General features: G+C 43.2%; 2 protein-coding genes and 1 pseudogene across 3 annotated transcripts; all 3 read right to left on the reverse strand.

Moving 5' to 3' along the window:
- Positions 1-34,135: 34,135 nt before the first annotated feature.
- Positions 34,136-399,161, reverse strand: LOC126161340 (leucine-rich repeat and calponin homology domain-containing protein-like). 2 transcript variants are annotated; one of them, XM_049917103.1, is made up of 2 exons: positions 398,957-399,161; positions 34,136-34,233 (listed from the first exon to the last, which is right to left on the reverse strand). In XM_049917103.1, exons 1-2 carry the CDS (start codon positions 399,129-399,131, stop codon positions 34,172-34,174), a joined length of 237 nt encoding a protein of 78 aa, XP_049773060.1. In that variant the 5' UTR covers positions 399,132-399,161; the 3' UTR covers positions 34,136-34,171. The 2 variants fall into 2 exon arrangements, with proteins under 2 accessions (XP_049773060.1, XP_049773058.1); XM_049917101.1 differs by lacking the exon at positions 34,136-34,233 and adding an exon at positions 300,030-300,300.
- Positions 202,386-202,503, reverse strand: LOC126163863 (5S ribosomal RNA; annotated as a pseudogene).
- Positions 399,162-419,611: 20,450 nt separating the features above from the next.
- LOC126161341 (elongation factor G, mitochondrial) lies at positions 419,612-508,424 on the reverse strand. The gene is made up of 15 exons (XM_049917104.1): positions 508,204-508,424; positions 507,908-508,063; positions 506,689-506,821; positions 496,510-496,714; positions 469,731-469,847; positions 469,498-469,616; positions 469,218-469,407; positions 468,955-469,126; positions 464,115-464,261; positions 459,843-460,037; positions 456,387-456,539; positions 456,154-456,271; positions 450,190-450,309; positions 434,664-434,824; positions 419,612-420,237 (listed from the first exon to the last, which is right to left on the reverse strand). The coding sequence occupies exons 1-15, from the start codon at positions 508,273-508,275 to the stop codon at positions 420,055-420,057; spliced, it is 2,241 nt and encodes a 746-aa protein (XP_049773061.1). The 5' UTR covers positions 508,276-508,424; the 3' UTR covers positions 419,612-420,054.
- Between the last annotated feature and the right edge of the window lie 34,288 nt (positions 508,425-542,712).

Below are 542,712 nucleotides of genomic sequence, written 5' to 3' on the forward strand. Positions count from 1 at the left end.
ATAACGTGTATCCACAGGACATGTGGCCTGCAATTGAAAAAGTGTCATATTGATCTCTCCATACGCCAAAGACTCGGGAATAGTTCTCAGTTCGGATCTCCGGGAAGGGACTGCCAAACGGGAGGTGACCATCAGAAAAAGACTCATTAACCAACGAAACGATAACTTTCTACGAATCGGAGAACTAGGGAAGCTAGAAAACGTGAAAAGGGAAATGCAAAGACTCGATCTAGATATAGTAGGGGTCTGTGAAGTGAAATGGGAAAAAGACAAGGATTACTGGTCAGATAAGTATATGGTAATATCCACAGCAACAGGAAATGGTATAACGGTAGTAGGATTTGTCATTAATAGGAAATGTAGAGCAGAGAGTGTGTTACCGTGAACAGTTTAGTGATTGGGTTGTTGTTATCAGGATCGAGAGCAAACCAACACCGACGACGATAGTTCAGGTATACATTCAGACATCGCAAGCTGCGGATGAAGAGTTAGAGAAAGTATATGAGGATACTGAAATGGTAACACAGTACGCAAAGGGAGATGAAAATCTCATAGTCATGGGCGCTGGAATGCAGTTGTATGGTAAGGAGTAAATGTTACAGGAGAATATTGGCTTGGGATAAGGAATGAGAGAGGAGAAAGACTCAGTTCTGAAATAAATTTCAGCTAGTAATAGTGAATACTCTGTTCAAGAATCACAAGAGGAGGTCGTATACTTGGGAAAGGCCGGGCGATACGGGAAGATTTCTGTCAGAGAGAGAAATCAGATACAGGATTGTAAGGCGTACCCAGGAGCAGATATAGACTCAGATCAAAATGTAGTAGTGATGAAGAGTAGGCTGAAGTTCAAAGTCTGGAAGAATGAATACGCAAAGAAATGGGATACGGAAGTACTAAGGAATGACGAGATACGCTTGAAGTTCTCTAAGTAAGTACAGCTGAAGAGGGATCACAGAAGTTGGAAAGAAAAACATAGGTACAAAGAAAGTAATTACGAAGAAACCATGGGTAACAGAAGAAATACTTCAGTTGACGGATGAAAGAAGGAAGTAGAAAAATGTTCCGGGGAAGTTCAAGGGTAGAGGTATACAAGTCTCTGAGGAATGAAATAAATAGGATGTGCAAGGAAACTAAGACGAAATGACTGCATGAAAATGTGAATAAATTGAAAAAGAAATGATTGTCGGAAGGACTGACTCCGCATGTAGGAAAGTCGAAATAACTTTCGGCGAAACTAAAAGCACGGGTGGTAGCGTTAATAGTGCAACGGGAATTCTACTGTTAAATGCAGAGGAGAGAGCGGGTAGGTGGAAAGAGTACACTGAAGGCGTCTATGAGGGGGAAAATCTGTCTGATGTGATAGCAGAAGAAACAGGAGTCTTTTGAGAAGAGACAGGGCATCGAGTATTAGAATTTAAGAGAGGTTTGGAGTAATAGACAACATTCTATCAGAACTTCTAAAACCACTGGGGGAAGCGGAAAAAAAGTTATTACGGTATATTGATAATTTTTACTTTATGGACCGTCTGGCTACAACTGAATGAAACCTAATTTTCTTGCAATACGCGTTTCGCCTTTATTTTCTGCAAGGAATCTTCAGTGGCCTGGAATATGTACATATTTTGCTATTTAGTTTACATTTTGGTCAATGTACCTATAGGTTATAAACAGTTCTGGTGGTTGGTTTCTGCTATTATGTAGTAATATTTTGAACTGTACTTACAGGTTGCGTGGACGGTTTTCTACATATTACGCTCCTGTTCCATTTTTGGTGTTCTTCCTCTTTTTCTAAATGCCAATTCGCGTTTTTTTTTTCAACATACTACAAGGAGGGGAGAGGTTTTTTTTGTTGTTGTGCGAGAGGAACGATTTTTATCTTATTTCTTTTATTAAGTGTAATAGGGAGCCTGTGCTGATGTGTGTGTGATCATTTATCACATGTTTGTTTTCTGGCTTTCTGAATGTGGAGGTTTTCTTGCATTTGTATAAGATGGTTGTCATGGTTGCTTATTCTCATTTTTTGTTCCATGTTTGTAGGATGCTGGTTATGGTATTTTAAATGTTCTGCAAATGTGGAATGGTTTGTTTCGTTCTTCCACCACCTGATATGTTCTTTGTATCGTGTTCTAAAATTCCTGCATGTCATGCCTATGTGAACTGCATCACAAATTTCACATTCAAGTTTATATATTCCTGATTGTTGGAATTTGTCCCTCTTGGTAGCTGGTTGGCTTAGGTGTGATTGGAGGGTTTGCCCAGTCTTATATGCTATTTGGAAGTCCTGTCTCTTTAGGATGTTTGCAACTCTGTGTGTTAATTTATGTGTGTTAAGTCATGGTGTACCATCTGGTTCTTTTCTGTGTGGTGTTGTCATTGTGTGTGTTTGTTGAGTGTGTTTGTAAGTTTGCAGCATGTGAGTTCTCTTCTGTTCTGGAAATGTTGTGTTTGTTTTGCGTTTGTGTTTTTATTTTTTGTTTGAGCCTGTGTACTACATGAGTGTCATACCCATTGTTCCTAGCTCTTTGTATGATTGTACTTATTTCTTTTTCATAGTTTCTCTTGTTGAGTGGGATTCTGTTTCATATATGTAACATATATCTTAGTGCTGCAAGTTTCTGGTTTTGGGGATGGTTAGACGTGGATGTATGTTTGCCGTTTTCTTTCAAGAAAATTTATTTGATTTTCTTTTTCAAGTGTGCATTTTATGTTCTGGTGAGCTTTGTTGATTTCAGAGTCGAGTTTATCTATTTTTTTACTTGGCTCATATACCAGACAAATAAGGACATCCACATATCCGTACCAATGTATGATTCTGAAACTTTCATTACTGGTTATCTTGTCAAATAGCTGATTTTCTAGGTGACTGATGAAAATGTATACTAATGTTCCTGATATTTGGATCCCATGGGCAGTCCATCACTTTGTAGATGATATTCATTCTCGAACTGAAAGTAGTTTTGTTCAGTTGTCAGTCTGAGCATATTTGTAATTTCTATTCATGCTGGTGTGTAGAATGTATGCATCTGCGACATACCACCTGGATTTCAGAAAAATATCATCCATACAACTCCAAAGACTGCAAGAGCTGACAAGTGCGAGAATTATCGCACGATGCATCCAAACTGCTGACAATAATATACACAAGAATGGAAAAGAAAATTGAAAATGTATTAGATGACGGTCAGTTTGGCTTTAGAAAAGGTAAAGGCACCACAGAGGCAATTCTAACGTTGCATTTGATAATGCAAGCAATATTAAGGAAAAATAAAGACATGTTCATAGGATTTGTCGACCTGGAAAAAGCTCCCGACAATGTAAAATAGTGCAAAATTGTCGACATAGTGAGAAAAATTGGGGTAAGCTATATGGGGAGACGGGTAATATGCAGTATGTACAATAGCGAAGATGGAATAATGAGAGTGGACGACCAAGAACGAAGTGCTTGGATTAAAAAGAGTTTAAGAGATGGATGTAGTCTTTCGCCCCTACTGTTCAATCTGTGCATCGCAGAAGCAATGATGGATAAAAGAAAGTTTCAGGAGTGGAATTAATACTCACGGTAAAAGGGTATCAATGATACGGTTCGCTGAAGACACCGCTGTCTAGAGTGAAAGTGAAGAAGAAATACATGATCTGCTGAATGGTATGAACAATCTAATGAGTACAGAATATGGACTGAGAGTAAATTGAGGAAAGACGAAAGTTATCAGAAGTAGCAGAAATGAGAACAGCGAGGAACTTAACATGAGGATTGATGGTCACGAAGTAGATGAAGGAATTCTATTACCTAGGCAACAAAATAATCAATGACGGACGGAGCATCGACGACATCAACAGCAGACTAGAACTGGCAAATAGAATATTCCTGATAAAGAGAAGTCTACTAGTATCAAACATAGGTCTTAATTTGTGGTAGAAATTTCTGAGAACATATGTTTGGAGTACAGCATTATATGGCAGTGAAACATCGACTTTGGGAAAACCGGAACGGAAGAGAATTGAAGCACTTGAGATGTGGTGCTACCGACGAATGTTGAAAATTGGGTGGACTGATAAGGGACGACAACATTCTGCGCAGAATAGGAGAGGAAAGGAATATGTGGAAAACACTGATAAGAAGAAGAGAGAGGATGATCGGAAGTCTGTTAAGACATTAGGGAATGCCTTCCATGGTACTAGACGGTGCTGCAGAGGGCAAGACTGCAGAGGGAGACTGAGATTAGAATACATCCAGCAAATAATTGAGGACGCGGTTTGCAAGCGCTACTCCAATATGAAGAGGTTGACACAAGAAAGGAATTCGTGGCGGGCCGCATCAAACCAGTCAAAAGTCTGATGACGACAGGAGAGAGAGAGAGAGAGAGAGAGAGAGAGAGAGAGAGAGAGAGAGAGAGAGAGTTATGCAGAGATGGTGAGGACTGCAGAAATTTGACTAGCGTAGAGAAGTGGATCAAACCAATCTTTGGACAGAAGAGAACAACAACAGCTCTAATTTCGTAACATCATTAAAGTAAACTGTCATTAATCAATTTTCTCTAAGTAATACAGTTTTTTGAATGAATATAGCTGTACTAAATGTGCCGTCCCGGTCTTACGGAAAGTTGTTGAATACAGAAGCACCACACACAAAGCGAGACGCTGTCTTCTCGCTATGGCGCCACGCAGAGTGTTACCAAATAAAGGGCTCTCGCTGTACTATATACATAAACGTTGACTCTGCCGCGCGTAAACAGCACACGGCTTTCGTTTATTTTTATGGCACTACCTTCAGTGGGAGAGGTTGCTAACCTCATCCATATGCAAGCTCGAAAACAGCATTTACATTCATAAAGCACTCGCCCTTTCCGGCTCGTTGCTGTGTCGATCCTTTCACGCCGGAAAGGAATTTCGGTTTATTTTTTTTTTTTCTTTGCAGCCAAATCCGCTTTCCATGCAGAGGGGTCGCTTGCCATTAGGTGTAAAGACGACTACGGTTACTCAACCAAGGGAATGACTGAGCTCCGCCGCAAGAGGAGTATACATTTTAGTACACACGCCGGAGAGTTATTTTTTATGGTGAGGATGTGGTAAGACACAATTCACAAACTCGGTTCACCACAGCACCATCAAGGATTTGCATCAGAGTGCTAGTAAGGAAAACGTACCATCAGCGTTAACACCGGAGTCTTACAAGAGACAAATGGTTGACCAAGAATATTTTCAGTGTGTCTCTGGATCAGGAGACAGCTGAACAGTTATTGATCAGCACAATACTTGCAGACTCTCCACGTCGACAATTGAAAATCATGCAGAACAACATAGTTTCTGACGGTCACGCAGAGCTACTTGCGATTGGCTTCACTAATGACACAATTATCTAATCAGATTGTTGCCTAACTTTAACAACCTAAAGTTCAAAAATCTAGAATTATTTCAGACGAAAACTACTGTCCGGTCACATTTAAGTGGCCACCTGTCAAAAGCCTGAAAGCCGCCTTTTGCAGCGCAGACGGCTGAGACACGTATCTGAAGTCTCAATGAGCTTATGGAAGGTGCCGACAGGGATGTGGAGTTACGCCGACTCCAGTGCCGTGCCCAGCTGCGCCAGGTTTCCCGGTTGAGAATCCACGGCGCGAACAGCCCGATCGAGGTGGTCCCACAGACTCTCGATTGGGTTTGAATCCGGTACGTTTTGGGGCCGTGAGAGTACGGTGGACTCATCCTGATGCTCTTCAAACCATGCACGAACACTGCGAGCAGTGTGACACATTGCACTGTCGTGCTGGTAGATGCCATTCGTGCATGTAGCGGTGGACAAGGTCCTCAAGGACAGATGCATACTTGTATTGATCTATTCAGCCTTCCAGAATGAAGAAACCAGCCAGGGAATGCCTCGAAAACGTTCCCCAGACCATAACGCTTTGACAATTGTTTCAGGGTGTTTGCTTTCAGACTTTTCACTCGGTACACGCCAACGGTCATTCGTCCAATGGGGCATAAAACGTGATTCATCTGGAAAGTCCACCTGTCGCCAATCAGTCGACATCCAGTTGCGATATTGGCGTCGCCGTCGAATTGCGATCAGCATGGGTGCATGAATCGGGTGCCAGCTGTGGGGGCCCACACACAACAACATTCGCTGAATAGTCGTTGAGGATATACTGTTGGCAGCCCCTTCGTTTATCTGGTCATCTGCTTAACTGTTGCACCCCTATTTGCCAGTACACATCCTCCGCAGCCGTCTTCACACTTGTCATCTATGGCCAGTGGTACACCACAGTTGCCTCTGCGCTGGTTTTCGAAAGCGCCTATATATTTCAACCACAGCGACATCGACCAGTTTACAAATTTAGCCATTACGGAAATGTTGCTAGTCGTGGGCCAAATTTCAAGGACCATGCTCTTTTGGACGTCACGTAAATCGCTTTACAAAGACTGCACTGTTTTTCTGCTGCCCCGACATGCTTTATATACCCTCCACTGTCAGTGTTGTCATCTGCCGTCTATGTGTGGTGATTGCGAGTTGACGTCGAAAATAGCCGGTGGTCACATTAATGTAACTGAACCGTGTATTAATTTCACTTTCTAAATTACAATAAATTCTCAAATGTTCTTAGAAAAAATTAAGACTCACTTCGTTACCACTTATTTTCTGAGGCAAACATCTGCTTGCAAAGCATTCAAATAGTTCTAATGTGGTTTAATTTTCCTGTGTGTTACCATTCCCAAACTCAGCTGCCCGGAATAAATACGGAGTATCTTTAAAATTATGTGACTGAATGGAAAATTTATTGAATAATAGAATTCAGTACGTCATACTGGCGGCAAAATTCAATAAGAAACGAAGGTAACGTCATGCGTGCCCCCAATAAAGCGTAATTATCTCAAGGTACATAAACCATGTATCAGATAGGGTCAGGGGCTATCAGACTCTCACTGACGATGCTATTGCTAGACAAAAGTGTCATCGGTGAAAACGCAGAACGGGGGACACTATGACTTGCTTCCAAATTGGTGTATGCCTACGCAGTGGTAGCTCTGTTTAAATGTAAATAAATTGTGTAGTACGAGATTATGATTATTATCAAATACTTCAGAGGAAATATTACGAAGCGATATGGGACGAACGTCTAAACCAGTAATGGGGAGAGCTATTGCAAGGAATACTTGTTCGGAGGACACTAGTAAAGTCCGGTTCTTCTGTAAAGTTAAACGCGTGAAGACGCTTCCGTGATTGATGCTAGAGGATACGAAATACGCAGCCATATACGTTTTGACACGCTTGGCCCGCACTGGCTCCCTCTGGAACTACACCATGGCGCGTATTACGAATCGAAACTTGGAGAGGGACTCTTATCCACTGGTACGTGTCAGAGAACCATAATTCAACGCAAACTAAGTGATAATGTTCCAGGCGCCGTCATGTATCTCGTATAGGCCCCACGACAGTAAAATAAGAGAAATTAGTGTGAGACCGGACCATACCATCACCCGTTTCTTTCAACGTTTACAGGCGAATGCAATTGTATGGTAAATTGCGGAAGTACGTCATTTCCAAAGGTAACGCTGTAACAAATTCTTATTAGTACTAATAGCACGGTCAAGACACTACAGTGGAGCCTGAATCTCTTTCGGATACAGGAAGCATGAACGGCAAAGACGTTAAACATGATTAGAAAAAAAAGTCACAGATAACTACGCAATTTGTAATCTGACATGTATCCTCCAAGTCACTCAACTTCACCTTAAAGAAATATTTAGCAGAAAAAATATTCAGTACTAGGAACTGACGAGGTGGCACTTCATCTTTACAAACTTTCAGCAACAAGATTCTGGTGGACGACGGTTCAAATCCCCGTCCGGCCATCGACATTTATGTTTCCCGTGGTCTCTCTAAATCGCTTGATGCAGAAGCCGGGATGGTTCCTTTGAAGAGCACAGGCGATTTCCTTCCGCATTCTTCCCTCATCTGAGCTGGTGCTCCATCTCTAATGACATCGTGGTTCAACAATGTCAAAAGTTACTCTGTCTTTTTCTCCTCTTCGTTTCAGCAATGAGAGCACAGTAACATTGGTTTTAGATTTACTACGTGGTCAAAAAAGCTATTGAATACTATCTTCTTATTTTTCTTGCTTGGAATATGCAGATATAGTGGACACAGCGAAAGAATTTTATCGAAGCGACTGCGGAAAATAGCTTAGGAATAGTTCTAACGCTGGGCGAAATGTGATGTTCTTGTGTCATTCACGCGGCGTTTTCTTCTGACAAAATCGTTCATGTTTCGTATTGCGGCAACCAAAGAACTACTGGCGTTCGAGGTGGAGTTGACCGTTCAGTGTTTGTTGTTGTGGGAGCCTTCATACAGCACGCAGTCCGCCCTGTTCCGATGCTGGCACAATTGCCGACCGGAAGCAGCGGCGGATGACGGACTGACAGGTTTCTCTCCGGAGTTCGGCTCGGTTGGCCGTGCGATTCATTGGGCACACCGCCGTTCACTCAGTTCGCCGAAGCGTATCCTTTCTTGCGACACAGCCGTCGCTGTCACATGCCTCTCAGACAAGACTGCAACTTAACTGGCTTCCACATAATGGCAATACCTTCCTGGCTACCTTTCTCCAGCAACCAAGAAGTACGCACAGTCGTCAGATAAAGGGGAAACGTCGTCGACTTGGTTGCTGCACTATGTTTCTCTACTATATCACATCGTAATTCTTCCAACCAACGAGTGGAATGGTGTACTTCCCTACTAGCTATGGCCACAACCTAATACAGGGTGTGCCGGCCGGAGTGGCCGAGCGTTTCTAGGCGCTACAGTCTGGAACCGCGCGGCCGCTACGGTCGCAGGTTCGAATCCTGCTTCGGGCATGGATGTGTGTGGTGTCCTTAGGTTAGTTAGCTTTAAGTAGTTCTACGTTCTAGGGGACTGATGACCTCAGATGTTAAGTCTCATAGTGCTCAGAGCCATAATACAGGGTGGAGCAGAGTAAAGAGAGATTTTGAAAAGCGCGAGAATGGTCTTTAGTTGATGGAAAGTGGTGGGAATGCTGTCGGCCGTGTTCCTGACGGGTTAATATTTAGTGGCAGTACGGCGGTGGACGGTTCAGCATCGCACGTACGCTGTTAAAGCGTTTCGCGAAACGGCAGTTCTTAGGCGCAAGCACGTGAAGCTTTTGGCACCTATTTTCAATTACCCGGAATCGACAGGTGCAGCCTGCCTGTACGACTATAAAGTGGGTTACGAATTCTGACGAGACTTCGACATGACGATAAAACAGCCTGGACATCACAGATAGTGCTCACTCTTGAAAACATCCAGCGTGAGAGAGTTGCAGCCGAAAGAAGGATGCGTCGCGCACCAAGTCGGCATGGCACTACAATTGGGATTTCGAACAGAGCTGTTAGACGGGTTTTTCACAACGAACTACACTGTCGTCCTTACTAGATCAAAATACTCCAGACTCTTGAACAAACAGATTATGTGGGCGGAAGACTTGTCAGTGAAGAAATGATGAATTCAATTAATGAAGATAAAGACATTATGAACATTGATGTGATTTAATTACATTTTGCTGGAGACATCTGAGTCTCAACTTTATCTTCGATAAGGAAAGAAGGCGAAGTAATGAATTAAAATTTGTGCCACGGATGGGACTTGAACCCGGGTCTCCTACTTACTAGGCACCTGTGCTAACCGCGATACCACAGCTGCAAGAACTACTCCGGACTATGAGTTAGAGAGGGCACCGGACTGGAGAGTGGACTACAACGCTACAGTGGTGTAGTGGTGAGCACTTCTGTCTAATAATAAGGTCACCAGGGTTTAAGTCCTGTCCGTGGCACAAATTTTGACTCATTACTTCAGCTTTGTTCTATCTATTCTATCACCACTCCGTGAACAACAGAAGGATGAATACGAATATTTGCCACTATAAAATTACCAAATACTATAAAATTACTGGTTGCTGCATATTTGGTAATTTTATGGTTTACGGTCGCTTCACGACTTGGGAACCACATGGAGCCCACTATTCATTTATCACTATGTCCAATGTGTTTGCCAACGGCCTTGCCACAGTGGTAACACAAGTCTGTCAGATCACCGAAGTTTTGCGCTGGCGGGCTTGGACGGATCACGATCCAGGTCTGCCGAGTGCTGTCGGCAAGCGGGGTGCACTCATCCTTCGTGAGCCCAACTGAGGAGCTATTTGGCTGAGAAGTAGCAGCAATGGTCGCGAAAACTGACAACGGCCGGGAGAGTGGTGTGCTGACCGCATGCTGCTCCGTAGGTCTGAGGATGGCACGTCGGCCCGTCGGTACCGTTATGCCCTTCAAGGCCTCTTCGGACCTTGTTTGTTTTTTTCTATTCTCATCGAACAATGTGAAAAATTTATGTATGAGTGACGAGAACCTTTTGTCCAGTTGCGCCAACAAGCAGAATTTAAGGTTCTGGAACCGTAGACTACAGCACCACCACGCTCTGCAATCCACAGAAGTTGCTATGGGGTGCACTAGGTCTTCGTCAGGGATGATACGGCCCTACTTTTTCGAATCTGTTCTATGCAATGCTGTGACAATTTCACAGATACGCAGACATGCTGGGAAACTTTTTTTACTCCACAGCTTCCTGAGTAAGAAGTCAACGTGGCGACATTTTTTTCAACAAGACGGAGCAACCCTCCACACGGTTTGGATAAAGCCGTCCTCACACGGGACGCGGTTCTCGTCGCGAAGTACGCCAGACATGGTGTCCGTCGTGGTTGCTGCACGCTCTGAAATAACCTGCTACATCTCTCGGAACGTGCTACTCATCGTGATTTGTAACCCCAGTCCTATGCACCGACAGTTTCCCTTTCCATCTGGGGCGTAAACAACACAGTTTCTTTACGAAAATGAGAGGTGTACAATAGCTGCGTTAACTCTCTTAGCGATTATCGAAGAAGAGCGGAGAAAATCGCGAAGAAGACTCTGAACTCGTCAATGGCTTGAACAGCCAACCGCTTGTAGACGTAAAGTACATGTTCTCTACAACAACGGTCTCAGACAAGTACTAGTAGAAGTTATTCGGCAATTCAAGTAAATCTTCATTCCATTTTAGATTTTAAATGGAATATAGCTAAAGTATAGCGTCTACTGTCAGTTTGTGCATGTATAGTATACATGTTCACTATCATCACTATGAAGTAACGTAGCTCATAACGTGGATTTCAAGATCACGATTAGTTTCGCAATTTTATTTGAATGGGAAACGAGGTTTGTCGAAAGTGCTCTCTAACACCGACAAAGATATTTACCAGAAAAATACAAACATGAGGCAGTCCATAAAGCCAAGAGATAGGTATACATATTTTAGACAAAGTTTCATAACAGCAAAAATTTCCAGTGTGCAACTTGTGTTTACTTTCTGACAGACTGGCAGTCACGCGAAGATTTTTCGTCAATGGTAAACATTAAAGTCATTGGCCTTTGTCTCATGCATTTAAGCAAATACATTTTCTATTGCAGTTAATAGTGCTATTAAATTAATAAGAAATACACAAATTTATAGAAAACAAAAAGAGGAAAAAATTGAAAGGAAATGGACGCCACCCTTTTGCCTTTCTCTTCACAGCTCACAACGATATCAATTACCCTATGACTTCAGAATGGCAGACAGGTGTCCGTATAAGGTAAACACTGCATAAAGATTGTATCTGCAAATGTTATTTGATATTAATGACACATTGGACTTAAATAATGCGTTTTTGACAGCTCATCAGTGTGCCGCAGCAATGAAACGCTCTACTTTCGTAGCACACATGTTATAACATTGAAAACGGGAAGCCTTTCAACTACCGGCATGTATTTTCCTGTCATTTCATTATAACGAATCGTTGCTAAAACGACGCGTTGTCGAGAGATCCTCGACTTCTTGATGCTTTGAAACAGTTTGTTTTCATACCACGTACTCCATGATAAACAAAACTCTCCAAAGCTTAACTCCATACAATATTTAGGTTCGGCTTGTGACATAAAAACGATGTCGCACCTGACTGGTCACGCTCCTCTCCACGAGGAGAAAATCTCCCACGCCAGATTCTTCATTTTACGCTGCGCAGTGTTGTGGGCCATGGAATTCCGCGCTGTGACGCCACCAACTCCTGGTCTCCGCGCGTTTACGCGTCCCGTGAGACGACGGCTCAAGCTTGGATGTTGCCAATGGTTCATTTCCAAATCACGTTCTCTCCCAGTTCACACACCTTAAAAGTAGAGGGCATCAGGAAAACTCATCACGATCAGTTAAAGCACTGGAAGAATGCATCCGACAGGAGATGGCTGTCTCCCACTGGCAGTGCTGTGCAACGTGGCGAATAATTTCATGGCTCCCCGGGACGGAAGTCTACCCCTGAACGGACGTCGTCCCACTGTAGTTATTTGTTAAATTTAGTCATCTCTTTAATGCTTTTTTACGTGACTTAATGAGGTAAAAATACAACTACGAAAAACGGATTGAATTTTTTTTACAGTTGTTTCAGAATAGCTTTAAACATTGGCCCGCCTGTTTAAGCTCCACTCAGATCCCTGTAGAAGAGGACACTTCTCGCTTCGGAGCGCCGTAGATCACGGATTCCGAAGCTGGGAGTAATCACCCTTGAGGGGCAAAATGAAATTTTCTTTGTGGTAAAAACTGCTTCTGTTTCAGTCATGAAACTAAACTTTTTTCAAAAAATAATTACTATTATCACAATTTTGTAAGATTGAGTATGTAGGTTAGCTATCGTTACTTTTCCTCAATTAGCAGCATTAACGTAGTAGAGGTTATAGGTTCCTCACATAGTCCACTCATTATACATATGTTGACTTTTGTTCCATACAACGCTGATGATAAAAGGGACACATCTACGTAACAAATGGTAAATATCTCAAGAAAATATCTTCTCCAAGTCGTAAATAGTAACTGCAGTAGTCTAGATATTGGTTCATTACTCGCTTCGAGACAGATAAATGACTCAATTCACAGCACGACACAGCAGTAACAACGTAAGGTCTGCTACAGTGCTGTACAGAGAGTATTATTATTATTGTTATTGTTATTAGAGTGACTAAATGGTTTAAATGGCTCTGAGCACTATGGGACTTAACTTCTGTGGTCATCGATCCCCTACAACTTAAAACTACTTAAACCTAACTAACCTAAGGAAATCACACACATCCATGCCCGAGGCAGAATCCGAACCTGCGACCGTAGCAGCAGCGCGGTTCCGGACTGAAGAGCCTAGAACCGCTCGGCTAGAGCGGCCGGCTTAGAGTGGTTAAAAAATGGCTCTGAGCACTATGGGACTCAACTGCTGTGGTCATAAGTCCCCTAGAACTTAGAACTACTTAAACCTAACTAACCTAAGGACAGCACACAACACCCAGCCATCACGAGGCAGAGAAAATCCCTGACCCCGCCGGGAATCGAACCCGGGAACCCGGGCGTGGGAAGCGAGAACGCTACCGCACGACCACGAGATGCGGGCTTAGAGTGGTTAGACGCAAAGGGTTAACAGCTTGAAGTCGTCCAGTTTTGCCTGTTCGCAAGCAAGGAGTGCAGCAATCAAGTGATTTACAAACAGTAAGTACAGTGCGCACAACTGAACCCGTTTGATTTTAAATGGCGTTGCAGGGCGCAGGTCAAGCAAGTGCCGCAATGGCGAAGAGTAATTCAGGAGAAATATGTTTTATAGGAAGTGTCTACCCTCACTGTGGATAATTAGCTTTCTTATTTGAGAAGGAGGTGCGAACACCACTTGCGAGCACCATGAATTCCTATTCCTTCTTCATTCATATTCTCTCTCTCTCTCTCTCTCTCTCTCTCTCTCTCTCTCTCTCTCTCTCACACACACACACACACACACACACACACACACACACACACTACATAACCTTCATATTTCATCATTTTAAAAATAAAAGTGTTCCAGAAAACGACTTTCATTCTACAGTTTGGTTAGTGCTAAAACTGGTGATAATGAGGTGTGAGGGCAACAGATGGCAGTAAAGGCGGGGGGGGGGGGGGGGGGGGGAGCTATTTCTGATTGCACTCAGGGGTAATGGTCTGAGAAAGGATGGGAACCACTGCCGTAGATGGTACGGAACTAGAACGAGGCGGTCACGTGATCCTACACCAATTACGTAAGACATGACGGTTAAGAGCGTGTGCCACTCGTTTATCCGGAACCAGCGCAGTTCGAGGGTCGACGTGGAGCCGTGACTGAATGGCAAAACAGAGATATCGTGTCTGGGCGTGCCCACGACCACACCGTATATGAAGCTGCCCGATTTGTCGATGTATCGAGGAACGGTTGTCCCACTCTCAGCACTGTAACACAGTCGCCGTAAAAGGATTCTAACCGGCAGAGGCCGGTGACGAGTGTGAAGCCTTGCCCACGGCAATCGCTTTCAAACCCGACATGCATTACCGCTGTCTGCAAACGCAGACTGGTTCCCGAACGAATACTGCGAAGGGAATGATACGTGAGGAAATACGGAGTCAGGTACGTGGCGATGTGCCGCTGCTCACAGCTACACACAAATTGGCACAACTGGCCATGCGAGACAAAATCGAGACTGCAGCTGGCTCGAAGCGTGTAGTATGAACCGACTAGTCGCAATTTTGCCTCTTCTTCAAATGAGTCGGTACACAGACTTCCCGATGAGGCGTTTATCCGGCAGTGTATGGAGGTGCTTCTGTGATATTTTTCACGCCGTAGCTTCGTTCACTTTCTTTTATTTTACACGTCAAATTCCGTAGGACCAAATTGAGGAGCAAATCTCAGTGGTCACGGAATGTGCTAGCACATGAACTTACAAGAGAAAAGTAATAACAGATAAAATAAAATGTTTATGAATCCGAAAAAGACGTCAAGCTAGAAGTTTATGTAACAGCAATCAACACTAAAACAGAGGAATCAGCTTAATATTTCAAGGAACTCCACTACAGAATAGGAGTGGGTCACAATGCAACTCTTCAGTTTATATTTGAAAGGGCGTGGATTACTGCTAAAATGTTTGAATTATTGTGGTAGCTTATTCAAAATGGATGTAGCAGACTACCGCACGCCTTTCTGCACAAAAGTCGAGGGAGTTCGATCCAAATAGAGATTGAATTTCTGCCTAGTAGTAAACGAGTGAAAACCGCTAATTCTTGAGAATAAGCTGATGTTAACAAGAAAGGACAGTAAACAATATATATGTAGTCAGAGGCCACTGTCAAAATACCCAAACAAGACCTTCGCGAATGTACACCATTTATTGCCAAAACTGCTCGTTTCTGTGCCAAAATTCGCCTTTGAGAATGGACGAGTTACCTCAAAATATAATACCATATGTCATAAACGAATGAAAATAAATAAATAAAGTAGACTACTTTTCGTGTCGAACTATCAATTACTTTAGATGCTGTTATAATACACTACTGGCCATTAAAATTGGTACACCAAGAAGAAATGCAGATGATAAACGGGTATTCATTGGACAAATATATTATACGAGAACTGACATATGATTACATTTTCACGCAATTTGGGTGCATAGATCCTGAGAAATCAGTACCCAGAACAACCACCTCTGGCCTTAATAACGGCCTTGATGCGTCTGAGCATTGAGTCAAACACAGCTTGGATGGCGTGTACAGGTACAGCTGCCCATGCAGCTTCAACACGATACCACAGTTTATCAAGAATAGTGACTGGCGTATTGTGACGAGCCAGTTGCTCGGCCACCACTGACCACACGTTTTCAATTGGTGAGAGATCTGGAGAATGTGCTTGCCAGGGCAGCAGTCGAACATTTTCTGTATCCAGAAAGGCCCGTACAGGACCTGCAACATGCGGTCGTGTATTATCCTGCTGAAATGTAGGGTTTCACAGGGATCGAATTAAGGGTAGAGCCACGGGTCGTAACGCATTTGAAATGTAACGTCCACTGTTCAAAGTGCCGTCAATGCGAACAAGAAGTGACCGAGACGTGTAACCAATGGCACGCCATACCATCACGCCGGGTGATACGCCAGTAAGGCGATGACCGCGATGTCGCCAAACACGGATGCGACCATCATGATGCTGTAAACAGAACCTGGATTCATCCGAAAAAATGACGTTTTGCCATTCGTGCACCCAGGTTGGTCGTTGAGTACACCATCGCAGGCGCTCCTGTCTGTGATGCAGCGTCAAGGGTAACCGCAGACATGGTCTCCGAGCTGATAGTCCATGCTGCTACAAACGTCGTCGAACTGTTCGTGCAGATACTTCTTGTCTTGCAAATGTCCCCATCTGCTGACACAGGGATCGAGACGTGGCTGCACGATCCGTTGCAGCCATGCGCATAAGATGCCTGTCATCTCGACTGCCAGTGATACGATAAACCGCAATCGCGATAGGCTACAATACGACCTTTATCAAAGACGGAAACGTGATGGTACGCATTTCTCCTCCTTAAACGAGGCATCACAACAACGTTTCACCAGGCAACGCCGCTCAACTGCTGTTTGTTTATGAGAAATCGGTTGAAAACTTTACTCATGTCAGCACGTTGTAGGTGTCGCCACCGGCGCTAACCTTGTGTGAATGCTCTGAAAAGCTAATCATTTGCATATTACAGCATCTTCTTCCTGTCGGTTAAATTTCGCGTCTGTAGCACGTCATCGTCGTGGTGTAGAAATTTTAATGGCCAGTAGTGTAGTAAAAATGTCAGCATTAAAATATCCTGAACATAGGCTTTCCTCGACAGTTTACTATCTGTCTGAACACCTAGAAATTAGAACTGTTCAGTCTCACTAATCATATGTCCTTTCTGTGTAATTAAAACGCCAGTTTTTGTAGGATTGTGGATCAGAAACTGAAAAAATTGAGTCTTACTGTGATTTAGCGTCGTACAGGTTATCATGATAATGAACTGCGATCTTTATTTCAAAATTGTCGGTGATCAAGTTTTGCTCTTTCTTATGCATTTTCGTGATGAGTATGCTGTGGATTCTCCAGTCTTCCAAAATGCCAAAAGCTGTGTCCACAGAACTGCGCGTATAAGTTCCTGGCTTCGCATACGTTGAGTGTTCCAGTGTAACTTCAAGCGCCGGCACGTCGGCCTGAACGATACAGCAGAGAAGGCCAGGGCGACACCACGACAGGAGCGGCACCTATACGAAGAGAATATAAGCGCCGCTCCAGCTAGCCTAGGCCGTTCTAGACGACGAGTTTTGATATAAACTGTATAGCAGTGACTTGTGAACTTGTGTGTGAATTGCTTGCATGGACATTATACAGGGTCTTACAAAAAGGTACGGCCAAACTTTCAGGAAACATTCCTCACACACAAAGAAAGAAAATATGTTATGTCGACATGTGTCCGGAATCGCTTACTTTCCATGTTAGAGCTCATTTTATTACTTCTCCTCAAATCACATTAATCATGGAATGGAAACACACAGCAACAGAACGTACCAGCGTGACTTGAAACACTTTGTTACAGGAAATGTTCAAAATGTCCTCCATTAGCGACGATACATGCATCCACCCTCCGTCGCATGGAATCCCTGACGCGCTGATGCAGCTCTGGAGAATGGCGTATTGTATCACAGCCGTCCACTATACGAGCACGGAGAGTCCCTACATATGGTACCGGGATTGCGTAGACAAGAGCTTTCAAATGCCCCCATAAATGAAAGTCAAGAGGGTTGAGGTCAGGAGAGCGTGGAGGCCATGGAATTGGTCCGCCTCTACCAATCGATCGGTCACCGAATCTGTTGTTGAGAAGCGTACGAACACTTCGACTGAAATGTGCAGGAGCTCCATCGTGAATGAACCACATGTTGTGTCGTACTTGTAAAGGCACATGTTCTAGCAGCACAGGTAGAGTATCCCGTATGAAATCATGATAACGTGCTCCATTGAGCGTAGGTGGACGAAACTAAAATGAGCTCTAACATGGAAATTAAGCGTTTCCGGACACATGTCCACATAACATCTTTTCTTTATTTGTGTGTGAGGAATGTTTCCTGAAAGTTTGGCCGTACCTTTTTGTAACACCCTGTATATATCGAAGAACATTGATTATTTGCATATCGCCAATTGCTTGCGACACTTGATTGTGAAAAGGCTAAGTTAAGTATTGTCAATTCAGTTTACTGTAATAAACTTCATTAATAAGATCTGCTTGAATGTTGTCTCGCTATCCGAGAAAACAGCTTCCTACGCACCCTATGTTAGACGAGTGGGCAGGATGCCACACTCAGGTGCAGAGTTCGGCTGGCCCACTATATCACTCGGTTTATTCTATCGCAGTTCGGCTGGCCGCTGTATCACCCGATTTTAGACTCACATGAAATATCTGCGACCATTTGGAACAGCGGGTGAAACAAAGTAACCAACATCCCTAAAATTTTATAGCTCTAATGGATCTAATCCACAATCAGTGGCTTCAGCTGGACAAGACATACCTAAATACATTTATAGGCTCCCTTTCTCGCCGAATTTTGATCGTTGTCGAGGCCAGAGGCTGAGTTACGTGGTATTAGAGTGATTCCTCCTGAGGAGTAACTAATTTTTTTTTTCCAGTGTGCTATTTACGTGGGATAGGAAAAGGCCTACGTGATGTTGTGAATAGACTGAGCTTCGTAGTGTATACGAAATAGCGGGATGCCTTTGCTGTGCAGTGAATGTAGGCCTAACTACTATCCAAGGAATGGCAGCTAAAGTTTTATAGTGATTACTCGTCATCCAATGAACGCACAAGATTAGTCAATGCAGGGACATGTATGGCAGAACCATTGTCCAGCAGCCTGGAGCCACCAGGGATGGAATGAATACTTCTGCTGGTATGATACAGCGCTCAGACTGTCAATTTCCACTGCTGATGAAGTAAAAGCGGTGGTTCCTACCTTCATTTTGTTCCAACAGCTTATTTTGTATTAAATTTAATTGGTAGTGGTTACTGGGTTACATAATTTAATGAGAGGTGGTGACCAAAAGTTCCCCTGATATGGTCTCTGGACTAAAGGGTCATAAAGGACCCACTCGAACAATCTTTTATAGCAATATCAAAGTGTCTAACACAACGCAGACTGTTCATTAATAATAGTGACCTTTCTAATGCTTGACGACGAACTGTGAGCTTCGTCACTGGTAAATACCTAATTTCGTATTTTTTCTGCACGGACTACGACTTATATTTTTCAACTGCTTAAATGAATAAATTAGTTGCCATCCGCTAAACTAATTTACAAAAATATCAGCGTAACTACAAGAAAGTGGTTGGCAGGTACATTCAATTTTAGCCTATATAAGTCATTCAATTAAGATTTATATAATTTAAATTGCTACGTCTTAACCTAGATGTTACTCTGCACCGTTATCTTTAAAGTAGTCCCACTGGTAATGTATATACCTATCCCAAAGTCTCTGAAATGCGTTCTGGAAGTCTTGTCTTAGTTAAGGTTTTTACTATCCTACGCGATTTCGCTTGACACTCTGCCACTGTACCAAATCTTTGCCACTTCAGGTTGATATTCATTCTGAGGAGGAGACAGACGACACACGGAGCCAAGTCTGGCGAGTAAGGAAGGCGAGGAACCACCACAATCTTGTTTTCACTAAAAAATTTCCTGTGTAATGTACGCCGTATGTGGACGTGCAATCTCATGGTGAAGTACATCCCCACTTCTATCAACGTTTTCTCCTCACATCGTCCCAGAAGTCTTAGAAGATCGCAATAGAGCTCTTTACTGACCGTGTGGCCAGGAAGGATGAACACTCTATTGAACAACCCCGCAGATAATGCGAGAATGGCTGCTGTCTAACTATGTGCCGTAACAAAGCTGACCAGCCGCTCAACACCGTTTTTGCAGCGAAAGCACTGAGGCAAATCACACCAGATGGTTACCCAAAAAGGTCAGGCAGCGTCAACCGGTTTTTCTACATCAAACGGACCGCGGCCCTTTCACCGCCTGCTGGTCACAGAATTACCCTCATGACTACCATTATGTTGCTTTCTGCCTGAATTGCTAGTATTTTAAAACTGAGTCTCCGCTTTACCGAAAAGGTATCAAGGAAGTCGTGAGGGAATAATAACTCGTTGTCTTTCTACGTGTCGTGAACCTTGCGAGAGCTTTCGCATTATGAAAAAATTAGCTTAGATTGACGAGTCATCCTAAAACATGAGATGGCCTGAGATTATGGTATAAAATTAAGCAAGTTAGCCTCGCGGGATTAGCCGAGCGATCTAGGGCGCTGCAGTCATGGACTGTGCGGCTGGTCCCGGCGGCGGTTCGAGTCCTTCCGGCATGGGTGTGTGTTTTTGTCAAAAATGGTTCAAATGGCTCTGAGCACTATGGGACTTAACTGCTACGGTCATCAGTCCCCTAGAACTTAGAACTACTTAAACCTAACTACCCTAAGGACAGCACACAACACCCAGCCTTCACGAGGCAGAGAAAATCCCTGACCCCGCCGGGAATCGAACCCGGGAACCCGGGCATGGGAAGCGAGAACGCTACCGCACGACCACGAGATGCGGGCGTGTTTTTGTCCTTAGGATAATTTAGGTTAAGTAGTGTGTAAGCTTAGGGACTGATGACCTTAGCTGTTAAGTCCCATAAGATTTCACACACATTTGAACTTTTTTTAAAGCAAATTATACCACATTTCTTGTTTTTATATCCTCTATGCCTGACAACATCCACATCGCTACTACAAAAATGGAGTAAAATAAAGGATAACGTCGCGAGATTGTGTCTTTGGACTGACAGCCCCAACAGGGAAATTTCTTCTACAGCCGTACGGTACGCTAACGGGAAGAATGACAAAAAGGTGATGTTTTACTTCGCTTTAAATTATGTTCTACAGGTATTATTAGCTTAGTACCCGGATACTTGAGCGGTAGTGTTAGGTAGCCTGCTGCGGGCGATACAGCTCTGCGACCCCTGACATTTCTGTACGGTGCCCGAGGTCCTCGAGAAGTCCTCTAAAGTCTGCGTAAAAAGGGCGCGCCTGTGGGCCATTAACCCGAAGCGCTGCTCTTTCAGCAGGCCAGACCGTAAAGCCTGTCCAATGGTTCCCGGAACACTCGACCTGGGACCGGAGAGACGCATCCAAGTGTAGCAACGGGCCTACGCCACACGTGGCGAAGTACAGGAACCTTCGTGTCTCACGTACGGCAGTACGGCAAGTACAGTGACGCTTCATGTGAATAAAATATCCGTACAGCAAACCGAACAGGTTCCTTCGACTGCAACTCGTCAGATACTGCGTTATAACACTCATATGAAGTAAAGGTATGTAGCGTTACAGCTGTACGATGAAAATTCTATAAAATTTGATCCAACGTGTATTCCTCTGAGAAGTAGGGTGATTTTGTGCAGGGATATGGAATGAGATCGAAAAATGTGATAAAGTGTTTTATCTGGAGTGTCCAAGAGTACAGCGACGAAAACTTGGACCATGAGAGAGGAAGGCTGGAGGTTTTTATAGCGTGACGATGATTGAGAACAGAGAGGTGGTGCTTGAAGAAAGAGGGGGAACAAACGCAATTACTGGATGTAACTGAATGTATGGATGGATCTGGCGTGGGCATGCATTGAGACAGCGTGTAGGAATTTCAGGAACAGTTTTAGAATATCTCAAGGAGATGAAAACGCAAGGATGGAAGAGGATGCAGATCCTGTACGGTATGTTGAAGTGATATAAATGTTAACAACCTGAAGAGGAAATCGACCGTCCGCAAGAAGTGAAGACTACAAGGGATTGATCACTGAGAAGGAAAGTGAATGATGGTAATCACCTGATGATGTGCGTTTACTTGGTGCACGCACTTCTGTGTGTACACCTTTGTTCCGTTGCCCCATTAGATATTATCTAATTCAAATTCTAAGGACTCCGGACGTTCTGCTGCTCGTATTCCCGCCAGATAGGATCGAGAAGGAGTTGTACTAGTCCTAATCATCACTGTTTTCAACAATATCTGACTTGGCTACATTCTTCAGCGATTCTCTGCACTGTGCTTTGCAAGCACTAAACAGACTTTTATCCAAAAAGCTGTTAGAACGATGTACATTACCAACGTTATGTTCTGACGCAAGAAGAAGCTAGCTACCGCTCCTTATTTCCGTATTCTGTTTCTTCCAAAACAACCCTGACAGGAAAGCAGCTAGAGAGAATACTCGAAACACTGTTTACTTTCATTTTTTATTGTAGCGTCCAGTGCACTGCTCTGTAGTCAACAATTACGAATCAGCACTTATACTCATCTAATTTACTGTGCTGAAAATGAATCATAATGCTTGTGTTGGACTGCAGTTACGACAATCAGTACTGTATCCCTTCAACTACAGTTGAGACCACATTTTACAAGCTAGTTATCGTTTAACTTTTGTCCTTTTTTACTGTCCATGTTTTGTACCCATTCAGACCTGTGGTTCAAACAACTTTTCAAGACTTTTTCTGTTCTAAAGGTTTAGGCTTTTTTTTTTTTTTTTTTTTTTTTTTTTTTGGAAGTCCTTTTGCCTTATGCAATACTCGGCAATGGCAAGAAGAGCATTTATAAAGAAATTAAATTTGTTAACATCGATTGTAATTTTAGATGGTACGCAGTCTTTTCTGAATATCTTTATCTGAAGCGAAGCCTTTTATGGAAGAGAAATGTAGTAGTAGTAAGAGAAATGTAATAAGTAGGTTCATATGGACGTAGGATGAAGTAATTATAATGCTGACATGAAGAGGCTTGCACAGGAAAGAGTAGCGTGGGAAGCTGCATAAATCCAGTCTTCGGAGTAGAAACCACAAAACAACAACAACAACTTCAGAGATATTACAGTTCACTCAATCCTTAAAGACTTCCTTGAACAAGTTTGACATTCACTAATGTAACATGTTCACCTGTTGTGCACACCATCATCTCAGATTTATTTTTGTCTTTGCGAAGAATACAGCCATCAGCTAGCCCACGTTGCATTTCATTTCACTATGCATACTAGGCAGTACTTGTAAGCACTATAGTCTCATAAACTCTTAGTTAGTCTCTGCAATTTCATTCAAGTTCTGTTACATCTTTTGCATGCTCTGCAGTTGTCATTAAGTTTGTGGAGTCATTAGGATACTAAGCAACAAAAATTAAATCTTGTGTCACAAAGACATTCGGGAGGCACTGACTAATGACATTCATGCGCAGTGACACAACAGGGCCTCAGTGTTTTACACAGTATATGGAAGGGTCACTTGTACGATTTATATTTTATCGCAGACGTTCGGAAGCAAGTGCTTTTTGCGTCACGTACGATGGTGTTCAGTTCGAAGACTGCTTTGATACAACTAGCCCATCACGTGGAAATGTCTTCATGTATACATAACTACTGCAACCTACATCCATTTGAACCTGCTTCCTTTGGTCAAGGCGTGGTCTCTTTCTGGTTATGTTTACCCTCACACTTCCTTTCATTACCGCCGGCCTGGGTGGTCGCGCGGTTCTAGCCGCTACAGTCTGGAACCGCGCGACCGCTACGGTCGCAGGTTCGAATCCTGCCTCGGGCATGGATGTGTGTGATGTCCTTAGGTTAGTTAGGTTTAAGTAGTTCTAAGTTCTAGGAGACTGATGACCTCAGCAGTTAAGTCCCATAGTGCTCAGAGCCATTTGAATTTGAACCTTTCATTACCAAATTGACGATTCCGAGACGCCTCCGGGTGTGTTCTATTAACCGGTCCCTTCTTTCACTCAAGGTGTGCCATGAATATCTTTTCTTCCCCATGATATTCAGTACCACTTCATTAGTTATCGTATCTCTTACCTAATATTCTACATTCTTCTGTCGCATTACATTTCAAAACCCTTTTTATTTTTTTTTGTTCTTATCCACATTGTTAAACGTCCACGCTCCACTTCTGTACAAGACTATACTATAAATAAATCCCTCCCGAAAATATTTCCTAACATTTAAATTTATATTCGATTTTGACAAATTTATCTTTTTCAGAAACATTTTTCTGTTACTGTCAGCCTGAATTTTATACCCCCTCTACTTCGGCAATCGATAATTATTTTGCTGTCGAATTGAGACATCCAAGTACTATTTTCAGTCTCTCATTTCCTCCTCCATTTCCCTCGGAATCGTCTGATTTGATGGGTTACATCCTGCTGCTATGGTTTTACTTTTGGTGATGCACATCTTACACCTTTTTCCAAGACTCTATCCGTTGGGATCAACTGCTTTTCCAAGCCAATTTGCTGTCTTTTAACAGAATTACAATCTCATTGGCAAACACCGAAGTTTCTATTTCTTCTCTCAGACCTTTACTTCCATTTCCACATTTTTCCTTGATTTCCTTTACTATTGGCTCGAAGTACAGAGTGAATAACATCGGAGATACAACCTCGTCTCACTCCCTTCGCAACTACTTCTTCCCTTTGTCGTTCGACTCATTTTCCTACAAGTCGTACATAACTCTAGGCTCCTCGTATTTTATTCCTGCTATTTTCAGAATTTCTAAGAGTATTCCAGTCAACATCGACCGCTGTGTTTGCGTGGTCACGGAAGGCTAAGGATGGACTTTCCTTTAGGAAAGTGTGATTAATCTCTAAAGCAGACAGCATATAGGGCGCTAGTGCAACGTATCTTGAGTACTGCTCTAGTGTTTGGTCCACAGCTCGTGGTCTCGCGGTAGCGTTCTCGCTTCCCGAGCACGGGGTCCCGGGTTCGATTCCCGGCGGGGTCAGGGATTTTCACCTGCCTCGAGATGACTGGGTGTTGTGTCGTCTTCATCATCATTCATCCCCATTACGATGGGAGGAAGGCGATAGCAAACCATCTCCGCTAGGACCTTGCCTAGTACAGCGGTGCGGGTCTCCCGCATCGTCCCCTACGCTCTTCATCATCATCATCATCATCATCATCATCATCATCATCATCATCATCTAGTGTTTGGGATCGGCATCAGGCCGGGTTAAAGGAAGACATCGAAGCAATTCAGAGGTGGGATGCTAGATTTAACAACGGTAGGTTCAAACAACACGCAGGTGTCACGGAGATGCTTCAGGAACTCAAATGGGAATCCCTGGATGGCAGGCGACATTCTTTTCGAGGACCACTATTGAGAAAATTTAGAGAACCAGCATTTGAAGCTAACTGCACAACGATCCTACTGCCGCCAACATACATTTCGTGTAAGTACCACGAAGATAAGATACGAGAAATTACGGTTCGTACGGAGGCATGTGGACAGTCTATTTTTCCTCGCTCTATCTGCGAGTGGAACGGGAAAGGAAGCGACTAGTAGTCGCACAGGAGTAGTCCGCCTCGATAACTGGGTCGGAGATTTTCTCCGCTCAGGGACTTGGTGTTGTTATCATCATCATCATCATCATCATCATCATCATCATCATCATCATCATCATCCCCATCGACACTCAAGTCGCCGAAGTGGCGTCAACCAAAAGGACTTGCACTAGGCTACCGGTCTCCCCGACGGGAGGCCCTAGTCAAACGACATTTCATTTTAGTGGCACAGGGTACCCTCCGCCAAGTACCGAACGGTGGTCACGGATTATATATGTAGACGTAGATGCAGAGGGCACAGGTTAGTGAGCAACAAGTTGCTGACATTCCTCATCTTTTTCCTGTGCCTCTTCCAATTCGGCTATGACCACTTTGTCTGATTGAACTACATGGATTTTGAATATAGCGGCTCCAAGGTCTGGAAATCCGCAGAAAAATCGGTGCAGAGACCCAACGCTGTTTCACAACGCTCCGAATGACGCCATATGGCAGAAGATGACACAACACTTGGCACCTCTCTATTTCCTGCATCTGATTGCGGAGTGTAATTGTAGCTTACTCTAAATCTACAAATACTATAGACGTAGGTTTGTCTTTCTGCAATCCATCTTCGAAAATAAGTTGTAGTATACGTACGTATAGGGTAAAGCAGGGACAGATAGCTATAAGAAGAAGATGGTCAACGGCTCTGATTCTCCAGCTTCCCGCTTTACAGCGCTTCCGTCAGTTGATAGTGAGCCCTTGTGACGAGTGATATGTTGACACTTCCCTTGACCCTTTATTTCAACGAAAACTAAGTATTTCTCATGATTTTAGTTTTTAATACACTCTAATATTATATATATCTCTATACTTTTCCATTTTTCCGAAAGTCAGACTGTGAATAGTTACGGAAACTTACGTTTCAAGGCTGTAGAGTCTAGCTGCATATCGTCATGTTGTTTCTCTTTGCAGTCTCGTGCACCATGTTTGATGAAACGCTAAGGCCATCTCTCCCTGCCGAATGGGAGAGATGGCTGTACTAACTTTGGGATAGTTAGCCACGCCGTAAAACTTCATTTTTAGTTTCAACGGTATTTTTGTAAAGGTTCTATGGAGTTTAATATTCCAAGGAAAATCCTACAGCGAAAAACAAAAAAACTGGTTGTCATTCAAAAACTGCAATGGGTCCAGGTTCCTGTTTGCGTTTCGCCAAAATGTTTTTCCAGCTGGTCACTATCATTTGCATGTCTGGCCATCTAACACTGATACACAGGTGATATGGCCAAGTGTTACGCAATTTAAAAAAAATCGTGGTTAGTTGAAAATTGGTCTAACTTTGTGAACGAAGTCTTAATTTGTTTTTATGAATATATAAAGCAATAAATGTCAATTTTCCAGTGTGTTTGTGTATTACAGTTTGATATTGGCGTTAGACAAAATCATGGCCATCTATCCCTGTTTTACATATGTAAATAGGCTGTAAGAAAGCACATACAGAACGCTGTGATTCATAGGTTATCACTTTTAGTCATCGCTCATGATTTGTACTAAAGTACGTCTCGACGGGTAAACTTGTTAGTCGTTTCCACAAGCAGGTTGCGTTAAGTCGGAAGACGCTGCTGTAAAAGTGTTGTGACAGCAGAGTGAGCGCGTCATTATTACCGGAAGCTGACGGGAAGGCAGGGTCAGACCCCCGGCTCGGGGAGCAGAGCGCGGCGTGCCAGGAAGCTGAGAGTGCCTACTGTGTGACCGCTCCCTTTATCAGCAGCTGACGCGGCAATGGCCGGGAGTGCTGGACACATGCAGAGATAACAGCGAGAGGGGGACGGCAGATAAAAGCAATGCGTACGCCACGCGCCAACCAATCAGAAAGCTGAATGCCAGGCAGGGGAGGGGAGCGTACCAGAGGGGTTCCAGCCACGTTAAATCCCATCGAAACGCACACACTAACAAGCAGCCGGTATGACTTTATCGCTACGCACTATCCTAAAAGGCCTCATTATGTGCAGTGGATAGTCTCTAAAGAATTACTATGCCGACTATAAACCGTTAGTCTACTGTGAAGCGCTTGTATTCTGATATTTCGAGAGTTTGGAGAAAATATCTCGTCTTGGCACTGAAAGAAAGTTACTTAAAGCCTATTAGCTCAAATTTCGACGTATTTCTCCATTTAGGTCCACTGTTCACTGCTTTCCCTGTGAAAGGATTTCATCCTTAAAATCTGGTACTAAAAACTGTGCAAAACTGCCATCTGAAGATTCTTCATTTGACTCAAGAGGTTTTCTAGTCGTAAATTTCTTCGGATATGGGAATGAGTTAGTGAGACAGGTCCACAGACCTGATAAGAAATTTCTCTTACCTGGGACTCTTCAAGAATTTTTTCGTTATGTTTCAGGAGACGTAACTAGTATTCACCGCTTTTTTTATCCTTTGCACGGTAAATGGCAACAAAAATACAGGCAGAAATGTGACAGACGAATAGAACTTCGCCCTTTCTAGTGAAAGGCCATCGACTTCCAACCACGGCTTTAATTCGCTGGTTTCTGACGCAGTCATGGACCCAAAAAAATTCATCGTTCACCATCAGTTAGGTTCATTTTAAAACTGTCCCAGCATTCCTGACAAATTTGTTTTCGCATTTCCTTTTGGTCAGTATTAAATAAGTGGGTATCCATCTCACACAAGGTGTTTTAATAGTTAACTGTTCACGTAAAATATGTCTCACTCGTTCTTCTGTTATGGCACTAATGTCGTCTGTTTCATCGTCAATGTGAAATACTACATTATGCATATTCCCAATGAATTCATCTGTGGTTGCAGTTTCGGAGCGGCTTTCATAACAAGGAATAACGTGAACTGCAGTACAGCCACGTTTGAATTCAGCCATAAATTACGAGGGTTGGAACTTAAATAGTGGCAACTATTTATTCACAATCAATGATTTTGATCTGATTCCGTAGATGAAGGTACCACTTCGTGGCATTCGCCTAAGAACTGTTCCAGACATTCGACAGGCAGTAGACCGTTCCATTCGCCCCATCAACAGGACAGGCTCTGCTAACGGTATACTACGCCTTCCACATCGCTTGCAACGGGTTCTATACAACGCTGGTGACTACTTTGAAGGACAGTAACAGGTGCAAACATGTAAATCTTTGGTATCGGTTGTGAATAAATAGTTGCCACTATTCAAGTTCCATCCCTCGTATTTGAGAGATCAAAACGACATAGCTACTCTAGATGAGTGAGTGAAAATAGGATGAGATTAAGACGCGTACTGAGGCACACATATTGTAATTTTTTCCTCCTTCAATATGTACATGAAACAGGAAACAACATCGTTAATATGGGTACCCACAGCCCTGTACTGATGTATACTTCTTAGCCGAAAGTTGTTTCTTCACTCATACCAATAGCAAGTGACAGAGATGACGTCAAATGCTTGTGAAATGATTTGTCTAGAAGTAAGAAATAAAATATATATGTGACACATTTGACGCGCCTTTGAAACATGTACACCAAGTCAGTTGTCGATTGAGAATTTACCATTCAATGTCTAACTAAGAATTTTAGAGACTATTAGAGGGTATTTATTTCGTGGATTATATAGAGCATGCAGTCTGCCGTTGTGTGGTACCTCGTTTGCTATACACTATGCCAAGCATCATTCAGAGGCGTGTCAGATCAGAATCTTATCTAGTTTATTTCTTACTTTTAGACAAATTTTTTCGTGACATGCTATGTGCAAAATGGCTAGGTCTTTAAGGGATCAACGTCTTCACACTTCATTTAGATTGCCAGACTAGCAGCTGTTCGTAGAATACTTCTGTTCTTCCTCAAATCACTTATGTTTCCCTAATTATCCTGATTACATTTGATACCCTATTTGTCCATTTCCCATTCTTCGTTTGGCTATGAAAATTCGGACAAAAATCCGTAGCGCAATTTCTAAGGAGTCTTGTTTTCGCTCCGACAGTAGTCATCCATAACAGGCGATCTGAAAGTTACCGCCCGAACGCCGTACAATCCAGCATTGGTATGTCAATCAGGCAAAATCGCCTTGATCATTGAGCACTGAGGCAATCATCCCATCGGCACACATGGGTGCAGATACCCGTTTGCTAAAACACCGCGTCCTGCTGCGTGAAGAAATCCGTAACTGCCTGCTGCACATTCTCGTCCTACTCGTCCAACTCTGTAGGAATCAGCATGGGTTTCGAAAAAGACGATCGCGTGAAACCCAGCTCGCGCTATTCGTCCACGAGACTCAGGGGGCCATAAACACAGGTTCCCGGGTAGATGCCGTGTTTCTTGACTTCCACAAGGCGTTCGATACAGTTCCCCACAGTCGTTTAATGAACAAAGTAAGAGCATATGGACTTTCAGACCAATTGTGTGATTTGATTGAAGAGTTCCTAGATAACAGAACGCAGCATGTCATTCTCAATGGAGAAAGTCTTCCGAAGTAAGAGTGATTTCGGGTGTGCCGCATGGGAGTGTCGTAGGACCGTTGCTATTCACAATATACATAAATGACATTGGGGATAACATCGGAAGTTCACTGAGGCTTTTTGCGGATGATGCCGTAGTATATCGAGAGGTTGTAACAATGGAAAATTGTACTGAAATGCAAGAGGATCTGCAACGAATTGAAGCATGGTGCAGGGAATGGCAACTGAATCTCAATGTAGACAAGTGTAATGTGCTGCGAATGCATAGAAAGAAAGATCCTTTATCATTTAGCCACAACATAACAGGTCAGCAACTGGAAGCAGTTAATTCCATGAATTATCTGGGAGTAGGCATAAGGAGTGATTTAAAATGGAATGATCATATAAAGTTGATCGTCGGTAAAGCAGATGCCAGACTGAGATTCATTGGAAGAATCCTAAGGAAATGCAATCCGAAAACAAAGGAAGTAGGCTACAGTACACTCGTTCGCCCACTGCTTGAATACTGCTCACCGGTGTGGGATTCGTACCAGATAGGGTTGATAGAAGAGAGAGAAGATCCAACGGAGAGGAGCGCGCTTCGTTACAGGATCATTTAGTAATCGCGAAAGCGTTACGGAAATGATAAACTCCAGTGGAAGACTCTGCAAGAGAGACGCTCAGTAGCTCGGTACGGGTTTCTGTTGAAGTTTCGACAACATACCTTCACCGAGGAGTCAAGCAGTATATTGCTCCCTCCTACGTATATCTCGCGAAGAGACCATGAGGATAAAATCAGAGAGATTAGAGCCCGCAAGATCTTTCTTTCTACGAACAATACGAGACTGGAATAGAAGGGAGAACCGATAGAGATACTAGAAGTACCCTCCGCGACACACCGTCAGGTGGCTTGCGGAGTATGGATGTAGATGTAGACGGAAATCGTCGACCCTTCAAGGCCTCGTAAGGGACCGAAAGCGTAATAATCGCACTGGGAAAGACCAGGGCTAACGGGACGGGGCCCCAGTGTCTCCCATTAGAGTTGGCGTTGCATTAGGACATTTGCAATTTTGGGGACATGCGATATCAGTAGCAGCCAAAGCGGTGGTTTTCGACACACATGCTACCCCATATACATTCTTCGTTCTCAGATGAATGTCTAAATTCAGGTTTCCGTATTTACGGCACGCACGTTAGTAAGGCATGAATGCCACACTAATCGCTTGCCTAAAGGTCGACGCTTATACATCCGCATGGGAGTCGCGCTACGTTGCATATACGCTGCAGCAACGTCCCCAAATGTATACTTTTCGGTCGTCACTTAAAGTAAAGTAGCTCACATCTCGCCCCAGCGTAAATACGAGTACCACAGGGACTAAATCGTAACTGGCAAATTATCGATAGCTCATTTTTTCGGTGATGTATGCCGGCGCTGTTCTTAGGGCTGGTTGAACAAGACACGACGGCAGTGAGCCGCCCATTCCGCTAGTGAGGCACATTTATCAAAGAAATTAAATGCAGTTACATGCCCTGCACGCGATACTCATGCGCACGCGATACAAGATCTTTACCTGCAACGCTAGGCCGTTCGTTACACGGTCTTTTACTGCCAACGTCCTTGTAGGCGGAAACGGAAATAAGCTTGGTACCTAGCTACTTACGACAGACTTAAAAGCATTTATTTCCTCCCAAGCCGCAATGGTCTTGTATTCGCCACATTTGTGATTGAACAACGTTCAGTATCAATTCGTTCGTTGCAATCTAAGAACAGCTGAACGATTAGGAAGGTTATTTGTGCTTCCACGATTACTGTATCTATAATTTACATTTAGATTGTTGCTGTGAAAAAATCAGGTGGATCCGAACGGAAAATAAAAACAGCAACAAACCACTGTTAATAGTTCTGCTGATAAAAACTGAAGTAATAGCAGCATTATAGAGTTTGACCCCATTTCATTTGCCGACCAAAATACTTCGGTTGGCAAAATACTTCGTGTGGCTGACATAAATTTCCTGGAACTTCTCTACATTGAGCAAGACTAAAGTTATGGGCATTTAATAGTCTAATTCTGTTTTTGCTTCATGTTTCAGTATAGAAAGGACAATAATCACAAAATACTAGCTGCTATCAACTACTCTGTTCTTTCATTTTGATGGTATTATTGTGCTGTTCGTGAATTACATGGGCTGGTTGTGTAAACGAGTACTTAACAGAGATCAGACAAGTCGAATTCCTACATACGCTTGCGTATCCTAATGTCAGGCTCGCTCCCAAGCTCCATCTCATGTAACGGCGAGTAAACGTTTATTAAACAAGAACACAGAAAAATATTACGTAATTCACAGCTAATTGGTGTCTTCAAGTATCCGTCCACTCTCAGAAAGGAAGAAAACTGCCAGACGTACAGTTACACAGTGGAAAGAACAAGCTATGAAGTACGGCAAAGAGAAATCACCATTGCCAGTCAGGGACTGTGACGGCGTACTTTTGTTGCTGATGCTGCTTTCTACAGTCATAAAACCTGGTCCGATGCAGTAAGTGATGAATAACATAAACGTCTTAATTCTCGTGGATTAAAAAGAGTGGAGTGCAGGGGAGACGGGGGAGGTGCAGGAAGAAATATCAGGGTTTAGCGCGCCGTCGATGACCGATGACTGTTAAAACAAACAAACAAACACACACACACACACACACACACACACACACACACACACACACAGACACAGAGAGAGAGAGAGAGAGAGAGAGAGAGAGAGAGAGAGAGAGAGAAATGGTTCAAATGGCTCTGAGCACTATGGGACTCAACTGCTGTGGTCATAAGTCCCCTAGAACTTAGAACTACTTAAACCTAACTAATCTAAGGACATCACACACATCCATGCCCGAGGCAGGATTCGAACCTGCGACCGTAGCGGTCGTGCGGTTCCAGACTGTAGCGCCTTTGACCGCTCAGCCACTCTGGCCGGCAGAGAGAGAGAGAGAGAGAGAGAGAGAGAGAGAGAGAGAGAGAGAGAGAGAAGAGGAATGAGGGATACTAGCAGTTTCTATATGGTAACGAAGGAAAGCCAGTTGTATCCGAACACATTTCCGTTCGTAGAGTATGCTCTCTGTAGTTTTTCTTCCAGTGGGTGGGGAGGTTTAACTTGACGCCGCTTCCATTCACTCAGCATCAGCGGAAGCCGCTTTCGTTTCAGCGAATGCGAGACAGGTGCTGGGTAAGCGCTGACGCATTCCAACGTTGCGGCGCGGTTCAGCAGAAAAGCTCTGTAACTATTGGCTGGGTGCCTTACGAAAGACCGAGTCTCACGATATTCTGCCATCTCACATGTATGGGAACGCACCACAAACAACCACTCTAAATGAGCCAGCCTAAATCAGCTAGCCTTCTCACTGGTTATGACTGATGGAACCTCGACCGCACTGGACAAACCGTCTGAATTCGAATACGTGACTGGCACACAGTTTCAGAATCTCAAAGGTTTTAAGTGAAGGTTTCTATCTGGAATAGTACCTAGAACTTCCTTACCATTGTGTCCAAGTACATTACTCTTTACATTTCCCTTCTTCATTCTGTAACACCTTCAAAACACAATTTCACACAGTTTATTATGACTGGCGACACTCTTTTCCTGGAATGGACGACACAATTGAACTTTCAACTTCCAAACCTAAATAGTCTACATTTAAGCACAGAAGTTTCGCCGTCCAAAAAGCTTTAACCTTCTTATTTCAGTCATATATCTACTCTCGCAGTGACCGTGTGCTTTCCCCATCTCCACTTCGTATTACGATGAAGCCATTACGACGTATTTATCATTTACACTTCCAATTTGTGTTACTGATGTTACTAGCGGCCGGCTCCTTGAGAATGCAGCGACTCCTATTGTTTCTTCCCTGTTGAAATCTCTTAGTGGCACACTTGTGGCTGCGTATCGAGTTAGGTGATGCAGTAGTTAAAGTAGTGGACTCATTTTCGGACGGAGTTAAATTCACATCCCCGTCCGACCGTTTGATTCAGGTTTTTTGTTAATTCCCAAAAGCGATTATGGTTCCATTTGAAAAGGGTACGACCACTTTCCTGCATCGCCAATCCAAGCTTTTCCTTCGTCTTTAATGACCCTGTCGTCGACGAGATGTTAAACTCTAATCTTTCTAATTACGAAACATCGGCAGTCGAAATGTCCTGCGTGTCAACGTTTCCTTAAATTCTACGACAGCTGTGAATTGGTCTAATACCACGTTACTCGCGCCAAATTTCTATGCTTTTGAAGGAGATGTTTCATGAGCAGTCATGAGAAGGCATTCAAAAATAATGATACATCAGCTGTCTCACACGTAATCCCTATGCGACTGTTGAAGTCCACAGCCTAACGGGCAAGACCAGGCAGTCACGCTGTCTCTTAGAACTCCTGTTGCAGAGGAAAGTTCTAGATTCAAATGCTAATATTGCTATCCAGTAATGATGGTCTCCTTTAGAACGTCAACTGCTTTACACAACTGTACTTACAAAAAAATTTGGAAGTGACACCGATGAAGAAGCAATGAGAGCTGTGACTGCACCTTACCTGCAAAAAGAAAGAAAATATTAGTACCACGCTTACGGCGAATATTTATGGCAAATACTGTCGTCCGTTAAGTCAAGAACAAGCTGCAAAAAAGCGACATTGCGAACAATTGAACAATTTACTGCTGCCTCTCAAGATTTTCTTGAGCACTGGGTTCCCATTTCAGGTTGGTAGTCTGATGTCTGTTTCCTTTACTAGAACGAGTGAATAAGTTCCTGACCCATCGCATGCGTTATGTAAAGTGATGCTTAGTAAAGTGAAAATGACTATCTAGATTGAAAGCAGATCCTCTGCAAGAAGCACAAAACACTGTAGAGCGGTGGCGTTGCGCGAGTAGGGGTGGAGCTTTCTTCCTCCGCTTCCCACACCTATAGTACAGCTCAAGTTTTAAGTTTACATGCTGTGCTTATTCCAATATATCAGAGCGTTTTTTTTTTTTTTGTGCCTATTCCCTCTCACAGTAGTATAAACTTGCTGAGCGGCCAACGCGCTTAAAAATATCAAGTGTTTAAATAATACTCTTCACTCCTTGCAATAAAGTTTTTTCACGATCTAAAGAACTTCACTCGCTGCTTACGCACTTTTTATACGGCAGTCACCAGTAATCACTTTCTATGGCACAAGCTCAGAATTTAATATAAAACGGGTTCAGTTTGACAACTCCCATCGAAAACTTTCCGATACTTTCTCTACAACCGATCTCTAATTCAATGTGTGAAGATACTCTCCTCGCTATATCTACCCAAAGTGATTCTACTACTACTTTCGATGTCGCTAAAGGTAAAGACGTGGTAGCATGGTGACGCAATGCATAATTAGCATTAAAAATATCAAGTGTTTAAATAATACTCTTCACTCCTTGCAATAAAGTTTTTTCATGATCTAAAGAACTTCACTCGCTGCTTACGCACTTTTTATACGGCAGTCACCAGTAATCACTTTCTATGGCACAAGCTCAGAATTTAATATAAAACGGGTTCAGTTTGACAACTCCCATCGAAAACTTTCCGATACTTTCTCTACAACCGCTCTCTAATTCAATGTGTGAAGATACTCTCCTCGCTATATCTACCCAAAGTGATTCTACTACTACTTTCGATGTCGCTAAAGGTAAAGACGTGGTAGCATGGTGACGCAATGCATAATTAGCATTAAAAATATCAAGTGTTTAAATAATACTCTTCACTCCTTGCAATAAAGTTTTTTCATGATCTAAAGAACTTCACTCGCTGCTTACGCACTTTTTATACGGCAGTCACCAGTAATCACTTTCTATGGCACAAGCTCAGAATTTAATATAAAACGGGTTCAGTTTGACAACTCCCATCGAAAACTTTCCGATACTTTCTCTACAACCGCTCTCTAATTCAATGTGTGAAGATACTCTCCTCGCTATATCTACCCAAAGTGATTCTACTACTACTTTCGATGTCGCTAAAGGTAAAGACGTGGTAGCATGGTGACGCAATGCATAATTAGCAATGGTGGTGTTGATTCGATCTGAGGGAAGGACTATGCGCTACGAACTACCAGTGTATATGGCAGACACATGGACGTGGGGATGTAGAGTTCCTAGTAGGAGAGTCCTCTACTCTGCTGACCCTCCCTACTTATCCGACTCCGTGCTATGACGAAGTCACCACTAGAATCCCCCCCATTATGGGCTGTTGCAGAATTTTGTCTTTTTCGTTGAAATCTTAAATATCCAAGTTGGATATACGTGGGACAGCATTCGGATGACGACCAAGGGAAGCCTCTCAAAAACCTTGGTCAGAAATGGGGCATTGGGACTGATTTATTTCTGCAACAATTTATTAGTTGAATTTTAAACATACCTTCGTTGTGTGTTGTGTATGCCAGTGAAAGCTGATCGCAAAGGGAGGCTTAAAGACATATTATAGTTCAACCTACGTCAAACCTACGTGGGCGGAAAATTACTTTGACATAATTTTTCCTTAAGATTCAGCCTAATTTTGATGAAATATTGCCGACGCTCGGGAGGAACGCCGTGGACTTGAACCGCACCTACTCCCCTTGATCTACTGGGTTGCCACGCTTCTTCTTCTCGGCATTTCTATGCCGACGACCTCCAGCTCTACCTAAGCGTCAGACCTGAAGATGTAAACACTGCAATCGCTCAGATGAATGATGATTTGTCTTCAGTAGTGACATGGGCGAAAAACCTGGGGCTTAAACTAAATGCAAAAAAGACGCAGGTAATCTTAATAGCCCATCAGAAATTAATAAGTTCAGATTTCCGCGAACGGCTACCTCCTATTCTGCTCGACGGTACTCCAATACCATATCAGAAAACAGTTAAGAACTTGGGTGTAACTTTGGATGAGCATCTCAACTGGGCGGAGAATACAGTCGCAGTGTGCCGAAAGGCGTCTGCTTGTCTCTATGCTCTCAAAAAGTTTCGGAACATATTTCCACAGGACTTGAAACGCCAGCTCCTGCAAGCACTCGTTCTACCGAACCTCCACTATTGTGATGTGATTCAACAAGGCATGAGTAGTGAAAACAAAAGACGGCTAGAACTAACCACGAATGCCTGTGTGCGTTACACCTGTAACATTCGCCGATATGATCATGTTAGTGCTTCATACTCCGAGCTAGGGTGGCTGCGGCCGGACAAATTGCGTGACTACCACACACTATGTCTACTTCACCGACTCCTCGTCGCGCAAGCACCCCAGTACCTTGCTTCAGAGATTAAAAACCTGTCATGCCATCATAATCGAAACACGAGGTCACTCTTATTTGGTATCCCAACTGTGCCCACTCACAAAACAAAAACTTTTGCAAACTCCTTCTCAGTTGCCGCTGTCCGCCTCTGGAACAAACTGCCCCTTACCTTGCGCAAAATTCAATCTCCTGCTGCTTTTAAGAAGAAGTTGAAGCATTTCCTACTATCATCCTCATAACGTTCTCCACAAAATTAATGTACGAGGCAAATCCTCTCATCTGTCAAATAGCAAAGCTAGCGTCTCCTACCTTGCTCATGAGATGCCTTCCTCTTCATCTATCTCTATTAGCCACGCAATCTTCTTTTCCTTTATATTTCCTTAATTATGTTTCATCATGTCTCTCTAGTCTTCTCCTCCCTTCACCATGAGTCTCCCTCACACTCCCTGCTGCTAGCACTCCTATCTAAAATCTGTCTCTTCAATAATGTCTAATTATAACAGTACTTATGATCTCCGAATATAAACTCTATATGTATGTATTTTTCCAGGTGTACCTTTCTAATTGTTTATTTCACTTTTTGTACTAGATGTAGTTTAACATGCCTACTAAAACATATGAATGTAAAATAAGTAGAATGCCTGGTTAGATGTAAGAGAGGACCTGATGGCCCTAATCTTCCCAGGTTAAATAAATAAATAAAGAAGTGCTGATCTGATGTGGAGAATATCCATTACCGTTTAACACAGACTGTAGGTGTTCCAGCTCCTTAGCAAGGCTGTCTCCATCAGACACAACAAGAGTGCCTGGTGCACCACGAAGGACGTCCATAGTTTGTGATGGATGGTAGCAGCTACATATACCCTTCCTATCATGTTATTTTACTACCCAAAAAACTAAAGTAATCGATCACGGTTAGTGACTCATTTCGTAATGTAATTGCCTCAGAGTCCCGTGATTAACTGCACTACGTTCCCTTAGCCTTTTTTTTCCTTTTGGTGATGTTAATCTTATAACGTCTTTTCAAGACATTATCTACTCACTTCCACTGCTCTTTCAAGTCCTTTGCTGTCTCCGGCAGAATTACTATGTCACCGGCAGACCTCAAAGTTTTCATTTCTACTACCTGAACTTTAATTCCCTTTTTACATTGCTCCTTGGTTTCCTTAACTGTTTTATCATTGTACCGATTGAATAAAATCGGATTAGGCTGCAGCTCTGTCTCACTCTCTTGTACCTCCTCTCTGTTTCTGAACGTGCTGTACAGTATTTTTAGCTATTTTATCTCAGCTACCTTCACAATTTCAAAGAATGTAGTACAGTAAGGCAAACAAACAAACGGGTTTGCGGAACAGGCAGCAGTGGAAGACCTACCGTATTTTATGGACTACAAGACTCACCTTTTCCTCGAAAAATTGCCTCCAAAATTCAGGTGTGTCTTATACTCAAAATTAATACAAAAATGTCCAGTGTTTGATTTAAAATTCCCGCCAGTCTTCGATGCCAGAGGAAACCTTTCTCTATCTGGCAACATTGGATTCAACTAGCAGCAGCAGTGCACCGACGCGACGAACATGAGTTGCGGGGATTCACAAGCTTGCTAACACTGTCTTCCCCCCCCCCCCCCCCCCCAAGACATCACATACCCGGAAGGCTGTCTCGCCTATGATGTGTCATTGCAGTCTTCGGTCCCAGTGAACTTTAACTGGAAGTGATTTGTGTTATTGGTAACAGAACAATATTTTTTTTAGTAGCTAGTTTCGTAATGGGAAAAAAATAGAAGATATTCATACGATGCGGGCAGTAAGTTGAAAGTAGTAGCACATGCAGAAGAACATGGAAACTGAGCAGCTGAGTCGCATTTCGGCGCTCCACTCACAGAAAAAAAAACATTCACGATTGTTGTTGTTGTGGTATTCAGTCCTGAGACTGGCTTGATGCAGCTCTCCATGCTACTCTATCCTGTGCAAGCTTCTTCATCTCCCAGTACCTACTGCAACCTACATCAGTCTGAATCTGCTTAGTGTATTCATCTCTTGGTCTCCCTCTACGATTTTTACCCTCCACGCTGCCCTCCAGTACTAAATTGGTGATCCCTTGATGCTTCAACACATGTCCTACCAACCTATCCCTTCTTCTGGTCAAGTTGTGCCACAAATCTCTCTTCTCCCCAATCCTATTCAATACTTCCTCATTAGTTATGTGCTCTACCCATCTAATCTTCAGCATTCTTCTGTAGCACCACATTTCAAAAGCTTCTACTCTCTTCTTGTCCAAACCATTTATCGTCCATGTTACACTCCATACAAATACTTTCAGAAATGACTTCCTGACACTTAAATCTATACTCGATGTTAACAAATTTCTCTTCTTCAGAAACGCTTTCCTTGCCATTGCCAGTCTACATTTTATATCCTCTTTACTTCGACCATTTTGTTATCTTGCTCCCCAAATAGCAAAACTCCTTTACTACTTTAAGTGTCTCATTTCCTAATCTAATACCCTCAACATCACCCGACTTAATTCGACTACATTCCACTATCCTCGTTTTGCTTTTGTTGATGTTCATCTTATATCCTCCTTTCAAGACACTGTCCATTCTGTTCAATTGCTCTTCCAAGTCCTTTGCTGTCTCTGACAGAATTACAATGTCATCGGCGAACCTCAAAGTTTTTATTTCTTCTCCATGGATTTTAATACCTACTCCGAATTTTTCTTTTGTTTCCTTCACTGCTTGCTCAATATACAGATTGAATAACATCGGGGAGAGACTACAACCCTGTCTCACTCCCTTCCCAACCACTGCTTCCCTTTCATGCCCCTCGACTCTTAGAACTGCCATCTGGTTTCTGTACAAATTGTAAATAGCCTTTCGCTCCCTGTATTTTACCCCTGCCACCCTCAGAATTTGAAACAGAGTATTCCAGTCAACATTGTTAAAAGCTTTCTCTAAACCTACAAATGCTAGAAACGTAGGTTTGCCCTTCCTTAATCTAAGATAAGTCGTAGGGTCAGTATTTCCTCACGTGTTCCAACATTTCTATGGAATCCAAACTGATCTTCCCCGAGCTCGGCTTCTACTAGTTTTTCCAATCGTCTGTAAAGAATTCGCGTTAGTATTTTGCAGCTGTGACTTATTAAACTGATAGTTCTGTAATTTTCACATCTGTCAACACCTGCTTTCTTTGAGATTGGAATTATTCTGAGGGTATTTCACCTGTTTCATACGTCTTGCTCACCAGATGGTAGAGTTTTGTCAGGACTGGCTCTCCCAAGGCCGTCAGTAGTTCCAACGGAATGTTGTCTACTCCGGGGGCCTTGTTTCGACTCAGGTCTTTCAGTGCTCTGTCAAACTCTTCACGCAGTATCTTATCTCCCATTTCGTCTTCATCTACATCCTCTTCCATTTCCATAATATTGTCCTCAAGTACATCGCCCTTGTATAAACCCTCTATATACTCCTTCCACCTTTCTGCCTTCCCTTCTTTGCTTAGAACTGGGTTTCCATCTGAGCTCTTGATATTCATACAAGTGGCTCTCTTATCTCCAAAGGTCTCTTTAATTTTCCTATCTTACCCCTAGTGAGATAAGCCTCTACATCCTTACATTTGTCCTCTAGCCATCCCTGCTTAGCCATTTTGCACTTCCTGTCGATCTCATTTTTGAGACGTTTGTATTCCTTTTTGTCTGCTTCGTTTACTGCATTTTTATATTTTCTCCTTCCATCAATTAAATTCAATATTTCTTCTGTTACCCAAGGATTTCTACTAGCCCTTGTCTTTTTACCTACTTGATCCTCTGCTGCCTTCACTACTTCAACCCTCAAAGCTACCCATTCTTCTTCTACTGTATTTCTTTCCCCCCATTCTTCTCAATTGTTCCCTTATGCTCTCCCTGAAACTCTGTACAACCTCTGGTTCTTTCAGTTTATCCAGGTCCCATCTACTTAAATTCTCACCTTTTTGCAGTTTCTTCAGTTTTAATCTACAGCTCATAACCAATAGATTGTGGTCAAAGTCCACATCTGCCCCTGGAAATGTCTTACAATTTAAAAACTGGTTTCTAAATCTCTGTCTTACCATTATATAATCTACCTGAAACCTGTCAGTATCTCCAGGCTTCTTCCATGTATGCAGCCTTCTTTTATGATTCTTGAACCAAGTGTTAGCTATGATCAAGGTGTGCTCTGTGCAAAATTCTACCAGGCAGCTTCCTCTTTCATTTCTTAGCCCCAATCCATATTCACCTACTATGTTTCCTTCTCTCCCTTTTCCTACTACCGAATTCCAGTCACCCATGACTATTAAATTTTCGTCACCCTTTACTACCTGAATAATTTCTTTTATTTCATCATACATTTCTTCAATTTCTTCGTCATCTGCAGCTGTTGTCATATAAACTTGTACTACTGTAGTAGGTGTGGGCTTCGTATCTATCTTGGCCACAATAATGCGTTCACTATGCTGTTTGTAGTAGCTTACCCGCATTCCTATTTTCCTGATTAGCGGGCTGCTATTTAAAAAGAACTGAAAAAAATGAGGAAGAATAAATGTGCAAATAGAGCGCTGAATGCAAAATGGCCAAAATCAGAAGATGATGAATTGAAATGGATTCAAGTACACTGTCGAAATGGCATGCCCTTCCATGTTAAAACAAAAATTATTCAAATACACGTTCCTAACCTAGCGCTACAGTGGAACTTAACAGACTTTAAGAGCGTAGTTGGTTGGTGCTACAGGTTTATGAAGCGTCGTGAACTTAGCATGCGAACCAAAACCAAAATATCTCAAAAAATGCCACAAGAGTATGAAGTGAAAATATATATCCTTCGCTTTATTAACCAATATCGACAGAAAACCATTGCGGAACTAAACCAAATAGCGAATATGGACGAAACTCCGCTGACACTTGACGTGCCGAGTAACAGAACTGTTGTCATGAAAGGTGCTGAAACTGCAACTATAAAAACAAGGGCATCAAAGAAGCACTACGCTGTTGTCCTTTTATGTTGTGCTGACGGTACTAAACTTAATCCAATGATTATTTTCAAATGCAAAACAATGATAAAACCTTCTGAAGTACCGCTAGGTGTTGCTGTTCACGCATGTGACAAGTACTGGAGGGACGAGGCTGGTATGAGATTAAGGATTAGCAGGTTGTGGAAGAGAAGGAAAGGTGATTTATTGAAAATGAGTTCTCCTCCTTTGCTAGATCAGTTTAGCAATCATGTGAAAAATATTGTGAAACAGAAACCTAGACAGGGAAATAAAGAGCTTGATGTTATTCCGGAAGGACTTTCTTCACAACTGCAACCCCTTGATGTCTCGAGAAATGCACCATTAAAGTATATATGAGAGAAATGGAACAAATGAATGATGGATAAGTTCACGCCGAAAGGAGCTTCAAAACGACCTACAATCAGTGGATAAAACAGCCATGATCTAGAATGAAAGAAGTTATAAAATATTTCAGGTACGGCGAATGTAACGCTCTCGATTGCAGATCATCTTATATATGAAGAGGACGACGATTACGACAAGCAGGAGGAGGATATTAGTGTTTAACGTCCCGTCGACAACGAGGTCATTAGAGACGGAGCGCAAGCTCGGGTGAGGGAAGGATGGGGAAGGAAATCGGCCGTGCCCTTTCAAAGGAACCATCCCGGCATTTGCCTGAAGCGATTTAGGGAAATCATGGAAAACCTAAATCAGGATGGCCGGAGACGGGATTGAACCGTCGTCCTCCCGAATGCGAGTCCAGTGTACTAACCACTGCGCCACCTCGCTCGGTACGACAAGCAGGAGGAGGAGAGAGTTCAAACGACGATTTTCAGGGATTTTAAAGGTCAGTTCGGTTTTATAAACTAAGAATTTTTTTAGTTGGGCTTCGCAGTCTAATAATAAAAATGGTAAAAACGTTATTTTAAAAAAAATGCTTAAAAATTAAGGTGAATCTTATATTCGGTATAACTTATAGTCTATAAAATACGGTAAGTTTGACCGTAATGAAAATCAAATGCATATGGGCGGATGAGGCGAATGGACAAAATAAGTTTCTTTTATTAGATTCTTTGATAAGGAAAGTTCGAGCAGAGACCGTATAAACCATTTCATTGCACAGATTTCTGTCCGTGAATTATCTGATTTCTATGAAAGCCCTCGTTTTTCTCCTCTAAATTGCGATGAACGAAGCGTTAAAAATACGTTACCTCCGCGCTGTGTAGTGGGACGAAATTAAGCGTCACCCATACACCAAAGTCAGCCCAGTTTGCAGGTGACTATAAGTTTAATTTAGTTTGTTTATATATTTTTCTTATTATTGGTAATAGATGTGAATTATCTAAAAGTTTTGTATTTTTTTTAATGTGTTTCATGTACGGAGAGGGCGGCGCAACGAACGGAGACAGCATCTTCGTTGCCGCGACCAGAGAGGAAATTGCTGGCCGCTATACGTCGCGGGTCGACAGCCGAGGAGCAACAGAAGATCCTGGAACCGAGTTGTTGCGTCGTGTTTCTAAAAATTAAAAATGAATTTGTATACTCTTTTGTACAACAATGACGTCATATAGAGCGTAATCTTATTGAAAAGTCAGTCACTAATTCTCAACGCTCAAGTTCACATCTGTATGTGTAGGAAGCTAATAAAATAGTGTATGCTACTAAAGTTGTAACACGTGTCTTGAAGATTTATTTATGAAGAATTATGTGAACGGATTAATAATATATTTGACAAGATTAGTGATTCTTACGGCGTTCATCGAAACTTTGAATCTCAAAAGTTTATTTAATGGGTGATTTTGATATCGATTAGATCAAGATAACGTGTGTCAATATAATTTCTGAGGAGAAAACAAACGAAATTTAAAATCGAAAAGTTTACGCAAACCAATTGGCCCGAGTGATGTAATTCTTTGCATACGACTCAACTGATGTTTTACAGTTTCGTTCAAGAACCATTCTGTGACAATTTAAAAAGAATATAAATCATTTTGAAGTGGGTTGTAACTGACGTAGGTGACGAAGTCTGCACATGGTCATATGATAAACGAAAGTCATTCCTAAACAAAACCTATACGTCGTTACACTACAGCTGCCAAGAATTGGTGGAAACTAAACGAGGAGTTGTTATTAAATCGCGATCAGCTAAACAGTAATGCCGTTCGAACTAACGGGTGTTACGCTATTGTCAGAAAGATGGAAGCTCTCCGCTGTGCGGATTTCGTGGAATATAATCCCCGCATCTGCAATAAATCACGACAGGCGATTACCGTGGCGGCTCGTGCAACGCTTGGCGCAGCTGCTGGCGAAACGGAATCAATTTACGCTTCGCTAGGGAGGCACGCCGCACACCCCTCCGCGCGGCCAAATTGCGGTTTCGCAAATTGGAGATTGCTATACCTCTGCCTGTACATAATCCAGCTGCGATTCTCCAACTCAATTTCTGATGACGAGAACGAAGCAATGCACATTCAAACATTCAGATTTCAATATTGTTTTACGAGTCGGTACAATCTGCGAGAGAACGAAATTATTACTCTTATCCTCTCCATCCGAACAGGTCTCTGAAGACTCAACAGTACTGACCGACCGCCATGTCATCCTCTTCCTATAGGTGTCACTGGATGCGGATACGGAGCGGCGTGAAGTCAGCACACTGCTTTCCCGGCCGTTGACAGTTTCCCTAATCGGAGCCGCTACTTCTCAATGAAGTCAATTTGCCTCACTAGGGCTCAGTGCACTCCGCTTTCCAACAGCGCTCGGCTGACGGTCACCCATCCTTGTGCTAGCCAATCCCGACAGCGCTTAACTGTGGTGATCTGACGGAAACCGGCGTTAACCACTGCGGCAATGCCGTTGACCTTATTACACAGAGCTATTCAAAAAGAAGGAACAGATTTGGAACATTTACTGCTTTCAAATTGCAAAAGATAGAAAAAGAACTCCAACGTTCCTGGAGAGAGAAAGTTCAAATTTTTATGCATTCCGAATTTCTCGAAGCACATCCGACGTTAACTGAATGACACGATTCCAGGACGTTGGAGTGGAAGAGGAGGAGCAGAAGATGAACTTCATCGGCGGCGGCCACCCAGGTCTCCAGACTTCACACCTTGTGACTCATCTGTGGGGTTATGTAAAACACAGTGTTTTCATCCCCCCTAAGTCTGAAACTCTTGAAAGACTGAGACATGGCATTGTTGAAGCTGTGAATTCGATAACGAGAAGCCAGCTGCTTCGTGAGTGGTAGAACAGGACCCAAAATTTTGATATTTGTCGTGTAACACGTGATGTTCACAATAAATGGATAAAAATTTGAACTTTTTTCTTTCAAGGAACACTGGAAATGTGTTTCTTTCTTTTGTAGTTTGGAAGCTATAAATGTTTGAAATCTGTTCCTTCTTTTTGAATGGCCCTGTTCTTATGCACTGGGCAATTTATAGCAGAGCACACAGGATAATTTGACACTTAGTATCTAATTAACAGAAATTAATGTACAGTTGGAACTTTAAGTAGCTATAAGCTAGATCCTGAATTTCTACAACAAATAAGAGCTGTATATATATTAGGAGGGAAGTGGAAAAAGAAATCTGCTTCAGCCTTTGAGAAAATTTGCATACTACGTGATCCTACGTGATAATCAGGACGCATGTTATCCGTGAAACCATACATTAGGTTTGCACCGAGCGTTTTTTATCTCGCTTCTGCATCCACATATATTCAGGGGGTTTCAGAATTCCTGTTACAGGCTTCTACGCGTTGTAGCTGGTACCTCGTTGATAAAATTCTAGTAAGGAACCCATGTCCGGTAATGCAGCATTTGGATATAAAATAAGTTTGAATATCAGGTCACTTTCAAATATCCGGCTTCACGTGCGGACACTCAAAAGAGGGCGCCGTCCTAGGTATAATGATGACATTACATACAATTTCCATCCGATCACAAAAACGGCTGCAAGAAACTAGTGCTTCCACAACTAGGAAGGTTGACTGCAGTGCTCCACGGACACGCCGCACACTCGATTTGAAGAGGGTGTGCTTCGTCGGGTAGAAGAGAACCCGACGACTAGCACTCGAAACATCGTCTATGCTACGGGCTCCTGTAGAGGAGACAGGTCAGAGCTTTGCCCGTATCGTGAAGCGGGAGACTTCATGCGAATATTTTACTCCATTCTCGCGTGGAGCGAGAGAAACATACTTCAGTACTTGCCTTAATTTTACGGTCCTTAAGCAGGGTGTACATTAGATGCAGCAGAATTATCGGACGGTCTTCTTCTAGTACTAGTTATCGCGAGAAGAATGTGGTTTTTCTTCCAGAAGTTCTCATTCCGCGTGCACCTCTGTTGCACTTAAGGATCAGCTGTTAAAATACTAGAGAAGTTGCCTCGTATCTTTAACCGCGATGGTGATGTAACAGTTCCTTTTCTTATCAATTGAATTTGACAGTCTCACCGAAGCGAAAGATGTTAACTGAACTTAGCGACACATATGCAAAAATGTGTCTATACTAGCGACCTCTCTGTTCGCTAAATAAATAAACGGAGTTAACACTCTCCTTAAAGTTGCATGTGACATTATTTACAGCTACACTCGAAACATCGTACCTTAGTATTTGAGATGAAATAATATCTCCACGCAAGAAGAATGTAATTTGACTGTTGGCTGTTCACAATACTCTTAATATCGCAAAAAGCCATATATATTGCCGCTATAGCAGCTTAACGATCACAGTACTGAAAAAAATTTTGTAAGCAAAGGTGATGTATTTTTCTCTCGGATACTAGCGGCAGTATCGTAATAACTTCAGTAAAATTGGTCGATTCGTCGTACGTCCAATCGGTGCGATCGAACTATTAACAATTTGTTCCATATGGCGTGACTATAACCTTTAAAAGTGATATGCTTAAAAAAATCTAAACTGACCTGTCTTAATGACATTATCACCTCTTTCGGGATCATTGTTCGATTGCTGTAGCCTAAGCTCTAAATGTATACAGGCTATATGTAGCAGAATTATTGCTAAGTACCAAGATACTTCAGACATTGTCACATAACGAGTTCTCGAAAGGGAATCAGTCGATTGACATGGTTTGGTTAAATGCACATGTAATATACGAATGTCAACGTGAGGAACCTGTTTCACTGCAACTGCAAAATTTCCAGACAGGCGTTTCGATTGTACCGACATTAAAATGAAAGACCTCTGAGCACTAAGTAAACGTCAAACGATGAAGCTGTGCTTCGAAATGTACATTGGCGAATAAAGAAAGTTAGTGAAATGCAACAGATGGATTTTGGTCTTAAAGCTTTTAATTCGTTTCACAGGGTGTGTTTCGACAGTAACGGTAAGTAACAGCCACAACAGATACGTGAGAAGCCACTCAGTGGGCTATTAATAATACACTTTTCGTGTAGCAACATAAAAGTGTAGAGTTAACGCACTACCGGCCGTTGTAGCCGAGCGGTTCTAGGCGCTTCAGTCTAGAACCGCGCGACCGCTACGGTCGCAGGTTCGAATCCTGCCTCGGGCATGGATGTGTGTGATGTCCTTAGGTTAGTTAGGTTTAAGTAGTTCTAAGTTCTAGGGGACTGATGACCTCAGATGTCAAGTCCCATAGTGCTCAGAGCCATTTGAACCATTTGAAGTTAACGCACGATCGTTCGTAGGAACCGGAGAGAAGATAGTCGTAGGCGGCGTCCGAGAGCGGGAAAGACAGCCTGCCGCCAACAGCGAGACAATGCTATCTCCCGGCGGCTTCCTTTGAAGAATACTGGAAGCTACGCGACTCCGAAAGTAAATATAAACAGCGGGGGCGATGAACTGGCAGCAAGGAACCGTTCCGTTCTGATGGGTGCGCTCGTTATGAATGAGATTCTTTTGAGTCCATCCTTGTTGACCACGAACGCACTATACATTCTAAAAAACAAACAATAGTAACGAAACTCTGTGTTCAACCAATTAAAATGCCATAATCCACACGCGGATTTCGAGCTCCAACCATTACGTCGTTATATAATTGTACCAAATGTACCAGCATGAATTGATGTAAAATAAATCTAGACCTAAACTGTTGTATGCTCGCAATAAAATGACAAGGGTTTGTTATAACGTTTTACTTAAAAAGCTGCAACTGTCATTAAACTAAGTTATTCAGCATTTCGTCGACTTCGACAGTAACAATTTTAGCATGAATTGCCTTTAACGTTTTCTCCTTCTCTCAGCACGTAGGGTCGTGAAAGATAGTCCTCGGAAGCAGTCCGCTTTCTTCTGGCGACGTGCGACGCTTGCCATGTCGCTAGTGACGCAGTTACAACGTCGGTGGAGGATATATCAATAAGTGGGACCAAATCGACTGCCTCCGCTCCTACGCTTACGAAATAATTCTGATAAGGATAGCTGGGCCTGGTTTGACCAGCAAGACAAAGTTAAACAGTCACGACGACACTGGAATCAGTACCCTGCTGCAATTCCAAGCTCACACTAATGGAAAGGTCACCATACACCGCTAACAGTTCAAAATGGTTCAAATGGCTCTGAGCACTATGGGACTTAACTTCTAAGGTCATCAGTCCCCTAGAACTTAGAACTACTTAAACCTAACTAACCTAAGGACATCACACACATCCATGCCCGAGGCAGGATTCGAACCTGCGACCGTAGCGGCCGCGCGGTTCCAGACTGTAGCGCCTTTAACCGCTTGGCCACCACGGCCGGCCTGCTAACAGTGTCCACGTAAACTGTTCCCTTCCAAGCTCTTATAGAACAATCAACTCGCGATAGTAAAGCATTAAAACAGTCAAGGAAACAACCTGGTATTTCCACGTCGGTATCAACAAATTACGTTAGCATGAGGCTAAAAGCAAACTGATATCATTGCAGCAGGAAACAGCAACTTACAGCATCATGCCTCCAATAGAGAGTGAATTACAACTGCACCGACAAAAATTGCGTAGGTCCTCAGGAACACGTCGCACGGTTAGCACTATTCTTCCTGTTCCTTAATTCCGCCGACTTTGTGTCACACAGGCTCTGCACACTGCCTGTCGTCATTCCTCTTGAAGATCGTCACGAATATGGTGGATCATCGTCAGTTATTTTTCGTACTGAAATAGTGTGAAACGGTAGTGAACACAGTTTCAGTTCATGTCTTCTGTTCCGCCGGCCAGTGTGGCCACGCGGTTAAAGGCGCTTCAGTCTGGAACCGCGCGACCGCTACGGTCGCAGGTTCGAATCCTGCCTCGGGCATGGATGTGTGTGATGTCCTTAGGTTAGTTAGGTTTAAGTAGTTCTAAGTTCTAGGGGACTGATGACCTCAGATGTTAAGTCCCATAGTGCTCAGAGCCATTTGAACCATCTTCTGTTCCGTATATGCGGATTGGAACAACATCGAACACTTCTCCCGTACCGTAATTTGTAACAAACCCTATTGCCTTTATACTTACAAGGACAGTACCGCAGATCGAACAACTAAAACCGAAAAAAAATGTTTTTAAAATACCGAGATATGGCTGTTCGAGTACAGATTTCTTTGTAAAGCTATTTTTGATAGTTAACGGTTCTTGAGACTACAAAACCACAAATCGAGGAAGAAACAACACAGTGTAACTATTATGACCGTCAGATTAAGTACGCTTAAAAAAAGAGGTACAACTAGGCTAAAAGTTAAACATCAATTCCAAACAGTATACACTGACGTGCCAAAAATTATGACATCTTGCTTAATAGCGTGTTGGCCCCCATTTGGAACACAATACAGCAGCGATTACGTGTGGCATGGACTCGTTGGTATGTTTTTAAAAGAACATGGAACTAGACGTCTACGCCCAACTCATGCAATTTCCATAAATTATTGGCAGGTGATTAGTGAGCGCAAAGTTGACATCCAAGCAGTGTTTCATCGGATTCAGATATGGTTAATTTGGTGGCTAAGACATCAAAATGGGTTCATTACAATGTCTCTCAACCCACTGTAGCACGATTATGGCCTCTTGACACGGATCCTGTTGAAAGATGCTATCGTCGTCGGGGAAGACGTCAAGCATGAAGGGATACAAGTTGTCCGCAATAATGACCTCGTCGTCCACAGCTGTCATGGTGCCTTCGATTAGTGTCACATGTTCCATGGAAGCCTATGTCAATGTCATCCCATAGCATAATGTAGCCCCAGCGGCCTGTCTCCTTGGCGCGGTGCATGTTTTCGAGCAGCCTTTAGCCTAGGTGACGGCGCATCTGGACATGACTACAAGAAAGGTGGTTCATCCGATCAGGCGACACGTTTCCATCTTTCCAAGTTCCTGCTCTGCTGATCCCGCATCCTCTGTAATCGTAATTGAAGATACCGTTGGGTCAACACAGTAACACATGGGCGTTGTCTGCGACGGGGCCCCATGTTTTAGAACTTACGCTGAATGGTGTGCTCCGAAAGATTGGCGCATGCACCAGTATCGTACTCTGTCGTCAAATCTACTATAGATCTCCGCGTATTCTGCTTTACAGGGCGTTCACGTTCTGTCATGAGACGTGGATGTCTAACATCTTGTGCCTAGTAGTGACCTAGTGGATGCTCAGGTCAGTAGCACACGAACGGCCGACCAGCTTCGCGTTTTCTGAGATGCTCGTTCCGAGGCAGTAAACTATAACAATCTGTGGTTTGTCATGTCCGCTTGTACCACTGAATTTCTGTCTTTCGGCCCGCGTCGTCGCTATAGTGTTTCTCCTTTCGATTCTGTTCCGCTTGAACACACTGAAGCGCCAACGAAACTGGTATAGGCATGTGTATTCAAATACAGAGATATGTGAAAAGGCAGAATACGGTGCTGTGGTCAGCAACGCCTATATAAGACAACACGTGTCTGGCGCAGCTGTTACATCGGTTACTGCTGCATGTTTTCACGATTTGAGTGAGTTTCAACGTGGTGTTATAGTCGGCGCACGAGCGATGGGACTCGGCATCTCCGAGGTAGCGGTGAAGCGGGGATTTTCCCGTACAATCATTTCACGAGTGGACCGTGAATATCAGGAATCCAGTAAAACATCACATCTCCGACATCGCTGCGGCCGGAAAAACATCCTGCAAGAACGGGATCTACAACGACTGAAGAGAATCGTTCAACGTGACAGAAGTGCAACTCTTCATCAAATTGCTGCAGATTTCAATGCTGGGCTATCAAAAAGTGTCAGCGTACGAACCATTCACCGAAGCATCATTGATAAGGGCTTTTGGGTCCGAAAGCCCACTCGTGTACCCTAGATGACAGCACGACACAAAGCTTTATGCCTCGCCTGGGCCCGTCAGCAGCGATACTGGACTCTCAATGACTGGAAACATGTTGCCTGGTCGGACGACTCTCCTTTCAAATTGTACCGAGCGGATGGACGTGTACGGGTAGGGAGGAAACCTCATGAATCCATGGACCCTGCTGTTCAAGCTGGTGGAGGCTCTGTAATGGCGTGGGTCGTGTGCAGTTGGAGTGATATGGGACCCCTGATACGTCTAGATACAACTCGGACAGGTGACACGTACGTATGCATTCTGTCTGATCACCTGCATCCATTCAGGCCTATTGTGCATTCCGACGGTCTTAGGAAATTCCAGAAGGACAATGCGACACCCCACACGTCCAGAATTGCTGCCGAGTGGCTCCAGGAACACACTTATGAGTTTAAACACTTCCGCTGGCCACCAAACTCGCCAGGCGTGAGCATTATTCAGCATTATCTGGGATGCCTTGCAACGTGCTGTTCAGAAGAGATCTCCACCCCGTTGTACTCTTACGGATTTATGGACAGCCCTGCAGGATTCATGGTATCAATTCCCTCCAGCTCTACTTCAGACATTAGTCGAGTCCATGCCACATCGAGCTGGCGGCACTTTTACGTGCTCGCGGAGGCCCTACACGACATTAGACAGGTGTACCAGTTTCTTTTGCTCTTCAGTGTACTTTCCTTATCGCATCACGTATCCGTAACGCCAACATACGGCGTTAAATCTCACAGTGGGTAGTGTTGATAACGGTTTCACCCATAACTGTGTTTTAACACATGCACTACGACGTCCGTCATACCTAACGAGACAGAACTCTGTGACTAATAGTATGATCTTTCCTTATTCGTCATGGAAATGCATTTAAATGAAGTGATTAAAACACGGCGGAGTATATCAACTCATGGTGAAGATCTGTTTACTGTTAATAGCGTGGCTTTTGATACTGGACTACTTCAGTGCATGTACGCCGAAAATTACGTGGCATATCCACAAACTGTTCTTTTTAAGTGTGTGTACGTTTGCACTCCGCTAGGTTTTAATCACTTGACTGAAGCTCTACATTACACTTCGACGACGAATTAGGGAACAAAGTACAAGACAGCAACTTAAATCCTGGAAAATGATTGTCAGCACTGCACGTATTAATACACGTTTCGAGTAAATGATAGAGCTTTTTGCTAAATAATACATTAATTGTAGCACTTGTGAATCTGCCGACCATACCTGTTACAAGTTATTATTTCCTTAGTGATTCATTAGTGATTTACATTTCTTAACTCCCAAACATCGACTATATACAAATGCGCAGAATTTTACAGAGGACCTTGATAGGTGGCATAACAGGCATTTCAATTTCAACTTCATTCCATTTTAGCCATCCGATCTGTGATACCTGTGTTGTTAGACAAGTCTAATTCAGCTCCGTGCTGTCGACGCTACACCGCGCGTCGCGGCGTCCCTCTCCAGATGTATTTGCGTACACGAAATATTTGCACAACGTTAGCATTGCAGAATTGTTTCACTTGTTAAAACGTAATTGATGCACTTCGCATTTAGAGAAATGCTCTATTTTGCACCCTGGTATTGCTGCCACCACTTTGTAAGCACTTTGAGGTTGTCATTGTTGCCAAATTCCTGATCACCAAGGAACAACGTTTACAGGTGCGAAAAGAGATAGAAATCGCTAGGGACGAGGTCATGGGCTGTACAGAGGCAGGTCACACTGGCTCTAGCCAACGTATGTACGATTTTTCGTAACTTGTACGTATGTGAGACCGGGCACTCCAATTACTCAGAACAATACCGTTTGTGAGGTTTCCGCGGCGCTTATTCTGAACTGCGCGACACAGTTTCACAAGTACCTCACAGTCGAGATTTGTGCTGAATATTTCACTTCCCGGTGAAAAATGCACCAGTGGAATATCGTGTTTATCCCAAAAGACTATGCACATGACTCTTCGAGGTGTCAGGACTTGCTTGGCTTCTCGTCGTTACTGACAATGAAGTGTGTCTCCCTACCACTGACTGTCATTCCGACTGACGGGTTTCATAAACGATCCAAGTCTCCCTCATCCCTGGTCACTTGCTTGCTTGTAACGTGTCAAAATGCCACAAGCACTTCCCAGACTCTTGTGTTGCTCTGTAGCAACCTATGCACACAAGTTTCGAAAATTCAGTTTTTCAGAAACAGTTTCATGAAAAAGAAATTTGCACAAAGTAGATAGAAAGACCGAATATCGCAAACTTACCGTTTTACTCATAGAGTTCTTCAATTGCACAGATCAGTTCTTCTCTGAACGAACACTGAAGCCGACTTCCTTCGTCATCGTGCGCTCTATCGCTTATCTCACTGAATAGTAAGTCTCATCTCTCTAAAGATTCACTCACTCATCGCATTCTCTCCGTAAACTTCGCAAACCTGTCGGTGAATGTCGACTGGTTTAGTGTTCTTCACATTCAAAAAACAAATTATACCGTCCAAATCTCTCAAGCGACGGGCTTGCTAATCCACCTCGCCACACTAAACGAGCACTATACAAAATAAACGACACACAGAGAACTCAAAGTGGTGGTGTTTCCTCCTCCTTGACTCAAGGTAACTACCGCGTCTGCGCCGAACAGCGATTGTAGCGCTGCCGCAGAATTAAATAAACTCCTGGAAATTGAAATAAGAACACCGTGAATTCATTGTCCCAGGAAGGGGAAACTTTATTGACACATTCCTGGGGTCAGATACATCACATGATCACACTGACAGAACCACAGGCACATAGACACAGGCAACAGAGCATGCACAATGTCGGCACTAGTACAGTGTATATCCACCTTTCGCAGCAATGCAGGCTGCTATTCTCCCATGGAGACGATCGTAGAGATGCTGGATGTAGTCCTGTGGAACGGCTTGCCATGCCATTTCCACCTGGCGCCTCAGTTGGACCAGCGTTCGTGCTAGACGTGCAGACCGCGTGAGACGACGCTTCATCCAGTCCCAAACATGCTCAATGGGGGACAGATCCGGAGATCTTGCTGGCCAGGGTAGTTGACTTACACCTTCTAGAGCACGTTGGGTGGCACGGGATACATGCGGACGTGCATTGTCCTGTTGGAACAGCAAGTTCCCTTGCCGGTCTAGGAATGGTAGAACGATGGGTTCGATGACGGTTTGGATGTACCGTGCACTATTCAGTGTCCCCTCGACGATCACCAGTGGTGTACGGCCAGTGTAGGAGATCGCTCCCCACACCATGATGCCGGGTGTTGGCCCTGTGTGCCTCGGTCGTATGCAGTCCTGATTGTGGCGCTCACCTGCACGGCGCCAAACACGCATACGACCATCATTGGCACCAAGGCAGAAGCGACTCTCATCACTGAAGACGACACGTCTCCATTCGTCCCTCCATTCACGCCTGTCGCGACACCACTGGAGGCGGGCTGCACGATGTTGGGGCGTGATCGGAAGACGGCCTAACGGTGTGCGGGACCGTAGCCCAGCTTCATGGAGACGGTTGCGAATGGTCCTCGCCGATACCCCAGGAGCAACAGTGTCCCTAATTTGCTGGGAAGTGGCGGTGCGGTCCCCTACGGCACTGCGTAGGATCCTACGGACTTGGCGTGCATCCGTGCGTCGCTGCGGTCCGGTCCCAGGTCGACGGGCACGTGCACCTTCCGCCGACCACTGGCGCCAACATCGATGTACTGTGGAGACCTCACGCCCCACGTGTTGAGCAGTTCGGCGGTACGTCCACCCGGCCTCCCGCATGCCCACTATTTGCCCTCGCTCAAAGTCCGTCAACTGCACATACGGTTCACGTCCACGCTGTCGCGGCATGCTACCAGCGTTAAAGACTGCGATGGAGCTCCGTATGCCACGGCAAACTGGCTGACACTGACGGCGGCGGTGCACAAATGCTGCGCAGCTAGCGCCATTCGACGGCCAACACCGCGGTTCCTGGTGTGTCCGCTGTGCCGTGCGTGTGATCATTGCTTGTACAGCCCTCTCGCAGTGTCCGGAGCAAGTATGGTGGGTCTGACACACCGGTGTCAATGTGTTCTTTTTTCCATTTCCAGGAGTGTACAAACGGAACTTACTTCCTGGATAAACCGCGTATTTGGATGTGTGTCCAGGTCGACTAGCAAGTGAAACGGGTATTTAAAATTTTTATTCTATTTCTAATTGTTAACTCTAGTAGTCTCCTGTAATGTTCAAGTACAGTTCGATGTGGCCTACGTGCTAAGTAAGATCGTCGCTCCAGCAGAGGTTGTTTGTTACTTGTGAAACGTGGTCTGCTGACAACGTGCTAACTGTTCACTCGTTCTCGGTAGCCAATAGGAAGCGTGAGAGAGAAACCATGCGTTGACAGCTGACGGAAGCCGAAGTGCGTTCGTTTGGGCACATGCCCTCTGGGACCGGCTTTCAGCCAGCAGTGACGTGGCCCCTCTCCTACTACCCCTGTTTTCTCGGACTTCGTTCCAACACGGAAATTAACGCCTTCCCAGGAACGCTATAACTGGCCGACGGCATCACAGGCCGACCTGGGAGTGTCCTCACGTACACTTAGGTGGTAAAAGTAACGGGATAGCGATATGCACATATACAGATGGCGGTAGAATCGTATACACGAGGTATATGGCGTACAGTGCATTGGCAGATGTGTCATTTGTACCCCGGTGGTTAATGTGGAAAAGTCTCAGACGTGATTATCGCCGCACGACGGGCATTAACAGACTCTGAAAGTGGAATAGTAACTGGAGCTAGACGCACGCGACACTCAGTTTCGGAATTCAATACTCCGAGATCCACAGTGTCAAGAGAGTCCGAGAACACCAAATTTCAGGCATTGCGTCCCACCACTGGCAATATATTGTCCGACGGCCTTCACCTAACGACTGAGAGCAGTGTCGTTCGCGTAGAGTTGTCAGTGTTTTCAGACAAACAACACTGCGCGAAACTAACGGAGAAGTCAACGAGGGACGTACGACGAACGTATCCATTAGGATAGTGCGGCGAAATGTGGCGTTAACAGGCTGTGGGAGAAGACGACCGAAGAGAGTGCCTTTGCTAACAGCACGATATAACCAGCAGTGCCTCTCCAGGGCTCGTGATCGATCATACCAGTTGGACCCTAGACGAGTAGAAAGCAATGGTCTGATCAGATGAGGTCCAATTTCAGTTGGTAATCCCTGATGGCAGAGTGTGGACCAGACCCCACGAAGCCATGGACTCAAGTTTTCAACAAGGCACTCTGCAAGCTGGTTTAGGCTCCTTAATGGTGTGGGTTGTGTTTAGATGGAATGGATCGAGTCCTTTGGTCCAGCTGAACGGATCATTGACTGGAAATGGTTTTGTTCAGCTACTTGGAGACCATTTGCGACCATTCATAAACTTCATGTTCCCAAATAACGATGGAATTTTTATAGATGAGAATGCGCCATGTCACCTGGCCACAATTGCTCGCGGTTGGTTTGAAGAACATTCCGGACAATTCGAGTGAAAGGTTTGGGTACCCAGATGGCCCGACGTGAACCCTATCGAACATTTACGGGACATAATCGAGAGGTCAGTTCGTTCACAAGATCCTGCAGCGGCAACACTTTTTCAATTATGGATGGCTGTAGAGGACTTATGGCTCAATATTTCTGCAGGGGACTTGCAGTGACTTGTCGAGTCCATGCCACGTCGGGTTGCTGCACTACACGGGTCAAAAGGAAGTCCTACACGATATTAGGAGGTATCCCCTAATTTTTGTCACCTCAGTGTATTCCTTTACTGCATACAGTGAATTAACATTTAACTAACACTTGAATAGAAAAAACTCCCTTCAGATGCCCACCTACCTGCCTGTCCTGGCCAGAGCCCCTTCCGAGCCTGCACAAATGCTTCCCAATGATATCTCCTGACAATAGATGAAGTGCCTGGCAAATGACGGCCGGTAAATGGTCGCTTGCAGCTGCCTGTAGAAAGCCAGTGACAGGCCTTTATGGCGCTGCAGCTGGGAGCTAAAAGCCTCCCCGTTCCTCCTCGCCGGCCATTTACGGTGGAAGGCTGCAGTGCTTTATGCAGCACCCGGCTGTCAGACGTCCGCCGACGCCGCGGTCCGTCTATCGTCGCCTTAACGGGAAGCTGCCAATCAGCAGTGCCAGCCGCAGTTGCTGCAAGCCAGTTGCTGCACGTCCATCACACTGGTATGGAGTAACTGGCCTCCTCGCTGCTGATGCTTTGCACCGAACCGATACGACGACTCTAACTGCAGTCCGTAAGAGGGAGAACCCGTGACAACACAATAATCTCCGCTTCCGTGTTGTAGCGGTTAGCGTCGCCGACTGCTGTTGTGGGAGTCCTCATTTTTTGCTGTAGTGTCAGCCTATAACGGGAACCCTATACGCTTGTCAATCGAACTAAGGAAGAAGACTGATGGGCAAGCATAAGGAGGTGGTTTCAGGCCTGCAGTCTAGTAAGGGCCCAGCCACACGAAATTACAGGGTGATCCGCCTGAGATGCAGGAAAGTAGAACACTATATACAAGAAACTATGCATTCCCTGAAACGCCGCTGTAATCCGCATCCGTAGGTTGGCCAGATTCTGTGGTGCTTGTGCATACACTACTGACTTGATGTAGCCCCACACATAAAAATCCGTAGGCGTTAGGTCGGGGCTACTGGAAGGCCATGGGATAGGTCCACCACGGCCGCACCAGAGATCGTTGAATATCTGGTTTAATTGTTCCCGCACTAAGAGCCCATATGATCAGTGATTCTATTACTATTTTAATTAGAACTATGTCATTATTAAAAGAAAACGTGTATGACACTCACCAATACGAAAGCTTTTTTTTTCTAAATAAATATGAAGGTGAAAACATATGTCCATATTTCAGTCACTTAAAAAACTAGAGCAACAAGAGCACATTATTTGAAGGCAAATTTTCGAAACAGTACTTTATGAACATGAGACGAATTTATATCACTCGTGTACAGCAATAATGGGGAGTACTTCATACTTCCGAACAATCTATCATCCCCCTTGCTAAGAAAAGGAAGGCAAGAGTTCAATGCCGCTAACACGACGAGATACCTAGAGTCTGAAAACTAAGCTATATAGGCAAACAGTAAGGAACGACCTTGGCGGGGTAGGGGGCGAGCAAGAGAGAAGAAATGGACTTTATAGTTCAACTTCTCGTCGACGCCTAGGCTATTAGAGAGAGAAGATGACTGGAGAATGACGTGGCAAGGAATCCCGTCTTCTTAAATTACCCAACATTCGGCTGACGCGATTCGGCAGATCATCGGCAAACAACGAGAGGATAATCGGACAGAGATTTTAGAAATCGACTTTTCCCGATTCTGATGTCAATGCTACTGCGTCATCTCACTGAGGATCAGACAGGCGAGGGTAATTATGGTGTACTTCCTGTTGTGGTAACATCTCCAAACACTTGGGAGCTTAATCCGCGATAAAACTTCCATTTTCCCCAGCACTGCTGTTGCTACATCATCAATATCTCGGTTAGATACGGAGACGAAAAACTGTATCATCGGTTTTAACAATATAAAGGCATCACGGCAGGCTGGGCAGAACAAATTTCCGGAAGAGAAACGACAGTTGCAGTATGCGACGCTGACACAGAGGTGCTTATGACAGAGCCATCCATTCAACTGAACAGGATAAATAAGTTTCAGATTTGTGTATTCACTGCTACCGGCGACTAGTTGGGATTTCATAGCAGTTGAGACGGGGGTAATAACAAACCACCAACAACTGGACCTTGAACAAGAGAGAAATGCGAAATTCCTGCACTGTAACTAATGTTCTCAGCCTTAGTATGAGGCTAACGTTGACAATGTAGAAAATGCAGCGACTCTGTTATTAGAGACGGAGCACAAGGTCAGAGAAAACACTAGCGGTATATGACAACGACAAACAAATGTAACATACACTGACCAGCCAGAACACTGACCACCTACGTAATAGCATGGATGTCCACCTTTGGCACGGATAACGGCGGCGATGCGCCGCTGGAGGGCGTTGCCATCACATTTGCCAACACAAGTCACCTAATTCCCGTAAATTCTGGGGGGGGGGGGGGGGCGGCACGAGCTCTGATGTCACGTTCCATCACATCCCAGATGTGTTCGATCGGCTTACGATTTGACGAGTTGGGGGTCCAACACATCAATTTGAATTCGCCATTTTTTATTTACTTTTTGTTCCTCGAACCACTCCATCACTGCTGCCCTTGTGACATGTCGCATTATCATGCTGAAAATTGCCACTGCCGTCGGAGAACATGATCGTCAGATGGGTGTACGGGAACTGCGACCAGTGTACGGTACCCCTTGGTCCCTTGGTCGTCATGGTACTTTACATGAGGTCCACTGGACCGATGGATGCCCTCATGAATGTTCCCGAGAGCATAAGGGAGGCAGCGACCGCCACCTTGTCTCCGTTCCGTAGTACAGGTGTCCAGGAACCCCCTGGAACACAACGAATTCGTGCTCTCCCATCGGCATGACGAAGGAAGTATCGGGATTCATCAGACCATGCAGTACTACGCCAACGTCCAGTGCCGATGGTCACGTCGTATTTGCCGATGTCGTGGTGTTAACACTGGCACATACGTGGGCCGTTGGCTGCAGAGGCCCTTCGTTAGGAGTGTTCGGTGCACGGGCTGTTCAGACAGACTTTGCCCGGCATTAAAGTCTGATGTTAGTTCAGCCACAATTCGCCGCCTTCCCTGTTTCACGGTCTGTCGAACCTACAATATCATAGTCTGTAAGGGGGGGTCGCCGTCCAACCCCGCGACCTCTGGACGCGGTTTCACCTTCGTTTCGCCACGTGTCGAAGACACCACAGCACTCCTCGAACGTCCTACAAGTCGCGCAGTTTCCGAAATGTTCGTGCAGAGCCTTCGGCCAGAGCGTGTGCCCTCCCCACTCTACACACGGACAGCACGCTCACTGATACAACACGCATCGTGTGTGTTTCTGACTAACAGTCATTCCTCGCCAGGTGACGCCGCTATCGCCTGGACTGGTTTATATCAATAGTAGGTCGGTGGACACCATGTTCTGCTTGATCAGTGTATTGCACATACACTCCTGGCCGTTAAAATTGCTACACCAAGAAGAAATCCAGATGACACGGGTATTCATTGGACAAATATATTATACCAGAACTGACATGTGATTACATTTTCACGCAATTTGGGTGCATAGGTCCTGAGAAATCAGTACCCAGAACAACCACCACTAGCCGTAGTAACGGCCTTGATACGCCTGGGCATCGAGTCAAACAGAGCTTGGATGGCGTGTACAGGTACAGCTGCCCATGCAGCTTCAACACGATACCACAGTTCATCAAGAGTAGTAACTGGCGTATTGTGTCGAGCAAGTTGCTCGGCCACCATTGACCAGACGTTTTCAATTGGTGAGAGATCTGGAGAGCGTGCTGGCCAGGGTAGCAGTCGAATATTTTCTGTATCCAGAAAGGCCCGTACAGGGCCTGCAACATGCGGTCGTGCATTATCCTGCTGAAATGTAGGGTTTCGCAGGGATCGAATGAAGGATGGAGCCACGGGTCGTAACATCTGAAATTTGACGTCCACTGCTCAAAGTGCCGTCAATGCGAACAAGAGGTGACCGAGACGTGTAACCAATGGCACCCCATACCATCACGCCGGGTGATACGCCAGTATGGCGATGACGAATACACGCTTACAAAGTGCGTTCACCGCGATGTTGCCAAACACGGATGCGACCATCATGATGCTGTAAACAGAACCTGGATTCATCCGAAAAAATGACGTTTTGCCATTCGTGCACCCAGGTTCGTCGTTGAGTACACCATCGCAGGCGCTCCTGTCTGCGATGCAGCGTCAAGGGTAACCGCAGCCATGGTCTCCTCCGAGCTCATACTCCATGCTGCTCCAAACGTCGTCGAACTGTTCGTGCAGATGGTTGTTGTCTTGCAAACTTCTCCCTCTGTTGGCTCAGGGATCGAGACGTGGCTCCACGATCCGTTACAGCCATGCGGATAAGATGCCTGGCATCTCGACTGCTAGTGATACGAGGCCGTTGGGATCCAGCACGGCGTTCCCTATTACTCTCCTGAACCCACCGATTGTATATTCTGCCAACAGTCATTGGATCTCGACCAACGCGAGCAGCAATGTCGCCATACGATAAACCGCAATAGCGATAGGCTACAATCCGACCTTTATCAAAGTCGGAAACGCGATGGTACGTATTTCTCCTCCTTACGCAAGGCATCACAAAATGTTTCACCAGGCAACGCCCGTCAACTGCTGTTTGTGTATGAGAAATCGGTTGGAAACTTTCCTCATGTCAACACGTTGTAGGTGTCGCCACCGGCGCCAACCTTATGTGAATGCTCTGAAAAGCTATTCATTTGCATCTCACAGTATCTTCTTCCTGTCGGTTAAATTTCGCGTCTGTAGCACGTCATCTTCGTGGTGTAGCAATTTTAATGGCCAGTAGTGTAAATAGCCAGAAAGACCTATTATTCTATTACTACAAGGCTGCAGAGCAATCATGCTAACCAGTAACCCTCATGAAGTACCTAGGAGTATGAGTACGGAGCGATTTAAACCGGAACGGCCACAAAAAACTACTCGCAACGAAGGCAGATGCCAGACTGTGTTTCACTAGATGAATGCTCAGAAAGTGTACTCCAGCTTACAGAACCCTCATCCGACCAATTTTTGAATATTGCTGGGCAGTCTGGGATCCTTACCAGACAGAATTGCTACAGGAAAGAGAGAATATTGAAAGCAGAGCGGCGCGTTTCGTGCAGGTTTATTTACTACGCGCCAACGTGTCACGGAGACGCTCAGTCAAACTGCAGTAGCAGACGCTGCGAGCGAGGCGCTCTGCATCACGGTGTGTTTACTGCTAAAATTCTGAGAGCCTATGTTCCTAGAAGAGTCGACCAATAAAAGGCTTTTTCCTACGTATATCTCGAGTAAATACTATTTGAGAAATTCTAGATGATACAGAGGCTTAATAAGGTGTATACGCGGACAAGAGAAAAAATTCCCAGATTTTCCTGGTTAAAAATACACTATTTTCCGGATGAAAGTACATTTTTTCCTGGTTAAATGACAATATACTTTCCCTCTGAGCTGCAAAACTTATCAATCCTTTGAATAATGAAGGCCCAGAACTTCCCAGCACTTCAGGAAATCAAACCCAGCAAAGAGACACGTTTTATAGAGATCTTTTATGCGCGGCAGCATTTACAGGGCAAATTTTCGTATTAGATAAGTATAAACACAGATTCCACCAAATACGGCACGATAGCTTCCGAAGCTCTGAAATCTGGATTGTGACGCGCTTTTGTCAGCCAGCGACAGCAGATATTCAGGGCGATAGGACATGTGATATGGTCAGCCAATAGCAACATCACTGGTAAGTAGCGCGAACACTGAAATAAGAAAAGTTAATGGTTTAGATTAATATGCATACATCTAGCAACAAGAGAAGCTACGCTTTCACATATAATATTTATCGTCAGAAAGTTTTGCTATTTTTTCCGAAGGTTTAGTTAGGCAGAATCCTAAGAGCACAACTTAAATTGCAGCAGCTGAATATTTCTGACGAGCAGGATTTTAAACACTGCTGTGCACGGAACGTTCCCTATACATGTTCCTTTAAGCACCAACTTTTGCATAAAATAGCCAGTTACGCGTGAAATTGCTCAAGAACTCATTTCGCAGTGTTCCTTTGAAGGATAACTATACTTTTTGCCAACGTTATTGTATAATTTGTAATCTATGAAAGAATTAAATATGGTAAACTAATCTTCAAACTGTCTTCTTTAGCGTTTGTTACCCTTTAACATACATCAGACACAAATGTGCCAGTAAAATTTTATGTAATGGCATAAATGGCTAGTCTTTTGCGCCCGAATTTTTTCTAAGTGCCTGGTCCTCAGTGTTAAGTTTTGAATGATAGTCAAACGTTCCGTGATTTAAGCAATTCATCGCACATTCTGGCACGTAAGATATTTCATTTTGCGATAAGGAAGTTTATTTGAAAGTAACACTTCTCAAACTACCATTCGCAATATTTCTCACCACCTGTTAGAAATGTAAACAGTTGGGACGTCACGCTCATCGAAACGTGGCCCCCGAGAAAACCGCATTGAAAACAGTTTGTTGTTACGAATTTTTGCATGTATGTAGGTATGTATGTATCTATTGAACCGGGGACCTAAAAACGATGGAGAGCCTTCATCCCTGCCGTAGTCCTCAGTGGTATACAGCCCCACAACAGGCTACAGCAGTCCACTCACCCCACCGCCGCCCCATCACACCGAACCCAGGGTTATTGGGCGGCTTGGCCCCCAGTGGACCTCCCAGGAATGTCTCACACCAGATGAGTGTAACCCAAATGTTTGCGTGGTAGAGTAATTATGGTGTACGCGTACGTGGAGAAAGTGTTTGCGCAGCAATCGCCGACATAGTGTAACTGAGGAGGAATAAGGGGAACCAGCCCGCATTCGCCGAGGCAGACGGAAAACCGCCTTAAAAACCATCCACAGACTGGCCGGCACACCAGACCTCGACACTAATCTGCCGGGCGGACTCGTGCCGGGGACCGGCACGCCTCCCCACTCGGGCTAAGTTTTGCAAACTTTCACACGTTTTGCCGTCGGCAGACGCCTGTGTGTGCACTGTGTCCTGTTGTAAATGGCACATTTTCTTTGAAACTGAAGTTTTATTTCGGTGTTTTTCTCGTTTATGTTTTACTGCTGCAATAGAGGGCTAAAGTAAACTTCCTTGTTCGAGTAACAGTTCATACGAGTCAAAATTATTAGAATTTCATAGAAAACTAAAGCAATGAAAAATTCCCGTGATTCTAAAAAATTCTCGCGTATTCCCGGTTTTCTCCCGGATGAAAAAAATTCCCGGGTTCTTCCCGAGTTTCCCGAGGCGTGTACATCCTGCTTAGCAATCGTTCTTCCCGCGAACCATTCGTGATTGGAACAGGAAAGCGAGAAAATGAGTGGTACACAAAATACCCTCTTCCACACACCGTACGGTAGCTTGTGGAGTAGGTGTAGAAAAACAGCTGTATCGTTTTCGAAGGCGTCATGCCGCAAAAGTTCCTTTACTCAGTGGAAACCATTATAAGCTTATATCTTGAATGCGGACAAGTTTTGTAGCATGCTCCTCCCGAATGTGGGTCTAGTGGCTTGCCCACTGTTGCAGCTCGCTGGATAGTTTGACATACAACATATAAGTAGGGACTTCAGAAAGTCAGTTACCGATGTCCCACGCTAGCATCCTCGCACAGCAAGAGAGGCGCATTGGCAGAACAAAGAACATGTTTCGCATTTCCAGCAGACACAGTTCTGCTGAGATATAAATAAACAGATGCAACACAGTGAGCGATTGAAATGGCGCGACTTACTCCGAAGTTGAAATACACGGGATAGTACGATCCGTCTGGAGGGAAAGGCTGTATTTCACACAGGTTCACCGTGAAATTCTGGCGGTCTATCCACCCAGTCCAGCCGTAGCGGAATGGTGCCGACAGTTGACCATGGTCGCAGAGACGTGGGTGGTGGTGATTGGGAAGGAAGGCCATCGACACCGACCACTGAGGGAAATGTCCAATCAATTGAGGAAGAGCTTCGCAGCAACGCAGAGTGAATACCGCGGAAATTGCTCAGCAGATGCAAATCTCATCGTCCGATATAGTCTTTAGTATCGGAAACTTTGCTCCCGCTGGGTCCGTGATCACTGTCACATGCTTACAAGGGCGCAAGGTTTATGGCGCGTCTTGAATTCCTTGAGTGATACTCTGTGGAAGGCAATGATTTCGTAAGTCACATCATTACGGGCTATGAGACACGGGTCCATCACTTCACACCTGCAACGAAATGAGTGTCTACGGAATGGAGACTTACGTCCTCGCTTCCACAGTAGAAATGTAAAGTTGTACCATCAGCAGCGAAGGTCATGGCCACTGTGATCTTCGACTGTGGAGCAGTTGTGTACGCGGAGGTTATAGCAAATAGCACAACCACTAATATCGATTGCCACGATCAATAATAGCTATTCGTATTGACAGTGACTGCGTAACTCTGACATCGTTGCGCAACGCCATAAAGATTAACAGGCGTCGAAAGCTAAGCAAGTGCCCTGTCCTACTGCACAAAAATCGAAAACCCCGCGCGCACTGCACAGACTTAACGTTTTCGATGAGAGGTTTGGAAGCGTCTACCATTCAGCAAAGATCGATTTCCATTTTTTCGGCAAGAAAATCTGGGAGAAGCGGAGGGGAGGAAGGATGTTTCCAACGATGAGGACGTTCGCACAGTTTCTCGAATGGCTGTGTACCCATTTTCCATCGCCGAGCAATTTAAGGATTGGTAGAACGTTCCGAACGTTGTTTACAGATGCTTGGTGGCAACTTTGAGAAACAGTGTCGTGTATCTTAGTCACTTTGAAGTGTAGTGCAGCATTCAATAAGAGTTACTTGGCCTGTCAAAATAATGTGTGGCTTACAGGCTCTGCATTCTTTCGGATTCAAGATGTTGAGTGTTACGCGAACATACTTGTTTGGCTTCCTACACCACTGGCGCGAAAAACTGTGAATGGGAGTCCACACGTATAAGTCGGCACTACACGACACAACCTAGCGTGTACAACTCAAGCGTCCCTTGAGACCCACATTCCCAACTTATTGTCCCGCACTATATTCGTAGTGCCCCTGCCCATTACACTCATTACTCGCGGCTTTACCGATTCCCGTAAGAGTTCGGGCCATATGTGCGCATCCGCACAGGAGATGGTCAAATGGCCGGTGAGACATTTGACCATCTTCTGTGCGGACATGTCCGAAAGAACAGATACCATCTTCATATATATAGTTAAGGCTAACCGGCCATTTGACCATCTTCTGTGCGGATGCACACACATTGCCCGAACTCTTTCGGGAATCGGTAAAGCCGCGAGTAATGAGTGTAATGGGCAGGGGCACTACGAATATAGTGCGGGACAATAACTGGGAATGTGGGTCTCACGAGGGGCGTGCCAGAGATAAGACCCTGCAGTCGCACTATCCTCTGTGTTCTCGGTGGCTCAGATGGATAGAGCGTCTGCCATGTGAGCAGGAGATCCCTGGTTCGAGTCCTGCTCGGGGCACACATTTTCATCTGTCTCCATTGACGTATATCAACGCCTGTATGCAGCTAAGGGTATTCATTTCATTGTATTGCTTTAATTGTAATTTCAACTCAAGTGTAGACGGTATGCCACCTAGCGGCAGAAGGCTGAAGCTGCGATTTCAGCTCACGATTTAGCCGTGGGAAGAATAAGAGCCGTTTTATTCTGCCGTGGATCCGCGCATGAGCAGTACAAGAGGTGTATGCGCGCAGGGTATTCTACAAATTTTTCAGTGAGTGAATTTTATAAGTACAGTAATAAAATGAACAAAAATTCTCTTTTATTGCGGCTAATAAAAACTTTATATCTAATTATAGCTTCTTATCGTAGAAATGTAATGAAACAAAGGGAATACGAGAGCTTACTGACGTGTCTATATGATCCTCTAGATACGCTGTCCCATACTAAGGTACGCCTACAAATGTTTAATTCTGAGTTTATTTTTTATGAAAGTGTGCATATAATATTACTTTCGATATATGTACGTATCACTTCAAACGGTGGAAGTACCGCATGTGTTCGATTTGATTGCATCTTTTGTATTATTTCAGCGTGCCAGGAAGGACAGTGGTGAGAGAATAGCTACACGACTCTGTGATGCCGACCGCGACCAGTGAGGACTGTAAAAGCCGGTTCACTTCTTTACGGCTGAACGATTCTGAAATAGCTTCCCTCATTACTGTGCCACTTCGCGAATCCCGTCATGAACGATCGACAAGGCACATAAATTCTGGCGAAGTTCATAAATTACTATGGATCTTCGGGTCTCAACTCCTCATTAACAAGGAGTTTATGTCCGTGCCTTCACCTCTTCTTCCCAACTAGAGTGAAACGAACTTCTAATCCTGTCGTTATGTCGTCGTTATGCCCTTCTCCGATCGACTAAGGCGGACACTGTTACGGCAAATACTGCATAGTTAACTGCGTCCTCCGTGACTAAAGTGCTGTGAAACGTAAACGTAAATAATCGTTCGCTTGTACCAGCATGACAATAAACGAACACGTTTAGTCCATAACTGTGTATAACCTCAGCATAATTTGGAACTTCCTGGCAGATTAAAACTGTGTGCCGGACCGAGACTCGAACTCGGGACCTTTGCCTTTCGCGGGCAAGCGCTCTACCGACTGAGCTACCCAAGCACGACTCACGCTCCGTCCTCACAGCTTTAATTCCGCCAGTACTTCGTCTCCTACCTTCCAAACTTTACAGAAGCTCTCCTGCGAGCCTTGCAGAACTAGCACCCCTGGAAGAAAGGATATAGCGGAGCCATGGCTTAGCCACAGCCTGGGGGATGTTTCTAGAATGAACTTTTCACTCTACAGCGGAGTTTATGCTCCACAAAATTACAATAGCTGTTTAATAAATACAAAGCTAAACAGCCGCTCTACAAAAATTTCAACATTCACACTCAACGACATAACAGGCGTAAACGAGCCTGTGGTTCCGAATGTGTGCCAGTGGAGCACTGGTCCTCTTTCACGTTAGGTGTATCGTAATGCCGAGCGCTGCAGGGGAAGTGCCGTTCTAAACAGATGTCTACACTCACATTTTTTGTAAATATTAAGTGGCGCCCCTCCATGCCCATACTTGTGTTGTGGCAATTCAAAAAGATCTACTGTCACTTCTGCTTTGATTAGTATCTGAAAAGAATTCCGCCGAAAATGCACAGATTTATTTTCCCCTGGCACGTCAATAAAAAAAAATGGCTCTAAGCACTACGGAACTTAACTTCTGAGGTCATCAGTCCCCTAGAACTTAGAACTACTTAAACATTACTAACCTATAACACACATCCATGCTCGAGGCAGGATTCGAACCTGCGACCGTAGCGGTCGCGCGGTTCCAGACTGTAGCGCCTAGAACCGCTCGGTCACAAAGGCCGGCCACGTGCATCATTTGTAACTTTTAGAGAAGAGTGATGAGTGGAGAATTTTGAGTAAAACCTACACATTTCTGTAGTTGTCATGTTAAAATTTGCTTCTTCTTCCAAAACACAGCAGAGTTTACACAGTATCACTTCATAAACATGGTGTGCACATACAATTGCGAGAGAATTCTCGAAAAGTGGTTTATTGGGTGTGGAAATGCGGAAAAGTAAGGTCAGAAGCTTATGGAAAAGCACATCCTCGATACAAAAAAAGTGATGTCTTCACTTACGCTGTTCCACAACCCACAGCATTTCTCGTTTCACCAGCTATCGATGGCCCTTAAAAAATTACATTCTCTCATCGAAAAAGTCTGTAGTTACTGGAATAACACGGCAGTTAATGAAGTTTTACATAATAAGGGTATGGGAAATACTCTCCTCTATCTGTGCTATCATTTGCCAAAATCTCATTTCGATATCTGGAACTGTTTACGAAATATGAGGAATATTGCGCATATTTGCTCTTGCCTTTATCGCTGGCGCGGCGCGACTGCAAATGAGTGTGCTACATCAGATCAGTTTTTCTCGAGATTGGTGACAGATAGATACCTCACAAGACTAAAGAAATATTCAATATGTTAGCTAGATTTCGTACGCAACAACGCATTATGTAATATGCACCAAATACAAAATCATAGCGACCTCTATTTTTCATTGCAAACTTTTCCGAATTTCGGGCATTATCTTACTTCCACGTAAATATCACAATAGCTATGACCGTTAACGAACTGATGGGTTCATCATCATGTACCTGACATATAAAGTCATAAGTAAAAGCCAAAATGAAATTTTTTTACCGAATAATTTCTCTTTGAGAAAAACTGCAGGGCGTACGCCTCGATTCTGACATCGCTGACCGGTCGAAAGGTGGAAAACTCCTGTCGGCCTCCCCTTGCGAACACACGAATGAACTCGCCCAGCGCTTTGGACGAAAGCTGGTCGCTGCCCGTCGGCCACCGTATCCTGCGCGGACTCTTAATAGGGTTAGTGAAAAAGTTAGCAGTTTCAGACTTGCACGCTTGGGGCCGCTGGTGCGTACTTGTATACCATACGTGTGTCGTGTACTACCGACTTTACACGCAAACTGGCCAGTTTGCTCGTCACGTACAATGGCCTTGTCGCGGTTTCATTCGCTCGCCGTCTAAAGTGTGCTGGAGCGAAAGCACTAGTTGAAGGTTCGGTCTTGGGCAACGTTAACGCGCAGACACGAGCAACAGCGGCCGGCCCGGCGGCCGGTGGCGAAGTGCAGAAGCCCTTGAGCACGAACTCCGCAAGAAGCCTTGTAAGGCGGTCCGGCAAGTGGCCGTTGCCGCGCCCGGCGTGGGTTGCGGGCCGACACTTTCTTCTACAGCACGAGCCGCTCGCTCGCTTCCTGTGCGGTCGGCAACGGTTGGTCCTAGCATACCGTACACTGGTCTCAGAGAGAGCCACGATTTTACACTACTGGCCATTAAAATCGCTACACCACGAAGATGACGTGCCACAGGCGCGAAATTTAACCGACAGGAAGAAGATGCTGTGATATGCAAATGATTAGCTTTTCAGAGCATTCACACAAGGTTGGCATCGGTGGCGAGACCTTCAACGTGATGAAATGAGGAAAGTTTCCAACCGATTTCTCATACACAAACAGCAGTTGACCGGCGTTACCTGGTGAAACGTTGTTGTGGTGCCTCGTGTAAGGAGGAGAAACGCGTACCATCACGTTTCCGACTTTGATAATGGTCGGATTGTAGCCTATCGCGATTGCGGTTTATCGTATCGCGACAATGCTGCTCGCGTTGGTCGAGATCCAATGACTGTTGGCAGAATATGCAATCGGTGGGTTCAGGAGGATAATACGGAACGCCGTGCTGGATCCCAACGGCCTCGTATCACTGGCAGTCGAGATGACAGGCATCTTATCCGCATGGCTGTAACGGATCGTGCAGCCACGTCTCGATCCCTGAGTCAGCAGATGGGGAAGTTTGCAAGACAACAACCATCTGTTCGACTGCTGCCCTGGCCAGCACGTTCTCCAGATCTCTCACCAATTGAAAACGTCTGGTCAATGGTGGCCGGGCAACTGGCTCGACACAATACGCGTTACTACTCTTGATGAACTGTGGTATCGTGTTGAAGCTGCATGGGCAGCTGTACCTGTACACGCCATCCAAGCTCTGTCTGACTCAATGCCCAGGCGTATCAAGGCCGTTACTACGGCCAGTGGTGGTTGTTCCGGGTACTGATTTCTCAGGTTCTATGCACCCAAATTGCGTGAAAATGTAATCACATGTCAGTTCTATTATAACATATTTGTCCAATGAATACCCGTTTATCATCTGCCTTTCTTCTTGGTGTAGCAATTTTAATGGCCAGTGGTGTATTTCCCCAAACTAGTACAGAACATGGAATGAAGTCTGGGACTCTTGTCAGGTTGGATCAATAGAAAGAATACACAAGATGCAACGAAGAGTCGTGCGTTTCGTCACGGGGGCGTTTATTCGGCACGAGAGCGTTACAGAGAAGCGCAACCAACTTCAGTGGCAGACGCTGCAAAAGAGGTGTTGTGCATCAGAGAGGTTTACTGTCGGAATTCCGGGAAATACGTTCCTGGAGGAGTCTGGTGAAAAGTTATTTCCTGCAACATACGACTCACGGAATGAATACGCCGAGAAACATCAGAGAAATTAGACCTCATATGGAGGTTTACCTACAGTCATTGTCCCCACGGCCCATTCATGAATGGAACAGGGAGGGGGACGGAGGACAGTTGAACCACAAGTGCACTCCACCACACACCATAAGGTGGATTACGGAGGGTAAATGTATGAGAACGAGCTAAAAAATAATGCCTCCGCATTTTTCATGTGAAAAGTCTTAAAAAGTTTTTAAATAAAACAATCGTTATTAACGTTTTATATATTCGTTGGCTACTTGTTACCCAAGGCTGCGATAGCATATCAGTAGTTTTCGTATAATGAGTAATGCTGAGTGAGGAAGTTACTGTAAGTGCAATGACGTCAGCTCCCCTCACGTGTCTGCCTGTGCGACTAAGTATGGCTCTTGATGTGCACCCCCTCCCACAACGCACGATGGGTCGGCAGGGGCAGAGTCGGGAGTCGGTGCGAGCAGTGCGTACACGGGTACCTGGGCAGGAGCGTGCATCTATGCAAGGTGCTTTTGCAGTAGCTATACATTATACAACGAATAGTGTGGAAGTGTGGATTAAACACACTGAAGATTGTATTCATTTCTTTGAACCGTATCACACACTGCATATCAACCAATAAAAGCTTTGTTACAAATACGATAAAAGACCGAAAGTCAAAGAGTACATATTTTACTCTAATTCGCGTAATATTCTACAAATCAATTAATATTTTATATTACACACTTTCTAAAGCAGCCTATTTCTTCAACAGAGTTCAAGCTATCTCCATGTCCAAGAAATTTCATCAAAATTTGTTCAATGGGTTATTCGGGGACACGTAACAGAGTTACTTTCGGTTTATAACATGACTACGGATAAAACATTCAATTACGACACCTTTTTTCCGCGATACGATTTTGATGACCTAAAGCCTGTACAGAGCCCCAAGCTATGCTCGAGCTCGAATTCGAAGATTTCTTCCACACAGGAAGCATGCTCTCCGTCAGGATGACAATGCCAGACAACACACGAACGCAGCGACGTCTGCACCAATACGATGCCTTCGGTTCACTTACATCGATCATCCTCCACACACTCCCGACTTAGTCCCATCCGATTTTTATCTTTCTCCAAAACACAAAGAACACCTCCGAGTACTTCATTTTAATAGTGATGGTGCGAGCACAGGTAAGGTTGTGGCTCCGGCAGCAAAGTCAAACATTCTACAGTCATGGTTTCTACAGACTGCTCTTTCGTTGGAGAAACTTGTCCGTCGCCAGAGTGCAGATTGACATGAAGAATAAAGACGTAGAATATTAATAACGTTACTTCTATTAAAAAAGCTTTAAGAGTTTCCATAGACACGCTTTCGTATATAAGGTACCATTTGAATTGGTAGTCTCTTTAGAAAAGAGGCCAAATTCGGGCCCATGACTTCAGTGAAATATACTGAAGAGCCAAACAAACTGGCACACCTGCCTAATGTCGTGTAGGGCCCACGCGAGCAAGCAGAAGTACCGCAACACCACGTGGCCTGGACTTGACTAATATCTGAAGTAGTACTGGAGGGAAGTAACACCATGAAATCTGCACAGCTGTCCATAAATCCGTAAGAGTACGAGGAGGTGGAGATCTTTTCCTAACAGAACGTTGCAAGGCATCCCAGATATGCTCAATAATATTCATGACTGGAAAGTTTGGTAGCCAGCGGGAGCGTTAAAACTGAGAAGGGTGTTCCTGGACCCACTCTGTGGCAATTCTGTACGTGTTTGGTGTCGCACTGTCCTGCTTGAATTGCCGAAGTCTGTCGGAGTGGACATGGATGGATGCAGGTGATCAGACAGGATGCTTCCGTACGTGTCACCTGTCAGAATCAGGGGTCTCGTATCACTCCAGCTGCACACGCCCCACACCATTACAGAGCCTCCACCAGCTTGAACAGTCCCCTGCTGACATGCAGGGCCCATGAATTCATGAGGATGTATCCATACCCGTATACGTCCATCCGCTCGATACAATTTGAAACGAGACTTGTCCGATCAGGCAACATGTTTCCAGTCATCAACCGTCCAATGTCGTCGTTGACGGGCTCAGGTGAGCGTAAAGCTTTGTGTCGTGCAGTCATCAAGGGAACACGAGTGGGCCTTCGGCTCCGAAAGCCCACATCGATTATGTTTCGTTGAATGGTTCGCACGCTGACACTGAAATCTGCAGCAATTTGCCGAAGGGTTGGACTTCTGTCACGATTCTCTTCAGTTGTCGTTGCTCCCATTCTTGCAGTATCTTTTTCCGGCCGCAGCGATGTCGGAGATCTGACGTTTTGCCGGATCCTGATATTCACAGTACATTCGTGAAATGGTCGTACGGGAGTATCCCCACGTCTTCGCTACCTCGGAGATGCTGTCCCCCATCGCTCGGGCGCCATCTGTAACACCACGTTCAAACTCATTTAAATCTTTATATCCTGCCATTGTAGCAGCAGTAAACGATCTGAAAACTGCGCCGGACACTTATTGTGTTATATAGGCGTCTTCTGCCTGTTTATATATCTCTGTATTTGAATATGCATGCCTATAGCAGTTTCTTTGGCGCTTCAGTGCATATAGAAATGCTTTACATTCCCCTAAGCTCACCATTCCTATGGTAACTGTAAACAGGTTAGCAGCAGTGTTTCGATGCTGTATTTACGAATGGAAGGCGAATAATTTTACACTGAAAGGTACCCTCTGCAAAGAAAGCGATCCGCACATCATAGATGCAGATGCAGAGGTTGAGTGCGGTCCGCACAAGCCAGCACTCGCGGTCGCGGTCCACTTCCCGGTGGCGGAAGCCCGCCTATCGGCAACAGGAAGCGCTTGCTTCCTTCCCTGTAGCGTGCTGTTCACGAATGCTGCTGTAACTGCCGACTCTTGCAGCGCGCTCCCTGCGAAATCACTCTGCGGCTACCGAATCGAAGCCATCGATGCGCGACCAAAGTGGAGTAATATATAAAGATGTCAATCTAAAAGAGAAAACCGCTATGTATGTGTACGCCGAAGACTTGGCAACTCCGGGAGGGCGCTAAGAAGATTTTGCGGACTCAGCGAGAGATCGAGTACAAAATTAGACAAAAAATAATCAAGGATGTTGCTTGCCAGAGTAACATCGTAGGGTACTTTCACTTCAAGCTGGGTTTTTGAGATTAGCTACAGTGGCGAACTTTTCGTATCCAGACACCTGGCTCAACAACAACAAAAGTAATAGTTGAACTGTACATTATATATAGAATTAGTAATCTACACAACATTGATTTCAGTACATAACAAATGAAGACCGGCGAAATGTACAACAAAACCAAATGAAAGCAAATTAAACTTCCATCCATTATGCATGTGGAACACTCCACAGCGACTGTGATAAATAAAATTTTCAGAAATAATTACAACCAGCCGCCTTAAAGGCGATGGGTTGCAGTTATTTCCTGGCAGCTTCCAATCAGGACAATGTATTAAATGCAGCAAATGTTAGTAATAAGAGGGTTAGAAAAATATTCTAAGCTCCTTGGTTAGTAAGTCCACAGTCTAATACATACAGTCGCAATATTATCTGCTGAGAAAGTTATTACCGTTTGACAGCTGTAGCGCTCCAAGTGGTCAGAAAGCAGTCACATGCGTCGTAAGGATAATGCTGGTTTTCATTTATTAATTCTGCTTAATTAACGAAATTGCTGCTATATTTTTGCCTTCCATGCAGTAGTAAATTACCAAGAGCCATGAATTATCGAGAAATAAATGAATACCCGAATCTCACTGATTCAGTGACATTAGCAATAACTTATTCGCGAAGAAATACTTCCAAGTGAGTATGTAACTGCTGCTTACTCCACTGAAAGCTACAGAATACAAACACATACTTCATGCCTGAGAAGCATATATTTTTGTTGCTGTTTGTTCTTACTATGATAGCCACTTTGCCTGACATGTAAAAATTTTTCATGGCGTCTAGTGATTCACCAATTCCAATGGACGAATATTATAGTAAATGTTATTACTTTCCCTTCAAAAGCGAATGTATGCAAAGATTCTTGCCGTTTGTGACTCTTATGTAGCAACAACTGTGGAAACTGTTTCCTCTATGCTGTGAAACAGTTTTATTGCTTTTGACGTTTCGTTGTCATCTCTGTGTAGTTTTCGTTTCATCTACAGGTGTTGTGGCTAATTTGATACGTTAAATAATGTAGGTATTACATTCCATACACGCTTTCTCCGTTCAACGTTCACCGATTTCCCTAGCAAACGAAACTTGCGTACACATGACACGTCTTTCCGCTCAGGTCTGGTCTTCTGCTGTTTGTTAGCAAATTTTTTGTTCTTAAAGTACACGATATTCTTCAGTAAATATCTGTACGTTATAAGAGAAATGTAAATAAACTGTCCTGTAATGTACCGTTTCACACCTCCGAGGGTCCTTAGGAAAAAAAAGAAAAACATTTGTGGCATCATTTTTTTTGTTAGTTTCTATTTTTTATGACACTTCATACGCTCCCTATTCAAATCAATGTTGACGATACTACGCGTACTCATCCGATATCGTATCCGAAAGTGCAGCTTGCTAGCTGCTATCGCAAGGGATTTAAAAACAGACGTAGTGTCGTGGCTGCTCTATTAGATTGTGGTAATTCGACTTCCAATCTTTGTCAGAAAGGAAGTAACCGTGCACAGGAGCTTGAAACGTGACATATGAATCTCTTAACTTCGGAAGTGACTTGGTGGTCACTGAAAAATATTATAAAAGTCCATATGGCCAATTCCCACTTCGCTCCTGCTCTTGGTAGCTTAACGGTAATCACTGATGCTAAAAGAGGTGTGTATCTAAAAATAATAAATTAAAATTACTTTAAAAGTTATATGCGCGTACTGCGTTACGATTACGTTCCTTCAAGCCTTACGATATTTATTACACAAAGGGAAAGAGTTTAAATGACAAGGAACGGCAATGATTTTTAAACAATTTATAGCGTGCTATGTATTTCGTGTTATCTTGAACGACAGTTGCTTGAGAAGATATATCTTTGGATTAATCACGATACAAAGACGAAACTGCCGCCTTACTACTGAATTCAGGTATTATCTTTTTACAACAGCTTACGAATGAATTATTTTCCCGGTTAGCGTATGCCACCAGATAGGGCAGACAATGATAATCTCTGTTATTTTGCCAGCTAAATACGTATGCATGCTATACATATAACGCAATAATAATTACAACGATGCTATAGGTCTATGGCAATAGAATGGAGTGTTACAAAGGCAGAAAATGAGCAACCACAAATATTTGAGTGGAAACTCTTGGCGAAGACAGTTGATTCAGATAAAGAAACAAGATATGCATTAAAAGGACACGAAAATCAAATAATACGGCGAAAATGATGCCTATAAAAGTTCGAGGGTCACCACACTTCGCTCCGATGCTCGCACACTTTCTAACCGAAGTCTTCACAATTTTACGGCCCGAGGCAACACATCCGCTTGACACAGCATAGAGGTATTGGGTGGGTGATACATGGGAAGGCTTACACCATCATGTAGAAGGTAACGAAATAAAATGCTCAGGAACGCAGTTACTGGTACAAGACTGTCAAATCAACAACGACCTGCAAAATCGATAAAGAATAAGAAACTGCCAAGCTTTCGGCGCATGCCACTATAGCACAAGAAAGAAGGCACGAAGATTAGGATTTAACGTCCCGTCGACGACGAGGTCATTAGAGATCTTACACAAGTTCCGACTGGGGAAATCGGCAGTATTCTTGCAAAGGAACTATTCAGACATTCGTCTTAAGCGATTTAGAGAAATCGCGGAAAACCTAAATCTGGTTGGCCTGAGGGAATTTGAACGCCGTCGTCCGGAATACGAGGCCAGCGTGTTACCACGGCATCACCTCGTTCAATCCGTACATACAAACCCGACGACAAGCGTGCATTCACTGACTCCCTCGACGATCGTTAGGATAAACAGAGCGACGTAGACAGTACTAGCAGCTGATGTACTAAATCGTAGCACATCTTGAATGCTGATAAATACGCGAATCGTTCTAAACACGTAGAAAAACTCAGTAGCATCAGGCAGCTGCATTCAGTCTGTCACGTGATCTAAATACTTGTACAACACGCTAAGCGATATGAAATGTAAAGAACAGGCGCAGCCAGTAGTGAAGAACGCCAGTAGAAACAGACTTATTGGGGATGATCCTCGGACCGTATAGTGCACCAGTTGTTTACAAGACATTAGTGTGACTTCCACGGCACTGAACGCGTGTTTTGGTTACATGTCAAACGACCTCCAGCTTCCTTTCTTTGTGTATTTCGAGTACAGATCCTAAGAATAAAGAGTATGGAGGCACACACGCTCAAATACAGTCAGGTTGGGGGGGGGGGGGGGTGTGTATAGTGGTACCAGTTACCTTCCTGTGTGCGTTGTACAGTGACTTGTTGGTATAAATTAGGTAGCTGAATACCGTCCAGGCGGCGGCATGCACACGACCTGCAGTTTCACGTTTATCTCAAAACAATGAGAACGTTTATCTCTAAACAATGAGAACATCCAATTTTATCTTAGGCATGGGAAGTGTTGAAGATTGCACAGCAGGTTGACAATACAATAACATCTCCTCTTCTAATAGATCCTGACAGATTAAGAGGTTATTTTTCATCTTGAAACCAGCCTCGTTACAGTTGTAACCCTTCTAGGAATCAGATAATAAACCTAAGGCACAAATCATATCTACAGCTTCCAACTATTTACACTGTTGTTTGCCTTTTCTCTGATACTACTTGTTCCAAATGTGTCGCTAGACTTTCTGTTGTTCCACAGAATTACGACATAACTTATCACGGGGCGTATGTAGTTCACTGTGTTTTACGGAAACCGAAGCCAAACCAAGATTAGGCAGAACTCATGTAGAGACTGACAGGGACCGCCAAGCACTGCAGGAAGTGGTTGTAAAAAACCGCATGAAATCAGCGGAAGGAGTAGTTATGAGTTCCAAAATGCTCCCAGCAGTCCAGCTAGCATAATGACTGAGCATAGGGAGTTAAAAAGAATAGGGTAAAATGACAAATTAACTCCTCATACGCCACACGATTCAATAGTCAATACTAAGCGGCGCTTGAGGTGGAGTAAAGAACGGCAACACTCGACATCAACTAATGTAAACGAGTGATTTGGAGCTGTACACTGTAGCTATACGACGGAATGGTTTGGGTCGAATGCCTGGGGAACGTTATCTGAAATAAAAGGTTGTGCCGACAAGATGTGCTGGTCCAGCACGGGGACGTTTTTCGTGGTTTGGGGCTGGTCCCCTTACTGTTCTTTCAAAAAAAACGTTAACTGTGAAAGGGTATAGACACATTTCACAGCATCGTTTACTGCGTACAATAGACGAGCAGTTCGGAGACAATGAGTATGTCAGCACGACAACGCATCCTGTCATAAACCAATATGTGTGAGGCAATGGTTTGCGGACAACAGTCCCGAAATCCACTTGCCCACCCAGAGTCACGACTGGAACCCAATGGAACACTTTTGGGTTAGAACGTAGACTTAGCTCCAGACCCCAGCCTCTAATACATCTACTCTGGTTTCGGCTATTGAGGAGTAACGGGCTGCCATTTCTCCACAGACATTCAAATGTGTCCCCAGTAGAGTTAAAGCCCTCATAAAGGAGCAGCGTGATCACAATCCAAATTGATGTCCTGTAATAAAATTAATGTCCGCCTACTTTTGATTAGATAGTGCATACTGAAAACTGACAGCTATGGTTAGGATAAGTAGCTAGCAGCAGCGGAGCCCACCTCGCGAGCTGTTGAAGTGAAGATAACCGTTCACTCATCAGTTGTTTCGTCCACCTGCGCCGCTGGTAACACGGGAAGCCTCTGCGGATGTGCCTGCATGTAGTAACCCACGCCGAAAGCCCCCGTAAACAGTCCATCCTTCTCTCCTCCAGTCCATCCGTGGTCACACCAGCTTGTTTGTGGTGCTAACAGTCTGCTTATGTTGACGTACCTGCAGTGTGTCCAGCTTGCGTGGCTGTTTGATATCGGAGAGCGGCTCTAAAGCTGATGCTCAGCCGTATAGGTGCAAAGACTTCAGATGCGGGATAATAAACACCGAAGACCAAAAGGAAAAATATGCCGGACGTTCACCCCGCTCCAAACACGTGTTCTGCATTGCTTCCCGAGCAATGAACCAACTCCATAGCGAATGCCAGTCACGTTCTACGTTGGACCTTGTTATAAGCCTAATTTAATGCAGCTATTTGAGATATTGGGCATGATTGGCGACACGGGAAAAACTGTATCGGCACTTTTCAGTATCGAGTAGTTCCATTCCACATCGATACTTTTCAACTGACACTTTTACTCCTTTCAGCACTTTATATCGGGTATTGTATCAAATGATACAAGTGGTTATTTAATTTTTTTATTATTTACCCAAAACTTTGGCAGCATGACTCAGTTCACGACTTGCAACATCAAAGTTTTAGCACTAACGGGTGATGTGCGTGCGAGAGATAAAGTGAACGTTCGAAAAGATTTGCTTCACCTACCTTGTCAACGTTCCGTTTCCAGTTCTTTCACTTGGAATCCCCTAGTTTTCACGGTTCGATTTGTTTCTGTACTATAGTTTAAAAAAAGGTTAATTGCAAGATGTGCTGTTACTAGGAGATATAGTGGCGCCTACCACAAGTGAAACAAGGCAATATTTTGATTAATTTCGTAATACTGAAGTGAGGTGCAAAGTCTGTTTTAAAAATTTGAACTCTTCGGTATTTACTATAAACATGAAAAATCATTTAGGCAAACACCCCATCACAACTGCAAGGTAAAATTATTTACTTAACAAGATTATACAAGCGCACACGCGCGCACGCACAAACGTACATACATTCATATATACATAGTCGTCAGGCTTATTTCCTCCGGTGTTTGTAATAAAAAATCGAAATTTCGCGCCATTATCCTGTAAGTTGGTAAGCGTGCTATAAACAGCGTGCAGAATTACCTGTAGGTGACAGCATAATGCAGATGCAGACATGCCGTCGCAGTATCAGTATAAACATGGCCGCCCCACTTGCGACTTGCACCAGGGAAGAACAACGTTCTGTTATTCCGTTTTTGCGTAGTGAAGGTGTGAAACCTATTGAAATCCATCGACGAATGAAGGTTCAGTACGGTGATGCATGTTTGTCACAGCAGCAAGTCTACGAATGGAGTAGGAAGTTCGCAAATGGTGTGACTTCAGTGGAAGATGCTCCTCGTCCAGGTCAGACACAACGAGTTGTGACTCCACAGAACATTGCAGCAGTTGAAGCCATAGTGAAGGAAAACCGTCGAGTGACACTGAATGACATTTCAGCATGTTTACAGATTAGTCATGGGTCAGCACACCACGTTGTGCATGATGTGCTCCATTTTCACAAAGTGTCTGCAAGATGGGTGCCACGGCAGCTGACTCTTGAAATGAGAGAACGACGTGTTGATGCTTGTGAAGAACTTCTTCGGCGCTCTGAACGAGAAAGTGATGGTTTCGTTGCAAGAATCGTTACTAGGGACGAAACCTGGGTTCACTTCGACCAACCGAAAACGAAGAGAGCGAGCAAGGAATGGCGCCATTCATCATCACCAATCACCAAAACCAAAGAAGTTTCGAACAGAACCATCAGCAGGGAAGGTTATGCGGACTCTCTTTTGAGACGAAAAAGGTGTCTTTTGGAGCATTGCATGCCTAGAGGGACCACTGTCACCAGTGCATCATACACAGCTCTCCTAAAAAATCATCTGCGGCCTGCAATCAAATCAAAGCGACGTGGATTGCTGTCAGCAGGTGTCCTATTGCAACATGACAATGCAAGGCTCCACACTGCCCGTACAACAGTTGCAACAATCACAGACCTGCACTGAGTGTCTTCCTCATCCACCAGACCTTGCCCCCAAGTGATTTCCATATGTTTGGACCACTCAAAGACGCAATGGGCGGAAAGAAGTTCCGTTCTGATGAAGAGGTACGCCACGCGGTGCATTAGTGGTTGCGCGGACTACCAAAAGAATTTGTAAGCACTGGAGGACTTGCATTGAGCGAGGGGGAGATTATGTTGAAAAGTGATACAGTTTTGTACCACTTCTGCACAATAAAGAATATTTAAAAAATATTTAAGGTTTTCATTTGAATCACCCTCGTATATTTGCAATTTCTGTTTTCCACCGTGTAGCAGGAGTCAGCCCACACAAACAATGTTTATCACGTCACGTCCGGTGTCGACGGAAAGCGCCGGTTTACTTCCCGAGTATATTATATAAGCGGAATTTCGCAATCCCATTCAACAGAGCAGACACAATTAGTCTGCCGGGGTATTAGTTTTACTGGCCTGTATTAACAGGGAGAGTGAAACACGAGGAATAACAAACAGTACTCCAGCAGAGGCAGCACCATGCAGGTCCGCGCTAAATTTAAAAACCATTTTGTTTGTAGCGATAAGTAAATCAGCGTTTCCCATCGATGGATGAACACATATGTTTGGCCCTATCCCGGCTACGCGTTGCAAAAACGGAATTACAAATATCTGCCGTAACGCCGGAGAAAATGCGCCTAACGACTTTTACGAGACACACCAGGTATAGAAGAAGCGAGCACGCGCGTGTGCCCGAGCACGTGTGTCTTAATATCAATGACGACATGGATGGAAGAACAGCGCAAATAAATAAAACTGTAGTTTCCCATTCTGAAGAAGAGAAATTTGTTAACATCGAGTATAGTGTAAGTGTCAGAAAGTTGTTTCTAAAAGTATTTGTAAGGAGTGTGGCCATGTATGGAAGTGAAACGTGGACCATAAATAGTTTAGACAAGAAGAGAATAGAAGCTTTCGAAATGTGGTGCTACAGAAGAATGCTGAAGATTAGATGACTAGATCACATAACTAAGGAGGTAGTATTGAATAGAATTGGGGAGAAGAGAAATTTGTGGCACACCTTGACCAGAAGAAGGGATCGGTTGGTAGGACATGTTGTGAGTCATCAAGGAATCACCAATTTAGTATTGGATGGTAGCGTAGAGGGTAAAAATCGTAGAGGGAGACCACGAGATGAATACATAAAGCAGATTCAGAAGGATGTAGGTTGTAGTAGTTACTCGAAGATGAAGAAGCTTGCACAGGATATACTAGCATGGAGAACTGCATCAAACCAGTCTCTGGACTGAAGACCACAACAACAAACAGTTTTGAGATGATCGTGTTTTATAAATTACGGCAGTAAAAAGCTGTCCTAGGAATTCACACGTTAACAATACTTTTAAAATAACGAATGGAAATAGAACATTACTTTCTTTAACGCTTTTATTGTTTTATTTAAAACTTCTGGAAATCAAGTCTCTCTCTCTCTTGTAGATAGCTATTAAAAACGAAGATGGAGACAATGGACTCAACGGAGTGTATCTACCTTAAACATTTTTCAAAGATAAGTATCACCACTCGACGTATCCATATTTCTCTTTCGATACCTTTATTACGATACTACTAATGAGTAAAATATCAATCCTGTCCGTTTGATACTAAAATTCTGAGTTGAGTAGACGGTCACAGCTCGCGAAAATCGTGCTATCACTGTAGAAATTAATTGAACAAACAGATTCAGTAAACTGTTGTGAGTAGCAGCCCAAAAAGTAACTACCGTTTGCTTTCTTGTAGCAACACTTAAGTGATTTGGCTGATCATTTACCCGAATAGGATATAGGCGCGCTTCACTTTAGCGTCTCCTAATTCAGCATTAACCCGAGGTTATTTATAGAGTAGCTACAAATATGCGAAAGCATTCTCTTGCTGACGCTGATATGCAATAACTTACGGGAGGACGCGGTAAAAGGCCGCACACTCGTGCAGCAAAAACCAGTTTTGCAATGATAATGGAGCAAACCAGCTACTCATTAACCCTTAATCGGGCGGCAGCAGCACCAGCAGCAGCAGAGTGGAGCAACAGGTGGGAGGTAAATACAGCGAGTTACGAGACAGAAGCTGCCGACACACTGGCCACGCGATAGGCGCCACAATCGATGCTACTATGTAGCGCGCTGGTTTAACGCCGGAGTCGAAAAAGTTCGCCGGTCCATTACTCTGACACGCATTACGTCCTTTTCCCTGGCTCATCACCTTAAAAACTCTAAAACAACACTGCAATTTTTGCCGACGTGTCATTGCCACTCACCTAAAGCTGTCGACACACGGATCGTGCATTCTAACGCTGAGCGTGCCGATTTTCTGAAGTCATAGCGAACAAAATGTTCGTTGGGGAGTCATTCCGAATGTGCAAAGCAATATCTAGCATTTCAGGTATTCTAAAGGCGCGTCTGAACATAGACCAATGAGATGGATCAACGCCACCTACGTCACAAGATTCTCTCTCTCTCTCTCTCTCTCTCTCTCTCTCTCTCTCTCTCTCTCTCTCTCCAGCAGAGTCGCGAGACGCCATATTGGCTTTCACTTGCAGCCCATATCTATATACACACATACATCAGAAAAAGCTTCGCATCACCCCGGTTCAAAGAACTCTAGAAGACAGACGTTGACTGCGGATATTGTATCACAAATACAATCCCTTTATCGTTCAGAGATGTCACTAAACCCGCCCAAAGATGTAAACAACCATGCATGAGCAGCGCATATTAGACGGAGGGGTCCGAAAGCCGACCAGTTCCAGTCATTCCACCAGGAAGGATGCACACAGCTCGTGTTGTCTGTAGTTCATTGATCGCGTCCGCATTGTTACTTGTGCCAGGAAGGGCTCTCAACAAGAGAAGTATCCAGGCATCTCGGCGTGAACCAAAGCGATGTTGTTCGGGTTAGGAGGAGATGCAGAGAGACAGGAACTGCCGATGACATGCCTCGCTCAGGCCGCCCACGGGCTACTACTGCAGTGGATGACCGCTACCTACGGATTATGGCTCGGAGGAACCTTGGCAGCAACGCCACCATGTTGAATAATGCTTTTCGTGCAGCCACAGGATGTCACGTTACGACTGAAACTGTGCGCAGTAGACTGCATGATGTGCAACTTCATTCCCGACGACTGAGGAGAGGTCCAGCTTTCCAACAACGACAACATGCAGCGCGGTACAGATGGGCCCAACAACATGCCGAATGGACCGCGCAGGATTGGCATAACGTTCTCTTCACCGATGAGTGTCGCATATGCCTTCAACCAGACAATCGCCGGAGACATGTTTGGGGACAACCCGGTCACGCTGAACGTCTTAGACACACTGTCTAGTGAGTGCAGCAAGGTAGAGGTTCCCTGCTGTTTTAGGGTGGCATTATGTGGGGGCCGACGTACCCGCTGGTGGTCAGGGAAGGCGCCGTAATGGCTGTACTATACGTGAATGCCATCCTCCGACCGATAGTGCAACCATATCAGCAGCATACTGGCGAGGCATTCGTCTTCATGGCTGACAATTCGCGCCCCCCATCTTGGACATCTTGTGAATAACTTCCTTCAGGATAACGACATCGCTCGACTAGAGTGGCCAGCATGTCCTACAGACATGAACCCTATCGTGGAGGGGTATATGATCAACACATCGCTATCCTGGCCGTGGTCAGTTTTCGCGACCGGAGCCGCCACTTCCCAATCAAGTAACTCCCAAATTGGTCTCACAAGGGCTGAGTGCACCCCGCTTTCGAACAGCGCTCGGCAGACCGGACGGTCACCCATCGAAGAGTTAGCCAAGCCCGACAGAGCTTAACTTCGGTGATCTGACGGCAACCGGTGTTCCCGCTGCGGCAAGGCCGCTGGGACTTACGTAAATCAAAATCAAAACCAAATATAAAAAAGATCACTTACCAATGCAATTAAACGCTGCAAAATACAATCATCATCTACAGAAGACAACTTCTCAAGTATACCCTAACTTTCGTTGTTGAGAAGCTCGTTATCTGGGTCCCATTAAGCACCTTGCAAATCGATTTCCGCTTCGTCATCATTATCTCTTAACGAATCGTCCGTAGTGCCATTCATAGCACTGAAAATTACACACTTCTTGAAGGATTTGATCACTGTTTCCACTTTCTTTTTTACCATGATTTTATCATAAAATCACACAAAACTTCAAGTGATGCCGCCCGCATAGCTGCACCTTTCGCATATGACGTTTCGCCACTCGCCAATTGTTCCATTGTTCATGCATGTGGTCTTTGAATGATTTATTCAGAGAGACGTCTAAGGTTGTAGGATCGAACTGAAACTACTCGGAATAATAGAAGTCTTAGTATTGCTTAGTTCTATGTGATTTTTTTTGGTATCCTCAGTTATGTACCCTACACCAACAAATTTGTTGATTTCGTACAGCACCTAGTCGCCTTTGCCACACATTTTCCACCCACAATTTTACGCCATCTCGCCCATCCATTTCTTTTCGTGAAAATGTACAAAAATGCAGGAATGGTTTTCCGCTTGAAAATGACCACAGGTTTTAACTTTGTTCCATCTGCCATGCATGTTAATACTACTGCAAACCTGGTCTTTTCAATGCCTGTACTTCTGACTTGAAAGGTTTTACGTTTTTTGTTTCACAGTTGTATTGTTTATCATACCTAAGTCCATCGCTGTTTCATTCATATTTCCAATATCAAGACAGTGGAAAGTTGTATTTTTGCTTCATAAGAATAACAAATTTATGAAAACTCTTAACTTTATGGTCAAGCTCTTTCGTCAGTTTCTGCGCAGTTTTTTATTTCTGCAGTATCATCAGATTCTGAAGGTAACAGGGGTAAAATACAGGGAGCGAAAGGCTATTTACAACTTTTACAGAAACCACATGGCAGTTATAAGTGTCGATGGACATTAAAAGGGAAGCAGTGGTTGAGAGGGGACTGAGGCAGGGTTGTAGCCTATCCCCTATGTTATTCAATCTGTACACTGAATAAGTAAGGTTGGAAAGAAAAGAAAAATTTGAAGTAGGGAATTTAAGTGTAGGGAGAAGAAATAAAAGTTTTGAGGTTTGCCGGTGACACTAGAATTCTGTCAGAGACAACAAAAGACTCGGAAGTGAAGTTGAACGGAACGGACAGTGTCTTGAAAGGTGGCTACACAATGAACATCAAGAAAAGCAAAACATGAATAATGGAATGTAGTCGAATTAAACCACGTGAAACTGAGGGAATTACATTAAGAAACGCGACACTTAAAGTAGTGGGTGAGTTTTTCTATTTGGGCAGCAAAATAACTGCTGATGGTCGAAGCAGAGAGGATATAAAATGTAGATCGGAAGTGGCAAGAAAAACGTTTCGGAAGAAGAGAAACTTTTTATTACAGAATAGAGATTTAAGTGTTAGGAAGTCTTTCCTGAAGGTATTTGTATGGAGTGTAGACATGTATGGAAGTGAAACATGGACGATAGACACTTTAGAGAATAGAAGCTTTTGAAATGTAGTGCTACAGAGGAATGCTGAAGATCAGATGGTTGGATCACGTAACTAATGAACAATTACTGAGTAGAATTGTGGAGAAAAGAAATTTCTTGCACAATACGACTATAAGGAGGAATCGGTTGATAGGACACCTCTTGAGTCATCAAGGAATCACCAACTTAGTTGGAGTGAGATGTGGAGATGGGAGTGGGGGTAAAAATCGTAGAGTAAGACCAAGAGATGAATACAGCAGGCAGATTCAAAAGGATGTAAGTTGCAGTAGTTATTCCGATATGAAGAGGCTTGCTCAAGATAGAGTAGCATGGAGAGCTGCATCAAACCAGTCTTCGAACTGAAGACCAAAATAACAACAACAATAACGACGACGAGGAGGAAGAGGAGGAGGAGAACTACAGTAAATCTTCATCGTACTGTTTGTAACGGAACTTTTGTAAGACGATGTACTGACTTTCCACATTACGGAAAATTTCTTAACGTGCAACCTATAATATCTTTCTAGTTCCGTATTACTTGCGGGCTGTAATCATTATCCAGCCATTTTCAGACGCTAATGAACTTCTTCCTGACGTATTCGTCATATCGTCCTCAGCTACAAAATCTAAGTACATTGTACATGTTTCCTGCTGTCGTCAACGTGTCTCCAGTTCAGTGTTGCTAATGTCATTTCCTCGTGGTGAGTCTCTTTTCAAACTCACCCCAGAGTGGTCAATTTCGGTAGAGTGATGAACATAAAGAGACGGGACTCTGGTGATAACAGTGGAATATTATGAGACACAAAGGATTATCCAGGAGTGCTTTCGGGGCGACAACGAGTCATAAAATCATAAACGGTTAATTGCAACGTGAGCGAAGAGACAGACGGCTGTTTGAGAACTGATAAAAAGACCAACAGAGTAGCTGTCGAGAGCTGACGTTCATATTGAGTTAAGGACATTTCTATCCACCGTTTCGATGGTGATAGTCACAAGACGAAAGCCGGACACGGGTAATAGATGACGTCTTTAATGAACTTCAGATGCAATGTGATTAAAGGGGAAAAACTGTATCTCTTTCAAGAAATAAGGAACATGAATTTACGTCGGAGATTAAAGGGCAAAAACTTATATGTAGGCCAGGGATTTATATTCTGATGAGCTGTGGAGATATACCCACGACCTGATGAGCAAAGGGAATCTGCTGGATGATAGCTCAAGGGTTTGTATGTTGAAAGTCACGAAGCGCACTAACCTCAGGGACCGGATTCCAGCTGTGCATGTTACAAGAAACCACCGTTAGGAGAGTGCTGTCAGTTTTTGAAACGTATATTCCAACACAAATATCGCTACGACCAAGCATGTAATGCAGCAAGTGAAATCCATAGTAAACTGAGCTTGAATAAACCGAGAATAGCTGTTAAGTGACAGTTTACTAAAGACTAGCACAGTTTTCTACTCCCTTCCTTCTCTCCTAAAGCTACCCACTGGCGGACTATGGATACAAAGCCGATGCGGAAGCGAGGTCAGACTTCACAACCATTGTGATTGTCCCAGAGGAGTGTTCACACTTCCAAAGGATAGGAAAAAAATTGGCCACGTGCGGGTGTGACTCGCGTACTGAGGGTTTCGTACAAACTTAATTATTTATATAGACAGTTCATCTATTCCGCGAATCGTGGGTCTTTACGATCTTTGACTGTTATCAATATTGATACTGGCAAGATATTGGTCCCACGCATTCCAAGACTTTGGAGAATATTTTAATTTCAAGTTTTAAGTAGGATAACAAATGACAAAATTTTTTCGTGTAATATAATTACAAATTGCGAATTTTCAGACCTTTTTCTTCACTTGTACAGCGAAGTCTGCTTCTTGTCAAATTTCATGATTCTACGTCAAGGGGAGGTAACCTTTAGGTTTCGATGAGTAGGTTTGCGACTATCAAAATATGACATAAGTGGCTGTATCTTTTCTTTGCTGCCGGCTGCTGTGGCCAAGCGGTTCTAGGAGCTTCAGTCCGGAACCGCGCTGCTGCTACGGTCTCAGGTCCGCATCCTGCCTCGCGCATGGATGTGTGTGATATCCATTAGGTTAGTTAGGTTTAAGTAGTCTAGGGGACTGATGATCTCAGATGTTAAGTCCTATAATGCTTAGAACATTTGAACCATTTTTTTCCATTGCTCTGACTTACAAGTTTAATGTTTTTACACCACCAAAGGACTATACACCTAGCATGTGATAAATTTCAACTTGATACCTCAACTCGTTCCTAAGAGAAAAGAGGCTTAAGATACTCAATCTGATAAATAATTACAGAGCAATTTTTTTCGTGTGAGGAGGAGGAGATGAGTGTTTAACGTCCCGTCGACAACGAGGCCATTAGAGACGGAGCACAAGCTCGGGCTAGCGAAGGATGGGGAAAGAATTCGGTCGTGCCTTTTCAAAGGAGCCATTCCGGCATTTGCCTGAAGCGATTTAGGGAAATCAGGAAAACCTAAATCAGGATGGCTGGACGCGGGTTTGAAATGTCGTCCTTCCGAATGCGAATCCAGTTTGATAACAACTGCGTCATCTCGCACGGTTTCTCGTGTGATATGCAACATTCACAAATTAACAATTTTCGGATATTTTTTCTTTATTTGTACTGTTAAGCCTTGCTTATTGCCAAATTTCATGATTCTAGTTCAACGGAAAGTGAACTATAGATTATGATGTGTGAGTGTGCAAGTGTCAAAGTATGTGACCTAAATGGGTGCAGGTTTTAATTGCATTGGTTTAGATGCTTCACTTTTGTACGTCGTCGAAGAATCATAGATCCTAATAGGTGACGAATTTCGACTGGATACGTCTACCTATTCCTGTGAGAGAGGGTCGTAAACAGACAGACGGACGGACAGACCTACGGCCGGACAACAAAGTGATCCTAATAAGGGTCGTTGTCCGCCTCCGTAGCGCAGCGGTGGCGTTACCGCCCACCATGCAGAGGGCCCGGGTTCGATTCCCGGCAGAAGACTGAGTGTTGTGTGTCCATCACCATTTTCATCAGCAAGTGGCTGAAGTGTGGTCAGTTGAAAAGGACTTGCAATACGACGGCCGAACTCACCCGAATGGGGCCTCACGGCCAACAATGCCATGTGATCATTTTATTTGAAGGGTCCGCTTTTACTGACTGAGGTACGGAATATTAAAAAGCTCACTGGACTCTCAGCCGGCAATCAAAACGTTAACTACACTTCAATAATATTTTCCGCATGCACAGCACCTTATTCGTAACAAGAGGGTCACGATGAAATTTCCGAATGATAATGCGACCTGAAGCTCACGATGAAATTACCAAATGAGAACGAATTATCCCTGCCAGCGCACTGCTTTCCTGAGTCCTCTCCGTCTAAAAACTTGTTGCGCGTCCAGTCTAGACGCAGTACTCTTTCACTGACAGACTCGGAGCGTGATTACTATGCAGCGGCGCTGAGAAAGCCCTGAAAAAGAGCTGACCACGCCTGGGGAAGCGGCTAGCGGCCCGGCCCGCCTGCTGGCTCTGCTTTTTATGGTGGGAGAGCGCAGCGCAGTGCAGTGGGCGGAAAATGACGGCACCTCTGCCGCCGACGGCGCCGCCAGCCTTAATCACGTTCACTGCTAGGCCCGGCCCACACACGAGCACTCAGCAGCTTTCCGCGCAGCTTAAATTAGCACTCACTCAAAAGCACACCCAAGGCAGTCCACTCTTGCAGGATTTTTGAAAGGGGGCAAAAGTAATCATACACTTATGAACTCCTCGTTTTGATACCATTTCCTTATTTTTATACTTCTTTTTAAGCCGATAAGACTCATCGAGCTCTCTTCAGCCTACAACTACAGGGGTTAGACCAAAATATCGAAACGCCAAACATATGGCACATTAGCGTGCCTTAAACGCTGTAGGGAAACCGTTGGCACGCAAAAACAGCTTCCAGCCGTCTCGGAATGGATAAATACAGGCCTTGCATTGCTTCCAAGAGAATTATGTACCATTCTTCCTACAAAATAGTGGCAACTTCAGGTAATTATGACGGAGGTAGACAGCCATATCACTGACCTCAATTTGCAGTAGGATTTTGGAGCATATACTGTAACATTATAAATCACCTTGAAGAAAATGACTTAGTGATACATAACCAACACGGATTCAGAAAATATCGTTCTTGTGCAACACAACTAGCTCTTTATTCCCATGACGTTTTAATGATTGCTGTCCACAAGGGATCCCAGATCTATTCCATATTCCTAGATTTCCAGAAGGCTTTTAATACCGTTCCTTACAAGCGACTATTAATCAAATTGCGTGCATATGGAGTATCGTCTCAGGTGTGTGACTGGATTCGTTATTTTTTTCCTCTCAGAGAGGTCACAGTTTCTAGTGATAGACGATAAGTCATCGAGTAGAACAGAAGGGATATCCTGCGTTCCGCAAGATAGTGTCATAGGCCATCTGCTGTTCCTCAATTATATAAATGATCTAGGTGGTAATCTCAGTAGCCCCCTTAGATTGTTTGCACATGACGCTTTAATTTACCGTCTAGTAAAAACATCAGACGATCAATCCCAGGTACAAATTGATCTAGAGGGAATTTCTGTATGGTGCGAAAAGTGGCAATTGGCACTAAACAAAGAAAAGTGCGAGGTCATTCACACGGATACTAAAAGAAATCCGATAAATTTTGGGTATACGATAAATGGCACAAATCTAAGGGCTGTCAATTCGACTAAATACCTAGGAATTACAATTACGAGCAACTTAAATTGGAAGGACCACATAGATAATATTGTGGGGAAGGGAAACAAAGACTGCGCTTTGTTGGCAGGACACTTAGAAGATGCGACAAACCCACTAAAGAGACAGCCTACATCACACTTGTCCGTCCTCTGCTGGAATAATGCTACGCGGCGTGGGATCCTTACCAGGAATGACGGAGGACATAGAAAAAAGTGCAAAGAAGGGTAGCTCGTCTCGTGTTATCGAATTTCAATCACCAACTTTCTCTTACGAATGCATAGATATTTTGCTGACAGCCACCTACATAGAGAGAAATGATCATCATAGTAAAATAAGAGAAATCAGAGCTCGAGTGGAAAGATTTAGGTGTGAATTGCAGAGTAACCATGTAGATGTAGCATCACTCACCCTTCTCTCCTAAGTAGACCACAAAAGTCACTAACATTGATTGACATCTGGTGATTGTGGTGGCCACGAGAGATACGAGAATTCATCCTCTTCCTCACAAAACCAGTCCTGGCGATGCGAGCTGTGTGTTCAAAAGTGTATGAAATCTTACGGGACTTAACTGCTAAGGTCATCAGTCCCTAAGCTTACACACTACTTAACCTAAATTATCCTAAGGACAAACACACACCCATACCCGAGGGAGGACTCGAACCTCCGCCGGGACCAGCCGCACAGTCCATGACTGCAGCGCCTGACCACTCGGCAAATCCCGCGCGGCACGAGCTGTGTGAACCGGAGCCGTGTCGTCTCGGAAGATAGCATCAATCACCATTAGCGGACAAATGATGTTACTATGAGATGGACCTGATAAGCGAAAATGGCCACATAATCCTTGGCAGTAATGCAATCTTGCAGAGTAACCAAGAGTCCATGGAACTACCACGATACGGCCGCCCAATTCATCAACGAACCCCCTACGTGATAAACTTTTGGAACATAACCTCGGGCTTCCTGCGTCCGGGTTCCCGGGTTCGATTCCCGGCGGGGTCATGGATTTTCTCTGCCTCGTGATGACTGGGTGTTGTGTGATGTCCTTAGGTTAGTTAGGTTTAAGTAGTTCTAAGTTCTAGGGGACTGATGACCACAGATGTTAAGTCCCACAGTGCTCAGAGCCATAACCTCGGCCACAAGTTGGAAACAATCGTGAAACAAGAATCATCCACCCAAATTACTCTTTTCCATTGCTCTATAATTCAGGTTTTACGACTTCGACACTATGTTTTCTTGTTGCGGGCATTTTCAACACTTATGTGTAGTTCTGGAATACCAGCTCCCCAGCAGTTCCGTACTTTTAGAGGTTCCTTGGTGTTGTTTTGGTGCTGAAAGCTTTCACGAGTGTGACATTCATACATTGACTTTTGCAGCTGTCGTCCTCTTATTTTTTGCCATAGTGCTCTTCAATGTCCTTCTGCCACAATCAGTGAACATGTACTTTCTTCCGCATTGTGATGTAGTGGATCAAATTCTTCTGCTTTCCCTGTATGCGGTACAAATCTTCGATACAGCGCCTTTTGATACACCGAATCGTTTGCCTGCCTTGGAGACCCACACACCTAACTAGCTCACGTCCGAACTCACTTCGTTCCGGCACAATGCAACCACAACTAGACAGAACACTGTTCTGACCACGACTGACTCGTACAACGGATTGAGGACATTGCACAGGTGCCGTTCGGAGTCAAATACACAGTGCAACCTGCAGACAGGGCTAGTATTTCTGTCCACCCTTCGTGTATGGGACTGCTACTTGCTGCCTTGCACTATATCTAGTGTCCATGAAGTCCCACTATTATATAACAAACTGATAACCTTGACACTACTAGAGACAGAGCTTAATACTGTGTTGTAAAACGTTTAACAGATCTCAAAGATTTTTCTTTAGGCCAGAATTTCAATGTCGTAGAATATCAAGGCGATATTCAAGTTCTGCCATTTATGGGTCAGCACTGTAACATAAATAGTTCTGATTCGTTCATCGATTCGTGCAAGAAGCTTTGGGAGCTTCTAAACGATTCTCTGTCCATAATGTTGCCAAGTTTTTTTGACATGATAGCGGGATTTTATGCACTACCTGTATTTCAGTCGAACCATAAACTGAGTGACAAAATCCACGAGATACCTCATAGTACTGTGTCGCACCTCCTTTTGCCAAGCGCAGTGCATAAACTCTACGTGGCATGCACTGAAGTCGTTGGAAGTCCACTGCAGAAATTTTGTCCACGAACTGGCCTGTCGATAATGTCCCATAAATGTTTGATGGGATTCGTGTCGGGCGACCTGGGTGGGCAAATCATTCGCTTGAATTTTTCGAAATGCTCTTCAAACCAACCGCGGAAAATTGTGGCCCGGTGACATGTCTAATTGCCATCCATAAAAATTCCACAGTTGTTTCGGAACAAGAATTCCATGAATGGCTGCACATGGTCTCCAAGTAGAGCATAACCATTTTCTGTCAATGATCAGTTCAGTTGAACCAGAGGTCCAAGTCTCTTGCATATCAACACAGCCCACACCGTTATGCGCAGCTTGCACAGTGCCTTGTTGACAAGTGAATAGCATCGTGGAGCCTGCGCCACACACTAACCCCACCATCAGCTCTTACCAACTAAACCGGAACTCATCTGACCAGGCCATGGTTTTCCAGTCGTCTAGGGTCCAATCATTGGTCAAGAGCCCAGAAAAGGCGCTGCATGCGATTTCGTGCTGTTAGCAAAAGACACTCGCGTAGGTCGTCTGCTGCCATAGCACATTAACGCCAAATTTCGCCGCACTATCCTAACGGATACGTTCGTCGTACGTTCCTTATTGAATTCTGCAATTATTTCACGCAGTGTCGCTTGTCTCTCAGCACTGAGAACCCTACGCAAACGCCGCTACCCTCAGTCGTTAAAGGAAGGCCATCGGCCACTGCGTTGTCAGGAGTGAGAGTTAATGCCTGAAATTTGGTATTCTCGGCACTCTCTTGTCATTACGGAATACTGAACTGCCTAACGATTTCCGAAATGTAATGTACCATGTGTCTAGCTCCAACAAGCATTCCGTTTTCACAGTCCCATGGTCATTAGCATCTCGAAAATCTTTTCCCATGAGTCACCTGAGTACAAATCAATCACTGCTCCGGCCCTTTTATACCTTGTGTACGCGATACTACTGCCATCTGTATATGCGCATATGGCTCTGCATTGACTTTTGTCACCTCAGTGCAAGTTGTCTTCCAGAACTGATCTTTTCACTCTGCAGTGTTACCAATTCTTCTAACTGAAACTGTGTACAGGGTGAATGAAAGTGAGTACGATACGCGTATTCCCACTAGTAGCGATTATGCCCAGGGTTAGGTGATGTTAGTGGCAATATAAATCGTGGTATGTGACGCACACAAGCAACATTTGTAAGCTACCGAAAACAACATGTGAGTAATGAACACAACTGCTTTGCTTTGCTTTAGCACAAAGTCTCACCAGTATTTTGGTTAATGATTACGGATACTATGCAACTAAGTCTGCAGTACTAGACTACGCTGAGTAGTACTACAACGTTTCTTATCGTAGAGTAAAACGCAACCCTACCACGGATAACGTCATAGCGTAATGAGACCTGGACCTGGTTGTAGCGCGGGTTGAGTGGCGGAGCGGTGGGAGGGGGGGGAGGGGTGAGAGGAGGAGAGGGAGTGAGTGAGAGAGAGAGAGAGAGAGAGAGAGAGAGAGAGAGAGAGAGAGAGGTGGAGATCTATGTTTATCGGAGGGGCAGAGCAGATAACTAGGTCCTCTGTGTGCCTACAGGGACGGCTGTTTGTCGTCTGAACATCACGGCCACAGCTTTCTCCCTCGCTAGTGAGGACGGCGTGTGTAAATAATGGGGCCCTCCAAACCCTTCTGGGTAAGGACTTGTCTACTGAGCTTCCATCATCTCTCCCAAAAGAAAAAAAATAACTGCCAAACTATGGAGAATGAATTACGCAAACAAACACTGCACAGAAATAATTACTTTGTAAGACCGTTCAAATTTGTGAACAGAGTAAAAGAGAAAATTCTCAAGATATGTGAAAATCTGAGGTATATATATACTGCTTCAGTATTATTACCTTGCTTAGATTCTAGTAGTCTGAATACCTACTGAATACAGCACACTGAACTAAGATTTTGTAATTAACGTGAAATATTTTAATTACGAAGTAGCAAAGCTTACTCACCAATGAGTTCATGTATTATTCGGCCAGATACAACCTGTAGTATGGATGTGCCTACGTATGATGACAAGCTCTTTAGTTTGCGTTTTGCTAATGACGTAATCATTTTGCAGAAGATGATGGTGACTTGAACTACGTGGTTAGAAAAGTGTAGAGAGAATATCAGAAATGGGATTTAATGTAGTGAAAACGAGATAGATGGTTACTGGAATAGAGTCCAGACCTGACAGACTTTAGGGTAATAAGGCCTTATTAACGAAGACGGATCCAGTAAAAGATAAATTAAGAACAGAGCTGACAAATGTATACAAGCAACCAAAAAATTAAATGGTGTTTTACTGAGCACAGACATTAGTTTAGGAGCGACGATTAGGATACCTAAAACTACTATAGAACTTAAAGCAGCGTAAGGACCAGAAACATGGGAAATAACTGAAAGGATCAAGACTAACTCACTGTCAATGGAGCATAGAGTTTGGAGGTATTTCTGTACGTTGACATTACTGGATAAAATTAAAAATGAAGAAATACATGAAAGAATGGATCTAGCGCATGAACGACAGCGATAGAATCAAAGCAAAGCGACGGAGATGCGATGGGCATGTATGCCTTTTGTGTGAGGGCAGATGACCCAAGAAAATGACGGAATGGATTTCAACTGATAGAAAATGCCCAAAAACAACCATGGGAGTCAGAAGCGCTCTATCAGAGATGATTTTTCAGGCGGAAGATCGGAGAGCTAGGAGACTTTGGAATCTATGGTGTGACAAACAACTATAATGTATTAAATTGAAAAAAAAACCTTGTATGGTACAGAACCCACAACAAAATTTGATAAAACATCAAGACAGTAAATCGGGAATTTAAGATGTGGCAAGGAGTGCAATAAGCATGTAATAGGCTATCTCACAGCACATTAATCATTATATGGCCTACATCATCTTTGTATCATTAATTTCAGAAGGATAGTGAACGTTGAATACCTAATTTTACAATTATGTTATTATAAAATATAGTTACAGTAAATATCACAAGGCATATCTGAAAAGCTCTGTGAATGGTGCCATATGTTAAAAACCTCATCGTAGTGCAGCAGCAGTGCTTTTTCGCCCGATTCTTGAGCATTGTTCATCTATCTGGGATCCCTTATCAGGTGGGACTGATAGAGAAGATCCAACGAAGAGTGGTGCGTTTCGTCACTGGATCGTTTAGCTGGCGCGAAAGCGTTGCGAAGATGCTAAACGAACTCCACTGGTACACGTCACGGGAGAAGCGTTGTGCAGTACGGAGAGATTTACTATTGAAATTCGGACAGCACTTTTCAGGAGGAGTCGGACATACATCTCGCTTATTGAACACGAGGAGAAAATACGAGAAATTAGAGCCAATACAGAGGCTTACCGACAATCATTCTTCCCACGCACTATTCGCGGAACAGGGCTGGAGGGATCAGATAGGGGTACCGAAAGTACCCTCCGAAACACACCATTAGGTGGCTTGCGGAGTATGATGTAGATGTAGATGCGACCAAGCGGAACGCAGTCAGTGTGAGAATTTGTGTCATTGAAAAATGGAGTGTCAAATAAAGCAACGCGTTAACATAACGTTTTACTTCAAATCAGGGAAAACGGCAACGGAGACTCATGGAATTTTAGCGCAAAGGTACGGTACTGAAGCCGTGAATAAAAAGTTTATGTATGAGTGGTTCAAAGGCTTCAGAGACGGAATGGAAAGTATCAAGGACGAATCGCGTTCGGATAACCGTAAACAAGGACAATCCCAGATAACATCGAAAGACTGCGAAGGATGCTTCAGGATGATTGGCGGCCGTCTTTGGAGAATAAAGGCAGAAGAGTTTAAAATAAGCAAAGACAGTGTAAGTACTACAGTTCACGAACATTTGACTAGGCGGAACGATTAGTGTCCAGTGTGTGCCGTACGAACAGACGGACAAAAGCAAACTCGGATAGAATCTTACGGAGATTTCATCGGCAAGTCTGACCGGAAAACGCACTTTTTGGAAACCAACATCAGAGAAGATGAGATCAATCAAAAATCAATGGCAGGGTCTCCGTCGTCTTACTCGTCTTGCAGAATAAGTTAGCTGACAAAATCACATATTAGGACGATGCCTATGTCATTCCGATGTACGACGCAAGGTTCCTTCAGACATGCACCTCATGTCCCAAGGAAACTTGCATCGTAAATCGGAATAACCCAGCCACGGCAATGAAGTAATTATCCGCCGACACCGGGCAAGCGATTTTCAAGTAAAATGTCTGCCCTGTACAGGAGTATACATAATAGATGTAAGAGTATTGATTGTCAAGGTTGACGACATATGGAAGTTTGGGTCTGACCATAAGTTTTGCACAGATAGTCAAATGGTAAGGCGACCGCTCGCGATAAGCAGGAAATCAGGGTTCCAGTCCCGCTCCGGCACAAATTTTCATTGCCGTCATTCAACTATACAGCTGATGGTAGTCCATATTTGCAACTGCGAATACCTGTCACTTATTGAAAATCGGTTCTGTGGTTTCTCATTTACAGTATCGAGAATTCCGGTGTTGGTTCCTTATTATAGGCCACAGCCCATTCCTACCGAATTCCTTTCTTTCTTGACAGAGTAGCCACAGTATATTCCGTCTAAAATCCTTTTTTTTCCTGACAGATTCCAGTTGTCTTACAGATGCAGTCTCATTGTTTGACTGAAAAGAGCTGCATCGAAGTCGAACGGAATCTCTCTTCAGAGGCTCCCGGCACTAAAAGCCACGCGATAAAACGGTACGCATGCGCAACCTAATGTGTTCCAAGACTTCGCGCATAAAAACGGGATTCTTCCGTGGTTCCTTATCTCGGATTCCATTCGTGACAGAATGGCAGGTTCAAGTGTTTTGGATGTTCCTTGGGCTACGGACTATATGTATACCCAACAGAAGGATCATTATTTACGTCACTATCCTACAGTATAGTGTCAAAATATGAAATTATACGCTTACTCCTGCTTCCGCAATTGGAGCGAATCGGTTAGTTCTTTATGCATTTTACGTGGTCTACGGTGGGTCTTAAGGGACTTATGGAGGCACAAGTTCATGGGCGGTTTCCTAGAAAAAATGGTTTTTTACCGTTATGTCGCACCAAAACTGAGCCGCGGATTCTAAGATTGCTATGCACGACAAATGTATGAAAATTTTACAATATACTTCTAAGATTCCGATCTCGAACAACCTTGAAAATTTTCTTGATATCTTTATCCGTTTCCAGGAAAATAGGTTAAAAGTTACAGTACTTGTAGACATAAAATACACACCTAAAATCCAGTGTGAGTCACAAACGCAGTTTATAAAGTGACGTAGCACGGAGAAATATGCTGCAAAGTGTCTCAGTTCAGAATGGTTCTGCGAACCTCATGTTGTAGTACTGAAGCACATGCAACATTTTTGCGCATAGTCAGATGTGAAACATTAGTTCTGTGTTATTTCAATTTCACATAAGTAAACTATCTGCGAAAAAAAATTAATACAGTATTTGGGTCAACATTTGTAAAACTAATTCCTCTCTTCAAGCCCCACCCTATGGGGGGGAGAGGGAGTGTTTTAGTTTTAGCGAATCAAAATTTTCGAAGTAAATAAGTATTTTTTATTTATCTGTAACCATTTCCCACGCAAAAATGTGACCATGGATTTTCTTGAAATACATCGCCAACTACCAAGAATGAAAACAAATGTTCAAGACAAAATTTACGTAGCTTTTTATGTACAATCTGATTCTGCAATAAAAAATGGTGGTTCTCATTTGAAATTTTAAAGTTGCCTCCCACCCCCTCTCCCCTCCAGGGGGCTGGGGTGGCGGGCTAATTATAGCACCAGCAGATGTCCCCCTCGAAAATATTCAACTTTGGATTCTACACAGTTTTTGTGTGAAGCTTATTTTTCGAGTTACTGTCGTTTGTCAACTTAAAATTTACACCCTGTATATAGCCGCGCCGTTAGCACGCCACTTACGGATTTCGCGAACCTTGTATTAGAAGAGTCAGCTCGGTTTTCACAGCAAAAAGGCAATACATTATATTACAATTATAAATCGTTTGGTAATAAAGGTTTCATTATGCCAAGTAAAGATACATTTAACTGTGCATTTGGGTTTTATGAAAACTTCTCTTCCTTAGTTTTATGGACCAAACACCATTTGTATGAAAGCAAATTGTCCACATAAAAATTTTAAAAATGTGTTTTCAGAATAACAGATCCGACACTCCACACACCAAAGCCACTTCCCCCAATGATTTTAGAAATTATGATGGAATGTTATCTATCCCTTCCGCCTTATTTGATCTTAAGTCTTCCAAAGCTCTTTTAAATTCTGGATTCCCTATCTCCTTTGTAAAGACTTTTGCTTCTTCTATCACGTCATCAGACAAATCTTTCAGCTCACAGAGGCCTTCAATGTACTCTTTCCACCTATCCACTCTCTCCTCTCTATTTAACAGTGCAACTCCGGAATCTGTTAACCGAAATTCGAATACGCTCTGAAAGGCCGTAACTTTGTCGTGAATGCTACTACATGGAGCACTGACGTGAAGGAAGGAATGAGTAATAGGATTTGATGTCCCCTGAACAACGAGCTTGTTATAAACGGTCCATAATCTGGGTTTGGGAAAGGGAATCGGCAGAGTTATTTTCCAATGAGCAATTTTGGCATTTACCTAAAGCAATTTAGGGAAATCACGGAAAAACTAAATCTGTATGGTGAGGTAAGGGAATAAATCTTAGTCCTCGAGACTGCGAGCACGCCTCGCTCTGTCTAGTGTAAACGGGTACGCCTCTTCCTTCCTAAGTGTTGGTAAAGTGTAATACTACCCGAACATTATGAATCGTAAAGCAGAGCTAAGACTTACGCCTAGAGTCGAAGACTTCTGCCGCCCTTGGGGAAGACCACATATGGATCAGCCAACGTCGGTCGCTATCGCTACGTCGAATCGCCGGATGTGAGCATAGCATGGCCGGATGTGTCTTCCCACTGCACAGGAAGCGGTGGACGCTGCATCACAATTAAGAGGCAAGGGAACGCCTAATAGGAAGCTTCGTAATCCAGGACGAATTCACACGAAGCATAATTCCGTATTGAAGCGTACCTTCGGCCCGTATTCGGAGATGCTTTGGCGTCGCGCGAAGCCCCGCGAGCGGCCGGGGCTAGAATTCTCTCGTTTCCGGCGATACACAGGTATATTCAGCGCGAGATAAATTACGCAGTGTATTGCATACAGAGTAGCAAGAAAATGTTTATCGGAGGACCCTGATTAATTTTCGTCATGCTACACTTATGCGAGGAGAATTTAAAAAGTAAAGGCGTCCTCCTAACTTTTTACTGCGAAAACAACACTGCAAGTCACATCATTTCTATACAGGGTGATGATGTTAGATGGGCACAACCGGCAGGAAACTAACCGTGAGCGAATAACGAGCAAAAAAGGGCATCGAACAGAATGCCAGAAATATATATTGCAAGGGAGATACACCCACTAGAAGGTGGAGATAAAAGACTTCGAAGTGTAGGTTTCAGTGGCTGAAAGTACACCCTAGACACGCTAGGCAAGTGGGAATGATTTGTCTGCACTCCTGTTACAGCTCTACACTCAAGAGGACAGTAATATTTTCCACGACGGCGGCGCGCTCACACATCGGCACTAAGGTGCTTCCGCTTCACTATTGTCGACAAACTCTGGTGTGTACACGGGTCGTGTAGCGCAGCGCTTAGATACCACGGCCTGGTATACCAATCGGAGCCGGCCGATGTGGCCGAGCGGTTCTAGGCGTTTCAGTCTGGAACCGCGCGACCGCTACGGTCGCAGGTTCGAATCATGCCTCGGGCATGGATGTGTGTGATGTCCTTAGGTTAGTTAGGTTTAATTAGCTCTAAGTTCTAGGGGACTGATGACCTCAGATGTTAAGTCCCATAGTACTCAGAGCCATTTGAACCAATCGGGAATTGGCTGACGAGGTCTTTACGTATGGAGAGGCAAACAGCAATGGACGGGCGACAGAACGAATTTACCGTGAAAACACAGCTTAAAATGTATACACGAGTGTTTCATCGTTTTTACGAGATAGCTCGTTTACAAGAATGGTGCCAACATGGGTCAGCCAAGCGACCTTGTGAAACGATCTGCACAACTGCCACTATCAGTACCACCTACAACACGTGCAGGCCGTAGTACATTATCTACGGGCTCGCCTCCGTGACATCGATTTTGTCGTTGGTTCGTCATACTGGTCACCACAGTGTTAGGATTTGACATTTATTCTTCACACAGATAGCCTACATTTGTGAGGGGCCTTACACCCACCAGTAGGCTACGGAGGAGCCCCATGGCGAGGCGGTAACGAACCATCGGCATAGGTTCAGTCTCAGTGTGTGAGCAGGGACTATTGGCGACCGCGTCGTGAGACAAGCGATTCATCCACAAGGCTTCACAGGCGAGGCGTATCTGAGCTTCCTGCGAATGACCCTGCCTACCCTGCTGGAAGACGTGCTTTTGGTGGTATGAAGAAGACTGTGGCTGCTACATGATGGTGCTCCAGTTCACTTCCGCATTTCCTTGCGGAGGCATCTCGACGACGTGTACTCCACGCCTCATTCCCACGCCCTGGCATCGGGAGTGGTGGTCCAGTCGCATGGCCCACCCTGTCGCAGGATCTCAACCCCGTATATTCCCACCTCTGGGGGCTACCTGAAAGAAGTCGTTTATTCCGAAGTGCACACACTGGAGGAACTCATTCATGCTGTCGGTGACGAGATTCGTTTGCAGGATGTCACATTTAAACGTGTGCTTAAGTCGCTGCTGCATCGTATTCGAACATGATAACACAGCCTTGTCTAGCATGGTCTCATGACAGCAAACTACATTATACTGTACAAGCATGAGGAGTGAATAAATGTCCTGTATCATAGACACCGTGAGTTTCCGGTCATGTGACAATACGATTTCTTTTTTTCTCCTAATCCTGCAGTTTGTCCCCATTTGTATGTACAGGGGGACAGTCACCCTGTATAATATAATCTCCCTCAGCCTCTAGGCACTTTGGCAATCTGTTGACAAGACTGCTAATTCCGTTCTAGAGGAAGCTTTGTGGCATCGTGTACACCACTCTTGCATCGCCACCACAATTTCGACATCCGATAAATTTTGGATTCTCGTAGGTGCTTCCTCAGTGGACGAAAAAGGTTAAAATCACTTGGAGCTAGGTCAGGACTGTACAATGGGTTCGCCAACAGTTTAAAACCAAGACTTTAAACGCAGTGGATGCTTTCCCCACTATAAGAGGGCGGGAATTACCCTGAAGCAAAATCACGCCTTCTGAAGGCTCCCCTCTCCTCTTGGTTTTGATTTCGATCTTGCAGTAGCTCACTACTCATTGTTTGACCTTACGGAGTGTGATCAATCTGCAGTGGATCTTTAATATCCTTAAACGCTCTGATCATCAACTTTCCTGCAGAAACATGGTTTCTGAAGTTTGTTGTATGTGCCCACAGCATTCTTGCCGCGTACTCAGTGGTTCGTAGAAATGGATGCACGTCTCTTCAACGGTTACTATGCGACTGAGAAAGTCTTCTCCTTCCTCTTCGAAATGTGTTTTCGAGTTTTCCAAACGCCTTGTTTGTGCGTGCCTGTCAGTTGACTTCTTATCCAACGACACAAACTTTGGAACAGTTTCGTGGACGACTGTAACTGCTGAATCGTAGCTAACGATCAACTCACACGCAATATAATTAATTCTGGAGCGATAGTAATCTCCAATCACTCATTCAGCTGTCTTGTGTTCCTGCCTTCTTTCAAAGTGGATGATCTACCCAAGCGCTCTTCATCAACTGATGCATACACACTTTTAAAGAAATTTATGTGCTCGTAATTTTTTCGTTCACCACATTAGTTACCATCACTTTACCGCCGCATGTTGCATATAATCTCTGCAGCTGTAGTCTCATCAAAGTACCTTGCTGCAGAGCCTACCTTAGCGCTTACATAAAACGGGCCACTCATAATAAACTGCGCTGCATCACTGCGAACTAACTCAGCTAACCCACAAGAGAAGCAGTTAAGGTATGTCACTACTGAGTCAACACTGTCAGTCTACGGCGCAGAAAAAAAACTGCCTTTATTTAGCGATTTGCCACCGTGAATAATAACGGTCGCAAGACCTGATATGAACCGTGAGAAAAGATTAAAATACGAATGATAATCACTGCACTTAACAAAAGTCCGAGATCCAGACTGGAAAACGTACACCATTAATACACTACTGGCCATTAAAATTGCTACACCAAGAACAAATGCAGATGATAAACTGGTATTCACTGGACAAATATATTATACTAGAACTGGCATGTGATTACATTTTCACGCAACTTGGGTGCATAGATCCTGAGAAATCAGTACCCAGAACAACCACCTCTCGCAGTAATAACGGCCTTGATACGTCTGGGCATTCAGTCAAACAGAGTTTGGATGGCGTGTACAGGTACAGCTGCCCATGCAGCTTCAACACGATACCACAGTTCATCAAGAGTACTGACTGGCGTACTGTGACGAGCCAGTTGCTCGGCCACCACTGACCAGAAGTTTTCAATTGGTGAGAGATCTCGAGAAAGTGCTGGCCAGGGCACCAGTCGAACATTTTCTGTATCCGGAAAGGCCCGTACAGGACCTGCAACATACGGTCGTGCATTATCCTGCTGGAATGTGAGGTTCCGCAGGGATCGAATGAAGGGTAGAGCCACGGGTCGTAACACATCTGAAATGTAACGTCCACTATTCAAAGTGCCGTCAATGCGAACAAGAGGTGACCGAGACGTGTAACCAGTGGCACCCCATACCATCACGCCGGGTGCTACGCCAGTGTGGCGATGACGAATACACTCTTCCAATATGCGTTCACCGCGATGTCGCCAAACACGGATGCGACCATCATGATGCTCTAAACAGAACCTGGATTCATCCGAAAAAATTACGTTTAGCCATTCGTGCACCCAGGTTCGTCGTGTAGTACACCATGTCAGGCGCTCCTGTCTGTGATGCAGCGTCAAGGGTAACCGTAGACATGGTCTCCGAGCTGGTAGTGCATGCTGCTGCAAACGTCGTCGAACTGTTCGTGCAGATGATTGCTGTCTTGCAAACGTCCCCATCTGTTGGGTCAGGGATCGAGACGTGGCTGCACGATCCGTTACAGCCATGCGGATAAGATGCCTGTCATCTCGACTGCTAGTGGTACGAGGCCGTTGGGATCCAGCACGGCGTTCCGTATTATCCTCCTGAACCCACCGATTCCATGTTCTGCCAACAGTCATTGGATCTCGATCAACGCGAGCAGCAATGTGCCGATACGATAAACCGCTATCGCGATAGGCTACAATCCGACCTTTAACAAAGTCGGAAACGTGATGGTACGCATTTATCCTCCTTAACACGAGGCATCACAACAACGTTTCACCAGGCAACGCCGGTCAACTGCTGTTTGTGTATGAGAAATCTGTTGGAAACTTTCCTCATGTCAGCACGTTGTAGGTGTCGCCACCGGCACCAACCTTGTGTGAATGCTATGGAAAACTAATCATTTGCATATCACAGCATCTACTTCCTGTCGGTTAAATTTCGCGTCTGTAGCACGTCATCTTGGTGGTGTAGCAATTTTAATGGCCAGTAGTGTAGTAAACGAACTGTTTCCCTCCAACTTCCGCTGCAATCTCTACGCGGGCAAATATAGGGTAGCAAATCACAACTACATACATCAAAGGGTATTAAAAAAAAAACACCTCACGGACGCATGGAAAGCAATGAAGTTATTAGCTTCAGTAATACTTCGTTAAGTTTGCGTGTTCCATTAAAGAAAATTTTAAAAATTGCGGAAAAGGCTAATGAAAATTCTAGGCCCACGCACTGAATACACTTGTGAATTCTTCAGAAATAGCTGCACTAGCAAAACAACTTTCTGGAATACTAATTTCTGAGTAGGCATACGCAACACCTTTAAACACCGCCACTTAACGTCCCACAGAGCCCATGACGTTGCGTTCTACATCCAGCGTAGCTGCCGATCGACGACAAAACGTCGCGAGCTCCATGACTGCTCCAAAACCGTCCAAACATTCTGGCCGTTCTGCAAATCAGTTCGAGGAGCAGAAAGCGGGCGTATCATTCTCCCACTAATACTACTGGTCTGAAAAGTGTTGCCCTTTGCCAGGACTTGTCGTAATATTGTTAATGGCGCTGGGAGGATCCTCGAAGTCAGATGCGCCTCGGGGAAAACTTCGGCACATGCCGACTCTTGTACCACTAACAGGATCTTAATGTAAAAATTAATCCTTCATGGGGACAGATACCACACTTATTAAAATATTCCGGGCTGTCATGTTTGAAAGAACGAACTTCTTCGAGAAACCCAGCATTTCGTCCCTATCTGCGCCAGACATCTGTCCGATTCACACCCTGGCTCACTGGATTTCTTAAAGAAATTCATTCTGCCGTCATAATAGTCTGGAATATTTTCACAAGTGAGTTAAAATCATGTTCTCAGGCGTAGCGGTCTATCGGACCAGATCTAAAAGGACGAAAAATCGCTGCCAAATCAATTTATTAATCCTACCCTGAACTGGCGGATGTTCGGAGGAGTTAGTATTCAGAGTCGGATTTTACAGTAGGCTACCACCTATTACAAACATCATTCGTGCAACACTCTTCAATATATTAATGCTCACCTACTAACTGGTGCAGGGTCGCACGTCAAAAACTATTATTTTCTCTGTGTCCTGACAACAAAATCAATTATTGTGAGACTCTTCAACACGGTGGTAGAATAGACTGTGCCCGCCGTTGCGATCTTTGATGTATGTATAAGTGAAAACAATTTCACCACAGAGGTACTAAAAATGTTTATTTTACGGACTGTTTCGCAGCACTGTAGCTGCACTTTTAATGTAAAAAAAAATCAGTTTTGGTTGTATGGTTTTACAAGTAGTGAAAGGAGGAATCAGCAGCAGTACAGCGTTCACAAACGAGGGAAGGATTTCATTACTGTGGGGGCAACGTATTCCTTTTGGTATTAGGCAACGGGACAATGCTCTGACGTGGTGTATGTACACCTGCTGTACAACCCGAAAATGAATTGCTTGCACTGAAATCGGAGCTACGACCCTCCGGGACACGTACGCGAATAATCTTATTTAGTAGGTGCATGGTCTGCGTGCGAGTTTAATTTTAATAAGTGCGAAATATTTCAAAACTGAACTGCCCAAAAATTCGGCATCAACCACTTGGAAAATTTGGAAATCTGTCATAAGTTCCTATGGGACCATACTGGTGAGGTCATCGGTCCCTAGGCTTACACACTACTTAATCTAACTTACTAAGGACAACGCACGCACCCATGCCCGAGGGAGGACTCGAACCTCCGACTGGGGAAGCCGTACGAACCGCGACAAGCCGCCTCAGACCGTGCGGCTACCCCGCGCAGCCCTCAACCACTTACTACGTGGTGTAGGGGAGTATCTAATATCGCGAACGTCTCAGGAAACTTTGAATTTTGGACTAACAAATGGCGCAATATATACTGATCGGTTATCACAACAAAAACTGAAATTTTGTGTTAGTATTTAACCAAGCAGTACCTTCCAAAGACAAACGTGAGGCTTTCAATGTTTCCCCTACAATTAACATCAGTGTAACAACGAGCAGCTCCATGTTCTCGGCATTACTCCCATTATCGCCTCAGCAGCGAAGGGGTCGTTGGCGCTTTTGCTGCAAGCGGTTAGCACAGGCTCCAGGGCGCCGAGAAGCTACCAGCGGCCGGTCCAGGTTTTTACCTGCTCGAGGATGCACATCGAATGAAAGTATTACGCTATCTTGAGAAACGTGTTGATAAACGGGACTGTAACAGTCTTTGACAAAAGTGAAAGTCAGGAGAGACACACACGAACATTCCTCTTTACCCTAAAATTAGAGTTTAATCCTCAAATACCAGTCAAAGCAAATGGGGACAATGATAGTTACTGGAATGCCAAATAAATAAGCAGCTGCTTGTCATCCACGGAACATCAATGGCTCAATTGCGATTTTGTGAAACACTAAGACAATTTATCACATAGGACCATTAATTATACGGTCCTCTCGTGAAAGTGTGAAATGAGGATAGGTTATTCACGTCAGCATGCCCTCCCGCTAGGCACAGTTGCACGCTTCTGACGCAGATGCCTAGTGGCACGCAGTTCCTCCGTTTGGAAATGATTATTAATATTTGTCGATAAACAATAATGATCCACAACTATAAACATGTTTAGAAACCATTTAATAGTTATGCAACATTTCCCTTGATGATTTTAAAACAATTCCAATTTTTAAGCTTACCCCCAGAAAAAAAGCATAATTAGTAATTCAGATTTGGGCGCTTCAGTGGCCCTAATTGTATATACTGCACAGATAAACAGTCTTACGTCGCTTATTACTTCATTTAATCGACTATTTACGCTCGTCATATGCGAGCATTGTCCTAGTGGCAACATGTTCTAGGTTTAAAGTACTGCTCGGCACCATCGTCAACACGAACACTTTGTGACTTAAGCCTCTTGTATGTTCCCACAAGGGGGAAATGTACATCTTACGATGCTCGCGTAACTAATCAAATAAATGAAATACGCGACCTGTCGCGATTTATCTGTACGTTACGACAACGGTCACTGTGTCCCCCGCAGGCGATGCCTATGTTTGTCAAATCGTGCTTTCCACCATTACCCACTCATGTGCTTACAGATAGGGAGGGAGGTGGCACAGTGGACTCATGTTGAAGAAGAAGAAGAGAGATTCATACCGCTCGTACCGTTTAATACAGGACTTAACAACTGGCCGGTTTTGAACGCGAGTACTCGCATCCGCTCAGGCACGTGCTCGCGAGCAGGTGCAAGGTCGCGGAGTAGGGAGGGAGGGGAAATGCGCGCGCACGTATGAATAGGACCGCAGCGTGCCTATTGAATTCGCGCCGACTGTGTAACGTTAAAAGTACTACGATCAGCTCTAACAGTCACTTCACTGATTAAGAATCATGTCAAGTCGCCGTTGTGTAACCCCAACCATGCTTTCGCAGTTCAACCCCCATTGGGAGGAATTGTATCTGTTTACAGAAAAAGATGGTGTTGCAAAATGTTTAGTATGTCACAAAACGCTGAATTCTTTTAGGAACTTTAATTTGCAGCGACATTATATGTCGTACCACGCGAAAGACTACGGAAGTGGAAAATGTGATGGACCAGATCGTGCACAGGAAGTTATTAAACTTAAAAGGAAGCTATCCGAAGAAGATCTGGATGACGAAGAAAAATCAACTGAGGCAGCTCTCAGAGTGAGCTACAAAATTGCTTTGTTTTTAGCAAAATCCCTGCGCCCCTTCACTGATGGCGATTTAATAAAAGATGTTTGGCAGTTGCAGCGGAACATTTGTGTCCATCTCAAGTTGAACAGTTTCGGATTGTGCCATCTGACATGACCATTATGCGTCGCATACAGGACATGGCAGACGACGTCCAGAGCCAGCTTGCTAATATCTATAAAGATTTTATGGCGTATTCTCTAGCCCTGGACGAAAGTGCTGATATCACTGGAACAGCGCAGCTTGCCATATTTATTAGAGGTGTTAATAGAGATCTTCAGGTGAGGGAGGAGCTCCTCGATGTAGTAGCCACGAAGAACACTACAACCCGAGGTGATATTTTAAGTTGTGTTGAAGAAAGTGTTGAAAATATAGGATTGTCGTGGAATTCTTTAGTTTCAGTGTCTACAGACGGTGCACCAGCGATGACAGGGAAAAAATTAGGTTTCGTTGCGCTGTTGAAGGATAAAAAGCAAAAACTGACCGTGCCGAAATAAATAAGGGGCGTTCACTGTGTGATCCACCAGGAAAACTTATGTGCAAAGAGTATCACTCTAAAAAATGTGATGAGTGTTGTTGTTCGTACAACCAATTATATAAGGAAGCATGGGCTACAACACAGACAATTTAAAAGCTTTCTTGAGGATGTAGAAAGCCAGTATGGTAGCCTGCCTTATTACAGCGAGGTCCGCTGGCTTAGTCGTGGCGAATTATTAAATCGAATTTTTGCCTATTAGATGAGATAAATATGTTCATGGAAATAAATAACATGTGTGTTCCTGAACTGAAAGAGCCTTCATGGAAATGTGATCTCGCGTTCTTAGCAGATTTAACTAGCCATCTGAATGCTTTGAACATTTCACTACAAGGTAAAGATCTGCTAATTACTCATTTCATAGATCGAATACGAGCTTTTAAAATGAAATTGACACTTTGGGTGAGTCAGCTGGAAACAGGAAATCTAGCTCATTTTCCTAAATTATCATCCATGCAAGATGTTCACAAAGACTGTGAACGTTATTCACATAGTTTAGTTGCCCTTAAGGCAGAATTTGATCAACGCTTTCAAAATCTGACAGCACTAGACAGTGATTCTGATCTGTTCTCCTCTCCATATTCAGCGAATGTTGAGGAGATTCGTCCTGAGCTGCAACTAGAAATTATTGACCTGCAGTGTGACAGAGAATACAGAGACAAATTTCAGAACAAGAAAAACATTATGGAATTTTACAGACACTTCCCTCAGGATAGATTTCCTCATTTGCACAAACTGGCGGCTACAATAATATCAATGTTCGGTTCCATGTATGTTTGTGAACAACTGTTCTCTGCAATGAAATTTAACAAGACGCGCCTGAGAAACGCATTGTCTGATCGAAATTTAAACTGCACGCTGCGCCTACGATGCACAAGAACAATTACTCCGAACACAGACGCAATTGTAAAGGGCAAAAAGTACAAGATAACAGAGAATCCCACACTTCAGTGACACCTTTTATTGTGTAACAGTTCACAAATTAATACGAATGTAGAGGCATACACTAAGCTAATAAAATTATGTGGCACGTGTACATTCTCCTTTATTTGTTTCATTTGTCACAGTAATAATTCGTGAGTGATATCCCTGCAGGTGGCTGCGGATTTACATTGACTGGCGGTAGCTGTTGTGTGCCCCACGTGACTCTCCCCACTCTCCGCTCTGGTCCGGTAGTGGGGGTAGCGTGCTCGCGCTGCTCCGTGCTCGCGCCTTGCTGCTCACAGCTTGCTCCGCGAGCACGTATGTTGTGAAGCCCTGGTTCACTTTCGCCTCCATGTCCGAGTTCACTGACGCACGCTTCGATGGTAGACTCTGATGTAACTGATTCGAACCCTGGCCGAGAAAAATTGTAGTCTCCCGGATTTGACCGCCAGGATTACAATTCAGATCCCAGCACAACGTCGTTTACTGTATCTGACTACTGACGGCGAGTTGTAGTCCTGTAGCAGACAGTGAGTTTTCACAGGTGACTCAATTACATGAATGTGAGATTACATGAATGTCTCTTGTACGTAAAAAAAAGCCGACAAGCGTATTTCATTTTCACTCTTGTGTAACCCGAGTTCGCATAATTTCACAATCACTGACACTGACGAGACAAACTATAATCTCCAGCCCTTTGTCGCCGAGTTGCGTTTTTGTCTTTCAGATCATTTCATTCTCTTTCCTCGTACATGTAACCTTGTGTCCATCTTTAATTACTTCGATGTAGACAAGACAAATTTTAATTCCCCTTACTACGTAGCGCAATAACTTAGTTCACTTCTATCAAGGTTACAGTAGCAAATGTAACCGGCTAGCCGTGTTGTCCCCGGCTGCGGCAGTGGAGACTGGACGCTCGTATCTCGGCAAGGGCCGACCGGGCACAAGTGGCTTCCCTTCCGCCGACTCGTAAAGCGCCCTGGCTGGCCCGTACACAAAGCACCTTCCGCCGCACCCGCTACCGCCGCTGGCTGTCTCTCAGACAGCACCGGGCTGCCTCGGCGCAGAGATAGCAAGCAGCCTTCTGACAATGGCCGGCATTCAGTCCCCTGCTCTTCAGCGTCACTGCATTATACTGATGACCTTGATGAAATTGGTCCCTCCTCCCCGCGTACCCATAGTGGTTGTGGCGGTCTGCAAGTTCACATCCAGTCTGACACACATCATACCAATTACAACCAACCATCGGGTTTCGAGTACGATCATCCCTCTTCATTCGTCATATAGAGTCCGCTTATCCAAGTGCTACCTTGCCGCTGTGTAGGCAGACTTGCTTCGACTGTTGTGGGTTTGTACCCTGTAGGTACTGCTCTTCAGTCCTCCCTTTCTGATTCCTCCCGACCCTCTCGTGTCACGGAGAAAGATGCTCCACACAATGGTTACAAATTCAGAAGGAGCGAGGATCAATGCTCCTAGCAGCCAATCGATTCATGATTTCCCTTGGTCCGCTAAAGCACTTAGTGTGAACGTCGGCAATTGTTCGTATAAAAAAAGCCGACAAGCGAATTTCATTTTCACTCTTGCGTAACCCGAGTTCGCATGACTTCACAATCACTGACATTGACGCGACATTAAACTATAATCTCCAGCCCTTTGTCGCCGAGTTGCGGTTTGTCTTTCAGATCACTGTGGCTTTCCTAAAGGAGCCGACGCTCGCTGGTGGATCGAGTAACACACAATTGGCGTTATGTTGGTAATGCAGCATTTTTTTTTTCCTCCGGAGAGCAGGTCGGCTTTGTTAAGGATTCCAGAACACTGTATCCTTCCCCCCTCCTCTGGGTACAAAACCCGATTTTTCAATGCAATCTCCGTTCAATGCGATGGCCTTACGCCACCTTATTGGGAGGGCCTGTATGCCAGCGTGGTACCACTCTTCTGGGTGACATCGTAACCAATGTCTTGCATCAATAACCTCCCCGTCACCCACGTAGTGCTTCCCGCGGAGTGCATCTTCATCTTCACTGGGCCAAACAGACGGGAGCCGGATAAGAGCGTTCGCACCTTTCAACACTGCAACAGTCACAGCTGTGTGCGTCCAGACCGCACGCGGGACATCGAACAGGTTTGCGCGAATTTGTTCCGTCGATGACACGCCATGCCCAACGACTCACCGCGCTTTTGTTCACTGCCTGGTCTCCACATACCATCTATGAATATCTGCGACGCTCTGGTTTCCCGCCAAAATAAACTCGATGACAGCTCTCCGCTTTGAACATACCTCTGTTACAGACGCCATTTTGAAGGCTACGTATAGCGCCGACAACTATCGTAAATGCATGATACTATAGGGGCTGAAGCGGGAATATTCCACGTTGTCCCATTAGAAATCACGGACCTTTTTTTTTTCCAACCGAAACTGGTCGAGGAAAAAATTGTGTTTCATTACTGAACGCCCCTCGTAGCTTCCCAGGTGTTAATATCCATGAGACAGTTCTTTGCACTAGCCTGCCAAGACCCAGTTTTCTTAGGACCCTCTAAATAGCGTTAAAAACTATAAAAAAATGTAGTCCCATCACGTAGTACGTATTCTTTTGGTATAAATAATAAGAAAAACGAGAGGGATATATAATTTACCACCGCCCTGAAGAAATCAAAATAAAATGAAATAAAGCCAGAGGTATTACTCAAGCGACTTGTATTGTATGACATGGCAAATATTAACGTAATGTGTAATGACACATAATATATCACAAACACTAACCTCAAAATAATAGCAATCATCGGCAAATCAAATGAAAACCTTATATATCGATGGCAGCACCCTAATAGATGATGAACACGAAAGAAAAGTAACATCCCCCCCCCCCCTCTCTGTGGTCGAAACAAGATCACGGTTACCAGAAACAAGTCAAACTAAATAGAAACTTTACAGCAGGTGCCATTATTCCTCGCCGACATAACAGCGCGGAATATCAGTATGTGATAGATTACAGGAGAGCTTCTGTAAAGTTTGGAAGGTAGGAGACGAGGTACTGGCAGAAGTAAAGCTCTGAGGGCGGGGCGTGAGTCGGTGAGTCGTGCTTGGGTAGCTCAGTTGGTAGACCACTTGCCCGCGAAAGGCAAAGGTCCAGAGTTCGAGTCTCGGTCCGGCACACAGTTTTAATCTGGCAGAAAGTTTCAGATTGCGAACGGCCTGAAACGATTGATCGCTGGGAAATTGGTTTGTCTTTCTGTAACAGTTCTATTCGTACGAGCACCCAACCATGCCGCGGAACACCCCAACGGATGTGGACATGCCCGCGTCGACTGTTTCACGCCATCTGCAGCGGACTGGACTTGTGTCAAATGGAAATGGAAATGTCGTGTGGCTAGCGCTTCCCGTCGGGTAGACCGGTCGCCTGGTGCAAGTTTTTTGAGGTGACGCCACTTCGGCGACTGGCATGTCGATAGGGATGAGATGATGATGATTACACTACAACACGCAGTCTCTGAGCAGAGAAAATCCCCGACCCAGCCGAGAATCGAACCCGGGCCCCTTGGCATGATTGTCACGTTGACAACTCCGCTGTCAGGGCGGACGACTTGGGACAAAACTAATATCACATGGCGTTGGCTTTCAGAAACCACAAACGTCCCGCAGTACAATGGCCTAGTGATAGTCGAAAACGTGTTGCACGCTTCCGAAGTGTTCGCCATTTGCTAGCCTGTACTGTCGAGCATAACAGTCGACAAACGCCCTGTCCCATAGATGGGACGTCAACAAGTGCGCTGTTGAGTACTAGGGCAACATGAACAGCACCTGCTGCATCGGAGACGTTTTAGAGCCTGAGAAATTGTCTCGCTTCATGCAAATTCACGTGTTAGGGTAGCTACACACAGAGAAAAAAATGTACGGAATTTCCGACTTTTTCATCATACTTTCGCACCATCTCACTTAGGATCTGTCGAAGGAACCCACTGGCGTACGGTACTAGTTATTTTGTAAATACATAATATGTAGTCTGACCTCAGTAGCCAGAGTCAGTGGTCTTGTGTGAGTTGCCTTGCACGAATGTGTGTCGTGTCTACATTTTGGCCGAAAGCGCATGTGTAGCGGTCCTTTTGTTGTGTGTGTCTCCGGCTCAAGATCTCGTCTATATGGTGAATAGCAATCTTTCATTTTCATAATACTGTCGTTGTTCCATCCTGGATTTGTTTGATATGTAGTTTCCTTTGTGTTGCATGTTTCACATTCTCAAGGATTTATTTCCCAACTATCGGACTACCCAATGACCAACTGGTATAATCAAATCTGTGTACTGTCGCACCTAAGCTCTGCCATAAAGTTAGTTTCAGTCACGTATATTCTTGGTGGTGTTGTCTTCAGAAATGTTAGTGTATGTGGCGCAATGCTAGCAAGTGGTTCAGGATTAGCACAGCATCAATAATCCCGTGAGTTTATTGGTTGTCTTAATTTCACTGCATTGCCACCAGCTTGTGCCAAAATACATACAAGCTCTATCCCACATACCGACCCCTCTTCTACTGTAAATTGTGGGGGAGAATGTCCATTACGTGCACAAATGATGCGCGTACAGTTTCAGGAGCAATCTATATTGACTGCGCGGACTGTCAACGGATCAGAAGGGACCAGTGAGAGTGGTTTGGAGTGGAAGGGAGGGGGAACGGAGAGGAGGGGGGACGCAGCAGAATTGACTGCTGTGCATCTGTAGCTCATATTCCCCTACGGTGCTACAATTTTCTGACAAATTATTCACACTGCAGGTTCTACAATATGATCTGAAGACACGTTGTTTGCGAACGGGTCAATCGAGGGGAAACATCTGGTATTTCATCAATAATTTCACTACTACGAAATCAAAATGTACAAGGATGTCTGGTATCTCAGGACGAATATTTTTGTTCTTCCACTGCGATACGAACAGAACAAATGCACTGCAACACGGCAGAACAGAACTGTAAGGAAACAAAATCACACGTGTTCTTCTTGGTCAGAATATGAATTATTTAGCGAGTTTGCACGAAAGTTCCCAAGAAATGTGCAACTTGAATTATACCATAGCATATTAAACACTAATTACGTAATGCCAAGAACTGAGGAAGATTTTTTATTCACGAGCCGCATTTTTCACCGTAAGACGGTAAATTTTCCTTTAAAGGACGTTAAAACCAGCTGACGCACGTTTCCGTAGTAGCAATCCGCCGGGGGAACATAAATCATTTCCACTTTTACGGCAACGGGTTGGGAACCAGCGCATCAACACAAAACAGTCGCTCGTCCACAATGATGAATGCAACAAGAGGACGACATAAATCACAGTGCTAGGCTAGGGCAGATAACTGGTTCCGGTCTGTCAGTCTTGGATATAAATGTCAGACATGCGCGTGCAATGACGAGCACGAGTAAACAACGAGATATACTATAAACCAGAACGCTCTAGCTTTGTTACAAAAAACCTGGACGTAGGCCTACGACATAACTCGACATATGCGATTGTAAAACCCATCAATAATAAATTATGGTGACAAGGATGAAAACTGCGTTTTCTGATCTATACAAAAACTGGTTCGAAGAATCGCTGTGGCCGGCTGTAACGCTGTCCCTTCGTAAAGACATCAGCAAGTAATTGCAACTTTTGTTTATTTTTGTGTTTTTTTCCTAAAACGGTATGGTTGTGGACTTTGAGAGGGGGACACTGTAGTCGTGATGGATACTAGAGTGACTCATTATTCTGAAAATAATATACTGTTTGACATAATTACATTAATTTGTGTCGAACAATAAATTGTTTTCATAGTTGTAAACGTTCCCTGGAACGTTAGCTGCGCGCCGAGGGAATAAGCACACGTATTCCGTGGCCTGATCACATTTTAAAATTGTAAGCCAAAGGAATCATAATTATTTTGAAAAGATAGCTCAATATTCTATGGAACAGGGTTACGTAAGAAACGAAGCTGCTAATAATACACGATAAACTCTAGTTTTCCAATGTAACGGGCTTAACTGGTGTGCCGGTCGGAAGAAATGAGATAAATATTATTGCAACAACACAGTATGAATATTCGGTTTCACGTCGCTATAGCTCGTAAGGTATCAAAAGCACCTGGTGAAATAACACTGCGATTTAAGTTAATCTAGATGATAGTAATTAATAGACGTGAAAATGTTCCTCTCTACAGGTTGGTCCACAGTTGCTTTTTCACAAACACATTTCAGATTAACGCAATGTCCATTAATTCCCCAATCTTCCCCAAAATCTACTTAGGATTGTGATTCAAGATTCTGCTTTGGGCGTAATGATAAAATTTAAAATAAGAGAGAAAATTTCGTTATCAGATAGGTGACACTTCGTTTGAGAAAAAGTGTATCTTGATTTTACTGTCACTGAAGAAAACAGTTTTACGGTGTACCTTCTCTGAGTGTAACCATTTCCTCAAGAAGAACTTTACGTTAAAGCCTTTGGTTCATACCCTCTTCCGTGTCGTGTAATTTGAAATACGAGTATGATATTAAATGGCTTGCACGACGAAACGTAGGGAAATGACATAAGTATACTTCTGTTTGCGAGCATTTACAGGAAAATATCTTACTGACAGCAGCGACAAGACGGATACAGAATCCGCGAAGATTCCGTCACGTATATGTAAAGCGTTACAATACCCTACGCCTGTTCTTAAATAGTAAAAACTGTTACTGGTGTACATTGGCCCCATTACCTCAAATTAAAACTGAGCTCTACGTAGGTGCAACGAACTTCATAGAGAAGCAAACGCGAAATCTTCGCGGGCCAGTGCCGCTCACAAAATTCTTGTGACGTAGCAAACAAAACCACAACGTGGCCTGGGAAAAGGGAAACAGCAAGAAGTCTCTCTGAAATAAGCCATTCTTCACCCGTTGCGCATAGATTTACACAACTGAAGTATATGACAGAAGCGGTATAAGACAGTGGCGGAATTGGGAAAGATTAATGACAGCTCGCTACATTACCGACTGCACTCTTCCCACGGAGTAACCTACTAACCGGTGCTCCGACACCCACGTCAAGACTTGTACCCTGCCAGCCACTTTACGGTGTGTGACGGAGGGTACTTCGGATACCACTGTCATCCCTCCTCCCTTTTTTCTGTTTGCGGAAAGACCGATTCTCACTAAGGCTCCATAAAAGGCGGAACTTACGTGATTTCCCCGTTACGGCCAATTATTAAACGCGTATGGGAGGAGTTAATGTGGTGCCCGACTTATTGGAATGTACGCTCTGCGAATTTCAAGGGTATTTGAGGAGCAGTTTCCTGAAGCTTTTGTGCTTTTCGGACGACCCCGTATCGACAAGTACTGCTTTGCTTTGGATCTTCTCTATCTCCTATATTAATCCTCCTTGACTTGAGTCTCAGACTACATAGTAACACTTAGGGTATTGAAAGTTAACTCTTAAGAATTATTTCCTTCGGAGTCTTTCGATAACAATCAGACTTAGTTAAGGTTTTCTTGCAACTGGTTGTATACTATCGTTCCATTTTATTTCGCACCGAAGGCATATTCCTTGACTACCAATCACGTAATTTAACAATAATGGATCTTCCCTCTTCTTTGTGCGGAATTTGTTTATTTTAAAGGTCAAATCATAATTTCTGCACCGTAATTTCTGCTCATCTTCTCCCAGTGCACTATGGCATTCCGCAACGGTCGCTTCCTCTATACGGCAGCATCATCTACTAACACCCTCAAGCCGTTTGCGGCATTATCCCTTAAGACCACACCGACATGATGGCCAGCACAAAAAGCCTACTGCCATTTCTGATTAGGGTTAGTTTTCACTATAGTGAGGTCTCGCAAGATGTGGGTACTGCGATGTTTTCGTGCGTCTGGTTAAGGTTAACAATTAATACGCGGTCATCTGGACGTAGATTGGGTCGAAAGTTGAGCGAAGGGTAGTGGTTTGGAAGGCAGGGGAAAAGAAGTGACAAGGCATGAACCAAGGGAGAAAACCTCTGCAATAGTTGTGTCGGGTTGTAAGAGCAGTAATGGTTTTTTTTGCTGCCTGCGACAGGCCATGCTAGTAGTGGGTATTATGCAGGTCTATACCTTTGTCGTCGTGCGGTGGTATTACTCGGCGCCTGCCGCTGGGTGCCGGTGTCGAACAACGTTATCCGTCAAATCACTTCTATATATAGTGAACTGTACCGGCCGTATAACACAGCCTTGCGGTACGACCCTAATTACTTTCACATCCGACAATTTTCCCAGTTAGAAACGACGTACTGAGTTCTAGTAGACAGAAATCCTGAATCTAATACCAATCTGCTACGCTACTGCATAATTTAGTCTTCTGCTGGCTAGACGACAGTCTGGAACTGCGTATAAAGCCCTCCCGAAACAAGGAACCGGAATCAACTGGCGCGCCGTTATATACTGATGAGCCAAACCATTAGAGCCACTGCCCACCGCAAGATTAAATGTCACCTGATGGCGTTGCCAGTATGTCAGGCGCTAAGGGAAGTATACAGTGTGTCCCAGAAGGAAGGGTCACTATTCAGGGATATGACAGGAACGGTCATTCGAAGCAAAAAAGTCTAGCAAATATGGGCTCTAAAATGCATACCTTAAGAGCTATGAGCACATCTTCATTTCGACACTGTGAAACAAATCTGTTCTTCTGCAAGCTCTGTGTTTCCCATATTTTGGAACTTGGTAGTGTGGACCAAAACAGGAAAAAAAATGTTCAGGAAACATGGGCTCTAAAGTGCATATCTTAAGCGCTATGAGTTCTTGTTTAGTATAGGAGAGGTGTTTCACATTAGTGAAGATGAACATGTGTTGCAACGTAGGAGTAGCTTCAGATGTCCCTATAAGAGTGACGATCCTACGGTTCTTGGGTCGGGAAAGACAAGTTCATGACACCATGATATTAAAATCAATCTCTGGGTTGAGTATTACTTTATCCCTTTACAACAAAGAAATTAAAAGCTTTTCCCGAAAGGAAACGACGTGAATTTCGTATAATTTTGTTCGTCTACAAATCTGATACGATAATATTTTCTCTTACAAAATAGAAAGCTGGACAGAAATATGACAAGAGAGGAGAAAATCTTACGAGCTCCATGTAAGCACTCATACGCCACAACACCTTCACTGCAGCAGCATACAGGGCGACTCAGCAGTCCCTACCGATGTCATTTTATCCAACCTGCAAATTATATCTGGTATTTAAAAACCACGAGCGAGATTTTCACATTCTCTCGCTCGCTGCGCACAAATTATCAGTATTAGAAAAAAAAATGAACAGGACCTTTCTGTAGGAAATTTAATGCAGTTCAATTTTGCATTAGGATACGCTTTTGCTAGAGGCCACGGTTTACGACTCATTCAAGAAAAACGTTCAAAACTGACGTTCAAACGTATCTCCATCCTCACACTCATCCCTGACCAGCGAGGGTTTCTAGTATGTTGTTCGTGACTCTTCCTACTACCACTGCACAAAAATTTGCGACTACACGAATTATTTCCCACATTTGACCTATTTTGGTCTTCATTGAATGGCATTATTACACCAACGACTTAGTCAAGCACTTAGAAACTGTAAAACTGGCGTTTGTGTAAGTTCCACTTAACGATGTTGTGAATTTTATCAGCGGAAGATAAACAATTACGTCGTTGTATTCGTCAGGCCTTCTGGCTACGAAACTACCGTCTGTGGATCCAATTGTCAACGTAATTAGTTTTGATGTAAGGTTTACAAAAGGAGTTTTCGTCTCATTACCCTCAGACGCACGTTTAAATTAATAATGTTAAGGAAATAGTCGACTATGCTGGTGGACTAAAAGCCCAATCAATGGAGACGAAGACAGGCCGAATATCGGGAATAGTTCGTGCAGTCGGAAATTTTTCACAGTAGTATGAGGGGAGTGCCACAAACAAGATTCTATAAATGCTAATTGTCAAGAGATGTGTGTGGTGGTGGAGATGCGTTTGAAGGTCACTTCTGAACTTTCTCTTAAATGTACTAAAACTGTGGCCTCCAGCAAATACATATCCCAGTACAAAATTGAACTACATTAAATTTGTTACAAAAAGGTCCTGTTCAATTTCCTGTACGACTAACAGTTTGCGCGTAGCGAGCGACAGAATATGAAAAATCTCGCGCGTGGTTTTCGAGGACCTGATATAACATTTCTGGCTGCATAAAGAGACACCGGAAGGGCAGCTGAATGGTCCTGTATTTCTTAGCCCATCTCTAAGTAGCCCAGGAGCGCGTTCAAAGTGTGAAGCGGGCACAGTGAGCTGGTAAAGATGTGGAAGGGCGGGCCTTTTTCTGTTGCATCTGCTAGTTGTGCAAGGGCAGGGTCTTCCAGAGCACAAAGGGCGTCGTTGTTCATCACATCTCAGCTGCAGTATGTGCCATGCTCTTTTTATCGCCCGACCTCCCACCCTGAACGCGTCTATCCACAGAGAGATCTCGACCGACGCATTTCAAGGAATCCCAGCAGCTATTTAGTTACTACACCATTCGCATCCACCCAAAGACAATTTTCCTTTTTCCCCCCGGGATTTACGGCTACAGAAAATGCGCTAATAGATAACGTGTTGAGACCCGAAGTCAGCATACGGGATAGAAGATCTCCAAGCACTCTTAATTCATCAATTCCTACTTGTAAATTTCGACAGCTTACAGTCCGCAACATGAGGCCACTTAATAAAAAACGATCATAACCCTCAGTAAGCAGGCCAGGTGTGTGTGTGTGTGTGTGTGTGTGTGTGTGTGTGTGAGTGAGAGATTCTGCCAGAAAAACAGGTAGCGCTCGAAAGCTGGTGCGAACGCTGTTTTCTGTTACGAGTTTCTGTGCTCCACGCACAGAAATCTGTTTAATCATCTAGTCAGAAAATTCATTAATCCTAGAGCCGTCGACCCGAGGACGTGTTTCGCTAAACATATTTGGTGTTGGTAAGGTTCCCCCTACACGTATCAAGCTAATGAGAATTACTCCATTTAGCGAGTTATGTGCCAAAGAATGGAACGCAAATCAATGAAGGCAACAATCATTATTCTATTGGTACAGCAATGCACCTTATTGTTGATCTCTCTCGTAATATCTTTATTAGACGAAATGTTTTGCTCTCAGAAGTAGGCAGTTCTTTAGATATACAATTTGAGTGATAGAAGATAATGCTCTTGTGATTGGTCGGTGATTGTGGAAAGCAGCTTGCTCTTTTGTTGAGACGGAGAAAGAATACATTCCACGCTAGGCAAAAATACTGTTCCCTGGGACTGAAAGAGTGAGTGGGCGGGAGGAAGGCGGGGTACACGGCTCCAACAACACAAAGGACAATTCGTCAGTGTCAAACTTGACAAATTATAAAATATGTGTTTACACGATACCTGATTCCATGTTATTCGGAAAAGGTACTGAATTTTAAAAACTTGTGAAAGCTAGTTTACATTGTCCTTGAATACCTTCTTGGTAAAATCCAATTAACACACACACACTACATGAACACACGCACAGAAGGCTTTTTTCCATTATATGGTATTCTCTTAGCTCTGTTGTGCGAATCTACGTACCGTAATACATAACGCCATGACCCTTCCTATTCGCGTAATAAACAGAACTGGTGTTCCTCCCGAGCCCAATTTCCTTTTAAAGATCTCTCCTTACAACTTGAGCTCTGGCGTCAATATTTAGCAACAGAGAATTTCTTTAAGGCCACCGGAAAATTTACGAACGGTCCTTAATTTCCGGTGCAGAAGCACCAAGATTGTAAATCGATTTTCCGCGAAATTAAGGATTCCCGGAATGCAAAGGCCGCCCTGTCTCCCGTATTGATCGACTCAGGTCGTAGAGGGTGGCTCCTTCGAGGAGCCTCTCCCCCCCCCCCCCCCCCCCCCCCCCACCAATTGGGACTTCCTTGTGGCAACGCATCTGACAATCTGGTCACAAGAGGCTGCAAGATGGCAAGATGGCCAAACGAATCAAGGATTATTTTATTAATGAGCACTATGAAAATCAGCTGGGGCACCATCTACGAAATATCAAATATGTGAAGGATGACAGCATTAAAATGAATTCAGCGATCACAATAAATGTCAACTATGCCGTAATTTGTGTTTGAGAAAGAGGTCGCTGCGTACATTCCGAGTGCAGGTGACGAGAGAGGTGGTAGCAGGAGGAGGAGGAGGAGGAGGAGGAGGAGGAGGAGGAGGAGGAGGAGCAGGAAGAGGGTGGTGGAAGGAGAAGGTGCAGAATGAGGAGGAGGACGAGGGAAGAGGGACGACGGAAAAGGACAAGGGAAGAAGAAGAGGAAGAGGAAGAGTGAAGAGGAGGAGGAGGAAGAGTGAAGAGGAGGAGGAGGAGGAGGAGGAAAGAGGAAGAGGGAAGAGGAGGAAGAGGGCAGCACAAAATATCGATCATGGCTCTCAGTAATCTCGTCGCTGTTATTCAGTTCAACAGAATATTGACATGGGAAACAGATCAAACCCAGAACACAGTATGTAAAAAATTTTAATTAATTATCCTACAGAATATTCGAAATCACAATGTTTGCATGTTACTGTCTGTAGACAGCGCAAGTAGCTTCACAAACATTCGCATTGCCAAATGAGCACTACTGGAAGATATTGATACAGCAAGCGACAGAAAGGTGAAGGTCATAGGTTATGTAGTAAACAGAAAGAAATCTTAGTCATCTGTAGAGGACCACAGTTAGTAAATACCGACTGCAGTAATGAAACAAAAACTTTTCATGAATATTTATGGGCGGTTGCACTCAGCCTCAGCAACCGTTAATATTACTGTATTGTCACAAACCTCCTCAGAAAAAAGTTTGTACATTTACTTTTCTTGCAAACGTCGCTGTCCCAATAGCCTTGCCGTCTCTATGAGCAAAACTTCTTACGGCGTCACAGTAACGATAAAAAACTAAATAAACAGAACTTAGGCGACAATTTTGTTAAAATTTATGTTATAACTTAGCTACCCATTGACATAGATGATTTACAATACGGACGATTAACTCAGTGGCATAACCAAAAAATCTTAACACCAGCCTTGCAAAACAAACCAACCCGGCGTTCGTCAGGAATCATTTAAGAAACCACAGAAAATCCGAATGTGGAGAACAGGCTGGAGTTTCGAACCTTATTAAACTGTAATGTAAATCCAATGGCTTCCAATTTGATGAACGATGGGCTGGGGTAATATGTGAAAGCGACCGAGGCGGTGACGGAACAAATGGTTCAAATGGCTCTGAGCACTATGGGACTTAACATCTATGGTCATCAGTCCCCTAGAACTTAGAACTACTTAAACCTAACTAACCTAAGGACAGCACACAACACCCAGCCATCACGAGGCAGAGAAAATCCCTAACCCCGCCGGGAATCGAACCCGGGAACCTGGGCGTGGGAAGCGAGAACGCTACCGCACGACCACGAGATGCGGGCTGGTGACGGAACATACTACTATGAGCCGCACTGGTGTTTGGAATAAGCATGGTTACAAATCTGTGTCCAACTACCGAGATGATGGTTTTCTGTTCCTATCTTATTTCAGCTAACAATTCCTGCGTCAAGCTACGACTAATACTTTCCCTGCCCTCTTTCAACGAGTTAGACTTATCTCTAATAAACTCAAGGCGGACGGTACTTTAAATCTTACTTGTTTTTAAGCCATTAGATATATTCCTGTGAACCCCTCGCCCCATTCATCCTGAATCGATGCCGTACTGCAAAACAGTTGTTTAGTCGTCTTACGTAAAATATGTAGCTTGTGTCGTTACTGCCGAAATAGTGTAATGGACCCAAATAATCATACAACTGAATACTGCCTTGGGTACAGCAATGCGCAATTTAATGGCGCAAAATTTCTCAATAACAAAACGTAAATTCGTCGAAGTACCGTTTAAGTTGCAGTGCTTTGGTAGCAATAAAGAAAACTCAGCAACCAGTCAAAATGTTGTCAAATGGAGACCTATTTAGTCGCAATTAATCTCAGGCTTACGCTCAGACAGCGGCGAAAAATTCATTATGCGATTTTACTTGCGCGCAGTTAGTAACATGCAACAGAATACGGCATGTAAACAGCCATTTGGAGACGGGCTTAATACCAAGAAGATTTAGATCACTCATTAGACAAAACGACAGCTGGTTACTGTTATATTCCTACACATCTGCGATTGCCTCCGCTATCACCTATAAATTAAGAAAATGATTTTGAAAAGAAGGTATAATAATTATTAGTAAATAACTAAATCCAGAAGTTGAATTCTTCCTCAAGGCATTCTACGCACTGCAAGACTAATAGTTTGTAAGTTGTGCTCATCATCTCCTTCCCTGAGAATAATTCTCCCGTTGTTATTCATAAAACTCACTGATTCTCCGACAAGTAGTTTAGTATGATACTGAAAAACAAATTCTCCTCCGTTAAACTCATTTCCATAAGAGGCGTGAAGTCAACTCTGTGTAAGCTGGTGTACGCACTGATTGAGTATGAAGCTTGTTCATTACGTAATACCTCTGGAACAATGCGTTTTGCAGTTAAGTGCTAAGTGCTCCGTCTGGAGTGCTTGTCATTAAGGGTACGAGAGCGTCGTAAATCTAAGGTTTTTGCCGAGTGCTTTTAAGCTGGCGTACGAGTAGGTTTTTGTTTCCTTTCTAAACATCTGAGCTACGCTACACGTATTATACGTTTCATTATTTCTGTGTGGGCTCTATACCAGTAACGTAGTCTCCCCTTCTTTAAAATAAAATTTCAAGTACAACAAACACCGATATTCTCTTGTCTACTGCTGTTTGCTTTGATACCTTCGCAACTTTTTATGTAGGTTCTCTTATGTGCGATTCTTGGATATTGTTTCTCTCGGGGTTTTATCTCACATATGTCTTATAGGTTCACCATTCTTTCTTTTTCCAGAACTACAAGATATCCTTTTTATTGTGCTGCTGCCATTCATTCGACAGAAACGCCCAAATGTAAGAAAAACTAACACTGGTACATAAAAAAATTTTCAAGTCAACTATAACTGGCCAACAGTTAACAATTATTTTCTAATTAGCATTTATCACGTGAAAATTTGGATATACAGTGAATTCGATTGACTGCATTACAGCCCTCTGTTTCCGTGATAACGAATATATGTTAGTAAAAGCTCTGAGGTTGGTTATTTTTCCCATACATCTACTGAACTCATTATCTCTGAAATGGTTCCTTACATGGATGATCTCTGAAGAGTCCAATCACTTATAAAAGACGATGTCATATCGCTCCATTTCAGATGGCCAATCCTCTCTGTGCAGCGCCCAGCGTTACTTGTTGTAACATTACATCCACTGCATACAGCTCCGATCTGTTTATCCTTGCAGTACGCTGTAGTTTGTGCAGTGTATGTTCAGGGAAGTTTCAGCTCTCAGTTTGGGTTTTTTCATTAATGACTAAAACATAATTAAAGACATGGTATGTTATGGATCCAATACTAATACTGCCTGACAGAAGAAGATTGACGTCGTGGGCATAACATCTATTTTTGGTATCTAGTTTCAATTTGACATTAGTATTATCTTCCTGATCTAATTTGGTACACGCCACAACAGCCGATCATCATCATCATCATCATCATCATCGTCAACGTCATCATCGTCAACGTCATCATCGTCAACGTCATCATCGTCAACGTCATCATCGTCAACGTCATCATCGTCAACGTCATCATCGTCACCTTGTGCATCCTTCTTCGAACGTTATACGACTCTGATAATTGGAGACTTCAAACGTTATACTTTCCCCGTCAGATTGCGAACTTGGGGACACATGCCTTCAAGTTTGCCTTGATCATCACTAACAGTAAAATTGATTCTGAGTGCAAAACACAATATCTGAAATCGTGGAGTACGTGCGCTAGTCCGCGTTTTATCATAAAAAAAGGTGATACTAAATGACTGTTGTCAAGTATGTTACAGTGGATCTGCATTTCAGATGGAAATTAGCTGATCCTCACTGTTGCAATCAACATGTTGATTCCTATGAAAGCCATCTAAACACATTAATTTATTTCAGGTTGCTGCCGGTATACAATGGTAACAACTTACGGTGAATCGCAATTCGACCACTGCAGCATGATCATCCATGGTGGCTTACCTGAAATAGCAGGAAACAAGAAATTAATTTTATGTTAACTGCTAAAATAACAATGTTTCTATGGGTCATAACCCGACAAGTATTTAAGTTTCCATTACTATTTAGCTTTTGCAGTAAAATAAAGAGAAATCAGCCGATTATCGCATAACAGCATCAACATATCTGTGAGAAAAGCCAGAATATGGTTTTACTCGAAGCGACATCTTCAAACATTTTCAGAATTCGGTGGTGACTTATTCGCGTAGTGTGTGTGCTCTACTTATTAACAATAACGGAACGAGTCCATTTCAGTCTCTTTTTTCGGAAATAATAGTAACAACGACATCGCAGTTTATTTTTTTAAATTTATTTATGAGTTTATTTCACCTGGATAGATTAAGGCTTTCAGGTCCTTTCTTACGTTTAACGAGACATCCATAAGGATGTCAACTTTACAATACGCACACCTCATGAGCAGTACACAATGATGATGTGGCGATGATACAGTAATGAATAGATGTAATTTAAGAAATGTTAATGTTTTACCACTGTGTTTATCAATTTTGTCATTGCGTTCTTGTCGATGTGCGTACTGGTACAGGGTGACAATTACTGAATTACATGAAAAAAGAAGCTATATCAGATACAAACTACGGTGTTCACATACTTTGGTTGGTTGGTTGTGGGAGTAAAGGGACCAGATGCACATACCTTATTCAACAGGTAAACATCACTACAGATATTCGTATTTAGGTTATGACATGTTCGATATGCCTGCCATCATTGGCGATGATGTGGTGCAGACAAATAGCGAAATTCTGCATGACCCACTACAGTGCCGGAACATCGATACTGCCGATGACCTCCTGAATGGCTATTTTCAGCTCAACAATGGTTTTGAGGTTATCCCTGTATACTTTGTTTTTAGTATCGCTCCAAAAAAAAGGAAAAGAAGCACATGTGTTGAGGTCCGGAGAATATGGTGGGCAATCGTGGCCAATGAAAGTGGCCTCTTCTTACCCCAGAGCCAAAATGCGGTCCCCAAAGTGCTTCTCCAGGACATCAAACACTCTCCTGCTTCGATGGGGTCGAGCTCCTTCTTTCATGAACCACATATAGTCCAAATCAGGGTTACTGTGGATAATGGGGGTGAAATCCTCTTCCTTTGGAACGTACCGTTCGGTAGTCACCGTTCCAAACGGAATATCGCACCGATTATTAAGTGATTGGACTTTGCACATCACACAGTCACCCTTTGAGGATGAAGAGACTTCTCGATCGCGAAATGCGAATTCTCAGTCCCCAAATGCACCAATTTTGTTTACTGACGAACCCATCCAAATGAAAGTGGGCTTCTTCACTAAACCGAACCACGCATGCTTATACTAATTCTCATGCTGCCCCGCGGCCAACCGTGCAGTTTGAAAGTCCTAACACAAACAGTTCAGAAGTTATGACGATTTTATTTCATGTAGTTCAATAAGTGTCACCCTGCATGTAACAAATATATGGCAGCAGTACAGAAGGAATAGACGGCTGGAAGAATCGTGAGAAAGAACAGCACTGGGTAAGGAGATGAGATGGCAGGTTGATTTGGAGGAGGGGACCAAACAGCGGGATCATATGTCACATCGGATTGGGCAATGAAGTCGGCCGCATCCTTTCACAGGAACCATCCCTGCGTTTACTTGGAGCGATTTAGGGAAATCACAGGAAACATAAATCGGCATCGTCGGACGCGGCTATGAACCGTCGTCCTCCCGAATGTGAGTCCAGTGTGCTAACCGCTGCACCACCTCGTTTAGCGGGTGGTAGGAAGAAAACACAGAAACACACAGGACTCAGAAAAAGCACGGCTAGTGTTTACAATGAAACAGATACTGGCTCACTGTTGAACAGACGCAAAACAGCTGGGAAACGCGGAGAGGAAAGCAAATCTGAGGATAACAGTCAAAGCTTTAAACGTAATAATACTGTACCAACAGCTGTTATTTTGATACTGTTTTATTGGGCACCCAGTTTCGTCGTTCCAGTAATGTTATCTTCAGGCCTGTCGCATGAATGACACCAAGTACCGCTCGTACGTGCATAAGATAAGGCACCAATATTCGTATCTGGTTCCGCAGATATGCGAACTTTATCAGCAAGTGTGCTCTTCACACAGTTGCTGTCACATGCTTGAAGAGCACACATGCTCACGAAATTCTGGTATCTACTGAACTAGGCAGGAATGTAGGTGCCTTGCCTTACGCATGCACATAGGCAACAGCAAATGGCGGCCTGGAAGGTTACGCATGCACATAGGCAACAGCAAATGGCGGCCTGGAAGGTTACGCATGCACATAGGCAACAGCAAATGGCGGCCTGGAAGGTCACCCATCCAAGTGCCGACCACGCCGACAGCGCTTAACTTCGGTGATCTCACGGGAACCGGTGTATCCACTGCGGCAAGGCCGTTGTCTGGTTGCCTAACAAAACAATATCAATATAAAGGCTGTTGGTAGAGTATTATTACATTTCACCGATCTGCTGGCCCCCGCTCCTGCGTGGTTTTGGGTAAGACGCATACTAAAGGGCAGTTTGTTCCAGAAGCGTATGGCATGCGTGGAGGAAGAACCGGGAAAAATTTTTGTGTTAACACACAACGCTCAAGATACGCTATGTATGTGATCTGGTATTTCATTTGTGGTGGTCCGCAGCGCAACCTGTCGGACAATAAATTTATGATATATACGCACTCTACCTGTGATAAGTGCCGGGATTACTTATCAATATACAATCCGGGTCCCCATAAAGAAGTAGTCCGTGGAAAATCGGAATGCGACCCCGGCGGAAGAGGCGAGCCGGAAGCTCTTGGTCCGCCTGCGCCACCACCTTCCGCCGGCCGCTATCAGACACGGCCTCGCAGTTACTGCTCGGGTAATGGCCGCACGCCAGCGGCAATCAGCCGAGACGCCGTAAACGTCACGCTCCCATTACGGGCAGACGGACGCCAGGGACAACGGCAGCAAGGCGGGGCGGCTGCTCCAGTCTAGCGCCTTCCCTGTAGCGGTTAACCTATTCCCCCTCTCTCAGTCTCTGACTTTTCAACGGTAAACCGCATCGAAACGCACAACGCCTCTCTTGTAGTGCCTGCTACTGGCGTCGGAAAAGCGCCTCCGCGACTTTTCCACATTTGCTAAGCGAAACAGCGCAAAGTCCTAAGTGATTGGGGAAAAGCGCACGTGAATCCTGTACATAAGAAGGGAAAAGAACGGAACTGCAAACCTACAGACCAATATGCTCAACGTCGATTTGCTGCTATTTTCTTGAGCATATTTTCAGTTCGAATATAATAAATTTCCTTCAGACGGAAGCCATCTATCCACGCATCAGCACGGTTTTAGAAAGTATTGTTCGGGCGAAACTCAGATTGCCCTTTCCTGACATGATATACTAAGGACTATGGACGAAGGGCAACAATCAGATACCACTTTCTTACATTTGCGAAATGCATTTGGCATGGTACTCCACAGCAGACTGTTAAAAGGTCGTAGCATATGGCATGCATCCCACGTATGTGAGTGGCTCGAAGACTTCTCAAGCGACAGAACCCAAATGTTGTCCTCGACATCCAGTGCTTGTCAGAGACAAGGGCATCATCAGGAGTGCCCCAAAGAAGTGCGATATGACAGTTGTTATTTTCTAGATACATAAATGATGTGGCAGACAGCGTGGGCAGCAGTCAGAGGCTGTCTGCTGACGACGCTGTGGTGTACGGGAAGGTGCCGTTGTAGAGTGACTGTAGGAGGATACAAGATGACTTAGACAAAATTTCTAGCTGGCAGCTTGAACGGCAGCTAGCTGTAAATGTGCAAAAAATGTAAGTTAATGCAGACGAGTAGGAAAAACAAACCCGGAATGTTCGTGTACAACTTCAGTAGCGTGCTGCTCGACAGAGTCACGCAGAGTAAATATCTAGGCGTAACGCTGAAAAGCAAAAGGAACTGGGACGAGTATATAAGAATTGTAGTAGGGAGGGGGGGATGTCGACTTCGGTTTATTGGGACGATTTTAGGGGAGTGTGGTTCATCTGCAAAGGAGACTGCGTGTGAAACGGCATTTGAAGCTGACCTCAACACGATTCTGCTGCCGCCAACGTATATTTCGCTTAAGGACCACGAAGATAAGAGAAATAGGGCTCGTATGGAGCAATATAAGACATACGTTTTCCCATCGCTCTATTTGCGACTGGAACAGGAACGAAAATCACTGGTACAGGGTAGTCTCTTCCACTTACTGTACTATAGCTTGCAGAGTACGTAATTAAATGTAGAACCTGTGACAAAACGCAGGTATCTTTTTTAGATCTTCTCTAATTTCTCTCTCCACCCTATACAGTTAAGGGTCCCCAGACTACCGAACAACAGTCAAGCATCCGATATATGAGTGTCTTGTAAGTTATATCATGGCGCCATTATACTTACTGGGTATTCTTCCAATGTAACTCAGTGTGTCATCTGCCTTTCCTACGCGCGCCCACACACACACACACACACACACACACACATTATTAAGGGATGTAACTACTTCTAATGACTGTTCAGCATTTGCTAATGACATAATAAATGTTAACACGTTACATTGAGAATCAACTGTCAATTCCTGCACCAAGCTTCGCCCTCTGCAGATAGCTCGATTCCGCTACTAGTTTCTAGCGTTATGACTTTATTGTATACAACAGTATCATCCGCAAACATATTCAGACGTTATATACTAGGTTATATAACTAGTCTAGTACATGATGTTTTTTGGCTAAGGGCGACAGTGTGGTCAATAGCGCACTAAGAATCTAATCATACCACTGTCATACAAGTTTGGTTTTGTAAAAGTCACGAAAGTTTTTTGTCCATTGCTCCGCGCAATTACCTCCATGTTAATATTCTAAAATTTTATTCTCTCAGTAACCTTATTTTACTAATTATACCCAAAAGACTTGCCGTTTTACGGCTGTGCCCAAGAACAGTGAGAGCAGTGTCATAATAGCGCAAATTATTTCTTTGATTTTCTTCTCACTGGCGACTTGGGCATAAAAGCAACTCACCCTGAATCTGCGGCTGTGACTGCAACAAATAAAGCACCGCTGATGAATTCTTCGCGAACAGCAACGAGTCCATGTGCTCCCAGTCAAGCGTCACATCACTCTTCATCTTAGTGTAATGCTTGGGTGATTTAACTTACGTTCCTCTACGTTTCTATACTTCAGGTTGCGTTCCAAACCGAACAGGGGAGCTAAGTAAGTCAACAATCCTCGTTCCCTGTGACTCCTCTTTTCCTAATGATTCCTTCGTTTCCTTTTATCTATGTTGTGTGTCCTTTTTCATTATAGGCCCACTATTACTGTTCTAATGTAGAGGATTACTTTTATTCCCCGTGTAACGTGAACGTGAGAACTGTGGCATGTTCCTGCACATACTGCCGCCTTTCATAGCGTTCTTAAGCTATTGCTTGCGAATGTTTTGCTGCCAGCAAAGACAACAGTTTCTATAAATACCAAGACGACATTATCAATTTTTCCATCCCGAAAAATTACACAGCGTCCATTCCCAAACTAGAAGTACACCTTCCTGGATTTCCAGTTGTCGACTCTCTGTGTGCAGCAAATTCTAGGAACCCTTCTACCATCTTTGGTTGATGCCACCAAGCAGCAAACCCGAAATGTCAAATCGCCGAATGAAAATTTGAACCAAGGCTGGGGTCGAATACGGGTCTCCTGCCTATTGGTCAGATGCGCTAATCACTCCGCCACCCCAGCACAGTGGCTTTGAACAACTGCACGGACTACCCTCGCACGCCTCCTTCCTCAGTCCAAATTCCCAATCACACCTCAGCCCACAAGTATTCCGCCTAAACTCGAAAAGTAAATTTTCATTCATCGCTTCAGTCTGCATATACACATCATAGATGTTCGAGGCTTGATTATGTCTCTGGAACCATACAGTTTCATTTGTTTAATCGGAGTTACATTCCTGTGCACTGCCTCGCTATTCATTCCGTGAGTTGCGGATAAGAAATATTGAATAACACCAATTGGAGCAGCTATGTAAAATCCGGGTGGTTGGTCGAGTAGATAACGCACAAATAGAGTAGTGGCGTGTAGGAAGGTAAGAGGCGCAGCCCCCGCCTTTCACCGGCGTAGAAAATGCAAGCGACGCGTGAAGACGCCTCGCGTGTTCCGCACGGGAAGTACGGCTGAGTGCTGACAAAAGGGGATACGTGGCCGCTCTTCCGACAGCAGACGCTCGGCCGACCACCCTCGGCGAGTCAGCGGGTAGCGCGCCTACTGCATAACCCCGAAGGCGTAGCGAGGCACCACGTTGTCACTAGGGGAAACTGTCAAGAATACTGCAAGATATTAACTACTATCTCTGCGCAGTAATGAAGTCCGTGTTCACCAAAGGGTACAATAAGACTGGAAAACCAAAAACGATGTGCTCGAATTAAACAGGGTGTAACACTAGGATGCAATCTTCCGCCCCTACTGTTCAATCGATATATCGAAGAAACAGTGGTAGAAATGCAGTAATAGAAACATTCAATATCCAGAGTAAAATTAGTGGTGATCGGATATCACTTATAAGATTCGCTGATGACACTACTATCCTCAGTGACAGTGACGAAGAAATAGCACGGCCTGTTGAATGGAATAAACAATATAAGGAACAAACATAAAGAACTGAGGGTAAACCAAGGAATGACGAAAGGAGTGAGGAGTTGCAGAAATGAGATTAATGGTAAACTTGAAATCAAAATTCGGGATCACTAAGTATGCGAAGAGAAGGAATACTGCCATCTGGGAAACCAAGTAATACATAACGGATGAAGTAAGGACGACATAAAAAGCAAAGTAGGACAGGTAAAGAGGGAACTCTTGACCAAGAAAACATAGACCTCAATTTGAGAAAGTAGTTTCTGGGAATGTGCGTTTGGACGTTGAGAATCGAAGCGTCTGAGACACGGTGCTACAGAAGAATGTTAAATATAAGGTGGACTGATAAAATAAGAAAAGGGGAGGTTCTCGACAGGATTGGCGATGACAGGAACATTTGGAAAACACTGCCAAGAAGAGAAGCCAGGATGACTGGACATGTGTTAAAACACCAGGGAATCACTTCCGTCGCACCAGAGGAAGCTGTACAATTTCGGAACTGTAGGGACAGACAGAGTTTGGAGAAAAGCCAACAAACTATTTAGGACGTTAAATACAAGTTCTACTCTGAAATGAACATGCTAGAACATAAGATGAAGTCTTGTACGGCCGTACTGAACCAGTCAGAAGGCTGACTGAAAAAAGGAAAAGGACATTGCTCAAAGATACCGCAGCTACTTAACAGTTCAGACTTTACAAATAATTTATTTTAGACCTCCCACACAGCAGCTGCCAGTGGCAGTATCTCTACTTACAGATTTACAGTTTAATTTGCTGCAAGGCAATATCCTCAATGTTCGCAAACATTATGACAAACCCTAAAACAAATTAAAATCACCATGTGTAAGACTCGTGTCAACTCTAAACACATCTCGGTATAAATACAAGTCACGAAAAAGTAGCCGATTGCTTTAATTTTTTTCAGGTAATTTCATTCACAGCCACGAAGTTCAACCGGCCTCCTCATGGATGAATTAATGTTCAAAGGATGTCTTTCAAACTGTCTCCGTCGAGGTTCAGGACAGTATCAGTTCCTTGGCTAGGAAGCTCTGGAGATTGTATATTTAATATTTTGAGTACGTTGAGAAACTTCGTTGTAAGCTACATTTTACACTGAATACTTCGCGGAAACAGCTCCTTGTGACCGGAAAAGGACGCAGGTCATTCCTACTTACAAAAAGAATAAAGACTGGATGCACAGAATTACATATCAATACTGTCTTTTGCAGGATCATAGCGCATATTCTAATTTCAAGTCTTATGACCGAGGTCTGAATACAATAAGCACGCTCAAACGGTGTAGGTCGTGTTAGTTACGCAGAGATGATGAGGCTTGCACTGTATCGACTAGAAAGCAGAGCCGCATCAGACCACCCTTCGGACTGAAGACGACGACGACGACGACGACCACCACCACCACCACCACCACCACCACCACCACCACCACCAACACCAACAACATGTCGTTCCTGGAGGAAGACAAGTTTCTTTCAATCAATCAGCACAGATTCAGGAAAAACCGATTGTGTGAAAAACAGTTTGCTTTAGAAAGTTCCTCGTGGTGGCCATTTTTAACAAAAGTTATAGATACAAAAATCACACGCAGCAGACGAAAAAGCGTTTTCTTGCTACAGGCTACAGCTTGCTTTATTCACATAACTGATGCAGATGAACGGTAATTCCATCTCTCCAGATTTCCGAAAGGCGTTCAACACTGCACTACTTGGTCGGTTACTAACAAAGACATTATCATGCAGAGTGACTTCGCAAATATATGACTGGCTCGATGAATATTTGTCTAAAATAGCCCTACTCGTTATAAAGAACGGTGTATGTTCCACAGAAATGAGAGCAGTACTGGATGTCTCTCAAGGAAGCTTAGTTGAACCTCTATTGTCTTCAATATACACTCCTGGAAATTGAAATAAGAACACCGTGAATTCATTGTCCCAGGAAGGGGAAACTTTATTGACACATTGCTGAGGTCAGATACATCACATGATCACACTGACAGAACCACAGGCACATAGACACAGGCAACAGAGCATGCACAATGTCGGCACTAGTACAGTGTATATCCACCTTTCGCAGCAATGCAGGCTGCTATTCTCCCATGGAGACGATCGTAGAGATGCTGGATGTAGTCCTGTGGAACGGCTTGCCATGCCATTTCCACCTGGCGCCTCAGTTGGACCAGCGTTCGTGCTGGACGTGCAGACCGCGTGAGACGACGCTTCATCCAATCCCAAACATGCTCAATGGGGGACAGATCCGGAGATCTTGCTGGCCAGGGTAGTTGACTTACACCTTCTAGAGCACGTTGGGTGGCACGGGATACATGCGGACGTGCATTGTCCTGTTGGAACAGCAAGTTCCCTTGCCGGTCTAGGAATGGTAGAACGATGGATTCGGTGACGGTTTGGATGTACCGTGCACTATTCAGTGTCACCTCGACGATCACCAGTGGTGTACGGCCAGTGTAGGAGATCGCTCTCCACACCATGATGCCGGGTGTTGGCCCTGTGTGCCTCGGTCGTATGCAGTCCTGATTGTGGCGCTCACCTGCACGGCGCCAAACACGCATACGACCATCATTGGCACCAAGGCAGAAGCGACTCTCATCGCTGAAGACGACACGTCTCCATTCGTCCCTCCATTCACGCCTGTCGCGACACCACTGGAGGCGGGCTGCACGATGTTGGGGCGTGAGCGGAAGACGGTCTAACGGTGTGCGGGACCGTAGCCCAGCTTCATGGAGACGGTTGCGAATGGTCCTCGCCGATACCCCAGGAGCAACAGTGACCCTAATTTGCTGGGAAGTGGCGGTGCGGTCCCCTACGGCACTGCGTAGGATCCTACGGTCTTGGCGTGCATCCGTGCGTCGCTGCGGTCCGGTCCCAGGTCGACGGGCACGTGCACCTTCCGCCGACCACTGGCGACAACATCGATGTACTGTGGAGACCTCACGCCCCACGTGTTGAGCAATTCGGCGGTACGTCCACCCGGCCTCCCGCATGCCCACTATACGCCCTCGCTCAAAGTCCGTCAACTGCACATACGGTTCACGTCCACACTGTCGCGGCATGCTACCAGTGTTAAAGACTGCGATGGAGCTCCGTATGCCACGGCAAACTGGCTGACACTGACGGCGGCGGTGCACAAATGCTGCGCAGCTAGCGCCATTCGACGGCCAACACCGCGGTTCCTGGTGTGTCCGCTGTGCCGTGCGTGTGATCATTGCTTGTACAGCCCTCTCGCAGTGTCCGGAGCAAGTATGGTGGGTCTGACACACCGGTGTCAATGTGTTGTTTTTTCCATTTCCAGGAGTGTACAAACAAGATTTATGAGGTAGGATCAGCAACACTATAATATTGCTATAATATTGTTCACTGACGATGCAGTTGTGAAAAAGGAAACTATCGTCATTGGACGATCGTAAGGAATTTAAGAAAGACTGGAGCAAATTTACATTTCGTAAAATGAAGGGCAGCTCTCTTTAAATGAAGATAAATGTAAAATAGTGCTAGTAGTCAGGACCCTGTAGTATCAAATTCAAAGATTAGTGGTGAATATCTTGAGTGTGTACATAGCATTAATATTTACGGGTAATACCAAACGTCCATACGAGATGCCACGACAACGTAAATTCCGTATTTTGGAAGGAATTTTGGTAAAATGCAATGCAACTGGAAAGCAAATCGCATAAAAGGTGCTAGTGTGGCCATTTCTAGAGTAATTTTCCAGTGTTTGACTATCTTATCAAGTGGCCGTGGCAATAGTTATCAAACAAACTGACAGACGAACTGCTAGAATCGTAACGGGTCGGTATAAGCCATACGAAAGTGTAATAGAAATGCTGGGGGAAGCTGAATGGGAATCCTCGGAGAAATGAAGACATAGTCCTCGCGTAACACTGTGCGACCATTATGCTGCCACTGTACTGTATCTCGTTTAGGAAAATAAAATGAGAGAGATGAGTGTGCGCACAGGGCATCTAGACAACCGTTTTTCCATCGCTCAGTACGCGAATAGGCTCGTACCAGCCCTCCGTCATGTACCGTACAGTGGGGCTTGTGGAGAAACAGAGTGTTTGAGAAGGAAAGGTGAATGATTTGTTGGCTACACAACACAGCTGGTTACAGACTAAGATCTCCTTTCGCATGTTTCTAGCTGCTATGGGTTTACTTATCGATTGTCATTTTTGTTTTCAAGTTCGAGTTACGAAGTTGTGCTTCGGTTCACATTATCGATTTTTTCAACTGTGCTTATGATTTTTTTTAGCCGATTCTACTGTATCGTTTAAGCTTTCCGTATGTATTTATAAATCTGAGTCTGCAACACGGTATTTGTGTACGGATTTTGTCATGGAAAGGATAATGCTGTTGCTTGAAGAGAATAGGACAGACTATTTCCTAACCTAAGAAGGCCAGAATAAAAATCGTTTACTGACGTTTTGTCTGAATTGCGTGAGATTGGTGCAGTTCCCAGCAGTCATATCCCATCCGAACGTGCAAACGAACAGTGTGGATGTAGTAGATGCCATCACGGATTTGGCAGAATGTAGTCCCTCAACAAGCACGTGCAGAATTTCTCCACGTATCGGTGTTCCACATACAGTAATATGGCGAACATCACGTATGCATGACGTCTATATACTCATGATTTACAGAGGATTCACAGGAGAATTTCAGAGGAAATTACAATAGACGATTCGAATTTGCTCGTTGGCTAGCTGCAAATCGCCGAAAATCCTATTTACACTGTTTGCGTATGAAGCCACTTTGACGGAATCAATGACAGTCATAACTCACATCTGTGATGCGAAAACCTACATGCATTCGTGAAAAGGCATTTTCAAGAACGCTTCTCCGTAAATGTATGGCGTGGTATGATCGCAAATTAGTTGATTTATATATTGCAGTGCCTGTATTGTTCAGAAGTAACATGCAGTGTTACTTCGGACACGCATGCGCAGGAATAAACATAATGGATGTAGTAAGAGTGCATGCTGTAGGTGCCGGCTGGAGTGGCGGAGCGGTTCTAGGCGCTTCAGTCTGGTAACGCGTGACCGCTAAGGTCACAGGTTCGAGTCCTGCCACAGGCATGGATGTGTGTGATGTCCTTAGGTTAGTTAGGTTCTAGGGGACTGATGACCTCCGATGTTAAGTCCCACAGTGCTCAGAAACATTTGAACCATTGTGCTGTGGGCACATTGTTGACGGCATATGGAAGTTTGGGTCTGACTGTGAATCTACTGGGATTGCCTGAGTGATCGCTCGCCATAAGTCGGAAATCCGTGTTAGAGTCCCTGCCCGGCACAAATTTGCGCTATCGTCGTTCCATTACACAGCTGATGGTTGTCCACATTCGCAACTGCAAATACATTTCATGTATATCAGTCGATTTGGTCTGTCGTATTACCGCATCGTCTTATAGAGCCGTGTTAAGTACGTTTGCTTGAAAACAAGCTTCCTGGTTCCTTTGACTACAAGGGTGGTACCTTTTTTCCAGCATAACGGTGTCCCTGCACATTCTAATAGTCAGGTGACGGATCATCTGAACTCAACAGTCCCCAGATGTAAAGCTAACATTCTTCAGAAGACGGAGCCGTAGAAATGGTCACCTGGATCATGCCCCTTTGGATGTTTGCATGCGAGGATGATTGACAAGCTAAATCTAGAAAGAAAACGTTACAAGAGACAAACTAACCTTTCGGATTACGAACAGTGCTGTCCCTACAAATGAACGGCAAGATGACATCAGAAAAAGAAAAAATACGAAATTACACTGAAGTCGTAGGTGGAATTTATGAATTTCTCCTTTGAACTGTTGATCATTGAAGTGAGCATGTTTCTGAAACCAGGAAAATTACTGGAGTTCCTCTTATCGAACTGGTGGCTGCTTATGACAAGGTGAATCACCGTGTATTCTCAAAGAACCTACGGCATAACGAAAAATTATAATTTAATCACACTTATTCAAAGTTTATTCCAAAAATGGAGATTTTATGTAGAATTCCAGGGACAACGTAGTCAATAGAGGATATCAAAGAAATGGCTCACCACGGGGAACTTCGCATTTTCTGCGAACACAAGGAATTTCCTTTGTGCCAACGGTCTGGCATTACCGATTTCAGGGAAAGCTTTTGGAAATGTTGAAGCCCACCTGGCAGATGCATTGGGAGAATTCAGTGTGTATTAGCCTAGCAATGAACAGTTGAACCCAATTATCTGCGTTTCGTCGTAAGCAGAATCAGGCACGTCCCAAACTTATCATCACATGGAAAGGGAGTTAGCAAATACGTCCCATCCAAAGTATCTGGGAGAAACTGGATCGTACTCTGACGTACAAGCAGCATTATAAGAATACTAGAATGAGGGTGGAAGCCAAATCCTTCGCAAGATCACTGGTACCATGTGCTGGTCTCCGTCACTAACCCCGAGCAACTCGTTACAATGTTGCAAAGTGTGCGTGCCCAGTCTGGTACGAATCTACAAACGCAAAAAGAGTTAACAAGGCTCTAAATCAGGGGTCTCCAAATTTTTTAGTCCGCGGGCCACATTAACTCCTCCACGAAGTCATAAGGGCCAAGATCTACCTAGTGGGATTAAAGCACCCTAGCACTCCATGATCACCGTAATGTAAGGCTAAAGGAAAGATGAAATCGCAAAAATCTAAGGTTGTGGGAATAGCTAACACTGAAACGAACTACGATTTTTATTTAATTACATAATTTTGATTGGTGGACGTACCTGACCGAAATTCTGGAGTATTTTATTCCGGCGAATTTCACCGACAAAAAAAGTATGTCACTACACATTCTTCACGAAAGGGTCCTGCAAAGTTAACGAAATCTCAAAATCATTGTTAGCAACACTATTACTGCAAGGCGTAACAGAGGGAGAGTATGTCAACGCATTGTTATTTCAAGCGGCGCAACAATAAGTTTAGCTATGTAGTCTTGCAGCGAGTAGCAGAGCCAATGTTGCGGTGTATGGGTCGCGATAGGCCTCTAAACTCAATAGTTGGCAGTATAGGTACCACCTCAAATATTTGGCGGGGTTGTCCGGCCAGCTAACGCGGGCCGGTTTGCCGGCCGTCGCGGGCCGGTTTCGGCCCGCGGGCCTTAGTTTGGAGACCCCTGCTCTAAATAAACTGTGTAGGCTTACCACAGGTTGTGTGAAACCTACGCCACTCGAAAAACTCTACCGGCTCGTAAGCATATCGTCAGCAGATATTCGACTTTAAGAAGCTGACGACGCCGAGAACACACATCAGGTCCATCAGGAATCCTATCCATTACATGAACACGTTCCAGCAGTCTCGAGGTTGAGGTCCAGAAGAAGTTTCCTTAACACCACACGAGTCTTGCCAACAACAACAGCAACGAAACAATTGCGGACTTCTTGAGAATAGCTCTACCTGGCCTCTCCCTTCGGAAACCCTCACACCTGGGTAGAACACAATTAGATCGTGTGGTGGTCACCTCCCAAAATGGCACTTCACTCTGTACCGCCAAATGTGACTGCGGAGAAGCACAAGCCACGAAAAACTGCGTAGGCTCTGTCAACTGTGCCCTGCATTTTGCACGGAAGACGATCTTCTGTTTGCAACTTCGAGGGCAGTAGAAGGTGCAAGAATTTGATGAACAACAGTGTACTCCTAACTATGGCTATTGGTAATATATCGTCATATCGATATTCTTTCAAAAAGCATTGATATATATCTATCGTAAATTTTGGACGGTCTAATCGATATATCGACCTATATCGAGTGCGATATCTTCATCTTATATTATTCTTTTTCGCAATTTTCAGAAAATATTTGAAGTTGTTCTTTCGAAACTGTAGTAAAGCATAATTTTACTTTCACCGTGTAAAAGAGGCTAGCTACTTTTTGAGCTTTCATCACGTCCAATCTTTCACTTTGACTGTGTGACGCAAGTAAATGTGGTACAAAAGAAGTAGTAATCCGATTGCACTACGTGGAGTGGTAGTGTGAATGGAATAACAAGATTTCCAATATGAATAAACAGTACACCTGTGGCGTTAAAAAACAATTTTAACCCACCTAACGTACTCTCTCTTCACATCGGCTTTCTTCAAAACAATTATCGGAAATGAACAAAAATCTAAATGACAAGACTAGTTTTTTCGGTGAGCGCAGACGTGTGAGTGGAAATGCTGACGTAATCGGCGCTTCACTATAAAATTTTGACACCACATCTGACAGTTCACTGGCGTTGACAGGAAAGAAAAAATAGGAAGTTGAATGACGTTCTTCGGGTAAATCCGATATGTGACAAAACCGAACAACGGATCAATCCGACACCTTTTATTTTGCCGCTTACACACAGTTACCAATGTTAGCGAATTGGTTATCGCCGAGTGTAAACGTGCATCATTTTCCTTTCAATTCTTGCTCTACGGGGGATATGCAGGCTGCTGGCGTGTTCATGTACAGAATATATAATAAATAAGCAATACTTAAATATACAGCTCTAAAACTGGCAGAATGTTTGCAATGTGCAGCCCATATCTTTATAGGTAGGTAAATCGATATTTTTGTCGTCGATATATCGACACATTTTTGGATATATCGAGTGCTAATAACACCTTTTTAAATATCGATGTGCCGTATTACTGAAACTGGTGCTCGGCATTTACAGTTTGGAGCCTTCTTTCTGATGCGCGCCATTCAAGCGACCAAACTACCGCGGTTTCTTGCGGAAGGTAAGATTGAAGATTTCTGATGAGCAACGCCCGACGTGCTGTGATGCATTGCAGGCATGACACTGTGACTAACACCTTCAGTTGCTGAATTAACCTGTTTTATTCACTGCTGATTCAGGTGCAAAAGTTTAAATTAATATCTGGCGTCACTAGTGTATCATTATCAAAAGGTACACACCTGCGTAGCCGACGTCGCTAATGCACGCCTGTACGGTGGCGCTTCATTGGGAAATACGCCGGTTCGAGCCCAGGTAGAAGATGAACCTTTGCCTGTCAGTATTTGGTAACAGATGTGCACCAAAAGCATAAATGGTATAAAGGGAAGAACTGTCACATTTTTAAAAACATGAACAGCCCTAATCGTAACTTGCTTATACGTTCTTTCACTTGTTTTTCTGGTGGGGGAAGATTGCTATCGAAGGGTCACCTATATAAAATTTGTAATGAAATCCTTGGATGTTATAAATATTTTTACTTTCAGTGCAACTTCAGCATTATATTTTGCATTTCATTACAGTAGACACAGAAGTCATAAATATTCATTGTTAGTAAAATACTTGAAAAATAAAACGTGTGATAGGTCAAATAAAGGCGACTTATTTCCGTCATTGGGCCTGGCAGTATCCGCGAATGTCCTATAGTGAAATAGTTGTTTAATATTACACACATTTAAGTAAGTGTCAATATTTCACATTTTTTTATTTTAAACTTTTTTTTTGGAATATGAAGGCGAATAAGGTGTACTCGAAACCAAGGAGATAAAAGTAGATACGTTATCTTCGAAGTTTTTTTAGCACATACACATTACATATACTTTGACTCAGTACCAAAACACAAGTAAGGGCCCCAATTCCGCTCCAGCTCCTAATTTCTTCCCTCGAGGAATTTCGCGTATCAACTTTTGGTGAGTAATGTTAAGCTGCGTGCTCATGCATGATCTCATTCCACTATCTTGTTAAGAGAGAGTGTTGTGTGCAGCACGCTTCGCTTCCGTGTACGACATAATTCATTTTTTACGCTGAGGCGAGTTAGTGCAGCAGTCAAGTTAACACCCTGGTACTCCTGGAGTGAGCAGTGTGTTACGTTTAAATATTACGCTTTATCCCAGTCGTGTGTTAATAGGTCATGGAAGTCATCACTACAGCCAATGGTGTGGCATATGTTACTATAGTGGCCATATGGTAAGTTCGTAATTTCGGCCCATTGCACTACCTATTTTCGTCCAGGCGACGAAATTTGGAACTGTTAGTAAAATTTTAGTTTATTTCCTATTTGTAAGGATTATTTTACTTCTTTCAAATGGGAAACAGCTAACGAACAAAAATAGATACGGTGCATGAAATGCTTTGTTTGCTGCAACGAGACAGACATACAAACTGACATGAGACAGTTGTTTAGAAAGTTGAGAATAACTTGAAAACATTGTTCATTCACGGCCTTTAAGTGATTTACAATAGTGAAAGTGTCCGGCAATATTAGAATGTAAACATACATTTACATTAATTTTGGTTTTGAGGATACCCATGGGCGACGAAATTACGAATCCTTTTTGTATACCTTTTTTTGCAGTGGTAATTTTTATGCAACATTCTGACTATAGTATGTTATGGCACTTTGATTGTAACTTGCTTACAAGTGGAGAATAAATTCAAGAATATATACAGAAATTTTTAGCGTTTTCCATAACGTTTAAGGACTTATATCTGTCCTAACTTACTAAGATGATGTAATTTGGGCCCCCTATACCTTACATTTAAAAACCATTAGAATGGGCCTAATGTCAACATCCAGAGAGAAATCAAGACAGCCCACTAATAGCAACCTTACTATAATGTGATACTTACTTGTGACTCAGATACATAAATAACCTTTGAACCTACGTCGTTGAATTAGAAATCGATATTTCTTAGCCCTGTGGACAATTAGCAAACTTGCAATATAGTAAATATTAAGAACAAATTTTTCAGACCGAAGGTACAAATTCAAACTGAGTTTGTACCTTCGGTCTGGCAAGCAATATTCATTGGTATGTGCAAATAGTGCAAATTTACTGCTTGTATTTATAAGTCCACAGGACTTTAATACTAGCGCTGATGATGGTTACGCAGTGATTGAAATCTATTAGCAACACTAAAAAAGATTTCTACTTCAACGACCAATGCTGGCCCTCCTTTTCTTATTGAAAGTTTATCTCTATAGGCAATACAAACTGGACACACATTGTATGGAATCAGTCGATACTACCACATCCTAAAATATATAGTATTCCTAATGACACATCTTGTGAGTGGAGATCTGCGGACTCGTATCTGTGATGTACCTAACGCCGTGACGTGTAGCGCCTGCAGAACGGCTAAGAAGGCGGACGACGTGGCGGCGGGCTCCTCACGTTTCTGCGACATGCACGCGTGGCATCTGGCTGCGGATCGATGCGGGCGTGGGTGTGTCGGCGGCGGCAGCACCACGTGCGCGCTCGGCGTGGTCCAGCCAGCCAGCGCGAGTACTCTGCGCAATCAATACGCGCCGTCTGCGTCTGCCGCCCCCTTCATTCATTGTCCGCGCCGCGCCACACCACACCACACCAGACGAGCCGCGCCGAGCCAAGCCAGGGGCAACGAACGCTCCCTGCAGGCGCTACGCAGGCGCAGCCACGACGCGCTCGCCCCACGCGCGTCGTCCACCACGCCGCGTCACTCCGCACACGTACCGAGCGAGTTTTTTGTTGCCCGTGTCAGGACTGCCCGCTGACGACTGCCACACGTACAGCGCCATGTCGAGAGCTAGAGGACTATGTGAGAGAGAGGAACGCTATCCGCATCCACAAGTCCCGTGCCAGCGATCGGTCTCAATACGGCCTACGGAAAAAAAGTTAGAGGGCGAGGGGGGGGGGGGGGGCACGGGAGGGAGGGGGAGGGAGAGAGAGAGAGAGAGAGATAGAGAGAGGAGAGAGAGAGAGAAAGAGAGATACTCACAGTGTACTCTGCCCGTAATGTATTTTCCAGTGTTCGTCATTGTGTTGTCAGTATTATTCTAGTTTGGCTTCTGTCTAATACAGCCGATATTATGCAAACTTCAAGCTATTTAGACTTTTAAAGTTTTTAAAATAAATTAAGCCATCATGACTTCGTTTATTTAATGTTACGTTTTCTTCATTTGTTTTCATAGTGACGTAATGTCAAATCGTCACAATGGACGCTTTACTCTCGGAAACGTTTACATTCTTCATCTGGCAATTAATGTCGCGTGGTGAGGTATGCAGTTGCACCACTCTGTACGAAATGGAAGCTTCTGAGTTGTTGCAGTTGACAAGTAAGGAGCACGGCAAGTCATGTTTTAGTTATCGAAAATTCAATTATTGGCCGCATTTGCTGCCTTGTAGTTGACCTAGGACCTTAAGATTTTGCATGAACCGAGCTCTGGCAGCCACATTATACGGGAAAATGCGAGAAGTGTTCATGTGTAGTAAAAACCGAAGAAAACCTTACATATTCTTCATTTGTTTTCGTAGTGACGTAATGGCAAATCGTCACAATGGACGCTTTTCTCTCGCAAACGTTTACATTTACCGTCTGGCAATTAATGTCACGGGCTGAAGTATGCAGTCGCACCACTCTGTACGAAATAGAAGCTTCTAAGTTGATGCAGTCGACAAGTAAAGAACAGTGAAAGTCATAATTTAGTTATCGAAAATTCAATTATTGGCATCATTAGCTGCGTTGTAAATGACCTCTGACCTTCATATTTTGCACAAACCGAGGTAAGTTGTCTTCGACGGAAAGTGTTCATCGCAGACAGGGGCATTGTCAAGAGTTCCCCACAGAAGTGTGATGGAAAACCTGTTACTTTCCATATTCATGAACGATCTAATGGACAAGGTAAGCAACAGTCTGCTACTGATGCTGAGGTGTAATAAAAGGCGTCGTCGTTGAGTGACTGTAGGAGGATACAAGGCGATTTTGGCAAAATTTCTAATTGGTGTGACGAATGGCACCTAGCTCTGAATGTAATGTAAGTTAATGGGAAAAAAAATGGTTCAAATGGCTCTGAGCACTATGGGACTTAACTTCTGAGGTCATCAGCCCCCTAGAACTTAGAACTAATTAAACCTAACTAACCTAAAGACATCACGCACATCCATGCCCGAGGCAGGATTCGAACCTGCGACCGTAGCGGTCACGCGGCTCCAGACTGAAGCGCCTAGAACCGCATGGCTAAGTTAATGCACATGAATTAGAAAAAGCAAACCTATACCGTTCGAGTACAGTACTAGTAATATGTCGCTTGGCATAGTTAAGGACAGCGCATATAGGACACTAGTGCGACCCATTGTTGAGTGCTGTTCGAGTGTTTGGGATCCGGACCACGTCGGATTAACTCTAATAACTCAGAGGCGGGCTGCTAGATTTCTTACCGGTAGGTTCGAGCAGCACGCAAGTATAATGGTGGTGATGTGCTGATCCGCAAACTCAAATGGGAATCATCGGAATGCTGGCGCACTACTGAAAAAATTTAGAAAACCGGCATTTGAGTCTGACTGCAGAACGGTTCTACTGCCACCAAAGTCGTTTTCCCTTGCTCTATTTGCGAGTGGACCATAAAAGGCGATATGAAGTAGTGGTACACGGTACCCTCCGCCACGCACCATACACTGCCTAGAGTGTGTATGTAGAAGTAGAAACAACCCATGTCTACGCTGTCACTCATCAAAAATATTTTTGGACAAAATATTTAAAATTTCTTACTAATAATGTTTGCTGATATTGACACACTAAATTTTATGCGACTCTAATTATCAGCCTATGGCCAAAAGTCGAACGTTAATCCTAGTTGCTTGTCGACTGTGATTGTCTCTCAATGCCGTATTTTGTTTTTCTACTTTATCTCGTATTAACATCAGCAAGTAATTGTTGTTCCATGTGGGCGTGTTAGAACACTGCAATTGTTCAAATGGAACGTATTTTATAAAGAATTAGCAGTAACGATTTGTTTTTATGGGCATTTATTTTTCTGTGGTGACATTCCAAGATGCCTGGCACCCCAATTTCAGATTTTTTATGTAGTGTCGGGAACGTTGTTTCATTACTAACGGCGTTGCAGAACTTTGCAACGGAAGTTTTTCAGACAGCTGCTGTAAATCACTGTACGGAAAAAAACAGTGGAACTTTTTCCGATTCATGGCGGGATGATACAGCGATCCATGACAAATTTTTTGAAGCCATAAACAGTCTTGGCTGCAAAACAGGCTTTATTATTTTGTACTTAGCCAATAACGTGTTTCACCTTGTTTAAGGCATCTTGAGATCGGTCTACAAACAAAATACAATTTTTTCTTAAATATAGCATGACCCCGGTTTAGCGAAACCTTGGACTACCAACGAAAATATAACCAACTTCTGGCACAACAGGTGTCAATCACGTAATCAGTTCAAGTAATTGTCTTAGCAGGCAAACACCGTTGTCAATATTTTGAGAACATTGCGGAGTGTCCACAACAGAATATTTTTAACAACTTACTGATATAAAATAGTGTTAAGCGCACAGGAAGACACGTGTAAAATGTATAAAAGACCTCAGAAGATAGCTGCTCTTGTTGAATTTTAAGAAACTTCGCGCAGTGACCTATTAAAATAAAATGACCCAAAAGATAAGTTTCACAAAAAACCATTTAACAGTCAAGATCGCAAAAAATATTTCTTTAGTTAAGAAACCGGTTTCAACGGACTTTGCTGTCGTCTTCAGGTCTTACAAAACTTTTTGCTGTAAAACGTGTTCATTTAACGTAGGACCTCAGGCCAAGATGTCAAGTGGATAAAAATCAGTACCTCATATAATGTGCTGATTTTTATCCACTTGACATCTTGTTGTGAGGTTCTGTGTAAAATGAACCTCCAGATTACTAATATAACTGTTTATCAACAAAATTACCATGTTAAATAACTGTAAGTAAGCAACATTTCAGTACTTCCCAATCTTTGAAAACAACGGAATAGCGTTACAAAGTTATACATAAATGTTCGACGAAAATAAGGCGAAATAACGCTCTGCACGGCGTGTTTATACATTCTGTCACGACAAACAAAGGGCTGCTAATCACTTCGCGGTACGAGTTGTGCGAAGACAATTTGTTTATATCTCTCCGGGCATCATCTGAGTTTAGTGTTCACGGTAAAATACTGAAAGCATTATAATTTCATCTCTTTCAAATCTATAAGAAAGCGGCATAGTAGTCCGAAAGGATTTAACTTTTTATGAGAGCGTAGTTCCTCTTCCGGTTTCAGTAAGAAACTTCTCACACCTACACACGTTTGTTGTCAACGTAGTCTCCTCTATCAACACTAAGTTGTTCTTACCCACCTGCTTCTAACAAAGTTACAACAGGAACTCAAGCAGGTTTCTACGGCAAAGATAGACCTCTCACATGTACGAATCCAGATTTTGCAGCATAGAACTAAGCTATTAGGTCACGTATTTATTTAACCTTCCTCCAGCTTCAAGAAATCAAGCAGGACGCTCCTGAAGATGAATTCAGCAGCGTAAGCGAGAGAGACTGACGGTGAACGAAGTTTATAAACACAGACGCAGCCTCACAGCTTAGAGTGCTACACGGCATTCGTCTGTTGGGGAATATCAAGCTGTGCAGTAGTGAACGGGTGGTCCGCAACCGTGCGATCCGAGCGCCGAATCGAACACGTGTCGACGCGGCAGCGGCAGCTACGGGCGGGTCGCACGGGCTATCAAAGGCGCTCTTTGTGGCGCCTTGTTAGCTGCCTTCACGCTGCCGAAGCGGCTGTCTTCCCGGCGGCCAGCCTGCATCGGTCAGCCTCTGCAGTAAAACACTACTGCGCCGCCGCAAGCCAAGATCACACTATTTCAAACTAAATCACAGTGCACAATCTTTATCATTTTGTGCGCCACTGTCGAATACTGTACGTGTTAATCAAAACCAAGACAGCTGTATTTCAGGTGCGTTTATTAAGCCACTAGCTGTTTCGTTCTACATAAAGATCTTCAGATGTTCTCCAAAATTCACCAATTGTCTTCGTAATTAATCCTCAAGGTGACAGAAATAAGCCGGTGTCATGACTCAAAACATTTTGATCCCCATACGTAACGCTGAAAGGCACATTCTGGAATACGGTAAGCAGACACTTCGCCGACCGCCCGGCACAAGCGCAGCCATCAGTACATACAGAGAACGTAGCAAAATGAGGCGTTGTACTGGCACATTTCTGCTGTTCTGCAATGCCCTGTTTTGTATCCCGCCTGGATAGGCGGTGCGTGGATCTGCTCCTGTGAACTGCTTGTGTAATATAGGCCGACAGTGAGCAGGAGAGGTGAAGCACTTCGGTACTGCCTGTAACTTTAACACTTTTAATGGAGTCAAAAACAGAAGTAAATATCAAATGCATACATAACTTTGGCTAGGCTGAGCACGTAAGTGTGAAGCCGTAGTCCATGTCTAATCCTGTGAAGTTAGGATGACTGTTCTGTGTAATCTCAAAACTAACGAATACTCGCTGCTGTCCAAACTTTAACTGAACGTAACTAATACAAAAGTCTCAAAAGCAAGCTACCCCACTCGGTAGTACGAGGTGCATTCAAGTTCTAAGGCCTCCGATTTTTTTTCTAATTAACTATTCACCCGAAATCGATGAAACTGGCGTTATTTCTCGACGTAATCGCCCTGCAGACGTACACATTTTTCACAACGCTGACGCCATGATTCCATGGCAGTGGCGAAGGCTTCTTTAGGAGTCTATTTTGACCACTGGAGAATCGCTGAGGCAATAGCAGCACGGCTGGTGAATGTGCGGCCACGGACAGTGTCTTTCATTGTTGGAAAAAGCCAAAAGTCACTACGAGCCAGGTCAGGTGAGTAGGGAGCACGAGGAATCACTTCAAAGTTGTTATCACGAAGAAACTGTTGCGTAACGTTAGCTCGATGTGCGGGTGCGTTGTCTTGGTGAAACATCACACGCGCAGCCCTTCCTGGACGTTTTTGTTGCAGTGCAGGAAGGAATTTGTTCTTCAAAACATTTTCGTAGGATGCACCTGTTACCGTAGTGCCCTTTGGAACGCAATGGGTAAGGATCACGCCCTCGCTGTCCCAGAACATGGACACCATCATTTTTTCAGCACTGGCGGTTACCCGTAATTTTTTTGGTGGCGGTGAATCTGTGTGCTTCCATTGAGCTGACTGGCGCTTTGTTTCTGGATTGAAAAATGGCATCCACGTCTCATCTATTGTCACAGCCGACGAAAAGAAAGTCCCATTCATGCTGTCGTTGCGCGTCAACATTGCTTGGCAACATGCCACACGGGCAGCCATGTGGTCGCCCGTCAGCATTCGTGGCACCCATTTGGATGACACTTTTCGCATTTTCAGGTCGTCATGCAGGATTGTGTGCACAGAACCCACAGAAATGCCAACTCTGGAGGCGATCTGTTCAACAGTCATTCGGCGATCCCCCAAAACAATTCTCTCCACTTTCTCGATCGTGTCGTCAGACCGGCTTGTGCGAGCCCGAGGTTGTTTCGGTTTGTTGTCACACGATGTTCTGCCTTCATTAAACTGTCGCACCCACGAACGCACTTTCGACACGTCCATAACTCCATCACCACATGTCTCCTTCAACTGTCGATGAATTTCAATTGGTTTCATACCACGCAAATTAAGAAAACGAATGATTGCACGCTGTTCAAGGAAGGAAAACATGGCCATTTTAAGTATTTAAAACAGTTCTCATTCTCGCCGCTGGCGGTAAAATTCCATCTGCCGTACGGTGCTGCCATCTCTGGGACGTATTGACAATGAACGTGGCCTCATTTTAAAACAATGCGCATGTTTCTATCTCTTTCCAGTGAGGAGAAAAAAAATCGGAGGCCTTAGAACTTGAATGCACCTCGTAGAAGCGATATTTCCATGCCGTCTGCCGTTGATGAAATGGGGCGAAATCACGACGGCACTAGATGAGCTCCACAGCGTCGGACAGAAGGCGCTGTGGTCGGCGTAGTTAGTCTTCTCTCGTAGTGCCAACTTACGAGGGCGTACACCTACGTTGTGGCATCGTAACTGTCGACGCCACACTCTGAGGTGACAAAAGTAATGGGATAGCGCTGTGCACATATACAGGTAGCGAGAGTATCGCGTGCACAAGCTATAAAAGGGCAATGCATTGACGGAGCTGTTATTTGTACTCTGATGATTCAGGTCAAAAGATTTCCAGTAATATTATGGCCGCAGAACGGGAATTAACAGACTTTGAACGCGGAATGGTAGTTGTATGGCACATTCCACGTCGGAAATCGTTAGGGAATTCCGCAATCCACAATGCCATAACGGAGCAGGCATTACCTCTCACTTCGGACAACGCACTGGCCAATGGCCTTCACTTAACGACCGAGAGCAGCGGCGAGTTGTCATTGCTAACAAACAAGCAACACTGAGTGCAATTACCACAGAGATCAATGTGGGACGTACGACGAACGTATCCGTTAGGACAGTGCGGCGAAATGTGGCGTTAATGGGCTATGGCAGTAGGCGACCTACTCCACTGTCTTTGCTAACATCAAGTCATCACCTGCAGCACCTCTCCTGGGCTTGGGACCGTATCGGTTGGACCACAGGCTGGAAAACCGTAGCCAGGTCAAATAGATCCCGATTTCTGATGGCAAGAGCTGATGGCGATCTCGACTGTGGCACGGACCCCACGAGACCACGGGCCCAAGTTGTCAACAACGCATTGTGCAAGCTAGTGGTGGCTCCATAAAATGGTGTGGGCTGCGTTTACATGGAAGTAATATACCAGTAATTTATATGTAAATTAGGCCTGATTTTTTCGGGTTACTAATGTCACGTTCGTAAAAAGAAACTAGTGTTTGGGGAAAAAAAATCTGTTGATCTTCCTCCGAATGCACTCTCAGACACGCACAAGTTATCCGCCTTGCTTCTGAAATACAAATACATACACAGAAAAGATCAGAACATTAAGTCAAAATTTTATGGCTGGTTGATCACATTAAAAGTGTGGGTAGGTATCAGACCAAACACAGAACCTTAAAATCCGTACAACATCCATAAAGTACAGTTCTCATCAACACTGCTTTGCTTGCTACGCACCTCTGTATAAGAAATGATACGCCCTCACCTTCCTCCAACGCTTGAACTGTCTTATCCAGCCCATTATTTCCAATATTTCACAATACTAGGTGAGTTGTCTTCTCTGTTCTGAATGCAGGGCCAAATGTATCCAGCATTTTGGTACTGTACCTTTAGCCCGTATTTAGGTGCCGCATCTTTTTCGTATATCAGGAAAATCAGTAGGTCATATATGACTGCGTCTAAATCATCGTCCGTTTCTAAGCACTACTTGTAAGATCTGAAGTTACTTGCATGAGAATGCATGTATTTCAAGGAAAGCCGAAGTGCAACTTTCGCGCCGACATTACAATATAAAAATTCAGTACGTTTCCTTAGAGAAGATCACATCACTTCATAATTAGTTACTGAATGTTTGCCTGTATCATATTATTTCCCACCCTCTTGGATAAAAAAAGCCCTATTTTCCGACATAATCTCCGTTCAATGCAATGGCCTTACGCCAACCTACTGGGAGGGATTGTAAGCCCGCATGGCACCACTCCACTAATCAACGCCGGAGCCAACGTCTTGCTGCATCAATAACATCATCCACGTACTGCTCCCCGCGGAGTGCATCCTCCATTGGGCCAAACAGACGGAAGTACGGAGAAGCGAGATGCGGGCTGTAGGGTGGACGAAGGAGAACAGCCCAATTAAGTTTTGGGGGATCCTCTCGGGCGCGCGGACACCTTGCACTGTCATGGAGAAGGAGACGAACATGCTGAGACGTTTCTTCAATTTCCTGAGTGTAGTACAATACACTTCACTTCAGAGTTATCGTTGCACCATGAGGGAGGACACCAAACAGAGCAACCCCTCCAGAACTCCAGAAGACCGTCCCCATGACTTTACTGGCTGAGTGCGCGGCTTCAACTTTTTCTTCGAAGGAGATGTGGTGTCACGCCAATCCATGGATTGGCGTTTTGTTTCCAGTTCGAAGTGAAAACCCATGACTCATCGTCAAAAAATTGTCCATATCATCCTCGTAACGCCCAACCAATTCCGCACAGATGGCCCTTCGCTGCTCTTTGTGGTCTTCTGTTACGCGACGAAGAACCGAACGGGCACACACCTTCGAGTACACCAACTGGTGGACGAATGTGTCAGCGCTACCAACAGTTGAGCAGCGAGGTGTCTGTGTTCCGTAAATCATCTCGAATGAGTGTGTTCACATCTTCCAACACATCAGGAGCCACAGCTGTGTGCGCACGGCCGGCATGCTGGAGGTTTGCACTACCCTGTTACGATGATGACAGACTGTAGGCTACAGTGGGGCTATTCCGCTCATTTCAACTGTAAGCCCTATATAATATGACATGAAACTTTTTACAAATCTGTCAATGTGATACCATTTTGGTGTTTTCATTGCGAATACATTCCAGTATATAAAAGGTCGAAATTCCTTCACAGAAACAAAGTATTAAACAAACATGTTAAGAAGACATAAATCACAATAAATAAAGATAATGGGGCTATTCCATCCAGTCGAGAGTCTATTCCACCCAACGTATTTCAGTGCCAAAATCAGAAGCATTTTACCACAAGGATACATTTTTTCGTCCTTCTGCACCCACAAACACTTCGTGAAAACATGTAGCACATTGCTGGCATTTTATCCAGAGGAACTGCCTAAAACACTTGTTACTGGTTGTTTCATATCTTCCTTGGATAATTAAACACTTGGCCTTTTCCTTGTGTATGTACGAACCATCTCAAAAGAAACCAAGAAACGTGTTATCTAGAATTTCGCAGTAAAACATCAATTGAACTGGTAACTGGACTCGGCAGAAAGAGCCCCACGTGTACGGGACGAAATAGACCCACGTGCAGACGTTTCAGAAGACGTGGCAAAACAGACCTTTGTGGAGAAGGTCGGCAGTACTTACTGACACACACACACACACACACACACACACACACACACACACACACACTGTATAACCTGTGTTCTTATACAAGTAACAATAAGAATTTAAAATTTCACTTTACTATACACAGTACGCCAAAATTTTTATGGTCATATTCTTTAACTACGCAATAATCCATGACAATTCACTTACCTCTAGACTTTGCTGTTCTGTTGTGTCAATAATCTAACAGAAAATACCGTTACTATACCTACTTGCGACGACACAAAGGTACTGGCATGCACTAAAAGCAGAACTACCTTGAGTCTGCCACGAACTAGTGCGAGTTGCAAAATTTCTTATTTCAGGTGGATTAGCCCCGTGAACGGAATATTCCCGCTGTACCCTATATGAAATCAAATATAAGAACCGACAGCTGCGATTTATTTCCACGCACTAGTTTTTGAGCCGTTTTCGGTTCAGTTTCAGATAAGGCGTGCAGAACGTCACACATTCACACTGACAGCATAATGCCGGGCACTGAAGGTTGCCTCATTGTGACAAGAAGGGAATATTTTGATGTGTCGCGAAGTGTCGTAATTATTTGGCAACTTATGTCGGAAGTTGAATTTATTTATTTAAAACGGCAGTGATGATGATGTTTGGTTTGTGGGGCGCTCAACTGCGTGGTTATCAGCGCCCGTACAATTACCCAATCTTTGCTCAGTCCAATTTCGCCACTTTCCTGGATGATGATGAAATGATGAGGACAACACAAACACCCAGTCATCTCGAGGCAGGTGAAAATCCCTGACCCCGCCGGGAATCGAACCCGGGACCCCGTGCTCGGGAAGCGAGAACGCTACCGCGAGACCACGAGCGGCGGACTTAAAACGGCAGTGTCGGCGGTATTGATGTTAGCTGGGAAATCTCATAGTCATTGACTTTTAGTAGAGCTATACATTTGTCTCGATGTGTTTCGTTCGTGAGGAGACTCAGCAAACTGAACACGAAACAGAAAGCACTTCAACTCACGTTCCACTCAGCAAACGGAACCTTTTACTCGAAACCGTCCGCAGTTCTAGCTCCTGGAATGTTTCCCGAACTCCTGAGACAGTGAGGACACGGTGGAGAACGGAGGGCTCCAAACATGCAGAGCAACGTCGTCGGTCTCTCCCGAGGGTTGCAAAACCAGCCGTGACACCCGGTCAATAGCGTGCTCAGAGAGGAGCTCCACCTGACGTCACGGGCCGTCGTTACCTTGCTCGTGGCAGCGGTGCTAGGGCTCGTTACGAAGTGTGCTCCGCGCTGCTTTATGACCCCAATTAAGGGAGCACGGCGGAGCGTCACCTGCCCCACTATGTCTGCACGACGCGGGCAGACGCTTCACTAGCCGTATAGCATCGCTATTAAAAGTGTAGCTAAATTTGTTTCGGCCTTGCTCCCCCACACCCCACAACGTTTAAATCCACGGCACACCTGGAGTAACACATTCATTGAGTAGCTGGAACGATTGTTTAACCATCGTATTATCGTGTGTGTGTGTGTGTGTGTGTGTGTGTGTGTGTGTGTGTGTGTGAGTGCGAGTGAGAGAGAGAGAGAGAGAGAGTTGTCCATGAGATTGAAATAGTTTGGCGTTTCAAATGGCACAGCAAGACATTATGGTTTTACATCTCGTCGACGACAAGGTCATTACCGACGGAACACGGACTCGCAATGATGACATCAGCCGCGTCCTCCTCAAAGGATTCATCCCGGCATTTGTCTTGGGTAGAGTTGCGCTCTATTGAAACTACGGCTCGGAAGTTTTGGTGCACTACATAAACCACGTAGTAAATGGTAGGATTACCGGTAGTACTGATGGCATTGATGGGGAAAGAAATATAAACGAATTCGTGAGAGAGATACTGGGAGCCGACCACTTTTGTTTGGTTGTTTGATTCTCCCATCATTAGAACCGCACATCATTCAGTGTTATTCCACTGAGTATCTTATATTCCTACAGAATATAAATTGCATTTTATAAGTGAAAAAAATTATTTCATCGAGTAACTTCAGCGCTTTTATGTAACCAAAGCAATTTCTTTTGACGCAAGTATAGTTTACATGAACAGACATAAAAAAATATAAGTAACATATTTTACACTCATCAGAACGTTCTTCACCATAATCAGAAGCAAGAGTTTCCTGTTATTATTGATAAATACGAACGTTGTTTATGAATAAAAGAAACATGTTTGATATATGTTCGATGAACTATCGAAGTGATGTCTGATAAATTTTTGTTCTGCGTTTTATTTTTTATTTTACCTTTTTGTTGCCGATACTGTGTTTTCTAGCCCTATATGATAAATCTGGATTGTTTTCTTCATTTTTACTACCACATCGCTCTATTGCACGTTACAAATCAATTTTTGGAAAAATCCTGAATTAAACACTGACAATTTCAATTTTGCTACAAACACTGTTTACTTTTACATAACAGACACGAGGATAGCTAAGTAGATTACATGACATTTTATTTATCCTCAGTCAATTCCTAGATGATTTACTGCTTTCAATTTTTATGGTAAATCTAGTAAAACACTGATCGCATAAATAAAGAAAGAAATCGTTATGGAGTAACACCTGATAGGTATGCAACTTACGTAACGTACAGGTAATGTGGGAACGACCTTAACTGACGAAAGCTACTAGGAAAACTTCTGTAGTCTACGCTAACTTGCGATGGCCTATGGTAGGTTTACAACTATAGTCTTAGGGAAAGCACGCGAAATCTAAATCTGGATGGCCGAACGGGGATCTTCCATAATGTGAGCCCAATGTCTAACCACTGAACCACCTCGCTCGTTCTTACGTGTTCCAAGCGACTGCAAGGTCGTACGACCTTGTCCGTCCCGCACTGGATCATCACGCAGTCTCTCTGTGCGATTGCCCAGCGCGGGACGGACAGAGGACGTAACATCAACGCATTTCATCGCACAGATCGCGACTACTTGACGCTTGGTGCACTCAATCTCAGAGGTCGTATGGGCGCTGGGCTTCTCACGTGGCAATGATGGATGGTGATACCACGGGCTCGGAGGTAAGCAAGGGCACAGGAACGTGGCTGCTGGACGCTAGAAGCAAGGAAAAAGGTCATCTAGTCTGACAATTCGCTGTTTGTCCGCCTACAGAACCCTCCTCAGGTTATCACAATAGTCTGAGGAGAACTCCGCGGAGGGGATGCTGCCTTTGCGTCCCCACAGTTGCCTAACCTCAATCGCACTGCGCACACCTGGGACGTCATCGGAAGAGATTTGTGGCCCTTGGACCCTGTTTCGAGAAATCTAAGCGAGATATAGGCGGCGGTTGAGCGTTCATGGATATGGGCAGCCTCATTTACGCTTTCGGTGACCATTGAAGTCCACGTTACGTGTCGCCGATGTCATATGGAAGAAACGGGTGCTACGTGCCGCTAAGAAACTGTGTCTAACATTACATCTCATGAGTATTTACCCCCATCTGAAAGAAGTTTGCCGGCCTTTATGGCCGAGCGGTTCTAGGCGCCTCAATCCGGAACCGCGCGATTGCTACGATCGCAGGTTCGATTCCTGCCTCGGGCATGGATGTGGGTGATGTCCTTAGGTTAGTTAGGTTTACGTAGTTCCAAGTTCTAGGGGACTGATGACCTGAGATGTTAAGTCCCATAGTGCTCAGAACCATTTGAACCAAAGAAGTTTGGCTCACGTTCAAGTATTGTCCAATGGTTGGACGCGCTATCTTAAATAACAGTGTATTAGTGTGTTTGGTGTTTTTGCGAGGTTGATGGCCGATACTACACGAGACGTACTTCAGTATGCTTGAAAGGGCATTATGGTTACTAGGGGAGTAGTGAAAAACTAAAGTGTATGTTGTTGTTGTTGTTGTTGTCTTCAGTCCTGAGACTGATTTGATGCAGCTCTCCATGCTATCCTGTCCTGTGCAAGCTTCGTCATCTCCCAGTACTTACTGCATCCGACATCCTTCTGAATCTGCTTCGTGTATTCATCTCTTGGTCTCCCTCTACGATTTTTACCCTCCACTCTGCCCTCCAATGCTAAATTTGTGATCCCTTGATGCCTCAGAACATGTCCTACCGACCGGTCCCTTCTTCGTGTCATGTTGTGCCACAAACTCCTCTTCTCCCCAATTCTATTCAATACCTCCTCATCAGTTATGTGATCTACCAATCTAGTCTTCAGCATTCTTCTGTAGCACCACATTTCAAAAGCTTCTATTCTCTTCTTGTCCAAACTATTTATCGTCCATGTTTCACTTCCATACGTGGCTACACTCCATACAAATACTTTCAGAAAGTGTATACGAATTGGAAATAATTGCTACAAAAGGTTTTATTGTTTTAAGGGATTCATTTGTGGCCCACTATGTCTGTCCTAGTTTCCCCACGCCCCCCTCCGTCGGAGTTGTGCTTAAGTGGTGGGGACCTGAAATGCAGCTTCAAAATGAGTATTTTTGCGGTTTTCGGTCATATCTCAAAGGGCTCATAATATCGGAAACACGGTCCTATAAAAATTGTGGGGCATTCTTCATTGAAGAGACTAGACACACACTTTTTGGACCACCCGTTCCCATACTAGTGCTCATCGAAGTAGGACAAATTTTACACATTTATGAAAAATTTTCGTTTTAACTTCTGCTTTTTGGTAATATCTTCTAAACTAACCCATCTATCAAATGGTCCATACAAAAGTTAAAGAGGAATAAATTCTGCATCCGATGAGACCAAACGTGAGATTTTTGGTGCGACCTGTTTACGTACAGCTCCACCTTAAACTTGGACCATCGTCAATGAGGACTGTTTAAAACTACAGTTCTTCAATAATTATTATTTACACAATATTAAACATAGTACTACACCACTCCACTGTACTAATCATGTACTAAGTAAATATAGTAACACAATAAAATATTAAACTTGTAGAATATATCGAAATATAGTATTAAAAAATGGTTTCATATAGAAGATGATGAGAGCCATTCAACTCATATAAAGATAGAGCCAGGATAAGAAACACAGTTCTTGAAATCAATTAGTGTTGATTATATTTCAAAATACCAAAAATTGTAGTTGAGGGTATGAAGATGAAAAGGGGAGAATAGGTAGGTACACAAATTTCACAGACATCGACGTTGATTGTCGGTGGGCCGCTCAGCTGCTCAAAGACTGTGATTTCCGACTTTGATTCCGTTGCTCCTGAAACGAAAATGTGCTCGGAGAGTGTATTTGTGTTTCGAAAGAAGGAAATGACTGTCTTAATTAGAAGAAATTTATCGCCAAATACAAACTCACTAGAAACTGAGTCGTTTAATCTAAAGAAGCATAACCAAGCTCTCGATACAAAATTGTTCATACAACAGAATTTAAGATAGTACTATATGGTCTGGGAGAATATTCGTAAATAGGTAACTCTCATCCTCGACAGATCATTGCGATGTGTACTTATGAAGCAGCAGTTCCATCGGTGCCAAAAACAATGTGTGCACGCAATGGGACCAAATGCTTTTGAGAATAAGATTCGCTGCTGTCGATTTGATTACGTTGAGACAGTCACCACAAACTTGCTGTTAAGGTGTCCGATGTTTACGTCAATACAACACTAAATATTCATTTCCGGCAGCTATTGTTTCACCTAAAAACACTGAGTTCAAGATCTACTATCTGTCTTATTTTGACGCTAAAGTGTTTGCGACACACTGTATGGAGTCAATGTATAGACGATGTAAAAACTTCGACTTTGTAAATAACATCCAATCACTCGTTCACTTCACTTCATGGAGCGAAAGTAACCTCTGAAAGTGAGTAGGTGCAGCAATGTACGCATTTAGTGTCGGTTTCATGACTGGTATTCGTGACTCAGCGAACATAAGAAATTACACCTCCGCAATTGCTAGACGCTTCGCGTGTGGTGCACACGCACGCAGCGTCGCGACAGTTACGGCAATTAGTACTGTAGGGATACGTCTCGTGCGGCAGGTAGGTGGCGTGGCGACACGCCAGACGGCAGCGTGGTCCTCCTGGAGCCCACGTTTAATGGGTGGGGCGGACACGCCCACCCGCAGAGTCCTAATTACTCCCGGCAGCTCCGCTGTCTGCCCGTGTGCCACACGCAACACAACAGTCGTTCATCGTGTCCAACGCGTGAGACCAGAGGCCACATCCGAGCGGAAACTGCGTCTTTCCTGTCCGGCATGTTTGCAGCATCGCACATACCTTTGACGCCAAGAAAGGACACAGGTAAATTATTATTTTCAGCCCCTCAGAGCGGGAGTTCGTATGCAAAGAACAGAGCTGAGAATGGATCTAAAGACAAGGATCCAACTTTTCTCTCCTACGGTTCAATCTGTACATAGAAGAAGCAATGAGTGAAATAAAAGTAGTTTTAGGAGAAATGTTAAATTTCATGGCGAAACAATATCAACGATTCGTTGATAATATGAACAGTCTACTAAACACAGAATACGAACTGAAAGTAAACTAAAGAAATAGATGAAAGTTATGCAGAGTAGCGAAAATAGTATTAGTGATAAAATTAAAATAATAAATGGGGACCCCAAAGTAGATGAAGTGAAGAAATTCAACTTTGGAGCAAAGTAACGTATGGTAAACAAAACATGGAGGACATGAAAAGCAAACTAGCATAGGCAAAAAGAAGTTTACTTGTAACAAAAATGCGCTTAATTTGACGACGAAATTTTTGAGAACATACATCTGGAGCACAGTATTACATGGAAGTGAATCACGGACTTTTGAGAAAGCTGTGGAGAAGAGAATCGATGTGTATGAGATGTGGTGCTACAGAAGGATGCTGAAAATAAGGTGGACTGATAATATAAGAAATGAGGCAGTTCCCCGTAAAATCGATGAGAACACAAATACGTGGAAAACATTGACAAGAGCAAGCGTCACGGTGATAGGACATATGTTAAGACATCCAGGAATAACTTGCACGGTACTAGAGTCAGCTGTGGAGGACAAAAACCTTAAGGGAAGACAGAGACTGCAATGCAACCACCAAGTAATTGAGGACGTACAGTGTGACAGCTGCTCTGAAATGAAGAGGTTGGTACAGAAAAGCAAGTCATGCCGCGGGGCATCAAAACCAATCAGATGACTTTTGACCCAGAAAGAGAGATGAAAAGTTCGCCAACCCAACACTGAACGAAAAAAAATCGACATCTGGACGTGATAACCAAAGGAGTCCCACAAAGTTGAATTTTGGGTCCACACCTATTACCTATCACTTGAATGACGTCCTAGTTAACATACCTCGAACAGAGATAGCTATTTTTCAGATCACATAAGCGTTACAATTAAACCTGTTCGAGAGAAAGCATCAGAAGGCATAGTTCATGTCTTTCAGAAAAATTATTGAGCAATTATCTGAAAGAAAATGAAAAAATACAGTAACATTCAGTGCTGTACAACAACTAAGATAAAACAACAATACTACCGTAGCGCACGAATACGAGTGAGAAATTAGGGCAGAATGCCCAAAATTGCGGTTGGGTGGGGATAAGGGGGAGGGTCACTGCGGCTGCAGCATGCGGTGTACATGGCGTCGAACACTTTAACTGAGGAACATATCACCTATGTCCTCAGAGAACTAAGCAACTTATGCCTCCGTATAAGCGCTAGTTTTGAAAGCAAGCAAATCAGCACGTTGATATATTTTGCATGTTTCCACTCATTCAAGTTCTATGTCATAATTTTCTAGGGTAACTAACCACTTGGGAAGAAAGTACTGATTGCAGAAAAGCCAGCAGCGCGAATAATACGTAGTGTTCACCCATAGTAATCTTATAGAAGCTTCTTCGAATAGTATGGCACTGTGACCGCTCATACACGATACATATATTCGCTAATGAATTTCGTCATAAATAATCGACCACAGCTGCAGGACATTAATTCTATGTTGTGGCTGGTTGTACAACTAGGATTTTTGTGTTAGTTTCAAATTCTACCAGTTTTTACTACAAACAAGTCCGTATGTGGAATATAAGCAGCTCTAAAGGAAACGATAATACGCTAGGTTTAAAATTTACCTTCTTACTCGTTGAACGTTTTTATCTGGCAAATTATCAAAGATTTTCGTGGCTGCATGCGAACTCCTGTCTGAGTCACTGACATATGATGTTTCAGATGGTTATGTAGTTCCTATGGCGTGTTTTTATGAGAAGACAGCATTAGCGGTGTGTCTTCTGGCACTATTCTTCATGTAACAATCTTAGGTCGTTTCGTTAATTGTTAGTACACTCAAAAAAAGTTTTAGTGTATCGTTCGCATACAAACCAAAAGTTTTAGGTTATGGAAAAATACCGATCCACAGATTCGTATTGCACTAATTGCACACTGCAGTCATGCGTTCACATCAAATGGTATCTCTTTATTTACCTGATAAGAGTGCGCACACTCCGATAAATGTCCTATCGTCACGCCTGTCTTATGCTAATTCCACCCAGTATAGTTTGCAGTAACAGAGTCACCTATGAAATTACCGAAAGCTGCTGCCACAAAGCAACGAGCTGTTCTATGATTCGCCATCCATTGGCATCTTCGCTTCATCATCTCGCTCCTGCTTGTGTATTACGTATGACATAAATAATGTTCGGTCCAAAATGCTGTCTGTCTACACATGCTTCTCCTAAATAAAGGATGAGCGTAAAGCGTTCCCCCAAACCGAAAATTTTTCTAGGAATTACGGTACTTACAGCTGAGCGATTTCTGCAAATGGTAGCTTACCTCAAAAACGTTTATGGATACAGTTTCACATGTTCTCCGTGTGTTGTCCGTAGAACATCTAGGCCATACTTATTTTCTCTCCAAGTCTTTTTAGACTTTTCTTTAGTCACAGCCTCTACAGCGTTTCGCACTCGTGACATAAAAGAGTTTGCACATCAGAAACTGGCGAACTTATCCTCAGCTAACCTCCTCCCTCCTTTCCCCCCCCCCCCCCACCATCAAAAAAGGTAAACATTCTTTATGTCTGACGAACGTGGTGGCCATAATGTTGGATCTTTTCCACAGATCCATCTGTCTGGAAATGTTTCATCCAAGGACTGGCACAAAAATAACCGCCAGCGTGACAGTGCACCATTTTGTTGAAATATTCCTCACAATTGAAATTCTTTTAACTAAATTCAACATAACGCATAGAAGTGTATCTGTAAAAACTTCATGAGTTAAGGTTCCATTTAAAAACCACCATCACCAGCATCGACATGGGAAGTCGATCTCCCCCCCCCCCCAAAAAAAAAAACCCTCAATGAGTTAAGTTACCATATAGAATAACCGCATCGCTGTGTTTGGCATAGTACTTTAGAAATAAATTTTGGTAGTCATGGAAAGACTTTATGCTCTCCCTATATTAACAAATGTACAATGTAACGTGTATTACACTGAGAAAAGTAAGATCTTAACATGATTTAACGTTGTAGTGAATCACGTACGTTTGATAACATAACTCTATGACGTACGTTTAATAGTGCACCATGCAAGAAATTCTTTATAGCCGAGATCACATTCGAAACTTTTATTCTGTTTCGACAGTTAAGACTTATCTTCAGATCTTGAAATACTTTTTTGGCTGTAAGTCATGTTTCATTGTGCGTTCATTACTCATGTCACGTTATCATTTTAGTGGAGAGTATATTGCACGTTCCACACAGGTGTGTTAAAAACAAAATTTCAAACGTGTTTGTCCTAAGTAGAAATATACATAGCTAAAAAGCATCTTGTGGAATTTGGCATGTCTACATATGTACCACTCTTCTGATGCTAGTCAGCCGCAAGATATAGTAAAAGTGTACATTTATAACAATGTTTACATGTATATGACGAGTGAAGCACATCCTGGAACCTAGCGCAAGTTCAAAATGGCTATGAGCACTATGGGACTTAACATCTGAGGTCATCAGTCCCGTAGAACTTAGAACTACTTAAACCTAACCAACCTAAGGACACCACACACATCCATCCCCGAGGCAGGACTCGAACCTGCGACCGTAGCGGTCGCGCGGTTCCAGACTGAAGCGCCTAGAACCGCTCGGCCACACCAGCCGGCCTAGCGCAAGTGCACACGTTACGTAAACGTGATCAGTGGCACAAATGCGCAGTTTTACTATACACTGTGGATTTTAACAACTGAAAACCATCAATGTAATGATACATACGCAGACATGCCAAGGTCCACAAGCTGAATTTCAGCTGTATGTATTTCTACTTGTGACAAAACAATTTGTAATTTTATTTTTGACACACCTGTGAGGAATGTGCAATATACTCTCCATAAAAATGTTAACCTCACAAGTGTAATGAACGCACAATGGAACATAACGTACAACTAAAATAGTTTTTGAAGACCTGAAGTCGAAACCGATTGATAAAAACTAATTTGAACGTGATCCTGGCTACAAAAAAATTCTTTAAAGCTCATACAGATCTCTCCTTCTCGTTTCTCATTACGAGAACTTCAGTCAGTATGCCATATGTGACATTACCATACACTGAAGAGCCAAAGAACCTGGTACACCTGCCTAATATCGTGTAGGGCCCCCGCGAGCACGCAGAAGTGCCGCAACACGACGTGGCATGGGCTCGGGCTAGTGTCTGAAGTAGTGCTGGAGGGAACCGACACCATGAATCCTGTAGGGCTGCCCATAAATCCGTAAGAATACGAGGGAGATGGAGATCTCTTCTGAACAGCAAGTTGCAAGGCAACTCGGATATGCTCAATAATGTTCACGCCGGCCGAAGTGGCCTAGCGGTTCTAGGCGCTACAGTTTGGAACCGTCCGACCGCTACGGTCGCAGGTTCGAATCCTGCCTCAGGCATGGATGTGTGTGATGTCCTTAGGTTAGTTAGGTTTAAGTAGTTCTAAGTTCTAGGAGACTTTGGACCTCAGCAGTTGAGTCCCATAGTGCTCAGAGCTAATAATGTTCATATCAGGGGAGCATGGTGGTCAGCGGAAGTGTTTCAACTCGGAAGAGTGTTCCTGGAGCCACTCTCTAGCAATTCGGGACGTGTGGAGTGTCGCATTGTTCTACTGTAATTGCTCAAGTCCGTCGGAATACACAATGGACTTGAATGGATACAGGTGATCAGACAGGGTGTTTACGTATGTCACCCGTCACAGTCGTACCTAGACGTATCAGGGGTCTCATATTACTCCAACTGCACACATCCCACACCATTACAGAGCCTCCACCAGCTACTGACATGGAGGGTCCATGGAATCTTTAGGTTGTCTCCATACCCGCACACGTGCATCCGCTCGATACAATTTGAAACGAGACTCGTCCGTCATTAGGTTGTTTCCGGTCATCAACAGTCCAATGTCAGTGTTGATGGGCCCAGGCGAGGCCTAAAGCTTTGTCATCCAGTCATTAAGGGTACACGAGTGGTCCTTCAGCTGTGAAAGCCTATATCGATGATATTTCGTTGAACGGTTCCCACGCTGACACTTGTTGATTGCCGAGCATTAAAGTCTGCAGCAATTTGCGGAAGAGATGCACTTCTGTCACGTTCAACGATTCTCTTCAGTCGTCATTGGTCCCGTTCTTGCAGTACGTTTTTCCGGTCGCGACGATGTCGGAGATTTCATCTTTCACCGGATTCCTGACAATCACAGTACTCGTGAAATTCTCGTACGAGAAAACCCCAAGTTCATCGCTATCTCGGAGATGCTGTGTCCCATCGCTCGTGCGCCGACTATAACGCCACGTTTAGACTCTGTTAAATCTTGATAACCTGCCATTGTAGCAGTAGTAACCGATCTAACAACGGCGCCAGGCAGTAGTCTTATATAGAAGTTGCCGACCTTAGCTCCGTATTATACCTGTTTACATACCTTTATTTGAATATGCACGCCTATACCAGTTTCTTTGGTGTATAACAAGAATTCGTATCAGATCTCAAAGTTGCGGAGCTGTTCAGCAGAACGTTCCATAGAATGAGTTTCAGTAATTATGACAGATAGCTGTTACTTACAGCAGATGAAAATCCAGGCCAGGCTCAAGTCTACTGTTGCTGTTCGGATCACATCTCTCTTACCGGCGCAGACCTGTAACTATAGACGAGTGGAGGGAACGCACGAGCTGGGGACGCAGCCAAGGGCGCCAACTAGAACCGGGAGAAGTGGCGCTGGGGTGAGGCGGATGGCCGGGTGGTGTACGGCACGCGGCGCGCAAACACAATATCGCACGTGCCGCAGCGCCGGCCGGCATGCAAACGAGGGTTCCACGCCCTCGGCGCCCAAGAGCCAAGCCAGGGCGTGCGTCGTGGACAAACAAGTCACAGCTGCCCTCCGGAGACCTGCTACGCTGCACTGTCCGCGTAGGCGTCGTACCACCAAAAAATAAACGTCACAAATACAACCACTACTAAAAACCAGATACGGTTTCGACGGAACGTGGGAAAGCACTGGAAAGCTATGCGGCAAGTACTACAGCAAACACGAGGCACGTGAGAAAAGTAATGATACTGATTTTTATCTAGGAAAATTTATATTCAAAAAACAATGTCCCCTTCAAAGTAATTCCCTTCGGCAGCAGAGGCGCAGCCGTCGTTCTGTCTTGGTGGCTGTGCCAACATATTCTGCTGCTCGAGTTCAATAAAGGAATGACAGCAACAGAAAGATTTGCGCCGTGTATTAGGATAATACCATCGGACAGACACGGCAAGAAAATGGTTTTCTTGTTTTGAGGAGGATCGTTTTTATGTTAGTGACTCTCCACTTTCAGGAAGACCTACGGACTCTGATGAAGATCGTTTAAACGCATTAATTCACTATGATCCGCGTCATGTACTCGGAGAACTGACAAATGTGATAAATTGTGATCACTCCACCATCGTGAGACATTTGCAAGGGGAAAGTTCAAATATCAGGTGATGGGTACCGCATGCTCTAAGCCAAATTCACAAATATCAGCGAGCGCTCATATTGCATCTATGCTTGGTCGTCATCAATCGCCTCGTGAGGAACACCGACCATTCCTATCCTGTATCGTTACTGGTGACGAGAAATGCATTCTTTATACTAACACAAGGAAAAGAAAGGAATGGTTGATCCCAAACACAGCAGCAACTGCCCGTACAAAGACCTTCGTGCATTCACAAAAGGTAATATTATGGATCTGGTGGAACAGCGACCATGTGATGTACTACGAATTACTTCCCCGAGGTGTGACCAACACTGCTGGTATTTACTTTCAACAACTGTGACGTCTTACAGACGCAGTCCAAAAACAACGACCAGGAAGGCGGTGTAGAGTGATGCTACTGCATGATAAAGTCCGCCCGCATTCTGCTAGACTGACAAAAGACACGCCATACGGGAGTTGGATTGGGAAGTCACTTCGCACCCATCTTATGCACCTGCTCTTGCAGCCACAGATTTTCATATCCATTCTCCATCAAACAACCTTCAAGAAATATCCTTTCCGGATAAAAATGCGCTCCCAGTATAGTTCTTCCCTTCAAAACCACGTGATTTCTACAGCCGCGGAATCGGTAAGTTATCCCAACGCTGGCACACAGTTGTAAATAGTTAAGGACAATATATTATTGATGACTAAAGCCTCTGTTGTGTGTATCTGTTGTCTTTATTAAATTTATAGAAATACGTTAAGAACGTAAGACCAGCATATGAAATGGGAGTCCAAATGCTATCCACAGGATTCGACCAGGACGCAGAGTGGAAACGTGAGTGGCAAGCTACAAGAACCCGAAACCACGAACTTGTAGACAATCCATCAGTTCCAGTTCCAGGCGTCCACCAACCAATGGAGGTGTGGGTGCAGTTAAAGAGACATCGGACTGAAGAGGGTAGGTGCAAATACAACATGCACAAGTGAGAGTGAGTGTGTGCGTGACTGTGGTGACACCCAAACAATGAGCCGCATTGTGAATGAATGTCCAATCAGACGCTTCCCTGGTGGCATTGAGAAGTTCTATCAAGCATCCCACGAGGCACTCCGCTGGATTGAGTCCATCAACATCAGAGTTTAGTCTGAGCCGTTTTAAAACTTGTGCACTACATATAATTTCACATGTTCATTTCTATACACATTTCATTGTTTTGCTGAATGTGTATTACTGTAATTGATGCATACGATAATAATAATAATAATAATAATAATAATTAAATTTATAGAAATACGCTAAGAACGTATGAGACGTTGCATTCGTTTTCTGGCTGTAGATTCATTATTTCAAATGTTCGCAATGAATTTCTGCGATTGCTGTTCAGAGGCAGATTTTTCGTTCTTCTAAGCTGACAGGCTCCTAAACGCAGTAGCTTGTCTGATATCGATTTTAACGGTCATATACAAGCCACAGAAAGCGTGAGCGAAAGTGAAGTTACGCATCGAAGTCTAAAGGAATCTCAAATGACTGGTATTAGCAGTGCTTAATGGTGCTTGCAAATTACCAGTTTCTGATCGCTAAGAACACAGTGCGTGTACAGGTACGCCATTCTGTGGACGGGCTTACCGGTCACATGTAGTGGCTGTACAAGCGGGGAATGCCAGTCTGCTGAGAGCACAGGAAGTGCGCCCCGCCGCCGGACATTCCAATGCTCTGCCAGAGGGGCCGCGCTCTCCAAATATAAGACAGCGACGCTTCTACCCGTCAGGTGCCTATTGCATACAACGTTGACAGAGAGGGAGAACTCTATTCCCGTGTAACAATTCCAGACAGTGAACAACATTACTTTCAGTCTCATTTAGGTTTACGGCCTGTACCGTGCAACCTATATTTATTGCCTCCTGCACGCGAAACAGTTTACCTCCACGTGGTTTCGCAGTGGTACGTCGTGTATGTTTTTTATTATGCTCTTGCGCCTTATGTCCTTAATTGCAGAGCAGGTCTAAGTTTCACGGTTAAAGGGTTCTTAGTTTCTCCCGCTGACACAAAACTATTCATACCGCATCTTAACGAACGTATTCCCGTTCGCTACCGCCTTGAAGTGCCAACGCAACCTGTTAAAGATCAAACGCACTGACGCAGCATTATATAACATGCGTCGTACCGAATGAACCCAAGATACATTGTAATAGTGGATCAAGAACATCTCTTGCAAAGTATCTGTAAATTTTTGCTATTTCGAGACTGGAGATATCATATCACCTAACATATTGTCCTAAGATACAGAAAAAGAGTCATGGCGTTATTGAATACAGACGAAAGTGACTAGAGCATTAACCAGAACATTACGGTACGAAAGGTGTAACAATCGCGCAAAAAATCCGATGCTAAATTGGGTAATAAATTACCTCTCCTCTTGTTTCGCCAATTAGTGATGAAGTCGACAGCTCTAGGAGACTTCAATTAAAATTGTGAGCCTTAAAAATCATATTAGCATTCCTTCTTCGCTTAGCTCTGACGAGATACGAAATTTTGAACATACTTTTGGTAAAGCGGCTACTATTAAGTCTGTCAGTGTCACTTTTCTTATTTTCGACTAGGCGTACGTAGGTTGCCACTATTCACATCCTACCGATGCTAATGAGAAACACATCGCTGCAGCTGGGAATACTTCAACGTGATCCTTTCCTCCCGCAGGGCTGCTCTTCAACTACGATTCGTAGTCACTTATATAGAGATTAACAACATCCTTTCAATATACTGCATTAAATTTGATATTGTCATAACTTGAAGCATTATGCGGGAGATACGTACGCACACTAAAAGGACGTTATCAACGAGTAGAAGAGATGCCAATACCAATTAACTACTCACATGGGTTTCACTAATGCTGTGCCCTTTCCGACGGCTAATTACTGACTAGTCCTGCGGCATATCGCGTACCTGGAAACCAAGAGATTGCGCGATCGAATCCTGGTTGGACCACGTATTTTTCCGTCTGCGTGTTAACCTAGCCTTCACTTCTCAAACATGTTATCAGTCGCCAGAAACGCCACTTGGTTCGTATTCCACGTTAACTGAAACGCCACTTGGCTCGTATTCAATATTAACTGCAGGTCCCCTTTCCCAGGTTTGGTAACTTAAGTCACCGAAGTGGCGTCTAGTTGAAAAACTTGGACCAGGCCACTGCGCCACACTGAACTATTAACACTAAACGTTAGGGAATCCAAACAAATGCCTGTTCATACATCTGAAATAATAAATAAAGACAAATATCATCATTTCAACTAAATTTATTTACCTGAAGATGAGAAAGTATTTCGAAGGCGAGACAACAATGGAGGGACTACGTACAGGCTGCTTGACGATTAATAGAAAGAAGATGCGAGTCAGATGAAGACTACAAGCTGGAAAGACAGGATCAGTATGCATTTTCACGGTCGCTTCTATAGCTATCTCTGAAAAGTTTGGAAAGTGAGCGAAGGTGGAAAAGATTATGGTTGATGTCCGTCGATGATGAAATCATTATAACTGAGAAGTTCCGAGAGGAAAAGGCCCTAAAAGGAAATTGAACGTGTCCTTTTCATAGCAACCACCCAGTCGTTCACCTCAAACTGAAGTAAGAAGTTGACCAACAGCTGAAATTTCAGACTGAGGAAGATTTCGACGACGTTAACTCACTAATCATGAGCTACAAGAGGTGAGCACAAGAGCAGGCTATACAAAAACGGCGTAACTGTCGAAGTGCGTCAAAGATGTTAAAGTTTTTTTACGATAATTTATAAATCTGGATGGTCTGACGGTATTTTATCCCGCTCGCACCCATTAGAAACACCAAAGCCTTAACCACTGCGCAGCCTCGCTTGTTTAATCAGTCAGGAAAAATTTAGTTTTGATTCCCAGTAGGAGAATGTGGGCAGTTTCCGGTACCGCCTAGCAGGGAAAGTGTGCGTCACAGCCAGTAAACGCATACCTAGAATTCTCCGTGGCAGAGAAGTGACTGGGTTTTTCCGTTAATGGAAGGGCCCGACGCTATGAAACGGTTCTATTTGATCGTCACGAGGGCCTTACCGACATGCATGACTAACATCAACTGAGAGCTCGACAAGAAAGATTCGCGCATCTCGTGGATGATTACTGTCGATGTTCCAAAAAACCTAACATCGCAAAGGATTTTAATGAAACTCGTATATTACTCCACCGTACATGCACATCGCGAAGGGATCACTGAGACAAAATTAATCAAATAACGAGGCAGGCAAAAAAATAAAAGTAGTTTTTCTCCCACTTAGACCTTTGACTGAAGCAGAAAAAAGGGAGGAACCTTACAAGGGCGCAGGATTAGATTGTAACGCTCCGTCGACGACGAAATCATTAGTGACGGCGTAGCAAGCTCGGGTTGGCAAGGGAAGCGATAGAAAGTCAACAGTGTCCTTACAAAGGAAACTATCCCAATATTTACCTTGAAATATTTCGAGGCAACACTTTAAATCCGGTTAACTGCACGGGGATTTCAGTTGATCGCTTTTCTGATTGAGTTCACGCTCTGAACCCTGTATGGCCAGAATTATGAAACAAAAAAAATATGAAACAAAATTCTAAATGCTATATTTATGTTACTTAAGGTCACGATGAACATACACTGATAAAAATGCATTCGTCATTTTTCGAACTTCCAGCACGCTGGAATAATTGAAGGTCAGCAACTTCTGTTAATCAGTACAAAAAACCAGCCAAGGCTGCAAATTCCACATTTTTATATTCACTCGATGACTAGTTTTGGGCTGAGATCGATTTTCAGATCATCGTAACACGGTCAAAAATAGTACACGGCCAAGTCAAAATCAGTACACAGTCGAGTCAAAATCAGTACACAGTCGAGTCAAAATCAGTACACAGTCGAGTCAAAAACAGTACACAGTCGAGTCAAAAACAGTACACAGTCGAGTCAAAAACAGTACACAGTCGAGTCAAAAACAGTACACAGTCGAGTCAAAAACAGTACACAGTCGAGTCAAAAACAGTACACAGTCGAGTCAAAAACAGTACACAGTCGAGTCAAAAACAGTACACAGTCAAAAACAGTATTTCCAAAATGCAAAAATTATGTCACAATGTGCAAACTCATGTAGTGATATCTCATGCGCCGTATTTCCGGAAATACCTGTTTTGACTATGTTTTGGTGATTTGAAAATGGGTCACAGTTCGAAAATAGTAAGCGAGTGAATAAAAAAAGTGAAATTGGCAACATTGGCTGCTTTTTCGGTGTACTGAAATTAAGTCCACAGCAATGTATCGTTAGCGTTACACATTTGTCGAGCTCGTTCATACAGGCTAAAGATCTACATCACCCAAGCATGGCAGGAACGTTAATGTGTCGTCGACTTAGGAGCCATCAGAGACAGCTATACATAATTGGATAATAATGTGGAAGAAAACTGCTCGTGGCTTCGATGAGAAACAATCCCAGCACATACCCAAAGCAGTTTAGGGAAACAACCGAAAAATCTTAACGGCTGGATTCTCTTTGTAGTGTAATGATTAGACGAGTTGGTACAAATAATATAATTCCACGTACGTCAGTTTTTGTGAAGCCCGAGTCCATGACTGTACGAAACTGTCAAAACAACGCAAAAACTCCATAATTAGTCATTTTAAGTTTCATTCGTTTGTCACGACGTATTTAAGAGACTTCGCTCCATCTTCAGACGACAACCCTCCACTATAGTCTGTCAGGGCAGTTTGCATGGACGTAACGCCATACGATGTTACGCAGTTATGGTCTATCTGCGCTGCATGTTTCACTGGTGATTCCGCATATGGAATTTGAACTGTTTCAAACGACGTATATCAGAGTTGTATTCATGCTCGTAAGTACTATGCTGAGGAACTAATGCACAAAATTTGCGCCTAAAAATTTAATTCAATATCCGAAACGCGTTGTGAGCAGTAATTATATATTTCAATGAACTGCTAAGCAGGAGGCCATAAACTTTGTGAAGACAGAACAGGGAGAAGTCTAAACACTGTATATAAGTTTACTATTACTGCTACGGCGACGACCTACCGAATTTTTTAATTTTATTATTTTTAAAAAGAATACTGATTTAAGTTTTCTCTGTCATGCACCATAGACTGGGTGGTGTAGAAGCAAATCACGTGCAGAAGAATTCTAACAAATTTCTTCTATGGTTACGACATAGCGAGCTCTGAGCGCGGTTGACAAAGAGTGCCGTCCTTTCACAATGTCGGTTACAGGTCACAAGAATTTTAAGTAATACGAATTTGTTGGATTAAACTAACAAGACTTAATTTTTTTTACTGAAATGCTAATGTAGTACGTAAGTTCGTGCCTCGGCCCGCTGGAAATAATTGTAAATCAGTTTAATTATGGCGTGAGAGTACGTTCAAAACGTTCTAATGATTAATACCGAAAAGGAGGTTTAATTTTAACATCCCTGCGGGAAGTTGTTACAGACGGGATAAAAAGCATGAACTGGAAATCATGGGATTGAACATATACTGTGGTCTTTTCAAAAGAAACCCTCCTGGTAATTTTTATTTTATTTATTTAACCTGATCTGATTAGGGTTATGACGCCCTCTCTTACATTGGACAACGCTTGCTCACAGGGTACCTTTTTTACATCATAGTTACCTAAGAAGTAATTTTAATGCGACAAATACTAGTAAAATGATTTTAGTATCTGAAGTGGCTATGTCAGTAAATATTAATGACTATGACGTAATAAAGTTAATACTGGCAGTGCTTTTACTACTGCAGATGTAGCCACTAATAATAATAATAATAATAATAATAATACAGGGTGATTCAAAAAGAATACCACAACTTTAGGAATTTAAAACTCTGCAACGACAAAAGGCAGAGCTAAGCACTATCTGTCGGCGAATTAAGGGAGCTATAAAGTTTCATTTAGTTGTACATTTGTTCGCTTGAGGCGCTGTTGACTAGGCGTCAGCGTCAGTTGATGCTAAGATGGCGACCGCTCAACAGAAAGCCTTTTTGTGTTACTGAGTACGGCAGAAGTGAATCGACGACAGTTGTTCAGCGTGCATTTCGAACGAAGTATGGTGTTAAACCTCCTGATAGGTGGTGTATTAAACGTTGGTATAAACAGTTTACAGAGAATGGGTGTTTGTGCAAAGGGAAAAGTTCTGGACGGCCGAGAACGAGTGATGAAAATTGGCTGTTCCCTCAGCTCGAACAAGAAGCACAACAATTCATATTTCAGCAGGATGGAGCGCCACCACATTGGCACTTATCTGTCCATAACTACCTGAACGTCAACTACCCGAGGCGATGGATGGGCCGCCCGGCAGCCCGTGACAGAGCACTTCATCACTGGCCTCCAAGAAGCCCTGATCTTACCCCCTGCGATTTTTTCTTATGGGGGTATGTTAAGGATATGGTGTTTCGGCCACCTCTCCCAGCCACCATTGATGATTTGAAACGAGAAATAACAGCAGCTATCCAAACTGTTACGCCTGATATGCTACAGAGAGCGTGGAACGAGTTGGAGTATCGGGTTGATATTGCTCGAGTGTCTGGAGGGGGCCATATTGAACATCTCTGAACTTGTTTTTGAGTGAAAAAAACCTTTTTAAATACTCTTTGTAATGATGTATAACAGAAGGTTATATTATGTTTCTTTCATTAAATACACATTTTTAAAGTTGTGGTATTCTTTTTGAATCACCCTGTAATAATTCTCGTGGAGGCCCGGGAAAAGTTCTGCCAGTCGTAAAAGGCGACAAAAAGAACAAACCACTAATAGGGCTAACCCCCTTTTAGTGTGATTACTTGGTTCAGGACAGAAGTGAAGAAGCCTTGGACAAGCACCGTCATGGTCGGGGACGATGCTTGAACCCTATGCCCGCCCACAGTGGTAACGACACTGCTAGCCAACTGGAAAATGATTTAAATCCAAATAGAGGTGTTTTGCAGGATATGCTTCCTGCAACCACCCTAGAAGGAAAACAAAGACACAGGATGAGATGGTCAGATGAAGTTAACCGACACCTCATGTTCTGCTATTACCAAGCGACAAACTTAGGAACCAACATAACTGGATACAGATCACAAGTATACACAACATTTATTACCAGATACCCGGAATTAAAATTTTTAACAGAACAACGACTAGCTGATCAGTTCCGTGTAATAATCAAAAATAACAGGATACCCCAGTCAGAATTAGAAAACATCAAACAACAAGTACAACAAATACTGGAACAAAATAATGTGCAATCAGAAGAGGAAGAAAACACAGTAATGGACTCAAACATCCCAGAGCAAACAAACAAAGACCAACACGCATCAATTAAACAGAGGAAAACGAAATATTAAGACAGCCACCAGAACAAGCTCAAATAGAACACGAAGTGACACACATGTTGGATATAGAAGAAAAATTTCAGCTGACATATATAGAATACAAAGACACAAATACAGACATTAGACCATTCTTGCATAGACCCCCAAATAACCCACAAGTCGAAACAACAATAACAACTATCAACACAATCATACACAACAAAATAAATGAAAACACAACTATGGAAGAGTTACAACTACTGGTTTATATAGGAGCACTCACTACACTAAATATACACACTAGGCAGAGATCAGAACCAACCAACACACACACAAGAAACCCACAAAACCAGCATGGCAACACAGGCTACAGATCAGAATAGAAAAACTGAGAAAAGACGTCGGACAGCTAACACAATTTATAAGAAATGAAATGTCAGAAAAAAAACGAAAAAGGTTAGGTAAAATCTCACAACAAGAAGCGATAGAGCAATTAGATGAAAAGAAGCAGAAATTACAAGCATTGGCCAAACGACTTAGAAGATACAAAAAAAGTGAAAATAGAAGGAAACAAAACCAAACATTCAACACAAACCAAAAGAAATTTTACCAGACAATAGATAACACACACATTAAAATAGACAATCCACCAAACATAACAGACATGGAACACTTCTGGAGCAACATACGGTAAAACCCGGTACAACATAACAGGCATGCACGGTGGATATAAGCAGAAACAGATACATACAAGATGATACCACAAATGCCTGAAGTGATAATTTTGTAACATGAAGTCACTCAAGCAATTAATTCTACTCACAATTGGAAAGCGCCTGGAAAAGATAAAATAGCAAATTTCTGGCTAAAGAAGTTCATCTCAACACATTCACATCTAACCAAATTATTTAACAGTTACATTGCAGACCCATACACATTCCCTGATAAGACTTACACATGGAATAACTTATCTGAAACCTAAAGATCAAGCAGACATAGCAAACCCAGCTAAATATCGCCCCATAACATGCCTACCAACAATATACAAAATATTAACTTCCGTCATTACACAGAAATTAATTTCACATACAACACAGAACAAAATTATAAATGAAGAACAAAAAGGCTGTTGCAAAGGAGCACGAGGATGTAAAGAGCAACTGATAATAGATACAGAGGTGACATATCAAGCTAAAACTAAACAAAGGTCGCTACACTGCGCATACATCGATTACCAAAAAGCTTTTGATAGTGCACCTCACTCATGGTTACTACAAATATTGGAAATATACAAAGTAGATCCTAAATTAATACAGTTCCTAAACATAGTAATGAAAAATTGGTAAACAACACTTTATATCCACACAAATTCAAATAATATCACATCACAGCCAATACAGATTAAGCGTGGAATATACCAAGGAGACTCATTAAGTCCTTTCTGGTTCTGTCTTGCTCTGAACCCACTATCCAACATGCTAAATAATACAAATTATGGACGTAATATCACTGGATCATACCCACACAAAATCACACATTTGCTATACATGGATGATCTAAAACTACTGGCAGGAACAAATCAACAACTCAACCAATTACTAAAGATAACAGAAGTATTCAGCAATGATATAAATATGGCTTTTGGAACAGACAAATGTAAGAAAAACAGCATAGTGAAGGGAAAACACAATAAACAAGATTACATATTGGATAACCACAGAGACTGCATAGAAGCGATGGAAAAAACAGATGCCTATAAATATCTAGAATACAGACAAAAAATAGGAATAGATAATACAAATATTAAAGAAGAACTAAAAGAAAAATATAGACAAAGGCTAACAAAAATACTGAAAACAGAATTGACAGCAAGAAACAAGACAAAAGCTATAAATACTTATGCTATACCAATATTGACCTACTCATTTGGAGTAGTGAAATGGAGTAACACAGACCTAGAAGCACTCAATACACTTACACGATCACAATGCCACAAATATAGAATACATCACATACATTCAGCAACAGAAAGATTCACATTAAGCAGAAAGGATGGAGGAAGGGGATTTGTCGACATAATAAACCTACATTATGGACAGGTAGACAATTTAAGAAAATTCTTTCTAGAACGAGCAGAAACTAGCAAAATACACAAAGCAATCACTCATATAAATATATCGGCTACACCACTGCAATTTCGTAACTACTTCTACAACCCTTTAGATCACGTAACATCAACAGATACGAAGAAAGTAAATTGGAAAAAGCAAACACTACATGGCAAGCACCCGTATCATCTAACACAGCCACACATTGATCAAGACGCATCCAACACATGGCTAAGAAAAGGCAATATATGCAGTGAGAGGGAAGAATTCATGATTGCAATACAGGATCAAACAATAAACACCAGATATTACAGCAAGCATATTATTAAATATCCCAATACCACAACAGATAAATGCAGGCTTTGCAAACAACAAATAGAAACAGTAGATCACATCACAAGCAGATGTACAATACTAGCAAATACAGAATACCCCAGAAGACATGACAATGTAGCAAAAATAATACATCAACAACTTGCCATACAACATAAACTAATAAAACAACACGTTCCCACATACAAGCATGCACCACAAAATGTACTGGAGAATGATGAATACAAATTAGACTGGAACAGAACCATTATAACAGATAAAACAACACAACATAACAAACCTGATATCATACTAACCAATAAAAAGAAGAAATTAACACAACTAATCGAAATATCCATACCCAATACAACAAATATACAAAAGAAAACAGGAGAAAAAATTGAAAAATACATCCAACTGGCTGAGGAAGTCAAGGACATGTGGCATCAGGATAAAGTTGAAATTATACCAATTTTACTATTAACTACAGGAGTCATACCACACAATATCCACCGACACATCAACGCAATACAGCTACATCCAAACATATATATATATATATATATATATATATATATATACAACTACAGAAATCCGTAATTATTGATACATGTTCAATTACCCAAAAGTTCCTAAATGCAATATAACATATACCGTACAGTTAAAAGGAAGTCACGCTTGATCAAGGTCCGCGTCACTTTCCATTTTTGACCAGACATAACGTCTGAGAAAAGAAAGAAGTAATAATAATCCCATAATAATAATAATAATAATAATAATAATAATCCCACGATTTCGAGTTCATGCTTTTTTTCCGTCTGTAACAACGTCTGAGACAGGAAAGAGAAATAATAATAATAATAATAATAATAATAATAATAATAATAATAGAAAAGAATAGGCCTCCGGTATGTTCTGCCAGTCGTAAAAGGCGACGAAAAGAACAAACCACTAATAGGGCTAACCCCCCTTTTAGTGTGATTACTTGGTTCAGGACAGAACTAAAGAAGCCTCGGACAAGTGCCATCATGGTCGGGGACAACGCTTGAACCCTATGCCCGCCCACAATGGTAACGACACTGCTAGCCAACTGGAAAATGATTTAAATCCAAATAGAGGTGTTTTGCAGGATATGCTTCCTGCAACCACCCTAGAAGGAAAACAAAGACAGAGGATGAGATGGTCAGATGAAGTTAATCGACACCTCATGTTCTGTTATTACCAAGCAACAAACCTAGGAACCAACACAACTGGATACAGATCACAAGTATACACAACATTTATTACCAGATACCCGGAATTAAAATTTTTAACAGAACAACGACTAGCTGATCAGATCCGTGTGATAATAAAAAATAACAGGATACCCCAGTCAGAATTAGAAAACATCAAACAACAAGTACAACAAATACTGGAACAAAATAATGTGCAATCAGTAGAAGAAAAAAATACAGTAATGGACTCAAACATCCCAGAGCAAACAAACAAAGACCAACACGTATCAATTAAACAATCAGAGGAAAACGAAATCTTAAGACAGCCACCAGAACAAGCACAAATAGAACACGAAGTGACACACATGTTAGATATACAAGAGAAATTTCAGCTGACATATATAGAATACAAAGACACAAATACAGACATTAGACCATTCTTGCATAGACCGCCAAATAACCCACAAGTCGAAACAACAATAAAGACTATCAACACAATCATACACAACAAAATAAATGAAAATACAACTATGGAAGAGTTACAACTACTGGTTTATATAGGAGCACTCACTACACTAAATACACACACTAGGCAGAGATCAGAACAAACCAACACACATAAGAAACCCACAAAACCAGCATGGCAACACAGGCTACAGATCAGAATAGAAAAACTGAGAAAAGACATCGGACAGCTAACACAATTTATAAGAAATGAAATATCAGACAAAAAACGAAAAAGGTTATGTAAAATCTCACAACAAGAAGCAATAGAGCAATTAGATGAAAAAAAGCAGAAATTGCAAGCATTGGCCAAACGACTTAGAAGATACAAAAAAAGTGAAAATAGAAGGAAACAAAACCAAACATTCAACACAAACCAAAAGTGATTTTACCAGACAATAGATAACACACACATTAAAATAGACAATCCACCAAACATAACAGACATAGAACACTTCTGGAGCAACATATGGTCAAACCCGGTACAACATAACAGGCATGCACGGTGGATACAAGCAGAAACAGACACATACAAGATGATACCACAAATGCCTGAAGTGATAATTTTGCAACATGAAGTCACCCGAGCAATTAATTCTACACACAATTGGAAAGCCCCTGGAAATGATAAAATAGCAAATTACTGGCTAAAGAAGTTCACCTCAACGCATTCACATCTAACTAAATTATTTAACAGTTACATTGCAGACCCATACACAGTCCCTGATACGCTTACACAAGGAATAACTTATCTGAAACCTAAAGATCAAGCAGACACAGCAAACCCAGCTAAATATCGCCCCATAACATGCCTACCAACAATATACAAAATATTAACTTCATTCATTACACAGAAATTAATGACACATACAACACAGAACAAAATTATAAATGAAGAACAAAAAGGCTGCTGCAAAGGAGCACGAGGATGTAAAGAGCAACTGATAATAGATACAGAGGTGACATATCAAGCTAAAACTAAACAAAGGTCCCTACACTACGCATACATTGATTACCAAAAAGCCTTTGATAGTGTACCCCACTCATGGTTACTACAGATATTGGAAATATACAAAGTAGATCCTAAATTGATACAGTTTCTAAACATAGTAATGAAAAACTGGAAAACCACACTTAATATCCAAACAAATTCAGATAACATCACATCACAGCCAATACAGATTAAGCGTGGAATATACCAAGTAGACTCATTAAGTCCTTTCTGGTTCTGTCTTGCTCTAAACCCACTATCCAACATGCTAAATAATACAAATTATGGATACAATATTACTGGAACATACCCACACAAAATCACACATTTGCTATACATGGATGATCTAAAACTACTGGCAGCAACAAATCAACAACTCAACTAATTACTAAAGATAACAGAAGTATTCAGCAATGATATAAATATGGCTTTTGGAACAGACAAATGTAAGAAAAATAGCATAGTCAAGGGAAAACACACTAAACAAGAAGATTAAATATTGGATAACCACAGCAACTGCATAGAAGCGATGGAAAAAACAGATACCTATAAATATCTAGGATACAGACAAAAAATAGGAATAGATAATACAAATATTAAAGAAGAACTAAAAGAAAAATATAGACAAAGACTAACAAAAATACTGAAAACAGAATTGACAGCAAGAAACAAGACAAAAGCTATAAATACTTATGCTATACCAGTATTGACCTACTCATTTGGAGTAGTGAAATGGAGTGACACAGATCTAGAAGCACTCAATACACTTACACGATCACAATGCCACAAATATAGAATACATCACATACATTCAGCAACAGAAAGATTCACATTAAGCAGAAAGGAAGGTGGAAGGGGATTTATAGATATAAAAAACCTACATTATGGACAGGTAGACAATTTAAGAAAATTCTTTCTAGAACGAGCAGAAACTAGCAAAATACACAAAGCAATCACTCATATAAATACATCAGCTACACCATTGCAATTTCATAACCACTTCTACAACCCTTTAGATCACATAACATCAACAGATACAAAGAAAGTAAATTGGAAAAAGAAAACACTACATGGCAAGCACCTATATCATCTAACACAGCCACACATAGATCAAGACGCATCCAACACATGGCTAAGAAAAGGCAATATATACAGTGAGACGGAAGGATTCATGATTGCAATACAGGATCAAACAATAAACACCAGATATTACAGCAAGCATATTATTAAAGACCCCAATACCACAACAGATAAATGCAGACTTTGCAAACAACAAATAGAAACAATAGATCACATCACAAGCGGATGTACAATACTAGCAAATACAGAATACCCCAGAAGACATGACAATGTAGCAAAAATAATACATCAACAACTTGCCATAAAACATAAACTAATAAAACAACACGTTCCCACATACAAGTACACACCACAAAATGTACTGGAGAATGATGAATACAAATTATACTGGAACAGAACCATTATAACAGATAAAACAACACCACATAACAAACCTGACATCATACTCACCAATAAAAAGAAGAAATTAACACAACTAATTGAAATATCCATACCCAACATAACAAATATACAGAAGAAAACAGGAGAAAAAATTGAAAAATACATCCAACTGGCTGAGGAAGTCAAGGACATGTGGCATCAGGATAAAGTCAACATTATACCAATTATATTATCAACTACTGGAGTCATTCCTCACAATATCCACCAGTACATCAATGCAATACAGCTACATCCAAACATATATATATACAACTACAAAAATCTGTAATTATTGATACATGTTCAATGACCCGAAAGTTCCTAAATGCAATATAACATATACCATACAGTTACAAGGAAGTCACGCTTGACCGAGGTCCGCGTCACGTTCCATTTTTAACCAGACTTAAGTCTGAGGAAAAAAAGATAATAATAGAAAAGCAATTTAAGGAGACTGCATCAGCTAAGAATACTGGGAAATGAGGAAGGTCTGGTAAGAAACAAGAATGTACAAGTGTAACGACTGCCAACATTGACAATGGTAATCCTTATTGTTACTTTAGCAGAGATGTCATTAACTATCTTCTGAAGCTGGAGATGTTATTCAGCTCTCTAATACAATGCGGGAGGTTATTCCAGAGTCAGGTTCCCGCTACTGAGGACTTCGAGAAAGTGGCTGAACGATTGAGTGCGACAGAATGGATTTTTGCTCTGATGGTAACGGGTGTTTCTCCCATAAGAGCATGTAAGTCGAGGAAAGATAGGACACGGAGACACGCTGGTGGCTTCTTGCTCACTGCATTACAAGCTCAGTCCAACTCAGATTTTGATCTATTATCATTCCTAGACTCTTTCCTGAAGGAGGAAAGTTGATATTTGTCCCATTTAGAGTTAAGGATGTGATGGTAGGGATCCTTGTATTTCTAGCAAGTGAGCCTAGACTGATCAACCAGTACCGCTTGGTTTCTGGATGGATTGAGCTTTAATCCAATATCCTGCGCCAATTTTGATAGTGCGCACAGGTCGGTACCGAGATTCTCGATAGCTTTCTTCAGGTTTATTGGTTTTGGGTTTAGATACAACTGGAGATCAACAGCATACATGCAGTATTTGCGACTGCATTCGCATCACTTCATCTAGAGACACCACAGGACACCGAACTAAACGTGAATTTCTAAAACCCCCGTGTCACATCGGTCGGAGTCGGTCCTGTCTCCTTTCTCCTCTGCGAATTCCAACCGACTTACGTCGTCGCCACGCAGTGCAGGGAGGTGTGCAGAGAGGTGGCAATAAATTCGCGTCGTCAATAGAAGTCGAAGCAGAAAGGAGACATTACGGAGATGGCGACAATCACCTCCGCGGAGGAGAGGCTCGCACAGCCATCGGCCATTGACACCTCCGAAGCTGTCGCCGCCAGCTCAGGTGTGTTATCGCAGCGGCGCGTTCCGGCGTTCCGACGTCCCGCCAGTCGGGGCACAGAGCAGTGCGTCACTACCTTCGATCGAATGACGCATCAGTAGCAATCTGGGAACCAGCTGCCCACTCACCCGCCAAGTATGCGAGTGCTGTGCAACGCTACATCGTTGACCGGCGAACGAAAGATATTTCGATCGCGCTCAGGACTGATGGAAGCCGAGGGACTGGAAATAGCGTCTGAAATCGGCGGCTTTAAGGATAAGCAAAATTAATCTCTAAATATGGCTCAATCACTAAATACAATTTATCTGTTTCCTGTTTTCTTTCATTCTTAAATTCCCAGAAAAACAATTCTACTGTCTTTTGCAAGTTTACTGGGCCTTGATCTCGTGTGGTGAATTCTTCCTTCGGGCAGCTGCTACGAATTTGCGACAACAGACAAAGAGACCAAACATGGAGAACAGGGTGGATGACGTAGCATTTCATTTCAAAGAAGCAAAATGAATTCAACAATCAGTCACAAATCCTAACTAATTTTTTTCTGTTATAGAATTAAGCTATTGAGTAACTATCTTCAATGCTAAAAAAATAAAATAATAAATAAATAAATAAATAAAGGAGGGAGAAAATATACAAGAATCTGTACTTGAAAGCTGTAAGTTTTACAACACTAGTGACGAAGTTAGTTAACGTTTTAAACCTTTGTCAGTACTATTGTGCAACGTGGCTTTAATTTACATTTTATAAACACTGATTTTTGTATATCTTTAGCTATTCAATAACTGATATCTACATCTTCACTTAAAACTTCCGGGCTGATAGACCGTGGTCGAAGTATAAAACTCTCTCCTAACGTTTCGTCTCCGACTGCGGGAGACATCCTCGGAGGTAAAGCGGCGAACTGCGAAGAGAACTCGAGGAAGCGCTGATTATATAGGCAGTACAGAGGGCGCCACAGTCGATCACGTGGCGTCAGCTATGAGATTGTCTCTGGTAATGCCAACATTCTCGATTGAAAGTAATCGATCGTCACGCTTGCGGTGCAACGCTGACATCCAAATTTTATCCAGTTTAACACCTTTGTCTTTCCTGTTAAAATTATTACGATGTTTATCAATCTCGATAGCCTTTTTATACAAGCGTGCATAATAATGCGAGGTTTTCGATATGACGCTCGTCTCGCTGAATTTTATTTCATTATCACCTTCCTGGTAAACATGTTCCGCCACGGCAGATTTATCCGTGTGACCCAGGCGGCAATTCCTCTTATGTTCAACAAGGCGGGTGTTGACACTTCTCTTTGAGGTACCGATGTAAACCTGTCTACAACTACAAGGAATTTTATATACCCCCGGTTTAGCCAAATGGTCTCGTGCATCTTTTGCCGACCTTAAAAATTCTTTTATTTTCCTGGTGGGTCTGAAAATAGTTTCCACCCCACTTTTATGAACAGATTGACGGGGTGGCTATGGGCAGTCCTCTCAGTCCTGCTGTGGCTAACTTATTTATGGAGACTTTTGAACAACGGGCGTTGCAGACTGCCAGTAAGAGACCAGCCAGATGGTATCGCTACGTCGATGACACGTTCGTAGTATGGACACACGGAGCAGAGGAGTTGGATGCCTTCCTGACACATTTAAAAAGCATTAATCCGAAAATCCAATTCACTATGGAGACGGAAAGAAATGGGCAATTGAACTTCCTGGATGTGTCTGTGATTAAACGAGGGGACGGAACGTTGTACCATAAGGTGCATAGAAACCTCACACATCCTGATTGTTATCTACACAAAGAATCAAACCACCACCCTAGACAAAAAAGAGGTGCAATGAAAACTTTGGTAGACAGGGCGTACAAACTTTGTGTACCGGTTTATTTAAAAGATGAGATTGAACATTTACGGTCAACTTTCGTGAAGAATGGCTATTCTAGCAAGGATATAGATCGAGCACTTCGCTCTAGGCAGAGAATCAAGAGTAACGACGAACAACAGTCGTCCAAGGGCTAAGTTTTTCTTCCGTTCATTAGTAAGGTCACAGACCGCATTGGGAAAGTTTTAGTCAAGTATGGGGTGGAAACTATTTTCAGACCCACCAGGAAAATAAAAGAATTTTTAAGGTCGGCAAAAGATGCACGAGACCATTTGGCTACACCGGGGGTATATAAAATTCCTTGTAGTTGTGGACAGGTTTACATCGGTACCTCAAAGAGAAGTGTGAACACCCGTATTGTTGAACATAAGAGGAATTTCCGCCCGAGTCACACGGATAAATCGGCCGTAGCGGAACATGTTTACCAGGAAGGTGATAATGAAATAAAATTCAGCGAGACGAGCGTCATATCGAAAACCTCGCATTATTATGCACGCTTGTATAGAGAGGCTATCGAGATTGATAAACATCGTAATAATTTTAACAGGAAAGACAAATGTGTTAAACTGGATAAAACTTTGATGTCAGCGTTGCACCGCAAGCGTGACGATCGATTACTTTCAATCGAGAATGTTGGCATTACCAGAGACAATCTCATAGCCGACGCCACGTGATCGACTGTGGCGCCCTCTGTACTGCCTATATAATCAGCGCTTCCTCGAGTTCTCTTTGCAGTTCGCCGCTTTACCTCCGAGGATGTCTCCCGCAGTCGGAGACGAAACGTCAGGAGAGAGTTTTATACTTCGACCACGGCCTATCAGCCCGGAAGTTTTAAGTGAAGACAATACCGGCCGTGAATTGTTGTATGGTCAACTGATATCTAGTTCTGCAATAAAAATGGAGATTAGATTTGCGACGGTTGTTGAAACATTTTCTTTTTTTGAAATATACTGAAGTTGCTGTGCATAACGGTTACAACAGAATCAAACTTGACGTACCATTTCACAAAGCATTTCCATCATTCTGGTCGTGACTACGCTGGCCTTATCTTCCCGTTAGCTTTCTCAAAGCCAAATGTTTGCGCAGGTTACTAAAAGCACGTTTTTGTTTCTATGCTCGCTACTTCCGCGTATCTTCCCCTCGACGATATTAACCCACACTGCAGTGGGGAAACGTTCGCTATTACTAAAGCTTCTCCGTTTCATGAAAGCAACACATACGTATCTGTTTTTAAGGCGAACTGAACGAAGAATTAATAACTAGATCACCACGAAGACCTGGGAGCACGGACGTTCAGATTTAAACAAACACGCTAGACGAATGATATACTTTGCAAAAGTCACTGATCCGTCAAATGCCCTACCCTCTGAAGGGGTAAGGTGTATCGTACCTCAAAACTTTGAGACAAAGACGGCAGCAGTTATCAAAAGAAGCTAGATCGACGAAACCTGCTGTGATGTTACCTGACACATGTGTGGATGTAAAGGGGAAGAGGGATGTGAAGGAAATCAAAGTCGATAAATTGCCAAGAACAGAATGCCTGCCTTGGTTTACAAATACGTGTTTTGCAACTTTATTTTAATATGTACGAGGCTGCTCAAAAAATTCCGAAACATTCGTAATTTCGCGCCAATGGTGTGTTGAAGCGAAATGTTGTTGCCGGCCGCGGTGGCCGAGCGGTTCTAGGCGCTTCAGTCCGGGACCGCGCGACTGCTACTGTCGCAGGTTCGAATCCTGCCTCGGGCATGGATGTGTGTGATGTCCGTAGGTTAGTTAGGTTTAAGTAGTTCTAAGTTCTAGGGGACTGATGACCTCAGATGTTAAGTCCCATAGTGCTCAGAGCCATTTGAACCATTTTTGAAATGTTGTTCGCGTCCCTAAAAACGCCTGTGTTTCATGTGTAATTGCCAGAAGTTTCATTGTTATATGTTGTGTCGCACAGTTTGCAATTTAGAGATGGCAGAGGTATAGGAGCAATGCTCCTGCATTAAATTTTACGTGGAACTCCAGAAAATCTTTACAGACCCACCAAATGATGCAGGAAGCCTAGGTGATAAATGCTTAAGCCGTACTTGGTGTTATAAATGGTTCACACGGTTTAAAAATGTGTGGACGGAAGTTAAAGGTGACCCTCGTTCAGGACGCCCTTCGACGTCTACTGACGAAGCTCATTTCAGGAACATCAACGGAACTGTGCGTGCTAAGCGAAGACTCACTGTCCGAGAGATTACAGAGGAATGTAACATTTCAGTTGTATTATGTCATGAAATTCTGACACAGAATCTTGGAATGCATCGTGTTGCCGTCAAGTTTGTCCCATAGCTCATGCGTCAAGACGAGAAAGACCTTCGCCTCGCAATCTGTGAAGAACTTTTTGATAGTGTAAATGACAATGAGTTGTTCCTTAAGAGAATCGTACCTGGCGATGAGACGTGAGTCAATGATTATGATGTTGACACCAAGGTTCCATGTGAGCAATTGGTCGGGAATGTTCTCCAAAAAAGAAAAAAGCTCGTCAGGTCAGTCAAACGTCAAGGCCATGCTGATAATTTTCTTTGATTTCGAAGGATTAATTCCTTCATGATTTCGGGCCACAGGGGCAAATTGTTAATCGATAGCACTATTGGGACGTATTGCGACGTCTGCGAGAAAACGTGAGAAGAAAACGGCCTGAAATGTGGCGAGACAATTCATGGCTCTTGCATCACGATATTGCATCTGTGAATTTATCCCTGTTGGTGTGTGCCTATCGCACAAAAAACAAAATCACTGTGCTGCCTCATTCTCCGGCGGACCTTTTCTTTTTAGTTCAAAAGCTGAAACCCCAATTGACGAAATGAAAATTTACAACGACGGACGAGATAATAATTAAAAAACGGAAAAAAACGCAGACGGCACTTAGCGCTATCCAGAAACAGGCGTACCAAGACTGCTTCCGGAAGCGGAAACGGCTTTAGGAGCGGTGTAACAGTTGTGGAGAACAGTATTTCTAAGGACACCATGCGCAATAAGTAAAAGATAAGCGTAGAAAAATTTTGTGGACAAAGTTCCGGAATTTTTTTAACCGATTTCGTAAGCATCAGTGTTTATATGGTGCAAATTATGTGCACCACTCGGTGAATGGCGTTGTTAGAAAAAGTCATCCATTGGTACAGAGCGAGGGCAGTTACAGATACCACGTCCTGCATATATGCTGCTTATGGAGAGTAGAATCAAACAAAAAGACTCTAATAATAATGCCACAGAAGAAGCTGAATACCACAGTCACCACGGTGTAATGTTATGATACTAGACTGTTGCATGGAGGGTTGCGAGCTCAAAACTCACCTGAGCTGTAAAATTTTAATGTCTATATTTGGTTGGAGTACATTCTAAAAGTTTCCACAAATGTCAAGAATCATTTTACTGGAATGTTTATATATATATATATATATATATATATATATATATATATTTTATACCGTATGTGTTCCGGCCGCAGGCAGTTCGCTCCGCGCTCTTGTAAGTGCAAGTGCTCAATAAACATTATTATTATTATTATTATTATATTATTATGAAGATATTGCAGTTACAAATATTTTTGTTACTTTAATGTTAACTGAATCTCAAGTTTTTACACAAAACTGAGAAACCTTAGGTTTGAAACTCTCATCTCCTGGTTAAGTGAAATATGGACAGAGTAAGTGAATAGCAATAATTAAATATGTAATGACACAGTGCAGTACAACTGGTACAATATCCAACCACTCTCACCTATAAAGAAAAAGAGAAAAGTTATACTTTTTCTCTTCTTGGTATGACTGCTCATAACAGTGGGATTTGTACGAAATTTCCCATTGCCGTGATTTAGAAATTTCGGTGGATGAAGTGAAAAATCTCGTAACATCGAAATTCAAACATTCCGAAGTTGGCGATGAGGTATTTTACGCTACAGACGAACGAATATGGTTCAAAAGAAAGACGTATAACTAATTTAAACAGCGGAGTACATTCCAGTTATCTTTCATACATGTCATGTCCAGCAATATCTAAATACTGATATAAATTTTTACTACCAAAAGAATTTCAGCTCCAACTGATGACATTCCTTTGCTTACTATTCTTCGCACGTGCTGCGTTTACGGGCGTAATTCTAGCAGACAAATGCATTTTTTTAATTACCTAATGACTCCTAAGTGCGATGTTTGCTGTGTCCGGAGAACAGGAATGTTTGAGAAATTTAAGGAATTGTTTGTATCCTACTGCACAGAAATTTATTCATCACTGACATAGTCCACTTGCGCAGATCTAAAATCGGAAAGTAGAGCCCCCAGTGCGTTTCTTTTTTTTTGTCATTCTTTGTGTTTTTTTCTTTTTTTTCTTAAAATATTTAAAAAAGTACATGCTAAAAACTCATTCGATGACGGATAAAATTAAATTAAAAATATATAAATATAGCAAAAGTAATCTGTTGATAAATACCATGTTCTCTGGTATAGAACTACATCATTTGTAACGATAAACAAAAAGTTAAGCATATGTGAACTGTCTCCCGCGCAAAATATGACGCAATGATTTATACCGCATTACACAGAGCGTGATTCTTCAAGTGAAGGGCACGAAAAACTTTCGTAAACCTATCCACTGACGTAGCTGTGCACGATAATGCTTTACATGCCACTGGAAAGCATACATGCAATAAATTTAAGTGCCCGCTGTGTTTGCAAGACTACACAATGTCCGTTTTAATTTTTTTTTTTCAAAAAATGTGCTGTAATATAACGCGCCCCCGTGACAAATGGTACGTAGAAATCTCGTTACTGGCAGATCCACGAGGGCGCCCTCCCCCCCCCCCCCTTCGCTACGCTATGAGAGGGGATTAGGGCGTATTGGGCTGAGTGAGCAGGAACAGCGAGCAGCCCGCTAATTGCGTTCTGGCCGCGGCGCCCACTGGCTGGCGCCCAGCGCCTAGAGCCCTTGTAAGGGCTGTTCCCTCGCTCATTCATATTCTAGCAGGCGCCCATAACGGCGCCACGGCTCTTCCCGCCGTCTTCCTCCGCCATGAAAAATTCAGCCCGCACTGGAAATTATTTATTTACTCTCCCAAAGAGGAACGCTTCAAAAAGTAACTCTGCGAATCGTTGATCTATTTCTGGAATTTTTCTTCCCAGCAAGTAACTCTTTACTTCGCATTCAACTGAAAAGTTCGCGTGAATGCTATATCGACAAACAGGAGACTATGGGAAGGTTGCGGTGAGGTGAGATGTGTCTTTCCACGCAATTCAGTTCATAATGTACAACGTTTACCACTAAAGCTGCAACAACAGGAAGGACAGCGGATAACGGAGTTTTTCTTATTGCGTGTACACTATACAGAGCGAAGAATATGTAATTAAATTTTTACGATATTATGAAAAGGACCGATTGCTACTCACCATGTACAAGAGATGTTGAGCCGCAGACAGGCATACCAGAAAGACTGCTCAACGTGTGAGCTTTCGGCAAAAAGGACCTCTTCTGAAATGGCCAACGCACACACATTCACGCAGCACTGGCCTCCGTGGCTAGACACAGTGGTCAGGTGTGCGTGACTTGTGTTTATTTGTTGGTGTGTGTGTGTGTGTGTGTGTGTGTGTGTGTGTGTGTGTTGTCTTCTTTAGAGGAAGGCCTTTCGGACGAAAACCCACATGTTTAGCAGTCTGTTTGGTGTACCTGTCTGTGACTCAACATCTCTATATGTGGAGTAACACACTGTCCTTTTCATAATACTGTCATGGTTCCATACTGGATTTTCCACTGTTCGATTAATTTGTTGGGTGGTTTCGGGGTAACCAGGGTGTTAAACATTGTACACATAGCTGCCACAACAATGGTTCTAACAAGGCGGGGCGCTGAGATTTGATGGGAGGTGGGGGTACGTTATTCTATGTTGCTTCAACACTAACGTCAGAGTTCATCAATAGTAGCGGCTGGGGAATGGTGGCGTGCTAGTCTTTCGCCAAACTTTGAGCCGGTATTTTCAATGGAAAAGTAATCTTGAGAGCGTGCTGGGCAGAGCAGCAATCTAACATCCTCTGTATCGAGGTTGGTCAGAAAATCAGGGGGCAACATTCGGTCACGGAGACTTATACCACAGGGCACCACTACTGGTGTTAACACTTTAGAAATGTAATGGCTGCTCTCCAAATTACTGACTATGCAAATCAGAAGTAACCATATTGTGCACCCAGCGGCAATCACGCTAGGTGCTCGGACCATTTGACGATGACGAATGCAGTCGGGGAACGTTCGTTCTCCTCTGAGCCTCCATACATGACTGCGTCCATAGTGATCCTGAACACAAATGTTGTCGTTGGACACACCACTGTTGGCCCGCCTCACTCTGCTGCTGCATGAACGGAAGCCGCAGCTACGGGCACCGTGCTAACAGTCCATGGCGTTCCAGGCGTCGTCGCACTGATCGTGTGGGTAGCGGTTTTGCTGGAAACGAGGCTATTTCCTGACTCAAGGTAGGTGATGTGGATGAACGATCCGGCAAGATCGAGCGAATAATACGCCTGTGCTCTCGAGCGCTAGTCGCTTGGGGCTGATGAAGATACTGCGTGCCATTGAGTACGGCCCTTCTGAGCCCATCGATTCGTTATACGCAAGGGAGTCTTGGTATCTCGAACAACAAGAGCAGCAAAATCGCGGAACGTTACTCCTCAGTCTCGGCAGTCTGTGGTCGCTGACGCGGTCGAGTTTCAGCACGTCTAGTGGACGTTTCTGCTTCTTACATGACGCGTAATAGGATCACCTGCCGAAGAAAAAAAAAAGAAAATCATTCGACTTATGTACTTGGATCAGAACCACAAAGTGGCTGACAGCAATCACAAAGTTGCTGACAAAGTACGGAAGGGGGATATGACAGCTTGCCGTTCACGCAAGCGCAATTTGGCTACGGTATCAGCAGCTGTGCACAGCCGTGCTGAGTACGTTCTTGTGTTCCACATTAACACGTGAAATGTTTGTAAGATCGTAATAGTGTTATCATTCTCCTTAGCCAATTTACAGTTAACTTCAGACAGTTCGTAAAAGAAAAATACTGCACTGAAAAACAAAGCATATCACGACAATTACGCTGAAGACCACAACTGTCACCTGCAGCGGACTGATAGCCACTAGCTAAGGAGGCAGAGCGTTATGGCAACTGTGCACCGGATAAAAGGTGTGACCAAACTCGTGCACAGATTTGTTATTGCTATGGCATCTGACCTGTAGAAAACTCGCTGCCAGTCATTTTGTTATTCTGATCCATGAATAATTTTTCCTTATATACGAAATGTAGATGGCATTACTCCTCCTTACTTTCTGCAGTTGCACTGAAATGCATCGAAGTGTGCAGAATATTTCACATCTATTTTACATTTGTTGCTTCCCACCTTCATTATGTTGTAATTTTAATGGTGGTTCAGCTCTGCCCCTAAAAATCAACTCCATAAAGCGTGTAACAGAACTGGCAGTATGATTACTGGGTGTTTTAGATTCAAACCTTCTACCCCCAACCGTATTCTTATCCCGACGTCCCTCTTTTCTCAACTTACTGAAAGGCTTCTGCGTCTCCTCCTGTGAGAAGTCGTGACGTCAAGCGAAGACTCGCTTCGGGTTCGGTCGAAATTAACGCACTCTTGGGAACGAGATGCATCCGTTGATTAACTAGGAAACGGTTATAAGCGTAACTGCACCAGTTTCATTCTCTGCTGTTCTTACAAACTTGTTTTCATATTGGTCGTCAGCCACGCTTTGGTCCGCGAGACAAAGGTTAAACATATCAATACTGGAAAACCAATTATCAATGTTCCGTTACTATCTGGATGCATTCAGAAAGATTTCGAGATAGACTACTGGACTAGAAAACTTACAAGCTACTAACAGTTAATACCAGTCGGCAGCCGGCGCCTTGCTATGCGACTACCTTGGGTAATAGCCACGAAGACAAAATAGGATAGCATTTCGAAGTCGGAATTCAAAAGTCACTAAAACACCAACTTTAAGCTTCCGCGGAAACAATACATTATTGATGATAAGATCTTATGAGTAGTTGGGCGCGCACCACGAAATAAGTACGCGCACAACGAAGGAAGTATCCGAATGAGACGGAAATCGGTAGATATCATGTACAGACTAACAAATGATCACAGTTTCAGAAAAATTGGATGATTTATTCAAGAGAAAGAGCTTCATAAATTGAAATCAATAAGGCATTTGTCCACCTCTGTCCCTCAAGCAAATAGTTATTCAGCTTGACATTGATTGATAAGAGTTATTGGACGTCCTTCCGACGGATATCGCGCCAAATTCTTTCCGTCAAAATCTCAAAGTGATTGGCGGGCCCTGCCTAGAACGCTCCAAACGTTCTCAATTGGGGAGAGATCAGGCGACCTTGCTGGCCAAGGTAGGGTTTGACAAACATGAAGACAAGCATCAGAATCTCCCGCCGAGTGCAGGCGGGCTTTATCTTCCTGAAATGTACGCTGGGATGGCTTGGCATGAAGGCCAACAAAGCGGGGCGTACAACCTACGCGTTACTGACTTGCTCACTCTCTTGAATAAATCGTCCAATTTTTCTGAAACTGTAATCATTTATTGTCTTTACATGTACACCACATCTACCGATTTCGGATAATTCCTTTGCGATGAGTCTTTTTTTTTTTGTCTTGTAGTGCATTTTGATTCTCTCTCTCTCTCTCTCTCTCTCTCTCTCTCTCTCTCTCTATATATATATATATATATACTCCTGGAAATGGAAAAAAGAACACATTGACACCGGTGTGTCAGACCCACCATACTTGCTCCGGACACTGCGAGAGGGCTGTACAAGCAATGATCACACGCATGGCACAGCGGACACACCAGGAACCGCGGTGTTGGCCGTCGAATGGCACTAGCTGCGCAGCATTTGTGCACCGCCGCCGTCAGTGTCAGCCAGTTTGCCATGGCATACGGAGCTCCATCGCAGTCTTTAACACTGGTAGCATGCCGCGACAGCGTGGACGTGAACCGTATGTGCAGTTGACGGACTTTGAGCGAGGGCATATAGTGGGCATGCGGGAGGCCGGGTGGACGTACCGCCGAATTGCTCAACACGTGGGGCGTGAGGTCTCCACAGTACATCGATGTTGTAGCCAGTGGTCGGCGGAAGGTGCACGTGCCCGTCGACCTGGGACCGGACCGCAGCGACGCACGGATGCACGCCAAGACCGTAGGATCCTACGCAGTGCCGTAGGGGACCGCATCGCCACTTCCCAGCAAATTAGGGACACTGTTGCTCCTGGGGTATCGGCGAGGACCATTCGCAACCGTCTCCATGAAGCTGGGCTACGGTCCCGCACACCGTTAGGCCGTCTTCCGCTCACGCCCCAACATCGTGCAGCCCGCCTCCAGTGGTGTCGCGACAGGCGTGAATGGAGGGACGAATGGAGACGTGTCGTCTTCAGCGATGAGAGTCGCTTCTGCCTTGGTGCCAATGATGGTCGTATGCGTGTTTGGCGCCGTGCAGGTGAGCGCCACAATCAGGACTGCATACGACCGAGGCACACAGGGCCAACACCCGGCATCATGGTGTGGGGAGCGATCTCCTACACTGGCCGTACACCACTGGTGATCGTTGAGGGGACACTGAATAGTGCACGGTAAATCCAAACCGTCATCGAACCCATCGTTCTACCATTCCTAGACCGGCAAGGGAACTTGCTGTTCCAACAGGACAATGCACGTCCGCATGTATCCCGTGCCACCCAACGTGCTCTAGAAGGTGTAAGTCAACTACCCTGGCCAGCAAGATCTCCGGATCTGTCCCCCATTGAGCATGTTTGGGACTGGATGAAGCGTCGTCTCACGCGGTCTGCACGTCCAGCACGAACGCTGGTCCAACTGAGGCGCCAGGTGGAAATGGCATGGCAAGCTGTTCCACAGGACTACATCCAACATCTCTACGATCGTCTCCATGGGAGAATAGCAGCCTGCATTGCTGCGAAAGGTGGATATACACTGTACTAGTGCCGACATTGTGCATGCTCTGTTGCCTATGTCTATGTGCCTGTGGTTCTGTCAGTGTGATCATGTGATGTATCTGACGCCAGGAATGTGTCAATAAAGTTTCCCCTTCCTGGGACAATGAATTCACGGTGTTCTTATTTCAATTTCCAGGAGTATATATATATATATATATACACACATACAAAAAAAAGACTCATCGCAAAGGAATTATCCGAAATCGGTAGATGTGGTGTACATGTAAAGACAATAAATGATTACAGTTTCAGAAAAATTGGACGATTTATTCAAGAGAGTGAGCAAGTCAGTAACGCGTAGGTTGTACGCCCCGCTTTGTTGGCCTTCATGCCAAGCCATCCCAGCGTACATTTCAGGAAGATAAAGCCCGCCTGCACTCGGCGGGAGATTCTGATGCTTGTCTTCATGATTTTATATATATAAAATCAGTATTTACCTAATGACAATGGTCCATCGATAACAGTAACTCCATTTCTCCCAGACAGTGTCGCAAAAAGCCTTTATAAGCGAATGCGACAATGTTCAGTCATCTAGGAACGCCAGTGGAATCCTTAAGAAGATCGCAAGAGAGCCATCAAACATCTAGCATATAAGTCTGGAGAGGAATATGATGTGGCCTAACGATTGAGAAAATTTTACCGCCAATGACCATGGTCATGAAAGCCCCGTAGACTTACACAATAAGTTATTGGCTTCAAATAGACCTCGACAGGCCCGTCCATTTCATTAAACACCACCTCCAGGGCTAATGGCTCCACAATCTAGATCCCTGTCTAGTGAGGACGCGCTGAACTCAATCGTCGCCTGTAAAACCAGAAAAATCACGCCCACGCAAGAACACGTACTTTCGCATCTTTTCTGTGTGAAGAAACTACGACTTCCGAAATGTCGAATATTCAATTACCATCTCTGTCCCCAGAGAAAGCACACGACTCCCGATTTCGCTAACTCCGAGAACTTTTATGAAATTGTTTTAACATTCCAGCCTTTAGGAGCCTGATAATGGTTTGTAGAAATCTTGAAATTACAGCTTGATACTGCAGTTCGGGTGTCTCGAAGTTTCACTGTTAATTCGCTGCTCCGCTCCGCATAACTGCATCGAAATAATTTGCGCCTGCAGACAGGCATCTCACTGACCTGATTTACAAAGTGGGCTGCTATCGCGCCTACCGAACAATTCATCTGATGGAACTGCACGCAAGTATGGAGGTGTTCTGCTTCACAAACGGTGCCTATATCGAGTACATGTAAATTAAGTTAAACTCTAAAGAGCTGCTCTATCCACTGACGTGTGTCTGTTGTCCGTATGATTATAGGTTTTGCAAAGCCGTCTTCTGAAACCCCGGAGGTACTTACGAATAACCCTTATGTGTCTCACCACTCCACACACTGGAAAACGGGACGGCGGGAAATATTTCTTTCATACTGCTTACTTCTGACTTACACATTAATTAAATTATTCATACAGTAATGTCACTAACGAAATAAACTGTAGCGAAAGGATTATTTTCTCCTGACTTCCCACGTCCTTGGTAAATGTCAAAACTCGTGGTGAGGCCGCCACAGAGTGCATCGTGCCTAATGGATCTCCATCCCCCTAATACAATCGAATTGTACAACCTGGAACACTATGAACCGCTCGAAAAGCGGTATTGTCAAGGACAATGTCAAGAAATGAAGTTAACCCGAAGACCAGATACTGCCTACAGGAAAATTAAAGAGACCTTTGGAGAAAGGAGAACTACTTGCATGTATATCAAGAGCTTTGATGGAAACCCAATTCTAAGCAAAGAAGGGAAAACAGAAAGGTGGAAGGAGTATATAGAGGATCTATACAAGGGCGATGTTCTTGAGGACAATATTATGGAAATGGAAGAGGATGTAGATGAAGATGAAATGGGAGATACGATACTGCGTGAAGAGTTTGACAGGGCACTGAAAGACCTGAGTCGAAACAAGGCCCCCGAAGTAGACAACATTCCATTAGAACTACTAACAGCCTTGGGAGAGCCAGTCCAGACAAAACTCTACTATCTGGTGAGCAAGATGTATGAGACAGGCGAAATACCCTCAGACTTCAAGAAGAATATAATAATTCCAATCCCAAAGAAAGCAGGTGTTGACAGATGTGAAAATTACCGAACTATCAGTATAATAAGTAACGGCTGCAAAATACTAACGCGAATTCTTTACAGACGAATGGAAAAACTAGTAGAAGCTGACCTCGGGGAAGATCAGTTTGGATTCCGTAGAAATGTTGGAACACGTGAGGCAATAATGACCTTACGACTTATCTTAGAAAATAGATTAAGGAAAGGCAAACCTACGTTTCTAGCTTTTGTAGACCTAGAGAAAGCTTTTGACAATGTTGACTGGAATACTCTCTTTCAAATTCTAAAGGTGGCAGGGGTAAAATACAGAGAGCGAAAGGCTATTTACAATTTGTACAGAAACCAGATGGCAGTTATAAGAGTCAAGGGACATGAAAGGGAAGCAGTGGTTGGGAAGGTAGTGAGACAGGGTTGTAGCCTATCCCCGATGTTATTCAATCTGTATATTGAGCAAGCAATAAAGGAAACCAAAGAAAAGTTCGGAGGAGGTATTAAAATCCATGGAGAAGAAATAAAAACTTTGAGGTTCGCTGATGACATTGTAATTCTATCAGAGACATCAAGGGACTTGGAAGAGAAGTTGAACGAAATGGTCAGTGTCTTGAAAGGAGGGTATAAGATGAACACTAACAAAAGGAAAACGAGGATAATGGAATGTACTCGAATTAAGTCGAGTGATACTGAGGGAATTAGATTAGGAAATGATACACTTAAAGTAGTAAAGGAGTTTTGCTATTTGGGGAGCAAAATAACTGATGATGGTCGAAGTAGAGAGGATATAAAATGTAGACTGGCAATGGCAAGGAAACCGTTTCTGAGGAAGAAAAATTTGTTAACATCGAGTATAGATTTCAATGTCAGGAAGCCGTTTCTGGAAGTATTTGTATGGAGTGTAGCCACGTATGGAAGTGAAACGTGGGCTAATAGCTTAGACAAGAAGAGAATAGAAGCTATCGTAATGTGGTGCTACAGAAGAATGCTGAAGATTAGATAGGTAGATCATATAACTAATGAGGAGGTATTGAATAGAATTGGGGAGAAGAGGAGTTTGTGGCACAACTTAAGGATCGGTTGGTAGGACAAGTTCTGAGACATCGAGGGATCACCAATTTAGTATTGGAGGGCAGCGTGGAGGGTAAAAATCGTAGAGGGAGACCAAGAGATGAATACACTAAGCAGATTCTGAAGGACGTAGGCTGCAGTAGGTACTGGGAGATGAAGAAGCTTGCACAGGATAGAGTAGCATGGAGAGTTGCATCAAACCAGTCTCAGGACTGAAGACAACAACAACAACAGCCTTTTTTGGTTTATAGTATTCGGCACTGACAGGAAATAACAACAATGTTGCATCAAAGAAAGTGCCCGAGGCTTTCTACGAGGAACTCTGAACAATCGAGCAAAACTGAAATAATAATAATAATCAGACCGGGAGAGGGGGTGTCTGAATCTCGATCCTCCGAGATAAGGTTCCTGCATTTTATGAGCAACGAATTTGCCCCCCGCCCCCTTTCGATCCAGTTATTTCCTTATGTTGGTACGGCGCCAACACCCGTGCAGATGAGCATTAAAGGCGGTGTGTAAAATACACTGATGAATAATCAAATTTGCAACATTTAAACAAAATCAGATACACAAAATACACTCCTGGAAATTGAAATAAGAACACCGTGAATTCATTGTCCCAGGAAGGGGAAACTTTATTGACACATTCCTGGGGTCAGATACATCACATGATCACACTGACAGAACCACAGGCACATAGACACAGGCAACAGAGCATGCACAATGTCGGCACTAGTACAGTGTATATCCACCTTTCGCAGCAATGCAGGCTGCTATTCTCCCATGGAGACGATCGTAGAGATGCTGGATGTAGTCCTGTGGAACGGCTTGCCATGCCATTTCCACCTGGCGCCTCAGTTGGACCAGCGTTCGTGCTGGACGTGCAGACCGCGTGAGACGACGCTTCATCCAGTCCCAAACATGCTCAATGGGGGACAGATCCGGAGATCTTGCTGGCCAGGGTAGTTGACTTAACACCTTCTAGAGCACGTTGGGTGGCACGGGATACATGCGGACGTGCATTGTCCTGTTGGAACGGCAAGTTCCCTTGCCGGTCTAGGAATGGTAGAACGATGGGTTCGATGACGGTTTGGATGTACCGTGCACTATTCAGTGTCCCCTCGACGATCACCAGTGGTGTACGGCCAGTGTAGGAGATCGCTCCGCACACCATGATGCCGGGTGTTGGCCCTGTGTGCCTCGGCCGTATGCAGTCCTGATTGTGGCGCTCACCTGCACGGCGCCAAACACGCATACGGCCATCATTGGCACCAAGGCAGAAGCGACTCTCATCGCTGAAGACGACACGTCTCCATTCGTCCCTCCATTCACGCCTGTCGCGACACCACTGGAGGCGGGCTGCACGATCTTGGGGCGTGAGCGGAAGACGGCCTAACGGTGTGCGGGACCGTAGCCCAGCTTCATGGAGACGGTTGCGAATGGTCCTCGCCCCAGGAGCAACAGTGTCCCTAATTTGCTGGGAAGTGGCGGTGCGGTCCCCTACGGCACTGCGTAGGATCCTACGGTCTTGGCGTGCATCCGTGCGTCGCTGCGGTCCGGTCCCAGGTCGACGGGCACGTGCACCTTCCGCCGACCACTGGCGACAACATCGATGTACTGTGGAGACCTCACGCCCCACGTGTTGAGCAATTCGGCGGTACGTCCACCCGGCCTCCCGCATGCCCACTATACGCCCTCGCTCAAAGTCCGTCAACTGCACATACGGTTCACGTCCACGCTGTCGCGGCATGCTACCAGTGTTAAAGACTGCGATGGAGCTCCGTATGCCACGGCAAACTGGCTGACACTGACGGCGGCGGTGCACAAATGCTGCGCAGCTAGCGCCATTCGACGGCCAACACCGCGGTTCCTGGTGTGTCCGCTGTGCCGTGCGTGTGATCATTGCTTGTACAGCCCTCTCGCAGTGTCCGGAGCAAGTATGGTGGGTCTGACACACCGGTGTCAATGTGTTCTTTTTTCCATTTCCAGGAGTGTATTTTGAAAAGTACACAGTATTTTGACAGTATCTTCAACGGTTACCAGGAAAATGTTCAGTTGTTGTCCATTCCGAAAACCGCCGGTCGTCTTTTTAATATGGCTGATAAATAAACAAATTTAGTTGACGATTCGACAGTCTAGGCCACTTTTAAGGAAAACAGGGGCTGATAATTCATTTTACAAGAAAACAGGGATGATAATTCATTTTACAGTGAGCTTACAATCTAGTGTACATAAAGGATCACTTCTGAATTTTGTGCTAACCTATAATGAGTTTTGGAATGATAAGGTGTAAGCTTTCGTAAATTTTGTGGAAAACCATATCATAGCTAACGATGCGAGTGGAGGCGTATTCTGCACGCCGGTCTCCGAAAGACATCTCCACAAATAGTACCATTACTCATTCTGGCTGAGAAATGAAATCACAGCGCTGTTGACTGTGTTTGAGCGCTTAGAAATAAATCACAGAGTTTTTCCATATTGTCTTCAACACGTTGACAATAATAGAGAAGTGTGACTTCGCTTACATTCTCCCAACGTCATCCGCGACAGACTATTCCTGGAGTCGACGCAACGGCGGCACTGGGGCGGGTCTCCTAAAAATACGCCCGCAAGTCAGAAAAGCGACAAATATGTGAACTGACTTGTTTATGTCCAACAATCCAGCAGTCATTGTATACTAGCCTGGCTGTTGTATTACGAAATGCCGTAGCATAGTGAACTGCTCGTACGGACCTCACTAATATAATACCATTACAAATGAAACGCTACAGTTTTTAAAATGGCACGAGAAGGTCGTATTTCGTTCACTGAAGAATGAGTTACGGCTTCCTTCCGTCTGAGGCTATCTCCAGGGACGGTTTCCTTGATATCTGAGTGTGTGTCGACGATATCGATATCCCGGAACACCATCGTAACATTTTTGTCAATACGTGAAATCTCTCGTAGAACAGAGTCGATTTAACGTGTATTAGAGAAAGGGTTGGGTTCACCGTAGAAACAGATACTTATTTTTGGTGACTCTACATTCCACGAAAATTAGTAACTTCGTCAGCGGACGTCGCATGTGGATTTTCTTTTCTAAATACACATTTGCTCTTCGTGGAATACAAGTCGGTCAGAGCCATGTTTCAAGTGCAGATTAACGTTACGACAACAGAAAAAACTTCAGTTGTTCCACACCATGTCGCATTCCTTGAGCGCCACGTTGACTGTACATTTAATTGATTATTTTTTGCGGTTTTAATTTTTTTAAGTTAACACCTTTTTTATCCATTTTTGGATATGTGTTTATGAATTTAATGTTGCGTAGTTGTAAATATTCTATGTTTATATTTTTGTACAAAATACTTCATGATTGTTGCATATATGTACATATAAAAATAATATAATCGTATTATTGCATAATCATTACGAATTGGCATGGGCATGCGCTAGAAAAACGTTATGTATAAGGCAAGTCACGTTACAATGATACAAAATCAAATACGCAAAACACTACTATATGTGTTGCAAACAGCGTATTGCAAGAAACATGTGCCTTTTGGATTCCAGATACTGCCAGTGATGGGCAATGCACGAAACTAGTCCACTAAAAGTAATACCAAGAAGCAGCTTACGTCAAACAATTAATACTCGTATGACATATTTAAAACATCAGTTACTTTCATTGGTAGATCAAAAATCAATTTATGGTCAGTCTTCTTCAGAAACTGTAACATATCAGGACTGATAACTCATACGCAGCAATATGGATTGTGGAAATCAGTTAAACCTGAAATCAGTGTTAATATTACGCTCTACGTTACGTAATTATAGATTACAAAAAATGGTTCTAAGCACTATGGGACTTAACATCTGAGGTCATCAGTCCCCTAGACTTATAACTACTTAAACCTAACTAACCTAAGGACATCACACACATCCATGCCCGAGGCATGATTCGAACCTGCGACCATAGCAGCCGCGTGGTTCCGGACTGAAGGACCTAGAATCACTATAGCTTACATGAAAGGCAAATGTGTACATGGTGTTACTGACTTTAAGAAAAAACTAAAAAACAACTTCGAATTAATAAAAGTCATCCGTGAGTTGTTACTGATTGATTTCTGTAACAAGTGAGTCAGTTATGGCAGCACTCCGTCTTCAGGCCACGAGTGGCCTACCGGGACCATCCGACCGCCGTGTCATCCTCGGTGGAGGATGCGGATAGGAGGGACGTGGGGTCAGCACACCGCTCTCCCGGTCGTGATGATGGTATTCTTGACCGAAGCCGCTACTATTCGGTCGAGTAGCTCCTCAATTGGCATCACGAGGCTGAGTACACCCCGAAAAATGGCAACAGCACATGGCGGCCGGGATGGTCACGCACCCAAGTGCCGACCACGCCCGACAGCGCTTAACTTCGGTGATCTCACGGGAACCGGTGGATCCACTGTGGCAAGGCTGTTGCCTCAGTCAGTTATGGGATGGTACAAAAATAAATTAAAATTACATGTAGAATGATAGAACAGTGGAATGCCGTTGCGCCTTGACCATCAATCAGCTTCATAATAACGTTAACGACGCACGCATCTATGAACAGCCCTGCCAACCATTCTATCCGTGGTACCAAGCTGTAGCGATTACGGCACTTTACAGCAACCACAAGTGCCACGCACAAGGCGATGAGTCCTGCCAAAAGAAATGTCTTCTTCCTAAGGCACTTCCGCTATCGGGAGTACATGACTTCTGCTATTCGACTGTCATGATGCAAGTTCCGCATCGTGTGCAGTATGGTAGCCTAGTATAGCAGATCGGTAAGACGCTGTGCGCGGACTCCTAGAAAGCTGCCGTTACTTTCTGAGGAAGATAAACACGTTCCAGATTTAACTTCTCCTCGGCGCACTTGTGCCGGAATGCACGAACACGCAGATGTGAGGCTCTGGAAGGCGTGGTGCCTCGCCCTCCGAATCTCAACAAACTGCGACGTTTATTTAGAATGGCGAGCTTTCAATGCTAGCGGGAATTCGTCCGCGTTCCGTAGACACTACGTCACGTCTGTCAGGGATCCTGTGACCCGCTACTTATATATTTCTAAGCCAAGAGGACGATCAATACGCTAATATTTACCCTTTTGAATAGCTGAGGACGCAGTGATCATGAGGATCCAATGGCCACGGGAAAGGTCAGAAAGAAGGGATGAATGATTACGTCGTATCTTTGATTACAGTGTGGTAGATGTCTATAGATTCTGTGTAATGTCCAGCCAGTACCTAAGTTGTTAGTTAAGAGATTTAATGCAACAAAATCATCTTGATTTACTTACAGCGAAAATGTGCATAGCGCCCGCAATATTTCAGAAAGCGCGCTCTTCCTGCCATCTTATGGCTCAGTGCCGCAGTGTCATACTCCGTGTCCTTATACAGACTGTTTGCTATTATACACTCCTGGAAATTGAAATAAGAACACCGTGAATTCATTGTCCCAGGAAGGGGAAACTTTATTGACACATTCCTGCGGTCAGATACATCACATGATCACACTGACAGAACCACAGGCACATAGACACAGGCAACAGAGCATGCACAATGTCGGCACTAGTACAGTGTATATCCACCTTTCGCAGCAATGCAGGCTGCTATTCTCCCATGGAGACGATCGTAGAGATGCTGGATGTAGTCCTGTGGAACGGCTTGCCATGCCATTTCCACCTGGTGCCTCAGTTGGACCAGCGTTCGTGCTGGACGTGCAGACCGCGTGAGACGACACTTCATCCAGTCCCAAACATGCTCAATGGGGGACAGATCCGGAGATCTTGCTGGCCAGGGTAGTTGACTTACACCTTCTAGAGCACGTTGGGTGGCACGGGATACATGCGGACGTGCATTGTCCTGTTGGAACAGCAAGTTCCCTTGCCGGTCTAGGAATGGTAGAACGATGGGTTCGATGACGGTTTGGATGTACCGTGCACTATTCAGTGTCCCCTCGACGATCACGGCCAGTGTAGGAGATCGCTCCCCACACCATGATGCCGGGTGTTGGCCCTGTGTGCCTCGGTCGTATGCAGTCCTGATTGTCGCGCTCACCTGCACGGCGCCAAACACGCATACGACCATCATTGGCACCAAGGCAGAAGCGACTCTCATCGCTGAAGACGACACGTCTCCATTCGTCCCTCCATTCACGCCTGTCGCGACACCACTGGAGGCGGGCTGCACGATGTTGGAGCGTGAGCGGAAGACGGCCTAACGGTGTGCGGGACCGTAGCCCAGCTTCATGGAGACGGTTGCGAATGGTCCTCGCCGATACCCCAGGAGCAACAGTGTCCCTAATTTGCTGGGAAGTGGCGGTGCGGTCCCCTACGGCACTGCGTAGGATCCTGTGGTCTTGGCGTGCATCCGTGCGTCGCTGCGGTCCGGTCCCAGGTCGACGGGCACGTGCACCTTCCGCCGACCACTGGCGACAACATCGATGTACTGTGGAGACCTCACGCCCCACGTGTTGAGCAATTCGGCCGTTACGTCCACCCGGCCTCCCGCATGCCCACTATACGCCCTCGCTCAAAGTCCGTCAACTGCACATACGGTTCACGTCCACGCTGTCGCGGCATGCTACCAGTGTTAAAGACTGCGATGGAGCTCCGTATGCCACGGCAAACTGGCTGACACTGACGGCGGCGGTGCACAAATGCTGCGCAGCTAGCGCCATTCGACGGCCAACACCGCGGTTCCTGGTGTGTCCGCTGTGTCGTGCGTGTGATCATTGCTTGTACAGCCCTCTCGCAGTGTCCGGAGCAAGTATGGTGGGTCTGACACACCGGTATCAATGTGTTCTTTTTTCCATTTCCAGGAGTGTAGATAAAAAACGAAAGTGGTGAATAGAAGACAATAAAACAAGAAAATACTACTAATAGACATAGGTCCGGAGGCGACGTATTACGGCAGTGTATACGAACACCTTGATAGAGTCCCCAAGGATCCAATGGCACGAGTGGACTCGTGTATAACCATCGGTTTCCGAACCTATGTTTATTAGGATTATTTCCTTCTTTCAATGCCCTATCACTGCATTCGTTGCTTTGAACACTTTCAATTATTGTAAGTTGTTATTAAGGGAATAAGTGCTGTACGTAATTAAAAATTAAATATTTAGTCGCGATTATGAGTTCCTTACCTCGAAGAACTCTCTTCACAGTCCTCTCTAAGGCATATAACGTTGACCCTACAAGTCTGGGAGACACTGTATGTGGGAACACAGTAGGCCAATCAGCACTAGGTTACAAGGTGGGCGAAGGCATTGCAGGGTGTCTACATGGACAAGGAAAAATAATTACCGGATTTTTCCCGGATTTCCCGGTTGAAAATACACTTCCTCCCGGCTGAAAATACACTTTTTCCGTGTTAAGTGACAGTATACTTTTTCTCGGCACTTATCAATCCTTTTATGGTTTATGGTTTTATACACCTGTGTAGAATTTCCCGGCACTTTAGAAAATGAAACTCAGGGGGAAAAAAACACGTTTTGGAAAGATCTTTGATGGGCAGCAATATATGCACTGCATATTTCCGTGTTACGAAGGTATAAATTCGAATTCCATCAAACACCGCATGTTGCTTTCCAAAGCATTAAAATCGAGATTGCGACGCGCTTTTGTAAGCGAGTCACAGCTCATGTCACCTGATCTCGCCAGCTGATGACAGCATTTGACACGTGATGTAGTCAGATCACTCTGAAGTAGCGCGAACACACAAATAAGAAAAATTAATGGATTAAATTAATGTACAATTGTTGCTACACGAAAAGCAAAGGTATCACATATAATATTGGTCTCTAAGATTAATAAGCTGCAAGAGAAGCTAAGCTTCCACATGTATTGTTGATCATTTTCGCGCGTCATACATCACATAAATGTGCCAGTAAATTTTTTTAATAACGACGTAAATGTCTGATCTTCTGGGCTCGAAATTCTTCAAATGGTCGTCCCCAAACAGCTGATTTTTAAATGAGAGTCAAACGCTCTGTGATTTAAGAAATTCGTCGTACACTCTCTCACATAGTTTATCTTACATAAAAGGAAATTTACTTTGAAAGTAACGCTTTTCACAGCAATATTCGGAATATTTTTCCGTGACTTGTTAGAAAGGTACGTTTCAGCAGTTGCCAGAGAGCGCCAGATAACAGGCGTCACTGCGCTTGCGCAGCTACGATGACGCAGGAAGCCCGCATGTTCGCGCGTGTGAAACATAAAAGATCTTGCATTAAAACGAATCTAATGTAAGAAACTGTCACGTCACGCTCATTGGAGGCAATTTGTTGTTAAGAAGCACTGCACAGTCTTCCTAAAGCCTTTGACACACTTTGCTGTTGGCAGACGCTTGTAAGAGCACTGTGTTCTGTTGTTGTATATGGCGCATTTTCTTTGCGACGTAAGTTTTATTTTCGTTTTTTTCTCTCGTTCATGTTTTGTTGCTGCAGTATTATTCTGCAGAAGCGGGATACGGTAAATTTTTTTGTTAGAGTATTGGTTCTTACCAGTCAAAATCACAAAAATTTAACTGAAAACTAAAACAATGAAAAATTCCCGGAACTCAAAAAGATTCCGGGTTTTTCCCGGTTTTATCCCGGATGAAAAAATTCCCGGGTTTTTCCCGGATCTCCCGGTTGTCCCGGGTCGTAGACACCCTGCATTGGCTTCCCGAAACGTCACGGGCATCCTGCGGTTTGATGGAGGTATTAGGCCTAGTCCGAGAAGATTTTATTGCGTCGTCATGACGCACATGATATTTAATGTGTGCTCGGGAAAACTATTTCTTTTAAGTGTTAAAGACAGATTTGTATGGTCGGCCTGTCTTAATATGCATTTGCTTTCAGTAGTTCATACTGAGCAAAGTAATATTTTCAATGTTTGAAGAACAACGAGAGTGCGCGACTTTCAGCCTAGCAGTGGGTGGTTGCTGGCCCTCGTGTCACAGCTCAGAGCACGTTCTATTGAAATGTGTACATCAATCTTTGTATAAAAAGCACCGAAACTGAATAGGTCCTCCCTCCTGAATACGACTCCAAGTGTCACAGAGCTGTGGTCGGAGGTTTGTTAGATCCACTTCTTACCTGCTTGGTCGTAGGGTCAAAACCATGTTTACAGACGTAATATTTGTACAATTTCTATTTAAGTATTAACATGGAGAGAGAAAAAAAAGAGAGAGACGTGGATATGAAGAATATACAACGAAGGTTTGATTGTACGAACTGAGTTATCAGCCACTAAACAAAGGAACAGGACGTGTTACAGACGTAACAGAATCTTCACTTTTCTTGGAATGACCCCGTAGGGACGAACGCCACCCACATACAGGTCGTAGGTTTCATAGTCTCCTGTCATTAAAACAGCTACATCAGGAAGGATATAAAACAACGAAATTTTACTTATCGCGCTCATACAGCACGGCAGAAAAACAGAGGTACGATGAAATTTGTAGCTGATTTTGGGGGGTGCGGAGTTCGAACCACAGAAGTTGAGGTGAGATGTATCAGTCGTAGTGTCTGTCGAGTGCTGGCGGACCAGTCTCTGGGCAACCCGTAATCAGGTTTATCAACAGGAGAAGAGCTAGAGAACGTGCTGGTCATGGCGATCATGAGGTAGGTCAGGGCAGTACAAAAATTTTACAAATGTGTGCGAAATCTTATGGGACTTGATTGCTAAGGTCATCAGTCCCTAAGCTTAAACACTAATTAACCGCCGGCCGGTGTGGCCGTGCGGTTCTAGGCGCTTCAGTCTGGAACCGCGTGACCGCTACAGTCGCAGGTTCGTTCCTGCTTCGGGCATGGATGTGTGTGATGTCCTTACGTTAGTTAGGTTTAATGAGTTCTACGTTCTAGGCGACTGATGACCTCAGAAGTTAAGTCGCATAGTGCTCAGAACCATTTGAACCATTTTTTGAACTAATTAAGCTAAATTATCCTAAGGACAAACACACACACCCATGCCCGAAGGAGGACTCGAACCTCCGCCGCTACCAGCCGCACAGGCCATGACTGCAGCGCCTTAGACGGGGCAGTATGGGCAACAAGCGGTTGTTTTATCTTGTTGAAAGACAACATTATCGTACGCAACGGATTACACCTTCAGAAATGTAACGGCTGCTGGCCAGACTACCAGCTATGCGAAAAACAGCTTATCCTGTTTGTACCCAATGACACCCGATACCATCACGCCAGATGCTCACTGCACTCTGTTTATGTTCGTTCTTCTCTGGGTCAACCATCCCTCCATCTTTAAGATGTACGCAAAACCGAGATTCGCCTTATATCGCGGCGTTGTACGAACTCCCGCGTCCAGTGGTGTCGCTCGGCTCACCGATGTCGACACGCCTCTCATAAGAGGCCATCTCGAGGGAAGTCGCAACAGTTGTCACTGTTTGTGTGGACACGTATTTCCTGATTCACAGTACGTGACGTGATTATGATCCCTCAAGGCTGAGCTAACAATATGAAGCCGCTATACACTACCACGGTTTCGGAGCCTTAGTCCCATCATAGGGGCTATATGAAATATGAAAGTTAAACAATAGTTGTAAAATACTCCTTTAAACAATTAAAAATTAAAATTCAGTTCTAAACAAAACCACGAATGCAGCCCACAGCGTTACTGCTCAGCCTTGCCGTAGCCACACGGGTCAGACAGGCGTTCGGCGAGTGTTGGCCTGGAATGTTATAACCGTTTACTCGTGGTTCGCCATATGAGGTTTATAGCTGATTTGCTCTTTGCTGCGCAGAGTTGTTATTGAGTTCAACTCTGGACTAACGTGTGACTTACACCTAATGCCCTATGACGGCTTTACTTTTAGTTGACTGCATACATTCCCCATGGCAAGTTTGGGACAAGAGGCAATTTCCCACGCCAAGCATAAAAGTTGAGATTATTCGTAGTCACAATTTGGGATTTTATTAAGATGGTCCACTTACGAAAGATTTTTGCCTACTAGTTGTTTAGGCATGGACACAACGTCCAATTACTGCTACGTAGGATATTTTTGATGATTTCATCTGATTTTTAGTGCTAAATTTATAATTTTTAATTGTTTAAAGGAAGAGCTTACTATTTTACTTTAGATTTCAGATACACCTGATGATGGCGTTACGACTACGAAACCGTGGTAGTATATAGCGACTTCTGTTGTGTAATACTTCAGTCAATAAAAGCATTTTACAAGTGTGGCGAATGAACGTGTTACAGAACACTTGTGAATGACCCACAAATAAAAGGTGGCCACACCCGTACCTACTTCGAGTATCTGCGCTGAAATGCTAATCAGCTAATCAGCACGGCAGCAATTTAGAATCGCGCGTTACTCTGGTAGGGATGGTTCTGGATAACCGATATGTTTCGGTATTTGTTTGGTCTGGGGTATAATAGGTGATTTTTATTTTTTACTAATAACCGAATAAAAACCGGAATATCAATTAGCCATAGCAACAGCGCTTAAAGCTTTCATTTTTAAATCAACCTCTTTTAAAAAAGGAGTAAATTTTAATTCTTAAAATTTGCACTGGTTTGAACTATTGTGTATCACAGAAAATAGGGAAAGCGTTCAGTGCTATTTTAATAACAATGCATACACACATGCCATTAGAATATGTACAGCATAGCTTAGGCTACAATGTCGCTGGTGCCATGTGTCACGGCTTAAGGTGCAGTCTGCCACTTGCCCCCACATGGTCTATACGTCGTTTCTCACTGTCGTCGCTGAACATACGTTATATTGCAGAATGGCACCAAACCTCGCCTGGAAATGTTTTTACAAGTGACGCAGTAATGAAAGATTACAGATTTGTCTGCCATATCATTGAAATAAGAAGAACGAAATTGCGGTGACAGTAATACATTAAAAATTTAAGAATTCATTCACAGTATACAATAGAAATGTTCTGCTGCCTGTGTCTACATAATATAACTTTATCCGCTTACAGCGGAAAAAAAGTTTTTCAATATTACGTTTCATCCTTCAGCACTGACTATTCTTAATACTCTGATTGTGGTATGGTCCCCGATTACAACACGATTTTTGGGAGGAGTTTCAAAAAATTAGTATTCATCCACTTATCGCTTTTCAAGAAAAGCAGGGAACGGTGCATGGACTGTGTTTTCTTTTATTTGCCTATTTAATTTAATAATTTGATTCTCTGTACCTTGAAAAAGAATGTCAAAATTTTTCAGTCTTTATTCATTTCTACGTTTCTTACAGGTAATAAATTATTTCAGAAACCCATTATTTTGAGTAGTTCTAACAGACAGGTTAAACTGGCGTGAAAAAAAAAAAAAAAAAAAAAAAAAAAAGAAACAGTATAACCGCAAACCAATTGTTTCAGAGATAACCGCGATCGTTATCCTCTGGTACAGATCGCGGGAGGGCTTTTTTCTTTTTTTTTTCCATATGCAAGCAATTAGTAACTACATTTCATAGCAATAACTCCCAGCAATGTGGTTAGTCATTCATTTTCGTTGAAACTAAAATCTTGTGCAGTGTGTGTAGCAGCTATTACCAAGGCTTGTGTGACGTTTCTCTTAAAGAGGGAGGCAGGCAAACTTTTGTTTGGCCTGGCGAACGTAATTTAGCTTATGGACAAGCTAATTTGATTCCCTACCCCGACTGTAACGTAGCGTGGAAGTGGATGTGGCGCTGTTCCGCAATAAAGTCCAACAAAAAGGAGGAGATATAACAAACCGCCGACATACGGGGCTCCAGACACGACACGGCAGTCCTTCACAGCCGCGAACCACCCCGCTACTGGCAGTTACCCAGCCGACGGCCCGCCCAAACACTCCGGCACGGTGCCCCGCAGCGCTAAATCACCCCTACCCCTACCCCTGTCCCTGTCCCTATCGCTACTGTGGGCCCGCCTACATGGCCCCTGTTGTGCGATTCCCTTCTTTTTGCTGTAACTCTGCGCGCGCAAGCGATATCCCATCGCGTATACGGCTACGAAGCAACGAAAACGCGAAGACAACCGTGCCGCCGCGCGGGGAAGGCATTTCTCACAGTCACGATAAGTCATAACGCCAGCGGATGAATAACGAGCGCTTTCTTATCGTTCAGTCATTTATTCTGAACTACGAAGTCTCCGTTCGACGGAATTATATCACGGAAACGAGTAGCTAGAGAGACGATGTGGACTACTGTTCGTGGTACAGAAATGTTGAAGCACGCCAAGACAATATCTCAATTATTTTTCGGCATCGAGCAAAACTAAAAGGAGACGGGGGCGGGGGCGGGGAGTTGGTGCAACTGAGCACATTGGGTGTAGAGTCTTGTACCAAGGAAGCAAGGAAGAGGATGTTGTTATGGGTGGCCAGCATTGCCACAATTGCACACATGCATTAATACGGTTCTTTATGTACATGAACTGGATATTTAACTTTAACAGAGTCCATGTGCTCATCAGTAATAGTCCTCTTGCAGTTATATTGGTAATCTTGCGGTTACAAACTTTAGTGTCTCTATTAATCTGGTATTTATGTACTGTCGTAGCCTGATTGAGTCAGTACTCGCTCTGCGAATGAATGACAGACGCCAACTGGAGTGTAAGTCAGTGACCGAAGCCCTCCGGTCAGCGGCATTAGCCTAAATACAGGGTTATTACAAATGATTGAAGCGATTTCACAGCTCTACAATAACTTTATTATTTGAGATATTTTCACAATGCTTTGCACACACATACAAAAACTCAAAAAGTTTTTTTAGGCATTCACAAATGTTCGATATGTGCCCCTTTAGTGATTCGGCAGACATCAAGCCAATAATCAAGTTCCTCCCACACTCGGCGCAACATGTCCCCATCAATGAGTTCGAAAGCATCGCTGATGCGAGCTCGCAGTTCTGGCACATTTCTTGGTAGAGGAGGTTTAAACACTGAATCTTTCACATAACCCCACAGAAAGAAATCGCATGGGGTTAAGTCGGGAGAGCGTGGAGGCCATGACATGAATTGCTGATCATGATCTCCACCACGACCGATCCATCGGTTTTTCAATCTCCCGTTTAAGAAATGCTGAACATCATGATGGAAGTGCGGTGGAGCACCATCCTGTTGAAAGATGAAGTCGGCGCTGTCGGTCTCCAGTTGTGGCATGAGCCAATTTTCCGCGGGCTACGCGTGAAACTTTCCCGCACGCGCTCAACCGTTTCTTCGCTCACTGCAGGCCGACCCGTTGATTTCCCCTTACAGAGGCATCCAGAAGCTTTAAACTGCGCGTACCATCGCCGAATGGAGTTAGCAGTTGGTGGATCTTTGTTGAACTTCGTCCTGAAGTGTCGTTGCACTGTTATGACTGACTGATGTGAGTGCATTTCAAGCACGACATACGCTTTCTCGGCTCCTGTCGTCATTTTGTCTCACTGCGCTCTCGAGCGCTCTGACGGCAGAAACCTGAAGTGCGGCTTCAGCCGAACAAAACTTTATGAGTATTTCTACGTATCTGTAGTATGTCGTGACCATATGTCAATGAATGGAGCTACAGTGAATTTATGAAATCGCTTCAATCATTTGTAATAGCCCTGTACATGCTGTCGAGAGGGCGTTGGCGGCCTGTTGCTTGTCGGTGTGTCTCTGGCCTCTCTCGTGATAGGCGCGCTTGATCCAGCGCCTACTAATCGATCTTCGCACTACATCTTTGCCGACCGGTGTGCTGGCGACAGCTTACACCAGCACACCGGACAATAAATTTTTCGCTCCCAGGAGACATCATACTGATAGCATGTAACATTACCTCTACCCTTGATAATGACATTTCGGTCGGAAAGAGGAACAGCAAATATCTTCAGCTATGCTGTTTCATTTGGGATTAAGATATGGTGATTTAACAGAGCCCGCGAGATGCTTAAAAAGGCACTTGCCCTTTTTACACATGATATCCTACAAACAATGGAAGAAGGGCAACAGGACAGACTACACATTCCTTGATTTTCGAAAAGCATTTGACACTGTGCCCTTGTGCACATCATTGACGTTATTGTCAGTATACACAAATGACCTACCGGACTGGGTGAGCAGCAATTTACGGCTGTTTGCTGATGACACTCTAAAAGAAGAAAAATGTAAGTTAATGCAAATGAGTAGGACGTTCGAACACGGCGTTAGTAGTGTGCTGCTTGACACAAGTGACTTTGATTAAATATCTAAGCCTAAAATTGCAAACAGATATGGAATGGAAAGAGCATGTAAGGACTGTAGTAGGGAAGGCGAATGATCGACTTTTGGAAAAGTGTAAATCATCCATATAGGGGACAGGGCGTATAGAACGCTAGAGCGAATTCTTGAGTACAGTTCAAGTGCTCAGATCCGCGCTAGATCGAACTGGAGGAAGACATCTAAGCAATTCAGAGGTGAGGTGCTAGATTTGTTACTAAGAGGTTCGATAAGCATCCAAGTATTACGGATATGCTTCGTGAACTCAAATAGGAATCCGTCGAGGGAAGGCGATGTTCTTTCCGTAAGGCACTTATTAGATTTAGAGAAACGGCATTTGAAGCCGACTGCACAACTCTTCTACTGCCGCCAACGTACATCTCGTGCAAGGACGATGAATATAACAAGCGATACATTAGGCCTCATACGGAGGCTTTTACACAGTCGTTTTCCCCTCGCTGTATTTACCAATGGATCAGGATAGGAACTGACAAGTAGTGGTATAAGGTACCTTCGCCAGGACCCCTACGGTGTCTTGCATTCATATGCTATTCAGTTGCCAGCATTCAGGCATTACGATACTAAGGACGAGATATTGTTCTTTAAGAATAAGTATCAAAATGGGATTATTCATAACGTAGTACCCGACGTTTATAGCATTAATATTAAAATTGAAAGAATAACAAAGGACGGTCAGGCACAAAGGAAGCTTTTTGAGGAAGCTGGTGCTACGAAGAAGATTCGCTTTTGTGTCAGTAATAAACTTGGGCAATTCGTAAAGTTTTTAACACGGCTGGGCGATCAGAGACCGTTTACAAAAAAAAGTTCAATAAATTACAACCCTCGGTAGATATATTCAACTGGGGTTTCTGGGAGGAAATCGGTCGAAATGCATGTAAGTTCGTAACGCACAGTAATCCTGCTAAGTCAGTTTCTGTTGACGTGGCAGTTTGGACGAGTACTGAGAGAAAGTGTGAAGCTAAGAATACTGTATTTCAGACTAATCTGTTTGATGTTCGTGTACTGAAGAGTGAGTCATAACTTAAAGCTGATGATCACACTCAAGCAGAAGTTAAATATTTTTCATGTATGGTAAAAAATGTTGTACATTTAACGGTTTGTAAGAGGAAAGGGACAATAACATTCTGAATAAAGTTTTTATATTTTGGCCGATGTCTGCGTTGGCTTTTTTTCCTCTTTCGTGTATTTTTATACATTCGAGTTGCGACAGGATATCTCTGTGTTCGGCAAACCTCGAACGTATGTGCAGAGATTTGTGAACATGACTGTCGTTATCTTGGAAAAATAGTGCCTCCACAGCATAGTCGTAATGGAGATGTTCAACAGAGGCCACGAGAAATGCTGAAATACACATCCTGCTTCATTTGGAAGGTTACTTAAATGAAAAACATCCTAATGACATCATAGAAGCATCTCCGGCCTGAATTGCTTTATTTATTTATTTATTTATTTACTCTAAATCATAGCCTATTACCTAATATTCAAGAGGGCGTAATTATTGTGTACAACTTTCTTTACACATTCACAGTAAATAAAACAATAAGTACTACTATTACTACTGCTTTCACTTCCACTATCATCATCAATATTAATCAAAAATGGTTCAAATGGTTCTGAGCACTATGGGACTTCTCAGGTCATCAGTCCTCTAGAACTTAGAACTAATTAAACCTAACTAACCTATGGACGTCACACACATCCATGCCCGAGGCAGGATTCGAACCTGCGACCGTAGCGGTCGCGCGGTTCCAGACTGAAGCGCCTAGAACCGCTCGGCCACTCCGGCCGAGCATCAATATTAATAGGTTGGTGCATAGGTTCGCAGTTTTTTTTTTTTTTTTTTTTTTTTTTTTGCATGTTGGTATTCCGTTTTCTATGGGTTTATTTATCAATTCTCATTTTTTATTTGTAGTTCACTGTTGCTATTTTAGTTTATATATCATCATTTTGTCATTTAGCAATAGCGAACAGTAATTAATGTGTATAGAGATGTTGCTCTTTTCATATAACAGAAAAACTGGAATGTACTGTTACACGGCTACAAAAATGTAGACTCGGAATTTGCGCGGTAGTTTTCAAATATTAAATGTAATGACTTCAAAACTCCTTACCTATGTCTTCAAAAAAGGGTGTTATGCAACCTGTGCCTATTTATATGTTTCTGTCCTTATACAGACACTTGCAAAACTGACGTTTATTTCTTGAACTCCAGTAGGTATGGTAAGAAATGCGGTATTTTTATTGTACACTATATTTTATTGTATCACTATAAAGTTTCTAGAATTGTACCATGCATGAACTCAATACTCATATAGGTCATTAGAAGAAATTAGTTCCTTCCCATACACGAACAGTAACTTCTTTGTACCTAGAATTCATGCTGTTATTAAATGTCTTTGTTATCAACACAAAGATAAGACAGAGAATTTGTTGCTTGTTTAGCTGTGCTCAAAAATTAATTCTTTGAAGGTTATGTTTCTTGTGCAGGTTCCCTCACAATGACCAATATGCTATAAAAAAAACATCACATTTAATATTCCTCTCAACTTCGCTAATTGCGAAAATATATCAGGAATCGAACAATTTTTAGACGAACTGCTTCAATACAGTTTTAGACTGGTGGAAGAAACTTAACTGTAGACAACTAGTTTCACGTTTATAACTACTTTTATTAACATATACTTTCAATACACAATCGAGCGCCAGATCCTGGTTCCCAGTTGTCTGCGGAAATTTATGGTCTGTCGTCTTCTTCGTTCGGAGCACTTGCAAATCGAAACATGCGAAATGCAATGATTAGAGTAGTTCACAGCTGAGCAACCATCCATATTTACGACGAATTCTTCAATACATTTAATTAGAAATCTGCACTCGCATCGTGACTCATATGTAAATAAGTATGAATATCCTATACTTTGGGGAAAACATGGCGGACCGTTCAGCTCAGGTTATAGGAGTCGTACGAACGACGCTGGCTTTATTTTAAATAGTAATTGCCTGTGAACGTGCATGTTGCTTCAGCCATTTGCTGACAGAATCCTTGAGCTTATCGTCGAACGTGAAGCGAAGGGTCTTCATCTTGGGGAAGAGATGGGAGTCGCCTAGTGCCAAGGGAGCATGTTGGAACGTTTCTCAGTCGGAAAGTCTGAGGTTTTCCTTCATTAAACTACTCGTACGGTGAAAGTCTTGAATAGGTGCAGTGCTGTACTTATGTATTTCGTGCACGAATGTCGTCAACGCTTGCCGCGAGGCATCATGGAAACAAGAGGAGGTGTGTCAGCAGTTTGTGTTACGCAGCCAATGAGAGATCAGCGGGCAGACGAGGTGTTTCGAAGTAATACATTCGGAAGAAAGGGTGAAACACTGCTGTAAACTAGAATTATAAATTTAATTGTTCCTTGTTTGAGTCGTAGCTATTTATCTGCAAACTAAGATAGCATCGCATCCCATGATATATTCGAAAAACCAGCTAAATATTTTTTTCTGTTCTGTGTTGCTACGGAACCGATCTGCGCAATCACACTGAATAAGCGGATCAACGTTTTTTAATTTAATCTTGGGAGAAGGTAAGAGGATCAATGTTTTTTAATGAAATCATGGAAGAAGGTCGATGGATCACTGTTTAGTAATACAGCGAACATATCACTCTATATTAATAAAGACTGACCCACTTACCTTCTCCCCTGATTTAATTAAAAAACATTTATTCACTTACGCGGTGCGTTTCACCACCACATTTGATTCATTTTCGGGTCTTAGCAATCAATCCACGAGATATGCACCAACAGACAACGTCGCTGTGCAGAAGTAAATCACTTCAATCGGTCCTCTTCATAGCACTCGCTGCCATAATCACAAAATATTTCTCCTGAAACTCACTAATATGCCGAGAAACAGCAAACAAGACATCGGTTTCAATTTCGGCGCAAAAAATAAATTGCTTTTCTTATCGCTTCTCATTTGTGTGTCAATTCGTAAGGGACCAAACTGCTGAGGTGATCGGTCCCTAGACTTACACACTACTTAAACTAACTTATGCTAAGGACCCATGCCTGAGGGAGGACTCGAACCTCCGGCGGGAGAGGCCGCGCAATCCGTGACATGGCGCCTCAAACTGCGCGGCCACTCCGCGCGGCTCGCCTCTCATTTATTATGTCAGAAAAGTCATCCCACTGGCTACGCTGAAATCATTCAGAGCCCTCTGTTTCGTAGGAGTCCCACTATAAACTGGTTATATCGCAGTATTCTCAAGCGTTACTCCCATTCAATCTGATGTCAAAATTCCTTTACGTTCTCACAAAACTATAATCCTCAATTTACAGCTTGACAGCATCAGCTTGAAGTTTTTGAGAGAATGAGTGTCGTACAACGCGTGTACTCTTCCGTAGTTGCAGAGTTCACTTTCGACATCCATGTCTCGTCCCCAGTCACGGTTCTATTCAGAAATTCCTCCCGCTCTTCACCGTAGCACTGAAGAAACGTCAAGGCCGAACCCATTCTTTTAACTTTGTGAACATCGGTTAGACATTTTGGTATTCACAGTGCACAAAAATTTTGGCAACCCAGTCTCTCTCTCTGACAGTGTTAAAAGAGGGTCCTCTGTGGAGTTCCTTCAGTGTGCTCACGCAGATGGATTGCGTAGACGTTTCACCACCACATCTGATTCGTATTCGTGTCTCTGCAATTAATCCACGACACACGCATCAACAGAGAAAGCCGCTGTGCAGAACTAAATCACTTAAATAGGTCCGCTTTGCAGCACTCCCAACCATTATCACAACAAATTTCTCTTGAAACTCATTAATACGCCGAAAAACAGCAAACAAGACATTAGTTTCAATTTCCTTCAGAAATTCCGGAAACTAAACCGTTGTCTCGCACGGGCGATTCCAACATGCTGCACTGTCTCCTCCTGACTGCAGGAAGCGAATGATCGAATACTCCACCTAACTGGCAGGAGAAGCAAAAACACCATTTCAGTTGTTTTTGCTTACTAACTAAAAAAACAACAAAGAACCATTGACGCAACGTGAACTTCATAGCCTCCATTTGCAGCCACTCAAACGCCATGAATCTACAGCATTTCTTTACTTTTAACAGCCAACTGGAGGTTAAGTTATTGTAACATAAAATGTTTCCAGTTTCAATATCAACAGCATTAATTTGGCGTTTACTGTCTCGTGTGTACGCTTCCCCACTGTTCTCTGTCCACGCGACTTCGCAGTCTCACCTGCCTCGGCGATAGAAAGGCAGGCAACCAGTGTTCCGCGCCTGACAACTTGCAACCCGCCAAGCGCGGGAGCGGCTGTGCTGCGGGTACAGACTACGTAGCAATAATGCCCACATCCTCATCCTTACCACACACCGCAGCTCGCGCCGCAATGAATGCATGCAGTGCGCTGCGTCGCTTCGTGCTACAATCACTGTTTTTCCCTTTTATACACATCCGAGAATAAGCGAGAGCCATTAGGGTATCACATACAGCTCACAAAACAATACATTCTCTATGCGTCACCAGGAAATACTTCATCCACTTACTTACTTCATTTATATATAGGAGTCTCAATACTTTTTTTCCACTTCCTGAGTACTTGAAGCACTAATAGCAACAATTGAACCTTACATACTATCTTCATGTTTCAACTCATTTAGACAAGGACGCAGCGAATCACTTCGGGTCATTAAACCTCGTAAACGACCGTTAGCTTATCTAACGCATATTCGAATGACACTCTAACGGGCGTGTCCCACTCGCCTATGCCACGTCTTACGCGGATGAAGTATTTCCCATCTTCCCGGTAGTGTATGTGATGTTCTGTGGTTTTCACTTTCCCGCCAGCGTAATTTATGACGCCTGTTGCGAGGGTAGAGGATACTTATGCACCAAATATTCGAGGTGATCATACCTATAAAGTTACCTTTGCCTTATATGTACTGTTTGTATTCTGCTAAGAAGCTCGTAGCTGCACCTCGATGCCCCAATCCGTGTTTGATATGTGTGTGGGTGTGGGGGATGGGGGGGGGGGGGAGGAGCACAGTCGACTGAAACTAAGATGTCACCATGTCGCTTATGTGACGTCTGCTTACACTGAAGGTCGATCTAGATTCAACTCTTGACTTCTTGTAGGTCCAACTTTCCCAGTAACTCCCTAGTCTACGAGACACATGCAGGATCGTTATAATTAAACTACCGCTACGTGATTGGACAGCTAAGGAAAGCGAGTAATCGAAGGACAATGAAATTTTGTGGAAACGCTTGTAAGAAGATGCGGAAGAGGAATAACGAATAAATCACTGAAAGAACCATTTTTTAATTTCTACACGAGATGGAAACACTTGTTAACTGCGTACACTATTTATCTTCCAACTTAACAAATGTTGCTCAATGTGACGACGATTTGCATACACAACAGACTGGAAGTGTGTATGCACATAATTTCACGAGTCACAGCACGTTTCGAACGTAGGAGCATGGAATGCTCAGCTCTTGTGACACAGCTTGTGCACTGCTTGAAGATCGTACAACGCGCCCAGCATTCTCAGCCATGGCAACAGTAACTTTGCTAACAATTTGTGGCGCAATTAGCCGCCACCTCTCCCAGGAGTAATTCACGAATCGCCAGTTAATTTGAATTTCCGAATCTTGTTCTTCAAGCCCTGTGCGGAAAGAGGATCTTCCGGCATTTATTTTCTGCCGCAACTACTACTCGCGAAAGCAGGAGTGCTGCAGCTCTTCGCGAGCAGTATTGTATCGTATGGAACTGGGGACCTAGAAACGACGGAGAGGCTCCGTCCCCGCCGCAGCCGCAGTGGTCCACAACCCCACGACGACTTTCCGGGCAGGAAGGAGCGCCTGGTCCCCGGCACGAATCCGCCTGGCGGATTTGTGTCGAGGTCCGGTGGACCGGCCAGTCTGTGGATGGTTTTTAGGCGGTTTTCCATCTGCCTCAACGAATGCGGGCTGGTTCCCCTTATTCCGCCTCAGTTACACTATGTAGGCGATTGCTGCGCAAACAAGTTCTCCACGTACGCGTACACCACCATTACTCTACCATGCAAACATAGGGGGTACACTCGTCTTGTGTATCCCTGAGGGGGGAGAGTCCACCGGGGTCCGAACCGCACAATAACCCTGGGTTCGGTGTGGGGCGGCGGAGGGGTGAAGTGGACTGCGGTAGTCGTCGTGGGGTTGAGGACCACTGCGGCTGCGGCGGGGACGGAGCCTCTCCGTCGTTTCTAGGTCCCCAGTTCCATACGATACAATACTACTCGCGAAGAGCTGCTGAACTCCTGCTATTGTTTTGATAAAACAGCTTTACGGGTAAAGCCCTGCTCAACTTGTCCAGACTCATGTTGACTGTCTGCAACTGTTATGCACACTGATGCTTGTGTTTCAGCCCAGTACCGGCTCCTAACAGTCAGTCACGACACTAACACTACTAACAACGCGAATCACTCCTGCAGCCTGATCATCATAAAGCTCGATAACCATATGGTGAACAGTTTTCCGTCTACAATGGCTGAAGTAGCGAAAGTTTAATTATAACCAGCCTGCATTTTACACATTCTCATTGTCTAAGAACTAATTTTGGATCCATATGTATTCGAGCTTAATAGGAACCTAGCTATCACTTACCACTTCTGTAGTGCGATGTATTCTCTCCGCCTTAACAAAGTTTAAATGAATTTTAGTGTGGAAATGTCAAACGTAGACAACTCATTTTTTCCACAATACGCGTTTTCAGTGCTACTGTGTTCTCGGCATGCCTCACGACTTGTTCCAGGTACCAAATCACGCAGAGGAAATGTTTGAAACATTCAACACTGCGTGACGCATGATAGAAGAATGGTAAGTAAGGAAGACATTTATTTCACAAATTTTACGCAACATTCTTGAATGAGCAAATGTTTTCCATGAAACTTCCTGGCAGATTAAAACTGTGTGTCCAAACGAGACTCGAACGCGGCCCGAGTTCGAGTCTCGTTCGGGCACACAGTTTTACTCTGCCAGGAAGTTTCATATCAGCGCACACTCCGCTGCAGAGTGAAAATCTCATTCTGGAAATGTTTTCCATGTTTCCTTGTAATTCCAATGCATACAATTGAGTTCTTTGATTTTAAAGATCCTTTTGAAACACTGTTATCCACGCACACGTGTAAGATATCCAAATGCAACATAATCAATGTGTCTCATACTCATCAATCTCAAATATCTGTTCAAAATCCTTACTCTTAAACAGAAGAATGGAAAAATAATGTCTTCAAAAGAAGAAAGACAATGGCTGATACATGATATGTATTTTATTTGAAAGACAAGCCACGTTTATCAAATGCAAAACAGAAAAACCTATTAACGATGTTGCCTTTTCTTCTTCAACAGCACAGTGAGTTCTAGAGTTAACTTCGCAACATCTGATCCCAAGGCGGAGCTGTGTAAGAAACACAAATCAATACTAAAAGATTTTTTGTTGTATTTTATTTTATTACTCTCTTGCAAAACAATTGAAGATATGAGACTACAATTCTACTAGTTAAAACGTTACTGCTGTTTTTCTGTACCAGTATTATCACAAGTAAAACGTATTGTCTCAGTATTAGTGGCATCTGAAACAAATAACTTCTCACTGGCACTCGGAACCAGTCACTTCCTTGTTACGGCACCTACAACGGTGTTAATAAAGTATTTATTTCTCTCTCTTTCTTTCGGTGATGAGGTGTCAGAATACCTTTTCAATTTATTTTGTATGAAATAAGTTATTTACAAAAGGAAACGCATTGTTTTTTATTCTCCTGACAAATGTGTGAGAGTGTGTCCTTGTGCATGGCCGTAATCTCCAAAGCCGACCGCATGATGAGAAGACGTTAAGTGTCAGCGTAGTTTATATAATCTAGAACGTTTACGCCAAACGCAAGGGGTACTTCGACTCCGATGTCGTGCAAGAATTGCGTTTTCACATGTCATCGCGTCGAAAGTGTACCGTGGGCGACAACTTGTTTATGACAAGGGTCGCGTTGACAACCGCAGATTGTTGCAGCAGCGAGATGGGCCACAATGCAGCAAGTGGACTGCCACACCATCCAGAAAGGACTCCTCGCTCTGAGGCACAAAGCCACCGCCAAGAACTCCGTGTGTATTGAACTGGGGACCTAGAAACGACGGAGAGGCTTCGTTACGCCGTTGCCCTCAGTGGTTCACAACCCCACAGCAGGCCATATCGGTCCACCCACCCCACCACCCCTTCACACTGAACCTAGGGTTACTGTGCGGTTCAACCCCCAGTGGACCCCCTCCCGTGAACGTCTCATACGAGACTAGAGTAACCCCAAATGTTTGCGTGGTAGAGTAGTTATGGACTACCAGTACGTGGAGACAGTGTTTGCGCAGCAATCGCCGACATAGTGTAACACGCGGAATAAGGGGAACCAGCCTGCATTCGCCAAGACAGATGGAAAACAATCTTAGAAACCACCCACAGGCTGGCCGGCACACGGGACCTCGTCACTAATCCGCCGGGCGGATTCGAGCCGGGGGCCGGCAGGCTCCCCGCTCGGGAAGCAGCGCGTTAAGACTGCGCGGCTAGCCGGGCGGGCTAACAACTCCGTCCTTCTGTTCACAACACGCCAGAGTGCAAAGTGTACCCAGCACAAGAACACTGCAGTTCACCTCTATGCACTGAGTCTCGGTACACGGAGACAGACGCAGGTGGCAGGGTACGAGTATAAAGAAAACCACACGCACGGCTATTCTAGCGGGTAACCGTTAAGGAAAATAGTATATGCGGTAAACACTGACCAGAAGAAGGGAGTGGACGATAGGCATGTATTGAGGCAATAGGAAATAACTCTCATCGTACTAGGGGAAGCCGTAGAGGTCAAGTATTGTAGGGAGAGACAGTGATTGGATATATCCGACAAGTAAATGAGGAAGTTGGCTATAAGTGCTACCCCGAGATTGCCGCAGCAGACGTAATCGTGACGCACCAAGTAAAACTGGCCAGGAGACCGATGCCGGAAAAAAGAAAGATTCTCATCATCAAATTTCGCTTTATTTACACTCCCGCAACTGGATCATTGACTCAATAAAGTGAACTTTCAAACGTGATTTCTTTCACAGCCCATTCTCTACTAACGCTAATGTATCCTCAAATAATTTGAACATCTGAACAGTGTGCATAAATTTAACTCGCATACATAATTTTCGAAGTGCTGGCCTGCGGCGGCATACTTCCATTACTGCTGCTCCATCCTTTCAACGGCCGGAGCAACGGAGGCACCACCACGCAAACTTGTGGGACCGCGCATTCCGAATGGACTCCGGACGTCCTCCTCCCTCTTTCATCGGCGCTGAGCCGCAGAGCGGGCTCCACATCGATCTCCCCCGCAGTCTTCTCCAGTACAAAACTGCAGCAGTGGGGGAGTGGGGAGCGGACGGCCGCAGGAAGTGCACCCAGCCGTACCGCTCCAAATGGCGCTGCCCTCTCAACAGACCTCTCAGGCTCCGGTCTCAAGAGATAAGCGGCAGCGATGGCCACTACTGCAGTTTCGAATTCAAGACGAAGACGGAAACATTCCAAACCAAACGCATTGCATATAGGCACAAAGTGATAGGGCGCTGTTAACTACACTATCATTATACGAAGGCTAATGGAAAAGTAAGGAACGATCGGTCGCGAAATGGAAACCACATTGAAAATCCGATGAAGCTTTGCACAGATATGTTGGGCAGTGTGTCTAGTACTCCCGTAGGTCGCTCTTGTCATTTCTGAGCGCAGAGATCGCGAGTAAAGACGTCTTGCAAACAGTGTCTACCTCCAGGTATGTGTGCCTACCAAGAGTTGCCGCCTAATTTCATGAAAGCCCACAAAAGTAGCTGTCAAGCATTTACTTCTACAAGACAGTTCTCGGCCGCACACTGCAGGAGCAATGAGGACTCTCCTGCAGTGTTTTCGATGGGAAGAGTTTGATCACCCGGACATGGCTTCTTCTAACTTTAATCTCTGCTTAAGTGAACCGCTGGCTATGAGGCAACATTTTGGTACAGACAACGAACTGCAGCCCAGCGTAGAAAATTAACGGAAAGCACAGACGGCTACCTTCTATGACGAGGATATTGTAAAGTTGATACAGCCTTACGACGGATGTCCAAGTCGGAGCGGCGCCTGTGTCAACTACCTGAAAGATGTAGCTAACTGTTGCGAACAAAACAGTTTTGATTTTCACAGTGGTTTTCATTTCGCGACCGATCGTTCCTTATTTTACGTATAGTTCTTGTAGATATGACTGGTGTCTGTTCTGTAGAACATGTCTGACTCAGTAGTAAAATACAATACCAACGAACGTCAAGAGACAGTTTAACTTTAGGTCATCAGACACAGTGCACTGAAGATTTCAAGAAAGGTGAAGCAAGGAAGCAGATGTGGCTAGAAAGAACCATCGAGATTATCGCAATGACTGACCTAGGCAAACCTTGGAAAATCTATGTAATACCAGGATGACAGCATTGTAACCCTCTCCACCCGAATGCGAGATAAGGGCAACGTCGCAGCTACTTCGATTGGAAACATCTACAGCATTCAAAATGGTTCAAATGGCTCTGAGCACTATGGGACTCAACATCTGAGGTCATCAGTCCCCTAGAACTTAGAACTACTTAAACCTAACTAACCTAAGGACATCACACACATCCATGCCCGAGGCAGGATTCGAACCTGCGACCGTAGCAGTCACGCGGTTCCGGACTGAAGTGCCTAGAACCGCACGGCCACCACGGCCGGCTATCTACAGCATTCGTAACGAGGAGCTCTACACACGCTTACAGCAGATGTGAACAACAGGCAAATATAATATCTCACCCAATAACTTTATAACTTTAAATCGTAATTGACACGAAAATACAGCACAAAAAAACACAAGAACCAGGCTTCAAGTTTGGGTGAGCGCTTGAACTCTGCAGGAAATACTGTCACCACGAGACCATACTTGTGTCTCTGCCATCCATAAGTTTCGGAACACATTTCCAGAGGACAGGAAGTGTGAGTTTGAACAGCCACTTGTTCCGCCGGACCTCCACTTCTGCAATGTCATCAGCGACAGCACGAGCAGCCAAAACCGCGGGAAGTTATAAACAATTACAAACGCATGTGTGCGTTACTTCAGCAGTTTCCATCTGTTTGATCAAGTCAGTGCCTCATGTATCTATGAGGGGAGTTCTATAACTAACGCAAAACTTTTTTCTGATAAGAGGTTGGTCTTATTCAGGATTCCGATACACGATATTATACTTCACTCTTTTGGCTATAAAACCGTATTTTTCAACATAATCTCCGCTCATTACGATGACCTTACGACACCTAAATCGAAGGGCCTGCATGCATGGTACCACTCCACTGGTTGGCGTCGCAGGCAATGTCTTGCTGCATCAATAATCTCCCGTCATCCATGTTTTGTTTCCTGTGAAGTGGATCCTTCATTGGACCAAACAGATGAAAGAAGGTGGGAGATCCGGGCTGTAAGATGGATGAGGAAGAACAGTCCAATGAAGTTTTGTAAGCTCCTCTCGTGTCCGAGGACTTGTGAGAGGTCTTACCTTGTCACTGAGGAGGAGGAGTTAGTTTGCATTTTTGTAGCGACGAAGACGCTGAGGCCACTTCTTTAATTTCCTGAAGATAGCACAATAGGCTTCAGAGTTGACTGTTGCGCTATGAGTAATGAAATCAAACAGAATAACCCTTCAGAGTCCCAGAAGACCGTCGCCATTACTTTAGCGGCTGAGGGTGCGGTTTTCAACACTTTCTTCGGGAGAGAGGTGGTGTGACGCCACTCCATGGATTGCCGTCTCTTGTTTCCTGTTGAGACCATGTTTCATCGCCTGTGACGATGTTCGACAACAAATTGTCACGATCAGCCTCGTAACGCGTAAGCAGCTCCGTACAGATGGTTCTTCGTTGTTCTTTATAGTCTTTTGTTAGGCGGCGAGGAACCAGCGGACACACATCTTTGGGTAACCCAACTGATAGACGAATGGGGAGCACTACCAACAGAGATATCCAGTTGAGCGGCGAGACGTGTAATTGTGATCCGACGATCACCTCGAATGAGAGTGTCTGCACGTTCCGACAATCCATGAGTCAAAGCTGTGTGCAGCCGGCTGAAAAGCGTGAGATCGGACCGGTTTGCGCTAGATTCTTGCGACGATGACAGGCGCCTCGCTCAACGAATCACCGTGCTTTTGTTCACTGCCAACTCTCAGCAGACATTCTGCAAGCACCATGAATATCTGCGATGCTATAGTTTTCCGCCAAAAGCGACTATGGTTGGATTGTGTGGAACGCAGCTCCGCTAAGACACCATTTTGAAGGCTATGTATAGCTCTGCCACCTATCGGAACTTCATTAAACTATGGGGGCTGAAGCAGGAATATTCCACCATGTTCCCACAGTAAATTTCCCATTTATCAACCGAAATTCACCAAGAAGAAATGTTACTATCCTCGTCGTTAATATGGCGACGAGCAGACTGGACTACCTAATGCTCCGTCTGCTACATCGGCTTTTGGATGTACACCTCCCAAAATATCGCGCATAAACATATTAAGTACATTTCACGTATCATAATAATCAGACACAGTTGGCAGTATTCATCTATATAACCAAAACATTTTGAAACTACTATATCTCCGAATTTGTCCGCTTCCGCAACAAACTACCATACGCTTTATGCCCAAGATCCTGTTGCATTAAGGAAGCAACTGAAGCACTGCCTTTTGTTATCACAGAAACTACAATAATGGCCATCTCTCTTAATCTAATAACGAAGTACACGCTCATCCCTTCTTCCAGTTGTGGTTCTTTCTTCTTTTTAAGTAACCTCGTATCGCTCATTCATTTATCTCCGTCACTTCTATTGCACAGGTTACCGAAGTTACCATTCACGCATTTCGTCCCTCGCTAGCATTGCTACCCCGGGGTACTATTTAAATCCACCTACCTGCAAATTACCGCTATTATTCTTGTCTTTACAAACAACTTACAGCTGCCCAGTGTTAGTACTGTACATTGTTGCTCAGTTCGCAATCTGCTATGTCGTGTTCACTCTATACATCTCTGCTTCGCTCTTGTGCGTGGGTTCAAGGGGCTGCAGCAATACATTTGATCATTTTGACAAAATTTTGGGATAAGTTGCTGCAGTCGAACTGCCAATAAGCGACATCACCTTAATTGTGCCTCATCCGATTATTCTAGCAGCACTCGTGGTGTCATCATTGGCTTAACAAACCTCTAAATGGGATGTACCCTGGCGCGCTATATGGTGCGAAGGTTGCTGTGACGTTTCTGGTCACATTGCTATTTATTTCCATGGCCTCAGTCATTAACTGTTAACAGTTACCCTGTAAAGGAACTTTTAGTACAGGCCGTGGCAGACAAGCAGACCGTGAGCCAGATGTCTGATTAAATGACATTCACAGCCTAGGATATCGAGACACACACTTCCTACACTACCTACGTACATAACAAAAACGTGCCAGGTTTTGAGTGTAAGAGTAATTTTGTTATACCGAATTTCTTCGTTAAATGGAAACTTTGCCTGACAGTGATACTTGAACACATCTCTGATTTAAATACATATAGCTAAATAACTATTTTTTTTAATATTTTTTAACAAAATACTGATTGAAATGCACTGGGAGCTGTTTGAATGTGTCCAATAGGGTATGTTACATCTAGTGCGTTTGCATACTGCGGTACTGGAGAAAATTATGTGAACTTTTGAGATTGCCATCGGATTTGGTGGTAATACGGCGACGAAACGTCGTGATAATGTATCATTGATGACAAGCAATTACACTAATAGGATGGTTATCATCACTACACATTATGTAAGAGGCGATCAGAAAGTTTCCCTTCGAAGGCCAATCAGACAAAATCGCTTTGAGGACTGAGCAATCATCCACCGATGCCCTAGGTTGACGATACCCGTTTGGTAAAACGCAGCATCCTACTGCGTGAAGAAGTCTCTGACTAATTGTTGTACATCCTCGTCCGACAGGAGTCGTCGACACTTCACGGCCTTTTTGAAGGGACCGATGGCGTAATAATAGCACGGGGAGAGATCAGAACTATGCGGCGACTGCTCGAGTTTCTCCCACTTGAGTTGGTGTGACTTCTGCGTTACGACATTTGCGATATGGGGACGTGCGTTATCATGAAGCAGCAGCAACCCTTGTCGCATTTTCCCCGAATGTTTCGACTTAATTGCAAACTGTTAATTTCTCCTTTGTTGCGCGGTAGCGTCCCCAGTGATGGAGACACCAGATTCCTTGAAACGGACGAGGCTGGCCTCCCACATCGATCGGCGTCTGGTGTCGAATCGGGACCAGCACGGAATTTGGTGCTCGATTCCACTGCGGTGCTTTTCGACAGACATGCTGCCCCATACACATTCTTCACTCTCCGATGGACATTCACTGGTGTCTGTCCTTCAGCAACCAAGAAAAGAATAACAGCACGTTTGTTCTGTTTGGACGCATTTGGTAATAACGTCCCCATATTTCACGTTTTCGCATTTCCCGCACACGCGTTGGAAGGACACGGATGACACGCTAATCCCATGCCTATATGTCAGTGCTTATATACCAGCATCGGAGTCGCGCTACGTTGCATATACGCTGCAGTAACGCCCTCAAACTTGTAAATTAAAGCCACCACTACGTTTTCTGTATGTATGTGAAAGCTAATCTCAAGAACTAATGTAGGGGTTTTGATACGGCTTTCACTAATAGATAGACTGATATGCGAGGAAGGTTTGTTACCGCTATTCCAGACAAGTTGTCTGGCCGTAGATACCTCGTGCTATTCGCGCGGAGCCGAGGTTGGGCGCTAGTCGATAATAAATTACTAATACACTATGTTTTGTTGAGATTAATTAAGGTAAAAGATGCCAGAAGGGATGATGCTTCTAACATCAAGCTGAAACAAAAGGATTTATACGCGGTGCCCAATATTATCCTTTCGCGAGAAATGTAAATGCGTAAAGGTGTAAGAGGTTAGGCGAGAGTGTGGCAAAATGTGTATCGAGACCCGGGCAGAGAGAGCGCCGAGGCCACGTGTCTCGACGTGTGACGAGTTGCCAGGTGGTGCCGGCGCCCCCTGTACATAATTGCGGCGGGTGGCGCGGCCAGGGCTGCACAACAGGAAGGCGTCCGTCACGGCGCCTGCGCGCACGCGACACACAGCTGCTCTCCCTGCCGAGGGTGGAGGGTGCTGCCAACTACGGCACTTGCTGCCTCCAGCTCGGCTCAATAGTTATGGCGTGTAGTCTTCTGGTGTGGAATGGCGTCGATAGACGTGCCTAAATGATAAAAAAGTTGCCACAGACACTGGAGGGGAGGTAATCGATAGTGACAGGTAGAGAGGAGGAGTGGTAGAATAGAAGGAAGAGGAAGAGGAGGTGGTGGTGGTGGTGGTGGTGGTGGTGGCACACTGTCCAGTCGCTCTAACGCGACCACCTGTCAAAAGCCTCAATAACCACCTTTCGCAGTGTGAAACGCTGCGACACGTGAAGAAAGAGTGTCGACGGAGTTCTGGAAGGTACCGACGGGGATGTGGGGTCTAGACGACTCCAGTGCCGTTGCCAGCTGCGCTAAGTTTCTCGGTGTAAGATCCATGGAGCGGTAAGGCCTATCGCGGTCTTTCCACGGTTTCTCGATTTGGCTTAAATCTGGTGGTCAGGAGAGTACGGTAAGCTCGTCCGGTGCTCTCCGAACCACGCACTTACACTGCACGCTGTGTAACACATTGCACTGTCCTGCTGGTAGATAGCATCATCTGTTTGGTTGGCTGATTTGGGGAATGGACCAAACAGCGAGGTCATCAGTCCCATCGGATTTGGGAAGGAAGTCGGCCGTGCCGTTTCAAAGAAACCATCCCAGAATTTGCCTGAAGCGATTTACAGAAATCACGGAAAACCTAAATCGGGATGGCTGGACGCAGGTTTCAACCGTCGTCCTCCCGAATGCAAGTCTGGTGTGTTAACCATTGCGTCATCACGCTCGGTCATCGTACCGTGGAAAAACAAACTGCCTTCAGGGGTGAATATGGTTCCCAAGGACAGCTGCACACTTGTGTTCATCCATTCTGCCTTCCAGAATGACGAAATCACGCAGGGCATGGCTCCGGTCTGGACCCTCGCGACGACTGTTACACGGCGTTTGCTTTCGGATGTTTCATGTAGCACACGCCAATGGAGCATAAAACGTGATTCATCTGAGAAGGCCGCCTGTTGCCACTCTCTGGACTTGCAGTTGCTGTATTTGCGTGCGAAATCCGGACTTGGTTGACAATGAACAGCAGTTAGCATGGATGCATGAATCAGGCTCCTGTTGCGGATACCCATACGCAGCAAAGTTCGCTGAGCAGAGAGACGTTTGGTAGCACTTTGCTCATATGGGCGGTCAGTTGCTCAACAGTTGCACATCTATTCGCCCCTCCACATCTTCGCAGCCGTCATTCACCCTTGCCGTCTATGGCCGGTGGTGTACCTCAGTCGCCTTGGCGCCAGTTTTGAATAGTGCTATTTTAACCACAGCGGCACGCGAACAGTTTACAAACTTAGACAGTTCGCAAATGCTTCCATCCTTAGCCCAAAAGCCAATGATCATGCCTTTTTAAACGTCACACAAATCGCTCTATTTCCACATCACAACGACTGCACTGTTTTCTGCGTCCCCCCGACACGATTTATATATGCTCTCCTTCTAATGCTACTTGCTACTGTTGACGTCGAAAATATTCGGTGGCCACATTGATGTTTTCTTGCCTTTGCAGTTAAATCTCTCGTCCTCTTGGCCCCTCGCTTCTGTGTAGATCCCACATCGTGTTAGAAATGTTAGTACATGGAACACATGTTCATTACAGTCGAAAGAAAGGATAACGATAAAATTATAAACTTCTAGGCAAATACGAGATGCTACATACATGTATAAGAGTGCCGAAACATTGGGTCTGCTGTGGAGAGAGGAGTGGAGTGGAAATCGAAAGCGTGGAAGAAACAAAGATGGGACAGAGGCAATCGTGGCAAGGTATACCCTCCAAAAGTCGTCGTGACGCATATGCTGTCCACAGGAATCTATAATGGCTGAAAACTCTCTCATCAGAACAATATCAGGGTTGCCACAAGTTTCCCCAAATAAAATTACCTGGTATTTCCCTGATTTTCAGACAAGTTTTTTAGCATTTTTCCCTGACAAATTTTGATATTTTAAGGGTAACTAAAGACATAAGCTGACAAAAAATGTGAAACTTCTGTATTTCTCCCCCGTTTGAACAAAAATCTTAAGTACTAACATCAACATCTTTTGTAATAAAGTGTTTTTAGATGGAAAAGGCAAGCCAAATGGTACATGTGTTTTATTAAGACCACTGTTGTTATTTTATTTCAATAAAACGAAACACATTTGGTGACAAAAATACACATTTCCTCTGAGTCGCAAGACAGATTTAAAATACCTTCATTGATTTCTGAAATAACCTCAGGCCTCTTGTAAGAAGTGGATACGGAAGGGAAGAGTTATGTAAACCAACACTATAGGTGACCAATAAAATGTTGGTTCTACTATGCTCATTGTCAGTCTATTACGTCTAGTATGTTCATTGTCAGTTTTTATACGTGTTATGTCTATTACTTTACATGTAATGTGTGATTTTTCTTTCGAGAAACATACGAGTACACAGGGTACAAACCGCCAGCGACTGTCACCATTTTCTTCTTCTTGTTGTCCATACTTTCTAATACATAAATTATTTTTGAAGTGCGAAAATTTACTAGAATAAAAAATTATAAAACACTGCACAGTACAATGTACTTGCGGTGAGACAGTCGCAATTACTGCCCGTGGTCGCTGGCCTGCCGAGGAGCACCGCAGTCATGGGTCCTTGTATAAACCGCGAAAATCCGCCGCATTATGCCACACACTACGGGCAGATCGGTGAGCCTAGATTCGAAGGGCAGGGCTTGCGCGTCAGTGGGAAACGATGGGCTTCAGGTCGGCAGGCCAGATCCATTGGAGATATCCGAAGAAAAGACCTGCGGTTTCGGCCCATCGTGGAAGTCCACTCATGTGACCAGCTATTTATGTGTCACAGATACCACGTAGATGAAATGAGACCGCGTTGATCAATCGATGCCACAGATTACTTGCACAAATTCTCTAAGTATCAATACTAATGAGGATAGGTAACAACTCACCGTAAAGATGATCGCTGAGCTGCAAACAGGCACATAGAAAATACAATCACACTCTCACAACTAAACTTGCCGCCGTAGCCTTCGTCAGAATACAAGAACACACACACGTTCACACAATCAGACAACTCACGCACACGTGACCGCCGTCTCCAGCCGCTGCGCCAACAATCTCTGAGAATCAGATCGAAACAAACCACTCCTAACACATGCATTGGCTGCAGGCTGAGAGGAGAGGTAACATCTACATCCATACTCCGCAAGCCACCTGACGGTGTGTGGCGGAGGGTACCCTGAGTACCTCTATCGGTTCTCCCTTCTATTCCAGTCTCGTATTGTTCGTGGAAAGAAGGATTGTCGGTATGCTTCTGTGTGGGCTCTAATCTCTCTGATTTTATCCTCATGGTCTCTTCGCGAGATATACGTAGGAGGGAGCAATATACTGCTTGACTCTTCGGTGAAGGTATGTTCTCGAAACTTGAACAAAAGCCCGTACCGACCTACTGAGCGTCTCTCCTGCAGAGTCTTCCACTGGAGTTTATCTATCATCTCCGTAACGCTTTCGCGATTACTAAATGATCCTGTAACGAAGCGCGCTGCTCTCCGTTGGATCTTCTCTCTCTCTTCTATCAACCCTATCTGGTACGGATCCCACACTGCTGAGCAGTATTCAAGCAGTGGGCGAACAAGCGTACTGTAACCTACTTCCTTTGTTTTCGGATTGCATTTCCTTAGGATTCTTCCAATGAATGTCCGTCTGACATCTGCTTTACCGACGATCAACTTTATATGATCATTCCATTTTAAATCACTCCTAATGCGTACTCCCACATAATTAATGGAATTGACTGCTTCCAGTTGCTGACCTGCTATATTGTAGCTAAATGATAGGGATCTTTCTTTCTATGTATTCGCAGCACATTACACTTGTCTACATTGAGATTCAATTGCCATTCCCTGCACCATGCGCCAATTCGCTGCAGATCCTCCTGCATTTCAGTACAATTTTCCATTGTTACAAACTCTCGATATACCACAGCATCATCCGCAAAAATCCTCAGTGAACTTCCGATGTCATCCACAAGGTCATTTATGTATATTGTGAATAGCAACGGTCCTACTACACTCCCCAGCGGCACACCTGAAATCACTCTTGCTTCGGAAGACTTCTCTCCATTGAGAATGACATGCTGCGTTCTGTTGTCTAGGAACTCAGTAAACAAACCTTTTCATCCACCGAGACAAAAACAGGATTTTTCCAGTTTTTTTTTTTTCAAATGCCTGACGCGTTTGAAATTCTCCTATTTCCAAAACTTGTGGCAACCCTAAATAATTTGGTGGCTCGAAGAGTATGGACGAGGGGGAGGGTGAATCCTCAAACCTTCTGCTCAGCGATCTACTGGTGACATTTAGGATACCTTCCTTTTTATGGATGGGAGTATTTCGCTCCACAGGACTTTGCTGAGGGTGGCACGTTACAAGGTCAGGGTCTCGTTCGACTGTTATGGCCAGCACATTCCTTGCTCTTGAATTCTAGTGATCAAGCCTGGAACCTGCTTCCAATAACAGTGGTTTCCTTTCCAAACGGTACCCTGTTCTAAATAATGAGACTTAAAAAAGCTATTTTTATAGCAGCGATATGGGATGATATTATATTCAGCTTGTCACTTTCTTAAATTTGACCTACATAAAAGTTTGCCATCAGCTGTACAAATTTATTATTTTCTATCGGTTTCAGCCGAAGAGAACATCTTTACAGGAAGAAAAACTGTATGTGCAGCTTTACTATGTTTGATTATACAGGACATTGTATGATTATAGCTGCTGGCCGAACAACGTTCCCATTTTTTTGTAAGGCATACAAGACTACTGTGACAACATTACGTTGAAACTGTGTTTTACAAATGAGAAATTTGCACGGTTCTCTACAAATACTTCCGTCTTCGACTTTCAGTTAGCACAAGCAGACGGATTATTTTAAATACACTCCTGGAAATTGAAATAAGAACACCGTTAATTCATTGTCCCAGGAAGGGGAAACTTTATTGACACATTCCTGGGGTCGGATACATCACATGATCACACTGACAGAACCACAGGCACATAGACACAGGCAACAGAGCATGCACAATGTCGGCACTAGTACAGTGTATATCCACCTTTCGCAGCAATGCAGGCTGCTATTCTCCCATGGAGACGATCGTAGAGATGCTGGATGTAGTCCTGTGGAACGGCTTACCATGCCATTTCCACCTGGCGCCTCAGTTGGACCAGCGTTCGTGCTGGACGTGCAGACCGCGTGAGACGACGCTTCATCCAGTCCCAAACATGCTCAATGGGGGACAGATCCGGAGATCTTGCTAGCCAGGGTAGTTGACTTACACCTTCTAGAGCACGTTGGGTGGCACGGGATACATGCGGACGTGCATTGTCCTGTTGGAACAGCAAGTTCCCTTGCCGGTCTAGGAATGGTAGAACGATGGGTTCGATGACGATTTGGATGTACCGTGCACTATTCAGTGTCCCCTCGACGATCACCAGTGGTGTACGGCCAGTGTAGGAGATCGCTCCCCACACCATGATGCCGGGTGTTGGCCCTGTGTGCCTCGGTCGTATGCAGTCCTGATTGTGGCGCTCACCTGCACGGCGCCAAACACGCATACGACCATCATTGGCACCAAGGCAGAAGCGACTCTCATCGCTGAAGACGACACGTCTCCATTCGTCCCTCCATTCACGCCTGTCGCGACACCACTGGAGGCGGGCTGCACGATGTTGGGGCGTGAGCGGAAGACGGCCTAACGGTGTGCGGGACCGTAGCCCAGCTTCATGGAGACGGTTGCGAATGGTCCTCGCCGATACCCCAGGAGCAACAGTGTCCCTAATTTGCTGGGAAGTGGCGGTGCGGTCCCCTACGGCACTGCGTAGGATCCTACGGTCTTTGCGTGCATCCGTGCGTCGCTGCGGTCCGGTCCCAGGTCGACGGGCACGTGCACCTTCCGCCGACCACTGGCGACAACATCGATGTACTGTGGAGACCTCACGCCCCACGTGTTGAGCAATTCGGCGGTACGTCCACCCGGCCTCCCGCATGCCCACTATACGCCCTCGCTCAAAGTCCGTCAACTGCACATACGGTTCACGTCCACGCTGTCGCGGCATGCTACCAGTGTGAAAGACTGCGATGGAGCTCCGTATGCCACGGCAAACTGGCTGACACTGACGGCGGCGGTGCACAAATGCTGCGCAGCTAGCGCCATTCGACGGCCAACACCGCGGTTCCTGGTGTGTCCGCTGTGCCGTGCGTGTGATCATTGCTTGTACAGCCCTCTCGCAGTGTCCGGAGCAAGTATGGTGGGTCTGACAAACCGGTGTCAATGTGTTCTTCTTTCCATTTCCAGGAGTGTAATAATAGAATATGAAACAGCCCGTAAATGTTAGCCAATTATCTTGTTCGCATTTTATGTTATAGCAGTAAGCAAAATAATTCTTACTAATTAATTGTGCTGAACTGTCGCTGGTATGTTGAAATACTTATCTGTACATAAGCCCTACCTTATTTCCATATTTATGGAGAAACCCATACCCTAAGTACGTGTAATCAACTTTAGCACTACCTAGATTAAAAATGTCCAAATAAAAGAGTTCGATACAATAACATTCTAGCTATGTCACAACTTTTGAATCCAAATCGCATCCACAAAGAATTCTGTTCGTATCAGAACTACACACATATTGTCCACACGCCCCCCCCCCCCCAGTCCCTATTATAGTCAGGAAACCTCGCCAAAGTAAAGCGATACAATGAGCTGCGAAATATCTTTCGATATGGTAGTCGCTACTGCTGAAGTACGGTAACGGACGTAAGTCATTTCTGGTTGTTTTAAGGTACCATGTGGGCACGTCGTCATTAATTATTCTTAGAAGAGATGTGAAAAATCTCTTGCAAATCATATTCATTCTTGGTGATGACTTAGTATTAGTTATCGCTGTAGTACTTAGCTAGACAATTTTTTGGACAGAAACCGTGTAATATTTTAGTCGTTCAGCTTTCACAGATCCTGCTGACAGAACACTGTTTTCATCCGCTTCAGTGTTTACACGTTTTAAGCGCCTGATTCTAGTATCAACTCAATGCAGTTTATTTGAAAATTATTTCGTATATCTCCGCAAGGTGGCTCAAATGAGAGCGCGTGCTGAAAGCTGGTGTTATAAACACCACTATACATCTCGTTCTCCAAGCAAGAGGATCGTAAAAGATGAGATGTTTATGAAACAATGAGAGGAAACCTTGACGGTTGGAGTTGTTTCCCCAAAAGTAAATATTTGCTCGAGAAGAAATATGTAGCTGACACTACTGTGGGAGAAAGGACCGGTGGTAACAGCAGCCTGAAATTATCTTTTCTTGCGGGGTTCAGTTATGATTACCAACAATAATTATTTGCAATGTGAAAAATCTGGTACCTTACGGAATTTCCGGAGACAGAAAATGGTAAAGGAAGTTACACTGGTTTGATACTTCAAAGACAACGCAGAGCCATTAGGTACATTTAGCGTTTTTATTATTTTCTGCTAGTTACTTAGATGTGAATATACGAGTGTGTGTGTGTGTGTGTGTGTGTGTGTGTGTGTGTGTGTGTGTGTGTGTGAGACGGTGGGTGAACGACGACTTCAGTGAGGTTTTTGAGCTTCAGGCCCGTTTATATACGGAACATTTTTTGCCCCTTTCATTATGCATACCTCTAAGATTGTCGGGCATGTTCTCCGTGGGACTGAACTAAACTAAGGGAACTAAACTAAGGGAACACAGTTATGAACTTCTGCGCACCAGATATATTCTTGGACATTAGGTCCGAAGAGTTTCCTCAATGTCTACCGTTCCATTCCCTTGACGGCAGCGACGTTTAATGACGTCGTCCCAACTATCTACACTGCTTCTAGGAGAAAGACTGCTTGGACAGTGGCGAAATGTGTCTTTCGTGGAAAAAGATTTCTTGTTAGAGATATTCCAGATGATCGTGTAGGTTTCCGCCATTTTCGTTAACTTATTCTACTGGGTACTCTGTCATTGCCAGTGATCCGGATAGTTGCATCTAAAAAGTAAGTGTTTCACGTGTGTGGTTGCTGAGGAATCACAGGTCTCCGTGGTCGGTGCCCATGTACTTTATTTTCTCTTGGGAAATTTGGGGACCGCCACTGACAGCTATTTCATGAAGCTTCTCTATGGCGCGCCGGGATTTAGCTGCAGTCCGCGAAATTACCGCTAGACCATCAAATAAGGCGAGCTATTTTAAGTTGATCATTTGCCTTTAGTTCCCCTATTTATTTTTGTGCTATGGTTTGATGACGATATATGTCACGGATTGTGCGGCCCCTCCCGCAGGAGGTTCGAGTCCTCCCTTAGGTGTGTGTGTGTGTGTGTGTGTGTGTGTGTGTGTGTGTGTGTGTGTGTGTGTGTGTGTGTTGTTGTTGTTCTTAGCATAGGTTAGTTTAAGTTAGTTTAAGTAGTGTGTAACTCTAGGGACCGATAACCTCAGCAGTTTGGTCCCTTAGGAATTCATACACATTTGAACATTTTGATGACTAGTCACTGTGCGAATCCACTGGTGGCGTTGTATTGTCCTGAAGTTCTAGCTCTGTCCTCCATACGATCGGCTTTTCCAAAGTATTAGTTGATGTTGAAATTAAGAAGCGCAATTGACAGAGTTCTGCGACTGTTCACAAAATTAATTACCCAAAAATTTAAGTCAGTCGAAAAAAGATCTATATAACACTGGGGAGTTATCTACAGCCTGCACTATAAATAAACGGTTTGTTCCCCATCAGAAACAATGTTTTAACTGGAACTTTACGGGCCCATTGGCCCATTCGACAGAACACTGCTAAATTAGTCAAGAGCGTTATTCAGTTTAACAAAATGTCTTAATAGAAAGAACAAAACGTGAAGAATAACAATTCCAGCGGCTACTGGAAATGATTAGTAGCGAACAAATGTTTACCGATGTTTCGGTGTCTGTTGTTATCGACTGCGCTAGAAACTGATCGGGATGAAGTCACATAGCTACTGTAGTAATACAACTCAGTACAACTTTTTTTTTTTAGAATGATGTGTTTTAATATCTTCAAAGTAACTGTTCTGTACTCTATTTCACTACGGCTTGGAATTTTTTTTAAAAGTGCCGGTTCTTGTGCCCAGCAGTAATCATATTTCTAAACACTTGTTCCTCACGCTTTCCCTGCACGGCCTACCATGTCGGCGTGCCGTCGTTGTCTACTGCCATCATGCAGCAGTACCACTCACTCGCTTTACTCTTCGTATTTTGCTGTCCCCGTGAACACATACCATTAACCTGAATATAGCACTACACTAATCAGCGAATGCACTATCGAAATGATACACACTGTAATAGTCCACTTTCAAAAGAGGAAAGGAGAAAAAAAATTGGCACGGGAAACGAACAAGCGTTTCCCGTTGACACTGGTCTGTCTCCATCCACATTTGTTGTTGTTGGTGGTGGTTTTCAGTCCAAAGACTGGTTTTATGCAGCTCTCCATGCTGCTCTATCCCGTGCAAGGGTCTTCATCTGCGTAGTTACCGCAACCTTCATCGATTTGAACTTGCTTACTGTATTCAATCTTGGTCTCCTTCCAAAATTTTTATTCCGAACAATTTCTTCCATTACCAAACTGACGATTCCTTGATGCTCAAGTTCTTTTCGTCAAGTTGAGTCACTAATTCCTTCTCCCCCCTCCACCGTTCGATTCAATACCTCCTCATTAGTTATAGATCTATCCATCTAATTTTCAAAATTGTTCAACAGCAACATATTGCAAAAGCTTGTACTCTCTCCTTCTTTCAACTGCTGATTGCCCACGTTTGACATCTAGTTCAAGGCCATACTCCAGATAGATTCCTTCAAAGAAACACTTGTTACCCTTAAATTTATATTCATTGTAACATTTCCTTTTGCAGAAATTTTTATCTGTCTCGCTATTGCCAGTCTGCGTTTTATTTCCTCTCCACTTCGGCCATCATGAGCTATTTTGCGAAACGCATCAACTGCTTTTAATGTCTCATTTCCTAACCTAATTCTATCAACATGGTCATCTCATTCAGTTCACCTACATTCCGCTACCCTTCTTTTATTTTTGTTGCGCCCATGTTACAATCTCTTTTTAAGACACTATCCATTCTGTTCAACTGCTTTTTCAAGTCCTTTGTCATCTGACAGAATTACGACGTCATCGGCAAACCTAAAAGTTTTTATTTCTTGTCCTTGAACTTTAATCCCGTTTCCAAATTTCTCCTTGCTCAATGTACAGACTGGATAACATCGGATCTAGGTTGCAACCCCGTCTCATTATCATCTACACCCCAATCTACATACATACTTCATAAGACACAGCATGGTGTATCGTGGAGTGTACCATGCATCATTACTAGTCATTTCCTTTCCCGTTCCACTCGCAAATGGAATATCTGTGTATGAGACCTAATTCCTCTTATTTTGTCTTCGCTGTCCTTATGAGAAATGTAAGTTGGTGGTAGTAGAACCATTCTGCAGTCAGCTGCAAATGCATGTTCTGATCCACTGCTTCTCTGAGACACGGGTAACAGCAGTCTGGTTTCTGAACAAACTGTAGTAACTTTTCTTTCCCTGTATTTTACACCCACTGCCTTCAGAATTTCGAAGTGTACTCCTCTGGAGCCCAAACTGATATTTCCCCAGATTCGCTACTACGGGTTGACTTACTATTTCTCGTCTGATAATATTCATGCCTTCTTTGGAACAATATTCTTGATGTCTGACGGTATTTAGCCTGCCTCAATACACACTGAAGAGCCAAAGAAGAAACTGGTACACCTGCCTAATATCGTGTAGGGCCCCCGCGAGCACGCAGAAGTACCGCAGCACGACATGGCATGGACTCGACTAATGTCTAAAATAGTGCTGGACAGAATTGACATCATGAATCCTGCAGGGCTGTCCGTAAGAGTACGATGGGGTAGAGATCTCTTCTGAACAACACATTGCAAGGCATCCCAGATACGCTCAATAATGTTCATGTCTCGGGAGTATGGCGGCCAGCGGAAGTGTTTAAACTCAGAAGAGTCTCCCTGGAGGCACTCTATAGCAGTTCTGGACGTGTAGGATGTCTTATTGCCCTGCTGAAATTGTCTGAATCAGTCGGAATGCACAATGGGCTAGAATGGATGCAGGTGATCAGACAGGGTGCTTACCTACCTGCCACGTGTCAGAGTCATATCTAGACGTATCAAGGGTCCGCTGGCCGGTGTGGACGAGCTACGGTCGCAGGTTCGAATCCTGCCTTGGACATGGATGTGTGTGATGTCCTTAGGTTAGTTAGGTTTGAGTAGTTGTAAGTTCTAGGGGACTGATGACCTCAGAAAATAAGTCCCATAGTGCTCAGGGCCATTTGAAGCATTATCAAGTCCCATGTCACTCCAAAAACACACGCCCAACACCATTATAGATCCTCTACCAACTTGAACAGTCCGCTGCTGATATGCAGTGTCCATGCATTCATGAGGCTGTCTCCATAGCCGTACACGTCCATCTGCTTGATAAAACGAGACTCGTCCGAACAGGCAATATGTTTTTAGTCACCATCAGTCCAATGTCGGTGTTGATGGACCCAGGCGAGGCGTAAAGCTTTGTGTCGTGCATTCATCAAGGGTACACGTGTGGGTCTTCGGCTCCGAAACCCCATATCGATTATGTTTCGTTGAATGGTTCGCAAACTGACAAACCGGCAGCAATTTGCGAAAGGGTTGCGCTTCTGTCACGCTGAACAATTCTCCTCAGTCGTCGTTGGTCCCGCTCTTACACGATCTTTTCCCGGCCGCAGCGATGTCGCAGATTTGATGTTTTACCAGATTCCTGATATTCACGGTACACTCGTGAAATGGTCGTATGGGAAAATTCTCACTTCATCGCTACCTCGGAGATGCTGTATCCCATCGCTCGTGCGCCGACTATCACACCACGTTCAAACTCAAATATTGATAAGGTGCCATTGCAGCAGCAGTAACCGATCTAACAACTGCGCCAGACACTTGTTGTCTTACATAGGCGTTGCCGACCACAGCGCCGTGTTCTGCCTGTTTACATATTTGCGTATCTGAATACGCACGCCTATACCAGTTTGTCCTGCGCTTCAGTGAATTATCTTGCATACAAGGTATCTGTTTCAATAGAATCCTCTCCTGCCTCCCCCCGCCCCTTCTCTCTCCCTAACCAGCTCGCCTGACATCGTGACGCTTCCCAGAGGTATTCCTATATCGCTGGCGTCGTCCGCTTTCGCCCTGCGGACGACACTGGTGGCAGGCGCCAGGCGGCGACGAGTGCCTCCGCTGAGTGACAGCCGGCTTAGCCGCTGGTGAGGCCAATGGCAGGCGCGGCGTCGGCGGTAATGGGTGTGACGTTGAGCGCGGCGAGGCGGGCGCGGCTGCCGCAGAGAGTTGGCGGCTGACAGCCTCGAATGGCAGGCTGCGAGGGCGGGACAAGCTCTCACGCCCCAACACCCGCTGCGCGGCGCTTGGCACAACGGCGGCTACAGTTTAACGCTCTAACCGCATCCTAGCCTTTACGGACTACCATTAGGTCAGCTAGACAAGGAAGACCAACCCAGAAGCGTTGGTCGCACGAAAGACTAACTCAATCACAGCACGACATAACACTATCACCTAGAAACCGGAATTCGTGGTTCGATCGCAGAGACTGGGCAAACAGAATATCTGGGGCGCTACATGATGAGTACCTGTAGTGACGGCAGTATAGGCGGCGACGAATGACATTACTAGCGAGATAAGCCGCGCGGTCTGGGGCGCCATGTCACGGAGTGTGCAGCCGCTCCAACCGGAGGTTCGTCCTCCGCGGGCGCGCACGCGCGCGCGCTTGTGTGTGTGTGTGTGTGTGTGTGTGTGTGTGTGTGTGTGTGTGTGTGTGTGCGTGTGTTTGTGTGTTGTTCTTGGCATAAGTTAAAGTTAGCATAAGTCTAGGGACCGATGACCTCAGCAGTTTGGTCGCTTAGGAATTCACACACATTTGAACTAGCCAGATAGATAGCACCAGTAATGGTAATGGTAGCAGATACGAAGCAGGTGAACCCTATATCTTAGACATTGAAAAATCTGCATTAAACAGAATGAAATGCACACCTGCATACACGCATAGTAGAATTCTAAAGAACCTATAATAGTTAAATTACAAACAGAATCATAATTAAACGTGTAATTCTTGTTTCTCCCAACGAATTTGTTGATCGGACAGTCAACGGGTGTGCCGGCCGGAGTGGCCGAGCGGTTCTAGGCGCTACAGTCTGGAACCGCGCGACCGCTGCAGCCGCAGGTTCGAATCCTGCCTCGGGCATGGATGTGTGTGATGTCCGTAGGTTAGTTAGGTTTAAGTTGTTCTAAGTTCTAGGGGACTGATGACCTCAGCAATTAAGTCCCATAGTGCTCAGAGCCATTTGAAGCAAGTCAACGGGTGTATTGCCGGTTCAGAGTGTCCAACCGGCACAATATTTCGGGGATCTGACATGTCGCCATCGTCAGGTGTGCTGACGAACTGAGCTCCTGAAGGCGCGTGGCCGACTGACATCCCCTGTCCCAGCGAGGCTCTCCGTCCGCGGTCGCGCGCCTGCGTTGGCAGTCGCATAGACGCTAAGGTCGGCGTCTGATGGCGCTCATGTACGTTCTCTGTTCGCCCTGGTCGACAGATCGTTTCGTTTGCTGACAGTCTTCTTAATTAAACTCAGTGCTAGTTCCCTAGACTTGCTAACATAATACCTGCAATCTCGGTTAACGAGCTCGCCCCCTGGTACGAATTTATATGGCCTCTGTAACGACGATGTTCCAGTATTTGGAAGTCTGTGCCAAGATCCTGGTACGTTCGTACTCTATCGCGCGATTCTCGGACAGACAGTGCTCTGCGAGCGCTGACTTTTTACAAAACATCAGCCGAGTGTGCGTCTGGTGCTCTTGGCAACGATCTTCGACGGGGCGCACTGTCTGTCCAATCTGTTTTCCCACATTGACATGGAATCTGGTATACGCCGGCCTTCCGCAAACCGAGATCATCTTTGACACTTACCAATAATAATAATAATAATAATAATAATAATGATAATAATAAAACGTGCAACATGCTGGAAGAATTCAGCATTGACAGAAAGACAAGAGCAACCATTCGGCAAACATTAACTGACACAGTCTCCAAGGTTAAATTTATGGGGGATATCTCTGAACCAATTGAAATTCAAACTGGAGTGCGACATGGAGACAGACTTTCACCATTACTCTTTAATATCATTCTTGAAAAAATCATCAGGACAGGGGAAAAATAAGTCAAAGGAATCCAAATTGGCATTAGAAAAGATAATAGATTCAATGTGAAGTGTTTAGCTTTTGCAGATGACCTTGCAATCCTCACAAATAATAGAAAGGAAGCCACTAACGCCATAGAGAAGTTACACGAAATTTCACAGAGAGCTGGCCTGCAAATTTCGTATGATGAAACCCAGTACATAGAAAGAGTGCCCCAAGACAAACTGCCTATTGTGGCAGCCCATGGGAAAATCGTACAAGTACCACATTTTAAGTACCTAGGAGAAATCATCTAGCCATCAGGGATCAACCTAAAGGCCAATGAGGAAAGAATAAAAAAACTACAGAAAGCATATAAACTCATGTGGAACTATTGTAACAAAAAGTCCATATCCATTAACGCAAAATTGAGGCACTACAACACTGTCGTACTTCCGGAGGCACTGTATGCATCTGAAACAACACAAATAGGTGGGCAAACTAAAATCAAAGAAGCAGAGAACAAGGAAGGAAAATTCTCAGGAAAAATTTTGACCCGGTACAAGAGCAAGGAATCTGGAAGAAGAGACCAACATCAAATAAATATACAGACAAGATTACGGATGCAATAAGGAAAAGAAGAATGCAGTTCTACGGACATATCCATAGGATGAATGAACACAGAATTTCAAAGCGAATTCTTAAAGTCATCGACTCAGGCAGTGGAAAAACAAAATGGATAAAAGAAGTTGAAGAGGACCTCAGCCAAGCACACTTAACAGTAAACGATGCAGAAAATAGAACTGAATTCAGGAACATTATCAAAAAACAAATTTGACACCACAATACAGAAGAGACCAGGATGCAAATGGACAGAGGAGCGAAAGAAACAACACAGTGAACACATGAAGAAAATTTGGGCTCAGAAAAAACAAACAATCATCATAAAGGAATTCAAGTTCAAACGCACTCTTGAAATGGGAATAATCGAAAAAATAATAATAATAATAATAATAATAATAATAATAATAATAATAATATGTGACTGTCGATTGTCAACGAGCATCACGTGTCGAAGTCTACACTAGACAGTAATGCAAGTGTTTAGATTGTACGACAAAATTTAGAAGTGAATGACACCATACGCTGCCGAGTAGAACAGGTGAAAAATAAATCTTAACCTACATGTAGGATCACGTCATCTGACGGCGATAGAATCTAAGCATTGTCGAGATCCTCGCCCTCTGATCACAAGTGATACAGGGTGGAGCAAATAAAAGTGGCCCGGACGAGTGGATACGGTTGGACGTGAATGTATTTATATAATCACATCGCGTGACGCGCACAACACCTGCACGCCTGCCACGTGGCGCACACCGGTTCAGACCGTAGTGCGGGCTGTGGCAGCCTGAGTGGAGCAGCGTAAAGGCGACGATGGTACTCACAGAGGAGCAGCGGGTGTTAAGTGACAACAAAATAGTGGAAACGGTGTGGTCATTTGTTTCCTGAACATTCCGAAACGTGCCCGCGCATCAAAAAACGTTGCTGCAGTTGACCAGAAAATGCTTCACAGTCGTACCAAATCAAACCGACGTCTGTCACAAGAGAGCGGCGTATCACGCCGATCATGCGATCCACCTGGACCAGTTCTACGGGCCACTTTTATTAGCCCCATCCAGTAACAGATCAGGTGATGCCTGCCCAGGAGCGAGAGGCTCAATGTCTTTCTGCGGTGTTCCCTCCTCGATAGCTTCAGTGGTGCCATTATATAAATCTAAATTCTTTTCTAGCTCCGTATTTTTGATTAACTTTTTTAGTTGTTGATTTTAAACATTTTTGTATCGTAATTAATTTTAAGTCTTATGGTACACAGAACTGCAACTTCGTTAATACTGTGTTAAATACTAACAAGGCAAATAAGTTACATAATATGTACATTTACATTTTAATATGATGAAAATACGGGGTCTTTGTCACTGTCACTAACTGGCATGTCAAATATATCCACAAGTGGCCTACAGGGAACCACAGGACTTCGGAAAGTCATTCCTTTCAAATGTTGGAACAGTCTTAACCACTGTGCGCAGTGTGGGAGGAAGTTTCAGTTGTCTTTTTTTTTAAATTAATTGTCATATGGTCATTTAGGTAATACAGCTTTTGTGACGATACCATATTTGAGAAGCGGATATTGTAAACAGGTATGTGCAAAATTAGCTACGAACATTTTTTTTCTGAAGCTTATTTTAAATAGCTTGTATGATCATATCAAACAACTCGACAGTTTGCTAATACATTTTTCTTCTGTTATAGGTTCGCCAACGGCCTTGCCGCAGTGGTAACGCAGGTTACTGTCAGATCACCGAAGTTGAGTGCTGTCGGGCTTGGCTAGCATTTGGATCGCTGACCGTCGGGGTCTGCCTTGCACTGTTGGCAAGCGGGGTGTATTCAGCCCTTGTGAGGCCTACTGAGGAGCTACTTACTTGTGAAGTAGAGGCTCCGGTCACGAAAACTGACAACGACTGAGAGAGCGGTGAACTGACCACATGCCCCTCCACATTCGCATACAATGTTTATGCGCTGAGGATGACATGGCGGTCGGTCGGTACAGTTTAGCCTCCGAGGCCCTTTCGGGCGGAGAGTCTGTTGTAGGTTCAACGCTGCTGCGCCGCTATTAGGTTTGGTGGGCAGCAACAGCCTAACAGAATTTCTAATCAGTTAGTATAAAATGATGATGTACCTACACTCCTGGAAATTGAAATAAGAACACCGTGAATTCATTGTCCCAGGAAGGGGAAACTTTATTGACACATTCCTGGGGTCAGATACATCACATGATCACACTGACAGAACCACAGGCACATAGACACAGGCAACAGAGCATGCACAATGTCGGCACTAGTACAGTGTATATCCACCTTTCGCAGCAATGCAGGCTGCTATTCTCCCACGGAGACGATCGTAGAGATGCTGGATGTAGTCCTGTGGAACGGCTTGCCATGCCATTTCCACCTGGCGCCTCAGTTGGACCAGCGTTCGTGCTGGACGTGCAGACCGCGTGAGACCACGCTTCATCCAGTCCCAAACATGCTCAATGGGGGACAGATCCGGAGATCTTGCTGGCCAGGGTAGTTGACTAACACCTTCTAGAGCACGTTGGGTGGCACGGGATACATGCGGACGTGCATTGTCCTGTTGGAACAGCAAGTTCCCTTGCCGGTCTAGGAATGGAAGAACGATGGGTTCGATGACGGTTTGGATGTACCGTGCACTATTCAGTGTCCCCTCGACGATCACCAGTGGTGTACGGCCAGTGTAGGAGATCGCTCCCCACACCATGATGCCGGGTGTTGGCCCTGTGTGCCTCGGTCGTATGCAGTCCTGATTGTGGCGCTCACCTGCACGGCGCCAAACACGCATACGACCATCATTGGCACCAAGGCAGAAGCGACTCTCATCGCTGAAGACGACACGTCTCCATTCGTCCCTCCATTCACGCCTGTCGCGACACCACTGGAGGCGGGCTGCACGATGTTGGGGCGTGAGCGGAAGACGGCCTAACGGTGTGCGGGACCGTAGCCCAGCTTCATGGAGACGGTTGCGAATGGTCCTCGCCGATACCCCAGGAGCAACAGTGTCCCTAATTTGCTGGGAAGTGGCGGTGCGGTCCCCTACGACACTGCGTAGGATCCTACGGTCTTGGCGTGCATCCGTGCGTCGCTGCGGTCCGGTCCCAGGTCGACGGGCACGTGCACCTTCCGCCGACCACTGGCGACAACATCGATGTACTGTGGAGACCTCACGCCCCACGTGTTCAGCAATTCGGCGGTACGTCCACCCGGCCTCCCGCATGCCCACTATACGCCCTCGTTCAAAGTCCGTCAACTGCACATACGGTTCACGTCCACGCTGTCGCGGCATGCTACCAGTGTTAAAGACTGCGATGGAGCTCCGTACGCCACGGCAAACTGGCTGACACTGACGGCGGCGGTGCACAAATGCTGCGCAGCTAGCGCCATTCGACGGCCAACACCGCGGTTCCTGGTGTGTCCGCTGTGCCGTGCGTGTGATCATTGCTTGTACAGCCCTCTCGCAGTGTCCGGAGCAAGTATGGTGCGTCTGACACACCGGTGTCAATGTGTTCTTTTTTCCACTTCCAGGAGTGTATATTAGTAAACAAGGATAAGTTTCGAAAAGAGATACGCTACCGAAAATTAGTTGTCCGTAATTCAGTTCACTTATAACAGCGTTGGAAATCGCATGTTAGGTAATACTACATTTGCATAGTGTATTTACACTCTTTCAAATCAATCGAGTTCAATGTATTACAACTGCGATCGTACTGAAATTAGATATACTCATTGACTTTTGTGTTGCATACTGTTTTTCCCGAGGGCATGCAGCTTTACTGCATGGTTAAATGATGATGGCGTCCTCTTGGGTAAAATATTACGGAGGTAAAATAGTCCCCCGTTCGGATCTCCGGGCGGGGACTGCTCAAGAGGACGTCGTTATCTGGAGAAAGGAAACTGGCGTTCTACGGATCGGGGCGTTTAATGTCAGATCCCTTAATCGGGCAGGTAGGTTAGAAAATTTAAAAAGGGTAATGGATAGGATAAAGTTAGATATAGTGGGAATTAGTGAAGTTCGGTGGCAGGAGGAACAAGACTTCTGGGCAGGTGAATGCAGGGTTATAAATACAAAATAAAATAGGGGTAATGCAGGAGTAGGTTTAATAATGAATAAAAAAATAGGAGTTCGGGTTACAAACAGCATAGTGAACGCATTATTGTGGCCAAGATAGACATGAAGCCCACGCCTACTACAGTAGTACAAGTTTATATGCCAACTAGCTCTGCAGATGATGATGAAATTGATGTTAATGTATGATGAGATTGTGGCGTCACCGCCAGACACCACACTTGCTAGGCGGTAGCTTTTAAATCGGCCGCGGTCAGATAGTACACGACGGACCCGCGTGTCGCCACTGTCAGTGATGGCAGACCGAGCGCCGCCACACGGCAGGTCTAGAGAGACGTACTAGCACTCGCCCCAGTTGTACAGCCGACTTAACCAGAGATGGATCACTGACAACTACGCTCTCATTTGCCGAGACGATAGTTAGCATAGCCTTCAGCTACGTCATTTGCTACGACCTAGCAAGGCGCTATAGCATTTTATATTGAGATTCAAATTACGTATCATCAAGAGAGATGTTCCACAATTGTGGATTAAAGTTAAGTATTCTACCAGTTACTCTTGTTTTGCTAGTCTTATTTCTGTGACCTGTTCCAGACCTCACGCCAGCCTGCGTGAGCTTAATCGCGTGCCTTTCGGCTTCCTCCAAACTCCGTGAATTGGCTCCTGCCAATTCACAACAGAGATAAAAGAAATTATTCAGGTAGTGAAGGGGGACGAAAATTTAATAGTCATGAGTGACTGGAATTCGAAGGCAGGAAAAGGGAGAGAAGGAAACATAGTAGGTGAAGATGGATTGGGGGTAAGAAATGAAAGAGGAAGCCGTCTGGTAGAATTTTGCACAGACCATAACTTAATCATAGCTAACACTTGGTTCAAGAATCATAAAAGAAGGTTGTATACATGGATAAATCCCGGAGATAAAAAAAGGTATCAGATAGATTATATAATGGTAAGACAGAGATTTAGGAACAAGGTTTTAAATTGTAAGACATTTCCAGGGGCTGATGTGCACTCTGATCACAATCTATTGCTTATGAACTGTAGATTAAAACTGAAGAAACTGCAAAAAGGTGGGAATTTAAGGAGATGGGACCCGGATGAACTGACTAAACCAGAGGTTGTACAGAGTTTCAGGGAAAGCATAAGGGAACAACTGAAAGCAATGGGGGAAAGAAGTACAGTAGAAAAAGAATGGGTAGCTCTGAGGGATGAAGTAGTGAAGGCAGCAGAGGATCAAGTAGGAACAAGACGAGGGCTAGTAGAAATCCTTGGGTAACAGAAGAAATATTGAATTTAATTGATGAAAGGAGAAAATATAAAAATGCAGTAAATGAAGCAGGCAAAAAGGAATACAAACGTCTCAAAAATGAGATCGACAGGAAGTGTAAAATGGCTAAGCAGGGACGGCTAGAGGACAAATGTAAGAATGTAGAGGCTTATCTCACAAGGGATATGATAGATACTGCCTACAAGAAAATTAAAGAGACCTTTGGAGAAAAGAGAACCACTTGCATGAACATCAAGAGCTCAGATGGAAACCCAGTTCTAAGCAAAGAAGGGAAAGCAGAAAGGTGGAAGGAGTATATAGAGGGTCTATACAAGGGAGATGTACTTGAGGACAATGTTATGGAAATGGAAGAGAATGTAGATGAAGATGAAATGGGAGATACGATACTGCGTGAAGAGTTTGACAGAGCACTGAAAGACCTGAGTCGAAACAAGGCCCCGGGAGTAGACAACATTCCATTTGAACTACTGACGGTCTTGGGAGAGCCAGTACTGACAAAACTCTACCATCTGGTGAGCAAGATGTATGAGACAGGCGAAATACCCTCAGACTTCAAGAAGAATATAATAATTCCAATAAATTACCGAACTATCAGTTTAATAAGCCACAGCTGCAAAATACTAACACGAATTCTTTACAGACGAATGGAAAAACTAGTAGAAGCCGACCTCGGGGAAGATCAGTTTGGATTCCGTAGAAATACTGGAACACGTGAGGCAATACTGACCTTACGACTTATCTTAGAAGAAAGATTAAGGAAAGGCAAACCTACGTTTCTAGCATTTGTAGACTTAGAGAAAGCTTTTGACAATGTTGACTGGAATATTCTCTTTCAAATTCTGAATTTGGCAGGGGTAAAATACAGGGAGCGAAAGGCTGTTTACAATTTGTACAGAAACCAGATGGCAGTTATAAGAGTCGAGGGGCATGAAAGGGAAGCAGTGGATGGGAAGGGAGTGAGACAGGGGTGTAGCCTGTCCCCGATGTTATTCAATCTGTATATTGAGCAAGCAGTGAAGGAAACAAAAGAAAAGTTCGGAGTAGGTATTAAAATCCGTGGAGAAGAAATAAAAATTTTGAGGTTCGCCGATGACATTGTAATTCTATCAGAGACAGCAAAGGACTTAGAAGAGCAGTTGAACGGAATGGGCAGTGTCTTGAAAGGAGGATATAAGATGAACATCAACAAAAGCAAAACGAGGATAATGGAATGTAGCCGAATTAAGTCTAATGATGCTGAGGGAATTAGATTAGGAAATGAGACCCTTAAAGTAGTAAATGAGTTTTGCTATTTGGGGAGCAAAATAACTGATGATGGTCGAAGTAGAGAAGATATAAAATGTAGACTGGCAATTGCAAGGAAAAAGTTTCTGAAGAAGACAAGTTTGTTAACATCGAGTATAGATTTAAGTGTCAGGAAGTCATTTCTGAAAGTATTCGTATGGAGTGTAGCCATGTATGGAAGTGAAACATGGACGATAAATAGTTCGGACAGGAAATGCTTTCGAAATGTGGTGCTAGAGAAGAATGCTGAAGATTAGATGGGTAGATCACATAATTAATGAGCAGTTTGTGGCACAACTTCACGAGAAGAAGGGACCGGTTGGTAGGACATGTTCTGAGGCATCAAGGGATCACAAATTTAGCATTCGAGGGCAGCGTGGAGGGTAAAAGTCATAGAGGGAGACCAAGAGATGAATACACTAAGCAGATTCAGAAGGATGTAGGTTGCAGTAGGTACTGGGAGATGAAGAAACTTGCACAGGATAGGGTAGCATGGAGAGCTGCATCAAACCAGTCTCAGGACTGAAGACCACAACAACAACAACAACATTGTTTTAAACAGAAGTAACTTATTTCAGGGAATGATTTAGCATGGCAGATTATTAACTGTTTGAGAAGCCAGCTGAAAGGAAGGTGGTTGCGGCACAGCCAAGTAATTGATTCGCTATAAAAGTGGGTACAAATAAGTAATGTTGGAAATCGCAGAAATGAATTAGTGAGCTACTTTTAGCAGAAATTTAATTAAGAAAAAAGATTAACTTATGACATTCCGTTGCGCTAATTACTTTGGAATATACGCAATGTAAGGGAACCTATAATCACGACGGTTCGCCGCGCGGGATTAGCCGAGCGGTCTCAGGCGTTGCAGTCATGGACTGTGTGGCTTGTCACGGCGGAGGTTCGAGTCCTCCCTCGCGCATGGGTGTGTGTGTTTGTCCTTAGGATAATTTAGGTTAAGTAGTGTGTAAGCTTAGGGACTGATGACCTTAGCATTTAAGTCCCATAATATTTCACACACATTTGAAATGACGGACTTGGGACTAACAGGCATCTTCTGCCCTCCGAAGCAGCGCAATTATCCCAAGACAATTGAACACTGCAATGCCAGTGTACGCCCGTATTGTCTCGTCTATCATTTCTCGTAGCAAGGTACCAATTTGGGTTTCAAATCGCACTCCTGGAAACTATTGGCATTCGCGATTCACAACTGACGTGATGGTGAAATATACCTAAAACCGACCGAATTTTCCCAGATACACTAACAGAGAGAGGCGCGAACAATGTAGACTGAGTTGTTTTCATGTACCTCGTAATGCTGTGACTAGTAATGGGTGGTGAGAAGTTGTTACACATCGCTCACATGATTTTTCTCGGTCTTTACTCTTAGCCCTAAACGAGCTGCCAACTGGGTGCGAATTTATCACATAAATCTGATTCAGGGCGAAGATACCTGCTACCAACCAATTTCTATAACGAACAATATTGGCAACAGCTTCTAGTACGATATCTGATTACCATTCTCCGCAGTCAAAGCTGACAAGGCGCGGTGGCTGATGGGAACCGTAACGCTTTCTGTCGTTCCAGATCGCCCACACAAGCCACTGCGCCGGTTCTCAGCTTCGATTACGCGGACAGTAGCTTCGCAGTATTTCATATCAAGCTTATTTTATACTTTCCTACTCGTATTTTATCTCCAGGTATTTCATAGTATTTTCGATGTCCATAATGATAAAGATAACGTCTAGAATTACCTACTTACAGAATTGTATTATCCGTCTCGAACATCAAGTGATCGTATTTACCTGAAACAACAAGAAGAAACAGTACAGTGCATGGAGAAATATTGAGTGTGCTGGTAATGATTATGCTGTTTTAGAATCTAGTTTTACAGTTATGTGAAGAACTGGTTTTGGTTTGGGGCTTCCACTAGTATTGATGAAGGCTATGCGATATCTGAACGGCTAAAATGATCAAACAAACCTAGTTGCGTGTACCCTAACCTGAAGTTTCCAGTGACAACAAAACGTTTGATTTTTCAGTATGTCATAATTACTGACTGAATTAAAAAACTTAAAATGCTATCATAACCCCTCATTGAGAGGTATAATCTTTCGTTGGGTTAAAGGTTTAACACAACAAGTGCCAACGTCTTGAAGCAGGGTAGCTCAAGGGGCGAAAACTGCTCATAGTGAATTCATCCACTATTTGAGAATGAAAATATTTTGCCACTTCCAACAAACGTTACAAAGAATTTGAAACTTTTTCGAACCTTTAACTAGCTGACACTCCCCTCAAAAGAATGACGGAAAAAGAGTTTATCGCTTATTACACACACACATCAAAAAAAAGGTTTTGCATCACCTCGGCTCCGAGAATTACGGAAACTGTACAGAAAATTGGAAGAGAGATCAACATAAACATCATTTCGCACTTTTTTATTTCTTATGAAAACCACACAAACATGTTGTACCACCATACAGCGAGACCTTCAGAGGTGGTTGTTCACATTGCTGTAAACACCGGTACCCCGAATACCCAGTAGTACGTCCTCTTGCATTGATGCATGCCTGTATTCGTCGTGGCATACTATCCAAAAGTTTATCAAGGCACTGTTGGTCCAGATTGTCGCACTCCTCAACGGCAATTCAGTGTAGATCCCTCAGAGTGGTTGGTGGGTCACGACCTCCATCTATCCCAGGCATGTTCATGTCTGGAGAACATGCTGGCCACTCTAGTCGAGCGATGTCGTAATCCTGGAGGAAGTTAATCACAAGATGTCCAAGATGGGGTCTTGAATTGTCGTCCATGAAGACGAATGCCTCGCTAATATGCTGCCGATATGGTTGCACTGTCGGTCGGAGGATGGCATTCACGTATGGTATAGTCGTTACGGCGCCTTCCATGACCACCAGCGGCGTACGTCGGCCCCACATAATGCCATCCCAAAACAGCACGGAACCTCCACCTTGGTGCACTCGCTGGACAGTGGGTCAAGGCGTTCAGCCTGACTGGGTTGCCTCCAAACACGTCTTCGACGATTGTCTGGTTGAAGGCTTATGCGACACTCATCGGTGAAGAGAATGTGATGCCAATCCTGAGAGGTCCATTCGGCATGTTGTTGGGCCCATCTGTACCGCGCTGTATGGTGTCGTGGTTGCAGGGATGGAATTCGCCGTGGACGTTGGGCGTGAAGTTGCGCATCATGCGGCCTACTGTGCACAGTTTGAGTCGCAACACAACGTCATGTGGCTGCACGAAAAGCATTATTCAACATAGTGACGTTGCTGTCAGTGTTCCTCCGATCCATAATCCGTAGGTAGCTGTCATCCACTGCGGTAGTAGCCCTTGGGCGGCCTGAGCGAGACATATCATCGACAGTTCCTGTCTCTCTGGATTTCATGTCCGAACAACATCGCTTTGGTTCACTCCTAGACGCCTGGACACTTCCCTTGTTGAGAGCCCTTCCTAGAATAAAGTAACAATGCGGACGCGATCGAACAGCGGTATCGACCGTCTAGGAATGATTGAACTACAGACAACACGATCCGTGTACCTCCTTCCTGGTGGAATAACTGGAACTGATCGGCTGTCTGACCCCCTCCATCTAATAGGCGCTGCTCATGCATGGTTGTTTACATCTTTGGGCGGGTTTAGTGACAACTCTGAACAGTCAAAGGGACTGTGTCTGTGATACAATATCCACAGTCAACGTCTATCTTCATGTGTTCTGGGAACTGGGGTGATGTATGTACTTTCTCGCTCACGTAGTAAATCTTCAGCATCAGGAATGAAGTTTTAATTTATTACGTCACTATTAACTCGTTTCGTAACACGTTTTGCAGATAGTATCCACATGTACCACTGAATGTACCTGCAAAATTATATCGTTGAACAACACAAAAGTTTTACGTGCTTAAAGTCAAATGTTCAACATATTACGTCATTTGTAACGTAACCAGACGTCTGAAGCTACTTTTACAAGGGCGTTCGATTCTTCACACAATCGGTTGGGGGGGGGGGGGGGTGTAACTGATTAACGTCGATTCGACTACAGAGTGGAAATCAGTACAACAGCAAAAGTGGAAATCAGTATAACAGCATGGATATTTGTGGGAAAATTAACAATGTCGATTGGAATAGTTGTGCAGAGTGTATATGCAATAGTAGATCCAGTGTACCAACAAATGCAGTCAAACTGTATCGCATTTGACATCAGTAGTTCCGTATATAACAAGACATCAACGATACTGGCGGCAGAGTTTGGAACTCGGTATGAAGGCAGTCGAGTATGCGCGGTGTTAGTGCGTACGTGCCTTCACTGCAGACAGGAAGCAAACATCATCAGTAACAGTGCGTGTTGTGTACACATACCAAGAGTGTGACAATGTCACGCGGAAAACAGTAATCATGTGGTGAAAAAGCAAAATTAGGTGCGTACCAGGAAATGGGATACTTTAATCGTAAAATTTGCAAGAAGTTGAACCGTTCAAGTACAGTGACTGATTGACGCACGATGTGAACAAACGGAAAACATGGGCAAAGTAGGAAATTATCTGAGTCATCGAAACGGTTACATTTCCACAAACCGTTATTCATCTCACGTATGCTAATTTACAGTTGCCAGCCACTGTCCCGTATACGAGAAATTTTGTCACATAAAGGTCATCAGTCCCGAAACTTACACACTACTTAACCTAAATTATCCTAAGGACAAACACACACACACATGCCCGAAGGAGGACTCGAACCTCCGCCGGTACCAGCCGCTCAGTCCATGAGTGCAGCGCCTGAGACCGCTCGGCTAATCCGCGCGGCGACTTCAGAATAGGATAACGTGATCTTCAGTGATGAGAAGATGTTTCATTTGGATGGTCAGGATGGATTTCAGTGCCATTGGCATGATCTGAGAATAGAGGAACAGGTAAGAACGAGTAGAAATTTTGGCGGTGGAAGTGTTACGATTGGGCATCCTGCGCTGAAAGCAAATCAAGCACTGCTTGGATGAACACTAGAATAATACCTAACGTCTACAGTGAGATGCTAGAGACAGAACTGATTAGAATGTATGAGAACCAGAGGACAAAAGTCTTATTGTTCCAACAAGCTAATAAGTCTGTGCAATCAGAAAGTAGTCAGAAGGTAAAGGCATCGATGTCTTGTTTTGTCCTGCACGTATCCCGCATCTGAAACCCGCGAAAGGCCTTTGGAGAACGCTTGCAAGGTGTGTTTATCGCAATGGAAGGCAATCTCAGGCCGAATGATAGCTGAAAAGAGTGATACGCGAAAACTGGGTGACAATTTCACTACAAGAACTACTGATCGTAAGAAAATCAAAGCCGGAGAGAAGTTTTGAGGCAATTAGGAACAACGGAGGTTGGACTAAGTACAAACAGTGTAATAACACAACAGGGCAGTGAATGCCTGTACACCAGTTGCCATACAGGAAATGGAAACACATTTTGTCACTCGTGTCATCAAAGAAAGTGTGTAATTCCGTCATGATTGTTTACCTCTTATATGTATCTACTACTTTCATAATTAATTCGCCACACGTTTGCTTCACAAATTGTACGATTACTTTCGTAAGGACATTGCCTTTATACTGATTTCTACCACTATATGATCTGCTGTTTTTTGTCATTCAGCTACGACACATTCAGTGTCTTACGAACAATACACAACGCGTCTACAATCCGCATCAACGAATCATGTAATTTACTACACTAGATTTAATTTCCCAACCTTCTCGTTCATTGCATTTGCCGAAGCATACAAGCTTGATTGCTTCTGAATTCCATGGTACAGTTTTCCCACATATTTCAGTCTCAGGAAACACAAATCGCGAGATTCCTCACAACGTTATTCCTAAAATAACAAGGAAAGAAAATTAGGATTACATGCCTTGTCGACGAGAAGGTCATTAAGAAACAGAACACAGGTTTGTAATCGGCAAAGACCCTTAAGCGGTTTAAGGACATCACGCAAAGAATGAACTTGAATTATAAGGTGGGGATTTGATTCCTGCTCTTCTACCTCTAGTTAGCGAGTCTTGTTCTCTTGGGTCCATTACGTATGGTTTCTTCCTCTCTCTCCTGGACTTGTTCCTACTTACCACAAAATGATTACAGAAGTGCAGTGCGTCACGTAGAGTTATAACTTCATGGCCGTCTGACACTGCACCAACACCCCTGGCTGTGCGTCGCTATTTTTGTCCACATTAAGTTATGGCCCCCTCCCCATGGTTTGATTTAACTGATTCGAAGTTTATTCTGAATCACCTCGTCCGGCATGTAACGTGGTCTTTCTCGTTCAGTGACACGATCAAATCCCGGTCCTTGTCTATCCCAGTTTGCGCGCCAACTGTAATGATCTTAAACGGCGGTAATTTCATTTATTTATTTATTTATTTATTTAATGACACTGACTTTTGACCTGTTAACTACATACTATAGTAGATCGTGTTACACACATTACTACAATTTCTGATTGCACATGTACTCTGTTCAATAAGGCGAGGACACTATAGAGCTGTTTCGTTGACGGTTTTAAGCTCTAAACTTTCTATTCTTCCAAATTCACGGACATGCTCGTAGGAGAGGAACAACGGGAAACAGAAAAAAACACTTAAATATACTGTACAAGCAGTCCTGTAGGGGAGTGGCATTAGGAGGCACGACTAAGGTTGCCAGCATATTAATACCAAGAGTGACTCAGTAGCTCCGTTCTCATCCAATGGTTCGTGGCTTTATCCTCTGTTAGTACTAAGCTTTTTCCACTGTTAACGTGACATATCTCTATCAATATTTGCTATACGTGAAAAATAAAGTTAACATAGTGGTTGACATCCCAAGGTAATATAGTGTTTTTCGAATACAACTTGGACTGAGCTGGACTAGTCGAGTTTGTTCCGTCACCAGATACGTCAGGCATCATGAAGCAAAATATATGGTAGCATTTTTGCCTGTTCTGTTTGATGGTACGTGGCGTAAATCAAATTGACTTTTACGGCAAGCATGGGAAAAATTTAATCATTGAAAACTATCTTGAAGTCGCAGGTTCTTAAATTTGTCGTAATAACAAAGCTCGTATGCCGATTCACCCACAAGGTCAACCAAACAGAAGCCGAAACGCTACTCTCTCTCTCTCTCTCTTCTTTCATTTTGTAACTTCTAAAGATTATTTACTTAATTATTTCATATTAATATGAATGACAGATTGGTTTGTTTTACCTAGACGAGTCCAATTACTTTCCTTAATTATTTCATTTATTACATAAGCACAAAATGTAACATCAATACCTCTTCCTTCCTAATGAGCCATTCCAAGAATATTGAACAAAACGGGTTTATATAATTGATGACAACAGTTTTTATTAAATCATATTTAAGAGTATAGAATATAGAATAGCGTCAGAGACTTTCCAAAAAGCCCGCGCATGTAGCGCCTCTGGAGTTATACGTGAACGATCAGAGAGAAAACTATCCCGAGTACGCGATCTAAATAAGAAACCATGCCGATTTAAATAAGATACATTACTCACGGTAATATGTGCATAACGCCTGCAATACACCGTGTGCTAGGGGTGGTTCACAACGTCGGTATCTCGTGACGGTGATACCAATTTCAATAGTAAAATCGTCAAGTTACAGCAAATAGTATTTGTATCAGTTTTACCCCTTCCACCACATTCTTACTACGGGTGTCGATAGCAAAGAGTAATTATAGCTGAATAAAGCCATCAACGAGTTGACTCGGCATCATGCCTTTGTTTATTAACGAAAGTACGACGATATCGGGTATCAACTGAAATTTGTAACAGGACTTCGGGTTTCTTGATAGGGTGGTCCAGTACATTATCTTTGATGGACAATAATCGAAAAAAAAAATTAGAAGTAATCTCAGGCGTGCCTGACAGAAGTGTACCGAGATCTTTGCTGCTCAAGTCTGTCATTGACAGACTATTTAATACTAACCTCAGACTCTTTGGAGGTGACGCAGTTGTCTATAATGAAGTACTGTCTGAAAAAGCTGTAGAAATATTCAGTCAGATCCAGATAAGATTTGAGAATGGTGCAAAGATAGACAACTTGCCTTACTTGATCAGAAATGTGAAATTGAGCACTTCATAAAATGTAAATGCGTACTCGCATATGACTACAACATCAATGAGTCACAGTTTTACTGTCAGATCTTACAAAAACTTGGGTATTTGAAGGCATATGAAATCGAACGATCATATATAGACATTCTGGAGTAATACAGGCGGTAGAGATCTCTTCATTGGTAGAATATGAGAGAAATACAACAGTCTGCAAAGGAAATTGCTAATAAAACACTACCGCAAACCATTCTACAATATTGCTGAAGTTTGTGAGAACCATACCAAATAGGACTAACAGGGGATATTGTACATGCAGAATAGGGCAACACGAATGGTGACAAGTTTGTTTGACCCATGGGAGAGTGGTACAGTGATGCAGAAGAAACTGAACTGTCAGACTCTTGAAGACAGGCGCAAGCTATCCGTAGAAAGCCTACTTACAAATTTTCAAGATTTAGTAATACGTGAGGGCTCTAGGAATGTAGTGCAGCCTCCTGCAAAGACAAGATTAGACTAATTATTGCGCGCACAGAGACATTTAAGCAGTCTTTCTTCCCTGACTCCTTAAGCTAATGGAACAGGATCCTCTGCTATACATTTCACAGTGGTTTACAGAATACACACTTAGCTGAAAAGAGTCATGGGATACTTTTTAGTATCGTGTCTCACTTCATTTTGTCTGGCGTGGTGCAGCAACTCAAGTCGATGGAAGTCCCCTGCAGATACATTGACCCATGCTGCCCCTATAGCCGTCCACAGTTGCGAAAGCGTTACCGGTGCAAAATGTTGTGCTCGAACTGACCTCTCGATTATGTCCAATAAATGTTCGTTGGGATTCATGTCGCGCGGCCTGGGTGGCTAAACCGTTCGCTCGAACTGTCGGAAAATTTGTCAAACCAAGCGCTAACAATTGTGACTCGGTGACATGGCGCACTGTCATCCATAAAAATGTCATCACTGTTTGGGAACATGACGTCAAAGTAGCCAAACATAACCATTTCCATCCAATGATCGGTTCGGTTGGACCAGAAGACCTAATCCACTCCATATAAAGACAGTCCACACCATTATGCCTTGCTGACAACTTGGGTCCATGGTTTCGTGGGGTCTGTGCCACACTCGAACCCTACAATCAATTTTCACCAACTGAAATCGGGACTCAAAAGATCACGCCAAGGTTTTCCAGTATTCTAGTGTCCAACAGATACGGTCTCGAGCCTTGGAGAGACGCTGCAGGCGATGTGATGTTAGCAAAGGCACTCGCATCGGTCATCTGCTGCCATAGACCGTTAACGCCAAACTCCGCCGCACCGTCCTAACGGATACGTTCGTCGTACGCCCCACACCGACTTTCGCGGTTATTTCACGAAGCGTTGCTTGCCTGTTACCACTGACAAGTCCACGCAAACGCAACTGCTCTCGGTCGTTAAGGCCGTCGGGCACTGCGATGTCCGTGGTGGGACGTCAATTTTGGTATTCTCGGCACACTCTTGACTTTGTGGATTACGGAGTATGGAATTCCCTATCGATTATCGAAATGGTAAGTCCCATGTGTCTAGCTCCAATTACCAATCTACGTTGAAGGTCTGTTAATTCCAATGGTACGGCGGTACGGCCCTAATCGCGTCGGACATCTTTTTACATGAATCGTCTGACTACAAATGACAGCTCCGCCAGTGCACTGCCCTTTTATACCTTGTTTATGCGATATTACCGCCATCTCTATATCTGCACATCGCTATGACTTTTGTCACCACAGTGTGGGTGTAGATGAAAGTATCGTTAACAGCAGTGCTGTACTGGTCCCACCCATCGTCGTCTCTACTGTTCTGACCTTCCTCAACATACACCTTGGCTTCCTCCCCTCCTCTTGCACTCGTTTTTCTCACCCTCCTTCCGGCAGTGGACTATTGATCCATTTGGCAACGGGAAGAGCTCTCTCTCTCTCTCTCTCTCTCTCTCTCTCTCTCTCTCTCTGAAGGTTCTCCCGCCCCTAATGACTAAGTCACCCTCCACCTCGACGGCAGTGCCCTCCGCCACACAGGGAGCCCCGACAGAAAAGCTGCTATGCGCCTCGTCTAATTGCATTTTACGTACGCTCCGCTTACTTCCAGCGCCGTGTCCCTGACAGGCCCCTCCCTCCGTGTCTTTGCTGACTCCGTCATCCTCCGCAGGGGCGAGACGACATACACCGGGCCGGCAGACGCTGATACAGGAAACATTAGGCTAACGTCGCGGCGTGGGCGGCGATTACGCGCCATAAATCAGTCAGATAACAAACACCGGCGTCTGCTGCTGCTGCCGCCGCCGCCTCGTCCGCGCCCCAGCGCTGGTGCCACCCTCACCTCGCATGTTCCCTCCACTCGCCTCAATTCATTAATATTAAAACTGGGTGCACTTTCTTACGTGCACAATAATAATAATCTTTCTCGCTCCCCTCCTGGGCGTGACACACGACCTTCTCACGAAAAAAAAAAAAAAAAAAAATATACGGTGCTGCGGAGTTGAGCTCAGTAGCGATAAGCTGCTAGTAAAGCATTATCGCTCCAATGCGCTGGTAACTTTCGGTATCTGACAGACGCCGGAGCAGTGAAGGATCACTGGCAATATTGCCCACCTCGGCCATAAATTGGTAAACGCACGCCAGCGTGCGAGGATATGGCTGACTCGACTGAGTAGTAGAATCATGTCCATGAACCTGCTCGGGAGGAGGAGAATGAAAAAATAATACAATAGTGGAAATCAGTATATAGGCATCGATATTGTCCGTTGGAATAGCAGTGCACAATGTATATGCAATAGTATGAAATCCAGCCTAGCGACAAACGCTGTCAAATGGTACCGCATTTGATGTCAGTAACACAGTACATTAAAGACATCAAAGATTCAAATGCTAGACGGTGGAACTCGGGATAAAGGCAGTCGGCTCTCTGCGGCGTTAAGTGTGTGCGTATGAACTCTTACTGCACACAGGAAACAGACACGATTAGTGACAATGCGTGTTGTGTACATAAACCACGATTGTGACAATGCCACGCAGAGCACATTATCATACGATGCAAAAGCAAAAATCGGTACTTACAACGAAATGGGACTCTCCGATCGCCAAATTGGCAAGAAGTTGAACTGTTTAAGTACAGTGATTGATGATTTCGTTAGATTGGGCGCGCAGTATGGACTGAACGGAAAATATGGGCAAAGTATGAAATTATCTGACGCATAGAAAGCGTTACTTTTGCACATAGCAAGGGCGAAAAACTTACCTTTTTCAACTTGTTGCTGAATTACAGTTGGCATTAATTGCCAGAGGTGTACGACAAATTTTTTGACGTGACAAACATCTTGTATTCAAGAAACGACTGCAGAAATCCACTCTCAACATAAACAGGTTATATACTGATGATTGCTGAAAACGTATGTGATTGACTTCAGAATGAGACAAAGTGATCTTCAGCAAAGAGAAGAAATATAATTTAGATATGCAGGATGGATGCCGATATTATTAGCATGATCTGAGAACAGAGGAACAGGTAAGAAGAATGAGTAGAAATTTTGATTGTGGAAGTGTTATAATTTGGGCAGCTCTCTGCGGTGCAAGTAAATCACGCATTGCTGGTCTGAACACTAGAATGAAATTTATCATTTACACTAAGATGATAAGAAACAGAATTGGGTAAAATGTAAGATGATCTTGGGGAAGGAAGTCTAATGTTTCAACAAGATAATGCATCTGTGTATGTTTCTGCTACAACCAAAAAGTGGTTTGAAGATAATGATATCCTGCTCTGGCCTATACATAGCCCGGATCTGAAACCCGTGGGAAACATTTTGGGAATACTCGCAAGGCGTGTTTATCGCAATGGAAGGCAATTTGAGGCCGTACGTGAGCTGAATAAAGCGGCACTGCAAGAACTACAAACAATAAAAAAATCAGTGCCAAAAAGAATTTTTGATGTGATTAGGAAGAACGAAGGTTGGACAAAGTACTAACAATGCAATGACGCAACAGGACAGTGAGTACCATTATAACAAGTTCCATCCAGAAAATGCGAACGCTGTACTTTGTTACTCGTGTTATGAAAGAAACTATGTAATTCTGTCACCACTGTTTATGTCTTCTATGTGTCTACTAGTTTAATACTAAATTCGATACGTGTACGGTTCAGACATTGTACTGTTACCGTAGTGGATCCCTGACTTTATATTGATTTCCACTACTGTATAGATTCGGACGCATACGGCTCGTACAATATAGAAGAGACAGAGAGACCATTTTCTCATTACCCGTCTGAACTTGTCCACAACACATCAGCGACCGAAAAGTTACAGAACGAATGAAGAATGCGAGTCCTGCTGGCAACAGTGAACCTGTCAGCGCTACTTCTTTTTCACTCTCATATATTTATAGTTATTTCGCGTTTTACTGCTGTGCCGGCCGGAGTGGCCGACCTGTTCTAGGTGCTACAGTCTGGAAGCGAGCGACTGCTACGGTCGCAGGTTCGAATCCTGCCTCGGGCATGGATGTGTGTGATGTCCTTAGGTTAGTTAGGTTTAAGTAGTTCTGAGTTCTAGGGGACTGATGACCACAGCAGTTAAGTCCCATAGTGCTCAGAGCCATTTGAACCATTTTACTGCTGAACCCATTCAACTATGCTACCATTACCAAATATCAGCCTGCTCATTTACAGTATATTATCTATCATCTCTTACAGTCTTCCCATATCTTATGATTATTCTTTCACTTTCAGTTAGGTCTTTAACATTACTTTTTCGAATATTATATTAAATTTTGTTTGATAAGGCAAACTTAATCACGTAAGCATGGGCGGTTCTGCTTCGGTCTTAAAAAGTGACATCACAAAATGGACAGCAGTATTACAGTGGACAAATTATTCACCGTGACGAGGTTTTAATGGTACGTTTTCAAATTTTATATAGAGTGCACATTGCGTGTAGTTGCAACAATTTATCAACACTGCTATTTTTCTGTCTACAATAGATCTGAGTATGACTGCCCGGTCAATCGGTACCGGTCATTTATGTATAAATTTGTGATAACGACAAATAAAATTTCACGCCTACGGAGAGGAGAAGAGTTGGTGACGTACAACTCACGGTCAAAAAACGGTGCCATTGTGACCTGGGTGGTAACCCACACATCTCGTGGCTCTGAGCACTATGCGACTTAACTTCTGAGATCATCAGTCACACATCTCGTGTAAGTATCTCATGCCGTGAGAGCTTCTGGAATTGTTGTTGATAGTGATTCGTTAGCTTCAGCAACGAAAGGCAAAGCGTCCAGCCATACCTTGAATTTTCACGGATCATAATCGCACAGCGCGCTTTGATACACTGAATTGGTACTTTAGCTCTAGACTCCAGTGACATTTTTTGCAAATTTATCTGGAAATCTTCCATGTAGATGTTCCTAAGGGAGCGCACCAACGCTGGAGAAGCATTACCGGATACAAAGACCCCCTACAAGTTGTGATATAATGGTTAAACGCCCATAAAAACATACTTTCCCATCCGAGGTGCAGAAGTGCAGTGTAGACGAAACACGTGAGTTCTTTAAGAAGCTGAGTGCCAGCAAAACTGAATAGATGTGTTACGAGGAAACCGCACGGAATGCAAGCTCTCGAAACAGACCAGCTGCTGGTGGAAGCTGCAATTGTGTGCATAACACAACTTATAAAAATAAATCTCCTCCAAGTTCAGATTTTCCGTCTGCTTCTAATTCTTGGTTTCTGGCATTCAAACAAACCGCAAATTTGTTCAATTTATCGACATCGAACGTAGTCGCCACTGGTCTAGATTAACAGAAAATAAATGTCAAGTGTGGTATGCAAACTTTCTATTAGCTGTAAATAGGCGTTTTCTAAGGAGTCCTTCCTGCATGTTTTACTATCATGACTATTAAAGGATTATCAATTTGGTTCGCCTGTTTGGGCTACTGTTTTGATACAAATCATTAATTTACAAACAGATAATCTGACTAAATCATAAAATCACTACTTCAGCAGTTTCACTGACGTATTAAGATATCCGACAGGGTGACAAAACTCCCTATACCAATCAGTAAGCTTGGCTTGAGCTGCATGTGAATATAATGAACGATTCCAAGCATTTAATATCGTGAATGGTTAGACTCTACATAAAACGTTTGCATGCGATACGATCTAAGCAAGTTACTAACGTACGTTTACAAATGTTTTGAAACTAAGAAATTAATGTTACTAATGTAACTTCCTGCTGATATCCATGTCTTTAGAACCATTGACTATGAATGGACCTGGGTAATAATGGAGCTAGGATGTAGCCTAGGTTACGGGATCATTCCAGCAAGTAATTCAGTAAAACGACGTGGAAGCCAATTAAGGACAACCGGATGTGAAGTTTTTAACCCGCTTCTCCAGAATACGGCTTCTGTGTTAACCACTATGCTATGTCACAAAATCTATTTCCGGTAATTAGCCCAATTCCGTCAAGAGTTATGGCATTTTCTTTCACTGATGTTTTTAAAATTTGGAAATGGTTAAAGCTATAAAAATTAACCCTATGATACAAAAAATTAAGCCTAGTATAGTCTATAACTACGGCAAGAAATCTTTCCCTCGCAAAGAGAACTATGTTAACATTGAACACAAAATTACATGTTTGGCATTCTTCATAGAAAGGTAAGAAAAACTTTATTTCAGAGAGACCAACTTCTCAATCTTGGTTCGATTGGGGTGGTGGTGAGCAAGGAACACAATGCATCGTGTGGTGATTGAGCAGGTGGAATATGCTGAAGCCCACTCAATAACACCTACAACCAACCTTCTCTACATCTGGATACACCCAGGCAGCTTTTCCGCAAGCTTCATATAAGACTTGACGTCCTCCACCACTTGCCACTCTCGCAAAAAAGTTTGCTGGATGGTTTTATTTTGACATGATACTCAACGCTTCACGCAAGTATGTTTTCTTTTTTCCTGCCGCTTCTCTTCCAAACGCGCACACAGTGCAATTGTGATACAAGCAACTGCAGCGCATAATAACAAGCTGTCCGCCATCTTGAACTTTGACGAAAAATATGATGATAGTGTAATATCCCGTTTTAGCACCACGTCAAAAATCTTTCTCGAAGAAATTTGACGAATATCTGAGCGTATTTCTTTGTCAAAGAAATATGATAGTGTAGTACCGGCCTCAGTGGCGCTGTACGCTTGGCGGTAGCAGTCGACGTGGGCCAGGGCGGTGGTGTCGCTGCTCGAGCACTGGTTATACTTGCGAGTTTCACTGTCTCTGTTAATACTTATCGTTAAAACGAATATCGCACTAGACTAATCATGGACCGCTCTGTCGAATGGGAACGTGAAATTCCGCTTAAAAAAATCATTTTGTCTGTATCGGGAAACAAATCGACGCTTTCCGTCGGCACTAGGCGTCGCTTGAAAGACGAGATGAGCACTATTTGTTCGTGCTGACTCCAGCAACGCAATGCGAAAATGAAATTGCAAATATCTGCAGTAACATCAGAGAAAATGTGCCTGACGAATTTATATGAGAGAGAGAAGTTCAAAACTACCAATAAAATTCGTCGATATGTGTGGTTTGCGCGAAATCATCTCCAGTTCTCGAGGTATTTAGCAACGCTTTTAGCAATGTTAACGAAGCCGCTTTTCCTACTCATACTACAAAATCTGACTGTGGCATGCCGCCTTCCCACGTCCCTCATGGTACTCCGAATTTTTATGCTTAGAATATTTTGATGACATATTACCCTGAGGAATTGAACTGTTCTCGAAGTATTACAGTAAACATCAAAGCAAAAATCGAAATATTAGGATTTATATGGCTTTCATGTTCACTGAGTTACGATTATATAAGATTTGTGATGATAAAATCAATGCTTATTTCTTCCGTCAGTAATTCGATTATGTTTCACAATGTAACAAAAAATACTGAAATCACTTAATTCCGCGAAGAAAAAAAGAAAACCATACGAATGTATTTGAACGCGGGGAGCGAAAATTAGAAACTGTGCACTTATCCGGTCGCTGCACTACCGCCTTATTTTCGCTGTACGCCCCGAGAGCGGCTCGATTAAGTCTCGGCGAAACTTTTGACCACATTTTCTCGGAAACCTACTGAGTGTTGGCACCTAAGCCGACACAAGTGTCCCTTTATTTTCACCCTTCTCCTCCCCTGAGAAGTTTCTACTGACTCACAGAGGTCTTACGGGGCCTTACATGCCTTCCTCTTGGCTTCGGCATTTATATTTTTTGGCGGAGGTCTGCAGACATCCCTTTCCATACCCTCCATCCAGCTTGGACTCTATACCATCTGAGAACTTAGATCTCCTTTACCTGACACAGCTGATCCGAGGTATTTGAAGCAGCTTATGCAGAGATTAATGATGAGCCAAAAATATTATAACCATCTGCATTAGCTTGTTTGTCCGTATTTGGAACGAAATACGGATACGACAATTTGTTGGTAGGTTTGTGGAGGTATGTAGCATTGGATGTTGTGATGTTACAAAATAAAAGTGATGTTGTTATTCAATGGAAAGTTGGAAATTGAGATTTAACTAACTGTTTTATCAATCACAATTGGTGTAAGAATCATGGATTGACCATTGTCATAAAATATTGCATTATGAGATGTGAATAGTTTTTACTTGCAGTTTCGCGTGGCTTGAGGCAGTCACAACTAGCGTGCTATTGATTAAGAAATCGCATTATCATCTTTCTAATTACTTCATGATCGTAGATACGATCATACCCGGTTGTGAAGTTATTGTTACGGCAAAACAATTTTCTAAGGGACCAGAAAGTTCTTAAGGGCTCAAAAACAACTGTAACATCACACAAAAGGGAAATTCAATATTAAAGCTGATGCAAGAAGACGATAAAACAGTTTTCTTTTTATCAATGTAACACGCACATTGGACTGTTGATCTTGGTGTCTGTAATATTAGCAAAATGCATAATTAAAATGAAAATAATACTGAGGAGATAATAGAAATGAGCACTGCTAAATGATTCAGTATTCCCAGAACAAATATTTATTATAACTAAAACATATATCGTACCTTAAGCTTAATACTACAATGACGGTAGATTTTTATGTCCGTATCATGTGCATTGGGCGCTCTTTTATATAGCCATTGTCTTCTTTGAGTCGCTCGTGCGTCGTCACGGTAAGTTATAACAGTTCTTCTTTTTACACTTCACCCAAACTTAGACATAACACGTTTATATACATTTAGTAAAAGTTAGATCAGACTACCACAAATCTGCGTCCATCTTACTCGAGAAAAACAGTACAAGTCTTTTTAGCGCTCAAGGCTTCATTTGTTCTCCAGCGAACAAAATAGTGAAGGATCGCATATCTATCCGTATTTTCCTGTTTATATTGCCGCCCAAAGACGACGAATTACATTATTTAGAAAATTCCACCGTCGCTATGCGACGCCTTATTAATATTAATCATTCTTTATAAACAAGTATTTGCCTTCTGGTTGAATTTGCAATTTTAATTAAGCCAAAAATAGCGAATATCACAATGTCTACGCACGGGTCACGTAACTCGCATAAATAATGGGCCGCTGATTTGCGTACGCGGTGACGGCACCCGATAAAAACTCCGACAGTTATACTGCTGACAGATAAGATCGCCGTCTGGGGAGATATCGAGCATGAAGGGATGCAGAGCGGTCCCAGCTGTCAACTGTCTCCGATTACCATCACAGGTCCTATGCAAGCGCATCAGCATGTCTCCAATAGCATAATACTGCTCCCACCAGCCTGCGTCCGTGGCGCGCTGCACACCCCGAGCCGCCGTTCACCTACATTACGGCGTTTGTGGAAACGACCGTCGAACTAGTGTAGCAAAAATGTGAGTTACCCGAAGAGCCGATACGTTTCCATTGATCGACGGTCGAATCCCGATGGTCCCGTGGCCACTGCAATCGTAACTGAAGATGTCGCTGGGTGAACATGGGAACACGTAGGGGTGGCCTGCTGCGGAGTTCCATGTTCAACAATGCACGATAAACGGTGTGCTCCGAAACACTTAAGTTGCTGCACCAGCATTGCGCTCTTTCGGCAGAGATGCCACAGATCACCACACAACAGACAAGCCTCCGAACGCCACGTTCAGCGATGAGTCGTGGACATCAAACCATTTAGTGCCTAGTGGTAGTTCCACTGGCCTTCTACCTCTTTCGTACATGCTCACGACAGCAGCACGTGATCATTCGACCAGCTTCACCGTTCCTGAGATACTCGTTCACAGGCTCTGCATAATAGCAACACAGGCCAACGATGCTGAAAATACCTTATTCTTATGTTTTTTAGGGTGGGAAATCTAAATATGATACTTAAAAAATTGTATCACCCACCATTTCTTCACTTTGTATAGTTACCTTTATTAAATTAAGCGATTTTTTAAAGAATTTAACAGCTTTTATGTAGTTAAAATAATTTAAAAAGGAGGTGTTATGAATGAACATGACGTTGTTAGCACTGCTGAAAAACATTTGACTGACATTAGAAAATTGATGTTTCATGTTAACTCTGAATCCACAATGATCTTAAATGAGAAAGAAGCACGGGTATCATTCAAACAAGTCGTTACAAAGTTCTTAGGACATAAAAAGACCCAGAATATGTTTCTACTATAGCTACAATTTTAAAGAAGTTTAAAACTTTAGAATGTTTAATGAGCCTGAAAGTTCACTTTTTGAACAATAATCTTTATTACTTCCCGGAAAATATGGGAGACGTTAGTAAGGAGCAAAGAGAGCGTTTTTACCAGGTCCTTAAAGTGATGGAAAAACGCTACCAAGGCCGCTGGAACAGCAACACGATGGGGGACTACTGTTGGTCACTTCACCGAGTTGTTCAGAAAGCGACTCATCATACAAAAAGCTACACAAGAAGTTGCAAAGGGAAAAAGAGACAGAAACTACAAACCAATTCCAGCTGACAAGTGGAACCTCTTAATACATATCATTGTTTTAAGTAGCTTACTGTAAATACAAAACATGCTTATGTTGTAACAAAGCATTTCATTAATTTCCCCGTTTTTTATACTATATAATAAAAAGCATACTGGGCGAAAAATATAGGTGATTCCAAAAAACTAAGGCTAGATTTGGATTTAGCTCATAAAAATCTATAGAGATCAGCTATCAAAGTAAAAAAAGGTTTTCAAAAAAATTTTATCGTTGGCCTGTGTAATCTGCCCATTGTCGAAATGCTTGGCTCAATGGATTTCCTCATTTGCTACCCATATCTTCGCTAGGGTGATACCCCGTCCCTGTCTGCTCGGCTTACATAATTATGTTACCGTGTCACGTGCCCGCAAAGCCACCAGGCGGCATCTAACATTGCGCCGGGCAGTAATCATAATGTTTTGGCTACCAGTGTATACAGGATAGACGTCAGTGGAGAGGTGCCCCAAACCAGTTCTCTGATTGATAACAACAAATACAACAAAAGCAATAACAATACAACACCCTCACCGTTGTAAAGATAAAATCGATATTGTTATGTACTTATGTACGAAAAGCGAGGACTCCTCAAAATATTTGAATGCTGTGCTGTGAGGGTTACCCTGCTGCAGACGATACAAACACGCAGGAACCGCACAAGCGAGCCCATCAGCTGCGCGGCCACACAACAGGTTCGGTGAAAACTGAGACCGCCCCGCCCCCTCTACACACCTGGGGCAGCCGGGCAGCGCTACAGGCTTGGCACCCGAACTGAATTACGTGCGTCGAGCGCATCTGCCCCGTGAAATCCGTTCACGGTCCACACGTACGCGCGAGGACGTGTTGGCCTTCCTCGGATACTGTAAACAACTCGTTTCTATCTCATGATGTAATCACTCGCGGTCCAAATGTAGCACCACATCTGCAGAGGCAGCGGAGGGGAAATTATTACGTCACACTCATTCTTGGCTATGATTCTACTTGTTCCGTGGCAGATTTTGTACGGTTCTCGTTAAGTTTATGCAACATTTTTCTTCCAGAGCAGCCTCTCCACACACGCTTACAGAGTATGGTTTTCCTTTTCTACACTTATTAATGAGCAGGAGATAACTCGTATGTGAAGAAGAAGATTTATGGTGCATGAGATCTGCGTCATTAACTCCTATCATCTTGTGACGAGTAGCATTAAAAGATATAAAGTAATCCCACACACGCTTTTTCTGTGAACAGATGCTCAAATTGTACGTATAAGCTCTGTTCTTAAAACTTTTCTAACACAACAAATGGACAAGTCAAAAGAGTAAAACTATTATTTATGAAGTTGGAGCTGTATGATAACTGAGCGAGGGCTGAAACTGAAAATACGAATCAACTGGAGACTTTAGAACACATTACCCTCTACCATTTCGACCGCACACACAGTCTTATACACTATGTGATCAAAAGTATCCGGACGTCCCAAAATCCATACGTTTTTCATATTAGATGCAGTGTGCTGCCACCTACTGCCAGGTACTCCATATCAGCGACCTCAGTAGTCGTTAGACATCGTGAGAGAGAAGAATGGGCCGCTCCGCGGAACTCGCGGACTTCGAATGTGGTCAGTTGATTGGGTGTCACTGAAGTCATACGTCTGTAAGCGAGATTTTCACACAAATAAACATCCACAGGTCCACTGTTGCCGATGTAATAGTGAAGTGGAAACGTGAAGGGACACAAAAAAATGGCTCTGAGCACTATGGGGCTTCACTTCTGAGGTCATCAGTCCCCTAGAACTTAGAATTACTTAAACCTAACCATCCTAAGGACATCGCATACATTCATGCCCGAGGCAGGATTCGAACATGCGACCGTAGCGGTCGCGCGGTTCCAGACTGTAGCGCCTAGAACCGCTCGGCCACTCTGGCGGCCGTGAAGAGACACTTATAGCAAAAAAGCATACAGGCCGACCTCATCTGTTGACCGAGACAGACTGCCGACAGTTGAAGAGGGTCGTAATGTGTAACAGGCAGACATTTATCCAGACCATCGCACAGGAATTCCAAACTAAATCAGCGTCCACTGCAAGTACTATGACGGTTAGAACGGAGGTGAGAATACTTGGATTTCATGGTGGAGCGGCTGCTCATAAGCCACACATCACGCAAAACGACGCCTAGCTTGGTGTAAAGAGCGTAAACATTGGACGATTGAACAGTGGAGAAACGTTGTATGGAGTGACGAATCACGGTACACAATGTGGCGATCCTATGGCAGGGTGTGGGTATGCCGAATGCCCGGTGAACGTCATCTGCAAGTGTGTGTAGTGCCGACAGTAAAATCTGGAGACGGTGGTGTTAAGGTGTGGTCGTGTTCTTCATGGAGGGGGCTTGCACTCCTTGTTGTTTTGCGTGGCACTATCACAGCACAGGCCTACATTGATGTTTTAAGCACCTTTTTGCTTCTCACTGTTGTAGGGCACCTTCTTGTTTCCCGCTGCTGAAGAGCTATTCGGGGATGGCGATTGCATCTTTCAACATGATCGAGCACCAGTTCATAATGCATGGCCTGTGATGGAGTGGTTACACGACAATTACATCCCTGTAATGGACTGGCCTGCACAGAGTCATGACCTGAATCCTATAAGCACCTCTGGGATGTTTCGGAACGCCGACTTCGTGCCAGGCCTCACCGACCGAAGTCGATACCTCTCCTCAGTGCAGCACTCCATGAAAAATGGGCTGTCATTCCCCAAGAAACCTTCCAGCACCTTATCGAACGTATGCCTGCGAGAGTGGAGGCTGGCATCAAGGCTAAGTGTGGGCCAACACCACACTCAAATCCAGCATTACCGATGGAGGGCGCCACGAACTTTTAAGTCGTTTTCAGCGAGGTGACCGGATACTTTTGATCACATAGTGTATTTTTACACGTGCACCTTTTATAACGTGAATATTCACGACATTATCGCATACTAAACTTTAATGTGCATACTGAATAAAGGCAAATTATTTCGTTAGAACCATTAAAAGATCATGAGAATCACTACACATCACACAAAAACCCTTTTCTATCTCACTTCGAATTATAAACATTCAGTTAAGTGCTAAGAGAAATAGTTTTGAGAATGTGACCTCTCATAAATTGTAAGTGACTCATATACCCACTACTAAGACCTGATAATGTAGCTCCGATCAGTACGAAAATTCTTCTTTCCAACTGCACATCTAAAATGCTTCTTTCTAATTATGCATTCACAGTTTGGCGTACAAAATTATATTCTTCCTCTTGGTTTTAGTGTTCCCAAACGAAAGGACAGGATATGTGGCTATGAATCCCAGTGGGCTAATTTCTTTATTGTTTTTCATGACTTTTTTAATTGTGGGAAACGTTTCATGGCAAAGTGAAATCTGAATACAAAACCGAATAACAGTCAAATGCGAGTAAAAGATCTGTGCACTGAACATTACAACTAAATGTATGAAGTATTATCCGTGGAAAGGATATTACGTAATGTTATCTTTTTCCTTATGTTATAAAGAAGCCGCCATCTCTCTCTCACGTTTTGTTTCGTGTAGAATGCAGTCGCTGTATCTGACGAAGTGAGATTAAGGTGTGAAGTTGTATACTTAGCGGTTCATCTATGTATCAGATATTAATTTAGTTGCCATTTAAATTAACACTGCGTTCCCCATTTCATGATTTTAGTTATTTCAGCATTTCTAGCATTTACTAACTGCAGCTCCGCCAGTCAACAGAGCGTCGCTGGCCGACAATACGCCGCCTTTGCAAATTCAAATTTACTCAAATACTGCTTTTCGCCTTTTTCAGTAACAGCACGAAACTATACAAAATTATTTCACTCAAAGGCGTCAAGTCATTTGTCCTGTTTTGTCAGTCTTTACTGTTTTTCATATCCACGTTACGACCAACAATTTTGGCCTGTACTATTGATAAGAATTTTAATAGTATAAATTGTGTTCGGTCCCGTAAATGGTAGAAGTCATTTTAAGCAACTTTTCAAAGATAATACTGAGAATAATGTTCACTTTTACAATTCTTATTTCGCTCTTGCCCTACGCAAGCCAGACCACAAAAGAAATTTATTTTTGTACGTATTTGGCACGTTTGTAGCCGGAAGAAAAGTAAACTCACCCGTACGGTAAAGGACGAAAGGCTTGTAGTCTGAATAAACACTAAACAGACTCCTATGGCGGCGACGAAATATGGTGCCTCTCGGATTAAACTACAGTCAGTGAGACTCGGCACCTAACGATAGTGCAATCTGTCTCAATTATTCAAGCGTATGATACGCCAAAGGGCGATGTCTAAACAATTTTTGACAGTTCAACGTCTCTGAGACAACGAAGTCAATATGCACGAACCACCGGAAAAATTTGCTACCAATGGGTAAAATCTTCTACGGTTAAGAAACATTAAGAGTTATCTAGGTAAGCAATGTTTGTATCCATTCGGAAACCCGTAATGCGTTTGGAACCACGATGCTGAAGCCTCATTACGACAGTGTAAATAGCAAATTGGAGCAAGTATTCTTGTAACGGAAGGAAGAAGGAGTAGGGTTTAATTTGCCGTCGACGATGTCTATAAGTACACCTGCGTTCCTTTTGTTGCGCCTGCAATAACTTCGTTTCGATATGCCAAATTTCAATCTGGAGTTCATATTACACTACATTAGTGAAAGCAAAAGGTCTACTATCGCCATCACATTTAAAAAAAATAAAAAAACAGTATTTTCAATATTTTTGAGAGCTGATACTATAAGAATGTTTGTCCGTTATACGTCTAAAGTACCGAAAGCAACTTAAAGTAACACCAGATTTCATTAAGTATAAGTAACACAGGGTGTTTCAAGCATGACAGAAGCGCGACAACCAGTACCTCCGTAGACAGGCTGCGATAGTCGCATGACTCTCCGGCCCGTCGTTCGGGATAGTCTGAAAGAGGGCTGTTTATTTTAGCTGGCAATACACTACACAGATTAGGAGCTGTCCAGAAAATAAGTCTGATAACCTTGTTGCGCCATTCAGCACTTGAAGCATCCTACCACAAAGAAAAGAATCTTAACCTGTCATACACTTTTTAACTGCGTGTGCTCTTTCATTGATTCAAGATATAGCCATGACTCTCTTCGTTCTCTGGAGGCAATATATTGTTCACATAGGTCTACTTGTCAGGATTTTTTTTTAATTTTTTTTTCAAAAGGTAGGTGCAATGACTACTGCTGCACCCATTGCACACAGCACCCTGGTCTTCACGTCATCAGAGGTTTTTGTTATAGCCGACAAGGATTTTCATAACTCCAATGTCGACGGCATCTCCGTCGACCGCACGAGGCGCATTGCGCGCCTCTCACAGCTACGCAGGAGACGACACTTTTGAACCTCCCACCAGCGCGCCAACGAGCGAATTCGCTGTTCCATCGCTCGTCGGGTCCGATTAGAGGCGACACGCATACACGCCACCAGAGGACGTTAAATTCGCATTACCTCACTGCTCACGCTTCTTTTTAAGCAATCACACTCAGAGATTCGCCATAAATTCAGTGAACTTACAGACTTATCAGCATTAGAACGGAAGATTGTAGTGAGGGATTTACATCGACGTAACACGACGCAACTAAACTTCAATGTCAGTGATTTACATAATTGTATCAGAGTTCAAGACTACTGGTTTCTACAAAGAACGTTACTTTCACTGTACATAATTGAGCACCACAGAAGGACCTATAGCACACCAAACTTACGTGCTGCCACTCCTCAATTCGTACCTGAGACACAGAGCTTAATCCTTTCCTGCCCGGTGGGGCTTTTGTCCCATCCTCTTTCTAGTGTTAAAACAGCAGGGGCTGAATTCACGCATCTGAACTCTGTCAGGAAGTCTGTGTCCCTCTGCTGTTGCACAGGAAACTCTCTGAGATAGTTCAACATCTCTGCCCACAACAGATGTCGATAAAAGGCAGATTGTCGTACCCCTAGAAAGGCAGGCCGCGCCGCGTACGTCACGAAGGTAGTCCTGAACTCGCTCGCTCAGCTCAGCAGACAAAATGCGTTTCTAAACCTGTTAACTCGCAACTGGGCATGTAAGTACTAACGAGAATTGCATCTTCCCCTGGAATCTGCTGTTATGAAGTCTTACTGATTAACAGTATTATAGCAAAATTTAAGATCACTACGCGATATAAATGGTATAACGGCTTGTTTGTAGCATTTAGTCTCTTCTGCTTAACAGTACTCATTACATGCTGGAAGTGGTGCCTTATACAACTGATAATCATTCTAGCATGATTTTATTTTATTGTACGCCAGTACAGCCATAACAAATTATAAGTAGGCCCATGGACTTCCCATCATTATAGGACTAATAACAGTAAGGTTCCATAATAGCTGACTCCAGTAGAAGATTCAGTTTTCGTTTGTACGCACACGCCTAGTTACGAGTTAACAGGCGTAGGAAAGTAGTTTGTCTGTTGATCTGAGCGAGCGACCGCAGGCGTACCTTCGTGACGTACGCGGCGCGGCCTGCCTTTCTCGTAGGCCTCGAGTTGCCATGACCGCCGTACATCGCGAACACACGGTTCCGTGAAGGGCTCACGTGAACTCAATTATCAATGAGAAGGTACTCGCTAAAAGTCTTAATTTTATCGTGTGTTATCGAGAGCTTGCACGTATTTAAGCACGCAGTTAAGAATGACGAAACTCGTCTGAAATAGCAACTCGCTTCCCGCCGGAGACGGCTGCTGGCACTCGTAAGACATGCAGTCACGTGCTGTGATGCACGCTGCAGGGCCCGTATATCCCGCTGGCCCAGCCCGCGATGTTCATTACGTGTTAAAGAGTTTAGAAGCCCTGGCGACGTGGTTTTTCATACTTATTTGCGTATGTGCAGCTAAGAAATTAACCTGGTCAGATACGATGATTATATCCTGATGGGACACACTAAGAGGCCACTTGCGTTTTCTACATCACTAAAAATGTGACAATGCACTATTCTGTTTTTAGTTGTTTTCGTAATAATCTCACCAAATTTTAAATCTTTTCGTACAGTGATTCATATTCTGAGCAGCAAAGGTTTAAGATTCAACATTATTATTCGATATAAGGTCCAACTGTAACGCAGGACACTTTTTTCTTAAGACCCAACCTTGTCTCAGCATCTCTGTGTCATCATGAGTGGGTTTGCTTTATTAAAATCTGTGAAATGTGAAGATACTTAAAATGATAACTAATCTACGACAATTAGGCCTGAAGACAGTTTTAGTTTGTTTTTGTAATTCTTCACGTTTCACAGATTTGAATAAAGAATAACCGTCGACTATGGCAAAGAGATGCTGTAACATGTTTCCGCCATATGAAAAAGCACTGTTTTGCTTCACATGTGGACCTTATATACAACACATTTCACTGCAAACACGGGAAATGCAAGAGTCGCACATTCAAACAATTTAATTTCAACGTTACGTTGATCCACTGACATTTATTTACTTATTACTCTTCCACAAAAAATAGTGTCCATATCATTGATGGAATTGGCATATTTCAGGTAGAACGTAAAATGGGCTCGTGTAGGTACACTTTACGAATATGTTCCATGGAGTAGAAGTACGCAAACCAAAGGTAAAGGCAGCAGTTCCGACGCTTTTTCACGTGTTTTCTTTATACAAGATTTCTTCTCGCACTTTGCACGAACACAAAAGGACACATTCAGGAAACCATGAAACTAAGAGTGGGACGAACCTCGGTATCGGTACATAGCTAGCTGATCTTGAAAAGTACAAAAGGCATCGCCGAACGCATCGTCCGACAAACGAACGCATCGTCCGACAAACTTATCACCACCGGCAATCGGGTCTTGTCTTTAGCAGTCTCTCACACCCGCATCCCACATGAAATTCAGCGAAAGGCATCGGTGTATACTCTAATGCCCATGTACCAGTAATAACAATTTCTTACCGACCTCGTCAACCAATATTATGTTGTTATATTAAGAATGAGGCTACAGCAAGTACCACGCTTTTATTGCTACCCACTTTTCGGTTGTGAGGTAGCGACCATTATATTTTATTCGTGATAAATCTGGATTCCACATGATGAGACCACTGTTTCTTGAAACACATAGTTGAATTATTACTCATTAAGTAACAGGCCCTTTGCTTCTTCCCAAAAGACACACACACACACACACACACACACACACACACACACACACACACCAAAGAGAAAGAGAGAGAGAGAAAGAGAGAGAACATTTCTGACACGTGGAATCTGCATCACACTACTATTCAACATTTTCGACACACCCAATACTTATAATGAAGTAGAAACAAATTAAGTGCGAGCAAAAAGTGTACGGCTATTGCGGATACTGTCCGAGCCACTAAACTGACTAACAACTGGACCACACACACACACACACACACACACACACACACACACACACACAGACAGACAGTTAACTGCTTCGGTAATGGGATTATACGAGTTTCGTCAGCCTGGACGTCGCCTGTTCGTGTGCTGATAGCTCTTTGGTTTTTGCCTCAGTCGCTCAGCTGATCGATCGGTCGGGAAATTAGTGGCGTACCCGCCCGGGCGGAACCCCGCGGTCGACCTCGAAAGGGTGCACCGCCGCGGCTGATACGGACTGCCGGCAGCCCCAATATCGCATTTCCTGCGTAGACCCGGCTTTCATATTGATTCACAGGTTTGGCACACAGTGGAAACTCGACGCCGATGTGGAAGCTCGAATTTCGGTACAGTCAATCAGCAGCTGAAGCTGCCCTAACCACGGAGGTCACAGGCGGACGACAACGTGACATGTCGGAGGTCCTTCACAGCAATATTAACGAAACGAAACTTTTCTCCTACTCCATTCGCGTACTAAACGAAGAAAATGACTGACTACATGAGAGATACTCCAAATTTTCCATACTGACTCGAAAATAAAATTACATTTTTTTTATTGCTAGCACGTATATAGTCCTGGAAAACAATGAAATCCCGCGCCACAGTACTGTAAGCACGTCGCCAGGGGATCCACAACACGGCACAGCCATCTGTCGAAGAGTACATGGTGTTTACAGATTAATTACACAAAACTAATCTTTAATCACGAAGATGGTAAATAGTTTACAGAGTTGTTTGATACTGCACTGAATGCCGTGTATCTTCATGTTTTATTTACAAATGTTGACTGTTTTCAAACAACTTGTGGGAATTCAGCCAAGTAATATTTACAGCGACTGCCGATATTTCGGAGGTAGCAAACCCCGCTATTTTCCCGGAAGTTGTTTGAAAATTGTATACATCAGGAGAAACTCATGTCTCACAATGCTGACTGTGGTTACTTTTTGTAACGTGACAAATGTCCCATCTACAATCAGTTTTCTGCCAAATCCCACGAAGCAAGTCTTGATGTATGATGGCAACAGCTTTATATTATCGGTAGTAGCAGGTCGTCAACATTTCCCGGACGCGGAGGGACAAACACTGTCTTTAATATAACTCCATACACAGAAGTCCATTGGGATTAAATTAGGTGACCGTGGAGGCTAGCATTCTGTTCCAACATGTCCAATCCAAGTCGACACATTCCTACTACCATACGCGACAACTTCACGATGCTATGTGATAGTGCGCCATCCTGCTGGTAAATAAATTCTGTGCCCATACTCGTAATTCAGGCATTTTATTATGTTCAAGCATGGCCAGGTACGATATGCCAGCTACAAATGACTCGGCAAAAAAGAAAGGACCGTAAATCTTGTTACAGCTTACAGCGGAAAAAACCACCTTAGGCAAGCCCCGCACGTGCTTGTTTACGGGTAGTATGCCGATTCATTTCACCGTAGGTGTGGAAGGTGGCTTCGTCACTAAACACAATTTTATCAAGGACATCATCTTCAGTCTCCATTTTTTTCAACATTGCTACACAAAACTCAGATCCTTTTTTCTTTTTGTCACTTTTTCTTAAAGCTTGCAACAGTTCCAGTTCGTAGGTTTTGAATGACAGACGTTTCCGTAATACCTTCCACACTGTAACACTAGACGTATTCAATTCTAAGCGGGAACGAATCGTTGGTTTACTGTGACTACGATTGTAAGACTGCCGAACTTGTTCAAATGCTGCATCAGAGACTGCTGGCCGAACCGCATCCTTCGTCCCATGTGATACCATTAATAACAGTTTGTCTTTGAGGTGGTGGCTTGCGATATTTAGTCCTGGATTGTCTCTGAACTGTAGCAGCGAATCTGAATTCACAGACCATAACCAACATTGTGCACGCTTTGCGCCGATATACGACTCCATGATGACTGTGGAATTACCCCTCCGCGCTTCCCACCTGGCAGGCACGAAGGAAATTAACAGTGCTAGGCGGGAATATAACTTGAAAGTATACGGCATTCAGTGCCGTATTAAACATTTCTGTAAGTTATTTACCCTCTTCAAAATTAAAGTTCACATCTGTATAACTTATTTATAAACACCCTGTCTGTATATGGGTTGCGCCGTAGCATACTTCATGAAATATTATGTGCTTACATGGAAAGAAGAGCAGCTTCCTGAATGGTGTATATTGGCACTAACACACCCTCTTCAAAAATTAGGTCGTAGCCTAGGTAGGAAGGACAAAGAAGTATCCTTAATATTAAATATTCTCAAGGATCCTGCTGAAGAGAGCACAAAAAAACAAAGAAATCGAAAAATCGGTGAATTCTAGATTAATTTCAGGAAGGAAAAAATCATGCCTGAAAGAAATAATGAATATTTTAAGAATAGAAAAAATGGTTCAAATGGCTCTGAGCACTATGGGACTTAACATCTATGGTCATCAGTCCCCTAGAACTTAGAACTACTTAAACCTAACTAACCTAAGGACATCACACAACACCCAGTCATCACGAGGCAGAGAAAATCCCTGACCCCGCCGGGAATCGAACCCGGGAACCCGGGCGTGGGAAGCGAGAACGCTACCGCACGACCACGAGCTGCGGACTTTAAGAATAGAAATAGCCAGTCGTCAGATGTACATATTTTTTATTAAATTAACTAGTTTCGGGGAATTTATTTACCATATTCAGAATATTATAAAATACTCTTAGAAAATTGTCAAGTTATTTTAACAGAAAATTTGTGCAGCTGACAACTGTTTATTTCTATTCATAAAACGTGCTTCGCAACTGCTCATTGCAATACAAATCTACAAATAGAAGAATTTTATGATCAATGCAAAATTAAGACGATCCAAGTGACGTGTGCAGAAGGACTAAGTTGGTTAAAACACAATTACTTTAGAGGCTAATAACTTGAGGCACGAAAGATTCGCTGATATATATTTGAACCTCTAACACCGAAAGGCAGTTTACATATAAGGAGAGTGAACCAAAATCCGTATATACTGACAAAAAGGATGTGGTATATCATCACGAAAAGGACATACAAGTAGAATGGTGCAGGCGGGAGTGACTAAACAGATACTTCAACTTTTTCTGAGTAAGGAAACGAAAATTAGCTGAATCCCAGATGTACAAAATGATTTGGAAAAAAAATTAGAGTACAGGCAACCAAAATTTACAACAGGGTAACTTTCCAACTGAACGCGGAGACTGCTATTTGTTCCAGGACAAAAACGTCATGGACAGAGGGACGCAAAAGGTTGCGAAGTGCGAGAGAGGAACTATACTGAAGAAGGATAAAGAGCGAAAGGAAAAGAAAAGCTCGTACGAATTACCGCGGCCAAAAGATGTTCACAAAAATGGAAACGACGACTGTTTAACTACGTACTTCGAACCGTCTTGAACAGCGACGTTGGCAGGCAGCTGTAGCGTTATTGTTCAAACGTGGGATTGTGTGGCACAACCTGCCGTTGAGTGGAGAGAGAGAGAGAGGGGGGAGAGAGAGAGAGAGAGAGAGAGAGAGAGAGAGAGAGAGAGAGAGAGAGACCATCGCTCCTCCTGAATGAAAGTCTATTGTTTTAAGCACTTCCTGACGTAGCTCATCTCAGCACTCTTATGGATGCCTTCAGACGTTCATGAAACAATACCTGATTACCCGGCCGTTATCTGTTTCTCACGTACTTACATCAGATAAGACAAATATTACAATCCGTCTATAGTCTACAAAAAGCTTAGTTTATTCACATTTTTTGAAAGTGTTATAAATATAATTTCAATTGTTTTTACACGTCAGATCTTCCCATCGCCACCATCATAAATAGGAATTAAAGGGAATTATAAACATAATTTCAATTGCTTTTACACGTCAGATCTTACCATCACTACCGTCATAACTAGGAGTTAAATGGAATTATATTACTGTCTTGCAACCACCTAGCAGTTAAAGGTTGCCATCTACCGGCTTCTAGGGCAACAAAAATGAGATTTTCAATATTTCGTGTAATTACTGATTGAATTTAAAAATTTAAATTTCTGTCATAATTTGCTCATTAATATGCATTACCTCATATTAAACTTTAACACAATAAGAAAAGTACTACACTTACGAACTGTGCAAATGTCCTGAGGTCGCATAACTGACGGTGAGCAAACAGCCAGAATTCATTCGTCCAGGATTTGAGGATGAAAGGCTCTTAGCGACTTCCAGAAAACTTTAAGCATACTTTTAGACTGGTCTATTTTTTTTTTCGCTCACATGCTTAATGTGAAATGTTTAACTCATTTGTAAAGTAATCAGGCGCTTGACGCTGCCTTACTGATGGGACTTCGGTTCCTTTAAAGAATCTGGGGTTTACTGGTTGCTAAGTCAACGAAAATGTATGAGAAACTCCTTTCTAAGGATCCCAACTGACGTATGAGTGGTCTACAATGAGAAGGTCGACCAGCTGGCTAAGGGGGCCAACTGTCTGTTCAAAAATGGCTCTGAGCACTATGGGATTTAACTTCTGAGGTCACCAGTCCCCTATAACTTAGAACTACTTAAACCTAACTAACCGAAGGACAGCACACACATCCATGCCCGAGGCAGCAATCAAATCTGCGACCGTAGTGGTCGCGCGGTTCCAGACTGTAGCGCCTAGAACCGCTCGGCCACCTCGGCCGGCGCCTTTTCTTGTCACAAACCTTTAGTGCCACAGGATTCTGAGAGTGGTGCATAAAAGGGGCTTTAATTTGCAATCTGCTGCAGGATATCCTCCGAAAAGAAGGATGCACTGGCTCTTGGCAGACTTAAGTCTAGGCGCTGTTTTTCTTCAATAGAAATGAACTTACAGCTACGCATTCAATTCTGTAATAAGCCCGTTTCATCGCTTAGCCTTTTCTATCACAATTCCTGTCAACCTATTAAAATTCCTCTGCTCCAACTTCGTCTGCCGCAGCTTCTGTCATTTTGATATTGTAAAATCCAAAACGATGCTTGAAACGACCAAGCCAGCTGACCGAGAAAAAGTTGCTGGAACGTCCTATTCTTTTGTTAAATCTCCACACAAGCTTTTGCCTTTAGCCTGAATAGCAGCTCAGAGAGAGGTATGTGCTCTTGGTTGTGGTGCTCAATGCAACAGCTTCGCATTTTTTTCGTCTCTCCATCGCCTCCGTGCGAGACTTAGTCACTCACGTCATATACTGAAGTCAGTGGAACGGTGAGCAGTTTTTAGAAATGATTCTGCATTATCACGAACAACACAGCTGATTCAGTCAATCCCAAAGCACACAATACCCTTACCATTCCCGTAGCGATCCAAAGCTCTCACTTTGTTTCTACTGAACACGAACTTCATACACGCTTCTTACTCTCGACAGGCGCATTTTCTTTCCTTTTACCCGACGTTTTACATGTAGACCTTGTCAACTCTAACTCCATAGCTCCACTAACGATTCACGCCTCGACAACGACTACAGAAAATGCGCGTCGAGATGTGCAAACCCATTCCTGCTTTTGCGTGTTGTTAACAGATGACAGCACTGGACTTAAAACTAAAACAGCGTATATGCGAAAACGCGGATATCTAAACCGCGTATAACGGGGCCTACTTGTATGCGGAAAACGTTAAACTATTTAAAATCATTGTTCAAACTATTATATTGTGATTTTTCTGTATATATGATTTTATATTTGTACCAAGCTGTGGAAGCATGGTTCTATAAAGTCCAGCCAAGCCAAGATTTTTTTAAAAAAAGGGATATTCATTGTTTATTGAACAAACGAATGCGCAAAAATTTGAATGTCGGAACAGTTAACGACCTTGGCGAAATGTCAACGTTACCGAGTGTTATGATTGCCCCTGACTTAGAATTTTAGTGCGTTTGTTGACGGTATTAATCGTTTCTTCTCTCCTTTGAAAGTCCGGCCAAACAGTTCGATTTTTAAGTAATTCTATCCATCCAGGTTCGAATTGGCACGAGTTGACTATATACACTAAGAGAACGGAGACTGCAGGGGGGGGGGGGGGGGGAATGCACCCGGATATTACAGTATTAAGGTAATCACACTAAAATTGCTGGGAATGGTGTGAATCAGCGTTACTGCGGACATTCCGCGAAACGCATATCTGTCGGACAGGCCCATTCGCGCAACTGCAGCGCCGCGCTGCGATCTGGCATTGAGCCCGTAACGGCGGCAGGCACGGAGAAAGCGCAGGCAGCTGTCCGGCGCGCAGCGGCCGCTATTGTGCCGGAGGGCGCGCCAGCCGATCCAGGCGGCCCGTCGGCCGCAGTCTATTGCACAAACGCGCGATCCTACGGCAGTGCAGCCGAATACTGCATGGCTGCCGTTTGTCAGATCGGAACAAAGGAGTGGCGGCACCACAGATGCAGTCAGCTTTCATTCCAGCCTTCTCACTGTACTACCCACCTTCTGCACATGAATGTTTTCAGGAGTTAACGCCGAGCAAGCTGTGGCTGATAAAACGGTAGTTCAGACAAGAAGACGACGGAAGGTTTTATGTTTCGTGTATGGTGAGAGGATTTTTTGAAGAATATAACCAAGTTCAAAGTCTGAATCCTAACCAAGTTCAAAGTCTGAATCCTTTACAAAAGTGTTTATGTGTTAAATGTACCATAAAATAATATAAAACATTGGAAAATCCAGGATTGAATGTAACAATATTATGAAAACGACAATTACTACTCACCATATAGCGGAGATGCTGAGCCGAAGATCGGCACAACAAAAAGACTGTCGGAAAGTGGGCTTTCGGTCAACAAGGCCTTTGCCGAAAATAGATAAAACATTCTGGCAGATTAGAACTGTGTGCCGAACCGAGACTCGAACTCGGGACATTTGCCTTTCGAGAGCAAGTGCTCTACCATCTGAGCTACCCAAGCACGACTCACGCGCCGTCCTCACAGCTTCACTTCCAAACTTTAAAAAAGCTCTCCTGCGAACCTTGCAGAACTAAAGTTTGGATGGTAGGAAACGAGGTACTGGCAGAAGTGAAGCTGTGTGGACGCCGCGTGAGTCGTGCTTGGGTAGCTCAGATGGTGGAGCACTTGCCCACGAAAGGCAAAGGTCCCGAGTTTGAGTCTCGGTCCGGCAGACAGTTTTAATCTGCCAGGAAGTTTCATGTCAGCACACACTCCGCTGCAGAGTGAAAATCTCATTCTGATAGACAACACACACACACACACACACACACACACACACACACACACACACACACGCCCGCGCACGCTATAATTTTCCCGAAAATATAGTAAGCGGTAAACCTCTCTCCTGTATGTTGTGGGGCGTGTCAGCGAGGAAAAGTTTCGTGAAGGTTTGAAACTATGTGCAAAGTTTGTTATAAGTTGCTAGTTCTCTCATTCTCAAATACCTAATGAATGTTGTTGTTGTTGTTGTTGTTGTGGTCTTCAGTCCTGAGACTGGTTTGATGCAGCTCTCCATGCTACTCTATCCTGTGCTAGCTTCTTCATCTCCCAGTACCTACTACAACCTACATCCTTCTGAATCTGCTTAGTGTATTCATCTCTTGGTCTCCCCCTACGATTTTTACCCTCCACGCTGCCCTCCAATACTATATTGGTGATCCCTTGATGCCTCAGAACATGTCCTACCAACCGATCCCTTCTTCTGGTCAAGTTGTGCCACAAACTTCTCTTCTACCCAATTCTATTCAATACTTCCTCATTAGTTATGTGATCTACCCATCTAATCTTCAGCATTCTTCTGTAGCAGTATTGCCTCACGTGTTCCAGTATTTCTACGGAATACAAACTGATCTTCCCCGAGGTCGGTTTCTACTAGTTTTTCCATTCGTCTGTAAAGAATTCGTGTTAGTATTTTGCAGCTGTGGCTTATTAAACTGATTGTTCGGTAATTTTCACATCTATCAACACCTGCTTTCTTTGGGATTGGAATTATTATATTCTTCTTGAAGTCTGATGGTATTTCACCTGTTTCATACATCTTGCTCACCAGATAGTAGAGTTTTGTCAGGACTGGCTCTCCCAAGGCCGTCAGTACTTCCAATGGAATGTTGTCTACTCCGGGGGCCTTGTTTCGACTCAGGTCTTTCAGTGTTATGTCAAACTCTTCACGCAGTATCGTATCTCCCATTTCATCTTCATCTACATCCTCTTCCATTTCCATAATATTGTCCTCAAGTCTGGGTAATTTGTGCACAGTGAGTTACACTGTCACAGACGTATAATGTACACATATTATAACTGTAATACTTGACTTCCTGTGTTCAACCTGACACGTATCATTATACATGACTGGATCATGAACATTTCAAATTATTAAATGGATCAATAATTATATGAAACACTGAAAACATAATTTTTGTTGCCCCTTGATGCAGTTAGATACGCAATCTGCAATTGGAACCAGTGACTATTCTAGCCATTTAGTAATATAAATGGGTAGATGAACTAGATAGTGAAGCTGATTCAGGACACGAGATCTTTATAGCACCATTAGGCCAAAAGAAGGGATAGACTGACAGGTACAAAGGAATAGTTAATAATTATGTTACGCGCGCGTGTGTGTGTAGGCTCCCGTGTTGGACGGGGAAGGGCCAAATTGCGTAGTGAGACAAACACTACACTACAAGGACGATGTTCAAGTGGATGTAGGTTTTGTAGTTATGCAGAGATGGTAGACTTGAACAAGGCAGATTAACGGGGAGAGATGCATCAAACAAGTCTTCGTCCGGAAAATCACAAACACAACTGGAACTCTAACTTGTGACACTCTGCAGTTTTTAACGTAACAACTAACAGGGAAAGTTGTGTTAGGTATGTCCATACTATAACTCTACACCGACGTTAGCGAGAGCCCGGGAGGAGTATACCAGTTATTAACGGCCAGCCTCTTTATTCCAATCGTCCTCATGCTAGCCATTGGCTACTATACAAGGGAGCAGTTCAGCTCAGTTAAGGCAGACTGGCTCGGGTTACCATCTGGGAACAAAGCCAGACAGTCTGTTTCGGGCCCCCAACAGGAGCTGCCGACCAGGGAGAGGCAGGGAAACGCTTCGTAGGGAACCCTCCTGACAGATTAAAACTGTGTACGGGACCGACTCTCCAATCCTTATCTTTTGGGGCTTACGCTCTTATCAAGTGAGATTTCCAGACACTATTCACGGCCGTCGTCACAGCTCCATTTTGCCACTCCCCCCCCCCCCCCCCTCACTACTCCCGAAATTCAACTGAAGCTCTTCTGCGTACTAAGTCGAACTAGCTTTCTGAGAGAAGCATATCGTGTGAAGGATGTGGTAGGAGTTCGGTAGGTTCCAGCCGCAAGTACTCAGGAACGCTTGTGGCTTTCCTAGTCATACATACGCAACTCTCTACAGCACACAGCACTGTATCTCACTATCACTATTATAAATTCCCCGACAGAATCATTTCTAGTGCCGTCACTATACGAGTATTCTTTACAGATATATACACGTCTACCGGTTGTAAGAGCGCAAAACAACGCAAAATTTGAAACCCGGTCCCGCCGGTGCAAGACAATCCACTCCCACTCGCACAACCTGCGCCTACGCGACAGTAACAGTGTCCCCTAAACATACCTTCCAATCTTCTCCAAGTACTCTGGTAGTCGTATTCACAGCAGCATCCACTTCAACCCTTAGGTGAACGTTGCAGGTTTTGCGCAATCTGTCTTGATTGTAGTACAATCTTTCAGGGATGATAAAATTTGAGATACGTGACCCTGTTTCGGTAATGACCGGGTCGAAAGTCATACGAGACGAAAAATATTCAAGTAGCAACTTATTACAAATAATTTGTCTGCATAGTTTCCACGAGATGCTAGAGTTCAGGGTGGAATCCCTGAGCTTCTGTGAAGACATAACGTCACTGCACTAAGGTCTGTTCTATCCTTCTTTTTGATTTGCAGCTCCTTGTATTGGCCGTGTTTGCAGTTAAAATTTTGGATGTGCACCACTGTGCCATCATCAGTGGATTTTCGTTTTATTTATTCTGCAATGTGAACATTATTGTTAAATGATTATAAAATTATGTGCATTTTTAGTTCAAACAACAGATCGTTTCTTTTTGTAAATACCTTTACATTTGGTGTGCATGAATTTTCTGGATCACTTTTGTGTTCAGAATGAGATTTTCACTCTGCAGCGGAGTGTGCGCTGATATGAAACTTCCTGGCAGATTAAAACTGTGTGCCGGACCGAGACTCAAAGTCGGGACCTTTGCCTTTCGCGGGCAAGTGCTCTACCCACTGAGCTACCGAAGCACGACTCACGCCCCGTCCTCACAGCTTTACTTCTGCCAGTACCTCGTCTCCTACCTTCCAAACATTACAGAAGCTCTCCTGCGAAGGAGAGAAGTTTGGCCCGGCACACAGTTTTAATCTGCCAGAAAGTTTCACTTTTATGTTAATTAGTACAGGTAGTTTGTCATCTTCTAGAAGATAGGTTAACTCCCAGCAAAAAACTTTCTCATCAACATCGTTTGGTTGCAGATGACAAGCTACCTGTAGTAATTAACACAAAAGTGATCCAGAGAATTTATGCACACCAAATGTAAAGGTATTTACAAAAAGAAACGATCTGTTGTTTGAACTAAAAATGCACATAATTTTATAACCATTAACAAAAATGTTCAAATGTGTGTGAAATCTTATGGGACTTAACTGCTAAGGTCATCAGTCCCTAAGCTTACACACTACTTAACCTAAATTATCCTAAGGACAAATACACACACCCATGCCCGAGGGAGGACTCGAACCTCCGCCGGGACCAATGATTTAAGAATAATGTTCACATTGCAGAATAAATAAAAACGAAAACCCACTGATGATGGCACAGTGGTGCCGAAACATGTTTGGGTACTGAGAAAAACGGTGTTTTGCATAACTGGCGGACCTCACATCCAAAAATAAAAAAGGTCTGTCCTATCAGTCTGAACAACCCCCATGTTGTTCGCACAATGTCACAGGCAGCGAGAATTCTTACCAGCTGATTAACGTCAATCTCTGACAGAATACTTCCCACACGACCTCATAAAACGAAATCAAGCGCGGTGAGTTCAGCGGAACGGACTGCGTAATTCAACGAGCCTATCCACGTTCCAGGGAACTTAAGACGTAGCTGTGTACAATTAGGATGTGCAAAGCGACCTGGGTGGTCCATGATGTTCGAGTCCGACACGCCGAGATCTTGTCCTCAGTAGTGTATTAGTGTAGTTTTCTATCACCCTCGTGCATTCACTTTGGTCGACTTTACCTTTTAGCAACTACGAGGGGCGTTCAATAAGCAATGTAACGTATTTCTTTTCTCAGCCATTTTCGGTTGCAAAAATGTATAAATTGTTGTGCGACATAATGCAATATTCCCGCTTCAGCCACTATATTTTCATGAAGTTCCGAGAGGTGGCGGGGCTATACGTGGCCTTCCAAACGGCTTCTATAACGGAGGTATGTTCCAACCACAGAGCTGTCATTGAGCTTCTTTTGGTGAAAAACCACAGCATCGCAGATATTCATGGGTGCTTGGAGAATGTTTCCGGAGACCTGGCAGTGAACAAAACGACGGTGAGTCGCTGGGCGAGGCATCATCGTAACAAGGTCACGCAACCTGTCCGATCTCATGCGTGCAGCCCGGCCGACAGCTGCCACTCACGCAATGTTGGAAAGTGCGAACACACTCATTCAAGATGATCGACAGAACACAATCAAACATTTCGCTACTCAACTCGACGTATCTGTTGGTAGCGCTGACACATTCTTCCACCAGTTAGGGTAGTCAGAGGTGTGTCCCTGTTGGGTTCCTCGCCGTCCAACAGCAGATCATAGAGAGCATCTGTGTGAAATTGCTTGCGCGTTACGAGACTGATCGTGACAATTTTTGTCGAACATCGTCACAGGCAATCAAACATGGGTTCATCACTCCAAACAGGAAACAAGCGACAATCCATGGTGTGGTGTACCACCATCTCGCCTCCGAAGAACGAAGCCGCACCCTCAGCTGGCGAAGTCATGACGACGGTCCTCTGAGACTGTGAATGGGGTATTCTGTGGGATATTTTCTCTCACGGTGCAACGATCAACTCTAAAGTTTATTGTGCTACCCAAAAGAAATTGGGGAATCGACTTAAGCGTGTTCGTCGTCACAAAAAATGCATACGAACTTTTCCTATTCCACAGCTGTGCAAGGCCTCATAAAAGTCAGCGCACTCGAGAAAGCTCACAAAACTTCATTGGACTGTTCTTCCTCATCCACCCTACACCCCGGACCTCGCACCTTCCAACTTCAATCTGCCTGGCCCAATGAATGATGCATTCCGGGGGAAGCAGTACGTGGATGATGGTGAGGTTATTGATGTTGCAAGGCGTTGGCTCCGACGTCAACCAGTGGTGGTACCATGCGAGCATATAGACCCTCCAATTAAGGTGATGTAAGGCTTTCGCGTTGGAGAATCATTATATTGAAAAATACCGTTATTTAGCCAAAAGAGTGGGGAACAATATGATGTATAGGAATTCTGAATAAAAACCAACCTGCTTTCATAAAAAAGATATGTTGCATTACTTATTGAACGCCCCTTGTTCATTCACAACAATCAGTTTCTTACATCTGCTACATAAACTACTATTAGTAGGTTAATAGCTAGTCCACTAACGCAGTTAACACGTTCGGCTTCGTAGCATTTGCCTCACTCGTTTCCGGGCCAGGGTACCTAATCTCAAATTGGAATTTTTCCCTCCTCCATCGCCTCTGAAAGTCTGAATCACTATCATGGAAATATCCTGTATACAATTATAGTGAGGAAAACGTCGATTACGGGGAGAGCGATTTCTTCGGACTGTTATTTTACCTTTTGTCTGGAGAAAGAAACCAGAAGGGAGCAAATCTGGTACAATAAGTCTACGTTGGTGTTTCGGCTAGCCGGTAGGTGGGCTCGTTGTGATACAACACAGGCTGAATTTTCGCGCCTGCTCCTAAATTCTTTTCAAAGGCACACTGCAGTCTATCAATCGGTGGTTACGTTCAAACGGAAATTTGTTGATATCTGTAGTTACAGCGATCATATCACACTACTCTTTTGTCCCTCTGTTGTCATTTGTTGAACTAGTATAATCGCGAAATATGACTGCTGCTTCGTACCCAGGCCTAACTGGTGCAATCCCCTGTCACCCGTTACAATACTGAATACTGATTCCGATCTACTAGGATTAAACACATCAAAAGCTCAAAAGCTACGCCTTCTTTTCGCGATATGGACAGTGAGATATTCACCGTCTGTAAATCTTCACAGCGTTAAATTCGCGTATAGATCTGAGAGATGAGCGCGGATGGAAACCAAACGGATCCACTGAATGTGCCCGTCTTCTTTATTTCCGTCACATCATAGCCGTTACTGGTAGACACGAACTAGAGCAGTTCAGAAAAAATGTGCTACAGAGATGTTGCCCCGAAACAAATGAGAACCAACAGATGAAAGAAACGGTTTTTCTAGTGGGAAAGCTATTACGCTAGAGCCAACATACCCGATAAAATGCGAAACATTCTCTAAGAGATTCGCCACTCACGCAGCTGAGTTCACAAATCCAGCAATGGATAAAATAATTTTTGAACATTTCTGAAGGAACATCCGGCATGCAGCACTTAGTTGGCCCAGTATACGACCAAGTCTCCAAGAAGTGGCAGGTTTGATTCCATATGTAGCAACCATGAAACTGACGGTACTGAGGAATGATCTGCCTTTACAACAATCTCCATAATAGTTATAGAATACTGACTAGTTGGTATTAATTACAAAAGACAGAAAATCTTTTAATAGGTCAGCGGTCATGATATACAATAAAAGAACTGTCTAGGTCTTCACTAATACACGTAAACTGTTACGCGTTTTGGCAAAGTGCCATTACACTATCAAATCTGATGATGACAATCTGCTGAAACGCGTGATTTACAGTTTATGTGATGAACAATGTACTATCGAGGCATTTCTTTTATTGTATTAAGCTGGTGCTATCGAATAACTACTTTCTATGTACTTTCATTAGATGTACATAATAAGCATCGTACATAGCGCAAGTTCCAAGACAAACTGGAAAAAAATTATACTACTGTGCAGCGGCTCACATTAAAATGCTGCAAAACATCCCGTTAGTAACTTAGTAAAGGAGACCTTAGAAATATCGAGACAGCAGGATTTCTACACTCCTGGAAATTGAAATAAGAACACCGTGAATTCATTGTCCCAGGAAGGGGAAACTTTATTGACACATTCCTGGGGTCAGATACATCACATGATCACACTGACAGAACCACAGGCACATAGACACAGGCAACAGAGCATGCACAATGTCGGCACTAGTACAGTGTATATCCACCTTTCGCAGCAATGCAGGCTGCTATTCTCCCATGGAGACGATCGTAGAGATGCTGGATGTAGTCCTGTGGAACGGCTTGCCATGCCATTTCCACCTGGCGCCTCAGTTGGACCAGCGTTCGTGCTGGACGTGCAGACCGCGTGAGACGACGCTTCATCCAGTCCCAAACATGCTCAATGGGGGACAGATCCGGAGATCTTGCTGACCAGGGTAGTTGACTTACACCTTCTAGAGCACGTTGGGTGGCACGGGATACATGCGGACGTGCATTGTCCTGTTGGAACAGCAAGTTCCCTTGCCGGTCTAGGAATGGTAGAACGATGGGTTCGATGACGGTTTGGATGTACCGTGCACTATTCAGTGTCCCCTCGACGATCACCAGTGGTGTACGGCCAGTGTAGGAGATCGCTCCCCACACCATAATGCCGGGCGTTGGCCCAGTGTGCCTCGGTCGTATGCAGTCCTGATTGTGGCGCTCACCTGCACGGCGCCAAACACGCATACGACCATCATTGGCACCAAGGCAGAAGCGACTCTCATCGCTGAAGACGACACGTCTCCATTCGTCCCTCCATTCACGCCTGTCGCGACACCACTGGAGGCGGGCTGCGCGATGTTGGGGCGTGAGCGGAAGACGGCCTAACGGTGTGCGGGACCGTAGCCCAGCTTCATGGAGACGGTTGCGAATGGTCCTCGGCGATACCCCAGGAGCAACAGTGTCCCTAATTTGCTGGGAAGTGGCGGTGCGGCCCCCTACGGCACTGCGTAGGATCCTACGGTCTTGGCGTGCATCCGTGCGTCGCTGCGGTCCGGTCCCAGGTCGACGGGCACGTGCACCTTCCGCCGACCACTGGCGACAACATCGATGTACTGTGGAGACCTCACGCCCCACGTGTTGAGCAATTCGGCGGTACGTCCACCCGGCCTCCCGCATACCCACTATACGCCCTCGCTCAAAGTCCGTCAACTGCACATACGGTTCACGTCCACGCTGTCGCGGCATGCTACCAGTGTTGAAGACTGCGATGGAGCTCCGTATGCCACGGCAAACTGGCTGACACTGACGGCGGCGGTGCACAAATGCTGCGCAGCTAGCGCCATTCGACGGCCAACACCGCGGTTCCTGGTGTGTCCTCTGTGCCGTGCGTGTGATCATTGCTTGTACAGCCCTCTCGCAGTGTCCGGAGCAAGTATGGTGGGTCTGACACACCGGTGTCAATGTGTTCTTTTTTCCATTTCCAGGAGTGTATTATTTGGTGACGAGAAAGGAAAGGACTGAGGGGAAAAAACCGAGCGAAAAACTAAACTGGGGAGGAGTGGGGATGGAGCTTATGACGCGCGTACACACATAATGCAGGTGGTCACACAAACAAATTATACGCAACAGGATGTGCTGAGCCCTAGCGGCTGTAAATGCTAACACTTTCACTTCGTAAGCATATCTCTCAACTTTTTAAAACGTAGCCAATTTCGCTGAAAATGTAATTTATGGAAAGATTTTTGCTAGCGGATTAGAGCAGAAATCTCCTCTCACAGAGGCGACGAAAACTGGCAGGAATTATTAAAATCTATGTTTTTGGAAGCAGACCAACAGGCCTCAATGGGCATAGAAAACTAAATATCCAATTCCTCTCTGCAGCAAAATCAAGTTTGGTAGCAATACATCCACACCCGTCATCGCAAACCCGGTGCGGGCGTGGCGTTGAGTCGGCACGCCACCGGAAAGCTAATATTCTGGGAATACCTCGCCTCTGGTCACAGGAAAGTAAGCTGCTTATCAACATTAGATAGTGATTCCGGCAGTTCACGTCCCGGGAAGCGTTCGGTAAATGACGCGCCTGACATCAGAGTCTGATGTTTGTTTTCTGTCCACTTCATGGATAACGTAGAACCGAGAACAACGGGACAGTGCTACACCTGTTGTTCCATTCTCGAACTGGGATACTGCAGCTTTTGCTACTGCAGATAACAAGCAACAACTGGATAAGGCACTAGCCGATAGTCCTGCACATATGTAATTCCTTAGGCTTTCCCGGCGATCTGTTGACATATTGAGGTGTTCTGCAAGTACTATGACAGTTAGGCGGGAGGTGCAAAAACTTGGATTTCATGGTCGAGCGGCTGCTCATAGGCCACACATCACGTCAGTAAATGCAAAACGACGGCTCTCTTGGTGTAAGAAGCCTAAACATTGAACGACTGAACAGTAGAAAAACGTTGTGTGGAGTGACGAATCACGGTACACAATGTGGCGATCCGGTGGTATGGTGTGGGTATGGCGAATGCCCGGTGAACGTTATCTGCCAGCGTGTGTAGTGCCAACAGTAAAATTCGGAGGCGGTGGTGTTATGGTGTGGTCGTGTTTTTCGGCTTGCAGCCCTTGTTGTTTTGCGTGGCACTATCACAGCACGGGCCTACATTGATGTTTTAAGCACCTTTTTGCTTCTCTCTGTTGAAGAGCAATTCGGGGATGGCGATTGCGTCTTTCAACACGATCGTTCACCTGTTCACAATGCACGGCCTATGGCGGAGTAGTTACGCGACAATCACGTCCCTGTGATGGACTAGCCTGCACAGAGTCCTGACCTGAATCCTATAGAACACCTTCAGGATGTTTTGGAACGCCGACTTCGTGCCAGGCCTCACCAACTGACATCCATACCCCTCCGCAGTGCAGCACTCCGTGAAGAATGGTTTGCCATTCCCCAAGAAAACTTACACCACCTGGTTGAAAGTACGCCTGCGAGAGTGGAAGCTGTCTCAGGGCTAAGGGTGGGCCAACACCATATTGAATTCCAGCGTTACCGACGGAGGGCGCCACGAACTTTTAAGTCATTTTCAGCCAGGTGTCCGGATACTTTTGATCACATAGTGTACATATAGTTTACAGTAAGTCTGGCCAGTTTTGACGAAACTGGTCGATTTGGTATTCAAAGAAATGTAAATTTTGATAAACCGACTAGAGCACATCCACATTTTAAACGTAATGTAGTTACTACGTTCGAAACACAGTAAGCGATGTCAACGGTGGAAGAAAGGGTGGTCGTCCCGTCGATGACAAAGTCTTTTGAAACCGTTCACACGCTCTTACTGGAGAAGTGTGGGAGGAAGTAAATCTATTGTGTACTTCTCAGTGGAGCCATCTCGGCATTAAACTTATGCAGTTGAGCAAACCACGGGAAACCTAAATCTGAGTGGTCGGACAGGGATTTGAGGAGCGGTCCTCTGGAATGCGAATCCATCGTATTCCCAACGCTTCAGTTCACCTCTGTCGGTAAGTTAATCAGCAGGGCATAAATAAAAACATTGTACATTCAAAAGACACAAAGCTCACGCTGGGCATCGCCTTAAGACGGATCACTGCTGTAATACGAGTAAGTACAATTTTCCCCTCACACTTTCCAGTTCCTGTTGGATATTTGTCACGTGAATTTTGAACTAGCAAATGAAAGAACTACGTAACCTAATGTTATTTTGCCACTGCCTGCAGTAACGTTTTCTGTGCCACACACTCCAAGACAAGTCACGAAGAGTGTACTTGTCTACACATCGTATTCTGCAATAGTATGTGCTTCCATACCAATATTACAAATGTGAAAGTAACTGTGTGTTACAGGTTCACGACTAAACCGCTGAACAGATATTGAAAAAAAAAGTGTATTGACATAGCTCTAACGCTGAGGAAGAACACAGGCTACTTTAGAACGTGTGTAATATAACACGATTGATGATTTGAAGGACATAACGCGAAATATGGAACAATAATTACTCTCTCAAACCCGTCACATTTCAGCTGCTGAGCATCATGCGTCTCTCAACTTTTTTGGTGCTTTCAGATTTGCGTGTACAGCTCGTGGTCATGCGGTTAGAGTTGCTGCTTCATGGTGGTGGGTTCAATTCCCGTCCGGGTAGGTTTTTCTTCTGCTCGCGTGTAGATGTGTGCGTTGTTCTCACCGTCATTTTACGATCATCACGTGCAAGTCACCGAAGTGGCGTCAAACAAAGACTTGTACCAAGCTCCCGAACATCCCAACCGGTACGCACATTTGATTTCATTTTACTGATACGCGAGCGCAGCCGTGGGTAACAGCTGGAATACAAAGCTTATACTACCCTCAACGTGTTTAATCCATACCAGTCCATATTTGTATACTAATATTATGAATGCGAATGTAAATCTGTCACGTTTCCACGACTAAAACTCTGAACCGATATCCATGAAATCTGCCGTGAGATAGCTTGAACCCTGATGAAGAACATAGGTTACTTCACGAAGTTTGTTGTACAATATAGTTATTGATTTGAAGAATATTATGTAAATCAAGGAAAAACATTTAATCCTTGGAAAAGCTACTTAATTTTCCACTTTACACTTTATGATACGTGTGGAAATGCTTTTATTGGTTGATATGTTCTACGTAATATGATTCAACGTACTCAATACAAGGCTTATTCAATTCTTAGTTTCTTTAATCCAAACTTTCATACTAATACTAGTGTTATTAACTGCGAAAGTAATTCACTCTGTTACGTTCTCACAACTCTACCGCTGAACCGATTCCGATGGTATATGGTATGCAGGTAGCTTGAACACTGAAGAATACCACAGGCTAATTTAGAAAATTGTATTTTTCTGAGTATTGTTAACATTTTTAAATACGGTGTACGTGAGCAGCATGCAAACTACGCTGACGACACCTAGTGTCTACAGATTATTCCGTGTCAGTGCAAATCCCGTGTTACTGCGCGCGTGGTTTATGATAATGAGTTCCTACAGCACCTGGCAAAGCTGGAGGGTTTTGGTGGAGATGACATAAATATCGGAAGGTACGCCAGAGAACATGTTTAAAATTATTACGGTGAGCCTCGGAAACTTAAATCTGATTTAGTGTGAAGTTCTAAGTGAGCTCGAGCTGTGAAAGTTACGCGACTCCAATAAACCTCACAACAATCTCAACCGCTGGAAGTTGGATGCAGACCGTCCGGCGGCCTTAAAGAGCTACAGAGATAGTAGAACAATCAGGAGCTCATCGCATTTTAGAAGCTGAGCGTCACACGTCTCTTAACAGCTTTCAAGACTCTTGAAGACTCACAATGACAGCGTCATTTAATGGCTGTACGACAACCAGAGAGTCGTACCTTCACATGTGGAACGTAGGAGGCTTTTGGTGAGGCTGCATCTGATGATAATCTGTTAACTGACTATGTTAATCATAGATGTGTTATCATAGGGGGATGGATCAAAAATGTAGGTACCAAACGCATGAAAATGGAAAGGAGATACAGTTGGTACGTGTTGCTCTAGTGGTAAAATCACACATCCAGTACTACGTGAGCAAGAGAAACCCCTAAAAACTGTACTTCAGCACGAATACAGAGAATCGAGGCACTGTTTAAATATAATTAGAGAGGCATATCCATTATGAACCTACATATCAGCATCTCATACTTTTTATACTTGTGTCTCTAGACCACTATACACACAGACATCGCGTAATATTACTACCTTACTTACTCATCATTACTCTTCATAACAAAACGATGTGTGAGCGAAGCAGAAATTAACGGCTAGTACGTATATAAGGAATAAAATGCTGAATCCACATAACATAATAAAATAGTTCAAGTTGTTTTTTTTTGTTTTTTTCGCGCGAGGAGGGCTATGACAATCTCTTCACACTTGAACAAGGCGGCAAATAAATACTTATCACTTTATCAGCCACTTCATTTCTGTTAGTACATCTTTTACATCGAATGAATAACAGAGATATCAGATACTTATCTGATCATCCTGGCGGTTGGTTATCTGCAACTGATAAGTGATCTCTGTTTATATGACAGTGGGAGACGTAAAAATGAGCTAATGAGCTACATAGGGGCGCTGTGAGGACGGACATACACTATATGATCAAAAGTATCCGGACACCTGGCTGAAAATGTCTTACAAGTTCGTGGTGCCCTTAATCGAGCTGGAATTCAATATGGTGTTGGCCCACCCTTACCTTGATGACAGCTTCCACACTCTCAGGCGTACAATCAATTAGGTCCTGGAAGGTTTCTTGGGGAATGGCAGCCCATTCTTCACGCAGTGCCGCGCCGAGGAGAGGTATCGATGTCGATTAGTGAGGCCTGACACGAAGTTCGGCGTTCCAAAACATCTCAAAGTTGTTCTATAGGATTCAGGTCAGGACTCCATGCAGGCCAGTCCATTACAGGGATGTTATTGTCGTGTAACTACTCCGCCACAGGCCGTGCATTATGAACAGGTGCTCGATAGTATTGAAGGATGCAATCGCCATCCCTGAATTGCTCTACAACAGTGGGAAGCAAAAAGGTGCTTAAAACAGCAATGTAGGCCTGTGCTGTGATAGTGTCACGCAAAACAATAAGCGGTGCAAGCCCCCTCCACGAAAAACACGACCACACCATAACACCATCGTCTCCGAATTTTACTGTTGACACTACACACGCTGGCAGATGACGTTCACCGGGCATTCGCCATACCCACACCCTGCCACCGGATCGCCAAATTGTGAACCGTCATTCGTCACTCCACACAATGTTTTTCCACTGTTCAGTCGTTCAATGTTTAGGCTCCTTTACTTATTTATTCCTTTATTCATTTACCAGTGTGATGTGTGGTTTATGAGCAGCCGCTCGACCATGAAATCCCAGTTTTCTCACCTCCTGCCTAACCGTCATAATACTTGCAGTGCATCCTGATGCAGTCTGGAATTCCTGTGTGATGGTCTGGATAAATGTCTGCCTATTACACATTACGACCCTCTTCAACTGTCGGCAGTCTCTGTCAGTCAACAGACGAGGTCGGCGTGTACGCTTTTGTGCTGTACGCGTCACTTCAACGTTTCCACTTCACTATCACATCGCAAACAGTGGACCTAGGGATGTTTAGGAGTGTAGGAATCTCCCGTAAAGACGTATGAAAGTGACACCCCATCACCTGACCACGTTCTAAGCCTGAGTTCCGCCGAGCGCCCCATTCTGCTCTCTCACGATGTCTAATGACTACTGAGGTCGCTGATATGGAGTACCTGGCAGTATGTGGCAGCACAATGCACCTCATATGAAAAACGTATGTTTTTGAGATGTCCGGATATTTTTGATCACATCGTGTAGGAAAGCAAATAGCACCTGGCGTAGAAAGAACTGTCGCGGAATAGCAAAAATTTTCCTGGCCATCGCCAGTTTCTGTACGCTGTAGCGACTGTCAGACAGTTCTGCCCCAAACGCATGAGTGGCTTTTTCGCGCTAAATTTTCGAAGAAGAAATTACGAGGAACGTCTATCTTTCCTCTGATATCTACAGTGTAGCATACTCACGGAACTGAGCAGTTCGCCATCGTAGACATAAACCGGCATCAGCTTACCTACAACAAAAGAAAAACATACAAGATTAGAATTCGATATATGATTTGTATCTAACTGCTAACATGGTAATATGGTTATTTTTTAGCAAATACTCAGGAAGAGGAAAACCAAAATTGAAAATGCAAACTCTCGTAAAATTTACGAGATTAATGAATTTACACGATTCTGTGGTGATATTTGCTTTAGTATGGGGATTATTTCAAAAACTGAAATGGTAGAATCCTGCTGCGAGAGTGCGCAATATAATGCCGTATTGGAGCATAGCGGAAACTAACAGGTCGCAGGTACAAATATCTTTATTGAATTATCTTACATATAAACCACCTGAAATTGTATGCTGGCAAAGTAGCATTGACGACCTGTCATGTTGTTTCCTATTTGAGAAAGTGTACAAATTACCCAACAGATTTCGTGTTAAACGCCTGCACTGGGAGGAAGGCTCAGCCTGCAACACAACCTTTTTAAATACTATCTTAAAAGTTTTTCTTAGTCATCACTGAAGTAAAAAACCAAAATGCAAGATGATACGAAATGACTTACCATGTTCTCTCTTTCTCGAAAAATGTTTCTGTTTTGGAACTTTGCAACAAGAAAATGTGAAAAATTAAAACCAAGACTTCAAATAATTTTTTTTTAATTGCAACGGATAACCTGTGACGACGATTTTAGTTTCACCGTTGGTGTCTCATTGTATATCCATTTCTTTGGTTCACAGTTTTCGTATTTCTCTCCATCCAATAGCAGAAATTGCAACTAAAAGTGGGTTTTATCGCCAAATGTTCATTTTCCCTGTCCCTGTTTGGTTTTAGACCCTAACACAAATAGTTTCGTAAGTGGCCACCAGAATTAAATCTTAAAGGGGCAAGAAGAATGACTCTTTCGGCTAATAGCAACACCACTGAAAAGCGCCAAACAGCTATGGTTGGTGAGAATGTAATTTTTCCTCCTATCTATGTAATTATATAGTTCTCAATTCGTTCGAGCAATCAATAATTCATAATAGGAAACACAGTCATAGCTCAGTCACTCAAAATGATTCAGAAATTTTACTTTTTAGAATGAAATCAGGCGATGATTCTTCTTCTCTGCAGGCTCGTGCTTTGCGGCAGTCTGCTAATCTGTACAAATAAAATGCCTCGTATTTTTGGGAGCGTTGTCTAATCAGTCGGGAAACCTCAGATCAAGCGGATATTTGGCTTTGGTGAAGTTTAACCTTCCGAAGAAGTAATGGAGCTCTTGGATTATTAAATGCAGGTTCGTATCCAGTCTTTCGGAAGTTCCCTTCTGCGCAATATATCGATGAATATCATTAATTCTCAAATGTCAAATACACACCTTTTGTATGAAGGAGCAATATATATTTCCCTTTTAATCGTACAATTTCGAATCAGTTATCTTTTATCATAAATCTCAATATTCAGATTACAATTCTTCAAACAATGCTCAGGCTAATCGGCACGAAGACAATCTCGGAAGCTTTTTTCTAACAAAGAATAATTATGCGCTGATGGCATAGCTATTGTATGAAACTACTTTGCGTATGGATTCTGCGAGTATGAAGACAGAAAATTAGTAAGCATCATTCAAGGGTAGAATTTTATCAGAATAATTCATCGAATATAAAGAGATATTACAAGAATATAACATTCCATTCGAAATATTCAGCACTGAGAAGTAACATTCCACGCTACGGTCATCTGGTTATTACTTTTTTCGCTGTTCTTCAAGTCGACACATGAAACGCGCAATGGAAATCATTTTTACACTTCCGCACATTAAGCAGTCGTCGGACGTCCGGCTACGAGTGCAGGACAAGAGAGAGAAAATCCTTTATTATCTCTTGAGAATATGAACTGGAAAGTTGCAATAGGTTGTTTTCCTTGTATCGCCTACATTCGAAAATCGATTGAATTAGGATGGCTATTGAAACCTCCGAGCTGAGTAGCTACGAAGAGATCCAAACTTAGCCCGACCCTCAGACAGAGGAAGCTGCGAACGAAATAGAGGCGACAAGCTGGTGCTTCTTGGCCATACTGTACTTCCTTTCGGGATAACGACGGCTCTGTAGCTTCCTGCACACCGCTCACGAATATCAACACGGCAGCTTCCACAAAGAGCACCTTGGCTTGGCTTTCAACTTGTCTCATTCTCTTATACACTCTTTCTCCTGGATGAACTCACCAGGAGGTGTGTAGGCAGCTTTTAATTCTGTATAAGTGACCTAGCACAAAAACTGTATGTATTTTAGTACTAGTACTCATCAGTCGATCACGTTTACAAGGATACTGGAAATTTCATAGTATTATTATTTAAGGGGAGTTTGAACACCCTATCCCGACAATGTTGAATTTAATGACTTGGCCTCCCTGTATTTCAGGAACCACTGTAGCCATTGACATGAAACTTTTACAGGACATTAAACTGTATGTTCTGAGTCTACTAAACTACAATAATTGCATTTCAGCCAAAGCGTTCCGAAATACATTTTTTTAACGAAACGGTTAAAATTGTGTATTTTTTGTACGTTATCCTAAATAATTTTAATTACAATGCAAATTTCCAGGAACGGCTTCTAAAGTTTCAAAAGACTAACTCAATATATGCTTAATTTTTGTTTTTTGACACTCAGAAGCACACTGCACCATACTGTATATCATCATTTAGATATTTTTCCAAGTTTTTTCTTCTTTTCTTCTTTCTGGACTCCTTAGTGGCCAACTGTGTTGCACACACTGCTTTATCAATGCGAACCTTGTCCAACCGTTCAAGTTCTCTGATGCAGTTTTCGCCATACGCTGTAGCACTTTCGCCGGCCGAAGTGGCCGTGCGGTTAAAGGCGCTGCAGTCTGGAACCGCAAGACCGCTACGTCGCAGGTTCGAATCCTGCCTCGGGCATGGATGTTTGTGATGTCCTTAGGTTAGTTAGGTTTAACTAGTTCTAAGTTCTAGGGGACTAATGACCTCACCAGTTGACTCCCATAGTGCTCAGAGCCATTTTTGTAGCACTTTCACCCTACCAATGTTGCCGTCATTAAAAGCAATAACAGCCTCACTGATCCCCCACTTAAGTGTCTTCATTCCAACAAAAACATTTTTTAGTGAGTGAGTCCATATAAGATTTTTGAACGACTAATTGGGATTTTGAGACTGACTGTGCAGGCACTTCTTCAGTAATTCGGGATTTGTCAGGTTTCTGTAAATAGGTTTTATTATATCCATGACTGCTGCTGGGATGGAATGTTTATGGCTGTATGAATTGTTTGAGTATTGGGCATTTCGGTAATTGCACCATGAATCAGGTGCAGGAGGGCAAAGGTGGTGTACTGGTTGACAGTCTGTGGAAGAAGGTAGCCCATACTGCCTGCTTCATTTTCAACAAATCCTCAGTATTACTTCTAATGGCCATCCCATAATACTGCTGTAGTGCATTAATCATTTTGTCTGTCAGCCTGACTCTTACGGTTTTACCATCAGAAACTTTGTCTCTCAAACTTCGTTTCAACTTTCTCAAACTGGTGCCCATCCTCTTCTGGACATGACCAACACATTCCAGTTTTGTGACAATCTTCTCACCATAAGGCTGGGCGGCTACTACGCTGTTATATGCTTCTGAGTCTCCATCACCTAAGAACTTAGTGTAACACATTCCTCTTTCTTTCACAGATCAACTAAAAATTTCAATAGCTGCAGAGGCCTCCATACCACCACTTGTTCCTTCATAATTTCTGTCACATATATGATCGTCTTCATTCCCTGATTTACACTTACAACAATGTTTGGTTAAAATCTGGAAATCTATTACCTTTCCAGTATCCACACTGGCCACCATAGCAACAGAATTCTTAGAACTGTAGGCGCGCTTCTGCCAAGTGCTATCACTTAACAGCTTCATCCGCAGTACCCTTCATTGACTCACATGCAACAGATTCCACAGCAGTTCCAATAAATCCTGCATACTTGTCGATTTTACGAGGTGGGCGTGGCATATTCATCACAGCACACACAGTTTCTGCTGCAGTGTGTCCTTTGCCAATAGATCTCAATCCATAAAACCACCTAACATTTACTTCTTCAAAATAAATATTTTTACACTGATCAGAATTGCAAAATGAATGAGTATATTTACAACTGGCACAATTAATGGTAAGTTTCCTGGCTAGTCCATTTGATACCTCACTGTCTTCATGTAAACTACCTGGCTTCCCACATATTTTAGAAGACACACATTCACTTAACACCCTCGTTAGGCTATGTAAATCCAGCAGAATAAAAACTAACCTGCTATTTACATCACTTTCGTTTCGACAAAACTGTGTATCACAATGTTTTATTTTAATCTTCGAAGCACTGATGGGTGTTTCTCTAGATACTGACGAGTTTGCCTGTATTTCATTGTCTGTAAACTTCACACGCCACATTCTGAACACAATGTTTCCCTTTCTTCGAAAATCTATTACCATGAAACCCACGTTTCTTAAAAACACTTCGTTTTGGCGTCATACTTTACTTTTTGAGAGATTTACCCATCTATCCGTCACTTTTCCTCGGAAAATAGTTAGCGCTTCGACATACAAGGCGTGTTTATACTACGAAACGATACGATGCTGTTTTTGACAGTGCTTCCAATACAAACACGTAATTTAACCTTTACAACACAGCACTCCACAACCTTCTATATAAAAAAAAATTACCGATTTCATTGGATCTTGAAATAATGCATGTAAAAATTTTAACATTTTCAACTAGTGTAGATTATATTTTAAAAAAATAAAATTTTTCCCATGTGAGTTTATAAAATCATTTTATTCAGAAAATTGCAAATTTTATAATGAGATAAAAATCCGAAAATGTGAAACAAAAATTTCCGTTCTAACTCACCTTAAGAACAACGTAACTAACTAAATTCGTATATACAGGCATTTACATACTAACAGAATTAGTTTGACAAAGAAGGGAAAGATAGTGGCCTTCTAGTAGTAACTGTCTCGCACTTTGCCTGAAGTGATTTAGAGTAACCACGGAAAACCTAAATCAGTATGGTACAACACAGCTACCGCATTAGGTTTATACCTTGTGTACAATACTGTTTTGCTCTAAGTTTTTCATTGACGTTTATTAATTTCTCACTCCCGATCGCTGCACACACTATATAAACATTCTTTCACAAAGTAACAATACAAACTGAAATCCGTTTTTTTATAATCTCTTTAACCTTCTAGGGCAATTAATTGCAAACTTTTATTATTGTTAGCATTCGGCGTTCTGAGTTTTAAGTTAATTCTTTCATGGTAAATTTAATCTACATCGTGTTCTATGGTCAAGAACAGAGCTGTTTGTGCTGCAATTCTCAATGATGTTTTTGATGTGCACAATTGATTGATAGATAATTATTCTCATGTTGTGTAGTTAACACCCTCGTTAGGCTATGTAAATCAGTGATTTGAACAAGTCTTTCCAGTGAAACTGAGTAGTTAAGACGTTTCTGGTTTCCTTAAATCCGATAAAAGCTCTCAAAACGCACGCTGCAATCGACATTACACTGTGGTATAATTAACGCGGAGATGCTTGACAGTCAGAGGTCGTTTTCACATCTCATACATGATAGCAGGTTCAACTCGTCAAGATACAGCGAACTCTAGATGTTGCGTGCGTCAGTGGAGTTGCTTGAGACACTAATTCCGGTCATACACCTCTAATGCCACAGCGATAGGGTCCTTTAGCTTACGGCGACGTCCAGGAAGAGGGCTGCACAGAACTTTCAGTCGCTACTATTAACAGAACTGACGACCATTATGGATGATACCTTATGTTAAGTTTATGTTACGAAAATCTGATGTGCACCACTATTAACATAGTTCCCCGAAGTAAGTCAGGGTCCCGCAACAGGCATCGGTGGAATGCTACCTTACATGTCAATGTGGTGTCCTTCGTTGTCTCCCGGCGGTGGTTAGTCGTGATGCGGAGAATTTAAGTAGAGAGGCTAACAGGTACGTCAGTGAATACTGTGATCTAAGAAGGTATGTAAACATTTAACGTGAACTACTGTAATTATTAATTACTGACGTTACTCATGCAATCTTTGACGGGAAAACTGATGGCTTCAAACAGATCGAAATATAATCTGCAACGATTTTTAATTGAGCTGCCCATGCAGACTTTGAAAGTTAATGTAAAGGGGAAAAGACAGTAAATGAAGGGACAGACATTCATCCAGTCAGTAAGTTTTCGTACGTGAAGTCTGAATAACCGTATGCTGCAGATCACGCAATTTTTTTGTAGGTGCTATTTTTCACCCGAACGTTCGCATTTTTATTATCTGATTATTCATTTATATGTGTTTTACGCAGGCACTAACAAAAAATTTGAAACTTGCTTCCGTAATCAAGGCCGCATAAAACAGGCAAGTTCCGCTGAACGGGTCAGCGAGTACGGACACCTGATTAATTCTGCTAATTGCTGAGAATCATATTTCAATTCTCGATCAGCATATGCAATGCACCAACCGGAGCCGCCTACGAGACGCCATCGCCGGGAAAGACCCCTCGGGCGCCACAGCTAAGCAATGTGCGGGGCGCTTGCCTCTAGATGTAAACAAAAACAGTTCAACACTAGGCGCGTGCCGGATCCTACACACATGGACAGACCGACTGACGCCAAAAAGACGAATCGTGCTTTAAGGACCTCCCATGTTCCCACATTAACAAAGAGGCACTTGTTGCGGTGGTTGCCCTAAAGGCGTAACGCCAATTACACACAATGGACCTGTGTTAAGGCTGTCTCCAATCTAGCGCCGAGAGAAGTTAAGGGGAAAAAAAAGCACCCACCAAAGGCATAACATTGCTCCCCTGTTGGGGAAACTGAACCATACAGTTTTCTACGAGAGCCTGGTCGCTGTTCAAATATCACGGCACAAATAAAGATAATATATTCTGCTATTTGCAACAGATACCCACTCTGTAAACTTTTAGGATTTTTCTAAGCGTATCACAAAAGACAAATATAATACCTGGCCGAGATGCTGGAGTTAGCGGTCATGTGTGTGTGACGTGTGCCTGCTTGTGTATATGAATGATGTGTGTGTCTCTTTTAGTGATGAAGGCTGTGAGTGAAAGCTTCATGTAAGTGTCATTTAGTTGCGCCCTCTTTACGATAAGTAGCAATCCGTCTCTTCCCAAATTGACATTAATATTTAGTTCATACTTAGTTATGAAACGGCTGTCAGGTTTCTAGGCAATCCTCAGAGAAGACTAAACAGATAGTCCACTCATCAATGAAAGTTTATAATTGTAAAACGATTATTTTTCGAAAGATACGTGACGTTTTACAACTAGTATACTAGTATGTTATATGTAGTATCATCATCATCGTAATCATCATTAACGTACAACCTCTGTGCTTTAAAGAAGCATCAAAACGGCCCTTTGACTAAAAAAGACATTGCTTTGCATTTTTATTAGCGTTATCTTGCATTTAGATATCAACATTTTATATCGACAAAAAATATTAAGCATTGTTATTGTTAGGTTGGTGCATGGGTTCGTAGAGTTTTTGTTTTGCATGTTGACACTCCCGTTTCTATAGCTTTATTTATCGATTGTCATTTTGTACTTGTGCTTCACTGCAGTTATTTGAATTTACATATTGTTATCAGTAGATTGTGAGTGGAGCTGTGGACGCTAGAAAATGGAGTGCCAAGTCGAGATATTGGAATATTCTGACATACTCTTCTGTTTGAGTTGAACAGCGGGATGACACCGGCGGAGGCACCCAAAAACGTTTGAGTCGCGTATGGGGATAAATTTTCTCGTTTTAAAGAGGATAGTTTGGCATTAGTCATTCTCCATGTTCAGGAAGACCATCGGGGTTTGATGAAGATCGTTTAAACGCTTTAATCCAAAATCATTGACGTCAGTGTACTCGAGAACTGCCAAATGTGATGACTCTGATCGTTTCATCATCGTGCGACATTTCCTCGCAACGGGGAAGGTTGAAAGATCAGGTGACGGGTTCCGCATCCTCTAAGCCAAAAACACAAAAATCAGAGGGTTGCCACATGTGCATCTCTGCTTGCTCGTGATCAACTGCTTCGTGAACAACACTGACCATTGCTATCCTGTAACGTCACTGGTGGTGAGAAATGGTATCTTTATGCTAACATAAGGATAAGGAAGGAATGGCTGAGCCCAAACAAAGCAGCAACTCCCTTCACAAAGACCTGCGCGCATCCACAAAAGATAATGTCGTGCATCTGGTGGAACGGCGACGGTATGGTGTACTACGAATTGCTTCCTCGAGGTGTAACCTTCACTGCTGACGATTATTGCCAACAACTTAAGACGTCCTGCAGACGCAATCCTAGAACAACGATCAGGAAGACTGCGTGAAGTTACGCTGCAGCACGATAACGCCCGTCCGCATTCTGCTGGATTTACAATATACAGGAGCTGGGTTGGGAAGCCCTTCCGCACACATCTTACTCACCTGATCTTGCGTCCTCAGATTTTCATCTTTTCCGCTCTATCGAACAACCTTCGAGGAACCCCCTTCCCAGACACTCCGAACATGGCTCGACGAGTTCTTCGCTTTAAAAGAACGTGATTTCTACATTCGCGGAATCGTTAAGTTACCCCAGCGTTGACAGGCTGTTGTAAATCGTGAAGGAGAAGATATTATTCAAGACTTAAGTCTCTGTTATGTGTATCTGTTGTGTTTATTAAACTTATGAAAAAACGCTACGAACTTATGCATCAACCTAATATTAATGTTCACCTGTGAGTAAAATAAAAAATTCTAGACGAGTGGATAAACCAGAGTCACGACGGTTCATTCTACATCTACATTTATACTCCCCAAGCCACCCAACGGTGTGTGGCGGAGGGCACTTTACGTGCCACTGTCATTACCTCCCTTTCCTGTTCCAGTCGTGTATAGTTCGCGGGAAGAACGAATGCCGGAAAGCCTCCGTGCGCGCTCGAATCTCTAATTTTACACTCGTGATCTCCTCGGTAGATATAAGTAGGGGGAAGCAATATATTCGATACCTCATCCAGAAACGCACCCTCTCGGATGTGTTTGTGTGGATGTGTTGGTTGCCACAAGAGCAAAAGAATTCTAATAGACTTTTTCACCAATTTTTGTTTATTTCCAGCTTTTCAAATGTCTATTCCTTCTCTCTCTCTCTCTCTCTCTCTCTCTCTCTCTCTCTCTCTCTCTCTCTCTAAAAAAACTCGAAACCATGCCGTAATAAAACTAACGTAATCACTACTCAAGGAGTAGGCCTTAAGCCTGTTTCGACTGCTACCTGTACAGCAGTAAGCAGGAGCAATCAAAAAAATGGTTCAAATGGCTCTGAGCACTATGGGACTCAACATCTTAGGTCATAAGTCCCCTAGAACTTAGAACTACTTAAACCTAACTAACCTAAGGACATCACACACACCCATGCCCGAGGTAGGATATCGAACCTGCGACCGTAGCAGTCCCGCGGTTCCGGACTGCAGCGCCAGAACAGCTAGACCACCGCGGCCGGCAGGAGCAATCTACAGAGCAATCTACGTAGGTTGCCCAGAAAGTAATGCACCGCATTATTTTTCTCAGATCAAAACAATGCTACGAATGCGAAACGTTATGTATTACACACATCGAAGAAAGTTTTGCATCACCCCGGTTCCCAGAACTCCTGAAGACAGACGTTGACTGTGGATATTGTATCACAGACGCAGTCCCTTTGACTGTTCAGAGATGTCACTAAACCCGTCCAGAGATGTAAACAATCATGCATGAGCAGCGCCTATTAGACGGAGGAGGTCCGACAGCCGCTCAGTTCCAGCCATTCCACCAGGAAGGAGGTACACGGCTCCTATTGTCTGTAGTTCGACCATGACTAGATGGTCAATACCGCATTGTTACTTTGTGCCAGGAAGGGCTCTCAACAAGGGAAGTGTCCAATCGTCTCCGAGTGAACCAAAGCGATGTTGTTCGGACATGGATGAGATCCAGAGAAACAGGAACTGTCGATGACATGCCTCGCTCAGGCCGCCCAAGGGCTACTACTGCAGTGGATGATCGCTACCTACAATTATGGCTCGGAGGAACCCTGACAGCAACGCCACCATGTTGAATAAAGCGTTTCGTGCAGCCACAGGACTTCGTGTTACGACTCAAACTGTACGCAACTTCACCACCGACGTCCATGGCGAGGTCCATTTTTGTAACCACGACACAATGCAGCGCGGTACAGATGGGCCCAACAACATGCCGAATGGACCGCTCAGGATTGGCATCACGTTATCTTCACCGATGAGTGCCGTATATGCCTTCAATCAGACAATCGTCGGAGACGTGTTTGGAGGCGACCCGGTCAGAGTGAACGCCTCAGATACACTGCCCAGCGAGGGGTGGCGTTGTGTGGCCGACGTACGCCGCTGGTAGCCATGGAAGTCGCCGTAACGGCTGTACGATACGTGAATGCCATCCTCCGACCGCTAGTGCAATCAAATCGGCATCATATTTGCGAGGCGTTCATTTTCACGGACGATAATTCGCGCCCCCATCGTGCACATCTTGTGAATGACTTCCTTCAGGGTAACTACATCGCTCGACTAGAGTGGCCAGCATCTTCTCCAGACATGAACCGTATCGAACATGCCTGGGATGGACTGAAAAGGGCTGTTATTGACGACGTAACCCACAGGCCTATCTGAGGGATCTACACCGAATCGCCGTTGAGGAGTGGGACAATCTGGAACAACAGTGCCTTGATGAACCTATGGAAAGTATGCCACGACGAATACAGGCATGCATCGTTGCAAGAAGATGTGCTACGGTATTAGAGGTACCGGTGTGTACAGCAATCTGGACCACCACCTCTGAAGGTATCGCTGTATGGTTGTACAATATGCAATGTGTGATTTACATGAGCAATAAAAAGAGCGGAAATGATGTTTACGTTGATCTCTATTCCAATTTTCTGTATAGGTTGCGGAACTCTCGGAGCCGAGGTGACGCAAAACTTTGTGTGTGTGTGTGTGTGTGTGTGTGTGTGTGTGTGTGTGTGTGTGTGTGTGTTGGAAGTCTCCTGTGTGGGGACGCCAAGTTTCCGTCACTTCCGACAGGTAGCGTAGCTGCAGGACAGTTTCAAAATAGCCGCTGTAGGTGATGTCAACGAGCCGTCACTGAATTTCTCACGGCGGAGAAAGAAACTGTGGAGAATTCACACACGCTTGTGCAAAGTGTATGGAGCACCTGCTGTCGACAGGAGTATAGTTAGCTCGGCACGGAGGTTGAGGTTACAAGTCTGAGGACTGCTGAACAATCGTAAAACATGTTTGGACAGTGTTACCCCATCCAACCTACAGCCCTGACCTAGCCCCTGGGACTTCTACTTGTTTCGGCCATTAAAAGATGCCACTCGTGGAAGACATTTTGAGGACTATGAGGAGGTGATTCACACAATGAAGCACTGGATCCATCACCAGGCCAAGGATTGGTACTGACGGGGCATTCACGCCCTTATTTCGCGCTCGAGGAAGGCCACAGATTGGGATGGAGATTACGTGGAAAATTAGAGTGTGTCGATAAAACACCATTCTTTCGTGTAATTCTCATTATGTTTCATCAGGAATTGTTGAAGAAAAAATGCGGTGCATTACTTTCTGGGCAATCCTCGTATGATCCTCGGATGTACAATCTGCATGTCGCCAGTCCCTCCAGCCGTTATTGCCAGTAGATTAATCCTGATATATTGCTGCTTCTTTATTCAAGCAGCTCCTCATTTGACCTCACAAGGGTGAGTGGACTCCGTACTAGACCTCTCTACACAAGAAAAAGCCTGAGGTGGTACCAGGAATCGAACCCAGGTCCTTCTGCACCAAAGGCAGCAACGAAGTCCGTCAAATTACATTACCAAATGAAAGAGTTAACTCAAAACTTAACTACCGGCAGACACTAAAGAATGTTTCGTGCAGCAGAATGGCAAGGAAATATTGAGGGATATAGCTCTTTCAGTAGTCTTCACTGAAACTATAGAAACTCCAACTGTTTCGAGTGATGTGGAACGAAGGCAACAGGGCACGTAAACCGAATTCCTTTCGCGTGTGGAAGGAGCCAAGGTTCCTCAAATCGTCCTTGGATAGAGTAATTTGGTATCTGAGCTCACTGCTCGCTGCGTGGACTAGTGAGCAGCAGAGTCGAGTCAGCTTGCCTTTGCATACATAATCAAGTACTAGGAGGCACTATAACATGTACTACAAGGCAAAATCAAACAGTGGAATGTAATAACATTATGAAGAGCACAGTTGCTACTCACGTTATAGCAGAGATGGTGAGTCGCATTTGTGCTTATCTGCGATTAGTGAGTAGCAGCTATCCTTTTAATAATATTGTAACATGTGCTGCGTTTGCTATGTAGTATTGAGTGTCCATATGCGAAAAAAAAAAAAATAATTTCAGTTGTTTACAACTTATTTCAACTATCCTACCTTATTCTGTGACAGCAACTGGAAATAAGAACCATGACTGCGTTTCCTTGTGCATCATTAATGAAGTTATCTGAGGTGCTTCTAAACGTATAAACTGCACGGTCAGTAAACACGGTGTATTAAGGTGGGGTGGGCGATCTTCTCGTAAGCAGAATGGACACAAGCTCATACTTTTCATGACTGTGTAAAGAAATCACGTTTCTACGGTGGCTTTATACCACTGCGAAGCAGCATCCGAGAGGCCTTCAAAGTCATGCAGTAAACTAGTCATTATGACAGAAACACACGAGATCATGAGACGTTATAAGAATCGCCCTAAACTGTCATTGAATAAACAAACTCTTACTCTACACTTCTCGTTACAGCCGACTCTAACTTACAGTGCTATTCCATTTTTGTTAAGTCGTGTCCCTTGGAAATGGACTTAGATTTTCTGTATTCAGTACTGGCAATTGATTTAATGACTGTACAATCGATGATCTCATTTGCGAGTCTATGCGACTGCCGAACATTGCCTAGTTATTTCTAAAACCATCTGAGTCTGCTAATGACATGGGAAACACATGCTGTGAACAACGCTGCTCGCTAACTTCCTTGTATGAGGGGCGTTCAATACTTTTTTGTGCCATCGGGTTGGCTTCCTTCAGGATTTCAACACACCGTATTATTTCCCATTCCTTTGCCTACAAAACCCTAATTTTCAACATAATCTTCATCCAAAGCGATGGCCCAACGCCACCTCCCTGGGAAGGCCTGTATGCCCACATGGTACCACTCCATATCTAGGCGTCGGAGCCGACGTCTTGCTACATCAATAATCTCCTGTTCAGCCATGTACTGCTTTCTGCGAAGTGCATCCTTCATTGGGCCGAACAGATGAAAGTCGGAAGGTGCGAGATGCGTGGTGTAGGGTGCACGAGGAAGAACAGTCCAATTAAGTTCTGTGAGCTTCTCTCGGGTGCGCAGACTTGTGCGAGGCCTTGCGTTGTCATGGAAAAGGAGAAGTTCGTTTGCATTTTTGTGCCGACGAACATGTTGAAGTCGTTTCTTCCGTTTCCTGAGTGTAGCACAGTTGTGTATGGCTGGCAGCACGCGGGAGATCGGAGAAGTTTGAGCGACCTCGTTGCGATGACGACAAATGCCCCGCACAACGACTCATCCAGCTTTTGTTCACTGCCTGCTCTAAGTAGCCAGTCTGTAAGCGCATATGAATATCTGCTATGCTTTGGTATTCCGCCAAAAGAAACTCAATGACAGCTCTCTCCTTGGAACACATCTCCGTTGCAGACGCCATTTTGAAGATTACGTATAGGGCTGCCACCTGTCGAAACTTCATGAAACTATAGAGGCTCAAGAGGAATTAGTCCACAACGGATTCCGCATTTCTTCAATCGAAATTGACCAAGAAAAGGAATGTGTTGCAATACTTACTGAACGCTCCTCGTACACACGAGCTAGAAAAGGAGTTAATTCCGCGACTAATTCAACGTAAAATCTAAATGGAATTTCATCAACGTCTGGTTTTTTTCGCTTTAAGCAGTCTTAATTGTTTTTTAATATCGTTGTAATCTCACTTATGAGTCTGCGCGGCGGTCAAACACTGCGTAGGTACTTTTACAAGCATCTGTGTCTTCTAATGACTTGCGAACCATTCTCTTGTTGCTCCCATGAAAATTGCTGTTTTCTGACTTCCTTGTAGTATTGCAAAAAGGAGACTCGACGCTGGAGAAGGTCTCGCAACACACTGCTTGCAGCGGATGGCCATACACCTCTGGCCGGATGCGGTATCCCGCTTCCTTCCGTGGCCCCACCGCCAAAAAAGACACGCGGCAAGTACACGAGCGTCCCCTACCGCATACTGATGTTCATTCTTTTCACTACGCTCTCCCATTCACGTATTCAAATCCCCAGTCCTTCATAGCGGCATGCATCCGCTTTCCTGTGATGTCATCTCTTAATTGTCCGCCCCCGGTAGCTGAGTGGTCAGCGCGACAGAATGTCAATCCTAAGGGCCCGGGTTCGATTCCCGGCTGGGTCGGAGATTTTCTCCGTTCAGGAACTGGGTGTTGTGTTGTCCTTATCATCATCATTTCATCCCCAACGACGCGCAAGTCGCCAAAGTGGCGCCAAATCGAAAGACTTGCACCCGGCGAACGGTCTACCCGACGGGATGCCCTAGTCACACGACATTTACATCTCTTAATTCAAACTGAAGCGGAAAAATAACCCATTAGTTGCACAAAAAGGAAGAAGAAGACTTGTGTGAGTCCGACATTAATATTATGCGTAGTCTCGCAAAATATACCGAGCGATGCGATGCAATGGCTAACACACCGCACTCGGTTTTGGGAAAACGGCGGTTAGCTCTCCGTCCGGTCATTCAGATGTAGTTTTCCCCGATTGACCTAAGTCCCTTGCGGCTAATGCTGGACCGGCTCCTTTGAAATGGTCACGGCCGATCTGCTTCCCAACACTTCCCCCCAATCCGAGTACGTACTCTGCCACTAATGATCTCGGCGTCGACAGGACGTTAAATCATGATCTTTTTTCCTTGCTGAATTACAAAACTGCATCAGGTTTTAGTTGTGCCGCGGTTCGATATTTCACCTGGTGCATTTATCTCTAAATAGAATTGCTGCGATTTCCTTTCGAATGGTGGCAGTTTTTTGTAGCAAAAACAGGTATTATTACTGGATAAAGTGTTCGGTGACACTATCTTCAGTGCCAGTACAAAGGCTTCGGTAGAACTAACTTTAGCAACGTTTACCAGCAATTCAAGTTTATGGAGTGGTTTTTTTTCCGGCCATCAATGAAGTTCACAACATTGTATCTACATACAAACTCCACAAGTCTGTATAAGGTCCACAGAGGTGGGTACCTCGTACTGCTTCTAATCACTCTCTTTCCATTCGCAAACAGAGTGAGGGAATGATAGTTTATACTGTTCCGGACGAGCCACGATTTATCTTGTTTTGTCTTCGCAGTTTTTAAGGCATGTTTACATATGACGGTTACTGTATGATATTTATGAAAGAAGTCATGACTAACATGTTGTTGTTGTTGTTGTGGTCTTCAGTCCTGAGACTGGTTTGATGCAGCTCTCCATGCTACTCTATCCTGTGCAAGTTTCTTCATCTCCCAGTACCTACTGCAACCTACATCCTTCTGAATCTGCTTAGTGTATTCATCTCTTGGTCTCCCCCTACGATTTTTACCCTCCATGCTGCCCTCCAGTACTAAATTGGTGATCCCTTGATGCCTCAGAACATGTCCTACCAACCGATCCCTTCTTCTGGTCAAGTTGTGCCACAAACTTCTCTTCTCTCCAATCCTATTCAATACTTCCTCATTAGTTATGTGATCTACCCATCTAATCTTCAGCATTCTTCTGTAGCACCACATTTCGAAAGCTTCTATTCTCTTCTTGTCCAAACTAGTTATCGTCCATGTTTCACTTCCATACATGGCTACACTCCATACAAATACTTTCAGAAATGACTTCCTGACACTTAAATCTATACTCGATGTTAACAAATTTCTCTTCTTCAGAAACGCTTTCCTTGCCATTGCCAGTCTACATTTTATATCCTCTCTACTTCGACCATCGTCAGTTATTTTGCTCCCCAAATAGCAAAACTCCTTTACTACTTTAAGTGTCTCATTTCCTAATCTAATACCCTCAACATCACCCGACTTAATTCGACTACATTCCATTATTCTCGTTTTGTTTTTGTTGATGTTCATCTTATATCCTCCCTTCAAGACACCATCCATTCCGTTCAACTGCTCTTCCAAGTCCTTTGCTGTCTCTGAAAGAATTACAATGTCATCGGCGAACCTCAAAGTTTTTATTTCTTCTCCATGGATCTTAATACCTACCCCGAATTTTTCTTTTGTTTCCTTTACTGCTTGCTCAATATACAGATTGAATAACATCGGGGAGAGGCTACAACCCTGTCTCACTCCCTTCCCAACCACTGCTTCCCTTTCATGTCCCTCGACTCTTATAATTGCCATCTGGTTTCTGTACAAATTGTAAATAGCCTTTCGCTCCCTGTATTTTACCCCTGCCACCTTTAGAATTTGAAAGAGAGTATTCCAGTCAACATTGTCAAAAGCTTTCTCTAAGTCTACAAATGCTAGAAACGTAGGTTTGCCTTTCCTTAATCTTTCTTCTAAGATAAGTCGTAAGGTCAGTATTGCCTCACGTGTTCCAACATTTCTACGGAATCCAAACTGATCTTCCCCGAGGTCGGCTTCTACTAGTTTTTCCATTCGTCTGTAAAGAATTCGTGTTAGTATTTTGCAGCTGTGGCTTATTAAACTGATTGTTCGGTAATTTTCACATCTGTCAACACCTGCTTTCTTTGGGATTGGAATTATTATATTCTTCTTGAAGTCTGAGGGTATTTCGCCTGTTTCATACATCTTGCTCACCAGATGGTAGAGTTTTGTCAGGACTGGCTCTCCCAAGGCCGTCAGTAGTTCCAATGGAATGTTGTCTACTCCGGGGGCCTTGTTTCGACTCAGGTCTTTCAGTGCTCTGTCAAACTCTTCACGCAGTATCGTATCTCCCATTTCATCTTCATCTACATCCTCTTCCATTTCCATAATATTGTCCTCAAGTGCATCGCCCTTGTATAGACCCTCTATATACTCCTTCCACCTTTCTGCTTTTCCTTCTTTGCTTAGAACTGGGTTTCCATCTGAGCTCTTGATGTTCATACAAGTGATTCTCTTATCTCCAAAAGTCTCTTTAATTTTCCTGTAGGCAGTATCTATCTTACCCCTAGTGAGATACGCCTCTACATCCTTACATTTGTCCTCTAGCCATCCCCGCTTAGCCATTTTGCACTTCCTGTCGATCTCATTTTTGAGACGTTTGTATTCCTTTTTGCCTGCTTCATTTACTGCATTTTTATATTTTCTCCTTTCATCAATTAAATTCAATATTTCTTCTGTTACCCAAGGATTTCTACTAGCCCTCGTCTTTTTACCTACTTGATCCTCTGCTGCCTTCACTACTTCATCCCTCAAAGCTACCCATTCTCCTTCTACTGTATTTCTTTCCCCCATTCCTGTCAATTGTTCCCTTATGCTCTCCCTGAAACTCTGTACAACCTCTGGTTCTTTCAGTTTATCCAGGTCCCATCTCCTTAAATTCCCACCTTTTTGCAGTTTCTTCAGTTTTAATCTACAGGTCATAACCAATAGATTGTGGTCAGAGTCCACATCTGCCCCTGGAAATGTCTTACAATTTAAAACCTGGTTCCTAAATCTCTGTCTTACCATTATATAATCTATCTGATACCTTTTAGTGTCTCCAGGGCTTCTTCCATGTATACAACCTTCTATCGTGATGACTAACATGAACAGCGAAAAATTTATGTCAGTGATACATATTTCTACCACGAACGACGCTGTGTCTGCACATCTATACCAGCAAAAGTAAACACTGATTTTTGCAAGTTCAAACTGGTGCGACGGATATCGAAGAATTTGGTTGCTCGTCTACTTTTCTGTCGCTAAGAAATAAGTGTAGAGTGAACAGGGGGGTGACAAAAGAAATAGTTAGAAGTTGAAGCTGAAGAATTAATTAAATTGTATCACAGTAAGCCTGAACCATGGGTCGTTACTTGCAAAAGTTATAAAGACAGACTGAAGAAATATAACGCTTTAACGGAAATGGCGAAAGAATTTCGTACGACTACAGAAGTGATTCTAAGAAAAGTTTATAATTTAATAAATCAATTTAACAGTAGAATTGAAAATCGCAAAGATGAGATTCGACCAGAACACTGATGAAAAATTGCATGTATCAGAATGAGTGTACTACAATTTGCTGTTATTTCTGCAAGGAAGTTCAGTGCATAAGATTCACATGTAAATATATAATGTTCGATTTCAAGCAAGGTACTTCCCTGAAATACGACACATTTCATCAAGTAGTGTTAGTACCTACTTACCTGATGCTAGAAATCGCAAAGTTACGGCATACCGATCTGTTACTCTAATAGCTTTTCTGATTTTGGTATGTTGCTTTGGTGTAATTGAACCCATTTTCCAAGCAAGCTTTAGATTCAGTTGGTTTCATTGTTCAAAAAATCTAAAACTGCACTGGATCCTCAATACGGAGCTCAGACAATAGTCGACTGTACGCAGCGAAATTTTCATATCTGTAAATCCATTCTCGAACCCACACAGAAATTTTCTTCTTCTTTTCTATCATCTTTAGAATAATTAACAGGTCACGATTTTGCTTTTCAATGCTTTCAACATGGCAGGCAGAATACAACCGGTATACGACATGGGGCAGATTTGTATGTATCATGCAATAACTTCCCGATGTAAACGCATATTTATTAGAAATTTTAGCATTTCGGGAACTGTCAGAAACATACCCATCACAAATATTTCTAATGATTTACGTCGGAATGTAAACAGTCAAAGCTATTTTCTGTCCGGTACTCGAGATACATTTCCGGAGAAAAGTGAGCGAGATGTAGGTTGCTGGCAGTAGACAGTTCTGCAAGCTGTCACAGCTACGTGTACTCTGTACTTTCACAACAGTGTTTCGTGAACGTCGTCTCTCTTCCAGGGATTCTACTTTGAGTTCAAGTAGTATTTCCGTAACACTCGTCTGCTGATCGGACCTACAGGTAACAAATTCAACAGTCTCTGAATTGCTTCGATGTTTTCCTGTAATGCCATCTGGAGGGTGTACCAAACATTCGGGCAGTACTCAAGAATCGGTCGCACTAGTCTTCTAGACTCAGTATCCTTTATAGATAAGCTACACTTTCCTAAAATTGTCTCAATAAACCTAACTCTACCATTCGCCTTCCCTAGCATAGTCCTTATTTGCTCTTACCAATTCATATAGCTTTGCAAGGTTACACCTAGATATTTAACTGAGATGAGTTTGTCAAGCTGCTCTCCACTAATACTGTATTCGAACGTTATATGATTGTTATTCCTAGTCATCTGCAGTAATAAATATATATGTATAAGCGTCATTCAACGCATCAAACAAATTCTGACCATTACATATAGCGAAAGAAAAAAGTTTCGCAAAGTACACGAACATGAATAAAACTCTGCCACAGATCTCTGAAGTGACTGACATATGAAATGAATGACTGACAAGTTAATGCAAATGGGATTGGAGTCTGAAGGCCAATCATTTACCTGTATTTTATGACTCACATGTGCACGTAACATCCGCTACACGTGTCAATACATACTCTAAAGCTTCGCTTCCGGCATCTGTTGCAGCAGATGCCTGGGAAACGGAGCGGTACGCACCGTAAAAACACAAACGCGCAGGGCAGTGATACAAATAAACGGGCGACTACGAGTGATCCTGGAGTAACTGAACGGGGACATGTAAGAGATAGAGAAACTTTGTGAACTTGCAAGACGATCTGAAGGGCAGAAGATAAGTGTTTAACGTCCCGTCGACAATGAAGCCATGACATACGGAATGATTAGTTTTGGTCCTGTGACATATTGTACAGATATAGGACAGCTCAATAAATGATACAGAAAGTTAAAAATTACACACACAAACATATATATATGTGGACTACAAATATCTACATTAATACGTTACATGTACAACTAGTACACTTTAATAAACAAATAATTGGCATAAATTGTTTATTAATTTAACATTATAAAATTCTGTTTCATTCTGAGAGGTATTCGTTTACAGCATAGAAACACTGTGATCCATCAGAAATGACTTCAGCTTTTCTTTTTTCTTTTTTTTTTTTTTTTTTTTTTTTTTGAACAAGCTGTCTTGCTTTACCAACTTCTTAGGAAAGTGGTTATAAAATTGTGTGCCTCTATGAAGGTCACTCTTCTGGTGGGCTGATGTTCTGGCATATGAGACATGAATGTTATTGCCATTTCTTATTGTGTAACTATGCACAGAGCTGTTCAGCTGATAGGCATTGGAGGTTCTTGAATATTCTCTTACTAAGACTATTGTTTCAAATATATATAGGCATGGAAGGTTCAGTATCTTTAGAGTAGGAGAAAGAGAGCGACATGAACCTTGACTGTTTATGTTGCATATGATTTTGATAGCTCGTTTCTGGGTTTTGAAAACAGATTGACTACAGGGTGCATTCCCCCAAAATATTATTCCATATCGGATTGCTGACTGGAAATGTGCGTGATATGCCTGTATTACTATTTCACTATTACGGCTTGTGCTTAGTATCCGTAGCATGTAACAGACTGATGACAGCTTGGTTGTACGAGCTTTAATGTGTGTATTCCACTTGAGATCACTCTGCAGATATATTCCTAGGAACAACATCATCAACTAATTTTGCGATTTTGTTGTTTATTTTCAATGCGTGTTTATTTTGTTGTTTATAGAGGGATATATGAAAGTTCATGGCCAATATACCCGCCAGGATAGCCGAGAGCCTTAACGCGCTGCTTCCTGGACTCGGGTAGGCGCGCCGGCCCCGGTTCGAATCCGCCCGGCAGATTAACGAGGGCCGATTTGCCGGCCAGCCTGGATGTGGTTTTTAGGCAGTTTTCCACATCCCGCTAGGTGAATACCGGGCTGGTCCCCATGTTCCGCCTCAGTTACACGGCTCGCAGACATCTGAACACATTCGCACTGTTCCATGGATTACACTCCAGACAGTTGGGGTACACTAATTCCGTCCCAGGGGGTACGGGGTGGCGGCAGGAAGGGCATCCGGCCACCCCTTAAACATTAACACTCCAAATCCGATTAACGATGGCTGACCCTGCGTATATGAAAGATAAAGGCCACCGTTTTCCCAGTGTTAATTATAAGTTTATTTTTTTTCAAACCAGTGTGTTAGCTCCAGCAATGATGGATCTGTCCCTTACCGTAATACCACCTCCTCAGTACCTCACTGTTCGCACTACGCACGATGACACGTAACGTTCTCTAGTACTTCGCCAAACCCAAACCCTTTCATCTGACTGCAAAAGGATATACCTAGAATTATCACTCCGAATCACTTGTTTCCAGTAACCCACTACCCAGTGGCGTCGCTCTTCACAGAATCTCAGGCGTTGCTCAGCAGTGATGCAGAAATGTGTGGCTTTTGAAAAGCTACTCGACGATTGTACCCCTATACAATTCCTTGTAACCGCCTACGCACCGTCACTGTACTAGAAGGACTGATGGTAGCATTTTGGACACCACAAGCGGTTCCTTCCGCTTATTTCATTTGGTTTTTTACAACCACTCTCCACAATGCTCGACAGTCCCTGTCCGCCAGTACGTGAGGTCTTTGACGGTTTACACGTGCTCGTTCCTTCGCGTTTCCACTAGACAGTCGCGCCACCAACAATCTCGGGCCGCTTTCGAGGGGTTGAACTGTCCCTGATGATTTGCTACTCAGACGACATTCAATGACCAGTCCAAGCCCGAAGCCCTTGAGATTTCATGACCGGCCCATTCTGCTGTTATTGCTTCTCTACCTCGCTGTCTCTTTTTATACTGTCGGGTTCTCCTTTCGCGACATCTAATGGTCTTTCCCGCCTTAGCTAGGAATGGTCGGATACTTTCATCGCTGATGTTAAGATGTAAAAAAACATGGTTTTGTAAGAATTCAACAGCTTTTCTGTGTGATGAAAATCATTGTCCACGCACTTTTTGCTAGATATAATGGAACAAAAAAAGGACTCGTTGATCAATAAAGGAGTTGAATGCGGACAGTGAAAAATTCCATATTTTTCTCCGTGAAATAATGAACTGTGTAATGTTTTGTGTGACAGCTTGCATTTCACGACTAACAATGATGCGATGTTACCGGAACGTTTTCTGACTCAACCGATAACTTCAGAATCAAATTCCATCTGAACAGGCCTCTGAAGACCCAGCGGTACCGATCCACTACCGTACAATCTTCACTGAGTGCGGATAGGGAGGGGCATGAGATCAGCACACCGCTCTCCCGACCGTTGTCAGCTTTCGTGACCAGAGCCGTTACTTCTCAATCAAGTAGCTCCTAAATTGGTCTCACAAGGGCTGAGTGCACCCGCTTGGCCCGGGTTCCCGGGTTCGATTCCCGGCGGGGTCAGGGATTTTTCTCTGCCTCGTGACGGCTGGGTGTTGTGTGCTGTCCTTAGGTTAGTTAGGTTTAAGTAGTTCTAAGTTCTAGGGGACTGATGACCATAGATGTTAAGTCCCATAGTGCTCAGAGCCATTTGAACCATTTTTTTGCACCCGCTTGCCTGCAGCGCTCGGCAGACCCAGTCGGTCAACCTTTCAAGTGGTAGCCAAGACCGACAGCGCTTAACTTGGGTGATCGGACGGGAACCGGTGTTAACACTGCTGCAAGACCGTCGGCTCAAGCATGACTTGGCAAACACATCGCTGTATATCACTGAGCATTTTCCACTCTTCCGCAGTGGTCACATCTCCTGTGTACCGGTAATTTTTTGTAAAAAAGCTTCACCAACATTTTTTTTTTTTGGAAAATCCGAACAGTTCCTCACTACTCTGACGAAGCCACCAGAAGAAGATGAGGTGACACTCTTCGAAATATAGCAGTATATTAACACTGCCACTTGGCTGGAAACCAAGAGCTTTTGATCGATAGGTGTATACGCTGGGAAATTCTACAGTCACAAATATGAATAATATAAATACATAAATAACATATATGTTGTGCACAGTATCTATATTTATTGTAACATGAAATTCACCGCTGACGATAGCACGACCACTACGAAATATGCAACCTGATATTGAAAACAGTCTTTTCTGGAAAAGATTGGTAATCAAAACCTGAACAAAGTCATTCGGTTCCTTGTTATTGGTTTAGGCTTTTACGAAAACCGTAAAAAATTTTCCACAGGAAATCTTCACGTGAAATTACCATTCCTTCACAATACTCTCTAAACGCTCACCGTAAACAAACTACTGGCCGAATCTCTGACCTGCCATCATTTGAACAAACAGAAATAAATTTTAAAATGACTCTGTCATATCTCAAAAACACCATCCAGCGGTCATTTGTAAAAAAAAAAACTTTTTTTTTTTAAATTTATCACTTGATTTTGGACTTCATCGGTATAGACACCCATAGAGTGATTTTTTTCAACATATAACTGTATAACAGCCAAACACGTTCCACGTGGCACTTAGCTGTCCTAGCTACTTTTTCGTTAGTCTTCCGACGGACAGTATGTGTTGCCTAAGTTTCGCTCTAGGTTGTTGGAAAACTGAACAATACTTGGCATACGTCACTGGCTATGACAACGTATGTGTCAAGATTCCATATCGCATAACCGTACGAAATGGCCTGTCATTGGCCAACAATAGATCGTAGGAAGCTAGAACGGTGGAGACTGTAAAAAGAAACTAGTCGCTTCAGTATTGAAGAGGTGTCGGATAACAACAGATGTATCTCACTGACGTCAATCTTAATCGTTCCTGAGATATGGAAGGTTTCGAGTGCGTTATCTTAATCCACTGACCGGTCGTGGGTAAGATCGTTTCGACAAACACACAGCTCGTTCCTTTGCTCATTCCTCTTGCGAGAGCGAGCTAGGAGGTGCGCCTCCCCCCCCCCCCCCCCCACGTGCAGAAGAGTCACGCGATGAAGCGCTCAGTACTCGATCAAGAGTTTTGTTCCTACGTACTGCTCTGGAACTGCGAATTTTTGCATCCAATCGCCCAAGTTTGGTTAGGCAGTGCATTTTTCGTATCAAAGTTGTAAATAGCAAAAGAATAGACATACTGATTTTAGTTACACAGCTGCAGGAAGAATCGATTGACGTTACGTTTCACTTGTCCAATAGTTCGATTGCGAAATGGTCTTAACAGCAAAACGTGATACACAATAAACTTACGTGCAGCATATTTAGATAAAAAAGATGAAAAGGAGGAAAGACTAATTCCACTTCGTTTGACCATCATTATACCAGCGCTCTGTTTATATATACAGGGAATAATCAAAGAAGTAGAAAAGATCTTTTCTCAGTTGCGAAAGCGAGGATTCTTAGCTATTATATATTAAAAATCCCAATGGGCACACTCAGGAAGACGTAATAAACATTCAGCTAACAGCAGCTATTGCAGCAAATAAGACTTCTCTTACTTCACCGAAAACAATACGCAACAGTAAACTTATGTCGTCGTCCCCATAAATTAGAGTATGAAGGAGACAACATACGATCGATTAACTTCAAAGTAAGCTGCAAGCAACATTTGAACAATGAACTACACCGTTAAAGATCATTAAGAGGTCAAGTGTCCCACACAGAGCCTTACAACGCATTTTAAACAAACTTTGGTCGGGAAACGCAGCTGCCCAGCTTCAACAAGGTGGCCTATTGCCACTGCTTCGGCCGCACATCCGGTACACCCGCATGATGACCGATTCAAAGCGGTCTTTGTCAGAAAACACCAACAAGTCGACGACCGACCCCTCTCTATACACACGCAGCGTCCAAAACACAAATTCACTGATCAGCAGCATACACACTAATCAACTCGTCATTAACCACACGGCGCAACTAGCAAAGTGCATCCACAAAAGGTTTATCAACGCTACCCCAAAAGCAATGCTTTCTTTCTGCTTTTCAAATAATCGTATGCTGTTGTTTTAATTAGTATCATTACTGGTTAGTTTTTATTACACTGGAGGCTTTTAATGTGTCGACTACGTAAGATATGTAATTACTGGACTTTATTTAAGTTTGCCCAACATACAGAATACTTACAAGTATAATTTTCTTCTAAGTACTTCGTGCTGCTCTTCAAAGGGCACTTTTGTTAGTTCTGAGAACTAGCCAGCGTGATAACGTTTACGACAGCTAATTATAGCATAAGGTGCATCCATTGAAGATGGTAGCTTTCGAGTTCTGTTCAGGGACCGTAACGGAGACATCGAGCAAAGGCGATCACACTCTTAGTATACACAAAACTTTAACACCTGATATTGTGGGCTGTTCTACGAATATAAATTTTCATAAAGGTGGATATTCATTAACCCCCTTCGTACCAAAGAAATCGAAACGACAGCATAAGAACACTGGAAATATGTATCTTCCTTGTTTCCATAACTATAATTTTCAAACATGACTTTATCCCTCCGAGTCAACTGCATCCAATAATGATTCGTTCATTTCGGATTTTTTTTTTTTTAATTTGTGGTAAGGTCGTATGGGACCAAACTGCTGAGGACATCGGTCCCTAAGCCTACACACTACTTAATCTAACTTAAACTAATTTACGCTAGGGACATCACACACACCCATGCCCTAGGCCGGCCTTGAACCTCCGATGGGAGGAGCCGCGCGATCCGTAACAAGACGCCTGAGACCGAGCGGCTACCCCACGCAACACGTGTGCCGGCATTACTTCTTTTCGCACTTCGTAAACAAAATATAACGTAGCATTCTGGCTTCCGTTAATGACCAAACTTAAGTCCGAAACGAGCGACACTGATATCAGACTAAATTACGTCGTGACCCTTCGCAAGCCCTGTGTACGAGTGAATGTTCCTAACTATAACAATGATAATGCACATACGACACGAACTGAACACCACTTGACTCTTCACGATTATCGGTAGCCATTAATTAATTTATTTCGTTCGTTAGACGAACGCCGACAGCGAGTGATTCGGTTAACTGCAAACGATATACAACAGACTTCTGTCAGAGAGGCTAGAACGTTCACGGAAAGTTCTCAACCATTTCGACAAATCGCTCAGAGTTCACAGTTGACCCAACTTCGTTTTCGTCAACAACAAATTATGGATCAGCGGTTCCTACTCTTGACAATACACCAGTAACGGGTCTTCTTAAGTTCTATGGGGTAGTTGGCACTCCAGTGGCGCATGTTTTGTTTATTCACGCACATAGACAGATGAAAATGGTCTTAGTCACTAAAGAATACCAGCAAGTAGTGGGACAACGTGTCCAGGCAATTCCAGTGCATTTTACCGAGCAACAAAACCGTTTTCACCGACTTCTTGCGCCACAGTCAACGTGTATAGATGGAAACATAGGTGATGATGAAGAATTAGCCTCACACGACGATCAGAAAGTTGAAGAGCAGCTACATGCTTGCCTGCGAAGTGCCGAGGAGATCGCAAAAATGACTGCATTCTGTTTTGTTGTTTTGTGGTGATCTCATGGGTGATGTCAGTTCCAATCTTCTTCTCTGTACATTTCCAGGTGCCCTGAAGCATTCTGCTAAGGAAAACAATACAGCCAACCAAAAATGGGGCTTCAGGCGGGAATATAGGAGGGCGAACAAAATGCACGCTGCGCAGTGACAATCCACTGGCCGTTAAAAACGACAAACGCCCGTTGCACCTTCCGCCAACGCATTGTTGCTATTGAGGCACGTACATGACACCAAAACTTCCCGATCCAAAGACTCATGTGAGACCATCACAACTAGGGATGCTCGATGATCATCGATATCTACATGATATTTCTGAACGAACTATGACAGGAACATTGGTTGCCGCTGTATTTACTTATTTATCATGTGGCATAAATTGAGAGTACTTGAATCACAAGAATAGCTATACACATACATAAACAGCTACATAGCATCACTTTAACACAGCTCTCCAGCATAATATAATACAAATATCAATGGCTAATGAAGAATACCACTGTATTTTAAGTAAAAGATCATTCATGTAAAACTACACTCCTGGAAATTGAAATAAGAACACCGTGAATTCATTGTCCCAGGAAGGGGAAACTTTATTGACACATTCCTGGGGTCAGATACATCACATGATCACACTGACAGAACCACAGGCACATAGACACAGGCAACAGAGCATGCACAATGTCGGCACTAGTACAGTGTATATCCACCTTTCGCAGCAATGCAGGCTGCTATTCTCCCATGGAGACGATCGTAGAGATGCTGGCTGTAGTCCTGTGGAACGGCTTGCCATGCCATTTCCACCTGGCGCCTCAGTTGGACCAGCGTTCGTGCTGGACGTGCAGACCGCGTGAGACGACGCTTCATCCAGTCCCAAACATGCTCAATGGGGGACAGATCCGGAGATCTTGCTGGCCAGGGTAGTTGACTTACACCTTCTAGAGCACGTTGGGTGGCACGGGATACATGCGGACGTGCATTGTCCTGTTGGAACAGCAAGTTCCCTTGCCGGTCTAGGAATGGTAGAACGATGGGTTCGATGACGGTTTGGATGTACCGTGCACTATTCAGTGTCCCCTCGACGATCACCAGTGGTGTACGGCCAGTGTAGGAGATCGCTCCCCACACCATGATGCCGGGTGTTGGCCCTGTGTGCCTCGGTCGTATGCAGTCCTGATTGTGGCGCTCACCTGCACGGCGCCAAACACGCATACGACCATCATTGGCACCAAGGCAGAAGCGACTCTCATCGCTGAAGACGACACGTCTCCATTCGTCCCTCCATTCACGCCTGTCGCGACACCACTGGAGGCGGGCTGCACGATGTTGGGGCGTGAGCGGAAGACGGCCTAACGGTGTGCGGGACCGTAGCCCAGCTTCATGGAGACGGTTGCGAATGGTCCTCGCCGATACCCCAGGAGCAACAGTGTCCCTAATTTGCTGGGAAGTGGCGGTGCGGTCCCCTACGGCACTGCATAGGATCCTACGGTCTTGGCGTGCATCCGTGCGTCGCTGCGGTCCGGTCCCAGGTCGACGGGCACGTGCACCTTCCGCCAACCACTGGCGACAACATCGATGTACTGTGGAGACCTCACGCCCCACGTGTTGAGCAATTCGGCGGTACGTCCACCCGGCCTCCCGCATGCCCACTATACGCCCTCGCTCAAAGTCCGTCAACTGCACATACGGTTCACGTCCACGCTGTCGCGGCATGCTACCAGTGTCAAAGACTGCGATGGAGCTCCGTATGCCACGGCAAACTGGCTGACACTGACGGCGGCGGTGCACAAATGCTGCGCAGCTAGCGCCATTCGACGGCCAACACCGCGGTTCCTGGTGTGTCCGCTGTGCCGTGCGTGTGATCATTGCTTGTACAGCCCTCTCGCAGTGTCCGGAGCAAGTATGGTGGGTCTGACACACCGGTGTCAATGTGTTCTTTTTTCCATTTCCAGGAGTGTATTTGATAAACTAAAACATATACATACATGAACAAAAGGAAAATGCAATTACAGTTTATAACACGTCCAGTCACCCGAAGCGTCGATAATTGCTTGGCATCTCCGATGCGTGCTTGAAATCGTCTTTCGTGTATTGACGTGGAAGAGATCTCTAAATGCATCCAATTTGCGCTGACAGCTGTTTCAAAGTGAAGAACTTTTTTCCTTGCAACTTCTTTTTGATGTAAGACCATACATTTTCAATAGAATTATCGCCAGGCGACCGTGCGGGACAATCCAGTTCTGCGCACATTTTTCCAGTCGCTGCAAAACCTGCAGCGGTGCTTCTGATCCTTGTCCTCTTACAGTATCAAATCATCTTTTTTGTCGACGAACCAACGTTTGGCAGTCGGTATCAAACATCAGTTGATAAACGTGGTGCGTAAGCTGCACTCGTGTCTCTTCTTGTATATCTCAGTCAAGTATTCAAAGTAGACTTGGCCACTGTTTCTATGTTTCGATACAGTGTATCGATACCTGGAACTGTTTCAGTGTTTCGGAACGGCTATGGTTCACTGTTTCGAAACAGTGGTGTTTCATTCCGCACTTGTCTCGGATCTCGAGCCAGACACAGAAACTGTATCGTTGTTTCAAAATAAGACTGTTTCAGTCCACCTGCGCCTGGAACGGACTAATTGTATCGAAACAGTGATGTTTCATTCCGCTCTGTGTCGAACGAGATTCGGGCTCGGCACAGGTACTGAAACACAACATACCACTTCATGAAACACTTTCAAGAGTGTCGAAATCTTTTGACAAGCAATAGCATGAAGCTCAAGATATCCGAAAATAAAGCTTCGTTTCTAGCTGACTGTCCTATTCCGAAATGGCGTAACATCTGCTTTATAAACACTAACCAAACAATAAAACAACGCATACTATTCGCATTCAAAATAATAAATATGTAAAAATCATTCAGTTAAATTACACTTTTTTTATAACATACGCTTCTCTGTTCATGTACAGTAATCATATTAAGAAACGCAAGTAAGACTACAACATTTTAAATAAAAAAGGCGTAGAGTGACAGTTATTAGACATGTATATAAATTTGATGTAGGTATAATTGCAAGCAATCTGTTTGACATATCACTGATAGTGTAATGGTGAACGGGAAGCATCGTAAATTCATAGTAACGGTTCGAAACACCTCGAAACACAATTTTTTTCTGTTATATTTTGTTATTTATTCGAATTATTTAGCGTTATTTGTGAGTCTATAGTCACTGTGTCTATTATCCACAATGATTCCCTTTGTGTGCATGGAAATTAGGGGGATGGGTATATTAGCCATACTAATGGAATGTGGGAATCCCAGTAGCATATCTGTTGTTTCTGCAGTTTGCTCCCACCTCCAGTTCCGTTCGTGGTGGTTCTTCTGTCTTCAGCTAAGGCTTTCCTCAGCCAATTGAAAAGTATGAAAGTCACATGACACAAAAGCAGCGCATTTGCTGCAGGAAATACGAAACTGCTAAGACGCTTAAGTGATAGTTTCATACTTTCTGCGATATGATTAGCGCTCTCGCACCTCATTTGTGTTTATATGGACAGTAGACATTCAAGATGATAAAATGTGTAGGTTTATTAGATTACAAAACAAACTGTTTCACTGTTTCGAAACACCGTATCGAAACATTACATTGTACTGTTTCATTTGTTTCGAAACATTTACGTGTTTCAGTTTGCCCATCTCTAATTCAAAGTAAACTAATGCTTTATGGACACTGCACGAGGAACGAAGGTTCCCTCTGTTAGGTTGCGAAAGAACTAAGGCAATATCTTTTACCATCAGTGTGTAATGGCGACCACGTTCTTACTTAACAGATTGTATACAGTTGCTCAACCATTTGTCACGCAGCAAATCTTCGAAAGGACCCTTGCAGGCACATGCGGGACATGGTACAACGTAAGCAACTGTGTCGTTGAGTACCTGAGGATTTGTCCCATTTGTGGAATGTGTCGGCACGACCCCTTCGGGCATGATTCGGATTAGTCCAAACTGCCAGAGGTTCGTCAAATCCAGCGGGGTTCTCTTAGATGCAGGGCAGTTTCAAGCACTGTGGAGGACACTTTTGTTGCCAGTAGCGTTTCCATCCATCGATGGCACTGGATTCATCTTCAGCAAGAATCATGGCTGTGATAAGAGTGAGTGCCTTGATCTTACCCTTTTAACTCCCAGGGAATACATCTTTCAATATTCGAAGGTCGAGTTTATCAACAGTCTTCTGACCTACGCATAGTAACGCACTCGTCCCTCTGACTTCATGAGGTGGAATGTGACTCAAGATAGGTAACCAGTATGTGGGAATAGATCATACTGATTTACAAAAAATGTGCTTGGATTTGGTAAGCAGTGCATCTATCTATCTCACATATGCACTAATAAGCCTGACAGCCACACAGTACTCTGTTATTGAATATACCAAATCGAGTTCCGATACCCGAAGAGTATCTGCTGATGATCCCCAACTAGTGCCGTATAGCTTATGAAGTACGTTTTACTTTTGAGTTTAGCAGATGTTCATGTAAAGCGCACCTTGAAAGAAAAGCGTCCTGTCTAACGAGATGCCGAGGTATTTTGGATGAATGTTCGTCTCCCTAAACATGGCTATCAAGGGTTCTGTGTGCCCATGTATTGGACAGATGGAAACATGCAATTGCTATTTTATCTGAGTTAGGCTGTAACCTCCATTTACTGAAGTACTGGCTTAAGATGCCTAGACCTGAAGCTGGCATTTCTTCAGTTGTTTCGAAGGTTTTACGTTGGTTAACTGTTGCCCAATCATCCATGCAGAAAAACATTCTGGAGTGTGTGGAGGAATGTCAGACATATACAGAAATTGAGCAAGACAGCAGCGAAGGCGTATCTCTGCGGTAAGCCATTATTCAATACTTTTGGACAGCTAGTCTTTTCCTGTAGTTACACCAATGTCCTTCCAGTTAACATGCTGTTAATTACTTTTTTGTGCGTGTACATAGAATAAAAGTAATGTCTTATAAAGCAGCCGATGTCCTCAGACTCCAATACATGCCGCACTTATATATACAAAAGGAATAAATATTTTCTGCTTCATTTGGTATCTTGCTTTAATGAATGATAAGACTTGATCAGCGCAACTCTGTCCTGTTTGAAATCCAGATTGCTCGACAGGAAGGTTCTGAAAGACCACTCTACTGATCCTGTGTTACTTAATTCTTTCAAGGCACTCATAAGTAGTGCTCAGTACTGCGATAGTTCCTTCGCTGCCCTGGTGACTTGTCACGTTTGAATATTGCTATGATTTTTTATTGCTTAATTTTGTGCGGGATTTAAACAGATATAATGTCAGCGAAGAATACTGCCGGCCATCATTTTGCGTAGGTCACACAATGCTGAAGAAATTCGGGATGGATTCCATCACATCCCGGTACTTTTCCAGATTTCAAGGCCAACAGAAATTCAGATACAGACAAAGTTTTTGAGAATTCAGATTGTTGATTTGTTCTTTTTGAGCAATTGGTTGTACTATCCCAGAAGCAAATAAACATGTGAGGGTTGTTGGAGTTATGGTAAATGCAATAAACACGGAAATTCTTAGGCGCTACCACGAGCAATACACTTAATGCTGGAATGAACCTAAAGAGAATCAGTATGGTGAACACTTAAAAAATGTTGACACGGAAACAGTGGCTAATCTACTTCATAATCTCTATACATCCAGACGTACTAGATGGGCAGATACTGCTGCGTCACTCAATTTTCAAACATCAACTCGAGAAGCATGGCCGTTATTAAGGAATTTACGCAGAAACAAAATAAGGGGGTAACACTTTTTCAGCTGATTTGATTGCGTCTCATTTACTGCGTAGATCCAGAGTAGCGAAGGGCACAGCTCATAAAAGGTACCTACGACTAAAACTTACATTGTTGTTGTAAAAAGCGCGGACTAGAGCCTTTGATTGTTCGTTCAATTCAAGGTTTCGCGGTATCAAGTAGTGTGCGGACGTATAAATTGGAATTTTTTAAAGTGCTAAAAATGATAATTAGAATTATGTAAATACACTCCTGGAAATTGAAATAAGAACACCCTGAATTCATTGTCCCAGGAAGGGGAAACTTTATTGACACATTCCTGGGGTCAGATACATCACATGATCACACTGACAGAACCACAGGCCAATAGACACAGGCAACAGAGCATGCACAATGTCGGCACTAGTACAGTGTATATCCACCTTTCGCAGCAATGCAGGCTGCTATTCTCCCATGGAGACGATCGTAGAGATGCTGGATGTAGTCCTGTGGAACGGCTTGCCATGCCATTTCCACCTGGCGCCTCAGCTGGACCAGCGTTCGTGCTGGACGTGCAGACCGCGTGAGACGACGCTTCATCCAGTCCCAAACATGCTCAATGGGGGACAGATCCGGAGATCTTGCTGGCCAGGGTAGTTGACTTACACCTTCTAGAGCACGTTGGGTGGCACGGGATACATGCGGACGTGCATTGTCCTGTTGGAACAGCAAGTTCCCTTGCCGGTCTAGGAATGGTAGAACGATGGGTTCGATGACGGTTTGGATGTACCGTGCACTATTCAGTGTCCCCTCGACGATCACCAGTGGTGTACGGCCAGTGTAGGAGATCGCTCCCCACACCATGATGCCGGGTGTTGGCCCTGTGTGCCTCGGTCGTATGCAGTCCTGATTGTGGCGCTCACCTGCACGGCGCCAAACACGCATACGACCATCATTGGCACCAAGGCAGAAGCGACTCTCATCGCTGAAGACGACACGTCTCCATTCGTCCCTCCATTCACGCCTGTCGCGACACCACTGGAGGCGGGCTGCACGATGTTGGGGCGTGAGCGGAAGACGGCCTAACGGTGTGCGGGACCGTAGCCCAGCTTCATGGAGACGGTTGCGAATGGTCCACGCCGATACCCCAGGAGCAACAGTGTCCCTAATTTGCTGGGAAGTGGCGGTGCGGTCCCCTACGGCACTGCGTAGGATCCTACGGTCTTGGCGTGCATCCGTGCGTCGCTGCGGTCCTGTCCCAGGTCGACGGGCACGTGCACCTTCCGCCGACCACTGGCGACAACATCGATGTACTGTGGAGACCTCACGCCCCACGTGTTGAGCAATTCGGCGGTACGTCCACCCGGCCTCCCGCATGCCCACTATATGCCCTCGCTCAAAGTCCGTCAACTGCACATACGGTCCACGTCCACGCTGTCGCGGCATGCTACCAGTGTTAAAGACTGCGATGGAGCTCCGTATGCCACGGCAAACTGGCTGACACTGACGGCGGCGGTGCACAAATGCTGCGCAGCAAGCGCCATTCGACGGCCAACACCGCGGTTCCTGGTGTGTCCGCTGTGCCGTGCGTGTGATCATTGTTTGTACAGCCCTCTCGCAGTGTCCGGAGCAAGTATGGTGGGTCTGACACACCGGTGTCAATGTGTTCTTTTTTCCATTTCCAGGAGTGTATATAATTCCGTTCATGATACGAAGGGAAAAAAAAAGAAAAAAAGCCGGCCGGTGTGGCCGTGCGGTTCTAGGCGCTACAGTCTGGAACCGCGTGACCGCTACGGTCGCAGGTTCGAATCCTGCCTCGGGCATGGATGTGTGTGATGTTCTTAGTTCTAGGGGACTGATGACCACAGATGTTAAGTCCCATAGTGCTCAGAGCCATTTGAACCATTTTTTTTATAAGAAAAAACCAGCATTTCCACATTTAAGATATTTTCAGATGCTGGTGTTCTGTCAGTTCTGAATTACCCTCCCCATTTTTATGCTTTGAAAGATAATTATTACGAACAATGAGCAGACAACTGTCGGTTTCACGAGGTCTGTGTTAACATAAAAGAAATTACGAAATTATACGCAGATTAGGGGGGTCGTATTTGTAGACTAGCAATGTCAATGGCTGTTCACACTTAGTTTTCTTTTTTACTTTTAAACACTTACGTTGTTGAGAAACGCACATTAAAAATTGAGGAAAATTCCGTGTTACGATAAACGGACACCGAACCGTCATTGATGGAACTCTGAACACGTAATCTAAAAAGCATTACAGTTTGTTGAGTAACAGTAGCGGGGTATTTAATGTTAATTATTTCTGTATTTACTGATCAATAAGTATTATATTAGTTACATTTGTATGTTAGTTTTTACGCCAATTTATTTACTCAGCATTTAACACGAATGTTTTGGGTTAGATTACTGTCGACCATCGATGTTCAAACGTTCATGATGAATTCGAAATCAGCAGCTATGATTTGCTAACATCGCGCATCTGTAATCCCATCCTTGGCCCAAAACCGCCTCCCTTCACGGTGGCGTATTGCAATCAGCAAGTTTCGTTGTTGTTCCCTGTAAAGGGGCTAACTGCAGCCGACTAGAAACAACGAAACACTGTGAGTCGTCCGCTACAAAGGGGCAAATAGTGTCATTGGTAACTAGAACAATGGAGAAGCATTTATTGACATGATTACTCACGATACGCACCGTGACAGCACGATGGACGAGTATGGATCTGCTGAATGGCAGGTGAGCCGGAGAGCATTGTTCTCGTTGTGTAATTTGGCGGAGGCGTTATTATCATGCGAGCATGTTCACTGAGATCTGGTCTTGGTCTACTGATTCTAGACTTTCTAACAGTACGCAGAACTCTATTAGGTTACCTGAGTTACTCGATTCTATTAACTCTGTTATGACCTGACGAGACGCAACTGCAATCGTCTTTTGATTGCCCAATCTTAGAAGAAAGATTAAGGAAAGGCAAACCTACGTTTCTAGCACTTGTAGACTTAGAGAAAGCTTTTGACAATGTTGACTGGAATACTCTCTTTCAAATTCTAAAGGTGGCAGGGGTAAAATACAGGGAGCGAAAGGCTATTTACAATTTGTACAGAAACCAGATGGCAGTTATAAGAGTCGAGGGACATGAAAGGGAAGCAGTGGTTGGGAAGGGAGTAAGACAGGATTGTAGCCTCTCCCCGATGTTGTTCAATCTGTATATTGAGCAAGCAGTAAAGGAAACAAAAGAAAAATTCGGAGTAGGTATTAAAATCCATGGAGAAGAAATAAAAACTCTGAGGTTCGCCGATGACATTGTAATTCTGTCAGAGACAGCAAAGGACTTGGAAGAGCAGTTGAACAGAATGGATGGTGTCTTGAAGGGAGTATATAAGATGAACATCAACAAAAACAAAACGAGGATAATGGAATGTAGTCGAATTAAGTCGGGTGTTGTTGAGGGTATTAGATTAGGAAATGAGACACTTAAAGTAGTAAAGGAGTTCTGCTATTTGGGGAGCAAAATAACTGATGATGGCCGAAGTAGAGAGGATATAAAATGTAGACTGGCAATGGCAAGGAAAGCGTTTCTGAAGAAGAGAAATTTGTTAACATCGAGTATAGATTTAAGTGTCAGGAAGTCATTTCTGAAAGTATTTGTATGGAGTGTAGCCATGTATGGAAGTGAAACATGGACGGTAAATAGTTTGGACAAGAAGAGAATAGAAGCTTTCGAAATGTGGTGCTACAGAAGAATGCTGAAGATTAGATGGGTAGATCACATAACTAATGAGGAAGTATTGAATAGGATTGGGGAGAAGAGAAGTTTGTGGCACAACTTGACCAGAAGAAGGGATCGGTTGGTAGGACATGTTCTGAGGCATCAAGGGATCACCGATTTAGTATTGGAGGGCAGCGTGGAGGGTAAAAATCGTAGGGGGAGACCAAGAGATGAATACACTAAGCAGATTCAGAAGGATGTAGGTTGCAGTAGGTACTGGGAGATGAAGAAGCTTGCACAGGATAGAGTAGCATGGAGAGCTGCATCAAACCAGTCTCAGGATTGAAAACCACAACAACAACAACATGGTCATGGCTGATCGGACTTAGAAGATATGAAACACTAGTTTACTTTATTACCAGAATGATAAAAAGATTTACTTAACTTTATACTACCTATAGCCACAGAAATGAGCTGAATATTTACAATTGTCTTTGAACTGTAAAGCATTACTTGTTGGACACAATTACAGACTCTTCTCTTGAAGTACTGAATTCAACATTTACAAAGGGACAGCTCCAACTGTAACTTTATTAGTACGGTTGTCTTAACCACATGATGCTGACTGCTTCATCGGTGGTCGCTAACTGGGTTGAGTGAATCCATACTCTGCTCTATAGGGCCTCCTTGTGATCTACTGCAGTGCTGAGAGAGAGAGAGAGAGAGAGAGAGAGAGAGAGAGAGAGAGAGAGAGCCGTTACTTTAGGAGCGCCTCCCATTCGTTGTTGCGGACTGGAGTGAGACATCATTGACGTCTGTGGTATCAATGAGCGTAGCCAACTTAGGTGTGGCACTGCGATCTCTGGATGATACCACACACACACTGTGGTAACAATTTGTAATGTGCCACTCTTTACGAAGACGAAAACGTACACTCAGAAACTCTGAAATCATATGACCAGATCCAGAGACCCGGTTCAAACCACGTAAATTTCCATGGCGTAAAAATGCTCCTCCGATCGATACAGCGCAGTAATTAAGGCGTTGGACACACTGTCGGCAGCACTGCGGTTCAAATCCCCACTCAGTCATCCACATTTAGCTTTACCGTGGGTCCTCTATGTCACTTTAGCAAATAGCAGTACGGTTGCTTTAAAGAGGACAGGGCGGATTTCCCCAAGAGCAACATTTACGCCCCTCTCCTTCCAGTGACACTTCCACAATTAAAAAGACGCTTTATCACAGCAACTGAGAATACAGTATTGCACCAGCCATGCTTGAGAGGGTTTCTAAATCTGCAATTATATCGATGATCTGCAAACCATAACGAAGTGCATGGCAGAGAGTACGTCCCATAGAACCAGTTATTAAGGTATCTTCTTGTTCCATTCACATACGGAGCGCGGGGAGAATTGACTTGTTTCAATGCCACTGTGGGTGCTGTAATTATTCTAATCTTGTCCTTACGGTCCCTAACTGAGCAATACGCAGTGAGTTGTTGTATATTCCTAAAATCATCATCTAACGCCGGCTCTTGAAACTTTGTTGGTATACTTTATAAGGATATTCTACGTCTATCTGCAGGAGTCTGCCAGTTCAGTTTCTTCTGCTTCACTGTACCACTCTCCCATGGGCCAAATAAACCTGTAACCGTTCGTGCGGCCCTTCTATACACAGGGTGTTTATAAATGAATATCGGGGTTTTAACGCTTTATAATATTTATTACTTTAAACTTACAGTTATAAATGATATGTCAAATGAAAGAGCAACTCAAAACAGTTTTACCAAGAACCTTATAAATGTTCAATGTGAGCACCATTTGTCACACGGCACACATCAAGTCCATAGCAGAGTTCTTCCCGAACGTTGATAAGTATGTCTTCAGCGATTGTAGCAAAAGCTGCTTCAATCCGGTTTCTTAATTCGGGGAGGTCTGCTGGTAGAGGCGGCACGTACACACGATCCTTGATGAAGCCCCAAACGAAAAAATCGCATGGCGTTAGGTCGGGTGAACTTGGGGGCCATGCAAAGCAAGCCCTGTCATTTGGCTTGGGAAGAACTCGGCTATAGAATTTGTGTGTGCCATGTGACAAATGGTGCTCACATTTAACATTTGTAAGGTTCTTGGTAAAACTGAGTTGCTCTTTCATTTGACATATCATTTATAGCTGTAAGTTTAATCTAATAAAAATTATAAAGCGTTGAAACCCCGATATTCATTTATAAACACCCTATATACCTTCAATATCCCCTGTTAGTCGTACTTGGTACTGGACCCACACACTTGAGCAATATTCTAGAATGGGTCGCACGAGCGATTTGCAAGCAATCTCCTTTGTATACTGATTGCACTTACCCAGTATTTTATCGACAATTTGGGAAGAACAGGAGGATCGCCGAAACATCTGCGTTACTATACACACGGCTCACATCTTGTATATCAAAGAAATGCATAAATACTTTCAAACCTACCTCAATGAGACGCTACTACAATTATTTATGTTAAGTTATGGGTTATATCATAGCATTACGAAGTGGTCAGCTAATCTCAAATCATTCTATTCTCGTAAGGTCACGTATTATCACGTTTTTCAATGCGAGAGTCTGCCTGAGAGTGCAGTGGAAGGGCTGCAGAATGCTGAGCGCGGACGGTGCTGAATGCCTGTGAGGGGTGGGGCGATCGCGGCGCTGACGGAAGCCGGGAGCTCAGGGAGATGTCATCAGCAAGCTCCTAGACGACCGTTGGCGCTTCCGCTCCACTTTTTGCGCAGGGCGGGGCCCCTAAACAGCCGACAGCTAGCACGGCGTGCTAAAATCTCACTGCCGCTGAGCGTTGCCGTCCAGCATGTCTGAAACCGACTAGTCACCGGCGGTACGCTGCCGCAGATGTACCAAACTTTACATCTGCAGCTTTTAGAGGGACCTAAGTAAGGAACAGAAATGTGAAATGTTGCTGCTTGTAGACTTGTGCGTGGCCGGTAAACATTTACGAACTAAATTATAAAAGCTGCTTTTAGGAAATTTTATTTCATATTTGTGTGTTATTTACATAAACTATCAGAAAAGATATCATTAATATATATTAAACATTACTAGTATAAACCACTACAGAATGCAGAAGTGACAAATGGAAGCTACCAAGTCGTCAATGAAATATTACAGAAGGTTTATGACCAAAGTAAAACACAAATCCCCTTGCCCAAAAAACACACACAGATCGGGGCGTAGACTTACTGAGCAAATGCACCTAAAACAGAGTGCTCGTTCTTTCTGTAAGAATGAAAGAAGTGTAGTCATCCGTACTGACAATCTAGTTCGACATAAAATGCGGCATAAGGAAACAGAGTAGTTCATAATGCATACTCAAAATCAGGTGTGTACAAGGTAAAATGTGGTGTCTGTCCGAAATTCTACGTAGGACAAACGAGCAAATTTTTCGACATCCGCTTTCGAGAACATTTTAACGTAGATAATAACAAAAATAAAACTGCATCGATTCTCATTTTTTAATGCGGACGTGCAAACGTAAACTGGAACAAATTTTTATATCTATCATTATCACCCTAAAGGATGTCATTTGGATAACTTTAAGATCCTGAAATTTTCCCTAGTTAAAAAAAAAAAATCAGTCAAATGAACAAAGCCATATCCATAAGAAATCATATTTCGAAGTATTTTCTGGGGTGTTACGATGGCTCTTCTCCCTGTTTTTTTCCTCCTTTGCCGGGGCTCTCTTCAATGCCGCCTCGGACTGTCTGACAGCAGCTTGATTTAACAGTTCATACCATCTGCTGTGGACGCTTGCGACCGCCGGTGCCACGGTTACCACAGGCAGCTCACCTCTTATAGGCAAGTGTCAATCCGCTCCCACTGTAAGCTTAGCTTACCTACACCAATAATTCCCCAACTTTTTCCTAGTTCTCACTTTTTGAAGATTATCTTTCACAACAAATTTCATATAGCAAATGTTTTAATCTCATGTTTGTGACTTAATAACTTTATACAATTATGTAATCAACAATATGAGCGCAGTTGATGTTTATACTGTGAACTCCCACTCCCTCCCCCCCTAGCCTTTTAAGTAGTAATATGACGTACTTCCTTGGTATTCACTGAATCCTTTTTTCTTTCTTTATAATCTGATGAGGACTCGCTAGGAAGTCGAAACTTCTAATGATTAAATTTGTGTAAACTGAGGTTAATATCTTTAATTTAAAATGTTTCTGTTCCAACATCTACGAGATCTGCGAGAAAAGTAATGATACTTGACAACACTGTGTTGTTCTATTTGTGAAAACCAATGAGTCTATCCCTTCCACATGCTCAGTCCGAATTTATGCTGCGTACAGCCATCATGTGATATTTGAAAGCGCCGTCAGTGAAGTTATGTTTTTGTTGCGTGCTACGAAAATGGAACAGCGGAATTTAGAGCAACGTTATATCATTTTTAAAAGTTTCAGACAGGCTTATGGGGAACATTCCTTATCAAATGTACGAATCATTTGCGAAAGGCCGAGAACATGATGAAAATGAACCTCACTGAGGGAGACTAACTTCAAAAACCGATGTCAACGTCGAGCGAGTGCGTGCTCTTGTGAGATCACACCGACGTTTACGTTTAACAATAGGGGTAATGGATGACCTGTTAAACACTTTCACAGTACATCAAATTTTGGCCGAAGTTTTGCACATGCAAAAGTTTCGTGCCGAAATGGTGCCAAAAGCCTAGCAAATGAGCAGAAGGATAATCGCAAAAATTTGTACATTGATCGTCTTGAGAAAATTACCAATGACCACGAATGGTTCAGTAGTGCCATCATAGGTGATGAATCCTGAATTTTTGAATACGATCCTGAGACAAGGCGGTGAAGTGAAGAATGGCGCACTGAGATATCTCCACGACCGAAATAGGTAGAATGAGCAAGTCAAAGATCAAATTAATGCTGATTTTCTTTTTTGACAGTAGGAGTATCGTGTGTTAAGAATTTAGTCGTCCAGGACAAACTGTCAACCAAGGCTCCGAAAAAGGATGAATCGAGTGAGGACGAATATTGCAGACAAATGGATGCTGCGTCATGACAACGCCCCCTGTCGCACGGACACTTCCATTACGGAACTTTTGACCTCGAAAGGCATTCCTGCTGTTCCACAATCCCCTATTCATCTGACCTGAGCGCGTGACTTTTTTTCTTCTCCCGAGATTGAAAACTGTCTTAAAAAGAACGTGACCGACTTGTTAAAGGTCCTACCTGTTCGAGTCTTCCAGCGCTGCTACCAAGACTGGAAACAACTAGTCCGCCAGTATATAGCTTCCGAAGGGAACTACTTTTAAGGGTGATAATATTGTTGTTTTGAAAAAACAAAAACTTTAAAAGTTTAAAATTAGTCTCATTACTTTTCTCTCACATCTCGTAATTTAGTGCAGTTGCAAGGAGCTTTGTTTACGAATCATAGTAACAAGTTTTAATCGAGGCCCAGCTTGAGTGTTTACATACGGTTTCCAACACACTTCACAGCAGGCCACAGAGAGACGCAGTCGGTCACTTCGCTGATGGGAGAGTGCAGGGCAGCAGCGTGCGGTTCAATTCGGTGACTCACCGCAGCCGGTTAACTCAAAATGCGGTCCCACGAACATGAGTCAGATTAGCAGCAGCCAGCTCCTATTTCCACTCAACCACGCAGTCTCATACAGAAGTACAGTCAAGACTATATAAAAAGCGCTCTTCTTCAAATACACTTTTAATATCCTACAGTTTGTTTTTCATCAATTGAAACTTTACATCTGGCATGGAGCATCTGAAACAACGTCAGTGCAATTTTTAAGAAAGAATATACGGCAGTAACAATATATCAAATCATCAAAACAAAACAAAAAATCCGCTCGAATTAACTTGGGCAATCCGATGCGCCTATATGCACGGCGATCCTGTGCTTATTTGGGCTTCATCAATACAAGCAGATACCAGCTTAAGTTAGCGCTTGATTGTTATTGTTACCAAGGATAGGAATATATAAAATGAAGATTAAGATTCTCTTACACATCTTTTAACGCTAAAAACAAAACTCCAGTGTCATAGCTCAACGTTTGTTTTTGAAACCCACTTTGCAAACTCAGCCGGCCGCTGTGGCCATCGGTTCTAGGCACTTCAGTCCGGAACCGCGCTGCTGCTACGGTCGCAGGTTCGAATCCTGCCTCGGGCATGGATGTGTGTGATGTGCTTAGGTTAGTTAGGTTTAAGTAGTTCTAACTCTAGGGGCCTGATCACCTCAGATGTTATGAATACTATATGCCTACACACATACTGACTCGTATGTTTGGACTGGATTGCACAGCCTCCTCAATGTCTCACCATATGCAGCTGCAATGAGTGTTGTACCCTGCGGCATATAGTTTTAAGTCTTCTGCAAATAGCAACTGCTAGCCACTCTGTAAAAATTTGGCAGCGTTGTTGTCGACCCATGTAGTCAGAGGGGTAGGAAAGCTGGTGTAACGTTCCGACAGATGTCTCACTTGCCAAGATGATTACGCTACAAAATGATCTATACTTTCTTCTGATTTTCACCAGTTTTATCGCAGCTTGAAAAAACTTATTCCTTGAAAATGAAGGTTTTTGTCACTGGTGTGGCAGTTACGGTTCTATGAGAAGCAAATACCGGCGTTATATAAGGGTGCGAAGCGGCCCGTAACACCGATCAAAACGCGGGGATCCTCAGGCACACAATATGGCGCTCATTACGCTTAACTGCAGTATCTCTCTATGAGCCATCAAACGTCTTTTGCTGCTTAGGGTGCCGAGATTTATAGTTTTATGTGCTACTGAAGACAGAATGCGCGCATCTATGACGCGCACGATATATATTTTTGACCTATCGTCTTACTAGGGCCCTTGCCCGACAATCAGCCGCTTTATCTACAAACATCAGCCGTGAAAACTACGGGCCAAGATGAAAGTTTTCAAATCCAATGAAAAGCTAACTGCATATGTCGTGGCAGTTGGCTTGCTCGTAACTGTGTACTGATGAGGTCAAGAGTGCTAAAACTTCCTGGCAGATTAAAACTATGTGTTGGACCAACACTCGAATCTTTGCGTTTTGCGGGTAAGTAGAAGGTAGAAGAAGAGATAATTAGCAGAAGTGAGGCCGTGAGGAAAGAATCCATTAAACCATTTCTCCGTAATATGCTTTATTTCATAAGTGTTAGTCCCGCAAGGTATGAAGCAGAAATTCTATTAAGGTTGGAATGTAGGAGAAGAGATCCTGCCAGATGTGACATGCTTGGATAGCTCACTCGATAGAGCACTTGCCCGCTACAAGCAGAAGTCCCAGGTTCGAGCCCCGGTCCGGCACACAATTTTAATCTGCCACGGAGTTTCAAATTAGTGCACACTCCGAACAGAGCGTAAAATCATTTTGAAATGTTGTTTGTGTTTGTGATCAGGTGGTAGTTACTGACATACACCATTTCACGGAGGAAATGAAGCAAGGTTAAACGGAAGATTAAAGTTTAACATACCATCGACGGTAAGGTCACTAGATAAGAAGCACTTTTTACGTTAGGACGAGGATGGGGAATGAAATCGACCGTGTCATTCCCGAAGGAACTATCTGTACATTTGTCTTAAGCGATTTATAGAAACCATGTAAAACATAAGGAGAGCCAAAGAGGATTCGAACCTCCGTCCTCCAGAATGCGACTCCTGCACCTTAAATACTGCGCCACTTCGATGGGTATGAAGGAAAATCTTCCATTATCGACTGCTAAGTGGAATCAGCGATTGCTAGACTCAGAGGGCTGGCACCCGCATCCATTTTCGTCGTTAATTGGAACCAAGCCAACTTGCTTGCTTCCCTCCCACCCTCTTCTATGCTTACGTGAACTAACGATTTGTTTATACTCTTACAGCGCTTCTGGTTAATTCTGTCCTACATAAAGATGGATATCACAGGATCTGTCTTACTGTTGGACAAAATTAATTCGCTATAATACTATGCAATCGTCGGAATATCGTATTGTGAATAGAGAGAGAGAGCTGAGAAGCGCTTTGAAATCCATACGTATTATAAAAATGTACGTATGTGTGCGTGTGTGTTCCACATCTTCTCCTAAACCACTCGAGCAATTTCAGGCGAACTTTGTACACACACATCCTTTACCATCCAGCAACAATCTCTGTGGGAACAAGAAGCACCTACATAAGATATGACGTCATACAAAATGAGGTGCGTGAAAAACTGCGGCATCATGCACGAAGTTTTAATTCATTTGTTCTTTACTACTAAGACACTGGATCAGTTGAGTCAAATTAAGGAAATCCCTGGCACCTGGCAGCGCTTTTGACAGCTTTCAACTGCGAAACGCAAACGGCTATAGGAGAAAACTGTAGCCATCTGTAGAGCTTTGAAGAGGCATTGCCATAGAGACGGTTCTAACACCGCGTTGTAGAACGAGAAGCAGCGGCGCCTAGCGTACATAAACTGTCAGGAATCATGCTTCTTAATTTTGATATTGCAATTCTACATTTTTACATTACGCATATTTCTTTGTACGATTGTTTCATAATTTCAAACGTGTTTTCACGAATACATGAAAATGAAATTTTTTTCGATACTTCACTACAAATACTGTTCATTTTTTGCTTTTGTTTCTAATAGAAATTTGGCAAAATGAATACCCGGGCAATGCAGTCTTTGTCAGCTAATAATGTTATATCAGTAATATTTTCGTTTCGTGAAAGCAGTAATTTTACAGTTCCGTAACTGGGGTCGAACGATATCCGCCCCGGCGGCGACTACACAGTAGACCGAGTGTAGCATATCGACAGCCGTTCGTTACAATTGCTCTTTTTATTTTCAGTCATTAGTTCTGTTACTCTCCAGCGCAGCGAAGGTAAATACGTAGGGAGAATTTACCAAACAATGACGCACAAATGCAGACAATAACTCTCAGGTAACAGCGACGATCAGCTGAAGAAGCGCTTACACAAAAGCTGCCTCGCCTTGATGGCGAGGTTCACTCCGCAAGTAATGCAGATGTGCGCAGAAGCGAACTCCGCGAATATCCTGAGAGAATGGCGCGCGGAAGGAGACAATGAAGGATTCCTGTCCGCGTGCGGGCCACTCATTACTTGAAATCGATGCCTGCGCTGACGAATGCGACGGATGAGAAAAGTTTTGTTGGCAAAGCAGCAGAATGCTGAAAGGAGATTTTAATGGAGCTCTGGGCCGCAGACCGCTCACGCAAGTCAATGGAAACGCTGACAGGAAGGATCTGCCGCGTACAGTGTTTGTCGGAAATCTGAGGAAGTAGTCGACCAAGTTGAGCGTACGCTCTTTTCATCGCTACTAGATCACGTAACAAAAGCACCAATGACGCGAAAAGCTCCCCGAAGAGCACTCGCAAGCAAATTATAACTGAGGCTCAGGTTCTCCTGACGAATAACGCTAACGTGGACTATACTCACAGTGAGGATAATTATGATTACAATCTCAACCTGCATAATATGACGTTAGTTTCACGACCCTGCCCCCTCCCCTATAATTACGGGATTATTCAGCCGACAAAATGAAACAAGAAAATAATATTTTCGTGTTCCTAAACATACGTACTAAATTACATCTACCGGTGTCCACTTAAATTACCTAATCATCTCAAATACACTCTTGAAGTCGAAAGTAAGTTAGATATGCAATACGTTGCAGATGTAATAACTGACACTTAATTCACAAAACGTGAATATGGTTAAGATTTGAAAATAAAACAGAGCTGCAGGCTGTTCCAGACGAAATTTTTAACTTCTACTTCCTAAAATATTGATTAAAACAGGTAACGATGTCAGCAGCAATTTTGCAGTTTTTCAGCAACACTTTGTGTGCCTTGCATCACTGGCTATTCTAATTTGACTTTTTTTACCTTTAAAGAAGCAGTGGTACTTATAAAGCGTTATCACAATTCTATTTTAATACCTTTCGGAACAGTAATACAGGATTCTATCACATTGCATTCCTTTTTTACTACAAAATTAAAAATGTTAATAAAAATCAAAACTGTGTTTTGCACACATTAGCTATGTCATCCTTGCATTATATTTTATTATTTGAACAATTTCGAGACTGCTTGTATTTGCAAGTATTTGAGGACATGTCTTACTTGGTTAATTCCTCGCTCGATTTTTCAGCTATGCCCTGAACTATGAAATTGTTGCCTCATATGTCACCAAATGGTATTGTTATAATGTATAAGACACCAAGTTCTTTATGGCATTAGGTAGCCCAGTGGGATACAAGTTGTTGCAGATGTGAAGTCACGTGTATTTGAATATGCTACGACTTTGTTAATGGTATTTCTATTGTCAGCTTGTATCTAAATTTTATCATAATTTTACTTCTTATGCTCTCTCTCTCATTTTTTTCCTTAAATAACAAATCACAGTACTTCTACTTGCCCCGGACAAAGTCACGCTTTACGATGCTTCGTATTACTAACGAACACCGCACAGTAATTCTCTTTCCGCAAAGCGCTCCAGAACGCCATACTTTCAGATTTAGCAATGAGCAGTATACGCTAGTCTTAAGATTCTTCCACGTGTTTGCCCTTGCTCCGAGTTGGCACACTGCCCTCAGACAGACGATGTGGGCCAAGAGCCATTCTCATTCACAATCTGATTGCATCTTTCGGTCTGAACGCAAACGTTTACGGGTCCTAAAAAGTAACGAAGCAGATACATACTTTGGTAAGCATTCCGGAACCACTGAATACATTCAAACGTTTTCAACATGCAAAAGCACGCAACGGCGAGGGAATGTTGGGAAGCAATGTTCTGCTGCGTATCAGTTCTTTCTTTCCTTCTAGCTGTAGAGAAAAATACTATTTTAAGCGGATTTGATTAAATTTTAACAGCATACTATGGGCCTTGAAAAGAGTCGTACAATGATTTAGCGTTTACGATCGAGAAACGTTAAATTTGCCGAAATAAAGCGGGAACAGGTCAAATACGAAAGCCGAGACTGGTCACACAGCGGAGTTACGTTCGCTTTGTTACCGGCAACAGAGCGGAAATGTTTTGAGGTTAAAAACGTGACCAATTCTCTTTACGGTTTTTGTGTAATTCTTTTCGCCTTTGTATCATCTACTCCATTTCTCTTCGTTCCAGTTGCTCTTTTGGCTCCACGACCGGCGTGCTACCTAACTACTGCATTACACATGCCTAATAATAATTTCATCCATTCCTTACTAGGGTAGGTGCCGTCAGTTCTGAAGTACAATACCAATGCAGAATGAGCGCTCTGCATATTATCTGGTACATCAGTATGAGCGTTCGATAGCTGAAGTTACAACACAAAATATGTCACTGATGTCGCCATCGTCAGAAGCTTCTGACAAGTTGGAAAAGTAAACATGCACGCTCTCTATCATATATGGAGAAATTACGAAGGGCAACAGGAAAAGAAAAAAATGGTTCAGGGAACTGGCCAGAATAGAACACACAATTATGACAGCAATGAAAATAAAATGGAGATGAGTTGGACATGCAATTAGGTGAATGGATGGGATAGAATTTTTTGCCCCCCTCAGTTACCCGCGATTCCCAAATTCACTGTTCCTTGATGCCTGAGAAAGTGTCCATCAACAGATCTCTTCTGCTAGTAAAGTTGCGCCATAAATGTCTCCCCCCCCCCCCCCCCCCAATACCGATTTAGCACCTCCTCACTACTTCTTCCATACACCCGCCTATTCTTCTGTAGCACCACATTTCAAAACATTCTGTTCTCTCCTCTTGTCTGAATTGCTTATCATCCACGTTCACTCACTTCCATAAACGGCTGCACGCCAGAAAAATACCTTCAGAAGAGACTTCTTAGCAGTTAAATTTATCTTGGGTGTTAACAATTTCCTCTTTTTTAGAAACGTTTTTCTTGCCACTGCCACTTTGCGATTATTTTGTTCAGCAAATAGCTAAACTAATCTACTACTTTTAGTACTTCTATCACTATAACCTGGATTTAATTCTATTAAAATCCATTATCCACGGTTCATTTTTCTTGATATCATCTTATAACCAATTTATAAGACACAGTCCATTTCGTTCAACTCTTCTTGCAAACCCTTTGCATACAGCTTACACCTCAGTGTTGTGCATGCGTGATAGAGCTTCGATTCACAGATATGTCAACTTGTACCTCACAGGGATACAAAACTGTACCTCAAAAAACAAGCATAGCAGAGCATTTTTTAAATATTTTTTTTACCTCATGGGGTACTTTATTTGTGATAACATACGGTCAAATTACCAAACGTTTTTGCAGTCTCACAAATACCAGATCCCTTACACCATACATAAATAGCTTCATCTTGATCCACATTACGACGACTTCGGGTCCTCAGTACAAAAGAGCATATTACGGTACAAATAAGGTGTGTCAATATCTTTATTGGAAACCTTCCTACATTAAAGGTGCGGTACGTTACCACATATAGATTGTTGAAACTTAAACGGCTTCGTCAAACCGTAAACGTTTTAATTTCTTCTCCCTGAACTGTAATTCCTTTTCCAAATTTCCTCCTGGTTTCCTTTAGTGCTTGTTCAATGTACACATTGCATAGCATCGAGGATGGGCTACGACCCTATCTTACTCCCTTCTGACCTATGGCTTCCCTCCGACGTCTTTGGACATGCAGTCTGGTTTCTGAACGATTTTTAAATATCTGTGTTTTATCAAATGGTTAAATGGCTCTAAGCACTATGGCACTTAACATCTGAGGTCACCAGTCCCCTAGAACTTAGAACTACTTAAACCTAACTAACCTAAGGACATCACACACATCCATGCCCGAGGCAAGATTCGAACCTGCGACCGTAGCGGGCGCGCGGTTCCAGACTGTAGCGCCTAGAACCGTTCGGCCACTCCGGCCGGCTAAGTGGAGATCAACGTCATAATAAACGCAGCGTAACACAACTGCTTCGGTCCAGGTGTTTCTGGAGATAGTTCAAGATTCGGCTATATAAAAACCTGATCCAAACCGTGGTACTATATGACAGACGTGTAACATCTGAAAGCAGAACCTGCATTAACTTCCCGTATTTGAGAGAAAAGTGCTGCGGCAGATCTTGAGTCGGATGTTGGACGCAAATACCGGCGAATGGAGGACGAGAAACAACCATGAGAGACACAAACTGTACCGAGATGCCAAATATAGCAGGAATCTTAAGATGCAAGCGACTACAGTGGGCTCGACATGTGGCTCGGATGGAAGACAGGTGACCACGGAAGCTCCTGGATTTCGTCCCCACAGGCAGGAGACCCACGGGAAGACAACGGAAGAGGTGGAGGGATGTCCTACATGAAGACCTGCAACAATCAGCGATAGATGTAGAATTATAGACGGATAGCGGATGGCAGCGATGGATCGAAGACAATGGAGAAGAAAAGTCGTAGTAGCGAGAGATTCGTTGGACCTGATCGCGTAAAAGAAGCACGTAAAAGATCTTCAAAGATAAGATGTGGGGTCAAGTATTGCCTCACATGCTCTAAGATTTCTCCAGAACCCAGAAGAGGCCTTATATCAGTTTTTTTCACTCTACTGTACAAAACTCGTGCCAGCATTTGCAAATAAGACTTATTAAATTGATGGTTCAGTAATAGTTACACCTTCCTACTAATGAATTGGAGTTGTTAGGTGAAATGCGAAAAAAGATTTCCCAATTAAAAGAGGCCGCCTTCAATTTCCGTCTGCTATATCGCTAAGAGGACAAGTGTCAAATTTCCCATCAAAAACTGCCGCCTTCCTTCTCCATCTGCTATATGCACTACGTGGACAGGTGTCGGAGGGAGAGAGAGAGAGGAAGAGAGAGCAGGATGATCTATATTTAGCAGCCGGCTTGGCTGCCCTCGACGATACGCCACCTACCCTAACCAGTCGAGGCATTTACGGTCCTCTCGCAACTCCTCTCACCCTAACACGGCCTTCCCTCGCTGTGAAACAAATAGTGAGGTGAGCTCGACGTCAGGTCTTCCTTGCTTCGTAGGGGTACTTCTGTCCACCACAGTGCTTTACTGGAGACACGCCTTTTTCTGCCTCCTGTCTTTGAAGTGAATTATCCAGTTGTTTGTATGAAAACCTAGTGTTTAACGTACAATACAAATCACGGTGAAACTGACACTTTTTAAATGAAGAACCCATTGTCTGATTTGTAAGAATATATCCTAGGAACGATTCAAAATTGAGCTCCGTACTTATTTGTAGCCTGACACCGAGATAACCGATGTATCTGTGGTGTCTGTTCTTTCTGACATTAATTAAGGCGACGACGGGTCAGTGATCCCTTCAGCGCAGATGCACACCAAGCTTGAAATCTTACGAGAATCGTCGAGGTGTCGCCAGTAACGAGGCTAATGAACAGGAGCACTACATCAGTATGGGTGGTAGAACTTGAGAATTTGTGTCTCACGGGAGGCGTGTTAGGATGGTCCGCGCGGTTGTGGTGATCACTGTGTCCGGATGGCGTAGTGGTCAGTGCAACTGCCTCGTAAACAGGAGGCGCAGGTTTGAATCCTGGTCTGGCGAAAATTTTCAGCTTGCTCCATTGATATAAATCAATGCCCACTGGCAGTTAATGTCTCTATTTATTTGTGTTTTGATAACCAGTGTGCTTGATATACATCCTATTTTTTTTTTCAAAGAAGTTCTCAGTTTATGTCTTAGGAACTGAAAAAGAAGGACCTCTCACACCGCTGACATGGCTATCGTCAATATAAAGATAAGCAAGGAATATGACAGTTTAATGCCTCATTTAGATCGAGTGAGCCAAAAGTGCAACAGTAACTCAGTTGGGCAAGATCGTGGGACGGATCTCACATTTACTCGATTAAAGCAGCTGAATTTCACTTTTAGAAAAGCAGTATTTTGCGCTCGACGCCGAACTGTTTGTTGCTACGCGTTATTTGTAACAAGCAGTTTCTTTCCACGTAACAGAGACAGCTACCAGTAGAAGATACATATCCCTGCTGGGCAGATTTTATCTTGCATTCTCATGCAGTGTAAATACAAAGTGGCAGTACCTAGTCAGTAAATCACCGTCCACTAGTTGCCTAGGGGAGTAGTAAAGGAATAAGTACATTAAAATTAATACCAAAAGACAAGTGGCGTTCATAGATAGTTACATGCATCCTTAACTGATACTGACGGTCTACGAACTGTGCCTTAATGCTTTTCTTTGCAAGACACGTGTCAACACCAAAAACTGAAACTACCCTTGTTACTGTAGCGATGCTTGTCGGACCAACAGGTGCCGACAGTGTGTCCACATATGTGCTGGAGAGCGAGGTTCTGCAGGTTCGCAGGGCTTTGGAGAATAGGACTAGCGCAGTAGCAAACGTGCGTAGCCGCGCCTCCCAAACCATGGTCAATGTTCCAGACTTACGCTTCACTCGTACACATCCTCTACATCTCCATTCCACTAACCACCTTACGTTGTGTGGCGGGTGATATTTATAACAGGTAGAGAAGAACCAAACTAGAGCGGAGAGTTTCGTCACGGATCCCTTCAGTAAGTGCGAGGGCGTTACGGAAATTCTCAACAGAATCCAGTGGCAGACGGTACAAGAGCGGCGCCTTATATCACTGTTAGGATTACTGTCACAGCTCTCAGAACGTTCGTTGAAAGAAGAGACAACATATTAGTTCATTTCTTAGGCACCTAGACGACTTCCCACGACGAGAAATTTAGAGAAATTCGAGCTCATATAGAAGCTTCCCGCTCACCATCCATGAATGGAGCAGGAAATGACGCAAATGCGTCTATATGAGCTCGAGTTTCTCTGAATTTCCCGTCGTGGGAACACATCTAGGTGACTACGAAATGAACTAATATGTTTTTTCTTCTCTGAGCGTAGTTCTCAGAGCTGTGACAGTAACATAGCACTGATGTAAGGTGCCTCCTTGCACCGTCTACCACTGGAGTGTGTTGAGAATTTCCGTAACATTCTCGCAATTACTAAAGGAATCCGTGACTAAACTCTCCGCTCTACTTTGGTTCTTCTTTACCTCTTATTATTCTGTCTGCCATTACGTCAGGCTGAAGGTCAGTGCAAGGAATAACATTTTGAGGAATCGCACACCCACCACCTGGGTAGCTTAGAACTTCGGCTCTTGTTTGTGCGTGTCAGACCGAGCAGGGTAGCGCAGTGGTTAGCACATTGGACTCGCATTTGGAATGACGACGGACGGGGTGGTGACAGCAAGATCATCTGGCCACCTCTACCACAGACACTGTCAAATCCCAAGTAACATGCCGAAGCTAAGAAAAAGAAGTACATAAAACATATTCGCAGTTGCGAATATGGGCAACCATCAGCAGTATAATGGAATCACGAAAATGAAAATCTGTGCTGTACCAAGACGCGAACGCAGATTCCCCACTTACCGCGAGCGGTCGCCTTACCGTTAGGTTATTCGAGCACACTACACGAACAGACTCAAATTTCCGTATGCTGTCAACCATGTGTCACCAGCCTGCACTATTACATTCATTACGTATATTCCCATACAGGGGATCCACTGTAAATGGAAGTCGCTTACCGGTGTCGGCGAATAAATACGACAATGCAGTGACTATTTTGTTCAAAAATACGATGCAGTGTTCTTTCGGACATGCATTCGCCGACACTGGGTAAGCGAATTTCAATTAAAATGTCTCCCCTCTATGGGTATACACCTAACGAAAGGTCGAGTGCAGATTGTAGACACGCGGATGACACATACGGAAGTTTGGGCTGGCCGAGGAGTGTGCTGGGATAGCCTGAAGTACGGTGACCGTTCGCGATAAGCGGGAAATCCGGCTTCCAGTCCCGCTGCGGCACACAACTTTTCATGGTCGTCATTCCATTATACAGCAGGTGGTTGTCCATATTGGTTCAAATGGCTCTGAGCACTATGGGACTCAACATCTGTAGTCATCAGTCCCCTGGAACTTAGAACTACTTAAACCTAACTAACCTAAGGACATCACGCACATCCATGCCCGAGGCAGGATTCGAACCTGCGACCGTAGCGGTCACGCGGTTCCAGACTGACGCGCCTAGAACCACACGGCCACACTGACCGGCGGTTGTCCATATTCGCAACTGCGAATACATTTCATGTACTTCATAATGGCTGTAGTCGCCAGAGTGCCTGTTCTTTCGAACATGCATGCGTGTCCGAAGGAACACTGTATCGTAATTCTGAACAAAACAGGCACTGCAATATCGTAAGAAAAACGGAGGAATCTTCCAAGGTTTGTGTCTGCCACCTGCTTTTCGCACAACTACTTTTACGAGATCACTCCATTCAAGGACTAGGTAGATATTTTACAGCTGTTACTGTTTCCAGTGACTGATCGCCACTCGTGTAATCTAACGGTGTCTTTTCCCCTATTCGAGCGAATAGGTCACTTTTACTTACGTTGAGGATCAATTGCCAGTCCCTACAGCAAGCGTCGATTCTCCACAGGTCTTCCAACATTTCGTTACAGGTTTCTGGCAGTGCGGTTTTCCTACGCACAATAGGATCCGTACCGACCGAGGTCGCGCAGTGGTTAGCACACTGGACTCGAATTCGGGAGGACGACTGTTCAAACCCGCGTCTGATTTAGGTTTTCCGTGATTTCCGTAAATCACGTCAGGCAAATGCCGGGATGGTTCCTTTGAAAGGGCACGGCCGACTTTCTTCTCCCTCCTTCCGATGGGACCGATGACATAGCTGTCTGGTCCCGTCCCCAAATCAACCAACCAACCAACCAACAGGATCAGACACGAACAGCTTCAGCCTCACGGGAATTCCGATATCATTCATCAGAACATTTGTTTACAAGCCTGACTCTAACTCCCCGACAAATCTACTGAAGTTGTTCAGGGATATTTTCTGAGTATTTTGGTTTAAGGGGTCCGTGGTCTTCGGTGGCTCGTAACACAGTATTTGCATTAGATTTGTTACCCGCATTTGTCTCTCTGTCTGTACTGCACTGAAAGTAGCTGTTCAACAGTACAAATGTCGACGGCATGCACCGTGTGTCTCGTTTGGAAATAAACTTGTTGCATTTACTCCCGGTACTTGCTGTCGAGGCCAGTAACGCATACTTTACTGTTCGCCCTCAACCCTGCAGTCAGTATTGCTCGACTCCGTATCGCGTTCGTTTCTCGGGGAATGTTTAAACAGTTACACACAGTAGTATGGATAGATTTACGGATGAACGGCAGGGAAGTGTGTACCTCGTCCATTTTTTTATTTTTTTTTTATTTTTTTTTTTGTGCGGTGTCTCATTGATAAATGCTGAGGAACGCCTCACTTTTCTTGAGCACTGCTTCAGAGTTCTCAAATCGAATGCCCCGAAGCTTTGCCTTTAATGATGGTAATGAAAAATGAAGTCACAGAGTGAAAGATCGGCGCTATAAGGCGGATACGGTACACAGATAAATGCTGAATTGAGTCAGAAACTGCACGACTTAATTACCGACGTGAGGTCGCGCACTGTCCTGACGAAGTCGCCATCTGGTCCTAGAAAGTTCTGTTTATTTCTTTGCAGTGTGCTTCCTCAGTTTAGCTAAAACTGGTGAGTAGTGTGTTGCTGCGAAAGTAGAATCATTGCCTCACAGTCAAAAAATGTTATCACCAACCACTTTCCGTCCACATAGGACAACATTCGCCTTTTTTTGGTGTTGTAAAACATGGCGATTTCCAGACTGTGCTGGCTCGTTTTCCTTCGGGATCATGACGATGCAGCTGTGACTCACCACCGGTGATAATCGATTTCAGAAACGCAACCCCTCCATCAGCAACGAAAGGCAGCACCTCACGGCTTGCTTCCATTCGCACAGCATTTTGTTCGGCAGCCAACAGACGTGGCCCCTCCAACGGGCACAAACACATGTCGAATGGAGATGATCATGCATAATCGTAGACACTGCCGTAAGAAATTCTCAACACTTCACTGAGATTACGTAGCGTTATCCGCCGATCCTCACGGACAATCACAGCAGCTGTGTTGATGTCGACTTCAGTCACAGCAACAGCCGAAACACCAGGCCCACCTTGCTTAATACAGACATGTCAACCTTCTTTCAAGTTTTAGTGGTCGTATGGTTTAAACAAATACAATTTTATTGCGCCGTACTGCTCCGCTCGCGTCACCTCCATTGTTTGGTATGCGAAATGCAAAGACGGACTACAGAGTGCTGCCACCTATGGACATCACATACAAACACCTGCTTTTTTAAAATATTCATGGTACAGGCAAGAAACTACCGCGGAAGCTACAAGAAAAAACTTAGTCTCAGTTTCTGCTGATCAGCCCTCATATGTTTTGCAATTGCATCTTACACGCTTTTTCATTCTTATGGAGGTATTTTCATGGAAACAAGGTGGTTGGGTTAACAAACCGAATAAATCGTAATTACTTTACTCCTCTGTAAAAAAACAGCGCAGGCCATGGATCCCTTATACCAAACTACTCACAAAATACCCTTGAACAACCTCTGCAGCTTTGTTGGTGGAGTTCGTGTTCACCCTACGTATCATGAACAGTAGCTGTGCTGTCCCTCGGGACACGTCTGAGGTTACTTTTACACCTGAAATTATCGCGAGCTTAAGAACCAAGTGTTTTGCCCCCTTTCGCAAATCCAGTATCAAGAGTGGTCCGATATTGTGTAAACTAGGTCGCTTTCGATGAAAGTAACCATTCAGTAAACTGCGCTACCACTGTTTGTGCGTATTTATTTATTACTTGGCTTTCAGCGTAAGTACGACACTCGAACTCGGGACCTTTGCCTTTCGCGGGCAAGTATTCTACCGACTGAGCCATTCCTTTCTTCCAGGAGCGCTTGTCTTCCAAGTTTCGCAGGAGAATCTCTATTAAGTTTGTAAAGCGGAGGACGAGATACTGCGGAAGTAAAACTGTGAGGGTGAGTCGTGAGTTGCGCTTGGGTAGCTCATTCGGTAGAGCACTCGTCCGCGAAAGGCAAAGGTGCCGAATTTGAGTCTCGATGTCCGGCACACAGTTTTAATCTACCAGCAAGTTTCAAATTCAAGTGGTTTTGAACACTACGGGACTTAACTTCTGAGGTCACCAGTTCCCTAGAACTTTGAACTACTTAGACCTAACTAATCTAAGGACATCACACACGTCCATGCCCGAGACAGGATTCGAACCTGCGATCGTAGCGGTTGCGCGGTTGCAGACTGAAGTGCCTAGAACCGCTCGGCCACACCGGCCGGCCAACAAGTTTCGTTTTATAGTATTTCCCTTTATTTACAGATGATGTCTTCGATTACTTTTCCCACTGGGATCTGTCATCCATTAACTTGATGTAATAAATCAGTGTAAGGTGACACGATATATAAGAGTGTTCCGAATATGGCAGCTCCCTTGTCCGACAAATCTAATGTTTCGTTATACAAAACGCCTGCATGAGCATTAATCCAAAGTAAAAATATTTGTTTCTTCGTGAACTTGTTTTATCTTGCGCACTGCAGTAATCATGCATTGCCGAAAGCACTTGCTGTGTGTACTTATTCAATTTTGGTTTCTTTCGCTCCTTGCTCCAGGAGACATTCCAGGTACTTGGTTTTACGGAGCAAACGTGTAGATATCCCGCCTCAACAATTATTAAGAGGTTACAAGGAACAGGCATCGTAATTCGATCGTCTGGCGAGCAAAAGAGTTCACGCTGTTGGATGAAAGAGCACACAGCTAGCGAGCACTGGCTAGGATATAAACGAACCGTAGCTCCAGTCAGCTCACAAAACAGCCAGGGGCAGGCAGCCCTTGCGTCAGTTTTCTTGCGTGAACTGGCCGCCAGCCAACCAGGCCCCCGACACTGCCGAGCGGCCGACGCCAGGCTTTTGTTACTCAATTCCTACCACCTCGCACATCCGCCAATTCCGAGCCGACCGGCGTGACCTAGCCGCTCAAGGCGACTGCCACAACTGCCCCGAGTTGCCTCGCACCCAGCTGCAGGCGAATGTCAGTAACTGACAGGACAAAGATGTTTTTTACGACGATATCCTTGAATAAAAGCTTCCCGGAGCTTTTGCCCAAGCAATTTGTAAGCAATCTCAAGCTTTCGCCGGCTTCCGTCACCACAGACGCCGCCGTCCTCAGGCGGTGTCAGTAGGTCGTGTGGTACTTTATTCAGTTCGTCGACGCACAGCTGCACCGAACTATGTCACAGAGACGTCACGAAGTCGTGGAACTTCCACACGCTACCAGAGATTATGTCAGTGTCTAGAGTAATACTAAATAACTTTGAGTTCTGCCTTACGGCAGGTCTTGACATGGAGGAAGCCTCGTCAGAGAGGTTCACCGGATGAGCGTCTAGGGAAGTTATTTCCGTTGCCTTCCACTGGTGGTGATGAAATGATAATGAGGACAACACAGCACCCAGTCCCTGAGCAGAGAAAATCTCCGACCCAGCCGGGAATCGAACCCGAGCCCCATAGAGTAGTACTAACGGAGGCAAAAAAAGAAGCGAGTTGTCATTACGGCAAAAACTTGAAGCCGACGTGCGGTATCTTACGTATCCCAAGAACGTTAAGTTCACTGCATTTATACCTCAATGGTTCACCGCGATGATACTTTCCCGTGCCATCACTCTGACGTGACCGTTGGAAATAACTATCGACTTTCGTGCTCGTATTCCAATCATCATCTAGTGCTTTGATTGTGTGGAGACTTAGTTGTTTCATAAATTGCGTCGTGTACGCGTGTACATTTCAATAATCGTTCTCTTTGTTGACATGCACAAGATAAGGTAGCATGCGTTGCATCTTTCCTCATGGCACTCATTTATGGCTTGCAAATAACACGTAGGTGAGTTTTTTTTTGCAAAAGTGAACGTTAAAAATGTTGTGCAAAGCAGGTGAAAGCTGAAAATGCAATGAACAAGCAGCAGTACCAATAAGCAAACAAGCATTGGTTTGAGAGTTACAGCTTCATTTGCTGTCTATACAAATACAGGAAAAATGGAATTATACAGATTACGAAAGCATCCTTTTCACGTCATAAGCTTGCTATTTCGAAATATATCAAGAAAAACAAGTTAGACTGATGAGGCCAAGTGTGTTGTATTACTAGAGCAAGTACGCATTCAAGAATGAGAAACGTTCGAATCTGTCTTCCTGACACTATGTTACTCCCGTAAGCTTGTAATTTTTAGTAACTGAAACAGCTGTTGTGTGCACACGACAGAAATAATGAACAAGAAGCAATTAGAAACAGTTGTCTGCTAATGTTTTGGGCTATTTAAGATGGCGGCAGGTCCTGCGCACTCTAGCTTTTTTATCCCCATGATAATACTGGTAGCAATAAGGAGTATGTATAATAATGGGAGTTATCACGCAGTCACAAACTTGAAGCTGACGTCCGCAATGTTAGTTGCCCCAAATATTAGCTTCACATGGAAGTGTTTTGATGACGAAAACCCGCTGGCGCCATTTACAGCTGTACTAATAATTCTGATTATAGTCTGAAGTGCAAAGTAATCACATTTCATTCGCATGTGGACTCGATCAAGCGATATTTTCTTTTATGTACGTAATTTCGGTTGCGCTGGCTACATTTACTGTAGTGGTTTTATCTATGTCATTTGACTTTTGATGTCATATCAATCCAACTCGAAAAGCTCTGTAGGTGAATATTGTGAAACAACAGAACAAAATATGTTCTCAGCAATTTCGAGTTGAGAACATAGACCGAAAATCACTTTCGTCAGTCCGCATAAGGAAAATGCTGGATTACGAAAGCAGCCTTTTCATATAACGTACTTCTTCTTTGTTCGAAACTTTTAAGAAAAAAAAAAAAAAGCTAGTAGAATGAGATTTTCACTCTGCAGTGGAGTGTGCGCTGATATGAAACTTCTGGCAAATTAAAACTGTGTGCCGGACCGAGACTCGAACTCGGCACCTTTACCTTGAAGGTGAAGGGGAAGCTGTGTGGAGGGGTCGTGAGTCGTGCTTGGGTAGCTCAGATGTTAGAGCACTTGCCCGCGAAAGGCAAAGGTCCCGAGTTCGAGTCTCGGTCCGGCACACAGTTTTAATTTGTCAGGAAGTTTCAAAAAGAAAGCTACACTACCGACATGAAATGCGTCGTATTGCTGGATCAAATGTGTGTAAGACGAAAAAGACGTTTGAAAAAGCCTTCGCACTATGTTATTCACGAAAGCACTATTAACATTTTCTGCGCAAAGCAACTGTTGTGCATACACGACAGAAGAATAAAAAGCAATCTTTAACAGCAGTCTGCTAATGTTTTGCGCATTTAACACTGCGATGCCTGCTACAAAGCAACATACAGACTTCTGTGGTAAATTACCTCCATGGTGGCGCCATCTCCTTTTGTGATACCTCCATGTTGCAGTGATGTTCATTTTGTACGATGGTGGATGATTTAGGTCATTCCCCTGTTGCCTTTCAGCATCAGACGCCCGTTTTCACGCACCACTAAGGGTATAGCCGCTGTACCGGTTAAAATCGCACATTCTGATCTCACCGGCTTCTCTGATGACAAAATGCCAGCAGGAAGATGCATGGAATAATATTTCACTGAACGAAATATTTAGTTAGCCAAAGAAACAAAAAACAGTGATAATCATCAGAAGGTCACCACCCTATAGAACTACTGCGTTTTTTCGAAGCTGCAACAAATAAAATGGACAGAATCCTGGGCAGACAAGGTATTCATTCCATTTTACGACCACCCAAGAAGACGGAACAGATGCTGCGCTCAGTAGAAGACTGCCTTGGACTCTGTGTTCCTGGAAGTTATAAAACTTCTTTTGAAAGTGGTAGAAGTCACACTGGTAAGTCGAAACGAACGATTTCAGCATCCTGCACGGAGCGCAACATTAAACATCGCGACTTCCATAAATCTATTGTTGCCGAACACAGCTTCAGGAAGACACATACGATCATATTCAATGAAATAAAAATGCTGTCTCATGCATCAACGAACAGGGATTCTATCATCAAAGAAGCCTTTGAGATGAGAATTATCAACAATAACAAACTCGGACAGCGGTTATCCAAGCCTTTGTTGTGCTTGAAAACGGGCGCCTGGTGCTGAAAGGCAGGAGAGAAATAAGCTAGAGTCATCCCCATCTAACGAAATCAACATCACTACCAATGTTCTATCACAGACATAGACAATCTCTGGTAGTATATAGAAGTTCATAGAAGTTCCGTGACTTCGCCCAACTAAACGAAGTACCAGCCAGCCAACTAGTAACTCCTGAAGATGACGACGGAGGAGTCGTCGAAAGCTTGAGATTGCATGCAAATACGAAACGGCATGAACTCCTTGAACCATTTATTCACCTCGTTACACGCCCTCCATAAATATCCCGGAATGTTTGTTACAACCCTAATTATGAAGAAAGGCAATAAACGAATTACTGCAATTTCTCAGCAAATCTGTCGTTTCGTCAAGATTAATATCTACTTACGAAGTGCACCAGAATGTTTGAAATCGGTGAATATCCCCGTGAAAAGGTGGTAGCAGCGGCGTTGTAGTTGTAGTAGTAGTAGTAGTAGTAGTAGTAAATGATGATGTGATGTAGCAATAGCAGTATGGAGTGGATTCGCTTTCACCTTTCGATCCTTGCTGAATTTTTTAACTAGTGAAGCCTAAGATCGTCCAGAAATACTGGTAAATTCTCTGTTAGCCACAATGTGACCCTCTGTTTTTTTAAGTGTCTATGCTCGTATACGCACAGTGTAGATCATAAAAAAGTGGTCTGATGAAATGGGAGTCACTGAAATAATATAATGCTCAGCACTGACCTTTGATAACCAGTATCGCCAGTCGGCAGTTAGATCAGGAGCAATAAAATTACTACACAGTTGTATATCATCCTGCACGGGGAAAAGTGGTACAAATATCTACGAGCGTCTAATCCAACCTAATCGTCCTGGGAGGCTGAAGGCTATTGTGCCATCGATTGGTACGCTACATTTTACGACACGGGTTAACTCCAAATAAGTAATTTTCACTTGTGTACAAATTTAATGCTTATGATTAATGGTAAATGACATTTGTTGCCCCTCCTTGTGCTCCGATTAAGACTGGCCATCTCTCTGGCATTTAAGTAGAAACATACCAACAAATAAGTTTCTGTTCAGCACACGCGTAGAAGACAATCTTCCCGTACACAAAAGAAATTTCTTGAGGAGAAACTTAGGATCAACCTAAGATGAACTCAGTAAGAAACTGAAAAGACGCCACTACATGAAACGGAAATTTCTACACAGAAACCAAATATACCTAAAACAACGTCACAACCTTTAATGAGCTGGAACTGTGATAAAAATGAAAGAGTAACTCATCCGTGAATGTGAATAACGCCTAGTGTAAACGGAGACACTACGTTGCGCAGCTACGAGGGTGTGCTGGAAAGTAATGCCCCGAAGTTATGGAAAACTCAAAGCTTTTAAAATAAAGTAAACTTCACTTGCAGCCTACATCTTTATTCTTCATGTCTACATATATATTTCTCAACATAGTTACCCTGACGACGTACACATTTCTCCCAACGAGGGACCAGTTTGTTGATACCGTCAGTGTAGAATGTTTGACTTTCTTGATGGAGCCACAACCTCGACTCTGCTTGCACTATTTCATCACTATCAAAGAGAAGTCCTCGAAAGCATTCTTTAAGTTTTGGAAAAGGTGATAAGTCTCGATTCGAATTGTGTGGAGGATGATCGATATGAGTGAACACACGGGGTCGAATTGTAGCAGATGTCGCAGCGCTCGTGTGTGGTCTGGAGAGGGTGCTCCATGTGTGGAACTCGTCGAATTCGAGCTTTCGGTCTTGTGAGCGATTACAGCACGCTGTTTCTCAGGCACCGACATAGTAACGTTACACACAGCCGTTTACACGCTACAACTCTGAGCCATTTTGCGGCAGAGGGTTGCAGAAAAGTGCGTCAGCGAATCGGGAAAGCTGACCGAATAATATGCATGTAATAACTCAACCGATATAGCGGACAGAATAAAAAAAATCAGATGCATTACTTTTCATTACGCCCTCTCTAAGTTTCGAAATTGTGCTAGCAGCCACCGCGCGCAGGGGCGAAAGTCGTTAGCGAAACCATTCAGTTATGGGATTTGCAACATTTCCAACACTAATCGTGTCAATTGCGTGTGTTTTCAGGTTAGGTGCAACTTCAATAAATGCGACATGAAGTGGGAAAAAGAAAACTGTTTACGGTTAGTTACGCTATGCGTCCACTGAAGTGACGGAACTCCAGGGATAGCGATAAGCACATATACTGATGGCGATAGTATCGCGTACGCAAGGTATAAAAGGGCATTGGCGGAGCTGTCATTTGCACTCAGGTGATTCATATGTGAGGTTTCCGACGTGATTATGGCCGCGCGACGGGAATTAACAGCCTCTGAACCCAGAATGGTAGTTAAAGCTAGGAGCATCGGACACTCCGTTTCGGAAATCTTCAGGTAATTCAATATTCCGAGATTCACAGTGTCAAGTCGGTGCCGAGAATATCAAATTTCAGGCGTTATCTCTCGCCAAGGACAACGCAGTGGCGTCAGTATTTCTCCAAGGGACTTCTAACGCCTTCTTGAATGCATGCCACGCAGAGTTGCTGCGCTACCCAGGGCAAAACGTCCGACACGATAATAGGACGTATCCCATGACTTTTCTCACCTTGGTGTAGGTTATTTCTTCCTTGCGTCATACATGAATGAAATATCGCAAACAGTATTTAAGATTGGTATGAAGTGCCCACTGTAATAAATTATACTCTACCATGGCCTGCGGAGAAACTTGTGCAACAGAACAGAGGTGACCTATGATACCATCAAGCGAGAGACCATAGGCCAGACACAGCAGGCAGTATGTGGCTGGTGTGATTAAATACCTGAAGGGATTGGACATCTACGGGCTAACAGATACAAGTCATAGAAGAGAGACATGGAAAGTTTGACTCCTAACACTGTGCTGCTGACCTGTATGTTAGGGTGAACCGAACGTGTAGACACCAATGAATTTAGAAGAAAGAATAGAAAGAAACAACAAGCGAACGCGTGATTGAAACGATAACAACGAAGTCCACGTGCAAATAAGTCATGACGTCCGACAAAGATTTTTCATATCCACTACAAGAGAAACTTACGAATAATGTAGACCCGTGGTTTTGATTTCATAGTGGAGGAAGACATATCAGATGTTCCCTGGTACGCACCGTATGAGTGGCGTATAACACGGCAGGCTAATTTCAACAGCGTATTAAAACAATATTAAAAACTAGAAAACAACGAAGTAAAATATTTAAACAATTATTTTCGCTATTTGATATGCATGTAGGTAAAACTGACTATGTGATTGCGATACACATATAGGAAATTAAACTCAAAACTCATGAACAGTCATTGTATACGTGCTTTCTATTTAAGTTCTCACGTGAATTACTCCAGCATCATCTACTCGTTGTCAGATGAAACAATAAAATACTTGAACAGAGAGGCGATTTGCGACGGCCCTGCCTGGTCTACCTTGGAGGGTTACGGTCCATCCTTAGTGTAAACGACTGAGAAGCGAAACACTAGAGATCGGGAAGCCTGCTCCCTGTCACAACGAGACGTGTTTGGCTGCATATGCTAACATTCCTTCTCTCCAACTTCCAAGTTTGTCAGGTTTAGAATCACAGCCCTAGAAACAATGCAGGACGACTGATTCATTTTACGCAAGGAACGTATATACAACTTATGATAAAGGGACAAGTGCATTCCTGTGTTTCCAAAATACCGTGTGGTTATAATTAAACTTTCCCTATTCAACACATTATAACACGCAAACTAATTACCGTACGAGTACCAAACCGGATAGCATTAATGTCCAGAGTATGGGGTCCATGATTCCCATGCATCACAGCGCCACCGTCCAGTTCCAACTATGGCCACCAGGTGCCGTGATCAGTCATCGTGATTTATAGTCTCACGACCTGACCAGTCGCAGTGTACTTGTTGACGTGTAAGCATGAGCTTGGACAAAAGGAGAACATTCTTGGTGAAGCTCTATTATATAAAAAATAGTAACGCTGCAGCTGCACTTCGAGAATATCGCCGGGTGAGAGGATTACGGAAGGGTCCTCTTTCTCCACCTGCTGTGCGGAGCATGATGAGAAAATTCGACTCAACTGGAGAACTCTGCGTCGCTCCGGGAAGAGGCCGACGACCGGTTGCACCACGGTTGGTTGATGAAATCACTGTTGCTATGGCAGACAACACTACGCACAATTCCCGACCGTCAGGCAGCGCGCATTCTGTGTCACGACAGTTGAACATCCAGTCGTCCATTGTACGGAAGGTGCTTCGAACCATTCTCAAATGGTATCCGTAGAAGATCCGTATCGTACAGCAGCTTGCATCACAGGACGCACAACGAATGTTGACCTTGCTCTCCATTTTCTCGCAAGGATTGAAGTTGACAAGGGCTGGCCCTCGATCATCCTATGAACGGACGAAGCTCATTTTTCGGTTAGGTGAACATACAGTATTGCCGAGTATGGGGATCTTTACCTCCAGTCACTGTGCATGAGGTTCCTCTGTATGGTGAACGTGTCACCGTATGGTGTAGTTTCACGGCTACGTTCATCATTGGTCCATTCTTTTTTGAACAGGTTGGCGCTCAAGGACTAAACGCGTGCTTTGTGACTGGCCAGCGTTACTGCGATATTCTTTACGAGTGTGTCATACCCGAACTACAGGAGACAGACGCATTCAACTCAACAGTTTTCATGCAAGATGGGGCCCCACCGCACATCGCTAGTGAAGTTCATCTGCTTCTCCGAAACACATTTGGAAACGAATTATTAGCCGATCATTTCCAAATGCTTGGCCGCCACTATCGACTCTTCTCACTCCCTGTGATTTCTGGTTGTGGCGGTACCTGAAGGACGGGGTTTACCAGGGGAACATTCATTCACACGTGTGCTGATCTGAAGCGCAGAATATCAAGAGAGGTAGCCAACATACCTACAGACATTGTGTGCAGAATGCAATCCTGCGCTTTCAGTCTCTTCTGGACACTGATGGTCGCCATATTGGGCCCCTTTTGCAGCAATAATGGCCCAAGTATGTAACGGTATGATGTACCGTAGCAGCACATTAAAACTGTTTCAATGGAATTTATTTTGCATTATTTCTCTTCCCCATGTCCTTGATATTAATGCAACCAAGTTTGGTCCTCGTAAAGTAATTAGTTTTCATGTTATAACTTGGTAAATAGGGAAAGTTTAATTATAACCGCCCGGTATATTGAAAGTCACACGTGCAAAAGAGTAAAGTTCTTGCAAATATTTACGTTACAGAACGGCTTAAGCCCATTAAATTTTTTTCCGACTATAAACTCAAACCTTACATTTCATTTTACAACATCATAAAAGCCCTCTCTCGCATAGGAGAGGGCTTTTTTTCAGGTTTGTTTGCATTCCGCCAATGCGAAGTACTGTAGCGGTATAGGAAAAATATTTAGCCTAGATATTTATGCGCCCTATTTCATAGTATGTCTTTAAAAACCACCCAAATGCACCCTAAGAAAAAAAACCACGATGATGCAACACGAAGGAGTTATGCAAACTGGCCAGCAGTATCGACGGAAAATGCAAAACTGTAAACTTTGGCAGCCGAGAGATGAATGAATGACACGCAGCTAGTAAGTAAGGATAATAAACAGGGGATGGTCGATAACAGGCCATAAAGTCTTTCATTCCATGTACCCAGGTGGACAGTAATTATGACACGCGGACAGGCACGTGAACAATATGCACAGATGAGTTCACAGCGCCCCTTCCGCCGACTGTCATTGTACACCAACAAGCCATTTGCAGTGTTGTCGGGCGCATTCGGCCTGGAATCTCATCGAATGGAGCAGAACTGTCTTCAGTGATAAGTCTCGCTTCGAACTGAGCCCAGATGACCAGCGAAGAAGTCTGTGGAGACTTCCTGGACTGCGGTGGGATACCAACCTGGCTGTGGCCCGCCACACGACCAACCCAGGAGCCATGGTCTTGGGTCTCATTTCATTTCATAGCAGGACCCCTTTGGTTGTCACCCGTGGCACCCTTACAACACAGCGTTACGTCGACGATATTCTATATTCGCCGACGATATTCTATACTCCCCGTTTTGATGCATTTCATGACAAGCCACAATGGGCTACCATTTCAACAAGACAGTGTCCGCCCAGACTCGGAAGGAGTTTCTGCGCTTGTCTTCATGTTTGCCAAAGCAAGGTCACAAAATCTCTCCCCAACTGAGAACGTTCGGAGCATTATGGGACAGGGCCCTCCAACCATCTCGGGATTCTGACGATCTAACGCGCCAGTTGGACGGAATCTGGCACGACATCCTTCGGAAGAACATCCAATAACTCTACCAATCAATGTCAAGCCGAATAACTGCTTGCATAAGGGCCAGGAGTGAACCAATGCTGTAGTGACTTGCTCAATTTGTGAAGCTCTCTCTCTTGAATAAATCATTCAATTTTTCTGAAATTGTAATCTTTTGTTTGTCTACAAATGTACATTATGTCTACCAACTTCCGTCCCATTCAGATAATTCATTCGTGGTGCATCTTTAAGTTAGAGTGTAGTTTAGAAATCATCTCTTCAAATATGTAGAATGACTCAAGTAACACTGTTCGAAAACTCCGCCACTGAAGATAAATCACTTGCATGCGTATGTTGTTCCTGCTTTGTGGGTTAGTCCAAACGCTTGATTTCGCTTTGACTACTGGAAAACACCTCGCAACGATGTCGCGTGGTAATTTCTCGCGCATTTAAATCAAATGTAAGAAATCCCGATAATGACTGGCGTCGAATTCCTGTCTCTCCAAATAACCTTCAGGTGTTGCAATACGGTCTTCACGATCGTCAATGATTAGTTCCACTCTTTGTTCTTCTGTTTGTTAAAATTGCTCTGAGCACTATGGGACTTAACTTCTGAGGTCATCAGTCCCCCAGAACTTAGAACTAACTAACCTAAGGACATCACACACATCCATGCCCGAGACAGGATTCTAACCTGTGACCGTAGCGGTCGCGCAGTTCCAGACTGTAGCGCCTAGAACCGCTCGGCCACCTCTTCTGTTGGCATTTCCGACCTTTCAAGTCTTGGATCGCCGTATCTACTTACATGAGCACCATGAAAATGACTGCACTGAAGATAAACTAAACCAGAGACCACTACTTACAGCAAACATCACTTACGGCAATACTTCCTCCCATCACTTTTTTGACACGTTAAGTTTCAATCTTATTGTGCAGACTTTAATCTAGAACAGTCACAAGATCCGGGACACGGGCAGGCTCAACTTTCATACTTTCATTACTTAAATAAAGTGGTGTGCACGGATCAAGCGGAGCTGCACTTCCTCCTCGGAGCTGAAATTGCAACTTTCGTAATTTTGACTAGTTGTTACATCATCCAGTTCTCAATGTTCTCAAGCTGCGCATTATTATGGACTGATCTTCCTATTAAATAAAGTGAAATAAAAAACAATATAATACTGAGAATCCACTACCTTACTGCCCCTGTCCGTAGTGATAGCTTCATCTTGACAACGGACGATAGCCCCAGCACAGGGTCACATCTTCGAAAAATGCTGGCCATTGGCATTAGAGAAATGTTGTGAACTGCAGCTAACGTGCGTCAGTTCAATAACCTGCACGCTAACAGTCGACTACTTGCCCCATAACCCTACAACTCTGACATTGTTCAGTTACCATGAGCAGTGGAATTAGTTATTGGTCAGAAACATGATGATGACTGCTAAACTTGCAGGACTGAACTTCGTCATCATAGGCCCTTTCGACAGGTAACGATGGAAAAAGGACAAAAAAAAGTAGGCTACCAGGTAAACATTAATTCTTCGATATGTATTGTGAGCGAATGCTCGCATAAAATCATTTGGAGTCGCCGATGGTAGGTAACATTTCTAGTTCAGAAATGGCGGTCCTGGTAGCGATGGATTACCTGCCAACAAAAGAAGTGGATAAAGTGCTGTCGGATAGCGTGCTCTCGTATACACACGAGCCATTACCGTCTGAGTAATGTTTTAATTAGCAGACCTGACTATAATAGCAGCTTCAGAAGAGAAACAATTACGCTAATTCAGGAGAGTAGTAGCATATTAAGAGAGACTTGCGTGCAAGGAACGACAGCAGCGAAAGGATACGTTCACACGCAGCAAGTTGATCCAAAGTTTGTAGCACTAACAGTAAGTCAACCGTTTTCTTTTGGAGCTGCGGAATGCCAACGGTTACACGCTCAGCTTTCACATGTCAGAAACAGAAGAGCAAGAAAGACGCAGGCAGCAAAGTGGGGAAAAAAAGGCAACGAAACTCCTTGTCGCAGCTCTTATCAGCTCCGGGTCCGCCCTTCCCCAATACGGATGAGTACCTTATCGAAGCGACAGAGGAGAAAAAGAGGAGATATTCGTTGTGACGGCCTACCTCTTTACCTTCACAACTTGGCCACGCTCTAGTATACACTAGTATTGCATGCGTCTAAAAAAAACCACGGAAAGTAATAAAGTCACCAGTGAATTAAAAGATGATTAAATGTAAATCACATTCTGGGTGTTCAAAATTATTAGACAAAATAACATGAAGCTAAAGTAGCAGCTTTTCAGTTTATTTAGTATTGGCCAATTTCGACCTTTTTGTCATTATGGAGCAACAACCAGATAGCATCTATGCAACACGCGGCAACAGACGTAACATACAAATCATTCCACTGTTACATCTGTTGCGACGTGTTACATAGATGTCATCTGGATGTTGCTCCATACTGACAAAAAGGTCGAAATAGGCCAAAAGCAAATAAACTGAGAATCACACAGCCCATTATTTTCAAAAATGTGTCGAGGCTGTGGACCCATATTTAGATAAAATTATCAAGAGAATTAACTGCTTGATGCCTCAAAGACCCGTTCTGTTTACATTCTTACCGCCTCGAGGTATGACAGTTTTATGCTAAATTCCATCAGCATTACATGATCTCCTTCAAAATGCCGAAGAAATCAGTGCAGCTCAAATAAAAACTCTCAACTTCGTTTTGTATTTGCCGTGCTCTCGCGGCTGAGCGACAGGCGTGCATGAATGTTGGAAGGCATAGTTAAGTAAGGCAAACAATACGTACTCTAGGCACATAGTACAACGGTTGTACTCTGATAAGAACCGCAGTATACAGATAACCCTGCAGGGGTCAAATTTGGAATATCACTCTGCAGTAGTAGCATTTCCCTTGGCTTCCACAGTCATCAGATGATGGCTTCTTGACAACCGTTCCCGCTCCCCATCTTCTCAAAACCCAGACTGCATTTCTTCGTATCGTGATTTGCAGTATTTTTAAAACATTACTACAAAGATGTCACAGCGAGCCAGTAATCTAAACAGCTAAAACAGTAATCCGTTTCCAGCCGCAAGCTGCCTATCTATCAGGTCCCGGGGCCAACAAAAATTTAATTTTTAGTCAAGACACAATGGAATTAATGATATTTATCTCCTACTGGGCACTGATTTGCATCAATGGGGAAAGTTTAAAACTTGTGCCGGAGCGGGATTCGAAACCGGATCTCCTGCTTACTGAGCAAATGCTGTGACCACTTGGTCATCCGACACACGTGGTCATCGCAACTGCACGGACTACTGCCCGTCATCTTCATCACTCGCGGAGATTCGCCGATTCCCGTAAGTGTTTGAGCGTAGTGTGCATCTGCATTGAAGGGATCATTGGCCAGCCTCGCCGTAATTACAAAGGGCGTTCAAAAAGTTTTGCACAGTCGTCTCTAACTTTATTTTTTTGCAGGACGAGAACAAAATTTTTTGTGAACGTACTTGGAACATTTAGCTATAAGTTGGTATATATTTACAGGTGAGCCATAACAGACCGTGAAGTAGGTCAGGTTGCGACAACGGTCGGTGATGGAGTTCCTCTTCAAAACCGGCGACGACTGCCATATCGATTCACAGGAAGTTGCTCCCTGTTTATGGGGAGGACACAGTGGATCGCAGCAGTATCCAGCAGTGGTTGCAGAGGTTTAAAGAAGGTGAGTTCTCTCTACTGGACAATCCACGATGCGGTAGACCATCGACGGCAGTGAGTGATGTGAATAAGGAGACCATTGATGGTTCAAATAGTTCAAATGGCTCTCAGCACTATGGGACTTAACATCTATGGTCATCAGTCCCCTAGAACTTAGAACTACTTAAACCTAACTAACCTAAGGACACCACACAATGCCCAGTCATCACGAGGCAGAGAAAATCCCTGACCCCGCCGGGAATCGAATCCGGGAACCCGGGCGTGGGAAGCGAGAACGCTACCGCACGACTACGAGCTGCGGACGGAGACCATTGATCAAATCATCCAAAATGACATGTGTGACAACAGGACAGCTTACTGAAATGACTCGTTTGTCATTGGGTAGTGTGGTATCACAGGTATAGTTACTTGGGTACAGAAAAATCTGTGCACGTTGGGTGCCTAGATTATTGACAGAAGAAATGAAAACGATGAGGAAGAATGTGTGCGAGGGTCTCATGAAGACCTTTACTGAAAAGTGGAAACAGTGTTTTGACGGCGCCATTACCCAGGACGAAACATTTTATTTTGTCTGAACCTGAGAGCAAAACCCAATCCATGGAGTGACGTTATCCGGGTTCCCCTCGGAAGAAAAAACCAAGACTTTCACGAACAACAGGCCGCCTCCTTCTGGGATCAATGCGGTGTCATTTTCATTGACTTTTTGGTACCTGTCTCAACAATTAACCGGGACCATTACTGTTTGTCATTGGACAAGTCGCGACGTGCCATCAAGATCCGCAGACCACAGTTTCAGGATCAGCTCATCAGACTACACCATGACAATGCCAAACCCCATACAGCCCTTATGACGCAGGAGAAAATCGGGAAAATGGGTTGGAAAATTGTTCGTCATCCTCCCTACAGTCCGGACTTGGCTCCGTCTGATTTTTACCTCTTTGGTCGTCTGAATATTATAGTGAGAAAGACCTTATTTCCTGGGACAAGCGATGGTGTAAAAGTCAATCCCCAGAATTTTACTAAACTCCATTTACATCATGGGAAAAACGTGATGCCGGATGCGTCACAGCTGATGGAGACTACATTGAGTAGGCTCAATGTATAGCTAAGTGTTCCAAGTATGATCACAAAAAATTTCATTCTCCTGCTGCAAAAAATAAAAAAAGTCAGAGACGACAGTGTAAAACTTTTTGAACGCCCTTTGTATATACGAGGGTAATCTCAAAAGTAAGGTCTCCTATTTTTTTATAAGTACATATACCTGATTATTTCTACAATGGTTTACATCAGTTTACAGCTTGAACATTTAGCTATCTTTCGACATAATCACCATTACTGTCGATGCATTTTTGTAGACGTTGTGGCAGCTTTTGTAAGCCCATGCCATAGCAGCTCGCCGGCTCTCCCATGGGTCACACTCTGCTTTCTGATCGAGCCAAACCATTCTTCAAATGCTTGGAAATAATAAAAATCTTAAACAATAGCTGCTGCCAGGCAAGACATGAAAAAAAATTTGAACAAATTAGCTGTTTTTCAGTCCCAAGGCATTCGTTTATATCTTTACATCACGCTTTTTTTACCACTTCCACGTCATGATGTTAAATTATGAATAACAATATATCGCAACTAAGAAATATATTTTTTCTTTATAGTAAATGGAATTTTAACTGCGTGGCAACAGTGGGGTAAGTTCAAACAGCTAGTGCATCTGGTGAGAGGCTGAAATTTTTCTGCAGTGTTCGTACTCATTGCAATATTGGCTCTGAGCACTATGGGACTCTACTTCTGAGGTCATCAGTCCCCTAGAACTTAGAACTACGTAAACCTAACTAACCTAAGGACATCACACAATCCATGCGCGAGGCAGGATTCGAACCTGCGACCGTAGCGGTCTCGCGGTTCCAGACTAGCGCCTAGAACCGCACGGCCACTCCGGCCGGCTCATTGCAATATTCTACGGTTACACCAACAATGAGGTAAATCGCCTATAACGAAAATGTGTTACGTCTTAGATGGTTGCTTTTCATTATGAATACTGGAGGAAATAGCTGCAATTAATCGTTTCTACACACACACACACACACACACACACACACACACACACACACACTCACCTACAACAACGGGTTATAGGTCAAATAGGCCTCGAAAGTGGCGGGACAGTGACACTGTACTTTTATTATTAAGGATGGCAGTTCAAATCCCAGTTTGGCCATTATATTTTAGAATTCGGTTAGTTTACTAAATCTTACCAGAAAGATGAATGGAACGATGATTCCTTCAATAAAATGATGGCCGCTTTCGCAGCCCATCCTTGCTTAATCCAAGTTCATGATCCGTGTCTAATGTCCTCTACGTTCACGGGGTGTTGAACCACAAACTTCATTTTGCCTTAACGTGTTTTGTGCCAAACTGAATCAGGGAAATGAATACCGGTATATCTACATCTGTACCCTGATTTTCAATGGAAATGCGTGGAATAAAGCTGGCAAATAGGTCTAGTAGCTGAAGGCTGCTTGCTATGTTTCTTAGTAAATTGTCCTTGGAACTCAACGTCATCTGTAAAATATCTATTCTAATTAGGCAGATAGTTATCACTGCAGGGAGCAATTAGATAACGACGTTGCTTAAAAGCTATCGTACATTCCGGTAGTTACATGAACAGAAGATAATCAACAAAGATTACAGCACAGATGGGAAGAGCAGCTTTTCGAACAGTACTACACAAATATTTGTCCGACCTTATTACCTTATCAGGAATCAGGACTTCGTTATCACAACAGCCTCGTGATATTTGAATTTTTTCCCAACTTTGGAAAAATGTAATCGCCATTTACAATATCCCCTGAGACACATTATAGCGATCCATTACGAATCCAACAAGCAATAGTACAGTGTGGGAGAGGCGTCGCTCTTTCACCAGCCTCACTGATAACGCACAAAGCCACGAACAGCATCCGCTCTTCACAGATACCGCCGCAATCTCCGTGTACCCTCTGACCCACATACTTCGCAGACGTCAAGTAAATTTAATGGACACTCGTATTCAAACGAAGACGAAACCAACCTTTGGTCCTGATATAGAGCTGAAAGTTCCTGTTAAACAACTTCCGGAATGTGTATTTTATTCTGTAACAGAGGCGACAGTAGCGTGAAGCAAATCAAAGATGCCTGCACTACGAGAAAAAGAATAACTCTCTTAAAAGCAATACGCTTCTTTTGTCATCCGTGACACTGTTTCCGGAGAAGAATTACTCAAACTCATAGACCTCACGAACTGAATTTAATACAAGTTACTAACAGTTGAAGCAAACGTAGACAAATGATGCGTAACAGATTTTATTTTGAACCAAGCATCCTGTTTCTTTCGATACGTCATTTTGGGAAATGAATGACGAGACCTTACCCTCCGGCCGATATCTAGAGAAATACTTCGACACGGACCACTAGCAAAGGTGTAATAGGCGAGGAGGCTGAAGGTATGAACAGCAACGACCCTACCGATGCAAACCGTATCAGGATAGAGAACTGGAGACTTCAGCCCTGCTGCTCGTATTTCAAAGACCGTTCCATCACTCTCATTCATTCTTTTCGGTTTACTTTCCCTTATCTGAAGTTTCTCGGACAGAAGATGTCACTGGTAACTGATAAAACAGAACCTAACAAATATAGCAGATATATTCTGGGTGACACGACGAAATGAATTACGTACTCGTGCATTAAGTACCCTTGCGAACAGTTCATAGAAGTCGCTTTAAGTTATCTGCGGCCTGAAACTGATTACATTCCTTTCCCATAATGGTCTTCACTAACGGAATCCTCCGTCCTTCTAATATTTGTCTTGAGTTCATAATAAGAAGTTCGCATTAGTGCGTGTCACCGATTTACACTGGTGTTCAGATTTGGTCGTACAAGTTTAAAGATTTGTGGTTCGTCGCTTGATTGATCATGACACATTTCTTGTGTCCTGGCCGTGATTCTCAAGCAAATGCAGCTAATTTGCACAGCGCCAGCACACACAAAACTTAAGAACTTGGACAGCACTAACACTGGTTTCTAAGTCATGGAAAAATCTCAACAAATACAACAACATACGAAGCTGTGTGTCAAAGACGACGGAACACAGTGTAGAACGCGTTAATTGCTAGAGCGAAGGAAGGTAGATCAAAGTTCCATCGATGGCGAAGTCATTAGAGACGGAGCAAAGCTTCCGATTACGAAAGCATGGAAGAGGCAGTCGGCCAAGCCCTTTCCAGAGCAACCATGCTGACATTTGCCTGGAGAGATTTGGTTAATCATGGACAACCTAAATCTGGATGGTCTGACGCGGATTCGAACCTTCGTCTCCAGTATGCGAGTCCAGTGGCTAATCATTACGCCACCTTGCTGGGTCCTACACGGTAGAGAGAAAACCTGAAAACATGGTTCCAAACAAAGAATCTATGTTCGAAGCTAGCACATGTCTGAAATTTAAAGCACGACACAGAACGGACAAAGATGAGCAAATTAAATAAAGTAACGCCAATAACGTGCGTGAGAGCACCAATACAGCGATATGTGATGCAGCCAACGATGCCGTCTATGAGCACAACATTGGGTGATTCTTCTCGTAAAGCTGCCCTCGACGCGGCGAGGTTCTGGGAAGAGCTGTATCAACAGGTCTCCTGAGGGCATCTCAAATACGCATACAAGATTCAGGTCAAGAGACCGAGAAATCCTCCTTGATCTGAACTGTTTGCTGTTGAAGGTATACGTCCGCGAGACATGCCCTTTATATTATAAGTGTTATCTTGTAGGATGAAGAACGTACAGAGTCATCAGGGATATCATCTCTATATACTTGCTTGAAAAACATGGAAGTGCGTGCGGCTGTGAACAAAAATACCTTTTGAAACATAGAGACTGAATCCTACAGAAGCATCACTTTCACGAACATCTGATGGAAGGCAATGGGTTACTGTTTCTTGCCAAACCGAAACAAGTCCACTACCACTTCGTAAGCTACGCCGGGACTTACCCATGAAGAGAATGGCCAAGTTCTGATCATCCCAGTCCAGTCCACAAGTTCATGTACCCCCCGCAAACTCACTCTCTGTGGCGAGTGGTGAGCTGTGCAAGCATGGTTGGTCGTCTCCCACGTATGCCATCTTCCTGAAACCTCCTGGGCACAATTCTGACTGATATGGCCCATCCAATGGCTGAAGTAACCTCAGCCCGTAACTGGGTTTGCATCTATGACACTCCCCTTAAATTTTCCGTGGTTCCCTATATGGCTTAAGGGAGATGAAAGGTTTGCGCCGATTTCCATCCTTACTCCTATCCATCCGCACTGTTCTGCGTCTAGAGTCGTCGTCGTCTGACTAACAGATTATGTTCATCGCTGGGCATCATATTTCTGATGTCCGAGTACAAACCACGTAGTATCAAATTTGTGTTCAGAAATTATCAACGTACTACGAACAGAAGGGTGTATATTTGATCACTGTGCCAAATGTGTTCGAGTGCGAATTACCTGTAACTTGCATGACTTATCCTCGCAATTTGTCCGATAACCCGAGAAACACAACGCGGTGATAAAACGCAATGGACATGCACAGTACAGGACGGTGATCCAACTTCCCGTATGGCCATCAGATTTACTTTTTCGTGGTTTCTCTAATTCGTTTATGACAAATGCCGACATGATGCTTTTGAAAAGAACTTGGCCAGTATCGTTTCTTTTTTTTGCCTAACAAAAGATAGTACTCCTCGGACGACTTCGTCGTCGACGGGATGTTAAATCCCAGTCTTACTTCGTCCGGTAAACAGTGCCTCGTAGCCACTTCATAACGTTGGCTAACCCATCTGCTTGTTCTGACCAGCAGTGGACACGATGTCGTCCTACGGAGTAGTATGCCACTTACAGTTGACATTTTTGGATCACAGAGCTGCTGGTTCTCATGTGGTACCTTAGTGTAACATTACTGTGGCGACAAACCCGATTTTAATGCTACTTTTCGTTCTCCTGAGTTCTGCTTTACCATAGTTTTCATATTTTATCGAGCCTATTGTCCTATCTGAGGACGGAAGGACTTGTTTGCATAAAACAAACGTGTATACTTCAGTGTGTCTACAGGCTTCAGCCCTCACGGTAAACATTTGAATTCAGTCACGCACACTCGCCCTGAGAGAACTTTGGTGATTACAGAACAGGTATTAAGCTGCCCTGTCGACCGTAACCTAGCACTACGGCTACTGCGTTGCTCCCAGAGGGCTGGAAGTCAACGTTTACAGCCCACGACGCCGGCGGCAAGCCGATGCATTATAAATAGTGGTGACAAAGAGCCCGCCTTCCCTGCGTGCTTGCTGGGAGACCACGGCCGCGCGTAGCGACTGCCACTGCAGGTTCGCCAAAAATTATCCCCTTACCTCTCATTACATCTATACCGAGGGAAATGTCCGGTTAAGACTTGCTTCCTCTACCTTTATACAGTGATGTGACAAAAGTCATGGGATAGCGATATGCACGTATACGGACGGCGGTAGCATCGCGTACACAAGGTACAAACGGGTAGTACAATGGCGGCGCTATCATTTGTACTCAGGTGATGCATGTGAACAGATTTCCGACGTGATTATGGCCCGCACGATGGGTATCAACAGGCTCTGAAAGCGGAATGATAGTTGGAACTAGACGCATGGGACATTCTATTTCGGAAACTGTTAAGGCATTCAATATTCCGAGATGCACAGTGTCAAGAGTATGCAGAGATTACTAAATTTCTGGCATTTCCTTTCACCACGGACAACGCAGTGGATAATGGCCTTCACTTAACGACCGAGAGCAGCGGCGTTTGCGTACAATTGTCATTGCTAACAGACAAGCAACACTGCGTGAAATAACCGAAGAAATGAATGTGGGACGTCCGACGAACGTATCCATTAGGACGCTGCGGCGAAATTTGGCGTTAATGGGCTATGGCAGCAGACGATCGACGCGAGTGCCTTTACTAACAGCACGACATGGCCTGCTTCTCCTCTCCTGGGCTCGTGTCCGCATCGGTTGGACCCTAGAGGACTGAAAAACAGTGACCTGGTCAGATGAGTCCCGATTTCAATTGATAAGAGCTGATGGTATGGTTAGAGTGTGGCGCAAACCGCACGAAACCATGGACCCAAGTTGTGAGCACAGCACTGTGTAAGCTGGTGATGACGGCTTCATAACTGTCTGGGCTGTGTTTACGTGGAACGGATTGTATCCACTGCTCGAAATGAACCGATAACTGACTGGAAGTGGTTATGTTCGGCTGCTTGGACGACAAATTCACCATATCAACAGGTCACAATTGTTCGCGATTGATCTGAAGAACATTCCGGACAACTCAAGCAAATGATTTGGCTACCAAGATCGCCCGACTTGGATCCCAATATTTATGGGACATACTCGAGAGGCCACTTCGTGCGCAAAAGCCTACACCGGCAACACTTTCGCAGTTATGGACGGTTGTAGAGGCAGCATGACTCAATATTTCTGCACGGGACTTACGACGACTTGTTGAGTCCATGCCACTTTGAGTTGCTGGACTAAACCGGGCAAAAGAGGTCCGACACGATGTCAGGTGGTATTCCATGAATTTTGTCACCTCAGTGTAATACTTCAGCACAATACTCTCAACAGCACCAACTGGAAGTCTGACTTTCCGTCCGTTTCGCGTCCATGTTTTCTACTTATTTTTCGGCTGACATATTTGCTCAACAGTATCACCACATGTATTCATTAGAAAGCGGAACTGGGCATCTGATACGAGGTGCATTCAAGTTCTAAGGCCTCCGATTTTTTTTCTAACTAACTACTCACCCGAAATCGATGAAACTGGCGTTACTTCTCGACGTAATCGCCGTGCAGACGTACACATTTTTCACAACGTTGACGCCATGATTCCATGGCAGCGGCGAAGGCTTCTTTAGGAGTCTGTTTTGACCACTGGAAAATCGCTGAGGCAATAGCAGCACAGCTGGTGAATGTGCGGCCACGGAAAGTGTCTTTCATTGTTGGAAAAAGCCAAAAGTCACTAGGAGCCAGGTCAGGTGAGTAGGGAGCATGAGGAATCACTTCAAAGTCGTTATCACGAAGAAACTGTTGCGTAACGTTAGCTCGATGTGCGGGTGCGTTGTCTTGGTGAAACAGCACACGCGCAGCCCTTCCCGGACGTTTTTGTTGCAGTGCAGGAAGGAATTTGTTCTTCAAAACATTTTCGTAAGATGCACCTGTTACCGTAGTGCCCTTTGGAACGCAATGGGTAAGGATTACGCCCTCGCTGTCCCAGAACATGAACACCATCATTTTTTCAGCACTGGCGATTACCCGAAATTATTTTGGTGGCGGTGAATCTGTGCGCCTCCATTGAGCTGACTGGCGCTTTGTTTCTGGATTGAAAAATGGCATCCACGTCTCATCCATTGTCACAACCGACGAAAAGAAAGTCCCATTCATGCTGTCGTTGCGCGTCAACATTGCTTGGCAACATGCCACACGGGCAGCCATGTGGTCGTCCGTCAGCATTCGTGGCACCCACCTGGATGACACTTTTCGCATTTTCAGGTCGTCATGCAGGATTGTGTGCACAGAACCCACAGAAATTCCAACTCTGGAGGCGATCTGTTCAACAGTCATTCGACAATCCCCCAAAACAATTCTCTCGATCATGTCGTCAGACCGGCTTGTGTGAGCCCGAGGTTGTTTCGGTTTGTTGTCACACGATGTTCTGCCTTCATTAAACTGTCGCACCCACGAACGCACTTTCGACACATCCATAACTTCATCACCACATGTCTCCTTCAACTGTCAATGAATTTCAATTTGTTTCGCACCACGCAAATTCAGAAAACGAATGATTGCACGCTGTTCAAGTAAGGAAAACGTCGCCATTTTAAGTATTTAAAACAGTTCTCATTCTCGCCGCTGGCGGTAAAATTCCATCTGCCGTACGGTGCTGCCATCTCTGCGACGTATTGACAATGAACGCGGCCTCATTTTAAAACAATGCGCATGTTTCTATCTCTTTCCAGTCCGGAGAAAAAAAATCGGAGGCCTTAGAACTTGAATGCACCTCGTACTACTGATTTAACGAAGTTTGTATTGTAGTTCATTGCACAGGGGACCTAGAAACGACGGAGAGGCTTCGTCCCCACCGCGGCCTGCAGTAGTACACACCCCCACAACACGCTACAGCAGTCCACTCACCCGATCGCCGCGCCACACCGAACCCAGCGTTATTGTGCGGTTCGGCCCTTTGTGGACCTCCAGGGAACGTATCACACCAGACGAGTGTAACCCGTGGTACAGTAATTATGGTGTGCGTGCACGTAGAAAAATGTTTGCGCAGCAATCGGCGACAAACTCTGTAGTGTAACTGAGGCGAAATAAGGGGAAGCAGCCCGCATTCGCCGAGGAAGACGGAAAAACGCTTTAAAAACCATCCACAGACTGGCCGGCACACCGGACCTCGACACTAATCTACCGGGCGGATTCGTGCCAGGGACCGGAACGCCTTCCCGCCCGGAAAGCAGTGCGTTACACCTCACGGCTAACCGGGCGGGCTGATGAGGTTTACTTGCAAACGTATTTTTTTTTTCAATGAACAATCGAAACAGCGCCGTCGTTAAGACACTGGTCTCATGGGAGTCACAAAACCCGCTTCCCCTTGCGGCATCCACACTTCTGTAAATAGTTGAACGCAAATGGCGGGATGTTTATCCTGGAGAGAGAACGTCTAATTTTTCCCACCATCCCTGTCCTACACATGCTTGTGCTCCGTCTAATGCCTCCATCGTTCAAGAGATGTTAACTCCTAATTATTCGTATTTCCTTCTTTAATGCTGCCTCCATCCACAGAACAATAAGGACTATTTTAGCCGCTTTCATCATTTGTATGTCCTCCTTTTTTTAAACTGTCTTATTATAACATTGCCAAGGAATGTTGCCACAACTTCATTTACGCAATATTCATTGGCTTGGAATAACTGATATAGCCTCGTGTGTGTAGAATTTAGTTAAGTCTAAACTCCGTCGCCTTCCTAGTAATAACAAAAAAAATGGCTCTGAGCACTATGGTACTTAACTTCTAAGGTCATCAGTCCCCTAGAACTTTGAACTACTTAAACCTAACTAACCTAAGGACATCACACACATCCATGCCCGAGGCAGGATTCGAACCTGCGACCGTAGCGGTCGCGCGGTTCCAGACTGTAGCGCCTAGAACCGCTCGGACACTCCTCGTAATAACAGCAAATATTATTTGAACTCTTTAGGCATCAACGGATATTCATGGTATTTGCCGGCACCAACCAAGGTCGCAGAAAGTTAGGATTTAACGTCCGGTCGACGATGGTGTCACTAGAGACGAGCGCTTGCTCGGAGCGGGGAAGGATCCGGAAAAGAATCGGGTGTACCCTTTGAAAGCAACCATGCTGGCATTCGCATAAGCGATTTTGGGAAACTGCAGAACACCTAAATGTGGATGGCTGGAGAGGGGACACCTGAACCGTCGTCTAACGTCTTACTACTGCGCCACCGCGATCGTTAACAAGATCAAATTTTGCAATATGTGGATTATAATAGGAATATTATGGCTTGAGGCTGTTTTCTGGTACATCGGAGGGCATCAACCCGAAGATCCCTTGCATCGTCTGGCGCTAAGTGAACGCCATGGAACAACTGATTAAGCTATTAAAAGGTCGCGCGGAACAAGATAGGGCAACAGTACGAGCCATGTTCTTTGATCGCTCGTCGCTCTCAATGAGAACGACCGTCACAACAGGGAACCGAATGAAATGCGAGAGAAGCACTTCACGTAATTACAGCCGGCAATTTAGGACAGTGGTACGGCCGAGGCTAACTTTAAATGGCTTGTTAGACAGTAAAAAACTACTCCGCAGCAAATGTTCTCACAGCTAGCCAAAGAGGGTTGTGTTTCCTGGCTCTATTATAAATGCGAAACATTTTCCACTAGTGCGACAGGAAAGACCGTTGTTGCATTACACGCATTTTCGACTGGAGAACCATCTCAGGTAGTGGAGTAGGCGTATCTCTCGATGATAATCAAGACTAGAAATTTGTTATTGCACAAGACATTCTTGTAAAATTTCTGTGTGTGAGAAGTAGTAGAAATTCCTGTGTGCGCCTTAGAAAACACAGTTCGTACAGAAATCAGTCGCCTTATCGCACAATACCAGTAAATATTGACTCTGGGAAAATGTATCCGTCACTTCTTTCCTAATTCAATATCCGTTAACATGTGTACTGAAGCATCTGTACTGGAACTTTCAAGTTTCCATCTTAGAGTACAATCAAAATTTGTAAGCTGTTACATGTGTGCTTAGCATTTTTAACGCGACGTGAGCCACACTTTGAATAATACTTCGACAGTTAATTTCTCATCAAACATTTACTTTTTAAGATCTGTTACTAACCTCTCCACCAGTGCCAATATCTGTAACCGTTGGCCAATTCAGTTAACGATTATGCATGCTCTGTGTCGATGCCTGACAAGGTAATAAGCTTCCTTGCTTTTCCTTTTGTATGTAATAGGTTTATGTCGATGTTTCACAAATTCTGGAGTATTGTTATTATAAAATGTGCAAATAAAGATAAAAGTTTTTGAAAATAATATCCTGCGAAAGAGATTTGGACCAATCTATGAAGGAGGAGACTGGCGAAAAAGAAACAACAGGGAGCTCAGGGAGCTATACAATGAACCAGATATGTAGTTGCGGAAGCCAAGACAAGAAGATTAAGATAGGTTTTTACTGACAGAAGTCTCAGAGAATAAACCCGAAGGACGAAGACCTCTAGGAAGGCCGAAAATGAGATGGAGACACCAGGTTGCCAAGGATCTTCATGTACTGAGAGCAAGGAAAGAAGATGCCGAAGACAATACAGTAAAAGAGGCTACTTGACGAGGCCAAAAATCGACTGCGATTTGTGGGGCAAGGACAGTAAGAGCAAGTAAGTAATGTGCGAATAAAATTTAACTGTGATGCATACTATGAAATCTGTCATTCATCCACTATTAGAGTTTGATACATTCGATAGCTGAGCAAGCTAGTGAAGGTATAGGTTAGTGACATGTTCGTCGTATAACATCTAAACTGTACTGACAGTGGCCACTTAAATTTCGAAAGCGTCTTCTCCTAGTTAAAAAAAGGAAGACAAATTAGTTCTGTACTACATTTTACCTGAGATGTCTGCGCAACAGTTTGACAGAATTGTTCACAGCAAAATAAATTAGGAATATCCAGTGATCGAAATAGTCATATACCCATTTCCAAGTTTGATGTCTGTGTTGCGTGCAAGATTCTTTAAGCGCCCGCTACACGAAAAACACGCCTACTGTTGCTAAGAATGTGCTGGATAATTCACGTGAGCGCAATACCCTCTTTCTGTCACTACTGATCCGCACTTGGACATCAACTGCGTCATACTAACGCAGGGAGACGAATTTTCATTTTGTCCGATTACTGTCTAACACGCGACTGCAGAAACATTGATTTGTTGATAGTGTAACATCACATTCGTAAATATAGTTACGTCCTTTTGTGGCCATCTTCTTCAGTGTTCAGTGATTATAACCACTGAAGAATGATTTTCGACCACTATTACTCTCCTCAACATACGTGACTTGAGACGTCAACTTGTACAATGTTGTTCCCGTTAGACGTAATACGCTGACCGTTTTCGATATACACCAACACCACCACCACCACCACCACCACCACCACCACCACCAACAACAACAACAACAACAAAATAAATTGCACACTATTCGTTACTACCTGGAATGCAGACCGTGTAACACAGTAACAACAAACCATATATCATCACCGACAGGATGTGCCTAATTTTCTACGGAAGGTTCTAGACTGTTTTCTTTTCGCAGTCTCTGTTATTGTTCGCGCAAACAAAGTTGACACTCGGCGCGATGGCTGATGGGGGCGACTGTAAATGGGAAGTGCCTTTACGGTCGCTCCCATCAGCCACCGCGCCAAGTGTCAACTTTGTTTGCGCGTGTAGTAGGTAATTTCCCATGACGGAATAGAAGAAGATGTGAAAAATAGGTTCTGCCAGCCACTGAAAACGTGCTGTGTAGATTTAGCATATCACACCTATGCAAACCAGTTGTCATACGAGCTGTATTTTCCCCTGGAAGAATGGTAAGATTTATTAATGTTGGTATGTGGAGGTTTCGTCACAACTACTAAAGGACTAAGAAGCTACAGATATAGTGTAAAAAAAACTGAACATTCACGGTCAGAGACAGAGGCAAGACGGGGAAACAAACTACAAAATGAGCACCAAGACAATAATCACTATGCTTATTCCGCTGCTCTTGGCATACGGAGACGTGTAAATAACTTCTACTGAAATTAAGCTAGGACGACTTTATACGATTATGAGGTATGTGGAAACGTTTTATAAAAACATGCTGTCTGTTGCATTCAGGATTAACAACGCCCATGTGCCTCAACAATGACACTTTTAATTCAACATAGCAACAAAGCCATAAAAATTCTTACACTATTCGAGGTATGGATAAGAGGGACTCAGAGGTCATCCTGCTCTGTTTGGATGCTGTAATGGGACTAGAGTCTCAGAATTAAGTCGTTGCAAAAGGAGAAATTTGGAAAAGAGTTTGTCAAATACAGCGAAGGTCTTGGAAAAATCAGTGGAACCCAATGAAAATAGTCTTGGTTCAAACTGATTTTAGCAGTTGTAAAACAACTGAAGGGACTGAAACAGGGAAAGCTAGCGTGGAGAGCTGCATCAAACCAGCACTCGAATACCACCGCCACCACCGATGACAACAACAAAGACGAAGAAAATGACATACAAAAGCTCCTGGAGACTATTGACAGAACATTTGGAATTTTAACGTTATGCTCTGCACGCATCCATTAGAGCTCACTTCTGCCTGCCTAAATTTTTCAGTGCCTCCAGGAGGGAAGGGTCCTGACTAGGGCGGTGAGAGCGGAAAAACTGCTTTGACTGAGTAAAGACGTGGGTGTGGGAAGGGGAAGGGGCTCGAAGTTTGGTCGATAGCTGATGAGTCACACAGATATTGCTTGGCAACTGAGGGTAGGTCTCCTGCAACGAGGGACGGAGCCACATGTTAGCAGGGTCATGGACTGGAACGCTAGGGACGATTTTTTGCACCAGCCGTCCACATTGCTACTGCAACCGCCAGTGTAGTCAGGGCAGCTAATGCCAGTTATCATATACTCCCGACGAGCAACAAAAACAGGTCTGCAGTATCCTCCCTGTCAAATTAGGAAACAAGCTATTGTATATACTATACAACTGCAAATGATGCCAGAAACAAGACTGACGAACACTTTACCATTTATTCATTAACTATCACTGAAAGAAATTGTGGAACTAAGGCATATCCATTACGAGGGTCCTCCGTAAGTTCCGAGTCGAAGTTAAAAAACAAAGCAAATATATTGTTTACTACAGCTTCACACACACACATACACACACACACACACACACACACACACACACACACACACACAATCCAATTTATTTTCTACAGACATGCCTCTATTGTTGAGAAATCGTAGCGGGAAGTAAACAATTCCGTATGTCATCCCTCGCGAAAATTTCCATCTGTGATAAGGATTTCATGCAGAGTTGTTGGCAAATTCTCGGACCTGGGACACACTATGTGTCCGCGCCACAACTCAGTTAACTTTTGGCGCTCGTCTCCATTATCTACATTGCCACAGACAAAATGCAATACGGACTGTGTTCAGTGCCACCGCAGTATAATACGCCCCTAAAAAGGGGTTGTTGTGCTAGTGATTCATTTGTCATCCTGTTCGTGCACACTATGTTTTGACTCTGCAGGCAGTAACTGTGCTAAGCGTACACGTGAACAGAGTTTTCAACATTCATTACAGGGTGCCAACATGCCCCACCGATGAGTACGTACTGGTGTTAAATAGCTACAGTCATATGAAAGAGGTTGTATTTTGCGCCTGTGGACGTACCGCCGTATTGCTACACATGTTGAGTACAGCGTATCGGTTGTGTACCGCTGATGTCAACAATGATCTGAGGGGCGTTTCCACATCATTATCAGGCTCTGGACGTCCGCTTAGTACAGACGTGCATCAAGATCGCCGCATTGTGCGAGCAGCTGTGGTCAACCGAATATAATCCAGGGACGAAATCCGGGCACATGCTGCACCTGCTGTAGCATCACGGCCATTGGAAACCGTCTGCGTGTACAAGATTCTGTGTGCATCTTGTACCACGACACCACCCAACATAGCTACTCTGGTGTCGTTTAGGAGTTGCCTGCAGAATGAAATGGTGCTCTGTCGTTTTCAGTGATTAAAGTAGTTTTTGTCTACATGCGAGCGATGGGCATACACGTGCTTGGCGCAGATCTAGTTAGCTGTTTACTCCAGAATGCATTCGTTCACGACACACGGGTCCCTTCCCAGCCTTCATTTGGGGGAAGGGGGGGGGGGGAGGTGGGCGTTAGTTACAACTCACGGTCCCATTTGGTGTTTCACCAAAGTGAAGTAACCAGTGGCCGCGGTATCTACGTACTAATGCCATTTCTCCGACAGAAAGATTAAGTGCCTTTGTCTTTTCAGCAGGATAATGCAGGTCCACGTACGGATGCTACGACGCAATGTTATCTTCGTGGTATACAACAAATCTGCCCAGGCCAGCAAGATCACCAAATCTCTCGCCAATTTAACACATATGGGACATGATGAAGTGGGAACTTACTTCGTTGTCCAGGGTCTGCTGGGACCATTGCCGAATTGCAACAAAGGTGCAAGATGCTTGGGACAATCTATCGCAGGATGCCATTCGGCACCTTTACGATCGTTTGTGTGCGAGAATACAAGCCGGTATTGCCGCCAGAGCGGGCTGAGGGTTACAATGCGTACTGATGCGACTGTTTGGACACCCTTTACCGTGACATGTGTGTGTTCATTTGATCTGAATTTGTTATATACACTCTTATAATGCTAAACTGTCACCCCACTTGCCAATAAAATGTCCCTGTGCTTGAGGGGGTTGCATTTTTTAACGACAGCGTACAACATGCCTATACGCTGAACATTTGCGCCATCTCTATGAAGCGAATCCTACTATATCCAACCGACAATGCCGCATATTTACAGCCAAAACAACAAGCTTTGTCAGTCGCAAGCCCAAAACAGCAATAACATCAAAGTACTGTCATGAATCATAAATGGGATGTATTTTGTGGACTAAGAGCGCTGTACACTAGCGCCCAGCAGTTACGTAAAACCGTACAATGAATTGTACGACTATTAGAGACATGCTCTCTTACTTCACAAGCCATTGCTAAATACATTTGGATAGCTCAAATTGAAGATTTTTTTCTTCAACATTTCACTGGATCGGAAGTTTTCAGTTCAGAAGAACAGAGAGAGAACAGCACACGACTGTGAACCACAGTGCACTAACAGGGACGCGCAGATGAGCTGTCGTTTCTAGTGTTGATAGCGTGAAAGACGTTACTACGAGTCTGGAAAACATTTGTTCTTTACTTGATGATAACTTGATTAAACTGCCAATAGCAGAAGTTGTATACACTCTTCAGAAAGCAATCAGAAATACAGGTAGCTGATGGCGAAAATGATGAAATTCTGGAAGTAATGTCCGATGGGGCGTATAAAGCCAGAACTGAGAGGGCCCGATTAGGTTGCCTTTTGTTCCCATTTGTTTTCTGGACTGGGAAAAATGTGCAGTCAATCGCCCCCTTTGTATATCATCTAACATATTCGAAGTATATCGTTGTAAGATACCAGTGGCATTTTGCTTTCGGTTATAAAGCCTAATTCCTTTGTGCTCGCTCCGCAGATGGCTAAACGGTTTAGAGCAGAAATATTAGAAGAAGACAAAGCTTGGTTAGGACTGATTTCCCGTATTTTTAAGGACGAAGTAATACGTCGTGTAAGCTTAAAGATTTACGCTGCGTTGGTTGTGCGTGCAAGAAATATGATTAGTTTAAAACCACACACGAATACTGGAATGTTTACACACGCGATTTGTTGGCAGTCATACTGTTCGCAAATCTTATCGGAAACTGGAGCCTTCCAAAGCTGAAATAGTAAATTAATTGAAATGAGAGGAGTTCGTGGTATGAACACTCCCTTGGCGCTTCCTTTTCGGCTAATGTTTTCGACTCTACGATGATGTTCAGAAGCTTTTGTTAGAGAGCATACCGACAACATTGAGAGAAATTAGACATTCCGTTGAGAAGTTTATGCTTTCGACTTGGCTCACTGCAACATAGATGGATTTATATACTTTTTCTTCATATGGTACTATAATCTGTACTACCCGATTTGTTTTGAACTATGTCCTTTTTGTTGCTGAAATTAGTCGCTCACGCAATTTTTTGTTTTGTTTGCGTGGTTTCTCTCTGTCAGCTGATAAGACTCTTTGGACGAGTGGTTCCTCTGTCCTTGATACGTCGTACCGGAGCTGTATTTACGCGCAGATTATTTAGGCTGCATTCTACAGGTGCAAACCACAAAAATTTGAAATAAAAAAATTCTTTGTTTTTAACGGTTGAGCCTATTCGTCTGAATTTTTAACTGGACCGTTGACAGGAGTTAAGTCAGAATCCGGTGAAACACATGACACTTATAGCTGGTTAATAAGCGGACCGTGCTTTCTCGTTATCACCGATTTCGTCCAAATTTATGGTATTTGTAAGGCTTGGCCAGAAATAAAAGTGACAGAAGTGCGAGCTCCAGATGGCCAATCATTTACAAAAAAAACCATTTTTGGCGAGATTCGGAGGCAGCATGAGCTTTCTATGTTAATTTCATGTCTAGCCAGCAGTTAGGACAGCGGGAAGACTACAGACAAGTAATTCGAAGGTCGTGGGGTCGAAACCTACGCTGACATTTTTTAATATTTTATTTTCAATTTATATGTCACACAGGAAATAAACCAATATAAAGCTCAATGTATTGTATGTATTAATATTTTCGTAAAAGGCTCGAAAAGCAAAGACAAAGGAAAATTTGGGATTGCAAATTTTCAGGGCGGGACTATAAGTCATACACGACAACTTCGTACACACATCAAAAAAAGTTTTGATTACCCTGGTTCCTCCTGAAGATAGACGTTGACTGTGGATATTGTATCACAGAAGCAGTCCCTTTGACTGTTCAGACATTTCACTAAACCCGCGCAAAGATGTAAACAACCATGTTTGAGCAGCGCCTATTGGACGGAGGGGGTCCGACTGCTGATCAGTTCCAGTCATTCCACCAGGAAGGAGGTACACGCCTCATGTTGTCTTTAGCTCAACCATGCTTAGACTGTCAATATCGCGGTTCGATCGCGTCCGCATTGTTACTTTGTGCCAGGAAGGACTCTCAACAAGGGATGTATCCAGGCGTCTCGGAGTGAACCAAAGCGATGCTGTTAAGAAAATGGTTCAAATGGCTCTGAGCACTATGGGACTTAACTACTGAGGTCATCAGTCCCCTAGAACTTAGAACTACTTAAACCTAACTAACCTAAGGACACCACACACATCCATGCCCGAGGCAGGATTCGAACCTGCGACCGTAGCGGTCACGCGGTTCCAAACTGACGCGCTTAGAACCGCACGGCCACACCGGCCGGCTGCTGTTAAGACATGGAGGAGATACAGAGAGACAGGAACGTCGATGACATGCCTCGCTCAGGCCGCCCAAGGGTTACTACTGCAATGGATGACGGCTACCTATGGATTATGGCTCGGAGAAACCCTGACAGCAACTCAACCATGTTGAATAATGCTTCTCGTGCAACCACAGGACGTCGTGTTGCGATTCAAACTGTGCGCAATAGGCTGCATGATGCGCAACTTCACTCGCGACGTCTATGGCGGGGTCCAGCTTTGCAACACGGCACCATGCAGCGCGGTACAGATGGGCCCAGCAAAATGCCGAATGGACCGATCAGGATTGGCATCACGTTCTTTTTACCGATGAGTGTCGCATATGCCTTCATCCAGACAATCGTCGGAGACATGTTTGGAGGCAACACGCTCAGGCTGAACGCCTAACACACTGTCCAGCGAGTGCAGCAAGGTGGAGGTTCCCCGCTGTTTCGGGGTGGCATTATGTGGGGAAGACTTAAGCCGCTGGTAGTCATGAAAGGCGCCGTAACGGCTGTACGACACGTGAATACCATCCTCCGACCGACAGTGCAAGCATATCGGTAGCATACTGGCGGGGCATATGCTTCATGGACAATTCGCACCCCCATCGTGTACATCTTGTGAATGACTCTTCAGGAGAACGACATCGCTCGACCAGAGTGGCCAGCATGTTCTCCAGACATGAACCCTGTCCAACATGCCTGGGATAGATTGAAAAGGGCTGTTTACAGACGACGTGACCCAATCTCGACCAACAGTGCCTTGATGAACTTGTGTATAGTACGCCACGACGAATACAGGCATGCATCAATGCAAGAGGACGTGCTATAGATATTAGAGGTACCAGTGTGTACAGCAATCTGGACCACCACCTCTGAAGGTCTCGCTGTATGGTGGTACAACATGCAATGTGTGATTTTCATGAGCAATAAAAATGGCGGAAATAACGTTTGTTCATCTCTATTCCATTTTCTGTACAGGTTCCTGAACTCTCGGAACCCAGGTGATGCAAAACTTTTTTTGGATGTGTGTATATAAAATTACGTACTTTATTATTTTAGTGCTGATTTACACGCGCTGGTGTGATCTTCATCGTAAAAAAGCAGGGAAGCTGTAATTTTGTCGGCATCTTGCACGCGTTACAGACGCCGTACTTCACAATTACGTGGCGATTTTAAAGTTTCTGTAGAAAAACAAACATAGTTTGCATCCATAAAAGGTTCTCTCTCATCCGACAGTTTGCAGCAAACCATGCGTAACACATCATTTGGCCAAATATTGGCGAGGATAGCTAGTGATATACGGTCGAATTTATTTTCATGCAGTCTTTTCGGAATGACATTTATTATTCTCTTTCGATGAGATACGAGGACCTTTGAAGCTTGTAGATAAAATTCTTTACCTGACGATAAAAAATTGCCATAGAGTAGCATTAGCGGAGTGCATTTGAGGGGAATCCCAAATTTTTCTTCGCCCTTCGTTCCCAAGTCTTTTAGGAAAATCCTAATAAATACACTGTACTGAGCATCGCTTCAGTTTATTTGCAGTGCAAGTAACGTATAAATTGAAAACAAATAAGAAATATCTGCTTTGGGACTCGAACCCACAATCCTCTGATTACCGCCTGTTATGCCCACCGCTAGATGGAAATGAGGATAACAAAAACAGCTCATTCGTCGCCCGACCCGCAGCAAAAATGCTGATTTTCTTTCTTCCCCTAAACTCTTGGCCATCTGGATCTCCCAGTCCTGTCACTTTCGTTTCGGCCAAGCCCTGTAGATACCATAAACCTGGATATCAATCGGTAATGATGTGCGCGCGCGGTCCCCTTGTATGGGTAATTATCGAATAAGAAACGTCCAATTATCAAAAGATTAAGTAACTGTACTGGCACAACACGTACCTGTGATTTTATACCTCACAGGGAGGTAGTAGGAACTGATCGTACGTCAGAAGCCAACGCTGCTGTCCAGTTCTGAGGCGCGTGGTCCAGCCCGTCGCCGCCAAGTCCTCCGTGAGGTGAGGTGGAGCGGAAAGAAAAAGGAAAAGTTGCCGACGCTTGAGGAGTGACTCACGACCCACGACCTGCGGTCGGCGCCTCCCCGTGCTATAGCACGCGGCTCTTTGGCTCCTTACATCTACACAAATACGTCCCCTAATCCCTTCTCTATTCGTAAATCTGTAGCCGTGCTGCCGCCTGAGCCCTTCAACAAAACATCGCCTTATTGGCTTCCGACCATCCTTCACCAAATTCCCATTCTCAGCTTTCTTGGGAGACATTCCATTAAACCACGGCAATAGCACGTGTCGTGTTCAATGTAACTGCAGGAAAAAAAAAAAAAACACCATATAACATGTAGCCGGCCGGAGTGGCCGTGCGGTTCTAGGCGCTGCAGTCTGGAACCGAGCGACCGCTACGGTCGCAGGTTCGAATCCTGCCTCGGGCATGGATGTGTGTGATGTCCTTAGGTGAGTTAGGTTTAATTAGTTCTAAGTTCTAGGCGACTGATGACCTCAGAAGTTAAGTCGCGTAGTGCTCAGAGCCATTTGAACCATATAACATGTAATACAGGGCAAATAAAAGACAGATTGCCATTGATTATTACAAACTAGGAAAGACAGAAACATACTTCACATGTCACCGGTCAAAGGAAGGTTCAAAGTTTTATATTCGCAAGGACACTACACTGAGGTAACAAAAGTAATGGGATATCTTCTAATATAGTGTAGGACCACCTCCTGCCCGGTGTTGTGCAGCAACTCGTCGCTGCATTCGCTGAACAAGTCGTTGGAAGTCCCCCGCAGAAATATTGAGCCATTCTGCCTCACTGACGCCAATAACTACGAAAGTGCTGCCGCCGCAAGATTTTGTACACGAACTGACACCTCCATATGTCGCGTAAATGTTTGGTGGGATTCAAGTCGGGCGATCTGGGTGGCAACTTCATTCGCTCGAACTGTCCAGGATATTATTCAAACCAATCGCGAACAATTGAAGCCCTGTGAGATGGTGAATCGTCGTATTTAAAAATCCATCGTTGTTTGGGAACATGAATGGCTGCAAATGGTCTCCAAGTAGCAATCGTAACCATTTCCAGTCAAAGGTTCGTTCAGCTGGCTAAGAGAACACGGTTAGTTCAGTGTAAACACAGCCCACACCATTATGGAGCCACCACAAGCGTCCACAGTGCCTTGTTGACAAGTTGGGTCCATGGCTTCGTGGGATCTGCGCCACAGTCGAACCCCACTGTCACCTCGGACCAACTGAATTCGGGATTCGTCTGAGCAAGCCACTGTTTTCCCATCGCCTATGGTCCAACCGATATGGTCACGAGCCCAGACGGTGTAGTTCTGTTAGCAAAACAAACATTATGCTTACGACGCGTCTGACGTTCAGCTCACGCGCCGCTTGGAGCGCTAGTGTCGCTCCATCTATCAAACGGTAACAACTTTTACAGCTGTGAGTGTCGCGACAGGTGTGATAGAACTGCGCAGGGACAGGCCAGCCCGTTCCCCCGACTTAAATGCCATCAGCATGCGTGGGATACGTTTGGGAGGCGTATTGCAGGAAGTCCAGATTCAGCAACGACCATCCAGCAGGTGTCAACTGTGCTGGAACGCCCTACCACAAAAACTGGTTACCAACTTTGCTGCCAGCATGGGAGGATGATGCAGATCAGTCATTGTGTCCCGTGGTGATCACACATCCTATTGACAACCATGCCCCGCCTTTTGCAATATTCAGGTGACCATCATGAATCTCTGCGACTTCAGTATAACTATTGTCTATGTCATTTCTGTTCGTATCATTGTGTATTTCTTTCAGTTTCCTTCTGTACTATACTGTAGCAGATCTTTCTACGTATGGTCCAAGTTTCATCGAGCTATGTTATTTGGTAGCGATCCATCAAGCAAAAGTTATTTTCGTCCGTAAGCTTTGCACACCATTGTATATACACATGACCTTATACAAATGTCAGGGTCCCAGACACACTAGGAAAAACTGGAGAGGATAATCTTTTATCGATCAGTCTGTATCATTTTGTGCCATTGCGATCCTATATGAAACGATTCTGGCAGATAATCATTCTGACAGAGTTCGTAACTTCAAACCTTGTTACTATCGCCTACGCTGGATTGGCTAAAGCCAGAAAGGAGCTGATGGTGCGAATAACCGCTGCTTTTGAATAAATTCAACGTTAACCTCAAGTGATGAAGTCAGTTGATCATCGCAAACAATTTGAACGCGGCCCGCGTCGTAGCCGACGTAATTCGTGCATTTTGATGCAATATGCTTCCCTCAGAGGTCGCTGCTTTGAGTCTACTTTCCCCAACCATTGTCCTCTGACCACTGGGTTCACTTTGGGATTCGATATTTGTCATTTGTTTCGAGTCAATGCGTCCTCTGAACGTCCGTCTCCACTATGCATAACTTCATCCAGAGTTTAGTTGGTCTTCTTCGTGATCTTCGTCCATCCTCATTGAGCTGATACTAAGATTGATCAAATTCAAATGGTTCAAATGGCGCTGAGCACTATGCGACTCAACTTCTGAGGTCATAAGTCGCCTAGAACTTAGAACTAATTAAACTTAACTAACCTAAGGACATCACACACATCCATGCTCGAGGCAGGATTCGAACCTGCGACCGTAGCGGTCGCTCTGCTCCAGACTGTAGCGCCTAGACCCGCACGGCCACTCCGGCCAGCTAAAATTGATCACTTCGCCGTGTGCTGCCCTCTGTCTAAGTCCGTAACACTGAGGACGGCCTCTCATTGTCTTGGTGACTGGGTCCACACTGAGGTACTGATTCTTAACCAGTCTGGGAAAAGTATTCCTCTTATCTGCCGCAGCACCTATGAAACAAAGGAGTAACTCCGCTGTTTTTAGCGTTGGCAAAGCAGTATGTTGTACACAGCGAAAAGTATCTAACTTAACTGGAGACTGATAGTGTGTGTGTTTCAGCTTTATTTTCGACCTCACTGAGCTACAAAATCAAATAAACGAAGTTACGAAAGTAAAGTTTGGTGTAAACCAACAAGCTTCAGATACCAACTTCGTGATATATGTGTAGCTAACACAATTTTTTCCTTAAAGGAAGGTTTACGTGTAAAACCCTCTTTAGATACATAAGAAATTGAACTAATACGGATGGGCAATTAGTTTAAGGGGGTGTGACAGGAAATCGACCCTGTAGTTGCCTGAAGTAATTCACGGACACCATGAAAAACACATTTGTGCATAGCCCGGAAGGTATCATCTTTGCTGTTGTGTTATTCATTCCAAAGACTTGTTAGGTGCAGCTCTCCACGCAAATCTACCCCGTACAAGCCTCTTCACTTCTGAATAACGCTGCAACCTAAATCCATTTGAACCTGTTGTCTCTATTCATACCTTCCCTACTACAATTTTTACCCCTGCTACTTTACACTTACCGAATGCAAACTCGGCATTTGCACTAACGGCGCGGATTTTACGTTCTGCGTTCCGTAATACACGTTCAATGTCTTAGAAACACCTGTGCCAGTTTGGTCATCACTAACTACACCCGTATCAACATAACCTATTATATATATATATGTTTCGAAAATAGTGTAAAGGGGGAAAAGTGACGAAGTTTAGCTGCTGCTGTTATGGATCCCAAATTTCACGGCATGTTGACTCTTGAACGATCCACATAATGTCTATGTGTGCATCCATGCTAATTGCTTTGATTGCTGAGTCATTAAAAAGTTTCTTTACAAAAATATTCATAATGTCTCATATATGCTGTTATAGTTACAGGTTCCATATATAAACAAAGAAAAAAAAAGAGTTGCCTTATGTTTCTTCTCTAACAGTGCCATATAGTAGGAAGTTGAATGCCACTTGATGCTCAACTCATTCGTGATTGATCTTCGGCTGTCTTCATTAGTGTTAAATTCACAACGTGGTAAAACGAAGCACGAGATATTCAGCGTAAGGGCTAACAGATATAGATTCGCCATTTTAATTAAAATCATGTCAGATTATTTTTGGAACATCCCAATTCACTTACTGCTTGAACTATCGAATCCTGAAAAGATAAGTCGCCAGCCAAAAAGCAGCAGAAAATAACATGAAAATCAAGTCACATAATGGTGTTCAACAACAATGGCTGACAGTACACAAAGAACAATAGAAGGCGTGTAACGGAAGTCTGCCTACAAATTATAGGTTTTCATAAGATTGATTGAATACAAATTCAATACGACTAAATATTAATAATGCTCACATTAACGCTTGTATTTACATAAACACAACCGCTGTTCTTGGGTAGCTGCAGTACAGTCGGTATAACATTCCACTTAAACTATGCGTGTCGATTCGTGCTTGTTAACTTCGATTTCGTGTCTCGTCTTAAAAATTCCAGTACTATGTTATTCATTTAAAAAAAAAAAAAAAAAAAAGAAAATGCAATTACACATAAGGGTTCCCAGTACGAAAAACTTTATGGAGGACCTCTTTTTCACCGACGATAAAGCCGTCTGTCAGGAAGTGGACGTAATCTTTTAGATTCTTGTCTTTTTATACGAATCTGATCTTTACTATTACACAGAGATGCATAGTTATCACATTTTGCTGCCTCAAGTTAACTGGACCAGCATGAATATAGTATGAGAAATAAATGATAAATACAAGTGCGAACCGCTTCTGAAGGTCTACTGTATGTCGGTAAACCGCTTAGCGGCCCACAGGAAATTGCGAGTCGCGCTGGGAACCTGAACTGAGGAAGGGTAAGGTCAAACCAATAACGCTGAGCGAAACCCACTGCTGGGTCATACGCTGCGTGCGAGCGCTCCCAACGCACTCCAATATTAGCAGAATTCAAAACCAATGAATAATTTTCGCCCTACTCGTGACAACATGCGAAGCTAGAATGAATAATAAGCAGTGAAAACGCTATCAGTAAAGAAGAGTGTGGCACTGACAAATGACAACGGTCGTACTGAGCAGTGTGTACACTAAACACTACAATATCATGGATTTGTCAGTCCGAAGTCTGCTTTGATGCAACTCTCCTCGCCAGTCATATAGCAGAGCGTAAACACAAGAAAAGCAAGTAGTAAATAATTTCTTTAGACGGCGAATCTATGATGAACAAACGAGACGAAAAATAAGACATTGGGCATCGAACTCTGATTTGTCAGTAGCAGTGTATAGGTTCGATGTTTTAACTATTATTGTTATTAAGATTCTGTCCTGTTTCTTTGCGTGACAACCACTGTACGCGAAAAATGCCTAGGCGCATAGCAGTTAAAACCGTACATTCCTCACATAACGCTATGTGAGCCGTTACGCAGATTGGTGAAAGACATTATATATATATATATATTAACTCATAATTCAGAGGCCAGTGTATAACGTATGACAGGAACTACAAATTTAGTTGGTCCTCCCACACCCTTATTTCTCTTACGGATGTCGCAGGATCTTTTGGAAGTATTATTATTATTATTATTATTTTAAATGAACGTCGTCACGCTGCCTGATGCAGTTGTCCGCTTCTCAGAAGTTTGTTGGCCGGTCCGCTGGTTTGAATCCTACCGGTGTGAAAATTGTAATTTTTATTGTGTGTAAGAGAAGATCAGCCACTATCACATTGTGTGGCACTGCACTGGATAAAACTTCATTCCACTGTGTTCTATATTAAAACCATGTAAAATAGGACGTTAGCTTGGCAATTGGCAATCCACTGGATGCTTTGCGTACAGATCTGTTTGCTAAGGTTTTGATAGTCACTTTCTTTCTTTACTCATTGACTGCAGTAAATTACACAAATTAGTGGTGCACGTACAATTCTGCTGTACAGTTCAATTACACGTATCACAAAATAATCTCAAGATGATTTAGTGAAAAGGCACTTTCACCAGTGCTAAGACAAGAAAACTACGCGGAGATTTATACTACTCGACTGTCTGTTGTGGTCTCAATTTAAGACACTGCAATGCTTTGCTGAAAGTGCAGCAATGTGTAGTAACAATAATTCCATTCTTTTCAGCTGAATGTATCGACAAGAAAAAATATGAAAAATTTTGAATATCAATGCGACTAGTGGATTATATCAACCGTAAATATGAGTTTGGGTAACTACATTCGAGAGTGGAAGTGGTACACGTTTAGGAGAATCAAATACAGCTTGGCGTGTTATTATAAATAAATTATTTAAAATATGATATTCAGAGAACACCTAGAATAGACTAATGCTTCTTGAATGAATATTTCAGTAAAACAAACATTTCGTTGTGTATTGGAACTGCGCGCAACAACGAAACACGGGCTACAGGCTCACCTTTCGTGACCAATGCTCGTACGGAGCTATCCGACAATTTTTTTCACCTACGCCAGCAAGCCAAGCAGGATAACCTCTGCAAAATTCTGAAGTAGGAGAGCTTCTAATAGGGCCGTAAGAATGCTTGCACAGCCCCCCTAGTAACATTATCCACTAAAACAGATTCTGGACCAGCTTCTCGCCTGGGCCCAGCAACAGTACTCATCTGTCAAGTATTTTACTGCTTTCAGATGCGGGTCATACAGTTCGCGCGAACGCAAAAGCTAGAATACGTTAATAAACCATGCTCTAAATTTTCCGTGCTTTGTCAGAAAGTAAATCCCGTTAAAACCGATGCACACATTACAGAACGAAACGAATTTTCTTCGACGGCCTCTCTTTGGCAACAGTAAAAAAAAAAATGTTTTATTTCACCTGTTTATAGTCACGTCATCGCCTCGGTACAATCTGCTTTGTTATGGTCTGGAATAAGTGAGATATTTGAACGATGACGCCAGAAGTTCAGTATGTAAACAAAATAATCGTCTGTTCGTCAAAATCTAATGCAATAGTGTTTAGGTTCAAATGATCTAATTTACTCGCGTCAATAACAGATAAACAATACACGGCAGATGGACGGGAAAACAACATGCATTTTACCAAGCAATTTTCTGGCAACTGAATACAGCGAAAGGCGTATTTTTGTCCCCGCATTCAACGACGGGCCTTTCTAGACCTGGAACTTTTCCAAGTGCACATCAAGGTGTTGGTGAAGCTCGTGCATTTAGCGAACTTCTTGCACCGCTCGCTGTCGTTCATGGCTTATCGCACTTCATTTTTTACTGACAAAACTATCAGAACGCCTGAAATTAAACAGGAGTAGACACGCAATGCTTGAAAGATAGCTAGTGAAAGTCAGTGAGAGTTGAGTAACTATTATCCGATTCGCATTTTTTGCACTTCATGGATCAAAACATTTATTTAGATAAGCACAGGTGATTTAAAAAAATTGTTCTTCTAAAAAGCAGTGGAATAAACTTTAGCTTGCTTTAAGTAGCAAATTCATTTTTTTCCTCATGTGTCAAGCCTTGCACACTGTGTAAATAATTGTGGAACAGTATAATTATTAATTTATAACAATGTCCGCACTGGGAAATTTCTGCTAGTGTCAACGAAACCTAAAATTCACTTTTATCTCTGCGTCTTTCCTGTCAAACAAACACGCTGCTACAATAATCACTACAAATTGTTGAACGAGAAAAACTAGATTTCTGAATTAAACAGTGCGACAAAATTCGTGTGCGTGAAGTTCATACCTCCCTTATTATGAGAACTACTTCAAAACGTCCAAATGGTAACATAATTAGTAAAACACACGATTCAAAGATTGACACCAAGCGTACGCTATACTGGCTCTGTGACAAAACAACAGCGGGCTAACACGACTGTTCGCTCACCTGCAATAACTGTGTCGCTGAGGTCGTATTTCCCGCGGACGAGCGGGAAGTCCTTTAGCTTGCGTCCAGTTAGTCTCAGTTCTCCACTCAGGTGAGCCTCTTCTAAAATTTTTTCCAACGAACGTGTTAACTGACTTTGTAAGTGGCCGCTCATATTCGACGCGACCATCGCCATATTACATTTCTCATCCTTACTGCGCAAAGGTCTGTGGGTAACTGTGACGTCACGGACATGCGTCACTGTTTTGTCGTCTGCTGTATTTGTAAACAGAACCACGTGCTTGCGTACAACTGTAGTCAAACGTGTAACATTTGTTGTTTCTGTGTGTACTTTCGAAAGGGACACACAGTATCCTTTTATCTCCCATAATATATTTGTGATATACCTCAGTACTTATGACGTTTAAGGAACAAGACAGAGAAATCTAATTCCATTGTTGAGTCACTGCGAATACAGGGCGTGTTTTGCATGCTTTCTACAACAATCGAAATAACCCAATGATAAGAATAAAGTTACTAATAATGAAACAGTTTTACACATTTGCATTTTGTAAGTGTTACCTGGGATGCAATAATCATTTCGAAAACTTACTTTGCTGCCATTGTTCAGCATGAATTACCGTATATTGTTATCAGAAATTCAAAACGGTAGTTGGAATTTATACTGTTTCAGTCAGATAAATCGCCATACGCACAAGTCGTCCACTTGAGCTGCATAATAAATTAATAACAACTGTGTATAAATAATTAATGTACGGCCTTTCGGAACTTTACTGTGATATTTAATACATCGACATTTTGGCCTCACATGAGCGGTACCGGTATGAAAAGGTCATCCAGTGGCAGATAAAATTTATGTTCAGCCCGTTAATCTTGATAGAGTACGAGACGAGTTAAAGGATCCGATCACTCTGAATGAGATCATTCTGATGCGTGACACGTCTCCTATACAATAAGATCAAATTATCTATAAAATGCACGCTAGGTTACCGAACGAAAAAAATGCAGTACTTGCAGAGGCAGATGGAAGCAGATAACAGGTTACGTGCATACATACATCAATACTTGCTCCGTAGACCATGAATACGACATTTTGTAATGATTTGAAAGTGTCACTAATACGTAAGTCTTCTTTGCACAAAATAATTTATTTATTCATTTTATACCTTTATTTCTTCATACCAAAAAAATTAACGTGTTGAGTAGAAGGAGCTGTCATTCAGAAAATCTTTTAATTTGTTTTTAAATGTTGGTTGGCTCTGTTAGACTTTTAATGTTTTTTGGCAAATGACGAAAGATTTTTGTGGCAAAGTCAGAATTAATCAATAATACTGAAGATCATACTTTCATCTAGTGTTGTAGCTATGCACTTCGCCCTTATTTTTTAAATGGGATGGGTTATTAACAACAAATTTCATAAGTAGTTATATGTATTGCGAAGGTACTGTGAATATCCCTAGTTAAAATAAAGGTCTGCGAGGTGATCTTGGGTGGGCTCCAACTATTATTCTGATTACACGCTTTTGTGCAATGAATACTTCTTTCTCTTGACGATGAATTATCCCAAAATATGGTGCCATATGAAAGCAGTGATTGAAATTAGGCATAGTAGGCTAATTTACTGATATGTTTATCACCAAAATTGGCAATAACCTTAATAGCATAAGTAGCTGAACCTAACTGCTTCAGCAGATCATAGATATCTTTCTTCCAATTCAATTTTTTCATCAATGCACAACCCATAAAGTCTGAATATTCTGCCGTAGCAATAGACTTCTGATCATAGCCTATATTTATCAATGGTTTTATGCCATTTACTCTACAAAATTGTATATGCTGTGTTTCCTCAAAATTTAGTGAGAGTCCATTTGCAGAGAACCACGTAATAATTTTCTGAGAGACATTATTTACAATTTGCTCAGCTGATTCTTGTTTGTTTGCTATGATTACTATACTTGTATCATCATTAAAACGAACTAGCTTTGCATCTTCATTATTATAGAGTGGCAAGCCACTAATATATATTAAGAACAATAAGGGAACCAAGACTGAACCCTGTGGGACACCATTCTGGGAACCTCTCCAGTTAGAGGACTCTGCTGATTTTTGCAGACTATATGTACTGTTAATTTCAACCTTCTGCATTCTTCCAGTTAAATATGAATCAAGACATTTGTGCACTGTCCCACTCACACCACAATACTCAAGCTTGTCTAGAAGAATTTCATGATTCACATAATCAAAAGCCTTTGAGAGATCACAAAATATGTCAATTGTTGATGTTCGGTTATTCAGTGCATTTAATATTTGATCAGTGAAAGCATATATAGTAGTTTCTGTTGAAAAGCCTTTCTGAAAATCAAATTGACGTTATGTTAGTACTTCATTTTTTTTCAAGAATTTTGGATAAAGTTGTCAGAAGTGAGATTGAGAGGTAGTTATTAGCATCAGACGTATCCCCTTTTTTATGCAATGGTTTAAAAACAGAATATTTTCAGTCTATCTGGAAAAAATGCCCTGTTCAATGAGCTACTACATATGTGGCTACAGATCCTACTTATTTGTTGTGAACAACCTTTTAGTACTCTTCAGTTCCATGTGAGCTTTTACTTTTGAGTGGATTTATTATTTTCCTAATTTCAATAGGAGCGGTGGGATGAATTTCAGTTTTATCAAATTGCATTCGTATTGCCTCTTCCATATACTGCCTTGAATTTTCTAATGAGTAGCTGGTCATTATTTTCTGTACATCTCTTAAAAAATGATTATTAAAAATTTTTTCTACTCCTGACTTCTTGCTAACAAACGTTTCATTGAGTCTGATAGAAATACAGTCAGTAATTTTTATAACTTTTCACTGTTTCTGGATCATTACTCCTCCTAGCTATAAGATACATTTCCCATTTCTGTTTACAAGATTTTTTTTTTTTTTTATCCCTTTCGTAAGCCATGGCCTTTTAGATGGTTTCTTGCAATTATATGCCGTTATTTTCTTCAGGAAACTGTTTTCAAATATACTCACAAAGATATCATGAATTAAGTTAAATTTTAAATTAGCATCAGGTTCCCTGTACATATCATGCCAGTCTAATTATTGCAAGGTTTCTCAAAAATGTACGGTTGTTAAATTGTTAATTGAATGCACTATTTTAGAGGACTTTTTGCATTACTGTATGGAACTATGTCATATAGGCCTACTGTAACTAGCTGTGCTTCATGATCAGACAGACCATTCTTAACGGGAAAAGTTTTTATTTGATTAAATTTATTTTGTCTATAAAAACATTATGTATCATTGTGCTGCTTTCCTCTACCAACCGAGTTGGAAAGCCAATAAGTGACATCAAATTGAAAGAACCAAGAAATACTTCAAGATCAAGCTTTCTATCAGACTCTTTCAGAAAATCTACATTGAAATTCCCACAAACAATAATTTGCTTCCCTCTGTCTGACAGACATCATAACAAAGAATCCAAATTTTTCAAAAATAGCTGAAAATTTCCAAGTGGGGACCTATACCTGGCTACAATTATAAAAGTACTATTGTTTAGTTTAAGCTCACATGCACAAGCTTCTATATGTTGCTCTACACAAACTTTTTAGTTTCCAAATTTTTCAAACCATGGCCGGTTTTAACATATATGCTACTCCTCTCTCCAAAATGTCTCTACGTAAATGTGCTAAAAGCTTATATCCACCTTCATTTAGCATTTCCATTAGAGTATTTCAAATAATATATTCACATTTCTATGAATTCTACACTGTCCGAAACCTTGCAAATCTTTTTTCAGCTGTGTTTAGCAAATAATACAGGAAAGCAGCTATATAATTTGGAATAGCAAACAATAAGTAGGTATATTCAGGGAAGTCATTGTCTTCATAGGATGTTTTTTGCAGCCACTATGGAGCCATACACACAGAAGACTATGGATTACCAGTAGGTTGGTATCTGTGGTAGGTACTTACTGATTAAATAGTTGCACCCATAAGGCATGAACAGATGGTAGCATTGCTAGAGTATTGCCGTAGAAGACACCATTTTTAAATTAGCTACATTTGCAGATAATTATCAAAATAGTGTGGAAAAACAAATGGCATGGTACAATGATTAGCACACTGGATGTGTGTTTGTGAGGACTAGTAAAAACCAATTTGTTTTCTTGTGATACAGCCGCATTTAGCACTGGCATGAAATAATTCAGAGTTGGGTGTTCCTAGTTACAGTGTGTAGCCGCATAACAGACTTAAAGTTGCCTAGTTCTGTAGCAGCCATGTTATTTAAGGTGATTTCATTATTTGACTATCATCAGTGATTCCATATGTACATAATGTCAAGTTGTTGTTGTTATTGGTGTTGTTGTTGTTGTCTTCAGTCCTGAGACTGGTTTGATGCAGCTCTCCATGCTACTCTATCCTGTGCAAGCTTCTTCATCTCCCAGTACTTACTGCACCCTACATCCTTCTGAATCTGCTTAGTGTATTCATCTCTTGGTCTCCCTCTACGATTTTTACCCTCCACGCTGCCCTCCAATGCTAAATTTGTGATCCCTTGATGCCTCAGAACATGTCCTACCAACCGGTCCCTTCTTCTTGTCAAGATGTGCCACAAACTCCTCTTCTGCCCAATTCTATTCAATACCTCTTCATTAGTTATGTGATCTACCCATCTAATCTTCAGCATTCTTCTGTAGCACCACATTTCGAAAGCTTCTATTCTCTTCTTTTCCAAACTATTTATTGTCCATGTTTCACTTCCATACATAGCTACACTCCATACAAATACTTTCAGAAACGACTTCCTGACACTTAAATCTATACTCGATGTTAACAAATTTCTCTTCATCAGGAACGCTTTCCTTACCACTGCCAGTCTACGTTTTATATCCTCTCTACTTCGACCATCATCAGTTATTTTCTCCCCAAATAGCAAAACTCCTTTACTACTATAAGAGTCTCATTTCCCAATCTAATTCCCTCAGCATCACCCAACTTAATTAGACTACATTCCATTATCCTCGTTTTGCTTTTGTTGATGTTCATCTTATATCAAGTACTGAATCAAATTATATTTAAAGAGAGCTGAGTTAATGTACTACATATTCTAAAATAGATAAATTGTCATACTGACATTTCCTACAGCCCTGGAAAAGCTTTTGGGGAGCTCATAGCACATGATTATGGGAAGTAATTGCAAGATGATATGGCATTAATGACATTTGTGTAACCAGAATCTTACTTTCAAAACATAAGATGAAAGAGTCATATTTATGTGCTCCGTACTGGGAAGAAGACTGATAAAGAGTGAATCCACTGCCAGAAAAAGTAGCAGAGCAAACACTGAAATTCATGCATATGAACACATTGGTAAATTAAGGAAAATTAATAATTTGACATGCTTAGACCTTAAATACATCCATAAGTACACACAAAATAACTTACATGTATAACATACTATCACTGGCTGTTGTCTAACAGTAGAAAACATTTATGGAGTAATACTGTGGTATTTAGCATCCAGAAATGACAATAACATTGTCATATGAAACTGTTGGTTAAACATTTTGTAGCTGCCATTTTGAGAATGTGAGAGGGCGTATGTTCACATCTTAGTACATGGATTTTTACAGGTACCATAATATTAAAAGTCACTTCTGGCTGTATTCCACATATGAACAGTCTCAATGTGGCAGAAAGTCATATTATAATCAATGAATAGCTGCTCCAGTTAACAAGTATAACTTTCAGATACACTAGTTAACGGCTTGAATATAATAGTCTGAACAGGTCGTAGACTATAATAAAAAACATACTAGTAACTGGTGTGACTATTAATTAATTCCAGTTACAGTTACAAAAGAACAGCACACTCTAAATGTGGAGCAACTATAAGTATATTTCAGTTGTCAGCTGATGGAATCAGAACTCAAAAAGCATAAAACAGTAGCAAGTGCTTACTCTAAAAGCAGACAACTTTGTAGATGTGGATGAAATACAGAGCAGACTAACTACACATTTCTGGCATGGAATGATGAACTTACCAGCTGTTCTGATAAATTCAACTGTAGCAGAAAGAATATTGTTTATCTGCACAAAAACGGGTAATGTGGGCATAAAGAACATTAAGCAATGGTCCAACACCAATCAAGCTTTAGCTGTATATTATTCAGACTGTACAAGCTATGTGATCAAAATCATGAGGCGATACATCTAACGACAGATCAGTATCTTGTATAGTGATACCTAATTACAATGCATGGATTGCTATCATACTTTAGTTCAATATTGTTCTGTAGAAAAAACTTCAGGGCAATGCAGCTAAGGTACAAAGTATTTATTTTACAGATACATATGGGTAAGAATATTATATAAAGTTAACAACCGAGTGTCTTGCAAAAGCCTCTTCAGGAACTTTGGGATTCTTACCCTAATCTGCCAATACTTTTGTTCGCTATTGAAATTTGTGGTTAACAACAAGAGTGAATTTAGAACGAAATGTGAAATTTACAACCACAGTACTAGAATTAAAAATGATTTCCATGTAGATATGCATCCTAGTCTAGGGCACAAAATTGACGTTTGTAGACTGGTGCAGAAATCTTCAACAGGCTGCTGGTAGATGGTAGGAAGAAGCTGGAAGTCCTCAGACAGTCAAAAACAAAGTAAAACTATACCTTATTAGCCACTATAATTTAGCAGAATATTTTGATCATGGCATAATCTGCTCTGCTCACAAAACACACATTATTCCATGCCTCTGTTCAATTGTACCGCAATGCACTATTAGACACAGGTTGCAAGGGGATGAAGTGTGAGAGGGAGTCTGATGAGTGGCACCATAACAACAAGGCTTACTTGAAAAGTTCTTGACTTTCCTAACAGACATTCTAGAAGCAGCATTGGTCCAAATTTGTGCTGCACACTAGACACAACTAGAAGTAGCTGCTCAAATAGTGTGACATTAAAGTTCCAAATATGTATGCTGCTTCCAATTGTAACTAGGATAATGAACACATGTATTCTACTCTAGTACTAATAAAGAATTCATGTTCAACCAAATAGACAATTATTTGTAATTACACTCTAAACTCCTGAAAAAAAAAGATCTTGCTGAAATTGTTAACTGTGTATGAATTGTGCTGGACACTGTTCTGGCATGCTTACAATGTTCAATAACCCAGTACGACTCTCAAAACAATGACCACTCTTTCAGCAAATAAAATCAGTTTTATGGGCTCGGTGTCTTCATTATCAGCATGTTGCTCCTACTCTGCCCAAAGCATGTCATTCTGAATTATTACAATTAATGAGCTTGCTTTGGCACATTCAGTGCCATACCCATAATATTATGAACACACTGTCTTATTGAGGACTGCCATACTCATAATGATACTGGCATGGCAGTCCTCACTCACATGAGCCCATAGTACTAAGGGCATGGCATTCTTTCCAACTTTGAAGACAACATAATGTTATGGACATGGCACTCAAAGTGCCTGCCATACAGATCTAGGGTTTCACTGCAATGTCTTTCACTAATGTGTAAAAGTGAATATAAGAAAAATCCTGCTAATTACAAGTCCAATTGCTATTACATTTGCTGTATCTGAAATAGTAGAAATTGTTGGAAAAGACACAATTCAGAGTTTTGTAGAAAAGAATAACATTTTGAATGGAGCACAGTACAGGTTTAGAAAGTGTAGCTCTATCAACAAACTAAAATGAAATGTGAAGTTTTGGTAATGAAGACATTTCAGGAGTTTTGCAGTTAACTTCCTCAAGGCAAAGACAAATGAGTAGAGTAGTGGGTGCTTCAATGTTCACTTTTCTGACAGTGTCGCTAGACCACTGGCGTCATATTTATTATATCTTATTGGCACTAAAATAACATTGGTGAGTGTTAGGAGAGAGGCTAGGGGATATAGGACAGACTACTTGTAGGTTTTCATGACAGAGGGTATTTTATTCATACCATCCAGCACATTGTTCTGTACATTCCAGTGGCCAATATATGGTCGTATGGTGTGGATGGAATGTTTGAAATGATCCCCACATGCCTCAAGGCATATATACATATACCACAACAGGGGCTGTCACACTCATTCAGATCCACTAGCCTATGTCGGAGTGCCATCAGTATCCATATTTGTGCTTTATTACAGTGTCTACTCTTTGTGTGTGAGCTTCACACACACAGTACCTGATACATGTTACCACAGGTAGGAGTTCAAGGGATAGAGATCTCCTGACCAGGTAGGCCCTATAGCTGGACTGCTTTATGCAATTCATTTACCAGGAAAAAATACATTGAATTGTGCTCCATAGCTTGTGCATGTATTTCTCACCTGTGAGGCATTGTTGAAGGATAGTTAATTGGTTCCATAAAGGGGTTGCCATTAATCCCCACTGACACTAACGCTAAACCAGTACTGCCTGTTCTATGCCACTCGAGGCCTATTCCCAGATGCATGTTGTGAATACTGATGATACCATTCCTCGTGAAGGTGCCCTTATCTATGAACCCTGGAGTGATGCACAAACCCAAGACATAACTGTTATGACAGAAGAAAGTTTGCCAATGAGAAAGGAGGTGGAGATTAGCATTTAAAGTCCTGTCAACAACGAGTTTATTAGAGATGGAGCACAAACTTGGATAAGATAAGGATGGAGAAGAAAATTGGCTGTGCTTTTTCAAATGAACCACACGACTTTATCATAATAAACCAAACTGGGTTTTGCTAGTCCTCGCACCAGGCAGTAAAGTCATTACATGTAGCAAAATCATCTATCCAGTCAGTCAGTGATAATACTGACATATTAACAGAAGATGGAGAGGGAAGGCTGGAATATTGAATACAGTTTTCTATTTGGTTGATCACGAATTGTTAATCAGTACTAGAGGAGAGTGCATGTGTTCATTATCCTGGTTCCAGGTGGAAGCAGTGTACATATTTGAAACTTTAATGTCACACTATTTGAGCAGCTATTTCTAGTTGTGTCTAGTCTGAAGCACAAATTTGGACCAGTGCTGCTTCTAGAATGTCTGTTAGGAAAGTCAAGAACTTTTTATGTAAGCCTTGTTGTTATGGTGCTACTAATCAGACTCCCTCTCACACTTCATCCACTTGCAACCTGTGTCTAATAGCGTATTGAGGTACAATTGAACAGAGGAATGGAACAATGTGTGTTCTGTGAGCAGAGCAGATTATTCCATGATCAAAATATTCTGCTAAATTATAGTGGCTAATAAGGTACAGTTTTACTTTGTTTTTGACTGTCTGAGGACTTCCAGCTTCTTCCTACCGTCTACCAGCAACCTGTTGAAGATTTCTGCACCAGTCTACAAACGTCACTGTCTTAAGTGATTTAGGGAAATCACAGAAAACCTAAATCGTCGTCCTCCGAAATGCGAATCCAGTGTACTAACCACTGTGCTACCTCGCTCAGTGTCAGTGATAAGTCCTAAACTTGTAGACGATACAGGCAGTAAAGTCAGTACATGTAGCAAGATCATCAATCCAATCAGTCAGTGATAATACTACCATGTAAACAGAAGATGGAGAGGGAAGGCTGGAATATTGGATATAGCTTTCTGAAATCATTTCATGGTGCAAGTTTGTAATACATTTCTTACTTTCAGTCATCACATGAGTGGTAGGTATTAAGATGGGTGGATCGCAGAATACAAATTCAGCAAAGTGGCTAAACATGGGGAATGCATCTAGCTCTGATTAAATACTTGTATGATTCTATGCAGATTATGCAAAAGAACTTTCTGCCCCTTCTTGTAGCAGCTCATCATAGGCCACTGAAGCAAGCAAGGGTTTCAGTCAATTGAGAAAAGGCAGTGCAGGTTGTTCCCATTTTCGAGAAAGGTCCTCAGACAGATTCATGTAATTACAGACATATAACACTGATGTCAATCTGTTGCAGATTTCTTCGTCACATGTGAAAAAACAAGTACACATTCATTTATGCACAACTCCCACACACATGGCCACTGTTGCCTCCAAGTCGGATGTCAGTAGCCAGAGACAACAGTGGTCATGTATGTTGGGATTGCGCATGCATAAAATGTGTATGTGTGGTTTCGATTTGATGAAGGACTTCGCCAACAGCTTAATAATACCCAACTGTACTTTTAAATGAGTCTGTATGCCCTTCATTGCTTCCTCTTTGTGCTAATCCCCAAGACTGGCTAAGTTTCATGGAAGTGCAAAATTTAGTGCAGATGTCAATGTGAGATGCTTTTAATAGTCTCCACAATGAAATACTGTCTCAAAATATGGTAGAAAACCCAAAGAGATTCTGGTCATATGTAAAATACTCCAGTGGCAAAAAACAAGCAATACCATCACTGCCGATAGCAATGGAAATGTTACCAATGATGGTGCCACTAAAGCAGAGTTACTAAATACAGTTTTCCGTAATTCCTTCACGAAAGAAAACAAAGTAAATATTCCAGAATTTGAAACCAGAACAGCTGTTAGCATGAGTGACATAAAAATAGATATCTTAGGTGCTGCAAAACAACTCAGATCACTTGAGAAAGGCAAATCTTCCAGTCCAGATGGTATACCAGTCAGGTTCCTTCCAGAGTATGCAGACACAATAGTGCCTTTCTTACCAATCATATACAACCACTCACTTGACAAAAGATCTCTTCCTAAAGACTGGAAAGTAGCACAGGTCACACCAATATTCAAGAAAGAAAATGGGAGTAACCCATTGAATTACAGACCCATATCACTGACCTCAATTTGCAGTAGGATTTTGGAGCATATACTGTACTCAAACATTATGAATCACCTTGAAGAAACTGACTTATTGATAAATAACCAACATGGAGTCAGAAAATATCGTTCTTGCACAACACAGCTAGCGCTTTATTCCCATGAAGTTATGAGTGCTGTCGACAAGGGATCTCAGATCGATTCCATATTCCTAGATTTCCAGAAGGCTTTTGATACCGTTCCTCACAAGCTACTATTAATCAAATTGTGTGCATATGAAGTATTGTCTCGGTTGTGTGACTGGATTCGTGATTTTTCCTCTCAGAGAGGTCACAGTTCATAGTGATAGACGATAAATCATCAAGTAGAACAGAAATGATACCTGGCCTTCCACAAGGTAGTGTCATAGGCTCTCTGCTGTTCCTGATTTATATAAACGATCTAGGTGATAATCCGAGCAGCCCCCTTAGACTGTTTGCAGATGACGCTGTAATTTACTGTCTAGTAAAATCATCAGACAATCAATTCCAATTACAAAATGATCTAGAGAGAATTTCTGGCAAAAAGTGGCAATTGGCACTAAACAAAGAAAAATGCGAGGTCATTCACATGGATACTAAAAGAAATCCAATAAATTTTGGGCATACGATAAATTGCATGAATCTAAAGGCTGTTAATTCTTCTAAATACCTAGGAATTACAATTACGAGCAACTTAAATTGGAAAGACCACATAGGTAATATTGTGTGGAAGGCAAAACAAAGACTGCGCTTTGTTGGCAGAACATTTAGAAGATGTGACAAACCCACTAAAGAGGCAGCCTACATTACATTTGCCTGTCCTCTGCTGAAATATTGCTGCACGGTGTGGGATCCGTACCAGATAGGATTGATGGAGGACATCAAAAAAGTGCAAAGAAGGGCAGCTCTTTCATGTTGTCATGCAAAGGGGTGAGAGTGTCACTGATGTGATACGCGAATTGGTGTGGCAGTCACTGAAACAAAGGCGGTTTTCTTTGCGGTGTGATCTATTTACGAAATTTCAATCACCAACTTTTTCTTCCGAATGCGTAGATATATTGTTGACACCCACCTACATAGGGAGAAATGATCATCATAATAAAATAAGAGAAATCAGAGCTCGAACGGAAAGATTTAGGTGTTCCTTTTTCCCACGTGTCATTCGAGAATGGAATGGTAGAGTAGTAGTACGAAAATGGTTCGATGAACCCTCTGCCAGGCACTTCAGTGTGAATTGCAGAGTAACCATGTAGAGACAGATGTAGATAAGAAGCAATGTTGTTATTACCTCCCAGGTTTTCCATCTTTTGCTGTGGGGTTACAGAACACGTTTTACCCATGTATTATGATCTTTTCAGAAAACAAAAAAATCCTTTATAGGATCAAAATGAATTGCAGAGAGGTATTTTAAAATTCAGCTCGCTCTATTCGTCCATGAGATACACAGGTTCACAGATAAAAGTACACAGTTAGGTGCTAACATCCAGAAGGCATTCCATGCAGTTCCACAGTGTCACTAAGGGAATAAAATAAAAGATTATGGAATACTGGATCAGCTATGCAGGACATCGTAGCAGATGGAACTCAAAACTTAATACGTAACAGGGTGACATTGTATGGTCTAAAAGTGAATGGTGCAAATGGTTCAAATGGCTCTGAGCACTATGGGACTAAACATCTGTGGTCATCAGTCCCCTAGAACTTAGAACTACTTAAACCTAACTAACCTAAGGACATCACACACATCCATGCCCGAGGCAGGATTCGAACCTGTGACCGTAGCAGTCGCGTGGTTCCGGACTGAGCGCCTAGAACCGCTAGACCACTGCGGCCGGCTAAAAGTGAATGCGAATCACAATATTCTGCTAAATAAATTTATTTTATGGGATGACAGTGTGGATGATTTATAATGTAAGTTACCTTCCATCTAATAAATAAACATAATGTGTTCCTTTTGCAGATGACACTACAACTGTAACTAGTCCAAACATACACACAGCAACAGAAGAACTGGTAATAATGTTCTTAAATGTATTATTGTGTGGTTTCTAGCAAATAGTCCCTCTCACAATTTCAGAAAGAAACAACATATTCATTTCTGTACCTTTGTGGGCACTACACCAATGATAAGGTATGAAAACAATACGCGAGATGAAAACTTCAAAATGTTTAGATGTCCAAACGGACAAGAATTTAAATCGGAAAATCCATTTTGGAACTCCTAGAAAACCTCAGTTCAGCCACATCTGCACATTGAATCATTGCAAATATTGGAGAGAGACAAATCAGTAAGTCAACATGAAAACAAACTGAAAAAAATCCCTAAAATAATTTCTATTTTTTGTGATGTGTAGGTCTAAATGGTGCAATGAAATATGTGAAGATGTTTTAACAGTGAGGACCAAAGAATGGAAAAGTGGAAATGCTCAAGGAAAATTAAACACTGTAATCAATTGAAACAGTAAAGAAAGGAAAAGGAAAGGATAAAGAGGCACTGAAAAGAGGAAACTGCAGAAATGGAAGAAAACTTTTCAAAAAATAATATCCATGGTTTTTATTAGATATTTAAGAGAATACTGAAGTGATACCAATCCCAAGTGTCTGTTTCATAAATGAGAAAGGCAAACATGACTTAAGTAACAATGAAATTGTGAAATACCTGCAATATATTGATTAGATTTGTAGCTGTCCAGAACCAATCCATAAGCTGGAATTAAACACTCATGAAAATTTTGAAGAAGATTTATCTCAGACTTTCAAAGAAATTAGATAAGTAATTAAAGCTTTAACAACAATGAAGCTAGTGAAGAAGACTATTACAGTGAAACCTTTAAAATTGTCACTACCATAAACAAAACAAAAAGGGCTAAAACTAATTTTTGAAGAAATCTGGAAACAGAAAAACTCCCATGAGAGTTGCAGGTAGCATTGATTCATTCACTTCATAATGAAGGGCAATAAACCAGATACTGTATTTTAACAGCTACAGATGAATTTCTTTGCTAACAGTTGCAAATAAAATATTTTACGATATTTTACTAAATAGAGTAGAAACAACATTGACCAACCTTTTAGGTGAATGTTAAGGCTATTTTAGAAGGGCAGATCATGCTCTGAACAAATATTTAATGTGAAGTTAAAGCATACAACACAGATTGCTGAATTCAGAAGATACTGTTGTAATGTTTGTTGATTTCAAAAAGGCCTTTGATTCAGTTGAAAGAGGACTAAAGATAAAATTATCCAAGAATTGATGTAGAGTCTAAATTAGCAAATCTGATTCATGAAGAACTTACAAACACAGTATCTAAAGTGAAATTTATTGGAGAAGTATCTCAGCCCTTCAAAATAAGAACATGCATACAGCAAGGTGATGGCTTATCTCCAGTTCTTCTTAATTGTGTACTAAAAAAATCAGTGGGAACTGGGAATGAAAAATTGAATGAATGGAAGATTTCATGTACATGGTTGGAGAGAGGGGAAAAAGATACTGGAATAAACTGGCTGACATTTGCAGACAACTTCCATATTATTCTGAAAATGTTACATCTGCTTTAATATAAATTAATCCTTCAGAGAAAATAGCCAGTATGAGTATCTTAAGAATTTCTGGAGAGAAAACTACATTTTTAACAAACATTAAAAATGTACTGAAATTCTTGAAAAAGAGGTATTGGACAAATAGGGAAGGTAAAAAAAATTAAATATCTTGGGAAGATAAGAAAACTGTTCAGAAAAAGCTGCTGTAGGGCAAAGGATACATAAAATAGGAAGGGCATATGGCACAACTATAAACATTTACAATAAAAAATACCTGTCTAAAAATTCATAAATAAGGCATTACAATACAGTAGTAAAACCAGAATGTCTATATGCTAGAGTATGTGTACCATTATATTATAATTTCGATAAATCAGAAATGCTGCCAAGGTGATAACTGCAAAAGCACCATAGAAAATATATGAAAAGTAAAGAGAAAAAAAGTGGTATTTTTTGGCCATTAATATCAAATACAAGAGAGTATATTAACCAAAAAGATGAAATATTTGTGGGATAATAAGTCAACAACACATTGGAACCACAAAGTAAAAAAAAAAAAAAAACTATAGAAAATATATGTAAAAGCTGAAAAAACAGCTGACAGAGACATTCTGAGGGAAAAAGTGTTGTATATGGAAGGATTCCAAGGTAGGAGAGTGAAAAGATGAAAGTGTATGAAGAAAAGAAAAGAACAACAAATAGTGATGAAGGGAATAATGACCATGCTGTTACAGAAACAATGGTCACCAAAGGCATAAAGATCACCAAGAAAACTTGGAGAATTTCATTATTTGTTCCAACTGCTATAGTCACTAGCAGCTTGCTTAAAGGATACACTGAGAACATTTACTTTAGATGTGGCAAATACAAAACATATGTGGGTAACCACTTAAAGGAACCACTGTGCACACCAACTGTATATCATTATAAGGAAGTGTAGGAACACACAGCCATTGCTCGCAATCCCATTGCATTTTCAAATTTCAGCTATAAATGCACCAAAGATGGCTATTTATAGCTGAACTCTGTATATGCAACAACAATAAAAAACCAATGGAATAGCAACTGATTGCTGTGTTCCTACCTTTCCTTATAATTGTGGGTAAACCTGCAAGATAAACAGATGCATAAATGCATATCAAATAAATTAATGAAAAGTGGCAAAGACACATCTTAGTTCGATTGTCACATACAGTGTAGCCCATATGAAACTTCTAACTGAAATCCTTTGCAATTCATGGAAGAAAGATAACACAGTTCTTGTGAAATCCTGTTGGGTAAATTCAGAGAACATTTACTCGAAGAAGACTGAGTAACAATTCTGGTGCCACCATTGTATATCTTACATAAGGATCATGAAAATAAAATAAGAGAGGGCACATACAAATATGTATAGACAGTCATTTTTACTTTGTTCAACATGTGAATGGAATAGGACACAAAATTGACATTATAAGTATAAAGTATCCTCAACCATGCATTGTACAGTGGCTTCTGGAATATATCTGTAGATGTAATTTTGGTAGTTCCCAGAGGGAGTATTGTAGACCTTTTACTGTTCATGTTATATATAAATGACCCAGTGGATAATGATGGAAGCTCAGCAAGGTTATTCTCAGATAATGCTGTTGTATATAGGAATGTTGCTATTCCAAGAAACTGTAGCAAAATGCAGATACCTGCAGAGGATTGATGCTTTGAGCAGGGACCATCAGTTGATCCCCAATAAATAAACATTACATACAAATGTAAATAGGTGGAAAGATCCAAAACTATTCGATTCATTGAAGAAAGTTATATTTATGAACCACCAAGAGCAGTTAACAAAATAAACCTTTATTTGCTATCAGTTTCAATAAAATCTATCACAATAGGGCAATATAAAATTATTTACATTAGCCTGTACTGCACTACAGGGCTGCTGTAAATAATTTTATATTGCCTGACAATGATCATTTTAACTGAAACTGGTAGCAAATGAAGCTATATTTTATCAGCAGCTCTTCGTGGCTCATAAATATTACTTACTTTAAATATTTACGAGCTATAGCTCACCGCTTTTATAAAGTTGTATTATAGTACTCGTGATAAATCACTGGAAACAGTAATAACCACATCAGGTAGTACCATCTGAAGTAACCTAAATTAGAACCACCATATACCATCTGTTGCTTGAAAGCAAATGCTAGACAGATTCATTGAAAGAATTGTAAGGAAATGTAGCCCATCCTCAAAAGAAATGACTTTAAAAAGTCTCACCAGTTCACATTTAGTGTTTGTGTGTCTGGTTCATTAACAGGTAGGATTAAGAGAAGAGATAATGGAGATACTAACATGAGTGGTGCATTCCATTCTGGGCTTGATGAATGAGTGCGAAAATGTTACAGAAACCTCATCGGACTCCAGTGGCAAATGGTATAACATAGGAATTGTGCACAGCAGGAAGGATTATTGTTTAAGTACTGAGAGTTTATGTTCCCAGGACAGTCATGCAACACGAGTTGCCTCAAAATAATGTGTGCATATTTCTAAGACACAGTCTCTTAATTACTAAACCTCATACATATACAATTTATGTTGGAAAATAATATGTCCATTTTTTGAAACAGAATAATACATAAACTATTTGTGGCAGAATTATAAAAATCATGGCAGATGTACTGCAGTAGCCACCAGAAAGATTGCGGGAGGCGCACATCGGCACGGCGCGTCATGGACAGTAGTTGCCACAAGTAAAGTTCCGTCCACCAGAGGGCGCACGTGAATTGGGCCGCAACCTCTGCTGGTGGAACAACAACAACTCAGGCAGCAGCACGGGCCGTCCCCAGTCAGTTTTATGTCGGGAACGCCTAGCAGACAGTTCCCGGTCTCCATTATGTGAAGTGCGACGGACAACGTGAATCGTGTTAATACATGTACAGTTATTTGAACAATGGAAGTGGGTAATTAAGTGTTACTGGAAAAAGAGAAATTGTGAGTGAGGCTCCACAACATTACAGCACTGAATCTGGAGCACTTCCACTAACTAGGTTAAAGATTGGAAGAATCCCAGACAAGTTTGAAGTCAATGGAAAAATACAAGGTGTAAAGCTGCAGATGATAGAGAAGTTTAATGACCAACAGAAATGTAGTTGTATTGAGTCAGGCTTTCACGCGATTCCCAAAGAATTCCGGGAGACAATATTATTGTAACACTGGAATCAGGAGAGCAAGTGTTTGAAAAATTTTGTGAACTGAGGAAAGGGAGCTTTACACTTTGAGACTTCTTCATGTTCCAAACAAGAAGAATACCAATTGGCAAATAAAATTTTGTGATTGTGTCAAAAAAAGAAAAGTTTATAGATTTAATGTTTTTGTTGTATGAAGTAAACTTAACAGAACGGTAACCTGTCATAACAACATGTACTAAGATAATGAAAATCCACACATTATTGAACAGAAACATGTTAATTTACCAGAATTATCAGTGATGTGTGTGTTCCAGATGGCTGACTGGATCATACTTCTTTGTACTGACTGTTATAGTTTCGCATTATCACTCCTGATCTTAAAGACTTTCTTGATGGTGTAGATTGTTACTTCCAATAGAATGGAGTCTCTCTCGAATTTCAATGCAGTGTAAGGCGTTCCTGATCTCACATTCCCTGACACGATAAACAGGACAAAAGTGGGGATATCTAGCTCAGTCTCTTGATTCAATGCTCCCTGTTGTCTTACCTTGGAGTAACTACAAATAACAAATAAATCTTGTGAAGCCATAGATGCTGAGATAATGTGACAGAGCTATTAGAGTAGACACGTCAGGTAATTATATTGTTACTGATGATGCATTGTGGCAGGAGCTGTCCATTTTGAACATTTAACATTGTGAGGTACACAGCACATCAAACTGCATATTTATGTAGTTTTATTAAATGCAAAATCACTTGAGAAAACTATAAAATTAAGAGACAGAATGGCAGGCCAGTACTTACTGTCAAGAGATGAAATACTGCTGACACACACACACACACACACACACACACACACACACACACACACACACTTACAAGAAACTACCGTAACTTTTGAAACTATTCATTCCTACCTCAGGGAAAGTAGGGACAGATCACTCAAGACACCAGCATGAGAGGAACTCATTTGTTGTTATCTTTGCAACATGTGGCTCCTACTCTTCCTGGGATCTGAGTGAACTGTCCCTACCTTACCTGAGTTAGGAACAAATAGTTCCCAGCTAGGATAATGTTTTGTACTTTAGTTCGTGGTTATTGGTAGCACTAAGAGTTTTATCTGCTGAAGGTAAGCACTGTCCACCCATTCTGTTTTGTAATTTTGTCAATGCAGTTTAATTAAATAAATATTGTTTTTCAGAGACTATATACATTATTTTTTACACATCTGGGATTACATTCTCCCACGAGAAATTATGAGCTCATATGGACACTTTCTGACAGTTGTTCTTCCCATTCACAAATGGAACAAGAGGGCAGGGCAGGGCAGTGTGGGGTGGGGGTTGGAGGGAATGACAGCAGTACCAGAAATACCTTGCACAATATTAATGGTTTGATAAGTGACCTACCTGGTGTTGATATTGGGGTTATTCTCACATGTTGCTCCACAGCTGATCTATGTACATGATTACTTAAGATATTACACTTTTGGGAAACTGTTACCACTGTTAGTATAAAGAAAAATACTCATTATTTTTTAAGTAGCTTTGACATGGCGTAAGCCATCTTCAGATCTATATGGAGTGTTCAGATGAAAAAGTATGAAATGTCATAAAAACCAGATCGACTGAATCTGCATATGCCACTATGGAATAGCATTGTGAGACGCCTAGGCAACATGGCATGCATCACCACCTCCCCCTAAAAATTGTGAACTTTGGCCTCAGCAAGCAATGTGATGCTCACCGCCTTTTTTTAATGTCAGAAGTCTGATACTCTGATTGAATTCCTCGAGCACAGAAATATCATTAATAGTGAAACTCACTGCGAGACACCCGATAACCTATGCAGATCTATCAAGAGCAAACAGCTTGGGAGTGATTCTGCTCAATAATGCCTGTCCACATATCTCCAAGGCCACACAGAGTGTAATGGCCAAGTTCTAGTGGGAACAGCTTCAACATCTGGCATACAACCTGGACATGTTGCCGTGTGACTTCCATGTGTTTGGTCCTCTAAAAAAAAAAAAGCATCTCAAAGGGAAGGACTTCATCTCGGATGACAAACAGGACACAATGGAGGACTGGCTTCTATCACAGCCTCAGGAATCCCGGGAACAGGGAATCCTACAGCTTGTGAAACACTGGGATAGTTATGCTCGAGCCTCTGGTGATTACTTCTGAATAAAGACTTCAGTTATACTCACAGTGATGTTTTGTACTTTTACTTTTGAACGACCTGCATAAAAATAATACTGTAAAGCACACTGTTGACAAGATGAGGATGAAAAAGTAAACTTTAATTAAATTGTACTTTATTCATGCATGTGTGGCACATTCCCCCCTCCCTAGGGATATGCATTCATACAGATATGCCTGTCTCAGTAAAATATGTTGGAAATTGTTTACTTTGTATTACAGTGCAATTGTGGAAATGGTGGCCAGTAATGTAGATAATAGAGTGTGTGTCGAAGGCTCTGCCATCATGGGAATAATGTGTAGTCCACTTTTGTGTACAGTGCAAGCTGGTGCATTGCCTTTAGCACAGCTACCATTGATTTCCAGATAACTGTAAATATCTTTCATTTTCACCCTGTATACACCACATTCTCCTAAATAAAAAAGGGTTTAAATCTTTTACACACTATCCTTTTCCCCATGGATACTAGTCCCATACCAACTTGGGAGAGGCTGTGTGGCATTACGGAATGCAGCAGTAAAACATTGGTAATTTGAAGCTGTGAGCTGGAATGCATGTCATACTTGGATTGCTGTTTGACAGCATGATGGTGCATGGTGGAATGCTTTTTATTATTAAAACACAAAATACTCAGTCTTTGCTGGAGGAAGAGAATTATACAATATTCAATGTTTTAATTATGTATAGGGAAAGGAAGTTTTACAATTTCTGTCTGTAATAATTACGAAACAAAATGTATGTAATATTATTATGAGGCTGGGCCCCACAGAATTATACAAGGTGATAGGCATTACTTGCATATTCAAATAGTCCTTGCAATTCTGTATTTATTATAAACAGGTCACGATATACTCTGTTGTTACCAGTGAAAGGTATTCATCTTATGGAAGGTGAAGTTAACAATTTAAAATCTTTGAAAAACTGAGAAATATGTCAACTGTAGTAAAACAGAATTGAAAGTCAAACACAGTTTCTTAGCTATGAACAACAACAACATCAAATGTCTCATACTTTTATTGACTGCTATATACAATATTTACATCTCATCTTGATACAAATAACTTAAATTTCCAGATCGGAGAGAATGACTTCTAAAGTCAATCCAAAGTTTGTAATATAATACAAACACAATTGTCATTCAGCATAAATAGGTAACCTATTCTTCAAATAACAGTTTTGTGGCAAAAGTTCTCTAGCCACTCTTCAACAAATAATCTCACAGAATGTATCTGTGTCTTCAGACCACTGAATAATGTCCAGTAATCAGACATTCAAAATATCACATCTGATAGAGGAGAAAACACTGAGTTATTACAGAGAAACTCACAGACAGTACTCAAATGGAACGAAAAGTGGAAAGGATATTGATTCCACAGTTTTTCCCCCATAACTGATAACTAAATATAATTTGCTTAGATAAAATTATCTAAAGACTTTATTTAATTTTTCCTTTTCTTCTGCTGAGGTACATTTCCAATGCTTTCTTGATATTCTTGCATTAGCTGTTCTTGAACATCGGGTAGGCATGGTGAGTAGCGGCTGTAATCCATGGCAAATTCCCCCTTCCCCTGTGTGGAGGAACGCAGCTCAGAGGCATAACCAAACATTTCATTGAGAGGTACCTGAAATCATAATATAAACATAATGATACACTCAACAGAGTATTAAAAATTTCAATTATACATTATATTAAAACTGGTGCTTGAATTCATTTCAAACACTACAGCATATCTGAAAGAAAGGGAGTCCTGTAAAAAATGTAACACATCTACAAAATAAAGCAGGAAAAATAAATAAAAAGTGTGAGTCAAAAAGCAGATGATGTGCTTTGGACTACTTTTTTGTTCCACATAAACACAATGGCTGCAATGGTATTTTTATTAAGACTGGTGACTATGTTAACAGGGACAGAGCTTATTAGCCATTAGCAGTGCTTTTGTAACTGTATCTGTCACATTCTTTTTGTTAGTTTATCCCTTGGTTAATAAACTGCCAATCTGATACCTACCATTATTTTGAAAATTGTATCTGTTTTTATCATAAAAAATGCTTCCCACCAATCATTTTTATTTAATACTTTTCCGTATCAGAGAGACTGGCTTCAAAGGTCAAACCAAAGTTTGTAACATAATACAGACACAGTTGTCCATTCAGCATAATTAGCACTAGATTCTTCAATTAATACTGTTTCCTGAAACTTTGTACATAGGTTTTCATGGAATAATTAGCATATATTTTCAAGTGTCTGCCCATTCAAATTTTTCAGTGTTTCCATGATGCCCTCCCATGAATCGAACAAACCTGTGACCATTTGTGACACTCTTCTTTCTTTTTTGGGAATCAAGTCATGGGTATTCTTTGTAGTGGAATCAGTGCAGTGTCAAAAATACTAGTGTTGTTTCTCAAACGAAAGATACTTAATCTGGTCACGGGAAATAAGTGACTGTTTTTCAGTTTTCAGTTTTCAGAATAGTGAAATTTTCTGCAGAAGGTTTCCACCCTGCAGATAAACTGGTATTACAACTAGTCTTCTTCACCTATTGGAATTAAAGGAGCTGAATAACACTGTTGGACAGTACATCGTAAGTCAAACACAATTTTAAGGCAAATAGCAACACAGTGAGCAAGACGTTCTACAGAGGAGGCAGAAAGGACTATGCTGCATAAACCTGCTTATTTTTTATTCTCACTAATAATGCAATAATTATAAGCTTCTTCAAGAAGGGCACTAGGTGTCCAACACCAGTAAAGAAATAAAATTTATTTTGTGCAACTGGTTGCTGATTTTTTTCAACAAATGTACTTACAGTTCCTGAGTATGGACAAAGTACTAAACCATTTTTTGTATACATTCAGTATAACTTGTTAGTCCTATTTCGCACGGGTCCTACACACTTGAGCAGTATTCTTAAGATGGGAGGCAGTTGTGCTATGCGAGTGCTCTATTTCTTGTCTTTATAAATTGTTGGTTACTCCCAGGTATTTGGAGGAATTAAAGGATGCCAACTGACTCACTGATATTATCATCATAAAATACTACCCTTCTGCTTTTGTGAAGTACATTATTTTACATCAACAAAACATTTAAAACAAGTTGCCAATCTCACATGACTTTGAAATCTTGTTGTGGTTGTGGTCTTCAGTCCTGAGACTGGTTTGAAGCAGCTCTCCATGCTAATCTATCATGTGCAAGCTCCTTCATCTCCCGGTACCTACTGCAACCTACATCCTTCTGAATCTGCTTAGTGTATTCATCTCTTGGTCTCCCTCTACGATTTTTACCCTCCACGCTGCCCTCCAATGCTAAATTTGTGATCCCTTGATGCCTCAGAACATGTCCTACCAACCGGTCCCTTCTTCTTGTCAAGATGTGCCACAAACTTCTCTTCTCCCCAATCCTGTTCAGTACCTCCTCATTAGTTACGTGATCTAACCACCTAATCTTCAACATTCTTCTGTAGCACCACATTTAGAAAGCTTCTATTCTCTTCTTGTCCAAACTATTTATTGTCCATGTTTCACTTCCATACATGGCTACACTCCATACAAATACTTTCAGAAACGACTTCCTGACACTTAAATCTATACTCGATGTTAACAAATTTCTCTTCTTCAGAAACGCTTTCCTTGCCATTGCCAGTCTACATTTTATATCCTCTCTACTTCGACCATCATCAGTTATTTTGCTCCCCAAATAGCAAAACTCCTTTACTACTATAAGTGTCTCATTTCCTAATCTAATTCCCTCAGCATCACCCGACTTAATTTGACTACATTCCATTATCCTCGTTTTGCTTTTGTTGATGTTCATCTTATATCCCCCTTTCAAGACACTGTCCATTCCTTTCAACTGCTCTTCCAAGTCCGTTGCTGTCTCTAACAGAATTACAATGTCATCGGCGAACCTCAAAGTTTTTGTTTCTTCTCCCTGGATTTTAATACCTACTCCAAATTTTTCTTTTGTTTCCTTTACTGCTTGCTCAATATACAGATTGAATAACATTGGGGACAGGCTACAACCCTGTCTCACTCCCTTCCCAACCACTGCTTCCCTTTCACGTCCCTCGACTCTTATAACTGCCGTCTGGTTTCTGTACAAATTGTAAATAGCCTTTCGCTCCCTGTATTTTACCCCTGCCACCTTTAGAATTTGAAAGAGAATATTCCAGTCAACACTGTCAAAAGTCCTTCAAATAGTCTTAAAAACTTTAGAAGTACACAGGTACCCAAAATTAAAGCAATAAACTGCTATTCCCCCATCCTGTGTCTAATTCATGATATAATCATACAAACTGTTAAAACATTTCTGTACGATCGTGTTCTGTACAGAAGATAGCACCCCAGTCGACAGGTAACCATGCCAAAGATGGTGTCAGGGCACCTATCAAATAGGGTAGTCTGTGCCAGGTAGTCTCACATCCACAATCACTGTTTACACCGTCACAGATGGTACAGTATGGCACAGAAAAGACACCAACCAGACACTCTACAGTGGAGAGCCATAGGGAGACTGGAAGCAAGACAGTCGCAAAATGATGTGAGCCAGTGACTTAATGTGAATCGTTCTGTTGTTTCTCGGATGTGTCGACAACTTATAAGAGACCAAAACTGTACCTCAAAGACCAGTAAAGGGCTGACCACATGTGACATCAGAATGAGGGGACTGTTATTTGGCTCTAAGGGCATGACAGTACCGCCTAGTACTTCATGGCAACTGGCATCTGACCTTGCAGCATCCACTGTACATGTTATACAGGGTGATTCAAAAAGAATACCACAACTTTAAAAATGTGTATTTAATGAAAGAAACATAATATAACCTTCTGTTATACATCATTACAAAGAGTATTTAAAAAGTTTTTTTTTCACTCAAAAACAAGTTCAGAGATGTTCAAATGGCCCCCTCCAGACACTCGAGCAATATCAACGCGATACTCCAACTCGTTCCACACTCTCTGTAGCATATCAGGCGTAACAGTTTGGATAGCTGCTGTTATTTCTCGTTTCAAATCATCAATGGTGGCTGGGAGAGGTGGCCGAAACACCATATCCTTAACATACCCCCATAAGATCAGGGCTTCTTGGAGGCCAGTGATGAAGCCATCTTAGCATCAACTGATGCTGACGCCTAGTCAACAGCGCCTCAAGCGAACAAATGTACAACTAAATGAAACTTTATAGCTCCCTTAATTCGCTGACAGATAGTGCTTAGCTCTGCCTTTTCTCGTTGCAGAGTTTTAAATTCCTAAAGTTGTGGTATTCTTTTTGAATCACCCTGTATTGAGGCAAACTGTACAGAAGGCTTCAACAGAGTAGCCTTTATTGTTGGAGACCTGCTGTATGCGTACATCTGATGTGTCTTCACAAAAGGGAACATCTAAAGTGGAGTCATCAACATGCCACCTGGATGTTCAAACAGTGTGCCAATGTTCTTTTCACAGATAAGTCCCGATTTGGTCTGGAGAACGATTCTCGGTGATTCGCATCTGGAGGGAGGATGATCCCTAATTGTGTGGGCAGGGATTATGTTGAGCGCTCTAACACATCTTCATGAAATTGTAGGGGTGAATCAGCTAAGTTTAACTGGTTGTTATTGCTTTGAGATATATGACATCATAAAAATAAAATACAACTATTAGAAATTGAGCTCCAATCTTTGAACTGCACAGTAGTTTGTATTACTGAGCAATGGTGTGGTGACACAGAAATTATCATTGTATAAAAGGGCACACTCTTCCTGCAGAACTACTTCAAGGGGTGGAGGATCATGCATTTATCTCAGAAAAGGAACACAGTTCAAATCAAGACATGACCTCAGTACAGTAAGTGAAGACAAAAACATTGAAATATCAGCTATTGAATTAACAGGGCTTGATTTCACCAAGAAATTAATCATTTTGTGTGTGTGTGTGTGTGTGTGTGTGTGTGTGTGTGTGTGTGTGTGTGTAGAGCTCCCAGTGGTAGTGTGGGCACTTTTTTCAAAAAAATTAACAGAAGTTCTAGGTAAAGTCTCTAGTACAAAAGCTCAACATAAATCTTTGTGGGGACATTAACATCAACACTAATATCGTAAATGAATCCAGCAGCACCTTCATAAACATCCTTCAAAGTTTTAGCATGTCCCTATTGGTCAACAGTGCAACAAGGGTTACTACAATGACTGCATAAGTAATTGACCATGTGGCCACAAATATGGACAGGGAAAAAGTGATGTAGCTGTGAAATATCTCAGACTATCAGACCATCTTTGTCAAATAACAGTAAAATCAGGCATCGAATCATTCCCTAAACTACAAGCCTACAAACGATATCTATCAGAAATCAAAATAAAAGATTTTTCAAAAGAACTAGAAAAACAAACCTGGGGTGAAGTGTATAAGGAAACTAATGTGAATATGAAATTCTCTAAATTCTCCACATTGTTTAAATTGAACTTTGAAAGGGCATTTACAAAAGTATGCATGCCTGTATCAATGTCTCACAAAAACAGATGGATAACAGCAAGTATTAAGAAGTCCTCCCAAACACTTAAAGACCTAACTTCCTTTAAAAGATTCGCATTAATCTAGAATTTTTAAATTTCTATCATAGGTACAATAAGATCTATAAGGAAGGTGCAAATTGCTGCAAAAAAGTCATTTAATGACAAAATAATATATAATACAGAGAATAAAAGCAAAGCAGTCTGGCATGTTATAAAAAAGGAAACGTGGAGAGGCAAACAAAGGCAGAATAATATACTGCTAAAGGAGGGGGATAAGGTAATAAATGATCCACACACTTAGCAAACGATGTAAATGAGCATTTTTCAACTATTGCAGAGAAGTTACAGCAAAAATTCCCCAAAACAAATATAACACCTGTAAATAATGTGCACTAAATACAGGGTTATTACAAATGATTGAAGCGATTTCACAGCTCTACAATAACTTTATTATTTGAGATATTTTCACAATGCTTTGCACACACATACAAAAACTCAAAAAGTTTTTTTAGGCATTCACAAATGTTCGATATGTGCCCCTTTAGTGATTCGGCAGATGTCAAGCTGATAATCAAGTTCCTCCCACACTTGGTGCAGCATGTCCCCATCAATGAGTTGGAAAGCATCGTTGATGCGAGCTCGCAGTTCTGGCACGTTTCTTGGTAGAGGAGGTTTAAACACTGAATCTTTCACATAACCCACAGAAAGAAATCGCATGGGGTTAAGTCGGGAGAGCATGGAGGCCATGACATGAATTGCTGATCATGATCTCCACCACGACCGATCCATCGGTTTTCCAATCTCCTGTTTAAGAAATGCTGAACATCATGATGGAAGTGCAGTGGAGCACCATCCTGTTGAAAGATGAAGTCGGCACTGTCGGTCTCCAGTTGTGGCATGAGCCAGTTTTCCAGCATGTCCAGATACACGTGTCCTGTAACGTTTTTTTTTTTTTGCAGAAGAAAAAGGGGCCGTAAACTTTAAACCGTGAGATTGCACAAAACACGTTAACTTTTGGTGAATTGCAAATTTGCTGCACGAATGCGTGAGGATTCTCTACCGCCCAGATTCGCACATTGTGTCTGTTCACTTCACCATTAAGAAAAATGTTGCTTTATCACTGGAAACAAGTTTCGCACTGAACGCATCCTCTTCCATGAGCTGTTGCAACCGCGCCGAAAATTCAAAGCGTTTGACTTTATCATTTGTAGCAATTGTAAACGCTAAGGCTTCTGCTTTAGCCTTTTCCGTAAGATTTTCCAAACTGTCGGCTGTGGTACGTTTAGCTCCCTGCTTGCTTTATTCGTCGACTTCCGCGGGCTACGCGTGAAACTTGCCTGCACGTGTTCAACCGTTTCTTCGCTCACTGCAGACCGACCCATTGATTTCCCCTTACAGAGGCATCCAGAAGCTTTAAACTGCGCATACCATCCCGAATGGAGTTAGCAGTTGGTGGATCTTTGTTGAACTTCATCCTGAAGTGTCGTTGCACTGTTATGACTGACTGATGTGAGTGCATTTCAAGCACGACATACGCTTTCTCGGCTCCTGTTGCCATTTTGTCTCACTGCGCTCTCGAGCGCTCTGGCGGCAGAAACCTGAAGTGCGGCTTCAGCCGAACAAAAGTTTGAGTTTTTCTACGTATCTGTAGTGTGTCGTGACCATATGTCAATGAATGGAGCTACAGTGAATTTATGAAATCGCTTCAATCATTTGTAATAGCCCTGTACAATGATGTTACTTCCCACGACAGAGAATGAAGTCAATAAAACTATTCAAAAAATAAAAAGTCAGTAGGATTAGATGAAGTACCAATGTGTGTACTGTAACAATGCATAGGTATTATACAAGGCCCCCTTTTAAGCGAATTTGTTTTCCGAAGTGGCAAAAATACAGTCAGCCATAGTAGAATTCATCACAGTTGTACGTGATACTCTTGATAAAGATGTGTGTGTCACAGACATATTTTTGGATCTTTCTAATTCGTTTGATACAGATGACCTCAAGATTCTGTTAAATAAATTAGAAGCATTAGGTTAGATTAGAGATTAGTACTTGTTCCATAGATCATGAATACGTCACTTCGTAATGATGTGGAATAAGAGGGGTAGCTAATGACTGGTTTTGATCATACCTAGCAGACAGGGTACAAAGAGTAGAGATAACACATACTTCAAATAGATCTAAACATTTAGTAAAACACTTATCAGAACCAAAATACATTCATGTTGGGGTAGCATATTAAGACCAATACTATTCCTGGTATACATCAATGCCTTTTCCAGTAGTGTTACTCATGGTGAAAAAATTCTCTTCGCTGATGACAGCAATATTATAGTCATTGAGGAAACAATAGAACTCCTTGCGGAGGAAGCAAGTGAAACTCTCAAGGAAGCTTATGATTGGTCAATAAATAATAAAGTGACATTGAACATAAAGAAAACTAAAGGCATGAATTTCAATTTTAAGAGGAAAAATGACACTCAATTCTTAGCTATGGCATTCTTTTTTGGAGAACACATGCACAAAATATGAACACAATTTTCAAACTCCAGAAAAGAGCCATAAGAATAATAAACAAAAATACTTGTCGAGCTCATTGTAAACACTGCTCCATGAGAATTACATTTACCAGTCAGTTTTACACATCAAAAATAATATTGGTAATTATTCCACAAACAGCTATGTCTATGACCTTGCAACAAGAGACAGACTCAACTTACATTTACCAAGAAAAAATAAACATAAAACTCAAAACAGCATTTTCTACTAAGGAATAAAACTGTACAATAAATTACCAAAAGAGATGAAAGAAACTGCAAAAATACACTTATTTAAAAAGGCAGCTAAAAAGTACCTGTTGCGCAATACATTTTATACATTGATGAATTATTTAGATGAAACAGAGTAGGGCTTACATAAAAAAGTTATACAAATAAATAATAATAATAAATAACAATGATTATAAAACATCCAACATTCCACATAACACCTTCACTATATGTTTTTCCTTCTTTTTTCATTTCTAAAGACACTCTCCCCACAACCTATGCACAGTACAATACTAACATCTCTTCCTCTTTCTGATCACAACATCTCACTCATTATGGAGGGATACTGACTCAGTTTTTCAGGATAGCAAATGAGAAGTTGCGGTACAGAAAATGGCCCAGAGCCACCAGTGTGTGTGTGTGTGTGTGTGTGTGTGTGTGTGTGTGTGTGTGTAGTGAGTGGAGTGTTATGAAACAATGTATGTATAGTGTGTGCATTGACTGATAGTGAGATATGAGTGAACAGTGCGGCATTACATTATTTAATAAGTTATTTGTAAAAAAAGTATTGTATACCAGGAGTAAATCTATTGGTCTGACTAACTAGAAGTCTGTAAATGTGTGTATATGAATTAACTTATTTTAAATTGTTCTATATCCTTGTAAAAAGACATCTACAGATGAAAAAAAAGCAGCTGCTGCTGCTGCTGCTACTAAATTCGCAGCACGCCCAGTCGTCGTCAGGTCTGTATTGTTGCCAGAGATGGTCCCATCCCATATTAAGCACATTAACCAGTTGTTGGAAAGTTTGTGCACATCTGTTAAGTTGGTAAAAAATGAAGAACATTTTTATATACCGCTATGTTTACTTTCTGTATTCTTTACATTGATTCTACTTTACTACTACCTGTTTATACTGTTTCGTGGCAAAAGAAATGCAGCCTTGCAGAATTTCTATTTATTGCTTTAATTTTGGACACTAGTATAGTTTTCAGATTTCTAAACAGAGAGCATGAAGAAGGAATACAGATTAATAAACATGTATGAACTACCTTCATTATGCTAGTGACACTGAGTAGTTAAAGATCAACAGTAATTGGAAGAACTTAGTAGATCAAATCTGAAAAAGAGTTCTGAAACACAATTATAAAGAGACTAGAGCATTCAAGAAACACACCAAAAAGAAAATAGCTGAAATTAATAATGAAGTCATACAACCAACTGATGAATTTCAAGATTTAGAGCAGTTGAAGAAAACGGTGGGTTGGAGAGGAAAATAAGTAAATAAAAGAATTAAAATGGCCTGGAGTGCTTTTGCTAAACGAAATAGGATTTTACAAACTAAACTCCTGATATGATGACTAAAACTTTCTCAGTTTGCAAGCAGCATCATTAAGATAAATTTCGTGAATTTTAGACAGCTGTTTCATGCCAACATCTAGCACAAATTGCTAGAATTGCCGCAGTGTTCCACTTATATAGGTGAGGAAGCAGTGCCTACAAAATTTTGGAGGAGGGCTGAAGTGATGTGTGTCAGGTGGAAAGCTTCTGGCATCTTCAATCAGTCCCAGATATGAATGAAGTCAGGTAGAGCAAGGGTCTGGCACCACACTGGAACTGCTGCTCTCACCTGCCTATATGTGTCACATCTCCACCTATGATTTTTCTGTGTGTCCAAAACCACTCCTCATGCCACAGTATGTTGTGTCAGTTAATATTACTGCAATTTAATTGGATCTCAGCTGTCTCTGTTATAAAGGAATTCCAATATGAAGACACCCAGGCCAAGACCTTTGTCTTCTCCAGACATCACTTGGTTCCACAGCAAATCAGCTCCATGCCTTCCCACACACATCATTCTGACCCTCCTCTGGCAGTTTCAGGATGCTATTGTTTCCCCTGCATAAGTGGAACATTGTGCTAACCTTGGCAGTCAGTACTTTTACTCCTTATGACAACGGCACCAACATTTGTTGAAATAATACTACCTTTGATTTGTGGCAGTGATATGCAAACTTTTAACAAGAAAATAATTCCAGAACTAAGGGTTGCTACATGAGCAATGGAGAGATGCACACTTGGAATTACTAGAAGACACAGAAAACAAGAAAAAGGACAAATGATCAAAGTAGAGTGGAAGTTTGTGGTACATGTTGCCACGCAAATGTATGATTGATGGACCAACGAAGTTCTTTGCTGGACTGCAAGAGACAAGAAAAGACTGAGAAGATTACCCAATGGAAGATAGGCAGTTGACATTAAAAAACATGAAGGAATGACATAGATGTGAGTCAATGAAGACTGTAATGTATGGATAAATATAGAGGTGTTCTTTATCTAGCAGTTGATATTAAGTAGCTGAGGATAATAATGATGCATTTTGGAAAATCATTCCCATTTTCCATTGCAGTCTGCAGAAAAACATCATCATCATAATTTGATGTTTTTGTTTTATATCTTCGACCTTCATAAAAATATAAATACCCAGCAAATGTACAAGTGACAAGGAGAGGGTGTTGGAAAATCACCTGTAACATGTAACAGTAACTGTATATACTTTAGAATAGAAATACAACATGCATTTTGATTATTGTGTGGGGAGAATTGCTATGATCATAAAAAGAAAATTTTTGAGTCAAATGTTCTCAACTGAATGAAGTTAAAATGATGCATACATATTATAAAAACAGTTTAAGGGAATTGAATGTATCATTATAGCAATATTTCAGAAGCATTTTGATATCTGTTACTAAGTCAGTACTTTTTCTTGAAAACGTCTCACATGATAAAACTTGACTTCTCGGCAAAAATGTTCCTACACAACTTAAAATTAGCTTCATGATATAGTGTCATGCAACACTCAACATGCAATAGTCCATCATGATCCTCTGAAGTTGCACAGCATACACTGCAAATTGCAGATAGCATGGAAGAATAGACCACAAACCAATCGCCAAACCATACTATTATTCAAATAATTCTTTCACCACTTTTCAATGGCTACAACTCAAGCACAATGAATATTTAAAGGAGGCCAAACCAGCATGAAAGGGGACAAGAAACAACAGCAGCGAGCACATCGTTTCCACAATCTACAGCAGAGATTGTGAGGAGGGCACAGCAGCAGAGGATCAGCACACTAATGAGTACGACACAGTAATAGAGAATGAAATCTGGCATTTTGACAAGGTACATGGGCTCCTCTTATCAGTTTGGCTAACCATTCATGTATCTTCTCTCCTCCTTTTTTGATGAGCTCTGCTGATATCGTGTCTATTCCAGGGGCCTTCTCATTTTTTGGTCTTTTTATTGCCACCTTCATCTCCACCAGAGTTGGTTCTTCGACTAATATAAGACGTATGGAGAAAAGAAATAACGCTGGAGGAATGGAAAACTGCTGCTGTATGTCCCATATACAAGAAAGGAGACAAAATTCTGACACAGAACTACAGAGGGATATTTCTCATATGCGCATGCTATAAAGTAATATCAAGAATTATACTGAACAGGCTCAACCCATACACTGGGGAAATATTAGACACAGCAGGGTCCAGAAAAGGTAAATCAACAATCGACCAAATATTCACACTAAGACAAATATTAGATAAGAACTGGGAGCACAATCGTGATCCTTTCATCTGTTTATAGATTTCAACAAAGCACATGACAGCATAGTAAGAGAGGAAATGTGGGGGATAATGGCAGAGTATGGGATACCTGACAAGCTGATAAAGCTAACTAAAATGTGTGTGATGGAATCAAAGCATAGAGTGAAAGTACAGGGGGAGTTCTCAGAAGCATTTGAAGTAAAAACAGGAGTGAGACAGGGTGATGATATATCACCAACCCTGTTCAATTTGGTCCTCAACAAAACCCTGAGGAGAGCAACATGTGAAAGTGCAGGAGTCACCATAGGAAAAAAGATAAATGTCCTGGCTTCTCCGGCTGATATTATGCTGATAGGAAAGAACATGGAAGAACTGGGGAAAATGGGAACTGTGCTAAAGGAAGAAGCTAAGAAAGTAGGTCTAACTATAAATGAAAGTAAAACAAAGTTCATGGTATTAGGAAGAAGAGCTCACTTAGGATCAAACCATCTAAAAATCGGAAATCTAAAAATACAGAAGACAGATACATTCACGTACATCGGTGTCAACATCACCCAACAAAACCTTATAGAACAAGAGATAGTAACAAGAATTCAAGCTGGGGGAAGATGTCTAGGAGCTATGCACAACATCATAAGATTGAAGTTACTATCTAGGCAGGCAAAAACAAGAATATATCAGACCATCATCAAGCCAATACTGTGCTATGCAAGTGAGACATGGACCCTGACAAAGAAAACGGAGAAAAAACTTATCACTTTTGAAAATAAAGTACTGAGAAAAATATATGGACCAGTGAAAGAAAATGAACAGTGGAGGATAAGGAAAAACAGAGAACTCAGATAATTATACACACTGCCTGACATCGTAATGAGTGTGAAAATTAACAGACTAAGATGGTATGGACATGTGAGGAGGAGAGGGGAGAACACAATAATAAAGGCTGTAATGGATGGAGAAGCTGAAGGAAAGAGAACACTGGGACGGCCGAGAATGAGATGGAAGGATAATACGATGGGAGACATGCAGATACTGGGTCTGGGAGAGGAAGATGCATATGACAAGAAAGTGTGAAAGGCTGGACTGAGTGAGGCCTAGGACCAGCTGCAGTTTGTATAAGTAAGTACATGGGCTCCAAGCAGACATTATAATGCAGCATTTTCTTGGCATCACTTGTTAGTTCAATAACTACATCTACATGTACTTACATACACTGCAAGCCACCATATGGTGTGTGGGAGAAGATGACTTATACCACTACCAGTCATTTCTTTTGCTGATCCATTTGGAAACACAGTGAAGCCTATGTGTGAGCTCTAATTTCTTTCATCTTTTTGGCCCCTAAGCGAAATATATGTCTGTAGCAGTAGGATCATTTTGCAATCAGCTTCAAATGCAATTTCTCTAAATTTTCTGAATCGAGTTCCTCGAAAAGAATGTCGCTTTCCCTACACAGATTCCTGTTTCTCCGTAATATATCCATGTTGGGTGAACCTACCGGTAACAAATGTACCAGCTCGCTTCTGAATTGCTTCAATGTCTTCCTTTAGACTTGATGGGGATCCAAACCACTAGAGCAATACTCAAGAATGAATCACACTAGTATATATGCACCCTCCTTTACAGATGAACCACACTTTCCTAAAATTATCCCAATAAACTGAAGTCAACCATTCACCTTCCCTACTGTAATCCTTACATGCTAATAACATTTCATATTGGTTTGCAATGTTATATCTAGATTTTTAATTTTACGTGACTGTATCAAACAGCACAGTACTAATGCTGTATCTGAACATTATCACACCAACTACAAATTTTGTCTAAGTCATACTCTATGCTTCTACATCCCTTCAACGAAGACAACTTCCCACACACTATAGCATCAGCAGCAAACAACTGCAGACTGCTGCTCATTCCGTCTGGTCATTTATGTATACAGAGAATCACAGCGGTCCTATCACACTTCCTTGGGGCACCCCTAATGATACCCTCGTCTCTGGTGAACAATTGCTGTCGAGGACAATGGGGTTCAATCACATGAGAAGTTTGCAGGGCCCCTTACATAGCCGGGAACTTAATGTGGATGCTAAGATCTTCATTAACAGTCTGCAGTGGGGCATCATGTCAAATGTTTTTTGGAAATCTAGGAGTATGGAATCTGCCTGTTACCCTTTGCCATGGTTCGCAGGATATCGTGTGAGAAAAGGGCAAGCTGAGTTTTGCAGAAGTGATGGCTTTGAGCACTATGGGACTTAACATCTGTAGTCATCAGTCCCGTAGAACTCAGAACTACTTAAACCTAACTAACCTAAGGACATCACACACATCCATGTCCGAGGCAGGATTTGAACCTGCGACCGTAGCGGTCACGCGGTTCCAGACTGAAGTGCCTAGAACCGCACGGCCACACCGGCCGGCTGCAGAAGTGATGTCTTCTATAACTGTGCTGATTTGTGAGCAGAAGCTTTGCTGTCTCAAGGAAATGTACTGTACTCGTACTGAGAACTACTTTGCACTTGACTCTATGGGCATATACCATTTTCTTGTATCTTAAAGTTTACAAGTGATATTTTTTTGTATCTTAAAGTTTACAAGCGAAGCATCTCTCTCTCTCTCTCACACACACACACACACACACACAAAACCCTCCTTTTAAGTCACACTGCTATAGCCAGGTAGGATAATTTGCTTGCCTATTGGCAAATTCAGCTAAAGAAATGCATTTTAGTGGTCATATGATGGTGAACATATTTGATGTAGAAGCCTCTTGGCATATGCAAGGTAAAAGTAAAATCAAGACTGGCAATAAAAATATTCAACCCCTTCTGAAAATTCTTTGAAATATCACAAACTGACATTTCAGCAGTTCACTTCACCATCAATTCTGAACCAACAATAATGTTTAGACATTAATATCATTTACCAACTAATTACATGTAAAGATAGTTTCCAATTCATTATTCTAAATCTTCTGTCAATAATCACAAGGATAAGATGACGATTTTTGTTTGACAGCAAAGAAAGAAAATTATGCAAACTAGCAAACACAAACATACATACAATAATTAATTTGCGACAAAAACAAAAATTTATAGTATATTGTTCAAGTTCCATATCTGAAAAATCTAACATAAAACTGTAAATTTAAATTATAAAATCTTTTAAGTGTAAAACTGGCAAACCTCAGCATAAATTGTAAACCAGCCTTCTTGACTGTCTGTCCCTGTTACGATTCCATGTCTCTTGCTTATATGTCCAGCAATTACACCTTGAAATTCTTCCGGTGCAGTTATTTCAACTGACATGATTGGTTCCAATATTTGCCACACACCATTCTCAAACACTAAAATTACAAATGACAACAAATAAGTCCAAAATAACATATACAATAGAAAATAAACACTTCTGAAGCATAATTTTAATAAACGAATTAATTTATATGTAATTTAATACGTCTACAGCTTTTTTACATTTTACCCATTGCTAAGACTAACACAAGCCTTACCATGATCTCTTAGTATGCCCTATTTAATTCGTGTATCTATGTAAGTTCATTACTGCAATTTCATACACTAACATTTATGAAAATTGCAACACACTAAACAAAGAGCCCAAAGGAATCCAAACTCTAAGAATGAGTAGACCAGAGTACCAGCAGTAAGTGTTAAAATTTTAGAGATATGGATCACAGTCGGCAGGCACAGCAGCTCACTCTCTGGAGTAAAGTCACTGTTGCACCTAGTTGAGTCAATGAAGTGCAGTTCATCAAACTAAAAAATGAAAGGACTTGTAACTACATCTCTACATCTACATCTACATCCATGCTCCGCAAGCCACCTGACGGTGTGTGGCGGAGGGTACCCTGAGTACCTCTATCGGTTCTCCCTTCTATTCCAGTCTCATATTGTTCGTGGAAAGAAGGATTGTCGGTATGCTTCTGTGTGGGCTCTAATCTCTCTGATTTTATCCTCATGGTCTCTTCACGAGATATACATAGGAGGAGCAATATACTGCTTGACTCTTCAGTGAAGGTATGTTCTCGAAACTTTAACAAAAGCCCGTACCGAGCTACTGAGCGTCTCTCCTGCAGAGTCTTCCACTGGAGTTTATCTATCATCTCCGTAACGCTTTCGCCATTACTAAATGATCCTGTAATGAAGCGCACTGCTCTCCGTTGGATCTTCTCTATCTCTTCTATCAGCCCTATCTAGTACGGATCCCACACTGCTGAGCAGTATTCAAGCAGTGGGCGAACAAGCGTCCTGTAACCTACTTCCTTTGTTTTCGGATTGCATTTCCTTAGGATTCTTCCAATGAATCTCAGTCTGGCACCTGCTTTACCGACGATCAACTTTATATGACCATTCCATTTTAAATCACTCGTCTGCTATTTTGTAGCTAAATGATAATGGAAATATCTTTCTATGTATTCGCAACACACTACACTTGTCTACATTGAGATTCAATTGCCATTCCCAGCACCATGCGTCAATTCGCTGCAGATCCTCCTGCATTTCAGTACAATTTACAACCTCTCGATACACCACAGCATCATCCACAAAAAGTCTCAGTGAACTTCCGGTGTCATCCACAAGGCCATTTTGTTAATTCCAAAGAGCTCAAACTCATTACATGTGCATTTTTGAAAAAGGTAGAAAGATTAGTTTCTGGAAAATGCTTATATCATACACACTAAATTTTAAAAAACAAAGATGCTGTAACTTACCAAACGAAGGTGTTGGTATGTTGATAGAGACAAAAAACACACAAACACACTCACAAATTACAAGCTTTCCCAACCCGTGGTTGCTTCATCAGGAAAGAGGGAAGGAGAGGGAAAGACGAAAGGATGTGGTTTTTAAGGGAGAGGGTAAGGAGTCATTGCAAACCCGGGAGTGGAAAGACTTACCTTAGGGGGAAAAAGAGGACAGGTATACACTCGCGCACGCACACACACACACACACATATATATATATATATATATATATATATATATATATATATATATATATATAAAAAGAAAGATGATGAGACTTACCAAACAAAAGCGCTGGCAGGTCGATAGACACACAAACAAACACAAACATACACACAAAATCTAGCTTTCGCAACCAACGGTTGCCTCATCAGGAAAGAGGGAAGGAGAAGGAAAGACAAAAGGATATGGGTTTTAGGGGAGAGGGTAAGGAGTCATTCCAATCCCGGGAGCGGAAAGACTTACCTTAGGGGGAAAAAAGGACAGGTATACACTCGCACACACACACATATCAATCCATACATACAAGACACAAGCAGACATTTGTAAAGGCAAAGAGTTTGAGCAGAGATCATTACAAATGTCTGCTTGTGTCTTGTATGTATGGATTGATATGTGTGTGTGTGCGAGTGTATACCTGTCCTTTTTTCCCCCTAAGGTAAGTCTTTCCGCTCCCGGGATTGGAATGACTCCTTACCCTCTCCCCTAAAACCCATATCCTTTTGTCTTTCCTTCTCCTTCCCTCTTTCCTGATGAGGCAACCGTTGGTTGCGAAAGCTAGATTTTGTGTGTATGTTTGTGTTTGTTTGTGTGTCTATCGACCTGCCAGCGCTTTTGTTTGGTAAGTCTCATCATCTTTCTTTTTAAATATATTTTTCCCACGTGGAATGTTTCCCTCTATTTTATATATATATATATATATATATATATATATATATATATATATATATATACTTAAAAACAAAGACGATGTGACTTACCAAATGAAAGTGCTGGCAGGTCGACAGACACACAAACGAACACAAACATACACACAAAATTCAAGCTTTCGCAACAAACTGTTGCCTCATCAGGAAAGAGGGAAGGAGAGGGAAAGACGAAAGGATGTGGGTTTTAAGGGAGAGGGTAAGGAGTCATTCCAGTCCCGGGAGCGGAAAGACTTACCTTAGGGGGAAAAAAGGACGGGTATACACTCGCGCACACACACATATCCATCGCGATGTGCGCGAGTGTATACCCGTCCTTTTTTCCCCCTAAGGTAAGTCTTTCCGCTCCCGGGACTGGAATGACTCCTTACCCTCTCCCTTAAAACCCACATCCTTTCGTCTTTCCCTCTCCTTCCCTCTTTCCTGATGAGGCAACAGTTTGTTGCGAAAGCTTGAATTTTGTGTGTATGTTTGTGTTCGTTTGTGTGTCTGTCGACCTGCCAGCACTTTCATTTGGTAAGTCACATCGTCTTTGTTTTTAAGTATATTTTTCCTTCGTGGAATGTTTCCTTCTATTATAACTATATATATATATATATATATATATACACAGACACAGGCAGACATATGTAAAGACAAAGAGGTTTTTCCGCCTAAGGTAAGTCTTTCCGCTCCCGGGATTGGAATGACTCTTTACCCTCTCCCTTAAAACCCACATCCTTTCGTCTTTCCCTCTCCTTCCTTTTTTCCTGATGAAGCAACCATGGGATGGGAAAGCTTGTAATTTGTGTGTGTGTTTGTGTGTTTTTTGTCTCAATCACCATACCAACGCTTTCGTTTGGTAAGTTACAGCATCTTTGTTTTTAGATATATTTTTCCCACATGGAATGTCTCCCTCTATTATATTCACACTAAATTTTAGTTCATACAAAGCACTCTTAACACAAAAGCGATGACGCACAAAATGACAAACAACTTTTTCATGTGGCTGTAATGCACCATATGGCTTCATCCATATGTTCAATTCTGGATTAGAGTCTTGCATGTAGGCTTGACTGTGTTGACATTTTGATACCATTTGCTATGGCCTGAAACAATGGTAACATGACCCATGCCAGCTTCTGTTGTCTAGAAACCACAACTGGCTCAGACTGCTATGAGTACACGAATATTGATGTGTGAAGTGGCAAACTGTTGTGTTTTGTGTTAAGTCCTGCAGTGGTGTCTGCACACTACTGTGGTGACCACAGTGTGGCAGTCTGCATTGCTCATAGGCAGAACAGGTTAATGCCAGCTTTGACTGTCTAGGCCATCACATGAACAGATACAAGATGAATCACCTTGACTCCTACATACCGAAGGAACTCTTGAACAGTAATGGCTACATCAGGGAGGTTTTGTAACAGAGTACTGACCCTCCTACACACCATTTGTTAGAAGGGCAACACCCACTCATGTGTAGGAAGAAATGAGAGAGACTTTTTATTAAGCAACAAAATATTTTTGGCCTTACTTGTCACCCACTGAACGTATATGAAATACGTTTGGCCAACAACTCAATACTTGGTAATCTGCTCAAAACATTGCGTATCTTAACTTCGACAAGTGAATACTGTTAACAACCAGTTCTACACATAAAAATGCTTCCTAATTACAGTATGGACAGCTCTATCCATGATCACTGAAAAAGAACAGACTAATCTCACATTTACCAATTTTTTTAACAAAAAACTCAAAACAGAATTTTCTACCATGGAATAAAACTGTACAATAGACTGCCTGTTAAGATTAAAGTGATTACTATAACATACTTATTTTAAAAGGTACTTAAAAGCATATGTAAAGCAATGCATTCTATATAGTAAATTACTAGTCACACAACACACATTAGGGACTTTGGTGTATAGATCTTTCATTTCACAACTCACCTTCACACTCATTTTTTGTTCTTTTTCGTCTTCATGTAGGTAACATTACATCACAGTTCTTTTCCTGAGCTGAATGTATCAGTCACTATGGAGGATGCTGAGTCAGATTTTTATTTAAACAAAAGGGAAGTTGTGGAACACAAAATAGAAACCAGACACCATTGTCATGGTCTTCTTGTTGGATGATAGTGTGTATACTGACTGGTGCTAGGAAGTGAATGAACAGTACAGCACTAGCTTTTTACATTATGAAATAACTCATTTACTATAATGTATAAACAAAACACCAAACATTGGAGGTATGATGAATGTGCTTTATAATGCAGCTAATCTATGGCTTAAAGATAGTTCAATCAAGTATATCCTTCTTGATATTGGAATTCCTGGAGAACTGCGTTCCTGTGGGATGAATATTTCTTTTTTATACAAAAATGCAGAAAATTCAACGACTCCAGACTCTAATGCAGACAATTATCTTTTTTTTATAACACATTATACACTGTGATTTCTATAGCAAGAAAACTGGCTGCCATTTTAGAATGAATGAAGGGACTTGATTGCCTCAATGCTACTGAGAAGACAAGAGAAAGAGATCTTGAAATGAGAATGTGCACTGACAAATTTGGCAATATTAACATTCAAATAGTTAAATCCAGACAACCATTCTGAGCATTATTTGTGTTCAACTTTCTGGCAGATTAAATCTGTATGCCAGACAAATAGTTGTACAAAATCTTACCTTTCACAGGCAATGTTATTACTGACTGAGATATCCTGCCATGACTCATGAGAAGTTACCAACATGGTCCCAGCTGATAATAGGAAAGAGATGGCAGAGGAGCATGAAGAATGCAATTCATGTCCTTAAAGTAGGTAGTTAGATCGTACAGTGCAGGCTTTTGCATCCAGTTTTGCATCTTCATTGACTTTTGTTACATGGACAATAGGCCATGGTGTAAGGCATGTTTCTGTGCCTAACATTTTGTCTCCTAATACTGGAGACATCGCCTGAGGGTATAAATACTCAGAAAGTACCTTCAAACTCAAGAAACCTCAGCAAGCATCTGTAAAATTCAAGATTAAAACTAGGAAGATTCAGAAAACTTAAAAGAGATCCCACAACTTCTGCTCTTGAGGTAATGAACAAGTGAATAAAAGCCCTATGGCTGCCATCATCGATTACAAAATTTTCTGAGTCATTAGGTGGCATCAAATTCCTCTTCAAACTTCTTCATTGCTTGAAGTTTTGATGGCATCTTCTTCAGGTTTCCACTGGTCTGTTGATGGCAGAACACTCCAGAGCACAAGTGGAACTCTGAAGAGGATGCTAGCAGAGAGATTGAAATGTTGAGTAGTGAAGAAGTTTGAAGAGGAATTTGATGCTGCCTAACAACTCAGGAGACTGTTATCTAACAAAAAGCCTCTTTGATTTCTTCCACTGAAAGAAGTTGTTATCAAATTGGAAGTGTTGCCACCAAACTTGTATGGTTCATTAAAAATTCAAAAGCCTTGCATTCTGTAAAGGCCTACTGTCAGCATTATTGCCTGCCCAACCAATGGGATTACCAAACATTTGGCCACAGCCATTTATATGAAAAACTGACATAATAACAGCAGAATAAAATTCGAAAGGTTTCTCTTAATGAATTGATGTCACAGGTGGAATGTATTTTCACAAGGATATGGGAGATCTCTCCAAACACTGAGTCAACTTATTTTCAATAGGACAACAAATTCTATGAGCAAACTGATGGTGTGGCTATGGGAAACCCACTCAGCACACTTGTGGTGAATTTGAAGAAACGGCCCTTCAGATGGCTAAGACGACTAAATCCAGTTTCGCCATGTTGATGCTGTTTGTCTCCGTGGAAAGAACAAACACTCTAAATTTTTAAAAAGTTCACAACAGATAAAGAGAAAGATGGTCAAACTTCATTTTTAGAAGTACAGGTACTCCAAAAACATGACTGAACTTTGTACCCTAAAGTTTACAGAAATCCCATCCAGGAAGAGAGGTTCCTTCACAAAAATTTCACACAGAAATGAGCAGTAATTAAGGCGTTGGTGGACTAGGCTAAAAGAATCTGTGAAAAACAGTACTTTGAGGAAGAGCTTGATCATTTAAGAATTACTTTCAGAAGAAAAGTCTACTGTAATAAATGGGCAGGGAGTGGCAACTGACCCTTAACATAGACAAATGTAATGTATTGCGAATACATAGAAAGAAGGATCCTTTATTGTATGATTATATGATAGCGGAACAACCACTGGTAGCAGTTACTTCTGTAAAATATCTGGGAGTATGCGTGCGGAACGATTTGAAGTGGAATGATCATATAAAATTAATTGTTGGTAAGGCGGGTACCAGGTTGAGATTCATTGGGAGAGTCCTTAGAAAATGTAGTCCATCAACAAAGGAGGTGGCTTACAAGACACTCGTTCGACCTATACTTGAGTATTGCTCATCAGTGTGGGATCCGTACCAGATCGGGTTGACAGAGGAGATAGAGAAGATCCAAAGAAGAGCGGCGCGTTTCGTCACAGGGTTATTTGGTAACCGTGATAGCGTTACGGAGATGTTTAACAAACTCAAGTGGCAGACTCTGCAAGAGAGGCGCTCTGCATCGCGGTGTAGTTTGCTCACCAGGTTTCGAGAGGGTGCGTTTCTGGATGAGGTATCGAATATATTGCTTCCCCCTACTTATACCTCCCGAGGAGATCACGAATGTAAAATTAGAGAGATTAGAGCGCGCACAGAGGCTTTCAGACAGTCATTCTTCCCGCGAACCATACGCGACGAACAGGAAAGGGAGGTAATGACAGTGGCACGTAACGTGCCCTCCGCCACACACTGTTGGGTGGCTTGCGGAGTATAAATGTAGATGTAGATGTAGGGCCATTACATCCTAAAACATCTGGAGCTTCCAGCAGAAAAGAACCAGTTAACCAAATATTTTCCTTCTCGTCATAAAAAAAGGCATACGTCGTATTGTTAGCATGCTAAGTAGTCACAGTACTGACATAGTTTTTTCAAACTGACAAGAAAAGTGAATCACTGGTTGCATACCGCAAAAGGACCTATGCCTGCTACTTGCCACATCACAGTTATACATAATATCTTTCATATGCGGTGGTGGTTGTTGGGATGTTTAAGGGGGACTAAACAGCGAAAGTCATCAGTCCCCCATTCCAAAAACAAGCGAGACAAAGTCGCAGAGCAGATAAAACCCCAAGGGGAAGGAGACTGCCCCCCCCCCCCAGGTGCTAAAGAACACAAATGAGGCAACGAACACTACAGAAAAGAAGAGTACGGACGAACACCAGACAGAAAGAAATAGAAGAGAAGAAGATGGCCGGAGACGGGTTGACTGACCACGACAACAAAAAAAGGGAAAGAGTCAACCATCTCACGGCACACCAGAACAGCAACAGACACAAGAACAAAAGACACAGAAAGGGAAAGGTGCAGGACCTCCCTAAATCGAACCATAAAACGGACTACCACGGATAAAATTTAAAACGTCATCAGCCATGGAGGCATCGTCAGATAAAACCAAAGCCAAAGTGCCCGGGCGATTAAAAGATTGCCGGAGTGTGCGCAGTCGAGGACACTCCAGCAGAATGTGGCCGACCGTCAGCCGGGACCCACACCGACACAAGGGGGGATCCTCCTGACGCAACAGATGGCCGTGCGTCAGGTATGTATGGCCGATGCGCAGCCGACACAGGACTACCGAGTCCCTGCGAGAAGCCCGCAGGGAGGAACGCCACACAGCGGTCGTCTCCTTGACAGCCCGCAGTTTATTCGGGGCTGTCATGCCACGCCACTCAGCAGCCCACACCCCAATCAGCTTACGGCGCAACACCATCTGCTGGTCGCGAGCCGTAAGGCCGACCTCCAAAGCCGGGGCGTCGATCGCCCCTTTGGCCAGCCTGTCTACACGTTCGTTCCCTGGGATGCCAACATGACCGGGCGTCCAAACCAGGACCACCGAACGACCAGAACGGGCAATGGCGGAAACAGTCTCCTGAATGGAGGACACCAGAGGAGAGGAGGGATAGCAGCGGTCGATGGCCTGAAGGCTGCTCAGGGAGTCACTGCAGATGACGACGGACCTACCTGAGCAGAAACGCATATGCTCAAGAGCGCGCAATATGGCCACCAGTTCTGCAGTAAAAACACTGCAGCCAGCCGGCAAGGAGCGCTGCTCAACATGAGCAGCATGAGCAAAAGAGTAGGCAGTGCGACCATCAACCAGGGAACCATCAGTGTAGACAGTCTCACAGTCCGAAAATGAGGCGAGGAGAGCAAGAAAACGGCGACGGAGGGCCACAGGCGGAACCGAGTCCTTGGGTCCCTGTGCCAAGTCCAGACGGACGGACGGCCGGGACAAACACCAGGGAGGCGTAGGTGCACGGACCCGGAAGGGAGGCGGAAGAGGGAATGAACCCAATTCCGACAGCAGGGACTGAACGCGGACAGCGACGGAAAGCCCAGACCTAGGTCGCCGTTCGGGCAGATGGAGGACCATAGCAGGGAAAAGCAGGCGACGATTGGGATGATCTGGCGAGCAATGAACGTGGACAGCATAGTCGACGAGCAGACGATGGCGGCGAATCCGCAGCGGGGGAACCCCGGCCTCCACCAGTAGACTATCCATGGGGCTGGTGCGAAAAGCGCCAGTGGCAAGCCTAACCCCACAGTGGTGTATGGGGTCTAACAACTTCAACACTGAGGGGGACGCAGACCCATAGGCCAGGCTCCCATAATCAAGCCGGGACTGCACAAGGGCTCGGTACAACCGCAGCAGCGTGCAGCGGTCTGCACCCCAAGACGTGTGGCTAAGGCAGCGGAGGGCGTTGAGGTGCCGCCAGCATTTTTGCTTCAGCTGAGTAACATGAGGAACCCATGTGAGTCGGGCATCAAACACGAGTCCCAAGAAGCGGCAAGTGTCCACCACTTCAAGCAGGTGGCCGTCGAGGTAAAGTTCAGGATGAGGGTGGACCGTCCGACGCCTGCAGAAGTGCATTACTCAAGTCTTGGCAGCAGAGAACTGAAAGCCGTGAGTCAGAGCCCATGATGCTGCCTTGCGAACGGCGACTTGCAGCCTGCGTTCGGCGACTCCCGTAGTCGTGGAGCTAAATGAGATGCAGAAGTCGTCGGCATACAAAGAAGGAGACACCGACGACCCCACTGCTGCAGCCAGACCATTAATAGCCACTAAAAATAAGGAGACACTCAACACCGAGCCCTGCGGGACCCCATTTTCCTGTAGGTAAGAGGAACTAGAGGTGGCACCGACTTGCACCCGGAAAGAGCGGCGCAATAAAAAGCTTTGAAGAAAAGCCGGGAGCCGACCACGAAGACCCCACTCATGCAATGTGGCGAGGATGTGATGCCTCCATGTGGTGTCATACGCCTTCCGCAGATCGAAAAACACAGCAACGAGATGCTGACGTCGGGCAAAGGCCATACGGACAGCAGATTCCAGCCGCACCAAATTGTCCACTGCAGACCGGCCCCGACGGAAGCCACCCTGGGATGGAGCGAGGAGACCGCGCGACTCAAGGACCCAACACAAACGCCGCCCCACCATACGTTCGAGCAATTTGCACAAAACGTTGGTGAGGGTAATGGGACGATAGCTGTCCACCGCCAGTGGGTCCGCACCGGGCTTCAAGATGGGGACAATAACACCCTCTCGCCATTGCGACGGGAACACGCCTTCGCTCCAAATGCGATTAAATATCGCGAGAATGTGTCTCTGGCAGTCCCTGGAGAGATGCTTCAGCATCTGTGCGTGGATGCAGTCCGGTCCTGGTGCTGTATCAGGGCAATCGGCGAGGGCAGCGAGGAATTCCCTCTCGCTGAAAGGAGCATTGTAAGTTTCAGAACGACGCGTGTGGAACGATAATGGCGTCTGCTCGGCCTGCTCCTTGAGAGAGCGAAAGGCGGGGGGATAAGTTGCAGTCGCAGAGCTCGTAGCGAAGTGCGCAGCAAGGTGTTCAGCAATGGCGGCAGCGTCCGTGCACACAGCGCCGTCCAAAGAGATCCCAGGGACACCCGTAGGGGTCTGGTGTCCAGAAATCCGCCGTATCTGGGACCACACGAGCGAGGGGGAAACACGGGAGCCCAAGGAGGAAACATACCGCTCCCAGCACTCCTGCTTACGCCGTGCAATAAGACGGCGGGCGAAGGCACGGAGCCTCTTAAAGGCGATGAGGGTCTCCAGAGACGGGTGCCGCCTATGACGCTGGAGAGCCCGCCTACGGTCGCGAATAGCCTCAGCAATCTCCGGCGACCACCAGGGGACAGCCTTCCTCCGAGGGAGGCCAGAAGAACGGGGGATGGAAGCCTCGGCCGCTGAAATGATGGACGTGGTTAAAACACGAACCACCTCGTCAATGTCACCCTGTGGGGGAGACTCAATGGTTGCAGCGGAAGTAAAAGCTGGCCAGTCAGCCCTGTGGAGAGCCCAGCGGGGCAAGCGCCCAGAAGAATGACACTGGGGCAGTGACAAATAGATGGGAAAATGGTCACTACCACACAGGTCAGGGTGCACTCTCCAGTGGAGGGATGGGACAAGGCCAGGGCTGCAAATAGAGAGATCGATGGCCGAGAACGAGCCATGGGCCACACTGAAATGCGTGGGAGCACCGGTGTTCAAGAGGCTAAGGTCGAGCTGAGCCAACACATGCTCCACGGCCCGACCGCGAACATCGGAGACAGTCCCACCCCATAGAGGGTTGTGGGCATTGAAATCACCCAGCAACAAAAAAGGTGGCGGCAGTTCGGCTATCAGAGCAGCCAGGACATGCTGTGCGACAACACCATCAGGTGGAAGGTAAATACTGCAGACGGTGATAGCCTGTGGCCTCCACACCCGAACAGCGACAGCCTCTAAAGCTGTTTGTAGAGGTACAAACTCGCTGTGAAGAGAGTTAAGGACATAGATGCAGACGCCACCAGACACCCTTTCATAAGCTGCTCGGTTCTTAAAATAACCCCGATAGCCACGGAGGGCGGGGGTTCGCATTGCTGGAAACCAAGTTTCCTGCAGAGCAATGCAAAGGAAAGGATGACGGCTGAGAAGTTGGCGGAGCTCAGCTAGATGGTGGAAATAACCGCTGCAGTTCCACTGGAGGATGGTATTAGCCATGGATGGGAAAGGCGTGAAGGGACTGGGGAGGCAGATTACGCCTCCGGGGCCCCTGCTGCTACTGAGTCACCACCTGGACAACAGCTATCTATTGCATCCGAGGGACTGGCGAGATCCATGTCCTCAGCGGACGCCAGGATCTCCACCTCATCTTCGGACGCAGAGGGAGAAGGGTGCGGTGGGACAGGTGCCACCGCAATTTCAGGATGCTTGGGAGCCTTTTTCTTCGACTGCTTTGCGCGCTGAGCCTTAGGTGGTTCTGGCTGGGAGGGCCTCACTGGGTCAGTCTCTGGGACTGAAGACGACCGTGACGCCCTACGACCAGCGACCGGTGGTTGTTTGACAAACTTGCGGGTGTCCGCTTTGGCACTGGGCAAAGCCTGGGATGGGAGGGCCCCAAGGGACCCCTTCCGAGCGAGAGGAGCCGAAGAAGGCTCACGCTTCTCCGGCTGTGAAGGGGGAACAGATGTCCCCGGTGGTTGGGGTGGTGTTGCTCCTGAAGTAGATGGAGCAGGAGCAACAGGGAGTGAAGTGCCCCCCACAACCAAGGGGGCCGGTGAATGCTGACAGAGCTGAGATCGAACTGGTGTTGCAGCAGCGGCATAACTAGTTGGCATTGGCACAGGATGTAGCCGCTCAAATTTCCGCCTTGCCTCGGTGTAGGACAGGCGGTCCAGGGTCTTATATTCCATTATCTTCCTTTCTTTCTGGAAGATCCTACAGTCCGGCGAGCAGGGGGAATGGTGTTCTCCGCAGTTAACACAGATAGGAGGCGGGGCACATGGAGTATCAGGATGCGAAGGACGTCCACAATCCCGACACGTGATGCTGGAAGTACAGCGAGATGACATGTGCCCGAACTTCCAGCATTTAAAACACCGCATCGGAGGAGGGATATATGGCTTCACATCACAACGGTAAACCATCACCTTAACCTTTTCGGGTAAGACATCACCCTCAAAGGCCAAGATGAAGGCACCGGTGGCTACCTGATTATCCCTCGGACCCCGATGGACGCGCCGGACGAAGTGAACACCTCGTCGTTCGAGGTTGGCGCGTAATTCATCGTCGGACTGCAGAAGAAGATCCCTGTGGAATATAATACCCTGGACCATGTTCAGACTGTTATGCGGCGTGATGTTAACTGAAACATCCCCCAACTTGTCACAATTGAGCAACCTCCGTGACTGGGCAGAGGATGCCGTTTTGATGAGCACAGAACCAGAGCGCATCTTGGACAAGCCCTCCACCTCCCCGAACTTGTCCTCTAAATGCTCCACAAAAAACTGGGGCTTGGTTGACATAAACGATTCCCCATCAACTCGCGTACACACAAGGAACCGGGGTGAATAGTCTCCACTGCCTTCTTTTGCCATACGTTCCTCCCATGGAGTGGCCAGGGAGGGAAATGATCGTGTATCGTATTTCCTGCCATTGAGGTTAGACCTCGATCGCTTAGAGACTGCTGGTGGTGGCCCACCAGCGAGAGATGATGTACCACGCTTCATTGCGGGTCATCCGCCCTGATGCCACCTACTCCGACCATGGGCCCTCCCCACGGGCGCCACCCAGCCGCAGCAATAGCCACCTGGCAGGATGTCCATTGCCGGGAGTCCTGATGCCCCAGGGAGATGGGCATCTACTCCTTGGCATACGTGGGGAGTGAACGGCGCAGGCATCAGTAGAGCGATCCCTGTGTTGTCAGGGGGCTACAACCAAGAGGGTACATGGCGGCCCCACCACAACGGACTGGCTACCGTGCTGGATCTTAGGTGCAAAAATGGCCAAGGTCGTCGTCGCAGTTAAAAGAAACACTGCAGAGTGCAGTGTGGTAATCGCCCAAGAGATCGAAAACGAGCGGGACACCATTGCAACGACGAGAAAGACGGCTAAAGGTCTAATTGCACGACGGATACAGTGCACCATGTAAGGCGCCCTTCCCCAATTGGCTCGCTCTTCGGAATAATTTAGAAAGATGGAGGTCAAACCCGAGAGGGGACCATCACATAAGGCCGAAACATGTGAGACTCCTTTTAGTCGCCTCTTACGACAGGCAGGAATACCGCGGGCCTATTCTAACCCCCGAACCCGCAGGGGGGCTTTCATATGCAGTCAAGTGTACATGGGAACAGCTAGAAGAAGCATTAACAAAACCTGTCCTAAAGACAGAAATAGTTGTCCAAGAAACATGGATACATCAGCAGTAGCAGATCATGAACTGTAACCAGGACTCACGAAATTCATTCCTCCACTACTATCTGTTTTATCAAGATTCAATCATTACTATGGTACGATGTGCGAAGAGAGCACAAAATTGAAAAGCACGGAAACAATGTTAACAAAAAAAAGGCTTTAAATTAAACACATTGGTTGTTTTAGAGCTGAATGTATCTAACAGCGTCAACTCTTTCACACTACAAGGTCCGTATCACAAGTCGGCACATCTCCGTGATCTTAGGAAGTGGCCTGATGATGTTACAACTCAACCACTGCATGGATATGTATAAAAAGTTTGGTTTGGTATGGCTGTAGCTACTATTCTAGTTTTTATAGCCTCTGATGATGTCTACAACATTAGAAGACAAAAAGAAACAGACCTTAGACCACAGCCTAATGCCTATGTAATAAAAATCAACAAAGACAGGAAATTAGGTTTCAGGCAATAGGCTGGAGATGGTCAACTACAACAGAAATTCCTTTCTTGTGAACATGTGAACATAGTGACTAACTACAATGTTTCTTCCAGGGTACTTGATTCAGGTGATTTTATGGAACATATGTAAAATGTGGGTAGGACACGGAATGGGAGGGGGTTATTGTAGGAATCAGAAGAATGAAAATAGATCTTTGATGAGTCCGGCGTGACTGAATTTGGGTGGAATAGGTTGTCAAGTGTCCTGGGTTTCTCTGATTTCTACTTCTTGTGGGAAGTGAGCTATGGGGAATTCAGCAAAGAGAAATAGTCCATATTGCAGGGTTTGTGTGACATGAGAGGTTGACAGGGAAGAAGATATGGGTGATGGGGTGTAGGAAACTGTATTTGCACAATAAGAGACAAAAGAAGCAGAAAAATTTCCATAATGCCTGAGCCATGGAAAAAAGATTCTGCAGAAATTGATTTGAGAGAGATTAGGATTGGAGAATGTGATGACTAAAGAGATCTTTGTCTGAGGAGGGGTTGGCATTCAGAATAAGGAATTTTTGTAAGTAGGCCATTGGGTGGATATCCTGGGTTAGGCAGTATTTCAGGAAGAGGATGGTTCTGTTGGAGGTGGACTTTTCTGAAATGAATGTAGCAGGGATACATTAAAATTGCAATTAAGTTATTCATGCATTCTTCCATTCATTGTTTACCTCCACAGCATTTCTTACAATGTTTATCCTACAAAATAATTCTAGAAGATCATTTATATTCTATCCCTAATGGATCCCTGTTCTGGTTGGATTTCTGCAATGAACGCATGACTATGGCTGCTCTATATTGTGAAAAATACTATGTCCCAGGAACCAAGATGTTGAATAGATTCCTGAATGTAAACAAGTACTACATACACTGATGAGTTAAACATTGCGACCACTGCAAGATTGAATGCCACCCACTGGCACAGCAGTAAACTCGCACTGATCTGAACCCAATTGAACGTATTTGAACATTGGTAGGTGTCAGTTCTGTGTCCAAAAACAATCAGCCTGTATTTTATGTGAATTGCAAGATTGGTGCATAGACATATAGTGCCACACACCTCCAGAAAACCACCAAGGACTTGTTGAATCTGTGTCATGTAGAATCATTGCTACATCATATTCCAAATGTGGACCAGCATGTTATTAAGCAGTTGGTCATAATGTTTCAGCTCATCAGTGTATGCAGCAACACTAAATGAAGCATTAAACTTGACAAATATAACAAAACGTAATGACAATGTTAGAGTAATACCTTGTTTGACAGCTCCATGTGCTGCAAGCATGAATGCCAGTTCACTAGAGTCAACAATGTGGTGAGCGCCATCAAATAATCTGAATTTCACACCTGCTATTTTGTGGCCAGACAGAAGACCTAAGATGGAAAAAACACATTCAAAAAACAAGTATATTAGAAAAGCAAATTATCAGCCATCAAGATAATAGGCTGCAATTGCAAAAGAACAAACAAATAATTTTCTTCTGAGTTATTAGAACAGTCATAACCACACGTTTACAAAATACTCTTGTTAATATTCTTTTTATTTTAACATGTCAGAACTACTTACACAGTTGCTTGTCAACCAATTATTATAAAAAAAATGTACATAGGATCTTTATCATTCAGAGAGAAGGTTCGTGGCAATCATCTAATAAATTGTATTATAGAAGCTGAACCACAGTTTTAAACTATTTCAGATAAACATCACCCTTATACCTACGGCTCCTGAACGACCAAATGGAGTTGAAAACTGTTGGTAAAATATGTAAGAACAGTTATAGTAGATTGAGCATTCATTGGCGTCATTACACAAATAATGTACAGGTCATCAACAATGTGAAGTGAATGATACAATACATTAATATTGTTGGTTAAGTCAGCTGTAGGGCACAGCCTGTGGATGATAACTCTGTCTCATTTTTGTCAATATCACATTCTGTACTGTAACAATGAAAGTTAGAAATAACGCCCACAATAATCGTGTATTCTGTGACAGTTTAGGTTTATACATAAAGATAGAAACTTTTAAGTGGCAAAAATCCGACTGGAATCCAAGTAGTTTAATTGAAGTTTCTCATATATTAACACTGGACAGCAGTACACCTTCTTACTGAGCTAACGATTTTTGTGAAAGTTGTGTGAGCACAAACAATAAACTGAGATTAGCATAACCAAAAAACAACAGATGAATGAAGTGTGAAAATTGTGGCAGATGCTCTTGAAAATCATAGTGCAGCATGTGAGGAAATTTCTAGCGACATCAGTATATCATTTTCTAACAAATGAGTTGAACAAGAGAGAAATTTCTACACAGTGCTGAACATTGTGACTTTGTTGAAACAAATATTTGACACTGAAGGTCAACCTTTCTTGCACTGAAACATGACTCTTGATTATATGTAAGTCAGGGACTTTTAGCAGGAGTTGAAATCACAGTCAAGTGAGGCAAGATCAACTGTCCTTAAGACCAAAAATTTTTGTAGACTCAAACAAATTATGATCTTTAAAACACATTTTTTTATCGCGTGAACAAAGATAGCATTTTAAATAGAAGTTAGTAAAACCTTCTCAACTTTTGAATGCAGCATCTTAGTGTGTGTGTGTGTGTGTGTGTGTGTGTGTGTGTGTGTGCCCATACAAATGCGCACACACCGCACGTTACTCTGGTGATTAGAAAACTGAATCAAATTTAGAGCGAACATAGCAATATGCTCCCACTTATTAGCATGGCATTGCACCCTTACTGCCATGGATGCATGCACTGATCTATTTGAGAAGGGTGTCAAAGTCATATCTTCTTCTGAAATAAGTTGGCTCACAGCTGCTGTAACTGGTCCTTGATATCCTGGACACGGAAACAGAGCTGACATCCAAGCTGGTCCCACAAATGTCCTGTCTGGGACAGATTTGGGGATCTTACTGGCCGTAGTCAAATCTCATCATGTAACATGAGTGGATGAGCATTGCCCTGTTAAAAAAATGGCACCACAATGCTGTCACGAGAGAGAACACACGAGGACACAGGATGTCCATCCGTGATATACCATTGTGCCATCAGCGATCTCTCAATAACTACCAGCCAACCAATAGCTGTCCACATCATGATGCCATGACTAACACTCTGGTGCCTCTCTAAAACATTGGAAGAATAAGACCTCTCTCTAGGTCACTGTCATACTCCCTGGTGATGGTTTTCTGGGACTGTAATACTGGGATCCATTGCTTAACAATGTGTGAAATCATTTGTCAGCAGTCCATGCTTCCCAGCCACAGCACAATTCCAAATGCAGCTGTTTGTGTTGTGGTGTTAATGGTAGCCTAAACATGGGATTGTAATTCCCTAATTTTGCTGCTGCAACACTCTGACTAATAGTGCAGGATGACATAGAATGTTACAGGGTGTCCATTACTTGCTCTTGGATGGCAGGTGCAAATATGACGGTGTTATGATGTGCTCAGTGTACAATGTGGTAATCCCTCTTGTGGTGGTCAGATGTGGTTGAGGAACCTTGACCTGTCCTCGTATTTCCGTGCAGACTGACATCAGGCCACTGTCACATCCAAATGCCCCACAAATCTATTTATTGCACAAGTTGACAATCTGGCCAAACGGAGGTCCACAATGGGGCCAATTTCAAACTCTGTGAAGTGCTGGTAACACTGTCTCACATGAGCACAGGACAGCTCAGTGTCCTTCACAGTGATTACTCAACATATGACACTGTTCATGACCCTTATAAACTCTACCAAGAGGTAGACATGTGGAATGCATGCAGGGAAGAAAGTAGGAAAAGAAAAATGAACTGGATGTGAAGAAGGCTAGTAGGCACTAAGTTGTCCTGAAATGGTGAAAAGTATATACCAAATTATAATTCTGAGGACTGCCAAGGCTCAGTTTGATTCAGTTACCTTATTTACTCGAATCTAAGCCGCACTCGAATCCAAGCCGCACATGAAAAATGAGACTTGAAATCAAGGAAAAAAATTTCCCAAATCTAAGCCGCACCTGAAATTTAATTGAATTCAAGGGGAGAGAAAAGTTTTAGCCCCTACCTCCAAATCGAAACAAAGTTGGTCCATTGTAATATGAGACACAATTTAGGTCGAATGAATGACGATACAGCTACAGTAGTTTGGTTCGAGTTGTAAGCTTAGCAGTTAAGCTTTACCAGGTAGCCATTGCTATGCGTCAGGCGCTCCGTCCGTATTTATACGGGTACCCTTCCTTTTTCACGTGCTTCGTCTAGTTTGAATTGATTGCTTATTTTTCTTTGATCTGATAAGTGTCATTCTCTTTGTTATAGGTAATCATACGGCACTGCGGAGAGACTTTTTGAACGTCCCGTATATATTCGAGGAAATGTAAGACAAGCTATTTGTTTTAAGGTGTGCCAAAGTGTAGCGCCACGCCTCTTCACACCGTCGCACGTCACTGTATTTGGCTCTATGGAATTCAAACGAGTTTGTTTTGTAACGGAAACCGTCAAGCGTCTATTCAGGATAGTGAAAACAGAAATGTCCTGTGGTACGTGTCCTACTCTCATACACCACTCTAAGCTGAAAATGCATTACTGTACTGTGTCATGCATTGTTTGTTGCATTCTGATGATGAGTGTTTACGACCTGTCGCCGCTCGCGGCATGGCTTGCTTTTGTGCGTGCTACCGCCGCTTTAAAAAAAAAAAAAAAAAAAAAAAAAAAAAAAAAAAAAAAAAAAAAAAAAGAGGAATCTTTTCATTAGCGAAACAATGGCAAGAGACTGCTATTTCTTGTTACTTACACTGCTGCTTTCTTTGATGATGATCAACAAGAACCGAATAATAGACTGCATATGATAGAAGGTGTTCTGAACGTGAGTTCAGTGAAAATTTTTCTCCGTTTGAAAATCTTTGCTGATGCCTTTTTAGTACATTACATTCTGCACAGAAATTAGAGTCACCTTAGATTTAAAAATCTAGTCAACTGCCGTGCTTCATTTCTGACTGTATCACTATTAGGCATAAGAATAATGTGAATATAAACATGACATGACATGTATATTCTTCCGCGTTTGCTGTTGTCTCACTCTAGTTTCGTAATTTATTAGGCAGACAGGATTTAAATGAGATAGCAGCAAACATGAAAGAATACATGGCAAAATGTTTATATTCATATTATTCTTATGGTGAAGAGAATACTGCATGTGATTCACACTTCATAAGAGTTTCTATTAGCAACCATCTCTTTTCACAGGTAGGAAAAAATTCAGAACGTAGAGTTGGCCATATTGACACACATCCCAAACATTCTTGCCAGTCGGATTTTCGCAGTAGATTGAAATGCTGCTACATTCGAAGATGAACAATACGGAATTTGTATTTACTTCATTGGATAATGTATGAAAATGCAGTGGCTGAAACTCGAGGTGGAGAAAAAAAGCTCATCTTCCACCTCTTTTTTTAAATTTATTTACTGATGCAGAGGTTCTTGCGCCAGTATTTATCTTTGTGCCTGCAAAGCATGCCTGTGTAGCGCTACATATATTCGATGGCAGAAGTTAGTTGTGGCGGCACCTACCAACATTTTTCAGAACTTTTGCTTACTTTGCACTTGATTCTAAGCCACAGGCGGTTTTTTGGATTACAAGAACCGGAAAAAAGTGCGGCTTAGATTCGAGTAAATACGGTAACCATAATGTACATTGGTTGGTTGGTCTGTGGTATAAATGGAACAAACTACAGAGTCATCACTCCCTTTTTCCTGATGCAAACAAGGCTCGAGGTAAAACAACACCCAAATTAGTTTGGGAAAGTAAAAGGGGGTAAAAGGAATGTGGAACTACACCAAAAGAGAAAATGAAAGAAATGAACAAAAAAGGGAGAAACATACACCACAAGGAAAAGAGGATGAAGGTACTGAAACCATAGAGCAGATGGTCTGGACTGGCTAATCACAATAATAAAAGAGGGTGAGTCAGCCACTCTGCACACTATAATGTCCAGCCCAAAAAGACAAGACGAGATGAACACTCACAGGGAAAAGACGAACAGCAACGCAAACAAAATGCAAAGAAAGGGTGACAGAGAGTTAAATCGGAGGGAGGGTGGTGGTCTCGGAGGGAGGGTGGGAGGCCTCGGAGAGAAGGCCAGACGCCCACCCTTAGATGGTACAATAACAACCTCCCCCCCCCCCCTCCCCTCACGAATAAAATGTAAAACTAAATCTACTGTTGAGACATTGGCACCCAATACTGAAGCTACAGTGCTGGGAAGGTTAAAAGTCCATCGCACAGCAGCTAAAACTGGGCAGTCCAACAAGATGTGGACGACAGTCATAGAGGAGCCACAGCGACACCGAGGTGGGTCCTCGCGACAGAGGAGGTGACCATGTGTTAGCCACGTATGGCCGATGTGGAGCAGGCAAAGGACAACAGATTCCCTGTGAGTGGCTCGCACGGATGACTGCCACACATTTGTTGTCTCCTTGATAACATTAAGTTTATTTGGTGAACTGAGGGTGCGCCATTCAGTATCCCAGATCGCAAAAACTTTGCAGCTGAAGACCGATCGCAAATCAGTCTCTGGCAGGTCAATCTCCAGAGTTGTTTTACTGGTAGCCTGTTTGGCCAGGCAGTCTGCAAGTTCATTGCTCAGTATCCCGATATGTCCTGGGGTCCAAATGAAAGTCACTGAACATCTGCTGTTGTAAAAGGCATAAAGTCGTTACCAAAGCATGTCGAGGGAAGCAGAGCCCTCAAACTTGCCGAGAAGAGAGAGAAAGTGCCCGTGGACGGCTTCAGGTGGAACTGAGCCTTTGGGAGCTTGTAATAGGTCCAGCCGAAGCCGTGGCTGAGGTATGGACCATGGAACTGTACGAAAGGGGACCACAAGATAGGTGGAAGAGGGGAAGTGTCCAATTCAGTAAGAAACGACCGGACACGCACGGCAAGGTGATTCCATATGTAAAACTTTCAACTATTTCATAAATGTGACTCTCCCTGAACATATGAAGATCAAGTTTTTAATTGTATGTGAGTCAACTCCCTATTTCATTACAGTCTTGTTTTCTTGTTACACTTGTACTTAATAAATCATGAATTTGTTACACAATTGATACTTGCTACTTTCCAGCATAAAACTGTACAATGTGAAAGTGCAACAATAACATAAAAGAAAAGAATGTAATAATTGGTACAGATAGAAACCTGATAAATAGATGATGTAGTTTTGATTGCACATACCTTTCTCTGCCATCTGACGAAATCCTTTCTCTACTCCAGGAATGAACTGCTTAGGCACATTTGTTCCCTTTGTTTCATCCGAGAACTCCAAAACTGTATTTGCCTCTGGAGGAAGTGGCTGGAAGGATTTTTTAAAATAATTTTTATGTTTGATGCAGTGTTCAGAAATTTTGCACTCCTTTGAGTTAACGAACTTCACCTTAGCTTAATGCATTTGTCAATATCATTATTACCTCCAATACACCTATTACTCTTGCATACTGTCCAGCACCTCCAGATTGCTTCTTATGCAGATAGTCAAATTCACAGGGTTTAACAAGAGTCTCTCTGAAGGAAACTTTGGGCTTACCAAGTACAACTTCACAGGAATACTCTCTTTGCATTCTCTGGAAATGCAAAATAAAATAAATGCAATTTATCAAACAATGGAAAATACAGGATGAAATGTAACAATATAATGAAAAGGATAGTCGCTGCTCACTATAAGCGGAGATGCTGAGTCGCAGAAAGGCATAACAAAAAGACTGTTGGACAGATAGCTTTGGGCCAACAAGGTCTTTGTCAAAAACAGACCACACGCACACACGCAAACACAACTCACACGAACATGACCACAGCCTCTGGAAGCTGGAGCCAGATTGCAAGCAACAGTGCATTATGGGAGAGGCAAGTGGGTCGGGGTAAGGAGGAGGCTTACGCAGGGAGGGGGAAGGATAGCAAGATAGGGATGGGGGGACAGTAAAGTGCTGCTGGAAGTGTGCAAGGACGAGGTGGATAATAGAGCAGCTAGGTGCAGTCAGGAGCTTAGACAGAGGGCGGAAGAAAGGGGAGGGGGGTAGCATAAAAGAAGAGAAATAAGAAGACTGGGTGCAATGGTGGAGTAGAGGGCTGTTTAGTGCTGGAATGGGAAGAGGGCAGGGGCTAGATGGATATGGACAATGACTAATGAAGGTTGAGACCAGGAGAGTTACGGGAACATAGCATATATTGCAGGGAGAGTTGCTACCTGCAAAATTCAGAAAATCTGGTGTCGGTAGGAAGATTCACATGGCACAAGCTGTCAAACAGTCGTTGAAATGAAGGACACCATGCTGGGCAGCGTGCTCAGCGACAGGGTGGTCCAGTTGTTTCTAGGCCACAGCTGACCTCCCAACCTTGTACAAAAACAGATCTCCGGTGCCGTATCTTTCCAGTCACTCAACATCTCCCAAAGTCCCACTATCCGGCCACAGAGGAGCATTCCCCTCATGACTCAGTGCCATGCAAGACTGGAGCAACTGAATTACATTCTCTGCTAAGGTTTCGACTACCTCTCGTCATGCCCTGAAACGAGAAATGTCGCACCCACTATCCTTCCCAACACTCCCACAGCGGTACTCCGCCACCCCCCAAACCTACACAATATCCCAACACAATCCCTGCTCCCAACTCCATGCCTCATGGCTCATCGCCCTGTAATAGACCTAGATGCAAGATCTGTCCCGTACATCCTCTCACCACCACCAACTCCCGTCTGGTCACATTCCTCACCTATCCCATCAAAGGTTTACTCGTGAAACCAGTCATGTGATCTACAAGTTAAGTTGCAACCACTATGTTGCATTCTATGAGGGCATGACAACCAACAAGCTATATCTCCACATGAATGGCCACCAACAAACTATGCCCAAGAAACTACTGGACCATCCTCTTGTTGTGCATGCCACCCAATATGATGTACTTCATTTCAATGACTGCTTCACAGGTTTTGCCATCTGGATACTTCCCATCAACACCGACTTTTCTGAAATGAGCAATTGGGAACACACTTTGCAATATATCCTATGTTCCCACAGCCCTCCTGGCCTCAACCTTTATTAGTCATTTTCCATACCCATCTAGCCTCTTGCCTGTTCCCATTCCATCACCACACAGTCCTCTACTATTCCACCAATGCACCCAGTCTTTTTATTTTACTCTTCTTTTGTTAACTCCCCCCCTCCCCCCCCCCCCCCAATCTAACCTCCTGATTGTACCTAGCTGCTATACTCTCCACCTCATCCCTGCACACTCCCAGCAGCACTTTACATGTACCCCACCCCTACCTTGCTATCCCTCCCCCCTTCCCCCCCTGGGTGCCGCCTCCTTACCCCCACCCAGTTGCCTCTTCCATAATGTACTGCTGCTCGCAGTCTGGCCGCAGTTACAGACTCGGTGGTCATGTTTGTGTGAGCTGTGTGTGTGTGTGTTGTGTTGTCTATTTTTGACAAAGGCCTTGTTGGCTGAAAACTAACTTCCTGACAGTCTTTGTGTTGGTGCCTTTTTTCAACTTAGGATCTCTGCTACATGGTGAGTAGCAACTATCCTTTTCATTATATAAATGCAATTTATCTCAGAGTCTGAAATAACTAATTCCAAAAATTGTGTCAGTTGCTATCATCATATACACATTATTTATGAATGAGTGTAACAGCTGTCAACAAACAGTGCTGAACATGAGACTGACAATGCTTGCATAAAGCCTTCAAATTATTTGTGGGAGGTTGTTAGCAAACTGTAGTGTTCTTTAAGTCATAATACATTTGCACAATCTTCTTTATTATACATGTTGATAAAAACCTCAGAAGTATGGAAAACTGAAAAGTAGTAATCTCTGAAAATGAAAAGCAGAATATTATGAAAACAATTTTATATGGCAAAACAAGAAAGTTCTGTAATTTGATGGCCCAAGTGGCCAAGAATTTTAAATGACTGAGTAACTTGTCAAACTTTTCCTGAAAAGCATCCTCAACACTAATAACTCACATGAAACTAGTCATGTGGAGATTCCCCAATTGAGCATGACAGTAAGTTGGAGCTTATTTGTTCAAATTACTCTGCAAACGGTGTTTGCTTGTGACTCACTCCTATTCTCTTGATCCAGAAAATGTACTGTTGCACCATTTAAACAAATCCTAAGTTGTCACACATTTAAACTTTATAATTTCAAAGCATGATACACTGCCGGAAACTGTGAGTGAGAAGTCACCAGACACACAAAAATGTTACTGAAATTATATAAAAGTAAACTTGTCTGGAGGGCAGTGTAGTTGCAACTTAAAAAAAAGAGATGTGTCATATGTTTGTATTTACTCTTTTTTGAACAATTTGCCAACATATTTTATTATTTCTACCTGATTCCAACAACTATTAATGTACATTTATCCAGGAGTTCTTAAGTGAATGAAACAATAACTAATGTAATGGGAATGAAGAAAAACACGCTATTCAGAAAGAAATACATTTGGACTTTATGTTGTAATTAAATTGCAAGCAGTATTATTTTCACCTAGTATAAAATCACAGCATAGTTTATGTAAGTGACCGTCACTTACATTTACATGATCTGTATTAAGGAATAGACAGCATATGCCAAATATTAATTAGTGTGCCAACACTGATCACATCAGAAGTGGTGGCACTGGTTTGCTGTATCATTATTCTGAAAAAATTGTCTTGTATTATAAAATGTGCTTGTCCCTAACTTGCAAACAAATAATACTACCAAAGAAAAGAGGTGCAAACTTTATACAGAATGTTAGTCAATCATGTGGAAAACCAGCATTAAATTCTGTTGCGGCAGGCTTTTATTATGCACAGCACTTATTTTCATAGTAATCATGACACGCAAAGTTAAAATCCTTGTAAAACACATGGCATAAGGAACTTACTTGTGCATAAATTTCCAAATGTAGCTCTCCCATGCCAGATACAATAGTTTCTTTGTTGTCTGGATCATAATGAAAGCGGAATGTAGGATCCTCTTTTGTGAAACGTGCTACAGCCTTGCTGAAGTTATCTCTGTCTTTTGAATTCACTGGCTTAATAGACATTGAAACCACTGGGTCTGGTACATAGATAGATTCCTATATTTAAAAAATCACAAGACTTATCAATTTTTAACACTGCATTAAAGCTTAAACACATACTTAATAAAAAAGTTTATATGCTGTTACTAACTTTTTATCAGGTTTTTGAATTTTATGTCTCTCATAGTAACAACTGTACTCGTTTGAGCTCTGACTGCTCCCTACACATACACCCACGCACGCATGTGAGTGCACGCATGTGCCCACACACATAATTGCAAATTGTGGTTGACAAAGAAGTATAGTTCACACTTTAGAAAGATAACCTATTTCGTTTCTTCCATAAGATTTAACACACACTGCTAAATAAATTACCCATGTAACGGACTGCTTTTTGATTCAGAGAATATCACATTATTACTCACAGATCATGAAATATTATCAGTACAGAAGATTTCTTGTTCTGTGCACTTTTAACTTACCCTTGAGCCTCAAAAATCTTCTACTGCTAAGCTTCTGATCATTATTTAGTGCTTTAAGCAGTTATTAAATAACTGTACACAAAACTGTCACGTTTACTTTTCATTTTCTACTCATTTATTGATATTAAACACAGTTCTGGCTTTGATCAGGGTGGCTACTCAGACTTGGGGGAGAGGGGAGGGGGGTGGAGGGAGATGGTGTCAAGAGAAGCTCCTCAGAAATGATTGAAGTGGTGTGAGGAGGGCAGCATACCACAATAATGACTTTTCTTTCCTCTCAGCAGGCTGTGTGTCAGCCATAAGCAGTAGTTTAACCACAGGTTTTAAATATCAATGATTTAGATGGAATAATACTCATATAATTAACACACTTTGAAATATTAAGTATTTTAAAATTTGTGATTTATGAAAGCCAATAAAATTCAATTTCAGTGTGAGGGTAAAAATGCAGAATTCACTGATATTTTATGGAATTTCTGAAATTCCCTGAAATTTCCCTGATTTTTCCAGGTAAAATATAATTACATGAGAATTCCAGGTTTTCAAGAAGAATAAAGATAAGTTATATAAATTTAACAAGCGAGATCAGTAAGCTCCAACAAATAGGAGTGGTCCAACGAACATTCACAAAATTGGCAAAGACTGATAGGTACAGAACATTACATGATGTTCACAGACTGGCTCACTGACTAAACAAGCCAAATGGCACCGTGTTTGTACTAATTGAATGTCCACCACAGACTGACATAGGAGTTTATTCATTGACTGCTGGCATTTCTCACTCTTTATTTGGCTATTAAAATTTTGAAAAAAAAAAAAAAAAACCATTGTGTAAAACTCAAACATCTGACCAAAACATTTCAAGTCTTAGTTGCAGTAACCCGTAGATTACTATACCTTTGCCACCCCTACCACAGCGTGCATCAATCAGTTTGAGGAGTGTACAGTTTGGCTGCTCCTGGCCCCCGCCAAAGATAACTGATCATGGTCCAGCACCTCAATCGCATGCAGACAAGAGCCAGTGGCCCCTGGAGAGCAAATACTCTTTATATTGCCGTGCTCTGGCTCCAGCCAGCATTCTGTACTTGTCACCAGCACTGTACGTGTCAACAAGTCTGTACTCATCACTAGTCTTGTACATGACATTAAATTGTACTGTCTTACTTATGTTATGCAGTCAGGCAGTGACATAATAAATAATTGTTGGTTTTTCAAGACTGTGTCTCTTACTGTGTTCCAAGTCACACCATTAATCATAGGTGAAATATATGCCTCTTTGTATCCTATCACCTGCATCTGTTTCAATATCTTGAACAGTTTATGAATTATGACAATTTTTACAACCACATGGTTCCCAATGTGCAGCGATGGAATCCAGTGCACCGTGTCCCAAATATAAAATACAAAAACTCGAGAACTAGAACAGATATAATTCCGATTTTAACTTTAAATAACATTTTGATGTGTTGGATTCATTTCATATGTTTGATGGGTAAAATATGCTAATTCTACACAATGCATTTTTACCTCTACAAACAGGAAAATTGGAGCTACAAACCATACCACTAGCATTCTGACAGTATTCATTTTAAGGTTTGAATATTCTGGAATTCAATTATTTTAAATAGGAATAACTTTTTAAATGCATGCCTTTTAAAAAAGTAATATGTTCATTAGAAAGTGGAGAGAGGGCGGCTTTCAATTTATGTATGTCAATACTAAAACAAATAATTATCAGTAGGGCCAAATTTTGAATAGTGCAAGGTTCTCATGAATTGTAAATTTGGAATATTTATTTAAATGAAATATATCCTCAAAAATTAATTATACTGTTATCAGTGGTCTGAAAGTTATTCACTGAATAATAAAGTTTAGCAAAATACAGGGTGGGTAAGAATTTACAATTTCGAGTACCGCATTACATGGAGAACAAAAAATAGAAAATTAGAAAGTTACTTAACGAGCGAGGTTATTACATGTTACTATGTCTCAAGTTTTGGGCCAAGGGCAGTTTATAAAGAGCTGTTAAATGAAGGGAATGTAAAATGAGTATAGCACTGGGAGTGAGACTGAACTAGGAGAAGATCACTCTCTGAGAAATGTGTTTGTTACACTGTGATGCCTTGGCTTTGAGAGGGTATGTTCCTACAGCATTGATGTATGTTTAGAACCACTTGATGATGGAAGGAAGGAGGGAGTGAGGGAGGGAGGGAGCGAGCGAATGAGCGAGGGAAGGAAGGAAGATTAGGTTTAATGCCCCACTGAAACTGAAATCATTAGAGACAGAGCACAAGCTAGATGGTTTACACGATGAGGAAGAAAATCGGCTGTGCCCTTTCAAAGGAACCATTCTGATACTTGCCTGGAGCAATTTGGGGAAATCACAGCAAATCTACATAAGGACGATGGGACACAGATTTGAACTGTCATCCTCCCAAATACGAGTCCAGTGCACTAACTTGGATGAGAGAGGGTCCTGTGCAGAACAAGCAGATACTGTGTTCCACAGTATGGGAAAATATTATCTTGTCGACAAAGGTGTAATTGAGAATACAGCTTCGTCTGCTTGGCAGTGGGAGGCACTGCATGATAAGTTCAATGCCAGTTCCTGTGGACTGGATTGCTGGCACAAATGTTATTCTGTCAGTTTCCATTGTGAAGAGAGAGAAATGCATTAATCTGCAATAGGCGACTGAATGATGTAGATGACTTGCTAAATGACAGACTGTAGTATTTTCATGTGAGCTCCTCTTCACACTGGACAGTGTGTTTTAGGAGCTACAATGATGACTGCAATTGGTACCCTTTGATCTTGGACAGCATATCTAAAAAGAAAGTCATGATTTGCAGTACCAATGGATGCAACAGCTGATCTTGACACTTATTTGGTCATGGTAATCAGAAAGTGCATCAAGGACGTTGCAGAGCTTGAGGTATGGTCCCCCTTCTCCATGTACCCTAGTTAAGTAAGACAAGGCCAGGCTACATGTGGTTGTGAACAATGTTGAGTGCTGTTGCTTCCTGGAAAGCACAATTGCCTGACATGCCACACCTGGAACATACATGGGATATAGTTGATTCATTAACATATTTGTCAAGGTCCTCCAGCAACCACTGTTGACACATTGCAGGCTCACACAGAAGGAAGGTGATTTGTCACAAAAGTTTGCAGACCTCCAGTGAATCAATGCCATAGCATTTAGAGGTTAAGACTGGTTTGGAAGCTTCAGATCTATGGAATTAACACAGAGACTGTAATTGTATGAAAATAATAATCACTTGAGTATTGTGATGTATTTAATATGTGGCATAATGTTCATTCCAGTAGCATGTATTCTTCGGATGTTTTAATTTTCACAAGCATTACTGTATAAGTGAGTAATTATGGAATCATGTGATTTGCATACTCTGTTTTTAGAAAAACTCTTAAATATTCTATATAATCAACAATCCCATAGAGAATATAGTTACATTACGTCACTACATTTATTATGTAAGAGTCTAATTGTGTATCATACAATCACTAATCTCTGTAACCAAATAAGTACAATGTTGATATTTGACTATAGTCACATGAATCAAGCACGTTAACATACCACACAAAAGAGAGTCCTTAGTTGGTGCTTTATAATTATAAAATTGTGTCACTCACCATTGCTAGATTTAATTTTGGATCGAGAACAAAAGTATCACCACTAGCACAATCAACTCCAAACACAGCAAATATGTCTCCAGCATAAACCTCTGAAACATCTTCCATCTGATTAGCATGAAGACGAACTAGACGAGGAATTCGAACCTGTAACCAAATTTGAAAAATAAAGCAAAGGTTTAATAGGAAATTATATTTAACTGTATGTGATAATTAAGAATATTACAAAGTATATTATTAAGATCTCAAACTTAATGGCATGACGAGAGGTGAGAAAGAGCATGGCAATGGAATTAAGAGGCCAAGGTTGAGCTATATCTGGTGCGTTCACTTACATTTTATCTGGAACACCCTTTTCCTGATGTAAGGGTTATTAAAGAATGAACAATTGTTCTATTATAAGTGGTTGTGGAAATATTCTGGCAGAGTCTGGCCTCAGCAGCTACTGACAGTGGTCATGTGTGGGTGTGATTTACATTTGTGTGTGTGTTTGTTTAAGTTGTCTAATTCAGAATAAGGCCTTTCTGGCTGAAAGCTCACTGGGGGGGGGGGGGGGAGGTTAGTTCTCCAATGCAGAGGCTCGAGTATAGTGCTCAGCAAAGTGCTCGGCAATCGCATTTGCGTCGGTAGAAAAACACGCCATTGATGTTAACGCCAGGGACACCTTTGGGGTCTGCTACCCAAAAAGATGTCTGATCTTCATCCAGACTTGGGAAGGTGATGTATGGCACCCAATGGTCGATACAAACTTCTCCCAACACTCATGTTTCTGTCGTTTTATAAGCTGGTATTTGCAGGCACGGAGCCGCTTAAAGGCTATTACGTGTTCCAGGGAAGGGTGCCGCTTACGTAGCTGTAGAGCGTGCCAATGCTCTTTAATTGCCTCAGTGACTTCCAGTGACCATCAAGGGACTGTCTTTCACCGGCGGCAACCTAAAAATGAGGGATCGCGTTTTCCGCCACAGGAACGATCGTTGCAGTGACCTGCTCAACCACATCAATGGCACCATGTGAGAGATTCAACGGTGACAGCAGAGGTGAAGGCTTCCCAGTCTGCCTTGTTGAAAGCCCATCTGGGTAGGTGTCAGTGGGGAGAACGTCAGGTGAGTGACAGGAATATGGGGAAGTGGGGCAGAGGTCGAACTGAGACAGTAATGATGTTTTGATATCTCTGCCTCGGCCATTAAGTAAAAAAAAAAAGCACAGTGTCACCCCACAAAGGGTTATGAGTGTAACAACCACCAAAAGTAGCAAATGCAGTCAGGGGTACTGTGCCATCCGGAGCAAGATATACATTGCAGACAGTTATTTCCTGCATTGTTGACAGCCACAACTTCAAGAGGGGTTTGAAGGGGCACAGATTCACTGCATACTGAGTTCAGGACATAGACACAAACTCCACCTGACATACTATTATAGTCGCTACAGTTCTTGTAATATCCCCTATAGCCACCGAAGGCAGGGGTCTGCGCTGCCGGGAACCATGTTTCCTGGAGGGCAATGCAGAACGCAGATGTAAAGCTTAAGTGTTGCCATAGCTCAGCCAGGTGGTGGAAAAACCGCAGCAGTTCCACTGGAGGATGACGTTATCATGGGGCTGGGAAGGCATGAAGAATGCAAAGAGACAGGTTATGCCTCAGGGTCACCTGCTGCCACTGACTAAGTATTTGTATCCACTCCTATGGTGGATGAGGCATCAGTGAGATCCAGGTCCTCAGGGGACGTTAAGATCTCCACCTCATGATCGGATGCAGAACTGGTAGGGTGTTGGGGCCACCAGAGGATCCCATTTCTTAGCAGACTACTACTTTGTTTGCTTGCCCTCTCGCTTCTCTTTAGGAGCCTGCTGAGAGGACTTCTCTGATGTAGCTCCAGGCATGGAAGAAGACCGTGAAGCTCTTCGTCCAGCAGCTTTTCGCTCCTTTAGTCACTGGCGAGTGTCTTCCGTGGCATTAGTGGTGACCTTAGGAGAGAGGATCCTAAGGGACCCCTTCCGCATGAGAGGAACTGGAGGAGGCTGTTGCTTCTCTGGCAGCGGGGAGGGAGCCAATGTCCTCTCGTTTGGGGGGGGGGGTAGCTGCTCCCAAAATAGGTACTTTGGGAGCAACAGGAGATTTGTCCCCTACCACCAAGGGGTCAGAAGTAGTCTCATGGCCCGGAGAGTCCACTGTTCGTGGCACAGATTGAAGAACCACTGGCACTTGGGACGGCGATGGTAAAGTAGCTGCAGCATATGTTAATGTCAACCGAATGGGGTGTAATCTTTCAAATTTAGTTTAGCCTCTATGTAAGCAAACGGGTCCAGGGTCTTGTACTCCATGATTTTCTGCTCCTTTTGGTGTACCGGGCAGTCTGCTCTCCACAGTTGATGCAAGTGGGAGGAGGCGCACATGGAGTATCTGGGTGCAGTGGACATCCGCACTCTAGACATGTGGCACTCGAAATGCAGTGGGAAGACATGTGCCAGAATTTCCAGCACTTAAAAGCACCGCACAGGGGAGGGACTTATGGTTTAACGTCACAGTGATAAACCATCACCATGACCTTTTCAGGCAATGAATCACCCTCAAAGGCCAAGATAAAGGCACTGGTAGTAACCCTGTTGTCTTTGAGTCCCCGGTAAAATGTGCCGGATGAAATGAACACCCCGCCGTTCTAAATTGGCGCGGAGCTCGTCATCAGAATGCAAGAGGAGATCGCGATGGAAAATAATCCCCTGTACCATGTGGAGGCTTTTATGGGCAATGACGGAAACAGGACTATCACCCAGCTTGTCACAGGCGAGTGATGCTCAGGATTGGGCTGGGGATGCTGTTTAAATCAAGACTGCACTGTTTCGCATCTTGGACAGTGCTGTCACTTCTCCAAACTTGTCCTCAAGGTCTTCAACAAAATACTGAGCCTTCAAAGGTCAAAAGGAGTCTCCATCAGTTCTGCTGCAGACTATAAACCGAGGCGAATATGGCTCTCTTCGTCCCGTAGCCCTACGTTCCTCTCATGGTGTAGTGAGGGAGGGAAACGATCTAGGGTCATACCTGTCGGCATTGTTTTCGATCTTGCCATTCTTAGAGTCCGCTGGTGCTGTACGATCACCAGCAAGAGATGACTTTGTCTACTTCATTGCAGGTCATCCACCCTGATGCCACCCACTCCGATCAGAAGCTCTCCATACGGGCACCAAACAGCCACGGCAAAGGCCACCTGGCATGATGGCCGTTTCCGGGAGTCTGATGCCCCAGGAAGACAGGAATATACTCCTTGGCATATGTGGGGAGTTTATAGCTCAGGCATCAGCAGTGTGATCCCTGTGTTGTCAGGGAATTACCACCAAATGGCTACATGACGGCCCCATCACAACGGACTGGCTACCGTTCTGGATATTGGGTGAAGCGAAATCCAATATTGTATTGGGGGCGAAAGAGGACAGGAGACAATGGAATGAGGATGACATACTCTGGAAAGTGTCCTCGCCCAAATAGTTGAATCACAGGTGGAGATGCAAAGCCATGAAAAGAGATTCAGGAGATCGAATCTAAGGGCACTATGGATGACTCATGCACCACGTAAGACATCCTTCCTCATATGGCCCACACTTCTGTAGAATTTAGAAAGTGGCAGGTCAAACCATAGAATGGGACCTGAACTCATAGGGCCGAAAAGTGTGAGACTCCTTTTAGTCACCTCTTACGACAGGCAATACCACATCAGCTCTATTCTAACCCCCGGACCTGCAGGGTGGCTACCGTTGTCTTCTCCTTGATTATAATATGATATTTTGACTGATTAGGTTACATCTAATTTAGGTTCTTAATGACATATTATATTTTAGTAGTGACAAATATAGTGTTTACACATTTAGGATTTCTGTATGGACATAGTACCTCAAATGCACTTTGTCTAATGCTATGGCACTAAAACTGATCATTTCATTACAGTTCAGTACCCATATTTGGATTGAAATAAATTTTTTGATAGTTATTTTTTATTGAATACACTTTCTAATTTCAGTGTTAGACTTCACTTTTACATTATCAAACCATGTAGCAGAAATATACAGAGCCTTGATCTTAAATACCAATTGATGATATGGTCACATCAAACACAGAACAAAAGCTCGGGTTGGGGAATGAAACCAGCTGTGTCTCTTTGTGGAGGCCATTGTGTCTTCTCAATAAGTACTTTACTCTGAACCATATCCAGACCTTGTCATTCTGGCAGCTTCTTTTATTTTATTTTATTTTGTACTGAATAGTAATGTTATGTTTGTCTCATCTCAGTGGTAGATGGCATGCGACTCCCACAAATGTAGCCCATTGCTGACACATACTCAAAAAGGGTAAAGAGATGTTTTCAGAAAGAAAGGCTACATCAAGTGAGAAAGTGCTAAGAAGAAAAGCATGGCAGCTTTAAGATATTTTTGTGTTACAGTGAGTGAAAGACAAGTATTGCAAAACCAGACTACTTACAGCTGTTGGTCCACACATTTTGCTTGCACCTGTAAGCAGTTATAACTAGTAATTTCAGAATGTTGTTCATATTGTAGGACCCTGTGAACTGTCCCTTATCAGTATATGTGTGTGCTTTCCTACATGTGTCTCTTTTTGTGTTTTTAATGTGGAATATATCTTAGTTCTAGCAAACTTAACTGAAGAACTGGTAATGAAGGGAAAAATAAGTGTGTGTGTGTGTGTGTGTGTGTGTGTGTGTGTGTGTGTGTGTGTGTGTGTGTGTGTTCTCTGATTTAGTTGGATAAAATCTCTACTTCTGTTGCATTCTAACTTACCATAATTTTTTTAAACATATTAAGCAGTTCACGATATGTTACAGAATTATACCTTACCTTTTTATTTGTCCTGGCATTGAATATAGTGTCTCCTTTCTTCAACATTCCTTGGTAACATCTTAGATATGTCAGCTGACCATATCTTCCTGCTTCTAGTTTAAATGCAAGTGCAACAAATGGAGTGCTTCCATCTCTCACAGGACTTAAAATTATTTTTTCTTGCTTCTTTCTAAAATGACAACACTGCAAATTTAATATTTTTGTTGTATATGCTATGAGTAATGTTATGATGCTACCATATTTTACATGAAGTAACTTACCCCTCCTCTTCTCTTAGTGCCATGTTTTGTACTTCTCCTGGGTTTGGCAGATAGTCAACTACACCATCCAAGAGTGGCTGAACACCTTTGTTCTTTAACGCTGTTCCAACCATAACAGGTGTGAATGAACGACGCAGACATGCACGGCGTATAGCAGCTTTCAAATCAGCTTCTGATGGAGTCTTTTCCTCTGTGAGTTTTCATAAAATATTCAAAAATAAATATGCCTTAAAGGAGGTAGCATTTGAAAGAACATATCAACATGTTAAATAAAAATTACCAAGAAACATTTCACCAAGAAGATCATCTGCATTTGAAACATGTTCAATTAATTCTTGCCGTCTGTCCTCACATTCTGCTCTCATGTTTTGTGGCACTTCATCTTCTCTCACAGCTTCCCTGAAAATTGACAAACAATTCCATGTATTTTTGAAAACACAACTGAAAGAAATAAAGAAAAAACAGTAATGGCACATTTCTCATTATACTGGCATAAACTGAAATAATACCTACCCATGCTGTCCTTCGAAATACAGAGCCTTCCTTTCTATGAGATCTACAATTCCTTTTGTATCAGATTCTACACCAATGGGTAACTGAAGAAATGCTGCATTGTGCCCCAGTTTTGACCTGAAAATGCATCACAGTGAATTTGGTTATTCAATATGTATCTCCCTTTGCTTGTTCTCCTCCTCCTCAAAGACGAAAATTTCAGATTTCCTCTGAACTAGTATGAGGGTGGTTTGAAAAGTTCTCAGAATCATGAGGAGAGGTCAGCACTAGTACAACAAGTTGTTCACGTGATATTCATTGGACTGTTGCCTGTAAACACGTGCCACGTCAGTGCTGTTGGAAGAGAGCTGTGGTGGTGATGTGGCTCTGTTGTTCCTGTATACTGATTTGCAAAGATGGGAAAAAAAATAAAATTGAGATTCGAGCAGTGATTAACTACTTCGTAAAGAAAGGTATGAAAGCAAAGGACATTCATGCTGATTTCCAGAATACACTGAGGGAGTCTGTTCCTTCATAGCCAAATGTTGCCACGAGGACAATTGAATTTAAATTTGGTCGGGGAGTTTAGAAGATGATCCAAGCAGTGGTCGGCCAAGGTTGTCACTACTCCAGAAACTATCGCAAAAGTGCACAAAATGGTTATGGAGGACCAGTGTGTGAAATTGCTCACACTTGCCAGATGTCATCTGAAAGGATATATCACATTTTAAATGAAGAATTAGAAATGAAAAAATTATCTGCAAGATGGGTGCCGTGACTCTTGATGCTAGATCAAAAATGCATGAGAATAGACATATCGGAACCATATTTGGCCTGTTTCAGGAAAAACAAATAAGATTTTTAGCACCAGTTTGTGACCACAGATGAAACTTGGGTACACTACTATACTCCAGAGACAAAACAACTGGCGTTAGTATTCAGGATGTGAATGGGATTCTGTTTGTAGATTATCTTGCCACTGGGCAAACAATTATTGGAGAATACTATGCTAACCTCCTGGACAAACTGCAACAAAAGAAATGCAAAAACAGGCCAGGTTTAGCAAAGAAGAAAGTTATCTTCCAAGACAATGTACGCCCGCACACGTGCTGTCACCATGGCAAAATTACATGAACTAAGGTCTGAATTTTTGTGACACCTATCTTATTCACCTGACATGGCTCTGTCAGACTCTGATTTCCTCCCAAAACTGAAAATTTTTCTCGAAGCCTGGAGGAAACTCATTTTTGAGATGGGATCAAGGCACTGGAACATCGTTGGACCAAGTGCATTAATCTATAAAGAGATTACATTGAAAAATAAAAAAGTTTCAGTGATGTAAGTACTTTTTTTCTATTCTGTTCCGAGAACTTTTCAGGCCACCCTCGTAACACGTATGTGAGAAATGATGTAAATCCTTTTGTGCGGGAAGATAAACAGTTTTGATGTATGACACAAGAACAGAGGCAATATTGTGAGGAAACGGAAGGGAATTCGATAAAAGAAAAGATCGATGTGTTGAGTGGTGTGAGGGACAGAAAAGGAAATCTGTTTACAAAGATGAAACATTAAATGAGGAGCAATGCTGATGACATTTGAGGGAAACACTGACAACTTATAAATGATTTTAAAACTACAACAAAATAGAAATCCATGACACTGACCACATAGCCATTATAGATTTACATTAATGACAAGATCTGAGCATCCATGCCTAACAGTCTTTGAGCATTCTGCATTCATAATCACATTCTGTTGTCAGGAGGAACAATGAGATGGGTGACTTGTCAGACAGTAGTATATTTCACTAATAATCAGCGGCCTGTATTTTATATTCTTAGTAACATTTGACCAAGGTGCTTGCCCTGCCTGTGATAGAGATGGGAGAATGTTGTGCTTGCCAGAGTCAGAATAATGCACTGCTCCTTTACTGATAGCTACATTTTTAAATGAGAGGGCCCACCAGCATGCGATGCATGCAAAGTATCTATATCTGTGTATTTTATTTTGACAAATTTGTTTTATTTGTTTTATTTGTTATCAAGTGTGTGGCCTTCAAATTTCTTGAGGGTTTGATACCAATTTTATCTGAAAACAATACAAACATTGAAACAGTTTTAGAAGCTGTCTCTAAGCTGTTTAGGGATGGATTTTAATGTGCAATGGGATTATTGGCTCATCCATTTTTTTGTCATATGATCCAGCACATAAATGTGTAGTACTAACCAATGTTATCTTTGAGGGTGGACACTGTATGAAAGCTTAGCAACAACTTAAGTCTTTAGAATGAAAGGCACAGTTTTAAGTCCTGGTACAGCATGCAGTTTTAATCTGCCAGGAAGTTCCAAATCAGTGCAGACTCTGCTGCAAAGTGAAAATTCATTCTGGAAGCAATCCTTGGCAGTGTGCAGGATAACTTCTGTGAAGTTTGGGAGGTAAAAGATGAGGTACTGGCAGAAGTAAAGCAAGGGTGAGTTGTGCTTGGATAGGTCAGTTGGTAGAGTGCTTGTCCACGAAAGGCAAAGATGTCAGTTCAGAGTCCCAGTCTGACACTCAGTTTTAATATGCCAGGAAGGTTCCACTTCAGTCTTGTTTGTGCCCTGTTGTCAACACTTCATTTATGTGATGAGTAGTTGATGTTACTCCACCCATAACTTTTATTACAGTGGAACTTTCCAGTATCATGTGTACAGATTAAATGATGAACAGAGCTCATGACAAACTAGAATAGTTTTAGCTCTCAAACTGTGCCTTAACATATAACGGCAAGATTCATCTGCGTTACAGTGAGACAGACATCTGCGGATGCTGTGTGTGCTTTACTGTTGCCTCAAATTCTCACTTTTCATGTCATCTATCACATATTTTCCACTCTTGATTCTGAATGTTCAGAAAGTTGTCTTGAATGTTTTGACTCATCCTGTGTGTCAGTAGACCCAAAAAATAATACTGACATGTCATATATGGATACTGAGGTAAGGCAGCAAACTATCCAACCCAATGTGTTTCTCCTCATCAATCGCTTATATCATCCAGACCCTGCCTAGCAGACCCTTTCAAATTGCCACATCCACCCAAAATTCCCTACCAACACATTCCAAATCCAGATCCTAAACTATCCCGGGGCACTGTTGTTAATCTTTCCATCAAAATCCTCAGCCCTACAGAAATTTCCATCCAATCCAAAAGCATAACTTTCAGCCCTACATCTACATTTAACCATGTTGGACTTGTCGAAGACCTACTCTTCTACCAATCCCTGCAATGGGAACACTTCTTTGCCACCAATGCCTCCAACCAAAGGCAAACTAATTCCAATACTGAACCCTGCCTCTCCCAGTTCATACTACCATCCAACCATGATTCTCCTCCTCTCCGACTTAACCGTCCGCAGCTTGTGGTCTCGCAGTCGCGTTCTCGCTTCCTGAGCACGGGGTCCCGTGTTCGGTTCCCATGGGGGTCAGGTATTTTCCCTGTCTTGAGATGACTGGGTGTTTGTGTTGTCCTCATTATTTCATCATCATTCATGAAACTGGCGAGATTGGACTGAGCACAAGTTGGGAATTTGTAAGGGCACTGATAACCATGCAGTTGAGTGCCCCACAATCCAATCATCATCATCATCATCATCATCATCATTTAACCTAACCACCCTCTGGTCATCTTCCAGGAATTACTTACCTGCAATCTGGCCTCACCATCCTTCCCCAGGTTCCTTCCTAAGAACACCAACCTTTCAGCAGAGGAAAAGACAGGCATACAGTCTCAAAACAGATCCTGACCTAATCATCCTCCCCACATACAAAGGCTCCACCACTGTTATGATGAGTCGCAGTGACTATCTGGCAGAACGCCTCAGCCAATTGTCTGGCTCACCCACCTATAAACTCTGCCAGAGTAATCCCATCCCAAAAGTCCAACATAACCTCCAGTCCCTGCTTGAAGCCTTATGCCTTTCCCAGAACCTCTCCCCTGAATCCATTTCCCTAGGACACCCGATACACCCACCTTCTACATGCTCCCCAAAATTCACTAACCCAACACTCCTGCACCCTCCCCCCCCCCCCCCCCATTGTAGCTGGTTGTTTTGCCCCCACTGACCATCACTTCCAAACAACTGCCCGTAATTTAGCCTCCCACATTAAAGATATCAATCACTTCCTTTAACGACTCTCTACCACACCACCCCTATACTTCCTGGTTCCCTACTGGTTACTGCTGATGCCACTTCCCTATACACCAACATCCCTCATGCCCAAGATCTTGCTGCAATTTAACATTACTTTTCCCACTACCTCTTTCCTTACACAGTTAACCAACTTCATCCTAAAACATTTGAACACAACCTTTCTCATTACCTCATTCCTCATACATCTATCTATCTATATCCTAACACACTTCTCCTTTGATGGGAAAATATACAAAGAAATCTATGGCACAGCCATGGGCACTCACTTGGCACCCTCCTGTGCCAACCTGTTTATGGGCCATCTAGAGGAGGCCTTCCTAGCCTCCCAAAACCCCTGGTCTGGTTCATATTCACTGGTGATATCTTCATGAAATGGACTCGGGGCCAAGACACCCTATCCTCATTCCTTCACAACCTCAACACATTCTCTCCCATCTGCTTCAATTGGTCATCCTCAAGCCAGCATGCCATATTCCTGGTCATTGACCTCCTCATCTCTTATAGCTCCATCCACACCAGTCACCAACAGTATCTTCATTCCGACAGCTGCCACCCCTTCCACACCATATTAGCCACCTGGATATGGCATATATCCAGTGACAAGAACTCCATTTCTCAGTATGCTGAAAGTCTCACCAAGGCTTTCACAGATAGGCACTATCCCCTGACCTAGTCCACAAACAAATTTTCCATACCATTTCTCCACCCCCCTCCCCCCACCCCAATCATCCTGCCCTCCCTCCCAAGAGCAAGCTACAAAAAAGTTCCCTCTTCCACACATTACCACCCTGGAATGGAGCAACTGAACCACATACTTCATCAGTACTTTATTTATCATGATGTCCTGAAATGAGGGAAACCCTACCCAAGAACTACTCACCCCTCCTAAAGTGGTGTTCTGTTGCACACCCCACCTCCATAACATTCTAGTCTATCCCTATCCTAGTCCAGTCCCAACCACTTGCCACAGGGATCATATTCCTGTGGAAGACCCAGATGCGAGACCTGCCTAATCCACCCACCCAGTACTTCCTATTCCATTCCTGTCACAAGTTTATCTTAACTCATAAAAAAGACCAAGTGATCTGTGAAAGTAGCCATGTAGTATACCAGCTCTGCTGCAGCCATTGCACAGCTTCTTACTACCAACCAGCTGTACACCACGATGAATGGCCACTGCCAAACTGTGCCCAAGAGCAAAGTAGACCACTCTCTCGCCAAACATAACAGGCTTGATTTTAATGACTGCTTCACTATCCGAGCCATCTGGATCCTTCCCTCCACCACCAGCTTTTCTGAACTGCCCACAAAATAATACCAGCCTCAACCTACAGTAACCTACTGTCCCCACACTTCTGGACATAATACCGTTGGTGGTGATAGCAAAAATGTCTCCCTGCTTACACTTCCTTGGGGTACACTGCTTTCTTGAATGAAGCAGTTTGATATTATGTTTCCAAACCTATACCAAATCAATCAAAAAAGAGTGTAAACTCAGGACATATAGTACATGAAAGGCAAAGTGTCCTCATATTCCCCATTCAAAATGATCTTCAAAAATATTATGCCAATAACTGCTGTCTTGGGCTTTCTTGATAACACACGGTGTCGTTTGTGTTGTAACATTACCTGTATTGCTGACTCCAGCATGTTGAAATAATTCAGGCTGGATGTAGCTAAGTAGACTTCTGAACATCAGAACCCAAACAAAGTGATGAGCAATTATTTGTCAAGACCCTTTCCTATGTAAGATGTTAACATGAGATAATGTTACTTCGTATGGGTGGTGTGTGAGCATTAGTAACAGTCACTGACAACCACAGCCATTTTTCACCACACAGGTCAGTCATCCTTCCTACAAAACATGGTAACCTCTTTCGCACAAGAGCATTATAGGATTTGAAGTATTTCTATTGGAGACATAAGGAGGCAGGTTTTAGCTGTACTAGGATCTTCTCTCAATGAGTCCTGCAACAATTCTAATCAAAATAATAATAATAATAATTTTTTGCTTTCAGATATCTGCTCTCTTTTATGTGAGAACACTCATAGGAAATATATCAAGTCCTGATGCAACCTTCGCAATGTGTCTTGCAAACAAAGAAAACAATAAAATAAAGACTAAGAAGACAAAAAAAGCACAAAAAACATTACCGAGAGTGACGAGAACTGGGTAAATTCCAATGCTAAGAGACACTGTCACTGTCTGCAGTTCTCTGCATATCCAATGTTTAGCTGCAAATAACTTACTTGACATGGTTGAGTGAAATTGACATTCTTTCCTTGGTAAACACATGAAGCCAGGCAAACAGGTCAAGTAGGGCTGACCGATCAAAGTTACCTCAGGAGATGCCTGCTGATGCAGTGAGCATTGTTGCTAAGGTGGCAAGATGGCTGCCTTGTGTTGTCACCAAGCATACAGAGAACCAGTGGAATAGTACTGACATAGCAGAAAGGTAGCACCAACATAGAGTGGATGGCCTGATTAATTCATGTCCGCACCATAGTTCTGTTGTGACTTGTGGTGGAACCCAGTGTCTTAGCAAAATGAGCACATGCCAGGACTGCATAAATATTCTTAATTTATAGTCAGAGGTACTGCAGTTTGCCAGCACCTAGTACCAAGGAAAGACCTATAGCAGTCTCCACAGTACTACAGGTTTTTCTCTCCAAACTTAGCCATTGCCAACTGCAGCACTGCTGTTCTTGCCAAGTCTAATGCTGTTGGCCTGCTACCTCAGAAGTCTACAGCTCAAGACTAGGGCCATGCAGCCACTCATCCATCATAACTTGGGCAAGAAAACTCCTTCCTGCTTGCCCCTGCTTGTATGGGTAGACACTGCAGTTGGGAGCTGTGTCTTGTACAATGGGTCCACGACGTGATCTCACACACCATGGCCTCATCTGGAGCTGCTTGGCTGTTGCTAGGCAGCAAGGCATTGTGGGACATTGTTTGTTGGTGTCAGCAGACTTGCCCTGCTGATGGCATCATTGCTTCCTTGCCTGCACAAAACTGCTGGCAGCCTATGACCATTATCCTCATGCTAACCATAGTACATTCCTTGCCAGCTGTGTACAGCTTACATCTTGCAGGCATTAACCTCTCTGGACATTGTCACAACTAGTGTAACACTGAGTAATAAATGAATGGTTTAACAAGACTGTTTTCTTGATGATACATCATACAACTACCAGGCAACCACTCACTGCTACCCCGCTCTGTGTGGTGGACTACCAGCATCCTGACCTCCAATTGCCCTGTTCCATCATCCACAATAGGAGCCAACCATACCAGCCACTGCAGGTGGTGACAGTAGGGGTAAATAACCAGGATCGTGTCTCTGGCTGCCGCGTGCAGTTCGGCAGTATGGTTTTCGTGGATGAGTTTTTATTTTAGTCGTCTTTTTTTTTTTGCCCACAGCCATGATGAATTACACAGGACAAGCATAGAAATCTGATGGCGTAATTCACAAAAGCAGATGAACCTGTAAAGTTTTCACAGTTTAAGGGGAATTGTAAAGCATATTATTTGCAGGCAGTCATATACCAATACTGTAATTTAATGGGTCATAAATTACTGTGTAAGTAGGCAGTGCCAGTTATGTGTGGGATACACAGACGTTATGGACATGAAGTAAGTCAGTGCTCAGAATCTCAATGGACTATGATCGTCATAAGAATTAGTGTCATTTTTCTTGTATCTCAATCCAAGTGTTTGTAGAGGAAATCCTTGCTTTGCATGTACTTTAAGTATATTGTATTGTATTGTTAGATAGAGGTTGCGCAAATGCCAGAAACACAAGCAATGACGATGCAAGAACACAGTTGAAGTTTTGACGATATGGATGGCTGAACCAATGCAGAAGAATGCCATGTTACAATGCAGCCAGACCTTTTAATGGCATAAAGTGAGTATAAACAACCCACAATGGTGAAGGCAAGAGCTTCAGTCGGTATACCAGCTCCTTCTGTGAACCACATTGCGGATGGTTTAGTGGCTCTTTTTCTGGGAAAACCAAGTAAGGATGCAAGCATAGGTTTCTGTAGCCATTGTCAAAGTCAATAGAATTGTTCTGTGTCTGTGACTTCATTGTCAATGTGTAAAACCTATGATGTACAAGTTGCCTTCGTCTGATGACTGTTGAATGAAACAAGTTTGGTTCTTACATACTGATGGGAGAGGCTGTTATTGAACTCTGGCAGGGTATTGAGCATGAGTAAGAGGGGTGTTTGGTGTTATTTATTGGTGTTTGCATTCTTTCTTTTCATTGGTAGAAATAGAGTTCATTGATTGATGTTTGCTTTATTTCTTGCCACTGGTGGAAACAGGCAAATGGGAGACGGGTGGCAGTTGTGAAGTAGCACTGTTTCCTTGCTGCATAGTGCCAGCTGAGGTGTGCCAGGGCTCTGTGGTCTCCTGTGTGTGTTGCTTCGCAAAAGCTGCCATTCCATAGGGCTGATACTACTTGCAGCCAAGATGCCAAAAGGCAGCACTTGTCCTCTTCATTCATGTTGGCAGCTCACTTGGCTATTTTTATCGCCTCTAATCTTCCTCCTGAACATAAAAAGCTGTTTCACCTGTATGCAGGCTTCTCAAAATTATATCTGTTTGCCACACTCTTCCTGCTGTTCTGCCAATGCTGACTTGATATGTTGTCTAAATCGGATAAATCTTTCATGTTCAGATTCCGATGTGCTGATGGATGCTCCTCACCTACATACACTAGTCCAAACTCAAACCTGATTTCGTAAACTCCAGTAGCATTTAGCATGTCAACCGCATATTTCACTGCACCAAGAAATCTTTTATTCTGTTGCTGCTTCAAAAAATCAGCTTGATACCTACTTGACGGGAATTTTGACGACATGTTCAGTAACCCCTTGAACATATGGTAGTAGGATGATGATTTGTGTTTCCTTCTGCACTTCCCTCCTGCATTCATCCTTTGCCACCATAGTTTTATCTATCATCTTCATCCCATAACCACTAGGTGCAACAGTGAACCTGAGGTTTTTTAGTTTAGCCTTCAGACCACCACCTTCGCTGATCCTGGGGCGCTCTTGCTTAAAGTGTGCAGGGCGTATTTCTCCTGCACAGGGTGGTGGTTGGTGGAGGCATGTAGGTACCTGTCTATACTGGTGGGCTTTCTTGTCATCAAAATACTGGAGCCAGCATTCTGGGCCATCAACACGAGGGTATCTGAACACGAAAGATATACCCAACTAAGACAACACATCAAGTCATTGCTGGCAGAACACCATGATGAGTGAGGCAGAGAGATTGAATTCTGAGATTCCTGTATACTGTTGAAACAGCCTCTTGCCTTCAGGACGAAAATTAGAAACAGCCAAGTCGCCCACCAACATGAATAAAGAGGATGGGTACCAACTTCTGGCATCTTGGTTGCCAGGAGTAACAGTGCTACAGTACAAAAACTCATTCAAAGCAACAAACGCAGGTGTGCTGGAGACCACACCGGCTGAAGGTACACAGAGTACTGGCACGCCTCAGCCAGCACTAGTAGGCAAGTGAAATGTCAAGTCACAACTGCCGACCTATTTTCCATTTGCCTATTTCCACCAGTGGCATGCAATAAAGCAAACACCAATCAAGAACCCTTACTTCCACCAATGAAACACCGAGCGAGGTGGCGCAGTGGTTAGCACACTGGACTCGCAGTCGGGAGGACGACGGTTCAATCCCGCGTCCGGCCATCCTGATTTAGGTTTTCCGTGATTTCCCTAAATCTCTCCAGGCAAATGCTGGGATGGTTCCTTTGAAAGGGCACGGCCGACTTCCTTCCCCATCCTTCCCTAATCCGATGAGACCGATGACCTCGCTGTTTGGTCTCTTCCCCCAAACCAACACCAACACACCAATGAAACGAAGTAATGAAAACACCAATACACGATGTGTAACACCACTCCTCCTCATCCTGAATAGCCAGAGTTTGATAACAGCCTCTTCTGCCAGTATGTAAGAACCAAACTTTTCTCATTCAGCAGTTAGTGAAAATAGTATCATGAGGAAGGACACTTACAATAGCAGAAGTTTTACACACTGACAATGCAGTAAAGATCCAGAAGAATACTGACTACAACTACATGTGTGTTAATGTTTACTGACAACCTGGAAGCTGCTGCTAGTCTGGGTAATTGGCCAGGCGATGTACATTTGCTTATGGCTAAGTTATAAGTAGTATATGATACAAATATGTACGCCATGTAGCTTGTGGGGTTAAATAAGGTGCACGCATTTGAACAACTTTGAAACAGAATAGTGTAGATTCTTCAGCGAATAATTTAATGAAATGTCTAAGAAATGAAACAAATTGGTGCAGGGATTCTTAGAAACAATCAGAAAAATCAATGGACATACCTATGAACTGATGCAGAATGAAGAGACAGGTAAAATTATTCTACAAGAGGCAGAACAAAGGGCACTTGATGTATTTTTGATGATAATATGGATGGAAAATCAAAAGGACTGGACTGCTGGCATTAAGGCTGTTACGCAAGTTAAGTAGGTGGACATAGTGACTCGGGGGCAGCATAAGCATAGTGTTTTTTGCTCAGAGGTAAAATGCTATACGCATGGAAGTACAGGCCATGTTCAGAAACGATGCTGCTAACCGCAATGTTATGAAGTTAGCACGGTGGGGCATTGGGCACGAGTCTGTCAAGTAAAAAGCACAGTGGACGGCATCATGGCAAGTGCCTGTTACACGCCATCAGGAATTCCTCAACTGCTAGACATCATTTCCAGTAAAACAGAACGCTGAAAAAGCATTTGCAATGGCAGATTGAAGCTTGGCTGGGATGGTAAACAGAATGGAACATAGGTATTTATTGGACACAGGGGCTTATGTTTCAGTAACTAGTCCAGACCTCCTGGGAAGGCAGAAACTGAAGTCTCCACAATGTAGATTATGTGGAGTAAGGACAATGATTTTGTATCATTCAGGTCAGTACAGACAAATTTCTGTATTTTCAGGATTATATGGAAGTATTATCCCTTGTCAGTGAGGGATAGTGCACAACCTCGGGCTGGATTTTCTTAATAAGCATCAAGAAAAAGGTGATATATCCCAGCATACTTCCAATCTCAGTGAGATGTTTTTGCAGCTGGGGACAACCGCTGCAAGTGATACAGTGTCACAAGGCTCGTGATCATGAAGGTGGAAGCGAATAAATTGCACACACATTCATTAAAGCTCAATTTGCATGATATAGTACTGAAAGGTACAGGAAAATTACTGTGGGCGAGTGTTGACCTAAGGGACAATGTGTTGTGTGTTATAGAGCCATTAGAACTTGATGATGAACTGGATACTTTGCACTGTTTTCTGTGTAGAAATGTGGCAAACACACAGGAAATGGATATTATACAGTTGCAATGAGTGTAGATAATTCTGGATCTGACGAAGAAGATCAGTCAAGATGCCTACTGATTGCCAATTTGAACATCGTAGATGGGGATGATTTGGATAGGTCGAGTGGGAACATTTGCCACAAGCAAATCATCAATGCATCTGTATTAGACAATGAGGTAAAGCATTTAAAAGGAAAGGATAAGTCTGCTATGGAAATTCTATCAGTACGATTTGCAGATTTGTTCAATCCTAGTGGCCCAATACCAGTGACACCCATGTCTTAGCAAAATATTCAGATGTGGAATAACCCCCAGTCTAGAGAAAGCCGTACAGAATACTCAAATGTCTGCAATGTGTAAGAAAAATTCATCAGTCAGCAATTAGCTGATGCCATACTGAGGAGAGTGATGTTCCAGGGGGAGCAGCCATCATTGTCCCAAAGAAATTACCAGATGGAACAAAGAAATACAAATTTTGTTGTGATTAAAAATACCTAATCACAAGAACAATCAAGGATGCATATCCTACGCTGAACTTAACAGAAACTTTGGACAACCTAGGTGAATGTAAATACTTTTCCACAATGGAGTTGGAGAGTAGATATTATGGATTAGAATCGGTTCCAGATGATTGGCCGCAGATTGAATTTACCATTCCATGAGGTCACAATCAGTATACACAGGTGCCATTCAGGTTCAAAAAGACACCAGCCACATTGCAGAGGTTACTGAATGTAGCACTAAGGAGATTAAAGCCATGGCAAGTATACAGTCCATTTAGAGGAAGATACTGTGTCTTCTAAAGATCTAAAGGTGCATGCCCAGTGACTGGAGGAAGTGTTCAAGAGGTTGTGTTCGGCATGTTTAACATTAAGTATTGGAAAATGTCGCTTTACATCCATGGAGGTAAACTATTTAGGTCATGTGATTAGCCAAGATGGCATCAAGGCTGACAAGGTTACGTGCTGTCCCTGATTTCTTACTGCCACAAACAACAAGCAGCTTCAATCATTTCTAAGACTGTGTTATTAGTATAGAAAATTCATTTTGCTGAAATTGCTAGACAGTCAACTCACTTGTTGAGAAAAGTGTGGAATTCCAGTGGTCAACTGTCAGACCAGATTTGAGAAATATAAAGAAGCATTAAAGACCAGCCAACATTAATATATGCATATTATGAGAAGGAATCTACCCTTTCCTGTGACACAAGCAATCACGCAATTGGGTGTATTCTAAGTTACGACACAGAAGGCAGGGAACACCCAGTAGCACACATACATTGAGATAGTTGAATAAAGGTGAATGGAATTACAAAATCACAGAGAAAGATACGGCGAGTGTTATACATGGTATTATCTATTTCTGTTGTTACCTATATGGTTGGAAATACAAATTTATGATGGACTATGCAGCATTAAAGTGGTTTACAGGAATTGAAGATCCTTCGAGTTGATTAACACACTGTGTTTTAAAACTTAGTGAATTCTATTACAAGATGCAGCAGGAAAAACAGCAATGTTGATGGCTTGCACAGAAAGATTGGCAGAAACTTAGCCGTGTGGCAAGAAGTGCAGATTGCCGACACAAAGACTGCCAGTTATTTAGCACACAGCCACAATTCGCAACACACAAGGGGCTATTGTGTAGGATGATGAAGTGCAAGCCACATATTGAGATATCTTCAGCTTTGAAGGCTGAAGTGTTGATGGAAGCACATGACCATGCATTAACAGGTACCACAGAGCAAAGGATAACTAATGATTGAACAGCTGAGTAACACTGGCAGGGGACACGGAGGCAGGATGTCTACCAGTATGTGAGGAATGGTATCCCTCGTGCACAACATGCTGATCTGAGTTATCAATGAGTACCAGAGATATTACCAGAGGCATCAAAATAATTTGAAATGGTGGGAATGGACATTTTGGGTCTGTTCAACATAAAACTGGCAGGTAACCGCAATGTGTTAACCATCATAGACCACTTTTCAAATTATGTCACAACTGCAATCACGAAGCAACATGCGAATAAAGTGGCACAGACTACGGTAAACAACTGGTTACTGAAATTTGGCATTCCTGACAATAATTACAGACCATGGCACCAACTTTATTTTGAGTTGATTAAACAATTATGCTCTCTATTGCAGATGCAGAAGCTCAGAACTAGACCTTTTCCCACCCCCACCAGGCCCCCATCAAATGGGAGAAGGGAATGTGTACATCATACTGTTGGCAAGATGTTAAGTTGTTATATATACAGCCACTAGAATGATTAGGATGTTTACCTGCATTACGTCACAGTTGCGTACACTTCTAAAGTACACAGCAGCATTGGACTTTCACTATACAAAATTGTTATACAGTAGAAAGATGGCAACACCTTTTGAAGTGAATAAGTCTAAAATTAGGAAAAAATGGAAAGTTGGTGAAGAAGTTTGTGAAGACATTATGGGAGGTTTGGAAATGGACGAAAAAAGTAAATATGATACCGCTCAAATGTCAAGAACAAGTGGGACAATATGTTGACAAATTACCTGAGTACAAAATCAGTCAATGGGTTATCCTGGTGAATCCCTGCAGACCAAAGGGTAAAATAAAAAAAAATTTCTTCACTCAGTACCAAAGGCAATATCAAGTCATAGAAATGACTTCATTTGTGAATGTGAAGTTACAGTTATCAACAAAAACTTCCATTGTTCATGTAGGGTGCATCAAGCTTAAGAGAACTGTGGATGCTCTGCCATAAATACCAGTGATGTTACCAGTGAAGGGGGAAAAAAAAGGGAGCCGACTAGCAGGATGTATGCAGAGTAGCTTGAGAACCCAGATTACACCAATAGATATCTGCATCTAAATCTAGATATATCAGCAGGGCAGGATAAATGAAGTAGTTTTATGAGTAAAACATATGATGACTGTGCTACTATTTTATTGTAGTGGTCTTATGCTGCATTTTGTGAAGTTCTGTGATGGGCGTTTAGTTTGTAAGTGAAGGGGAGCATGCTACAACGATATGGTGGCAGTATGGTAATGAATTGTGTATGCCCACCTTTGTGAGATGGGAGAGAGAATGATGCAAATTCTTTTACCCCAGATGGTGTTACTGTGATGTCTTCCAAAGATTGAGGTGACAAAGCTAGGTTGACAACTTGCAACACAACCACAAGAAACACTGTCACTGTAAGCTGCATTGAAGAATGACTGACACAGCTATAGCCTCGTCCACAAACATTTTGCTACGCCACTGCATCCATTCATCTACTTGTGGCTGAGCACCAGGAAAACTTTACGTTATTATCTGGTAGACACTGGGTCTGACGTAAGCACATTGCCAATAGACAGAGATATGTAACTCAAGGACAGTTTGTTAGTTCGCCTCACAGCAGCAAACATCTGATAACAATGTATGGTGGCTGCAGCAAAGGTGTGAATTTAGGTTTTCATAATACGAGGGCTATCCACAAAGTACATTATGTTTTGGAATTAAAAATAAATAAAGTTTTGGAAATTTTTTAAATTATTTTTTATTATATTAAAGCCACACTTAAATACTACTTTTCTACATAGTTGCCATTTAAATTAAGCCACTTATCGTAGCGATGGACGAGCTTGGAAATTCCTTTGTCGTAAAATTCGGCCGCCTGCGCCTTCAACCACGTGGTTACCTCTTCTTGAAGCTGTGCGTCGTCATCAAAACGCTGCATAGCCAACCACTTCTACATTGCTGGGAATAAGTGGAAGTCGCTTGGTGCCAGGTCAGGACTGTATGGCGGATGAGGAAACAACTCCCACTTAAAAGATTCGAGAACTTCACGAGTGGCATTTGCCGTGTGGGCCCGGGCGTTGTCGTGAATCAGCAAGATCTTTGAGCCCAACTTTCCCCTGCGCTTGTTTTGTATTGCTCTTCTGAGGTTGTGCAGAGTTTGGCAATACCTTTGAGAGTTTATTGTAGTGCCTCTTTCCAGGAAATCCACAAAAATCACACCTTTTCTGTCCCAAAAGACAGTCGTCATCACCTTCCTTGCCGACATTGTCTGCATGCATTTCTTGGGTTTTTGGGGGGAATTTGTGTGCCCCCACTGCATTGACTGCAATTTTGTCTCTCAGTTCACATGCTTAACCCATGTTTTGTCACCAGTAACGATGCGATCGAGTAATGAGTCGCCATCTTTCTCATAAGCGTCCAAACACGTTAACGCTGCAGCCATTCGCTGATTTTTGTGAATCTCTGTCAAGATTTTTGGTATCCATCTTGCACAAAACTTGTGGTAACCAAGCTTTTCGGTGACGATTTCATGCAACAAACTTCGCGAAACTTGTGGAAAACTCATAGAGAGTTCCGTTATTATGAAATTACGGTTTTCACAGACCGCGGCATCGACTTTTTCGACAAGTTCGGCAGTCACTATGCTGGGTCCTCCTCTTCACTCTTCGTTGTGAACTTTAGTTTGGCCATTTTTAAATTTTATGACCCATTGACGCACTCCACCTTCAGTGATTATGTTGTCCCCATACACTTCACAAAGCTGCCGATAGATTTCTCTCGGTGTACAGTTTTTTGCAGTCAGAAACCTTATTACAGCACGCACTTCACACTTCGCAGCATTTTCAATTAACGCTGACAATTCAAATTGTCACAGTAACTCAACAGAGTACAGCACGAACCTCTCACTAGCACGCCAGGATGCCGACTGAGCGGCGGAATGCCATGACACCAAGATGGCCGCGCTAGCCCTGCCCCTAACGGACACAAACGAAAACGTAATGTACTTTGTGGATAGCCCTTGTACTTGTCATTGCACATTTGTAGTGACGGATATGCCAGAACCAGTCTTAGGAGCAGATTTTCTGTACGCATACAGTAACACCACCAATATTCTGTTGGCTTGACTCAGGAAAGGAGAAGAAGTGGCGACTGGGTTTCTAGGAAAATTCAGAGAAAGAGGAGGTAGTTGGGTACAAGTGACAGAGGTAGACCAGCGCATGGACCTGACCACACAAATACCGACCACAGTGGCACATAACACGATTCATCACATAAACACAGTGCCAAGCCCTCCAGTCTCTTTTAGAGTGAGAAGATTGGCAGCAGCACATTCATGGGCACAAAGGCCGAGTTCAAACGTATGTTAGAAAAAGGAGTGATACGAAAATCTGACAGTGCATGAGTCTCCCCTTTATGCCTATTAAAAAAGACGTATGCCATTTGGCCTTAAAAATGTGGCAATGTTTCACTGATGAGGCGTTATGAGGATTAGACTTCACCTTCGCCTGTCTTGACAACATACTGGTGTTTTCAGCGACATAAAATCTCCATGAGGTGCAGCTTAAAGCAGTTTTTGATAGACTATGTAGATACAGGAAGATAATTAATGAAAATAAGTGCAACTTGCAAAAAAATCCACATGACATACCTGGTTCACACAGTTCCAGCAGACAACATCTGTGCATTGGAAGAGAAAGCAAAATTCATATAACAAACACCTTGGCCATTGGATTTGTGATAATTATGTAAGTTACTAGGTGTTGTAAATTTTTACTGACAACATCTGCTGGGAGCAGCTCCTTTACAAGCACCACTCGCAGAGGCGGTGACAGATCCTAATACCAATAAACATCACAAGCTAGACTGGATACTTTGCATGCAGCAAGTCTCTGAACAGATCAAGACAAGTCTGAAGCAAGCGGTTTTACTGGCCCATCCTGAAAGAGATGCAACACTACCTAAAACAGTCGATCCAAATCAGCCAGCCATTGGAGCAGCGTTGCATAAAGGGTGTGTTGGGCACTGCCAGCCATTAGGGTTTTTGTCACAAAAACTCATGGAAGCACATAGGAACTGGAGTGTGTAAAACCGAGAACTGTTAGCAGTATACGCAGCAAAAAGGCACTTTTGACCTTATGTTGATGGTTGACCATTTTCAGTGTTCACAGATCACAAACCACTCTCCTTTGCGTTCAGCAAGCATACAGACACTCTGTCAGTTAGGCACTTCAGACAGAGTAAATAAGTCTGTTCACCATTGACTTATGTCGTGTAAAAGGAGCAGGGAATATTGTATCAAACTATTTCTCAAGTGTTGCGGCGAGAACCAATTCTGTGGATTATGCGAGGCGGGCAAGAGAGCAATGAGAAGACATACAACTTCACATTTTTGGCAGAGTACCTCTACACTGTTGAGACTGCAGGAATATGTCTGGAAGGTGATGAAATTAAAATATGTGAGATACCTCACAAGGAAAACATAGACCATTCATTTCTGAATGTTTATGGTGCGAGGTATTTGGCTCATCCAGGTACACGAACAAGTTGCTGATGGAATGCTTTGTTTGGCCTGGAGTGAGGAATAAGTGTTGAAGGTGGACACAGGCATACTCTGCCTGTCAACATTATAATGTGGGATGTCATGTGAAAAAACCAGTGGGGCACTCTGATGAACCATCTGGTCGTTTTGAACACGTGCACCTCAACATCTTTGGTCCACTACTGGTGTCTGAAGGTTACTGTTATCTGCTAGCAGCAATTGACAGGTTTACGAGGTGGGCAGAAACCATATCGATTCAAGACATATCAGCAGAGACAAAGTCGAAATTTCTTGGTGACATAGGTAGCAAGATTTGAATGCCCCGTGCAAGTCATGACTGACCAGGATTGTCAGTGCAAATCCTTTTCTTGAACTGACAAACATTTGTGGACTCTGACGTCACCATAGAACAAGTTATCGTCCAGAAAGTAAAGCAATGATAGCAATGGCAGAAAACACTTAAGGCTGCATTGATGTGCCATGGTGACAGTTGGTCTCCTAAAGGGACATCCTCCTCTAGCATTACTTTTTCTCAACAGTAGTAGTCAATACCAGTAATATTTTTTGAATTTTAAACAGGTCAATATTATCGCTGTTGCTTTTATGAAAAATTTCATATAATTTTATACACAATATATTATATTTCAAGCTAAAATTTTTGAAAAGTAATTACTTTACTTTCATTGCAACAACTGATATGTACTAGCTATGAACGTACACTCAATTTTTTTCCCCTGGAAACATTTGAAATTACAAAATATTTGACACACTTAAAATTTCTATTATTAATTATGCAATCAAGTACTGCTTATTATGTTTATTTCTGGATTCATTTATGAAATAATAATTGAACGTAACAGAAATTCATTTGTCAAGAAAAATTGTAAACCCTTTGGAATACTGTTATTACCGCAGAGTGAAGTAGTAGTAAGCATGCCTCTGATGTGATTAAGACACATTTTTTGTATTTGGGCAAACAATGTAATTTCGACTTTGTTAATGGGAAAATTTAAAAGACTGTGTGATATATTAAAATGTGACAAAATAAATTAATGTACAACAATGAGAACCTATAATGTTAGAATTTCAGTTTCAAGGATCAGACCCCTGGACAAGGACAACTGGAGCTAAGTCTACAAGAAAAGGGTAAGTAAACTAAAAAGTTTATTGTAATCTTACTCCTGTTAAATCTTCAGATTGGTTGGTTGGTTGGTTTGTGGGATTAAAGGGACCAGACTGCTACGGTCATCGGTCCTTTTTTCCAAAAAAACCACCCAAAGAGAATAAAAAACCAACAACATAAAAGACAGCAGACGACACAGGACAAGAAATACTCCGACAGAGATCAGACAAAACAAATTAAAACACACAGAGTGTGACAATGGTTGGCCGACAATAGAGAAAAAAAGAGGAAAAGCCAACCACCAAGAACACATTAAAAACTCAGTTTAAAATCAGAGGCTAAAAGCCAGAATCAACACTAAAAAACATAAACACTCAGATTAAACAATAAAACCCCCTGACCGAATAAAACACAAAACTAAGTCCACCATGGCAGAGTCATCTATTAAAAGGGCAGAGAGCATGTCAGGCAGCGCAAACGTCTGCCTGAGCACAGATAAAAGTGGACAGTCCAACAAAATGTGGACCACTGTCAATGCCGAGCCGCAGCGACAGAGAGGGGGGGTCCTCACGGCGCAATAAGTGGCCGTGGGTCATCCGTGTGTGCCCAATATGCAGTCGGCAGAGGACGACAGACTCCTTGCGAGAGACTCGCAAGGAGGAGTGCCACACAGTCGTCGTCTCCTTGACGGCACGGAGTTTGTTAGGGGTGGCCAGACTGCGCCATTCAGCGTCCCAAAGCGAGATAACTTTGCGGCATAAGACTGCCCTCAAATCAGTCTCCGGAAGGCCAATGTCTAGAGTGGGTTCACTGGTGGCCTGTTTGGCCAGGCTGTCAACACGTTCATTGCCCAGGATACCGACATAACCGGGGGTCCACACAAAGACCACAGAGCGGCCACAACGGGCAAGAGTATGCAGGGACTCATAGATAGCCATCACCAGACGAGAATGAGGGAAACACTGGTCGAGAGCTCGTAAATCGCTCAGGGAATCGCTACAGATAACAAAGGGCTCACCTGAGCAGGAGCGGATATACTCTAGGGCACGAAAGATGGCGACCAGCTCAGCAGTGTAAACGCTGCAGCCATCCGGCAAGGAACGTTGTTCAGAATGGTCCCCTAGAGTTAGCGCATAACCAACACGACCAGCAATCATCGAACCGTCAGTGTATACAACGCCAGAGCCCTGATACATGGCCAGGATGGAATAAAAGTGGCGGCGGAAGGCCTCTGGAGGGACTGAGTCCTTCGGGCGCTGTGCCAAGTCGAGCCGAAGGCAAGGGCGAGGAACACACCATGGGGGTGTACGCAAAGTGGCCTGGAAAGGAGGTGGAACAGTGAAAACCCTAAGCCCGGAGAGAAGCTCTTTGGCGCGGACCGCGATCGTACAACCTGACGTTCTGGCGGATGGACGACCGATTGCGGGAACAGGAGACGATAGTTTGGATGCCCGGGCAAGCTAAAAACATGGACACCATAAGTGGCCAGCAAACGTTGGCGCCGTAACCGCAAGGGAGGGACACCTGCCTCCACTAGTATGCTGTACACACGGCTGGTCCGGAAGGCACCAGTGGCAAGTCGTATTCTGCTGTGTAAGATTGGGTCCAGCACCCGCAACGCAGACAGGGATGCGGAGCCATAAGCCAGGCTCCCATAATCCAGACGAGACTGGATCAATGCCTGGTAGAGCCGTAACAGGGTAGATCGGTTGGCGCACCAGCTGGTGTGGCTCAAGCATCGCAGAGCATTTAGATGCCGCCAACACGCCTGTTTAAGCTGCCGAATATGAGGCAGCCAAGTCAATCGGGCATCAAAAAATAAACCCAAAAACCTGTGGGTCTCCACCACAGCAAGAAGTTCGCCGTCAAAATAAAGCCGTGGCTCAGGATGGACCGTTCGGCACCAGCAGAAATGCATAACGCGGGTCTTGGCAGCCGAAAACTGAAAATCAAGCGCTACAGCCCAAGACTGCGCCTTGCGGATTGCGCCCTGTAGCTGACGTTCATTAGCTGCAATGCCAATAGAACTATAGTAAAGGCAGAAGTCGTCAGCATACAGGGAAGCGGAGACAGAATTTCCCACCGCTGCAGCGAGCCCGTTTATTGCAATTAAAAACAGGCAGACACTGAGGACAGATCCCTGTGGTACCCCGTTCTCCTGGACTCAGGAGGAGCTATGGGAGGCTGCGACTTGCACGCGGAAGGTACAATACGACAGAAAATTGCGGATAAAGATCAGCAGAGGGGCCCAAGACCCCATCCATGAAGCGTAGAAAGGATGTGATGACGCCATGTCGTATCGTACGCCTTCCGCATGTCGAAAAAGACAGCGACCAGGTGCTGACGGCGGGCAAAGGCAGTACGGATGGCCAACTCCAGACTCACCAGATTGTCAGTGGCGGAGCGGCCTTTACGGAACCCACCCTGAGACGGAGCCAGAAAGCCCCGAGACTCCAGTACCCAATTCAAGCGCCGGCTCACCATCCATTCGAGAAGCTTGCAAAGAACGTTGGTGAGGCTAATGGGGTGGTAGCTGTCCACCTCCAAAGGGCTCTTGCCCGGTTTCAAAATGGGGATGACAATGCTTTCCCGCCATTGTGACAGAAACACACCCTTGACCCAGAGACGGTTGTAAAGGTCGAGGAGGCGTTGCTTGCAGTCCACTGAAAGGTGTGTCAGCATCTGACAGTGGATGCGATCTGGCCCAGGAGCGGTATCAGGGCAAGCGGCAAGAGCACTGTGAAATTCCCACTCACTGAATGGAGCATTGTAGGATTCAGAATGATGGGTGCGAAAAGAAAGGCTCCGACGTTCCATCCGCTCGTTAATGGAGCGGAAGGCCAGTGGGTAATTGGAAGAAGCGGAACTCAGAGCAAAATGCTCGGCCAAGCTGTTGGCAATTTCGTCAGTCTGTACAAACTGCTCCATTCAGTGAGAGCGCAGGGACGCTGACAGGGGTCCGATAGCCGTAGACGCGTCGAATCTTGGCCCAGACCTGCAATGGAGTGACATGGAGGCCAATGGTGGACACATACCGCTCCCAGCACTCCTGCTTGCCTTGGCGGATAAGGAGATGTGCTCGCGCACGCAGCCGTTTGAAGGCGATAAGGTGGTCTATGGAGGGATGTCGCTTGTGACGCTGGAGTGCCTGCTGGCGATCTTTAATCACTTCAGCGATCTCAGGCGACCATCAAAACACAGTCCGCCGCCAAAGGGACCCAGAAGAACGGGCAATGGCAGATTTGGCGGCAGTAACGATGCCGGTGGTGACCGATTGAACCACCGCATCAATGTCATCATTAGAGAGAGAGGCTCAATAGCGGCAGTGGAGCAGAACAAGTCCCAGTCAGCCTTATTCATAGCCCATCTGCTAGGGCGCCCAGAAGAGTGTCACCGTGGCAGTGACAGAAAGATCGGAAAGTGGTCACTACCACACAGGTCGTCATGCACTCTCCATTGGACAGATGGTAAGAGGCTAGGACTGCAGATCGAAAGGACGATGGCGGAGTATGTGCCATGCACCACGCTGAAGTGTGTGAAGGAATCATCATTTAGAAGCGAAAGATCGAGCTGTGCCAGGAAATGCTCAATGGTGGCACCGCGACCTGTCGCCACCAACCCACCCCACAGAATGTTATGGGCGTTGAAGTCGCCCAATAACAAGAAAGGTGGCGGCAATTGGGCTATCAGCGCAACCAGGACATGCTGCGCAACATCACCATCGGGTGGAAGGTAAAGACTGCAGACGGTAACAGCCTGTGGCGTCCACACCCGAACATCGACAGCCTCTAAATGTGTTTGTAGAGGGACAGACTCGCTGTGAAGAGAGTTAAGGACATATATGCAGACGCCACCACACCCTTTCATAAGCTGCCCGGTTCTTAAAATAACCCCGATAGCCACGGAGGGCGGGGGTTCGCATTGCTGGAAACCAAGTTTCCTGAAGAGCAATGCAGAAGAAAGGGTGAAGGCTGATAAGTTGACGGAGCTCAGCTCGGTGGTGGAAGAAACCGCTGCAGTTCCACTGGAAGATGGTACTGTCCATGTCTGAGAAAGGCGTGACGGGACTTGGAAGGCAGATTACGCTGCTGGGTCACCTGCTGCCTCAGATTGAGCACCTGTGCTAGTGTTATCCTTGGTGTCTGAGGGACCGGCGAGATCAAGGTCCTCAGCGGACGCCAGAATCTCCACCTCATCCTCAGACGCAGAGCTGGAAGGTTGCGGTGGGGTGGCTGCCACCGCGAGTTCCTAGGGCTTAGAGCTCTTCTTCTTGGGTTTCTCACACTGCTCCTTGGGTTTCACTGGCTGGCAGGGCTTCACCGATTCAGTCTCCGGGACGGAGGAGGATTGTGAAGCCCTACGACCAGCTGACTGTGGGCACTTACGCCACTGTCGGTCGTTAGCCTTCCCACTGGTGGAAACCTGGGAAGGGAGGGACCCAAGGGACCCCTTGCGGACGTGAGAAGACGAAGAAGTTGGACACTTCTCTGGCTTAGAAGCGGGAGCGGGGACGGACGTCCCCGATGGGTGGGATGGTATTGCTTCTGAGGTAGGTGGTGCAGGAGCAACCCGGTGGGTAGAGCCCCCCCCCCACTGGCAAGGGGACAGGAGGAGTTGTACTACTTGTCGATCCGGCCGGAATTCGAGAAACTGATGGGGCTAGCACAGGGGTTATAGCAGCGGCATAGGAAGATGTCATTCTCACGGGATGGAGTTGGTCATATTTAATTTTGGCCTCAGCATAGGTCAGTCGGTCCAGGGTCTTGTATTCCACGATTTTACGCTCTTTCTGGAAGATTCGGCAGTCTGGCGAGCAAGGTGAATGGTGCTTCCCGCAGTTGACACAGATGGGAGGCGGGGCACATGGAGTATTGGGATGTGATGGGCGTCCGCAATCTTGACATGTGAGGCTGGAAGTGCAGCGGGAAGACATATGGCCGAACTTCCAGCACTTAAAGCACCGCATCAGGGGAGGGATATAGGGCTTGACGTCACATCGGTAGACCATCACCTTGACCTTTTCCGGTAATGTATCCCCCTCAAAGGCCAAGATGAAGGCACCGGTAGCAATCTGATTTTCCTTCGGACCCCGATGAACGCGCTGGACGAAATGTACACCTCGGCGCTCTAAATTGGCGCGCAGCTCGTCATCAGACTGCAAAAGAAGATCCCTTATGGTAAATAACTCCCTGGATCATATTTAAACTCTTATGGGGTGTGATCGTAACGGCAACATCCCCCAACTTGTCACAAGCAAGTAACCGTTGTGACTGGGCAGAGGATGCCGTTTGTATCAGGACTGACCCAGAGCGCATTTTGGACAAGCCCTCCACCTCCCCAAACTTGTCCTCTAAATGCTCGACGAAGAACTGAGGCTTTGTGGAGAGAAAAGACTCCCCATCAGCTCTCGTACAAACTAAGAATCGGGGCGAATAACTGCTACTGCCATCCTGAGACTTACGTTCCCCCCACAGTGTGGCCAGGGAGGGGAACGTTTTCGGATCGTACTTCTGAGCATTAAATTGAGCCCGAGAACGCTTAGAGACTGCTGGCAGCTGGCCACCAGCGAGAGAAGATGTATCACGCTTCATTGCGGGTCATCCGCCCTGATGCCACCTACTCCGACCAAGGGCCCTCCCCACGGGCGCCACCCAGCCGCAGCAAGAGCCACCTGGCAGAATGGCCGTTGCCGGGAGTCCCGATACCCCAGGAGGATAGGCATCTATTCCCTGGCATACGTGGGGAGTTAACGGCGCAGGCATCAGTAGAGTGATCCCTGTGTTGTCAGGGGGCTACAACCAACAGGGTACATGGCGGACCCACCACAACGGACTGACTACCGTGCTGGATGTTAGGTAACATGTGGTCCATGGTCGCCGTCAGTGCAGAAAGAGGCACTGCACAGTGCAAGGTGTAACCTCCACACAGGAACGTAGTCATGCCCAAGAGATGGAGAGCGGGCAGGACTGCAATTCAACGGCGAATAAGCTGGCGAAAGGTCTGATCGCAAGATGGACACAGTGCACCAAGTAAGGTGCCCTTCCCCAATTGGCTCGCTCTTCGGAAAATTTTGAGAGATGGAGGTCAAACCCAACAGGGGACCATCACATAAGGCCGAAAAGTTTGAGACTCCTTTTAGTCGCCTCTTACGACAGGCAGGAATACCGCGGGCCCATTCTAACCCCCGAACCCGCAGGGGAGGAAATCTTCAGAAAAGATTACAGTCTACAGCATTGCCACTGGTGTTATTGGGTCTGTGCACTGTTTTCAAACCAGACCTAGGGGCATCCACAGCAGAGCTTCTGCACGGAGAAGTCTTGCACCTTCCTAGTGAGTTCTTTGAAGAGTGTAGGAGTTAGACTGGCTTACTGCATTTATTGAAGAGGGTTAAAGCACAGCTGGCTAATCTCCAGCCACAACAGTTGAAATGGCATGGTGACACTCCGTCATTGGTGCACAGAGACTTAAGCAAGTGTTCACATGTGATGTTATGAACCAACACAGTAAGAGGCCCATTGCAGAGTGGACTTTATAAAGTACAGCAATGTAAGGCACACACAATGAAGCTCCAGGTTAACAATAAACCGGTGCTGTGTCAGTCGATCGAGTGGAGCCTTCTCATTTACTGCTGGAAGACTTAAAGCATCAAGACGTACAAGACTCACAGCGGAATATGGTGCCAGAATAGGTGCAAGCATCTTCCAGAACAGCAAATAAACCAAATCTGGTGGAAGATATGCAGCAGAAGAACAAGACACACAACTAGTGATTTATACAAGGGCAGGTCAGAAGGTCTGATACAATTTTCCACACATACCTGGAACTCCGCTCTACTGGGAGAGGGCTGCGTGGGAACGGGAAGATAGACAAAATAAATAAACAGTTATGCACAGTTCAGCAGTCAGCATAAAAAAACATAAACTATTTGAATACTGTTTATTCTTTGCCTTTGATGTTCCCTCGTTTGTTCCCTTTTATGTTTTACAAGAAAGAGAAACAAAGTTGTATGTTCTCGCATGTGCACATAAGAAGTTATTATTTAATATGATGTTACGTAGCAGCCAAAGGTTTATAAAGTCTATACATGTAGAGCCCTAGTTGCCTGATTAAATTTTATACAACTCATGTGTGGAGGGCTTCCCAGAGGTTGCCAGTTAATGATCGTTTTGTAACAATAGTCATTCTGCCAATCACTACGTAGCACATCTTGAGGTTAATGTTCTTTTTTAATACACGTTTGTACCTCCCTACAACCTATATGGTTACACCAACAGTCCTATTCTATATGAAACTCAATGTGTTTGCTGAAACATGAACAGAGGCTATGCTTATGGAGGGTGCAGCACTACAATTACTGGTTAAACCCCTCAGGGGAGGAAGAAGATGGTCATAGGTTAGACTCGCAATGCAGAAAGAGTAATGGAAGTAGCAGAGCATGGTAAAGTCTCAGGGGCACATGTTCATTAATCGCATACCCACAAAAACGTTGTGAGCATTCTGGGGAGATCAATTGTGTTCCTAGTGATTTAACTTTTCCCTGATAACAACAACCTCCACAGAACTGTATGCTGATAAACTGATGAACTACATCACTCACTGAGTTACAGATAGAGTGTCACACATAAGAGTAGTAATAAAATTGACAAGAAATTAGATGCAACATAATATAAAAAATTAATAAAATGAACTATGCAATAAGTTTTCAAGGCTTTTTTCTGTTCAGTGTTTCTGAAAACAATTACAATACAGATGAATTCAGTATAGCTATCTTTGTCTGTTGCAGTCTTGTTAGATAATTACCTTATTTACCTTATTTGTGAGAGAACTCTGACTGGATTTGCTCCCATCCTGTCAAGTTTGTTTATAAACGCGATGCAGGGTACACTGTAACGTTTCATTTGCCTGTTTACAGTTAGGGTCTGGCTCTGCACGCCACCTACAGCACACAAGACAAGTATTGCCCCATCAAGAACTCTGAGGGCACGTTCCACTTCAACAGTAAAGTCCACGTGACCTGTTAATCAGCAAAAGGAATAAATTGATGATGAATGTAAAGGAAAATGGATAATTAATTATATACAAGAAAGTAGGCTACACTGTTGCATGTGTTATTACAGGAAACAAAGCTACACTAATTTGGATAATATGACCCACACAATATTTTGAGTTCATTCAAATTGCATGAACTAAAGCCAAGAGAAGAAAATTTGAACTCAGAGAATTGAAAAACAAAGGCCACAGAGTTCATAATTCTTTTAAGATTAGCATTAAAGTCTCCACAAGCAGTGATTCTCCACTTATGTCAGCAAATCTTCATTAAAATTGTGTCTAGCTGCTAAGAAGCTTAACATATTTTCTGTTGGCTGACTGCTACACATCATAGTCGTCCAACAGGAATCGCTGACCCTCCACTGTCTTTTTCCAGGGGATCAGAGGCATGATAATCATACACGATGAGATCAGGACTAATGACGGGCGCTGTATTGTTTCCATCCAGTTGGCGTAACTTCTGGGTTACAGCATTTGCGATGGGTGCACCATTCCACGATAGTGGTTTTGCGGCAGATATGCTGCCCCATATTCATTCTTCATTCTCTGATGAATGTCTACTGGTGTTTGTCCTTTGGCTGCCAAGAAAAGACTAATAATACATTGATCCTGTTTGAATGCATTTGGTAATAACTTCCCCATAGTTAACATTTCTGCATTTACCACATGCATGTCAGAAAGATACAAATGCCACACTAATCTTGCCTACAAGTTCGTGCTTATATACTCTTATCGGAGTCATGCTATTTTGCTTACATGCTACAACACACTCAAACAGAAACTTTTTGATTGCCCGTTACAGATCAGCTTGATAGCCAAAGGAGTTGCCTTTCTCCTGCACTTTCCGACCTAAACAGAACAAGAGTACAACACCTAAGGCATTCATGCAATAAAGCAGTTATAGGTGTAAAAGATATATCATCTTCATCTTGAACATACTATGATAGTATGACCCAATAAAACTGGTTGTGGGGAGCATTGATGCCCCAGAGAGAGATTCCTTGAAAGAAACCTAAGAAAAGGTAATTCACGCACAAAAGAATTTGGAAGATTGATTTAACCACTTCCCAATTCTAGAGCGTTGCTTATTAATCTGGGACCATTACTAGTTAATGTTAATACTGGACACAGGGAAGATTACAAGAGATGCACATTTCGTCACTGTCATTTTGTAAGTGCAAAAGCATAATGTAAATAGTAGCTGATGCTACAAGAGTTGAGTTTTCCCTCATGGAAGCGACTGTTGTTCAAATTCCAATACTGTGCATGCCAAGAACAGCTCGGTAACATATTACTTCCGCCTACACACATCTCACACAAAACCTCATGATGAGAGAAACAAAAATACTAGACCTCATATGCAGCATTGGTGACGTACTTTCTCCCCATGTACCATTCACGAATGGTTGGTTGGTTGGTTTAAAAGAGGGGGAAAGGAACCAAACTACGAGGTCATCCGCCCCTTGTTCTGAATAAAACAATGCCAAAAGTGTGAGAATAAAATAAACGAGACTGACAACTCAAAATGGAATGAAAGGAAAAATCACAACAATGATGAAGTGCAACAAACATGTAAATGGACAAAAGGCGACAAGAAAACCAGAGAAACAGAAGAAACTGGGTGAAGAGATTAAAACAAAAAACCAGATTACCATGGTGGCTGACCATGAGAATAAAAAAGAGAAGGCAGCCACTCTGCAACACATTAAAACCTAATCCATTGAGGCACTAGGGTGGAGGACACAGAGGGGCAATGGACATGCACTAAAACTTATATCAAATGGTAAAACCCACCCTCATGAATAAAACGTAAAACTAAATCAGCCGATGAGGCGCAGTCAGATAAAATTAGCGGCACCGAGTCTGGTAACCCAAGATTTCGTCGCTGGGCGGTCAAAGTGGGATAGTGCACCAGAATATGGGCCACTGTCAACCGGGTGCCGCAAGAGGTAACCATTGGTCGCCCAAGTGTGTCCAATGAGAAGCCGGCAGAAGACAACTGATTCCCTGTGAGAGGCCCGCATGGAAGTCTTCCACACATTCTCCTTAATGACATGCAGTTTTTGTGTGTACTGTTATACCATTCCGTCTCCAAAAGCCGAAAGACCCTACAGCGTAAGTCAGAACGTAGGTCAGGTTCAGAGATGCCCATCTCCAGAAGCAGTTTCAACGTAGCCTGTTTGTCCACCCTGTCAGCAAGTTCATTGCCTGGGCTGCTAATGTGTCCTGGGGTCCACACAAACACCACTGAAAGACGGGACCGGTCCAAGGCATAGATGGACTCCTGGATGGACGCTACCAAAGGATGGCAAGGGTAGCACTGGTCGATAGTTTGTAGGCTGCTCAAAGAGTCAATACACAGAAGTGCACAAGAGATGGCCACCAGCTCTGCGGTGAATACACTGCAGCCATCGGGCAAGGAATGCTCTGATCGAAATGGCATCTGTGGAGTAGGTGAAGCCAACATGACCGTCAGCCATAGAGCCGTTGGTGTAAACCACTTCAGAGCCCCAGAACACATCAAGAACCAAGAGGAAGTGACAGCGGAGAGTGGTAGGAGTAACTGAGTCCTTAGGGTCATGCGACAGGTCCAGATGAATCTGCAGCCTAGATGTACACCATGGAGGTGCATGCAGATGGACCTGGATGGGAGGCAGTAAAGGGACGGACTCCAGTTCAGACAGAAGGGATCGCACGTGAACCGCAATTGTTAGCCCTGACCTGGGCCGCCGATGCGGGAGATGAACAGCCATGGGTGGGAGAAGGAGACGGTAATTCGGATGCTCAGGAGAACTACAAATGTGTGCAACATAACTGGCAAGCAGTTGTGCACATTGGATCTGCAATGGAGGGACTCCGGGCTCCACCAGGACACTGGGCACCGGACTCATTCTATAAGCTCCCGTCGCAAGGCGAACACGACAGAGGTGCACTGAGTCGAGTAAACACAATGCTGAGGGCACCACCGAACTGTAAACCAGACTTGCACAGTCAAGGCGAGGCTGAACAACGGCTCTATAGAGCTGCAGCAGCATAGAGCGATCTGCACCCCAGTTGGTGTTGCTCAGGCAGTGGACGGTACTGAGGTGCTGCCAGCACTTCTGCTTAAGCTGACAAAGGTGAGGCAGCCAAGTCAATCAGGTTTCGAGAACCAGTCCTAAGAATCAATAAGGTAAAGTCCTGGTTCAGGATGAATGGTACGATGCCAACAGAAGTACATGACACATGACTTTGCAGCTTAAAACTGGAAGCCGTGGGCTATAACTGATGACTGCGCCTTGTGAATGGCTCCCTATAAGTGCCACTCAGCAACACCAGTTCTGGAGGAGCAGTACAAAATGCAGAAGTCGTCTGCATACAGAGAAAGTGAGACCGATGGCCCTACAGCTGCTGCTAGACCATTAATAGCCACAAAAATTGAGAGACACTCAATACGGAGCCCTGCAGAATGTCATTCTCCTGAATATGGGGGGAACTATGGGAGGCACCAACTTGGAGATGGACAGTACAGAGAGAGAGGAAATTCTGGATAAAAATCTGGAGTGGGCCTCAGAGACCCCACCTGTATAATGTGGCAAGAATATGATGTCGCCAGGTAGTGTCATACACTTTGTGTAGATCAAAAAAGGCAGCAACCAGGTGTTGGTGTCTGGGAAAGGCTGTTTGGATGGCAGAGTTGAGAACACAAGATTATCAGTGGTAGAGCGACCCTGGCAGAAGCTGCCATGACATGGAGCCAATAGGCCACATGACTCCAGGACCCAACTGAACCGCCAACACACCATACATTCCAGCAGCTTACAAAGAACGTTGGTGAGGCTGATGGGCCAATAGCTATCCACATCAAGTGGGTTTTTACCTGGTCTGAGCACCAGAACAATGGTGCTCTCCTGCCATTGCGATGGAAAGACACCATCACACCAGATCCAGTTGAAGATGATGATGAGATGGAGCTTGTAGTCAGACGAGAGACGTTTAATCACCTGACGGTGGATTAGATGCGGCCCAGGAGCTGTGTCAGGGCAATGTGCAAGTGCGCTGTCTTTCGCCGGGGGCACCCTAAAGAGTGTTTTCTGCCACAGAAGCAATTGTGGTTGTCACATGCTTAACCATCACATCGATGTTACCATGTGGGGGAGAGTCAACGGTGACATCAGAGGTGAAGGTTTCTCAGTCTGCCTTGTTTAATGCCCATCTGGGCAGTCATCCGTGGGCCTGACTCTGGGGCAGTGACAGGAAGGTGCGGAAGGGGTCACTACCACACAGATCGTCATGTGCTCTCCAGTGGATAGATGAGAAAAAGTCCTGGGCTGCAAAATGATAAATCAATGGTCTAGTAACTACCTCAAGCCACACTAAAATGTGTGGCGGCCCCAGTATTTAAGAGGCAGAAGTCGAACTGGGACAATAAAGTTTTGACCTCTCCACCTAGGCTAGTAAGCACAGCGTCACCCCACAAGGGGTTATAAGCGTTAAAATCTCCCAAAAGTAGGAAAGGTTTAGGGAGTTGATCAATCAGTGCAGCTAATACATTCAGTGATACTGCACGATCTGGACAAAGATGTACACTGCAGACAGTTATTTCCTGTGTAGTCCGAATTCTGACAGCCTCAGCTTCAAGAGGGGTTTGAAGGAGCACAGTTTCACTACAGACTGAGTTTAGGACATAAACGCAAACTCCACCTGACACTCGATTATAGTCGCTATGGTTCCTGTAATATCCTTTATAGTGGCGGAGTGCAGGAGCCCGCATTGCTGGGAACCAGGTTTCCTGAAGGGCAATGCAGAAAACAGGCGTAAAGCTTAACAGCTGCTGTAGCTCAGCGAGGCGGTGGAAAAATCCGCCGCAATTCCACTGGAGGATGATATCATCGTGAGACTGGGAAGGCATGGAACATTCAATGAGGCAGTTTATGCCTCAGGGTCACCTGCTGCCACTGACATTTTGCCTAAGCAGTCTATATCCATTGTGTCTGAGGGTCCAGCGAGATCCAGGTCCTCAGCTGATGCCAGAATCTCCACCCATCCTCAGACGCAGAACTTTTAGGTAGCGGTGGTGTGGGTGTCACCACAAGTTCCTTGTTCTTGGGGCCTTTTTTTCAATTTCTCGGGCTATTCCTTGGGTTTCCCTGGCTGGGAGGACTTCACTGAATCAGTCTCCGGGACTGAAGATGACCGTCTTTCCCACTAGAAGAAACCTGAGAAGGGAGTGACCCAAGGGACCCCTCCCGGTGAGCGGAGCCGAGGAAGCCTTACAATTCTCTAGCTCAGAAGTGGAGACTGAAATCCCTGATGGTTAGGGTATATTGCTCCCGAAGTAGGTGGTGCAGGACCAACAGGGAGGGAAGTGCCCCCACCATCAAGGGGGCAGGTGTAGTCTCCGGGTTCTGAGAGGTGACAGGAATTCGAGGAACTGATGGAGCGACAACTGTTCTCGTAGCGGCGACATATGAGGCGGTAATGGCCACAGGATGTAGGCACTCAAATTTCCTCTTAGCCTCAGTATAGGTCAGTTGGTCCAGGGTCTTATATTCCATGATTTTCCTCTCTTTGTGTAAAATCCTGCAGTCTGGCAAGCAAGGTGAATGATGCTCTCCGCACTTGACACAGATGGGAGGTGGGGCACCTGGAGTATTGGGATGCGATGGACGTCCACAACCTTGACAGGTGGGGCTGGAAGTACACCGGGAAGACATATGGCCGAACTTCCAGCAATTAAAGCACAGCATCGGGGGAGGGATATATGGCTTGACGTCACAGCAGTAGACCATCACCTTGACCTTCTTGGGCAATGTATCACCCTCGAAGGCCAAGATGAAGGCACTGGTGGCAACCTGGTTATCCCTCGGACCCCGATGGACGCGCCAGACAAAGTGAACACCTCCCTGCTCTAAACTGGCATACAGTTCATCATCAGACTGCAAAAGGAGGTCCCCCTGGATCATATTTACACTCTTATGAGGTGTGATGGTAACAGAAACACCCCCCCCCCCCAACTTGCCACAAGCGAATAATGCCCATGTCTGGAAGAGGATGCTGTTTTTATCAAAACTGAACCAGAGCGCATTTTGGACAAGCCCTCCACATCCCTAAACTTGTCCTCCAAATGCTCCATAAAAAACTGAGGCTTCTTGGACATTAAAGGTTCCCCATCAACTCTCGAGCATACAAGGTACTGGGGCAAATAAACTTCACTGCCATCCTTAGCCTGGTGTTCCTCCCATGGTGTGTCCAGGGAGGGGAACAACTTGGGGTCATATTTCTTAGCACTGTAGTTGGACTTTGCCTGCTTAGAGACTGCTGGCGGCGGACCACCAGCACGAGATGACGTAATATGCTTCATGGCGTGTCACCAGCCCTGATGCCACCCACTCCAACCAGCGGCCCTCCTCATGGGTGCCACCCAGCCGCAGCAAAGGCCACCTGGCAGTATGGCCATTGCCAGGAGTCCCGATGCCCCAGGGTGACGGGCATCTACTCCTCGGCATACGTGGGGAGTTAACAGTGCAGGCATCAACAAAGCGATCTCTGTGTTGTCAGGGGGCTACAACCAACAGGGTACATGGTGGCCCCACCACAATGGACTGGCTACCGTGCTGGATATGAGGTGCAAAGAAGTCCATGGTCATCATCGGCACAGAAAGTGACACTGCATAGTGCATGGTGAAAAACACACCCAGGAAGGTGTCCTCACCCAAGAGATGGAGAATGGGGGGGGGGGGGGGACTGCAATGCAATGATGAGAAAGTGGGCTGAAGATCTCAATGCACAATGGACACGATGCACCATGTAAGACGCCCTTCCCCAATTGGCTCACCGAGCGAAGTGGCGCAGTGGTTAGCACACTGGACTCGCATTCGGAAGGACGACGATTCAATCCTGCGTCCGGCCATCCTGATTTAGGTTTTCCGTGATTTCCCTATATCACTTCAGGCAAATGCCGGGATGGTTCCTTTGAAAGGGCACGGCCGATTTCCTTCCCCATCCTTCCGTAACCCGAGCTTGTGCTCCGTCTCTAATGACCTCGTTGTTGATGGGACGTTAAACACTAATCTCCTCCTCCCAATTGGCTCGCTCTTCAGGAAAATTTTGAAAAATGGAGGTCAAACCCCACAGGGGACCATCACATAAAGAACAAAACATGCAAGACTCCTTTTAGTTGCCTCTTACGATAGGCAGGAATACCTTGGGCTTATTCTAACCCCTGGACCCGCAGGGGAGATTCATGAAAGGCACAGGAAAGGGGTTGAAATCACAGCTATATCATACGTACCCTCCACCACACACCAAAAGGTGGCTTTCAAAATATAGATGTAGATGTAAAATAGCATCCTAATCATCAAAATTTAATTATTATGTCCATATTGGCCAGCAGATTTAATGAAGGCTCTACACCAGTTACATAATTTATGGAAGTTTGGGAAAGATGAACGAGAAAAATTTTTAAACTATAATAAATAATTCTTCATGCTCTCCTGGTGAGGTGTTGTCATATTGAACAATCTGATTTCCGCCAGTTATTTGCACCTTTCTTGCACGATATTTCAGCTGTGTGACTTGCAGCCTTCTTCAGTTACTATCTGATACTGATTCCAGCGTGGAATGTGTCTGGCATTTATGCCATGTTGTGCTAGGTGCCCTGCCTATGGTCCATGTCGTGTCAGATGCTCTGTCCGCAGTATGCACCCACCAATAGCAGTGACTGTAGTGTTTCCGTCTAGCTGCGGCTGCTTCAAATGCTCTGTGTGTACTTTGCTATATGGAGTTCTAAATGATGTCCAAGGTGTGTTAGACATTTTAGCTTCTGACTGTCCCAGTATCTCAATGTTGGTGTTAGAATCTTGGCAACATTATAGCTCATGGAATGACTTGAGTTCTAAACAATGCTCGGCAATCACTGACTTGGTTGCCGGTCTGAGCCAGGTGTGCTTTTGGTGTTCTTAGCAGCTGATGTCAATGGTCCTAGTTGTCTGGCCGATGTATGCCATACCACATTCAATAGGTATGTGGTGAAGCCCAGTTTTTGTAATCCCAGGGCACCCTTCACAATCCCTAGTAGAGCCTTAATATTGATGGGTGGCTGTAACATGCTATTGGTGTTATGTTTGAGGAGAATTCTGCTGATTTTGGTAGATATCAGCCCAATATAAGGCAAATATACAACATTCTCTGTTTCTCCATGTACCTCTTCAGGAACCTCAGTGTCTTTTGAACATTTCTGTAAGAGTGCTATCCTTTTTTTAAATGCACACACTACCATTTGGTTGTATTGTTAATTTATTTACAGCCCAGATTAATCATCTTGTACGAAGATCAGTAAATAATATTTGGAGCAGGTCATATTTAATGAAAACAGATTTACTTTGGTATATAAAATACGAACACGTCCTTGAATAGTTATGATTGTGAAATTTTGCTCTCGAGATGATGATTTTACATCTGACATAATTTGGCAATGGAGATAGAACACCTACAATCTTGTCTTCTACAAAAATGGATACTCTCCTCGAGATGTTCAAAAGACACTGTGGCTTGTTTCCCCACCATAGGTTTCTGAAGAGATACAAGAAGAAAATGGTTCAAATGGCTCTGAGCACTATGGGACTTAACATCTATGGTCATCAGTCCCCTAGAACTTAGAACTACTTAAACCTAACTAACCTAAGGACAGCACACAACACCCAGCCATCACGAGGCAGAGAAAATCCCTGACCCCGCCGGGAATCGAACCCGGGCGTGGGAAGCGAGAACGCTACCGCACGACCACGAGATGCGGGCGATACAAGAAGAAATCAAGGAGATTGCATATCTGCCATATGTTGGGTTCACATCTGCCAAAATCAGCAGAATTCTTCTCAAACATAACATCAAGAGTGTGTTACAGCCATCCACCAAGATTAAGGCTCTACTAGGGAGTTTTAAGGATGACCTGGGTTTACAGAAATACCATTTGAATGTGATATGGCATACAACGGCCAGATGACTATGACTATTGACATCAGGTGCAAAGAACACCAAAGGTACACCAGACTGAGACAGACAGACAGACAACCAAATCAGCGATTGCCGAGCACTGTTAAGAACTCAGTCATTCTATGAACTACAAAGATGCCAAGATTCTAACACAAAAATCGAGATACTGGGACAGCATCATCAAAGAATCTATTGAGATTAAGCTCTGCCAGGAACCCTCTTTTCTTAAGACCTGCGTCTTAAGACGCAACAGAGGCAAAATCAAGACCCTGCAGGACACAGGTATGAAAGATGGAGTTAGAGAAAACAGCTCAGTACATGTAGCAAAGGATGCACATGAAATAGTACCTCACACAAGAGACCCAATACCTGAGGACGTTCTACCAAGTCAAGAGCGGCAATATCCACACCAGCGGCCTGAAAATAACATGGCAGACCCTCCTGGCGGGCATGGACCTCTGACAGAACGCATGACATGGCATGCCACAATAACAGGATGTCCTAGATCACAGGATGGCTTAAATGACAACAACTGAAAGGCAAAATGTGTAACATGACTTGGACATCATTCAGAACTCCATACAGCAAGACTGACAACAGACAAGAACACAAAATATGCGCAGTGTTCAGAACAGCCATGGCTAATAGAAAACAATACAGTTGCTGCTACTGGTTGGCACATACCACAGTCAAGAGTGCCGGATACAGCATAGACCACAGAGAAACACGTAGCACAACATAAGCATAAATACCGGACCCGTTCCACACTGGAGTCAGTAACAGACAGCACCTGAAGAAGACTGGGAGTCACACAGTTGAAATAGCATGCAAGAGAGACACGTATAACTGGCAGAAACTCAACTGCTCCAAAGACGCTGACCATTCTAAACTACATGTTGAAAATACATTTTGCAACAAAAGTTCTCTTTACAATCAAATCATGAATATAAATACAAAGCTTTTTACCTGGTGTGTCAATAATATTTATGTTATATCCTTTCCAAAGTGTGTATGTAGCAGCAGATTGAATTGTGATGCCTCTCTGTCTTTCAAGTTCCATAGAGTCCATTGTGGCACCAACATTATCTTTTCCTTTTACCTGTGAAAAAATTTTGATTTCACACTTTGTGAAACTTGAAACTGTGCAAATATATGACAAAGATCAGGTATAACAGCACTTGCAAAAGAACTGCCAGGAGCCAGTAAAGCTACATTACAAAAGCCCACAATAGCAATTTCTGTGTAACTATTGGTTTCCCAGTTTACAATATATGTCTAGTATATTGATGATTGTGACACTGACATTCTGTTTTGAGTTTTTGCCAGCAGTTGTATTTGTGGACAGACTGATCTGAAATATAGTCTGAGGCCCAGGTTAGGTTGGGTGGTGATGGGTCAATTGTGAGTTTCCAGACCCAACAAATGTCTCAAACAATAAAAAGCTATTTTCAATGAAGACAGTAATGACTAACATTTTTTTTCACACACACACACACACACACACACACACACACTCTTCAAAGTTACAATTACGGCCCAGGTGAAAACCTCCATTTTTACTACAGTGGTCTGATATTTTCAAGGCTTTACAAACAAGAATATGCAAACCTTAATTAACCTATTCCTGTGGAAGCCTCACTACTTTGATGGTTTCTGTTTTGTTAATGGTTTCTTGTTGTTAGCGTCAACATCCGTCAGATGTGTCTTAAAGTCACATCTCCTCCATATTAATTTGTTTATTAAAGCCAAAAAATTGCTGGCAGTACCGGAAACTTGAGCTTCAGTACTCCACAAATGAAACTCACTGATCGTTCAGTTAGGTCTGGAAATTAAAAGCATGGCCCATTTAACCACACTCGGATCAATAAAATACAGATACCACAGGTTTGCGCTTCACAGTCGAAATTATTCACCTGCTAGCTTGGTATCTAACGCTCACGAGCATCTTATGGACGAAATACTGAAGTAATATGTCGTACATACGAAGAGAAAGCGGTGGCGGCGGCCTGGAACTGGGGGACTAAGGGACTTCCCTACCTACATGAAACGTACGTACTTAATTGCAAACAGGGACACACAAAGAATGTACACATGGAGAACGCCGACACAACAGTGTGGACTCCTGGGATATAGTGAGACGTTTGTAGAATCCTCTAAATGTTACTGAGGCGGGATTCTGACATACCTCGTGCATCTCTGAGATTCGCCCAGTATAAAACAATATTCTTTCGGTAAGAGTTGTTTTCCCGGAATCAATGTGTGCTGAGATGCCAATGTTCCGTATGTGATCCAATTCTTTATGTTCGGCATATTTGGCGTAAGATGAGAAAACATTTCTATCCTGTAAAAGAAAACAAGTTATCTACTAGCGTGAAAAAACTTGGGACAATAAGAACAAATCAAACAGTTATAGAGAGGCATACAAGATATATAGCTACAATATATTACATTCATGATATTTTACTATGTTTTCTGGTTTACCTCCTTTAAATTTGAGGTTAGCTTTAAGATTTTACGTAATGATTTTCGATCGATGTACTTAAAAACTGACATGTTTCCGTCTCACTAAATATTTAATATATAAACACGGAATTAGTATTTAGGACACAAATATTCGAATTTATTACTTCAGTTTCATATATAACAACATTTTTACACTATTCACAGCACCGCTAATTACAAACACATGGTGTCAAACATTATCGACAAGAGGGATTGCAAAGACCTGCCCACATACAACGAATGCACCAGTACAGCATGTTGATTAATGGCACCAAACTTACATGCAACAAAGCTGTCGGTGTCAACTTCAAATTCAACGTCCTGGGCACAGTAAAGTAGGACTATCATCTCAGATTAAATATACTGAGCAGCTAAAGACGCTATAGCACACAGGCATCACTCATGTCGTTTAAAGCACTATACACAATGGATAAAAATGACGTTCATTTACTCTGCTGTGGTAAAACTTGTGAAGTCTTATCTCCCTTTGATGAAACATGCTTGTAGAAGTACGTAAATCTACTAATGTGTAACAATATATAAAAAGCAACTCGCTGAATTATCTTTTGGGACATAATCGACATGATTTTGAGTTGCTACTGTAGTGGAGCGTGTCAATAGTTCTGGTGAGCTAGGGTAACAAATTGCTTGGATACTGGATTGTTATGTAAGATATCGTGATCTTCCGTCCTTAGGTAGAGGGCCATATCCACATTTTTCTTAATCACCTATTTTATAAAAGAAATAGTAAAAGCTGTACCTGTCCTCAACCAGACGGTTAGTGTGAATGCAGAAGTGTTTTATTAGGAATAATTCTATTGAAGGCGTTTACTCTTATCTTCCTCTAACATTTGACCTAAATAACTCAACCAGTCATAGGGAGACTACACATTAATGCTGACTCTGAACCATGAGAAACTTGTCATTTTGCACACTGACAGGTTATTGCTGTAGGTTAGTTGCGGCGCTAAATAACTCCATTAACCAGAACATTCAACAACAGTGTAAAACATATGTAAACCTAAGTCAGTGATTGTACCAAAGATAATCATTAAAATAGTTGACACTCTCATATAGCATCATATGACACATAACATGGCACTTCACCACTCCACCTTACTGTCAATGATATTTTCTGTTGAATCACACGTGCCGTCTGGACTCTGTAACAAGGGGTCATACACAGGTTACTGATGGCACATTAGAGATTGCCTCCAGTGTCTCTTGCAGCTGATCTATAATGGATACTGGAGCAGCTAGAATGATTGTTCAGGTCCATTGTGTGTGAAGATGAGTATTTACCAATGTATGGTGCATGGGAAGCAGGTTTAATCCTGTCAACAGAGATGATTGTTGGTGTATCCATCACATCATGTTTGAATGTCATATCTTTCCTACTGATGACATCGAAGTGTGGCTGCAGTGGCTTGTGTACTGTGCCATGCCATACAAAGACATGATGGCACTCCTGTAGCTTCTCAAAAGCAAAAGGCGATGGGTCTGCTGATACCTTGGAGCAATGGTGTGTAGTTGCAAGATTTGTGTACACAGCTTTTGTACGAAATCTACAGTCGTCTGGCACGTTAGCAAAAAACTCGCCAGGCAGTCGTATCAGCTGTTCATAAACAAGTTCTGCAGTCACAGCTTTCAGGTCTCCTTTCAGCGACACATGGTGACGCAGGAGGACGATGGACGTCTCTGTCCACCACTGTGAGTCGTGGCATCGAAGCAACACTTTCAGTTGGCGGTGCATGCATTGAATCAAACCATTTGCTGCTGGGTAGTAAACTGTAGATCTAATCTACTTCATACTGAGTGGGACGACTAGTGCTTTGAACAGAAGCTACTCAAATTGTCTTCCCTGGTCTGTCGTAATTCATAGAGACACACCAAAACTGTTGATCCATCCCCAGAAGAAAGCAGTCGCGACAGTTTTGGCGGTATTGTCGGTGATTGGAAACACCTCGGGCCAGTGTGTGCAACTATCGGTGGATGAAAGCAGTAGGTGCATCCTTTTGATGGTGTGAGAGGTCCTAAGAGGTCTAGATGTATATGTTTAAGTCGATGACCTGGAGGAAGAAACATGCCAATAGTGACCTAATGTGCCATCTAACTTCATTTAATAAGCAGGCCATAGATTGTCGAATATATTGATTGCAATCTTTGTCCATGTGTGGCCAACCAAAAGCTTGTTTCACCATATTGGTAGTGGCTCCTACTCCATGGTGCGACTTGATATGTAAAAAGGCGATTGCCTGTTGGTGACAGTCAATAGCCACAACATGGTGGCTGCTTGTTAGTGGTGATGTTATAATACAGCAGTGCAGTTGACAGTGGCAATGTAATATGGCGGAGTTGTAGGCCAGATGGTTGCACTAACAACTCCTGTAACTCACTGCCTGAATGTTGGAGGAGGAGGAGGAGGAGGAGGAGGAGATTACTGTTTAATGTCCAATTGACAACGAGGTCATTAGAGACAGAGGGTAAGCTCGGATTAGGGAAGGATGGGGAGGGAAATCGGCCGTGCCCTTTCTAAGGAATCATCCCGGTATTTGCCTGAAGCGATTTATGGAAATCACGGAAAATCTAAATCAGGATGGCCGGACGCGGGATTGAACCGTCGTCGCCTGAATGTTGAGCTGCAGCGAGAGATTCAAAATCAACTGCATCAGTGATTGCTTCGATCTGAGATAAAGTGTCAGTTCTCTATCAACATGAACAATATTGGTGTTGAACTGTCCAATATAGTCGAGATGTCGCAGCTGGCGAGGTGACGCTTTCCCAGGACGTTGCTCGAAAACATGTTAGTGACTTGTGATCTGTGATGAGAGTGAACTGTTGTCCCTCCAACATGTGACGAAATTTCTTCATAGCATCATAGGTAGCATACAGCTCATGATCAAAGGTGGACCATTTCTATTGAGATGGCGATTACTTGTTATGCAAAAATGTTAAGGGCTGCCAGTGCTTTTCTATTTGCTCTTGCAGTGCAGTACTAATTGCACTGGCAGACACGTCGACCATTAAGAAGAGAGGCGCCTAGCCGTTTAGCTTCTGCGTTGGCAGTCTTTAGCTCGGTAAATGCCACCTTAGCTTCACTATTTCAATACAGTTTGTCCGTTAGATTCGCTGAACAATGCAAGAATTTGTTCAAAAGTGCAGCTAGGAAGGCATGATTTCTGTTGTGCTCTTCCAGTGTACGACCTGCTACGACAATATCGTCCAAATAGTTTGAACAGTTTGGTGTTTGAGCAGTCAGTTGTTCCAAATACCGTTGGAAAATGGCAGGTGCTTAACCACTGCCAAAAATCAAACGCAATTATTTAAACAAGCCTAAATGAGTGTTCACTACACACACTTGCTGAGATTCTTCATCTAGTGTATTTGAAGATATGTGTCGCACAAATCAATTTTTGAAAAGTAACGACCAGTGCCTAATCTGTCCATCAGGGCCTCTGGGCGTGGCAGTGCATAAGTATCAGTGGCAGTTTGTGGATTGGCTGTAGACTTAATATCAACACATAGACGAATGCGACCAGAAGGTTTGGTGAGCAAAACCAATGGACTTGTCCATTCACTAGGCGCAATAGCTCCACTATCTTGCAAGTCTTTAAGTTCAGTAGCGACTGTGCCCCCTAATGCAATGGCAAAATTTCGGCTGAGCATTGTCTTTCAGAGTAATATGTGTAACAAAATTATTGGTTTTGCCTAAACCTTCAGAAAAAAGTTAAAGGAATTTTTGAGCAAGCTAGCTACATTGTCTTTTGAATTGAATGCAGACACTGACAACACATTGTCCTGAATTTTAAAACCAAAACAATCAAATGGATCAGGGCCAAATATGTTCTCACAATTGCGTGATTTCAGCACAGTGAAAGTTATAGTTCGCTTATACGAGCGATACATTGCAGGAAAAATACATGGGCTGAGAACGGGAATGTCTTGTCTGTTATAAGCCGTTAGGTGTGTGTAGTTTTAGACAGGCGTGGGGAGCCTAACAATTCATATGTGTTACAGTTCAGAAATGAAAGAGAGGCACCCATGTCCAACTGAAATTTCACACATTTTCCACAAAGAATCAGATGAACAAAAATTTTATTGGACTGGTGTAGCACTGAAGAAATTGTTTGCTTTCCAGTTTTGTTAATGCCTGTTGCATATTTTGGATACACTGTATTAATTACATGGGCCTTGTGACTAGATGTACGTGAGTGGGCAGAAATTTTAAGTTTGTTCTGATGCAAACATATGGATTGTACATGTCCTTTCTTGGAAAAAGTGTTGTCGGGACAGGCAGTCTTGGCGTTTGTGCCATGAATAACACCACAGGCATGACTTAATTCTGTTCACCTGTGTAGGGAGCTGTTTGTGGAGAGTTGTTTGCTTGGGGAGGCGCGCGCAAGCTGCCGCTGCCTAATGGGCTGGTTGAGAGCAATGGACTCTACCCGACAAATTGCTGGCTGCTCAAACTTACAAGCCGACATGGTACCTGAATCATACTGATCTAGTATTATTACTATGTGCTGAAACGATGGATCAGATTGTTTAAAAATGTGTTCTCTAACCCTGACATCAGTGGCATTGTACAAAATCGTACCACGCAACATTACATCTGAATATAAAGCACCACCAGCACATTTGAATTTGCATTTCCCCATCATACCCAACAAATCTGTTACCCACAAACGATACGTTTGTTCTGACTGTTTTTTGCAATTAAAGAATTGGTACCTAGCTGCTACCACTTTCACTTGTTGGTCATAATAGTTAGTTAGCGAATCAACAACCTGATCATACAAAAGTTCACTTGGAGTGTAGTTTTTGAATGAGTCAAAACACTGCTCTCTCTACTGTTGACAATAAATTAGGCAATTTCACAGTACCTGGTACATTGTGAGCAAGTAAGTCGGCTTCAGATTGTTGCAAACACTCGAATCTAACTACAATTTCCCATATTTCCCACAATGGAGTAAACGAACAAAAAGTTTGTTTGACTGGTGTATCACTGAATAAACTGATCACGTGCCAATTTGCGAATGCCTGTTGCAGACTTTGAATATACTGCATTAATGACATGGGCCTCGTGACTAGATTTTTGTAAGTGGGCTGAATTCTTATGTTTGTTCCATTGCAAACATACGGATTGTACACGTCCTTTCCTACCACAAGCGTAAAACTGAGCTTGTCGAGAGGGGCAGTCTTGACATTTGTGCCGTGAATAACACTGAGGGAAAGACTTATTTATGTTCACCTGTGTAGCCGCCTGTTTAGCAAACTGTTTACGTGGCGTGAAGCGTTGTTTACTTGGCGTGGCTAGTGCAAGCTGCCGCTGAGTGGGTCAGTCAAAAACAAGGTACTCAATCTGACAAATCATTGGCTGCTCAAATTTTTCAGCTGAAGGATATCTGAATCGTACTGGTCGAGTATTTGCACTACCTGCTGGAATGATGTATCAGACTGTTTCAAAATCTGTTCCCTAAGTTTGACATCAGGTACATTGTACACGATCACATCACGCATCATTAACATCTGAATATGAAGCACCGCAAGCACATTTCTATTTCCTTGTCATACCCTGCAAATCTGTTACCCACTCGCGATAAGCTTGTTCTGTTTTTTTGCAGTTAAAGAATTGATACCCAGTTGCTACCACATTCACTTGTTGGGCATAATAGTTAGCCAATCTACCACCTGTTCATTCGGCAGTTAACTCAGAGTGGTGTTAGGAAATAATTTGTTGATGAGGCAGAACACCACACTTCCTACTGCGAATAAGAAATAATGGCTTTTCACAGTGCTTGGTACGTCGTGAGCAGGTATGTGTGCTTCGAATTGTTGCAATCACTCGAGCTTTTCCTCATCTTGTTCACGAAACTGGCGAATAGGCGTTATAGCTGTAGGTGTTGCTGGAGGTGGGGTTTGTTCCGTCAGGCGTGCAGCGTTGGCCAGTAGCTGCAGCACCGTGTTGAGCAACATAGATATTTGCTGCATCTGGAACTGAGTAGGGGGTGTGTCACGCCTGCTACAACGAACTGCCATTCCACTTTGCGCCACAGGCCTAAGTTCAATACTGAAGTGACTTCACCAAACATTGTTGGTGTAGAACCATTGAATGTGTAAAGGTGTCAGTCATCACAGCTGGGATACAGCTTAGGGACAGATGGATAGACTAACATGTCAGGATGGGTGTCTGTCAAAAACTGAAGTCAGTTCCAGTGTTCAGTTCCACTCCTCGTCTTTGAGGGATGACGTAATGTGTGATATTTTGTTTATGTTGCAGACTGTAGTTGTGAATATTAAATGTTTTCTCTGGATTTCTTCATTGTATCAAGGGCTATTGGGGGCTGTAATATCTGTTGTACAGCAGGGAAAGAACATGTTTCAAGGCCATTTGGATGAATACAGTTTGAGGAAGAGTTTTCCTAAAGGTTATTGCGCATTTCTGGCATTTATGAGAATCAGATTACCTTCCGATAGGAACATGGGTGCACTCAGTGACTGTGATATGATTAATAAATTATAGAGCGCAACAATCAGTCGTCCTTTTTCGCAGGTTTTATTTGGCAAATCCAGATTTCCGCTAGTGTCTAGCCATTGTCAAAAGTGTGTGTGAAATCTTATGGGACTTAAATGCTAAGGTTATCAGTCCCTAAGCTTACACACTACTTAACCTAAATTATCCTAAGGACAAACACACACACCCATGCCCGAGGGAGGACTCGAACCTCCACCGGGACCAGCTGCACAGTCCATGACTGCAGCGCCTTCAGACCGCTCGGCTAATCCCGTGCGGTTATCCATTATCAATGCATTACTTTCTACTCTCAGTTCATGTCAGTTCCCTGTTGTTCATTCGTCAGTCACAGTTCTTTGAATACCTGATATTCAAAGAACTGTGACTGACGCCTGAACAAAAGGGAACTGACATGCACTGAGAATAGAAAATAGTGCATTGATAATGGCTAGGCACTAGCGGAAATCTGTTTTTGCCAAATAAAACCTACAAAAAAAATTATGAGAACAGTCATTGAGAGGTACAAGTCCCATTTTTTTAGTCAGATGAGGGTGAGTTCCATATTGTTTTTCTTGTTTTCTGCTGTTTTTTCTGTTACAGTGGTTTGTGGGTTTAGCACTTTTTTATTTCTGTGGAGGGTGGTTTTTCTGTCGTTTTAATGTTCTTTGGTACAATGGTGGGGCGAGGGGTTGGTTGTTGTGTCTTGTGGATCTGGGTTTCTGTGATTGGTTTGAGATATTCTTTGTGTTTTTTATTTTAAAATTTGAAGTCAGGTGGGTGGGTGGTGGGGAAGAACTTATTTGGTTGGTACCTCCTTTATGCCTGGCATTTAGAGTTTCGTATTAATTTTTTGATCAATTATCTTGGTTTTTACTTATTTTGTTACAGTTTGATCTCCTATAATTCTATTGCTTGTTATATCCCTATCTTGTTCTTTTTAAACAAGTTACAGGAATTCAGCCAGATAACATTAACAGGTCTCATATCTTGTTCTTGTCAGCCACTACCTTTCACTCCTCTGGAAGTTGATATGCAGGGTGATCCATTGAGCGTGACTGGGCCAAATATCTCACGAAATAAGCGTCAAACGAAAAAACTACAAAGTACGAAACTTGTCTAACTTGAAGGGGGAAACCACATGGCGCTAAGGTTAGTCCAGTAGATGGCGCTGCTATAGGTCAAACGGATATCAACTGCGTTTTTTAAATAGGAACCCCCATTTTTATTAGATATTCGAGTAGTACATAAAGAAATATGAATGTTTTAGTTGGACCACTTCTTTCGCTTTGTGATAGATGGCTCTGTAATAGTCACAAACATATAGCTCACAATTTTAGACGAACAGTTGGTAACAGGTAGGTTTTTTAAATTAAAATACAGAACGTAGTTACGTTTGAACATTTTTTTCGGTGGTTCCAATGTGATACATGTACCTTTGTGAACTTATCTTTTCTGAGAACGCATGCTGGTACAGCGTAATTACCTGTAAATACCACATTAATGCAATAAACGCTCAAAATGATGTCCGTCAACCTCAATTCATTTGGCAATACGTGTAACATTTCTTTCAACAGCGAGTAGTTCGCCTTCCGTAATGTTCGCACGTGCATTGACAATGTGCTGACGCATGTTGTCAGGCGTTGTCGGTGGATCACGATAGCAAATATCCTTCAACTTTCCCCACAGAAAGAAATCTGGGGATGTTAAATCAGGTGCTTCACGACCAATCCACTTGTCATGAAATATACTATTCAATACCGCTTCAACTGCTCGTGAGCTATGTGCCGGACATCCATCATGTTGGAAGTACATCGCCATTCTGTCATGCAGTGAAACATCTTGTAGTAACATCGATAGAACATCACGTAGGAAATCAGCATACATTGCACCATTTAGATTGCCATCGATAAAATGGGGGACAATTATCCTTCCTCCCATAATGCTGCCCTATACATTAACCCGCAAAGGTCGCTGATGTTAAACTTGTTGCAGCCATCGTGGATTTTCCGTTGCCCATAGTGCATATTATGCCGGTTTACGTTACTGCTGTTGGCGAATGAAGCTTCGTCGCTAAATAGAACGCGTGCAAGAAATCTGTCATCGTCCCGTAATTTCTCTTGTGCCCAGTGGCAGAATTGTACACGACGTTCAAAGTCGTTGTCATGCAATTCCTGGTGCATTGAAATATGGTACGGGTGCAATCGATGTTGATGTAGCATTCTCAACACCGACGTTTTTGAGATTCCTGATATTCGTGCAATTTGTCTGCTACTGATTTGCGGATTAGCCGCGACAACAGCTAAAACACCTACTTGGGCATCATCATTTGTTGCAGGTCGTGGTTGACGTTTCACATGTGGCTGTACACATCCTGTTTCTTTAAATAACGTAACTATCAGGCGAAAGGTCCGGACACTTGGATGATGTCGTCCAGGATACCGAGCAGCATACATAGCACACGCCCGTTGGGCATTTTGGTCACAATAGCCATACATCAACACGATATCGACCTTTTCCGCAATTGGTAAATGGTACATTTTAACACGGGTAATGTATCACGAAGCAAATACCGTCCACAGTGGTGGAATTTTACGTGATACCACGTACTTATATGTTTGTGACTATTACAGCCCTATCTATCACAAAGCGAAAAAAGTGGTCCAACTGAAACATTCATATTTCTTTACGTACTACACGAATATTTGATAAAAAATGGGGGTTCCTATTTAAAAAAAACGCAGTTAATATCCGTTTGACCTATGGCAGCGCCATCTAGCAGACCAACCATAGCGCCATGTGGTTTCCCCCTTCAAGCTAGACAAGTTTCGTTCTTTGTAGTTTTTTCGTTTGATGCTTATTTCGTGAGATATTTGACCCAGTCGCGATCAATGGACCACCCTGTATAGTAAGCTTCTATTATATGTAGCCATTTTTCCATTTTGATGTATTTGCTATATTTCTATCAATTTTACTTACATTCCTGAGGTACAGATTCTATGGTTTGTCATTTTCGAGCTACTGTAGCTGCTGTGAGTTACATGCAGTCTAGTTACCAGTTCCAAGGTTTGTCACTTTTCCAAATTATTGTCATTTCACCATGGTTATTTGGAGAGCAATTACAAATGCAGAAATGTTATTACATTTCAGTGCATACAACTCCTGCATAAACCATTTACATGTGAATCATAAAACGGTTGGAATCGGCAACTGGAGTTCACCAGTATAGGTGAATTCTAGTTATGGATTCCCGTATTTGTTACTTGTTATGGATTTTTGTTACTTCCTTTTTTAGGATGTAGTGTGTCAGTTTCTACGTATTTAATGTTAATATGTCGTATTTACCATTCACTTTATTTTTCTATTGTCCTGTTGTAATTTAGTTTCTTCCACCCAAGACCCCAACCTTCCTGCGCTTGTCCCATTTGAATGAATAATTAATATTAAAATTAATGGAATTTTATAATAGTATGGCTTCACCATCTGCTATATTGTAATGCAGTTGAGTGGTTTCTTGTGCTCCTCTACTCGCATAAATTTCGATAATAATTCCTATCAGACATGAAATTCTTTTGTCATTCTTGCTCTTATTTATTTTCATCTTAAATACATTTACATACAACTCGCACTTAAATAAGTAATCACTTTAAATGGGAGGTAATTTTATCGCATGCTACATTTGTTTGTTTGTGAGTATGATCTGCTCCTTTCACAGAACGCTTCTATGTAGCGGCTTTACCTCAGGTATGACGTCATTGCTCGAAGCCGACATATGGAATCGGACACTGGAATTTACCCAAAAATTATAACTTTCACCAATGTTCAATTGCAAATAGTCGACGACTGTCATCTAGAGAGCTAGTGGCCGCCATCACTGACCTCCTGCTGACTTTCTCTGTTGGCATGGTGAGCTACGGTTCTGTGCTTCAGAATCATGCCGCTGGTGGTACCAGCAAAGTCTTGCTGACAAAGGTGAGCAGCCGCACTTTTACAATGAGCAGTGGCGACGGGGTCGGCAAGTGGTAGTCTAGGTCCACATTGCAATAACTTGCGCAGTGTGCTCGGCAACCTGTGCTTGTAGCGCAGTGAAGACGCTATCTGCATGAGGCTGTGGGCAAACAGTTGCGACGCATACAGATGGATACATTTCCGCTATGCGATCACTAGTTTGTGCGAGTGCATCTAGATCAACGGCGCACGCTATCGGTATCTTCTGCTCGTCGGGTGGTAGGTGTGATAATCAAATATTTCACAGAATGTCATCACTGGCTGTGTTGCTCACTAATGTACGCAGTTGGTGTAGTAGCTGCATTGGAGTGCGATCGCCTAGCTCTTCAGTATGGAGTAGTTTCCTCAATCTCTTCACCTCAGACCGAGAGAGCTCGGTAATCAGGGCATTCTTGATGGTTAACTAAGGACCAATGTGGTGACGTCAGAACGTCTTGCACTTCTGTGGCTATATCTTCATTGAGTGCAGCAATTTCATAACTGTACTTTGTGTCGTCTGCAGTAGCATGTGCTAGCAAAAACTGACTTTCTAGTTGTGCAAACCACACCACAGGATTCTGTTGCCATAACTGTGAAGGCTTCACTATCACATGATTAATTACTGCGCTAGTAAACACGTCTGCAGTTGGTGGTGGGTCTGACATCATGAAGTTACTGTGAACTGGGGCGTGGAAGCTGCGTGACGTAGTTGACTCAGATATCTGTACTCACCACAACACAGCATGATGTGAAGCGTTAATGCCCGTAGAATTTCACATCAGTGGCTGTCAGATATCACGTTGGGGTGACCAATTGTTGCAGGGTTAGATAATTAGCTTTATTGAAACATAAAAACTAAACTGCAGCTCATATGAATCCATTAAACAGAACATTCAATAACAAAATAAACCATATATAAGGCAAAGAGAAAACATAAATCAGTGACTGCATCAAAGACAATCATTAAAATAATTTTCACAGCATTACACACCACAAACACTGCACATCGGGTAGAAGAAATGGCACATGAAAGAATAGAATTGTAGAACAGAAGTAGGGGGACAAAGTGAGCGTCACCCCAAAGTATCGTTATGCAAGATGGCAGTCGTTACGTCAGCTGATGACGTTAGTACCGTTATCCAAGTAGGCGGCTTGGCGGGAAGTTTGAATTTTGGTGGGAAGATAGGTCAACTGGGCTACTTCTATAAACCTAGCCCCTTCTCCCCTCCCCTCCCACAGAAAAAGGTGCGAAATTCAAATTCCATCAGGGCAATCAAACACACCACAGCTACTTCTACTACCTTAAGAAAATTTCGGGAAAATAGGTCACTTGTGCTGCCTCCACTAACCTAAGTCATCCGACCGCCATCTCTTCCTAAGAATTGGTGGGAAATGAACTGTGCTGGACATAAGTCTTTATTTTGCATGCATTTAAACAATTAGACACAGTACCACCATCAAGTGTGTTCACCATGAGATCTGGAATCCAACTGACCAGTACACAGTACTGTCACCAGAGGGTGCTGTCATTCCTTCCATGAGGTAATCCAAGATGACGATCTGGAGGGGGAAAATGGCGAGAAAATGACTCGGCCTGTGCTGAGCTGCTGGAGAGAGGAAGGTGTGTATTTTATTTATTTTTGGAACTATTTATTTTGGGACGGATTTCACCTAGTTTATTTATTACACTGATACAAGACGCACGCTCTGACGTGCTTGGAGTCGCAATTCACAGCCTACAGAGCCGCTAATTACTGGTAAATTACCGAAATAACGTATGTTAAACGCTCGGCAGACACGCTCATTAATTCTAAACTGTCCAAATAATGCACTACACAGCACACAGAAGTGCAAACGTCTCTTAAACTATCAAAATGACGCAGTACACTGATGTACTGACATGTGATCAACTTGTAAATTACCGAAGTAATGCATATATAACGCTCTGTCAACAAACTCACAACGCTTAAACAACCGAAAATAATGCACTGCACAAACTCTCAGTGCACATAAAAAACGCTTTCGAACTATAGTCAATCATGACATATCAGAGGCTCCAAAGCGCGCATGTATCAACGCCATCGCGAGTCACCACTGCTGCCATACCACACACAGGTGTCCATTCGGGTCCCACAAGCATGAGGCGGCGGCATCCCTTTCACATTTGACACCTGCGAAATTTCTGTCGAAAATACGTGTTCACATAGGCACCGTTGCTGACGTGATGACACATACCTGTGGTGCGGGTCTAGCACCAAGAGAGATGTTTGCATAGCAGCTAAAAGATTCGCAATGTTATACTGTTGTGACAGGTCGCGCTATAGAAATATGTTCGACTGCGATCCTCATGGGCAGCCCGTTCGTCACTCAATTTACTGTCAAACTGCTACCGGTGTGGAAGCACTGTCCCCATTGCTTTCTGCAGACGAGACTTTCATCGGCAAAAAACCACATTTTTTTTACTCATCGCCATATTGCACTGACAGTTAAACCCTGCAAAAGAGCCCTACATATCGTCAAATACGGAAAGACTCTTACCCAATTACACTGCTCATCCACTGAGGATGGGAGCGAAGACTGAATGGGAGTGAAGACCTATTTGCAGAGCGACTCACCCTCGCAGACGCTGCAGAAATCCATTTCATTGGTTCCCAGAATAGCACAGGCTGCTTTCGTTTCCTCTCTATCCTAATAGGACATTCGAGCCGACTGGCAGCGTGTATTACCCTTCCTGCTTTCAACATATGCAAACATTCTCATCGTTATGTAGAGACACCTATATCCCAGCACAAAGGATGTCTTGTGAATCAATAGGGAATTATGATTAGCTCTTATCGAATTTACCTGCTGAAATATTGATGCCGCCAGTATGGAAGCACTATCTGCCTTTTTTTTTTCTTTCTGCAGACAACACTTTCAGTGGCAAAAAAACCATTTTACACAGATCGCCATATTGCAGCAATAATTAAACCTTTCAAAGTTTCCTACATACCGTCAAATACGGAAAGACTCTTACTCAATTACATTGGTCTCCCACTGAGGACAGGAGCTTGAATATTAGAATGTGAAACAGATCTCCCACCCAATATGTCACTGCGTACCATGTCGATGCAAAAACATACAACCCATATCCTGCGCCATACAAAATCACCTCTTTTCCATCATTTGTACATTTACCGGGAAGACAGACAGCAGCACCGTATATACTCCTCGCAGCACTAGATATTTCCCTGCGAGGTCGGTGGTCATCCACTGTGGATGGGTGGCCACAGTGCCCTCAGTGGACCGAAGACACTCTCAGAACTGTTCTACAAATTAGGAGCGCTCGTTTCTCCTCAGCACATACGCATTACTCTTTCTGTTCCGGACCTGCTTGCTCGCTTTTCTATACCCATCTCTGGGATTACAAGAACGCATGTATGGTTTGCCATTATATTATACCATTTTCGCGATATTTCTCGATATCAAGCACACAGCAGTATCCTACCGATCGCTCGCTCAACATAATTCCGAAGATATAGACTGGAAATTACTTCTCTACAAACCCGAAACTTTAGCGAGGTGGAGCATGCTGTAGAGCACTGAGTAACTAGAAATTTATCCCGTATGTAAAGACCTTTGCGTGAGAACTCGAAACAAATAGAGGAAACTGGTATTTTCACTCGCGAATACCGATGTTGGTGATGTAACAGATTCCAAATCATCCTTATTATTTACAAACTGAGCTAAGGTGTTTCTCATGTCTGGAGAACCAGCAAACGTGCCTTCCACCCGTCTTTTACCTGCTAGATGCACACACCACAATCGATGTTCCCTCAACTAAATAAAGGCGCGAAATGTGCAGAAGCAGTCAACTGAACAATTTACATGGGAGGGAATAACCGCCCAGCGCAAACACACGTCCATATTGAATCTCCTCAAATTTCCACACGATCACAAAAGCTAGCCAACACATACTAAGTATCAGTTTGCTATTAAGCCATCTAGAGGACAACATGGTTAAGTCAGCTACATTCCTACGCTCCAACAGGCCTCTCCATTCGGACGGCTGCTACCATTAATGGGAAACGTGAATCTTTCACGCACGGGTCACCGGCCAGCATGCCAACCACGCATAGACAGAATCGTCCTAGGAAAAAAACCAGACTCATATACATTTTATCCCTGTACTTACAACTAAATGTTGCGATTGCAGTCTCAGTTCAACAACATTCGTCAATGAGCAAAGTATCGGAAATACATCCTGCTGACAGCTGTGGCTCTGGAAATAGAAATATCGGTACCATTCTTATGATTTGGCATACTCTTCCCTTTGCTATCACAGTAATCCATCTCAAATCCGTACCTTCCTTACAACTGGACATAGTCATTTTCTTTGCACATTCAGAACACAAACACATACTTTATAAGACTGATGCTCCAGGCGAACCTATCATGCACCCCCTACTAGTAAGTATAATACTTCATCAGTAACTGATTGATGGCGACACGAAATAATACTGACCGAAAATCAGCGATGGGTTCAAATGTTTTTTTTCTTTTTTCTTTTTTTTTTTTTTGCAAGTGCTATCACCATGTCTTAGAAAGAGAGGCATAATCATCTTACAAACCGCTATATGTTAGAAAAAAACATAACCATACTACGATCACAAGCGGTCTTTGTTGTACAGGTGCACACAAGTATCCATGTTAAAAGCTATACCGGCTTTATTAACCCACATATGGCATTACCTATGGATGACGTGGTTTTTCCAGACAAATTCCGTGACACTGAATATAGATGGTGATCGCTGGAGTGTATATTACCAGACCAGCAATGCGGTTCTAGGCGCTACAGTCTGGAACTGCGCGACTGCTACGGTCACAGGTTCGAATCCTGTCTCGGGCATGGATGTGTGTGATGTCCTTAGGTTAGTTAGGTTTGAGTTCTAAGCTCTAGGGGACTGATGACCTCAGCAGTTATGTCCCATAATGGTCAGAGCCATTTGTTTTTTAGCAATGCGGTTACACATCACCGACGGTACACCCTCGTAATAAATTTACCGAATTTTGAAAGTTATTAAGCTAAGGAGCGTGGTATGAAACCGATATTTGCAACTCCCTCACGCCACCACCACTAGATATTTCTCCAGTATTTGTAACGCATTCTGTCTTGACGCCATGTCAAAGGTTCTTCGATACATCCACTGAGTTATAGGCGATGATTGACTGAGAAGGATCACAAACAGTAGGAGATGGTGTGATGACTGAGATCGTGAGAAATTTACACTAGCTTTACAGATCTCTAGTGCTACGCTCTCGGTAGAAATGATGTCTATGATTTGGAATCAAGTCTTTCCATTCGACCACACAGCTGCGCTGGATCCTATGGAGAAGTCCTTTAATGATTACAGACACTGTTGAATCATTTTTCTGGCATTCTCATATCTCGAAACGAGCCACCTTCCTCGAACCTATCTGCTACAGTAAAATTCCAACATAGTTTTAGGTAGCCCCTATGCATCTTGCAACTTCCCCTCAGACTCTGCACTACCGTCCCTGCAGCTTTGCGTGTGCGATCGTTCCAATGTAAGTCGGAACTCAGTAGAAGTCGGAGAAATCTATATCTACCACCTTCTGCAACACGTGTAGAAACAGGCGAAGTTAAGTTACTGCGACAGAACTATGTTTTGAGCATTCGACGGAAACGAAGCCTGCTCCTGTAACATGAGGTACTATAAAGGACAGTACGGGAACTGGGGGGAAGGACACGGATTTTGCTACTGCATTGTGGTGCTTCTCCAAACTACAAGCAGGTACTACAGATCCACGTCCCTCAGGACCCATTCATGTCTATCGCCCCAACGTTCTATCATTGTTATTCGGTACCATCCACCAGAGAAAAATTACGAACTATAAAAGCTCCACTAATTTCATCTGGTAGAGAACTTGATAAGATTTTTAACGCATCTCTCTCCTCCCACATATATCTAAAACAAATACCGCATGCACTTAAACCGAAAATTTTTCTGTGCAAATGCATCGGGCATATGTGATGATACTATTAAATATACAGGTATTGATCCACTGCACAAAAGTTTCATCACCTGTATTGTAGGAGGAGGACCATACTCCACAGACTATGCTGTAAGTCGCAAGAGACGCTCCCTGTGAGCCTGTGTCATTGTTAGAAACATTGTTTTTTTCTGCTGTATCACGCTTTGTACACTGCCACACATTTTGCTTCTCCGCCGCGACATTGAGGTCTGTGTCAGGTTCTAAACTGACATTACCTCACGCATAAAACTAGACATCGCACAGTGTAAATCTTGTTGTTACTGCGGCTACCATAAAACGCTACACACACTGGAAGAGTTAGTCAGCGTTGTGGAGAGTTTCCAAACTGCTGTCTGAAATTGATTGACGACCTCTACATTTAAACTCATCTGTCACAGTGACAGGATTACTGATGGCTCTGCATTCCATTTCGACTGATTTCCCATATTACAGTCATGTACACGATCACTGTTTCGGTGCTATCCATCCCCAGACGGCATTGTCCCTCCACCAAAACACTTTTTCCAACTCAAACAAGCGATGTCAGTCAATCACTATGTGGTAACCAACAGCGTACCAGTGGATGGATAGGGTAGAAAAGACACCATCAATGTACTCTAATAATAAGCATCATAGTTGATAGTGTGAACAATTTTAGCAATTTTACAGTAATTTTAACACCGAGCAATGATGCGACAGCATGTATCCCAATTTCAGTATCATAGCTAAACCGCCCCCTCTCTACTTTGTGAGTATCATTGCGAATGTAGACAGATGACTGTGCAGTATGTCCATTAATTGCTAATTGTCGAACACATACATCATCAAAGTATACCAGACAGCACTCTACATATTTCCAGCACCTCAAGCATAGTGCGTAATTTGCGATATATTTCTATGTGGATGGGAGGCACAAAACATTCTCACAGTCTGTTGTGTCTGATTTTCATCAGTTGTGATGTTCATTAGGTAGCTAAACTTGTTGGATAGTTCTTTACGCCATGCTAAACCTCTAGACAGATTCGTCAGATTATCGAAACCCTCAGTGGACCACACGGCTTCATTTTAGTTATTTAATTTAATTTTTGTTTGCTTAAGATCTAATATGGCTGATAGAATAATTTTCCTTTTGTAGGGCAGTACTGCACTAGTACTGCTCATGCCATGAGCTTTAGGATGTACATGTTTTGAGCTTTCTGAAGAACGTGTAGCGCCACTATTGGACGTGTCGTTCAGTTTAAAATCAACTTGAAAACGAAAGCTCTTGCAAGAAAGTGATGATGTCCTCACTCTAAAGCTATACATCAGTACTTATACAAAGTTCTGCTTCATTAATATTTACTGCATACACGGGATAACTGTTGAAACCGGGAAAACTAACTTAAAAGAACCCCAAAGGAACGGCTATCCGTGGCACCGAAATGCATGTCAACACGACTATGACAGCCTGTATCACTTCTTCTGTTCCTAGTAGTGACGTTATAATTAACATAGCTGTTTCGGCGTAATGTCAAGCGCCGGCAAGAAGATCGAGAACGATATAGCAGAGAGGGCTGTGAGACATCAGCCAATAGCACGCTGACTAGGACGTCACCGCAAATGGAGCGGCATCTACAAGTCTTTCCATTCGACCACACAGCTGCGCTGGATCCTATGGAGAAGTCCTTTAATGATTACAGCCACTATTGAATCATTTTTCTGGCATTCTCATATCTCGAAACGAGCCACCTTCCTGCTACAGTAAAATTCCAACATAGTTTTAGGTAGCCCCTATGCATCTTGCAACTTCCCCTCAGACTCTGCACTACCGTCCCTGCATCTGAATCTCTCAGAACAGTATAGTTCAATCATTTCGTTCCTTTTCCCAAGACTGCAATCTTCTCTAGGTCTCCTCCAAAGGATCCAGTACAAAAATATTCATAATTTCATTTCAAGCCCTATCAAGTGCACACCCACCTGCTAGTGAAAATTAACGTGCATTTTTAATGTATGTTCATGTGTTGCCAACAATCGCAATAGGTGTCGTTATTTCTGGTCAAACACACACACATCTTATTATTGGTGAGTAAGCAACTGATACTTAAGCTATATTCGTGGATGCACCATAGGTGTGCACTTCGATTGTCGCTTAGGCACAAAACTTTGTATTCTTATTTTAGATTCAAACACCTAGCAGCTCGTAAGAAAAACCGATACGTAACATTTGTTTTTCTTAGTTAACAATCCGATTACGTGTTGGGTTCGTATCTCCGTCACAGAACTTCACATCTTGCACTTCATCTTTAAATGCATGCACACTTTGTTACTTCAGAATGGAGGTATATCAGACATCTTTCGTGGTTAGCTAAGAGGGACGAAAGGGTCTTGATAGGGGTCCCGGTTTATTAAAAAAATTGTCGTCTTTTATTTTCAAGTTTAGATTTGGTTACTGGTATTGGCAAAAATTTCGGTAATTCATGACTCTTCATGGCTAGTCATCAATATGATGTGATTAGATTAGATTAATTCTTGTTCCATAGATCATGAATACGACATTTCGTAATGATGTGGAATGTGACATTTTAAATGAAAGATTTCTTTACCTATCATGAGTCAATTACTTTACAACGATTTTTTACACACACTCTCTCTCAAACATTCTTTTTTATTTCTCTCTCTCTCTCTCCCTCTCTATCTCTCTCTCTCTCTCTCTCTCTCTCTCTCTCTCTCAGTCACACACACACACACAGACACACACACACACACACACACAGACAGACACACACACACATTATTTGTTTATTTTTATTTGTTTGTTGTTTTCGACTATCGGCGAGGCACGAAAACGCCTGTGAATGAGTTTCTTAGTTTTGAGTACACTTGCGAAAGAAATATAAAAACAACTATGAGAGTTACTGATTTATGATGCTTAGTTTGCAGTCAATTCTGAGTATTTTCAGTAACTACACTCCAGTCCCTAAACCTAGTTACAGAAATGCGAATCAGTCGCTTTATGCATTCCAGGACGTAGCAGCTGCGACTTGGAGACACCAGCTATGGCCACTTTCCAGCCCGCTGTAGGATCACATAGGTTCGTCTTCTTCCTGCTGGTACTGTAACTGAGATTTGGCAACAAGGCAACGTATGTTTCGCAACTCTGTGATCGGCGAGTTACTTCCTTGTGTGCACGGAATTAAGCCTCATAAGTTCACTTGATTTTACCTGTCATTTCCATTGAACAATCTCAGTTATTATCGCTTGAGGTGTAACAAAAGATTGTAAACTTACGGTTTTCAGCCCAGGAAAGTCATTGCACGTGGAACCGCAACTAATCTCGTCCTTTAAACAGCGGTTTATGAGTTCTAGCCACTATTGGGCTCGTAAGAGGAAGCTCACACACATACCTGGTCGCCAGCTGTGTGGTAACGTGCTGACCTGAGAAAAATGGTCTGTTATGGTTCGCAGTTCCAGTCTCACTGACTTCAACGTTTTTACCCCTTCTGTAAAAGAGCTACAAGCAGTCAGATCAAACATCAATAAGGAAATCGCAGGAAAATACTTTTGGCTCATAGTGCAATGGTGAAAAACTTACAATGCTGCACAACAGGTTACGCCTCTTTCCGCTGCTGACAAGCAAATTTTGGGTTTCTAGAAATACATAACTATATTTATGAAATGTCACATTTACATACCTCTTGAGTATGACACAGCATGCCAATTAAACACAGACCCAATCAAAATCTAAGTGAGTAGTATTTTACTAATTCGTGTCAATAGAGGCATGCTTGTGTACAGATACTCAGTTTTATTAAAACAGACTTTCGTCGTAAGGTTATCGTGGGTAGTTTTATTTCATTTCTTATAATACAGTGCACAGTTTTCGTAAGGTTTCCTTTAGTGTTGTTGAAACGATAGTAAACATGAGAACGAAATTAATCATCAACGATATATGCGAATTCTCTGATGTTATCTATAACAGTCTGACGATGCACATGCAGTTTATTGATTACATGCATGTAGAAAACTTCTTCTGAGTTAAAGCTGTCAAACAATGTTTGAAGAAGAATAAAATGCCACTACCACACGACAGCTAATGTAGAAAATACTTTTCTGACGTATTTGGGCACGATGCGCTCTCTCCATACATAATACAAAAGCTTCGAGATGCATCTGCTGCCTGGCTGTCTATTAAACCTGAAAAGAACGAAATGTCACAGAAGTTAGCCCTTTTTCCACATTCGACTATTTTGGGTTGAGAAGTGAAGGGAATTATGTTCAAAGTTCCATTTGATTGGTAACTTCAGCAGACAAGAGAATTGCATTTTTAAAAAGTTCAGTAGTAAATGTATTCGAACTCGGGACATCTCACTTATGGTCACAGCACTTACCATTACGCTACTAGCAGACACAGAGCTCCAATAACTCCAGAGCTGAACAACAATTCCTCCAGAACTTCTGCATACCACAGTGCTGCGAGATAATTCAAATGACCGGGTCTAGACTTCTGACAATGAGAGAAACAGTTACAGCTTTTCTTTTGCGCTGCACGACGTTTTTTACAAACAGATAGCGTAATAGAATAGCTCAAGTGGAAAGGAACACTTCCTATTTAAATTTCTGCATCCTACACTGTTGGCAGTTCTGTGTAGGTGGCAGTTACGTGATTTTATTTCGGTGATTACAAAATAGAGTCGAATGTATGCACTGGGTAGCTGAGGCAGCTAGTTCATGGTGATTTGGTCAACCAAGTAAATGAATTTACTGAACATGCTGCAATTTACTACAGGGAGCCTGTGTGTCAAAAGTCTCATCCAGTTGGCGCAACGGCGTTACAATAGAAAAATGAGTCACAGAACAGAGGGTTTGGTGGTCTGTTGGACTGATGATAGGTTCTTATACCTATGGTCTGGGTTCGATTCCCACTTCTGTCAATGATTTTAGATAGGGAGAGAAAGATTCCATTCTCTTCTGACTACACCAAGGGAAAAAGATATAATCGCAGTGTGGTCTGAAATTTACATTAAAGATGATATTCCTTCTCCGCCAAGTAGACACTAGGTTGAACCACAATAAAGTCTGGAGTGGCGACATGTGAAACTCTACCACCAGTAACCTTTCTTATACTAGTTATTTCTTTCTAGTGACGAAACAAACGCTATGTAGAGTCACAGGACACATATTCTATCTTTTATCTGAACTTCTGTATGTCGATAAAATTGGTTCTGAACTGAGAATGCAACTCAGACCGCCCTTAACGCGGAATTTGATCCCTTCGTGCCAATACAGCTCGGCTACAATTTGTTGTTTGTTCAAAACTGCAGATTCCTCAACATCTCCACATATTACGTGTGAATGGGTTCCAATCCTGGCCCGGCACTAAAGATTTCATTATGTATTATCAAGCTCTAGCATGAGAACACCTATCTGCTGGTGGATAATAATTTTGATTTTTAATGTTTTTTCATTCATTGTCAACACTAACGATATCTGACGTTTTTGACTCCCAGTGGGACACAGAACTATTTGCGAGATCACTGTAAGTTCAAGATGTTATTCCGATCTGCTGGTGGAGAAAAATTCGGTAGCTGACGTCTCTTTGTGTGTAGTCAACAACGATATGTGTGGGGCTCTATTCCCAGTGAGCACTGAACTCTTCGTCATATTATTTCTAGTTCAAACATGCTCACATGTCGCTGCTGGTGCAACAAACCCATATTTAACGTTCGTTTTCTCTAGAATATAACAGCGATAGGTGCCGGGTTGGAGTCCTGGGAAGGAAAAAATTAATGTCTCTTCTCGTCATTTCAGTTAAAACATCTAGCTACTGACAAGGAAATCCGATATGTCACAGTTGGTTGTGTTTCGATATCAATCCGATTAGGATCTGGGTTCGAATCCCTGTCCAACACAAAGCTTTACCTCACAGCATTTCAAGTAAGTTACTTGTGAAGAAGCAATATTTAACATCTCTCGTAGTTCGTTAATAGGGACAAGAGATGCTGGGGAGGAATTCGCGTCCATTAAAAATGTTTGTGTTATGTAATTTAAAGTTGATATTTACTAACTGATACTGTCTAAAATCGAGGTATATCACTCTCTGTATGCCTAATCAGGAATGACTGTTAGTTTGCGTCAGTCACGAAATCTTTGCTTAGTCTGCCTGATCTGGGTTTGAATCCATATGCAGAACGATACGGTTCGACGTGTCATTTGTTCATACATATTCTCAACTAGCTGCTCGTGGATAACTTAATTTTTAATATCATTTTCTGTTAAATAATAAGTACTGTATGTTACTTTGAAAAGGAAACCATGAATACGACGAACTTACTACATGCATTACCTATCTGACGTAATAATGAGAGTGGTAACATTTCAGGTATGTCATTTATTGTAATAATGTGAGCTTACAAGCCTTAAGGACAGTCTTATCTGTGATAAGGTGTTCCCTGATATTTGTAGCATCGTGGTAATACTTTACATCATGAGTTACTTCGATACAGAGCAGTGTTTTCTAGTGGTGTCTTGTTGGAACCATTTTCAATAGTCAAACGACTGTACCAAGGAGCGATTAGAGGACCTGCTAGACAGCTGCGTTATGCCGGTTGCATGCGAATCAGGAGAAATGCAATTCAGGTCGTTCGGATACTTTTGAGTATGACTCTACATTGTCTGCCATGTAACGCTCGCATAGGTGAAGAGTTACTTTTACAATGCTGAAATCACACGATTGTATGAACATATTTGGTCTTGATTCTTTTGATCTGTTTGGCTTTAACATTCAGGACAATGTGTTGTCAGTGTGTGCATTCCATGCAAAAGACGCTGTAGCTAGCTTGCTAAAAGAATTCCTGGATCTCTTTTCTGAAGGTTTAGGAAAGGCTAACACTTTTGTTACACATATTACTCTGAAAGAAATTGCTCAGCCAAAATTTTCCCAGGCCAGAACTGTTCCCATTGCATTACGGACCAAAGTCGCTTTTGAACTTAAAGAATTGCAAGGTAGCGGAGTTGTTGCGCCCGTGTGTTGACTTTAAGTCTACAGTCAACCCACAAACTGCCTTTGACCCTTATCCATCGCCACACCCAAAGGCTCTCATGAACAGATTAGGCGCTACTTTTCAAAAATTGATTTGCGCGACGCATATCTTCAAATACCACTAGATGAAGAATCTCAAAAAGTGTGTGTAGTGAATACTCTTTTGGGCTTGTTTAAATAATTGCGTTTGCTTTTGGCAGTGCTTTCGCACTCGCCATTTTCCAGCGGTATTTCGAACAACTGACTGCGCAAGTACCAAACTGTTCAAACTATTTGGACAATATTGTCGTAGCAGGACGTACAGCTGAAGAACACATTGAAAATTTGCGTGCTTTGTTTCGTGTGTTGTATGATGCAGTGTAGACTGGACAAAGTTGTTTTTTTTTTTTTTAAACCTAAGTTGCAGTATCTTGGTCAGGTAATAAATGGTAAGGGTGTAAATCTTCTTGAGTTGCATTTGATAGTCATGCGAGATTTGCCAGTTCCTCGCAATGTCACAGAATTGCAGTCAGTCTTAGGGAAAATAAACTATTATATTCGGTTCATACCGAATGCTGTACAAATTGCGGCTCCATTGCATCGCTTGCGTCGCAAGAATGTCCCCTTTGTTTGGACAGATGAGTGCCAAGCAGCTTTTCAAAAACTTAAAGATGCATTGCTCAGTGGTCGATGCTTAGTTCACTTTGATCCTGACAAAACCAATTGTATTGCAAGTTGACGCTTCCTCTTACGGAATCGATGCAGTGCTTTCGCACTGAATTGGTGTTGAAGACAGGCTCATTATTTCACATAAAAAGTGTTGCCCAAAGTTCAGTGTAACTACTCATAAACTGAGAAAGAGGATTTTGCTATTGTGTATTGTGTCACCGAATTCCATCACTATTTGTATGGCAGAAAATTCTGCTTAGTAACGGATCACAAGCCACTGCAGTCATTGTTTCATCCGATGAAACCGGTTCCTGTACGAACTGCCCAAAAATTGCAAAGATGGGCTTTGCTGCTGTCTCAATTCCAGTACTAGACTGTGTATCGTCCGACGGTTCAACATGGTAATGCGGTCGCTCTTTCACGTCTTCCGATTGGCCCTGACACAGACGTTGACACTTCTGCTGCATCTTGTTGTCACATCGATGCTCAGGATTCTGAATTGCTTCAATCTTTTCCGCTGAGTTCTGCGGAAAAAATTACACAGGACACAGAAGCTGATTCAGATTGAACATCTTGGCCTCGTTCTTTGCATAGCATAAACAACTCAGTAGTGCGCCGATACTTTGCACGTCAGTATAGCCTCGCTGTACAGAAAGGAGTGATTCTTGTTAAAAATGACAGTGGACGGTCACGTGTGTTGATCCCTAAAGCTTTGCAAAAAGTTGTGTTGCATGCCATTACTTCACGAAGGACACTGGAGGAATTTTCGTACGAAACTGTTAGCGCGTCGACACTATACTTGGCAGGGTATGGACACCCAAACAGAACAGATGACGTCACAGCTTCACGCATGTGCGGAAAATCAGTCCTCTCCGCCACAAAAATTCTCTGCTTGGCCTCAGTCGCAGGCACCATGGCAACGCGTGCACGTTGCAGGACCTTTTTGAAACACTCACTGGTTGATTGTGGTTGACTCATATAGCAACTTCCCTTTTGCTTTGCCAATGAACTCGACAACGTCACGTAGCACAATTCAGGTGTTGTCCTCTATTTTTTTGCCTCAAAGGTCTACCTGAAGTAACAGTGTCAGACAATGGCCCTCAGTTCACGTCAAATGAATCTGAAACATTCTGTGAACGCAATGGCATACAGCATCTACCTAGTGCACCGTTCCATCCACTGTCAAACGGCGAAGCGGAACATTTTGTCCGATACTTTCAAGCGGCAGATGGCCAAGCTTCGCTTCGCACACACCGGGAGTCAAACATTGCAATGCTTTCTCGCCTTCTATCGTTCACACCCTGGGATAGACTATCGCCGGGGAATTGCTTCACAGCCGCCGCCATCGCGCACTGCTCCACCCTCCTCAGCATCCGGCGCCGAAAAAAGGCCGCAAGTATCGCTTCACATCGCATGATATTGACTTTTACAGGGTTTTTAGGGGCAGCAGACGGTGGGCGCGAGGCGAGATCTCCGTCGACTTGGCGCTTGCATGTATCGTATTTCAGGTCCAGATGGATTGCAGCGCCGACATAAAAAACAACGTCGCCTCTGTCATGTGCTCGATGATCTTTCAGTGTCTCTTCCCCCAGATTCACGAATCCCGAGGACAGCGCGGCCGTAGCAGCCGCCAGAGGGTGTCATCACGACACTGCGGGACGACCCCATGGAGATGGACCCTCCGCCTCCTCTTGTCCTCCTGATGGAGCTGGATCCGCCCACACCGCGACAGTCGCCACCTTCTTCATCTGGTTCATGGCATCAGGAAGTGGACACGTACCCTTCTGGTCGTTTTCCGCGGAACGTTTCCGCCAGAACGAAAGCCGGATTACGGGTTACAACCAGGAGAATGACGTCCCCTGCAGCCAGCTGTGCGCCCACACTCCTGCCTCCCCCGTCGTTGTCGCACTCCCTACACGACGACGGTCCGTCGCTTTGGAGGGGGTGGAGGGGGGGGGGGAAGGGGGGAGGAATGCTCCGGCGTAACGACAAGCGCCGGCACGAAGATCAAGGACGATACAGTAGGGAGGGCTGTGAGACGACGTCAGGCAACAGCACGCTGACTAGGACGTCACCACGACTGGAGTGGCATCTAGTTGAAGAAAAGAAAAGCGACGTGCCACCTACCCGCGGCGGTACTAGAAGAGGGGACTAGAAGAGTCACACTATAGGAGCTGTACTAGAAAAGCTGCAGTGATATTGACGATAGCAGTGACTTATGAACTTGGGTGATTAGCTTGCATGGTAATTGTATACAGGGTGTTACAAAAAGGTACGGCCAAACTTCCAGGAAACATTCCTCACACATAAATAAAGAAAAGATGTTATGTGGACATGTGTCCGTAGACGCTTAATTTCCATGTTAGAGCTCATTTTAGTTTCGTCAGTATGTACTGTATTCCTCGATTCTCCTCCAGTTGGCTCAATTGAAGCAAGGTAATGTTGACATGCGACTCATTGCTCTACAGTACTAGCATCAAGCACATCAGTACGTAGCATCAACAGGTTAGTGTTCATCACGAACGTGGTTTTGCAGTCAGTGCAATGTTTACAAATGCGGAGTTGGCAGATGCCCATTTGATGTATGCATTGGCATGGGGCAATAGCCGTGGCGCGGTACGTTTGTATCGAGACAGATTTCCAGAACGAAGGTGTCCCGACAGGAAGACGTTCGAAGCAATTGATCGGCGTCTTAGGGAGCATGGAACATTCCAGCCTATGACTCGCGACTGGGGAAGACCTAGAACCTCCACGGGTGCACTTCTGCGAATGGTTCATCCAACAATGTGTCAATCCTCATTTCAGTGCAAATGCTCTCTTTACGGATGAGGCTTCATTTCAACGTTATCAAATTGTAAATTTTCACAATCAACATGTGTGGGCGAACGAGAATCCGCACGAATTGTGCAATCACGTCATCAACACAGATTTTCTGTGAACGTTTGGGCAGGCATTGTTGGTGATGTCTTGATTGGGCCCCATGTTCTTCCACCTACGCTCAATGGAGCACGTTATCATGATTTCATACAGGATACTCTACCTGTGCAGCTAGAACATGTGCCTTTACAAGTACGACACAACATGTGGTTCATGCACGATGGAGATCCTGCACATTTCAGTCGACGTGTTCCTACGCTTCTCAACAACAGATTCAGTGACCGATGGATTGGTAGAGGCGGACCAATTCCATGGCCTCCACGGTCTCCTGACCTCAACCCTCTTGACTTTCATTTATGTTGGCATTTGAAAGCTCTTATCTACGCAACCCCGGTACCAAATGTAGAGACTCTTTGTGCTCATATTGTGGATGGCTGTGATACAATACGCCATTCTCGAGGGCTGCATCAGCGCATCAGGGATGCCATGCGACAGAGGGTGGATGCATGTATCCTGGCTAACGGAGGACATTTTGAACATTTCCTGTAACGAAGTGTTTGAAGTTACGCTGGTACATTCTGTTGCTGTGTGTTTCCATTCCATGATTAATGTGATTTGAAGAGAAGTAATAAAATGAGCTGTAACATGGAAAGTAAGTGTTTCCGGACACATGTCCACATAACATCTTTTCTTTCTTTGTGTGTGAGGAATGTTTCCTGAAAGTTTGGCCGTACCTTTTTGTAACATCCTGTATATAGAAGGACATTGATTGCGACCCATCGACACGAAAGTTAAGTATTGTCAGTTCAATTGCTGTAATAATCTCCATTAAAATGATTTGCTAGTATGTTGTCTAGTTATCCGAGAAAACAGCTTCCTAGGCACCCTATAAGAGACGAGTGGGCAGGATTCCACAATGACAACTGAAAGTTTACAGACGACCTGATATGTTTCTAGCTTCCTCACGATATGCTTCGAACCTCCCCACCATAGGTTACTGTTAACTTTCTTACTGTGACTTGCTCTCTAGTGTTTGTGATCGATGACAAAAGTTCGTAAAGGTTTATTTTAAAACTTATTGCTATTAATACTAGTACTACTGCTGCTGTTACTACCACTTATACCTCAGACATGTGAGGAGGCCCAGCCTCCCTTGCGCTTGCGCCCTCTCAGAGGACTACCCTCTGCTAGCCACTGCTCACACCCAACAATGACCCTGAAGTGGTTACAGAAATACGAGGGCCATTCAGAAAGTAACCTCCGGTTGATTTAAAAAAATACACCAAGTTAAATAAAAATATTTTAATATATACATCTTACAACTACATCTTTGCACTATTTTTCTACATAGTCTCCATAGCGATTGAGGCACTTATCGTATCTCTTCACAAGCTTTGAAATTCCTTCTGCATAAAAATCACCCGCTTGTGCCTGGAGCCAGCCTGTGACCGCATCTTTGAGCTCTTCGTCGTCATCAAACCGCTGTGACCCAAGCCATTTCTTCAAATGCATGAAGAGGTGATAATCACTTGGCGCCAGGTCTGGGCTGTAAGGTGGATGGTTGATAACGTCCCACTTGAAGGACTCAAGAAGGGCCGTTGTTCTGCGAGCAGAGTGAGGACGGGCGTTATCGTGCAAAATAAACGATACCGGAAGTCAGCATACCACGGCGTTTGTTCTGTATAGCCCGTTGTAACTTTTTTATTGTTTCACAGTACACGTCTTGATTAATGGTCGTACCACGTTCCATGAATTCAACCAACAACACCCCTTTGGCATCCCAAAACACCGTTGCCATCAGTTTTCTGGCAGGAAAATCTTGCGAGGCTTTTCTTGGTTTGGTAGGCGAATTTGAATGTGCCCACATCTTTGATTGTTCTTTTGTCTCATGGTTCACGTACTTAATCCAGGTTTCGTCACCTGTCACGATTCTGTTTAACAATGGTTCTCCTTCGTCCTCATAACGTGACAGAAAGTCTAATGCAGAGGCCATTCTTTGAGTTTTGTGGTGGTCGGTAAGAACTTACGGTAACCCAATCTTACTGTCACTATCTCGTACAAGAGAGTCTTAGAAATCTGTGGAAAACCAGTAGACAACTCCGACATTGAGAAACGTCGATTTTCACGAACTTTTGCATCAACTGTCTGAACGAGTTCGTCAGTCACCAATGATGGTCTACCACTCCTCTCTTCATCATGAACGTTTTCTTGTCCACTTTTAAATAAACGTACCCATTCACGGACAACTCCTTCACTCATAACTCTTGGTCCGTACACAGCACAAAGCTCATGATGAATAGCTGTTGCAGAATATCCTTTGGCTGTAAAAAACCTTATGACATCACGCACTTCACATTTGGCGGGGTTTTCTATTGCAGCACACATTTCAAACTGCCACAAAAACTAAACTAGCGCAGGTACGACGTTCACTCGACCACGGCTTGATGCCGACTGACCTGTTGAGTGCGTGAACGCACAGATGGCGTCGCTACTCCCCCCACAACCCGCACTGTGACCGATCGGAGGTTACTTTCTGAACCGCCCTCGTAGAACATGCACAACGAATTTGTGCTAAAAGTTCAATATTCGTGGTACGAGCGGGGCTATATCTGCAGCATGATGGGGTATATAGAGAAGAATATGACGACTGCTTATGGGGGTCAACTAAAGAATGGGATACCACCCTTTGGCTTTGACCAGTGATATCATAGTTTACTCATAGGTATTAATGTCTTTATTTTAGGACATAGATAAAAAGTCGGTTATCTTCTGTGGCTAGGCGTCATCATTGTAAATCGAAATATATGAACGTATTTTTATGCGACAGGGCTAGACATTGTCTACGATTTTTGTCACTTGTATTAATTTAAATCGTTTGTTTGTTCCAGTTCATTTGGTACTTGTTTTCATTCCTAGTGAGTTTGAGATATTTTTGAAGAATTGGTTTTCATTCTGGACAATTTTTACTTTTAGATTTTCGTTTGTGGGTATGGATTTATCTATTTCTATGAATATGGAAGATTTGAAGCAGGGTTTGTCAATGGAATGGAATACTAATTTTACAGTTGTCACATTATTTCGCCTTCACTAGCACTGGTATTACTACAATGTTTTTCATGTCGACCTATATAGGTCAACTAAAGAATAGGATATTAGTGCTAGCAAATACGAAAACAGCAACATACGTAACATTGGTAACCTGTACCACAGTTGAACAGCGAAGGTAGTATCCTGTTCCTAAGTTGATCTATACATCAACTGAAGTACTGGATATAAATATTAATAAGCTGAGTTTTTCGCCTTCGCTAATGCTAGCATCCTGTTCTTCAGCTGACCTACATTGGTCAACTGAAGTATGGGGCACAAATTTTTCTCTTGTAGGTTTTTTCACCGTCACTACTACTGCTATGATAATTTTCAGTCAGTACTATTAGGATCGAAGGGGAATAAAAAATTTCTATCCTGTAGTTCAGTTGACCTATATAGGTATACTACCTACTGGGAGGAGGAGGAAGGTCCATCAAACCACAAAACGTTTGAGCAGCCTTTTTTCCTATTCCTATTGCATGCAGTGCATACACTAACTTCAAATACACATCATATGAACTATGCACAATGTTCAAAGTCACTTTCGAGGTAGATTTATTCCAGGATGTACAATGAACAACTAATTTTGACACTAAACACTTCCTGCTACTTTGTTGTTCAGTTATTTCCAGACAGCATACACTATCACATTATTTACATTTCGCCATTTCCTTTACAAAAGAAGATAAGATGCCCACGTCAACAACAACAAATCCACTACAAACAGTGTCATTGTCAATACAAAAATTTGAATCACCAGGAGGTGTGCCATGTAAGAGTTTCTTCACTGAAGAACTGACACAAAGTACCTAGGTTACTTTCCACAGTGTGGCTTGCTTTGTTTGTGAACTGGTTACCACGGAATTTCCGTTTATTGAATTTCTTGATGTGTGGCATAGTTCGTATTTATTGCACACTAAAGGATGTGTACTTCCACAAATACCTGGGCAACAAACATTCAGTAACACGTGAACTAACTGTCTCAGCGAAACAAAGGTAAATACTAGCAAAGATAATCATTTACAGATAGTAGAAACCTGCACTGATACTAACATATACAATGTATTGTACATATAATTGCTGGAAACAGGACGTTCACAGTTCTTTTTGAAATAATACTGGTTTCTGTAACAGAAATAAATGGAGCGTGGCGGCATTCATGACTGTAACTTAAAAATTTGGTATATGTAGGACATTTTTCATTTGAAACCCTGTAATGTATATATTAATATAATCAGGAAAGACTGTAGAATTTAATAAAGTCATAAAAATTTCTATTTTTCCACCATTTATAAGTACCCTGTATCCTTAAGGAAGTTGGACTGAAGGAAGACCAAGATTAAAGGAGTTTAAAAGTGGCTGCACACATGATGATACCAGTTGCATCACTTTTGTGTGCACCAAAAATTTGATCATTATTTTGCCACTAACATTTATGGAATTAGTTGTAATAGTTCTGTGTGGGCCTTCATCAAAAACTTTAGAAACATTTATGTGTATTTTAGTAGCGGAGGAAATCTCTTAAAATCCATCAAATTATGTCTTTTGAAAAAAGCGGTACATGGTACTGTCTCTCATAAAACATCCACAGGCAAGAATATGTGTCATGTAGTCTGCCCATCTGGTAGTGAGCTGTGGAGTGGCTACCACAGAGCTATCTTTCAAGGTAAGACCTATAACCACAAGCGTTCTTTGCCATTTACTATAATGGAAGTTGTAAAACCTATATAAAGGGATCTTAATGACACAAGATTATTAGAGAAATAGGATTCAATAACCCAAATGAGAGTTTTAACACCTGTGTATGAGAACAGGTTCAAAAAGCTGTTCTGGTGGTACTAAATACTCTGAAAATAAGTGTACTGTGTTAATGCTTTAATGATGGTGCAGTATCAAGGTTTAAGATTATGGAATTAATGAGATTGTCTGGTGCACAAAATATGCAAAGAGGTTTAATTACACAGACTGCTGGCGACTGTTCAAAATAGAGAAATCAGTGTTTGAAGTCACCAAAGAAGTAAGAATAAGAAGAATAAGTCTGACAAAGAAAAGGGAGAAAGAATATCAGCAGAAACAAAGCGCTGGGCAGTGTAGCGAGCTGTTCTAGGCGCTTCAGTCTGGAACTGCACGACCACTACAGTCACAGGTTCGAATCCTACCCCGGGCATGGATGTGTGTGATGTCCTTAGGTTAGTTAGGTTTAAGTAGTTCTAAGTTCTAGGGGACTGATAACCTCAGATGTTAAGTCCCATAATGCTCAGAGCCATTTGAACCATTTGAACCAGAGCCAGAAACAAAGTGAATATGGATCTGGGATGCATCAATGTTATGCAGGTTAGACAGAGACAGAAGTTCTGACTTTAACTTGAATTTCCTTGAAGTTCACTTTCTATGCTATGGCATGCAGTGACTAAAATCTGTTAAAGACAATGGTCTGAAATTTCGTATACTGGCTTAAGACATACATAACTAAAACGTAGTCTATACTTATGACTTAAATTTGAAAATTAAAGACTTTTTAAAGAAAAACTATGAATTAATTACTGAAATTTGTAATAATCATTATTAAAAAATTTTAACCATAATTTATGAAAGCTTCACCATTTTTAAAGTTCTGCTTTAAAGATAATAGTGTGAAGAGCTTCCAGAAAAAATCAAGCTTATACTTCGTTTTTATTTCGGGATCTGTGTACCTATTTTGAATATAAATAATTAACATGTTTATTTTACTTGTAACACAAAATAAAATTCAGAAAATAGCCATGAGCCCAAAAGCTGTGCTTCATACCCAAAAATATCTCCAAAGGATCTGTTAAAAGATGGTACACATTGTATGGGTTTCCAGCTCTTATTCTTTGAACTACACTATTTAGAAAATTTTTCAAGATTTCTCATTGTGTTCACCTATCAGTCCCCTTAAGCTGCACAAAAGAAGCACCCTTTAAACCCTGTCATAATCGTAAGAAGTAAACAATTATAAACTATAATTATTGATTGTAAATAGAGAAAAGTCTGAAGTGGGCCAAACATATAAGTTTCATCAATGAAAAACTAAGCGGCATATGCTGCTGAATGAAATTTCTTAACAAATGTATGATAAAATGGCCAATAATTAAATTTACACTCTACAATTAATGAACTCTGTTGATATTCAGAACTATTTACTGGGGAAACTCTGATATCAGAAGTTGCTTTATAGTCCAAATTCGACTTAGAAAGGATTTAGAAATGCATCCTTCATGAGATTATGCAAGCCAATTTTTATTTTATTTAATTTGTCCCTTAAATCTAATCTATACAATGTTTTTTTGTTTGTACAATGTTCACACATATAATATGTGCTATGTCAGAGCACTGAAGAAATGGTGGATGATGATTGTGAAATAATGGGTGAATATTGCAATTTTAGCAGCCAAACTATATTAATTTCTTCTGAAACAGATAAGGTTGTGCTAAGAGCTTGGTGAGAGATGCCCCCACCAATGGTCCAGGCACAGAGAGGGCGGAAAAACTGACCAGAAACAGAGGTAACTTAACAATTAACCTTTTAGAATTGCATGATTTCTCCTAACCATTGTGTTCCTGCCTTCTGCCTATGACAAGAATCCAGTACTTTACCTTGCCCTGCAGCTATAATGTATCCTGTTGTCGCAGAGTCATATCTGTAATGCCATTTCGTACAGGTAGTATCATAAAAAAAGACAAGGGCACCCATACCCATGGGCAAGGGGTGGCCATCCACACCTCTACCTCTTGGGGGAAGGAAAAAAATACAGTTTATTCAGGCCTTTTTCTTTCAAGAAAACGATTCAGAAGTCAGTGTTACACTGGTTTTTAACGTAGTTGGATATGAAAACTTTTTATAACTACTTACAAGTTGCCATTTGTCTTCTGAAATTCTAAAATTTACCATACCTCCAGGTCTAGGCCATCCTAATAAGTGTTGTATGGACCCCCTTGTACAGAAATGACTGCTGCTGAACAGACATGTATCTCTCCATAGTTTATTTAGCAACAATGCATTTTGTTAACACAGTTGCTTTCTACACAAATAGCACAAGTTCAAGAACAGAATTCTTGTTGTTTTATAGGATTTGAAAGGTCAGCTAAAAGGTGTTGAAGCAAATATACTTTTCGACCCAGTATTGTCAATTTTTGTCTACTTCTGCAATTTGTGGACTGGAGTTCGACTGTTTGAAAAAGAATGCTTCAAAGTATTTCACAGAATAATAGATAGAATAGAAAACAGATCTCACGTATAACACACAGTTTAATCTGACATTAATTTACTGTCAAGAAACGCCCTAAATTAAAACTCCTTATC

The sequence above is a fragment of the Schistocerca cancellata genome, chromosome 2 (assembly GCF_023864275.1).
Source record: "Schistocerca cancellata isolate TAMUIC-IGC-003103 chromosome 2, iqSchCanc2.1, whole genome shotgun sequence".
NCBI classification, from domain to species: Eukaryota; Metazoa; Arthropoda; class Insecta; order Orthoptera; family Acrididae; genus Schistocerca; species Schistocerca cancellata.

Bases quoted from the DNA above. Each gene is read 5' to 3' on its own strand.
- LOC126161340 (XM_049917101.1), bottom strand. From the start codon at position 399,131: ATGGCGATGGTCGCGTCGAATATGAGCGGCCACTTACAAAGTCAGTTA. The intron at 300,301-398,956 runs GTGAGCGAACAG...CTTTTGTTGTAG, and splicing joins CAGCGACACAGTTATTGCAG to GTAAGCTGATGCCGGTTTAT.
- LOC126161341 (XM_049917104.1), bottom strand. From the start codon at position 508,275: ATGTCAGTTTTTAAGTACATCGATCGAAAATCATTACGTAAAATCTTA. The intron at 506,822-507,907 runs GTATGTCAGAAT...ATTTTTTCACAG, and splicing joins GAATCTCAGAGATGCACGAG to GTAAAAGGAAAAGATAATGT. The intron at 434,825-450,189 runs GTATTACTCTAA...TTGTAATTTTAG, and splicing joins ACATGGAGCTGTCAAACAAG to TGTTTGAGAATGGTGTGTGG.